Here is a 576,716-nt window from a genome sequence, read left to right as displayed (position 1 = left end):
GTAGAAAGCCTTTTAATTCTTGCATTCCACTAGACTAGCAGAAGTAGGATTAAAGATTCCATAAGCGGGAACAAATGTTCAGATTTACTACACAAATTAGTGACTTTGATTTAAAAATTTTTAGGCTTAGGTTTAGGGTGACAATATGGCCTAAAAGAGAGAGGCTTCACCAGCACTATTTGATTGTTTAGGACCAACAGAGATCAGAAAGATTGGTTGTTAATAGGTTGTCTCAATAACATTTTCTTCATTTTCTTTACTGGGTTATATTTCAGTTTCTGGTTAAAAACAACAGAGTTAAGAAGAGGCTTGTTGAGCCTAGATTGTCACCGATTTTGGAATGGCTTCAGGGATAGGAACAAGGTTAGTATAATTAAAAAATGCATTCACTCTATTTCTTACAGAGTTTGCTCACCTAATTTGGCAGAGGTGGAGATTTAGAAAGGTTGTTAGTGATGATACTGTTGGTGCCTTTAATACATTTTTTTGCTGCAAGAATTAGTTCAAGGCTCACAGTTTTACGTAGCATGATGCTTGGAGTTTATCTCAAGTTTGGGTAAGGAAAAGGTTTGACATGAAAGCTTAGGATGAGAGATGTTGTCAGTGGCTGATGTTTCAAGTTTATATACTCCTGAAGAGATTAGTCCTAAAATTAGATATCATGCTATGTAAAAATTAATGTAACTTTTGAGCACAGTAAGTAAAACTTTAGAAGTCAGTGTCCTATAGGATTCCACATGATCATTAGAGACAGGAAAAACCTAGCTTACCAGATCCCATTTATTTCTCTTAGGTTTTTCTCTAGCTATTAACCAATAACCCAGCAATGATCATAACCTTTTGATTGTATAAGGGCTCACGGATACAAACTTTTTTGTTTCCAGGATACACATAGATTCCATAAAGCTGATTTTGTTATGAGTGTTTACAGAAGAAATTGATAATAATGAACAACATATATTGTGTTCACCCAAGGATTCTAGAAAGTTTCAAGAGATCATGTTTAGTGTAAAATCCTTACAAACAATTTAGAATATTCAGAAAATACAAGGTTGAATACTGTACATTGGTTGAAAATCAACATGGATTCTTTAAAAAAGATAGAAAGCTTGACTGTAATGAAATTGTAGTTGATACAGTCCACTTGGTTTGTAGGTTACTGAAAGCCTTTAAAAAAGCTAAGAACTCAGAGGATAACAGAAAAAAAACTTCACATATTGTAAGAGAACTATTAAGTCACAGCCTGAACTGGTAATTGAGCACCTGGTGAAGACGAGTGGCTGGCCCAGGAAGAGCAGATGCACGCAATTCACCTGTACTTTCCATGTGACTGGAAGGGGTGGACCCTGGGTTGACCCCTCCCTGGGCTCATTTAAGGGCTGGCTTCCAAAAGAACTTCTCCTGGATGTAGGCCACTTCCTGAGATGGATCGTTCTGTAGCTAGATGCTCTTATCACCGGTCAGGTGAGTGAGATTATTGATGTTCCTAAGAATGTTTTGCTTGGTATTGCAAAGAATTTATTGGAAGCAATTTCACTGCTTCCAAGGGGTGACAAGTGTAAAGGCTGGTTAAAAGACAAAAAAAAAAAAAAAAAAAAAAAAAAACCAAACAATAACAACAAAACAAAAAGGCAAAACCACAAAAACAGAGGAAGGAGGATCTCCATGGGATTTGTCCTGGGGACTGTACCGACCGGTATTAATAAAGGAATTTAGAATTGAGAATAAGAAAACATCAATGTATTTGCTGGCAATGCAGAAAAAGTTATTCAGAATAGCTGTGCGAAGTAGTGATTTCAAGATAGGCAAAAGATAGTATTTTTTGCCTCATATCATGTTGTTATGCTGTGAAGTTCTTTGCTGTGAGATGTTGCGTTTGTTAAAATGCTCAGATATAAAAAGTCATAGATGAAAAGAAAGCAAGATCCAAGGCTATTAAAGGTAGTGATGCCTCTTCTGATTCAGGAACTATTCAGCCACAAATCCCTAGAGGCTGTGAAAATATTGTGGGGAATTACTGTCATATCTTGTTCTCAGGATCTTTCCTGGGAATATGCTTTTGGGCACTACTAGAAATTGCTCCTGGACTGATTAGATGCTTCACCTGACTGAATATATTAAGAGAAGATCTCTATAAATGCACATTGTGAAAAAAGGATCAAATATTCAGCATACATCTGAATATATGGATTTGTCATTTCAATTTTCCTAATCCTGCTTTTTGCAATGTAGAAAGCTTGCTATCTTTATCATTTTACTGCATTATTTAAAAAAATAGACAGCTCCTCTAGTAAGATCACTCTAGTACTGTGCTTTTTGGATGCCTTTCCACATCCCTTTATGAAGTTCGTGATTGCTTCCCACAGTATCTGTAAGACAAACTGTGTCAAGTGACAAAGATTGGAAATAATTTTTTTTTTTCTTTTTACGCAACTGTCCTCTTCTTCCAAGTTAAAGCTGAGAAAAACTAAGATATTTAAAACCATGTATGTTATGCGTTATGAGCTCTTTTGCAACGTTAAATTTATGTTGCTAATCAAGGAAGCCTTGCTTCTAATGCGCAGTTATGAGGTCAAAGGAGCTGCCCTATTCCTGTGACAGTAATGCGTTGGTCGTAATGTCATACCTTGCACTTCATGCCAGAAACTTCACTAGCTGAAATGAGTAGCAGTTTCTTTGGATGTTTAAATTATCTTCAGGAAGTTAGGAGGAAAGACTTGGTCATTAAATTGCATGCAGACCTGATAAAAATGCTGTATTGCTCAGGAGCAAATGCAAAAAATCAGGCTGCAGACAGACCTGTAAATAATGAGGCAATAGAGTAGCCATTCTGAATTTATTGGAAATCTTGCTCTTATTGCAAGAATTTTTCTCATCAGAATGAATCTAGAGGCAAATGGAAGGGTACTCAATGTACCAGCACCAGAAATATCTATCTGTATGTCATAAACACAGCTGGCCATTCCTGGGAATCTATCTCCAGTATATAGCTTTTATGATTCTAACAGTGTACTTCCGCTTTCATGAAAGTAATAGGCGTTCCATTTCATACAGGTAAGAATTTATTCGGTGCATCAGTGTTCTCCTGTCTTCGTTATACCATGACCATTTTAGCCTGATTCTCTATTTGTGGAAGACAGCTTTATCTACAAGCCAGCAACAGAGGTGCTTATCAGACTTTTTCAAGCAAATCAAAATTATCTTTGCAGTAGTATTTCTTTTATGATAACAAGACCTTCAGCTTACAATGTCTATTGGCTCTTCTAATATCAGAACTGTGCAAGAGGAAGTGTGTTGGAGATGCAGTGATTATTACTTTAGTGGGAACTACTGGTATGGAGTACAGGAGAACACAAAACTGATAAAAGTATCTTAATGCTCTTTTTACTTATGAGATTCTGCTTCTTAACTTATATTCTTGACAAAGAGATCTCCATTCTTTCTCATACACATTCTAGATGTGTGTAGCTCTGTTGCTGTATTTTGCAAAAGCAGTAGAAAGTGAAGATAGTATTAGATGTCCTTGGATGCCCTGTGATTTGCAGCAGCAAGAGAGATATCTTTTATTTGATACTAAACAATAGTTCAGTATAGAATTTTCTAAACTCAATTTGGCTTCTCTCTATGCCCCAGAACCAAGCTGGCATTTCACAATAGAGGAATCGAATATTGTTTGGCAGCATCTGATGTTGCAGCTCCTTAGAGTCTGATCTCAGAATTTGGCTGTCAAGAGTTTCTCTGTAGTCAGCTGTGTAAAACAAAACAAACAAAAAAAGAGCATCAGCAGAGCTGTGACCTTTATACAGTTCAGCGAACTGTGAGAAGGCAGAATCATTATTACTAGTTTTAAACCATGAAGAAAAACCGTGTTGGTTTTTCTTACATACATGAGGCTAATGAAAACCTGTCACTAGAAGTATACAGCATATCACTTCAAAAGGAATTTCTTTTTGACCAAAGAACCTGGGTAGAAGTGTTGTACCACATCTTACTCTGTTCTACCATGGCTGTTTGCTGTCCTGAGGAGAGGACAACTTCTATATTCCAGTGGCACGTTAGCCAGAGGTGCACTAAGAAGAAAAACCATCAATCACTGAAGGGTACACGCACCCTGTTTAATGATTAAATAATGTTTAATCTGCTAAGGAACTGCAGAAATTCTTGAGAAGAAAGTAAGACATTCACATTGCATAGAATACCATTCACTGGCATGGCCTGCCAAGGGAGGTGGTGGAGTCGCTGTCCCTGGCAGTGTTCAAGAAGCGTCTGAACAAGGAGCTGCGAGATCTGGTTTAGTAGCTTGTGGTAGCAGTGGTAGTGTGAAGACGGTTGGACTAGATGATCTTATAGGTCGTTTCCAACCTTGTGATTCTATGATTCTAATCTTCCAAACCTTTGAGGCTATTGGAGTAAAACTTTTTTTTTTTTTTTTAACAACTTGTGATCTGGACAGTCTCGCCTGCTTTTAATACACAACAGTTATCACTGTCGAGTCAGTATCATAAGTGAACTGAGTATCACTTAAATGATATTTGAACAGCAGTTAAGCCTTAAGTGAATTATGGGTTTGTGCTCACATGGTAGTCATGCCCCACAGATGGTTATATGGGGAAAGCAGAGAATGATTCTAACCTGGTCCTATATTCTTGTACCCTTAGAAAAGTAGTTATGATGCTTCTGCTTTCTGTCCTACGTATAATGTGTAGAGATTACTGTAACTTTTGTAGACCTCACAATGCATCACTGACGTTCAGAATGGAAATTTAGCAAGAGCTGTGCTTCCCTAATTGTATTTGGCATACTTTCAGTTGTAAAACATTTCCTGTTGAGACCTGATGGGATTATGATCTCTTTCAAATAAATTCTTGTCGTCTTCTACCAAGAATTATTGACGCTTGTTTTATGGGCTTCTTATCAATAACTTATTTTGACCTATATGTTTTCAAACAGCATTTCATTAGCACCTGGTCTTGTTACTGCATTAATGAGGCTGGCAATGAAATGCATCTGGCTTTGCCATCTAGCTTGATTTGAATTGATTGCTGTTTTAATAATATAACAGTAATATGGAAGCTGGGTTTCTAACTCCTTCTGTAATAAACATTCCTGCATCTGCTCACTCCTTCTATGGATTGCTTTCTCTTTAGTAGAAGTCTTTGCAGACAGTCTCAAAAACAGCAAGTGCTGTTGTTTGTGTGTTTTTCTGGCCTACCAGTGTTATATGAAGATACATTGTTTTATGCTTACTCTTACTGCTACTGCAACTAATAGTCTGGCCATTAATTTTTCTGTCAAATTGCTGTCTGTAGCACATGGATTAAGTGGTATCTACAATACATGGCATTTGCATTCTCCATATTGTTCACTTAGTTTGGAGTTTATGCACTTGTTCTGTAACAATCCATTATGTTCTTTTCACTGCTCACTCTAGTTGCTCTTTCAATGAGTGCCATGTCTGTAAGGGTGTGGCTATTGCATCAAAAATATACAAATGATCTTGTTTTTAATCCTTTTTAAAATTACATGTAGGTGCCAATAATGTGAGCAGTGCAATATAATCTTTTTTCTGCTGTTAAATACAAATATTCAGGTAAAAGCAAAACAGAACAGAACTCTTTTGTTTCTACTGGCCTTTCTGGGCTTATCGAATATTTTCATGGTCAGCTCCAACAGCAGTGTCCTGATGATCTTCCCCCCCACAGATGTTTATAACAATGATTTTTGTCATCTTCCATTATAAATTCCATATGGTGGCTCAGTTATTGCTTTCACAATTTTATTGCCTGCACAAGGTTTTTATCTGGAAATCCACCACCATTCCTGGTAACTGGCATCACTCCATGCTGATGATTTCCTTTGTTTCTTGCCCATGTTTTGTCTCTTTGTAAATCGTATTCTCTGTTATTGTGGGTCTCACAAGATTGATCTCTGCTGTCATCTTCCACATGCTGAGCAGAAACATAAGAAAACACCACATTTCTTAAGTAGAATAGCTCTAGGTTGAGAAAACTAGAGCAGACTTTGAACCTTGTGGCAAGCCAGTGTCCCCAGATGGCAAAAGCTATATTTAAGGCCGTTTGGTGCTATTAACTTTTTGTTGCTCTGGACTACCCCTGCAAGTGCAACTTTCCTGCTGTGAGAGGCACTGCCAAGGTGGCTTTCCACAAAAAAAAAAAGAGAAAACACAACAAACATCTTCAGTAGTTGAAGAACTCTTCTGAGGATCTATCTCTGCTCTAGTGAAGTACTCTACAAATGTATAAATTGCACTGGGCCCCACTGACTAGTGGAACTTTTTCATAAAGCTCATAGAGAGTTATAGAATGTGGGAGTGAACCCCACTGACAGTGATGAAGGTGGAGTCTTTCAGTTGGTCAGTCAAGGCTTAATTGTGGAGTAAACTCAACACCAAGTCAGGGAAACACTTTCCATGGGAAGATGCTGGCCTGAATCTGCCTTTAGACTACTGCTCTGACAGCAGTGTGGTGCTCAGCAGTTGAAGGGAAATGCTATTATAGTCTGCACTGGGAGTGATGGTACTCAGGTTAAGACTTGCACTATGTTGTGGAGTTCTCACTCTTCATCCTGGGTGATTAGTGGATATCTGAGGGGACTGATTTTGCAAACAGATGATGAAATATAATCATTGTTGCAATTTTGTCTATGTACAAAGAATATCTTTGAAATTGCATTTCCCTGAATGATGCAAGAAGTAAACAAGAGAAGTTCATTGCTTTAGAACTCTGCTTGGACAAGGAACTACCATAACTCTGTCTTCTCTGCTCAATTTCTTAAAATCCTCCTACATGCTGTCTGGTTGTCTCTTGGTCTTTCCTGCAACCTGACCTATGGGTCCCTGTGGTTTTGCCCATCCTCCACTCAGCAGTGATAACTGCCCTGAGTTTGCACTTAATCCCCAAATAAAATTGCAGTGGTTCGTTCTCTTACTAGGCCTCTGCTCTGGGTTTTGGCTCACAGTGTTTCATCTGTTCCACAGAAGTGTTGTAATCAGTTTTACATTTAGCCTACTAATTTATACTTGATAAAATGGGACTCCTAAATTCAACGCTAGTATGAGATTGCTTTGCCATTCCTATTTGTAGATGGTAGTTTTTTGTTGCATGTTATCAAGCTGATCATCTTATTTTCCCCATATAAAGTTTTGATTGTTTTATTTGCTAACTCAATGTTTCAGAGAAGAATTAACTATTAAGGTCACACAAATAAGGTATTTAGTTTTTCTAGGTTTCTGGGTGGGATGCTTAAGCTATTGCATTTATTAGTTTTAAGAAGACCCCTCTGACATTTAAGCCTGACTATTTTTCCTGTTAGCAACACCTGGCAAGAGAGTTAAATTGCAAAAAATATTGAAGTACTATTTTAGCTAAAGCCTATGTGTAAGGTGTTTGTGTGCCAAGTTTTATCTGGAGTAAATTTTAACAGGCAAATACTAAATCAAGGCCAAGGGGTAGAGGGAGAATTGTGGAGGGGAGTAAAATAGAAAGACAAACCCTTAATGATAATGCAAATGGATACAGAGTAGTTTATGGTATTAACAAAGGTAATTGCCAGAGTTGTAAAATCCAGATTTTTCAGCCTGTCAGACTCCAGGGAGCTGCTAGAGATTGAAAATTCAATGTAATGGTTCATATATGATTCAGAATTCTTTCTTTTCTCCATTCTCAAAAGAGTAAACATGATCTACTTACTATATAGTTTAGTGGGGAATTCCCCCAACTCCCAGTGTTAGCTTGCTTGTTCCTTTTCTAAACAGGTGCTAACTCCCATCTCTGCTTTACTACTGCTGGCATACTGTGCGCTAAATATGTTGTGACATTCTTTCCTCTCAGTTTACAATAAAGATGGTTGTGCTCTTTCCTGCATTCCAGTTTTGTTAAGCTTCTGGGATTAATGTACTATCTAAATTAATTTTCTGCATGTTAGTTGTCAACCACAATGAAGTAATTAAATTCTTCTCTCAGAGTTGTGTTTTTATACTTAATCAGGTACTTGTAATGATAGTTTGAAAGACAAAAAAATAATAAATACAGACAGCTCTATAGAAGATCAACACTTCTTGTTTGTTTGCAAAGTCCATGTTTAGTATAAAATAAAGTTTCATTAGAAATCACAGAATCATAGAATGGTTTGTGTTGGAAGGGATCTTAGATCATTTAGTTCCAACATCTCCAACAACTTAAGGGATATCTTCCACAAGATGAAGTTGCCCAGTGCCTCATCCAACCTGACCTTGAACACAGTCAGGGATGGAGCATCCACTTCACTGGTCAACCCGTTCCGGTGCCTTGTTACCCTCTGAGCCAAGACTTTCTAATAACTAATTGAAATCTACCTTCTTGTAGCTGAAAACTATTACCCTTCTCCTATCTTTACAATCTTTGATAAAGTATCCCTCCCTGCTTTTCTGTAGCTCCATTTAAATCCTATAAGACAAATGTAAGATTTCCCTTTAGTCTTCTCCAGGCTGAAGAACCTCACTATCTCAGCCTGTCCTCTTTGAAGTATGCCAGCCCCTTCTAGACCACCTCTAACAGGACCCAGGTGTAGGACTTTGTACTTGACTTTCTTAACGAACTTCATGAGGTTTATATGAGCTAAATACCTCCTAAGGCTGTCCAGATGCCTATGAATGGTATCTTCTTCCCCCAATGTGTTGGTTGCACCACTCTACTTCGTGTCATCTGCAGACTTGTTTAGGGTAAGTGAACCTGAAACTCAAAGAAGTAGTGATATCAGTTGGTGGGCTTTGAGTTGGAAAGATTTCTATCCAGAAGACTTGTTCCAATGTATCTTTACAGAAAAACAAACAACAAAAAAATAAAAAAAAATCACCAACAAAACCTCTGTGAGAGGAAAATGAGGAAATTAGACCAAAGGTTACAAGCCAAGTCTGTTTTTGTCTACTGTACATCACTATAAAAGAGTGTTAAAGTATGGAACAAAACTTGTTTTTGATTCTGCCTTTTTAGAAGAGCTGATGATTAGTTTGCTGGATCTAGTCTTGCATGGGGGAGGAGAGAAATGAAATGAGTTTGTTATGCTGTCACAGCATTGAATGCTTGTGGAGTTGCTTCAGTTTTTTTCCGATTATTTTCCTAGTGTATTATTTCCATTTTGCATGGAGAGAGAATAGTAATACATTGGCCCTCTTCTCAAATACAATTGCATGGATCTAAATGAGACAGTGGGATGTATGCTGAAGAATGTTCTGCTTGCTTTTTCTGAGTCACTACAAGATTTGATTGTCATGTATACATGCAGGAAAAAAAAAAAAAAAAACAAAACCAGAAATATTTCTGCAGTAAATGAGATGCATTCATAAGGAATTATTTGAAAAATAAGCATGGCTCTGTTTAGCTCTGTTATGGCTTTTTTATTCATATGACGTAAACAATTTCTTCCAGCTACAGTTAGACCAGCTAGCAAGAAGAGTTTTTAATATATTTTTGTTTTATGATCCAAGTGTTAGGATCTGGGATTTTGGATCCAAAGGGAATGAATTTACGTATGCAGGACACGTTGTTCAAGGAGCTAATACTTACAGTAAACAGAGGTTGCCTAACTGTTGAGTAATGCTACAATAGTTACTTCCAATATTTTGCAAGAAACAATGTTCATGCAATATTTTACCACTAGCAATTTGTTAGTGGTTTTCATTCCATGCCAAACAAATCTCTAAGGACTGTAATTTCAAAAACATGGAGTATCACACATTGGTAACTACATGCTCTGCTTCTGTAAGGTACACCATACATAAGACAATCTTTGCTCTCCCACTGATATACTATAAATTATATAGATTACATTATATATAAATCTATATACATTATATATAAAATCTAGGTTGTGTAAAAATAATCTTGGGATATTACGTGTAGTTGATTTCATGCATTGAAGGTAATTCTTATTAATAAAAGTAGATCAGGCACACAACAGATTGCTTGAAGACAGATATAATATCAAGAGACCATAATTGCCTTTTCTTCATTATATGTTAAAATCATGTAATTCTAAAAACATATACCCAATTAGGAAGAACTTTTATCTGAGTTCTTTATACAATATATTGATTGAGATGAGGATATAAGTGAAAAGTTTTCAGTGATTCAAAATAATTTTTTTTTAAAAGCGTGGTTTTCTCATCTCTGGTCCTACAGACATTCATAATATTCCTCTGCTTAATGTACTTGACTGTAGTGATACGTTATTGCTAGAAATCTTCCTTTATATTGAAATAGGTGGCCCTTTTCTAGGTGAAGTCAATTAGTAAATGCTCCTACTAATGTAATGCTGATCAGAAACTTAGCTTTGAGACAGAAATGTTTTTATTTTGCAGGTGGAGAACTAAGGGGTAAAGAGGATGGATGGCCTTTAAAATTTAAAAATTTAAAATTATCTTCTTGTGGTCATCAGAGTGCTAAGAGAAGCTAGGATTTTTTCACTTTTGCTTTCTCTAGTGTTTTGCAGTGTGTATGTGCAGATTTCACTGTCTGTTTTAAAGGGAGATACAGATTTGATGCAGATTTAATTAAATTCTACTGTTTTTTAGTCAGTTTTTAATTCTGGAATATTGAGTACTAAACGAATGTTTTGAGGAGAAATTAGGACTCTTCCCAACTTTGCAGCTGCCAGCTTCTTAACAGTTACTTTGCTGATGCAATCCTATCGTGACCACTTTCTTTAAAGATAACGTAAAATCACTTTGACCTGAAGTAAGCTTTGCATTTATTCATGTGGAGTAATACTGTGCATGCCTAAATAGATGCACAGTTGTTTTCCTAAATGCATTTACATTGTGTTATCTGTCAGCGGGTTTTTGTTCCAAATTGATTGGTCTTTGGTTACTTCATCTTATTAAGGCAATCTGATTAAAACCAAGGTGGCCTTCGGTAAGGTTTGTCTTTGGTTTGGACTTTCAATGTAATATAATGAGCTACGTCAGCTTGGTTATTATTTATTTATAATACTATTTAAATTTATAATTTAATTTTTATCAAACTCACCCCGAGTTAACATCCACCTGTGAATTAACTATGTTAGTTAACTATAATAGTTGGTGTTTTTCTCATTCCCTTTCTGCATTCCTTGATAAGTGGTAGTGGAACCTGTATCAAACTGTATGACTACATCTGTACCTTTTAGTGTGTTTAAAAAATAGAACAATTCAAGTATTTCTGATACTTTAGAGCTTGTTTTGTAGATAATTGATGTCTTTAAAATCATAGCTAATATTCCTTGGTGAGACATCCCAGGAGAAGACTGGCTTTCTATTAAGATGTTGAAGTACACATGGTGGGATAGAATATTGTGTGGGAAACCAATGTCTTTAGCAAGAGAGAAAGATAAATTGAGAGGTAGCTGCTGGCAGATCTCTGCTTGGGAGCAGAGAAGTGTGCATGGAATTATTTTGCAAATGATTTTGAGGAGGAGATTAGCTCTAGCTGAGCGTGACAAACTCCATTTACCTAAATGCATAGCAGGGATATGAGTACTTGAGAAGGTAGCCGCATCAATGCAAAACATGGTGTACACAGTTGATTCAGAGTGGAATATCTGTTAGTGTGAAAAATGGTCTGACATATTGTCTTTGATATTCTGAATAGAGAAGCTAAATGTGAAGTAAAGAATAAGGAAAAAAACCAACAACAAAAGGGAGTAGAAATTAGTGTAAAAAGAAAGAAGGATGAAGAGAATGGGGAGTGAGAGGAGGAAGTGGTGGTGCAGAAGTGAAAATAATCCTTCATAGTTACGATACATGAGGATAAAAGGAATGAACTAAAAAAATTAGGAAGAAAACTGAGAACTAGAAACCAATTCCATTACGGTGGCATTGAATAACATGTAAAGAAGAATGAGGAAAAACCTCAGGAGAGAAGATAAAGGTTGTATCAGGGTGGCATTTTACTGAGGAAATGCTTTTCACTCTGATTAATGCATATTTTCTCTAGTTTGTTTCAGTTTATTTCTCTTCAGAACTGTTAACTTTGTAATAGAAGTCATAAGACTTTGTTCTGTAAGAAAAACATTTGCTGATGTGATTTCATGGGCCTGTTTTGTGCATCATTTTTTTTATTGCTTCCCAGTTCTTCTTACTGCCCTTAAGACCTGCATTTCAAAGGATATTTAATGCTTCTCCCTCTAGAAGAATGGAGGTGCAATAAAGATAGGCAATGAAACTGTTTCAGTGTCCACTTTGAAACTAAACCTATTATTCCTCACCAGTGAACACTGGTTGGACCAGGGTAGTCCTGGAATATGCATAGAAAAGCTGGCCATGTAAGAGAAAAATTTACAGAGCAGAATTGTAAATGACAGAGTTGAAATTCACAAAGGTGTTTGTCTCCTGTATGAAGAGTTGCTAGGAAGTGATGTTGTTTGAGATTTAATTGCTTATGTACTAGTTAAATTGAAGATTTGGACGGTGAGGATGAACACTCTATCACATAATGGCAGAAGAAAGTTACTTGGCATATAGACCATGATTAGTGACAAAATTACTCTTAGAGTTGTTCATCTTCTATTCTTGTGTTTTATGTACAGTTAAAAAAAAAAAAAGTGTAAAATTGCATCTTGAAAGTGGAAAACTAAACTTCAGAGTAACTAAAATTTGCTCTTGAAAATAGATGATCTTCCCTTTACTTTTTCTGGAAGTGAGAGTGTGGGAATGAGATAAGTTAAAATGTCAATTATAGATCAACCATGGCATGGTGATCATCCATATGCAGTTTGTTTCCTAGCAGGAAATGCAAGCTTAATGAAAAATAACTATCCCTTGATGAAATAAGCTACTTGCCATTACAGTAGGAATAGATGATGTGCTATAAAATCACTACTCCTTGTTCTATGTAATACTGTAACAGGAAAGAAAGCATGGAGAGTCTTGAAATTCAAAGGCGATTATTCTTCCCAAGCTTTGCATGGTTCTCAGGATGGTAATGGGTTGCTGTTTTGCACAGCTGTACAGCTACTGGATTTGCTTCAACAAAACATCAGCTTGTCAGAGAAAATTGGCTGTAGGAAGATAACAGATGTACAAAAGAAAATAGGGATAGGATAACATAACATCTTTCTGTTTTGTTTGCTGGACACTTTTAAAGGGGGAAAAATGGCAAGTTGCTATTCTTTCCCTCGTAAACTAATTTTATCATACCCATTTGTTCATATTACTGCACCGCAGATAAGAGGGCTGTTGTCGCAGCTTGGCTACATCATATTATACCTTTCTTTTCCAAGCAGTTGTGTGTTTGGTACTCTTTAAATGGCAACAGAAGCTGGCAGGAATCTACACTGCTTTTCCTTTTACAGAATAAGGAGAACTCTGGTTAACTCTTCTCTTTACTTGGTTTATTGTTTCAGCTTCTTTGCAATGACAATTGCAGACATTTTGCTAGAAGGAATTATGGTTCAGTCTCTCTCTGAAGTTTATTTGTTTGCTAAGAAAAACAGGTTGTTTTTTTCTTGGTGTTTTGTATTTGTTGCATTCTGGTAGCAGTCATGGACACTAGTTCCTTAACATGGGCTTGTTATTCCTGCTTGGGAAATATAATCACAGAAATATAAAAGGTGGAGGAACTATGAGTTTTGACATAATCCCAGAAATTTTAAAAAGTCATGGTGCCCTTTCAAGTGAGGTTGCGAGTGGAAACATTCAGGATCTGCTGTTCCAGGAAACCTGTTGTCCTCATCAGAAGACCTCTTTGTGGGTGCCATACAAACACATAACAAAAAGTTGACTCCTGTCCTGGAATGCTTGTTGTCTAATTTACAGCTACTTTTTATCCGCAATAAATCTCAAAAGGTTGCTTTCTGTCAACAATTCATTAGAGCTTTCACTGAAAGAAGTACTGAACACCAGCAACTGAAATATGTCTCTGACCCAAACAAAATATTGGATGTTAACTGCAGGAATAGCCCTTCATTCTGTCTTTGACAGTCATTGAAGTCCATGTCTGTAGAGGCGTATGAGCATAGGGAAGCAGGCAGTGATGCTTCCTGGGAATATTCTCACAGTCAACAATTTGCGGGTTGGGGGCCTCCTCATCCAGGCATAATGATGTGGTATTGAGGTGACTTTGCCTCATTAGATTTCTCTTCCATAAACTTGCCTACTTCTCTGAACTCATCTCAACTGCTGCTATTCATAGCATCTGGTACACCATGTCCCACTGCATAATTATGTATTATGGGAAACTTGTTTCCTTTTGCTTGTTTTGAGGCTAGCACTCACTAGTTTCAAGGGTAAGTCTATTTTTTTGGATGTGTAGTAGTGATTTGGAATGGCTTCAAGTAAAATATGCTCGTCTTACAATACAAAATTGTTCAACATTAAGATAGGCACCAACTAATTTTTTCTATGTATTTTAATATTGAAGATATTTGTTTGCAACCAAGATGATGCTTTTAATAGGAGTTACTAGCACAAGAAGAGTACTATTTTTCTGCCTAGAAGCCCTGGTGAACATAGTGAGATAGTCTCCTAAGATTCGTGATCAAGGAGACAAGGCAGACAGTAGCAAATCTTGCCTGTTGATGCAAGATTAGATTTCTGAGGTTCGGTAGCTCAATTATTTCAGGCCAGATTCTTGCGTGGAATCTCTATTTTATTTTTTTCATTTCCTTTTATATAGAGTATATCTACAACATGTTTACAGAAATGATTTTAATTAATTTACCCAGAACTCCATGCTGCTGCAGTTAAGTTGTACAACTGAACTGTTTATAGCAAGCAGCAGTCTGTCGTCTTCACTGAGGTCTGCCAGGTAAACACACACATTAACTTGCAAAACTGACCACAGTAGTCTTTATTTGCTATGTTTTTTTTGTTGTTGTTTATTTATGACTACTTGTTAATTTGAATAAGCAATAACAAACAGAACATATACTGAAACATTTACGTGTCTTGGAAATAAAATGCTGTATTGTTTACAAACACAAATAAGTTCTATAATTTCACATGAATGCTTAAAATAATTATTAAAAAAGTCCTTGTTTTCATGCTGGGCTGAGTTTTCCTTCCACATTTGTAGTAAATTGCCCCAAGCAATTCTGACTCAAAAGAACTGGATTGTCTTTCAGTAGTATGGCTAGGGTCAAAGGATGAGTTGTGAAAAAAAGTACTATAATTTTATAGTTGATCACAGGAAAAAAAGTCATATTTCAGAAAGTAAAATGGACAAAAATTAATTTCTTTAGCAGAATCTTCTGGTTTCAGCATGTCTTCTGCCACTCTTCAAGCAGACTGAAAAGTTGCTATAAATTGGTAGAATGTTATGAAATACAAAAACAGAAGAAGTATAAGTGTCAGTATCAGTTGGACAATTTTTCAGGAAGTGATTGATGATCAAAGTTTCTGTGTTATCATGGTACTATTCATATTAAATCCAAGTAACTTTTGCAGCCTAGATTTAACTTTCATGTTAGCCAATATCATTTAATGACCCTTCAGCTTTGGAATGGATCATGTAGTACCAGTTCTTGTAGTCTTTCCTGTCCAATTTCCACAAATAACTTTTCATTCTGATTTTTTTCCTTCCCCTTTTTGTCTGGATGTATTGGACTACGAATGCTTTCTTCATGGAACTATCTTATGAAGTATGTTTGTGCAGCAGGAGAGTAATGTTTATTTCTTCACCTAAGGGCAGCCTGTGTATAAAATTAAAGTCCAGTAAGAACAGCCAAACTATACACTAAGCTTTGAAAAAACTAAGGCATATTATTGTAACTGAAGAGAATACATCCATGTGAACCAACCTTCTTAAAAAGGGCAAAAAAAATATAGTCATCTGAGCTAATACTTCTGCAGGGAGAGAGGCTCAGTGAGTTGCAACTATGGTCAGTGAAGTAAGCTCTTTGGAAACCTCTCTAGAAAGAAAATGCTCTGGTGCTGAGTGCACCATTCTTGCATAATAAAGGGGCAGTGACCAGAGAAATGGAGGAACAGTAAATCTGACTTCCAATTTTGAAATAGGTACATAAGGAAAAAATATTTGATCTATGATATAATTTGAAAAACCATGCTATATTTTTGTAAGCACATATCTTTTGTTGCTTTTCATCAACAATCTGTATCTGGTATGACCATTGTTTTTGTTCAAAACTAATCACTTTTCAAACATCTCTCCCTGCACAGTTTTACCATCTGTTGATGAATATAAGTAAATATTGTTATTGTAAACATACTCTCCAGTCTGGCCGGTAATGTGTGATCCAAATTAAATCTTGGCTCTCTAAGGACTTGCTGATTTTTAGTGGTTCTGAGTATGTGACACTGAGAGTGTGCATTAAAACCACGAACCATCAAGGTAATGTGTGTTTTTTTTGTTTGTTTTTGCTTTGGAGACCCTGGCCCTACATTGGGAGGGGGTGCTAGAAATCTGGTTGCATGAGGTAAGTGTATGGAAGTTCTGCTTACATATGGAGTAAATTAGGAAAGGCTGAGAGAGAAAAATACTACATTTTCCAGTGTCCATCATTATGAAAGTGGAGTAAGTGTTAAGCAGCTGCCAACTTTACATGCTGAGCAGAATACTGACAGTAAGCTTGTCATCCTTAAGTTGCTCGTTTTACCAATATGTTTCTCTTTGTTCTTGATGGGAGGAAAATCTTAGGCAATCTCAAATATAGAAAGTATTGAAGTTAGAATTGTTTAAATGGAAAATTTAGCCACATTAATAGTGTTTCATCTTTTTCCTATTAAGGGAAAACTAATGGCAAAGGTTACGGGACATAATTTAGATATAACAAAGTTAAATAAGGACAGAGTAACCTCATGATAGGAAAAGAATTAGCTCAAGACAGCTTGAGAGGAAACAAAGCCATGGCAGATCTATTTTTTGCATCTGTAAATAAATACCGAATGGACAAGTCAAAATTGACCCGAGAGGCTCTCCTTGGATTTGAAGGAGAGAATTCACTGGAAATGTCAGCATAATAACAGGGATGCATCAGGTGTAAGTGGAAAAAAGAAATATGCTCTCAAGAAGGAATTAGAAAAATAATTAAAATAACATCAGCTGTATCTGCTGCTATGTCCTTTAGGGTTATTTGTCTACATGGTATAATTGTCAGACAGTAAAGGAAAAATTAAAGGGAAAGTTTTTCTTAGTTTTCTTCATTACTTTACAATTAGACCAATTTTCCAGATGTCTCTTATGTTTTCAGTTGGGCAAGCCAAAAGAGTATTTTGCTGTTTCATTGAACAGAGTTCTTTGTAAATTGAACACAATACTTTTATTAAGCACTTGGCGCAGCAGCTACCTGAGCCGATGCAGGCAAAGCAGATGAAAAATATCCAAAGTTAATGTCATGTGTTTTCTGTTGTGCTAAGAAATATTTTCTTCACTGAAATATGAAATGGTAGTGTGAACTGAAGTAAAATCTTAAGAAGAGGGCCATATCTAGGACACAACTTCCAAAATTTGAGAATGCAAAATGCGTGCAAAATAAACTGTAAATCAATCAGATAATCCTAATGTGAATAATGAAAAGTTTCAGTGACATTACTGGAGGGCAAGTGAAACTATTCTGAAATGATGAAAATGAAGTTGCGTAATTTGAAGCATTGCTGAATGTGGAAACAAACTGGAAACCTTGAGACTGGAGAAATATTTGTAAGTTCTAATCAAACAAAGACAGTCTTGAATCAGTGCAGTTTGGACTCTGTTGTCTTGCTTCAATTTATAGGAGGGAAAGGAGGTTCTCTGATACATGTATACACAGTGTGAGATTAAGAAACAACAGTTCAAATGTTGGTCCGACCAGTTTATTACAAATCTTACTGAGGGAAATGGGGAAGGGGAGGCTGGCGACTATAATGTATTAGTGTGATGGAGAAGGGAAGGTGGATGGTAGAAAAGATAGGAAATAAACAAGAATTGCATGAAGCAGGGATAGTCACCACCAGGATCCAGCAATGGTCCCATTGCATGCTGTTCCAATGGCCCGAGGCAAAAGCGCGAGGGGAGAGCAGCAGCAGAATGGCTGGTCTTAGGCAGCAAGCAGGTAGCAGGAAGAAGTTACAGGGTAAGTCTGGGAGGAAGCAGCAGGACTCAGGTAGCAGGCCAGGGAGAGTCCGTCAGCATACAGGCATCAGCTCATGAGGCTTCTGATGGCAGACAGCTTTTGTTCTTCTTCAGCATGCAGACATCACATTATGAGGAATCTGTTGTTAGAAAACCTTTTGGGGGAGAGCAGCAGCAGCAGCATGGCCAGTCTTAGGCAGCAAGAAGATGCAGCAACATAATAGGTCCAAGAGGGAGAGGGGCAGGACATGAGGCTTCTCATGTCCAAAAAACCTGATCTCATAGTTGTTTGTCCCTTTCCTATCTACCTTCTGCCAACGTGACATTCCTGGGTGCTTGGATAGGTGCTATGTGTGGTACCTTTTTAGATAGCCGTCTTCCTTGAGATAAGCCTACACAAAGGACTGCTTCCTGGCCATTAATTTGCAGTTTATCTCTCTTTCCGTTGCCCCTGCCCTTCTCCATCTGTGTCCCTTGGACAAAGGATTTGGCAACCTGGCCTAGGACTTGTCCATCAGTGTTCTCCAGACAAAGGATTGCTTGGACTTGTTCATCTGTGTCCCCTGCAAGCTTTGAGGCAATGGCACAAAAGAATAATCTCTTACACTTATCCAACCTATCACAAATTTGAGATGTGTCATTTCTGGCAGTAACTGTGCCATTCAGATAACCTCCAGGATCGAAACCGCTGCCTAATGAATATTCCTAGCTTATATTATGAACCTTGTATTCCCTATCTGAACAGCAAGAACAATTTAATTTGTTTTCTCTTATACTGGGGAAAAAAAAAACAAAAAACTTTTATTTACTCTCTTCGTTCTAAAGTTAAAGTGCTAAAATCAGTAAGAAGCATTTCCACTAAATATAACCTTTTCACTTATGTTTTTGCTTTCTCAATATTTCTCCGTACTTTTCTTGATGTGGCAGGTAAGCTTGTTTATCCAGGTGCTGACTGTGATTCTCTTCCATTCGTTTCACATTGGCAGGAGCTAATTGGAACATGGTAGAAATGAGTTTTTTTTTTTTTACTTAGAGTTCTTTTAACTGAAAGAGGAATGAAGAGAGAGATTGAGAGAGGAAACTTAAAGCTTTCTTAGCAAATGCATTTTAAAAGTATGTTTGTATAATGGCAGCATTGTTATTTAGAAGAAACTTGTACAGATTCTCCCTATATAAGCAGCACTTTAAGATCATAGAATCACCAAGATTGGAAGAGACCTTCAAGATCATCCTTTCCAACTGTCCACCTACCACCAGTATTTCCTCACTAAGCCGTGTCCTTTAGTACAACATCTAAATATTTCTTGAACGCTCCAGGGACAGTGACTCCACCACCTCCCTGGGCAGCCTGTTCCAGTGCCTGACTGCTCTTTCAGAGAAGAAATTTTTTATAATATCCAACCTGAATCTCCCAATGCAACTTGAGGCCATTCCCTCTAGTCCTATTGCTAGTTATGTGTGAGAAGAGGCTGACCCCCACCTCGCCATAACCTCCTTTAGGTAGTTGTAGAGAGTGATAAGGTCTCCCTTGAGCCTCCTCTTCTGCAGGCTAAGAAGTCCCAGCTCCCTCATCTAGTGGTGCAAAATCTAGTAGTACAAACATGCTAGCATAAAATAGTTCTAGTTCAGAAATGCAAATCTATGAGATTCAGCCTTGGGCAGTCTCCTGAATCATTGTTGTGGTCTACAAGTTAGCTAGCATCCGATGTTTCAGCTTTATCTGAAATACTTCAGAATACAAATTACATGGGGAAAAATACAGTTCTGCTAATAGCAGACTGACATAAATGACATAACTGATTTTGCTCAAAAGTAAGAAAAAATTACTACGGACTGAAATGCAATGTGGAAAGTATTAGCCCAAGCACAGCTTGTTTTAGTACTACAATTATAACACGTCTGCAGCCTTCATATACTCAGTCTGACATCAGTCTGGAATGACTTTTTCCAGAAAGAATAGTATGACATAGAAAAGACTTACATGTGTAGGCATCCTCAGCAGTGACATGCTGAACAGTAAAGCATGTGGTTTAGTTGTTTAATATTTTAAGAAGAAAATGCTACAGACATGAGCGTACTTCTCTCTGCTACATGCAGCCAGGAGGCTGCGCAATGTCTAGTTTAAATCTGTGGCTACAGGTATCTTTAACATAGTTCTGTCTTACTTCATGGCAAAAAAAAAAAAAAAAAAAAAAAAAAAGTCTTGTGATTTGTAAATAGTTTGCCTAGATTAATTATAATCATGAAATTAAGGAATATTTTAAATCATCCTGACTATATAGATAGATTCTGGTCTTTGCGTGTGTACACATTATCTATATAATCAGTGCAATATGCTTCATTCAAACCAAGAGCAATCAGAAAATTACTCTTGCTTTAAACTACTCAGGGTGCTGTGATTACATCCTTTTTATTTTTTAACATGAGTTTCCTGCAATTCCCAGACTCTCAAGTGCTTCAAACAAGCTGTAGCAGTAGGTCTTTTAATTACATGTCCCTCAGTAAACAATGGTGTATCTTCTTATTCAGAGTTAGTCCTGGACAAATAGATAGGAGTAAGGTGAGCTAAAAAAATAACTGCAGAACAGCACTGGACAGAAAGAACGGCTTGATTTAGTGATTTAGAATACTCTCTTGGTAGTTTTCTTGCATGTTGCTATGGTAGAGAAAAATTATGTTTTTATTACACATTTTCTTAAGTGATCAGGTGTCCTCTTGAGTAGCTTTTCTGTGCTTTTGCCCTTAATTTCAAAGAAGTTGTTGTACATTTGGAATTTACTTGTGTACTCAGAAAAAAGGCAACTTGTGTTCCTATATTGACTGCAACCATTCCCAAGAAAATACATTGGGACAAAACTTTTCATAGACAGGTATCTAGCCTGCAGTGGTTATAATTTATGATTATTTGAAGGTCATTCTTGGAAGGAAAAAAAACATAACATTCTTGAATTAGTTGAGAAATTCATAACAAGTATATTTGATGAATTGTCTTTTTATTTTGAATTGAATGTGGAATACAGACACATTTTTAATTTTGACATAAACTGTGCCATTACTAATATGCCAGTTCACTGAATTGCACATGAAATGTTTGAGGTACTTTTACTTAAAGTAGCAAATGTTACTGAGATCTTGTAATGAAATGACCAGTGCCTTATTTCCATCACCATATCAGTTCTTCAGTGCCATGTGTGTTTTCAGAAAGTGAATAAGGAAAGTATACGAATATTTTCAAAACTAGAATGTCTTTGGTTTTACTCTTTGCAAATGACTTTTCTGTCTGCACAGCTTAACTTGTTTCTTAACTGGATATTACTAATAGCTAAGAATTCAATAGATCATATTTTTGGTGCTTCTCAGCTCAGTAGGGTTTACGTAATTGTACAGCTTATTTGAAATAAACAACAGTTGGGACAAGAATCCAGGACATTTGCAAAAGCATAGATTTTTTTCTGGTCTTGATGAAGTGGTGTAGTTGCTTAGTATAACTTTTCAAAATCAACCATGTTTCTAAATTCACGTTCTATCTGCAAGAGGTTCCTCCTAGGGAAGTGCAGTGCAAAAATCTAACCTAAAGAAATTGGGTCTCTGCTGCTGGAGAAACCCTGTCCCTGAACTGGTTACAGAAGGTGTCACACGTAGCTCATTTGGGCAGCTAAATCAGATTCCTGGGTTGGGATTGTTTGTAAAATACCCATGGTAGTGGATCAGGGATATTCTGAATGATGTCTGTGTGTGTCCATTTCAGTGGACATGATACCAGAATTACTTGTACAAAGCTCATTACATTTCTTTGACATACTGCTCAAATGTGTAAAACCAGTAGTTCTAGTTGAATAACATGCTCTTTACGTCAGGGATTTCTCCTTATCTTTGTTCTGATAACCTGTCACTTGTATCAAATACCACTAGTCGGAGTTCCAAATGTGGATTCACTTTGGCCAGATCTTCTTCAGACCTATGAAAAGTCAATGCAATTTTCTTATTGGTATCAATTAATAAATATCATATTTTCCTTTATAAAAAAAGGTTAAGGTTAGCTGTCTGAAAATTCCAGTCCATGCAGGACAGTCTAATGCTATGGCTGATCTTTCTCTTGCCTGCAATTTCTTGCAGATCAATTTTTTTAAATTTTTTTTTTTTTCATTGCAAGATAAATCTTGAGCTAGGGAGAGAATGGAGAATGAAGGGAAATGCAGTTTTTGCATTTGCAGTTGAGGATGAATAGATTTGCTTCAGTTTGCTTTCCTGTTTTCTTCTAGCTTTCCTGAAGAGTAAATCATTTTGGATTAAAAACTAGATTAGGCAATTAAAATTTGTTTCTTTAATTTTTGTGCTGCAATAAAGGCAATACAGTTTTCTCAAAAATCAGATGTTCAACATGAGATATTCAACATTTTAAAGGAATGTACAATGGCTTATCTCTCAGCACTAAAATTTGAACTTTATTAATTCTCATGACCTGGCCATCATAATGTGAGTAGAGCATCTTTACAAGCTTGTAAATCTAGACTGCATAAATACTTAAATGCTAGCTTTATCTGATTAAAAACTGATTCCTGTGTAGTATTTACAGTATCCTTCACCAAAGTTAGCTCTTTTTTCCTCCTCTGGAACCAAACACATTTGCTTTCTCAACTGAAGCAAAACAAAATAAACAGTGCAAATTATCCTGAAAATGAACACTGACCAAAAAGCCCAGCTGCTGAGAGAGGATGTACTCGGCTGCACCTAATTGCTCAGAGGTAAAAGGTGAGGCATTGGGACAGGTTGCCCAGAGAGGTGGTGGATGTCCCATCCCTGGAGATGCTCAAGCTCTGGCTGGACAGGGCTCTGAGCACCTGATGGAGCTGTTCTGTTCATTGCCTGGGAGCTGGACCACATGACTTTTAATGGTCTCTTCCAACTCAAACGGTTCTATGATAAATCACAAACTCTGAAGGACCTTCTTAGGAGACATTCAGAGAGGAGTAGGAGGACTTTCTCTCCCTTCCCATACTTGGCCAGCATTAGAAGGATAACTCAGCCAGATCCTGGACATGAGATGTCCTCCCACTGTCAAGAACTGACTTATTTTTGAAGTGCTGAGAAAGTTTTGTTAGATCCAGTTGTAATGATAATGAAGTTATTAATGTAAGTTAACTCTGTCTAGACAGATCTTTATCTAGTTGAAAAGGAACAAAAAAAAAAAAAAAAAAAGGGAAAGCAGATTCCTTTCTGAATTTGAATGTCTTTAAGTTTTGAAAATGTGTTCCTACCACCCCCATGCTGAATTGTCACCAACATACATGATGCTGTCAGAACACAATGCTTGTAATAAGCATTCATCTTTTTTATAATTTTTTTCATTGTGCAGAGCACTCACTGCCATGTTTAGCAGCCAGGGATCAAAGATGACTGTGTTTGATTGGAGCTGGTATTGAAAACTAGAATGTTCCAAGTGGCGCAGCTGATCCTTGAGACAACCAATACTGCTCTGCACAAGCTGTAGGTACTCTCATCAGCAGCTGCCATCTGTGTCATTCCTCCCCCTGAGAAGCTGCCCACTTCCTTCACCTGCCTTTAGCAGCCATTAAAGCTCCCCAGGGAGCAGCCCCCTAAAACCTTGTTGTAAATAGCCTTCTTTTTGCTAAGGTCTTATTTTCTTCCTTCCATCTCAAGATGGCTTCTGCTGAAGCAGATGAGTAGGGACTTGATTTCAAGTGGATGTTCAAGTTTTTAGGCAGTAGTGGAGGATCAGATAGTTCCTGCCAAATCTGGGTGGTGGGAGGCAGGTTGCAGGCTGCTGGCTTCTTGTGTTGTAATTACACCCATTCCTGAAGCTGCAATTACTAAAAAAAAAAAAACCCCACAAAGCTAGCATTCACTGTCACATGTTAGCATGTGCAGCATTCACTGCACATAGTATGTGCAGTATGTATAATCCATGTGCGTTTATGCTAACGTGAACAAAGCCTCAAAGTACTGTCACTTAAAAAATATTTGTCTTATTTTTTAGCTGTCATGAAAGATACAGCCATGATATACACCTACAGCTGTGGTTAAGGTACTGATGGCATACTGGAGCTTCTCAATTTAGCACTTAACAAAGATTAATCCTAAACCCCTTAGTAATGTTAATATAAAACTTTTATACAAGGTAGAGTTTTATATTGTACGGAAAATATGGTTAACCATGAAGGACAAGTGTGGTTCCTTAGACTTCTTTCTTTTTTGTATTCTTATTGTATCAAGGTTGCAAGGTACATCTCCGCATTATTTCATGTTGTTTGCATGTCTTCCGTTCTTCTGCTATGCTATTTAGTATCAGGAATACAATATGTTTCAGCTCCACTATTAAAGTAAAGAGCATGACTGCCTTGCTGACCATTTTTCTTTTAGTGGTTCCTACCCTTCCACAGGAACAGTGCAGCTCTGAGGAAATACTGAGTAGCTTTCCGTATTTCTGGAAGTTTTAGGCTCTGCTCAAGATTATGATTTAGAATGGTTGTATTTAAAGAAATGAAGAAAAGGAACTTCAGAAATTCAAATTCTTTTCTACTTGTGCATCCATCCCACCAACCTCCCTCCCCACTCCAAGGCTACGTATCTGTAGAAATGGTTACTGACAAATCCATTTCTGTTTTTAAAACCGTGGATTCATAAAACTTGCTCATGTGCTCTTTCACTTCCTTGGATGCTAACGCCTGCTAGCTGGCTGACCTTATTCCCTCTCTTGGATCTACCCTCAGAAATAAACATGCCCCAGCTCTTATTTCTGGCAGAACTCTAAGAAAACCTAGACACAGTCTGCAGTGATTTAAAAAAAAAAATAAAAAAATAAAAATCTGCTCAAATGGCAAAAAATAACCAAGGCAATGTGGGATAAAGAGTCTGTATAGGGTCCTGTTTTAACTATTGTGCTTCAGTTCCTGATTTATTTTACTCCTTGTACGCTTGCTCTTGGTTCTGTAATCACTCAAGGGCAAGAAGGCCAACTCCTGAAGGCCCACTTAATTCAGCATCTGTGGTCTAACTGATCAGCGTTAGTAAGATGAACATAACTTAACCAGTCCCAACTGAAAGGTATGTGGCTGCATAACATATGCAAACTATATGATCCTATGATGGATTAACAGATTGTTTGGCTTCATTCTATAATTATATAATCTCTTCCATGTGAAAATTTTCCTTCACCCAGACAGCACCCTAGTGACTTCCCTGAGGTTCTGTACTCTCTCTTTGTGGCTTTGTCCATGAAGCAGCAGTGTAAGGCACTGTTCTCAGCGTGACTTTTTCTAAAGCATTTATTTCCATAGGAAGATTTGTTGGGCTATAATGAGGTGGTGGGAGAAGACTGAAGAAGAGAATTAACTTGAGTTTATGCCGGAGCATGTGGTGGATAGTAGTAGTCTGATTGCTACAGTGGAGGTGTTGCAGCCAGTGAATTCAGTGCATCCTGCTTTAATGACTTTTGAGATTGGCAAGAAGCTGCTTAAACAAACACAAGAAACATAGCTAGGAAAGCTGATAATACTTCTATGTTATTGTCTTCCTCCTGTCCCAATATTTGTATGTGTACAGAAAGTCCGCTGTTTCTTTTTAACTTAGATTAAACAGTGATAAATGACTTCAAGTAACCAGTTTGGCAACAGTTTATAAATGCTACGTACAGAGTAATTTTATTTTCAGACTAAGTTATGTGTGGCACACTGCAAGTTAATAATTTAGGCCATGAAAGAAGGGAAAAAATACAAAAAGGACTTTAGTTGTCAGTCAGTCACGTGTATTTCAGAACACATTGTCTTTTAGAGTCACTGATGCGTTTTTTATTACTGGCACTCGCTGAGAAGACAGAAAGGAGAAGTGAAAAAGACTTTAAATATTTTTATTCTCTTTTTTCGTCTCTTGATATTGTTGAGAGTGGCTTTTTTTTTCCTCCATGAGGTACTGATGTAAACATCCATTCTGATTTTATTAATGTATAGGAGGAAGCCTTAAAGGGAAGCTGCTTTAGTACCTTTCCTTCTCTTTTCCCTCTTTTTTCCTATTCCAGTTTTTGAAGGCTTCCATTAGAACTACTGAAGAAAGATAAAATACTTTGCACATTAACCATTATGTATTCTGTTATAGCTATAACTTCAACCCCAATATATTTCACTTGTGAAGACATAATGAACTATACAAAAGAGAGTAATCTTCTAAGATGATGTTCATTAGGCAGATCTTCTAATTTTTGAGGCATTAGAAACTGTATTTTCAATAGCTTACAGTTGTAGAACAGACATGAAATTATCAAGTGAAGGCTTGATACCAATTTCCAGTGAAGCCATGACAAAAAATCAATTTCTTTTAGTGGTTGAGATGAAGTATGTAAGAATCACAGAAATTTAGAAATTAAAATTTACTTTTTTGAGCCAAAACTTCATCTATCCTTGCAGGCTTGCAATGCTGAAAATGCAGATGAAAAATAATATATATATATATTTTTTGTGTGAGTCCATCACAAAATGTAATTGACTTTTTAGTCATTCTTGTCTGTTCTGTATCCTCACACTGCAAAGCAGAGTTTAATGACCTTAGGCTGGCTGGTATTTCTGATGGCTCCATAACTGAACTACAAAGTAGCAGCATGACTATGTGAGAAACTTACGATCTCTTACTGAGTTGGATGGACAGGTTATGTTCATTGGTGCTGGTGATGTAGCTAAAGATAATGCCCTCCTGCTGATTCTGTTTACAGTGTGATGCTGAACTTAAGTAGCAAAAGAATAAACTATTTTTGCTTTATTGAAAGAAGCCTGCCCAAGTTGGAAAGGAAGAATTTGGGGAAAAGTGATGTGTTATTACTTTTGTTCAAGTTGAACGGTGCTGTCTTTCCTCTGCACACGAACAGCATTTTTAAAATGCCTTGAAATTAGTGATGGAAGATATCCAAACTGTTGAAGATATTTCAGATCATACATCCCCTTGAAAGAAAGATGGTTGAGTGGGGTCCATGTCATGCTTCTCTTATTTGCTTCCTGAAGTGCTTTTCCACCTTTAGATTTCTGCTGTTTTATCTTGGCAAAATAAACAAGGCTTATGGCTTACAATTTGAAATCGTTCACTGTCTAAGTAATCTTGAGCCTCTTAGCAGGGAGTCCGTACTGGACTTAAAGCAAAACTTTATTCCTAATCCTGGAACTGTCATAAAGTGGAGGATCTTAGAGTCATTTACAGCTGCCTGGCATTGTTTCTGGGGTACAAATTGAAATCACTGGTCTGCCAGGCTTGTCAACACCTTTGAAATCTGCTGCCTAGCTTGGCTCCCCAAAGGGCTGCCTCGAGAGAGACAAGGAGCCAAACCAACAGCCAAAAGCAGAGTCCACCTTCTCGTCCCATTTTCTTCCTTTGCTTTTGTTTCTTTTCCGCTTTTATAATTGCCTTTCTTTTGCTTGTTTTTATCCCAATGCCAATGTTGTAATATTGCTAAGCGGTTTAATGAGAAGATTTATTAACTTGTGTTTTCAGTCATTTACTGAGAAAAAGTACCAGAAAACCTTGCATCAAAATAAAAGCTATTACACAATCCACTAGTTGAGTGCAGTCTGTCCCTTTTGAATTCTGTGGCTAAACTCCCGTTGGCTTTCATGGGAGCCTATTAAGGAAAAAGCTCTTGTTATTTTGTAATAGGCATGCCACATGGGGTCTCAATTTAGTCACTTAACTACAGGCGTCTAAACAAGTGGCCTTCTTTTTAGTGATGTGAATAACTCAAGAGGTAGGTGGGAATAACGTGCCTAATTCTAGTGCACTAATAGAATATAGTAAACACAGTCTGGTACCAAAGTGTCATCTATACAGGTTAGCAATCATCAGTCCCTGAGTGTTGCTTGACAATCTGTGTGTGCATCAAGAACATTTCTAATGGGCTTATTCCATACATCTAAAATAAAAGCATATAATAAAGAAGTAAATATGAAACACAAATCCGGGATCAGCTTGACTACAGTAATTAAGGCTTGTCTGACACTTTGCTTCATGATAATAATTAATCGCCTCTTTCCAGTATATTTCTAATATTGCACTTTATTAATGCTTTGAAAATGTAAAGTAATTTAAGCTGTCATCAGAGCTTGGATAGTGTTTTTCTGGAGCAGCACTCTACAGAGACTTTGGTAAAGATCCAGGAACTGGTAAATTTAGAGCAGAGTGTTTAATACACTCGGTTATTAAACACCAAGCTATAAACAAGTGCTCCAGTGTTTGGAAAATCATGACCTCCAGCACAATATCATTAAAAAAAAATTGCTTTCCAAGTTGCGGTAACATAAACTAAGAAATTAAAGCTATTGTTTGCCCTTTTTGTGCAGTGAATATTAAATTTTGTCTTGTCAATTTAAGGATTAAAGCCAGAATTCAAAAACAAAGAATTGACTCAAGTTCCACCAGTGAAGATTTTTATTTTGAAATTATTTCAGAATGTATGGATTATGTCAGGCTGGGTGCAGCTATGATTCTATGATCTCCTGACTTTTAGTGATATCAGTATAAACGTTCACACAGGGTACATACGTACACCTTGTAACTGAGAACCAATATTTTATTCTTTCAGAGTCCTACTGTGTGACATACATCTGACAGGGAGGTATGTAAAGTGAGAAATACCTCGTAATGTTTCCCTTCAGCAGCAGAACTTTACTGGAATTCTTTGCTTTTTGACACCTCTCTGCTGTGTATTACCTTGGATTAGACTTGGTAAATGCTAACAATTCTTTCTTTCATTGCCTTTGAGGAGTTGTGTATACCTTCTATTTGGTTATCTCACTTAAGACACCTCTCCACCAGTGGCCCGACTTTGACTTTTTTTTAAATTTTTAAATAAAAAAGCACAAGTACTAGGTCAGGTTGTTCTGTTCTACCTTTGCAACAAAGAAGATTTTATGTACCAAAATTTTTGAGCACTTCAGGGGATTTTCCTATGCTCCAAAAATCTTTCTTAAACTCTTTCTTTTTAAGGCCACTAAGCCCAGATTCCATATGCCCATTAAATTCATATGTCAGGAAAAGAAGTTCAAGAAAATATTCCACTTGACATCTTCCGTGGCTTTGGTCTGTAGATCTCTGTGGCCCTCTGTCTTGTCATAGTTAATACTCTGCAAGTAACACCATCTTCATCCACAGAGCCAAATGGTTGGAAGCTGTCCTTTGAATATCTAGTCTGTAACCATTTCTCTGAGAATCTCTTGAGTGTCATGATCACTGGAAAATGACACTAACACAGGTCCTTCATCTTTGTCACTATGAATTTCCTCAACCCTTCTGGCAACTCTTTCCATCACCATCTGTATGAAATTGAGGTGTTACGAGCACATCTCTGTCATTAATCCTGAGATCAAAACCAAGTTTTCAGTACCAGCAGAAGTTTGTTTCTCTTCTTTTAATAAATGTGCATTTTATGAAAGGCAATAAATGCAAATAACCATGGGTGGGCAGAAAGTCTGTTGGAAACTGGAGAGAGAGCTCATTTTTCAGCAGAGACAATGCTTGTTGGGGTTGCTGCTAGGTCTTTTGATAGTCTTCACAGAATTAAAACACAAAACAAGCCCTCAAGCTTTAGTGATAACTGCCTGGAGTTCATTCATAGAAATGAATGGAGATTCTGAGGATGAATACTTCAAAACATAAATTTTGACTTGTACTGCTTCTGTGGCTGTTTTGTTGTTGTTTTTTTTTTTTTTTTAAATCTAGGGACATGACAAACCCTGGATGATGCTGGTAGTTAAACTTTTAAGATTGGATTCATTGACTGATTTGTTGGTTTGTCTGTCTGTTTTATTTGATTTGTTGGGCCATGGTTAGGAGGAATCTAGTTACAAAATCTACTTTTTCTAGTAAATGGATTTTTGGATCCTTGTCTTCAAATTTTATTTAAAAGTGTTAATCAAACTGTTTCAGTTTGTTATGTACTTCTCTCTGTAAGTTTTGAAACTGGTGTTCGTGACCCTCACTGACAGTTCCAAGGAACCTGTGTAGCAACCTTCTCACCAATCCTTCTGCCAAAGATGATATGTTTATTGAATATTGCTTTCTCCTAAAGGATAGGAAGGTCTTTTTTTCTGTGAGTAGTATCCATTCCTCATGGGATGTTTCTTTTGAGACTCATCCTTATTTCTGTCTCAGAAACTTAAATATGTTATCTTCTCTCCATTTATCTTTCATACACACTCTAAATGCCAGTAAATCTCTACCTTATTTTTGATTTCTGACAAGATCAGAAATTACAAGTGATTGTTGAGGCTCTTACTGTCAACACCAGAATGATCTGGGGATATTGTGATCTCTACATGCAGACTGTCCTGGTAGATTAGCGGCTATAATGAGCTAAGACTACAATCAAGTCTGCATTTATGATTGGAGCAAATGCCACCAGCTTGTCAGCTAAGAGAGTGGTAATGCTGAGAAGTTTCACCTTTCCTATAATCTACTGAGATTTGATCTGAAGCTCTCTTAATTTCATCCTGGGCCATCATGGACATGTCCAGGAATAGTGTTACACTTGGCAGCATCCTTAAAACCTTCATTGATATGAAGAATGCATCTGTTTCTCTATGGTGAATTTACAGCCTTCCTTTGAGCTCATGTGTCCATACACATGCAGGTAATCACTGTAAAATAGAACAGTGTATTTTAAATTAAGAAAATTTCTTCAGAATCTGAATGTAGATTCACATCATAATAGATATGAAGAAAAAAAGATAATTAGTTTGTCTTCTAGATATACGAATAGGAGAGAAAATATTCTAGAAGGAAAACTTACATGGTCAGGAAACAGGTATTTCCCCTGTGCATTTCTGTGGCATGAATGTATTTGTGTACTAAATGTATGAAAAAAAGAAACATAGTTTTCTGGTAAGGAATAGCTTTCTTTCCAAAATTTGCACATAAAAAATGTGAATAGAAATGAATATTAGCACATTGAATGGGCCATCATATTGTTCTTCAGAAAGAATTAGCCAGAGATAATAAATTCTTCTTGTTTGAAAGCCTACCACATGAATAACTATCACCAATCATCACTGTTTGTCATTAGCAAGTACCCAGTTGCAACAACTGGGATCTACAGGCATTTTTTTTCTGAGCATGTCTTTCATGCTGACATTTTGCTTAATTGATGGCAATAAGGCAGCTATGCTTGCCATTGGGGTAAGAAAAATCTGACAGGATATATCCAGGATATAAATATTCCATAAAGTTCCTACAATTCACATGGTGCTCAGGAGATTAGGATTTGACTCTTAGTGTGAGGGCATTATTGTGGCCTGCTCATGTTAATTGCTCTGGTGCTGCCGCCTTCTACTGCCTTAGGGTGACTTGCCTTACTTTACTCAAATTGTGTGACTGGCTCCCTTATGTGGTATGGGTAGAAAGCTTTTGTAATGCTTTTCTGCACTACATTTGTGAGTTAAAGTTTAGGATTTGGAATGTCTCAGCCAAACACAGGACCTCCCAGGATATATCCCCCAATAAGAACAGGAAAAGGAAGACGTTGCAATGGTTGGAGGGCTGAGTTACACAAAAGGTTACTAAACATTATTGCTTATGCTTGATGACTTCCAACTGCCGTGCCACCCACCTTCTTGCTGAGCCAGAAGCAAATTTGAAAAAGAAACCACTGTGCATCACTTCCCTAGGAGAACATGTTGCAGACAAAAGGAATCAAAACCACAAGTAGAGAATTGGATTTCCCCTTCTTTCTCCAAAATAAATATTTGTTTGCGAGAAGAGCAGCCGGAAGAATGAGACATGTACCCCTGACACTAAAGGCTTGTGTTTGTGCCTGCTGCAGTAGAGATACGACACTTCAGTGAGAGCTATCTAAGGTCAGACTGAGCTCCACCACCCTAAATGTATAAGTTATGTCTTCAGTCATTTGCACAAAACAGAGAGAGACAAGGGTTTAGAGATCCTAGCCAGATCCTAGGAGTGAAATTCAAAGCAAGCACTGGGGCTTCATCTCAGGGCTTCTCACTGTAAGGCTACTTCCAGACAGTAGCATCATTTCTCTCGGAGCCTATGTGGGGATGGGGATGACAAAATGCCCATCTCTAGCTGGCAACACATGCTGCTTGATTTCTGGAATGAGCTCCAAAATAAAAATTTACAGTGTAAAGATCTCCACACCTAAAACTCAGTCGTGAAACTCATAGCTAGTGTCTGGGGAGGAGATAAGCACATTCAGAAGGTGGTTTGGACAAAAGGAAGGGAAAGATGATGAGCTCCCATTACTGCCTAGAGTAAAAAAAAAAAGTTGTGTCTATTTTGAGCTTGGCACCTTCAAAGAATCTGATGTAAGTAAACATGGCAGTAGATACACTTGCTTTTTCAAAATCAAGTTGACTCTTCCACCATTTGCATCAATTAACTGCTTTCTCTCTTAATGCAAAAAGGCAACAAAGAATAAGATGGCTGCACTAGGCCGTGAAGCCTAATGGGATTGCTATTAAAGAGTCAACTTTTACAAGCAGTTACCACATGAAGTTATCTGGAGCACCACAATTATGGCCTTTCACAAGCTTGGGGAAATGTTGTGGTGTCTCATATGGCACCACTTGGTAACACTTAACCAGCAGAAATTTTTATGATCAGTGTGCGCTCTAAATTCATAGCTGTTAGCTTCACCTATTTTTCATTTTTGTCCACTGTTCCAATCCTCATATTTAGTTGTTACCTGGCATGAATTCGTGAAGAACAATCTCCTCTGCCATCAGAAAGCCATAAAAAACCTTTCAGATTAGCGGATGGAAGGAGATTTAGAGATTCTTTTGGTTTATGCCTGTGCCTTCACAAAAGCCATATTTTTATTATGCCCTTATGTAACCTGTCCCCAGTTTCAAGTACAGCTTAAAAAAAAACAAAAAAAACAACCCAAAACAAAAACAAAAATCCCTCCTTCGTACAAGAACATGACCAGCTGAGTAAATAGAAAAAACTGTTGAACTTGTGGATAGTATTCACCAAGGCCCCAATTATTTTGATACATGTGCCTGCATAGCAATACATTTTGGAGCGGAATAGTGAGATTGAGATACATAAAAATAGTTGGTAAAAGCTTAAGTTAACCTGAAAACATATTCCTGGTAACACAGCTAAAGGGGAGGGAGACATGCTCAGAGGTAAATTCAGGTCAGTTGGCGTTTTCAAAAACAAGTCTTAGAGACATAAAACAAAGTCATAAGCAAAGAAGGAACAAGTCACAGAAACATCAAATTTGCTACAGTGTCATAAGAGAGGACTAGGGGAAAAAAAAAAAAAAGACAAAAAGAAACCAGCAGTAAAATGAATATATTCATGCAGCGTCAGTCTCTCCAGACAAGAAATAGTGCCAAGCAGAACCGCATCAGCGTGTGGCCGTTTCTTGCACTGACACTAAAAACATCTGTTGAGGTACAGTGTTTATACCATCTGCCAAATAAGTATTTTTTAATCTTAGAACATATGCTTGAAATAGGAAAATTTGGACAACAAAAAGAAAAAAGAGGGGTGGGTGGCCAATAAATTAAAAGTGAGAGATGGGGGAGGGTGGATAGGAGAGAATGTTTTCCACACAGTGCATCATAGTTGATTCAGGTCATCTCAGGTCACAAGGGGAAGGGAATCTCATGGAAGAATTCACAGATCTTTCTAAGAGGATAAAAGAGAGCAAGGGATGCTGTCCATGTCAGAAACTTCACCATTCATACAGGGATTTTTGAATCATAAAACTCATCATTCAGCAAGAGCTTGGGGATGTGAGTAATTTAAGACACAAGAACTGCTACTGTTGCTGACAGAAATACTCCCTCCTGTTTTTGTAGGCAGGCGTAGGTTATGTTTTTGCAGAAAAGCATATAGTTAGGCACCCAGATGAGCCAGGGCCTTGTATTGGTTCTACAGGAAAGATGGTTAGATGCTGTTTGGCTAAACACTTATTCAAACACATTTCTGATGTGTAGAATGGGTAAATTATTTTAAAATTCCCACCTTCACATTTACTTCTCTGGTTAATGTGAGTGGAATACATAATTCACAAATATTTCATATTAAGAATAATTGGCTAGTCTGACCAAATATGTTATTTAACAATTTTTAGGATATTTTTCAAATACAATAGTTAAGTATTCCTTAAAGAAAATCCTCATATAAGGAGATTACTTTTTTTATTATTATTATTATTTTTAAGAAAACATTATTGGGTGAACTGACCAGTTTCATTAATATCATTAACATATCTAACTAGAATATTTGACTTACATCACTCACTCTTTCAAGCTAAGAAAGAACTCATTTGAATCAGTATCTCTTTGGTACCATCTCAGGTCTACAGCATGTCATGCATGAGGAGTATCTAAAGCAATAAACAGACAACAAAGCTACTTCTTAATAGCATTTGTCCATTCAATTAATTCCATATGAATTGTAATTTTAGAAGAGAAAATGTGCCTACGGTAGAATCCAGGCCTCTAGAAATCAAAGGGAAAACTCCCACCCCATCCCACAGAGACAGGATTTCTCCTCTATAATACTTTACTTTTAAGTACAACAATATATGTATAGTGAATCACTTTCTGAAATACGATCAATTACAGTTATTTTATCAAAATCTGCATCACATTAATACTGTTGTATATCCTTCAAGATTTACTTCACTTTATTTCTGTTCCATTTATTGAACATTATGTTTTTTTGAAATCACAGTAGAAATAAGCAAAAGTTTGGATTATACGTGCAATGGCTTACAGGAGTTTTTGGTACTTCTGTTGTGTTGAGGAGGGACAACTTTACACTTTGGATTCTGGCAAACTATCCCAGTTGGAAACAACTTATTCCTGGGATATATAAACATACAGAGAAATATGGAAATAAAATTCTTAAAAGAAGTGATGGGACCAGCTGGGTGATATTTTCCAAAGTCAGCACTCACAGCATCATAAGTTTCTGTCTCTTCTGATGTTTAATGATATAGATGGATTTTCTTAGATTAGGTAAATATGTAGCTTAACATGACTGGACATTTATGTTCTTGTAAAAAAATAAACCAAAATCACCAAGACATCATGTGCCTGCATAGCAGTTTTTCCAAATGTTGTTATTTCATCCTGGATCCTAAGAAAACACATTTCTATGATCAACAAAAAGCAAAAGCTAATCTAAGCCTTTAGCTATATCCCCCTTTGTCTTCAATTCACCACCTTCTCTGGAAGAGAAAGAATTGTCTTAGGCACTGGAGAGAAATTTTACTGGATCTTTTATACTGCTGTAAAAAATGCTGTTATTTCTTCATCACTAGAAGATTTTAATGAATATTTTAAATGACATTGGATAGACTTTCAAATCAGATAATTTCTGCTAAATTTCCAGATACTTCAAGATACAGCTATTTCACTAATACCTAGTGGGAGACTGTCCAGTGATTTGAAAACAGAGGAAACTTAGGTCATGTAGAAACAAACTTGCGTCTTGTAATATCCTTCCTCCAATGAATGCCAAGCTTCATGAATAGATCTTTGGTGATTTTGAACATTATCTCACTTTCAGAATCATGAACTAAATTTTCAGATTAACTCCACTTTGAATTAAATTCTTTTTTCTCTAAGAAAGTTTACTAATTCCTCTTTCCCTGGCCAAAAAAAATTCTGTCACCTTCAGCCAGAATCTACACAATGACATTTCAATATGGAAGCCTGAGCTGTAAGTGGAATTCTGGTGATGAATAATCCATTTGTTGACCTGCTTGTTCAGAGCAATTTGATTTATAGTGAATGCAAATCTATATTTATTAGCTTGATAGTGTGATTAGGAACTTTAGCCACTGTTACTAGTCTGGACTTAACTGACTGCAATACGTGACTGATTTAAGTATTTGATCCTTTAAATAATAATAATAATAATAAACTGGTAGCATTTAATGTTTTTCAAAAATTTAGAAACATAAAGAAAAACAGTTTAAGGTTTCACAAAACCATCAAGCTTTGCAAAATGTTTTTCCCCTTAATTTGAACCATCACTTTCTCAAAAAAAAATTAAATTAAAAAAACAACAAACATGTTTTTGTAATTAAACAGAATAGCGAGCTATGCAAACAATAAAGATCCTTGTTTGAAATTAATTCTTGTCCTGCTTCTGGGGCTACCAGGGGAATAAAATTAAAGTAAAGCAAAACAAAAAACCTGCTACAGACTAGAATTTACTTTTTACCAGAAGCAAAAGGAATTTTAGACTCAATAGTTTAGAGTTCCTGTCTCCAAAAAACATGATTTTTAGAATGTGTTCTAAATTTGACAAAATGAAATATCTCATCGCTTCTGTCACCAGCATCCAAAGTTGTACTCCTGAGTTTTTTTTCTTTATGGCTCAATAATTCATTTTTTCCCTTCTCTTTACCTAAGGCACATTTAAAGGTGGTCATCAGGAATGTGAAAACAATAGTGACAGCTCATTTAATTGATATGTATTTTCTAAACTCTAGAGGCAAAAAGCTGGCTTAGAAGTATGAAACTCCTATAGTAGGAGCTGAAGGTTGACTGTCTGCTCCTTTTGTACTTGTATGACCTTTTCTTCTTTTTTTTTAACTGCTTGAAGCAGCTAAGTTTAGCAATATCTAACCTGAAGCCCCTTAAAAGAAGCTGTATTTTCAGAAAGAGGTCAGATTCCTTTGAGGAAACACTACTTCTCCATTTCAATAGCGAAGCCCTCAAATTGGCTTCATAAATTTATGTTAGTTGGGATATCATAGTAATGAGCGTATCACTTTTGGGGACTTAGTCTTCTCTATGTGCCTGCCTGCCTATTCCTGCTGGCTTCAGTTACCCGACAATCCCTTGCTCTGTTGAATTCTTACCATCTGTTTTGTGTTGAGCTACTTGAATAAACTATTTCTCCCCTTATTCTTTGTGTACAACATTTAGTCAAGCTTCTTGGCCCACAGACTTCTTCTGCTTATCCTGTTCTCCTGCCCCAAGTGCCCCAGTTTTGCTTGGATTCTCAGGAGTCCAAAGTAAACACTGTAGAGGCATGGGCATGCTGAGCTTGTGGTTGAGGGCACATCCAAACATTGCTACATCCCAGATTTGGTTCAAATACTTAGCGGAGCCCATTTATTCTAATTATATAAATGACATTTCTGTAAAGGAAAGAAGAATGGGGAGAGAAAAGGAGCAAGGATCAACTGCTGAAGTCTTCTCAGTGTTCAAAAAACATGAGCATTCCTGTAACATTACACTGACTCTGTCACCAGGGACCCAGAGGCCCAGTTTCAAGTTCTTCAGGAGTCTCAAGCCACAGTGCTATGCCCATGACTTAACATTGCCAGCATTAAGCAGATTTTCCGGGGAAATTTTTTCATGTGCTTTTTTTTTTCTTTCTTCTTCTTTTTTTTTTTTTAAAATCTTGTTTTCTTCAAGTTGAACAGTCTTAGCTTCCTGAGGGCCAGAGACTGACACGTGGAATATGTATCAATGAATTGTTTTCATCTTAGGAGTTAATGACCATGTCAGAATTCCTTAAGTCTCTTCCTTCTTTGTCTGGGACTTATAAAAGTGTCACTTTCTTTGCTTCCCAGTCTATCAGCAAAATATGTTGTTGAGCATTTTAGCACATTTAACATAGATATACATATTAAAAATACTTTAAGAATTTGAGGTAAAATATGAAAATTATGAACTTACATCATATTTCTTATGGTGATTTCTTATGACAAAGGATCTATTTTTCAATACTTTAATTGATCTTGTTACTTTTTGAGTAGTTTATTCCAGTTCCATTTCTTCAGGATAGCAGTCAATGGTATAAAGCCTTAGAGAGTGTGTATGACTATTTTATATCCTTTTAAGATTGGGTATTTTGCTGTATCATATCACTCACTACCTAGTAAAATAAATGCAGGAAAACTTTGCAGGGCACACACTGTCTGTTTATCTTAGAATGCCTTGGCTTGTCCTAGAATATGGCCTGACAATCACAGCACCACGATGTGCTCCTGGCTCCTACACCTCTCTATTGCTGAATTGCTGTGTGGCCGTAGGCAGATAAACCAACCAGCTCATCGCTCAGTTTTCCACGTTGCAGGGATGGCAGTGTTAATCTGCACAAGAAGAAGAAGATTTGTGAAGACTGAATAAAATGGCAGCAAGCTTCAAGAGCTTTGATTTCGTGGCTGGTGCAGAGTACTGGCAACCCAGCCTGGTGTCTGTGTGAGCAGGGTCCAAGGCAGAAAAGGCAGTTTGGAATTTGCTCCAGGAAATCTCTGCCTAAAGCCAGGACTGGGTCACCTGAGTCCATAGAGCTCTTCCTCAGTGCTTTGTACATTAAACTTGTCCCAGAAAAATCACTTTTCATACCGCAGTGAATGTATAACAGCATCTAAAAATGCCACTGAAAAGTTCACTCAGTGCTTACCATTAATGATTTACCTAATGCCACGAAGTAGTTTCTACAGATTCTAGTGTTTAATACTACCTTTAAATATATAAGTATATTCAAATCAATTGTATGCATGTTACAATATCAATATTAGGATCCAATATTTAATCTCTTTTATTGTCTTTACATAATGTAAGTATTCATTTGCCACAGATTGTATATGACTCAGACATGCATGCAGTTCTAAATAATTTCTTTTAGAGACCTGTCACTCAGATCAGTGACAGCAATAATAATAACAAAAACAGTAATGCCAATATGGCAGAATATTTGAACAAAAACATAATTTTTGAAGAGTTAAGAGCCTTTGTACCAGAATGTTATCCATATACCATTTTGTTTGAGTTGATGAGTTCATTCTTGTTAATGGAGAAAAATTGTTTTCTTTTCCTTTTTCTTTTTCCTTTTTCTTTTTCCTTTTTCTTTTTCCTTTTTCTTTTTCCTTTTTCTTTTTTCTTTTTCTTTTTCCTTTTTCTTTTTCCTTCAGGAAAAATCTATCTTCCAGATTAAAAAAAAAAAAAAAAAAAAGCAATTTCTTAATCTCTTTTTACTTGTTCATTAAAAAAGGAAATCTAGTAATGCATTTTCCTTTTGCTTTTTCCACTCAAAGAAAAAAATAATGTTGCAGCTGAGCATCTGCTACAATAGATTTTATATTTTCAAGATTTAATCTTTAGGGATGAGTTAATATTTCCAGGGAGTAGCACAGAAATACTAGTTTAAATGTTTCTTTCCTATAAATACAAGCTCAGATTGTTGAAAATGAAGTTTGAATACTAAGGCAGCTAGTTAGTTTGGCTCCCAAAGGCACCAATAATAGCTCCCTCAAAACAATCTCCTTTAAGTGGATGAGATTCTTGGAAATATTCTGACATACAGTGTAACAGCTCATTGCAAACATGGATCTGGAGACTTGACCTTGCCAGTAATTGAAGATGCTAGAACATAGCAAATTACCCCTTGTACATACCCTTGCTTGTTCCTGGAAGGATGATTTCTTCTTTTAATATTGATATTCACCATTGATATTTGTAGAAAATAAGCATGGTAACTAAATTTCTGAACTACATGTAAGTTGGTATGAAACCAAAGCAGGACTAGAATTTGAGTTTGACTTAAGCACTATAGAAATCTCCCATAATGTCATCATTTCAGTTTTTAAACAGAATTAAAAACTGACTTTCTCCGGGAGCAGGCATAAGTAGCATCAGTTTCCTAAAAGGCAATTGTCTTTTTTTGTGCATCTTGCTTTTACTGTATTTCAGAAGGAGCCAGAACCTCAGGAATACATTAATTAATGGAGTTTTTACTTAGAAAATCTTGCTTGAAAGATAATTGATACAGATGACTTGTGTCTGAGTGTGTTGACTGTACTAAATCTTAACTGATGGTTTTCTATGCCAGAGTAAAGGGACTTCTGTGTCTCTAAGGGGCAGGGAAGGAGAATGGGGTAGACCTGAGGTACAGCCAAGTTTCAGAGAAAATATGCACTACTACGATTCATGTAATTTAAGTTAATACAAATGAAGCCAGAGAGAGAGGTATATTTGGAATTGCATCCAGGGCATTTGTTCTTTTTGGAGCAGGATGAGAACTTATGTTCTAGTTCAATCCTGTTCTCATACTTATTAACTCGAATAGTAGCGTTAATACTGGAATATCTGAAAAAGTAACTTCATGTATGTATTCTATAGAGGACTCTCAAATATCAGTAATGTCTGTTAAAAATATTAAGCATCGTCACAGATTATTCTATTTTTTTTTAACATGAAACCTGGGAAAATTCAAAGGGAAAACTTCCATTGTGATGTGTGAAGGACACACACAAAGTCCTTGCCTCTTTTTTGTTTTTGGTGTTTTTTTTTTTTTTTCTTTAAAGTCACATCTGCAACTTTAAAATGTCTAAATGAAGTTTTGGGAATGTTTTTAAGAAAAAAATTGAATTTGTAAGCTCAAATATAGGGGAACGTATCAGCCAATTTGAGAAGTCACGTGGACTTCATTTTGTCCTCAAATATAGTCTTCAATTCCTTTGTGTTTAACAGAAGAATTGGACCATCTGTTTTTAGTAGTGGAAGACAGACAAATGTAGCAGTTTCTCAACAACAGAAATCTGTCTCAAGATACACTGATCAACTAAAACTAAAACTAAAGCTAAAACAACAGAAGCAATATCAACACAACTACCAAAGTCGTCCAGTCCTTTGACTAGTACCTATCTGACCAGTGATGGCCAAAAGCCATCTATCTTTGCTTAAACTACATGATGATAGAACTAGAGTTTGGAAAATAGCATTACTTGATCTATTTGGTAAGCTTTCAAATATTTCTTTCAGAAGATTTGCCAGGCAAACAGTGTTGTATAAAATTTAGTTTTATTTAATTTGCATTTTATTGCTTAAAAATTTTTTTTTTTTAATCTTTTAAAATCTTTTTTCAGAAAAAGATGTGATTAAAGAGCAAATGAACAAAGTTTCTGTGGTAGAAAGCTGAGCGTGAATCTGTAGAGCATGGATTAAGAGGTGCATTTCAGTCCAGCAAACTGTGCTGCAGGGGTATTTACTGGTTTTAAACCTGTGTTTGAAACAAGTGGACAGTGTGAATGCAGTAAATTACTTGACCTGATCTTATGGTTGCTGTTGGTTGTAAAAAGGCCAAAATATTGGTACATTTTGATATGAAGACCATCCATGCCTTATTTCAAAAAGATATCACTTTATTAGTTCATTAGTTGCTTGAATAAAACAAAGGTTGAATTAGAAAACCAATGTTTTGCAGAGTTACTATATAACAAAGCCTGTGATTGAGCTTCAACCAGAAGAAATACAATCTTTAAGTAAAACGTAATCAGAAGGCTCGTTATCTTCCCTCAAAAAATATTCTTCTTTTGGATTGTCTTAAGATTTCACTAATTTGCAAATCTGAAATAGGAAAGAAGCCATTTGGCTTTATTTAATATTTTTTTTCCTGTTTAAAAAGAATGATATTAATCCAGACCTTTAATTTTATACTTGTGACTCAGGTAAAGAGCAGTCAAAAGAACATTTCTGGACACATTAATAGTTTTGTAAACAAAAAAAAAAGTTTTCTTACTTATGATATGCTGATATGCTTAACTGCAGAGTTCCAATCAGTAGTATGCAGTCTTGGAGAGTGCAACAAGGCAGTGCTTTCCGTATTGCTGACTGGTTGCAGAATATGACATTCCCAGATGAGTAGAAGGCAACGCAATGATGTTTTCTCTAAGCTTTATTCAGGACTGAAGGAAAATGGGAGATGTGCCTCAAAATAAGTGGAGTGGAAATCCATGAGCTCCAACATTCTTGATGATTATATTTCTTTTGTATTTGGTAAGAATGATGCAAATGACCAAGGAATAGACTGATGCAAATATGACAAAAATTACATCTCAAGGGAAAATTGGATGAGTATCTAAATCCCAAAGGTGTCTTCATTTTGTCAAGTCCTGTCTGAAAAAAAAAAAAAAAGCATATTCAAATTATCTCAGGCATGTGCAATCTGTATTTATGCAGCACCTTTTAAAATCATATGCTTCCAATACACTTTATTAATTTGTATGCCAAAGATGAAAAACATTATTAAAAAGCAAAAGGATAAGTTGTAAATGCATTTGCAAAATAGCTGCAATTATTCTAAATGAACTGCAGCAAGGATATATACAGTCTTCAGCTGTTCAAAGATTATTTTGTGTATTTTCTACTGGAAAGATATTATGTGTATATAGGCAAATATCTTGAAGTATAATATCCCATCATATATGGCATGTACAGTGGACAAATTATTTAAAACAAGTTCAATCTGATTCATTGATATGAATTTCTATATTTCACTTGCTCAATAAATTATTTGGTATGCACCAGGAAAGAGGAAAACAATTTTCGCAGGATTTACTGTACCAAAAGCAGAAAGGTTTTTCAATCATTAAAAAGAAAATTATAATAGAAATTCCAGTGTAGCTGCTAAGAAAAAAATGTTTGAATATTTTTTGTAAGGAAATGAAAAAAGGAAACTATATGATGACTGGGAAAATCAACAAAAACAAACATTACATTCTCACAGCAACTTAAAACAGTTCTGCATTCTGAGGTTCTCAAAGTAAAATTATTCATCTTTGTAACAGAAAAGCTAGGTGTAGACAAAATTATAATAACTTTTCAAATGTAAGGACAGTGAAAAAAGCATGTTTTTCTCAATGCTTACAAATGCCTCAACCAACATGAATATAAAAGTATGCTAGAGATTGTTATTACACAGTTGAAAGAGGAAGAGTAAGCTGTCTGAGTGATATGCTTCAAGACAGGAATGAAACCGCAGCAGGAATGTGATAAAACAAGAAGTGTGCTGTGATCATTTGCATAAAATTATAATAACATTCTTGTATATGATAAACTGTAAGATAGTACCGTTACTAAAGGCTTTGTTTTGGTTTTTTTTTTTTGTTTGTTTTTTGTTTTTGTTTTTTGTTGATACATATAAAGGTGAAGTACAGGAGCATCATGGTAAACTAGGAGATTTCATTCAGAAGCATTCCCAAACTCCCAAGAATCTTACTTCATATTTTGATTCTTAACACTCTCTGAAGGGGAAAAAAGGAACTTTCTGGATATCATAATCATTACTGAGAGCCTCTGTGCACAGAAAGATCCAGTAGCACACTTGGATGCTTCTAGAGTATAGTTAAATACCATCGGTATTTAAATGTTCTACCTTCCAGTTTAAGTGCTTTCAGTTAAGTTCCTCATGTCCCTTCTAACCTCAGTGCTGTTGCCAAAACAACGTTTTCCTGTAGATAAGCAGGAGTTACTTGATATTGATTCTTGTGTGGCTGAGATTAAAATTAATTTAAACCATGAGCAACAAAGATGTCTATGAATTAATTTAAAATAATTATATATGGAAATTATACAGATCAAAAAGCGTAATTTCTGAAGTAAATTTAAATGATGATTTAATTGCATGTTTGCAGATATTTGGAACAAATAGGAGAAAAAATACTATATACTAACAAAAATCTTCTAAAACTTTGCCTTCTATTTTTACATGATCGTGACTTACTTCCATCATACAAAGACAACAGTGCTGTTTCATTGACAATTTGTAGTCAGAAGGGACTTACACTCATTCAGATGCTATTCAAGATTGGGCCTTTATTTCGAAAGAAGAAAGGCTCAGAAATGATGGCATTAAGAATACATAGAAAAGATTGAAGCCTCTGCAGATGCAGACTGATGAATAGCTCAGAAAGCAAAGATGTTTAGTGTAGAACAACAGTAAAGCACTGAAGGTGTTAGAAATATTAAATCAGTCCTCAGTGCAACTAGACAGAGCACCGTGAGCTTGTACAGCTGTCACCAGTGTGTCTTCCAGTAACTTGATTCAAAAACATCTCCTGGTCTGTCAAGCAACATGAAAGTGGACCAGAGGGATTTGTAGAATGTAAAAGCAAAAGAGGTAGATCTCACGTAGCAGTAGCTTTGAATTACCTTTAGCATACACCATTGCCTAAAGAAAGGAATTTGGGATTGTGTTACTTTTAGAGAGCTGAAGTATTTCAAAATATGTTTTGGGAAACCAGTGAGATATAGAAACTAAATCTGGGGATTAGTACCTGAAGGCTGCCTCATTGCCCATTGAGGTCAATGGAAAAAAATCCTATTTGTTCCTACAGGTTAGAAAAACTCCATGTTGCGTGCCTAAAACAAACAAAATCTTAAAGAGATTTTCATGAGATAAAAATGTCTGAAGTGTACTTGATGGAGTCTTTGGACTTCTCTAAATATGACAAAAGATGCTTTGGCTTTAAATTGCCAGGGCTGTACCTTTAATTTAACCTGGAACAGTTTGCACTAGTTATTGTAGATGCCTCCCTTCCCTCCCCTGCTTGTTGGCAAGCATTTGGTGACACTGGAAATGATTTGTGGAGAGGAGGGGCATGCCCTGACATTCTCCCGTGCTCACTGAGAACACAAAGCACCACTGAAACCTCCTTTTGTGTTTGTTCTGATACTTTAAAAAAGTTATTAATCACAATTATCTTCTCTAATAATAAAGGAGCCATCATCTGGCTAAAAATAAACACTGGAAACAAATCATAAAAACGGCAAGCTTTAATTAGAAACACAGAACACTGAACATGTCTGATTCAAACTTTTGGCTTGGGTTCTTGCCTTGTAAATAGCATAGTAAATATTGGCTAAACACTGGATTTGTGCTGGACAGGCATTAGGAGCACCTGATGCTTCTCCTTGTTGTTTCTCAGCCCTAGCACAGGATGGTCCAGGGGAGGTCTTTGCTCTCTGGAAGGACAGATACTCTTGAATGTGGTAGCTCATTCTATCCACTCGAGACACTGGGCTGAGCTTCTCATCTCCTCCATTGGCTGGAAGGGCAACTCAGAAGATTTGCAGTCTAGAATCTGCTCTTTTAGCTGCTTTGAAAATGAAAAGAGTGGCTCGCATTTTTCAGCCATACTTCAAGCGTTAATGACAGCAAGTGGGAGCAAAAAGCTTCTATACTCAATCGGAATTTGCTGTCATTTTTATTCAGAATTGCAAGAATTCTGACTCTCAGCAGTTGTGACGTGGAAATCTCTAAAATATTATTGTTGTACGAGAGTTCAGAATCTCCTATTTTAGGAGGCAAACAATACAGTTTTTCCTCTTACTTTACATTGCTAAAGATCAGACCAGATAAGAGATGTGCATTTCTACTCATTTCATTACATGAGTGTATTAAGAAGTTGTAGAAACACACTGCTTCCAAGATGGGAACTTTCTGAAACCAAGCTTGCTTTTGAGAAATGGTAGAAGATGCTAGTCACTGAACAGAGAGGTAACTAAAGCAGTACCATAACACAAATAAATAATAATTGTAAAGCTATCCTTTCCTTTGTGTATCTTTTTGTTGCCTTTATCAAAGGCTGTTAGCTGCATGGTGAAAGAAAGAAACATAGGAGTAAAATGTGGCTTTAAAAAAGATAAAACTGTATTAGACTTTTTTTTTTTTTCTAGTGTCTCAAGAATCTATTTTTTCCCCCCATTATGGCCTTGATCTGCCAAACATTGTAGAAGCAATACGCAATTCTCTCATGCCTAATTGTTCTTAGAATTGGAATCTAAATTACTTTTTCAATTTTGAAGTATCTTGTGTTTCCTATACGTACATCTGAGTATAGTACACAGAATTGATGAGCACACACCTTTTAGTTAACCTCTGAGAACTCTAGTCTTTTCATAGGAGGCCATTGAACAAGTAAAGAGGAACACAGTTGTCTTCAAAAGTACTTAGGAACAATTGTCTGTTAGGAACTTTTATGTAGACACATAATGGTGGACATCTACTGACACTCGAAGTATTATGTTATGAAATCCTATTTTAAATTTATCTGTGGTTTCTTTTCATCTTTTTGATTAAGTCTTGTATCTGTCATGTACATTTTGTACTGTAACGTGGTGCAGAAAAGACAAATTCTAAGACAGACGTGGGATGAAATTTTGCTGGTGAGTCAATACTGTGCTGTGCTGCTGAAACCTAAGGTTGGTGCAGGACCATGAACATAAATTTTCTGAGATTTTGACACATTTGGTTGTGGCAGTGGCTGAGGTAGTCTGGATTAACAAAAGCAGTGTGCCAGCCATGCTCCTTGGTCACAAAGGTTCACTCTTACATCCCTCAAAGTAACTTTATGTTCTATGGCTTGTAATTACTGTAGATATGTGCACATATTACATATACTTGTAGGGAGTAAATGCAAATCTCTCATCCTGTTCTCTGAAATCAGGGAGAAAATCTAAAAGAGAGTAAAAATTGTTTTTGACTTCAAAGAAAAAAAATAAAAGTGAGTAAAGAAATGCATGAAGTGATGTAACTGAATGCATTAATGCATTAAGGCAACTATGAGGACCAAAAAATGAGAAAGAAATTGTGTAGAAAATAAAAATAAATTAATATGAGTAAGGATGGATGAATGGGTGTAGAAAATGGTATAATAACTAAGTGAAATATGAATTACAAAAAGGAGGACATAACCAGTATCAGAAAAGCTAATTAGGAAAATCTGGAGAAGATTATAAAGGAAATGTTGATAAAAGGATAAGAAAACAGACCAATGTGAAAAACAACTTGTGTTCAAATCAGAAGAGTCCACTAAAACTCACATCTAACTATTCAAAGCTCTGGAAAAGAAAGTTGTGAAAGACCAGGGATTAGTCTGAGAGGGTCAGAAGCAGGAGAAGGACAAGGACACTGTCCATCTTAACAACTGCTTAGCTTAAACTTGCCTCCTAGAAAATATTGGGACATTCTGTTAAATAATCTAAACAGCAGTCACGTCTTTTCTGAATGAGACCAAAAGTTTGTTTAGTTCTCTATATTTTCCCCTACAATAGCCAATAAAAGGAGTACTCGAGAAGAGTATAAAAATATATATGATTGAAATTTTCCAGCATACTTTTCCAAGCTTCAGGAGTTTGTTTCTCAGGTATACCTTTGTACTTGCAACTTTCAGAGAGATTTATGTATCATGGTGTCTAATTGCCTCTTGGATGTGTGTAGTCTTTAACATGTGCACGGCATGTACATGATCATGCAGCAAGGAGACCCTCATGTGTATCATCTGTGGGTATATAAATAAAATAAAATGGGGGGGGAATTCGTCTTGGAATGCCATGAGAGATTGATACAAGAAGACTGTCAGAAAGCAAGTCCTGTTTCCTTTGCTGACAGAACAAATTCAATGATTGAGGGAAAACAGATGGTTTGATGTACCCCAATTTTAGAAAGCACTGGATGCTGCCTGTGTAATTTTTCCTGAAACAAAGCATGGAAATGTAATAAGCATTCAAAGAGCTGAGAAAATAACTATATATTGTTTGCTAAAAAAAATAAAATAGGGAGGCGGTTCCAACAGGAGCCTCTAAGACTGCTGGGTCTCAATGAAATTTTTATTAAGATGAATCTTTATTAAGATGTATGCTATGGAACTGAATAACTCTCCTGCTAAAGTTGCTCATTGTGAAGGGAGAAAGAATTATGAATATGATCAGGTGTGTGGCTATCAAAAGAAAAAAGGTGAAAAATAATTTCATGAACCTCCAATGGAAATGAAGGTCTGAATAGGGACCTTGGGATAGAATTTTCAAGATATTGCAAATAGTCTTAATTTTCAAATCATTTTCAGATGCGGCAACTGACTTCCCTTAAGAAACAGTGTGTAATTGCAGGTTGAATTGTTTTAATCCTAAACTGATGCATAATATCATAACTACCCTGTTGTCAAAGTAATTAGGCCAAAGCCCATTACCAGGTAAAGACCTTCCAACTGTGTTTGCTTTGTTTTGCAAAAGAACACACACAGCCCATAACAGAAAGTTTAATTATTTTAAACAGTATCTTCGTATGAGAGAAACTCTAAAATAAGGTGGATTCTAAATCAGTGGTCAGTTTGGCGAGTGCTAAGACATTAATTGTACATGAAGCAATTGAATGCATCTGTGCAATAAAACCCAAGATAGCTGAATGCCAAATGATTCCAGAAATCATTTGGGTGAGAGTTCAGAGTGCTCAAAGGTCAGTGGGCAGTAACATGAAGCCTCACTCCTTTCCCTCCCCTACATTTGCAGTGGGTACTGCAGGCCAGACCTACACAGGTATTTAGGTCTGCCATTCATTTTTAGGAACCCAAGTCTAGATGCTTAAATAGGAACTGGGAGCCTCAAACACTTTGTATATCTTGGCTTGAAAATGCAGCATTTTCTATAGGCTTGTGCACAAATCACAACCACGAAGGAACACCTTGGGAGGGAGAAGGGGGAACTGATCTCAGAGCTTCATATGTTTTTTATTACTAGGTAACTCTTTCCATGCAATGTGTGTGTACAGAATGGCTGCCGCAATTGGAGTCTGGCTTCCAGGGAGGCCAGCTTACATCACAGAGTTGGGAATAAACAGCCAAAAGTTCAGCACTATTTAGCAAAACCCAGACCAAGCTAACATGATCTTCAGGCATAGAAAATACATCTTCTGCACTGCTGTGGAATACTTTATGAGCTGTCAGTAGATATGGCATGACTTGCATTCCAGTTTCCCATGGCTGCAGTGTGTCGCCAGAAATATCTTTGTTACTCTTGAGTGTGTTCTGTGTTGGTGGATGGGGTGCAGGACAAAGTTGAAATGTCAAGAAATTAATCTGAAATGATGTTCTGGATGTCTTCCACGTTGTGGGAATCAGCCCATACTGCAGGTGGTGGTCCTATAAAACAGTTGTTTTTCACAAATCATTCTGCTTGTTCATTAATTTCATGAACCAGAAGGCCATTTCCCTATAGGGAAAGGCTCTTCAGACCAGTTTCTCTATTTTCCAGTTTGTAAAGAGTTACACCTCACTTATCAACACTTACACGAGGGCACAGTGAAGTCAGCGGGTGTTTTGGATCTGCAAGCTGAAAAGGGAAACAAGATCTGCCAGAAGCATGAAGAACTTCAGCCATTTCTCATGTGAAAGTTAATATCCTTAACTTCAAATTACTAAAAGTGCAAAATTACTTCATTTTTAAGACTTTATTAAACAGGCTATAAATCAAGAGATCAGTTCTGCAGTCGGCTGCAGTGCTCACCTCTTGGGCAGAGTTTGTCTCACCCACAAAACAGTCACAACTTCACAGGTTAGCATTTTCAAACAAGGTACCAAACTGAGGGCTCCAGGAAGTGCTCGTTAAAATAGAAATAGTCTTTTTTTTTTTTTTTTTTTTTGAGGTGAAAGATGTAAAGCTACCAACATCTATTTTTGAGTTCTGTCTGAACTCAGAGCGAAAAAAAACCTGTCTCATTTTTGTTTTCTGAAAAACTTATTTAGAAAAAAAGTGCTATTCAAGAAGGCCCACCAGACCAATGGCTAGATTTTGGACTTGGGACTTCTGGCTAAATACCTCGTCCACTGAAGTAGAGAACAAGGCTTTCCCATAATCTCTCCTCCACAGTCATTAGTGTTCACGTAAATAATTAAGTGTTGATGGAAGAATGAAAAAAAAAAAAGGAGAGACATTCAGTCTAGATGCATCTAGGAAGTGTGAGAACCTACTTGAGCCCTTTTCCAAACCTTTCAGACCGCTAGGTCCTGGATATTCCAGGGAGACATTTTTTCCCCCTCTTCTAATTGCACCCTGGCTCTGGGATGGTTTCAAATTCAAAACAGTATATTTCTATGGGTCACTTTTCAGAGAATTTGCTGCATTAGCAAAATCTGAACTTTTCCAAAGGAGCCTCTACCAGAGCACGTTTCAGTCGAAGTTCTCCAGCAGTGCAGTCTGTGTGCGTGCTAACAATCCCCACTGCCTGTTCTCACTGGCAAGGAGTTAGAACAACTTTTGACCCCAAGTTTGCTGGAAGGTATGAGTTAAATGATCATCTTCGGTTCCTACTTTTCCTACAAACAAGGTCTAACCAATAGCTTATAAATTCAGATAATTCAGCGGGGAGCAGATACTTGGAAATAAGAAATGATAGATGAGATGGGATATAGAGGAACTTATGTAAAGCAAGCTAGATACAACTGCATTCATTCCTGAGAGCCTTTGTATTCTAAGGTGGAGAGAAACAGTACTGCCACATAGACAAGAATAAGAGTATGAGGGCACAGCTGACATCCAAAGTTTGAAAAGGGTAGAAAAAACATTAAGGAAGGAAGGGAATTATTTGAAGACACAGAAAAAAGAACGTTGTAAGTAAGCTAAGGAAATTAAAAATTAATTTCAACTTCCTTAATTAAAAAAAAAAAAAGAAAAGATGGCTGAGTATGAGTCTAAACTGGTTATTTAAGAGATTTGGGCTCACTTCTGCCAGGCATAAACTGCTTCCTCTGCTGCAAGGAATAAGTCTAAGATATCATATGTTGAGAGCCTTGGGTAGGTTAGAGAAGTTGGAAGACATGTGAAATATAAAAGTCTCATTTAAAGTTGGGTAAAGTAATTTAGTTATTCAGTCCCTCCCTGCAAAGTAGTTTAGTCTTCAGGGAGAAAGGGAAAAAGCCAAGATTACACTAAAAGGAGACTGTCCCCTACTTTGCCCTCTGCTGCCATCCCATCCAACCCCTTCCCTCTGCAAGTGCTAGCACTTGTGCAGCTATTCAGTGAAGATGTTTGGGAAACAAATCAGTTTAAAAATAAACTTTCTGCTGGGTTACTTTTAGCCTGGATTGGTTTCCTGATCTGGTTCGTTATGCAGCCAACATGGTTAATGGTGTCTGTATCTCACTCCATGGTCGTAGTCTCTGCCTTCTGCGATTTGCATTAGTCTTGCAGCTGCTGCACGTGTACAGTGTAGGACTCAGACCTCACTAAGGAACACTGTGCTATGGAAAGAGAGGGCTGGGTCTTCCATGTGGGGAAATATCACAGTATTCAACTGGAAATATTTTACTGGAAATATTTCTATTGCTTTCATTCAGATTAAGCTTACACTTCACAAAATATCTTGGTGACTAAAATATGCATGTCATAAAAATATGCATGCTAATTTCAGAATTTTCTATAATTTCACAAATACTGTAAATCTTCTCATTATCATATAACATGGCCTTTTAACAAGCTATTTAATTCTGATCTGGTACTATCATGAAGAATCCATTCTGTCCTGAAGGATGATCCTTCTGATATGGGCCTTTGTAACTGTAAGAGGAGAGGTTTGAAATTAAAGGGTATGAAGACCATTATTTTTATTGTATCTGAAACAGCCAATTACACTCACCTCATTACCACTCAGTTCTCTGCTTTTTCAGTTCTACTGTCAGTCTGACTGCACAGCTGCCTACCTCAAACTTAATGGTACCCTAATCCTATGATTCCACCCATCTCCTCATCACCTTCTGCTTCTCCCTCATCACAGATGCAGACATGCTTCATCTGTTCTTTTCAAATCCCGTTTTCTGCCTGCCTTCTCTTTCTCTCAGCTCTTCATCTCCCATATGCTCATTCTTTTCCCCTCCCTTATTCTTTAACCTCTTGATCTCCTCTTGTTTGTTGTTTTCACTGTTTTTAGTTTTTTTCATCTTGCTATACCATATGTTAAGTCTCTCACATCATAAATAAAACACTTTTGACTCCTCCTTGCATCTCTAGCTACTGGCCCATCTGCAGTCACTCTTTCATCTCTAAGCCCTCTGAATGTGCTGTTTACACTTTTTCTTCCTAGAGCTCTTCCAATCTGGCTTCCCTTCTCTGCTCTTAAATGAAACCATTCTTTCCACAACATCTAATGACATCTACTTTGCCAGATCTCAGACTCTCTATAACCATAACTTCTCCTGGCCTCCCTGCTTCTCTACCTCTTGAAATCTCTCTGGGATTCCTCAGGACTGCCTTTCCTCAACTAATTCTCTTACCTATTCATTTCTTTAATGTATCCTCTGGAGGATCCTCTTGCTTTCGGTGAGGAAACTAAATGCTTCTAACTTTGCATAATTGCAACAAGAACATAAAATTCTCATGTCATCTTTTTGCTGAAGATTCACAGATCTACCAATATATCCCTCTTCCGTCTCCTTTTGTCCTAAATAAACTTTTCATCTGACACCTTCATGAATGACTTACTAACCGTGCAAACCTAGTTTGTCTGCATCACACCTTCTCAATAACTGTGGACTTCAGTGTGGTTGAAGTTCCTAAACCGAATGTCATCTAAATCTTCCAGACTTTCTAAATTTTACACACATAGCATCTCCAATACACAGTTCTTCCTAGCCATGCAGACTGCTGAAATTTCCTCACTCTTGTTTCTTCCTGACATTTAAATTCTGCAGCATCCTTTCCTCTGCGCCTAGTAGGATGTTCTTGCTCCTGTTATGTTTATTTGGGAGCAGCAGCAAGAGAATATCTCTACTTTATAGTTTAGGGGTATTTCATGTACCTCTTAATGTATCTCTTCCGTGAAACCTTTTTATTGCATCCTTCTTTATGTTTGCAAATAAAAGGACTGCCTGCTTTTGGAGGCAAAGGTCTGAACACCTACTTCCATTTGCCCCATGGTATTACCTCTCACTGTCCCCTGCTGAATTCACAAAATTCCCTGCTTTCTGGCTGCCAAATTTAGAGAGAACTTCCTGTAAAGTATCTGTGAAGCTGTCTCATTATTTTTCTTCAAATCCTATGTTAGAATTCCTTTCCTCTAGGGAGGACTTAGACAGCTTAATGTGAAGATACTAATATATCAGTTTTTCTTCCTTTTTTGTTTTATCCATTGCTTATCCTGCATAAGGAGAAAAAAATTTCTCAGATCATTTCGCCTCTTTTGTTCCCTTTGTATGCATTACATTTTGATTATAATTAGAACGTCTAAGAGACAAAAGGAACAGAAATCTCAACAAAGCAGTCACTACTGCACAGTATAACTACATTTAGATAATTCTCAGAGTGCCTGAAGCTATTTTTCTTGCATATATGTATGAGACAGGAAAGGCAAATATTCTATATCTTTCTACCTGAAATTCTTAAAAAGAGAGGTTTAATGAATGACAAGATGGATGTTGTCATATAGGTGGTGTCAACATCTGGAATTTTATTTTACTCAAAATGGAATATATTAATTTATGTTTGTATAGATATCTATATGAGGATATATATAGCTTACTGGATATTCTACTTGGCTGGTAGTATGTGTTGAACTTTTGATGGACTCTGTGAAAGGTGGAAAAGTACTTAGAGTAGTTAAAGTGGTGTTGACTGATTGGTGAGTTGTTCTTAGTAAAAGGAGATAGTCTTGTATTCTGCCAAGCAGAGTTATCCTTTGTGTGGGGCAGGCATTTTGAACTGCCGTTTTTTTTTCACTTGGTGTGTGGTCATCCTGAAATGCTTTAGGAATGTCTCGTTTTCTTCTTATAAAGCAGATTTGTTTTTCTTTCCTTCTTTCTTTCTTATTTTCCGTTTTGGTGCATAGCTCATTTTCCTAGTACAGAGCTGTTGTATTGTGGATTATGTTTTTAAAAGTATTATGCGTTTGAGCAGGATAGGGCCAGATTCTCAGTTGTTATAAATTGCTAAGGCTGTTTTGTGTATGAGCCTTCTTTGAAGCTGTTTTCCATAGTATGTAAGTATTTCATATAAATTAAAAGCTGATGGTAAGTTATTATTTAAATTATTAATTAATATTTATAGAATAGTTTTGTTTTGTTTTTTTTTTTTCTTGGAATTCCATTGATCTTCACAGGCCACCTGAAATTAATGTAACCTTTCAGTTTATGATAAAAATGTACCTTGAGCTTTTCAGAATATTATATGTATTAGACTATAAACACACACTCAAATGAGCATGCACTTGGTACTAGAACTGTGCCTGCCCTGTCATTCAAAGATAAATATTCTAGAAATCTGGTTTGAACTTCAGTTTGGGACTTCAGCTGCAGAATGGTGATGCCAAACTGCCAGATTTGAATGTCTTTTCTTCTTTGTGTTTATGACTCGGTTGCCTTGCCATCACATCTGAGAGTACTGTGCTAGACAGATTGTATTGCACATAGATTGGGACAAATTAGAAAGCTCTTTATTCACATCCTAAATGAATAATCATAGAATTCATTGTTGCAAGATGTAATGCACTGGTGGCATCATTTCCAAGAGCAGAAGCTGAATCTATCAGTGCTGGAAAGTACTGCCATTCTGAAAATCACAAAGTGGAATAGATATAAACAAGGATTATTAGTTTGATGAGAATGCTGAAGAGCCTACTGTATAGGAAAAATTAAATCAGATTTGTATGCTTAACTTAGAAAGATGGACAATGAAGGTGACATTGAATGCTACTTTGTCAGTACTCATAGCAAGAAGATATTTTAGGCTATTTTAACACCAGGTAATATTCCAGTCTTGACTATATTTCAGCTGAGGTGTACCAGAAGTTCCTAGCAATAAGACTTTTCAGATACAGGAAATAGGAAGCAAAAGATCACAGCACATGACCAAGCCCTATTTAATTTCGTGATGGGACCTGTTACTGCCCTGGAAAAGATGGTGGCCCAAGTTGCTTTTACAGCAGTCAAGGAAATATGATGTTCCAAAATGCTTTTTCCCATCTTTTATCCCTGTAACAATTTCTGACATTTGAAACTGTAAATACTTGATCTATATTCTAAAATAAATATTTAACAGTATACATGTTGTCTTTGCTTTCTAGGCAAAAGGCAATCTAGTAAACCTTCTAATATTGGAGGCTGATGGCCAGCTCAATAACCATACAGAACAATGGTGGCAACCTCAGACGTGGTTAGGAGAGTTATTACTGAAAACTGAATCTCTACATGAGCCTAAGAAATAAGTGCTAACTGACTCTAAAAACTAGAGGACAACTCTGTGAATACCACCGCAAATACCACTGGCAAGAGACATGTCTCCAAGCTGTCTTCAGACTCCAGAGTAAATAAATAAAATATTTCAGAGAGAAGAGGCCTGTATACGTTGGCAGCATTGCTTGACTTTGTGTGTAAAACCAAGCACGATTCGAACTTCCACTAGGTAGACACCAACACAAGAAACTCATTTAAACTGGTCAAATGCTAACAAACATTTTCTGTGAAATTTTGGTGAGCTTGAGTTTGCCAGAAGTTTTTCCAGGAATTAACAACCTCCAAAGACTGCAAACACTTTTTCTTCTGAACATCTCTGCCCAGAATCTTTCTCCAAAACTCATAAAGCAAGAACTTGAGAAAACCTGCCTGAAAAGCAGTCTGCTTTGTAAAAATATAGTAGGATCTCACTAGTCTTTGAAGCAAGGGAGAACCAAAATAAAGGCAGTGAAGACATTACCCTCACTCTGTTTCCAAATACTTTGGGAGAAAATGAAAAAGTTTTAAGCATACTGGGGGTTGGTCCTTTATCTGTTCACCTTCTTCTACTTCAAACCTTCTGATTTCTCTGTGTGAAGGTCATAAGTGACTGATCTTGGCTCATCTCTGATTAAGGATGGTCCTTTGGGGCTCTTCCTATTTCATGTCCCCACTGTTAGTCCTTGGTAATCTAGCCTTGGCTTATATGCATGCCAATCCACCTCCAAAAAGCAAACAAATATAACAGCTACATTAAGAATGAGATAACTCTGTGATCACGGTTATTGTGTTACTTTACACTTTCACTAGGTCAGTTATCTCTTTAGAGCTGTTAAAAATGTTCAGTTGGCCCACTCACTTAGTTGTATGATATTTGCTCACTTTTAGCAAGCATAATGGACTAATATCAGTGAATATTTGTTCTTGGAAGAGATACACTTGCCAAGATTTTAGATCTTTGGCAATAATCAACTCTGTACAGAAGTTAGGGTTTTGTTGTTTGTTTGTTTAACATGAGAGGAAATAAACATTATTTTTAATTCTGAAGAGGTTTTAACTTCATACACTGCCTGTGCACAGCCCCAGAGAGGACAACCCTTGTCCATGAGAAATGTGATGATATTTGGTTATATAATTTTGAATTGAATGAGATTTACATATGTTTTTAGTACAAACAAAGCAAGAAACATGCATTCTTGGAGGATACTTTTTAGCAAAAGTTCAAAAATTTGGTGAGCACAACTACATTACATCTAAAGTCAAAAATCATAAGAGGCAATTATTTAAAATAAGATGATCATTTCCATCTATACAGTTATTCATGTTCTCTTGCATTTTAGGATCCTATAGCTAAACTGTCATCCCTCAACACTTGAATTTTAGGGTACTTTGATCATACCTACTTTCACAGGCCTTACTGAAGAGCGGTTAATTCTGTGGTACATGAAATTTGCACAATACTTCTTTTTTTCTTAATGGAACACATTGTTAGTATTTTGCAAGCAATCCACAAGTTATTACTTCACGTTTGGTTTTAAAATACAGTTTGTATAATCAAAACAAGTTTTGACTACACATTAATCATACAGAGAAAAAATTTAATATAAAATAAAATAAAGTAGCTTCCCAGGGGAAATGTTTAATCAGTTTCAAGTGTTTTTAAGAAGAATGAGAAATGATACAGAGCCTTTTACAGAAAGTGTTAAATCAGTTAATAATTTTTTAGACTGCATCTGCATAAATAGTTGTAGATAATTTAAACCAGCTTTCAAAGTAATACAGTAAGATAGGCTTTGGCATAGAGTAGAATATGGCATGAACAGAAAGAAGGTTCTGTTTTTACTTCCTTTCTTTCCTTCTTTGCCTGTCACACATAAATATTTGTATCTCACTTTGATCTATCATCAAATCATGTATGACAGAAGTCTGACCTGTTAGTTACCAACAACTATTTGATACTGGTCATGGCCACAGGAAAATCAGAAGTAAAATCTAGTAAATAAATCTATTTGCCAAAAAAAGAAAGAGTATGCCTTCAGTATATTTTTCTTGTTACTGTTATCCCTGTTCTGCCTTCTAATTGGAACCACAGAATCTCCTTGCTTAGAAGAGATTCCCAATTATAACCAGTACACAGGCATACTGGCCATTTCAGAATATGATTTTTGTTGCATTAACCTTAAGCTCAGGCCTAAATGCTGTCCTTCCTTTTTAGGAAAGAACAAAATTCATGTTTCAGTTCTGTATGTAGAGATCTTCATATCTTCTGCACTCTAGATCTTGCAGTTGCAATGCCTTCAGGCATAACCTTGCGTTCAGCTAGATGCCTGAGTTCAGTACAACTCATAGGCAGTCCATCAGTCCATATGTTACCGAATACCACGTCTCAGATTATAAATTTCCTTGGACAGGGGTGGCCTTCTTTGTTACTGAATTATACTATGTCAAGCAAAATGTGGCTTCAACCCCTTTGAGTTGTATTGGTCTAAGAACTTTATCTCTGCTGTCATGTAACAGTGGCTCCAATCTAATACTGTGGATCAGACAATCTAAAAAAGGAGATGCAACATTCATGGATGTTTCTGAAGTACAGAATCTAGAAGTCACTTCATGCTAGAGTTACTTCCTTGATAGACTGCGTTCTGCACCAAAACTCACTTGATAGATAAGGAAAAAATACAAATTCCAAAATAAATTTGTCCAAATTCCCAGGAAGCTTGGTATCCCTTTGTTCCTACATCATCTCTACCCACAATTCTATTGTTCTATACCAGATGGCAAGTCAAAGCTTGTTCTTACCTTCTTTTTCTTATGAACAGAGCAACATAATCTTCAGTCGAGACTTTTTTCCATATTCCTTCATTTTCATGACCTAGTTCTGAAAGTAATCTTCAGTTTTTTGGAGACTGCAGTTCTCACTAAATTCTAATTAATGAAAGACTGCTGAAAGCCAGCCACAGAAATCATCCATTACAAGACTATATACATACTATACTTGAAAGTGTCCATATATGCATCTACAGCACCTTGTCTGTGACAATGGTAGTGAAAATGTCTGTTATTTCTTTTCATCAGTGCATTTTGTTTAAATGCTTAATTTCTATCATTTAGTCCCAGTGTTGAAGTTTCTCATTCATATGTCTTTGTGGTAAATAATTATCAGAAAAAATAACTGTCAAAAACAAAAGATTGAAATTATAGCTAAAGGTTGGTTATAGATGCCAGCAAATATCTTCTAAATGGAATTTAGGATATGGAATGCCCTCAGATGTAAGAAATTACCTTTGTACCAGGGATCTAAACTATCTCAGGGAATCATGAAAGTGATGGACAGGGCTTGATCAGCATCTGTTCTGGGGAGCTTAGCCCCAGAACACATCACATTGGCCACATCACCTTGTTGATCGAAGAAAAGCATTCACTTATTTGACATAGCTTTCCCACAAGAAGTGCAACCCAAATTCTTAATTGAATAGCCACAAGCAAAAGAAAGAAAAAAACCCTCAACATTTTGTTTCACCTGAAATCTCTTTTCTTTATCCCTTTGATGTCTATGTCTCTCTTTGACAATCTAGCCTCTCTTTGTCTCTCTCTCTTATATTTTGATTTGGTTGAGTTTATTTCATCTATTGGTCTCACCTGGAACTTTTCTAGAGATTTACATGGGATTTTCATAGTCAATTGCATAGTATTATAGGATTTAATGGCCAGTTGACCATTGTGCTGTATCTCCCGTCTCTGAAGAGTTAAGAGCTCTGGCGTTGACTGTAGCACAAAGGGAAGGCTAGCCACGGATTCCAGCATTGCTTTTTATTATGTTGCAGCTGTACTGCACTCAATTCTACTTGGAAAAATTCCTGAACAAGAATCTATTTCCCTCACTTCACTTTTGGAATATGTACTGTTTTGGTTTTTGGCTCATCTTTGAAGCAATGTTCTTTTTGTCAGTATTGAAGGAATGAAGGGTATATTTAAAGAATAAACTGTTGGGATGTGTTTGGTGATTTTGATTTAGGATGTAGGAATAAGGTTCTCAAGGGATGGAAAACTTGAATTCTAAAAATAATGACCATCTAAATTTTGGTGGAGGTATTATTGCATTGACTCATATGGTCTCTACTTGCTTACATTTCTACTTAGGAATGGGGCATTCATTTACGATGCAACAATATTTATAGTAGTTATAAGCCATAAGTACTTTCTTCCAGTGGTTATTTAAATAATGTTAATAAAATTCATATATAGCACAGTGTATTAACTCTGATGCCTAGAAAACACATTAGCCAGAATTTAACTTAGTACAATTCTTGAAGATGGATACAAAGTCACTTTTGCAATTTTTAGGTGGGTGTAAATCCTGAATAAATTTTGTGTATGTGTAGATCAACTTTCTCTAAATTTAAGGTTTTCCAAAAGACAACCCTTGATTGCTTTCTCCTCTGTGGAACCTTAACCTTGAGAAATACAATGCAGCTTCTCCATAACCATCCATAGTGTACTTATCCCACTGAATCCCAACTTTTTAGCTCTGCAGACTCAGGAATTGCACTACAGCAGAGTTGGAATTTGTATCTAAATATTATCTTTGTAAAAATAGCAACCTGGAGAGAAATCAGCAACACAACTCAGTATAGGCTAACATCACCAATTTATTCATTGCCTACAGGCATTTATACATATGTAATGGTTTGCTTCACTGCAGTGTAAAGGTAATCCATAAAGCAGAACAGAATTTTTCAAAGAAGTTGGCCAAGTTCTGCTCTTTATTTGTATTGTGGGCTATAATTATGAAGTTGGAAAGTAACATTTTTGACATAATATGAAAAGAAAGTCCCCAAAGTAGAAAAATCCAGGGAAACAAAGCTAATTCTTCAAGTAAGGATCAATAATGACCATAAGGAGGAAAGACGTTCCAGATTTCATTAGAAATTGTAAGCTTTCACAATTAGGGAATTTTTTTGACTGATACCAGATGAGTTCCATAGCAAGCAGTGAGAATCTCTGCAGTTGGAGAAAAGGAATCAGATTTTTCGTGATAGGCTACAGGATTTTCATATCTGTGCATAAGAACAAGGAATAGATATTAACCAGTGACGTTCACTGGTATGTGCTTTAAAAGTAAACTTTCAGCTTTCACCTTGTATTGAGTCAAATGACAACTCACAGCCATTGTAACACGTGGACAGATTATGATAAGTTCTCTACAGTGAGCTACACAATGTCAATCTCTTAACAACATTTATTTAAAATGAGGTATTTTGGTTTGCAAGCACAGTTGCATAGTTTCCAAAATAAATCAATTTTCTTCCCATTAATTTGTATTCTCTTCACTTAATTATGTTGTTGCTTTTCCAGGAAAACAGAACATTTAATCTCTTACTAAATCAGAAAAGTAAGAATTTCTTACTGCATCCCTAATCTGACCAGTGCTGCTAAATTGGTCAATTTATGTACCTTCTTGCTCTCTTAAGCACAGTTTCTCTCCAGAAACAAGACTTTTTATAGCAAAAGAGCTTGAAGTAAATGGTTCATTCCACTATCCCGCCTGATAAGATTTTGGATTGAGTACATTTAAAATATTCTTTTATTGCCCCTTAGTAGATTTTAGACAAATGCATTTGTTTTTGTAGTGATCAAAGAGATATGGATATGTTTGTCATCTGTTACAGATCTGGATGCAATACAAGGAAAGGAAAGCTCCCTCATGTATTTGGCATGAAGCTGTTTCCACCCATTTATGGACACTCAATTAGTTTACAGCAAAGGGGCTCTAGTCAAGCAAAAGTGCCATATTCATATACTCAACTTCATGCCCACGATCAGCAGATGAACTTCCTAAGATCTGCTCTCCAGGTACCAAGCTAAGAACAAATTTCAGTGAGACTTGATTGCCTGTTTGTCCTGATTCTTGCATCAAACCTAAAGTTCAGCAAAAGGTTTGCCACCTGTAGCCTGTGGATGATGCAGGCATCAGTTATTTGAATATCTGCACAGGTGGACCGCATAAACCTAAGTTAAGCAGTACTTCCTGTGAAAAAATGAAAAACAGTATTTATGCAGACCTGAAGAGGAGGGAGGCTGCGTTGCCAGTGCCTAGTAGAGGAAGTTAGGAGGATGAAGTGACCTACTCCAAATGCAGGATGGCATTTTTTTTTAATTTTTTTTCCTCTGTCCTACGTGAGGATATGAACCAAGGATTCAAGTAAGACTCCTGTGTAATGCTTTCATTACTTAGTCTGCCTTTGGTAACCCTAATGCTCAACTGTTCTTGTTTACGGTCTCTGGTAGCTCTATAGCTGTAATGCAGAAAAGATTGATGTTAAAATACTGTTTATGTTATGATGCTGGCACAAAAATATTTTGAAAATTACAGTATACGCATTGGGTCCCAGAGCTCTAGGCACGTTTTTGAATGTATTTAAAGAGAGATTCTTTATACAAGACATAATACATGTCCCAAGCCACTTAAAGAGTTGGAAAAATTGAATACTTTGTGTCTGAATAAGGAGCCAAATTCACAGTATGAGATAGTTATCATACATAAAATTTGACAGAGACTAAAATATCTACCCATTTACTTATTTTCAGAGGTTTTTTTTTTGTATTGCAGTGTGTACATGTCTTTTATGATTTCTAATCTATTTTATTTAAACAGAAAAGAGGAAGTTTAAAAAAAGAGACAGAGAAGGTTCCTTTTTTGTTTATTTCAGGAAATACATGTCTTTAAAAGTAGATTTAAATTGGTTCAATTACTCAAAGCATATAAAAAAAATCTTAAATGCTTTGAGAAATTCTATTAAAAAATGGTCAGGAAAATGAGTTTTATAGCTAATAATATATCATAGCTTTGATACCAAGAAAGCTGTTGAAGACACTGCCAATCATTCATTTGCTTCCAGTTCAAATGCAGATCCTTATGGGGATGACATCTCACTTCCCTGACATCTGGAATGTGGCAACAAAATGCTCCTGGCTCAGAGAAACAGGAGCAACATGTAATATTCATAGCCAAATATCACTTAGCAACATAACGCGTACATTGGAGGAAAACCTCTCATCAGCCATACCTACCCTCCCTAACAAACAAAAGATCTTTTTAAGATCTTATTTTGAAATTAAGGCGAAAGATGGCATTGTGCTACCTTGGAAGGTTTTCTGCTAAAAATACAAGGAAATGAAAGTGCATAGAAAAGAATTTTTGGTTCATTCCACAAGAGTTGATGTAAGGCACCATTTGCCTTCGCACTGCAATTCTGATAGGTCTCCCTTGGGAATAGGATGCAGATTCGAAAACTTTTCTGGTATGTTATCAAATTGGTGTTTGAGTTGCTTGCATGATTACAGGATTATCCAGTAGCTGAGAAGAGCTTTTTTTTTTTTTTTTTTTTTTTTTTCTTTTTTTTTTTCTTAAGTTCTTAACTGCTATCCTTTTCTTTTTGCTTAAAGTGTTCCTACACTCTACAGTTGTAAGGGGACTTAAGTTCTGAATGGACCGTTATATCTGAGTGGCAAAGTACAGTACAGCTGTATTCAGAGAAATTTAGTTTCCAAAAGCAGCATAATGGCATGAATGGGTTTATCAGCCTAAGCAGATTCACCATTCTGATTTAGCTTTTGTCCTGACAGAGAAGAAATCAAATACAAAAATGTTTAGAATTCAAGTTTACCCAAGGCAGATATGCTAAACTAACCTAATTTTATTGCCCTGTCTACTAGGTTTATTTTATCTGTATTTCCTCTGTTTTACCTGGGGGTTCAGCATCTGTGCAGGACTTAAGGCAGGTAAGAAGCTGGTTTGCAGAGGAATCGCAATAGTTACATGTAAAAACTTAACTATTAAAAAGACAGGAGCCACAAAAAGAATTCAACTGAGAACAGTTTGGAGTCTTTTTTTTATATAAAGATGTCTGTTTGGTTTCTCTATTTGGACAAAGATTAGTTATATGCTAAAAACTTAAAGAATAAGAGGACCTTGCAGACCTGCAAAAATTAGAAGAAACTGAAAAGCCTAAAGAAAAAGTAATAACAACATCTGGTAGCAGCCACGAGCTTAACAGTTAGAAATCTTGTTGAGAAAGACATAGCAGTATTTGTCCAGTACAAGTGGACTACGTGCTGTCAATGCAAAAGCAGTTATTGAAAAGACAAATGTACAGTGGTGCACTGGGAATTTGCAACGAGTTAGAGATGTACCAAAGTCATTGACAAAACATCTGTGGAAACCTTAGTTTGAATGCAGTGTTCAATTCTGGAGTAGCATGTTCATGAAAAAGGAAATAATGTAGGATTATTGTGAGTATTTGGAGGAATAGAAATCCTGTTTTATGGCAGAGCTTGTTTCTTGTACAGAAATACAAAAGTGTGCAAACAAACAATTTAAACTTAAAATTTGTTGAAACAAGAAAAAAAAAGTAAAAAAAATTAAGATCTGAAATTACAAGAGAAACTCTCACCAACACAGGAACGAAGTTCTGCCACATTGTAGCTGAAAGAAAATCCTAACTGATGGCAAGGTAGATCTTGATATCTTTTGTAAATGTATTACATGATGTGCTGGCCTATGATAAGCTAGGATGGGATAGTGACCTAAGACATCTGGTGTTTCTCTCCCATTTGATGTGCATCCAGGCAAACAAACCAGCAAGAACTGTAGTTCTGGGTAAACAGTAGAAGGAAATGTCTGACTAGACAATTAGTAAATTTTAGATGGGTCTTAACAGCTTTTAAGAATAACCTAAATAAGCAATTGGAAAGGGAAGGCATCTTAGGAAAGACAAGGTGCTTGCGTAGCCCTGTACTAATCTCCTCTCACCAAAGCTCTTAAGTAGAATGATTAAAACCAAGGGCAAGTGTAATGAGCTGCAGATGGCCCAACTGGTATTTGCCCTTTGTGAGTTCAGAGCTTAGGGAATTGAGAAACCGTCTTCTCTTGGCCTATCCTGCAGAGATACCAACTAGGGGAGCTACTGAGTGGATGCAAGATTGCAGTCACAGAAAACTAATGGAAATAAACAATTTTCTAATTGAATTTAAAAATCTATATACTTTCATTTCCTTTTTTCAGTGAGACAAATTTTCTAGATCTCTGCAGCCCAGCAGGATTGCTTGGATGTCTCACTAAACTTAAAAACTTGCCAGCAATTTGAAATTTGTGAGCTTTGATAAAGGTACAAGACTTTCCTTCTGGTTATGGTAATCATGCTCGAGTCTCTGACAGTCACCTCTCTTACATCACTAAATCCACTCGAGAGGGAAATATGTATCTTTCCATTTCAACAGAGATAGGTTGCCAGATACTCCCAACAGCAAATTATACAACAGCATTCCTAATTATGAAAGTTGTTAGTTTTGGCAATGACAACAGAAATTTGTTCATTACAGTCGGGCAGGAATCCACATTTTCCATTTTAGGACAGTTCTCACATTATTGTCTTGTTGTTGTCATCATGAATCAGGTCAAAAAGTGGAAAGAAAAACAGGATGCTATCATAACCTTGACATCTTATTTACTGCAAACAAGACATTCCTGCTGAAGGATCTTTCTGTGTTTTAATTGGGCATTTCCTGATAAACTGCATTTCAGCAGAAACATGAGTCAGTTTGTGTCCATACCATACATAAATAACAAGTTGTAGTTATAAGAAAAATAAGACATAAGACTTGATTCTTGTCCTCATTTCATATTTATTTGTTTTCTTATCTCCATCTTTCCTTCTTCTGTTGTCTGAGAAGTTGCTGTAATTCCTGTCAATGGTAAATTAATAGTTTAACTTTAAAATATAACTCACACTCTACTTCCCAAGTATATTAATACTATGTCATCTATACCAAGTATACAGCTGAGAATAGTGGCTTCTTTTTTTGTGTTTTTGCTGTGTTGGAGTATTGGTTGTGCGAAGTGAGAATTTGATACAATTTTAGCTAAGGACAGGACATATGGAAAGTCTTTGTAAGCTCCTTCATAAAGGCGACAGATGTTCTGTGCAGCTATATTTGCAGTGTCCTGCAGATGCTGTTGTACACTCATTGTAACAATGAGAGTAATAATGTGAAGCACAGGGACACATCTGAAAGGTCTGACACTTTAACAGAGGAAAAGGAAACTGTGGAAAGAGAAGGAGTAAAAGCCTCATTCCAGTGAAGGTCAGGGCAAAAAAATCACATTGACTTTAAAAGACTGAGTATGCTACCAGCATTATTTCTTTTTTTTTTTTTTTTTTTTTGTTAAGACTAAGCATTGAGACTTAAAAGCTTTTACTTTGATAAGTCCAGATGTTACTTCAGCTTGTTTCGCTGACATTGTGGTGGGTCATTGGTGTGGAGCAACACAGCTGGTCACTGACATCACCACCCAACTATCTCAAACCGGAACTGAACCAGCTCCAAAAAGCTCCCACATACTTTTCAGATATGCCTCCAAAATATCAGAGAGGAACAGAGTATGACCCAGTAGGTAAATATTTTGATCATGCGTACTTTTTTTCTGCTCAGACCTTCAATCCAAATTCCAGTTAATTTTGTCTTTGAGCAGGCAGGAAAAAGGAAATTTAAAGTTTTCAGTTTCCTTCTTCAACCAATAGAACAATGAAAACGTTATGTAATATTAAAGAGCTTTTTACAGCCCGTTATCATTCCTGTCGATAGAATTTCCTTTATAAATTTTCTGCTGATTTTCTGAATATGTTAACATGCCAGGTTTGATTCCTGTTCCTCTCCTCTCTTACTTTCTTTCTCTTTCTTCTGAGTGAAGATCAGTACTTTTGACATATGCTTATATTTACTAGCATTTTTCTGCCTATACAAATAAATCCTGGTGCTTTAAGTTTATCAACAGATTGCATTTCACTTACCATAGTGTAATCAGGAAATTCAAGACTTCTACTAAATGTTAAATGTGGGGTAAGATATCTTAACAAGTCATTATCCATTGATGATAACTATCTGTTATGCATTTTGCCTTTCAGAATGCTTATGTTGTTTACGAAATTTTACTTGATTGCATGAAATTCAAATGCTTTTGTACTCTGAATAGATAATAAGCTTTTCTGCATGCAAGCAGGGTGTGTATCTGCCAGTTAAACCAGTGGTGGAGCCCACAAAGTAGGGACACTAATATATTTCATCCAGCTCTTGCTCAACATGTAGGCTAAGCATCACATGGTGCTCACAGTATCTGTGAGACTTCTCATTTTTCTTACAGCATGGTAAATAACACCTCTTAAAAAATTTATCTGGAAGATGAAGGAAAAATAATTATAGCATAGCACCGTTAACATATTTTAAGGAGGCTATCCATTAAAGATGCTGTGCTTCATTTCTTTGCATTAGTCCAAATTCAGAGTAATAAGAGCTGAATATTGTCTGTTTTATCTGTGGTGTGATCGTACAAATCGTTTTTCCTGATTGTAGGATCTAATGCAAGGGGTGTCCAGTTCTCTTCAGAAACTGTAAGTGCATGGGTATTTGTACAGCAGATGTTGCCCATAGGTATATATCTCAGGTTTTTGTTTCTTGAACTATATTAAAAAGCACCAATGTCTTTAAATATAAAGGGTATTGGAATAGGCTACATGATTCACTTTTAAGAAATCTATGTCTATATTGACATTTTTCTTTCCTTTCACTCTTTTATATAGGCAAACATTTACCAGAAGTTCAGTAATACTTCATAGGCCTCAATTTGTGTCTTTTCATCTGCAGCTTCCCCACCACTGTCCTTGAATGACCACTGCTGTTTCTCATTCAATAAAATTCTGTTTCCATTGAGTCCTTCCTTTGGTCATACTCCATAACTTTGTTTAGAAATTAATTTTTCCACACTAAGTTTCAGAATCACAGATTTGTAGGAGTTGGAAGGAACTTCTGGAGATCATCTAGTCCAACATCCTGCTAAAGCTTGCTCCTAGAGTAGGTTGCAAGGATGACAGTAGTATTCTCCAAAAATGATGACAAATGGAGACTGCCTGAAGATCACTAGAAACAGCAGCCTAGATTAGGAGCCAGCATCTTGTCTTCCTTACCCAACTACAGAGGCATACTAACTTTATTTGGGATGAATATTAGGTCTCTGCCAACTTGTGAGCATTGGGGATGAGCAGTCTGGGTGCACCTGTGTGAACTGGTGAAGGGATTTTGGCTCTTCACCTTAACAGCTGGACACACCAGAAGGCAGTGAGTATCGTAGTTGCTCTCAAATGGATGGTAGCTGTCTGTACCATAAATTAGTAGGTTTTTCCAAGTTATCATTTAAGTGTAGTGTGCTTCACTTTTTCTGCTAAGAAATAGCTATTTCTTTAAACCCTCCTTCCCCCCCCTCTCTAAAGTCAGGGTATATGAGGTTTGTGAGTGAAGAAATCTTGCTCATTCTTGAGTGCCCAAGTGGCTAATTTGGTTTCATGAATTACTGAGAGGGAGCTCAGCTGGGGTCATTTAGAGCTTGGGTTGTTTGCTTTTGTTATGTTTCTGTAGAGCCTCTTGAAATTGACTCCAGAACTTTTTACTGCACCTGGCAGAAAATTGTGTTTTCTTTCCAATCTCAATCTGAGAAATTAAGGTTTTCCCAAATGAGACTGTTCTCTGTCATAATTCTGCCTTTAGAAATGTTAACGAGAACTCTGTCCCTTCTTGCTGTACTGGCCCACGGCAGATCCCCAGGGCTGTATCAGTATGATCTTGTTAGACCTGAAAGGCTTGTTAGACCACTCTTTGCAGAAAGCCACATTGTTAAGAGAAAATGCTAACAACTGTTTTTACCAATTTGATCAAATGCTCACTGAACTCATTTTCTGCAGCCACAACTATTAGCCCACTGTTCTCACTCCATGCTAGTTCTAAAGTTCTATTTTGTTGCCCGAACTGCATGCAATTATTATGTGAATGTTTCAGTTTTATTATTTTTAAAAAGCTTAATAGTTCCTGAAAAAGACTATACTTCTGTAGTAATACGTGTCTAGCTGCCATTCTGTTGAAAATATTGTCTTTATGCATTTCATCCTCATACAGACACTAAAGGTCATGGGTTGAGATAAGGACAGGTAGATCACTCACCAATTACTGTCATGGGCAAAAAGGGCTTGGCATCAGGGCATCAGTGTAATTTATTTCCTATTGCTAATGGACTGGAGCACCGAGAAACCCATCCATGCTCTTCTACCATCTCTCCCAAAGTGGCACAGGGGAACAGGGAATGGGGACTGCAGTGAGTCCATAATCCTTTGTCTGTGCCATTCCTCCATGGACACTCTCTGCCCCTGCTCCGTGTGGGATCCTTCTCATAGGATTTTGTCTTTCCCAAACTGATCCTACACAGATCCTGCAAACAATTGACTCTTCAAGAACTGCTCCAATATATGGGTCTGTACTAGTGAGCCCATTCTTTGGTTTCTTCCTTTCTACTTGTGGGACTAGCTGCTCTTTTTTTCTTTGCTGTTTTCTTCTGTTTTGAGAAGGGGCCTTGATCAGCCAGTGGGTAACAGATGTGAAAAGTATGGCACTCATGGTGCCACATACTCACTGGTGGCCCTGACATCCTTGGCACAAGGCACCCACATTGCTAATGTCTATATTGGCCTTTCGCAGCACACCCACAGGTATTCTCTTGTCCTCTTAACATGCTGGACCTAGGCCAGTACGCTGCAAGAGTGAGAGTGGCACAATTTGATTTTAAAGACTGCCCAATCCAAGCATGTCACTTAACACAAAGTTGTTTTCATATTTAAAAGAATTTAAATACATTTTCTTGAAAAATGCAAATGTGGAATTTGAGAAAAATGACACAAAAAAGATTGCACTCCAAATGCTCTTTAGCTGCTCCAATTTCCCAAACAATTTGTGAGATTAACTACATAGCCTCTGCAGCTTACCTGAGGCCAAGACTAAGAGAACGTTTTCCTTTCTTTTGCTGCAGGTGGCTGTCAAAGCCATGCAGAGTGTCCGCACTGGGCAGCCTGTTTTTTCCATCTCAGTAACACAAGCTTAATTTTTTTCCTCCATCTTCTTTGTACAAAACATATTTTATTTGACAGAATGTTGGAAAAACACAGAATTTTTTTTCAAAGAACTAAACTGGTTCTTTCTACCTTCATCATTATGTTGTTTTCACCAACATAGTCAGCACATTCTGACTTTGGACTGCTTTTTTTGCTGTTGTATTTTTCTGGAGACGCAGTGCTAAACATTAAACTAGAAATAGCTGTGGTACAAACTTTTAACTAGATTTGAAGCTATTTACTGCCTCCAGGCACTGGTTTAAAGTTAAACATACTATAATATCTAAGGTAATTGGGAGTAGAGCCTGAAAAGTAGAACAAACCTACACACAAACTTCTGAGTAAGAAGTTCTTTACTTCTTATATCTCATTCTTATAAGTGGTTAAGTATTCAGATAAAGATCCAGGCCAAAAAAGTAATTCAGTTATACACCAATTATTTCTTTTTTAAAAATCACCTAGTCACCTGTATGGGAACTGCTGAGTCACGGCCTGAACCACTGATTGATCACCTGAGGCAAGGACTGAGTCAGGCATGTGAGCACAGGTGAAGGCAATTCACCTGTGAGCCTGGCTGCATCTCTCCTAGACCCTATTTAAGGGCTGACTGCCACTATGGAAGGATCTGTTTCTGGAGATTCCTCCTTTTGGAGTTCTCTACTGTGAGCCTAAGACTTAAGTGAGCATTTCATTTTTGCTTGTCTCTTTCCACTACAATAGTCTATCTATAAACCTGTAAGATACCATCCTAACCATACCCCTCTTCTAACTGTACATTTGTTAATTGTACATCACCTTATTTTTTCTGTTGTTCCCTGTTTGATTTTTACCTTCTTTCGATTATTTTTTTTTTCTTGAAAGAACACTGTATTCTGGACCAGTATCCTAAACTTGTTCTTGGGATTACAGAATCAGAAGTGTAGGAATTAGCAAAGGGTTCTGGAGGTCATCTATTTCAACTCCCTGTTAATCCAGGTTTCCTAGAGTAAATTGCATAGGAAAGTGTTTGGGTGGGTCTTCAATATCTCCAGAAAGGGAAACTCTGTAATCTCTGTGGGCAGTGTGATCTAGTGTTCAATATATTCTTACAGGAATTCTTGGGTGTAATGCTCATGGACGTACTGGAGACTACTGAAATGGTGATATTTGTTGTTATCAGCCTTTCAAACCTCCACATTTCTATTCATGACCTTTCTGTGATTATCAGAGGGTTTGCAAGCATTGTCAAGTTAGAGTTGGCCAATATGATGGGAACCCTGCATTACACGTACATTTGTGAATATGTGAAGACTACAACGTGCCATTGTACGATCTTCTTATGGCTTTATCTTGGTAGCCAACAGCAGCAGTGCCAAGTGTATTTGGCTTTGTGCAGATGAGAACAAAGAAAATGAAAAAGACTAACTGCTTGTGGATTAATTTTTCCTGGAATATCCTTTTTCAGTACATAAACTATTTCAGATCCCAGAAAACTAACTGATTAGTAGAATTGTTTTTTATAATAATTAGCACTAATGACATCCATGCACAATATTTTTTAGGGAATTCTGTCTTTGGGCATAGTTGAGTAGTGTAGTAATCCATCCAGAAAGGTAGCTTATTTGTAAAATCCTCTTGTAGTATGGCTACCATAAGCCATAAATTGTTTCCTTTCTCATATATTTCTTAGAATTTACAAATATGCTCCAGATGTTGAGTTGAGTGTGTCTTGGTTTCATTTCTTCTGCAGATCTGGAAAACTAGCTCTCACTGCTTTATTAAAGTCCAAACAGTGGGAATTTTCACTATTAGAAGGATAACATGACTTCCCTGCATGCACAGTGTGAGCATCACCTTGTTCCTCTTGACGTCCCATCCTACATCTTGAAGGAATCCCAAAATGTCATTGAGAAGGATGAAAAATTTGGGTGTGTAAGGAATTAAGGCCTGGGCTCCAGTTGACAGAACTTTGTTATTTGAGACATAAAAGGATTCTCTGATGGGGGGACAGTAAACGTTAGTCATAATATGTGATTTTATTAAAACCACTCAAAGGGCATCGGACAAATGGAATAAAGAAGCAAATACAACAATTAGCAACAGATTTACAGAAGTTATGTAAATGAACATAAATGCCACAAAACCCCAGATCTTCAGTAATTGTAGGAAACTTTAAAGGGTTGGAAACATTTTCCTGGAAATATGACAAATGGATGTCACAGGCCTTGGTGTTGGTGGGCATACCACACTTGCATAGATCGTGCAGTCTAGCAGTAAATTTGTCATGGTGCTGTGTTTGTGCTACCTGGTGGCATAGTGTTAACTCTTCAGTGTACCTCAAGCTACATCTGTCAGGTCATCTTGGAGGTTTGTTTCTGGGGAATCTGGAGTATTGTTGAGATGGGTGGTTGAGGAAGGCTGATGTTTTGAAGAGATAGTTGCTCACCATGTCCCAGAACAGTCTCTTGACACTGCTGTTCTTTGCTGTCTGACTTCCTCCAGAAAGAAGAATGGAGATTTGTTACAAGTGTTCCCATTCCACTACTGCATGCTAGCCCAAATTTCGTATCAGGTATTACTTCCCTGAGGTTTGCATACTAGCCTGTCTAAATTTTGTTTCATTTTTGGTTTTCTACTCTCAGCTGTTCCTCAAAAGAAGAAAGTTAAAATGTGCTGGTATCATTAAAGAACAACAATAATTCTTTTAGGTCTTAGCTTTAGCTTTATTTAACCATAATGACTAGAGGGGAAAAAAAGCTCCTCCACAGCCCTCAGGATAGCAGAGGTAATTTTAATGATATACAAAACTGGAAGATTAGATATGAGGAAGCTGTAAAAAACATATTCCAGCAGCTTTTCATCCATGGTGGATATACATCTGGTTAACAGGATCTCTCCAGTTCATAAATGATTCATATTAAAGCTTGTAGTGAAATACAGGAGAAGATCAAGGAAATGCAGGAGCAGACTAGGGACAGTGTGACATGTCTTTTTATTGGAAGAATTTAAGACTAGGTTAGATATGTATCTTTAAGAAATCAACCAGGTATAAAGCAGTCCAATCCATTGCTGGCGAACTCACTTCAGTGGTCTTAGGATAGAACGTCTACATCTACATACTGATATAATTGCTAGCATCACAGTAGAATACTACAAATATACAGTATCAGAACATTTGAAATATTCTCCTAATTTGAAATTCTGAACTTTTGATATTTTCTGCCACTAATGCCTGGTTTTCTACATTTCCAGTTCTTCCTAGTTTTTACCATGAATCAAAGGAACTCCTCTAAGGCATAATTACTCAATTGTGACTTATAATAATGAGATTGCATACTAATAAAGCCTCCACACATTTTCAGTCTTTTCTTCCTAACTAATATTTTCCCTTTCATGCTCTCTTCTCATCTCCATACTTGGTACTGTTACTCTTCACTTTTTTTAGCATTCTCCATTTTCTCTATTTTTTTTTCTCTTGTAAAAAGTCTTTCTCTGTAACTGGTCCATGTAGCTTTTTAGAGTTGTTTGTTTCAATCATGTTTATCCAGGATAAAAGCAAATCTGAAGCTTTTGACATTTCATTTTCCTCCTTTCATTAAAAAAAAATTTGTTTGAAACCAATATCAAAGATAAGGACTTGGGATACTATTCGAACAGTGCAGTATGGAAAAGGGCTGTTGGCCAAGCTGACTTCTTGTAAGTTTCTCTGTATACCTTAGTATGAGATGGATTATACGTTACCCAATTTGTGTCAACATATCTGAAGAAAACATAGCTTCAAGAGCATTCAGAAATCTAAAAGTGAAGTGGAATCGTGGTATTTTCCCTAACAGACTTACTTCAATACAGCAAGAGAAAGTCTTTCAACAGTTTGAAAAATAGACCTACGCCTTTTGAATTTATCTGTGCTCTGTAAAATAAGTATTTCCATACCTGTGAATCTACACTCTGCCCAGTGTAAATATTACTGTCAAGCACTGAGGAATAACCTCTTCATTGAGTTTATGTCTGCATGGCCATATCTATGTGACTTTTTCGTCTGATGCAAAAGCTGTAAAATCAGTAGCGTGGTTTTATGGCCAAGTCAATTTGTGCTGCTGGGATGTTGGTCCTTTGTGAAGTGTTGTGTGATTATTATCTTTGTCTTTCCATATTGGACCAAGAAATAAAATTGGTATTCATTGTTATCCTGTCACAGACTCCATAGCCTGTTTGAAGAAAGATAGCATAATACGAAGTTATAGCTTTTCAATGTTTTCTAAGCAATATAGTATATCAAAATGGAAACTCATGATGATGTTGAATCACTGTTCTCAGTAACTGTTAGCAAATTAAGTCTCTGAGTTGATCAAACCAAAAGTCAATTTCAGAGTAAGGACGATGATGGAAGGAAAAAAAACAAAAAGCCTAGAAATTCCTTCTTTGACATAAATTTTATATTTATGGTCAATTTAAATTTGCAACACAAGTGTGGGTTAGAAAATTATCGAAGTTTACAAAGGGATCGTGTTGTCCATTGCCCTGCAGCCTATTTTTGGGGAGTTTCATAGTATGAAACTTAAGCACATTGTCTACAGGCATCAATGGGATTTCTCAGAATTTACAGTGTGCAGCAAGGCCGCTTCTTTCATGACAGTGGGGTATTTAATTTAACTTCCAGTTCACTCTTATTTTACTGAGATTTTGGGACTTGGTAGAGCACAAGTTCTTAATAGCCTAAAGAAAAGTTGATGCGAGTGTCTTTCTTTACTTCTAAATTGCCCTGTTACCCATTATTAACATTATTTGTTCTTTGGTGTGTTTGTAGAATCATACAATGGCCTGGGTTGAAAAATATCATAACGATCATCTAGTTTCAACCCTTTTGCTGTGTGCAGGGTTGCCAACCTATTATTATCTACTTTAGCACATGTCAGCAGCAACCATCTGGTCTGATAGATGCCTTTTGTTGCTCGTGTTTTAAATAATGAATAGAAATGTACCAATCTTGTGTATAGCCATGTAACCTGCTATATATAGAGATCTGAAGATAAAGCAGTGTTACTAGTTCATGCCTCTGCAACCAGTACATCAGAAAATGTAAAAACAAGCAAGAAACCAAACAGCCAAGGTACAAACCTTAAGCCTTCATAATATTGTAGCTTTGCCAAGCTCAGAGAGAAGACTTATAAGATGATACCATTCTGACACTCTTTTCCCCTTCTTGGTGATTATAGAGCTTGCAAGAGTCAGTTCTAGTTGGTTAGTATTATACTGAAGTATGTGAAACTGGGAAGGATATTCAGGGAGATAATCCTTGTTTACTCTGGGTGCTACAAAAGAAAAAAAGTAATACAACAAATAACAGGGCTAATGAAGTTTGATTTCCTATGTTTTTGTATATGTCCCATTTTGTCCCATGGATAGAGATGGGAAAGGAACTATGCAGATTTTTTTTTTTGTTTCATATTAGGTGTGCTGCTTTATGCATGGTTTATACTTTTATATTAGTGGTACCTCTTTCTCATGGACTATATAAAATGTTTGATATTTCAGTGCTCTCTAACCTTCTATCTGGCTCATTTGGTTGAGGTTGAAAAACAAGTTAATAAGTTACCAGGAATAATGTTTTTTACTGATATCTCTAATGCCTATATGATGGCCCTCCTCTTCATAAATACTGGTGGTCACGTGGAGGACATGATCTCATAATTCTCATGTTCTTAGGAAATATGGCTAAAAATACCACACATTTCCACATGAATAACAGGCTTTGCCCAGGCCGCAGCTGTCACTGGGACAAGAAGGGAACAGAACAAAGAGAGCGTGGTGAGAATATGGCATGAAACTTCCCCCTGGGCTTATTTACATGAGCACAATTTGTCCTCTGGTTGCACTGTTATTACAGATGTTCTATAAAATAAACGGGCTTAAAGAAAGGGATGGAGATTTCTGTTGGGTTCAAAGCATTTGGACACTAGCCATGAGTGCAGAGCTGCAACAGGCTTTGTGACTGAGGTAGAGCTAGGCACTTCTCAGTCAGCTTGCAGCAGCCATCATCTGTTGCGTCCCCTGTCCAGCTGGCACCTGAAACCTTGCATGTGCACAGCAGAGCAAAATGGCTGACATAGCCATGTGCTGAACAGGTGTCTTGAGGCTGTCTTGCTGGAGTGTGGAGTGTCAGTTAAATCAGAGCACAAAGCCATATAACAAAGTACAAAAGTGTGACTTCCCTGTTAGGGTCATACAGAGGAATGAAGAGCATTGTTTAATAATGAAGGCAAGAAACAAAAGCAAAAAAAAAAAAAAAAAAAAAAAAAAAACATTAGACAAGAAATTTCTCTAGAAAGAAGTGAACTGTAAATCTCCTGCATCGCAGGTGTTTGTAAATACTTGCATAAATAGTGGCACCTAATTTCATTTCATGAAATCCATCTTTAAGGTGAATCTGCTCAACAAAAAGGACAGTTACACCTCTTGGGAAAGCTGAACAATCTGTTTTGAAGGACAGCCATTGTAATTTGGTGACACATATCAAATATTTAGATATGTAAGTATCCAGGAGTGAAACTAGCATTTAGTGTTGAAAAAATTCTGACCATAACTCAATAAAAAAAAATAGTTGAAGATGGTTTTCCACTTTAGAAGCAGCTAAGGTCCAGACAGACTGTACTTTTTTGGTCTAAGTCCAAATCATAGGGGTTTTTGACAATGAAGAAATCTTTTGACCTCAGTGTTTTTGGGTATATACACTTACACATACAATGCATAAGAGTAGGATCAACAGCATTATCGTGGAATTTTTGCTCCACATGACAAAAGCACAATCTCACTGACAGTACCTGCCATACTTCCTCTGTATGCTCCAGTCGTGAATGTCATAGTTGTCTTTCCAGCCTTAAAGGTATTACACTTCTAGGCCTAGGGTCCCCAACGCAAATGTATAATCAATGAGTATACAGAGGTATAATCGACAAGTATGCAGAGAAGTTAGGCAGGTCTTTAGGTGATCAATCAGAGGTTCAGGCCGTGATTCAATAGTATCCATACAACAAGAAAGATGTGGAAGTTGAAAGATGATCATAGGTCAGGAGCAGCTCTCCTGTGAAGACAGGCTGAGGGAGCTTGACTTGTTCAGCCTGGAGAAGAGAAGGCTCTAGGGAAACCTCATTGCAATCTGCTTGAGGGGATCTTATAAACAGGAAGAAGATTGCCTTTTTATATGGGTAGATACGTGTAACACAAAGTGAAATGGCTTTAAACTAAAAGAGGGGAAATTTAGGTTAGGTGTTAGAGAAAAATTTCTTGCTCAGAGCGTGCTAAGAAGATGGAACAGGTTGCCCTTAGAGGTTGTGGCTGCCCCACCTCTGGTAGTGTTTGAGGCCAGTTTTGATGCAGCCCTAGGCAATCTGATGTGGCTAGCAAACCTGCCCAAGGCAGGAGCGTTGGAAGATCCCTTCCAAAATAAGCTGTTCTATAAGTCTGTGATCCTATGACAGATAGGAGTGATAGAAAGTTGTATAGCAAGCTTTGTACCAAGTCCCACAATCTCTGTCTTTCATCATCTGAAAAGCATTCATAGACTGCTAATGTATTTTTCATTTTGTCAAATTCTTGTCTTTAGTTTCTAAGATCCTACATGAGACAGCATCTTTCATGTCTCTCATCTACTTCCCCCCTTCATGGTGTATCAGCGTCCACAGCCTCACATCTCTTTAATTATGTTCTCTTACAATAACCTTATTGTGGTCAAAATTATAACTGAACTTTCATGGCAGACACAGATGCAAATTCACGTCCATGATTTCCCACCCCTCTTTTTTTTTTTTTTTTTTTTTTGGTGTACTGTTTTAGTTCTGCACTCACTACCACTCTAGAAACAGTTTTTGTCTGGGTTTTGGGAAATGGACAGGGTGTGGAAATGTAACAGCTCCTGCTATACAGATTGTGGAAACACAATGGAAAAAAATGGGTTGAGCTCTCAAAGGGGCAATGGAACTTCGCTGTCCTTGTTCAGTTGGAGTATTTATGTTGCCCAATATCCGACCACTAAGTGTCCAAATTCTTGTGACTCCTTAAGTTGCAAGAAAGAGAAAATTGCCTCTGCAAGCAGTGGTTCAGGATACATCCTGCTTTGAAAGAATTCCTTTGAAAGAATACATTTATTTCTGTTCAGTACGGGGGCTGTAGGCTCCTTACTTAGGCGCTTATGCTGTGGGCTTCAGGTCAGCTGATGCAAATACCTTCATGGCAGCCTAACAGTTTTAAGAGCTTATAGATTCAGTTGTTTAATTTTGGGACCAAGGGAGTTGGCTAGTCACACAATGGAAGCCACATTCATTCCATTCGTAGTGTGTCTGAGATCTTAAGGTCACTTTTCTGTTCTGTATTGCAGTTTGTCTGGGTGTAATGATGCAACTTATCCTTGTAAATTGCAAATTGTTTAGGCACAAGATCTGTCATTTTGGAATGTTGTGTAAGTTACATAGTGCATAAGGTATAACAAAATGATTATTGACAGTAATACACATTATCTGCTAGAAAACCAGGTATCATGGTTATAAAAAAAGGTGGAATATCTATTTATCTCTTGATAAGAATTTTTAATTGAAAATGAAGAACTGGCATGGTATGAAAAATGTGTATGTAGTAGCAATTCTTTGTGATGTTTTGGATGTTTTTGGGGATAGAAGAATTGTAAACTGAGAATTCGCTGTTCTGTAAAGTAATTGGTCAGAAGAAAAAACATGGAACGGTATCTCTGAAATTCCAGGAAAGTGGTAAAAAGTGCTTTGATCTAACTTCAACCTGCTTCTGCAATTGTGTATCAGTATCACTCTAGTCATACAGCAGTGCCTGAGTAAGTGGGAGGAAATAAAGTAATAATGATGCTTTCATCATATTCGACTTAAAAGTAAACTGAAATCTTTTCATTTTCAATTACCTTTTGATATTTAGTTTAATTATTTGATTAAAAGATTCTAGGTTGACTCTAATAGTGCTGTTGGCATTGAAAGTCCTTTGTAGTAATGAGAGTAGCAAAAGAAATATCACAGATAAGAGTGTATATAATGTCAGAAGCTAGCTTTAGTACAGAGGTAGAGATGATTATTATGAAAAGTAAGCATATATGAATTTTAAATGAATGCTTTCTTGCCCTTGAGTTGAATAAATGTTTTTATTGTAAAAATTTAGTTGTATAAATGCTTCCAGTTGGGATATTTTTCACTGTTATCGTTTTTCTCAGTATTTACTGGAAGTTTATTCTTTGTTCAACTGACTGCAGTAGACTTTATATAAATGTAAAATAGGTGTAGCTGCAAAGTCAGATTCCTTATTATTCAGATGAATTTACCTGCAGGAGCAATGGGACTGAAAGATTTTTTCACTGTTAGGAATACAAAAAAAAAAAAAAAAAAAGAGGAAAGAGTTAAAAAAAATACAGAAGTGAAATTTCTGTGAAGCACATGCACCTACAGCTGAGCTGGTCAGTGTTTTGTGATGGCTGTTTCCTCTTTGGAAAATTCTGCTTTCAGCTTGGTTTCCCTGGGAACGATATGTGAGAAACAGTGTTATGCTGTCTAGAGGCTTGACAGTATTCCCTTGAGATATAAATGTGTTCACCTCCAGAGATAGCTGATATCCGTTGGCCTACCTCACAGAAAGATTTAACTTAGCAGAAAAAAGCCTCACCCAGTTCATGTGGCTCCACAGTCAGATTGTTTTGTTTTTTCTGCTTGGTTTGTAGCACAAAGTTATAAAAGAAGGCTCACAGAATTCTATTTTTGAGATTAACCATTCCAGGAAGTAGGCTTTTTTTCCTCCTAAACCCAGAAGTGATTTTTTTTTTACAATATTTGTTTTAGTTTCTTTTGCCAAATGAAAAGAATGAACAACCCCCCAAAAATCATTGCCAATAGACTAAACTTCTCTGTTCTAGCTTGAGTAAATATGTTGGATGTAAAAATAAACAGAATTATTTGCCTGCCATTGAAGCCTTGTTAGAGCATGTATGGAGATGTTATTTCTAAGGGGTTGGAGAAAACTGTTTTATTTAAAACTACATTTACTTGTGATGCAATTTTTCCTTCAAGGAACCTTTGTTCTCATAAAGACTGGCTATTCACAGTCATCAGGTTGAGGTAATGCCACTGGTTCCCTGTCCTACTGGTGCACAACAGACTCTGATCAGTGCTACAAACAAAGCAAGTTCCACTTGCATCCCTGAACTTACTGGAGTTCCAAGTTCTTGAGGCAGAGGTGCCAACAGAGTTACTGACATGATGAATGATGCTCATGCTCATTAAATCTGTCACTAAAACCAGCGTTCGCTTGGAACAAGACTGTTGATGTTTGTGTGGAATGGACATCTGAACTGAAATGGCAAAAGCTAACTCTTCTTAGATACTGAGCATCCTGAGGCCTGCTGAAGTCCCTAGAAGTTCTGAGTGATAAATACTTCATGCAAGCACTGAAAAAAGATTATTGCAAAACCTACTGAAGTCTAAAGACTGTCCTTTATTCCAGCAGGCATCAGATCAAGCCCAGTGTGAATGAGTATCAGAGTATGTCTACATAGACTTTTGCAGGCAGAATACAAGTTTCTCGGCCCAAGATTTGAGCCAGCTGGATGTATGACAGCTCTAAACTGGAAGCCATGTTACTGCATTTAGTGTGGAGCCCAAACTAAAGCCCCCGCTGAAAGACAGAAAATATCAATTTGTGCTAAGCAGCATGCTCATCCAAGGATGCGTAGAGTGAATGCACATATGCTCAGAGTGCAGACAGAATGATTTCATGCTTGCATGCAAAAGACCACGTAGAAAAATGTCCTGAAAGGGGAAATGCATCTAAACTCTGACGTGAACATTTAAATATTCTTCCTCGTGGACTTAGAGAAACTGAGGAAAAGAGGTAGATGGACTTTTTCCTAACACAATTTTTCCTGGTTTGTTTCTTTTCAGATGGAGAGACAAGAGATAGCAAGAGAGGCCTGCAGATAAAAAGAAAAAAATATTAATTAAACTAAATTCCAAAACCACAAAATGATTGACTTTCACTGGCATGAGCTTTGCAAGCCCCAAAACAATACTTTAAAGTGTTTAATTTTTTCACATCAATTTTAATTAAGCTCTCATTAGGCTCTTGTGCCCCTAGAATTTGGCAGACAAAAGAAGCTGGCTTGCCCAGCGAGTTTCCCAAGCTTGCACAGCTCTATTCCTAAGGAGATTTATCGCATTTTTTTTCCTCCCCTTGAAAGAACCTTACATGAACCAATTCAAATGAAAAACACATGGACTAAAAAAGACTTCATCATGCCAGATACCTTTTTATATCCAAAGCAGTGAACTTGTAGTCAGTTTGTCCTTTCATGTGTTGTTTTTTCTGGCTGTGGGACCTAAGAATGATTTTTTACTACGTGCAGTAGTAAAACAACATATTATGCAATTCTATTTTTCAAGGAGAACACTATGTAATTCATAGGCTTTGCAATGCCACATTTTCTGTTCAACAAATACATAAAGTGACTTCTTTTCCCCTTATGGGCAGACATCAAGAAATTTATGTTCAACGAATGGTATTCCAGCTTACCTAGCTTGATTTTTTTTGGAGTTTTAACTATTTCAGAAGTGATTGCATAGTGTAAAAACAAGCAGCTTACAAACTGCATTTTCATCTCTGCTTTTGAAGAAATTAGCAGGTGAAAACACAACATAACATGACCTGGTCACAGCTCAATGGATCTGACAAAAGAAAGACCTTTCTGTAAAGTCCACATCATGGATTAGCTTTGTTAAAATAATTTGTCAGAAATATGCTCACTGGTTTTAAAGATGGTAGCATCTTCCAAAGAAAGCTTTCATACCACTTTTTTTTTTTTTTTTTTTTTTTACAGCCATTCTACAAAAGAAGGGTTGGTACAATTGCTAAGAACTTTCTAAAAATTAATGTCTTTAGCTTCAAATATGCAGCAGTAATTCCAGAAGCTTAGCCCTCTCATCCACCTGTGGATTTACTTGATGTCTTGTATCTGTTAAATATGCAATAGTCAATGAATAGATAGTGTTACGTTTTCAGGCTCTCATCTTGATGGGTTATTTTAACCACACAGATATCTTGTGAAAACAATATGGGAGTCTGCAAGCAATCCCGGAGACTCCTGGAGCGTGCTGAGTATAACTTCCTGGTCCTGATATTAGACAAACTGGGAAGAGGAGAAGCATTACTGCTTCTCCTCCATTAGTTCTCACCAATGCAGAGGAGCTCGTTAAAGAAGTTAAGATTAGAGGCAGTCTGGTCTGTATTAACCTTGCCCTGGTAGAGTTTGTGATTTTGAAGAAGATGGGCTTGTTATGTTTGTCAGAAAAGACAGACAAAGAGAGCGTACCCCCTCTGATAAATGAGAAGGGAAAACCGGCTACGACAGGTATGGAGAAGGCTTAAGTATTCAATGAATTCTTTGCCTCGGCCTTCTTGAGCAGCCAGTCTTCTCATATCTCTCACATCCCTGAATTTCCTGTGTTTGAACATGGTGAGGGCTGGGGAAGAAAAATCACCCCCCATCAAGAACAGGCTGAGAGAAGAGAAGGCTCTGGGGAGACATGAGAGCAGCCTTTCAGTACCTAAAGTGAGGCTGTAAGAAAAAAGGGGACAGACTCTTTAGCAGGGTCTGCTGTGATAGCACAAGGGGAAAGGGTTTTGAACTAAAAGAGGAAAGATTTGGGCTGGATATAAGGAAGAAGTTTTTTACAATAAGGGTGATGAGGTACTGGCACAGACTGCCCAGAGTGGTGGTTAATGGCCCGTCCCTGGAGCCATAACTCCCTTTAAGATTAGTCTGGATCAATCTCTGAGCAACATAATTGAAATGTAGGTGCTCCTGTTTATTCTGTTAGCCTTTAAAGGTTCCTTCCATCTCAAACAATTCTATTATGATGATAACTCTACACAGTTCATATCTGCACTGTCAAAGCTGCACATCTATTTGACAGTTCTGAATGTTAAGGGAGATGTCTTTAATAATGTAGTTTAGTAGGAAGCCCATGTTATTGCAGAACATATTTGAAATCCTTAGTGCTGGGAAGGTTATTCTTCATGGTCTCATGTGAACCTAGTGTTTCTGTAGTCCCAGAACTACTCTTAGAATAAATGCTTCTAGACTGAAACTGTTGGATCTTAAAGCATTTTTTACCTTATTGACAGACGCATTGCAAAGATGCTAGCTGAGGCAGGGCTGTGCTCAGACACAAGTAGGAAGGAGTGCTAACTGCACTTTGTGGCAGAGAAGTGAATCCCCAGTCTGTCTTTTGTCTATTATTTCATTACTTTAAGTAATGATCTTACATTAAATAAATAAATAACATAAGAGGAGATATGGCATGAGATGAAAAAGATATACATCACTTTGCATTTTCCTTCGTCCTTGTTATTGGGAAGGACAAATGTAACAAGGTGGCTAGCAAAAAGAGGGGATATAATGGCACTGAGTAATCTTCTGAGAGGACAAAGGTGTATTTCAACTTGTTGTACTGTCCCCTAATGATCTACTCATGTTCTTTCATCTCTTATCCCTAATCCCTCCAATTCAGATGGAGCCTGTAACTTCTCTTGCAAGCAGACTTTTCTTTCTGAGGGATCCCTCATACCCATTCTGCCCAAGGGCTATTGCAAGTTCCCAGTTGGAGATTTTTCATGTTTCTTATGATTATTCAGTCTCACGGACACTGGTAATACAAATGCCAGTGGCATTTAGTAATGAGAAAAGCATGCCAAGGTTATTGTCCAATGATTTAAGATATATCACATTAAGGTGTTATTAGATGCTTCAAAGTATTCTATGCCATACATACATGAGGTAAGAAGCCTCCTGGCATTATATCAGACTTCACTAAGCTGCAGCATTTCAAATCATTTGAAATGCAAATATTCTATGTATTATGACTCACTCTTTTTACCACAAGTATCAGTGTCTATTTTGATCAGAGAGGAAGCTATTTGAGCTCCGTTGTCTTTCAGGGTTCAAATTTAGGAAACAAATACAAAGATGCAGAGAAACTGGTACATCTTTACCTCCTTTCATTGCTGCTATACTTCTTGCTAGCTCTAAGAACTGGGAAGTATGTTTTGTTTATAGATTTATATCACATCCCCTTCACTGTGATACATGTCTATGATTTTGGGAGGCAAGATGGGAGAATCTTTTGAAATGAGTAATTTATTCAGTGACATTTCTATGTCTTTGTGTTATAAAGTTCTCCTTACTCTTTCAGATTATTTGGGAATTAATCTAAGTATCAAACCAGAGTGACTTACGCTCTACATATTCTGTATGCTATTTGTTTTGAACACTGATAATGTGTAAGCTATCTAGTATCTTGCCCAGACATGTTATAATTCCTTTTCCCTGACTAATTGAGCATGATTTTTTTGATCAGTCTGCTGCTCTGAAGTCTTCGTGTGAATTTCAGCTTTACTTTCTGGAAATATTTTGCAATATTTAATTGAAATTTACAGTGAACATCTCTTTTTGCAAGCCAGACTATGAGAATACTTTTTGGGTGAGACTACATGGAAACAGAACGAATAATTTAATTTGACAAGTCAGAAAGATTTTCATGGAAAATTGAAAGTTTTTTGCCTACTCCTACTTCACCACGGCATGTGTACACTGTTGTTAGGTGCTCGATACCTTAATTTACTTTCTAAGTGTATTTCTGAGTTGGTTTTCTTTGTTTGTTTGTTTGTTGTTGTTTTTGCCATTTTCTGGATCTTAAAAAAAAAAAATTCTAATTTAATTGTAAAGAAATTGAAAGAGTTATTTAGACAGTACCTCTTTGTAACCTTTTGTTTGAGACACAGTGAAAAAATAATGGGGATGGTAAAAGTGCACTAGAAATATTACATGACTCAGATAGTCATGTAATATTTGCATTGCAAATCCTACTTCACATTTGCCAGGAATTCACTGAAGACTGTTCTAAGACAACTGCCTATATAATGGCTATCACATGCAACACCAAGGAAGGGAATGGGATGGATGGAATTGGGAAACGTTAATTGTTGACACATGGGTTGCTCCTCAGCAGACGTTATCTGTCAGTGTAACCCTGAAGGCTGGAATAGGCATGAAGCCAGTTTCCCATCATCAGGGAAAGTGTGCTGTTCTGTCCCTGATACAGCTTGAAGATTCATTTGAAGCTGATATTATGTCTCTAAGAAGCTAGAAGAAATGGAAACAAGATTGAGAAATGCCTTTGCCTAGACTACCAGTTTCACCAAAGGGGAGAAGTTCATTCTCTATCTCTTTGACTGACTGGGCTGAGTAGGTTGCCGCACTGATGCCCTTGTTCTGAAATGTGTTTTCACAGCTGATGTTCAGTGACTACACTAAGAACACGGCTGGAGTAATTCCAGACTGGGAAATTTTAGGGGCTGTCATATAAAAAGGAGATAGTAAACCTTTTCCCCCAGTAGACAGAGAAAAATATACAGAGAAAACACATGGTTTTTATTTGCCCAGTATACCTTATGCAAGCTGAGTTCATTCTGAGCTAGATGACCACTTCAGGTGGCTAGAGGGAATAATTTCATTGTGCAGATTCCCTGGTAAGGCTTTCCAGTTATATTTTGTGTGTGAAAAAAAAGTACATCTGTGTTTAATTTTACCAGTTTTCCATACATCATAACCTCAGAAGAACCCCTCAACATCATGCAAATTAAAAGCAAGAATTCAGATGATTTGCATACATGTTTTTCTGGGTTAGACATTACATTGGAATGCATTGGCAGTGAGTGGCTGTGACTAATGTAACAGAGCCTTACATTTAATATACTGCATTATACAGTTTTATGCACAGTAATGTAATAATTAGTTTGTCAAGATATCGTGTTCATTTCAGGTTTAAATATGTTGCTCTCTGCTGGTCAGTTTTGTGAACTACACATTTGTTAATTTGTTTAAGATGAAAACTGCCCATTCAAGTTGCCACAGAGGTGAGACTTCAGGTCCCATTGTACAGATGGAATCCAGGCAGAGGTGGTTTTTTTTTTTGTTTTTTGTTTTGTGAGAAAAAGATGTACATGCAACAATAAATCACACTGATCTCATTCCTTCTTTTCCCTGGATAAGTTAGTCACAAAAATTCTTGTTCAATAAAATGCTGCCTGGCTTACCATTACTCCATCCTGTATCTGGAGCTTTTTGGAACTTTTGCTCCAGTTTCTCTAGCAAAGCCTGGCTGAGATTTAGAGAGTTCAAGTGAAATGCCAAGGTGTTCAGCATTTTCACAGGTGCAATCCTCTATACTGCATGTATTATAAAGTTTAGGCATGTTTTATTTTAGCAGAAGAGAGAAATTTTGGTTCATTTAAGTCCTCTTCAAACACCAGTTAACCAAGTTCATGAGATCTTCTATAATGTTGAAACAGATGAAAAGGAGCCTAGACAATTAGATCACGCAAAACATTTTGTAGTACAGTACAAAAAGTAGTTGTTTTTCTCCGTGCTTCTACTGCAGCCACTGCACGTGAGGCTGCAACTTGTACACAGATGCACAGCTTCTGATAGTTATTACTTTTAAGCGATTTCCATCCACTTAGTTAGAATGCATATTGTAACTAACTGTAGTACATGTAGTGTTCTCTTGTTGATTATATGAAATACAGTGACAGTTATTACAGACAGTTTTTAGTTAATCAAAGGTGAAGTTTTCAGAGTAATTATTGGATAATATAAATATTCAATTTTGATTTTTTTTTTAAATCTTGAATTTGCAGTGAATTCTAGTATTTACTTCAATTCTGTACTTTAAATAGTGTTAAAACTGTATGAATTATAGTCTAAATCTTTCCTTTCTTTATGTTCCCAAGTACTGAGAACATTAAGATCCAGATCCTTCGTATCTGATCCTATTGAGGTCACCAACAAAAGCTCCTTGCTGGGTTTACTTCATCACAGATGTTTGTTGTGTGGATTTGCAGAAGTCTTCAAATACCTCTTGGTCTATTTTTCCTTCCCAACAGACAGTTCCTTCAAGTCTTCTGAGTTTAATTTTAATTATAGGCTTCGATTGCTGCCATAAAACAAGTTAGTCTTGGCCCTGATGTCATAGATTGTCAGGAAACATTTTATATGAAGAACTGACACACAAGCAGTATATGATATTACTTGGGTAAAAGTTGTTCTGCAGTTCTTACCAGTTATGAAATCATTGCCAAAGTTTTCCAATAGTGAAAAATCGTGGCTCAAGAAGAAAATATATCAGGAGTGATTGGCAGTATCTACTCACAGCAAACAAAGAGTTTATTTTGGGCTGTAAAATAGGGGCACTTTGGTATAAATTCAGTACATTCATTGTGTGACAAATCTCAAATCAGGACAGAGTGTATGCCACACAGCTTTACTTTAGCACCACTGAAATGCAACTCAATGGGAATTTTGAAAGAGATTTTTCTAAGAACCCAGGTAAAATGTTTTTAATAATTTAATACATGATTTTTTAAGGTAGTCTGAGCCGTTTTGTTCTTAAAGTAAAGCAAATTTAAATGAATGAGTTCAAAAAGTGACAGCCAGATTTTTATGTCCCATATTGAAAAACTTATCTATCTGCTTAGAATGCAGGAGTAAACTTTGTCTTTATCCAGACTTATCCAGAAGAGTTTGCTTCAGAAATAAACTATACTTCCTGAAGCCTTTCTTGATGTAGCTAATTAGTAATAAAACAGATAAAACCTAAGAAAGGGACACTGCATAACTACCATTGTACCTTCTAATATAAATATGTTGAACTGGATTATAGCAGCACAATAACATTTTCTTTTTTAAAATTATAACTACATTACTATGAGAAAACTGGTTAAAAGGAAGTTCAAAAGGAGCAGCTAAAAGGGCAGATTTTTAATAGCTTACATGGATAATGTTTAAAACCACCACATCAGAGGAACACTGTTAATTGAACAGAACCATTCAATTAAAGCCCAACTACAAAAAGGAAAGGATCCAGCTTCGTAAAGTAGAATGAAAGATTAAAGAAGCTGTAAAATAGATGTCCTCCCAAAAAGGTGGAAATCATATCCCAGTGGGAAATATAGACGAGTATGAGGGCTGCTTCAAAAGTAATGCCTCCTATTTAATTATGTTGGCTCACATCATCAGAGGTGGATGTAGGTGGTATGGCAGTAGAGGTTGAACTGTCCCACCAACATTTCATTACATTTTGTTGTAGTGTGACAGATGGCAGCAGAGGCAGTCTGATAAAGATGACATCTGACATGGAAGTGTGTGTGAAGCAAAATTGTGTCACTGAATTCTTCCATGTGGAAAATATTGCACCCATTGAAATTCATTGAGGTATAATGAGCATTTATGGAGAACATACAATGGATATGAGCACACTGAGGTGGTGGGTGGTGTGTTTAAGCAATGGTGAAAGCACTATGAAAGACAAACCATATTCTGGATGGCCATGCACAACCATAACGACATGAAAGGAAGAGGGTATCAATCAGATTATCCACACAGATTGCTGGATTACAAAAATGAAGTTGTTTTTGGAAGTGAATATCAACTTCAGTGCACAGGAAACATGGTGACATGTTGGAATATTGCAAAGTTTGCACCAGGTGCATCCAACGAATGCTCACACAGGAACAGAAAGAACATCATATGCAAGTTTGTCAGGACTTAGTGAACTGATATGAGGCTGAAAGTGACAATTTTCTGAATTGCATCATTGCTGATGAAGAGACGTGGTGTCACCACTATGAGCTGGAGTCAAAACAGCAGAGCTGACATGCAAATTCTCCATTGAAGAAGTAGTTCAAGATGCAGCCCTCAGCAGGTAAAATGATGTGCACTGTCTTTTGGGGTGGGAAAGGGGTGATCCTTCTGGATTTCCTGGGACCTGGACAAACCATCAGCTGATCACTGATCACTACATTGCGACACTAAGCTGAAGGCTCAAACTTACAGAGCCAAACCTTTCTATTGCAACACAGTAACTCCAGGCCCCAAACCTGTTTGAAGATTGTGGAGCACACTGACAGTCTTGGCAGGACTGATCTATTACAGCCACACTTATGGATTTGGCACCTTCTCACTTCCATCTGTTCAGGCCAATGAAAGACACACTATACAGTGTTCTCCTAGCAGTGATGCCATCACAGCAGATGTGAAACAGTATGTCACCTCTGCTGGTGCAGATTTTTATGAATGCTAGTGAAAATGGCTAATGGTGGTGACTGTAGAAAAATAATGTTTTGTTGCTGAGAATTTGCTCTTATCAAATTGAGTTTTATTGTTTGCATATGTTGTAGTTTCCATGAAAATAAATAGGAGGCGTTAATTTCTGAGGGACCTATGTACATAAACTTTACAAAAGAAAGAGTAAAGCAATATTAAAAGTGTCCAAAAAGGTTTGAGCTGTGATTGTTAAAATTTGCAGTTATTGCGAAGTTGTGAAGAACAGGGAATCTGACAGAATTTCTCCAGTTTATGAATGATTAGAGTACAAAAGAAACTCTTCAATAAAATGAAGCTATATGGAAGTTACTGAAATTTTCCATTGTCTATTATGATAGAGAATCTGCTTTGGACAAAAGCTAAGAGGAGAAATCAAGATGCCACTTTGAATGCATATATATCTTGAATACAGTGTGTAGATCTGGTCTTTTAGTACCTTAGAATTAGAACTAAAGCAGATGAAGTCGAACTAGAAGAGATAGAGAGAAAAGCAGGAGTAACAGGAGTAACCAGATGTTTGGAATAATTTTCACACAAAGAGAGAACAAACAAAATAAATTTTCAGTGTAGAAAAGAAATATCTATAAAAATATGAACAATGAAATAATAAGTAGAAAAACTGCTGAACTTTTCCCTTTGCACAGGAATATGGGTATGCAGAAGTTTCAAAGCTATGAAAGTAAATAGCTTTAAAAATACATTCTACCTACTTAAATATTTATATTATGCAACCCATTGATACATAATATCATAGAGGTCCATGTAAGTTCAGAACCAAGCAAACAATATTAACAAACAAATATTCAGAGGGCATATGCTAATTAAACATGACAGCATATATCAAATCATCAGTTCAGGAAGTCCATAAACTTAAAGGAATATGTAAAGCAGGAGAAATACAATTATGCTAATAACTGTATTGGTCTTTTAATTTTCTTTATCAAGTCATCCATTTCTTTATCATTAACAGCAGCAGGTCTATTAGTGATCAACACATCTGTTCTCCTGTGTATTTGTTGCTAAGAATACACACCAGCAAAAATTTTAATGGATATACGGAAATTCTGGATATTGCCAAAGTTGGAATGTTTGCTTATGGAATGTCTAATACTGATGGCCTATTTTTCATTCATCTGCAGCCTTCCTCATTATTTGCCACAAAGATAAACACCTCATTCAGAAAATGTCAACTATGCTTCATGTAACTACCAGGATTTGACTTGTTCTTTGCTTTTTTTTTTCTATACATCCTTCTTTAAGTGGGATTTTTGCCTTAAATTTCTGTTTCCTGACTGAGTCAATCTGCTTTCCCATCCAGAAATCTTCTATTAGTGTCTTGCTGAGGTAGCTTCTAACAAACTCTTTTGGAGGACACAGAGAGCCATAATCTGTATGTTATGGTCAATGTTAAATCTAACACAACCCCAGCTCAAGCCTTGCACACTGATCTGTTTCCCACTGTTAATCTATGAGCAGCTGGAATCCAGTTCCACATCTGAAAAACTTGTCCTTGTGCCCACTAAATAATATATATCAAATTTTCATTCTCTTGGAAATCACTGCTTAACATTTGACTTCACCAAGGCTTCTGTATTCCTGGAGTAGGAGAGAGCCCTCCACCTGGCAGGGCTTTTGCCAGGGTTGTGAACATGAACTCATTGCTTCAGACATCATCTCTCAGATCTATTTTAAAGATGTTTGCAGTGTCTAAATACTGATTTTTACTTTTTCTTTTTCTTTTTTTTAATATATGAGAATGTGCAGATTTCCCATAGGCTTAATCCTTTCCTCCCTCCTCTACTTGCTTCCTTCTGTCCTTGGATGGGTTTTGTACACTGCATCTGATACGCTACTTGACAGTCACCATTGCATTTCCTGGCCAGGCATCATATCTTCAGGCACTTATGACATTGGGCCATTTTCTGCTGACAACCTGATGTAAAATGAGCTCCTTCACATGGAAACAGCCCTCAGGAGAGCAAGTTCCTTCCAACTGGCTTCATTTTTTGTTTACTGAAGCAGTATGATTGTCTCTGTGTTATACTCACATATCTTGTAATTTTTCAATGCTGCCTCTATTATTTTGGGAGATTTCAATGTTTTGGGCCAGGTTAAGTTCTCCGCTGCCAGCAATCAGCCTTTGAATTCTCTCCTTATTAATACCATAAGCCAATTTATATTATAGCATGCCCTCTAGGACATTTCTAAATGATCAAGTTAGCCTTCGTTCTACCACACAGAGTTGCAGTTTCTTTCTGCCTCTCATTTTATTACGAAATTTAACACATCCTACAGAAATACTTAGCTATCCTGAGTGAACTTGTAAGATCTTTTGCAAGTTCTCAAAATTATTACAGCAGAAAACAAGGCTGGGATAAAGCTTGTCCTGGGGCATCCTTCTGCTGGGAGACAAGAGCAGTTTTACCTGATTGAACTGTTGTTTTTCTGAGTCTGAAACAATCTGTGTAGGAGGAAGTTTTACTGCTATTGATTAAAAGCTTTTCTTTATCTGTAAATCTAGTGTACAAGAATAGGGCAATCACAGCTTGCATAATTTGCTGCCAGCCTTTATTTGCTTCAGTGTCTGTGTTCAGTCTTCCTAAAAAAGAAAGTAGTATTCTTATGACTCTTACTTCCACTATCCAGACCAGTTTTCAAGTGGGATCAATAATTTATAGTCCAAAACTGTAGGTTAGATGTCATACAAAAGCTGGCTGCTCCATTTGCTTACCTATAGGAACAAGTTTGCTGCTCCTGAATCCTGTGTGGTTAACAGTGATTACTTCAGAATCCCAATGCTGGTGCCTTTCAGACACAGCTCTGAGTGTGGCATCTCATTGTGCCCCTCTCTTGGCAACTCTCCTTTTTGGAAAGGCAAAGATTGCTTTATTCACAAAGAAGATAGATACAACCGGGACAGAAGCTTGGATGACCTGATTGTCATTGCCCAAGCTGGGTGCCTATGACAGTTGCAAAAATCAACCACAACAACAACTTTAATGCTTTTAGAATTTCTGCTCTCTGCACTATTGTGAGCAGACTGTACATTTGGCTGATAATTTTTGTACCTTCTTTGGCCTTGGCTTTTTCAGCTTCCCTCTTAATGAGTCAGAGAGGCTTTACCAAGGTTTTTGTATCTGGTATCACAGATGTAATACAGAACTCTAGGGAGATGACATATTTTGGAGCTGATTTAGACTTGGCTTCTCAGAGAAACGTTTACTGTTATGGTTTTACTTTTTGTAACTTAATACCATTTTCATATTCATCTCTGAACTCCACAAATACTAATAAGCAGAGCTTTTTGACCTCCTCAAGAGATGCAGTGTTAGCAACATTTTATGTACAGCAGAGTTAAAGAATAAAGCAGTGAAAATAATTTGCTCACAGAGTTCATACTAACCTGTATTCCCTGTTGACCATCAGACAATGCACATCTCTGTACTCTGTAGATACCTTGCAGCTGTTTGAAAAACCTTGCCTCCTAGAAGTTATCAAACTGCATGAGGGTTATCAAACTGGACAGATGAGCCTTTGCCTTCTTAATGGCAGTGATGAAGAACTCCCATTCTATGCTGTTCTTCTCACTGTTGCACATGGAGTATGCATTCTGAATTAAATGCTAATTAAACAAAATGTCAAGATTCTGCATTAGAATTATTCACCTTACATGACTCATAGTAGATCTCATTTTGAAGATTTATTATTATGAAAAAACAGAGTTCCAACAGCAGTGAAACTAGGATCAGCTGTATACAACATCTTCATCAATGACTGTAGAAGGGAATATCCAAGAAAACCGCCAAGCTTGCAACTTATGTTAAGCTTTTTGAGATCAAATGCCCCACTTCTAGTGAAGAACCCTCACTGAACTGACTGAGTGGGCAGGCTGGAGGTAGGGATGGAACAGCAGTGTTGAAAACATTAGGTTGGGCATCAAAGGAACAGTAGTTGAAAACATGCTTATTCAATGCTGAGTTTCAAACAGGCAGCTACAATTCCAGAGGGAATTCTTGGAGTCATCACTGACAATCCTCCATAACCACTAGTTCAGTACATAGCAGACACATGAAATAAAGCAACAAAATGTTAGGCATCACCAGGAAGGAGAACTGAGAATGAGGCAGTGTCATTTTTGTTGATGCATTACTTAGTGAGTATTGTGTTCAGTTTTGGACTCTGCATGTCATAAAGGGTGTGGCTGAGTTAGAGAGGGTACAAAGAAAAGCAAATAAAATGAGTAGAAGCTGCCATATAGAGGAGAGGAGAACGTTGAAGACAGAAATGCTATGTAGAAAAAATTCCGATGGGGTTTTTGTCCAAGTACCATGTGAACTTGCCTATGGACAATGCTCCTTGCAAGATTTTCAAACAATTGCATTTAGCTTGCCCTAAGGTTGATGGTTGATTCCTTTATTCTCAATTTTTATTTTCCTTTTTTTTTCTTTTTTCTTTTTTCTTTTTGTTTAAATTAATTTATGTTGCTATTGTTTTTTCCTTCCTTGATTTGCCTGAGATTGAAAAGGCTTACAGGATTTCAGGCAGACTTCATTCCATGAAAGTAGCTAAGTAGAATTAGGGCAGATTGGGAAAGCAGAATAAGAATACATAGAAAGAGCAGTGCAGGTATGTTAGAGCACTCCTGAACAGGGCTGCCAAGAGGCATGTGCTCTGAAATCCTCTAAAAGTCATTATGTAGTACTGTGATAGCAGATGTTGTGCCAGGTGGATTGTGAGTCTGAATATCTAAGACATTTATCTTACTCTTTCTCAGCAAAATTAAAGCAAAGTTTAACTCGCTTCCAAATAATTATTTTGATCAACATTACGTATGGAACAGTAAGGTTGAAAGAAAACTTCAATAAGGAATTTGAAGTCTCTTCAATGAGATGGCAGTCTTACTCTAGGATCCTCATAAATCATGATGGAATAAGGACAGAAGATGTTTTTTTATTTTGACTTTCTATTATTGATAATTCATTCCTGATACGTTAGTCAAGCTTGCCTAAAATACTATGAGTCTGTGGTTCTCAATGGAGTGTGGAAAAAGTGAAAGTATAGATAGTAAGTAGATTGTTGTTTTGGAAACAATCAAACAGGCAACTAGCAGAAGTCCTGTAGTGCTCTTTGTTCAGAAGTTATGGAGAAACTAGGAGTAAAGGAGTGCATTATGAAGTCACCGTGGGTAACTGCAAGCAACTATAGCAAACAAGAAAGAATGTCTCTCCCCTGTTCTCAGGTTTCTCTTTGTATAATTGTAGGGATGGAACATTGGATCTTGTACACTGGTGTTCAACTCATTAATGATCTGCTGACCTGGGAGATGGATGAGTTGCCTTGGCCCTATGTCATCTACTGAGCAGTTCTAATCATAGAATTGTAGAATTACAGACTTGTTTGAGTTGAAAGGGACCTTTAAAGGTCATCTAGTCCAACTCCCACTGCAGTGAACAGGGACACCTACAGCTAGATCACCTTGCTCAGAACCCCATTCAGCCTGACCCTGAATATCTCTATGGGTGGGGCATCCACCACGTCTCTAGGCAACCTGTTCCAGTGCCTCACCACCGTCATTGTAAAAAACCTCTTCCATATATCCAGTCAAAATCCCTCCTTTTAGTTTGAAACCATGTCTTCTAGTCCTATCACAACAGACCTTGGAGTCGTCTCTTTTCCAGGCTTAACAGCCTCAGCTCTCTCAACCTGTCCTTGTTGGAGAGGTGTTCCATCCCTTGGATCATTTTTGTGGCCCTTTTCTGGATGCACTCCAACAGGTCTATGTCTCTTCTGTATTGAGGAGTCCACATGCAGCACTCCAAGCATCCTATCTCTCAGGCACGTTGACCACACCACACAGCTTAGTGTCATATGGAAGCTTGCTGAGGGTGCACTTGATCCTGCTGTCGATGTCATTGATGAAGATATTAAAGAGAATTTGTCCTGGTACTCAGGACAAGGTACCTTGGAGGGACATCACTCATCTCTAATTTTCACCTGGACATTAAACAATAGACCGCTACTCTCTGGGTATGATCTTGCAACCAGTTCCTCATATCCATATCTTTCCAATTTAGAAAGAAGGATGTTATGGGGACTGTATCAAAGGCCTTGCTCAAACTGAGATAGCTGATATCAGTGGCTCTTCCTTTGTCCATTAATGCAGTAACTCCATCACAGAAGGCCAGTAGGTTGGTCAGACAGGAGTTACCCATGGTGAACCCTCACTGGTTGTCTCATATCACCTCTTAATCTTCCATGTGCTTAAAATCTTGAAGCATTGAAGACTTTCTTCCTGGTGTATTGCAGCAGACTTGACAGAAGTCCTCTCCACACAAAGGCTTGATGTGATCTTTCCTCATATATCCTACTTTTTACACACTGCAATTTACTCATTATGCTTTATTGCTGTGAGAGAATGGACAAGTGTTGCATATACTGGGATGATTCACCTTCCTTTACAAATGTTATTGCAAAAAGGATTAAATTTCATAATTCTTCTGAAGATACAAACTGTATGGAGAATGCCAGATAAAAAAGGAGAGGTGCCACATGACCAGAAAATGATGTTTACCTTTTTTGCAGACAGGCACCACTGAAACCATCATCAGACACATACAGTGAATAGTTACTGTTGTTTGTATTTATAATAGTGAATTAATTTTCTACTATTGCTTTGGTTCTCAGCTTCTGATCAACTTTTCATTGAGTATAATTTGAAATGAACTAGAAGATGTTGTCAGTTGTTTGTTTGACGTCTCTAGCATATTATTTTTTTCCCTTGTAACTATGCTCTCTTCTTCTTTGTCCCCTGTATAAGAACAAGAGTGCAGTTTGCTTAGATTTTTCCTTGGATGGCTGATAGCAATCAGACACTTTGAACAATCTATGTAGGTCATTGCAAAGCTAATTAATCCTGCTTTTCAGGCTGAAAACTATTTTCAAGGAAATATGTTCTAAAGCAGCTGTCCCAGGGATTTTAAATAGGTTATAATAACATGCATGTTTAGTGCATTACCAGTATTTCTAGAAAATAAAATTGATTGAGATTCATGACTGAAGCAGCAAAGCTGAGAGTGATGTGATTCAAGATATCTGTTTCTAAGCAAGGAAAGGGAAATGAAAATCTAATCACTCATGTTTCTGAATGAGCAGTGTAAAAGAAAACCAGTTATACACCACAGTCATGAAACATGTCTGAGGTGCTATTTTCTTTGAGAAGGGTAGCATCTGAGCCTCGAAGAGGCGTTATTTCAATGAAATAGGTTTGCCAGGTTCAACACAAGAGTTTCCTAATCTGTCAAATGCTTTTCTTGGTATATTGTTATCCAATTTAAATAAATTTAAGGGCTCTGTGGATTCAGAAGAGTATAGACTTTGTGCCAGGCTTTTGGTTTTAACACTGATAGTGTATAACCACTTTATTTAATTTTTTAGAAAAGAGTATTTTTTTCCTCAGAGCATTGAAGCATGGAGGCAAGAAGGAAATAAATCTGTGAACTTCTACATATTGTTCCTAGGAAATTCTCTCCCTCTGAGTTTGCCCAGTGTTGACTGTTAGTGTCTATTGATCTACAAGACAGCTAAAAGCCAAGTTTCACGTATGCAACAGAAACATGCTTCTTAAATGGCATAGCCAGCTCTGCTCACTTTTTAGCAGATGCACCAAGAAGAGCAGTCAGTATCAAGCATGGATAAATCCAACATGTGGATACCTTAGATAGCTATCCTAGGAACCCGGGCATCATGAAACTTTCATTTATTAAAGAATCTGCAATGGTTTTTTTGTGCTGTATTTCTCAAACTGTGCTCCATGCATCACTAGTTGTGTTTAATACGTACACTGGTCTGTGAAATTAGAAAGAAACCACACATACTTCCCAAACTTCCAAGCAAAAGTTCCTTTCATTTTGTAATAAATGGACATTTAAACTTTAGACTAATTTTTAGTTGCTTGTAAATGAAGACAATGGTGGGAACACTTCAGTGTTAGTCTGTGGATTATTTTTTTTTCTTCTGAAAACATTGTAATGGGCCTTCAATTAAATGAAGTTAGGAAAAACTGGCCTACAGAGTGGATCTTTAAAATGAAGCTATCATTATAACACCTGGAGCTGAGAGATGTATGATTTTAAGAAGTAGATCAGACAGTCTAAGGTGTTAGCCCTATAGATGAAAAAATGGGACTAGAGAAGAGATGTTTCTGTAAAAAATGAAAAATATCTTTCCTACTGTCTAACAGTGACTACATTGGCTTCCATAAAAACCTTGAAATTCCAAATTTATAGTGAGCAGTAAACCACTTATGAATGCAGTCCCCCTATTTTGCCTGTACTACTTCTCTGAACCTAACCATTCCTTCTTTCTCTGCAGTATTGACAGGAGAGGAAGGGTGGAAAGTTTCAGGGCTCTTTCAAACATCTGATGTCACACTACAAACTGAGGTTTGATCACGTTTCCCCTGAACTTTCAATTTGACAATTTGAAGCGTTAAAAGATTGGTGTGACAAAATAGTTATAGAAAGTAAATGAAAATGGTTCTCAAAATGTTTCATGTCTGAACAGATGCCAGAGCCTCAAATGAAGAAAGCACACTGTGGGCTATTCTGTTCAGTGATATTGGACAATGTCTCCTGCTCCTCAAACTTTGAATCTGAGCTCCCTTTCTCCTTTATCCTGAACACAACCCTGATAGGCACTTCCATGGTGTAGCCCTTTCCCAGGAGCTCTGAGTGCCTGTCCCCTTCCACAGTCAGCTCTGACAACAGCAAGGTGTTGAAGGTGGCAATCATGAATATATGTTCATTTACATTCATAGCTCTCCTCAGCCTAAATATCTGTATGTCTGGCTGGAGGCCCTGAATAGCAACACAGTAAAGCACAAGACAAGCAACATCACCGTATTATTTTGTATTTTCAAAAGAAGATTGATCTAATATTCTGGACCCAGAACCTTAGTTCAGGAAGTTCTTTGGACCATGTTCTACCCACCGATGTGGCCTTTTATCCATTCCATAGCTGCCCACAACTACAGTGAACTGCACAAATGCACCCAAGTTTGAAGTACACATTTTCAGTATTCTAAAAACCTCAAATTTGTGAATCCAGGTTTCACGATGTCACCTAACTTGTACTCACAGTTAGAAGTCTAAGCCTATGAGACTTCACTTACAGAATTTGACATATGACTGTAGAAGATTTTACCTTTTCTAGACAAGCTGATTTTAAGTGTTGTCATTTCACCTCTCATTCTCTTACAGTTCCTGCTGTTTTAGAGCCCCTGATGTGAAACGGGGCAAACTTCAACAAAAAACTCAACTTCTTCAATGACCTCAGTCCAGGTCACTTAAGTGGTCTGGATCATTTATCCACAATTTATAAAAACTTCAGCAAATTAAATAATTGTTAATTGGAGGAAAGAAGAATGCTCTAGAAAGCATTTCAGTATCTCTAGTTTACACAGATGGTTGAACTGGAGGGAACATGCAGAAGGAAAAGATAGATCCTGAAAATACTCTGGAAGCAGTTTTTCACCCAAACAGAAATAAATTTGTGAAGCAGCCAAATAGGAAAGATTGCTGAGGCAGCAGAATAGGTGCCAGGACCGACAGTAAAAAACTGCATGCCATTGTGATTGAAACACACTATTAAGAAAGATGATGAAAAAGTTTTAAAGAAATAAACAAAAAAAGGCAATTTTTCAACTCCCATCTCTACTTTCTAATATGTTCCTCACTCAGCAAGACCTTGGATCCAGCTTCTAGTGCACTGCTTTTCAAACAGATGCTCGTGATGAGCTCTCTATAAGCAGGACAAAAAGAACATAAATCACTTAGCAACCTAATGTAGATATGGCCTCTGAAAATAAATTAAAAAAAAACATTCTGTTTGAAGTGTTACAAATCTACTTGTTAAAAGTGACATGAAGACATGCTAAAAGTCCAAATTCTTTAAATTGTATGTGGATTTCTTTAAAATTGACCAAAGTTGTAATTTTCCTCTCCCATGAAAGCTGGTAAAAGGAGTTTGATAATCTACACCTGTAAAGCCATTACAAAAACATTTCCCATCAACTTGAAACACAATGCAGTCAGAACCATAGGGACTTTCTAGTCTCAGATCCCAGTCCTATGCAACTATAAACAGCTGTGTCTTAAGTGGTGCCAACAGCTAGTTAATCAATGCCTAGAAACTATTCTGGGATATTTTTCGTCTGGTGGGCCTCCATAAAATCATTACAATACATACAAAACTATACAAAACCATTTCCTCTCCAATTGAAATCACTCTAGGCTCCTCAGGTGGTCATTAGTTTATATATTGATCAGTTCTATTGAGGAAGACTTCTACCAATGCCTAACAAAACTGAAAAATAGATGTTGCAAGAGGGATACAAAGCACTAGAATTGCAATCATAAAGTAACTGCAATTCAAGTTTGCTCTAAGAGATTACTATCAATTCCTATAAATTCAAAGTTTAAATATGGCTTACTCTGACTTCAATACGCTTGATTATAACATGGGCATATACACACAAACAAATGAACTGTTCAATTTGCATCATAAATTGGATTAATACATTGAGCTTTTCAAATCATAAGGATTGAAGTGATAGAGATAATTACAAGTATTTGAAAGCATATGACAGCATAATTCTATTGTAATTGTGATGAGGAAAGTCTTGGCTTTTGCAAATGCAATACCAAAGCATCCATTGCTCTCATTAAGTTTGAGTTTTCCTTGCTATAGAACATGATAAGCAATGTCCTTATAATTGTTCATTATCTACTGAATAGGAATTTTTGTTTTGTTTAGCAGGACACACAATGAAGTCCTTAAACTTCTTCACTGTACTCCATATGCCAATAGTACAGACGTTGGAAGTGTATGTCAGATTCACAGCACGAATAAGCTGTTAATCTAGTAATTTTGTGCTTTAGTGTGACACTCAAAACATGCTTTAAAGGAGGTACTAAAACAGAGAATTACTGCTTATTGAGTAGGTGAGGAAGACAACTGTAAGTATGGTGGACAGAAAAGATTGTGGTGAAGTTATGTAGAAGCCAGAGAATTTCTTTGATTGTCTAATTCTATTTTTCCATTTCTTCCCTGTCTGATGAGAAGTTGGACCATAACTTGTAGAAAATCTTGTCTCTCATTTGAAGTAGCATGAAATGTTTGTAGATTGCAGAAATAGTTGTGGTTATATGTTTAATGTCCTTTTGACTTAGTATTTAGCAAATAGATAGAAGGCCTCAAAAGAAAAAAAAAAAAATGACCAGGCATCCCTTGGGCGATTTCAGTATCCCTATTGTAACAAAATTTCTGAAGTGCTTTCTGGAACATTAGTTTTTGAGCAAATATTAGAAAATGTCCACGTACAACAAAATGAGTCAAAAGAGTCTTTATATTGAAAACAAAACTCCCTTAAAGAATTAGTTTCAGCTTTTTGGAAGTAGAAAAAGTTCATGCGACCCAGTCATACTACAAAGATTACTATAGAAACTGAGAACTGTTCCATCTCACACTGAACTCAATCTATAGGACAAAATAGGACTGGGAGTGCTTGCAGACACTGTAATTCAACCCACAGTTTTCATTCTCTCCATCTCTTTCATTCCATTATTGTATTATATTAAACCAAACAGATACCTTAAGCAATTAAAGACAAAAAATAATTTTCCCGGCCTAAGAAATTACACTGGTTTCATCAAACTTGTTATAAAACAGCAAAATATTTGTCCTAAGCACTGTCTGTGCTTAAGTTTTATAACAAAATTCAGCATTTTCATATTATTATAATATAGAAATGGTTATACGGATTAGAAAGAATAATATAAAAGTTGCAGAAGATTAAAATATTTACTACTTGACAAAGGCATCCATAATAAAGTTGGCACCGCCTTACTATAAATGCATGCCTGAAAGTTTAATTCTGGAAAGGTTTTAAAGGATTACTTTTATTAAAATATCTTGGGTTGCTAGAAATAGACCTCATGGCAGACTAACAGTAAACCCCACACAAGGTCACATACTTCCTACTTCTTGAATAAAGAAAAGCACATTGGACTTCTTTGCCAAATTCCCACTTTTGTGCCTTTGTTCTAAATAAACTCAAGAGTGTTAGGGAGCTCATTTCCAGGGCCTTTCTTCTTTCCTGCATCTCTACACAGATTAAGATTCCATTTCTAAAAACAACAGATAATTGGGGATCTTTTGAAATCAAGTACTTGAATTTTCTATTTTTAGTCTCATTAATAATGATGAACTGAAATTCTTTCCAGAATTTCACCTCTTCAGCTTAGGAACGGGTAGTCAAAACCTGCAATAACGGTTTGTGTTTTATGTTAATGGTTAGAGTGGCTGAACAGCCTTGGGAAAGGAACAGCTTGCTAGTTTAATTTAAGCTGGCAATATTTCCATGTCCTATTTCAGGTGGTAGGTACTGTAGCAACCAAGGTCATGTAAGAAACTTCCAGCATATGGTAACAGCTGTGCGTGTGATAGCAATATTTTCTGCAGATGGTTTATTCATCATTAGATAATAGTCATGATTATTAAGGGACTAATCGGACCTTTGAACAGTTCATCTTGGAGAGTGGAGGAATTGAAAGAAAACATTGTTGTGTAGCTTAGGGGGCTATCTGTATTCAGCTCCTTGCCAACTCTCAGGTTTTTTTTTAATATAAGAAAATATTTCCTTTCTTTATTTGCCTTCTGTCAAGGTATTTCTTCATCTCCTTCTAGAAAGAAGATGTAATTTCCATCTTCCAATTATTCTAAATACTAGTGTCATCTTTCTGCAATGTATGGTACTACCAGCAAATATCTGTGTTGCGGTTATGATATTTAAATACTTGCCATGCCATACAGTTCATGACATCGTAGTGAACCTAACCTCATACAGGGCAGCTTTGCACATTTGTAAAAGGTCAAAGGGACTGGATATTTAATCAGGATACACAGACAACTCAGCATTATTCTCTACCTTTCAATGATTAGCAGGACACATTCTGCTGATCCAAATCAAACAGTAAATGAGTCCATATCCAAAGAAACTAGAAAGCAAAATTTTACTAGACTGAATAAGATTGTAAGGATTCCAGAATCATTATAACTGCTTACCCAGAGCTGTAACATGCCTTAAATCCGGAGAGTGTGATATGATGGTTGAGAGGTTGAGAGCAGAGGTAACATAGAATTATTCTGTTCATGCAGACAGAATTATATCCTGAAAGATAACAAATCAAACTAGATATTTTAAATCGCTTTTCTGTGCATTGTCAAGTCAGGGATATATGACTCTTCCATTGATTTTGGAAGTAAATTTTGAAGACTGAAGTACTACACAGGAATGTATGTGACAGAATTCATCTCTTGTAAGACGTGTTGGAAGTTAGTGTGAATTTTCCTGTGTTCTCTTATAGATTTGGAGCATTTTATCATTATATAATATTCCTAATAACAAGAAAAACAGTAGGAACAGGTTATTATCTGTGTCTGTAAAGATTTAGAGGACCCAATAACATCTTATCACCATCAATTTTTAAATATAAAGTTCTGAAACCTTTCCGCAGATGACAGTTCCTTAACCTAGACCTTTAGCTACAAAAGTCATGCACAACAATCCAGCTACTAAAAAAAAAAAAAAGAAAAAAAAAAAGAAAAGAAAAAAGAAAAAGGAAAAGAGAAAGAAAAAAGGAAAAGGAAAAGAGAAAGAAAAAGAGAAAGGAAAAGAAAAAGAAAGAAATAAAAAAAAAGAAAAAGAATAAATACCAGTTAGTCCTGCAGGATTTCTACATTACAATCTATTCTTTTTCTTCCTTTCTCTCGAAATATGTATTCCTTTGTTTCAGCTGCAGCCACAAAAGAGGCTAGACTAAAAGGATACTAATGTCTTACATAATAGAAATTTTTTCATTATGTGATCTTTATTCTTTCTAGGCTGGTTTTGCAAGTTATTTAAGGACACCTTAAAGTTACAGAATTCTAGGGCACTGCTGCAGTAGCCACATCTCTAAAGATATTTTGGATATTTAGCAAATAGTGTGGGTGTGAGAATGGTTACCACACCAGTTTTGAATATGTTACAATCAACATATTATGTCTCATTCAATCATATACTTGTAACATAAGGTTTTGTTCTAATAGCACTACTAGACAGTAGTACTACTACTATCCATTATCAGACGGTAAGGTAATATTCCATCCTACAATCCCCTTTCAATCAAAGTAAGAAATACATTGCCAGGCTTTGATCTTCTTGATTCCTTCTTCTCAGATATGGAAAAGAATAGGAGACATGCTATAAACATGCAGTCTATGCAGTCTGACTTATGTGGACTCTTATCACAGCTGAGGAGAGCAACTACCCTAGTGAATTGCACTGATAAAGATATTCCAATTCTTAGTCTAAACTAACTGCAGTTGCAAGAAGTCAGACAGGTCTGCAGTGGAGCACCACCTGAAGGGACACTCTGCTGCAGTCTGAGGAAGGGACTGTCCTCAGAAAAGCTTTCTTGCAAACATCGTCTTTTCCTACCAGAAAGTATACACTGCCTTGCCAAACATTATTCTTTCAAACCTACCTCTATAGGTTTTATGAATTAATGTGGCGTTCCTTTTCAAACATTCCTTTTGGAAACTAAATAAGGGTATGAAACAAATAATTAAAGCAAAGGCTGAAATTAAGGACTGAGAGTTGTACTCTACAGTAACCATAAGAGGATTATTGAAACCTGGTTCCTTAGTTTTCTGCTCTTGTACAATGAGGATAATCTTTATCCACAGGGTTTTGTGAATGGAATTTGTAAATTGCTTAGAGGGCTTCTCCATGAATGTCCTATAATATTGAATTGCAAAGCTTTATTAAAAAGTATTAGTGTGTCTAAAAAGAAAGTAAATCAAACATAAAAGCTGCTATGTTGTGATTTAAATCATTCATGCTCACTCATTAATATAGTGAATAAGCAATACTAATAAGCCAGATATCACTCAATGAATATAACTTTCTTTTTTAATGCACACATTAGAAAGTATACTAAAATACAATGCACTCTAAAATATGCTCAGAATATATTTTCTGATAGTATCGCATTGTCATTATTCTTTCATTACAGTACCATCATATCTGGCATTCTCAAACTCTAGATTATTTCGAAAGACATGAGACTCTAAGCTTCTTAAAGGAAATTTGTTGTTTAAAGAATAAATGTTACTTACTTTACTGCATTATAAATTTACAGAATAACGTACGATCAGTTTAATAAGGTACTACATGTTCCTGTTTGAAAATATAGATGAGTAATTATCATTGAAGATACTCCATGAACTGTACATCAGCTGCCTGTTTGCTAGGTTGCTGAAAATCCAAACTGAACTGTGCTTTGCAGAGCTCTCTTCTTTGCTTCTTAGTATATACACGTACTGTTAACATGTCAACCAACTATCACATCCCTTTAACTGGGTATTGAACATTCCTGTGAAGTTAAACGGATAAGAAATACATTGCAACACTAGGAAAATTTTTTCACAAGGAAAATTGTGATGAAATAATTGGCCTGGTAAATGAGGAGAGAACTGTGGACATTGTCCACCCAGATTTCAGAAAGGACTTTGAGACAGTCTCCCATAAGATCCTAACAAAGAAGCTGTTGCATGGGATAGATGAGCAGACAGTGAGGTGAACTGAAAATTGGAAGAATGGCCATGTTTGGAAGGTGGTGAACAGTGACATGAAGTCCAATTGGAGGCCAGAAACTAATGATCTAGATTCTAGAGCAGGGCGTACCCTCAGCAAGTTTGCAGATTAGGAAGCGTGACTGGTATGCCAGAGGGTTGTGTTGCCATCCAGGAGGACAGACTTGAGAAATAGGCTGACAAGAACCTTATGAAGTTCAGCATGAAAAGTGCAAATTCCTGCGTCTAAAGAGGAATAAACCCCGGCACCAGTACATGCTGGAGGCCACCTAGCTGGAAAACAGCTGTGTGGAAAAAGACCTGGTGGTCTTGATGGACTCTTGATTGGATGTGATCCAACAACGTTGGAAGAAGGCTGATGGTTTCCTGAACTGCCTTAGGCAAAACTTTGCAGCAGACTCAGAGAGACAATTCTTCCTATCTTCTCAGCAATGGTGAGGTCACAGCTGGAGTACTATGTCCAGTTTTGGGCTCCTTAGCACATGAAAGTCATGGACACACTGCAGAGAGTCCAGTGATGGGCTATGAAGATTAATAGAAAAGAGCTTCTCTAAAGCTCAAAGAAAAGTTGAGCAAGTTGGGACTGCCAAGAGAAGGTTCAGGAGGAACCTTACCACTATACAGAAATACCTGATGGGAGAGTGCAAAGAAGGTGGTGTCAGGCTTTCTTTATGTGGTACCCAATGACAGGATAGGAGGCTCAGGGCACAAACTGAAACACATCTGAACACCAAGAAACTCTTTCCCTGTGAGTGACAGCATTAGTTCAGGTTGCCCAGGGATGTCGTGGAATCTCCTCCTTGGAGACCTTCTAAAGCTATCTGGGTGTGATCTTGGACAACCTGCTCTGGGCATCCCTGCTAGAATAGGGGTTGGACCAGATGGCCTACAGAAGTTCCTTCAAATCCCAGCCATTCTGTAATTTTAACAGAGATTTTCTGGCATAGAAAAGAACTAAGCAGAAAAGATTTGGAGAGCTCTAGAGGTGATATGTGAAATGTTTGTTGGTTTTGGATATGACCAATAGTGTAGCTCTTCCAAATCAGTACACACTCAAGCTAAGAACTGGCCTAAACTGCAGCTGGGAGAAGGAAGGAAAAAAACTTCACAAGCAATGAATTCTCCTCATGTTAATGAGGGTAACACAAGTTTTTATTTACTGAGTATTTTGGTGAAGTCCTTCAATAGCCTCTTCTACTGCTATTAAATTAGATTTTAGATTAGAACAAGGAATAGAAATCCCTTGCAGTACTCATTCTAAAATTAGAAACAAGGCTTTAAGAACGTTTCCACATCCAGTACACTCAGTGTATTTCATTATAAGATTCACAAAGCATTTGAAGAGAGATTCATTCAGGCCAATACCCAGTTGGTGGAAGGGACAGCAAGACTTAGGAAATATTTGCTATTACTTCTGTTAAAATTAGAAATGATTGGCATATTTTCAGGCCATAGGCCAGACTGTGTCCAATTGCCTAAGGTTGTTCTGATATAAAAGCAGTAAAAGTGAAAGAAGAATCCAAGCTTTAAAGGAGAGATGATCCAAAGACAATACTGAACTCACTAATAAACCTTCTCATAGCAAGTCTCAAGCTTAAAGTTTTGAAAAAGAGGTAGAAAAACAACTTTCTGTCCAAGTGAGATAAAGTACAGTTGCTGATTCTCTGAGAATAGTTGATATTGCCTCAAAATATTAATGATTCATTATTTTATTTACTCTAACTGGAATCCTTTTCACTCCACTCCTTTACTGCTTCAAACTGGTCTACAGTGTTTAAGGTCAATAAAATTCTATACTTAATCTCTATCTTGACCACTTCTCTGAAGAGATTACAGCCACGTATCCTCTTTCTGTCATACTAATCAAGTGCTTTGCCACAGCATGATTTGCCTCTCCTGCAGGGCAATTGCAACCTACTGTCCTGCCTTCTCCTTCCCTATGTTCTTGAAGCTAGATGAATTCTTCCCTTTGCCTTATACTGATTTACTTGTGAGCCATGTGGAGCAGCATGGAAGGCACCAGGCTGAAGGTCTGTCCTTCGGGAGCAGTATGGTCACTGGGTCCTGGGCCTTCAAGCCAACAATCATTTGCAAAGCACTACTTGGTGTTCAAATGAATATAAACCACCAAGACTCTAAATAAAATAATGGTTAACATTTTTTTCATCTGGGATTTTCCAGTAAAGATGATTTCCCATGGGGGCAGAACCTCCTACTCTCTCAGTTCCGATTTGGATATATATAATCCTGGAAAAATAAATGAAAATGATATAGTTTTTTTGGGTGCTTTTTCTTGCTTCAGTTCTAGGACACTTACAGCTAGCAGAGGAGCATGTCAGTAGATTGGAACACAATGAAATGGCCTCTTGGTCTCTTGCATCAAGTCTCAGGACATCTCAGGTCCGTAACAACCAATGCTTAGCTTTCTTTACATTACTGGTGCTGTTTTATGGCTCATACTGCAGTCCCAAATAGGTCAATGTCATTGAAGATCTCAGTTGCAGTGTAAGATTCCATTCACATACAGTTGGCATAAGTATTTCCTTTGAATAAAAGTTTTTTGAGGTAACAAGTAGTAACGGAAGGGAAAGTACCAGCAAGTTATACCCCAAGACAAAAAGGAAAAGCCTGTGTGACAAGCCTGTGTTTCCTGTGGTTTCTCAACAGGAGGGGAAAATAATCTCCCACAGACCACCCCAAATCATCAAAACAGTATGAACTATACTTGCTATGCCAAGAGCCAGGCATCAAAGCTCAAGCGCTTACATATTCTATTAAGTGGTTTAATATTAAAGCAGGAAGACTAGGAAAACTGCAACCTTTTGGTTCCCCGAGGTCTCCTAAAGAAGACCATAAGGGACAAAACACTGTATTTTTTCTGTTCTTCTCTACAATATTAAACCACTTAATAAAATATGTAAGCGCTTGAGCTTTGATGCCTGGCTTTTGGCATGCCAGAGGCTTTGTTACATGTTTTTACAGTAATTGAAAGAAATACCCATCAGTAGCCATTCCGTTTTTTAGCAAACTGAACAGATTCTTGGGAGGTAGGATCTGCAAACATATGAAACAGAATAGAATAGTTTGTATCAAACTGAATTCTGCTTTTGAGGAAACAATTGCAGAGGAGTGTTGTAGGGGAGCCCTGGAATCAGTGCTGGTGTGTTCACTGTCTTGGGACAAATAATGCTGTATGCAGCCAACACCAGGTGTGCTTACAAACCTACCGTGCCACATTAACTGATAAGGCTGAAGTTACATCTCCAGACTCTGGATATAAGACAAATTTTCATCAAGATACAATTTCTTTCCTGAGTGGTGATCTGATCCACTCCATAGGGATCTTCTCATTTTCTTACCTTCTGCTCTGTTATGGTTTGTCATATGCTTTTGTGGTGGTAATTTATCTCCTACTCTACTTCCCAAAGAGCATTGCAACAGAATACTGATCTTGATTGTATGGTATGGGTAATGCTATGTTACAATTAACCAGCTACTCAATCAGCCAAACAAGAAAATGACAAAATGACAAATGCTACAAGCAGAGGTGACCTGCTGTCTAGGAGGAGTAGGATAGAAGTAAAATGGAACTGAGAACAATCCTACAGACACTTGTAAAGCCAGAACCATGAATATTTGGCAATGTGCTGAACAGGGAAAATTTCTTTGAACAGTGGAGAATCAAGTTTCCACAGTGAGGTTTGTTATGGCCTTTGAGAGTTCGGAATTTTTACAGCTTCAGCAGATGGACTTCGCCCAGGTAATATGTTATTTTTTTGGAACGTAAGATGTGTGGTTAACAGCACCCCCACCATCTTTCATTTCTGAAACTGGCACTGCTGGGAAGATTGGCAACCACTTGCCTACGATGCATGCTCACAGCACTGTGACATCCTGATGCAGAAAACCTCGCTGGTCGGGAGCACTCCACAACACTACTTTTGATCTAAAGGCATAAAACTCAAACAACAGAAGTAAGGTTTCTGCACTGCCTTACCTTTCAGCAAGGATTTGTTTACTACCATCTGCCCTAAATTATTCTCATCCAAAATGCTTATATGCAGAGAAAAATCGCAGTGAGATTTTTCTTTTTCTGTCAGATAGCAGAGCAAGCTCGGTTTCACACTGAGCTGTCTCTCCAGGTAGTGGCAGACCTCAGGGCAAAGAGAAGTGCTGTAAAGTCACTCATGAGATATGTGAGCCTTGAATTACCATTATGAGTCTCTTAAAACCTTTGACTTCAGAGCTATCTCCAGAGAGCAGAACCAGAGCATCTCTGATAAGCAGGGATGATCCCAAGAATGAAATGTCAATTCTGAGCATGTTGCAATAATAATGTGCTTTATTATTTTATTGCTATATCAAAATGCTGGCATATTTCACAGAACAGAACTCAAGCCTGCAATTGTCAGTATCACCAGAGAAATTGCACTGTTGGTCTTCCTTTGCAGTGCAAGAATAAGCATGTCTACAATGGCCAGAGCCTGAAGGCAGTGTATTAATGATTTTTTCCTTATAGCTTGCACCTCACAAAGTTGAAAGTTCTCAGTACAGGAGAGGCTTGTTGAAGTAAGCCCAGAGGAGGGACACAAAAAAAGATCCACGGAATAGATGTCCCCTTCAGGAACAGACAGAGAGCTGAGGGGTCCGATCTCTGGGGACATTCAAGATCAGGATGGACAGGGCTCTAAGGAGCCTGATTGAGCTGTAGGAGTGTCCCTGTTCATCGCAGGCGAGTTGCACTAGGTGACATTTAAGTCAAATGATTCTATGATTCTATGAAAAATAAAAGATTTAAATCTCAACAAGCCATGTTCTTAATGCTCTAATTTTAGACATACAGAAATCTAGTTACTCTTTAACAGATTAAAAACATTTATAAATCAAGATATCTTCATTCACCATCTCTTATTTGAAACGATTTTGTTTCCAGACTTGATTTTCATCAGCTCAACTTCTGCACAGCCCCCTCGGGTCTCTGGTTTCTTTCCCTCACCATGAAGGTCTGGCTGCTTGCTGCTTTCTTAGCACACTCACAGTCTGTTTTGCTGGGCTACTTTCTGTGACCATCTCTGTCTTCCACCTCACCTTACCCTTTTGTTCCCAAGTCTCTGCCTCTGCACTGCCCTGTGGTAAAGGTACAACCTCTCTGTGGCCACCTGAAGGTCCTGCCTGACCCAGGACCTCTCTTCATAGCATATAACCCAAATGAAGAACAAGTAAATTTATCATTTCATATCACAGGTGGCTTATAGCAAAGTGTCAGCACTGACTAAAAGAGATTTGAGAATCACTGCAAGTGTTCTGGCAAAAAAAAAAAAAAAAAAGAATATTATCTTCAGTAAAAACATTGAAGGTCAATTAGCTGCAGCTAAAAATGGAGATAGCATAGAGATAAACACCAGCTGCTTTTTAAATCCTCTAAAGATGTGTATGAGGTGAATTTCAGGTATTTAAGAAGACGTGCAACATTCTTGGAAGGCACACTGCTATAAAGGAATATTAGAGGAAGAAGGCTTATTGCTGATCAGGGTAAGTCATTATTAACGTTTGCAATGGATGCACAGATAGCAGGCATGAGAACAGTGCAATGGTTTGGCCTTAAAAAGCCTCAAGAGACTCCAGCCTTCTTCATGTAGCAAGATGTAAAAGGTCCAGTTTCTGCATTTTGCATTAGGAGGGAGGAAGTGAATAAAGAGAGCTAACAGCTGCCAGATGGCACAAATAGCTCCACATTGCCAAGTACGTTCCTAGTTTAAGTTTATGACAGAAGATTTGCAGTTTTGCAAGAGATCAGTCTTAAGAAGTTATACCTAGAATTTCTTATTGTAAGAACAGGGGTGACTAAACAAGGTTTCCTCTGAAATATTCCTTATCTCTGGGGTTTCATCAGCTGTAAATCAGACCCTTGTTTTAGTTCATTCTGAGTGCTGCAGTCAGAAACCGTTAATGTTGCTCAGGATTTAAGGGCTGCCTTTCCCCACTGGAATGAATTCCTGAAATTACGTACAGCGGCCCTGGTGAGATGTATGAAGGTCTGCAGGTGCTGTGGAAGAGAACTGAATAGGGTTACCAGAAAGGACAAAGGTTGTTTTTTTTCTTGTGTTGTTATCATCATAGGGGCTTTCCATACTCAGACCAATTCAGGAGACAAATAACAATATTTAAATCAAGTCCTTAACAAATTACACATTCTTACGTAGTCTTAAGTTAAGGATGAGAGAATCAAGGCTGAATAGTTTGCTCACCACCTATGGTGGAAGAGCTAATGTAAAAGGGGGAAAATAGTGTATTGGAACGCCTATTCCTTTCTGGGAGTTTCTTTGTGTACTTCTGCAAACCTAGCTAGTCAGGGGACAAAACAGTCTCTAAGACAGACTTTTTCCTGTAGAAAAAGATAGAAAAAAAATAGGCCCTATATGCTGGTTGAAAGTAATAGGGAACCAGAAAACTACCCTTCATATGTAAAGCTGACATGTGAACTCTCTTGAAAGTCTGGAGACTTGCACAGGACTATAGTTTATATCTTCCTAAGTTTGTCCTGCTTGTTCACTAGGTATGTACAATAGTAAAAAGGCCCAGCTCTGAGACAATTTTGAAATTTCAGCAACAAGTACATGAAAATCTGTTCTACATCATCAATATGAAGCACTGAATCTGTACATCTGCAGCAATAGCCAGAAGTTTTCACCTGAACTTATTTGTTACTCTAATGCTCGATAATCGTCAAAGAACCACAGAACAAAGAGTCATAGAATTAGGTTTGGGTTGGAGGGGCTTTTAAGATAATCGAGTTCCAGCTTCCCTGCTTCTAGCTCCCCACTAGACCACATTGGTCAAAGCTCCATCCAGCCTAGCCTTGAGTACTTCCGGAGAAGGGGCATTCCCAGCTTCACTGGGCAACCTGTTCCAGTGTCTCACAACCCTAACAGTAAAGAATTTTTTCCTGATATCTAGTCTAAATATACCCTCTTCCAGTTTAAAACCATTTCCCCTTGTCCTGTCACTACCTGCCCTTATAGCAACAGTTAATCAGATAAATGCCCAGTCCCTAAATAATATCTCTTTTCTCTCTGCCCAGAGAATGAGCATACTGCCAGGAAATTCTTAACAGAATGAGAGATAGGGAAACAGACACTTTTACTTCAAATTCTTCTTTTGAACACTTCTATCATTATACATTATTTTAGTTTATTGTTTATTTACATTTTCTGAATATAGTTCCCAATATGCTATTGTCCCTTTCTACAAAACCACCAGGTAGTCAAGTCTGGAGTTATAGCAAAACAAAATGTCCAACTTTCTAGAAGGCAAAATAAGTTCTTGTCTAGGAACACAGCCAATCTCAACCTGAGTCTGTTTGTGAGTAAAAAGAAGGACTTGCAAATCATTTTCCTTGGGTCAGTGACCCATTTTCAGGTAGACTCAGTGGAAATGATATGTTTGCATATATACACACACACAAATGCTGCTATTATTTACAGAACTGTGTGTGTGTGAACCATTAGAGACCATCTTACAAAAGAGCAGACTTTAAAACCTGTGGAGATGTTTTCAGGAAGTATCCAGATGCTTGGATACTCAGCCAAATCTCTGGTCACCAAGAGCAGGAAAGAGATCTACATTAAGCATGTTGTGTTTTAAGTTTTCTTTTGCAATATCTCTTGCTTTTGGCACCAAAAGAAGACAGAGTGACCAAAGAAAACCAAAAGTCATTTCAGTTCAAAAGAAAGGTTCAGTACAGTTTGTGGATGTCCAAACTGGTACCTTCTCCCTACAGGTGGTGAGTGCAACTGGTGTCTTTCATGAGCTTTTCTGTATTGCCAGTGCAAAAGTTTGCAAGACTCAGCCTGAAAAGAGTGAGTGTAATTGATATTCCATTCTCAGCTGAACAAATGCAATATCATTACTGACATTCCTTTCTCTACAGAATCTTTAAAAGCTTTATCTGTTAGCAAAATAAATAGTTGTGTGTGTAATCTTAAAGATTCAGTGTAAAAAAAAAAAAAAAAAGCAAGCACTAATAGGGAGCTTGATCCTAAAGGAGCTGAAAGGAATTTAGTTTGGACTAAAGAATGGTTCAGAAATGAGTTCTGATATCCTATCTTCTGCAAAGCTATTAAGTTAAAGAACACTTCAAGGGCTCTGCTCCACCAGCATTTGTTGTTTCTGCACAACAAGAAATGCAGTTTCCTCCCAGCTTACACAGTTTAAGTCTTATCACGTAGAAAAAAGTCAGTCTACTGGCAGTCAAAACAGCCATGTCTTACTTTGCATTTTTCATGATACCAGTACCTGTGAACAGATTTCTTCACAGATTTTCAGATTTAATTACTACTGGCTTGGTTTACTTTAAATCATGAAGTTGTGAAAAAAAAAAAAGAGGAGAGGGCAATTGAAAATGAACATGGGAAAGAACAATTGGTTGTTTTTTTTTTTTTGTGGCCTTTTGCAGATTCACACCACTTGGATTCAGAAGAGTAGATTTTAGAGTGGGACTTTCACAGAAGCCCATGACTCAGGAGCACTAGGTGGGCTGCTTTGGGTAAAGCCACAGTGCCAAGTGGAACGAGGTACTGCTGGTGCTGGCTGCACGGCTCTGAAAGCAGAATTAGCACATCACCACTGTGATCCAAAAGCTCATCCACAGAATGAGTTCAGAGCCTTAATGGCAGCACTGCCAGTGGTTCATCACCGCTCTCTCCATCCAGTCAAATGCCTGCTCCATTCTCTCCTGAGTATGCAGGTTAACAATCAATTTGACAGTACCAGATGGATTTTATTTTTTCACTGTACTCAGTCTACAGAGCTGCAGCTCTACGTAGGATTTAACACATACAGTGAGGCACTAGAACAAAGGGCCATGCCCAGAAAAGTAATGAACGCTTGCTGTCATAACATGTCAGTTAAATAAACCTCCCTGCCCCTATGAAACCTTCTCCTTCTCCAGCCCCCTCAGCACATATGTTTTACCAGATCAAACTTACTCCTGCGTTGGTAAATACATATCATCAACTACCCTTTGACTGTTTTATGCTAACAGAGTCTATATCCCTGCTGGAAAACATAACGCCATTTTGTTCTGTTTGGTAAATTTGAAGAGGGTTTATTCAGCTGCAAGCAAGATTGTTAGTTGTTGCGTACTGTATTTTACTGTCTGACCACAGGCACAAAACTAGTACACAAAGGGGAAAAAACAGGAATTGCAATTCTGAAATCTCAAATCTTTGTTTTGGAACAAGTACCATCTATCAAGAACCAAGAAATACTAAGTAAAGAAGTAGTTTTAAGGTAGTAGATCTAGAGCGTTCAAAATTGACCTTTTTGACATAGAGGACAGTAATTAATTCCCAAAGGAGGTTGCGGATGCCCCATCCCTGGGGGCATTCAAGGCCAGGCTGGATGTGGCTCTGGGCAGCCTGGTCTAGTGGTTGGCAACGCTGCACATAGCAGGGGGGTTGAAACTAGATGATCATTGTGGTCCTTTTCAACCCAGGCCATTCTATGATTCTATGATTAAAAAGGAACTCAGGCCAGAATTGAAAATGAGAATCAAAACCATTGCACACTAACATGGGGCTTATGTAAGTCAACCTCACTCTTAGTCCAGACGTGCTTCTATTTAGTTCAAATGAAAACAATATTTACATCTTTGTTTTTCATAGGAAAACAGAATATAAAAACTAAACCTATCCTAGCATTTAGCTTTGCATTGATTTTGGTGATATATCCTTCTGAAATACAGGTAACCAAAAAAAACCTTCAGCTCCCCTCCACCACTGTCAGTTCTCAACGAAGCTCTCCTGAAGAGGACCTAGTATGATAAAATAGCACAAGCCTAACCTGGCAAGAATGTGGTTTTAAAAAAAGTCAGTACTACTTTTTTTGTGTGTGTCTTAATCAAGTCAGTTACACTTTTCAACATCAACAAAAGAGTATAATTCACTGCTCTTATTTTGTTCTCTCATGTCAAAATGCTCTGTTACAAGTAGAAATTGATTCCCCAGACTGCGCTTCTTAAAAAAAGCCCTCTGATCATTCAGGTAAATAAGCTACAGCCAAACCTTTTGAGCCACACCAGATCTGTGTCAAGGCAAAACACATTTGCTATATGCGTGATGCATGCCTCTTTGTTAAGTACTAAGCTTGCATATCCCAGCAATCACACGATATTCTCACTGAACTTTGAGAAGAATGCAGTCACATTCAAAGTGTATGCAACCCTAAGGCCCTCTATGGCTCCAGTTTCAGTTCTAATTTCAGACTAGGAGCTTTATCACGAAATCTTAGTTCAGAAAAAAATAAAGAAATGGAATTGCAGTGCAAGCGTACTTTATTCCCACTTGCCCTTTTCATGAGAAAGGATTTCAGGCAAACTTTCAATAAATGCTACGAAGCTCTTCAGTCTAACGGTCTTAAAATGTCCATCCATGTCAATGAATATATTTCAGAGTAAGAATCCCAGGTCTATCACACTCCAGGCACTGAAACCTGGGCATTTCTGCAGCATAACAATCTCAGCAACCAGCTGCATCCTGCAATTCTGTGCAACTGTCAGCACACAGCAAACAAGGCATCCATTCACTGAGACTCGAAGACAAAACAACTCAAATAGGTTGTTGTTTTTTTTTTTAATTTGCAGCCAGATAAGCAGCTTCATGCAGACTTTAACAGGGCCAGTTAAGGCACAATAAGTTGTTATCTGTGAGAGAATAAATTTTAGCCAGAAACCCTGAGACTTTGGGAGGGTTGAGCTCTGGCCTGCAGGAGATGTACTACTTTTAAAAGCCTTGACTTTCATCCGTTTGAATTGTTTCCAATAAACCTGGCATTTACTTGTTTTAACTGTTGCACTAATACCTAGAAATTTGTGGAACCCCAATAAAACTCATGTTAAAAGGACACAAAATTTGTATGAGCAGTCTTTGGGATAGAACTGCTAAGCTTAACACAACTGTCAGGTTATTATTTTTAAAATAAAAAGCAGAAGAGTCAATCTATTCTCATCCTTGGAAACCAAGCTCCTTTTTTTGCTGAGACTTAAAACAACATTAGCCAGAGCCAGAAACAGCATGGGAAACCTGAGCAGAGATGGTTTGCATCAGGCATTGCTATTGCAACCCCAGCACGGGCTCCTAGAAAGAAAATTGTCAGACAAGTTTAAGTACAGTGTAACTGCAAATCAGGCAATATAAATTGTAGCTGGATATATGGACAGACATACTGTACTTTTCTGTTTTTAAGTTCTACTGAATATATGCCATTAATGGTTTCAATACTCAAAACCAGAATTTCCACATGTCCCACAGCTGAAATAACCCTTCCCCAAAGATGAAGACAGATGTGCACATTATAATCACTACCTGAGCTTTCACAAATATCTGAGCAGAGCAACTATCACCACTCTAATTGCAGTTCTCATATACCACATGGCAAGTGCACCATCTAGTCACAGAAGTGCTTACTGCCACAGCCACGGCACACTAAAACACCTGACAAACATTCCAGCATATATCATCCACGTTTCAGCTGATCTTTCATATAAAGAAAAATTTGGAGGCTACAAGAGGCAGAGCTTACAGAGCATCAGTTGAATTCACTAGAGCTTTATGTCAAATGTGGTTCTGTATGGGGAAGCATGAATGTTGGTTGGGCAGAGCTTTGTGGGCAGCATTAGTTGGAACTTTTTCAGTGGAAACTAGCTCAGTTGCAAACTCAGCACTGCCCACAAGAGACAGAACATATGTAAGTGTTTATTACATGATTCCATCTGAAGACCCATTTAGGCTGATAGTTTAAAACTCCAACAATTGTACCGCAGGCTCTAATAACATTTTGTTCTTCTGTATATCAAGTTCTTCCAATGTCTGGAGGAAAAAAATGAAGAGAAAGGAATTCTTTTAAGCTACAAGTACTTTTTAAAAAGAGTTGCATCATGGTCATACTTCGTGGAAAACTTTTTTTTTTTTTTTTGCTTAGTTATAGGTATCACCAAGCTACAGAGAGCCCAACAACACTCATTTTTAGGTGCACCTTTGCTGAACAACACAAGCTTCCATCAACCCTATTTAAGACTCCTTTCTTCCTGCCTCTCCTTAAAGTGTGGGACGAACTTTAGACATTCACCCATAATGGGATGAACAATTCCTTGTTATGTCATAGTGGTCACACAGGCAGCTGCCTATAAGCAATTGGGTAGTACCACAAATCTAAGCAGCACATATAGAAGAGAGCAGAAAAGAAAGTCTGAATTCCCTATTTCTTCAAGCTATGCCACCTACTTAGATTTCCTCCCTGCCTCAAGCTAGTCACGCCTGTTAGACTGACAAGACCTCTGAGGTTCATTAATACCAGGTTAACTGGGTGGCCTTCATTTCTCTTCTGTCCTGGGGCTCTGTGGAGACTGTCCCACCACAGTTTCTTACTTCAAATCCTCAAAAGAAATGCTTAGACTCACCATTTCATTGCCTCTTTAAACTAAAGTGTTCCTCCTTTAATCTACTCCCTTTTTACATGTCTCCACAAAGTAGGGCACATGAAATCTTTTTCTAAAGTTGCTGGTTTGGCTTGGGCATGTTATTCCCTTTCTAAGTGCTCTACCACTACTCTTTTGGCTTTCTCTTATTCATGCTTAATATATGCTGGCATGTTTCAAATAGAGATGGATTTAAGACACTATTATAGAATCATAAAATCCTTAGGGTTCAAAGAGGCTTTTAAAGGTCATCTAGTCCAAATCCCCTACAATGAGCAGAGACATCCACAGCCAGATCAGGTTGCCCAGAGCATGGTCCAGCCTGAACTTGAGTGTCTCCAAGGACTGGGCATCCACCACATCTCTTCCAGCATGTTATCTCCCTCACTGTAAAGGACTTTTTCCTTATATCCCAAAGCATAAAATTTATTTATGCTTTATGCATGTTATTTGTAGCAAAAAACATACCCTTTTATTCCTAATATGATACTGCTGCAAGTGCTATCAGTGGACATGATAACCCTGGACTTACCTATTGGAAAGCCACATGCATGTCACACACATTAATTTTGTGACTTGGCCAGAGCTATCTCTAACCATTCTTATTGGCTTACATGGAAAAGAAAGCCTTGAAGCCAGAGGATAATTAGATTTCTTCACACCTTTTTTAAGCTTACAGGCAGTTTTTGTGTGTGCAAAAGTGTACATGTACAGAAGATCATGACTTTGGGGCAGAAAAATGAATATCTTTAGCCAAGATAAATGTAAAATCTGGGTGGAAAGAAGCACAATATCAAAAGGACAAAGGATAGTGCCACTGATATTCAAAATGAAGATGACCTCTGGGAAATGGTGACAGACAAGCCAAGCTTTGTAGAGGGGAGAACAGACACTGTTGGCACTCACTTCTCCTCATATGAGTGCTGACTGGACCTGCAGACAGCTGTGAAGAACAAACCTGACCAAACCACAGCTCTTCCCTTCTAGCTCCTTCAGCTTCATGTCTGCTTTATACTAGAGCACAAATTAAGGTATTCTCTGATGAGTTCATCTCATCAACAGCAGAACAGCCAGGCAGTTGTCTAAAGAGAGACTCCATCAGACAGGGTTTCACATTGGAGTCAATCTCTTTATGGTTTTCTCCCATCACTAAGCCCAAATTTGTCTCCTTATACTTTCATCTCTGGCTTCCAGACAATCTTTGTTCTTCCTGAGCATTACTAATTCATTCTCAGGCTCAGAACAACAGGGATTGCTTCAAGACTCCCAGTAAACAGGCTGCCTTGTATCTTTCAGCAATCCAGGCTCCCAGTTATCAAACTGATCAGATGTTTATAGTCCTCCATGACCTATTATTACTTAGAAAGAAAGCAAGCACGGGTGAGAGTTGAAGTTTGAATCCCTTAAAAGATTATGCTTGCCATGATAAGATGCAGGACTCTTGAAACTGACAATAGTTTAAGCACTGGAAGGTAGAATAGAATAAGTCCAAAGAACTCCACGTTTATTCAAAATAGTCAAAATATTAACTATTTCTTGCTAAAAATCCTTTAGATGCACAAGATCCCAGCAAGTTGTGAGATGTTTGCCACTACTCTGGAAGACCTGATGAAATTCTGCTTTGGATTTGGTACAAAAAAGTTGTAAAAATTAAAATGTGCCTTTCCTCTTCCAGTTTGGTCAGGTTTCAATGTCAGTAAGGCATAGACAGGCAAGTCAAAATTTTAATCACAAGATGTTTGGAGTGTGGGAACGAATATCACATTACAAAGTTTCTTCGCGCATCCTTTTGTACTGGCAAAGAGCAACAACAGAAGTGAAATAGGAGAGGCTAGGATTGCATATTATACCAAAAACTTTGAATATACGTGAATTACCAAAAAATACTTAGGGTGGAGAACAGTAAGTGAAAAAACTACCTCAGTGTCTTTACATTTAAGCTATTCTCATTCATGCAGCTTTGATTATAAAGTGCATACTCTGTGTTCACTTTATACAAATCCACACATGTTAGAAGAATGAGTGAATTTTGCATACCACAGGTAGGACATGAAAACCCAGCATTACTTAGGAACACATGTATATGTTCATACCTGATGGCTGAAGATCAAAACTGAATATGGAAGTAACCTTTCCATATGAATCATTAACTGCATGCCACTAAATATGTCAGGTCTCTACTCTCCAATAGAATTTCAAAGTAGATCAGTAATCCTGTTGGGGTAACAGTACTGGCTTCAGCTGCCAATGAAGATGCTGTTTAGGTTTTGTTGCAGTATACCAGGTCATTAGAAGCAGTTACCCACAAGAAAAGAACAGCCGTGTTCTCATTTTCCCTTGTTTTACTCTTTTCACCAATCAACGGTGATGGGTTAAAAATTTCCTAATATAAAAAAAGAATCAGTTTTGAAGAACTCTAGGTGTTTCCGTGTTCAAATGCTGCCATCAAGTGGAAATACATAGAATCATAGAATCCTTAGAGGCAAAAGGGACCTCTGAAGACCATCTAGTCCAACTCCTTTGCAGTGAATAGGGACACCACAGTTAGATCAGGTTGCCCAGGGCCTGATCCAGCCTCACCTTGAAAGTCTCCAGGGATGAGGTATCAACCACATCACTAGACAACCTGCTCCAGTGCCTCACCACTCACTGTAGACACTTCTATGTAGTAGAAGGTGACAACTAATAGCAATTTTATTTGCAACTTTGCAGCAAGTTTTATTAGGCAAATTATTATAAAAATATTTTTGTTATAATCTAAACTACTTTTATTTAACTTCTTTAAATCTGAAACTTTTCTATAGTGTTGCTCCACACCCACAAAAATTGTCTGCATCACTAAGGATAAGGACTAGAAAATGTATCACATTCCCATGAATTTGCCTGAAATTCTGACTCTGATATGAACTGCAGAGATAAAGAGAGAAAGCAGAAAGAAAAAATATTTTGGTGATTTGGAAATTTAATGCTTTGCGTCAAATCCCAAAGCAATAGTTAAATTTGTATTTGAGAATGAAATACACATCTTTATAAAACGTCTTGCCCCCCTTCTTGCAAAGATTTGAAAGAACCACATCCTCATTTTCTTCAAGAAATTTAGGAAGAAAATTCAAAATACTTTGTGATAGAACAGTAGAATCTAATATACAGTACAGATTCTGGTCTTGATGTCTTTTATGGCTGCAGAGATGCAGCAAAGCTGACTTGTATTCATGAGCCTCAAGTGCTGACTCCAATCTAGGTTGAGTAACCACAGACGTCTTCTCTCAAGGCTCCTCTTCTTTCACCTAAGCCAGGCAGTATTGGATATTTTCATAGGCTGTGTGACAATCAGGAATGCAAAATTTGTCCATGGCTCATTCACAAGAAATGCATAGCAAATGAGATGTGTTTTGGAAAATCAACAGTGCATGCACAGTACGTGTGCAATAATTTAGTGTGCTCTGGATGCACATACACATAGTTCTGCCAGAAAAAGAAAAAAAAAAAAGAAACAAAACAGCCAAAGCAGGGACTCCTGTAATTGCAAAAATTGTTTTGCACTTACGACTGCGATGGTAAATAAATTTTGCCAAGGCACAGAAAAACTTAAGAACTTGGAGAGGGAAGGACAGAGTTATGAAAACTATCTGACTCAAGCAAGGCAATCAGGATCACTGTCTTTGGTGATGGTTTGTATATATTCCCACAGCCAGATCATTAACAGTTCTTCACTCTCAAAATCTGTTTTAAGGAAGAATACTATGGGCCATCTGGATCTAAATAACTATTTGAAAAGAGAGTTGAGGTTATTGGCCAAGAGCAGCAGACTGACTGGACTCTTGTTAAGATATATCAACAGCAGACTGTGTAGCACTTTCAAATAGAATCCTTATTAATCAAAAGCAATACTTACATTATTGGTTTATGAAGAGATTATCAAGAACAGCGTTAAAATGGCAAACCACGTATTCTCCACACGTGTGGCTTTTCCAGAGTTTGGTAGCTGCTATTTCCTAAGTTCTACTTTTACAGCAGCTAGACTTCTTTGCCACAACAGCCATGAGTCAAAAGGACAAAACAACCAACAACCAACCAATAAGCAATAAAGCCTTCCCACGCCCTAGATGTAAAACCTTTGTGGAAGATCCATGAGTCTTTTATTATTAATATAGCAGGAACAGAGGTTAAAATTTCTCAAGAGGGACAAAATAAAAATACTATTTAATATATTCTGCTATACCTTGGGGAGAAGAGAGAATTACTGACCTTAACTGATAAAGTGAAAACTATCCCACTGTCTCAACCTGCCCCTCAAGGTTAGTTGTCCTTATTTTTTTAAACAGCAATGAGGCAAAAATGGGGTTTGAGGCTCGGAGAGATCACTGCTTGACTACAAAAAGCATTATAGATCAATGCCTTTGGCAAGGGTCACCATAGATTCATCATTCTCTCATTAATAACAAATATATAGAATAAAAAAATTGAAGTGATATCAGCGCATTTTGTCTCCGTATCAGTGTTTTCACAAAATGTTTAATTAGAATTCTTGTTTTGGAGACTTGCTGGAGCTTATTGCTTCATGTACTGTAGCTTTTTTCAAGTTTAAATCTTCCTTAGCATTCCAGGACTCTCTCTCCTACGTTGTGATCAGGCATTAGAGCCATTCACTACACTACCATCACACACGTGACAGACTTCCATACATACGTTTATCTTCCATGTTCCAGAAAAGAATTAAAGACAGCTATAGTTTTTTCCAGCCTTTCATGTTTAAGTTAAGATTTGTCCTCTTTTGAGAATGTATTGGGACAATAGCAGCCTCATATACTTCTCCATTGCCAATAATAGAAAGGATGCTAAGAGCTGAAATCTGTTTTCAACATAGTGAGCCACTGGCCTTAACTTCAAAGAGGATCTCCTGTCTGTATATAAAGAAGTACACCGTGCTAGAGGAGCTGCCAACTAGGTTACTCTGGCCAAAAATCTTGTGACAGTTTATAAATATGAATTACTATAATTTCCTGCTTTCTGTAACAGGTTTAGTTACTTAGAGCCTTGCTGTAGCCTGTAGCAAAGTGAGTTGTAAGAGCTGATGTAGCCTCTGCTGGCAGGGAGTGGAAAGGTGCACAGCTGCATGGCTAACAGCTAAGGCAACCTTACTGCATGGGTAGCACAAGAACACCTGTAATCCTTAAGGGAAAGCCCAGGTGGGCTGGGCTAAAGTGAGGAAAAATAAGGTATTCCCTCCATATTTGGAGGCACTACCATCATGCCATAACTTCATACAAATACACACCATCATTCACTGAATAAGTTTTATCTCCTTGGATGATTTTACCTAAGAGCTCACTGTCCAGCTTCTTCTACACATTTTGTAGTTTGGAGCAAAGAGAGCTTTTAAATTATTTTTAAAGGGCAGGTATATTTCAGCTACACCTCTTCTGCTGCTTCACTAGACTGAGTTGTTGGAACCAAAAGTTCCTAGCGAATATCTGCTTTAACTGCTTTGGTCAGTACTTTCCATGGGACCATCTCAGCACTTACTTTGATACTGCAATACTGTAATGAGGCAATAATAGCTGGGTGGCAAAGTTTTTGGCTACAGCAAATGAGAACAAGCTCAAATACAGCAGCTACAGAAGCAAAAGAAAAGAGCTGCTTACCTTTGGAAGATCTTGGATAGGCAGAGATTTCCAGCAAGAGGTGTCTCCACTGCCAACCCTTAAATAAGCTCTGGGAAGGGATGGATCTTGGCTCCACCCCTTCCACTCAGATGCACTGCATGCACCTGAGCTCCCTTGGGTTAGCCCTGCCTTCTTACCTGGTGTTCAATCACTGTTTCAGGCCAGGACTCAGCATTTCCACTCTGGATGTTATCGCTAATCTTTGCACTCTACAATGCAATACTATGATATGCACAGATATTAACAATAATACAGCTCTATAACAGTAGCACTTAAGAGAAATGTTAGCAACAACAAAAAGCCCTAGGGTAGTGATTGTATCTATATTAAGGCTTTTTAAAAACGTGTATCTCTCTCTCTACATATATATACATTTATATTAATAATTGTATAATTATATATACATATAAGTTCCTTGAACAGCTTTTAATGGATGTGGGAATAGTGTCATAATCGGAAACTTAGAAGAAGATGCTAAGTATTCATACCTAGAATGATTGGAGGAGGAAATTGTTAACAATATTTGTTTGCATGCTTGTTTTTTAAAATTGTAAGAGTAGGCTACCAGGAAGGAGGCAAATCTGTGAGATGAGATGATCCTAAGGTGCAGCATGCCCTCACCAACTAAGGTGCAGTCCCTGTAGGACTAAACAAATTTGTGCTTGTGAGTGAGTCCATTAGCAGTCCCAGACACAGCAAAAGAAGACAGGACTGGAGTACAGGTCTAAGGTCCATACAGGAGACAAATCTGGAAACAGACCTGGATAAAATCTACAACATAGTGCAGGGTGTTGATCTAACAGATCATCTGAGGTCCAACCAGAACACGTAGATAGAAAGCATCTCTACATCGTAGCTCAAATTAGGACTGATAACCTTGGGCTGAGTTGAAATAGGACTTAGATGAGTGGGGGCCCAAGTGAGAATAATCAGGGATGCTAAGACCTATTAGCTCCCTCAAGCCCCTGAAAATGCTGTGATTTTTATCAGGGTGATGTTTTTGAGTCTTTTCAAATCTTGTCTGCTCTTTGAAATATGGCAGAGAAAATACAGATCTGAAAAACTTAAAGTAATGCCCTTTTTCATAGTATCATAGAATGGCTAGGTTGGAATGGACTTAAAAACCCACTCAGTTCCCACCCTCAGCCATGGGCTGGTTGCTCTCTCCAGATGGGGTGGCCCAGGGCCCCTGCCATGGGCACTTCCAGGGATGGAGCACCCACAGCTCTCTGGGCAGCAATGCTAGGGTCTCACTGCCTCCGAATTAAGAATTTTTACCTAATGTCTAACTCAAACCTCCCTGTTTATTTTAAAACCATTCCTCCTCATCCTGTCACTATCAGACCATGAAAAAATTGGCCTTTGTCTTGTTTTCAGGTGATTTCAGCTTTCTCATATGACATGCTCTACCCTTTTCATTTCTCCTCATAATATGAGCATGAATAATGTTTGGCAGGCTTCCTTGAGAAGTAATTATGGAAAAGTCAGAATCGCATCCTTTGCATCTTGACTAGGTCTCTATACAGAAGGTTTGACCAGATATGTTAAATGCCTTTTTAGTATTCTGGTAGATCCACAGTTTACTGAGGCAGCATCTGAACTGACAGAGGCCTGTAGCCTGAAATTATAAACACACAGATTCCAAAGAAAGAGTAACAAATTTTAGAAGTGTGCATAATCAGCAAAACTAACTGGAAAGGTGAGACATCATTGTGAGTTTGCTCCTGCTGATACCAATTGCTAACATATTTATCACAGATAGAAGAAGAATTAGGCAGGGACATTTATGATGAATTGGCTGAAATATAACATTTACAAATCAAAAATTAAACGAGTATAGCCCTTATCTGTTGTTTATTAAAAAAAACAACAACAAATCAAAACAACAAAAAACATCACTGAGTAATTTACAGGTACCGTATTTGTCAAATAAACTATGCACAAGTCAAGAAAGCTGCAGAACAGTTCCACTGGTAAATTACCTTTTATTTTACAAAAAATAGCTGCCTTGCAGGTAAATCATGTTAACGTTCCCTGCTCTTTAGTTCTTTTTTTTTTTCTTCTTTTTTTTTTTAGATTTACTTTGGGGAATGAAAAATCCTTTGCAATACAGATATGTTACATTTGTCTTCATTACCATCCAGCACAAGCTACAGCAAATGCACCCACAGATCCTGAGGCCAACCACAGGTAACAAGTTCAATTTATTTTACATATATGTTTCAATTTGGTAGCAAGCTTTCAAGGGCCTAGATGGCAGTGTAGTTCTTGGTGTAATTTGTCAATTTGATTTTCTCTGGGAAGATAATATTAACAGAAAGGTTTTCCCCATTACTAGACTTCAGAAGAAAGTTCTTTTTCTTGCGCAGGAGATGACTATATTTGGCATTAGCCAACCACATTTCACATTTTGAAAAAAATACAATCCCAGTTGTACCCAAAACTACAAGACATGTAAGTAATCCCAGTACAACAAAACATATCACTTGGCTTTTACTGAGCAAGGGATCTGCATTTTGGATTGTTTCTTTCACTGTTATTTTCAGGATTTCATGTTCTTGATGCACTGATCTGTGATGAGCTTTTGGGGGAAGCTTGTAATTCTGCATGTTCTTTGTGCCAGTATTCACTGCAGAAAGGCTTGTGTTTTTGCTGACATGTTTGCAGGTGGCACCAACAAATTCTGGCTTACAGATGCATTTGAATCCTCCCTGTGGATGTTCTTTGCATGTTCCTCCGTTCTCACATGGGTCACTTGCACAGAATGTGACACGGCTGCTACAGAGTTTTCCTGTATAGCCATAGGGACATAAACAGCTGAAACCTGCACCAATATCTGTACACGTTCCTCCATTTTCACATGGGTTGGATTCACAGTCATCCCTATCTATTTCACAGAAGTTGCCAGCAAAACCAGAAGGGCACAGACAGGAAGCATGGGGTGCAAAACCATTGTCATCAATGCATGTTCCTCCATTCTGGCAGGGAGAGCTGGAAGAGAGAACAAACACATACATATACAGAACTCAATCAAATTCTAAAGAAAGAAGTTATTAGAAAACACTTGATGTAATAAGAGAAGCTGGTTTTCTTCAGAAGAGCCAAATCCTAACGTAAATCCACTGAAGTCAATGAAGTTGAATCAAGAACGAGTTATTAAACAACTCTGTCAATGCAGGTTGTAGTATCTTCTGCTGACCCCTCAAGCAGAATTAATACAGCACTATATAAATCCAACCTGAAGAGTTGTCAATGGATTTTAATTTATTCCAAACATTTATCCAAATTAAGCTTCCCAATGTTTTCATAAGCTCAGAGCTATTTAGCTGAGTAACTATCTAGACAAGACTGAACAAACAGACTAGCAGAAACACTTTCTTCTCCACCTGATTGTTCATAACATAATCTGTGCATTGGCAAAGCGAAACACTTTCATGGCAGCATAGTGATTGTTTTTATTCTGCTTCTATTGTGCTCCATGACAAACAAAAAAACTAGAGGTGAATAGATACACTTTCCTGCAAACAGCTGTTGAGACAAAAGTTTTGATAAAGTAACACAAACTGTAATAAAAAATGAGATGGTTTCAGCGGTAGCAAAGGAAACTGTCTTGTGAGAACAGGGGCAGAGGAAACCAAGCATTTCTTCAAACTCTTTCAGAACTTAATTATTAATAGCCTGGTGGTATGTTTTAAATTCTTAATACGGTATAAATTCTTTGAAATAATCTTTTTTTTTTTTTTTTTTTTTTTTTTAACTGACAAAAAAGCACAGATGTTGTCAATTCAGTGGAGCCATTGAAATCAGATGTAGTGCTTTAACCCATCTTGTTGGCAGAAAAGGGGCCCAGGGCTTGCAAATAAATCTCAAAATCATTATCATGGCAGTGATGAACAGTATATGAACAAAGCTTTTAAAACTTACCTTATAAAAATGGATTTCAGTCATGAAAAACAGAACATAACACTTGACAAAGACTACAACAAGCCTATTTGACAACAGTCAACTGACTATTGACTATTGAGTACTTCAGTATTGACAAGCAGTACTTCAGTGTTACCTTGCTTTCTACTTGCAGGTACCAAACAGCTGCAGCTTCATGAACACTGAGATTTCACATATGTAGTAGTTGGTAGCAATATCCCACCATGGATTTCCATAGTGGGGACACTGTTCTTTAAGAGTCTGAGTGAGATGACTTGCAAAGGGAAAATAAACTCCTTTTTACAAATGGCCCCAACCATTTGTGGGACAAGGCTGAGCTTCTCAAATGTGCAGTTGTTGCTCTGGGAGTAGACATCACACTAAGTACCCTCAGCACCTTTGGCCTTACTGAAGATTGAAACCCTTGGTGGCCTACTACCTTGGTGTAGTAGGTGACTACTACAGTAGAAAAGTCATCTGTCTGTTTTGTTTTGTTTTGTTTTGTTTTGTTTTTTAATACTTTCACATAAAACAAACAGCTCTGCACTCTCATATTGTCCTTCATTGTAGCTGTTGGCTGGAAAAAGTGCTACTGAGAGAACAAATTGGAAATCTGGAAGCTGCATTAGGAAATGAGTTGTCCCTGGACTTTGCCAGCTGGGAAAGCCTGATAACAATACGAGATGATAATGCAATCAAGGAAATTAGCCACAGTCACTAGCTATTGTGTGTGTTTTAAGGAAATTATAGAAGCTGGAGCTGTACAGTCCTTGAGTAACTGAATGGTTATGGTCTGTCTTGGAGAGCTTAGCACCCTCTATTGGCTTTACAGATGTCATGGAAAATCAAACAAACTTGGATATAGCAGTATGAAGAAGATTGAAACCTCACATGCAGGTCAGATTGAAGGAAATGCAGGGTATTTCTAGGAAGATGGGAAGAAATTACTGGAGAATGCAAATGTAAAATGATTTTTTCTGATTTTTCATGTGAAATAATTTTTTATACTTTTTCAGAAGTAGAAAATATAAAAAGTGTTTAGAAAATGCGTGCAACATTTTGAAAATCTATTCTTCATTTATTACCGAGCTTCATTTACTTAACATTAAATATGCAAATATCAGCTATCAATAGTTATATATTCACATATATCAACAGTATCAATAGTCTTCTTGAATAGATTCACAGTCCTAGTAAAAGAATTATATACGTTAGCATAGAGATATTGCCTCTTAGCAAAGAAATCTGAAGAATGGTCAGGAGTATAGATTTTAAATTCACATCAGAAACCATTATTTACCCATTAATAATACAAGGTCCTTTCCTGAGATGGCAGTTCTTTCCTGTAAATCCCTGGGCGCACAGACAAATATATCCTCCATCACCAGTCTCTATGCATGTTGAGTTATTGGTGCAGGGCTTTGCAGAGCATGGCTGAATATCTGTTTAAAAAAACAATTAAAACATTTTTTTAAAATTTATTAAAACACTGTTCAGTGAAATGAATGCTAAATAGTCAGCAAAAGAGCAAGGTGGGGCTCAATTAAACTTAGGAGAAAAGTTAAATTAAACTCAGGAGAAAGAATCAGCAAATAGTAAACAGTGCTTTAAATAAAACATAGCTTTAATGGCCATTCCTTCTACATTTTACAAGTTCTGATTTATTTCTCCCTCTAAACATGAAGTACAGATTGTTCAATTATTGCAAGCACTTTGAGCTCATTTCTTTTCCTAGCTGTCACTTTTGAAATGATTTTGAACTGTTCCAGTACATAAATAACTAATATTGTCAAAAAAATATTAGTAGGTAAGAAAGAAGTTCTAAGTAGCTTAGTCATCCTTTCCCAGCCTTGGCATCTCCATGAGCAGAATTCTGATAACGAAAATAAGAATCAGGAATTCCTCATGCTCTCTAACGAAAAGTCTATCATTTTGTGTTTGTGAACAAACATTTCATAATAGCAGAGATTGGCAGGTTATAAAGACTCTTAAGATTTCATCATCTGTCTGGGTTACATCTAACCCTTACAGAGCTGCACCAGAAGAGAGAGCTGTCTGACATGTTTTGACCAAAAGTTACATGTCTCTTTTTCTTTAGTGTTTCCCTGCTATGGGATTTGAACTACTACCAATTTTTACAAATAACTAAAATTAAATATACAAACAAGTACATATTTTAGCCATCTAATGGAGCAGCTGCAGTGAAGAGCTGTCTGTAAGGCATCTGACACCTCACATATCCATGTCCATACATACACTAAGAATCACTGAACAATAAAGGTTGGAAAAGATCAGTTCTAAAATCAGCTAGTCTAACCATTAGCCCATTCCCTCCATGCCCTCTAAACTATGTCCTTTGGTGCCACATCTCCATGGTTCTGGAATACCTCCAGGGATGCCACCTCCCTGGGCAGCCTGTGCCAATGCATCATCACTCTTTCAGAGAATAAATTTTTCCTAATATAGAAGATAAAAAAGATTTAAGGGCATTTATATTCTACCTCCCACAACATAACGTGAAAGTTAGTTGATATCATGAGGTACTGCTAAATTTTAACCACAGCAAAACACTTCAATAACCTTAGCTTTTAAATATAGTCTTCCCTGATAAAAGGCTCTATTTTCTAATGTGTTTGCCTGTTCTTATTACAAGAAAAGCACTCTGCACGCACTTTAAGTTCCAATTTTCACAAGGACTTGAATAAATAAACTTGAATGCTTTTTGGAATGGTGCTGTTTGCCATCTATTTTGGCAGGCTTTAAAGGCAGCTAAAAAAAATGAACTCTGATGCATGAGTGAGGAAACTCTGAAATGTACATGTGGATAGGCATATGTATTAATAGGTATATACATATATGAATATGTACATTACTACTAGTAATTTATGTAAGAAATTTGGTTTTTAAAAACAACTTTAAAGCTTATAGTATCATATCCTTTTAAAATGTAAGCACATAGATAAACCAAATACTCCATATTCTCTATTCTCTTTAGTTTTCCTCTCAGAAGACCAAAATCCAAGTAATTTAATTGCTTCAAGTGGTAGCTGAGTCTCAGATGAGAATTGAAAAAAAGACTGCACATTTACACATGTATTACGAATTGTTGCAATCACATTACCAATAAATTAATTAACCCTTTTGTAAAACCAAGCTGTCATGCTGCAGTGCACGAAGTCATCATTCAGTGTTTTTCTCAGGAAAGCATTGCAGTGGTTGGATATCAGGTTGGAAAAGGTTCTGCACCAGAGGGCAGTGGGCATGGAACAGCATCTGTTGGAGCAGTGGTCACAGCCCTGAGCTGGAATTGAAGAAATGTTTGGATAACATTCTCAGACTTAGGCTTTGCTTTTTGGGTGGCCCTGTGTGCAGCCAGAAGTTGGATTGGATGATTGCTGTGGGACCCTTCCAATTCAGCATATTCTGTGAATCTGTGGTTCACAGCACAGCAGAATTTGTCTCTTGCATGTCTATCATAGGCAAAGAGGTAAGTTAGCAGTATTCAAACTTAGACCAGCTCACAGATTTTTTTCCTTAAGTGACATGCCTAGGCACGTGACTGTAATAACAGTCATAAATGAAACCAAAAATACTGGCCTACATGTTTATGGTGAACCCAATCTATAATCTGCATGCCTGTGAATTATAAGGTAGGTCATTCTTCGTCTGAACTAAGAACCAGATGGCCAGCCCATGGTAAATATAAAACCACTTGATGACCTAAAACTGCTCCAGAAAGGAACTTTAATGATCCATACTAAGGAGATTATACACTAAATTTCCTAGAAAACAGAAAAAGAGAGCACCATCATTCAAAAGATACCTTATTTTCTCTTGCATTTAGCAAGAAATAAGCTGCTAAGACTGTATCTATATTTTACAGATATTTCAGGGATTAACAGTGGCCAAATGAATTTGAGGGTTTTGCCATCTCTCTGTTGACAATTGCTCACAGCTGGCAACAGTGGAACAATGGTTTTGCCAAAAATTCTCTGGCAAATATGACACTTCCTATAGCAGCAATAAGGAAGAATGCTAAGGGAATGGCAAAACTGTGTTACTCACAGTCCTCTGTCAGTCTCCCCAGAAACAGTACAAATGTAGCTTTTTGACAAGACTTATCTCATTGCACACCTGAAGCTAAAATTTGTTGCCACTGGCTAAAACATGTCAACTAAAATCATTCGCATGTGAAAATGTAACAGTTGTGGCCTATGGACACATCTGGACACATCACATCATAAATTCAGTATTAAAAAAGAGTCAAGGAGTGTGGCTTTTTATGTAAAAAATTAATGTGTTTGCATTATGGCAACTAAAAAAAACCAGTTATATGTATTTGTCAATGATCCCCAGATGGATGGGAGCATTCGTTTTGTTCTTTTTCCTAACCTTATCAAGCATCATTTAGTGGCACTTGTTAATAAGTTATAACAGTCTGTAATGACCTCATACATTCAGGAAACCAACACCATTTTGGCAGAGGGTGTCAGAGGCTGAACAATTAACCTCATTTGAGGATACGGTGCATTCATGGATCAGTAGAACAATTTTTAACAGCCTTCCAGTGGCAGGAAAAAGACTGGGTCTTTTGTGGCAAAAGAATGCATTTAGAGTAGGTCCACTGAGATGGACCTACTCAGTGAATCCATTGAGATGAAAGACTTTCAATGTAATACAACCATCTTTTCATCTGCAGGGACATTCCATTTTGGCTGAGTATTCTTGGCACGTCTTCATTGGGATCTAAATTCAAGTTGGCAAAGAACATTGAGATAACTGAGTGTTGAGAGAAGTAATGCTTTCTGGACTTAAACAAGGGATATCCATTTTATATTGAAGAATCACCACAATTAATGCTCATTAAAATATTATTTTTCCATGAATATATGGTTACAATTCCCAAAGAATTATTTTCTATCATAAATACCACCTGAAAAAGGTTGCAAAACTCAGAACTGTGATGATATTTAAGTGCCAAGAAATTCAGCTAGACTCTTAATGTGGTTCTTTGAAGTGTGTCCAACTTGAAAACATAACCTTTACTTGCAGAAATCTTTAGTTTTGTAGCTCCATGCCACTGCAAGTACGTGATCAACCAGAAATCTTCTTCTAGTCATCCTGAAGATTTTATCCAGATCAAATTGCATCATCATTAACTACTGTTTTGGGCATTCACTGACAGCCATGCTCTATAAATTGTAAGCTGTGTAACAATGAAAGCCCAAAATAGGAGCAAAAAGAACAAGGCCTTGGATACTTGTCTTCTTCAGATGCATCTCTGCAGGCTGAACTGGTGCGCAGTGCTGGATGCTCATGCGGTTTCTGCACCCTCACATCTCTTGGCTGAACACTCATTTGCCTACATCAGCCAACACAAACTAGCTCAGCAAAGGCCAGCTCCTCAAATTGCTGATGCTATCTGGCACATTCTGACAGGAAGGGGGTGAGTGAGCGCGCCCTGCTTATCCCTCAGATCTGGGAGGAAGGCAGCATTTTGCCTGGTCAGACCTTTCCCTGACTTATAACAATGCTATTCCATTGACCTGTCATAAGATTAAGGAACAAAGAATTATGACGTTTTCTTTTTCAATAAGTATTCAGTATTAAGCTCTTATTTTCCCATACAAAAATTTACACACATATATATATGTAGTGTGTCATATAAATATTTCATATTAACTAATATATACAAAAAGATGTATTTTCATCATAATTAATATGACATCAAGATTAATATGACAATGATGAATAGTTGTTTGTTAGCATTATTCACAATTACAAATATTTAAAATAGAATGAGGAGTGTACGCCTCACTCACACATATGCCCAAATATCGAACACACTGAATGTTTTTGGAGAGACTTCAAAGCCCACCCAGTACCAACGCCTTACCGTGGGCTGGCTGCCCCCCACCAGCTCAGGCTGCCCATCCAGCCCAGCCTTGTGCACCTCCAAGGATGGGGCGCACACAGATCTCTGGGCACCAGTGTCAGAGCTTCTTATGTGCTGCTGCCCAGAATCTCCTTATTATCTTGCTCTAGCATCCTTTTAAAATTACTTATCCATAAGATCTTTTGTATGTCTACATCACCAGATGGGGCTGTTTCACCTCATTTGCTCAAGGAAAAGAAATGATGTGCAAACCTATGTCACAGAGGCTGCCAACCCAGCCCTCCTCACAGATGCACTGCCAGGGTTTGACACAGCTGCCATGCAAGCACCCAGGGAAAGGGACACACTGATTGCAGAGAGCACCCTGCCAACCAGGCAGACACCTGAAAGAGATAGGAGACAATACACAAGCATGGTTTATTTTTAATAAACATAATTACATGGATGTTCCCCTTTTCAGGCTGCAATAAATAAACTTTTGGATTCAAAATTGGACCGTACAGTGCATCTGATCAAAAAGATAGCATTGATGCTTCTGGGATACTAGAAGTATTTATATGAAAAAACAAACAAATAAGCAAAAAACTGGTTCATGCAATGACAATAAATAAATGGTAACCAACTTAAAGACTTTTCATACTGGGATAATTAGGCTAAAGAGGCATCTAGGTACCTCTGCTCTATCACTTCAGTTATGGTATGGAAATAGAGCGCTGCCTCATTACTGTACCATATTTGCAGAGAATACAGTGTTTCAGCTTCTATTTTAAAGAACAATGAATTATTGAGGAGGTCTGTTTCTGAGCTAAGGCTCTGTCTGACAGATCTTTTTACCTGCATTCACTGGGAAATTCACAAAACCCGTTCACTGGGTGGCAGCCAGCTTTACAGCTCACACCTAAAAGAAGAGATTTTTAATACCAAAATAGAAAAATGAGCACTCAGGGTAAAAAATAAAAAATAAAAAAAATAGTGTCCTATATACATTACTGATGTTTTAAAAGAAATCAGACAGCAGAGTGAAAAAAAGCAACTCAAGACTGCATAGTAGTATTCTGATTTCTATCAAATATATGTTTCTGCAACATAAAGGTTTTAAATGAACCTGAGGCACGTTACAGGATGTTTCTATAAGGTAGGAGAACTATAAGGTAGGAGAATTGACATGAAGAATTGATTGCAAAAGAACACAGACTAAAACACAATAGCAAAGTGTGTCTCATACTATTTTAAAAGGGAAATTTCAGAACGGACACACATATGCCACTACACAACACCCGACTGCAGCTGCATTATTTCAGAACTACTTCAAACACAGTAATGTCTTTAATCTGAAAAATATATATATATCTATTTAATACTACTTGCAAGCTCATTTCCACTTTGTCTAATAACAACAACAACAAAGGATTAAATCTCAGAAGAGTAACTCAAGTTTATTATAACGATGTCTCAGCCACTTTTCTCCCTCCCTCAGCCATCTGCATCGAGAAGCATTTAGCCACACCACGAAGCAGCACCGCTAACCGCTGCCCTGCAGGCGAATGGCACGAGGAGCGCCTCGCACGGCGCATCGCCGCACCTCCGGCCGGAGCTATCGCTGGGAAAGGCAGAGCTCTCAGCCCGGCCTCGGCCAACTCCTCCAACTTTCCCAAGTCGCTCCCGCAGAGAGGTTACCTGGGGCGGCGGGGAGGACGAGGGGCAGCAGGCAGCAGCAGCAGCAGCAGCAGCCGAGGAGCCCGGCGGCGCGCAGCCTCATGATGGGGCCGCTGAGCGCGGAGCTCGCGCGGATCCTCCCGGGTGGCGAGGAGGAGGAGAAGGAGGAGGAGGCACCCCCGGCCTCCGCCCGCAGAGCCGGCGAGTTGCGGTGCGGTGGGGCGGGAGGAGAAAGCGAGAGGGGAGCGCTGCCCGGCTCCCCCGGCCCGGCTGTGCAGAGCAGCGGGCACCGCGCGCACCCCGCCTGTCGCGATCGCGGGCGAGAGGAGGTTCGTGGCGGGGCGCGGCAGGAGGGAGGGTTTGGGGGAGTGGGGGGACTTTGATCACGCCTCTTACCTCGGGATCGCTGTCCTCTAAGAGCCAGTGCTGGGCTCCGGGTTTCTGAAGACTTCTCTCCCAGTGCACATCAGAGCAACTTTTTGTTTTCGGGAGAGACCCCTGCAAAAGCAGTACAGGCAAAGCTTGTTCTGTTTCAGAGGCGAACGTGATAAATAAGAACAAAGTGCACCCAAAGCTGACAGTCTTTTGTTGTTGTTGTTCATAATATACATAAGAAAAACATTTTTACACCACCACCAAGCAGTTTAAATTCTGTGCTTCGCTCTGTGACTGTTGCTCTCTCTTTTCTATCTTTCTGTTCTTCCTTTGAGGTGTCCCTTATGGAAACGGATGAGCTATTTCTTGTTCCTTGCCATCGTCTTTTAAAGAAATTTTGCCTCTTCCTAAGGGACCCGTTTTCTTCTGCTTCAGGTGTGGTGCTTACATCCACCAGACACCATTTACCAGTTTGTCTACCTTTACGTGCTGCAACTAGAGATCACTATAGTATAATAAGAAACTATAAAACCTTTTCTCTAGGATTATAGCGGGCTAAGATTAACTGCCTGAAAATGTGAGAGAAACCAAGAAGCACGCATTAGCTTCAGATAGCCCATTTACTGGTGCTTGAAGATAATGATGTCACTCAGGTTGAAAAAGTTTGCTTCTGTTAATGCTGATTTGTAGTTTTAACCTAGAGTAGGGGAAATGAAGGACAGAAAAAGGAAGAGGATAAGAATGAGGGGTGGTTTAAAAGACAGCACTCAGGTGAAAGGGGTTAGAGGCAGATACTACTGCTTCAAATCTCTCCAGAAGTTTGGCTACCTGAGAAAAACTATGCCCATCTGACTCAGATTACCTCCATGCCTTTTCTGTTTGTCTTGTTTTTTCCTTTTCCGCTGATACATTACTTGCTGCTTTGAAAAGAGCGGCACTGAGGGATGTGCCAGTGGGCATGGTGCTGGTGGGTTGATGGTTGGACTAAGCGATCTTAGTAGTCTTTTGCAACCTTAATGATTCTATGATTCTGTAAAAGGGTTTATTTGCCAGCACAGCTTTTGCCACTGTTCACCCTGGCTGGGGTATTGTGGATGGTAGAAGTGCATCAAAGAGCCTTTTCTTATTTTCTTATGCTTTTATGCTTGATGTTGGTTTGCTTTTTTTTTTCTTTTTTCTTTTTTCTTCTTTTGACCAGGAGATAATCTGGGCAGTTAAATGCCTACAGGTTTTGTGACATCCCTCTAGTATTTTGGCCATCTCATCAAAGCAGACTCCCTGCTTCCTCCTAAGCAGCTGGCAGAAAGGTCTCCTAATATTCAGTACTTTTTAGCCCTTAAGAGTGGAGAATTTCTAGAATTCATAGATTTTATCTGTACGCTCATCACTGTCAAATTATCTGATCTTATCTGCATTGTAAATATGTACTCTGACACACAGTGATGCGTTTCTTCTATTTTCTGTGTTAGCTGCTTGTATTGTCCCAAACTGATTTCTTATGAAAGTTAGAAAAATCTTCTTCTCTCAGTTCTTATATGTTATAATCACTATAAAAACTTCAATTTTTCTAGTTTGTCCTTCTTACTTATTTTCCATTTTGTACATGGATGCACCGTTAAATAAAAGTCATCTATTTTTTAGATCAACTCTACTTCACACTCTTCTATATGTCATAGGTGCCTCTTGGATGGCTGAAATCAGGATGAATCTCCATTTTCCCATCTTTCCTAGTACCATCTAAACAGAAAGCTGATAATTTTATTTTTGTAGAGTCAGAATCCTTTTTGTAAAAGTGGAGTCTGTCCATTGTAACAACCAGAACCCACTGGAACAAAATATATACTGATATTAATAAAACAATTTCAAAACAGAAGCCCTGTTGTTGTGCAGATCATTGTCTTCTCACTCCTTCTTCCACCTGAGAAAACCAAACTGCAAATCATTTTTACTTAGCTAGTTTGTTGGCCAAAATACTCTGATCCAAACCTCTGCAAACACCACATGTCCCAGAAAATTAGAGATCGTGTTTTTGTTGGTCTTAGGGATTTCTTCTGAGAATAATTTTGTTACTATTATTATTTTAAGTCTTTGCATTAGAAATTGAGAAGAAAAGAACTTCAGTAGTCATTAGTGCAAAGAGATCAGTCTGTCATCTTTGGGAAACATGTAATGTTTTTGTAACCCTGAGAAATTTTCTCAGGAACTTGCTATAGGAATCAGAGCATCAAAGACGGTGACTGCAACAACTGAACCCAGTGAATAACCTCCATGGATCCTTTTCCAGAATCTGAGATATTATTTTTTTTTCCAGGACACCACATAACAATCTTGTCTTCTTGGACAGGAATAATGAACATGTTCAGAGACTGAGCTGCTGCATAAAGCAGGCTGAGACTGAGAGTTAAGCATGATAAGAACATCCTGTTTCACACTGAACACAGAATCGGAGTGTTTCAACCTTCAGCAGCATGCACATAGCTCTGAAAAGACTGGAAATCCTTGAAGCAGGCAGGAGTCCTTCAAGTTCTGGTCTTGTTGGGACTACTCATAACTCCCAAATGCTTGTTTACCTATAAATATAACACCTTTTGTGCAGAACTGCAGGAATCTGGAGATGGAGTATCTGCATTAGTGATGAGAAACACAGAGCAAATTGTCAGGATAAGAGCTCCTAAAGGTCCCCGGTAGCTAAAACTGCAAGGATAATAATAGTCACACAGAAACCATATCTAGAAAGGAGACATAACAATAACTTGGGGTTTCCTTTTCAAATCCAATAGAGAAAAAAAAAACACCCCAAACCCAACAAATTCCAGGGCAGTGCCTTCTCCTTGGCAAAGCAGCAATATTTTGTGAACAGAGTAACAGTAATAGAAATGCTAGCCTCATCAGTGTACGGAGATGTAGGTTAGATGATCAGAAGAAATTCTTTACTCAGAGGGCAGCGAAGCCCTGGCACTGCTGCCCAGAGAGCTGTGTGTGGGTGTCCCATCCCTGGAGGTGCCCAAGGCCAGGCTGGATGGGGCCTTGGGCAGATTTATCAGACATCATTAATGCAGCTGGAGCATTAATGAACAATTTTACACTCTCTATGTCAGTAAGTCTAGACAGGAGGGGCTGTGCCAACAAGGAGCTACACACAGAAACCCTTCTCTTTTCCCCTTACTCCTTACAGTGTCCCACAGTGCACTGCTGCACTGCTCCCCATGTGCCAGCTTCATTTCTGCTACCTCCGAGCTGATTCAGTATACTGAGCAGATATGAGACTGACATGGAAAAGATGAAATCATTTTTACATCTCCATATTTCCACTACCACAAAAGTCAGCAGATGAATGTCTGTAGAACTCTGTGAGGTGACGGCACCAGCACATAAACCAGAAAGCTTTTCTGCACAAAACAGATTTCACTACACACAGAAATAGCAGCAGTCAACAGTTAGCTATGGACTGCCAAAATATTTTTTTTTTACTGTGGTGATTTTTTCTCATTGGAACAGTAGCCAGAGTGTGCTCAGCTAAAATATACAGCAGTAATTTACAGGAATTAAATCCAAACCCATTCCTTTGCCTTACGCTCAAGATGCTCACAACATTTTCTCCATTGACAGAGAACTGTCTCAGTGCTATCCATCACACAATCATTACAGTGAATTGTGTCAGTTACTTTAGGAATCAAAGAATCATAGAATGGCCTGGGTTGAAAAGGACTACAATGATCATCTAGTTTCAATCCCCAGCTATGTGCAGGGTCACCAACCAGCGGACCAGGCTGCCCAGAGCCACATCCAGCCTGGCCTTGAATACCTCCAGGGATGGGGCATCCACAACCTCCTTGGGCAACCTGTTCCAGTGCCTCACCACCCTCTGTGTGAAGAACTTCCTCCTAATATCTAACCTAAACCTCCCCTGTCTTAGTTTAAAACCATTCCCCCTTGTCCTATTACTATCAACCCATATAAACAGTTGTTCCCCCCTCTTGTTTATACATTATATGAAATCTTGGCCACTCTGAAGATAGAGGTAAAGCTTCCATCACAGGGGCAGCTTTCCGCTGTCTGCAAAAATCTGTAGTGGGCAGATGGCCCACTTTATGGCCAGAACTTTAATTGAAAGGAAGATGAATTTCACCCGGATGTATAGACATCTTCTTTAACACTGATGTCGATCAGACACTATGACGGTTTGTCAAATAAAGCAGAGGCTAAGTAATTACATTTAGGGAAAGGTTAACAACACTTTTGGGAAGACTGATGAAACCATCACTTCTTGCAGCAGGTTTTTGCATTGGATTAGCCGAGATGTCACTTTCAAAGCCATCATTTTTGGGCCCTTAATGTCTTTCAGTCTAGAAAATGTTCCTTTCAAACTGCTGTTAAGAAAGCAGATTAAAAGCTTAACAGTCTGACAGATGTCAACAGTAGCCAAGAAGTTGTATCACAGCAAATCCAATGTATCCAGCATTCTTTACCTGTTTTGACATGAAGACAACAATCAATCAGTTGATATTTTATAGCACCTTGTAATGTTTTCTTTTCCTGTAGTATGAAAAATTTGGTGCAGAGAACATGCACACAGATTCCTAATAGTCAGTCAGTAAACAGAATTTTTTTCAATCATGTTAGCGATGTTACACTTTAAAATGTATTTTTTATTCTTTTCCTGAGGCTAGAAAAGTAATTTTACTTCCTGTTAGAAACTCAACTAGATCTGAGAGTTCATTTCAGGGAAAGGACTGTCTGTGTGTACAGAGAAAACAAAGAAGGGAAAAACAGTTTCTGTACCAAGGTGCAATGTTCTTACTGTTTTCTGAATAGAGAGAATAAATTATTCTTTCTTCTGGCTGAAATAGATATTTATAAAGAAAAATAGACAGTTTACTCTGGGACATACACATATAAAAATGAACAGCTTACTTTTAAGTACAGTGAATTTGAAATGACTGTGAGACATTGAAAATTAAATGCCTGAGATTGGGGATTGAAAATTGAACCACAATCCATTTTTTTTTTTTGAGACTTTTCCACCTATGGATGATCCAGAAAGAGAAAACACGTCATATCTAGATGTGGATGGAGAGCAGGAAAACCGACACAGGGGAAGTGTATACATAGAAAAATAAATAAATGCATGAGGACATTAAAAGAAAAACATTCATCAATATAAAAAAGACATACTTAAGAACTTACAAAATTTTACACAAGTTGTTTTCCAGCATTTTTTGGAACCAGCATTGCTAGTCTGAGCTCTGACCCTTATAGGTGTTTGGTGTTTTAAAGCTATGAACTGATCACAACTGTGGTGTTAGGTGCTTGCAGTAACTCAAGGACGTGTTGGTGGCTGGCAAAAAAATAAATGAAAACCAGTCTACATGCCTCCTGGACTCATTACTGCTGTCAGAACTCTAGCTGCTATTTCATCTTTGCTTTTGTCTTAATCTCAGCTGGAATGTTTTTGCTAACTGCAGAAGCAAGCTGTTATTTTCAGTCCTAGTGGCTTCTCTGGTTTTGTGCCATTTTAGTGGAAGGATGCTGTGTTTGCTTCTGTTGTACACAACTCATAGCCAACATTTCTGTTGCCCTTATTTACACACACTCACGTATGGCTATTTATTGACTGCTATCAGTTGCCTGTCACATGCAAAAACTTTCACTATTTTTACTTTGTCTTCTGACAAAGAAACCAGCTCTTTTCTCTACTCACTTCTTATTTTCTTCATTTGTTTTTATTTTATATACATTTCTTTGGTTGAATTCCTGTCTGTATAGACATCTAATCATACTCAAAACAGGTTAGGTTCACTATAGCCTTACTTCACAGTTTCTTGTTTGATTCCCCCTCCTGCACTATTAACATTGTTATGCTGTACAATTCTCTTTTTTTTCTTACTGTGTCTAATTGGTTTCTCTGCTGCTACTTTTTTGTAAGGCTGTTTTATAATTATGGTTTTCATTGCTTTTTTTAATGATAATGTCGAATCATCAAATGAAATCTAAATTAGGTTATATTTGCCTTATTGTGTTTACCTTGCATTTTGTCAGGGTCTATTTAACCTTTATTTTGTTATACAATATCCTATAATCCCGAATAAAGAAATGTTTAGTTCTATCAAAGTTTCTTCTTTTCTGTATCCGTGCATTTTCACCTCCTGTGTTGGGGACACATCAACTGCCTCAGGAGTATTTCTCTGTCTCTAAATGTAATGATAGTATTTTGTAACAGCTGGTGCCACAAAAAGAATTATTTGAAAAGTAAAACAAACACAAACCAGAAAGGACTTATAGCAGGAGTAATAAACAAGTATATGCCAGGTGAAGTCTTACTCTTTGTAGACAGAAGTTCATTTTCTATGTCTACCATTGAGAGCAAATGAAATAGAGATTGGCAATATATCAACTCTTTACAAATGTTATATCGTCACAATCTACATCCCTTGGTTTAATTCATGTCTCAGCTCTTATTTTCCAAGAAATCTTTCTTCTTTCATGTCTCAGCTTGAAGTGAAAGAATTTACAAATAAAGAACAAATGTTCAATAATATTACTACAGTAATATATTTAAAATTATTGAATTTGGAAAGAACTTGCCATCAAGAAGCGTTTGTTCTCACATGAAAAAAGACACAATTTTTTACCTTTCAGTTCCTATATCAGCACTAAGTAATTCTATAACTTTAAAAAGATGTTTTTTTCCGAGAAAGATTGTGGGTGATTTTGTACTTAGTAGATATTTCACTGGCACTGCTGCCCAGAGAGCTGTGGATGCCCCATCCCTGGAGGTGCTTAAGGCCAGGCTGGATGGGGCCCTGGGGTGCCTGAGCTGGTGGGGGGCTGCCAGCCCACAGCAGGAGATTGGAAATGGGTGGGCTTTGAGGTCCCTTCTAGCCTAAATCATTCTATCACTCTGTGATATTAATGTAGAATTCATAGTGATACGGATGGGTTTATAAATCACGGTTTGAGATTAAAATTATAAATAAATTAAGCAGGAATCTTGCTGTTATTATTGGTGACTGAAATACCTATGTTCCTTTTGTGGTGAAGATAAAGAAGATGTTTGAGGCTAGACAAAACAGCTGTGATTTGTTTCTCCCTGAATCAGATTTAACTGATGAATTCTGTGGTTTATAAATAAAACAAACGTCTTGACATGCAAGAAGTTTTTTATTCGCTGCTGAGTATACTGAGATCTTGCTGATGCCCTAGAGTTTTTTGGTGACTTCAGGTCATGTTAAAAACTGGAACTGAGTCCAGAGTTGTTTCACATTCAGGATTTCCAGTTCTGCTTGCTATTGGCAAGGGCACTATGTGTTCCTTGAGTTAGAAATGAGCAAATTTTCTGTTTTCCAAACTAATATGAACTATGGAACTTCTACAGAAGGGTCCATGTGCTCACAATCTTGAAATAGTCATTTTTTGTATTTGTCTTTTTTCACTGATACCACGAATGCTAGCTACTAGTTGTTCACACTTGCAGATCTTTTACAAACAAATTATATATTTCATCTACATATTGCTGTATGTTGAACACTTGCACAAATGTGCAATTTCTCTTTCAGGTGTAATAATCCTTAGGCGTTTTGTTCAAAACTGTGATTTTCCCTCTTTACCCTTTCCATATTCAAACAGAAATTCGTCATTTCTTTTGTGTCCTACTCTTTTACATAACACACTAGCATTATGTTTTCTGATTTAGCGATGTTCACCGTTGCTATCAGATAGAATTTTATCTATTTTCCCTCTTTCCAATACCTTATTTATTTATTTATTTGTTTTTTGGGTTTTTTTTTGGTGGTGATAAACAGTGAACGCAGCAAGGACTTGCGGACTGGAAACAAAACAAAGAACTTGTTTGCATTTTGCCTTCTATTGGTAAAAGCCTTTAGTGACAAGGAGGAGAATAAATAGGTGTCCCTTTAACTGCAGTTCTGGAAAGCAGTGGCAAGCATGCCTGACATGAAAGATACAACAATGCTCTCAATTATGTTTGCATAAATGCAGAAAAGTACAGATTATTTTTTATTGCAGGTATGACAACTACATTTGATTATTATATAGTTTGCTTTTATCTTACTAATGTAGCTGTGTCTTGTTTTAAATTTATAAACCTCTTGTGTCAAGAACTGCCTTTTTATTTTGCATTTCTAAAATACTAGTCTCCATGATGGGTTCCTAGTCATTTTGACAATGACAAGATGATTTAGTGTTTGTGTTGCATTAAAATCTGGCAGCTGCTATCAGGACTGGAATCTGACTGGCACAGGGCATTTTATATGAGAAGGTACACACTGAGAATGTGAACAAACACAAAAATCAAGGCAGAACAAATTAGGATACAGCAGCAGTCAAATAACACAACAATACTGAGCTAGAAAGGAGCACACTGTTTCCATTCCTTTGAAAAATGGGATTCTCATATTGTTTCAGTATTTGTTTGCCTGTTTTTGAGTAAAGCGTGCACAAAACCTGTGCAATTATTCTATTATTCTTAATGATGAAAAACCAAGCCCTCAATAATTGTGAAATGCAAGAAGTCAGATCTATATGCAAACTTACATCAGCTTTCATTGATTATGCTTTCCAATCCCAACAACAATCTCCTCATTACATACTGCTTTTTCAAGGCATATCTGCTTTTCAGTATTTTGTTTACTCATGTGGCTCCTCTGCCTTATCTGCTGAATTTCTCCAAATCTTTTCTAAGGACTATTATTAATTTTTCTCTCAGACTTTCATACTGTTCATATTAACATCCAATAGCTACAAAAATAGAAATGAACATATTTTCAGAAGCTTTCTGTACCAAAAGGCACTCATACATTCATTTTAGATTTGGAGGACAAAGGGACAAAAGAAATTAAAATAAACATTTCCTGCTCATTTTTAGTTGCCAATGTAAGACATTTTTTCAGTACATTTAACACATTAGTTATTCAAAGCATAGCTCTCAAATCTGTGAAAGGCAATGGTGAAAGCTCAACACCTTTTCAATTCAGCCTCAAGTGAGAGACCCAGATAATGAGTAGAACATAATTAATCACTGCATATGAAAAGTTTGGCTCTAATGATTTGCCCAGTATTGTAGACAACATCATGGAGAGAGGCAGGGCAGAAAAGAATTCTGCAGAAGCCTTAATGCAGAAATCAGACTTCTCCTGCTTGCCTCTGTATGCACCTTCTAACCTCTGACCCTGCAGACCATGCACCTCTCTCAGCACAGTTCATTTTCACAACTTGGCCCTGGTTCCTGTGGCAGTAACAATATGTGGCATTTAAGTAAACCTTCCTTCAAAATAAAGTAATACAAGAGAACTGAGGAAAGGTTGCACAGAGAAATGCATTTATGATGTTTTGTAAGACTTATGTTGTTTTAAAAACAGCATGCAGTAAATATCCTGCTTTTTTCTTCTTTTTTTTTCTTTTTTTACTTTTGATGTTTTTGTTTTAGAATCAGAAAGAGGAATAGAATATCCCCTAACATGGCATCATCTTGGTGTTTTTATGGTACACCTGTGGGTTACCAAAATCTAGAGCCACTGCACAAAACTCATCAGCTAAAAGTAGTGGAGTAGCTGTTGGTCATGGCATGTAGTTCTTCACTGTGGGGCAATGAAACTCTGCAGAGAAATTTTATCTGTACTTGAGGATGGCAGAGAAATGGTAAGACTTAGAGATTTTTAAATTTCTTCCAGGTGCAGCTCCAAGCTTTTCTTCACAAGATCAATTCCTTCTGCCCTGTATTTCCTGTGCTTTCTCATTTGCGTATTCCATAGATCTTGGTCCCGTCTCAGTGTCTGTTTCCCTCTGGAACTACCATAAAACCCAGAAACCAGCTTCTCTTCTCATTTACACACAGATCTGCTCTATGAAAGCCACTAATCACACTGCCTTTTTAGTCGTTTTCCACTCATTACCTTACATTCATTTTCTTTTCAGGCAGTTTTTGTCATCTTGTTCCACTTCCCACCCCAGAGCCTTTTTTTTGCTTTTTGAAGACTCATCTTCTCCTTGGCCAGACCTACAGGGTAAACAAAACTTGCTGAGGTTTTGTTTGGTTTCTGTTGAACATGTGCAAATGACAATTTTTAGGGGTTTCATCTCATATGGAAAAGAATAAATGTTCATAGGAAAAACAGGAAGCATTCCTTGAAGGAAAATTCAGCCTATCTTGCTAAACTTCAAATCCGTGCTCTGTAGAATGAAGATAGGATAAAATGTTGAACACTTGCTTGATTTTTTAATTTAACATTACTGAAATTTTGGCCCAGTTCCATGCCAACCATATCCTGAATCTTGGAAATTGTTTTAGAATTTCAGCTGATAATAATTACATGCATTTCAAGAAAATACCTGATGCAGAAAATCCCATCTGAAATAGCTGTAAACTTAATCAAGTTCTATTTTGTCTGAAAACAAGTTCTCATGAGTTAAAGTATTTTGTAAATTTAAGGATAGGTAATGCTAAAGCACTAGCCATGTAGGTGAGGTGGATGTGAGATAATAGCAGCATGGGAATAGAAAGGGAATGATCAGAGAATAAAGAACACAATGAGGAGAAAATAATAGGAATGACAAAAACCATGAGGAAGGAGAATGGGTCTGGAACACTGAGGCAAGTGCAAGACAGAAGACATCAGTGCTAAGCATACAGGCCATGGTTCTCAGAGAACTCACTCTCTCACTTACCCACTGCATACCATAACAGTTCCCAGTTATTCTGCCACTTACACTTGCCTGAGCCATTCCTGCCTTGTCGCCTTTGCTTTAAGAGTGTGTTGGCATTTGCTTTTGCTGAGCATTTCCCAATGCTCTCCAATGATTTGTTGAAAACAAGACCACCACTGGCTCCTGGCAAGCTGCTTTCACTCTTAAGCCCATGTCTTCACCATCTGAGCCCACAAACCTGAGCATCTGCACATCCCTAAGCAGGCATGTGGGCCCAGCATCTCCATCAGAGGTACCATGCCAAGGACAGATTAAGAAAAAACTTGGCTCATTCCCACAGAAGCTCAAAGACACATTCATGCTCGTGCTGTGATTTCTCTTACACACCATGCAACAATGAAATTGAGAAGAAGTGGGATGACCCATTTGTTTGGTTGCCATGACAATGTGTTACTGAGAGCAGAATGCTGCTCCAAGCAGCCTTGCTGTTTGGCTGCTGATAGTACCTTAAAAAATAATGTAAGACAGTTGTCCATTGTCATCATATTGCACCACATTGACCTCTCTGAAGTGAGAGGGGCAGCTCATCTAAAATAAGAGACTATGTTGCTCAGAACATAGTGTTTCTTTGAAAAGAAGTTTTTAGATTTTTTTTTTTTTTAAGAGAGATTAGATGGAGCAGATGAGTATTTAGTTATTTATTTGAAATTTCAGGAAGAATCATTTAATTTCTAACGCTATTGTAATGCTGCAAATAAAGGGTATAAGGAAAGCCAACAGTGCCTTCGGACACAGGTGAGAACTATATTCATATAATAGCAGAAGTAAAAACATTTTCCCTGGAGTGGAAGCTGCTGACATCTGTAAGTGGGTGTGCATAGGGAACATGTAAAGATATGCTTGAGGTCTGGTTTAGAACAGTGGCTAAAAATTACTCTGCATCTGACCCAGACAAGGGTAGGCAGTGAACAATTTTAAACCTTATGTTTTGCTATAAATATTGATAATGCAATTATTATTCATATAATTAATAATGACAAGAATAATAATTTGTATCACTGTAGAACTTACGTATTCAAGTTGAGAATCTTGCTCTGACATACTGGGTTCTGTATCTACTTGCCTGCTCTTATAAACTTCTATACTCATTTCTTTCAAAACTCCTGTCAGCGAACTGCAATTTGTCCCAGTAGACCAGACGTTATTTCTTCCTATTCTCTGAGAGATTTGGAGACATGTAGCTGTTCCTGTCACAGGGAGGAATGTGCTTTGCAAATCTCTGTTTCCTTGACAAGAGCAGCTCTTAGCAACAGGCGATTTCTCCCTTGAAGTGGTTCTCTCCTTCCCTCTGTGTATTCGCTGTTAATTGTACAAGTTTGTCTCTACTTGGAATTTCTGCCTAAAGTGACTGTAAACCAATGTCAAAGCAAAGTGTTGTGTACACATTCAAATCAGAACAATTCACACATACAAGGAATGAAATTACAGAAACTTGTACACAAATTTCTTCCTAGTCTGCATCATCAGTTTTGATTTGCAAGAATTCAGAGATTTGTTTCCCCTTTTTAATGGAACTCTTTCTTAAAATAATCTTCTAATTTGAATTTTATGCTAAATGGAAAGGGGCAAAAGTAATTTACAAAACATAGATGACATAAGGAAATTTCTCATTATTGCCATCTGAATTTAGCTTCTAGAAGTTCGTCAGACTTCCTTAATACGATTGATATCAACACAGTCATCCAGAAATGCACCCAGAAATCTGATGAATTTCTCCTTAGGAAGAAGACCACTCTTCTAAAAGTCGTTAGTGCTTGGCCACTATACCTGGCATGTGATTTGTCTCACACTATAAAGCTTTCCTCTGATAGCCGTCATGGGAAAAATGATAAAATTATACTGCAGATTCTATTATGGAATTCAAGCAAATACGGTGTCTATTCCCATTTTAAGGCTGCCTTCTTTCTTGTCAGTCTGGTAATTATCACATCCCTGCAGCAGTAGCTTCAAATATTTAGAAACAGACAATCTCTCTCACTTTTTTAAAAGTCATTGGAGAAAACAATTAATTAATTTGTTTATGTTTGCATGTATAGGATGAGTGAGGGCAGCTTGTGTATGTAAAAATAAATGTCTGAAAGGGAAACCAAATCATTTAAATGAGTGTTACACTTAGACAAGAAAATGATAGACTCATGGTTAATTTTGTTTCCAAGAACTGCTTCAAAAATGTCATTTCATTTGGGCTTATTTGGGGAGTGCACTCACGAACTTTCATATTTTCAGTTTTGTAGGACAGCCATCATGAGAGGTCAGTATAGGAAAAAGATGATCCACCTGATTACAGAGCATTGGAACAGGTCATCCAAAGAGGTTGTGGAGTCTCCTCTAGAGATATTCAAAACCTGCCTGGATGCTTTGTAGTGCAACCTGCTGTAGGGAACCTGCTTTAGCAATGGGGTTGTACTCGATCTCCAGAAGTCCTGTCTAACTCCTATTATTCTATGCTTATCAAAGAATCATAGAATGGCCTGGGTTGAAAAGGACCACACGATCACATTTTTTCATGGCTATGTGCAGGGTCACCAACCAGCAGACCAGGCTGCCCAGAGCCACATCCAGCCTGGCCTTGAATACCTCCAGGGATGGGGCATCCACAACCTCCTTGGGCAACCTGTTCCAGTGCCTCACCATCCTCTGTGTGAAGAACTTCCTCCTAATATCTAACCTAAACCTCCCCTGTCTTAGTTTAAAACCATTCCCCCTTGTTATATGATTTGTTATATGATTTTTAGGCTTTTCTTCACAGAGAATTTGCCTTTCATTAATCTTAGTTACTACCTGTGAGATGGATGCAGTCTGTGCTCTTTCCTGTTAATAATGCATTTTAACTTAGCTCTTCTGTATTTGCTTATAAAGTAAGCTCCCAGACATGATGCATTTACGTATATCAGCAAGATCTTAAATTTTTTTTAAGCACTGGACATGAGAGACAAGCTGGAAAGCAGAGCCTAACTTTCTGGGTACTTTCTTCAATTGAAAGTCCAAAGATCACATGCAAATAACCTAGTAACAGATGTTTCAGTGTGGTGGGCTGAAGAATCAATGACAAGAAACAAAGAAACATGCAATATCTGAAAAAGAAAACCAAAAAACAACAGGTACTTGAGAGCATCAAATAAATATTTACTTTCAAACTTGAAAACTGACTTACTAAACATAGATTCTTGTTCTAGAATGATTCTGGAGCTATTCCGTATTTCACAGGAACTACTGGAGTTGAACACATCTCTGAAATGCCTTTAAAACATACACTTTCCTTCTGGTCTGTGAAGATGATGGGCTGCAGGTTACTTCTGCCTGAGGGAATTGAAGAATTAAATTAGACCATTTAATAGGATATAGAGGAAGAACAACATTATGAAAGAACAAAAATTGCCCTGAACTCAGTCAGAACACTGCTGTGGTGATATCCCAAAAACTGAAAGGATTTTAAACTCAAATAAACTAAGTTTTATTGGAGCGTGGACTAAAATGTTTACCATGTTTAACATGGTTTGATAGCGATAGGACAAGGAGGAATGACTTTAAACTAAAAGAGAGGAGGGTTAGGTTAGGTGTTAAGAATGAATTTTTTAGTCAGAGGATGGTGAGGTGCTGGAACAGGCTGCCCAGAGAGACTGTGGATGCCGTGTCCCAGGAGATGCTCAAGGCCAGGCTGGTAACCTGATCTAGAGGCTGGTAACCCTGCCCACAACAGGAGGATGGGAACTAGGGAATTTTTAAGGTTCCTTGAAATCCAAGCCATTTTAAGATTTATGACTCAGGTGACATTAAGATGTCAATTTGTAAAACATATTTCCAGAACATTCAGTGGAAATCAACAAGCCTATAAAGCTGAATAACTATGTAAAGTATGTTAGTAGAAACTGTGGTAAAGTAGGTAATCAATAGACATCTGGTGCATCCAATTTAACTAGCAAGGATTAGTCTATTTTTGTGTGTGTGTGAAGTCAGTATATATATATATATATATATATATATATATATTTAAGATAAGCCCTTAATCGCAAATCTTTTACAGTCTCTCCAGAGATGGACCTAAATGTAGATAAGGATAATCTAAATAACGATGTTTTCTCAGAGATTCAGAATGCTTTAGATGCAGACTCTCACCACAGATTTTTACTTCAGGTTTGGACCCGTGATGTAGGAGGCTCACCAAAAGAGACAAGATACAGATCAGATTGAAACTTTGGCTTAACATGGCTAAACTAACGTCTGTGTGTTATAGCCAAAACAACTTCTGCTCATGGGGTTTCTGCAAGTACTGTTGCCCCTGAGAGTACTTTCATGCAACACAGTGCATATCTGAGTTGCAGCAAACCCAAGCGATCCCTTCTCGCTCCATAATATTTATTTCCATTATTTCAGAGTTCCAGATTTCTGCTCTCCGTGTTTTTTAAACAGTTTCTGTACATGAGCTACAGGCTTTGTTCTCTTAGCTGAAACTCTCAATACTCTGCTTTATACAAACTCAACATTTTTTTAACCTTAAATATTCAAAGAAGGTATGAGATGAACATTAATGTAATGTAAATCATCTTGGGAAGATTTAGGTTGGATGTTAGGGGGAAGTATTTTACTAGGAGGGTGGTTAGGTCCTGGAACAGGCTGCCCAGGGATGTTGTGGATGCCCCGTCCTTGGAGGTGTTCAAGACCAGGTTGGACGAGGCTCTGGGCAACCTGATCTAGTAAAGGTGTATGTTTGGTGGCCCTGCTAGGCAGGGGGGTTGGAACTACATGATCCTTGAGGTCCCCTCCAACCCAGGTCATTCTGTGATTCTGTGATTCTGTGATTCTGTGATCTTCAGCTGTAATAGAGATAAGCCAATTCATGTAACATCAGAATTTGGCTTATGTTCTTAGGAATTAGGGATGGACACCTCCAGAGGAATATATCAACAAAAACACAAGAAAACTTTGGAATTCAATGTAGAAATATGTAGAGGAAATACTGGAGGTAATGGAGCTCAGCAAATGCAGGTAGCATTGAAGTAGCATAAGAATACACCAAAATAGTATTGTAAAGAAGTAGATAGGAATACAACTCAACAGGCATAATTATGAGGATAAATATATAAGTTTCATAAACAGAAATAAACAAAGAGTATGATTCTAGGAAGAGAAAATTTAGGAAAAAGTACATAAGTATCCCGTATAAGGACTGCAGACACACTGAATGGCCTCCTGGCCTTTCCCAGAACATCTGAGAGGAAATACTCTCTATTGCAGCATCTAAGTGCCATTTAGAAGCACACTAGAAAGCATGGCTCATATCTCGTATACATTTTTTTTTGTCTTCCCTGATGATAAGAACAACTCAAGTCTTATAACAATGTTTTCTGTACCATTTACCAGCTCTGTAAAGTCCCAGATGTTTGTCTGGGATCTTTAATGGATTACAATGAAATTTGTAAGGGATTAATTCAATCTACAAGCAATTGCTGCCCCATTGAAAAGACATCAAGATAAGGTTCCTTAAAAGAACTCAGAAATAATAATTACCATCTAATGACTCCCAGTCCAATCCCAAAGATTGGAATCCCAATTCCAATCTTTTTTCAGAAATCAAAATGACTTTTACCAAAATATGTATCTTCCTGTTGATGTCAGTGGGCTTATAATTTCATACTGGGCACATTTCTTTACTAGTTGCCAAGGAGAGATTTTGATAAAAAAGAAACTTTCATTTCAAAAAGAACACTGAATAGAAAATTAACTTTGTTTAATATCTGGAAGGACTCATGCCTATTTGAGTCAAAACCTAGGTATTTTCATTGACTATCCTTAAAAAAGAAAAAAGAATCTCTTTGCATTTCTATGAACACAAAGTGGTCACTTAAAAGCAAAAGGCGAATAAAGAGCATTATGTAAAATTTATACATGCCTATGCACTTGGATAGCTGCTGTGAAATATCATTTGCTTTTAGTATGAAGCCACAGGAATCAAACTGATTGGTACAGCATCTTTATGAGAGATCTCTGTACGCTGGGAAACACTTTCTATTTCACTGCAGGTTTGTCCTTTAATTTGAGCAGTGGCTGGAGGAAGAAATAGTGGACTTTTGATTTCAACCAGCATTCCCGAGGTACACAAAGATAAGCATGCTGATAAAGCAGACAAAGAACAGGAAAGGATGTAATTTCAGTGAGCTGCAGGCTGGTTTCTGACTGTCACAAGTTTTATTTTAGCTTTGCTATTTCAGGAAGAAAGTAATGGCCAATGTCCCACTACTTGTCTGCTGTCCCTCCTAGTAAAGGAGAGCCACCATCAGAACTTGAGTAGACATCATTCCATCACCTCAGGATCGGTAAGCCAGCCATAATCTTCTGATCAACTAACCCAGTTATCAGCTTGCATCTATGGAGTACTTCAGAAGGCTGATTTAGGGCAACTGTAGGCCTCTTCATGAACCTGAGATGGCAATGCATATTGATATTGCATGCTGAGCACAATAAAATATCCTCAATTAAGTAAATGCTATTACTGGGAATGTAAAAGTCTGAATAGTCTTCTGGAAAATAACTGCAGAAACGAAGAGCAGAAACACAAATGGCTAATGGCTTATTCTTCTGGAAAAAGAGGGACTTTCTACAACACTAAAAGCCTGGGTGATGCAGAAACTCAATTATTAGTTCAGTTTTTTCATAAATATACAAAACTGTTGAGGATATATGCTCCCTTTCCTGAGGAAATCCAGTATGCTTTTAACAATTCCTGTATATTAGCAGGGAGACATTAAAACTTCATGGCCAAAAAAATATATTCATCAAATAAGCAGCTTTTGAAACCAAGTCTTATAGCGGTGGCTGAAAGTTTCAACCGAAACTTTTTTGTGAAAAGAATGGTTTCCACAATATAAAAATATCTGCTGTCTCAGAAAGTTTATCTTTGTTATAAACCTTACAATACCTCCAAATCAGAGATTTTTTTTCTGCTCAGCTTTGAAATAGTTTTGTTTTCACATGTTCTTATTTTTATGGAAGACCTAAAAGGTCTGCAACAAATCTTCCATTCTTCAACAAAGATTACAATTCTTTTTTAGCATTTTCAGTCTTTCTATAGAAATCAATGACTACAATTCATTATTGAAAAATAATTTGTGGCATGCAAGTCCAAGGTGATATTATTATCTTATACCTTCAACAAACAAGAGTTTAGTAGGAAAATGAGACAACTGTAACCCTTCTGTATAAATCTTTTTCATTCTTATCCTTCTTAACATATGCATATGCTCTATATGGAATTCCTTGGTGTTTAAAAATGAAACATGACTGGCTTACTACTGGGATAATAGCTTTAGTAAAATCTCCCATTATAATTTATTGAATCCCATGCTCTAAAACAATTATACAAGCTGTAAAGTTGGGGAAAAAGAAAAAAAGAAAAAAAGAAAAAAAGAAAAAGAAACCCTAAAGGCAAAATAAAGTATTGTTATAGGCTTCATTAAATCTCACTGAAGTGTGTTGAATATTATAACCACAAGCCCTCAGGGTAAGTTCAAAAATATGTTAAGACCCTGTTACAAAACATAGCTTCCTGCACTACCTACAATATGAGATGCAGTGGCATGTGAACATACATCCAGCTAGGTTTAACAACATAAATAACACAGCAGAAATAGTTACTCCATGCCAGTTTACTGCAGTACCAAAGCCAGTTAACAAACTCGGTCTGTCATGAAGGTTTGTCAGGCGATTTGCTGACAATTTGCTTGAAGTGGTTCCAGGCAAGAGCACCAGAGAAAAGCTGAGCCAGAGAGAAGGCTGCTGAAAGATCTAGGTATTAGTCTAAGCCAGTCCTATATGCTTGCCCAAAACCAGACCTCTAAGAATGCTACTTTTTGGGCAGAGTGTTAACTGATTTGCTGAAGAAAGGCAAATGTTTCTGTTAGGCCTCCTTTGTTATAAAAAAGTCACTTTTCATTTGCATCCTAAGTGAATTAGGAGGTATCAGAGAAAAATTTGACTCCATCACCATTCTTTTACAAAATGTAGTTTTCAACTATTTAACTTTCTCCTACATATCTAGGGTAAAATAATACAGGTAAATTAAAAAAAAACAAGAATGAACAAATCTCATTGTATTTTTCCCCTATAAGAGGTAATAAATATCATTTTTTTTCTGTACAGACTGATCTTATAAAAGTGTTTTGAATAACCAAAAGAAATTAACATTACATCATGACAGAGAAGTCACATAACTTCATACTGCATCCTTTTGAAACTAGAAAACATCGTAAATACATTTGATAGCTAACATCTGCAATATTAATTCCACACATCCTTAGTGGGGGCTGCAGAAGGTGGAAAAGTTGAATTACTTTATGCTTAACAATTTCTTTTCTTTGCATAAAAACATGTCTTGAAACTGGGTCCACACAGAATATTAGCAGACTTCCCACTATCTTTCTATGAAGTCTTGTGTTTAATGCAGGCATAGGGATACACATGTAGGCAGCTTATTTCAGGATTTCCTGTTGCCCTCCCCTGTGACCTGGAGCTACTTTGAGCTATATAGGGACTAAGGGAGGAAAAGAGTCCTAGGGGGGACAAGTAATGGCAGGAAGGGAGGAAAGAGAAATGGATACATTTTGTTCCTTCGTTAGCCTATGACCTAATATACAGTTAAGTGAAGAAAGAATATCCATAATTGTTCAATTGGTTTATGAAAAAACAAAACAAAACAAACAAAGCTCTGCCATAGTTGATGCAAGGTCTGGCTGACTGAATATCTTTATTGTTCAAACACAGCTCCCCTAGGGTCAAGTTCTACAGCTTGGATTAGTCAAAGATCAGGCATCTGTAGGACAGATGAGGCAATATAAAGTTTTAGTTCTAGTTTAAGACCAAATCACAGTCTGTCCTGAAATCCTCTGCTACAAGTCCTTCCCTTTTCCAGTGGCCTGGTTTGAAGAATGGGTTTGACAGTCCAGCCTACCTGGGCCACAATGGGCCAATGGAGTAGTGAGAAGTGATCAGAGCAATTCAAATGGAGGCTATGGGTTTTACTGGGTTTGATGCTCACATGCTTAACTATTTTCCAACGGCAGATTTAATACAATATTGTATATATAAATTTGAAGAGACCTCATATCGCATCACTTCAAGTCCCTTACTAGGTTTTAAAATCTTAAAATTTTTTGTATCTCAGCTTTGACACTGCTTCTGGGCTAGATTTCTCAGTAGACACATTGTAGTTCTGTCAGATAACACAGCCTGTGATATTCCTTCCTAGCAAATTCCTCATCAGCTTTATTAACAATGGATCTATATCGCACACTAGAAAATCCCAATCCTTTGTGGTGCACTGCTATTCTCTGTGGTGCTGTGAGCACTGTCCTGTTCAAAGCCCTTGAACTGAATGCTAATTGACTGGATTAAATCTTCTGTACTTCCTTTTCCCCTCCTTTACCTTCCTTACTTCCCCTAGCTTTCTTCAGGTCTCCTTCCTGTATTCTATATTTATTTTTCAGTTTTTCAAGTACCATCTGCACCAAAATTTTATTTTCTACTTAGGTTCTGGAGAGGTAGTTGGGTACTTACGCACTGCAGTGTCCCACTGGCTATGGGCTGTGCTTTTGCTTGCCAAGGTGCAGTATGAAGCTTGAATAAACAGAGATGCTGGACCTGCCAGCCAGAGTCTGGAAAGCCTACATCCAACACCCCTTCTTACATCTGCTGGCTCCTGCTCACATCTTTCCTAGACAGTGGGTCGGAAAGAAGAAAACACACCAATGTGCTTGAAACTATCTGCAGAAAACTTTATATTTAAAAATAAAAGACTGGAGGAGAATCACAGAGATAATTTGAATGATTATTTTCCTGTTCCTTTCTGATTCACTTTTTTCTTCTAATGGATATTTCTTACTTCAGGCTTTGAAAATGACAGATTCATTTGCATGCTGGAGTAAGTGATAATAACTTAGCTGCCTAATGCCCTGCTTCGAAGTCCACAGAGAAAATAAAAGAAATGCTCATTAACATTTTATGCAGCCTCTGGATAGAAATGATATATCCACAGACAACAAGCAGCTCTTAGACTTCAATACTGAACTCTTAAGATACCTTAAAATAAACTAATTTCTTCACAAGGCTTGCTAGAAAAATGTCTTGCTACAGCCAGGAATTCCCTTGAGTTCAGTTCACCATAACAGAGTTATTCTCATAGTTAAGTGCAACTCTCTTTGTGCACTTCCAAATGGTGTGATTTGTGGCCTTGATGGAGTTGAGTGAGACTTCTAGCATACTTATGAGTCAGAACTTTGCAGTTTGGCAATAGACAAATCCTGGAACAAATATTTAGGATGCTTTTCTCTGATTTTCTTTGTACTACTCTTGGTTACAAACATTATGCTGTTTGCTGAATGCAGACCTGATTAGGTCCCTGGAAGTTTCCTGCAGTTGCAACTTTCTTATTATTGCCCTATGAAGACATAATTATCGTATTATTACAAGAAATAATTACTTTAGGTTGCTGAAGAGGAAGCAATTGGCTCAGGCTGCCCAGGGAGGTGGTGGAGTCATCATCCCTGGAGGTGTTCAAAAAACATGGAGATATGGCACTGAGGAGCATGGTTAGTAGACATGGGTGGGTTGGGGTTGGATTAGATGGCCTTAAGATCTTTTCCAACCTCAATGATTCCATGATTCTAAGAGTGCAAGCCTCTCTATGTTGCAATAACACTGATAAAAACACTGTTGCAATAACTGCTGATAACCAAAATCCCTCTTTCATGACAGCTGTTCCAGCTTCCTACCTTGCTTCTCTGCGATTTGTTGTTCAAAATTCCTCTGCAACATACATCCCTTGTTCCTGTTATGAGTTAGTAATGTCTGTTCATTTGAGAGGGTTTCTGGAAAACTCTAAAAAATATCCAGCAGGAATTGCATTCTCAAGCCTTGTCTCTTGAAAATTTTTTGTCGTGTATTTTTATTTGAGTCACATGATTCTTACTGATCTACTTTTTTTCCTGACTTCTACTCACCCTTAGCAGAAAATTTGAGTATTTAGTCTTCCTTCAAGCTCTTTGGAGCACCTTTTCACTTACATTTCTACCTTCACCTCCATCTATTGTCCTTGATTATACCTCCTTCTGCCAACCACTCCCTCCTTTGCCTGACCATTTGTTTTCACTTTCCCTTTGATGTTTTACTTACCCTTGAGGATTTTCTTACTCTGTTCCAGCTGAGTGCTTTTTTGGTGTTTTTTTTTTCTTTTGTTTATTTTTTTTTTTGGTCTACAGTCAGATTCCTAGCTGAAAACACAACTCCATAAAGCTTTTACACAATCTTGTTGCAAATAAATTATTTAGACACACCGTATAATAATTGCTGATTCCAAAAGTAGCTGATTCTATTTTTGCAAACCATAAGGCCCTAGTGGCAGAAAACCCATTGTCCTCTGAAGGAGGTAACATTTTTCTACAATAAAAACTAGATTTCCCATTCAATAAATATATAATTTTACCAGAAAAATGTGAAAAGCTTTACTTGTGTGTGGGAACAGGTGCAACAGATCCCCCATAGAGCTATAAAGATAAACAGGAAAAATTATCTTAATATCTTTTAGGGAGCCAATCTGCTTGAGCCAACTCCCCGAGTACACTGGTGGTTAGAACAATCTACTAAGCATTTTGTGTGGAAGATACTGACTGATGTTAATATTCCACGGTGTAACTGACTGCAACAAACTAGTAACAAAAAACCTAAGCCAAATCTCACTGATGCTTTTTCAATCTGTCCTTAAAAAGCTGTAACCACAGGGAGCTCATGCTCTCTTAAGGTAAGATATATCAGTGGTTAATTATCATCACTGTGAGAGTTTTCCCTAATGTCCATCCTAAATCTCCTTTGATCTAATTTAGCCTCATTACATCTCTCCCTGTCCACTGTGAATACAAGGAACAAATAATCCTTTTCTCTTTGCAGCAATCTGTTCCATGTCTAAGGTTTTCTGCTATAAGTTCATATTTTCTAAGCCTCTCTGTCTTTTAGTTACAGGTAACAATTTTCCTGAGTACATAGACTCTTAAAACAGGTTCTGATAATACCTTCTGAAAATTCAGAAACCAAGCTGTGAAATCTCTCATGCAAGTTTTCATCCAGCTTGGCTGCACAGCACATGATAGAAGTGCCTCGCGATTCTTCACATAAGGCTTCCCTAGAACAGAAATAAAAGCTTCTAAATATCATACATGTAACTGCATTTCTTCCTAGATAAGTGGAAAGTAGATTTCATGATTATAGAAAACAATACATCTGTGGTAGTCAGGTCTCAGTCTATGCCAGTCTCCTAGGTAATTAAAATTATAATAATGTGATAATTAATTCTTTCATTACTAAGCAATTAGCACCTGGGCGTGACTGACAGTGGTTTGTGAGGGAACATTCAGTCCTGTGGCCAAGAAGGGAGAAGGTGGCAAGGAGTAATCGAAGCTGCAGACATCAGCTTTTATCAGGAGCTCAGGTTCAGGCAGCAAACACTGATGTCCTGCTGATGGTCACTGACATCAATTATTTCCACTCAGGGCTTTCCTTCTTTCCCAGTAGATAAAAATGGTAACTTGTAGGCTTGCCTAGCTGTAGTGGAGCAAGATTCCCTTCCGTCAGATATTGGCAAAAGAAACATAATGGCTTATTGTAGTGGAAATTAATGGGCTGGAGACAGATTCAGATTACTGCATAGAGTGACAACGTATGTGGAAGCTCATAACTCCTACGTAACATTTCTCATGTGTTTATCTAGAAGAAGGTACCACTGCCTGAGAATGAAGGCATTACCATCCCAGGAAATCCTGCCCAGTTACAAAACCATCACTCACAAATATAGCAATATTTTCCACTTGTTTTAGATGGAGAATATGGATGGATGTTACTGTTACTTTTGTCCATGGTTCATTCATACTATAATGAGGAGGAAGTTTTCATCATCACCTGAAAAGGATTAATCTCCGTTTTCACAAGATTTGCCAGCAAATAATGCTGCAGAACATAACAGAAATTACTGCAGATCAAGGAACAGCGGAGCATGGAACTGCTCTAAATATAACAGAGAAAAAATAGTCAAAGGCAAGAAGAATGAGATGGGCACATTTGCCAGTAAGGGAGTGTTCAATTCTATTCTGCAACGCCTTCTATAATTACAAAAATGAAAAGGTTAGGTTGTTGGTATGTTGAGATCTATCAATGAATGCTGTCTTTGTATTTGAAAGAGGAGCTGTTTTGTGTCTTCCGTTTGTTCTCAGGCTGCTCAATGAGTCCTTCCTCAGACTTGGACTGCTGTCCCTTGGACTACGCAGAAGATATTGTGCAGGTTGATTATATGGAAACCTAGTTTGTTACACTGGTAAGTTATACAGTGGTAATGTGTAAGTACAAACTTCATATGTTAATGTATTAGTCACATGCTCAAATCATTTTCAGAAAGACTCACTTAGATCAAGGATAATTTTAACAATGTTCTTAGGAATTTATAAGTACATCTGAAAAGCAAACTGTCCGTACTGTGAAAAGCAGAGCTAGTCACTGAAAAAGACTGATTAAAGACTAAGACATGCAATGAATAACATTAAAAACAAAATAATATAATAAAATATGACATTAAATTAAAAGCAAAAATTGTTCATGTTTCACTGAGCCATCCATTTTAATACTTCTGACATAATAGCATACATTATTTATTACTCATATTAAGAAAATTATAAATTAAAAAAAGGATGATTTTTCTGAAAGAAATTCAAGTCAAGGGAAGCCTGGAACTAACGATGGGCCTTAAATTAGTCATACGAATTTGGTGGCCGTGTTAAAGTTGTTATGCTTTTGGAGATTCTTTTTTTAAACGGAGGTTGAAGTTACACTTTTCAACTTTATGATTTCATTTATTACTTTCATGAGATTTAAATGTTTGTGGAGTTTAGAAATTGATTTAATGATAATTTGTTTCAACTGAAATTTAGCAATTGCAAACTATTGCATAAAACCTGGAAATTTTTTGTTATTTTGTTTAAGCAACAGAAATAGAAGCCAAGCATTAACAGAAAGGAACTTAACATGCACTAAAAGTCTTCCAGTTGAATACATGCTCAGACTACATGTGCTGTGATGGCATGAATCATGCTTGTAGGGATTAACTTATTACATCTTCATCCTTAGACTATCAACAGCTGTGTTTCTAATACTAGGGTAACTCTAATGTAATCTCAAAATTTTTTGGAATACCTTTCATTTGTAAAAGATTGTAATTTAAAACTCTCTTACTTCTAAGCTCTTCAGGAGGAGCATGTGACCTATTCTTTAATGTCTCAGCTAGATGTAACCTTATAACGCTTCTTGTTACAATGGGAGAAACTGACATTTTCAATATCTTTCAGTCAGAGATTTTGCATTGGGTTTTCATAATATTTCATTATTCAGAAGGTGCTTTGGTTACAAAGAGGGAAACAAAAACAGATTCTAAAGCACTGAGTTCAGTAGCAAACCCTGGTGGAACACAGACAGAACTTTACCATGATTATTCAGGAGAGTGTTTGGAGAGGAGCTTGAAATGTATGGATACATTTTCTGTTACCTCCATCAAGATGCTTAATTGAATCTTCAGTGCCAAATTCTTCTATTTCACAGCTTTGAAATGTGAAAAAAACACCTCAGACTGTGTCTGTGGTAAGTAGTACCAATTTTGCCTATCATCATACAGACACAGTGGACTTTATAGGGAATAGAAGTGTGTCTACTTAAAGTACAACTCAGTCAAACAAGAACAACTTTTAATCTTGCATGCTTAAGATGCTGTGAATAGTAAGGACTGATAAACGTAGTTAATTTGGCTTTTCCAGCATTAGCATTTTGTTGAAGTAAACAATTTGGTAATGAGTGATCATCATACATTCTTTAGGCAGCTATTTATGTTCTTTAACACACTGTTCATTCAAAAGCAACAGAATAAATTAAAGTGCTTGGCCATCCATAAGATACATAAGAGAAACCATCTTGACTTCAATGACCAAATTAAAACACTATCAATCTTTTGAGATTTCAAGACATGAATCTACTCTTTGAGGCTGGCATCCACTGTGTGGACATAAGTGATGGGGAGGGAAGGAGGAAAGGAAACAGAATCCAGACAGAATAATTTATTTGTTAAACAAACAACCTGGGCTCCTGCCACTTATTGAGTTCACTGAGAGCAAGGAAAAGCTCAAGGTACCTCCTTTCTTCTATTCTTTATCACAGGGATGGGTCTTTTCCTGGCAAGGAAAGAAGAGATAAAGGTACAACTTGCACAAGCAAAAATAACTCGTATTATACACACCATCCTGAAAAATCTCCTCTCTTGTTGCAAGAATGAGAAATGAGAGTTGATTGCAACAGATTTGCATTTACAGAAAAATGCCAATCCAATACTCCAGGTATGGCATTTCCAGGATTTTTTTAGAGGAAGCTTTTCTTACCTGTGCTTTGAACTGAAACAAAACCAGATCAGAATAGCAAACTTTTCCCATCAAGTAGCATCCTGCACTAACCTATGATCTGTGCTTATTCCATACCCTCTCCCAAGTTTTTTGCTGGTGTGATCTCTTGTGGATAAAGACTGCTTTATGATCTTGGGCTTAGCTGCACCACTACGAGATGCCAGAAGTAGGCAGCTCTCAAAATGTCTCAATACAACAGTAGCTGGAAATATAGAAATGATGACCAGCAACCCATGAGGTAAACAAAGTGGAATTAATGTTCCTGTACTCTGTAGAATGTTGGTCTCTACCTACTTTCTCTACAGCAAGGGAAGGACAAAAAGTAGTTAAAAGAATATATGGCTTTTAAAAGAATTTGAAAATTTTACCTTGATCTTCACATAGACCAAACTTTAGGTTATATGAGGATGGATTTTACACATACTGTAGATTAAAACTTTACAACAGAGAGAATACTTGAGAATTCCCTTTATTCCTCATACTCAATTATTCTTGCTCAGAAAAAAAAAAAATAATAATAATAATAATGAAAGAACCAAGAAAAAACAACAAGGCAAATCACCACTAGCTATAGGGTTTTTTTGTTTGTTTAAGAAAATGATTGTAATTCCAATTATAAAATTGTATGTCTCACAAAAGTTTGTTTTGTTTCCTATATACTCCTTAAGACTGAATATTATTGAAGAAAAGCCCAAAAATTATATGTTGCTGTGGGAGATTTAAAAAGTCTGGGAAAAATTACCTACTCTTATACATGGGAATAGTTTCAACCCATTACATCTGCAGAAAATTTAGCTCTCTGCATGTCTCAAAGAAAAAAGCATTAAAAAAAGAAGCCTGACTAACTTTTAAGCCACTGTCTTTGTCATCTGCAACAAATACTACATTGTAAGTTTTGTAATTGCCATATTTTTGTCTCATTTACTTTTTTTCTACAAAACTATACTCCCCAGACAAGATAGAAATGAGGATAATTGACTTTAAGTGCAAATTGTAGAAAGAAGAGAAAATTAATTTCTGCAGGAGCTTTGGAGACTTTATGAGGTTAAAACAGGAAAAAGTGTAAGGAACACAACAGAAGAGGTTATTATGCCAAATTACTGTTAATTTCTGTGATCATGGAGTAAAGTCCCAGAGATATATTATCCCACTGAAGTTAATGAGGCTCTGTTCAGAATAGATCTAGATCTCTTATAAGTATGTATCCGTGCTTACTCATAATGCTGTTCTGAAGAAAGGAATAATGCAAACACAAACCTATTGTGATAGGAGTCAGTCCAAAGAGAGGAAATTTATTATCTTGATTATCATGATACTACCAATCATTATCTAGAACAGAACCAATTATACTGCTTGCATTTTGCTTAGTGGAGATGAAGAATATAACACATTTGAGCCTTTGCAAAATAAATTACTGTTCTACCAAGTGGGATTGTTCCATTCTTCTCTTCTGGTATCTACCTTGATGGGAATTTAAGTACAGTTGAAAGCATTCACATTTATTTCATAAAGAAGATAGATCTTAAAGTAACTGTTATCAATACCATAATCTTTGCACATCAAGCTCTTACTTCTGGCCAGTGACAACTTCAAAAGTTCTCAGCATTTTTTCCTGCATGTTTTAACTTGGCTGAGGAAGCAGCTTATTAAAAACTTGTTCATGTGGGTCAGTTCTAAATATGGAACCCTCAAGAGATACTGCAAGGCAAATAATATTTAAGTTATAGTGATCCCATTTTCCTCTGATATGCCAGAACTACTCTGTGGACTACAGTATGAGGGATTTTTCCATTATGGCTGGATCAACATAACAAGCACTAAAAAACATTAAGATAAAGTTTAATTTTCTATTTCCTCGCTGCTCAAGGTCTTCCCCATAAGTGCAGGCTGACAAGATCAGCAGCCCAAGAAGATGCATCTAAAATCCAGCCAGTCAGCAAAGCTGGAAAGCTTCTGGGCATTGGAACAGATGCCAGCTAACAAAAAACACTATGGATCCTGTGTCTGAAAAACACAAACATTTGGTGCCTCGCCCTGAAAAGAATTATTCAGCTGTAACAAATCACTGATATTCAGCTCTTTTATAGTGCCAGTTGGCACTAGACAGAAGTGCCATGCCAAAGTAGGTTTCCACTCCAAATCTTTGAGAGTCTGAAGTCTACCATCCATCAGGGGAGGGAACAAAGCACGGGCAAGACTGGGAGCCAGACCAGTGCTGGAGGAGAAAGCAAGTGTCAGCCAGCCTGCCCTGCACCAAACTCACGAGGATAGCAAGCTTTCATCTGGCTTCTCTGACTAAAACACAGAATCATTCCTCAGAATCAGGCAGTGGTTCATCAGTCATCTCAATTTCAATCATAATTTGTCATTGTTTTTCAGCCAGGCATAATGAAATTGATTCCCACTTTCAAAATCAATTTAGCCTCATTGGGAAAACAAGTGAATGAAGGCTTTTCCATCTCTGTCGCAAATCCAGTGACTTGAAATGAAACTGTACTCAGAAAACCATGCCTCTCTCTTTTTTTTCTGAATCTTATCCTCGTAGAAGGAGAAGCTGGAAGATAAGGGACAGTAGGAGAAAAGCAGCAACTTCAGCAACCTTTTATTGTCAGCAGTTGCTACCCTACTCCTGGTAACCCCCATTAGGCTTCGAAAAAAAGTGCGTTTTCCCACTTCCAGCTCACAGAAGGAAGGAGAACCAAAGATCAAAAAAGTGAGGAAAAGAATCAGATCTCTTTCTCTCCCCAGATTTTTTCATATTTTATGGTAAAAATATATCCTTATTCTGAGTTGGAGCAAAAAGCCAAATATTCCCCTGTGAAAACACACAGAAACTATCCATTTGTTGCCATTGCATCAGAAAGGATTAACAAGACACTTTGAATCCACCTGCTAGAGAAAATACTTTGGATCACAGTGTTAGCATTCATTTTCTCTGACTACAGCTAAATGTGTTTGCTATTATTTTTATGGCAATGCTGCATGCATTTTGCTCCTGTAAGACAAGTTTATGCATCTTTCTGCTTTTTGGACATCCGTATCACATGAATATTTTAAGATTTTCTATCTTTCTGAATTTTGCTTACTTCTCCCTTTCCTGTTTCTGTTATTATCATTGCTTTACCCAAGTTATAATTAATTAAAAAAATATTCAGGCGAAGGAGCTAGTTTATGTGCTGGAGTGATCAACTCCACTTTGCACCAGAGAGCAATGTGTTGTGCTGCAGAGAGCTGGTTTGACCTGATGTATACCTTGGGAAAGTAAATTTCTCCAAATGCTCACGTGGTGTAGCAGTAGTAAAATATTTTAATTTTCTCTTCAAAATCAGCACATTGCTCACGTTCATCTTTTTGCCAAAATTTTGCCATTTCCACTAATGAAAAAAGATTTAGACAATGCACTAAATCTAGATCAATTTAATAAGCCGTATGACGCCAGGCCACTGAAGAAAACAAATGTAAACATTACAGTTTTAAAAATCAGTGACAAAAATTAACTCACAGTGCAGTGATGCACAGAATGACAGGATTCTCACTGTGGACCAGGGCTCCTGAGCATTCATTTGAAGAAAGGAAGAAGTTTAAACATCTGAGTCCTTTCTCTATTGTCCTTACAGCCACGTGGTAAATATAAATTCGTCACGTTTATTTTGTTGGCAAAAAACAGAATTCCATAAATTTTCCGTTTTCAGTCATTTGCTAATGGAGTAAATATAATAGAACCTCTATATAACTGCAGTGAATTGTTACCTGAAGCTGACAAGATTGTAAGAGCAAAGAGAATGATTAATTTCATAGGCAAAACTTTCTAACAGAAAGAAGAGACATGCAGTGAGGATTCAGGTGCTGAAGAGGTGAACTGGAGCATTCCTCCATCTGTTGTTGGCACTGTAAAACACAAAACCTACAGCAATATTTTATACTGCAGATTTTACAAAGGCATCCAGCTGGATGGGGTAGGACTTTTGTTGTGTAACCAATTCGGATTGTGTGTGCTTGGGAGGGATAAAGACCCATACCAAGAGATGGATGGCCATGACTTGCTTCTTCAGAGAGATGAAAATAACTTTTTTGTTATTCTGGCTTTGTTGCTGTTGTTTGAGTACTGTGTGCATCTACATAAGCACAAAAATTTGGAAAAGAGTTCTTGTTTGAAGGGGATGTCCATCTTGGTTCACTTCATTGCCTGTGCTCTGGGTCTTGGAGTATGTAAAGACATTCTTTCTGAATGAAATAAAATCAGAAGGTGCACTCTAGCTGTGTATATAATATACCTCTGCCATGCCATTGGTGGGAGTTCAGGTTGCTGAAGCAGAATAAAGTTGACGTGAAGTAAAACCCCCAGATGAGTAAAGATGTGGAAATATGGTCCCCCAGAGATATTTCTGAAGATCTGCTTTATCACTCAATATCACTGGTGAATATACATAAATCTTCTTGGATCTTTCTCTAAGATAACTTTCAGCTTTTCAAAACTATCACCCTCTTTCCACACATCCTGGTCTCCATACTGCTCCAATACTATATGGCTGATGATAACACAAGGACAGAGGAAATGAGGACTGACCAAGGTGTTAAGTGTTTTAGCCTGCCCCTATAAATCTGTGCCTTTGTTGGCAAGATTCCAGTTTTATGAAGTTCAACTACATGATATTGGCTCAGTTTTATTGTCAAGCAATTTTGTCAGTCTGTGAATGAATGAAAGCAATATCATGCAAGAGGAATAAAAAAAAAAATCCAAAAACCAACCAAACCAAACAAAACACACACACACAAAAACAACAACATAGAACCAAAGAGTTAATTTCGGAATAGTCAGTAACTAGAAGTATTGAGAGATGAATGCTGACATGAAAATGTACAAAAACATGGGAATACTAGGAAAAAGATAAGAGGAAAAAGATTTTGAAAGCAGAATGCTGTCAAAAACTAGGATCAGCCTCTTCCAAAGAGCAAAATTTTCCCACGATGGCTCTCTAAAAGTTTACCTGACACTCAATGGGTGCTGTGATTTCAAAGTGGGCTGAGAATGCTAACATCTGGCCTAGTAGTACATTACTCCAAGCAACTTACTCTATTTGTTAAGCAGTAAGTATTTGTTTTACACTCACAAGTTGTATTTAATCATATTTTCAAGATATTAAGATAAAATAACTCAGAAAACTGAGGGTTACATTCCCTATGAACTGAAACTGCTTTTAGGCCACCTCTAATCCAGAGTTTCTTTTAACAGTTTGCCCCAGGGAGCCAATTAAACTATTGAGAATGAGAGCTAAGTTCAAATTCTGCCTTATGCATCACTTACAGTCTTGTTGGCCAATCTCTAGCTGCTGTATGCTTTGTAATTTTTTTCCAAGCTGAAGCATGAGCTGGAAAAAAATCCACCAGGGTCTCTATTCTAGGCTGAGTTTGCAAAATGAAAATAAAAATGCTTTTTGCTTATAAAGTGCACACATTTGGCTTGCAGTTGTCACATAACTATGATTATGGAAGTGTTTAAAGACATCTTTTGCACTTATTTTCTCTCCCCATAATTCTTTCAGAGACTGAGCTGAGTTTGTAGGTATCAAAGCAGTCTTTCCAAAAGTGTCAGAAGCTGCCAGACTATGAAGTTCAGCAATACAGAAGTTCAACAAATTTAAACTCTCTCTTTCTTCCCAGACATTTCATTTCAACTGTTATAAAACACTTATCTCCTGACACTTTTATGGAGAATTTCAGAAACTACCTGTTCATCACCAGATACTTCTGCAAACTCAGGGAGAACAGAACTCCTTTCATTTGAAAAGGGAGAGAGCCCCAAGGCTACTCCATCACTCAGTGGGAGCACCATGGAGAGTTTGCTATTCATGGAAATCCATTGTTCCATGAGAGAGGCCAGCCGTCTCAGTAGGACAATTCTGCCGCACTCCAAAATCAAGCAGTATTGGGGACCACAGTCCAAGAGGAGCTATCTGCAGATTGTTTTGGAAGAAGGGACAGTAGGGATCTGCAGGATTCATTCTGCTGGCCTGAAACATGTGTGAAATCCATCAGGAAGTCAATGAAGCAAAAATATCATATGGCCAGTGTTCATCTATTGTTATCTTTTAATGGCAGACAAGAAAGCAAACAGCACAGATGGCTGCATTCATGGTCCCATTCAGTACAGACATAAAATTGCTTCCTGACATTTTTTTGAGTCATTTACATTTCCCACTCTCACTTACAGGGCTCACTTGTGACAATATAGTCACTTACATGGTTTTTAATGAACCACAAGCAGTGTAAGGTCTTCAGCACCAGTACCAGGGTCTCTTCTTGAAGTAAAGGGTTTGCATTTCAATGTCTTTAAGCAGAGTAAAACAAGCAACAGAACTGAGACCATACACCATTTTCTAGAAAGCAAGCCCTTTCCACTACCACCAGGAGCTATTCGAAGATCTAAAGCCAGCTTTCATCCTGACTGTTAACACACTCTAGATTGCATCAGTGAAGAGATGAAGGTTAATTTTAATAGGTATGTTTTTCAGTGGATATTTTGCAACGGTTTGATATTTCTGCCTTACTAACTTGTGGAAACTACAGCATCCCACATTGCCTTATTCTGAATTATTCTTATCAGATCTGAAGTCCTACACAACTCCATAGAAGGAGAAAGCTGGATAAGAAGCTTGTGATTAATAAGTAACTAATGGCAGGAAATATAATTAGTGTCAAGCACCATGAATTTAATTCATAGCCTCCAGAACCTGTCAAATTTGATGTACAAGTATAAAAATAGTTGTTGAACGCAATAGCTTCCCTGTAACAGATTTTAGTAGAATGTATAGATAAGATACCATGGTGCTCTGTTTAGAAAAGGAGAACAGAAGCCAGGATGCTCATGAAATGGATTTAGAAGAGGCAATACAGCTGTCACAGAAAATTAATTTCAAAAGAGAAGTCATCATCAAAGAGAGGTAATCATCAAAAATACCTGTTCCAAGTGGTCTTCATCCTTTCTTTAATTAAATCATGGAAACTTAAGATACTCTGCATCAAATTCAAATTATTTCAAGCTGCCCTTTCTTCCTCAACATACTACCATGCTGTGCAACTCTTATATTCTTGACCAAATGTTAGGGAAAGTAACAGGTTAGCAAGTTACTGACCGCACAGACATATTGGAACAAAATGGACTGGCAGCCACTTGCCAGGCTATTCTGAGACCACAAAACAAATTCTCTGGCATCCCTGCTATGCTGGCACTTTTCACTCATGCACAAAGTTTATAGCACTGATGCATGTTATTAGTAGATTCTCTTCAGTCTCTGTTGCTCCAAATTACCTGTCTCTCTTGGCTACTACTGATTCTTCATTGTTTGTGCCAATATTCAGTGCCTGAACATATGATTTTTTATTTTTCCAAGAGGAATATCAAATTTTTCAGCCAGTCATTACAATCACCGTAAACTGCAAGATTCTTTACCTTTGTTACCCCACTTTGTTGTCGCATCAAATTTGTAGCCCTGCCCTCTTTTACACCCACTTCTGGTATGTACGTTTGCTAGAACTCCTAAAGGAGTTTACTTTTTATTTTATAATTCCAAAAGCAATCATATCATACCTTCTAGATTGTAGAAGCAGATTCTTTACAGCAAGAAACAACAAGGGATTCTTCCCTTGAGATTAAAGAAGGATTTTTTCTTCCCGATAAATTCAATTAGCCCTAAATTATGTATATGAGTAATTGAGTTCTTCTGCATTACTATCATGGTCTTTCCAGAAACAACAACAACAACAACAAAAAACAGCAGAAAGATATAACTAGGTAAGTGTAAATCATGAAAATAGTGGATTTCTCTTTCAATAACAAAAGAGAAGCATGGTTTTATGATCTGCAGTAGTCAAAAATTTATCTGCCAAAGCAGATTCTTAGATGAAAGGAGTTCCTCAAAAGAAGAAAAGCGTTCTGAGTCAGCTGCTTCAGACAGCATTAACCAGTGGAAAATAAAAGACCTGTTATTTTTTGAAATGTAAGATAAAAAAGTGTACCACCACAGTAGTATTTAAATTGAAACTCTCTAGCTCTTCAGAACTTTCCTTTTGGGTAAAAATAGTAGAAGGAAAACAAAAGATGTGTTGGAGCAATTATTCATTTTCCAAATCCAACTTATATCCATTAACAAACACAGAGACCTGAAACTTCCCTTCCTCTCCCTGCTGTTCCTCTTTAAGTGAAAACCCTTTTTTTGTCCAGATACCGTAACATGTAATTTGGACTGCAAATTTACTTGCCTATTCTAACATTTGTCTTCAGACTAATACAGATATTAGACATAGCTAAAAGTAATTTTAATACCAGTAAATAATATTAATTTTTAAAACGTATTATTAAATAAAGTACCTGGAAAATTCACAAGAAATTCTTTTTCAATAAAAAATAGTGATTACTATTAGATATGAGAAACAAAGCTGACCACACACTATAAAGTTCTCAGAAAACTAATTTTAGTTGAAAACTAAAATTGAAGTGAAGTAATTGAATTGAAGTAAAAGGTGAAGAAGTTGCAGAGAAACTAGATTGTGTTGTCTGTAACAGTGATAAATCTTCATGTACTCAATTATTTTTCCACCAGAATTAAACAAGTGATTGATTTGCTCAAAGAAAGTGCATTTTAAAAATGCTACATGCAAATATTCCTCTGGATTTGAGAAGAGTCTTATGTTCACATACAGCTCTTAGTGAGATGGAGAAAAAATACTAGAAATTTACACCTGAAAATTCAAAAACGGATCATTCTAACTACACCAAATACAAATAAAATATCAGTGTCGGTGCCTCATCCACACAGAGGAGCACAGTGCCAGATCATTAGCATTTCATTTAGTGAAAGTGCTGTCTGAATCTGCAGACCCTCTAGAGTAATCCATCTGTTCTCATTAATCAGGGCATCTGTTTTGGCAACTATGCATTAACAGGAATTCTGTACTCTTGATCAAAAATCCAAAAGCCATTCCTTTGTGAATGTGATATAAGATACCTTGTCTTTAGAAGAATTTTATAATCCTTTCTCTTCTTTCTTGCCCCTGAACTCTGTCAAATCCACACCTGAAGGTACTTCACTTCATCTTAGTCACAGTGAAAGTATACTGAATGCTGATGAGAAAATAAAGGTTTAAGCATCTCTCATCAGATGCATCAGCCTTGAATAACTGAGTTACGCCTTCATCTGTAAGAACACTCACACTTTTGCTGGCATTGGGCTGAAATGTTATCTCTGTAGCTAAGTTTTTAGGAGAAGAATTCATGGAATTTTCTAAAGCACTCTGAGTTCTTACAGAGCAGTGGCTATAAAGGTGCAGTGTATTATTTTCTTCAGCATTTTGCTGACCTGAACTCACACTAACATAGCAACATCTGGAAACAAATATGCATGTAAGAGAAGAGGGGGCAGAATTTTATATTTAAATTCCTAAAGATTAACTGGATATTACGTGAAAGTAACAAGCTATAAGACATGATCTATACGTCATGATGTGAATTAAAAATATTCCTGTCCACCATCTTCAGCTTCAGAGATGGAAAGAAATCTTTTTTTTTTTTTTAATTAATAACTCAAATTTTAATTTTATTGTTTTTAAAACTAATTATCACAAGTATGTGAACATAAGAGCAATTGCATCCCCTTCCCATCAATAAAACCAAGACAGAAGAATCTGCAAAACGTTCTTTCTGCTTTCATAGCAAATCTAAATTACCCAAGCAGCTAGCTGAGCTGTTGCACTGTTTCCTGCATATCCTGTTGTTCTCATGATTTATCACATCAGTGAACAGAGGATTCTTATTAGTAACATTAACTTCACTATAAAATAAAGTATGGTTTAATGACCTGCATACATGCTTGAGAACTGGGACTGATTCTGATGCTGAAACTAAAAACTTTGGTAACCAGGGGCAGTGTGTTCAGGCCCCATATAAACTCTCTTGCTCTATTCAGGAAATCATTTTAGTACAAGTATGTAAGACTCTCTGGGATTTAAGCAACTGGTTAGCAGCTTTGTTCCAGAGCAAGATATTTGTTTTCTATGATAGAACTTGTAAGAAAGATTATGGACACAAAGAAGCAACTAGGTTCTTGAGGAATTAGCTGAAGCTTATGTTCATTTTTGTGATGGATATAAGAGTACTGACTATAGCAAAAATGCATGGGATTTTGGACTTGATAACACAGTAGTTTAATGTGAAAGGGAAAGGTTATCCCAGAAGATGAGCGAGAGCTATAAAATCTGTCATTTGTTTTGTCCTTGACGAGCTAGAGAAATTGTAAACCCAATAACAAAAGCTAAAAAATTTAGTTTATTAATGCTCATCTGATGTTAAATTTGTATCTTAAAGTTTCTAGTGCAAAGAAATACAGCATTTCCTAGAATAAATCCAATAGTTTTCATGTGACCCTTTGGAAGGACAAAACTCATTAAAAAACAAGTCTTTTTCTAACAGTGAACACAAGTAGCTTCATCTTCAAAAGTGCAGCAGTAACAGTTACTGAATCTGGTGAAAATTGTCATTACTCTGCATTGTGTTATCTTAGACCAAGTATTTGTCATTACTACCCTCCCTTTAGAGATGATAATACCTCTTCACCTGTAATGACTGGCTTAAAAAAAACTATTTTTTGAGACTGCACTGTGTATTTTCAGGGTGCATTAGAAGCCTGCCAATGCAGGATACTGAAAATAAATATTTTTAATGTGTTTATTTGTTTTAAAAGACCCAATTATTAACACTTTACAATTCAATGGCAACCATCATGGCTAAAGCTGAACCAACCCTGGAATATATTTTACTTGAACCTAAAGAAATCACAGCAAAAATAGAACATAAACTTAATAAAAAACCTAAACAGAGTCTTTCTTGTGAAATAAATCTGCCCAATATCATTACAGAATCCTAGTTTTGAAAATAAGCCATAAAAAAGTACAGAATATCTGGAGAATGCACACTCACTTTCCAGGCAACATATAATCTGAAGCTCCCATTTTCCATCTGTATCCAAGTAAGCCTACTAAATCACTGAGAAGTTCAAGATCTGGCAGAAGGAGTAAAAGTTTAAATGCTCCTTTTTGTGAAAATTCTACATGATTTCTTTGGAAAAGTGCAAGAAAATCATTTAGACAAGTGGAAGACATATACGTAAGGACATGCGATGTGGCAGTACTCAGAAAGGAAGCTGTCCCTGTCACTCCACTATGCAAAGACCTTACAATGTCTGTGATTAAAACAGGATAATATAATAAAAGACAAAGCTTTAGTGTTCTCTTAACAATCTTTTTCTCCTCAGCATAATATAACCATTTGCATTTTCTACTTGTAAACTCAGAAAGGGAGAGAAAATTATTGAAGTACTAACAATATATTCATTTCTGGCCCTATTAAATGATGAAGAGAATGTATCATTTTTTTTTTTCTGTAATTATGCATCTTCCCTGTGAGAAGTTGCTGGAAACATCAAAGGAGGTGTGTGAAAGATAATCAAAATCTCTGAAAATAGCCTATGAGTATCACATTTCTTAAATGTCCAAAGATCTTCACTGAATGTACAGCTATTAAGACATACTTAGCCAACATACTGATAGTTTCAGACTGATTTTGATGACTTCAAATAGACATTTTCGTAGCAGAGCTATTTTCATGCCCAATGTTAATTTGGAAGAAAATTTCAGCTATGTCTAGGTTAACACAGGTGCTATAATGATAATGAAATTTTTACAGGTAGAGTCATACCAGTTATGCAGTTTTTCTATTTAAACAGGTAATACTCTGCTGAATTTGGTCAAAATGCTATTGACTTTATTAGGCCCAAGTGTAATTTAATAAGGATTTAGATTAGCTTTCTCCCTGTACTGAGTATATTTAACTATTTAGCATTATGTGGTAAGAGAAATCTTCATTAAGATTTGGAAAGAGTGCAACTGGAAGTACTGCATTTCTTATAAATATATGCATTATACACTCTGCATGCTAGGAGACATTTAAGGACACTATTCCCCTTTGGAGACATTTAAGATTACATACAATGAACTCAACTAGATCTCGCATACATTTTCCTGAGGCTTCTAGATTCTGTATTACTTGCTTAAAATGCTTTGAAATACATTTTTAGAAAATGTTCACTCTTGAAAATCCATAAAACTAGACAGGAAAACTAAGGGGCTTCCATTTTCAACATCTCTGATAGTTATTTCACTTTCACCTCCAACAATACCCCCCAACAATACTAGAGAGAAAAATGGTTGTTGTTGTTTGTTTGTTTTCCTGCCCTGACACCCCTATTCTCCTCCACATACTTTCCCCTTCCAAGATTCAGCTTGAATTTAGAAGCAGCTTCATCATGCTTCTAAATCACTTCCCAGAAACATAAAGGTTGGAGAAAACCTCTAAGGTCATCTAACCAAAGCCCAGTCCACCCTGACCATGCCTACTGACCACATCTCTCAGTGGCATATCTCCACAGTCCTTGAACACCTTCAGGGATGGTGACTCCATCACCTCCCTGGGCAGCCTGTGACAATGCACTGCTAGTCTTTTAGGGAATAAGTTTTTCCTAATATCCAACCTCAACCTCCCCTGGTGAAACTTAAGGCTATTACTTCTTGTCCTGTCACTGTCGCCTGGGAGAAGAGGCCAACCCCCACCTTACTACAACCTCCTTCCAGGTAATTGTAGAGAGCAGTATGGTCTCTCCTGAGACTCCTCCAGACTGAACAATTCCAGTTCCCTCAGCTGCTCCCCATAAGATTTATGCTCCAGATCCTTCACAGTTTTGTTGCCCTCCTCTGGACATGCTCCAGGGCCTCAGTATCTTTCTTGCAGTTAGGGACTCAAAACTGAACACAGTATTGTAAGTGCAGTCTCAGCAGTACTTTCACCTGAGGTGAGAGCTGCAAATTCAAACACAAACTATTGTATTTGTGACCATACACAAAATCACAAGCCAAAAGAAATATTTATAAACACCCAAGATAAGGATGTGCAAGGTAATCATATTCAATTGACACTAACAATAGCTTAAAGTCAGCTTTCCCTTCTTGCAAAAGAGCACTGAAATAAAAGTGGCACACACATGAATAATAAGTTTCTGAATGATGAAATTTAGTTTACTCCTTAGATTTAGTTTTCCTGAGTATAAGACAAGTTAACAGAAGAAAAAATTGTTTTCACTCCCAACGAAATCAACAGACCTTGTAACATGCAGATTCCATGACTTCCAGCTGCAGTGTTTCCAAAGTCACATGCATTCCTTTTTTCTCTTTCCATCTGGCATACTTCAAACAAGTTTTAAGGTACAAGCAAGAAGTATCCTGTATCAGTGTAGCCACTGCTCTGATAAAAATGGCAACTGAAAATAAAAGCCTGAAGAAAAAGAGGCATTTTTTTCATTATGTGGATGTAGACATCACTAGGTGCATCTGATAGAAAATTAGAGATAGACTTTCAGTGCCAGATCCCTCATTAAGTCTTAAATAACTCTGCTCATTTTGTGCAGTCTTTGTTTAACAGATTTCATCTCCGCATGAATCATAACAATGTGTCTCTGGTTCAGGCTAAATAGTACCCAAAGCTAAGAAAATTAGTGTTCTCTTTCTCAGCATCTAAGACCTTCTGGTAGAGAAGTACATCTGTTTAAGTAACAGAACTAGAACAAAGAAGGGGCAATCTGAGCTGTCTACCCTGTCTGCTCACCATTCTTAAGGAGAATCAGACACCACAAGTTTAAAGCTCAACAAAAAGCCATCACAGTCTTGTCACATCTCTTGTAGCCCATAATTTGAACAGTTTTATGAGCTCTCCAACACTTCATTTGAAGTGATAACAACAATCTCACTTCCTCTCTTTTATGTGGGAGCCAAAATTTGACTCATGTATCTGGCAGGTAGAACCATACTGTTTAAATAAAAATTAAGCCAATTCGGAATGTTTTGACTAAGATTCCCCCCATCTGGTTGGTTAATGCTATTGTTTTGAGATTGAAACTCTTCATGATAAAGCACTTATTTTTGGTGAAACTTTCATGGTGATACTAAACTAATCCTGAAGTTCACATGGACCTAAAATATTGCCTTATCTCAAGAAAGCCAGTTGCCATGTGGTCATATGTCAGTAGATTACAGAATAAATTACTCATTCTTTCTTAAAATTTATTTTGGTGGGATATCCACTAAATTTAAAAGACTAACCCTACAACCTGATAAGTCTGCCTCAGTGTGAGGCATAAAAGATACTTGAACTTGGCTCATTCCTACTTTAGAAAGCACTTCACTTGCCACCAGAAGGCAAATTATAATATTATGAGTGTCTGTTTTAATATTTGATTCTGAAAAATAGAAACAAATGCAATAAGAACCTGAAAATGGAAGAACAATTGAGTGCAAGGGAACATCAAATACTAGAGTTCAAAGGTCTGAAGTCTAAAAAAGCGCAAACATACACAATAAGGATGATGAGCTTCCAAAATATGCTTCCAGAGACCTTGAGAACTGTTGGTAGGGTCTCTTGGGGAAAAAATTCAAAGGAAAAAAAGGAAAACAGAAGAATTGGCAATCGCTGATTAATTAGAAAACGTATCTAAATTCAACAAGATGAAATCAAATAAACAGAGAACTATTAAAGGAAACTCCACTCATTATAACATATATAAACTAGAGAGTACAACCTGGGCATATGGTACGGTAGAAGAGATCTAGGGTGAGGTTGTTAAAATTCATGGCAATCTGTGCACAGTTTAATACTGGATCCCGTGATGTAAAGGAGGCAGGGTTGAGATGTAGCAGTGTGACTGTTTCAGATAACATCCAAGCTGTCTGAGGCTACTTGCACTAATCTGGAAGACCAAGTCATCTGGCACAGTACGCTTTACTAAAGTAGATGATAAATGAAGAGAAGCCAGTGGAAATAAAAAAAGAGGGTTGAGCAGTTCACAGATCTTGGACAATTAGAGAAGGATGAAAAAATACTGAAAGATAGGTTCAGGTACTTTTTCATCATGTATTTTCTGCAGAATTTTTATGATGAAAAATATAAGTTTCAAGCAGCAACTTTTCTGCTGGTATGATGAAACAGGTTAGTTGAAAATATGTCCTGTGCCTTTAGATTTATTTCTTTCTGCCCAAAAGCTGAGAGCAGAGGGAACAGCATTTTAAGCTCTTCTTTACCTTCACTCCTCCATGTCTTTGCCTTTAAGATCCTCTGGCTTGTCTGCTGAGGAAGAGGGTGTTTGACAGTGAACAGAAATGTTCTCATGTAAGGAGTTAACAAACCAGACCGAATAGGAAGGAAAAGCTTCAAAGTCATTCCTCACAGTTATGTTTATCATCTTTTAAAACAATAATACTGTGCTATTTTTAGCAAAGATCCTGGAAACACATGGTGAGCATTTATTATCCACGATAAGAGCAATAAGATGGTGAGAAATATTGTTCAAAGTCTTTGTTTTCTTTCATGCTGTGGGAAAAGCTCAAAGCTGCATTTTTTTGTACAGTATTTTGCAAGTAGAGCTGCCCATACTATTGCCATTAGAATATAACTACCCTCTCTGTCAAAAGTGATTAAGGCCTCCAAATCAAAATACTAATTGAAATTTGTTTTCTCTCAAAATCTATCAGATCTCATGTCTGGCAGATTTTCTTGTGGCTAGCACATCACCTCAGCAACCAAACTGGAAAGATTTAACAAAGCCTCCACCAAAGAAATCAAAGTTTCTTGAATTACAGGTGGCAAAAGAGCATAAAATGCAGAAGAATCAGAGACTGAACTTCTCAATTAAATGGATATAAATTTCCTTAAGCTGCAGGAATATTTTGTCATCTTTGTTATCTTTCAACAAAAGTTAAAGCTTCCAAGTTACTGGGAAGTTTTACACATGGAAATTGATGTTTGTCCTTATATATGGACTTGAACAACAAACATGACTTCAACAAATCAGCATCAAGCTGAGCTTTAAGGCCATCTTACATTTTCTAGGAAAATAATCTTTCTAAATTATGGTCTTTTAAGAAAGGCAAATTTGAGTTCATGGCAGCACATCTCATATCCAATGTGACAAACAGGCAGATGAATATTAATATTATGGTCTTACTGGCAGTCTAATTTTTCTCAGTCCTATTTTAAAGCTCATATCTATCTGAAATAAACTGCTTTGTGTTAAAAATAGTCTGCTATGAAGGACTGTATACTTTGAAAACTCACATCATTTGTAGAAACATGAGTAAACAAATGGACTATTAGATCATCCATTTTCTATTTTATGTTGTTATTGCACGGTGGTATCAACTCAGGCTAATGAAGTGTGTCAAATGGCTTTGGTTATTATCATTAGGCAGGTCTATAAGGTCTCATTGTCAACCAGATTTCAATCCTGCCTGAAATGCCATTGGTCAAAATATAAGTCTGATGGGAATTCAGTACGAGAAAGTGCAAGAACATGCATGTCGCAGGCGTACTCAATCTATGGTATGAATCTTGACAAAAGCTGCACATATATTCTTCCTTGGATCTACCAGAGCCATCTCATAATGCTCTGACTACTTCTTGCTGATGCATTCAAAAAATAAACAATGGAATTTATTTTTATTTGTTTATTTTTTATTTATTAGAGGAAAACTCTAATCTTTTAGATTGTCCAGTTTCCCTTCTCTATTTGCTATGTCTGTATCAGGAAATTCAAGCATTCCTAGGAATGAATATCTACTAAACTGCTAGAATGTTCCTGGCACCTCCTAGCAAGTTCCAGGTAACACTTTCTAAAGCAATTCTTGAGCACTGTTCAGGACTTAGATTTCAGGCATTTGCTAAAATCCATGCCTTCCTCATAGCACACCTGTGACCCAGATCCAAGTTGTAACATCCCTTGTAATGAGTCTCTTTTTCTACTTAAGCAGGATTTCACTTTTCTCCAACATGAACTCCATTTGATTAGATTGACATGATGGCCCCAGGTTCTCTAAAGAGTTTAGTCTCAGAGCCAGCACTATTGTAATTCAGATGAGAGCATTATAATTTACACCATTAAAGACTAGAGGTTATATAACCTATTACAGAAGAAACTTTTGTAAAGATCTTTTCTGTTTTTATGTACTGATCTCACCTAAAGTGCAGAATAAACCCTTAGCTCTACTCAGCTAGAAAAAAAACCACAAATTATGTAAATTTAGAGTTAAATAATGCAAATAAATTCTGTGCCAAAAATATGGTAAGAGAAAAAGATTCAAACAAAACAAAAGAAATCAACAACCAGAAAATGAATGTCAGGTTGGTGGTAACCCATAAGTTACGTGATTCAAGATTTATCTATATGCCTTCCTAGCTATGCTACAATTTGTGCCTACCATACTGCAGGAAAGTCCTACAATATTCATAAGTTCATATTTTCCATATGGGAACATTGATTCAGACATCACTGAGAAGAAGCTTTGGAGCCTGAAGCCATTCATATTTTCAAATTGATTTTGTCTTCAGGCTGAAAGATTTATAAGGACAAAAAAAATATTATTTTGAAGTCAGAAATAGGCGTTGCGTTCTGCTGAACTGTGTTTGATATGCAAGCATAGAAGGAATTAATGATAGGCAAACGCACTTGACACTTCATAGCAAAATAGTAATGACTATTTTATTATAAAAAAAACAGTAAGTCAAAATATAAAGTAAATATGTATACTATCAATTTGCATACTTATATTCATATTGCTTATATGGCTTCAAATGAGAATGGTATCCTAAGTAAAGGTGAGTAGGAGACCATTTAATTTTATTAAGAGCCATGTAGAATCATAGTAGGTGTTTAGACCAAAAACAGCTTTTTTTCCCCCATCTGTCCCACGTCTACAGCTCAGAGGACCAGACTGACAAACGTAAAATAGAGATGTGCATCCTTTTTTTGGTACTTAAGAACCCATACATAATATCTAATGCATGGAGCTTAGTATGCAATTGTTTTTCATAGATTTGGGTTATTTTGTTAACTGGTAGAGAAAATACAAGTGTAGTTATAAACTATTAAATGAGTCATCCAACACAAGGAAGTAGCTATGACCTATGAGATAACTTGGCACAGAATTATAAGTCCTATTTGTATTAAAAAAAAGAAAAGAAAAGAAACAAAAAAACCCTACAAATCCAGGTAATACTGAAATCTATTTGCATAGACAAGAATTGAAATACTTCATAAGAAAATTTCTTAACTTGGCTGTCCAAAGGCATAAGCTGGCACAACAGCAGCTTTAGCAAATACAGACCACATAGGCAGTACAATTCAATGCTTCTACAAACCATAAAGCCAAATCCTTCTTTCTGTCCAGGCTCAGGTCCTGCAATTTAAATGCATTTTAGAAGAAATTCTGCCTTTTTTCCTTGAAAGTGCTGTGATCACTTTAGTAGATAGGGGTTTATTTTTTTCTTTTCAGTACATTCAGGACATTTGGCAAATTTTGTCACTCATATGATCTTTTTAGAAGTAAATAACACATTTACAGAATTGAAGATGAGACTGAATTCATTGGGGTAGGAAAGAACTAGTGATCTTCAATTTGACAGTCACCATCCATCTCACATTAAGTAAGAATGGGGCATTTTGTGTGCCTTTCCAACTTTGTCATCAGCTAGTAAACCTGAAGCATGCAAAAAGTTTTGGTTTTTTGTTGTTTTTTTTTTGCCAGGCTGGGGAGGTTTTCTGTCAGTGAGAGATTATCTGAGAAGGAGAAAAAAGCTGGAATGGACTTAGGGGTAAAGCTGGTTCTATGTTGCTTTTTTTTTTTTTTCCCCTGACTGAAAATCTTGCATCTGGAGCTGATTTCTCTTTTTTTCCTACTTCTTCTCCTGAAGTGTTCATTTTTTAGTTTAGTCCCAGCTACAGAATTCTGTTATTTTCTAAGTAGAATTACACTGACGGTGGTCAAGAGTAGGCAGGGAGGAAAGTTTAAAGTACATTTCTGATGATAAGTATAAATAATAATAAATAAAATAAACAGAGGGGAGAAAATAAAACTATGGAAGCCAAAATATATGGAATATATGTAAACATATACGCATCAACATGTGCAACATGTCATGCACAACTCCTTTAAGAATCCTGAATATGGATAGAAGCATAATGGTAAAGAAAACCAACCTTAATTTTTAGCATTCTTATTTCTTGACTGTCTGCCAATAGGAATTCAGTGACATGAACCCAAAATCTTGCAGAAATCTCCAGAGATGAAAAGACTATAAATGTGCATAAAGTGGCCTAGATTAATATGATGACACTTCAAAAGCACAAGTTGAAATATTCGTCATTTCATCTTGAGCTGTGAATAATTCATCATTTTAAAACAAGCTTTTTAAGATTTAGATGCAGACTTGGTTGCATAATTATTGAATTTTCTTTGATCCACATTGTTTGTTTAATCAGTTACCTAACATTAGGAAGTATGCTTTGTAATTATTGTAATTTATCTTATATAATAGAAAAGTGGAAAAAGGGCTTGAATACCATATGAAAGCATTCTGAGACATTTGACAAATCTTTTCAGCTGTTCTAAGTGTAAAAGCCCTTCTAAGAGGAGGAATAGGTTAAGACTCACTACTGACGATTAAGTTCAGTTTAGCATTCTAACTTTGATTATAAGTTTGTCTGGAAGAACTATTGAAACTACAGACACTACAAAAAAATGTACAAGCATCACATTTTCATAAAGTGCTATTATTTTAGCATAGTAAAATTAATTTAGGTTGTTCTAATTCTGTTATACTAAACATTTTCTCTCGTATCTATGCTTGAAATATTTAATATATTATTTAAGCTAATTAAATCTCATAAATAATTCTTTTGTGTAATTATTTCACTCTGCTCCTGTCAGCCATTCAGTGAAAGATGGATTTTAGACCAGGTATACTTAGAGTTAAATTGCCTTTAGTTAGGCTCAATTACAAACTAAGATTTATTAATTTTCCCTAAACTATTTGTTTCATAATACAGATGATCACAGCTCACTATCTTTAGGTATAATCCAAAGTTAAAACCTGGAGATATTTTCTACCAGTGAGCGCAGAACAAGGCTATCTTTGAAACATTTCCAGCTCTCAACAGGAGCCCAGTGATAGAAGATCCACACAACATGGAGCAGCATTCACAGCTGTGCTTCCCAAACTGCCTGTGGGCCTTAGGAAAGAGGGTTATAATCCTGTATTCTTCTGTATCTCATCCAGCTAACACACAAGGGATGACAGCCTAGGAGCCCTACTTATTTACACATAAACACCTGAATTAAGCCTGAAGAATAAAGTGTCATAGCATAGTTAAGGCTGGAAAAAGTTCACTAAGATCATTTAGTGAAACTGTTGACCCATCACTACCATACCACTAACCACATCCCTCAGTACCACATCTCCATAGTTATTGAACACCTCCAAGGACGGTGACTCCACTACTTTCATGGGCAGCCTGTGCCAATACTTCACCACTTTTTCTGAGAAATTGTTTATCTGCCTCTGAAATCAGATGAAGCTGATCCCTCTACACATGCTCAAGGGAAAAAGAGCTGTTCTACTTCTGCTCAGTCAGGCTGTTAATTTGTATTGGGGAATATTAATTACCTAAGAATGTCTGAAACAATGTTCTTGACACAAGACTGTGCTGAAAAGCACAAAAATATTGAAGAATGCATCTGCAGTGATCTCAGCTTTTGGCAAACACATTTTCATTTCCTTTCAAAATGTACAAACTATTATTCCCCAGCCCATAAAAGCCTAATGGCTGAAACTCAACTATCTTAATTGTCACATTTCTCTTATACTTTAGAGATAGTAGGAAATTCTGAGATTTTGCCCCTGCTGAAGTCCAGGTTTTTTGTTTTTTTTTTTTTTTAAACACAAAGTCTTCAGAAGAACTGAGATTTTATCTGAGCTACAAGTGCAGAGCAATCTGTGTCAATGCACTCTCTTCAGTAATTTCAGTGTATTTGGAGTTACTAACAAAACCTGTCCTTCTAGTAGCAACATGTGGTCCTCAATAGGCTAAATAAACCCAGAATAAAGTTTTTTACTAGTCAATATTGAAATAGTTATTTCCACAATCCTTACACAAGACAGAAGGTATTAACAAGGCTAGAATGCAATGAAACAGTCTTTTTAATCCTCCAAAATGGAAACCAGCAGCTGTATCCCATCATTACATTAGCCTACTTGGGTTTTCCTTCCATCAGCATATATAACAGCTTTTTGAACCCAAGTAAACTACCAGCATCCACAGTGTCCTGCAGAGGTGCAGTGGAAATTGTATGATAAAAAAAAAAAAACCAAACAAACTACTTCCCTGCTTTTGTTTTCAACTTGATATTTGAGCATTTTATTTGCTATTCCTTTGTTACTGTATGCTGAGAAACTGAGTAATATTTCTTACCCATCTCCTACATGACAATGGCTGTAACATCTAGAATATCTCCCTTCAAACAATTCATTTCAGGCAAAAGACCCCAATGAAATTAGTCCCTTCTTACACAGAAGCTTCCCATCACCCTTGCTGTCAATCCTTATTGTTTTTATTTCCACTGTAACTTGGGTGGGAGCAACTACAAAGTTGCACTCATTGTTCAAAACACAGGTGCACTGTGAATTTGAATAGTGGCATAACTACATTTCCTGCTTACGTCCTTACTCCTTTCCTTGCAGTTCCTAACATTCTATTTTGATTTTTTGACCACAATTGAGTAGCATGGGGATGTTTCCAGGGCACTATCTGCAGCTCCAGATTCCTTCCTTTAAGGGCGAGAACTAATTTAGTTAAGTATATTTAGGGTTATTCCTCCTCAATTAGGTTTTATCAACAGAGAATTTCCTCTGTCATTTTATTGCCCAGAACTTGCTGATTTAAGACTCCTCTTTCTCAGCTGGACTCTCATTTGACTACAGTGAATAATTATCTCTCATCAGCAAGCTTTGTCACCTCACTTTTCATCTCTTTTTTTTTTCCAGAACACCGACAGACATGCAGAGCAGCATAATCCCGACTGTCACAGATGCTTTCCCTTCAGGTTTGTTCTAACCCTATTCTTCCTGTCCATAAATCAGTTATTAGGCCAGAAAAGGACCTTCTCTTTCAGTCCATGATCAACGTTGTTTCTAAGGAAGCATTTAATAAGGAAGTTTAGTGAAAAGCTTTTTGAAGTCCTAAATATTTCTATAGTTTTTCATATCTATATCAGCCGAATCTTATTAACATACTCCACCAATCTAATAGATTTGCATCACAAGGCTTCTTTTACAACAGATATGTTATCTGTCCCTCTATATACCTGAAAACACAGCTTGAAAATTTAACATTTATACTAGAATTCTATTTTGTTTTCTTTTTTTTTTTTTTTTTCCAAAAATAGTTGGCCCAGTATGGATGTAAGACTTACTGTTATATAGATCCTTATGTAATTCCTGATTGCTTTTCTTTTTAAGATGGTACCGCATTTACTCTTAGCTGTTTTTTTGACATCAAGATCTTGGCATCTGCCTGCCTGTGCTGCTTGCCCTACCATAGATAAATCCATTGCCCCTAGTGCCATCAGCAAGGGGCACTATTTTTGTGCTATTAGACCGGGAGGATAACTTCAATTCCTCTATTTCTGGCAGACATTCACATTAGTGGCAGACGTCTGCTGCAGGAAGTGAGGTCACTTTGCACAATTCAGCATCTTCATGCCACTTCTCCCCTCCTCTTCCCCCAGGAATTTTGGCTCAAAACCTCCTCCAGAAGTTTGGCTTACATTCCTTCCTGACTCTTAACGATGGCATTGTGCTTTTATCCAAACAGACATAAACAGGATAAACCTCAACCAGTTAATACAGAAGCTGCTGAGACCTTCAGGCAATGTTCATGTTCCTGGCATCTGATTCTGTTATATAAAATAATTTTAAAATTCCAAAGTAATACAGGAATTCCAGGTCATGCTGCCCCTTCAGGCTGACCTGCTGGTGCCATTCATTTCCCTCACATCCAAATCTTGTATTCCTCTCCATCCTCGGGATTCCACAGCCATTTCATGCACCCCAATGTCTTTGAAGGGGGGTGCTTGAAGCCAGGGATCATTAGAAGTTCCTGTCGAGCTGACATTCCGCTGATACAATTAAGTTCAAAAGACAAGTTATTGTATATTTCTAAGCGTGGTGTTTGGAATAAGGTGGTATGAAAAGAATGAAAAAAAAAATATCAGACCGCATAGATGAGAACTGAAGCAAATTAGAAAAAGAAGCACGCTTAAGTAAACCACATCTCCTCACAGCCAACCAGCAGCCACCTCTGTTCTGTTGCTTTCTCCTGCCCAGCTTTGAATGTGCTGTTTGATATCCAAACGCATGAAAACATGCTCTCTCCAAATACGAGGTATATCTTTCAAATTATTATTACCAAGCATCCATAAAAAACATTTTAAAAATAATGAGCATTTTTAATGCACAGTAACTCATGTTTAAGATCAAGAGACATGCATAGCCGTTGTTATAGAGAAGAGCTTCTGAAACAAGAAAAAAAATATAAATTACAAAGCAAGGAGAACAAAAGATGATCTCTGTATTACAGCAGCCAAAGACAGATGAACAAGAACAGACATTGCAGTGTGATGTACAAGATATTTGTTACTCATGACTATGAGTAATAACAGATAGCTTTGCATATTTATTAATTCTTGCATTGCAATACTGTCAATAAAGTATGGTTGTTTTCATGTTAGATATAAAAAAAAAAGGAGATAATAAATTAGCTTATGCTCAGTACATGACCAGAAACACTGTAGCACCAATAAATAAATTAGTGCTTGAGTGGTATTAATTTATTTTCATGAACAATTCTGTTATGTTCATGTCACATTAATTCTTCATTTGGACAGGTGAGTATTTGGAGCTCTGAAGGAAATGCATAACCCCAGAAGTCACATACACCAGCCTTTACACTGATGAGCAGAAGATATTTAAGTGAATATTTACTTTTTGCATCCCATAAAACCTAATCGTAAAACAAATTATTTCCAGGATACTGAGGATGGGATGACATACCAGCATAGATCTCTGATGTCTAATCACATCATTCTAATATTCCTCTCCAGCCTCATCTCTGCATGAAAAGCTCCTGGTAATTCTTTTCTGTAAAATTTTAGCTCAGGGATAGATGAAGTGAAATACAGATCTCATAAGCATCAACAACAGATACCATTTCACATAAGCATCAGAAACAACAGCTGCTTAAAACTCAGCCCTCTGGTCATTTAGTACATATTCCCTCTCTCCATGCTCACATGCCTGCCTTTCTTAGGAGATTTTACCACCTCTGCTTATCGAAACCCCTTTCCATTATCCTCTGAAAAACTTTGGTCAGTAGATTCCATGTTGTTCAATGATTTTCCATTTCTTCTTCAAGAAGAAATGAAGCAGTAGAACGTGTCAGTTTTCTCCAGCATAGAACTTTTTTACTGTTTTTCTATAGTAGCAAGCTGAAGTCTTGCATATCTGAAGACATTCTAATCTCACCCATTCAACTTGACACTCAAATGACTGACTGGTCATCGTTAACAGTTAAAGACACTAAATTCTTCAGGCTTGCCAGCCTAACTAGTCTGTACACACGTATGCTTCATAAGTCACTATCTATACACACATATGCTTCATAAGGCACAATTATTTATACTGATAAAAGACAAGCTGGGAGAAGATGTATTAAAAAAAAGTTCATATTAAGAGTAGATTCAAAATTAAGTCATATATTTTCTTAATCCAAAAGCACAGTACACAGTTTTTCAGACTATATTTATGACCAGAAGCAGTGCGACAGAGCGTACAATCAATAGGCGTACAAAGGTTAGGCTTAGTAAGATTATCATGGTGGAAAGATAATCAAAATAAATGGGAATGCTCACCGGAGTTGTAGGCTCACAGTAAACTCCACAAAGAGCAATCTCCAGAAAGAGATCCTTCCTCAGTGGTAGTCAGCACTTAAACAGGATCTAGGAGAGGTGGAGCCAGTCTCCACCCCTTCTGATAGCACAGGTGAATTGCCTTCAGCTGTGCTCCCGCAGCTGACCCATTGCTTGCCTCAATGGGTTGGTGGTCAATCAGAAGTTCAGGCTGTGATCAACAGTTCCTGTACAGAGAGAGATTCCATGATTTGAGGGAGGAGATTTTATAGTAGCTTTTATAATTTAAGTTGTAATCAACTTCTAATATTAAGAAATGTTATTTGTATGAGACATTACAATCACGATCTACTGAAATATTAACTCCTTCTGAAGTTAAGCAACAGAACAAGACGTTCCTGCTTCAGCTCTTGTTCAGGATTATATAAATCTGCATATACCTTGGTTCACATCTAAGAAAACTAATCCCAGAACCTTTCCTTTCAACCTTTGGACATGAAACACTTCTGATCAGGAAGCCTGACCTTGGTACACCTCAACTTGCAGCATAAATGATTGAAACTGTGATTGAGCAAGGTTGCCAGGTAAGTTATATCTGATTAATGGAAAGTCACATTTTCAACTTGCATTCTTTCCTGCCTTTGCAGGAAGCTACATGTCAAGCAACCGACCATATCCAAGATTTTGCCATGCCAGCTTTATACAAGCGTATTAGTACAGATCAGTTCATGTGATGATTGTATAGCTCATGCATTCATGGAATACTAATTTTTCCCAAGTCAAGAGAAGTGTAGAAACCTCTCTCTTAGTCACAGTTTGGGAATTCTGTAGTTAACCAGCCAAATGACCTGATGGGTCAAAACTGAATATCATATTCAGTGAGCCACAGTAATTTAGTATGTCCAAGTTAGAAGTGAGGTACATTTTTGCTTCTATTACACTGATACTCCCAGCCATTCCTTGCCAATTCTGGTGCCCACCTAGTCCAGTATTTGGACTGAATTCCCATCATGATCTTGATCTGTTGAATTAAACACAATTATGCAAGTAGAGACAAGAGTTGTCATACTTAGAACAGCAGAAATGAGAGAAGGACGCTGCAATTTATGTATTAAAGTGGGCACAGTGATACAATCTAATTGGAGATTGAGCTGAAAAGTGGGAAACTGTTGGCTGTTGAACATGGATATGACACAAATAAACTCTGAGGTCTTGGACAAGCTGTTGAGTTACTTATTTCAATTTCTGTTTTCCCATTGTTTCCCCAGTCACACAGGAATCTATGAGCCTTTACAATCTTGATACAGTGGGCTTGAAGGAGGAATGGTTAGGGCGACAGAACAAAAAATGTATATGATGCTGCTCTGAGACTACCATGCAGTGCAGACAACTTATAAGTGTCCATGAAATTTCTCAGTTTGATCACAATCAGATCAAAGTGCTGTCTGCAGGGAACTCTGCCCTCCCTTCCCAGTGAGATGGGGCCAAGACAGACTAGTCTCTGCAAGGTTTTAATTCTGAGAGATTTAAAATAAACAGCTCCTGCTATGCTATGCAAGAAGGCAAGGAAAGCATTTGTGATTCTGAGTATGAATGCTTTTCCCCACCACTTTTCACAAAGAAAAAAAGTACTCTGCTCCACAAATTAGATAATTTCAGCCTTAAAACCTACCAAGATGTCCAGTTACCACATGGATCACCATCTGTGTTGTAATAAGAATTATTTCTTTCTTTGAAATAATACTTATTATTTTAAATCCACATCCCCATTCTCACAAAAGACACCTCAGGGACATCAGTCCATGCTGTGCCGTAGATGAGCAGCAATTCAACACTGCTGCACTCTAGGCTGGCAAGAGTCTGAAGAGCCTTGCAAGCAGCAGAGAAAGACGGAGTAAAACATACAGTACCAGAAACTTTGCTTTCAGCAATTGCTTTAGCCAAGCTCTGAAGCAATGATTGAGCCTTATTTTCCAGTGATTAGGCTCTTAGCCTAAATACCCTATAATAAAAACATAGTACATAGAAGAAATAAAGAGAAGGACAACAGCTGCTCTTACACTGAACGTGAAGGACAGAATAAAATAATGCTATGACAATTTTAAAAAGAAATTATGTCTAAACCATTACCACTTCATTTGTTTTTCCAAACAGTCTGCTCCTAAAATAAAAAAAACACTTCTCCTCCTCTCTGACTTCTGTCAGCTGAAGAACTCCTAAGCACAGCTGGCTGTGGGTGGCAGCAGGAGGCTGAACTGGCACCAAATTTCTGGCTGAATACAATTACCAGCAAGGATAACTTTCTGAGGCTACTGATAGCTGTTTCTCCTTTTGAAGGGAAATTTCCTTCCCTATCTTCTAAACAAGAGGAAAAGTCTAATTCAGCAATAGTTAGATAAGCCTCTGATCATACCTGCCTCTAACCTGTGCAACCGCAAAGGGCTGAGTGTTACCACCACTCACACGATCATCATCTGTGCTATTAGCATCTGAGTAAACAATATACTCTTAAGTTTCATATATGATCATCTCATGGTTGTTCTTCTAAAAGCTACTACTCTACCTATTAAATATTCTACAGTTCAAAGCCTCAAATCTTCTAATGAGTCAGCCAATTGAGTGCAAATGAGGTAGATATTTCTGTTGCCTGGCTTGCTTTTAAAGTAGAAGGGTGTGTAAGCTTTGTTGAGTGATTTCAAAGTTATTTGAGGACAGATAGAATGAGAATACAATTCTCCTATACTTACTTTGTAAGTAACCAGTACATGAAGAGATTTATTTTTTCCATGCATATGTAACACTACAACCACCACTATGTGCATTGTTTAATAAAGTGCACTTTTGTACAGCTAGTTATGATAGGACTTACTGTATCCGCATGTACTACTTTGCTATTTCATAAATTGAAATATGTACCTGCATAAATATAATATAGTAAAACTAGTTTGACTTGCTGTATAGTTTAAAATAATTAAAAAGGCACTTGCTCACCTGTCCATTTATGCTTTTACACATGCTGAACGAGGTAATGCCACATACAAAGAGGTAATGCCACATACATCTCCACTTTGGATATCTCTTCATACTATTGAAAATACACATGAGATACTACTGCAGTTTTTTACAATACCAGTGCCTTGTCTTTACCAGGTAATACGCACCTCCTACATTGTAAAGGGAATTTGGGAAGACTCTTACCAATTAAATATTAAGGTAATAAAGCATGGAAGATTATATGTAATTCCTTGGTATGGAAATAATGCAATTCAAGTGAAACTACTAATCAAGAGGTCTGAAAGAACTTGTCAGAGAGAACAAACCTAAAAAAAAAAAAAAAAAAAAAAAAGCATTCCTTGAGGCTCATTTGAATCAGTTTGTTTTATTCTTGTGGTATAACTTATCGAAATGAAAGTACGTCTAAACTGAACTCTTTTTTGTTCCTGGCTTTCCCCCAGAAGAACCTCCTAACAACAACAACAAAATAAACAAAAAATAACAACAACAACCACCCAGCTGCTAACAGAATTTTGCAAAATGTGTTTGGAGTTATCTGAGAGGACACACGGGACAACTGGGCTGTAAACAGCTGTGAGAGGCCCATCATAACAGCCATGAGCGCCTGCGCTCACCTGTACACCATGGTAATTGATCACATCTGCTCTCCCTGGGTTCACAGCTCCCCCAGATTAGACATCTTCAGTGCCCAAGCAGCACTTTCTGCATGGGAGTGTACATGAAGACAGTGTGGGCTTTATTCACTCCAGTGACTGAACACCACTTGGGTATTCCCTGTTTGGCTCTCCCCTGACTGCCAGCCAAGCACCCTATTTCAGAGCCATCCCCCATCCTGCATCCCCCAAACAGGACCTAGAGATCCTGGAAGAGTTGGTGCAATTGTTACAGAAGCCAGAAAAATTCTTGCCTCCTGTTACATGGAAATGGATCACAGCTTTACCCCTGTGGTAGGACTGGGAATAAAACAGTTTGTTAATCACAAGACTGGTGCTTCACCTCCTACTCCATGTTATTGGGAAGAATAAAATTATCACAGTAGAGAAATGCTAACCACATTGTTCTGGTAAGCCAAGAAAAATGTGTGTATGGAAGCAGGAAACGCACATAGGCAGAATTCTTGCTGAGCCCAGTTACCTAGACTCAGACTCAAAGAAAGGACTTTACACATCCCAAAGCAATGCTGGCAATAATGGTAACCACTCCAGTTTCTGGAATTCAACATTGAATGCTATGAACTCAACCCATTTCTGAAGCTGTACTGAGGGACTGAAGTTTTTTAAGCATCTGCTTTAAACTTTTGATTCTGAAAAAATATGTTCTTTTAACATTTCTGTCTCTGCAAAAAGACTTCATTTTTTCCATCGCACATATTTCATTAGCATAAGGTGAAAACGTTTCCATAGTAACAGCAGAGATATATAATTTCTAAATAATTATTTCCCCACAAAGCACCCAAAAATCATTTTCAGATTACAATGCAAAATCTCTAAATAGCGTTCACCTTCTAATGTTACTGAGATAATATATGTAAAGATTTTGAGCTTTAAACTGTAGTTCTAAATTGTTAACAATAAATAGAATATTTTAATATTTAAATAATAGAAAATAAAAAAAGAGGAATTCAAAGACTGCATCAGGTGTAATTTCATTATCTTAAATAATCAAAATCAATATATTAAGCCATCTTTTCACTGACATTCATTTATATATATTCAGATCACACTGAATTTTTCCTTTTATTTTCTCTTTTCACTGTGAATTATTTTATGCCTACAATGTATGCCTATAGTCTCAGTATTAAGATGAGAAGACGCACTAAATAAAATTGGCAGTTTCTCTGTCACTCATTCACTTGGGCAGCACCGTTAGCACAGTGCTAACAGCTACTGACTTGGATAGTATGATTAAGAGTCAAATCTCTCAACTGGGCTTCAAAAATTCATTGGAAAAACATCACAGACAGGTAGGACAAAAGTACAAGAATTTCTTTGAATCTCACTTTCAAAGGAAAAAGCAAGATTGAGCAGAAAAGAAAGGAAGAAGTGGTTCTCGGGAGAACGGTATATTCCCAGAGTAGATAGCAAATCTCAGAGAACACGGAGGTTGGAGAAGATTAGAGGCTAGTGAGAAGGAAAGCATTTTGTCTCTGTCTTCCATGTGGTACATCTTTCTAACATTATTTAGCTACAATACAGAACTGAGTTAGAAATCATTTTCTGGTGTCTTGTCATTGTTTCATAGTGTGTGGCATTTTTTTTCAAGGAGAAAGTGATTTCTATGATTTGTTGTTTGACATTATGCTTGTTGGCAAAAAAAACTGTAAGGTTTTTGTTGTGTAAATAAACAGTAGGAACATCAGACAGCACAGATAAGGCCAGTGAACTTGCATCAAATGCAGGAGCCATTCCATGGGCAGTGGAGCTGCTGATGCAGTCTAGAATAAGTAAAGGGGAGGGGATGAGGTGACACAAGCAGTGTGACACGAGACAAATCTCCCAAATAAACCCTCGGAGCTTTGATCAGATACATAACAAGTTTGAGGTAAGAGAACCCAATTTCTCTCAAAAAAATCAATTTTAAATGCTCTGAGTCCAGTGGACAGATTTTAGATTTTCATTCTGCAAATTAAAAGAATACAGATTAAAAAAGATTTTAAAGATGACTGCAATCAACTCTCCTATGGGAAAACAGGTTCTCTTTAGAGCGTTCTCTAAAATACAGACTAAGGTACAGTTTACTGTATAGATAATTTCCCAGCAAGGCAAGACTGAACACTCACAAGATGAGGATGACCAAGTGGTGTAAGAACATTATTCAGAGATACCCTGAAGTCATACAGACTGTCTATTAAAAACTATCCCAAGAGGCTAGAAGCAAAGGGCACAGGCTGCCAAAGGGACTTAAAAAGTTATTCACTTTCTTAGCTCCTATCTTAAGGAACTACCGTTAGCAGAAGCTAGTTTTGAGTGTGAATAAAAATAAAGGTGCTGCTTACACACACTGAAAAGCTTTTTTGCACAGTTGCTTGAATAAAACCAGCAGCTGTGCCTGTGAGAAAAAGAGAATGAAATGGTCCAACATATGGCTTCTGGGTACTAAAATTCACAGGGCATCCTGGTCCCTGTCAGTTTCTGAGCACGGGCAATGCTGTGGCATGAGCCACCCTCACACTCCTACTGGGCCCAGTGAGAAATAACAACCAGCTGCTAGAACTCAATATACTTCCCCAGAAAAATTGGTTGCAGCATTGGGGCTTAGAGTCTTCTCCTTAGGTTTAAAAAAACTAAAACTAAAAAAAAAATCCTGTGCAAAACACTGCTAAACTCTGTAGTTCCAGACCAATGCCTCTTTCATGAACTACATTCATTGTGACCTTCCTTGGTTTAATAGTATGGTTTATACTTCACCCCAGATCCCTAACAAAGGGAGCAAACATTGAACTCTGTAGGTTAAAGCTGTATGTGCTGAGCAAGTCAAACATGAGAACACCATTCAAAGGATATAATTAAATCCACCAGGACTCGTTCTGTGAAACAACAGCCTGTCAGCAGATAGCTCTTATGTTTTAGGATCACATACTTTAATAATAATGGGGGAGCTATCACCTACCATATTATATAGTATTTAAAAAAAAAAAAACAAAACCTAAAGGTTTAAATTCTTTCAGAAAAACCTAATAGCAACATTTATCTAGATACATTTAAAGTCAGAAGTTGACAAGTCAGTTACAGACAGTAAGTTACAGCATGTGTTCTCCTGCAACACTTTTCAACATACCCTCTGTTTAAATCTATAGTCAACTCCAGTTTTGTGAGAAATGAGTTCAGTACCCACCCAAGGCTCTGTAAAGAGGAACAAAGTTATCTGCTGGTGTGCCGTATAGGCAATATTCTCCCCAGCAAATTGCTTTCACTGTGCCATACTACCAGAGCTCTCATCACTGTTTAAGCAGACATTAGCTTTTCAGCCTAGGTGGTGGGAATGCTTCCACTTGCGTTAGGATGAGAAATTTCCCTCAGCCTTGTTATTCTGCAGGTCTTAAAGGGAGTAGCTAATTGCACAGCGACAACAACCTCAGAGATCCACAGACTCAGCAAGCTGTTATAACATCTCAGATGACAGTGTCTTCATACAGCAGTATTTACCCTAGATCAATAGGCCCCACTTTCCCACTTGCGTATATCACAAAATCATAGGGGTTGGAGAGGTCCTCTGAAGACCATCTAGTCAACCTCCCCGCCCCCACTAAAGTAGGTTCCCTGTGGTAGGTTTCACAGAAGGGTGTCCAAGTGATCCTGTTAAAACAGGAGCTTTGGTATAGAAACATTTCTCACTTTCTTCATTTCTAGGAACTCAAGGATAACATTCCAGATTACTTAAAAGTAATCAATACTTTTACTGGGAATTTTTGAAGGCAAAAACTATCTCTGTATGTGCAAGTTCTAATTATGCATTGAACCACATTAAATCAACACCTCATATGCAATAAAATGGGAAAGGACAAGATACTGATAACACAATCCTTCAAGGCCTTATGGAATTTCATCTACGCATTTTGAATTATTTTTTTCCTCCTGGCAGAACATTTGTCTAGCACAATAAGTTATGATTAAGCATATGCAGCTGGAATGTTTACTGCATGTTTGCACCTGCACGTTGAGTAATAAGACACAAGAGATTTGATAAATCTGCAAAATGCACACAAAAAGAAAAGAGTACATTGGAGAACAGAGTGCAAGAGATGGTGTGACTAAAGATTGCTTTCTAAAGAGGAGTCCAGAACCATGTGGTCATTATGAAGTGGCCTAAAAATGAATATTCCTTTATTTCTCTCAGCTTGTATTTATACCTCCTTATTATTTAAACATGAAGTAAAAAATTGTATTCATGTTTCTTGTTAGCATTCCAAAGACAGTGACTGTAAATGCACATTGTTATCCTGCAGCACCATAACATCCATATTAATAGAGCTCTTGGGAGGACTATTTTATGATTATATAAGATGATTTTAATATGTTTATTTTCAGGTTTGCCCACAGCTTTCGTTATGAAGTCCTTAAAAATTAGTACATCTCTTGTTGACATAGTTATGAATAAAACCTGAGTATTTTCTGAATGATAGAGCAGAATAAAATATATATAGTCAGAGAAATACATTGTTTCACACTACAGTTCTCGAGAAGGCTGTATAAAATGAATTAGAATACCACAGCTCTGTACAAAAGACAATCAGAAGGAGGGGAAAAAAAACCAACAACAACAACAGAAGACCAAACCTCTCACGCAAACAGTTCATTTTACCTTACACTCCACACTTAACAAACCACTACACTACATGTTGTTAGTAACCAGATGGAGGAGCCAAGAGTCTGTTCTTTTAGCTAGCAGACAAAAATATACCAACATTTCTGCAGCTACGGGAATAAAGTAAGAGCACCAAGTTATCTGAATGTATTGTCTGTTCCTTTGCTTTGATATTCAAGACAAAATTAATATTCTGTTCAGATCCTGAGAGTCCAAGTCATTCTGCAGCAAGGCACTGAGCAATTCCTGATAAAACTCTCAGAACTTAATATTGAAGATGGTTATTTTGGACCATTATTCCCAAGAAAGCTATGTTTCATTATGAAACTACAAATTCAATAACAGTCAAATTCAAAGTTCAGTTTGAGAGAATAAATACATAAATACAATGCACTAAAATCATCCTGTATAAACATTAAGTAAATCAGTGCAAGCTGTTTTTTTAATGTTTTCAATTTCAGAAGTGTTTGAAGTATTCCTACAGTTCACCACATGCATTTGACCCATATCAGGAACAGATAGCTGTTGCCCTCTGCCAGGTAGGGATGAGGACTGCTGAGACCTTGCTGCTAGGAGTTATTTTCCACCACAACAGATTGTGTAAGCCTTAGATTTCCCTGGAGTTGTAAGAATGGCTTAACAACAGGCAGAGCTGCACTCCTTTTGCTCTATTACTGGCTGCATAACTCCACTATTGAATTCCTTTCCTGCTTCCATTCTTAGTCTCCTTTACCTCAGCAACTCCAGTGTTAACCCTGAAACTGACTTAGTCTTTTCTTTCTGCCTTTCTCCTTCAAGCCCTTGAGTACCTTAACTCCAGAAGCAACCACGCTTTGCAACATCCAGCTCTTCCCATTAACCCCATATCAATTTCCCTAGATTCCACTACATGCAGTACGTTTATTTCTACTGGGATACTTCTAACAAAGTTATAAAGAACTGAAAACTTCTTCCTATAATTAGAAGCACCTGATGATTGTGTGAGACTCTACATACAGCTGTTCCACTCACTGTGAGCAAACAAGTACATCAGGAAGAGAAGGCTGCTTCTGAAAGAATACTTAAAATAGCTTTTGCAAGGTAAATAAGTAGGATCCCATGACAGCTGTTGACTGAATTCTGACAGCTGTAGTTCCTTGGCAATTTCATCCCACCCCACAAAGGAATTTCTCACAAAACGTGTGATTTTGCTTTGTTTGAAATAATCCAGAGGAAAGAATCATAGAATATCACTGAGTCCAACCCCTGAATGTTTTCTTAACCTTCTTCATATTTGCTTATCATGATCAATGGAGATAAGTGAGGGAAGTAGGAGCCGTGCTCTGCTTTGTTCAGGTTATTTAATGATATTCAGCTTAGTGATGGCAGTGGAAAGAAGTCTAGCTTATAATTGGTAAGCACTTCAGTACAGGGAAATACTTTGGAAGAAAGAAAATAGTATAAGCTTGTCCCTGAACTGAAAATGTTGACTGAGGAGGCCATGGTAGGATGCTGAATGTCCTGGTTCTGGCTGGGATAGAATTAGTTTTCTCTCCCTTTGAAACCATCAACAGTTTTTTTTTGTTTTTTTTTTTTTGTTTTTCGTTACGATTCTCCAATCCTTAAGCAATATAATCAAATTTTTTCACATAAAATGAAGTTTTGCTATTTAAGTACAAATATTTATATATATAAACATATATTGCTATTCTTCTCTTCTCCGTGAGAAATCTAGAGCAAGTAAGAAGTTAGGCAATACATAAAATTGCTAGTTGGAAGTGGTGCTAAAATTAAGTGAAAATTATGCTTATGTAGTAGGTTGATCTTTTCTCTAAGAGACTGGATTCCCCCAGACGTATTACTTTAATTGAAATTATACAGAAAAATATTCGTAATATTTGCACAACAAATTTGAACACTTCCCTTGAAAGCAGAACTGTACACAAATATGGAAAGAAGTCACCCTGCAGATCTATTTACCTGCCATTCTGCCTTGGCCCTCTTCAGTGTGCAGAGATATCTTTGAAAGAATGGGTGTAAACTGGCCCTTTCTGTCCACTCTCACTTATCCCAAAAGTCATGTCACCACCAGTGACAGAGTGTCCTAGCACTCTCTCCTTGCCTTTTCCTCCCTCCTCACAGATCGCTGTTGCTCTAAAAATTATCAGCTGTCATTATTCCCCAGTATCTAGCTAAGCTTAAAATACAACTGTACTTAGGTACTAAATACAGTTGAAACACAAATATAAGAAAGAGTTATTGGCAAGATCCATAGAGAGACATATGCTTTGGAAGAGGCCCCAATAATTATTTTTAATGTTGCACATCTGCAAAAACCCAGTGGTGATCAATTCCTCCTGGTATAGTAAAGCTTTTCAAAGTTATTTTGAGCAGTTGTGTCATTATTACCTGAATTACCATGGCCAGGCAGAAAACCAATTTCCAAATTGCTCTTGAGATAATATCCCTTTTTCCAGTTAGGTAGATTAACATTATTATTTCCTCAACTTTGTTTTTTTGCTCTTTTAAGGGTCTTTTTTTCCCCAGCTTGAAGCTTAAATCAATCACAGATGTTGTTTTGATGTAGATTCTTCAAACAGGACAAATTGTAAAATTATTTCTTTATATTTTAATATAGTAAATGTTTCATATTTCCTCATAATTAATTTCATTAGAGCTTTTGTAAGTGCTTGTGATAGTGAAAATCTTCAGGTGTGTAGGGAGATTACGTCCATGCAGTTAGAGTAAGCTAATCTTGCTCTCTAGATACCCACAAGTGAATGCACAGCCAATGTATGGATTTCTGATGCAGGTGGCTGATATCAGCTTTAATTCAACATAATGACTCCGAAATCAGCTGAATCAGAGTAGAGATGGAAAAATTCTACTGAGATATGGAATATCTTCCAAAACCAACAGAGAATTCAGGGTTTGATTGGGGTCCTCTCAAAACAGAAGTCCAGGTTTTACCCTGAACATTGCTTTTCTATATTCCTTTGCTCATATAACATGAAGTTTGTGCATGAGGCTTTGTATAAATGAAACAGGATTTTGTTTTAAATAGAAAATATATCATAAAGAAAAAGCAATTTGCTTGCCTGTACAAAGAATAATTTCACAAAAAAGCCATTATGGGCCCCCAACAGAAATTACTCTCAGCTTACGCAATTGTAGATGAGAATGTGATTTTATCATCTGTGAAAACTACACACAGAGGATGCATAGACAGAGGCATCTCAGCTTTCAATGTGTGATTTTTCCACTATCATTTGGAGAGTGGGTAAACAACAACTACTTTAGTTCCCTTTAAGGAGTTCTGCTACCGTGGGTTTTTTTTTGGTCTGATGCCTCTGGAAGTAATTAGCAAGCTCTCATAACTGTTGTTTATAATATATAAGTGCTGACAAACACTGAAGTATACAGTAAGACATTATAAAAAAAATGAAAGCAAATAATGAATGATGATCACCTACAGTATGAATAGATTCTGTGCTAGTTAGCCTGGTTCATGTTTATGCAGTGCTTAAGGGTCTTCTGCTACATTTACATTTTTACCATAAGCCTTCTTGTTTTTTATCATCTTGAAATAGAGATTAAAAATCCAATCAGATGATTAATTAAGTCTAAAAAACCCTGCCTGCCTGATCTCCATGTTCTGAAAATAAACACAGTGTATTTTTCACTCAAGATGAAGATCCTGCATTTCAGCAAGACCCTAAGAATTCAGAGCTGAAGCTTTTATTTATGAAAAAGTAGAGTTTCTGGAACATCAGTTTTAAAATATATTTTTTTGCTGGGTGAGAGAATAAAATTATATGAAGTCAGCATGTTTCACAAATACTTTGGATGCATTCTATCATCTTGAACAAAAAAACCCCACCAAGCTGTGGATGGCTGAGTGGAAGGCTCAACAGAGAGCTACAAAAATTAACAGATCTCTGCTCTAGGTGTGTGTTACTAAAAGGTTGCACACAGGGATTCAAAGAAATGGAATTGATGTCTGGGTTGTCTGACTGCTGAAACTGCTAAGAGCACCTTAGATTGCCTACCAAAGGAATAGTAATGTGTGTGACTGCTGAAGCAGTGATATGCTTTTACAATAACTTGTTTCTACAGAGAAAATCTGCCTTCCAACAAATTATTCAAAACACACTGCTAACCTATTTAAGGTCAAAAACACTATAATCAGGCACCATTTTTCTCTGCTCTGTGAACAGCCACACTTATACCCTGGCGTTCTTTAAAATGCTTGCACAAAACTATGTCCACTGAACTATTCTGAGCAGATCTTTCACGATTCTGGGGAAGTGTGTCAAAGAAATATAGATGTTCGCTAAATATAGAAAAGCATACTTAAGTACATCTTGCAGAAAGAATTTAAAAATAGTTCTCACTTCTGCATGTCTTTGCAACGTAACTTTAAGCATAACTGTTGGCCCATACACATCAAAGGGTTATTGTTATCTCTTCAATACATCATCAAACTTACAGATTTTTCTCTCTGCACATGCTCACCATTCATTCCTTCCAACCTGGAAGAATAATTAAGCTGTAGAATTTGCAGCTTAATTTGTGGTGCATCTTCCATCTTCTTACTGCTTTTTTCATTCTTAGGAGAATCAAAAATTAATATAAAAATCATGTGATCTGCAGTTTTCTGTAATGTGCTGTTGTATCTTCAGCCATTGCCAAGGAAATAGTACTAAACTTAGAAGCAACTGCAATTCCAGTATTTGCATCAGAAACAATTAAAATATTAGTATTTATTGTTAAAGAGCAGTAATATTCTTATTGAAGACAATCTGTAAACCACCTTATTTATTATGTACATTATAAAATATTATACTAGATTTGGGATTTCCTCTTTCAGTGAAGTGTTTCTCTGGTTTTGAAATATTCAAAATTGTATTAATTGTGTACTAAATTGATTAAGTATATGTTTTGTATTTACATCCACAAAAAGGTTTTGTTAAATACATTATTTAATTTTTTTAGGCCCAGGACCTTCAATAATGTGTTTTGAACCATCAGCAATGTGCTTTGGGTTATGCCTTGCATCTGCTTAGACAAGTATTTGAGTGAGTGAGGTATTCCAAGTTCCAGACACATTAGGAAAGGTAGTATCTAAAATATAGTAATTCATACGTTTTCAGAAAAAAAGAGCTAACTGACAGCATACAATGAAAGATATCTTGTTATGCCTGAATTAAATAGAAAGCTCTTGAATTTACCTGTCAGCATTTCAGCAGTGGCCCAGAGTTTTTGGGAGAAACTCTCTCAAAGCATATTAATATTTACCATTATTGATAAATGAAGTACAAAATAATTAAGAATATATGCAAACCTAAGGCATTGCAAAGCAATCTAAAATGTCATATTTACACTATTTCTTTCAAAATGACTGCAATAGACTTCTATTAATTTAACGCAAAGTAAAAATACTCTAACTTTTGGATGCTCTCTAATGTGGGGCAGATTTAGGAACTACATGATCCATGAGGCAGCAGATCCCAGGCTGAGTAAGGGTCATTTCAACTCACAGAGTTCACCCTACTCTACCCTACGTCCCCTGGAGTTCCACGTGGGTAGAGAAGGTGCCCAACTGAACATGCTCAGGGAACTACCCTGCTGGAGTTCCTAACAAGGGTGTGTGTGTGTGTACATTTTCCAGCTCCAGCAATGTCACTTAATGTTCATCTTCTCAGTGTCACTCTCTGGCATCTAAAAGCTGGAGCACCAGATCCGCCATCTAGGACTGCGCTGACATTGGTATGATTCAACAGAAAGGCTAAAACCTCTGGCTGCACTCAGGAGATTGTAGTCATTTCAGCTAATGGAATAATGGATAACAATCTCAGGTTGTCATTCTCAGTGTGAATCAGCGCAGGAGAGGAATGGACTCTTCGCAAGCATTTTTTCCCATATATATTTGTGATAGCAGAGAAATGATGATTCCTACTTCATTTCCATGCACTTGATTGTAGAGTGCTCTCTTAAGAGCCTCAATTCTCCTTTGAATTTCCTGCTCTCCCCTCTCTCTCCAGGCTGTCTGTCACAGCCTTGTACCTTAGCTGACCTGTGGTCCTCATTTTACCCTTCTCCCAGTTCCTATCCCTGCTCAGTAAACCTCAGTTCAAATTATCTACAGATTACATCTGAAGTACAGATTTTTCAAAATCCTACATGCAAATCAAATTTTGACATATTTTCAGATAGCCAGATAGCATAAAACAAGCACCATACCAAATTTCAGGTAGTTTGCATATGTGAAGTAACATTTTCTTGTCTCCACAGAGATGAAACTTCGTATTTTCCTAGGCTTTACAGTTAGTTTGAAATTTATCAGAGCTATTTAAAGTATCCACACTCATTTAAACATCATATAGAATTATCTAAATGCTAGCAAAACTTGAGGCAAGTGAAGAAATTCCCTTTCTAGAGACAATAAATATAGCATGACTTCTTGAAACTTGACGTTATTTCTGTGTTAACAAAGTGCAAAGTAAAACAAACAAAGTCAAAATTAAATATGAGTGAATGAATTTGCCCAAAGAGAAAGTTGTGGAGATTTCTTTGTAAATATTTTTTTTATAAAATTTTCTTTGACATTTATTTCCATTCATCCATGAAGGTCGAAGTCCTATAAATATCTTGGTTGGTATCCTATAAATTTGGTGGTTTATAGGAAAATAAAAAAGCATAATGTTGATCAGGCCAATGGTATTTGTTCCATTTTTAACAAAAGATATTAATCAAGAGACATAAAACACCCAGTAAGTTATATAAGTATATGCAATATGTATGTTACTTCTGTAAGTTATATAGCTATCTAGTATGAGATACATATGGTAATCATAAGATGCTCTCCATGCTTCCTACTAACCCTACCTGTATTTCTGTTTGGTTTTGTTGAAATCTATCACATTTTTCCATGGTTTTTTTTGTTGTTGTTGTTGTTTTTGTTTTTTTAAATTATTTGTTTTTACATTTTCTCTTTCTATCACATAACTGCAGTCTGGATTGCTAACTTTCCTGTACAGAAACCATACTTTAATGCTTTGAACAGTACCTGTTCAAATTCCAGGTGAGCGCATTTATGTTCTGATGCAAATCTGTTCTTCAGTAGCAAACATTATAATTAGACACATAATAATAGAAAGACAGATTGCAGATCCCTTATTCACAGTGTTGAGCTATTACTCATGTGAGCTGTTTTATGAAACCATTCACCAACTGCATGACTCGTGTGAAAAACTGAGCAGTTAGGACTCCAATCTGGTCTATCATCATTATCTAATGTTGCACATTTATGTAAATTGCACTAATTCAGAGGTCTCTTCAGTGTAAATTCCTCTTTGGATAGACTCTGCTACAGTTGTAGATTCTCCTCCAAACTGGAGCTCCCCAGTAGGAGACACTACAGCAGCTTGTAAGAAGGGATCTAATTTATCCTGTTTTGTGTTTTTTTTTTTTTTTCTAAATTTAATCATAAAGATCACCAACATCCAAATATTTAGTGTAAGCTTCAGCCTTTCCTGCAATCGGTAAACATGAGAAATAGCAACCTGAGTGATTCAGTCTTTCCAGATTACACATGCTCTCTCCTTCTCCAAGCTTTTCCTCCAAAACTGGAGTTTTCCACAGGAAGTATTCTTTCCCTATTTCCTAATATCCATACTGATACTGTCACTGAATCAGACAGATATGAACACATTTTCTCTCCTATGCTTTTTGAGCTCCTTCTGACTTTGGTACTTCGAAGTCCATGATGGTACATCTTCTTGTCCTGCTCCAATTGATCTACGGCCAAGCTGCCAACTATAGCCATCATCCTTTAAACCTTCATGCTTTGTTTTTAGTGTTCATAATTTTTTTTTCTGCAAATTTTGCTGCATGTGTATTTGTATGAGTTTGAAAATAGAAAGAAGATGTTAAAAAACGTTTATTTTGAAACAATAAATATCTAAGTAAACCAACAGTATGGGTGAATGAATTTGCATTAAATAGGATAGTTAGAATTTTTTTTATCACTTTTATTATTTTATTCCATTTTATTTCATTTAATTTTTCAGAAATATTTGCTTAAAAATAATTTTTTGTCTGTTTTGTCTTTTTGGAGAGAAGCACTGAGTCAGAGTATGGAGGGAATTTTCAAGAGGAGCCTCAGCTGCTGGGTGCCTTTTGAAGCACTATTCATTCTTACCCACACAGTGCAGAACAAGAACAACTCATCATTTTGGATTTTAAATTTCTACTACAGCTAACAGGTTTCTGAATCTGTTTTATCTTTCCTATAATGTTGACTACCCTCATAGAAACTGCACCACTGTCATATCAATACAGTGTAAGTGTCCATATGTTCCGACTGAGAGGAAAAAATTGCTAAGGAGGAGGAATTAGTGTAGAAATAGTGAATTTTCATTTTTAGATAATGGTGTTGTTTTTTTTTCACTGGAGCAGTCAGTAAAATAGGATTCCTTTTTTGGTTGGGCTCTTTGGGATTTTCTCTGCTCCTCTTACTTTTTCATTTATACTTAGTGAGTGCAATCACATGAATGGCTTCCAACTTAGTTTCCCTAGATCTTTCCCATTCCTCATTTCAATAGTTTTGATATAAAGCTTAATCAAATGAATACGTTGAGGACTTTGAGGACATTTATGTCATACAGGAAACAAAATATAAAGCAAACTCAGGTACATTTTCAGAAGTAATATTGCCAGTAATTTATAAAGTAGGAGTGCTAGAAGATTAACAAACTCAACTGAGCAGATTTTCAAAAAGCTATCATATGTTTGAATACACATACACAAAGCACACACAGAGTCTAACATAGACAAGAGACTATTTGCTTCCTGTTGGAGAACCCAGAATTTGTTAAATGAACCTTATGTTATCTGATTGGATTATGCTCTGGAAATGGAGGTGGAACTATGTTGCATGAAAAAAGCAAAGAAGTTTGGCACAAAATAAGCCCCCTGCATTCCAACTTGTCTTCAGGTATCAGAGGAGCTGGGAGTGGCTGAGTTTAGATTCTGAGTGATGCCCTATTTGGTGGTATAAGCCTCGTCACGTCAATATATGAACAATCACAATTAAGATTTCACAAATAGCGCACTGCCCAATTTATCTAGAAATGGTAGAAAGGATTCTCACCACCACTAATAAGAAATTTGGTTGTGCTCAATGAGAACACTCATGGCTAGATTACAAAATTACAATGAATATATATATATATTGCTTTATATTAAAAGCTATAAAAATATAAGAATTTTAATTAAAAAGCCTTTCAAAAAAAATTTCAGAGTGGCTAAATACACTCTGTATTTTTCTGTGTCTAGAGGCTTATTTGAAATCCTTCAAATTCTAAATTTAATTAAACCTCTAAACTGTGATGGTAAGAAATAAATGAGGTGTTGGCTGGTTATCTTGCACATAATATTTCATGCTCAGTGTTTTGTTCCTCTCTTCTGAAGACTGTGCTTCTCAAAAACCTGGAGGCAAACCTCTGCTGCAGGGTAGGAAAACCTTATTGTCCTAGCTTTAAATGCATCTCTGCCACCACTTTCCAATGTTGTCAAATCTAGCATTGATAAATCATAATCTCATTTTCAATGATGTAAAAAAGCAGAATATCAATGAATAGATTCCTCTGGCCACGCAATTTCTCTTTGCAAGTTGTTGGGGGAATCTGTTAGTTTCCTAAAACTAACTTTCTAAAAAAAACTCCAAAGCCCTTATATTCCCAAGGACAAGATGAGATTGAATGTGACATACCTATGGGAGCGATCAATTATTTTCCTTCTGTGCATGGCTAGAAATGCAAGTCTTTCCACTGAACAATAATCAATTTTATAAGGCTAAAAGACACGTTACAGATTTCTGAAATTTAGTTTCTAGTAGTTGCTTTTTCCATGTTCATTTGAAAAATGATATTTAGTCATAAAATATATAGTTAAATTAATAAGCTTTATAGTGCAGATACATTATTAAACATTTCAAATATCTAAGCAAATGCTTAAACAAATTGCTATATTTTTAAATACTCTGATCAACACTTTAATTCTTTTTTATATTAGAGATATAAAGTAGTGACCACATGACAGATCCCATTGCCCATAATGAAATAATGGAAAATATATTGGTTAGTATAAAATGTCTGGAAAATAAACAATATAGTTGGATTCACTGAAAAACAGGAATGGCAGATGTGACTGGAAACCTGTTTAATACACTTTATCAGTCTGAACAGATCCATACAGTGCACATGCGCAGCAAGTACACTGTGAACAGGTAATTAATCTGGAGCACAGATGCCTGCAATGCAGAAGAAAATGAGGCAGAGATTACTGGTGCTGTTGCAGTTATCAGAAAATAAACAAAGGGCTAAGATCTAGGGTGAAACAGGTGCTATTCTTGAACTTTCTCAAGCAGGCATAGTAAAGGTAGTGAAAGAAGGACAAAAGCCCAATCCTCTCCTTTTCATTTCTACATAAAAGATGGCAATCACATCAGCAGAGAACAGTTGTGATTGATTCAGCACATTCATCAATCTCTGTTTGGGCTTAGACCCAACTCTCACTGAAGTCAAAGGGAGTATTTTCTTTGCCTCTTCTGCTAAAATGGATTGAGTTTGTCATAGTGCTCTGGGAAAGTAAAGAGCTCACCTACAGCAAAAGCTGCAAATGCTTTTCCCTCAAGCAACAGAAATGCTAAAGCAATTGTATGTCAAGCATCTCAAAGTGGTCTGGCAGAGCTGCTGTGACTTTCCTGATGCACCTGGAGAGAGGCCATAATGAAATGGCAAGGGCTTATCCTCTGCAAACATACAGCACCATCTATTATACTTCACATGAAATGAAGCAGTTCTCCCTCAGCTATCTGTGGGAGAGCAAGAGGCAGAGCTCTCTGGTGGCTCCCAGGAGAAGAACCTGAGAGGGTACTTTTAAAAAAAACAACAAACATACTCTGTATTTAAGGAGATTATTTGCAAAGCTCTGCTTATTTAACAAATCCAAGAAGCACATTGTACAATAATTATGACTCAAAATACTATGTTTTCCCTTTGAAGCACATAAAAAGTTCACATAGTTACTACAAAGAACATACAAAATCTCTCTCACTGCACAGTTCAGATGCGCCCTGACCTGACACAGGTACCGCTAATAGCTTTTTTCAGCCATCTGTCACTGCAATTCATGAGAACCTCCTACTCTCCCCACCAACCCCAGCCCATTAGCAACAATAGAAAAAATTAAGACTTTCATACCTGTAGTGATCTGAGATTTTTTACTTTTTTCTTGCAAAGTTAACACCCTGCATGTGGAATTACTTCTCCTTGACAGAAATTAGGAAGTATACATACACACACACACACACACACATATATATATAAACACTCAAGGTCAGGCTGCACCAGGCTCTCAGCAACCTGTTCTAGCTGTTGATATCCCTCTTCATTGCAGGGGAGTTGGACTAGATGATCTTTAAAGATCCCTTACGACTCAAACAGTTCTATGATTGTACAGAAAAAAAGATACTTTTTCTTAAACAAAGCTTCTATTTTTTTCCCCCTCCATGCAGCTACAATAAAGCTCTCTCATATCTGTTCCCGTTCAAAGGCTTTCACATTCACCAGGGTATCATGCCTATCAACATGCCAACTGAGACTTGCAGATAGTACCCTGTCCATTAACCTTTTAAATGTGACAGTCACATTGTGCAAATTGAAATCCATCACTTTAAATTGTTTAAGATTTTTTCTAACTGATACAACAGTCTCTTCTCCACTCTCTGGCTCCAGTTAGTTCTGACAATGTGCCCCTTAAGATTCACCCCAGAAACCAGATATATTTACAGCTACCTTGACCTTATTCATTCCTTTCTTTTTTTTTTTTTTTTTTTTTTTTCTCGTTTACAGCAAATCTCGTGCAATTATCTACTTTTCTCAGCTCACACTTAGGTCATCTTCAATCTCGTTTATGACATAAGGAACTTTTCTCTGTGGATCTTCTCTCTCCACTCCTGCTAAAAGGAGAGGTAGCTCCAAAGGAGTGATTTCCTCATGGTCCTAACCTTTTGTTACACCAGCAGAACGCAAATACTATAATGGATAGGTTGGCAAAGAGGTTGCCAATTTTCTATGCTATTTTTAACTTGAAGAGACCAAGGGAAAAGAGAATGGATTGTATTTCACTGGGTTTATGTGATTCAATTTAATATAATAACTTTACATACTGGCAGGGAAGACAACATAAAAAGTGGATTTGCTAGTGCTATCTCAGACAAATTAGGCTGCAGAATCTAACTCAGAAATTCAATTTGCAATGATACGGAACAGACTGATGTTTGACAACCCCCACAATATATGTTTTTGAGCCCATCATTATGTATGGGCTAAGTAGGAACTAGAAAAAACAAAATGGAAAAAAAAACCCACTACAATAAAGTGAGACAACAACAACAAAAAACAAGCCTATTCATATGCTGGCAGAGGACCACTGAAGCATTGTACATTCCTGAGAACTACAGGATGAAAGTGGACAATGAGCTGCATTTTATTTTTGTTGCTTGACTACAGCTTCTGTATATGGATATACATACAGGCTGAAGATGAAGACATTTGAATTCCTGTGAACAAGGCTGAAGAAATGGAGACTTGCAATTTAATGTCAGTCCTGCTGTGGAACGGACTTGGGGAAATATATGACAAGTTAAAAAGAAGCCTGAAGTACTGCTTCTCAATTTATTCCTTTTCACGTTAAGAACCAGTGCTAATGCTTTTGTGGTTTGGAAGGAATGGAGAGCCTGAGGGTAGTGATAGCTTGTGACAGCAATAGCTTCAGTTCTTCAGGAAAGAAGAAAAAAAGATTTCCCAGCCCAAAAGGAACAACTACGTTGCTATGCTTCTGAAATGGGCAGTGACAAATTATCCTATTTGAACAAAAGTATTGTCCTATTTGAACAAAAGTAGAGTTTTTGGCTTTCTATACTGTTGCTTAGTTCAACTTTACCACCTGTATTTGTTGTGCCATTTTATTTGGGAGATGTTACTGAGAATGCCATTTGATACATCAGTATGTCAGTTACATTGGTACATACATACAGCAGTAAAATGAGCTGAGTAATTCCTGTTGAAATCAGGGGGATCTACAATTACTTCTGAATTTTGTGAAGATAAGAAACAATGAAAAATTAACAATTAATTAACTATAGACTTGAAATGCTGAGATAATTACAATCTTGAGCTGATCCCTGACATCACAAGTTATTATCATTAAAATGGGAAATACACAATCAGAATTAAGATGAAGATCTACACTGAATTTTGCATTCACAAAGGGTATATGCAGGAAAGGAAGTAAGAAATCATAAGAGAGATAAAAAAAAAGTTGTCAAGGGAGTATCAAGGAAAAGTCTTGTAAGAACAGTGAGGCAGGTGAGGGAAGAAGAGATACTTCACTGCTTAAAAACCTTATGTTTAGGAAAAACTTACTTAAACATAATTGGATCAAAGTTGACGCAAAACTATGTATAGATTCAATATAACTGCAAACAAATACATTTCTCTTTCATGGAGCTCAGTCACTGGTAGCATGAGACATATTTACATGGATACTATGCCACTGCATAGGCTCTATAAATTACTAAAATCATATCTGGCTTAGTGGAGACATGTCCACCTTCTCCGTTAGGTTATTGAATGAGTTCTCAACAAATGAATACAGAGAGAGAGAAGCTCAAAGATGTTTCCACATCCTTAGTGTTCACAGCAGTGCATGCCCTGAAATGACAGGCACAGGATGATCAAGGCTGTACTTCAAAAAATACTCAATAAAACCTCCAAACTAAGAGGAACAACTAAGATAAACTATAAATATATTTCTTAAGCATTTTGCAGAGTGTGGATAGGCTTACCATAGTGCTATGTTGTTCCCTGATTCAAGCTGTGCTCTCTTCTGTCATGAGTCAACTTGATCCCAGGAGCTCTGTGTATTTTAGTTCTCACTCAACTCAGTGAGAAAAGGCACTCATTATCTGTAAACAATTTCCAAGGCAGTGATAAAAAAATTGGATCTTGCCCTGTAACATTGTGGTAGAAGTAATATACTGGATGTGAGAAGTTGAACTGTCACCACAGTTAATGCATACAATGTCTGACGCTGTTCCATGTTTCTGACAGCGCTCTGCTGAGCACAAAGTACTTGCTTCAGGGAGGGCCTGAATAGATCTGAAATTTGTTTTCAGATAGAAATGACAATTCACCATTCCAAAATTATCCATATGTAAATGACTGAATGCATTTTGCTTTGAGCTATCAGAGATTTTTCAGTGAAATTTCTTTTTTTTTTTTTTAATTTTAATGTTATAAAATCACATCCTACAGAACATCAGTATTAAGCAAAATAAAATAAAAAATGAGAATTTTGGCATTTTTTTTTCAACTGTTCAAATATTTATTCTACTTGCCTGAACTAGACCCTGAGATTTCTATTTGAAATTAATATCTCACTAAGTGTAATAGACCAAGCAGATTTGCATAGAAAGGCTTTAACAATAGAATTATGTCAGAACAGCCTTTCATTTAATCTAATAATATCACATCTATCACGTTTATATTTTAAGTCAGACAGCAGGAGCTCATTTCAAGAACATATTGTGCTCCTGTGAAGGGGGTGACCCTTTGCTTGGCAGGCATCACTCAGCTGTCATGTTTGACAGAGATGATTGCATTTGAGAACAGCACTGGAATGGCAATTTTCCAAGCGTTGTTCTCACCAGGTGAGGGCAGTCATATTCCTTAATGAAAAGCAAGCAGCTGTCACCTTGGGAGAAAACCAGATTGGCCACCCCCGCACGTAGCCAGAGGGATCCTGCTTGCCCTGAGCTTTGTGTATAGGACAGGAAAAGAAAACTCAGAAACAAGGAAAAGGAAGAGAATGTTCCATGAATGTAATTTACTTGTGGCTTTTGTCTTGCATTGCCTGTCCTGTTTGAACATCAACTGCTATCATTTTGCAGGAAGCGGGGGCACTGCGATAATATACATATTTATGTGCAAAACAGACATGGTAATGCAGTTATCTTTGTCCCAAAGCAGTGAAAGACTGTAACATCTGCATATCAATAGCCACAGATTTGACACAGTTTTTGCTAGTGCCATTTCAGAGAAACTCAAGGAGTGGAGAGAAGGGAGTTTGCTACTTCTTTTCCTGTGACACTGGCTTGCTTTATTCCTATTTGCAATCCAGTAGCTGAATTCAATAGAGCAGATGAGATGAGGCCATTCTACACCAGAAAACCTCACTGCATCCAGAATGAGTGACTCAGGAAGTCACATTTGGCCCTTCCAGGGAAGTGAGAGGAGATGATTTACTTCTTGCAGTACATTCATGGGAATATAAAGGCAGCTGTTGCAATCTGTTGGCTAGGTTAACTTCTCTACAGATAGTGCTGAGCCTTTCCAGGGCCCTGGGGAATGGGAGGAATGAAATGAGATGCAATAGCTGCTTGTTGCAAACTGGGTGATGACCCACAAGATCTCCTCTCTGCAATTCCTTAAGCTTGTTGCTCCTGAATAGAGCTCACTCCTAATAACTATAACACATTCATCAAAAAAAATTTTGCATTAATTTTGAAAGAAACCCAGTATCCTGTGCTTTTGGTAAATATCAGCAACTGGTTGCTGTCAAAAACATAAGCAGGGCCAGATGACTGATGACACTTTCTTCCTTCGGGTTCCTTCAACAAACCTGCAAAATTAAAAAATGATGTACCAGAAAACTGGTATTGTGCTGACAAACGTGGTGTGAGTTTGCAAGATTTAGGAAAACATCTGCTTCCAAAGCTGCCTACAATTTGTGTGTAATGGAGTGCCAAGAGTGCTACAATGCTCATTAAAAATTTTTATTAGGTGGGAAACAGGTCAACAGCTTTTGTCATCGCCCTTATGCTTCCCTTGTAGGAATACTTTGCAAATGCTAAAGGGCCAAAAATTAAATCTTTTACCAAAATATCAGTCCCATTTGCAGTCACATGTTCAAGGGACTTTTTTTCCCTAAGTCTTATCAATATTTCTTTCAGTTCTCAAATTGCAGGAGATTATTTGATAATAGCACAGTGTATGCCTGAAAATGAAATAAATTTATTCTGCAATGTAGAAGAGGTTACAGTTAGTAATTTATAATGGAAATACTGAGTATTTATCATTGCAAGTAACTATGTTTCACCTAATAGGGTAGATAAAAATTTCATCAATACTCTTTCCATAGAATAGTGATTATTCATGTTCATGAAATGAATAGCAACACATTTGGAAAAGGGGTTTTCCAGAGGAGACAATTGCATAATGCTTTCACATCTTTGCTTTCCAATCTAAAATAAAGAAATAAAACATAAATCTGCTTTGAAATCCAATCCAAACAAGTGTATAAGAGCTTCTTTTAACTGCGTAAATGAGCAACCTCATGCAAAAAAAGAATAATGTTAAGAGGAGTTGTTTTGAGTCAGTTTCTGTGCATAGCATTTGTTTTTTCAGTGCGACAGCAAAAAAAGCATCTCCTTTTCCCCTGTCTGTACCTAATAGTTGTGTGTGTGTTTTGAAGTCGCACAATAAACATTTTTTCTATGAAAAAAAAAATTGTTTTTACTTTTTTTTTTTTTTTAAATAACACTGTATTCATAAAAATATCTACCAGCCGCAGGCATTACGCACTTCTATCAAGAATAAGCAAACTTTAGCCTCGGTATATTTCATTTTGAACTCCTTTAAATGGGATTGCATGATGACATTTTAACTGTTTATATAGATATCCTTTCTTGACTCTCCTTTTATTTGACAGAAAATACACAAGAAACATATTACTTGATTTTCAAAGTACTGCATTACAAAGCAGCTGCACATTACTAATCTTGTTCAGCAGTAGAATCTAAAAATACTCACAGAATCATAGAATCCTCAGAATGGATCTTTAAAGGCTATCTAGTCCAATTCCCCTGCAATGAGCAGGAACACCCTCAGCTCCATCAGGCGCTCAGAACCCTGTCCAGACTCACCTTGAAAGCCTCCAAGGACAAAGGCATGCACCACCTCTCTGGGCAACCTGTGCCTCGCCATCCTCATTCTAAAAGACTTTCTCCTTATATCCAACCTAAATCTACCCTTATTAAGTTTGAACTTAAGAGACAACTTTTATAAACAATACTTTCTCTACCTCTTGATTTTATTATAGATGGGGAAAGTTTTGCCATATTTGATCTCTAAAACTTGGAATCCACAAAGTTTACTGTTGTATTCTCATTTGTACTTGCTCTAAAATGAGGTGGAAACTGCCATAGTTTTCATTTCTGAAATAGTTTTTAAGCACTTAAAACTCTACCATTGTAGCAAAATTTCTTTAGAATAGAGGAGGGTACAAGTAACCTTATCTTCTCCCATGGGGGCTGCCTCAGTTGAGCAATTTCAGTTGCATATGAGAGGTACTGTGACTCAGAGGCATTCTTTACTGTCCAGTTCTTTCTTTCTTCCACCTGAGATGCAGCAAAGACTCAGGACAGTTTGAGTGGTAGCTTCATAATACCAACTTGAAAGGAATTAAAGGGAATGGATATAAGAGCAAACTCACTGCTGTTAGAGGTCAGAAATTCAACTATGCTCTCCTTCACTTCTAAAGAAGGAAAAAGAAATGCACAGATTCTGCTGCAGACACAGGTCTGGAGTGAGGAGACTCAAGGAGAAGACTTCTTTGCTACTGCTACATTACATCAGTATATAATTCATGACACAACCAAGCCCTTTTGTCACGATCGAGTTTTTTGAGCAGTGGGTGTGAGCAGAGCCTCAGTAACTCTGGACAACACAGTTCCTTTCCCTCAGTTTGACAAAACTATTTTTCCATGTTCTTAATCAGCGCTGCGGGGAGATTCTGCAGTTTCACTGCCTGGAGCCAAAGCTGTACTGCACAGCCGAGAAGCTTTCAGCGCCTTGTTGTTCATTCTGAAGAAATGGGCTGGATTTGCTGATGACTTCATCATGTCCTGGTAAATACTTCACTACCAGTTTTCCTGCCTCTTTCTGCCTGAACACCCTCACAGCTCTTTTGGCTAACCCAAGAAATTAGGTTTTGCAATGTCAGCTGCAGGATAGCCTCAGTGCTACATGGGTGGTAATAATGTGCATCTTTTGTTGCCCAGTATAGCCTTATACTCCCACAGGAACAAAATAAGACCACCTTCCATCAGTTCCTGCAGCATTAACCTTGCCCGTCCCTCTCTGACTGGATTTTCTTCCAATGTGTTCAGGTATCTAAAAGAGAAGTAGGAGATGTGATTTCCAAATGGGAAGTGAAGGTATTTGGTAATCTGTATCAGATCATAACCGTATACTTTTTTTTTTTTTTTTTTTTTTTTTTTCTTCTTGCAGCTTCACACTTTTGAAGTTGTTACATCCGTCACCAGGCGGGCTGCTGAGTCCACATAGGTGCTGTGCTTGTTTCTGTGGAGTTAGTCAAGTGTTCAGGGAAGTCTGACTGGAAGGAGAAAGTATCATCTGGTATTTTCTCTCTGTAAGATCTGAGAAACTGCTGCACCAGATGTTCATAGAATGCCTGCTCTTTCTTACTGTATCTCTCTACTTAACCATAACACCTCCAAAGTATGCCTTCACTGCAGTAATGCATTTCGTGATGATGGAAGGAATAACAGCTTTAAAGCTGAAAAGCTATAATTGTCTTTGACCAGACCTTTATATACAGCAGAAGATTTCTGGAAACAGCATTGTCTTCATCCTCTTATTATCCATCCGAAACCAAAGAATCAGAATATTCATTTTAGCAGGGATAGAAATGTTTTTCAGTCAGTTCACCTTTCTTCTGCTATGTTAATACATACTGATGGCTCCTCAGTCATTACTGGAGAGCAGCATGGAGAACAGAGTACAATAACACACAGGTAAACTTCTGTCCTTTCTGTTTTTCACATCAAGGTTGAAATTCAGCTGAGAATGACACCCATGAGCCTTGAAAAAAGTAGCATGCATTTTGCTTGCTCACACCTTGAGATGGACATCAGGCTGAGGAGCACAGAATGGGAAACCTCCACAAGGACAAACCTTCCAGAGACCTTTCAAAAGCAAAACTCTTTTCCAGAAATATGCTCTTATATCCATATTTTATTTGCTCCAGTACTTGCAGCCTGAACTGCATACAGTGAACAAGCAGAGGAAGGATGCAGAAGAATACAAGACTGCTTTTTAAATCTGTGTTTTGTCTCCAAATCAGACTGCAAGGAAGGGCTGTACACATTGCTGAGTGCTTGTTGGTTTTGTTTTTTTTTTTTACTAAGAATACACCCATGTTAGTAATAGAAAAATGTAATCCCCTGTATAGTTTCCTATCAACAGTTTGCCTCTGTCAAAAATCTGCTGCCCTGCAGAAGTCATTGGTAACCACTTTGACACAGAAGCTGGCAGTCCTGACAGCCAGTCTACCTCCCTCTGGTCTCCCACACACATGTACACATCTATAGGGGCACAGAGACCAGGAGGGAGAGAAAAATGAAATACCTCCTGCAATTGCTTGTCCATACCTCTTTGTCACTGGACAAAAGCTTTTTCCCACGCAGTCTTTTACATATTACCTTATTCTAGTCAAGCTTACAGAACAGTGATGGAGATAAATGAAATATTGAAGGGCTAATCCTTTATTTAAAAAGCCACCAGATATGAATGGCTCATTCTAACCATTTATTACTGATTCTAGGAAGATCGGGGAAATAAATGTTTCATATCTCCTTGCAAGTGGTAGATGAAAAGAGTAAAATATTCATCAGCTCTGGCGAGCTGCAAATTCTCACTTTCTGAAACAACATTCAAAGAATTTCAGACGTTCAAAGCATAAGCATCACTGCTGATATTTTTCCAGGAGAACCCTTATCTTTTCTTATGTCACATTCACAACTGAGCATTGGGATCTCAGACTTAATTAAGTGAAAAGGTCAGCATAATTATAGGTTTGTAGTTGCAGTTCCAGAGACAGTCTTCTGAAGGCATAGAACACCTCCGATTTTCTCTGTGTGCTCAAATTCCTCAAAATTTCGTAATGTATTGAAATACAGTTTAGCTTGCTTTCCAGGAGAGCTAAGTGACATTACCTTGTCTATGTGTGTTTCTATCACACTATCACATTATCAGCTATTTTACCTCATTATAATCACTCTTTCACCACCACGTAGGAATCAGGTTAAAAGAAATAATTACTCGGTAGTGGGTATTTGGAGAGATTGTTGCTGAGTGCCTATTCCACACTTCCTCAGTGCAAATGAGCATCTGAAGAAAAAGCCATAATTTCACTGTCAATCAGTTGCATTGTTTGTATGGCTTGGAGAGGCACAGCATGCAACAAGTAAGGCAGAGGATCCCCTCACAACACATAGGTCTGAATACAGATAGGTCTGAATACAAACAATATGTTGCTTCACCTATGAACTGCTTCATTTTAATTTCTAAGGAATACCTTTTCTGAGACTCTGTATCTTGTCAGAGACAAGTTGTTATGTGTGACACCATTATCAGCATTTTGTAAAAATTATTTGGGTATCTCAACCATTGTTAAGATTATGTGGCCACTTCCATTTCCTCTATCTAAACGCATACATATAAGGAAACAGTTTCTTTAAAAAAAAATCTCTCTTTAGCATTAGGTTTTAATTCTAAGTTGGCTGTTGTCATTTACGTCAGTTTCGGTATGCATCTGTTTGAACACAGCCAACTGTCATGATCTTGCCTCGTGGCTTATGGTGCATCTTTACTGTAGAGAGAAAAGGGAAGTAACATCCTTGTTCTATTTTTACACTGCTGCTTTGTTCTGAGCCTCATCCAGTGTTCAAAAGCTCATTCAAACTTGTTCAGATTTCAGTATTGCTCTTTGTCACTCATACTGATATTCACAGACAGACAAGCAGGTTTCTATGGGTCCTTTCTGCCTCTGCTCTCTTTGTGCCATCACAGAAATAGAGCGATCTGGGATTGAAAGGTGAGGAAAAAAAAACACAGGTCTCTGCTAAGGAAGCCCACACACTGAATCTTACATCCTTGAGAAGAGGAACCCTGAGCAGGTTCACATAACGAGGCCAGTGAAGCCCACAGTAATATCTAAGGCTTGAGGAAGAGGGCACCATCCTCTAAATGGAGGCAATGTCACTGGGCAGATTGACCTCTACTGGGGGAGTTTTATCTCAGATAGACCTCGAACATCCCACTAAACAAAGCCATCACCTGATTCAGCAGCACTCCTGTTTCTAGGACTGTCCTCAGTTGCTATGATGCGCCCTGAATATCTGGCAGGTGCTGTGGCACAGGCACTCCATTACTGCCACTTTTTCCCTCCTCTAGATTGAAAGGCCTTAATATTCTGGCAGAAGACACCTACCTATTTAAATAGAAGTTGTTCCTGCAGAGCATTGGCATTATTTAATTTTTTCTACTTATAGCTGAGCAGAGGTACAAGAGAATATAGGACAAAGAGTTCTTTTCAGACAAGTTTTTAGATATTGAGTATTTATGCATTCAATATGGGAAACGGGAAAAGAAGAAAAAAAATTCTAGTTTGGTTACACCTAAATTGAATTCTTACTGTAACTGAATTAACATGAAGTGCACTGGGCTGATAATCCTGGAGTAAGAAGATGAAAACTAACAACATCCTCTTTGTGCACATGTATACATTACAGCTGCAGTGTGCATTTCTCACTGTTCTGATGAAGCCCAAAATGTTAGGTGTCTTAAAAAGATTTATAGCTTTGCTATGCTCTGAGTCCATCACAAATTGCTTTGCTTAGCCTGCCAGATGCTCCTTTCAGTTCTAAACATCAGTAATGGAACTCAGTCTATTCAGCCACTGAATATTACTTGCAGGTTTGTAACTTCAGAATTCATTTTCACTCAGCATATTTGTTGGGATTTTTATGTGGTTTACCAGCATTCGAACCCAGGGGTTCAATGATAGAAAAATGAATTCATAAAGTGTCATGAAAGCTGCCAAAAGAAAAATCAATCTCAATTGAGTACTGGCAGAAATATATCCTTCATCATTATAGAGATACTGTGAAAGTTGTTTTTCCCATAAAAGTTTCCCAATGTAACAAAAACGAATCTGACAAGAAAGGTACTTTGATTCATCCAACTAATAACTAAGAGCATGCTATGCAGGTACCAACCAAAGACAAAAACCAGAGCAAATTTACAAATATATCTTAAAAGTTCTGATTGAATTCGAAACTAAGAACAGATTCAAAAAATATATAGAAAGATTCTTCTGAACTACTGAAATTATGTAATAGGCATTCACATGCTTTGGAAGAGGATTGTTTATTAAAATCTAAAAATGATAATTTTATAGAGACCTAATGGTTTCCTTACTGTTGAAATAAATATACATAGGATTACTGCAAAGAACTTACTAAGAATGTAAAAAGGATGATAAAAACAATTCTTGTTCTCATCCCCCAATCCATATGTATTTTGTGTAATTTTTGCCCTCAGCTACTCAGAACAAATAACAGTGGTGAAATTTCTGGAAGACATCCCTTCAGCAACATTTTTTATAGCAATGAAAAGACATTGAGAAGAGGACTTCAAGGAGACCTAATTAACCCTAAATATCTATTATTTTTTCTTCTTCATCACCATGAACCATATCAAATCAAATACTGAGAAAAAGGACCTTGGTTTGCATTGCTTTTATTTTAGGTCTACACCGAGAGTTGCCTTTTCGGTTTTGGTTAGAAAATGCCAAAATTTAAATTCTGAAGTCATGCATTAGATCATTTTGTTGGTTCCTCTTTCTATCTTTTGGCCTTAACTTCTCAAGAACATAACTGCAACTAACTTTAACATGAGCACAGCAGAGATAAAAGCCACATATGAGCTTAAACAACAGCAGGAGTCTAGCATAAATTTCTTAACATTTTTATGTTTAATCTTTTGCATTTATGGCTGAGATATGAAAAGCAGAACAAATACAAAATAAAGGCAGAGAGGAAGGAAAATAGGATGTATTCTATATTAGAAACCCAGTTTTGTATTACTGATAACAGTTTAAGTTACTGATCTATTGAAACAATTATACATAAATCACTAATGAATCAAATCTGACAGCAAAATGAGTATTTCAGCCCATGTTTATATATGGAAAGAAATAAAATTGTATTGACAAGGATGTTGTAGAAGCAAATACAAGAGGTACTTGGCCACCAAATAATAAAATATTGTCCAAGTCTTTGGAGCAACTTATCATTTTTTAATTCAATTGGAATTTCTGCTTAGAAGATAACTGCTGATGAATTACTCACTTGACTGATGCTGACATAATGTTAATAACTGTCTGACATTTGTAGTAAGTTGGACAATCTTGAAACAGTTTCTTGCACACATATAAGCACAGTTCATCTAGAAGGTGAATTTTACCAAGGTTGAAGAAAGTAAAACAAACAAACAAACAAACAAACTAGTGAGGAATATTAAAAGAAGTCTGTACTACTTAATGAATGAATTTTAACAGTTAAAAAGCTACAACTCTGTGGATGAATAGATGCAGCAATTACTACTGATGGAAAATGACTGAAAGGGAAACAGGAAAAAAAGATAACAGTATATACTAGAGTATATAAAATACAGAAATCTAATGAAAAAATCTAAAGACACAAGGGAAAAATCAATATCTGTCAAAAATTAATGTCATGAATATTTATAGAAGCACAGCTAACAAATTTTTGTATAAGCATATAAGAAACATGATTTGGTAGCATTGAAATATACCCATTACTTGATAGCGATGGTAAAATATTTAGTGACAGGGAAAAGGCAATGCTATTTGAAAACGTTTAGAATCTATACTTCAGAAAACGCTCATGATATACATATCCCAAAAGAACACTTTGTAGTACACCAGTAGATATGGAGATAATAAACATCCTATGTTAGTGTTCAACTTTTTATTGAAGCAAGTAGTTCTGGAGAACTTGCATCCACAAATCCTATAGAATAGGGTAAACCTTGGACAATAACTTCCATCTTAGAAAAACAGTGTGGAATAAGTAGGAAATACCACAGGTAAAGGTCTTAGTAGTTCTGATTATTTCACAAGGATAAGCAAAATGACCTATACAGCTGTAGGCTGCTCAGGCAAATGTCAGTCATGGCCAAATTAATGGAATATTCATTTATCTGATAAAGGACAAGAATATAATTAGTGCCAACCAATATTTTTTAATAGAAAGTAGTGTTTGTTGAATAAGTCTGATTTCATTTTTCAGCAGATAAGTTTGATGTATGTAGGCAACTACAAAATACATCTCTCTTTTGTTAAGCTGCTTTTCTACATTATTGCATAATTTTAAAAACTAGCTTCCCACAGTATCTCTAAAGTACACAGTAAGTGAACAAACATCAGAGAAACATCAGACCTCAAAAAGCAGCTCTTCATAAAGAATCAATGGAAATATTTTAATGAGGCCCACCTCCGTTCAGGTTTTCCTACTCGTTTATGAACTTACAAATCTGCTTAAAAGAATATTTGCTAAATACAAACACAAGAGAAGAGTATGGTGACCTCTACTGCATTTAAGTTCTACCCATTAAATAAAAATAAATATTTCTGCTGGATGAATTCTTCTCTGCCAAAGAGAAATACTGACTTTGTCTGCAGAATAGGACCCATTGAATGCTGTGGCTGGAGTGGATAGTGGAATGAATAGTAAAGTAGACTTCATGGCTGACCATTCTATCTAGAGACACATTAAAAACAAACAAACAAACGAAGTTTTGCAAGGATAGAGCATACTATTAATAAAAATGAAAAAAAAATCACTTTCCATTTTTTAAAATGGAGAAAGGTGACTGCCTCAGTATTTTAGCAATCACTTATTCATGAGAGGTCTGAAAAGGTTCTTCTGTAGTAGAGGTCAAAGTGACCATATAACTTCAAGGCCGCATCAAGGTAAAAGTACTGGAGGTGTTGAGGTGTTTGAAGTTTGAATTGGTAAATGGGATGTGGTTTCTCCCTCCAAACAGAATTGGCAAGACTAATGCATAATGTTAGTATGACGTTCATGCTTAAGAAAAACTAAGAAGAGGTGTACAAAAAGAGGACTTCAGAAACAAACAAACAAACAAACCAAAAAAACCCCAAAGAATTTGATTACAGGGTATGAAGGTCTCCAACAGGGAAAAAATATCATGCATTAAAAGACTATTTCAGTTTCCTTTCCAAAAAACAGTGTAGGGGGGGATGGAAAGCTGAACAAATTTTGGCTTTATTTTCAGTCCAACAATCTGTTGTTCTTAGCACAGGTCTAATGGAGTGAGATGTGATTATGTTATAAAGGATATGACAGATGATATGACTTAATGATTTCTTTGCTCCCAAAGCTTTATGAATTTGTGCTTGCTGTTTTCCATTCCTTCCAATTACTGAGCATTTTATTCTGGAGGGGTAAGATTTCTTCTCTCCATTGCCCCGATTGAGGTCTGCCACAATGTTGTTTTTTTCAAAACACTGAAGAATATTCCAAGGAATATATCCCATATTCTCAGTGAAAGTGATTTATAATGAGAATGCCACTTCAAAAACACAAGTAGCAGGGAGTCACATTCATTAAGCTGTTTTGCTTTCTTGTCTGCTTACTAAGCAACAGGCAGCCCTATAAACTAGAAAATTGCCATTCAAATGGACAAAGTGGAGGTTACAGGTTGAAGGGTTGGTTAAACGCAAGGAAGATTGGCAAAATAAAGTGCCCTTCAGCAAAATATCATAACTTTGAATTTCCAATAGTAATGGATCCAAGAAAAGAGATCCCATGCTATGCACAACCTCTCATTCTTTGCCACTTTAGCAGCGGGTGTTGCTTTTTTCCTTCTAGTTTTTAAATGTAATTTATTGCTCAGAATTTGAAACAACGAGGCTGCACAACTAGGTTCTTCGGTGCCCAGTGTCAACAGATGGATTTTCAGAATTCCATTTTATAAATACAAATCTTCCCATTGTAAACAAGCATGAAGGGCACATATCAGCAAGTGCCTAAGAGCAACTAAAGACATGCAAACATTTGAGTGATGTATGAATTTCTAAAGGTTGGATTCAATTATACACTACTATTTTGACATTAAGACGTCAGTACAAAATATCAATGCTATTATTTGCAGTGATGCCTTTGTTACAGAAATAGTTCCACCTAATGAATCCTCCATTATTCAGGCCTTTCCTGCCTTACTCCTAGATGGAACTACAATGCAGATCTACTCCTCTCTACTTGTTTGTTTACCCTTGTTACTAGTCAAAGCACCCTATAGCGCACTGTGCCTAACTATGGCATGAGTCATCTCCTTGAAGTTCGAGAGAGTTGGTAGAGCTGAGAGTAAAACAGAATGCTGTAATCATGTACTGTCTTTGTAATATTTCTCAGGAACTCATAAATTACCATCTTCTAAAAGATTGACAAATATATTTGTATATAAAAAAAGTCGATGTACCACTTCAACTCCAAAACCAATCATGCATAATCTGGTTAGAAATATATCATGCCACTGTTACTTCTAAACAAGAATATTTACATATCTGCAATTCTTGTTTGAGAATAAACAATATTAGAAATTTGTCCAAACTTAGAAAGCAGTGGCATACTCCTAAGATAAGTTCAAAAAATTTGCAAGCATCTCAAATTCATAGAAACTTCTGATGTATATAAAAATGGAAGCAAATCTTCATATGCTTTGCTGTGGATATTTCATCTGGAAGGATCCCACAAATTTACAGAGCAACTCTGTCTTTTTTTACATTATTTTTTAGATAAATGAGGATGTGCTGCCATGTTGAAGGAGAAACACAGTGCCTGTGAAAATATCCTGCACTTGTAAACAATGATTAAGGGTCATAAGAACTCACATACCTTGGGGTTCATGGAAACTGAAATGGGAAGTATGAGATTAAGCATGGTGCAGCATGACCAAAATAGCCATCAATATGAATTCAACATATACTTCCTTGAGGCTAAGAATTAGCTGCCTGAAAATGCAAGCTGAGCTGGCAGGTCTGACCTGTTACCTTACAGATCCTAAACAGGAGCACTCACAGTTTTATGTACTGCCCCAGTCACACAGCCTGCTTCACAACAGAAACCTGATTGTGCATAATGCTCGAATTTCCAATGGTAAATCCTAATGTTCCACTGGCAAATTGAAATAGCAAGGCACAGGCAGGTATGATTTCTGTATGGTTATTGAATGAGCTGGGAAATGAATGGTGGATTAAATTCATCTCATAGCTTTAATAAGCATACCTACACCAGGCCTCCTTTTTCTCACTATATGTCTCAACACATCAGTCTATTTCATTTTGCTTAACAACCTTTTTCACCCCTTCAGAAAATAACTTTTATGCTTACTCTTTCATTACAGATGGAGACAGCTTCACTGGCACCACTGTGTTCTTTAGTGTAAAAGTCACGTCACAGAATCATCAATCAATATCAGCCTATTCAGGAGCACCCAAATCTGCTGCTGTCAGACTTGTGGGATGCTCATAGTGAGCTCTTCTGTCCTTATCACCACTCATTCCAGCCCAGTGACCTTTCTGTCACAATGAAATCTGCTAGCATACTGCAGACATGGTAGAAGTATGCAAATGCCAAATGTTATTAAATGTGTCTATTGCCTGTAGAAAGACTAGTTACTGCTTTCTCTCCATCACAAGACATCTCTTAGATCCTTGTGCAAATAAAGACAACTTGAAGTTACATTGATTTACACTCCTGAAACTCAAACAAGCATTAGGAGTATGTTTAAAAGTGGTATGGGTTCTTTAGAAGCAAGCAGAAGATATTTGATATTTGACACGCTTTGTAGATAACATGGATAACGTAACTCATTACAAAATATTAAGGCAAGGTCTTGCAAAGGGTTGTCCTCATTATGACTTTTGATGACAGCTGGACATCTGCTCCCCTGTAGGTCTCAGAAAATCATAGTGTCCTAAGGAACAGGCAATCAAAGTCTACTGCAAATTTATGGTTTATTGTTTTCTTACCATACATCTGACACGAAAGAATTTTTGAAAGAGAACAAGGATTGTCTTGATCTCAGTTATATCATAGTGTTGGATAGGTATTTATCAAGGGGAGAAATGAAATTAAATAAGTGATTAACGTGATTAAGACCCACTGGATTCGCAGATAGTCTGACTTGTGAAAGAATTTGTTAGCAATTCAATCAAGAAGACAGATTAGTTTTATCTCAAGGTGTACTATCTCTTCTTTTATGACAGTTTTTATGAATTAAGTATGGCCAATGAAAAACTAGGGAAATAGATATCTTATTTAGTTGATTTTATAATCAACTCTTCCAGTTGATGATGAAGTAGATGTCAGAACTTCCTCCCTATGTACTACCACTTTTTGATGAGAAGCTTCCAGAGTATGAAGAATGAGAAGCCACCAAAAACACTTAGAGAAGGAAGGCTAGAAGTGGTTAATGAACACTGCTAACAAGAGAGGACAGGAGATAACTTTAGATATATTTCTTCTCATAAAAATCTATTTATTTTACTAACTGCATTGTGCCAACTGAAGAGAATAAAAATACAAAACAAGCCCTTATTTTCTGCTTTTTCGCAATCATCATTTGTATTGGTGTTTATTATTTGTGCTGTACACAGTATCCCTTTGGGCAACTGAGCTTAATTTAGGATACCAGAATGAAAAAAAGAAGAACAATGAAAAAAAAAAAAAAAGGAAAAAGAAAGAAAAGAATATGCGCAAAATTGTTCAGCTTTGTTGGGCAAATATACACACAGCTGTATCCTTAGTGGTGTTTTCAGAAGTCGTATGAATTCAGTGTAAAGCAGGACAAAAAAAAAAAATCGGGTATAAATCAGAAACTAGTAGAATGCTCTTTGAGTTTAGTGTGATCTGGTTTACACATCCTGAGAAGGGTAAGTTCATTTGACAAGGGAAAGAAGATAATCCAAAGCTTGAACTCCCTAGTGTAACTACCTCTGGAAGTACTACTACATCAGTTCAAAATCAAGCTTTGGATGCTCCCTTTTAACTTTTTAACTAGGGCTACACATTTAATTTTGAACTAAGTTTGGTAAAGAGCTATAGAAGAACAAAAGCACCCTCTCAGCTCACATTTCCTGCCACATCCAGTGATTCCTTTTCTAAACAATATTTTCTTTGTTGGGTTTCATGCAGATGTGCACACAAATCTCAAACAATAATAATATTAACAATAATCACAAATTCAAACTGTCTTCTTTCCTGTTCATTACATCTCATAATTAGGCTCCCAAATTTATATGCAATGCTAATGAGAATCATAATTGCTCAATTTTTTCCTGATTTTACAAATAATGTTATATTTAATTATTGCTGTATATTTTAATGCAATTGTCATTTTGTGATTTTGCCCAATAATAAGAGATAACAATTTCTTGCCAGCACCCACTAGCATCTTTGCTCAATTAATCATAATTGTGACAAGTTTAGTTAAAAGTTGTAGCAAAATCAATCTATGGTATGTTGGCTTTTTTAGCTGAAAATACTAAAAAACCTGTTTGTATTTATTTCAGAATACATTTCCTCCCATAAGCCTTAGATCTGATGAAATCATTGTACTATATGAAGCTGTTCTCTAATAAAAATATTGTAACTATAAATCCTAATCATAACATTTGCAGAAAATACAGAAGGCAATTAATATTAGAATGATATTAGTCTCTTGAAAAACCCTAGGGGACAAAAAGCAATGGAATAAACCTTCAATTTTATGCTGGTGCACACTGTGTTTCTTTTCTTATTAGAATTCAAATTCATTTTCCTTTTTGTAGTAAGCAAGACTGTTTAAATATTGTACTTAGAAAAAAATGTTAGAAATGCTGCTGCCAAAAGGACATTTCCCAAAGAAATTGAAATCTGAAATGAGATGTTGAACTCTTCCTAGATCATCATGGCAGTAGAAAGATAAGTAAGTCTTCAATATAAGTAGAACTGATTGTGGAGCCAAATATTTTCTCATATAAAAGGATTTTTTTGAAAATCAGTTTGAGAGTTCCTCATATTGCTAGTGTCTGCCATCATCTAGTATTTAGCAGAAGAATTAGCATCTGGCTCAGAAGAGTCTTTCCTTTGTTCCCTGAATTCTACTCTGAGTTAGCAGACATATGGAGTTAAAAACCGTTACTTTCCTAAGAGGAAAAAGCATACAGCAATTGTGATAACTGATTGCAGATAAATTCCTACCCAGAAATTTTTAGTTGAGACTACAAAATGTTTGAAGTTCTGTGGCCAATTTTGCAGCTGAGTATGTAAATCATATACAACATCCAGAGATGGAAGGAACCCATAATGATCATCCAACCCAACTTCTGGATGCACAAAGGAATGCCTAAAAATCAGAACATGTCTGAGTATGCTGTCCAAACATTTACTGAATTCCAACAGTTTGGTGCCATGACAGGCACCCAGGGGAGCTTGTGCTATGCCCACTGCCTTCTGGTGAAGAACCTTTTTCTGATATCCAACCTGAACCTCCCCTGTTGTCACAGCTGTATATAGTATATATAATTTCATTCATATTTAAAAATGAATTATCTCTGACAAAATTTAAATGTTTTCTAAATTCAGTTTTCTAAATATTTTCAGTGATGGGAACATTTAGCAAGATAGTGAATGCTGCAGAATATTTAATTGGCAGAAATCATTCTTGAAATACTCTATTGCAAAGTTAATTTTTAAAATAATCTTCCTCTCTTCAGCGAAATATAGATATATATATATATCCATCTATAGATATAAATAATATATACACATATATTTGGTGGAGACTCACAGTAATACTCCACTCAGAAGACTTTCAAAGCAACATGTTTCTTTGGAATCCAGGAATAACTATCTAACTACAAAATTGGGTATTAGAGTAAAAATGTCTTGAACAAATTTACGTGGGAACTGGAAATAGAATTTTGATCAGGTACCTCTGGTCAGGTATTCTCTCACAGCTCTGCTCATGACTTCATAAAAACAGCTTGCTAGTTTACAAAACAGAAAGTATAGACAGCATCCATATTAATTCATATGGTGATTGGGATTTTCAGAAAGTAAGTACTTTCTGAAATTCTTCAAATGTTTTTGCTTCCTGACCTGATTCTTGTTACAGTTAAGCTCAATAAAGTATATGAAAAACAAGCCATATAGGAATTCTATCTTAGGCTTTTAATAATGAATTTACAAAACTATATTTCTACAGGTGTATTTTAAACAGTGATGTAAACAATTAAGAAACTCTACAAGTGTCATGTATATTCACAGTATATTCCTGCAATACAATGATTTTTCCTTTTTATTTATGTTCTCAACTAGGGAGATCTGGACTACAGAACAGCCAGATCCTAATCAGAGAGCTAGGGAAGGAACTGCATAACCCTATGATAAAGTGATGTTTCCATGGATACAGCTGACTTGATCTGCTGTTTGCAAATTTGTCTTCAATACATGGCAAAACACATTGCACATTTCCAATGATCTGCCTATGAGGGTGTAGACATTGCCTGCCCATGCAGTGAATGCAAAGCCAAGGACTGGAGTGCAGAACCATGGAGAAATGCATATGACTTGTACTGCTCATCTGATGTACTGTTGCAAAGTGTGAAGTTCTTGGTAAGGTTAAGCAGAGTGGATCATTTTGTTGGTGTGAGAGACAGTTAGGCAAGAATAGTCAACAGCACAAAGGAAGTCCAGGAAACAATTTGTTGTGAAGGAATTCTGGAAAAAAGTATCACAAGGATGCTGAGGGCCAACATCTGAACACAAGTCAACAATGTCATGCTATTTCAAAAAAAAAGCAAATGCTGCATTAAGGTATACTGAAGGAATATCTAAACACATCTGTGATGTAATCCTCTCATCCAAGCCCTGTTTGGAATACCAACTTCTATTCAGACACACATAGAGGTTTCTAAAGCCATTACAGATGTACATGGTGGGAAGGCAAAGTAATGGGCACGTATTATTGCAAAGAATTATCAGGCATGCTACTATAAGAATTTTTTAGCTATTATATACAGTGTAGTCATGGACAATGCTGTTAGAGGGAGTTGTGAAATCTCCACAACCATGATTCCTCAACAGTCAGAAGGACATGCCCATCAGGAATGATCACACTGACGTGGGGCCAGTGCATGATCAAAATTACCCCTTGAGATATCTCAGATTTTAGGCTCTGTATTTCATAAAAATAAGTCACACTTAAATAAAAACACTGTAAGCATACTAGATTTTATCAGAATAACAGAATATCTCCACACCAAGCGCAAGAGGAATCTGAAATTTACAATCGAAGCAGAGATATCCCCAAAATAGCCTTTTTTAGTGCACATTTTTATTCACATGTGAATAGCTTCCACCTTTCTGACACAAAGTTGTCATTTTTGGCAAAGGCCTCAGAAATCCAGGAAATTGTTCAGGAAATTACTTTTTGACATGAAGGTTATGCAGAAATGTATATTAAATGTATCACCCTGCCTTCACTTTGTTCAGTGCTCATCAGCCAGAAAGTTCTTTAGGATATGCAAAAGTAAGAATGAAAGCGAAGCCCAGGGAAGCCCTGATGATGAAGGCTTTAAAAAATAGAGAAAGATTTGCCTGTACATCCAACCGGAGATAAAAAAAACTTTGCTCAGTATTGAACATTTTCATTAATTACTCCGTTTTTCTGGAGGCAAAGCAGGGATACATTGAGATATGATAGAAGTTGAAGTGAAGAACGTCAGTGGGAACAAGAACATGTTATCTTTTGTTATAATTAGGGAGAGGACTGCAAGCAGAGCAACAATTATCTGAAATTATATCTACACTGTAGGAGGCAAAGCGTGGACTTCACTTAAATTAAACCTTATTATAAAACAAGGCATGTCACTGGAGCAATACCTGACGGGACAGTAATGTGGGGATGAATCTAAGGAGAAGATCAGGACTCTGCACACTACTACAGAAGCTCTCCATCTTTCCCATTCTGTGCATCAAATGAGAGGAGCTCAAAATTTGCAATAGGCTGTAGAAGCTTATCAGCACCTACCTGGTCCTTTGACAGAGGAGTAAAAGTCAGGAGTCAGTGACAAGGTCTGTATTCTCTCCATTCTTCCCCAGAAATCTACTTTTGAGTGGTTTTCTTCTGATCTCTTCACTGTAAATCTAGCAAAATTCCTTGCAAGACGTTAAATACAAGGTTATATTGGTTGATGTGGTAGGTAGTATTAAACAGGTCACTTGAATAAATGGCTTCTCCTTGTGCTGGCAGAGTCTACTGCATGTGTTAAATTCAATGAATTTCTGAAGATTTACAGCGTTTGTCACACTGCGGTGACAACCTGAATGCCATTATCACAGTAATAACTGAAATTAAAAAGTGAAATAGTGTCATTTGAAGATGAATACAAAGAACATAGAAAGACTTACACGTTGACTCACTTGGGCTATTCTCTCTACCTGTTGTTCTGTGTATTTGTAATCTGTGGATTCCACAAAGTGGAATTTATTTCAGTAAAAGCAGTATTTTTTCAATTAAGTGTTTCATAATGGATTCAATATCTCTGGACAAAACTCCCCTCCAATATAACATTCAAGCAATTAATGGGCTGTGTTGTAACACATTTGGCTCAGACACTCCCTACAACATGCCTGAATTCTTTAAAGAAAAATTTATCATTAACATAGGATGCAAAGACATCTGTTCAAGAATTGGAATTGTGTTCAGCTGGGAAATGGGATTTGAAATCACATTTCTTAAAAAAAAAAATGCTATTATGGACCCAGAAATTGTCAGAATTGCTCTTTACTCAGGGAGAGCGCTCAAGCCATTAGGCATGGATACCTGAATTAGCAGACTAATGCAATAGCATCTCATTTGAGGCCTTTCAGAGCCCGTTTCAGGTCACTGAAATATTTAAATATTTGAATATTTAAATGTATTTAATGGAAGTTGGGTGCTTTTTTATTTTTATTTTTAGTTCTAGTGCTGAGAGTAGACTAGGCTAAATCAGGAGCTTGAATGGGCCACTTGTGACTTATACAAGCTCTTAGACAAGCTAACTGAGCCTCTGGCTGCAGTGCACAAGGACAGTTCAGTCAGCCTCTTGCAGCTTCAGGCGTGGCCATGTGCTTCTGGCTCTGGCAAAATATCTCTCACTGCAAAAAAAAAAAAAAATCAGATTGTGGGGCTAAATCATCAGAGAACAAATCAAAAAAGAAAAAAAAAAAAGAAAAAAGTGATTAGCTTTCTGAGCCTACTTCTTGTGGAATCAGGTTATCACCAATCCTACCAAAAAGTAAGCCCAAAAGAGAGAGATGGGCAAGTGCAAGATCACACTTCTTGATAGTAGCTAGCTATAACTGTATGGCCACATGAGAAAGTAGATGAGATGACAGTTACTTCCCACTGTGTGCAAAAATGGAGGGGAGAGGAGCACAGTACCAGTCACAAGTTCTGTCACCAGAGAAGGATGGTAATGAAAAATTTGGCCAGCTTTCTCTCAGTGAAAGGCAAATCTGCTGGTAAAAGGGTTTTATTAATATGCATGAGAAGCAGGAGATAGGAAAGTGGAGAAGTAAATTTAGCAAGGTTGATGCCTACATCTCTGGTGTGCCTTGTGTGTCAGACATGATGGGTACAAGATGGCTACAAATGCACTCACAATCAAAAATGACAAGAGGAAATAAAAAATTAATTTCAAATACTTTAACAATTCACACAGTTCTGTGCAACTTACTTTTAAAATTCCCCTCTCTATTCAGAATTCACTTTACTTGATGTAGAACGTGTTGTATACTTATAGGAGTTGACTCTTAAATAACACAATTAGCAATTTTCTGCTTTCAGGAATAGTCTACACTTCTTGGAACTCAGTGAATATAAGTAAGACATACTTTGCATATTGTATGCTCTGCAGGGTAAAAGTGATGTAGTCATAACTCTGTTGAAATAACTGTTTTCTCTCCTTGCAGTAAGACTGAATTAGACACATCTCATTTGCAGTCAGGTTAGTGTCTGAGGATCACAAAGCAATAGCATAAGAATCCTTCCCCAAGATTCCAGTGGCTCAAGCAAACACAACACATAGCCAGTTCTCCTTTCATGACTCAGTTATGATGAACATCAGAACACCAGCCAGCCTCATTCTCTGTGCACTGCTCCTTGAAGATCATCAGGGCTGTTGGTTTTGTGTGTGTGTGTCTGTATACTGCAGCTGAAACACCTGAATACAGAAAAAGCAATTACCATAGAATCGTAGATGTTGGAAAAACCACTAAGGCCATCTAGCCCATCCATCAGCCCATGCCTTTGACTGTTCTAGACTATGCCACTCAGTGTGACATCTACCCTTTTCTTGAACATCTGCAAGAACAGTGAATCCATCCTTGGACAGCCTGTTCCAGTGCATTACCATACTTTTCAAGAATAAGTATTTCCTAATATACAACCTGAACCTCCACTGGTGCAATTTAAGGCCATTACCACTTGTCTTATTCAAACCAAAGTGGTCTGAGAAATACAAAAGTTAATAATACCTGCAATTGATACAATGCTCTATTTTTAAACTTAAGCCACACTCCTTGCTAGTGTATATCAGCACAGTTCTACTGAAATAGAAATACTGAAACGAAAATACACTTTGCAGATACTATCATAAATCCATTGTCAGAACACTGAAAATCTGAAATTATTATGATGATCTTGCTTAACATTATTTATCTTCGTAAACATCACTGTAAATGTGGGTTCCCTGTTAAAGGTACTGTTCTCACAGCAGTTGCTTTAGAGGAACATCAGTAAGTATCCTGCAGCTAACGATTGTGACTATGGACTAAAGAACTCTATTGGTTCCAAACTTAGATATTGGAGCTGGCCACACATTTTGTGCGTTGCATGAAATCCTGTTTTTGCAGATATCTGCAGTCAGTTGACAGTTTGATTTATATTGCTGCATTGCTGAAGAGGTTTTCTGTGGATCTGATCAGGAGGTGCACAAATTGCGAGCGGTGCAAGAAACAGAAGCATCAGGAATTGGTTTTCAGCATTATTTTCAAATGTTCTCTGAGAGAAAATAAAATACAACATAATAGTTGTCTTTTCTGAGTCAGGTTAAAAGAGGCAAGAAGCCAGAAGCTATGGTCAACTCCAGATTGAGAATTAGTCTTGGCAAACGTTGAGGCTATGTTCATGAAAGGCTGGTATCATTAATTCACTTTCTGTAGTAGCTGTCTACCCAGCATAGAAGAAGTTACAGATTGCAACAATCCCAAAGAAAAAGCAGGTTCAGATAAATACTAATATTAAAGCACCTGAGTTTTTGTTCTTTGCTTTTTAGGCTCTGCAACTGAAGGTCAGAACAGTTAAATGCTGAAGATCTAGTCACAAAAATCAGTTATGTTAGGGCCATCAATTTCAAGCTGGTCATCAGGACTAAAGAACTGCACTGATGTTAGTACCTCAGGCAACTTAAGAAAAAGAGCATGAATCTCTGTTTAAGGTATTTGTTTGAGGCTTTTTTTCCAAATTTTACTGTAATTGTCCAAAGATATTCTCTCTAAAGATCTACTGTTCTATTGAAGTAGAAGCAAAACATGACAAAATGACTTTTTTTTAGAAGGTTTTGTTTTAGATGGCTTCTGGAGCAGAATCAGACTCCGAACATCACATAAGGTCAGAGTTAAAAATACATAGTTTCCATTCTGTGATCTGCTTCTGCACTTTGTGCGCACATGAGCAGATGTGCTCATTTGTCAGTGGCTGGTTACAACGTTATTGCACTAGCACAGGGAATTAACCTGCCTCAGAAAGGATGTCAGTTCAGACTCTAGTTCATCAGCTGCCCCCCATGAGTAGTTACAAACATCTTCCCATACATCCGCAGACATTATAGGCCTCTGACCTGACAATGAACAGGGCAGAATGAGCTGGTCCCCAGAACGGCTTGGCAAAGCCTCCTGTCTCTGGCATTGCTCCCAGCTCTGCTCTCCGGGGTTCTTTAGCAGATAGGATACAGAGTCACCTTTGGAAAAAAGCAAAAAGCACAAGCTCTTGGGTCCCAACAGACTCTTTACCACTTTTTGCTCTGGTAAACAAGGGGAAAAAATTGCATAACATTGCGGAAGATCATAATGAAAGTAGTTATCTATCAGATCCACTGCCTGAGCAAATTCATCGAACCTAAACGTCCTTTTAGTTTTAATAGAACTACTGGAGGAGATATTGTATTGTAAGATGAGGTGTCTCTCATCTTCTTAACATAAAAGTGATATAAAACCTAATCAATTTTACCCACATCAGTAAAACCCCTTGATCATACAAAGTCACACATTCTTGAGTGATCTGAGAGGGTTCCAGAAACTCACAAAAAAAGCCCAAAGTAAAACAAAATGTGCTGCCATTTTTTTCCACTAGCTTAGGCTCCTTAGAATATTTACATTGCTCTAAACTGTTTAGAAAACTTCCAGTGAGTCATCTATCTAGTATTAATGTGTTGCATGCTTGACCTTTCCTAATGCAGTCATTCTTTTGCATGACTTTTCACTATTTTTATTAAAGCACCAACTAGTTAAATTAAAAATTGGACGTTATGTACTTGTGAGCCTCTTATTTCTATGATTCTAAGAATAATAACTCAAAGGAACTAATTTTACTATCATATAGCTACCAGAGAGAGAACAGGTCAGCATTTTGATTTTATTCTGGAGCCTATGGGACTTAAACACCCCAAGTCCTTATAAATTTAAAATTGAAAAGCCAACTAATAAATACTTTAAACAGAAAAATATTTCTTCAACTTTGGTGCCAGAATACAAATTTTCAGAGAATTATACAAAAAAAAAAAAAAAAAAAAAAAAAAAAAAAAAAAGAAAGAGAAAGAAAGAAAGAAAAAGTAATTAAATGTTCTCTTCATGCTCTAGGCTCAGAAATTTTCCTCTACTTCTATCCATGAAGATTTTCCATATGAGAAACACATAAGCATCTTGCTATAGAGAACTGAAGTCAACACTATTTATCTCATGCCCGAAGGGCAGAAAGCAGAGAATTCACAGCAGATGCAGAGAATGTAAATTTTGGGAGAGATGCATCTCACAAGTCCCTTGATGCATCATTAAGATGATGGGCCACATCTAGTCACACTGACAGATTATATCGTCTCCCTCAGGACAAATATATGTATATGGAATCATATGATCAAAAATGGGGTTGTCTAGATCAAAAATTTGCATCTTGTATACATATAGTATACATAGCATTTGCCATGTATGTATATTTTCTATCTAAACAACACATTTCTGATCATAAAATAATTCACTTCATAGTACCTAAACTTGGATTAAAAAGGGAGGAAGAACTGTTTTCTTAGACCAGTTTGCTGGCTTCTGGAACCAGTGTGGATTTAAGCACTAAATGTAGCTGCTGTTTCAAAAAAATATTCTTGCTCTCTTCACAGTCAAAAAGTAGGCCACCATCTTGCTTCTCCATTTCTGTTAAATGCATTTCCTATTTCTTTTCTCTCAGTACTTCCATAGCTGTGAGCTAAATGCTGTCTGCTGAACACTGTCAAGAAGGGGCAAGAAGAATCCAGGTATAGTTGTGGATATTATTAGATGTCATTGCAAATATTTAAAGATCAATCCCTCAAATCTATTCCTTTGCTGTTATCTAACATTTTTTTTAATGATTAATATGTTATTAAATAACGATCAGATTTGCCAGTCTTACTTTACTTATCTGTGCCCCTGTTGTCCTAGAGCTGAAGACTTTTCATTTCTAAAGCTTGCACCTGGATATCTTAACTATACAAATAATAATCACATATGGTTGCTTGGAGAAAAGTTTGAAGAAAGCTTCAAACTGAACAGCTGCCTCAGCGTCTCTCAGAGAACAGGAAAAGAAACAAGTGACTGCACAAGTGACTTTGTTTTTCCACTGGATCCTTTGATCCACAGCCCCTTCCAAAGTGGTCCAGGGGGACACAGCCCATCAAAGAGCCACATGTGCTCTAGAACAGGAAAAGCATACCAGATTCACTCTTTTCAGGCTCATAGATTAAGCTCCCACCCTGAATTAATCCCTCAAAGAAAGTCTCTCCAGTGCCTAAGGATGTGCCACAAAGCTTTCTGAATAACCACAAAACAAATAAACAAACAAACGGGAAATTTCCCTACCCCAATTTATCAGCAACATTTGGAAAGAGAAAAAACAAGGAGGAACCTGCATCCTGCCCTTGCATCTTCACCTCCCCCCCACTAAATTTTGGCCTAACACATTTATGATTATTATTAACTTTAAAGGCTGAGTAAAGAAGGAAAATCTTTGTTCTCCTTTCTTTGTGTCTCCATGCTGCTACTTCTCAGAAATAACCTACAATTTCCCCAGGACCCATTAGGTCTTCTATTGGCAGAACTACAAAACAATGCCCTTGGTACAGCTTTCCATTTAAAATCTCTAATCTGCAAGTTATCTGATTCTGAGCAATCTTCTTCTAAGCAGAATTTATGCACTCTCTCTCCGTATGCCCTTTGGGACCAGAGACTATGTATAGCACTAACTCACTTAAATTTCTAATTAAAAAAAAAAAAAAAGGCTTGCAAGTTCCTCCAAATCAATTTTTGTTTCTTTATAATGATTGCAATTGACAGCTTCACAGCAGTATCAGGATACAGTGATCAAGTGGCAAGAAGAGCATGCTCCCAGATGACATAGTAGAACAAAATATTATGCTTGCTTGTTTTGATAAGGAAGCAATAAAATGACCAGAGTAAAAAAGGCCCCTAAGAAAAAACAGCTGTATGATGTTTAAAATGGAAATCAGTCAGCTATTCTTACAACTGAAAAGAAAGACCCAATTTCCTTGCATAACAGAAGCTTGGCTGCATCTTCCTGGAACCCAAAGATCCAGTACTTGCAGTGTGGATAATTTTCATATCATTTGTTTGGTAATCAGTTTTAGATCTCTTTGGAACAACAAAAAAGAAGAATTTCATGAATGTATCTGTTATTTAAAAAAAATGATTATGATAATAAAAAAGAGTAAATACAAAAGCTCTTGAGAAATGCATCCAGAAATATTGCAGTTGGAGGTCAAAGGGTGCTGAACGTACTACATCTGATCACAGCAGTACTGAACACTGGAAATCTGAACACATGCAATTTTTGAGCTCTAGTTTTACTGGAATAAAGCCTAGAACCTTGTCTGGGAATAGTTTATAACATGATCTTCAGGGCTCATCTTTCCTCCTCACTATTGACATCTGAAGCATCTAGTGGAAAGAGGAAAGAAGGGAAAAACTGTTTGAAAGAGTGATAGCGGATTTGTGTCTGGTCAGGCCTGACAGATTTCATCATGTGAAGGAAACCTAGTGTGCTGTACATCCAACCCTCTGTTTGACTTTCTATCATCTTTTTCAGAAAATCCAGATGCAATTCATTTCTGGTGCCAAATACTGAAAACAAAGTACTGCACAGAGCACCTCCACTGCATAGCTTTCAGTGCTGATTGATGTGAAGAAGATAACAATTTTGTTCGGATCTCTGTTACTTTTTGAAGAAAAACAAGAAGCTCAAGTGTTTTTGAGAGACAAAGTTGGCAAATGCAAGGATATATTACCAGAAGGTGCTAGAAGCTGTCAAAAACATGATTTTTTCACATTGTGTTATGGAACTGCTCTTGTACAAAGCATTTACTTAGAAAACAACAATTCTGAGATTAAAAATAATGTATCTTTAAATTTAGTAATAACTGTCACAGTGACAGAATATGGGAAAAAAATGTCAGCTATGGCTCTTGCAGATTGAGTTTATGCCTACTGAAGCTGTCTTGTGCTCCTGTCTCATATAGGGCTGAATTCCCATGTGTGCATCTGCCCCTGGAGGCAGAAATCACACCTTCACCCCACGATCAAACTCCCATAAGCCAGAGTAAGCCATTTAATCAATCATTCTTCAGAACAGAGAGAAGTTTTGAATGTCTGCTGTGATTAAATAATGCCTTACCCCAGAAAACAGGGGTGTTTGTGCAAACATATGTTAATCTGAAAATTATGAAAGAAGATTTGGTCTGAAAAGTTTAAACCTGTTGAAAACACATTCCTAAAATTTTCTGTGTGTTTGATCCAGCAGGTAATACATGGCTCCTGGCCTGATGCTGGGGCATTATTTTGGTGCTGCTTAGGGATTCAGGACAGCCACTGTCACCCAGTTAGGATCAAGCCCAAGGCAGTTCCCTCAACAACCAGCCCTGTGGGGTAAAGTGGGAGAAAAAAGTTTAAGAAAAGCTTCTGAGAAAAGGATACCTTGACTGGTCACGATCACACTTAGTATAGCGATAATTTCAGCAACTGCAGGATCTCCAAGCTTAACAAAGTGCTCTCATTGTTCTGAATAAAATAGAAATGTGTGAGTGACCTGAAAACATTAGACCGGCTCTAGGAGTCTCCAAAATTAGGGCTTAAGTAACAATCCTTTCAGCTGACCACAAGTCATTGCACACTGCCTTATTCCCCCTTTCACACTGCCCAATACCTGCCTGTATCGCTCCTTGCCAGACAGCTGAGAAAGCACAGAGCAACTATCTATGTCCTTCTACAGATAGGCCAGGAAGGATGCTTATTTAACACTCTCACATAACTACTTTTGACCCCGTGCCATGAACTTTCCTCTCATGGGTTTTATTCTGTAGAATACTGTTTATGTTCAGGCTGTGTGGGTGAGGAATTTAAATGCTTTTATTTGGTTCACACCCAAATACTTTTCATACAATCTAAAAAACATTTGCAGCTTCCTTCACAGCCCTACTCCTTCCTCCTCCCCTCGTACATCTGCTGCTATAATAACCAGCCTGTTCCATATTTCTAAAAATTGAAAACTAGACTTCTGAATCACTTCACCTTTTGGTTGCCACCCAGATTATTAATCTTTATATCATAAATAGAGGCTCAGTTGGCTCTAAGCAACTTGTATTTTAGTGTCTGACAGGCACTAAAATCTGTCTGTCTGGTGACTTATTTACATTCCTGTATCCTGGCCCACTATTGAAGCTTCCTCAGCTCTCATTCAGACAAAATTCCCACAGTGATTTTAAAGGCCCCCTCCAATGAATTCTCAGAATCTTTCTCATGTGTGGTACCAAGGATAATGGAACACGAATTCAAGTTTTTTGCACCAGCCTCTTGCTCATGGCATCCTGCTACAATTCCAATCAATGAAAAATGTACCCTGATTGGTATTAGAAGAAAAGGATGCTACCAAAGTTTTCCCAACATGCTGCCCTTTTTTGCATTTCCACAGCCCAAAATAAGCCAGATTTGCCTTCTAGCACATGCCAAAACAAAAGCTTTCCAGGTGTTATTGGGACAAGAATTCAATAGTGTTGCGAGGGGATAGACTCTCCTGCCCCATCCATGTCCTTCTTTGTCTAACAAAATACAAGTGACAGCAATAGCCAACAAATGATCCACAGAAGGGGAGTAGGTTCCTGACCGCCAAGGCCTATGCTAGATCTGTGGCAGGGCAGGGGGCAGATGGGGCCATACAGAGCTGTGATCTCTGACCTCCAGCACCTCACACTGCTCAATTTGCCCTGACATCCACTTACCAGGATGATTTTTAACTTAGAGGGCCAATATGTCAAGCAAAAAACACCCATATGCAGCTCCAGGTAACAGCAGTGAAGGCATTTTTATTCCTTCACAGCCAAAAAAGAGAAGTTGAGGCTCCTCACATCTTGCCTTGGAGCACTAACTTGAAAGTCCTTAACTATCCCACAGATAAAAACGTTTGAATGTCATTTTGTGCTAGGCACTACAGCTAATTTTCCTATTCAGTGATTCTGTCATTTTGTAAAATCTGTACAATATGCAACATCATTTATTATAAGGAAAAAAAAAAAAAAAGACTGCAGGAAGATTAAAATTCTGACAGAGGCATATTAGCTTTGCTTGGCAAAAGAAAAAACACTCTTCATCTGTTTGTGAATCATTCCTGAGATAATCATATTTCTTTAAAGAAGTTGTTTTCATAAAGAGAAATGAAATATGTTTGTTCTGGAAAGCATCATGAATATTAATATAAGACAAATACAAGTCGATGATTTTGGGGAACAAAGAACTCCTTCAAAAAAATTTATAATGGCAATGTATAGATTTTAAAAGGCTAAAGACACTACTAATCTGATCTAGATTTGAGTGTGAACATTTGTACCTAAAATCTGGTAGATATCACACTTGGTTTTAAAAATAAAGCCCAACTGGTATCTGTTTGACTCAGTTTGTACTCACTCCTCCTATGTGAGAAAGGTGTGCAATTTTGGAGACATTTCATCTTCTTGCAATATACTAACAATGAATACTTCGAGGAAACTTAAAGGTTTAGAAACATATATTGAGGGAGTGAGGAAAGAAGATTCATCTTAATTTATATTTAAACGTGTCTTTTTTATCAGTAAGTAGGAGTTTGAGTCATAGATATGCAATGGATACTGTTTGAATAAAGAAAGAACCTTTCTTATTGCAGCTTCCTCCAACAGCTACCTACAGCATCATACAATACAATACCCCAGCATCTTTCCCACTACATTTTTCCTTGTAGCAAATGCATGGGTGCACGAAAACGAATATTAAATTCTCAACACCTCAGAAAAGCCTTATACAGCTATAGAAAAGCCTATGCAACTTATACAATATCTTTTTATATAACTAAAGAATGTATCATTTGATTTGTTATAACACCAATAGCAAGTACAAAGACATATCTACCAATGTAAATAATGTTCACAAATGTACAGAAATACATTATTTTTTATAGTTGGACAGAAAATTCTTTATATTTACAGCTAGATTTTATAATATAGTTACTGAAATGACCTGTATAGCTTACCAAATGGTTGCAAAGTTAATTCTAGGGGTCAGATTTTTCAGAAAACTTCAGTAAGAGTAGCATGGAAATGGTCAGATGGAGCTGGTAAAGGCCTTGTCAGGATACAAAAGCATCGATGTTCCAAAAAACCAAAAACAGATTAATGCTTAAAGTATGGTTTATACACCTATCAACCCTAAAAATATCAACCTTGATCTGGGAAGAGTTAGAAACAAAGCTGTGGATGCTTTCCTGGCAACAACAGAATACAGGCTTCATTCTGCATCAGCCAGCTTTGGTAAGAAAAATAAATGATGTATTTTGCTGATTGGAACCTCTGCTTCTGCTTTCAGCATAGAAAAAGCAAAATGAGGATCATAGGTGCTATGGTTAGTTTATGGAGAGAGTTGGCAAAAAAAGTCAGCTGAAACAAAACAAGAAGAAGCCCCTTTCCCCCTCAGCTTGATTTTCATTCTCAAATTATGCCTACTCCAAGAAAAAATGTCTAAGCCAAAAAAATCATTTTGGATGCGGAAAGATTTCTAAACCTTTCTACATGGGTGACTATGCTGAAAAGGAAGAAAGAGATGATATGGCTGATTTTTTGACAGTTTTGTGGGAACTGAGTACCACAAAAAAAAAAAAAAAAAAAAAAAAAAAGCTAGGATGTTTACTGATGCACTCTGATAAAACAATATCCCAACCTTGGTCTAGAATTAAATATACAGCCTAAAACACACAGGAAGAGATCAAAAGGAAAAACTGCAGTCTTTTTGCTCTTTTCTAATTTAATCTAACATTGCCAAGTACCCACTGAGCAAGTCTGAACCATTTTGAACTTTGTCCAGCATAGGGTATATTGATCAGAACACAGAATAGAGAAATAAAGCTCAGAAACAAACAAGTGAATTTAATCAATTGAAGTTGCCCAACAGCAAAAGGAAAGAAGATAATTTGAACCATAGTGTAGCTTTAAGGAAACCACATGCAGGAAAGGAGTGGTGATATAAAACCTGAAATTTTTACACCGCATTAATTGTAATGCTTAACTTACTCCCTGGGATTTTACAAATCCAAATAATCATACTGGAGAAAATACTGGGCACAGAATCAGGATTTCCTTTAAATTACAGGAGTTTCAAAATGGTAAGAGAAAGCTTGGGGAAAAAAAGCAGCAGATTAAAAAAAAAAAAAAAAAACAGTTTAAATGTGACCCAGAAGTGTCAGTGAGAAACTAAACATACTGAGAAAGAAAGAAACAAGTAATGTTCCAAAGGATAACTGTGGCTAAAGCCTTTAGTTGTTATTAGCTTCTAGAACTATGATTTTGGGAGAAATCAAAATCTTATCTGTAAGAGCATGGATAAAAAAAGTTATTGCAAACTGAGTGGTTCAAGTGCCCTTTCGAAATGTTAAAGATTGACGTTGCAGACATGGAGAAGTGCTTACACAGTAGCAATAAGCTGATATCTTTATCTTGGACCAAATAATGAAAAACTATTCTAGGGGCTGCACTGCTAGAGCAGGAGGTTGTGACAATAAAATCCATTTAGTTTCACAGGACTCTGGCTTTGTTTTGATTTAAACTCAAGGACTGGAATAAGCTTATTACAAAAATAGAAGCATTAGTATCAAGGCTTGATTAGAGAAAGTCTCTTATCTCCTCCACGTGTGTGAGAGGCTGTCTGGTGTGCCTCACCTTTGCTCAGGCAGAGGAAGATTAGTCCCTTCTTGCTGAAGAACTGAGCTCTCACATCCTCTGACTCCTGCCCATCTCAGGAGCCAATTGTGCATGTAAAGGAAGACTCCTCCTAAGAATATTACCATAGACAAGAGGCAGGCTTCCCTGAGAGACATTTCCTGACATAATACCCAGATTTACCACTTCGACTTTGTAAGTACAGTTCTTTCCTATACATTTAGCAGAAAGCACAACACAGCCCATACTATAGCAGAGACCATACAGTGCTCATATGTTAATTATAGTTTAGGAGCAATCATCATTATGAAATCTTGTGTTTACAGTACAGCTGCATTACAAGGCAGATTATTTCTTGAATCAGAACCTTTTAACAACTGGTGTTGTTACGTTAAATGTATTTATACGTACCTACATAAACAGTGAAATCACAAAGTCAAACAGAAAGTATCAGAAAATGGCTGCATCAAACAGAACTATGTTGTCTGATACAATTACATTTGATTATGTCATAATGCAGATGTTTTGTGGGGCCTTTGTCACCCTACATTCTTCATTTTCCTAGCTTCCATTTGGACAACACAGGGTTTAATTTACAGATGTACTGAGAGTTTGCAGATGTGGCTAAAACCAATGAAAGCTAAGCCCAGAGGACTATTTAATCCTCAGCACTATTTTAAAATGATATCTCAGGGGGGACGTGGTAGAATAAGCAAGCATGTATTTTACCTCAATCTATCCTTGTCTCCTATTTTGGCTTATGAAATACTCAATATTCTTTCTTCAGGATTCTCCACCTTCCATCAGACTTCTTTTGCAAGCAGTTGTAAGCAGTTAAGCCTCCAGAAGCTCAATGCATAAACTACATTTAGCAATCTCCATATCCTTAATATTGTGTCTCTATGCAATCAGACTCTACTGCTTCTTCATTTTCAGTTAATTTCTTCCCCACTCCAGTTAACTCCCGTTTCACTTAATTTCTTAATTATCCAATTTCATCAGGATTCTCATCCCCACCTTTCCATTTTGCAGCGCAGCTTTTGTTCTCTGCTTTTGCATCTGGTATTTTGCCCCCTCCTCTTCCACCAGATGTGAGCACATATGTCACAGATGAGAAAAGGACGAGCAGCGTCCCCACTCTGTGCTTTGATATCCAAGTTTATCCCAGTCCAGAAGAGCTATTTAAATCAAGTTCAGGTTATTTATGTAGGTTGAGCTTATGTTTAATCACAATGGAATATTTGGACATATTACCCAATAAAATTGAAGTCTCTGTTGAGCTTGTGCAAACTTCAATTACTTTAAGAATTGCACATTGGCTAAACTTCTGCAAAATCTCACATGTGAAAAATACACATTCCTACACAAAAGGTACTGCTATCAAACTTTAAATTGCAATTCATGTGCCTGGAAACTACATATATTTTGCCAGTTTACTGGAATTATTTTTTGTTTGTTGTAATTTATTTCCCAAGATTGACCCCAATAATTAGTATTTAACATTTAGCCAAGCTTTAATTTCATCTTTTTATTACAAAGAGATGAAAGCTTGGTTATCTTTCAGAAGAGCCACTGAATCAGCTCTGCCCATGGAGATTTCCAGCCACAGAATTCTAGATTTTAAACGTATATTGTTTAGGCTACAGCACATCAGATTAAAAGCTACATTTGGTCACCACCATTATCCTACTTTAAAAGTACATATATAAAACCAGAATTCTTCTTAAAAATTAATTTCTATTTAAAACATATTCTGTTTTTCATAATGTCTTTGCCATAGCACTGCAATTAGAGTCAAGTTAATTCAGCTCAAAAATTTCAGATTCTTAGGACTGGAGAGAGTACATAATGCAATTTATTCTCTAATTTGTGTAAAGTCAAACCTACCACTTGCAGCAAGCCTTGAAATACGTGGCCTTAAGTGAATAAGGAGGCATAAGTTAATTAAACGCTAGAATGTCAAGGCTTTAATGACTTCCTGTACTGGGGAGCAAAGAATAACTGAAACCTTTTCATATCTGATGAGAGCAACACTCATATGCCAGTGATATTATTATAATTTAGTTGCTGAAGATATGCTATACTGGAAATAAAATTTCAGACCAACATCTCTGTTACTTTGGCAGTCATCAAATAGTACATTGCACATATAGGTTATAAAATTTGTTCTGTATGTCTTCATATTTGCTGAAACATCCACGTAACAATTTATGTTACATCACCAGATGCTTTTTGTCAGTTGTGAGCCAAAGGAGAGTATTGGTGGGTTAACTAGCACTGAAAGAGCTTTGGCTGCAATTGGTGAAATGCAAACTCCCCATGCAGCCTGCAAGGAAGACTGGCAACTCTTCTCAATTGGCTAGAATGGCTGCATATCCCAGAACCTCTGTAACTGGAACAGTTACCTCATCCCAAGTACCTGCAACTCAGCTTCTCTTCACAGCCTGATGCACCCTCTGCAATCTTCACTTTCAACCGTGTCAACGCTCTTACCTGTTGTACTGAGGATAGGTTAAGAACAGGCATTCTTACCCTTCCAATACTCCTTTCACTGATACAAATCTCTTGCTGCCTAGGTGAATGAACTATATTCTTCATGTCAAACATTCAGTCTTGAGGAAGAGTTGACAGCAATAGAGACAGCACTATTTTCAATCTGAGGCACTCCAGTGCTTCTCAGTGGAAAACAGCGCACTAGACCAACATGGCCATTTACTTTGAAATATTCCAATTCAGTTTTAATTAAACACATCAAGTCTACTAGGAGGGTTGACATCCCTGGGGGAATAAAAACAGTCATCCCCTTCCTCTATAGCTCAAGTAGGACATAGGACAACAAGTTCACTTTGGTAGTATGGCAGTATGAGCCCGCATCTCCTACCAGATTTCTCTAAGTGTGATGAGAATCAGTAGTTGGCTGGCAGTATGTTTATGGTCCTTCTGTTTTTTTTCCACTTCCAAAAAAGTTTTCTTGTTTTTGTAATCAGCATCAGCTGATTATCAAAGGCTTCTTCTACACTACAGAAAGTCCAGATTACTAAACTGCATATTCATTCTTATTTTCTCAGTTTATGAAAAAATACTGCACTGTACAGAGGCAATACATATTGCATTGGTAAAACTGTAGATCAACCTCCGAAATATGATATTGTTAGCCAACAACATACAGACCTCAAAAGGTGGGACAATCAGTTCATATTTATCCTCACCCTAGAGAATATAAGAACAGCGCTAACAGGAAACACAAATGGCCATCAAATTTCAAATTTTAATAGTTTGACTGTTATGAAACTTCTCTAAATGAAGCCTAGTTACCTCAGGCAAGAAGAAGGAATTGCCCTGAGCTCCCTCAAGACTTAGAACCTAATTGCTAAGGCAGTTAAAATGGAAAAAGTTGATAGAAATCTTCCTCCTTTAGAATATTTCAATCCCTTTCCATTCTTATGTACCTATAAAAAAAATTTCAATAAAAACTTGTGTCAAACAAAGTAACACTCTAATTTTTTTCACTTTGTAAGCCTTTGACCCAACATAAAACATGACAGCATTTACAATTTGTATTTTTGTCAGTAAGCTACATAGCCACTGCAGACTGATCGGTGTAATTAAGGACAGCTGTAACTGTGCTGACAGGTTTTGACTAGCAGCAAAAAGGTCTAGGCTAAAATTTAAGGGACTGCAAAAAAAAAAACCTTTGTCTTGAGCCTCTCAGTTAAATTTAAACCTGGTGTTTAATTAACTAATTTTCATCTTTTGCAAATATGAATTAATTGCCTTCATAGTGTTTCACTGAAGGAAGAAAAAACAACATGGTAGACAAATAAAGGAGTGCTGCCTGTTTTCTTAGTGTAACTGAAACTATTTACAGTCTTCACCTCTGCTGAGGCCAGATGGTTGCTTTTTCTTGGGCAATTCTTACATTAGCTAAGGGCTGTCAGGTCTTGTCTGGAACCAGATCTTAACTGAGGCTGCCACTGATCTTGCAGTGAGCTGCCTCAGTGCTGCTATCTGCTTTAGTCTCTCCTGACCATCTCTCTCAAGCGACCTTCTTCCTCACTGGCTCTCATCACTCTAGCTTTAAGTCATGCACCATCACTGTTCTCCATTTATTTACAAGAGCTTAGCATGGTCTGAAAATGTTTTCTACCCTTCTCCAGTGTTGCAGGCTGGAACATTTACATTTCTATAGTGGTCTCCTTTTGTTGTAGCCAGTATAGCTGGCTACATCCATGGAAGTCCATTCCCATGAAAGTTACAGCACAAAGCTCTGTGTAGCCTCCATCGCATCATAGCATAAAACCTTCCCAAATGTTATTTTTAAATTTTAGTTAATAAAAGTGAGAGATTAAAACTTACCCTTACAACGTAAGTTCAGCCTCTTTTATAACAGCATGATGAAGATTGGAGACCAAAATCACAAACCTACACTGTCTATGCCTACTACAACAAGAGCTCAGTTAACTCAAAGAAATGTCTTTAAAGGCAGCATTTAATATAAAAATTCTCAGGAGGAATCGAGTGCCCAACAACAACAACAAAGAGGTTCTATCTTCAGCATATCATCACTATCCTCTGTGTGTTTCCAGTGCTAGGATAATTTCTGACAGTAAAGTTCCTTCTACAACCTTTCAGTTTCTAGTAGTTGTAATAGCAAGCAGATGCCATGCAGTGCTGATGCATGCAAAAAAGAAATCGTTCCACTTTTCTGTGTAGACTCATTCTTTATGATCAGGCCAGACTACAGCTTCCTTTTAATCTGAGTCAACACTGTGTTGACAAATTCTATATGCAAGTGAAGATCATGTTGAGTTGCTTTCGATATATCACAGAATCGTAATTACAGACTCATGGAATGGCTTGGAGTGGAAAGGACCTCAAGATCATCCCTTTCCAACCCCCCTGCTGCAGGCAGAGTTGCCCACCACTAAATGAAGTTGCCCTGTATTCTTGTAAGAACCAGTAAAAATGGTCCCTGACAAAATAATCTAGAAAAACTTATCTTCTGATATGTAAAATCAACAAACATAACATATTGGCTTAGATTACTCTGATGATGAAAATTAAGACCTTACCAAACATTAACCTACTCTCGAACTTCTTCTGTACTAGTAAACAAGAAAACCTCATGAAGTGTAGTAACAGAAGATAAAGAGAACAATCTTTTTCTTACACCCCCATAATTATTTAATATATTTAAATTCTGCTAGTCAACCTAAGAAGGAGACATCCAGTAAAAAACAAGAAGTATTGCCATGCATGCTTATAACACAAAGACAGAAAACTGTCTTCAGTACTTTTTGATTGGTCAAGCTCAAATCCAGTCAGGTCAGATTTTTAAATGCTGCCTTATTTTCTCTGAATTCCAGTTCAGAAGTCAACTTCACTGTGTATTGCAGTCTCTTATCTTCTGCTGTCACTGGATACAGATCAGCACCATGTCGGATTCCCTATCAGCATTTGTAGGAGCAGCTCAGTGGGGATAAAAACTATTGATGTTTGAAGCGAGGTGTCAGTTATCTGTTTTAAAGTGCATAGTCAGTCTTACTCATCAGTGAAAAATCATATTCCCAAACACACTGAAAATATTTGCTGAATAAACACTGGAAGAAAGAGAAGTTGTGCATTTGACAGTGATTTTAATTAAGGCAGGCTCAGTAAAACTAAGGATTTTTACTGTATGACTATCAGTATTTAAGAAGCCATAAATAGGTCTTTCAGTCTGCACCTTCATTCTGTGTTTTATTGCAGACAAATATGACAGAATCATGCACTTTGTAGGATATTCAAACTGTTTTGAAGCATAGAAAACTGACACTGATAACCATAGTTATTCCTAAATAATATTTTAGAGCAACAGATTACAAGACCTCCTATAAAAATGAGCCAGGGATTTTGCGCCAGCTGTATAACAATATTAGTTATGATCATATGAACAGAAAGCTGACAGGCAAGGCTTTTTGTCTTAGCTGAATGTGATCAAAAATCAAACTATCCTTCAATTTGGAAGGAAAATATCTCTTATGAGATCTAAGTATTAGAGTCCAAACAAAAATCATGCCTTGCACTGTGAATAGTAACAGTCACTAAAAGGAATGAATATACAATAATGCATTAGTGACTGAGTGTACATCTCCAAACGGTGATTAAAGTATACAATATATTCAGTCAACAGGTTTGAGAGACACTGGAAGACACCAGTAATTGACAGAAGTGTTTTGGGCAATGGAGCCGGATCATGTTTTAATAATTATGTACTGAAGTTTTGTCTGCTCTAGTTCATTCTGAAAATAATTTTTCTCTCTTTCAGGAGAATATTTTATTAAGTCAGAGAGCATATTGGCCAAGTATAAGGCTGAATAAGTGGCCAACATTTAAAAAATATATTTTTTCCTCAAATGCTGCAGAGCAGTTTGCTGTTTTTTTGTTGGTGGTGGTGGTTGTTTTCCCAGTCTGCTCTCTTTAAAAGAGAGAAACAACACCAACAAAAAAATCAATTCTGAAAATTGGCCAAATCTGGTTACAGAGAGTTCAGGAGTTTTAATCCCTGTTACTCCTCTTTTTTTTTTTATTTGTATAAGAGAATTTCTTTGGGTATATCATACCAACCAATTTGTCCAGTGCAGTATTGACAGCAGCAGGGTACATACAGGTGCTTGGATTTCTTTCCTCTCATTCTCAGTATCTCTCAACATCCTCCTGCCTATCTGGTCTCAAGGTGTCATAACTCTTCCACCTTATGTAAGTCTCACAACTACTCTTCACTGTAGTTCTTGGGCATTCCACTATCTGATATGGTTTTGTGTTCCCAGTGCTCGTGCTAAGTAGCTACACTTTTGAAAATGGATGACTAGAGTACTAAAGACTCACTGACTCTACCAGGCTTACACAGTGATCTAGTGGAAGACACAAACTCACTCTGAAGATCACCTTTTCTAGCAGGCCATCTATAATTTACACAGTTGCTTCCTTTATCTTTTTCTCACCTATCTTATGCCTTCCTTCTTCATTTTGTCTTCCAAGCATTGGAAGAAGTTCTCAGGAAATCTCATGGAAAATTCCTTTTTACCTCTTTCAAATCCCTTCAGGGCTTATCTCATTGCCAAGAGCACTTCCACCACTGCAGAACTGTGTTAAGCCAGTAACAACCCTGAGCTTCTTCCTTTTTAGAAAAAACTATCCATAAGTTCAACACTGAAAATAAAGTAACAACAACAACAACAAACTATTTTGGATGGCAAAGTGGAAGTTTTTGATCAGCTGCAGTGCTTTTATTCACAGTTCAGTTTGGTTTCACATCAACAATAATGGAAGTGATGTTATTTTATGTTTTCCAATAGCATCTTTATGACATTATGTTCATTTTCATTTTCAGATTAAGCTTGTGATGACAAAACATAAATCAAGCCAAAGCAGGGTGAGGACTTGATTGAAAGAAAATTTCCCTTTCAGCGAAGGAGCGGCCTTTCAAAAAAGTTCAGAAGCTGTATTGGAAAACCATTCATTTACTTTATAATTTGACAAATAAACCTTCAACTTTGACTTGTTACCAGTATCTCTGTTCCTCCTGTTCAATTTGTGCAAAAACCAGGGCATGATATGCGTGCTATCTATGCAGATTGAATAGAACAGCTCTCTAATATCAAAGCTGAGTTTTATTTTCTGCCCCATACTTTCATGATATCTGGGGCTGGATATTAAAAAAATCATTTGGGGATGCTTATTTCTTAACATGCATGCTGTTCCTCTGGAGTCTCCATTATTGATCACTAGTAATAAAAGGTTTGAAATACTTAGGAGTTTCCACAGTAATTGAAACCACTCTTCCGTGTTTCAGTATTGTAGATGTGTGTAAACTCTACACACCTTACACTTCCCCACCAAATCCTTGAAATCCATATGGATATAATCTTTGCAAGACTTAGATCTTTAATGAAAAAAGGCAAAACAAGGAACATCAGGTATCTGAGCTAAGTAATGTCAGCCTTACAGGCACGATAGCTAAACTGCAATTATTCCCTTCCCATTCTTCACTCTTTTTACTCATTTTATCATGGAAAAGTAGAATGGTCCTCTGTTTCTATAATAAATATAAGTCAGTAGTGCTATACCACAGGTGTGAATAGTGCAACTGATACTGGTCAACATTTTCACTAACCACCTGGATGATGGAACCAAGAGCACCTTCAGCAAGTTTTTGGATGATACAAAACTGGGAGGGATGACTGATAAACCAGATGATTATGCTGCCTTTCAGGGACATTTTTACCGGCTGGAGAAATGGGCAGAGAGGAAAAAAGTGAATCCAAAGTCATTAACCGAAGAAGAATAACCCGTGCTCTGTTACAGGCTGGGGACCAACAACCCAGAAATTAGGTTTTCAGAGAAGGATCAGAGACTTTCTGGTTCATAAAAGCGTGAACATGCAGTGTGTCCCTGTGGCAAAGAAAGCTAACATCATCCTTAGTTGCACTAAGACAAGCATTACCAGGAGGTTGGGAGAAGCAGTTCTTCATTCTACCAGGCCCCAGGAGACACACTGACAGTGCTGGGTTGAGTTTTGGCCTTTGCAACACAAGAGAATCTCAGACTTTCTGCAGCAAGTCCACAAAAGGGCAATGAGAATGCTGAAGGACTTGGAGCATCTGTCATATGAAGAGAGGCTGAAACAGCCTGGGTTGTCACCTAGAGAAGAACAGACTTGGAGGGGGTCTTATCTGTATGTATAAAAACCTGATGGAGAGCAGTAAAGAAAATAAAGCCAGATTCCTCTCAGTGATACAGTGACAGGATGAAAGACAATGGGTACAGACTGAAATAAAGAAAATTCCCTTCAAACATAAGAAAATACCTTCTTATTGTGAGAGTGGCTGAACACTGGAACAGATTGTTCCTGACAAGTTGTCAGCACTTGGTCTGAGCTGTACACAAGTTTTATACATTTATACAGAACTTCAGAATACTTCATTTATTGATGTCAGTGTTTCATCCTTATGTGTCCAGTGCAGCCAACTGAACTAGTGTTTTCTACTGGCTAGAATTTATTTTAACTTACACCCATTAGTGCAATAACATGCATATGTTTTTAAATTTATAATCTTTAGGCAATTCTTTTCTTCTCACAATATCACCCCAAACTTCACAAAATATTGCTTTTCTTGTAATGAATGAAAATTCATTTTTTCATTTTAAAAACTCTGTAAGAGAGCTTTCCCAGTGATGATGATGATGATGATGATGATGATGATGATGTTACCAAAACCATTATTTTCTGGTCACCTTATATGAGATGTCCAAAAATCTTGAATGACCAATGTTAAGTACTATAACCACACACATAGCACAAAATTTCCTCCACAGTCTTTCTATGGATCTATACAATAAAAAAGTATAATTTCTGAGCTATTCATTTGATCATTGAGGGATCTACAAGCTTACAGCCATGGAATACAGCATAGCTCACAGCATACTTTCTAGAAGTTTTTAATTCTTATACTTTCCTGTGTATAAAATAATACATTTTTCCAGTCAAGGAATCAGAAAAGCATTCTTGAAAGTTTCATATAAGGTAGTTAGATAAACATCATGGCAAACATTTTTTTGACTCTCCTGAATTGTAAAATAATTGTTCAGAATAAGTTTTAGGAGTTTTTCTTATCACTAACAACGACAAACTTCTGAATCCTAGACCAGCCTATTCCTAGTCAAGGATTATATTTACATATGGTGACACAATGTTCAAGATTAGGTATCCAAAGTTAGAATTCCTTGTCTGTGCTATATGGAATAAAAGAATGTGCTGATTTTAGACTGCACTTGTTCTAAGCAGTGAGCAAAAGAGATAAGTGCAAAAATGCAGGCGGGGAGCAGGGGGAAAGAGGAATGAAAAACATGAAAGATGAATTTAGAGCTATTTATGGGAAATCAGCATCATAGAATTGACGAATTCTGGTTAGGTGAAAGAAGTAGCTATCCAAAATGACTTATTTGCATAAAACTCAGGAAAACACTGAGCAGCATGTTGAACAGTTAAGCTGCATTGAAGTTAAGTGAAGTCAGTTATGTAAAAATAAAATAATGACAGCTCCAAACAACAGGTTGGTTGTGACTTTTGAATAGATAAAAATCTCACTGGATTATTCAAGACTGAAACATAATAAAAATAAGTTGTGAGAGTACAGTTCTTTGAAATAAATTAATAGTACTACTAAGACTGTTATCATAAATGCGCGTTGACAGGTGAAAATTAGGGATGAAACAGAAATGTAACAGAATGAAGTTCTTGTAGCTTTTTCAAAAATACTGCAAAAAATGGATTCCTGTTTGATCAGTACTAGATTAATGACCAGTAAGAAGAAAAGTTCCTAGGCAATGAAACACTATTATCTGTGTTATTCTAATGACATCATAGCTTGGCATATATAGCTTTGACTCAAGATAACTAGCACTTCCTAAATAATTCCTGAGCACAGTTTAAGAATTCATATGAACACAGGCAAGTTCTCAGAAGAAAATTTTCTTAGAATCTTACTAGCCAGAAAGATTATCAATATGAGTACAAGTTATTTTGTGCCATTTAGCCCCAGTACTAGAGATGTAAATTTACTAGTAAACAGTCAGAGCCAGTCCACTTTGCAAAAGTAGTCAGCAGGCTCAACACCAGGAGTAGTTTTTCTTATTACTTCAGCACATTCTGAAAACAGTGAGCTGAAGTGGTCCAGATAAGAAAAAATAAAATAAAATAAAATAAAATAAAATAAAATAAAATAAAATAAAATAAAATAAACAAATGAACAAACTTTTTTTTGCTTATATATGAGGGATGGAATTTATGTCCAATGTACGGAAAGAGTAATGCATAATGCATTTTTAGACATGTTGGAGAAAAAGCTGGTTCAGTTAAGTTTGTCAAAATGGGAGTCTTAACAACAAAAATGCAGTGTTTAAACCATGCTCAACATCGGAGAAAAAAACTGGTCCTGAAAAGCACTCCCTGAGGGTCAGAACATTTTGTTTCATAAAGAGGCATGATGAGCATAAAAGCACAGGCTACACTGTTCTGCAACTATCAGTTCTGTTTGAAGCTACTGGATAACTGTCCTCGAACAGGCAGAGCCAGCAGTGCAGATCTGAATGGCAAAAGGATCAGCAGGCACACGGGCACTTTCTATGTCAAGTATTAATTAAAACTAATAGATCATCTTTGTTTGATAAAGACTCATATTTGCACCATACTGAGCACAGTGTTGGCATTCAAATTATTAATAACTCTCCACACCATTTTATAAACCGAAGTGCACCACACTTGTTTTATACAGAGATCATTTCATCCATCACTGACTGAAGGCACCTCAGGAAAGTCCCTGGGAAGTGTTATGCAACATAGTATTACATAAACACTTCCAGTCAAGCAACAAACAAAAGTAATCTCCTTCCTGAATTGAAATTAAAGGGAAAACTTTGTGAAGGGAAAATGAAATTTTCCCCATGGCAATTTGACAACAGATCTAGTTATGAACAGTTATCGCTTGGAGAAAAATAGGAAACTCTCTTTCTGACATCAACTATTTCGTGAAATAAAAAGCAGTACACTGCTCTGATAAATAGTAATACAGCTTTTGTAATTAGTCTATTTCTCCCAAAACCTAATGAGGACATGTTACCTACAGAAAAATACAATAACTAGACATTCTGCAGTGTTGGCAAACTCTGCTGGACTTCACCTTGCTTATCCTGCATTAGACAGGTAACTGTAAACAAATTATTACCACAGTCCAATAACAGAAAAATATTATGAAGCTTTTGAAAAATATTTCCTTATTTGAAGCAACTGATTTGATAAAGTACCTCATATGTAATCTCATACTCCATCATAAGTTTATTACTTCATTACATATGAGGGGTTACTAGGAGGTGGGAACCAAAGATCTACTGGAAAAAAAATATGCTACAGGAAAGAAGGTACTTTGCTTTCCTCATAGCAGCCTCATTTGATGTGGCACAATATTTTATATGATATATAATTCCATTCATGCAGGACGTATAATGTTCCCAATATTTTTCTGTGGGAAGACACATCTACAAATAGTTCCATCTCAATGAGCTGGAGCTGAGGCTCATGAAGCCTAGCATGGATCTGCCAGACTTCAGACATTCAGCAATTTTCTCTTGTTTCTGGTTCCTGAACTTGTTTAAAAACATTGCTATTTTTTCACATCTGGTAAGTGTAGTAATAGATTTTACCAGCAAACTGCAGGCCAAATTGGATGCTGAAGGAATTTGGGATGGTCACTGTGACCCAGGAGCACTTTGATAAGCAGCTCCTCCTTGACGGCAGAGAAATGCCAAGGCCAAAGGCACTGCTACACTAAGGAGACATACTGTCCCCTGACAAGACTGTTGATGCCTCCAGAAAGCAAACAGACAGAAAATAACTGCCATGCTTTTTGTATGAGTGGTTCTCTAGAAAAGTCTGCTGTTGGACGACTGTGTGCTACCTCATTTAAATATTGGGGACTGGATTGAATTTTCAATGACAGTAGCAACGAGCACTTCTGAAAATGATCTCCCTCCATAGTCATATAACTGTCTGAAATACTTACAATCGCATTCAGATTATCAAAGCAACCCCAGGAAAGTTGCCCTGAAAACAGAAGGATTCTATCTGCTATGTATGCTACACTGGATGAGAATTCATTCTTTCTGTTCCTTCATTAGCTTCACTAATTTGCCCTGCTTTCCTTCTTCTTTAAGACAAAATTATATTCAACATTAATAAAACTTTCCACGTAATTCCTACCTCCTATTTGGCCTTCTGTACCCTGTTTTCTACTATATTGCTTCAGATAGGTTTTGCAGTTTTGAAGGCAATTCACCTACAACAGCTATTTATGTTAATTTTAGGATTTGATATAGTCTCAGTGTAGCAAGCTCTGGAGGCAGCTATTGCGCACTACCACTATATCTCAGGATAAGGTTTGGCTATTCTTGGGACTGTTGAGATGGCTGCAGGAATGCTAATAACTTCCCAGAAATTATTAACAGCACACTGCGTCAAAGTTAAAATGCAACTTCCCCCATGAAGTAACTTTCTTTACTCAGAAACACCTTAGCTCACAATACTATTGAGAAAAGGGAAAAAAAAAGAGAAAATATCCCAAACAGCAAAAATGAATAGATAATATAATAATGACAGTTCCTGTTTTGTTGGTCCACTATCAATCATTACAATCCATCATCAGTATCTTCTGCCAGACTGTGAATTCCTATTCTGTATCTTTTAATGTATCAAACCTCGTTATAATCCTCTTGACAGCACAAAAGCAAGAGCTGGTCTTATTAGCTGCCAGAAATAAAAGATTTTTTAGCAGACAAGAGACTCTTTAAAAATACACTTCTTCAGAGAAATTCATCAGAAATGAGAGCAATAACAGAGTAATCCTTCAGGTGTTAAGAAATGAAAGATATACTATACAGACAGCTTTGCAAAAATCCGTGTGGAAGACTGAAACATCACACTATGTGGTCAACTTCTGACAAGTTGTCAGGGCTACCCCTGCAGTGTTCTTATGTAACAGTCCTAGACTGAATATCTTTTGGTTCAACCACAAGTTTTAGCTAAAATTCTGAAGCTCCTTGATTTTTGGGGGAAGATCAAAAATTCAAATTACCATTTGGATAGAGAAATCAGATTAACTTTTTGAGACTCCCCATTATTACAAACTTTCTGAAAGCTTTAGCATTTCTTGTATATGTTTGCACCTATACAAGAACACCTGGGATGTGAATTTAGGAGTTTAATAATTATTGTGATAGATCTTATGAATTTTCATCAGCAGAATCAAATATGTTCCACAATTATTGGGTTTTATCTATAGCAGCATTTTCTAATAAATTAGGTCTCTTTAGAACTAGATTTGATATTTTGAGATGTCACCATCATGATGGAACTTGATCTGATATTTTGAGGTGCCACCACCATATTTCCATCAAACAAAAGAACACACGTTATTATCACCTTACAGTTCTCATGCTACCTGTTAGAAAGCCATGTCTCACTAGCAATGCATAACTGATGCCTGCCCTGACACATAATTTTTAATTTTCTGACCTGATGTCTATGTTTTTCATGTCCCATTTCTAAGTTACCAAGTAGCTGACAGCATCTTCAAATAGTAGTTATTGTGTAATCCTTGAAAACATTGCAAGAAACTTGCAGGGATAAGAAGAATATTTGTATTTCAGCTATCAGACAAGAAAGAGAAACGAAGGCTCCTTTAAGGGAAGATCATTATTCACTCTACTAGATGTCTCTTTCAAAAAGACCTGCCAGCTACTGATGAGAAGGAGAGGTGCACATCTCTTTTTGCACCGACAGCCTCCTTGCTGGCAGGGGAACATGAGAAATCCATGATTTGGTGTAAGCATTTCTCTGCAAAAATTAAAACATCGGTGTTTTATCAACATTTCTTATCCTAAATCTAAAACACAGCATAAAAGCAGCTACTAGGAAGAAAATTAATTCTATCCTAGCTGAAATCAGCAAAGTTACCAGAAAAATAGCAGTGCAAAGAAGGATACTGCATGGAATACACAAACTCATAGTTCAAATTTCCATTACATGCCATTTTAAGAGAATCTACATTTGCAATGGCTCGATGTGAGATGTTAAAAAACAACAGTCCTGCTGGCATGGCACTCAGAGTACATATTCTTCAAAAGGACAACTGCTTTGCTTCTCCAGTCCTCATGCTATCAATACTACTTATAGAGATAATGGGGATAAAACTGTGATCTTCTGTTTCAAAGAAGGTATCAGTAAACCTTCATCAACCTCTCTTCCAAACTGCTATTAATTTATCTGCATACTAATTTATTTCAAGGGCTTTAGTTCAACAAGTATTTGACACAGTCATGAAAAAATTGAATTTCAACTAATTTATCAAGTAACAGAAGGAACAACTAACTCTGAAGGGCCATTGGCAACTTTATTTAAAATCTTACATTTGGGAAGAAAATTTCCTTCAGAATAAGTTAATCTTTGCTTCTTCAAAAACATATATGGATATGACGTATTTTTGGACTTGAAGATAAGATGGCGTGGATGATTCTATATGCATTTAGAAAGGAAGATAAATATGACCTTCAACTGGGTTGGTTAAAACTGAATGTTACATAGAACAAATAATTTCCAAAGCATTTAGTTCCAGGTATGCACAGCTTACCCAGCCATGAAAGTAATGCCTCCTATTTATTCTCATGGAAATTACAAGAGATACAAAGAACACAATAACACTGTTAGACAGAGCAAACTCTCTGATACAAAACGCTCTTTTTCAACATGGTCACCACTGTTAGTTACACATGTATATGGAAGAGTTTTTTGACTACCATCCTGAACACCAAATATGTTTAAGGAATAGAGCAACAAAGGCAGAATATTTTCTGTCAGAAATTCTGCTAGAATTTCTAGAACTACTGCACTTCGTATTTTTATCAGTATTTGCCTCAAATAAGTTTCTGTCATTGCTACTAAGTTGGTCTGAGCTCTCTCTGACATATTAGCAATCAGGCTAGCACCTATGTCATTTACTTTGGGGAACAATTAAAAGTAAAAATAAATCCACTCAGCTGAAATAATGTAACCTCCTTTAATGTATACTTCTGGGGGTTCTGGACAAATCTTGATGGGCTAGAGTCCCTACAAAAAGATGTTTGTTCTTCATATTACCTTCAAAGAGAAAAGCAGGTTGCTCAAAATAAGTCACTAAAAACAATTGTTATAACATGTCTTGGACTGAAACATATGCTCTGAAACAAATAATATTTCCTCTATTATTCAAGAAAGTAAACATCATTTTGGAATTTTTACCAACAAATGCAAATACTATGTCTAAATCACAAGTAATTCTTCCCATCTTTATTTCATGATAATACTTCAAACTTTTGCTGAAGATTAGGAAAGGGAAATTAGAAAAATGTTTTTTAAAAAAAGAAAGCACTTTAGGAAGTTGCATACATTTCTGTCTTTAGAAAGAAGACAAGATGTTTATGGTTTGGAAGGCATATTTTCTCACATTACCTAACGTGATATAAGGCTATAAATGTCCCCCTTGAAGAGTCTGATAAAATACACATTTTCAAGTGAGACAAATTTAACAACACACAGAAATATAGTTAGCAAGAAGCTGGCTAAATAGAGCTTAACAGGAATATGTCTTTCTGAAAATCAATTTGGCATCTGGAGTCTGATTTTCTGTCTTGTCTTCCCTACATGTTCTTGAATCAGTTTTAGGAGAAATAACTACAGAAGCAACATTAGTAACATATTGGAAAGATGCTGGTTACAGATGGTATAAAGAACACAGTCTTGTTGAAAATCCATTAAGACTCAAAGCAACAGACAAAAAGAATGGGATACAAAAATAGTTCATAAATTCTAAAAGCTTAGTAGTTTTATTTCCAGAGCTAAACAATGCACTTGAAATTTAAAGTTGGAGATTGCTAAAACATTCATGTTCTTAGCAGTGCAGACACGAAGTTAAGTAATTTTTGCTCTAAGCTGTACTAGAGTCAATGGCTTCAACTGGACAGTATTATATCTTCCATTTTTTAATAATGTTTCAGCTTGACACATTTCTGAGATGCTCTTGGTAAAGGTTACGTCTGTGTTCCTCAAAAGTCATTATCTACAGGTTTTGGGGTTTTTTTTGTGTGTGGTTTTTTTGTTTGTTTGTTTGTTTTGTTTTGTTTTTTAAGTAGAAAAGATGACATCTACTGGAACCCAAAATCTAACCTATAGGAGTGTCCAAAATTGACCATCTTTCCGTGTAGCAGAGGTATCCTCACAAGCACACCCGTTAACAACATCCATTTTCTATACATGCTGTAGTCTCCACAGAGGTGTTTAGATGCTGATACTAAAGTGAAATGAATGAAGGCTGTGGGAATCAGCGTGTAGGTGTGCAATAGCCAGGCTGCTGAAAGTTGAGCGTGACTGATGTGCAGATAGCAGGCTATGTGTGGAGAATGATAAACACCGTGGGAGAAAATATTAGTGCACACGTGAAAGGGAACTTGCTATATATTGCCTGAATTTGCAGCACACCCCCTCTGTCAAGGTTATCTCCCCCCCCTCTTCTCCCCATATTTGATTATGCTTGACAGCGTGATGAACACTGCAGCCAGATGAGACATTTATTTTGTTGAACTATCCCAGAGGACTCAGACAGAATAATCCCCTAGCCAAGCTACAATTTAGATCTTCAGGATACAAACTGGGCCTTTTTTATTTCTCATTTAAAAATGCAGTTTCAGAACTGCTGAGGTCAAATTAGAGGTCAAATTCAGTAAACATTTTTAGTCAGATCTTCAGCTTTTAAGGGATGACTTTATATTTTGTCCAAAAGTCCTGCTGCACCAAAGACAGCTATTAGCAGGACTAATTCTTCATCGCACTCCTATTCCTAACAATCAGTGCTGGGCACAAGGAGCATATGACTTTCCCCATAACTATCCAAGAGACTTGCACAAGAACTACAGGTCAAGCAGAAGCCCTGACTGCTAAGGTGATGCCCTTCTTGCCACAGGGGACACCCTGTGGCTTCTTTTTCTCCGAGGAGCTCTGCTTCAGGCAGGCTTCCTCTATAGGTCTTAAGTTAATAAGGGAACTTCAGTTCTTGCTTACTTTCTCTTTCCTTGTTAAATTCTGGGAGCTGTGAAGTTTTACATTCATTAGACTGTCAGAGAAGGTTTTTGAAGACCATTATCAAACTCCTTCAGTAATGTCATGGTTGAGCAACAGAAAATGCTCCCCACATGCAAAGGCTGAGTAAGATTCCTCCTCCAAACTCTCTGCTTATATCAATCACTCCATGAAAGGAGGATGAGCAAAACCCATTAAAGACATTAAATTCATCATAAGGATTGGTCATTTTAATGAAAAAAAACTATATTTAAACAGAAATGGCCAGTTAAGCACTTGTAACATTTTTTCCCTTCACATTGCAAAGATTTAAAAAGAAACATTTCTAAGACCTGAACATCACAACTAAAAGCATATGAAGTGTTCCTGAAAAATAGTGCTATGAAAAGAAGCATACCTTTAAAACCATGAGGTACCATTCAGACTCATTATCAGTAGTGTTACCGTGACCTTGCTCTTAGCAGTAACTCAGTGTGAATAAGTAAATGAAGAAGAGAACATTAAAAATGAAAATATATGCACATGAGTATGTTTACACTTAACAAACTTCGTAAAAACATCAAATTCTGAAGAATTTATGACACTCCATAGCAGTTTGAGAGAAAACTACTTACTTTCTTAAAGAGACTTTTCATTTTGAATTACATATTTTTCTAAATTCTTAACATTGACTAACTTATATTTAGATTTGAGGTAACTACAGGGATTTAAACATGACACAGCAAAAAGGTAACACTGAAAGAAGGTGGAACTAAAAAGCATTAAATTTTCCAAGCCTTCTATTATCTGTCAAATATTATGAGTACTTTCACGTATGTTACTTGGGGTCACCTGTAGATGCATTCTTTTTTTCACAGTTAGGCAGTATTTGAAAGTACTTGACAGTATTTCTGTGACAGTCCCCACCATTCTCTAGTGATATTTAATCAAGTTGGAACGTACTGAGATGTTAATACTTCTGTCTGGGGCAAGAAAATTGCACGATAACCTTATGTTACCCACAGCTGAACTTAACAAATGACCAACTGAACAATTGCATCAGCTCTGCCCTAGAGTTTTGTTTTTACCATTTGCAGCACCAACTTTTATAGATACCTGCATCATTGCATCAATTTTCTCACTCTTCTGTGACCTGATCCCCTCACTTTGAGGATTAAAATACCCAGTTCAAATCCTGTAAAAAGAAAAGATCAAATATTCCAGTCGCACTGCTACTGAAATTCAAAGTTGAGCCTTGACTGCACTTTATTCTTCTGCTTCTGAGGTTATTGTTAGCAATTATTTTACTGTGAAAAGAGGGAGGTGGAGGAGAAAAAATGAGAAGGAATGAGTGGTTAGATAGCTGTGTTCTGCAAGATATACTTAGAATCAATCATATTACAGTTTTCTTAGCCAGGCCAGTGATCATAAATTTTCTATCTTTTCTCAAGCTCTGTGGCTGTGCCAGCCATTCATTCTAAAATGCTTCACGTTTCCTTTTACAGGAATTAACAATAGGATTATGGATTCAGGAAAAAGCTCAAGGAGAGGCAGGGAGTGAAAAGAATCTTGTTTGGTACATCACTGAATAGTGTGCAGAAAGAAAAGCATGCCAGGAATCTGGAGAAATGGAGAAAGACATAGAAGGAAAGCATTTATTTGTAGCTCATAGCAAAAGTTTAGTTCAAATAGACAAAACTTTTGCCTATTCTTGTATTCTTTTCTTTTCTTTATTTTCCCTTTTACAAGGGAACTGGCAATGTAATTTCATTGGCCCAATTTGAAAATGACTACTAATACCTGGAAAAGTATTTTTACATGAAGGAAGAGCTAAAACAAAAAGGGAGATGAACACAGGGTGATATTTTGTTCCTTTAACCTCTCAGCTCTAAGTATGGTGATGGCTAAAGCACTAGCTACAAATGATGTCATGTTTCCTCTCATGTCAGCTCCTTGGAAAAAGTCAAATTTCTCAGAAGAAATACTACGTTCTTCCTCACTTGTCCATATGTGTCTTGAAGATGCTGGTGTATGATATCAGCCCATTTGTATTTGAATCTCATCAGTCTTCCTGATGGGAAGAATTTGCAAGTCAAAAGATTTTTTCATGGAACTATGCTGGAAATGCAAACAGGGATAAGGTTAATGGTCCTGGAAATACAGGAAAGACATTACTGAAGAAGCCATCAGAAGTAATGAGGCTCAACTTTTAGACTGACATCTGTATTTTGCAGATGGATTCCACCAGCTTCGCTTAGTTTGAAACTTAATTACTTTTGAGAATATGGATCTATTTTTCTGTCAACATGAAGGTGCTACTGTTCAGAGTTGTCCTCTAGGGTTCAGGGAAAATTTACCTCCTTGAACACCCATGTCTTGCACATTGTTCAGTGCTCAAAACTCAATGGGAGCAATAAACAAAACTTCCTGTCAGATTATGAGGAGTAACTAACTATATGGGGAAACTTCTGAGCTTAACCATTCCATTTGCACATAAGAACTCAATAGCAATAACTTAGGAAAATTAAAGTTATCCTTCCCTCTCCATCATCACCTTTTATTTTTTCAAGTCAGGCTATGGAGATATGACTAATTTTTGGCCATCTTCCAAAAATCAGACTGGCAAGGTAATGATGCAGAGCGTGGATGAAAACAGCTCATCTGTCTTCACAGTCACTAAAGGTCCAGTGTTTTGGACAATGCAAAAACCTGAATACTCAGTGCTATTTCTAGTTAATAAATACATAAGCGACTTCGTCCTGTCTTAAAGCACCCCTGGGCAAAAGACTTTTTAGAATGCAATGTTTCTAAATGCAGCATTAATATTTAAAGAATAACTTATCCAATACTGCAGATATAATTGTTTGCTGGACTATGATATGCATAGTGTTAATATTTACAACAAAACCTTGATATAATTTAAATGGTGACATCACTAAAACTCCAGAAATGTACATGATTTTAAATATATGGTTACAGGGGGATGATTTTATTGCTATAATTCCGTGCCCTTATAATTGCAGCGTTTTGTGCACACTCATAAATAAGGTGATAGATTTTTATTTGTTTATTTATTTTTAATCTCAGAATATCAAAGAGAAAATATAAAACTTCATTTTCTCACATTTGCTTGATCCTATGCTTTCTGACTGGAGCTCAAGAACTCTCATACGATGACCAACTAGAGGCATGGACGGCTGCTGGTACTGCACTGTGGTGGCAATCGCAGCATTTTGGAGGAATTCAATGGATATTCTCAAAGATCTCACTTTGCTCAATTATCTGCTTATATTCAACAACACCGACTCAATCACTTTCAATCTCAAAAGCACAAGACTAACAAATTATTTCCTATATATGTGGCATATCATCACCAGCCTTGATGCTACTGAAGTATGTGACTGTACTGAAAAGCACTAATAAGTTGATAGCGAATGACCCCATGGTAAGTTGTACAGCAATTGCTTGACTATGCTCTGCAAGTGTGTGCTCTCATAGCAACACAGACAGCATATCATTCTCTGCTGGCTTCATTAAAAAGAAAACGATCCTGTCTTTCAGTTTAAAAAAAAAAAAAAGAAGAAGAAGAAAAAAAAGAAAAGCTGTAACTGTTGAAGCAGCATGCACCTAATAAGCTACTTCTAAATCTGGCTCCATCATTTCAGCCTGTGGACTAGCAGAACAGAGCTTGCAGAATCCTTCTCAAGTAAGTACTGTTTTCTTCCAGCAGCATGTCTTTTGTTTTGTTGTTGTTGTTTTTGTTATTAATATTTAGAACGTATAACAGGTAGCAAAGGAATCTTCAGCATGAAATTAGTAGTGCTGCAATATGGCAATTGAATAACTGCTTTAAATATGAATTAAAATGCTCTGCTGTTTCATTTGGCAGACATTACTGTCTTTAAAAGGAAATATTTAATACATTAAGGTACAAGACAGCAAATTATAATATGTGGATGAAGCTTCTAGCTGCAGTGTTAGAAATCTAGTGAAATTATTTATAATTGACTGTCATGATAGGGCTTTTTAAATGAGTTATGCCTCTTTTATTTGCATAATCCACATCATCCACATCGTGGAACATGTCTATTTGATCTCATCAGGACTGGAACATGTATCCTGAATATGCTTCTGCCTATTAAGAATGAAATTAGCAAAATCGTTCCTATCTTCAAGAAAGGAAAAACTCATATACTAGAGTTATTAGTAAAACCAAAGCTAACATGTAGATGTGAAATCTCCTTCAAGTTTCTATTAAATCCTGAAGGAAAATATTTGTAATGGATGACTTTGTTTAATTATACAGTGTTAATCCATCACTGTTAAACTCAACGGAGTATAGATAAAATTATTCTTTGTATAAGAAACAACATACATGCATGTCATTTGCCAAAACAAACAGCATATCCTGTATTATGTTTTTTGCAGGAGTCTTTAAACAGCTCTGATTAACATGTCTCTTCAATGTAATGAAATGGGGTGGGGCTATGGGAGTTGAAGGTTAAAAAACAAGAAACAACAATCTTTTCTTCATGTATGAATTGCAAACGTTGCAGTAGGAGTTAGAAACAGGCAATCCATGAGTCTCCCTTTATAGCTAGGTGTGCAAACACACACATACTCACATGCACACAAGTGTTTTTCCTATTTACTTCTAGCCGCTTAGCACCAGTCCCCATGACATACAACTCTGATTACAAACACGCAGGTGTGCAGCATTTGGCAAAAATAGCTGCATGTGAGACATAACAGTTCTAGTACTAATATCTTGGAAGCTTTCAAAACAGATCCTATACCTTCAAATAACATTGTTTTCCATCATATTTATTGTAGGAGAAAATAAACTGCATAAAACCAAATTGCTTAATTAACTTCCACAGAAATCTGCCTAAATACTTTCCTCCCCTTCAAGTTATCCATCTCCCAACATCCCATGAAAACAGAATTCAAGAAATTATCATTCATTTCTCCTAGTTATTGTCAAATTATTCATAACAACACATTTTAAAGCATACTGCCAAGCCAACTCATTTACATGCAGGAAAGCTTTTTTTAAACAAACTTTCCAGGACATACTGGGGAATGGAACTGGAACAACCATTTCCTTTTTTACTGTATAATAGAAATAGAAAGTCTTTAGCTGATTATGCATGGGGGCAGATAAAGAATGAAAGTAGAAATAACAAAATTGCTGCATTACAGTTATGGCGAATAATATATACCTCCTTGGCAAGCAATACTAAGCTTTCTTGGGCCAACTCTGAGCAGACTAATAAATTAGAATAAAGGGGTGGTCAAACCTGACATGCCACAGTCCTTCCCAAAGTTACTGTAAAATCTCAGAATGGCTATAACATAGACAGCAAATAGTAAAACACAATACCTTCCTCATAAGACAAAGAGAGCCATTGGTAGGGAGTAACTCTTCTAACAAGCTTTGATCCATGACTTAGTATCCTGCCAAAAGAGGAAGCCATCATTGGGAACAGTTTCTGAGACAGACTAGGAGGGTAAGTAGGGGGAAAAGGACTGTACTTGTAAGGCCTCTAGGAGGAAACAGTGTCTTCAGGATGAAGAAAGCATTACCTAGATGAAAGGCTCATTTCTTCCTTATGCTTTGTGATTATTTAATTTACCAAAGGAATGATCGTAATGAAATCCCACAAATCTACTACAGGAAAACTATTTTTATGAGAGTCAGAGCCTTCAGGGATTTGAGCCAGTACAAAAAGCAGTAAGTTTTTTCAATGTGCTCTTGAACAATTCAGTCTATCACAGAATGTACTAAATCAAATAAGCTCAAGGGACAGGAAAATAAAAAATAAACTATATAGCAACATCTTACTCCCTTTTCATTTATAAATTTGATAATTTTCATTCCAGTCTCAAATTTTCCTCTATGTTTATTCTTAACTAGTAGAATTCTATATTCCTGCAGATGTAATAAAGATGATGAGGGAAATAATGGTGTGGAAGATGTCTAAAATAATTTCTGGAATCATCACTAGGGTGGATTTTGAGCCCCCTGAATTTGCCAGTAAGGCCACAGTGGCATCATGACCTTGCAGAGTGTGGATCAAGTGTTAACTCACTTTACATCAGGCTAGGAACAGATTTAAAAGAAAACAAATTGTTATAGAAAATATTAGCATTTTGAAAATAAAGCAAAAATCAATGGATGGGAAATACTTCCATTCTATCTGCAAAAAAAAAAAAAAAAAAAAAAAAAGGAAAAATATTTTTATGTCAAGGCTGATTTTGCATGAGAAAAAAAACTCCATTCTTCCACTCAGTCTTCGTCTCTTAAATTTTCTTATGTCATTTCCTTCTCTTTGCCAAATAATAATTAAAAAATACAACAAATAAACAAACAACAACAACAAAAAAATACAGGGTCTGAGAAAAATTAAGAGAATAGTTAGAGCAAAATGAGAAATAAGAAAAGCCTAATTTGAAAGCAACATGATAGATGGACAGGTTTAAGAATAAAAGAAAGGAATTTGGCACTTTCCTAAAAAAAAAAAGGGATGTGCAAGGAACAGTGGAAGAAACTAAGACTCCTCATCCGTATATTCACAAAAGGATCAATTATTTTGCTGGCTGTTTTCACCAAAAGACTACAAAGTGAACTGGAGCCAGACTCAAATGCTAGTGCAATGCAGATGACATAGAGCTCTACCCATCCTACAGCACGGCTACAAAGAAGGCACAACGTGTGAAGAGCTCATGGAGCAGCTGGCTAAAGCAGAAGCTGAGCAAGACAAAGGGGATGTTGGCAGAGGACAGAAAGCATTTTGAGGACTCATTCACAGTCCAGGTATGGAGCCTAAGCATTAATCTGGTAAATAAACTGTTATTCACAGATGTTATTGTTTTCAATTAGCTCCATCTTTCTTAGCTGAAGACAACAATCTATCATGCAGGTGATACCACAGGCTTTTCGTGCATAGAAGTGCCAACAAGGAAAAATGGTACTGTGTATATGGTCTGAAGCTCAGCCTAGCTAGACCACAGATCTATACTATAGATCAGCCTCCATATCATTTTCAAAGCATTCCGTTTTCTGAACTGTAGATAAATAAAAGATCAGTTAAAACACTTGAAAAAAGATCACAGTCTGCAGCTTCACTTCACTGGCTTTCCTCAGCAGGAATAAAATTTGTCTTCATGGGAGATTGAAAGGGAAAAAGTCCCTTGGGAATTAAGGGCAACCAAATGTCTTATCATCTAATGCTGCGAATCACTGGCACATTTCTTTGAGCAGCTTAAAAAATATACATAACATGTCCACTGTGAACTTTTCTAATGTTAGGGATCAAATGACACAACAGCCAACAGCTTACAAGTGATATTAATGAAACAGAAATGAAAGATGTTCTGATATTATGACACCAAACATAGCAATAAGAGCCAGTGTGGAATAGAAAGCCTTTTTCCTTCTGTGGTACTGACACAAAAAAAAAACTGAAAAATTAGTTTGTTGAAACATCTTGTGCTTGCGTTTTCTCCTCCTTTAATTTTAATTCATTTTTAAGCTGCAAATAGAACTTGCATGTGAAGAAATGTGGCTGGCTCTGGTCTTACTGCAGCTGGAGTATTTGTCAGGGAACAGTGACTCTATTTTCAGGGTGATGCAGGAGCTATGCTAAAAACTTCTCTATTTTCTCTAATGTTCAACATTTCTTACAGGTTTAGCAAAGCTCCCTCTAGAGTGTAGCTATAAACTAAGCGATTAGACTTGTGACTATGCGCCAGCAAGACAGCATGGCTGTATGTTGCATTATGTTTGGTCACTCTGTAGTTGTGAGAGAGATAAATGTGTACCTTAGCCTGACAAAGAGTTAGATTAATGGAAATTTAGAGGAAATCAGATCCTTTAGATCTTTAGATTTAGAGATTGAAAGCAGAGACTACCCACAGTGCACATTCTGGCATAGAAGCACAAATATCTCAAATATCTCTAGGCCACTACAGTGTCCTTTCAAACTCTTTTCATGCCACCAAAGTTACTACATTTTCAGACTTATTTCAAGCCGGGGAAGGAAATACTGCAAAATGCTCTCCTAAAAGCAATCCAGAAAGCAATCCAGTGAGGGAGAAACACCTGTAATATTTAAGGCAATACATTTAATTGTAAAGCAGAAAGGTCAAATAAAATGATCTAAAATGAACTGCACAGAACTGCATTAAGTGCAGAGTAGTGGATAAGATTTGATAAAATTTTCATTAAAGGCAAGAGGGAAGAGTGTATCTGAACAAGAATGGACACTGGAAGGGCTGGGATATAGTTATTTTAGAAGTAGACTATCTAAAGAACATATGCATCCTTAGAGCAATATTTTGGAGCAATTACAGACTGGCTGAGGACTCACAGCAACATGATTTACAATAAACGCCTTCCATTGTAAAGGGAAAATGCATCCTTCTTTGCACCAAGAAATGCACAGAAAAAGATATAATTATAGATCCAAATTCCTGGAGTCTACCCACTGATGACAAAACTTCCTTGAAACAGCCTTGATTTGAATTAAAATAAACCCCAATATTCTTTTTAAAATCATATTTTTGCTCTATTTTTAATTAATAACCTACCCTTTTCCTATGAATCTTAATATGTTGAAAGCCTGAGAGCTTATTTTTTAATGCAAGTAATTTGCTGAATATCTAATCATCAGTGTATCAAAATGCACAATTTTAGGTATGCAAAAACTTTGCACACTTCTTTAGTACTAGAACTGTTGAATGCCTGCTTTGATCCAAAAATGAGCATATCTTCCAAAGCTCTACACAGACACTTCCTGTTGTCATAACAACCTTCTGCAGCTTTTTTGCTGCGTGGAAGTCTTGTATTTGCTTTTGAGACTATTAGCAAAAATTAAAATTCCAAAATTTTTAAAGCAGCGGTAGCATTAGAAAGCATAAGGGAACAAAGATAAATAAAGGTATGTGTACACATACAGATTTCCACAAAGCTCAGATTTCAATTTGCAATCTTCAGAGAGTGGTCTGTGAAGGTATTACTTTGCATCAATTTTTGTTTGGAAGTATTTTTTTATTCTCTTTTTTTATCCAAAATAGGCAGGTTTCTAATTACATCTGTGTATTATCACACTAAGAATGTAAATAATTCTAACTTAACCTTTAGAAAAAGCTTTGTACATTTTGATATGTAACAAATTTACTAGACAGGTCCATGAGCGCATCAGTTTTTTCAAGTGAAACACTGAATCATTATGAAAGTTCAATTAAAGCTGTGATGTTTAAGATTAATTAAGCAGGAAAGGTTAAATATTACAATGTTTATATTATGTTTAAGCTAAAACAGGATAGAACATTTCAACCACTGCATGACAGAAAATTACAAACTTGGAAGTTTCAATCCTTGGAACCAGATAATTAATTTTCATTGTTTAAATATTGTTACTATTTAGAGATACCAATTTGATCATATCCTCATTATGAAAACCTGTGTACCAATGCATGGAAATACACAATCCTTTCCTAATTTTGAAGGATAGGCAATGGTAATTACAAAAGAAAGTGTAAATGTTTGTCAAAGAATACCTAAGAAGTTAATGGCGGAGCTGCTAACGAAGAACATCACATTTACAGTCAAGTCTGTCACTTGGAACAGACTATTTTCAATCGACTTGCACAGATGACTGAATAATTACAATTATGCTCATCATTTTAAAAATAATGCAACATCAACGCAGAAGTTTTTCTCTGAGATTATTTTAGTGCTAATAGGGCAGTTTTAGAAGAATTCAGAAATAAAGCAAACATCCACCCAACAGAGGCATGTTGTAGCAAGAAATAACAGAATTATTTGATTGTTAATACAGCTCCCCGAAGGTATTTGTTTCAAGGGAATAGCCCAGCCTACTGCAGCAATGCATTGCTATTCACAGACATACCTACTGAAAAGAGGAACTCTCTATATCAGCAAAGTCTTCAAAGAGATTTGGATATATAAAGCAAATTTATTTCAGTGCTTTAGAAAGTCACTCATTATATGGAAACCAAATCACCAACATCAAATCATTAGAAGAGAGTTCAAAGTCTCAAACATTCAAATTCTTAAGCATACACTGATTTAATATTCAAATACTTGATTAGCATAGTGACTAGTGGAAATAATTCCTGTGATTCCTGTGCTCTGCAGGTAATATTTTGGTGAATTTTCTTAAGACAGGTCACTGTAAAGACAATGTTACTCCCAGCTTTGTTAACATCTATTCCAGCTAAGATTTTGAGCAGTTAACAACAAAAGTTTTATATCATTTATTTCCATTCCAGCCTAGTCTCATTCAGGTAAGAATTCTTCTGTCACTTTGCAAGGGTGGTTTTAATTTTTTTGGTTAATATTGTGTCACATTTTACCAACTAGATAAGAAGGTATGTATAAAGTCATTAGGCAGAAACAGCTGAAGAAAGAGAAGAGGCAGTATTAAAACCCCTCAAATATACTCAAGCTAGTTTACCTCTAGCATACAACCCAATATCTTTCCTATTTTTCTTTTAAAATATTTTATTGCTGATGACATTTTAAAACAAATGGTCTACTTCCTACAATATGAAATAATTCTATCAGCCATTTCTGTTATCTGTTACACAGACTTCTGTCACATTCGCAGCTTAAAATTTGCACATATGCAGTAGATGAATTTGTGTTTGGAGTTAACGCTGCTTTGTTCATGCACAAATTATCACAGTCCTTCATGAATAAAAAGCTCTTCACCAAATATGTACAAGCCATTCCAGATGCTGGATCAAGAATGAGGCTTACTCTGTTTCTGAAACAGATATTTTAATAAAGTCCATTAAATCTGCAGCACTGCCACTTTCCCAGGCTCTGACGGATCTTGGAAAGGAGTTCTGAGATGCACTAGCATAGACCTTACCTCCCAGGGGAATCCAATTTGGTTCAGTGAGTAACCACAAGTTTGCAGACATCTGTGTGAGGACATACAGAAAAAGAAAGCCCTAAATTCTGCCTTTACAAGGAGAGAAAAGTGTTGTATTCTGTGACTGCATTGAAAAGGTCATGAAGATCTTAGTGTTGACAACAGAAAGCATTCGCTGCCTCTTCATGCTGTCACCATTCACCTTCAAGTGAAGGTGAAATAACCCTGTGTGAATAGGGTTTATGCATTTTAATCCACATTGTTTCTTTGATGAGGATAATATTTGTAACATACAATGTAACGGCACAGTACCACAGAAAATATAGAAGCATTTCAGAAAATAATTCTAGTAAAAGCAATTGATTTCCGATGTGTTAAAAGGATCTTTTGCCCCCCCAATATTTGCAAAATTAATGCACTTACTGTGTTAATTTGAGAGATCTGCAAGACTTCAGCAGCTTTTATGAGCAATGATTTAAATGAGCCCTGGAATTGTCAATGTGGAGTCAATAAATTATATGTGATGGGCCAAATGACTAGTAATGAGGGACCTAAATACAATGTCTGCTTGGAAATCTATTGGAATTACATTTTAAACTGAACTGCTGCTAACATATGAGCTATATATGGTATTTTAGAATATGCTCCTCATTTACTGTTTTTTCCCTGCTTGCCATCTTCTCATCTACCTCAATCCCTTCCAGAGATCCTTTTCACATCTTCCTGCCCTCAGGGCTTAAGGGAGATCACTGCTTATAATCCACTTAACTTTTCTTTCTCCACATGACATATTTGGAAATGTCTGATTCCCACCAGACAAAAATGATTAAATCATAGAATGATTTGTGTTGGAAGGGACCTACCTTAAAGATCATCTAGTTCCAACAACTCTATCATGGATAGGAACACCTTCCAATAGACGAGGATGCAAAAAATCCCACCCAATCTTTCAGGGATAGGGTATCCATAACATTTCTGGGCAACCAGCTTGGTGCCTCATCACTCCCATAATAAATAATTTCTTCCTAATATTTAATTTACATCTATTCTCTTTAGCAGATTCACATAAGAAAAAAAGGCGTTAAATAACATGCTTTCCTAAAGTAAGAAAAGCAAACAAACCAACCACCTTCTGAATTGTCGGTTAACCTGTGAGATCACAAAGACTACTTATAGTAGCTGAAATCAGCCTATACGTTCCTGTATACACAAAGCAAAAAATAAAAATTCTGCTCATCAAAGTTCATAGTTGCCCATTTGTAAGGAGCGAGAAGAGTCTCACATGCAAAGAAGTGGGGAAAAAAAAGCATCACTAATGCTTTAGATTCATTTCTAATGCTATGTGACTGCACCTTGCTTGATTTAAATCTTTAACAAATTATTTTGGAATGAAAAAAAGGCTGGAACATGCAAGTAGAAGTTGTGAATCACATTCTTTTTGGCTTTCTGGGTCCAGCAGATCTGCCTCTAAACTTTCCAATAGAATAGCAAACACTAGTAGCATTAGGACAATATAGGATGACCTTCTCTACTATTGGATTTTAAAAAGCCCTGAAACAGAATCACCCCAGACTTTACTTAGTGAGAATTGATTTACATCATGGTAGTTTGGTTTCCAGATCAACAGGCAGGACTATATCATATGCTGATTCAGATCAATGAGAGCCCATGCTCATCCACTAAGCACTCAATACCCTGGAAAATTTGCATGTCCTATAGATTCTGTTGATTAGCATGGCTAATTAAAATGATGAGAATGTGCTATTGATCTAATTATGAAACATATGCATAATTTGGGATGCATATGGGATAAAATGTGGTGGCTGTACTATTACGTCTTTCAAAGACATTCCCATTGCCTTACAAGATAGAGAGGATTTACAGGAGTACCACTTTCATTGATGCCAGCTGACATACCGACACAAAAATAAATGGAGTCACAGTCAAAGGGCTCCATTTCCCCTGTTAAGCCAGAGGGTGCTGTGCCTGGAAGACCAGCCAAACAAGAGGGGGTTGGCAGGGTGACTAAAGAAAGAGCACACTGTGCACCCACCTCCACATCTGTAGCAGAAGCAGGAACTGATGTGGAGAGGAAAGTCTCTGGAGATTTGACAATGAACAGTTACTCAAAACGCTGCAGCTCCAGTGAGGACAGCTTTGAGTTACAGGGTAGCACAAGGTCAGAAGCTAAAAGCTTTGTTAAAAGCAAAAATAAGGATGAAGGCTATCGACCCCATCGATCAAAGCACAGTCAGAAAGGGGGTGAAAAAACCCATGGACTGGAACACACTTCTCTATATCCTGCAGAAATTGGGAATGCCAGCCAAAAGCTCCCGAGGCAGAAGACAACACAGAAGAAAAGCAGTTCCTCTGCATCTGACTTGAGCTTGGTGAGTCAAGGATCATCAAGTTCATTGTCTGTCGTGGAAGAAAAAATTGAAGCCAAACTCAAATTCTCTCAATTTATTAATGAAGTTACCTTCAGAGTGCTCGATCCCATGAGTTTGAGGTCATATCGAGCTGCTAAACTGAAAAACACCTTTCCATCTGGTGTGAGAAGCCTAGATGACTTACGTATTAAGAGAAAGTCTCCTGAAAGCTGGAAAGAGAACGCTGTAGTTGGGAAAACTCATCAAGAAGTAGACTTAGAGAGCTTGAGAAGTGACGAAGTTGTGGCTGGAGCACGGACACGCAAATTAGAGAAGTCTTTGTCACTGGATACAGGTCCCTCTCTCAAGTCATTTGATAATGGTGCCTCATGCAGAACAAGATCTGGTTTGCCAGTAGAAATTATGATTTCTCAAAGCAAAGAAATGCCAGCCACAAAATCTGCATCTCTGCCTAGAAGTACAAGCATGGTGAGCTCTCTCTCAAATCACTTATTTGGGTTATTTATGACAAATGTGCACTAATGAAACTGTTTGAGAAGGTTGCTTTCTACCTAGGTTTTTTAGTGGTATTCAACTCCGTGTCATATGAAGGGAAGGAAAGACAGGATACACCTCTCCAGACCTTTCCACTGTTATTCATCTGTATGAGATTAAATGAGGTATTTCTGCACTGCAATGAAGCATACGTATAACCAGATCAGCGGAAGATAAGCAGTCAGGTAGTTCTCCGAGTAAGATAGCTTCATGTGTAGAGGGTTCTATGACAGCCAAGCTCACTAGGTTAGAACTTGCTCAGGTATTTCTACACAAAACAAGTATATTCTTTTAGTAAGTTTAAATACTATCTTAAGTAACTACTATCCTTGCTGCTAAGGTTTGAGTGTCTGGAGTTAATATATGTTACCTGACAATTTCTTTACTGATTTTTCTAAAAAACAAACAAAAAAAAACCATATATTTATCTTAAAATGACAAAGAAAAAAATAAAGACTGAACCTTTCTTCTATGGTCTGGACAAAACTATGTATTTATTTTTCATTGTGAGATTATTTGCTTGGCTGAGGATGGGATTTTTTATACCTACCCAAGTTGGTGAAGGGAGGTAGTTGTTCTTTGGCATGGTCAGAAATCCTGAGCTGTTGAACCTGGAAGTGATACATTATGTTCTTACACCTCTTAAGCAAAGGTTGTAGTCCTACATGACCAAACCCGGAACTGCCGTTCAAAACTATGTATATACATAGATGAAGACAAGAAAGGAATAGTGGGATCGGGGGGACCAGGGATGGGTGAGGGTAGGGGGGCGGAGGAATAGTTAAACAGAACATCTAAAGATTCATGTCTTCCACTTGCAAAAATTTTGACGTCAGTGCAATTTGTTTAGTGCAAATTCTTACCTGAAGCATGCCTAGGAAGACGAAAAAGGATGATCATTCAGACAATCTTTGGTGTCATTATTGTAAAGATATTGTAAAAAATCTGATTTATATAAATGTACATTTGAACATATACAGAACATTACATAACATTTTTTCATGTGTTGGTTGCCAATGTATTATTCATACGTAGAATACTATCTCTAAGAGAAAGAAATAATTAGGTTACATAGAATTAAGTTCAAAAACAAGATAGAAATACAACAGCACAAATCTTGAAGTACATGAAAGAACACGCTTGAAAGTTTGAGGTTGAGAAAGTTGCACTTCATTAAAAAAAAAACAACTGAGATCCTGCCACTTGTCTGATATGTTTTCTGCAGACATTTGAGGAGTTCACAACAATGCATGTACTACTTTTTATAGGTCTATATAGGATCCAGACCTACTACAGTGATTTTCAACTTTCAGAATTCTGAGAACTGTTACAAATCTTCAGGAACATTTCAGCAGCAAGTATTTATGTATTAGCAAAGTGCTGCAAATGAAGTGAAATCTCACCAAGAAAAAAAAAAAACCTGCTTCACTGTAGATACTTGCAGAGGAATTGCAGACAGCTAATAGCATCAAAAAGATAATCTATTTACTTAAATGGGGTTCTGATAGGTAGAAAGTAATTACTAAATACAACAATTTATTTTTATATGTTGTACCAAATTTGGAGTGCTTGGATGAATTAGAAGAAAAGTAAAATAATTTAACCAGATGAAAGCAAACTGAACACACACCAAACCAGAGGAGGGTACACAACTCAAGACTATGTCATACTTCCAGGTTGGAAAAAATGACCTGCTCAGTAGGTTGAAAAAAATCAGGGAAATGTTGAAAAGGGTTGTTGACAATGAAAAGAGCTTCTCAGTACTGGGAGGAAATGCTTATTGCAGTCTGCCAAAGGACAGATTTGCATAGAAAGAAATATGAATGCACCCAAAAAAAAATGCATTTGCCTCACATCTAAGCTATGTCTGGCTTGTATCTTTTATTCTACATTTTTTCTCAGATGGGCACACAAGTCACATATGGCATTGGAAAATGCCACATGATCATCCTTCCTTGCCTCCCTCTCATTGTGTTTTCTCACACAACATTGCACACTCATACAAGTGTGCTCTCCTCTGCCTTGCAAATTGGAGATGACCATCAGGCTGCCAGTAGTTTCAAAGCGTTTTGTCAAAAGAGATACAAGAATACATGGCTTCATTCCTTTGCCAAATATTGGAGAGAGGATATTGGTCATTACTCTTCACCATTTGGAGGCATCAGTTAAATACAATAGTTTTCAAATTTCTTTCCTTTAAATGCATTATCATATGAAGTGAATATAGCCACTGAATTCCTAGCTAAATAAACCGTAACAACTTCAAACTGTTATTTTTTCTTTATCTAAAGATTCCTTAAAAGAGCCTGTATGTTTAGTAATACTGTAGAAGAATCACAGGTCAAAATAATTGAAGGCGAGCACTGCAAGCTAAGTACTAAAAACTTCAGTCAATTGGGACAGCATTTGCTTAGTACATTCACGGATTCTGATTGCATCATTATAATCTCTCTCCTTCTGATACCAACGCGGACTGTTTTTCTAATTCTGTGCAAAACTACTGTGAAATTGTCACTTAGGCTGCAATAGTAGTAAGTAACATTGCAAATGTATACAGATACATATTCTTGGATCTTCCAGGATTGGTAAAGTAGCTTTTAAATATCTCATAAGAGACAGGCAGTCAAATATTCTAAGCTACGAGATCTAATGACCAAAGCAAACAGCAGTTCTCTCTCACTCTGAGCTCATCTGAAATCAGAGACAAAACTAATTTTCCACTGATTCAGTTATCTTAAATATCTTCTCAATCTCTGAGAGGTTATTTTAGTTTTAAGGAACATAATAGTATTAGTTGCACCAGCAGCAGCCAAGCTGGGACAAGATTGAGCTCAGCAAAGAATGGCAGTCCAAGTATTTATCCAGTTTCATCAGTTAGAGTGCTAAATCCTCTTCTTCATTTTATTTTTGACATTTATGGCACACTCTCAAGATGTTAGAAGCCAAGAAGGCCATGTGTGGTTTCACCTATAGCTAACTTAACACCTCCTGTCCCAGTAATGTAGCATTGACTCCTTTTCCCCCCTTCTAGGAGGAATGCAGCAGCTTTGTACTGTAGGAGAGATCAGCATAATGTTTTTAGAGCAGCAGATGTGACATCGTTTTACAAGCAACAGTATGAGCAGATGGTGTTTAGAGAGTTCTCCTTGCCTGCTCTAAAACACCTCCGTTGGGTCACTAATGGATCCTTCGTCTAGTTGAACACAGTACATAAAGCTGTAATGTTCCCAAGATGACGCATATGGTCATTTACAGCTTCTCAGCTCATCAAATACAAATTAGATCAAAATCTTCTTTACAAAGCGTAGACATCTACAAGTCAGTACTCAATAAAGTAAGCTATGTATTCAAGACAGGAAAGAATAAAAAGTCTGAACTGCTTGACAATAAAAACAATATTTTTTCAATGAAATTAAATATCTCACTAAAAACAATTATAATTTTTGAAGTTAGGGTTTGTACTTGGTTTCTCCACCACCACCACCATCCATTTTTAGAGAAGGAAAGCAGCATGTGACACAGAAGGAGCTCGATAAATGAACACATGTTATTATGACGCTGAATTTGTTCAAGGTACCTCACTTGAGTTGGGACAATCCCAGATGTGCGTACAGACTGGGGAAAGAACTCACTGAGAGCAGCCCTGAGGAGTAGAACTTGGAGGTTCTGGTGAACAAGAGCTGGATGCAATCCAGCAGTATGCACTTGCAGATTGTAAGGTCATCTGTATTCTAGGCAGCAAAAACAGAGGGGTGGCCAGTAGAGAAAGAGAAATAATTGACCCTTTTTTGCTCTTTCCTTGTGAGGCCTCATGAGCAGTTCTGCATCCAGGCTGATGTCCCCAGTGCAAGAAAGATATGGAGGTGTTGGAGCTGGTCCAGAAGAGAACACAAAAATGATCAGAGGGCTGGAGCCCCTCTTCTGTGGAGAAAGGCTGACGGAGCAGGGACTGTTTAACTTGGAGAAGAGAAGGTTCCCGGGGAGACATTATGAACCGGCCAAAATTATAAATATGAGGGAAACCAACTTTTTATGTTGTCTAATAGTAATAGGATAAAGGGGATCATTTTATGCTAAAAGAGGGCAAGTTTAGATTAGATACAAGGAAGAAATAATTCATCACAAATGTGGTAAGGCACTGGAAAAAGTTGTCCAGAGGTGTGGATTCCCCATACTTGAAGGCATTCAAGGGCAGACTGAATGGAGTCCTGGGCAACTTGATCTACCGCATGGCAACCCTGCCCATGGTAGGGAGCTGAAATCAGATAATCTTTAAGGTCCCTTCCAACCCAAGTCATTCTATGATTCTGTGAATTTCTGCACAGTAATTAGGGCTCCATCCAGAACATAAAATCATTTTTCACCCAAATGTACTAATTGCCATCACTGGAGTGGCTACTCAGTTAGAGAAAAATGCTGAGCACATGCATTTCACATTGATTTTGATATCTCTTGGCACCAGCCACAGGAAAGCAGCATTGGCAATCAAGATGTTTAGTGTTCATTTTCCAGAAATTTGTTTTAATATAACTTTTCCCCTTCCTTTGAGTTTGAAAATCACTTCTCAATTGCACACTCTATCTTTGGGTGCCTCTAGAAAGAAGTAGTACTTTCAGAGTAATGGAAGTTACAACAGGTTCATAACAATTACCATTAGCAGAGATTCCTGAAAATTGCAAAGCCAGACAAGGGAAGGTAGAAAAATAAGAAGTAGAAAAAAAACCAATAGATTTTTTGTCTCTGGCCCAGGTTTTGTCTAGCAACCTTTATGTGTAATTTGTGACAATGAGTTTTGAAGGTATTTCAAATCACTTTTTCTTTTCTTCCTTCAAATACAAGTAGGTGTTTATCATGTTTATGAACAGATTTTTCACCCTGCCATAACATAGCTTTGGTATATCATAGAAGCAAAAGACCTCAGCACACAGTGGATCTCTCCCACAGGCACATGCAGTAATTAACATAACCATTTTGTCTGGTGAACATAGTGAAAATCTGTGGATATTACCAAGAGATTGCTCAAGTGCAAAACACTGCTGAAAAGTTGCTCTGATAAAGTTTTCACTTGCAATTGATAGTTTTGCCCCATTTGTTCAGTGGCTTCCAGTTCCTTTAAAATTTTAACCACTGCTGTACTACAGTTAATGGAAACACAGATATAACCTTTCTCTTCTCCCTAACATGCTATAACATCACCTGAAGAAAAAAAAATTCTTAATATGAACTTTGCACAGCATGCATTTTGGGGACAGAATGCAGGGATACAGTATGGTTGTCTACCATAGATGCAATTAAAATACCCTGTTTTCTCTGTAGGTCTTGGTATTCTGTATTTTTGACCTACAATGAGAATGACAAATTCCAAGAACAGATACTTTTTATGAGTTAAAGGATGGATTGTTTTATATTAGATGTGGTCTGTCCTCAGTGAAATGAAACCTACCTGCTGCAGCACTGTGCACTCATGTCTCACAATACTGTGAAATGCATGCACTGACCTCAGGTCCCCTCCATTTGGGAAGATGCTTCATATTTGTAGAATATATATCTTTTCAAGAAGCTCTACAAAAGTTGATTTTTTCCTCTTTGCAAAGAAGCTTTAATTTGGCCTTATCAAATGAAATGAAATTCAGTGCCAGGAGTTCTAGATGACAGAAAAACATGTCTTGAAGATAAGAAAGAAGTAGTAGATGCCATAAATCTTGGCTTTGAAAGTCTCCCAGCACATTTTTTAGTAAAAATACTAAGAGGTAGATTCAAAAATGATTAGACAAACCTCTTGAAGAAGTCATTCATAATATTCAGTTGTGAGTGGGGTCTCAGTGGGACAAGCTAATATCAACTATTTGATATTAGCAAGAAAATGAATTTATTTGAGATATCACTATCATTGATATACAGAGAGTAAATAACACATGCAATTCTGCAAGTCTGATTTGAAAGTACATTACTGCACTTGTACTCTTGTGTAATGATATTGAGAAGATGCTTGTGAAATTTCCAGTAAGCTGACTCCTGACAATAAGCAGGCACTTATTGTGTTCAAAAAAAACTTTCCCATTTTCAGCCTTGTTGGAAAAGCCTTCAAATCTTTTTTTTTTTTTTCCTGTGTTGTACCAAACTTATTCAGTACGTAGAGTGAACAGAAGTTTTTTGTCATCTACATTTCACTGTGACACCCTTCCTCATATTACCATTGTATCTAAAACAATTTCTTTTTTTCATTACTAAAATGATATTCCACAATTTCTTGAGAGCTTAATGATGGAAATGTTCAAGTAAGCTGGATTACCTATTGCTGAACAGCTAGCTTGTAGACTGCAGGCTGCGTAGCCTTCTGTTAAGATTCTGTTGGCCACCAGCTCCTATTTTCTGACAGTAAATTCAAATACCTGCAAGGATAAACTAAAATTATTCTAATACACAACTGCATGAGTTGAGCTTATGAGCACTAATGTTTGATGTTATCTAGGTAAGAATGACCAGTGATATAGCAGTATCTGCCTCCTGTTCAGATAATGAGAACATTCAAAACAAAAGAAAATGAGGTATAAATACTTGGCTTGTTCATACAGAACAATTTTTATGCTAGGAATAAAGAGACATTTGCCCTAAAGAAAATCTATTCCCTAGATAACTGTAGGAACAAAACCTAGCTACATGAATATGGTTAAAATGAGCAGCTGTTGAATATTCAAAAACTGGTTCACAACCATTTATTTCTACAGGAGCCAGCCAGACCTTCATACCACTTTCTTTGCTGAGCTCGGTGTTGTGAGTTCACAGAAAGTACTAGACACATCCTATTCTTGGAGACTCAGAGCTGAATCATAGTCTTGCAATGAGAAAACTGGGACTGCTTGTGATATCAGCAGGAACCAACATAGCAATGGCCAGCAGAGCTTGGCCTTGGGAGGAAGAATTAAATACTATTTGGGACTGAAAGGCATTCATAGACTGCAATTGTCCTGGATACCAGGGGCACAGCAGAGAAAAACTTCCTAGCTGCTAGGAACTCCAGTAACCTGACAGCAACAGGGCAGGGAAACACAGGATGGATGGAGACGCTTCACTGCTGCCACTCTTGCTGAGCTGATCTCTGAACAGCAACGGAAGGTAAAATACTGCCCAGTACACAAGAGGTTATCACAAGGAGGAATTGTAGATGTCCCTATTAATTGCAAGGGAGTTAGACAAGATGACCTTTAAAGACTATCAACTGAAATGATTCTATGAAACAGAATTACGATATTGCAAAGAGAACAAAACCAGGGTTACCCAGTCAATATTGGGATTTTAAATGGAAAAATAAATTGATAATAAGACTGCTAAATTGTCTTCATAGAGGCCTGCAGTTAACATTAAAACACAAGAAAAGTCTCTTAATTTGCCTTATATATGTTTTCTTTCTCCACTTTTCAATATTTTGAGGTTTTCTCTTGCTTCTTATTTGACTGTTCCAGGAAACATAAAATGGATGCTAAGTCAGTCAACAAAGTTACATGATGTGAGGGCTCAGTCCATTACAATCAATGCAGTTAATTAAAAATACAGTCAAAAGAGAAGTGGGGATGAGAATTGGAACACAATAAATAATTAAAATGAAATTAGTTTGGCTCCTTCTGAGACAAACTCAGTCCCTAGTTAAAATAAAATGACTTTTTGCCTCATTCATAGCAATAACAGCAAACTTAATAGAACTATCAGTTCTCCTTCCAATGCTACCTACCATATAAGTGCAGAAGTCCCACACCCCAACTTCCTTTTGCTCCACTATCTTCCTCAGCATCAATCTGCTACTCAGTTCTCAGCACCAGGACACTGGGAGATGGTCCAAGGAGTTTCAAACACTAAGCAGGAAAGAAGCCTATGGTGGTAGAAAATAACTTGAAATCTTTTAATTATTCCAACAAAATATGAAACATTCCCTTATAGATGCAGGGAAACTGTTGGCAAATAATTATTTATCTGTTTATTTATTTGGGGATTAGGCAAAGGCAGAAAGGACTGATCCCTTCTCAACAGCTAGCTGCTTATTTGTACCTTTCTTATAGCCATCCTGAAGTGTAACACTAGCAGCGAGGGAAGAAGCCTGGGAAGGAAAGAGGCTTTGTTCCTCAAGCACCAGGCCTTCAGAACAGATGCTGGGAACTAACATAGCCAGTTTCATTTCTGAGCTCAAGTCTGCAGGAATCATTTATACAGGTTATTGTGTCTCTGTCTGATAATACCACAGCAGTGTTACATCTCTATAAATTGTGTATTGACAGCTGCGGTTGGTTTCCTGCTTTTCATGTATTCATTCACATCTTAAATGTTCCTTCCTTCCTTGAAGGATATAAATCTCTCCCCCGTGTTGGGAAATGTTAGTGACAAAGAACAGGATGCTGAGAAGAAACTTTCAGCTTTCATTTCCTCAATGCATAAAATTTCCAGTTCTTTCAGAAGGAAGAAACAAATGAGCCCTTCTGGCTGAGTCACTATTTAATAATGTAATAATTAGCTAAACATCATGACAACTAGGCATTATGTATTTTCCACTCTTATTGGACTTCTATCATCAGAAGAAAAACAACAGGTAGCTTTTCTAGTAATTCAGTTATTTTAGTGCCACAGATCAATAGTTTGATTCTTGCAGTTCTCAAAGATATGAAGCCTAATAGCTATAATAAATACTAGCATGTGTCCTCGAAGCTGTAGTGGAATTTTACAGAGGTGTATGTGCACGGATTTAATACCTCAGGAAGAGCTACCTGACATATTTATTTTAAATCTTTATTTTCTGTTGAACATTAAAGACCACAGTTGTTCCAGTGCTAAATGTGGCTTTGCATAGTAACAGCTTCTTTTCTAGGTACGCATTGTTGCAAAATATAGGTAAAACTGGTCATGTATTGGGTCTGCCACCATATTTGAGATCAGTAAAAACTTTTCTGAGATGGTAAAAAGCAAGAGAGGACATCATAATGTTTTTTCATATAATTGTCTACACTGGTTTATTGTATAACTTTGTTAAACTTGGAACTGTACCCCTTCCACCAACTGTAAAATTAGAACTAATCATGAAAAAATCCATGTTGCTTTGCGTAATGTTTCAGTTTCTTCACATAAAATTGATTGTTGCAGAAATATACCTCGGAATGTGGAATGTTGAATCTCTCATAGAATTATCAATTCCTTCCCTTATTAGTATAGCTGGAGAAGTCCTTATGCTAATGTATACAGGAAAATTGTCCAGTACCCCTGCAGTACTTATAGAACAATAGAATCATAGAATATCCTGAGTTTGAAGAGCCTCAAAAGAAGACAACTTGTGATTCCACAAAGGATCACTTGAAAATTAAACCAAATGTCCAAGAATGTTGTCTAAATGCTTCTTGAACTCCAGCAAGTTTGTTCTAAGATCAATCTCTGGAACTATGGCCTTTGGTGACAAGGTTCAATCTCTAACACCATACCACCATCAGCTTCTGATATCATGGGCCAACAAAATAAAATAAGAGGCATTACTTTTAGAGCATGTCTCATAATTCTGGAGTGGTCTGCAGGTATCCAAGATTAAATCAATCCATTTACTCATCAAAAATGAACTGTCAAATATTTCCTTCAATCATTCTCGATTCTTAGAACATCTAGGTCTTCCTTGGACATGTATATTGACACATTATGACTTTTCCCAGGCACATGAATGGCAGGCTAGTTGGATATTTCTCTGTGTGCTGTTTTGAACTTCCCTGCCACCCAGCAATCATCCTCAAACACTTCCTCACTTGTCTTGAATCTTTGTCCTTTTTCATTCAGTTAACAATTCTTCCACAAAGCAAATGACTCACCATGATTTACTTGATAATGGAATATGGTCACCTGGCTCAACAGAACATCAGCTTCCTTTTTATGGGGTACTCAGATGCATTACCTCTGTCTTTAACTATTTGTCTTCCATTGTTTGTAAATGTTATGTCCTGATAACAATGTATCTGAACAGCAAAAGCTCATAATCCAACAACAAACTTAAAATAGCCCTGTTTTCTTTGACTCCTAGTTACTGATCTGTCTTCTACTGCAGTGTCACTCACTTGGCCTCTGTTACTATCCTGTTTTTCAAGGACATAAATAACTTGATGCTTTCTGATTCTCTCAAAGAATTTGCAAAATATTCTATGATTCATGTAATTATCTTTACGTTAGATCTAATTCAACACCGCTCTTGCCTGATACAGTTTATCCTTATTCTTGTTTCCTTCAACATTTTGAATTCTCAGCAATATCTACAGTGTTAGTGCACTGTCAACCCCTGAAAACCTTGTCCTATGTGCAATGACTTTCATGACATGGCAAATTTAGACATCTTATTTAAGGTTTGTCCTAAATCTTCCAGCAGCTGGTGACTTTTGCTCCAGCACAACCCAACTCACAGCTTCTCTGAACTGAAGGCTGATGGAGTTCAGACAGAGCACAGTCACTATATTTGCACTTTCCTTTTATAGCTCAAAGTTAAAAATACCTTGTGTTTTTATGTCAAGCACAGTGCTCAACCCTCTGTAATAGTTTTACACTTAAATTAGTATGTCTGGATTAACTGGGAACCATTAACTTCAGAACAAGTGCAGCAGTCCTTACTACTGTCGGAAATAAATCTACTTACTGATTATGTTGTTTCCATAAAATGCACCATAAAAATATTTTCCACTTTTCTTCTGAATTTTCAAAAAATAATGGATCTAGTTGACATGTTCACAACTCTGATTTTTGTTCTATTCTGTACTTCATATTTACAGCTGCTACAGTGGAATACAGTACTTCAAATAAATTCTCTTTTATCATTTCCAATACCCCCAGTTACTGAATACATTAAAACTTAAGCAACTGCCCTGTTTGTTCATTATGTTAACAGCTTGCCTCCCAAAATATAAAATGAACAAGCAAAAAACAAAAAACAAAAACCACCAAATGCACAAAAGAAAAATAATGGAAAAAAAATAGTTACAGCTTTTCATACACTTTCAGCGTAAATACCTGAAATTACCTATCACTGGGTTTTCAGTGATTAACTTATATTTGGAAAAATATGTTTTGAGGATTATGACAGATATTGTAAGAAGAAAAAAACTAATAATTCTCTTGTGGGTATTATCAATATATAACACACCATGTCCACAGTGGAACTTCTCATTACTCAGATGAGAAGTCAAAGGCAAAGATCTGGTCAGCCTGACAACCTGATAAGCCTGCAGCAAGTTAAACTCACATGAAAACAGTTGCAGATTACACCAAACCCCTGCCACTGGACACTTTCACTTCCTGTCCTTCTCATCAGCACCAATGTTGCGATGAACATTTCACTGATAAATAGGAGGCATTATTTTCAGAACAATCTACACAGATTCTTTAATTCCCAATGATAAAGAATGTTAACAATTTCCTTTGGTTAAAAATATCTTGCTCCTATTACTTATTAAAATTTTGGACAGCATTGATTTGAAACATCTTGATAAACATTCATAACTTCAAAGCCTTATATTTGATCATTTATTTAACTAAACTACTTAGTATAGAGGTAAGAATGACTTCAAAGCAACAGCTTGTTTAAAAATCCATTTGAATAAGTTAATAATCAGATGTGACTAGCAATCTTTTGGAATATCTGGTTTAAAAATATTCCAAAAATCCTTGCTGCTTTTCTTTTTTAATGGCACAATATCATTCCATTTGCTTCTGTTGGAAAAAATAGTCTCTTCTTTTTACTGAGGCCTTTACCCTGTTTCTACTTTCACATTTCTGTTTATTTTAAGACAGAATTACTTTCTCAAGTATTCTGAATTGGAATTTTGGTAGTTATTCCTTAATACTTTTTGCCTTCAGTCTGTTAATCTGGTAACACATTTTCATTTTTTATTTTAATATTTTCTCTCAAACCCTGCTTTTCCTTCTTTATTAGCCATATATTTAAGTAGGAAAAATGGATGTCTTCCTTTGCCTGATATTAATTTCAGTCAAATTTCCATTCTCCTGTGCCTACATACATGTCTCCAGGAATCCTGATATCAGGTTGCATATTAGGAAAAATTTTGTAAACAAAAGAGTGGTCATGTGTGGAAAGAGGCTGCCCATGGAGATGGTTGGGTGGTTGCAGGTGTTCAAGAAATTTAGGTGTTGTACTAAGAGACATAATTACTGGCGAAATACTGGTGGTAGGTGGTTGGTTGGACTGGATGATCTTGGAGGTCTTTTCCAACCTTGGTGATTCTACGGTTCTGTGCCCTACAAGATTTCAATTTGCATTCTGTCTGCTACCACTGCCTTGCCACTTTTTATATGAGAGGAAAGATTGTCCGTTCCAGAAAAAAAATCATGGGGTGCTATACCTGTGGCCCCAATCTGAACAGAGAGGGACCAGAACTAAAGGACACACTCATGGTTGCTCAGTCTGGGTCTTGCATAGTCATAGCAGACTGGGAGGAGGAATTGGAAGTATTGTTTTCAAAAGTTATACAAATATAAGTACTGTGCGGTTTATATCCCTATTCATAATACAAGCTTTGTGCTCTAGCCAATGTTCCCCGAAGGATGAGTTTAAGAGAGCAACTGTAACAATCTTTGAAAGGTACTTGATTTAATATGACATGATGCTTTCCTTTTAAAGAAGTATGAAGCTATACAATGCAATAGCCGTAAAACAATTTTTCACTGAATGCAGACCAGAACAACGGCTTTCAAAAGGGTAGTTTCTAAGGAAATCACCTTAAAAGATTATCAAAAATTAAGCCTAGCAGTATTAAACCTTTTCATTGGTGACTGCACAGTAAACTTTTAAAGTAATTATTATTTCATGTATAACACAAGAGTTGACAGTGCGGCAAATATTATAATGAGATTAGAGCAAAATGATCTCAATTTTTGGAAAAAAATATAAGTATTATCAACAATAAAAGGATAACACAAAATTATCTGGGAAAAATCAAGAGATGATGGTTTTGAAAATGAACTAACAGAGCTGGGTGAAGATATGGCAAGGCAAAATTCAGTGCTGACAAATCCAAGTGTGCTTGGTGGCAAGAAGTCAAAATTTACAGGGAGGGAAAGAGGGGAGAGAGAGGAGAAAGAGGAGGTAATAGAACAAAAACAAAGCAAAACAACAAACAAACAAACAAACAAAAAACAGAAAGAAAGAAGAGAAACTGTAACTTTTGTGACCACATCATTCCAGCCTAGTGAACTGAAAAAATTTCTGATCTTCATTTCTCCAATATCAGACAGAAACAGAACAAAATAGAAAAGGAACAAAAGGTAGTTATCTTCTTTAGAAAGAGATAGCAAAAAAAGAATGGATTAAGTTTAGAAGAAACATATAAAAAGCAGGGGTAGTAAAATTGATTTTCAGCTGTTCCAGTTTCTATCTTCATAACTCAAGAATGAAAGACTCACATGACACACAAAGGCAACAAATTCAAGAAATGATCAAAGAAGTGATTTTTAAACAGAGTAAATTGTACAGGGAGCTCATTGTTGCAAAACAATCTGAAGGTCTAAAAGATCAGTAGGAATCAGAATAAAGTTAGACATATATCTGAGGGCATATAGATCCTCAGACAACAAAGAATGAACCAAATCCTGCCTGAGAGGGGTCAGAATATTTCATAATTATTCAGTGGGTCATTTAATCAATTTTCTTGTGAAAAGTAGTGATGCTGTGTATCTACGAGCCACACATTTCAAAACACATCTCTGGAGACCACTAACATGGAAGATTAGTAGAGTCATCATGAGTACAAAGACAGCACTATACACTGATATACTGTACATTTTTGCAGGACTATTCTAGCTTTAATAACATTATAAATAGACAGTGTTCTGAGGCTAAGAGAGTTTCTACCGGACCAAAAAATGCAGCTAGGGAAAGAAATCAACAACAAAAACAGACCCTTTATGAGTTAAGAACTTTGTTTCTTCCAAATAAAGTTTCAGCAACATCATAGATTTTCTGTTTGCTTCTCAGAACATATCAACTGGTGTAATAAAATATATTAATTCTTCCTATAAAACTAGACTACCTTGTTCCATATCTGCCAGTTATTGCTTTAAAGCTTTGTTTTCTGAAAGAATGACCTGACAGTAAGAAATATTTCTTTCTGAGGGCTCATTTGGCTCTGTACTCCTAAGCCAAGCTGCCAGACTGACCTCCCTGCAGCATAGAGGGGAGCTGATCCTAGCAGCCCTTTCTAGTGATGTCTGAAGTACAGGCTTACTGGCAAATCCTTGTTATCCCTTTTGGTTTAATAGAGAGGAGAGTGATGTCATCCTCTCCCTGATAAATACTGGAAGTTCAAATGAATTCTCTACCCCAAAGGAATACGCCTGTTGGATGAAACTCTGGAAGCTGTTGAATCAAGTGTCAAAAATCACACACAGATCAGTAGAGCCAGAATTTTGATTAAATTTAGATCCTTCCCTGGCTGAAAAAGGACATCAGAGGATGGTCATTCTCTGACTGGCTCTGGCATTTTCCGATAGCATATATGAAAAATAAAAGGTTTACTTCGTGTTGATTGTAATTATGTGGTGATCTAAAATTATAAATTCAAAATTTTATTTTGATTGCTAAGCACATATTTAGGTTTTCTACATACACACTTTCTAACCCTTTCCCTATTTTAGCAATCTAACTCCCTTTTATGTTTCATATGAATTTTTTGTTTCAGTGGATGCTTTGTCACACTGATGACAATATATCTTTCCTGATTTTCTTTCCTCAGTGCTTCATGTTTACACTGTTAAAAGAAGAAATGTACACACTTATAAGAGCTAGTACCCTAACGTGGGATTCAGATTCTCATCGTGAATCTTTTTTGAATATCCAGAAAGTTATTTTAAGAAAATACCCTTATATGCTAAAAAGTTGGTTACATGCTTTGCTGCTCATTGGGTCTGCATGTACGCTGTTTTATCAGGCTGACTAATTTCTCAAACAGATTTTCAGCACTAAAATTCCATCTACTTTGCTGTAAGCATTCAGTAAATGCATAGTTTTCCTTTGTTTATTTCTTCTTGTTATTCACAACTGTGTTCTCACACCAAAGATCTTACAAATATTCAAGTGCATTCAGTTTAGTTTATACCTAATTTAATGCCCTGTTTCATTGCCATAGTTAAACATAAGTGTTTTACAAATATGACACTCCTTCTAAATATTTCACTGAGTTCACTTCCTTTTGTCTCTGAAGATTTCATAGTCCTTGGTTCTTTTCTTCTCTTTGTATATTTGCAATACTGGGCAGAGCTGTTCACAACCATCATTTGAGAAAGTCTCTCCAGTAGGGACTAAAACACAAAACACAAATTCATCTTCCAGCTAGTCTCGTTGACACATAAAGAATTAGTTGAAAAGGAAGATTTGGAAAGCTAGGTGAAAAGGAGTCTTGAGCCATAGCAACATCCTCCCTCTTTGATAATTTAAAAAAAAAAAAAAAAAAAAAAAATCAATTTACATGGAAAACAAAACTTTTAACAGATGCTAAATATACTTCAGCCTATAGAGTTCAGCAATATGAATTTTTGTCACTTATTTTTTTCCTGTCTTTTTTCATCAAATCACTGCAGTAGTAATGTAGTTTTCCTAGCTGAAATAGGATTAGAATTGCAATTGTCATTGTACGCTACATAAATATCAAAGAAGAAACAATAACATTTATAGCACAGGTGCACTGTAAGCTATAGGATGGATTGAGGTTTAGGCTTCAAGCTCCCGAACATGAATACAATATTTTTATAATAACGGAGTGCAAAAGGTTTCCTGAAAGTCAGAGAGGAAATGTAAATTAGGTGAAGCTATTGAAGCCATCATCCCCTCTACTATTTCAAACACTAACTCTCCCTTTCAGCTGACTTCTTGGAAGATTTCTTCTCTTCTTTTAAACTTGACTGGAAAGCAAGCATGTGGTGACACTATTTATAGAGAATTGTTTAATTCATTAGAGTCCCACTGAGACATTCCTAGTTTTTCCGAACCTATGCAATACCCTTGGTTCTCCACAAGTGGCTGTCTTTGTTTATATTCACACATTTGTCCTTCCAATGCTCAAACCTGCCATTTTCCTAGTAGTGATGGGTATAACACAGTTCTACAGGTGCTTCTGAAATTATAATCACCAAGAAAAAGCACCCTCAAAGTAGCAATTCTGACAGTGATTTTCTGTTGATGTCAGGTGAAAGAGAGCAGTTCTGTAATGGCTCAGAGGCTCCATTCCTCTAGGAAGGCCAGAGCCTTTCTATTCCTGACCTGTCCTTGCCAGGTATTCATCATAAAACCATTAGCCCAGCAAAGCACTGGATGATGCATTATTAAGGCAATAATGCTTCCTTCACAAATTTCATCACTGCAAGATGGCATTTTTGCAGGTGTAGTCTGTCATTATTTGATACCTCCCATTCTTTCCTTCTCTATAGCCTTTCAGTAGGCTCTCCTTATGTTTCATTCTCCTTTTTTTGTCTCTCTGGCAGCCACCTGAGATGCAAACAGAAGTCAGACCTCAGTCAGTAGCGCTGCTTCATGTATGGTCTGTGGCTCAGAAATCATCAGGGGTCACAAAAGAGGACAGTCTGTATTAAGTATCTGCCAAACAAGAAGAAATCAAACAACTTCCCTGTTGTGGGGACAAGTGTTTTTTGTTAAGTTAAATAATGATGCAAGCATTAAGAAAGAAATAATCATGTTGAACAGTGGAAAAAGACATTATTTTCAGTCATGAAATTTTATCATAATTTCTGCTAGTTAAACTGTAAGGTAAAAATATAGAAGCATTTTAAGTCCGCTTATGTCCTCAATTACAGTGGACTTCATTACCCAAAGATCCTCTCTGACGCTACTGTAGCTTTGCTTACTGATTATGCACATCAAAATTAGTGACAGTGTTTTGTTTTGTTTTTAGCTTACTGCAAATAGATGTTCTTTAAATAGAATGAAAGTTCCCTTCCCTGTTGCACTCGCAGAGCTCTGAAAATATTGCTCTAGAGGAGACAGATGTGACACTCAGACTCTCAGACACTTCCTTCATCTTCACCCTATCATCTCTCTTTTCACTCTGAAAGAAGCCAATCAGATATCCTGACCACAAACAGTCACTTGTCCTTTGCCTATGTTTAGCAATACAGGGAAGCCTTTTTCTTCTTGGTAAAGCCTCTATAATGAATGTAATAAAGATCAAACTAATGAGATTCTATGGCACTTAAACAATAATCAGTAGAAGCAGATGAGAAATGCTATCCTTTGTGTAATTATCACAATTGCCCTACAGAGGCCTTGCTCAGAGACCATTCTTTATAGCACAGTTCCATTGGGGGTTATCCATTTTTGCTAATTCCAAGAAGTGTAAGAACCTAATTTGTACAGTTTATTTTTCTTTGAACTCCTTTCATCTCTTCATAAAGTAGTTGTTGAAGCAGAATTTTTTTTTTTTTTTTCAAAAAAGAAAAATTTGTGAACTCTCCTACATATTTTTCAGAAATCTGTGTGTTCAGTCCTTTCCAACAATTTCTGCCTGGCACAACAGTCCTTCCTGCTTCATTCATTAAAAATAGCAATGCAGCAACATGAATATATCCTTTGGGATTCGACATTAAATGCAGACTCCTGCATCCTGGGCTGACTTACAATTGTGTAGCTCTTTTGATGTCTCTTGGCACACCACTGCAGCTGTCCCTTGTAGTAGGCATTTGAATTGATTAACATGCTTGCTCCTTTTTTATTCCCCTCCTGCTCTCAGGGCTGTACCTTGAAAGATTTACTGCACTCCAGAGAGTGAGGTACTCTGTGGATACCCTGAGGACAACATAATTGCTGAATCAAAATATCCCATGAGAATGTGAGCTTTGAACTTTGCTTTCAAGATTTAAATTCTCTATTTCTCAGCATATGTGTAACAGATTGTCAGAAAACAATCTCCTAATCAGATGCATGTAGATAAGCAGGGGAAAAGAGCACTACTTTTAAAACACTGTCTGCTGAAAATCAGACAGTAAATCTTCAGTCCAGCAAGTAATTAAACATATAAATAGTCACACCAAATTCACTGGGACTGCTCGTGTACACAGTTATAGGTATAACCATTTGCACTGGTGGGATTTGGTAATGAAAATCTAATAAAGCAAAACAGAAATGGTTAGCAACCCAAACCAAGTTTAGTCACCAACAGAACTGTGCTACAGTTTGAGACTGTTTGCAGTGGTGTTGTTATTCTGTACTGAAGATATAAATCAAAATTCCTTATCTCATTAGGTGTGGGTCCCAGTGGTTTATTTTGCAGTATCTAGTGGCATTAACATATTTTAGGGACTATCAAACAGAAGATTCTTCAAGGATCTGGTTGCTAGGAGACTAGTACTTCAGTCCTGCAAATCTTCCACATTGCAAAGAGCAAACTGGCAATAATAAGGTTTTCTTGCCAGATAGCACTCAAAAAACTGAAGTTTATGGCTTATTGTTTAAAAATTTTTATCTAGACATAAATTTGTAAAACATGAAAATTTAAGAGTTTTGGATTTCTGGAAGCAGGTATTTTATCTTGTTTATATTGAATACTATCCTTACCTCCTTCTTTAATCAATACATTGGATGCCCAGTACCTTGAAACTTAGTTCCAGTGTCCTGGCAGATTTCAGCCAGAGAATGAAGTGCTGAGCTCCTTTCACACAGTTCAGAGCAAGAGGTTTAATATCCCCAGTCCTGCTGTCACCATTCCTACATGTGCAGAACATGACCTGAGAAGCCTCAAACCAGCACCTTCATCCCTACATCTTCCTGTACCTTTCTGGCCTCCAATGCTGCAGCAACAGCAAGAAGATTGCAGCTGTCTCCTGGGCACATAAAAATCTCAAGGTATGCACACACAGTGACAGGAGTGCCATCATGGAGGTTTTGACAGCATTTCCAAATTTTAACTTCACTGAAAGAAATATCCTTTCTCTTCTAAACCAGCATCACAACGTCTGAGAACGCAGAGCAAGAATCTCAGACATCACCAAGGGCTATAATTTGATGGTCTTTAAATTTTTCTTCTTTGTGACCCAGGAGATATGCTAAACACAAGAACACACCATTTTCAGTGAACTACCACTGTGCACAGCAAATGGGTTGTGTGCTTTTCTGATTGTTTTCCATTAGTACTGTTTAAAAAGGTATATGCTACAGAATTATTCACGTATTAAGAACTGGGTTTGTTTTCTCACTCAGGACTTTTTAGTTGCTCAGTGTAAAGTCACTATTAAATCATAACCTGTACCCCACTAGAATTAGCCTTCTCATGGATTTTGACCCTGATTCTCTTTAACTGCAGGGGTTCTCATTTCTTATCACGCACCTGGGTAAGATAATATTCTGATTGGATCCTTCACTGTCCTCATCTGACATCACAGCCAATCTCTTTTTTCCTTCATATGACACTAAAGGTATATGACAATGTCCATGGAGAGATAAGGGGAAAAGGGGAGGGAAAAATGGTAAAATACCAGCAGACATCGAAGAAAGGGGGACTGCCATTGCTTTCAATAAAACTAGAAATTCTCCCAGAATCTTCTGGCAGCCTTCTACTTTGTAATGATTCAAACACAGTTTGTCATTGTAAACATTTGATAATTTCAGTCTAAAAGCCTGCAGTTCCATGCAATTTTATACCCTTAATGTGGCATTTGTCCCCCACTATGGTACACTTATATAGTAATAGTAGCAACAAACGTGGCTGAATCATTGACAAATTCATCCTTAGGCATCTTCTTTTATTTGCCTTGACAACTAGACTATTGAATTTCAACAGGATGAAAATCTAAAAATAGCACTCTGTGAAAAAAGACTGCAAGCAAAGCCACTAGATAATATGGGCTCAGTGCTCCTGTGAAATATGACACGTGCAAAAGCCAGATGTAATTTTAACAATACAGCTTCCTTTTCAACAAAGGAATCTCCAGAGTCTGATTTAATGTCTCCACAGTAAAGCCTAACAATTCCACATTTTGTGTAGGAGGAAGAACAGACGTCGTTAAACTTGCAGAAAAGAACCCTTGAGAAGAACATTAATGCAGATCTCAGTGAATATAAAAAGAAAAGACCTCTTATGACCTATAGCAATTAAAACACCATCTAGGTCCTTCACAGAAGTCACCTTATACTTAAAATCATTACAATGACACAACTGGAATCAGCAGCACTGACACAGACCAGTAACACTGTGGCTCTGCAGAAATCCAAATCACTGCAGCTTAAGAAGTATTTTGCCTTATTTACTTAGATGATGTTGTAGTAAGAATCTGCTTTTTTATGCAGGATTGCAGAGAGAAACAGACAAAAGAAGCTTTTCTCGTCTTTACACCCTGCCTAAAAAGGGATGAAGAAAGACATAGTTTAAGTGCTTATCAAATTAGCTAGAGGCTTGGGAGTGTAAGGTTCAAGTTTCTTTTACCTTATGACATCAATGTCTCATCTTGGGACTCCCTTAAGGAGCTCAAATTCTCTGTGAAACAGATACCTCTCTAAGCCCCACCATAGTTTGAAGATACCATAATGATAATTAATATGCAAGCATCTTGACACTCAGAAAAATATCTACATATCTGTTATAAATACATATTGCTCTCCCATAGTCTCTTGACCTCCAGGTAAATAGCAGAAAAAAAATTATATCTTTAATAGCAAGAGACTGAGATGCAACTTTTATGCTGGTTTTATAGATGTGTTTTCATGTACCCTACAACCATTGGGAGCTCAGATGTACAGAAGAGATGGTGTACAGATGTTTTGTGGTATAAAGTTATCTAGTGTCAGCCAACAGCACTCTAATGAATATGACCAGCTCTTTTCTTCACTATAGTTATATTTTCCTTGAACATAAATTAACTGGTAACTAGAACCAGTTCTTTTCACTCAAGTAACATCCAAGTTCCCTTATGGTCTGCTGTGGATTTGGGGACATTTTTCTATTTTTTTTTTTATATCATCCATAATATTATTAGAAGATCCTATTCCTTTGGTGAAGGGAGACTGGCCTGAAAAAGGAAGATCAAAGATATTCTTAATATTATTCTCTGGCCTCATTCTTTTATTGCTTGAGTAAAGTTCCCTTCTTAAACAATTACAGACATAAATCCAAATGATCTATCACAGGGCATGGCTTTTTGTTCACTTGGAACACCCATGGTTCCAGAAATAGACACAGCCCCACTGTTACGACTTTGAAACAGCACACACATTGGATGGAAATTGGATTAAAAAAGAAGGTGAATCAATAAACAGATATTTTTTTCCACCAGTGCTGTGTGACAGGAGAAGTGAAATCTTTGAAGTCTGGCTTTCTTTTTAAGGAAATATCTGTGACACTGTCTGGGTGTATCATTGCATCTTGCTTATCTTAAACTTCTCTGCACACACATAAGTTCATAAGTTACAAAATGCCCTATAAAATACAAGTTGTATCTAAATACTTCCAAACTTCATGAGGCATCCCTCAACTATCATGGACAATTATTTCAGTACATAACTGTCCCTATAATTAAAACTATTTCCTTAGCATTTTTGTTTTATTTATAAGTCTTTCTGGCTTCAGTTTCAGCCTATTGTTTTCTACTCAGTCCATAGCGCTTAGAGAAAATGGTTCATTCCCTTTTTCTTCATGGATAACTTTCTCTTGTTTAAAAAAAGCTATCTTAATCAATACTGCTTTGGCTAGTAGTTTTCCAGCTCTCTTAGCAATCTTATTGTCTTCCACTGAGTCCTCCCTTTAGGGATGGATGGTGCTGAAAGCAGGGCACAGAGATAGCGAGTACGATAAGAAAAATTAAATGTAAAAACCTCGTATAACAGGCCCATGTATTATAGCTTCCATCACCTAGGTAGAAGTAGATGTAGTTAGAGCAGAAAATGCATGTTTTGTAACAACATAGAACTCTATGAGTGTAGGATGTCAGAATTTTACAGTTCTGCTCCCTCTCTCATCTTTCTCTCCCACTTCCCATCGCCGACATTCACAAAGAAAATATCTCCAGTATGCAGAGACATATGCAGAGGTATAAAGATGTAAACATTGAAACATACAAGACTTGTATCAACCGTATTAGGATTTGTAATCCATAAAGTCTCCTGATGAAATGACCCAAGCTTTAGTCCCACTCAGTACAAGGCCACCCTTAACAAGACAGAAGTCAGTGCATCAGATACCGCTTTATATTCTCTACTGATAAATGGGAGCTTTTTAAGTGGCAAATGCAGTGTTTAAATACTTCATGTAATGTCTACACTTACAGTTAGCTTTGTCTGTAACATAGACACATCAATAAATGCAGTGGCATCGTGCAGCAGGAACTGCCATGTATTAATCTGAGACAGGTTTCACTTAGATTATACATTATACTGGTTACTCAGCCTCCACTCACCTACAGTATTTGCTGATCTACAGTACCTGGTGGAGTCACACTGGAGTCAAGCTAGCTGGAAGTAAAGTATACAGAAGGTCAGCTGGACAGACAGCTCGGCTTCACCTCTTCGTTTTAACATTTTGTAATTGTATGGCATCATATAATGCTGAAGAACTGTTCAGAAAATATAGTGCATCAGTCTATTCTCACAAAACAGAAGTGCCACTGTATCTTAGAATCATAAAAAAAAAAAAAAAAAGAAAAAGAAAGAAAATACTGCACAGATCTTCCTTTTTTTTTTTTTTTTTTATCCAGTCAGATTATCATAGAAAGGCTTTCCTCTTCATGTGATTTTGTATTGTACAGCTCCTAGCACTCATCTCTTCTGATATCTACACTACAAGTAACCAGTTTAATCACATTAACTAAGTGCACAGATTCAGATCATTTAATGGAGAAAAAGTATACAAAAACATATTGAGCAATTGGAGTCCTAACTACCATTTTAAGGCAGAGCTGCCTAATTTCGTTCAGGTTTTTTTGTTCAGGTTGCACTGGATGGTTTGCCAAGCGACACAGAGAACAGGTGCAAGTTCTTTAGGGAGTGTTTTTTGAGAAGGACTACAGCATTTCATGCCAGCTGAGAATATTAGGCATGACAGAAATCAGCTTGACTCACCAGAACAGCCATTTAAGAGCAGAGCCTCTAGTGTATCAGTCAGCAAGGCTTGACTTCACCAGAGCTTTGCTAATTTACCCCTATTGGGAAGCTGGCTCTGAGACTATACAGAATGAAAATGAAACTAAGGAATCAAAACAAAGTTCCTAAAATATTAGGAAATAAACCAGCTTGAGAATGTTACATTTTCCCAAGCATGCAAAAGAGAAGCCTGCAGGTAATATTTTCATTTTAATCTGTGGTTATTTGACACATGCTCACACATGAAGAACACGTAAAAGAGGATTCTAAGGCCTATACTGAGAAAAAATACCCAAGTTTTCTATCTTACTCTTACTGCAGATATTTCCCAGTCTCTTTCAGACATAACTTCAAAGAAAGTAGACCTTGCTAAAGATTTTTCCAACAATAGTCCTAAGAATATCTTCAACCATACAAAGAGAAATTGAAGGAAAAAAAAAAAAAAAAAAAAGGAAGACCCAGTGTATATTGAAGGTCAGAGAGAGGTTTAGGGTAATTTAGAAGAGGTTCAATTATTAAAGGGGTACTTTTTCGAACCTTTCATTAGAGATTACGAATGTGGGAACAATTTTAGGAAATCTGATTAAGAAAGAAGAATGCATGACGGTAACTATAATAGGTAATGAGATCAAGTTGAGCCCATTCACAGCGCCAATACAAGAAATCCCACTGTAATCCCCAACCCAAGATTTGTATTGATTGGTTCATGAAGTAGCAAGTCCAGATGCAAAACCTCTTCATTAAGTGCATTGGTTCAAATGTTATACTCTAACTGGTAAAGAGAAAATGTAACTCTAAGGAAGGTGAAAGCTTCCACTACCAATTGAAATGAGCAGGCAAGGATGCAGAGAAGTAACATAAAATGCAAAAAGATATTTTTGCTAAAACTGCTAAAACTGCCTAAAGAATCTGTACCTGATTTGTTACTCAGGTAACATGTCCTGATCTACCCTGATTTGCATGAAGCAATACATAAGATGCTCAGCTGAGAATTGTTGTTTAAAAGTGATTTAATAGAGATCCAGGTGTATTGTTAGACTAAAATACATATAAGGCTCCAATTCAGCAGAAATACTGGAAATCTGAGAAAACCATAAGATGTACTGCAGATATGTAAGCTGCTCTGAAAGTAATGGCTCCTGATTTTTTTCCCATGGAAACTAACAGATACACACAACAGATATATAACAGATACACTAACAGAGCACACTAATGCTACTGGATAGAGCACATTCTCAGCTACAAATACTACTTTTCAACAGTCACCACAATTAGCTATGATTTTCACCATCAGTGAACAAGAACCTTCATGTCCTGCTCATAAATACATGCATGGTCATCAGGAATGTGGCTTGTCTTTCACTTTGCTGTCTCCGTTGCTGAAATGCACCACCCACCACCTCACTGTGCTCACATCCACTGTTTGGTCTCCATAAATGTTCAGAAAACATTGAAGAATGTCAGTGTCATTCTTTCCAACAGAGAAATTCAATGGCACATCTTCGCTTCGTGCACACTTCCATGTCAAATGCTATTTTGTCAAACTGCCCTTCTGCTGTCATCTATCACACAGCAACAAAATATAACGGAATATTGGTGGAAAGTTCAACGTTTACTGCCATACCACCAACATCCACCTCAGACAAACATAATAAAATAGGAGGCATTATTTTTGGAGCAGCCTTTGTATATTCTCTTTAAAGATACTAAAGCATTCTTATTATTATACAAGATATGGGTGAGATCATTTGTACATGATGAAAAGCTCTGATTGCCTGCTTTCAATTGAGATTATGGTAATTTGGAGTAACACTGAAATGACAGAAGGAATAAGTTTAATCTTCTGAGAGCAGTCAAAGAATCAGTCTTGTTTTCCCTCTCAGATAAGACATCTCTCCATAAATGCTTGTCAGAATTCAAAAACAGGGTGGGAGTTGCATGCCTTAAAAATTTAAACATAAAACTGTTACAGGATTAAACAGAGATAAACCGGCCATACCGAATATAGCATGATTGGAATCACCCTCTAATTTCCATCAGTTTATAAGTGCTCAGTAACACACAGGGCAGAAAAGTAGCAAAATTCTTCATAATGGAGTGTAGCAGGCTGATAGATATTGCATAACAGAGTAGTAGTAATCTGGAGATGTGCATTCAGGTGTGATGTGAAGATTTTGGATGTTGGACTTAGTTCTCACCTCTAAGAGTTAAGAAGAAAGCATATCTACTTCTTTACTGAGGTGGTTTTGTTTATAGCATATCTTTGCTGTATGCCATTAGTTCCAAATGGCTGAGCTATTATCTAACTTGGTGGTGGACAGTTTCTTTCTTCACCATATGAAACATCAGGTGTTGGTGTCAGATAAGCAGGGAATGCTAGGATGATACAATGATATTGGTCTTGGTGGTACAGAGAGAATTGGCATGTTTTAATCATGGTTACTCATGTCTTAATTAAATGCCAGATACTTTCCCTCACGTCAGACTTTCAAAACCTTATATAGTTTAATGAAATATTTGCATTCTTTGTAGCATATATGATGTTCCTCTTTCCAAGGGAAAATATTCAGTAATCTCAACATGTTCTTTAGTACTGCAAGAACAAAGGACTTGACTACTTCTGCCTTCTCCCCTCAGTGAATTAGTGTGCCCCTTCACCTTTTATGTACTGTCTGTGGACTATCTGTGAACAGCAGAGGTATTATTCCATGGCCTGTGATGCAGAGGTATACATGGAGGAGGATTAGTCTGAGCAAAATATCTATTCCATCATCAACCATGGAGAACTGGACTCAATTTTCTTTGCATCTCTATGACAATTACATGCAAGAGTTTTACAAAAATGTTATTCTTCTTTGTTAAAAAAAAAAAAAAAAAAAAATTAGATCCTTTGAACACATGAAGCCAAATCAAATGCAGCCAGATGCTTCCTCCAACTCTATGAATGTTCCTATAGATTAAATTTTAGCCTTTTTCAAACATCATTCTAGTAGTACATTGAAGCTTATACTTTAAAAAGGGATTAAGAGCCTAAGTTAAAGATTGATCCTATCAAATTATGTAGTCCATAAACCAAATCTTTTATACTACTGAAAAGGAATACGGTTACACTGGTTCCTCTCAAACTTTAGTAATACCACAAGTACAAAAGAAATGCTGAAGTGAAACTATTGTAGTTGAAAATGTGGCAGCTTACAAGTGTACTAGGAACTCAGAAGCCCTTGGAAAACCTATGGATTAACTCTCATTTACAGCTCTCCACAACACGGAAATAAAATTACCTCTCACAATACTGATTAAGTCAGAATAATAAGAGTTAGACTAAATGAGAGGCAGTAATTTCCTGTTGCCATTTCTTGTCTTATACATTTGCTCACAGCTAGATAGCATGCTAACTCAAAGTCCATTAAACTCAGAGGGAAAACTGGTGACTACTACGGTAGAATCTGAGTCCTGCTTGTCCATCTAAAATGAAGTACCTCTTTCCAACAAATAAAGAAAAACTAAAAGAAGTTTCACTTCCTCTTTCATATATACATCTGTATCTGTAAAACTTGACCTCAAGATGTTACAGAAAGGAAATTTCATTATGTAGCTGAGAGGCTTGAAGTCTCAGAAAATGCTAATATAATAAAGGAAAAAAACCAATATTTTGCCAATGCTGTCACCATGTGAATTTTCATAGAATGACAGATAGACTATCAGCATAACTTTCTACTTTATTAAAAGATATTTTTGCTCAGAATAAATAAATAAATAAATAAATAAATCTACATTATAAACTCAAGTCATATAAGAAGAAGAAAGAAAAACCAAAGAATTTGGTCACCAGACATAGCTTATGTACACAAATGACTAAAAATATTCTGCCATTATCTTGCGATTGCTTAACTCTGTAATTAAACACAGGGACATTAAAATAAAAAAAAAAAAGAAAGAAAGAAAGAAAGAAAGAAAATCACAGTTTTTGTTTGCTCTACTGACTTGAAAACAATTGAGTTTGTCACGCTGACTGAAAGGCAGTAACCATATACTAAATGAAGGAAAAAAAAAAAAAAAACCCACAGTAATATATCCTGGAGTTTTCATTAACAGCATCCTTGCTTTCAGTTGGGCGAGAGATTTTATTCTTGAAGAATAATGAAGAATATCAAAAAGTCATTCTGAATAAGTGTAAGAAAATAAAACAAAAACCTACAACAACAAATAACTCTAGCCTTAGAATACCTGTCCCAAAATATACATTCAGATGCTTACAGCTATCAGAAAAAAGGTCTTGTCAGTTATTCTGTTTCATATTTGCATTCTTCAGATACTTGGAAAGCAGAGATTTTTCTGCTAGTACTATTAGACATTGCCTGGCAATGCTCCTAAGCAAAGTAACTGTACCAAACACTTCCACAGAGAGGAAAATCTTCAAACCAGTCTCCATATTTTATGTAGAAGACTGCATATGGAAATACAGGACATTAAATTATCAAAGCTCATGATTCCCTTTAAGAGAAAACTTGCTATTTTTAGACATTTAAAATGCTTTAGACATGCTGTCTTGATATCGTTTAAAAAAAGAAAAGAAAAAAGGTATTTAAATTACATCTGATATTTCTATAATTAAAGGTAATTACTGATCTTAATTAAAAATGTTATTAAAAAAAAAAAATCACACAAGGCTGCAATCACAGCGCTCAGTTCAGACATCATGAAGCACTTACAATAGACTAACCCACTAGCAAGGAGCAACTCATAAATGATATGTCATGAAGGACATCCTCATACCAACATTAACCTCAGTCTTTGAACTTGGGATAAATCCCATAGGATTCCCTACAATTGAGTAGTTCAGAGCCATTTAGAATATGTTTTAAAATCAATTTGTTAGGACTCTTCAGATGGGAGCCTTCGTAGGGAGCTGTCTAAGGATGATATAGACACTAAGATTCCACAGGCTATAGTAATGGCAGGGAGCTGGCTAGGAAACAATTTCACCTCAGCAAAATTGCCAACTTCTGAAAACAGATCTGTTTCAGAAAACCAAGCTTTTAAAATCATTTTGAATTTCTAAGGTTTTTGGAAAGAGACAGAAAGAGGAGAAGAGAAAAAAAAAGAAAAAAAGAGAAGCAGAAAGAAAGAAAGAAGGAAAGAAAGAAGAAAAGGAAGTCAGAAAGGAGAAAAGGAAGTCAGAAAGGAGAAAAGGGTAAAAAAGATCTTCCAAAGGAACATAGTTATCTGAGACAAACTGCTTTCTATGAAAACTATATGGATACTCTTATCTTTGTTTTCACCAGCAAACACTTCTACATGTTTGTTTGACTCTTCAGCACGTAAGCTAGGCCATCCTGATAAACACATGAGACCTAGTCCTCTCATCTGCTGTTATTTATTTACTGAGAGTAGGGCCCCATTAAAAGAAGAGACACAGTATTGCAGTACTATGGCCTAGAAAGGCTCTGACCGAGGTCAGGGCATCTTCCTTGAGAAGGGCTGAGCTGAAGCCACTGCTTCTATCATCAGTCAAAGAGACAAGGAGCACTCTACATTTCGACCACATAGTCAAAGAAAGGCAGAGGATAACATCCCCAGAGGTCCAAAGGATAATTGGCTCTGTCATGCACAAAGAAAACAAGGGATGCAATAATAATATCAATAATAATAATAATAAATCAGACTGATGAAATTGCAATTTGATGTAGTTTTCTGGTTTGTTTTGATGTAAGCTTTTTCTGTGCTTTTTTCTCCTATGAATTTCCAGTTGGGACTGGCAGGCAATGACTCACCTGCATTCATGGATGAGGTCAACAGCATAGCCAAAAAACCATCCTACAGATTCTCTTCTCCATCCTGCATTTAAATCATTTGCAACAACCTTTACCCTGACACCATGAATATAGCAATGTTTTAAGTATTAAGCAAAAACAAGGTTAAGATAACTTCTCCTTATATTGTTGCCATAACAAAAGCACTAATAAGTACCCAGTCTTCATGGGTGGCTCCTGCAGTTCAAGACAAAGCAACAGCTCCAGTAAAAGTTACGCCTAGCTTTAGAATGACAGGAACATGATGACTATGGCAATTTTTTTTAGTACACCTGAGGAAAACCAAAGTGGTAAGCCCCAGGGGGCTGTCGGTGCCTTCCTATGCCCAGGAAAAGCCCACAAGGTTCATTTTCCAGTCAATAATGTTTAAACTATTTCCTACAGACGCTAGAATATTCATGGATTCAATGGATAAATATAAACTAGAGAAAGTAATTAGAGGTCCCTAAGTTAGATTTTTAATCTTAAAATCCAGAATTTACAATGGGCAACCCCATGCTCCCAGTAGGTAAGCAGAGAGTACATAATGTGGATAACATCCTGTCCTGGGGAAGATGAGGAAGGGTTTTTCCGTAGCTGGCTTCTTGCATACCAAGTTCTGGTGAATGCCTACCATCTTTAATACATATCATCAGAAATTATCATGCAAACATTGTCCTGACTGACAACTTATCTAAAAGACAAATCAAAAATAAATGAGAAGAGGGGAAAAAAAAAAAAAAGAGTGACATGATGAGGAACCAACAATTTGTCATTTGGTATGTTTTATTAGGCAGTTTGACAAATTTCCTGCTGCATAACTAATCAGAATTCCCCTATTTTTAATCTTTAATTTATTTCATACTCAAATATGATCGTCATTCATTAATCAATAGGGTTTAAAGTGTTCATGATTAATGGGCAATGCTTTTAGTATAAATAAGAGTTTCTGAGATGCTGGGATTTATCTGGCTCTAAAGCTTGCAGGGTTGCTCCAAGTGTTCATCCCTTAGATTCAATAAAACAGGACCAGGAGAATTGATGAGATTCTGTGCCAGTGGGATGATTAGATGAAATGGAAGCAGCTATTAAGGACCTGCAGAAGATAATGATGAAAAAAGATCCAAAGGGTTAACAGGAGTCTGCTTTTCATATAAGTACTGGCAGAGATTAACGAGTCTCTGTGCTACAGATAAGTAGGATTCACAGCATCTCTACGGTAAAAAAGAAACAAGGCAGATTAATGAAATTACCACCTACTGCTCCACCAGGATGTAAAGAGTCAAGACTGCAGAAGTGCTGTAAAGCTGCCAAAGGGTTAATGGGAGCCCAGCTTATATAGCAAGCAGAGGGAACTGGGCAGGTACTGGAGTTGCGGATGAGTAGCAATGAAAGGGTTAACAAAAAGCCTATACGTATTGAGATGCTAATTGTCAAGATAGCGTATTACTTGAGGAAAGTAATTTGACTATTTGAAACTCCCACGAAGGATGCCAGCCTGCGTCCACCCCATCTGTCAGGCTCCGTGAAACACGGCGAATTGAACTCCAGATCCAAATTCACATGTGATGAAGTCACTTTAATTTCCCAGCCAGCCGAGCACTGCTGCCATGCCCACTGCGCAGAGGGTAGCACTGCATTTCAACTTTTCATCTGAAATCCAGGAGGCACAGTAACCTGTTACTTGCTGCTGCCTTTTTTTTTTTTTTTTCCTCCTTTTTCTCTCACCATTTTCTGCCTCAGTGCTACAACTGAGTCATTCTGTTGCCCATGGCTCGTGGGTATACACTGTACTCCTGCAGCGTGCTGCATTATTCCTGAGTTAATCTCTCAGTGTTATTTTCGGTAATGCAGATGTGGGGTTTGCCTACCGTCGCTTTGTAGACACTTGTCGAAAACCATTTGGAAAGCTTAACTATGCATAAATCTGCAGAGTGAATGTTTCCTTTCATTCACTTGCTCCTATTATTTGATTTCTTGTAGGCCGCTGCGGCAGAGATGGAGAAAATAAGGTAAGTGAAACAGTTTATTTACATCTCATTATTTCTGCTGCACAAAGAACAATACAGGCTCTTTGAAAATATGTTGCTTACTATGACCAGAGTAAAATACTAGATTGCATGACGATGTAAGAGAAGCTGTGTTTTAGAGACAAAAGAAAAGGAATGTGGTTATAGTAGTAAATCTGTTTTGCAGACATGTCAATTCAGAAGGGGTGTTTTATACACAAACACATTTTATTGCCAGATGCGGAGGATATACGATTATATAAATGTTGTAGCCACTTGTCCATTTACTGCAAGAGCTTACCATTCCATTTAATGAGGAAAGTGGATCAATAATTCATGAAAAAGCTGAAGAAAATATAGGCTTGACTTCAAAGCATCTAATTACTGTGGTTTGTTTCAGTATAATGTTGTAAAATTGGTGTTCGATTTTTGTTTTATATTGTATACCAGACAGACGAATCTCATCTCCTCTGTGTTTAAAATGTTGTCATACTGTACCAGTTTCTCAGCACATCTCACTGCTTAAAGCAAAAAGAGATGGCTTTTATAAATACAAGTTTCTCATCTCACATCCGAATGCAAGTCTGCTTTGGGGGATATTGCTTTTGTGTATGCTATTAAGAAAGAAAGAAAAAAAAAAAAAAAAGAAAGCATTCTAGCCCCTTTAAAAATAATTTCAAATCAAATTCTGTCTATTGATTAAATCAAGTATTATCAGAATTATACTATTATCAAAATAAAAATTTGAGCTTTTTATTTTATCCTTAAATATGCTATGAAGCGCATTTTGATAACCCAAAATACTGGCCCTGCTCTTATTCAGTTTTATTGGACAAGTCTAAATTCCTTCCTCAAGCCCGGTGACTCAGTTTGGCTAGTGGCAACTATTGTTCAAGCACAACTTTTTAGACCCTTGAGGTTGGAATGACTACCATGAGTTTTTGGAAACACAGAAAAGTTTTAGAATTCTGGAAATAACTAAAATAAAAAGTGGCAATCATGGAAAAAAAAAAAAAAAAAGAAAAAAAAAAAAGAAAGAAAGAAAAAAAAACAGATCTTCAATGAATCCTGGGCTGGAAACAAAATTCTGTTTTTCTTTTGAGAAGAACAAGAAGGTTCTCTCTCACAGTGGACTTGAAGATGCACAACTGAAAGTTTCTAATGTCAATATGTACTTCAGCTGTACATTTTTGTACCTTTTTATGTCACTGAAAGAGTAACTTCTGAACTGAAAGAAAAAATCCTGTGCAACATATTGTGGTTTTGCATGTAAATTGGAACTGTATATTACAGTTGTGAATTGTTTTTTTTCCTGAGTAAGGACTGAGAAAACACCTCAGTATGTGGTTCTGCATTCACTAAAAATTCTAAACAGGATCTCAGATGGTATATGCACATTCATGTCATGAATTACTCTGTTAGTAGATGCAAGCAGACATGTAGATACGTGTTCACTTGATAAGCATGTGTGCATAAACACATGCTAATACTTCTCTGAGCATGCTTTGGCTTCTGCTCTTGCCACATTTGCAATAACAGGCAGTAGAGTCCAGGAGAATAAGCTCAGGAATTTAATGAAAAGCAGAGTTTTCTATGAGAAGAGTAAATGGTCATAAAGCTCCATCTGCCCTGCACCCTAGTTTTACAGCTGTCAGACAGGCAGCAGTCCTTACCTCAGTACTTCCTGAGCACTTGTACAGATGGAGATCTCACAGTGCTCTGCTGAAGGAGATGGGAGATAATAGCTAAACTTAAACAAGAGAGGGGTCAGGCTGTGTCAGCAGTTGTTAATGAAGTTTTCTGCTTAGACTTCTTGTGTATAAAAATTGCTTCTAACTGAGGTTGGTTCCTATCACCCAAGCTGCTGCCCAAAGATAGCTCAAGATGAGATGGAGAAGCTACATCAGGACCTGCTCTAGTACATATGGTCTAATTTCTGGGTGGTCCTGTGTGAAACCAGGAGTCAGACTCGATGATCTTTATGGGTTCCAATCAACTCAGGATTTTCTGTGATTCTTTGACTGCAGAAGTTGTGCTGTTCCAATCCAAACTTTGCTGGGCTACTGTCCACACTTATTGTCCTGGGGCAAACTGAGAGGACAATGGAAATAAAGCCTGGAGTAATTATTTTAAATGCCTGCTGAACTCACAGACCTGAGAGAATTCAATTTTTCCTAAGCCTTTCCTCCAAGCCTGACACCCAGATTAAGGCAAATTGGCTCATCATCTACAGTAGCCTCAGAGAGGCCACGAGAAGAGAGAGCCTGAAATCAGGGAAGGAAAAGAATTATAATGAGGGAAGAGGACGGGCCAGGAGAAGAGAGGTGGTGGCTTTGTTTGTTTGTTTGCTATGGGTAAGATGTAGAAACCAGTATAACAGTACAGGAAAAGTCATTGACATAAAATACTTGAAGATGTCCTACTAGGCCTAGCTCCTTCCCTACGCTCTGCAGCCAGCTGAGGATGTTCCATCCTGCAGCAGCCAGGCATAAATCAGGCATGCAGAAGGTACATGTGGAAGGAGGGAGCAGGAAAGGGGTCTAGAAGAGGGGCCTGGAATCAGCAAAAAGATTAAAAAAACAAAAGAAACACCCAAAACTATATCTGCAGGAATCATGCAGGGTGAAAATTCCCAGGGTTAGAGAAACCTGGGTTTGCAGTCCATAACACGCTTTGAGAGAAAGAAGCCTTTTAAGCATAAAGAACAGGTGCAGAACTTCTAAAAGGAGCTGCTCCACGCTTGCAGCCCTTTGACACATAGATTCAGACGTTACAAAAGCAGCTCTGTTGTCAGACAAGCTGTGCTCCTTTTGCTGCCCAGTGCATCTGGGACACTCCAAGGACTGGAGGTGGCCAGGCCCATGAGAGAATCAGACTTAGAAGGCTGCAAAACTGATCTACTGATCACCAACAACAAATTTGCTGAGCCACGGCAGCACAACAATGGTGCTGTGAGTTAAGACGCACAATTCAGCATTTTGCTCCTTCACACAGAATCTGGTTGGAAAGATGAAATTCATCTCATATTAAGCAGTGGTAATTCCCCTTGTAGGCCAAGGGATCCCTGCAGCAAGCAACGTCATGTAATGTCTTTTTCAGCCAGGTGGAAGGTGGCTGAATCCAACAGGTGGAAGGAACAGGAGGAAGCAGAAGTGGGCAGTTATCAGTATCTAAGCTGATACGGGAAGGACATTGAAAATATGCTTTTTTGTACTGAAACCTTGACCAGAAAGATAAGTAGCTACAAGGAAGTCTTCACACAGAACAGTTCTTAGCATTGCATAATGTTTATAACATCTCAACATACCAATATATTATGCAGGAAGTAAGGCTAACTACTAATCACAAACCCCTTGAGGATCTGCTCTGTATTTTGGCTGTGTATGGTTAGGTGGTCATTTTAAACATTAATTTTGACTAGAGTCTCTTACGAACTGTTTTGTAGGCATGGCTCTCATCATGTTTGCAAACAAGGACTGTAAATTTTAGTTCAAGCGCATTTCAAATGTACCTATACTAACTTACTTTCACTCAGCACTGTGCTGTTTTGTGCGTGTCTCTTCAAGAGGAGCACATGCCTTCTAAGCCTTGGGCCTTGCAGACAATTAGCAGTGGCTGGCTCACTAAATTATAAATGCTCAGGAAACTACTCCTTTGAGTCAAATTTAATCCCTGGCATAGACAGACATGCAAAAGGAAGATGTCTGCCAGTTCCACAGCAATTCCAGTACAAACTCACTCAGTCATTCTTTCACTGTTTCCGTTTAATTCAACCTTTCAAGTGAAAGGTTGTGAAGCTTGATGTAAGAGACTTCCTGACATTTTCATATACAATTTTTGATCAGATTCAGTATTTCTTGCACTTCACAGGAGATTCCAGTTAAGGTTGTAGATATTGTTCAATAAAAGCTTTTTCTTTTTATGAAGATGTTCCTAAAATTTAAGTGACAAATCAGAAACTATAAATCAATAATCTTGTCTAATTTTTCAAGATTCACAATATGCTGAACTGTACAACTACAGGTACATAGGATAGTACACATCACCACTGTGAACTGTTAGACTCACATAATTCGTGCCTACAAGATGGACTTTCTGCTTCCCAGACTGTTAGTGTAGCTATGTTATCTTCCAGCTGAGGATTATTTCACCAGCACCAGTAGTGGCACTTCACTCATTATCCATGGATCTCTGATCAAAGTGATTCAAACCTCACAAGGGACTGGTGAGGTAACATCTTTATTTCATTATAGCCCTTGTTTCAGAGTGTGTGAGAGTGATCTGTTTCACACACACAGCTGGTAGTAAGTCAGGAGCTCAATCCAAGTCTCTTGAATTTTCAAACCTAAGATTTTCTCAAGCATGTCTGAGTTCATCTGTGGTAAGAAAGGAAAAAAAAATCACTCTTTAAAAGGAACATCAAAGGCACGTGCAGCCGTGGGGAAAAGTTTCTATGGTAGTTGAGTGGGTAAGTGAATACCTCCTTTAATGCCCACTAGATCATGCTGCCACTTGGTATAAATAAAGCCCTCTTCATATGCTAATGAACGCATCGCAATTTCCTGCAATTCCCACCTTGTCCTCCCTTTTCTCAGTCTGTATCTATGTTAATTTTACCACAGTTACTTAAACACAAGGAAGGGGATTTTTTTTTTTTTATTCAAGAAACACTTCGGTTTATACTAGGTTTTGCCTTTGCGTCCAGAGCTGCTCTGATGAGAGCCCCTGCCTGCACAGAGGCACGATGCTATGGGTCGACAGTGAAGCTGTGCAAACAGCAGCTCCAGCATCTGCTCAGCAGTGTCTGTGGGCTCCAGCTTATGCTGGGGCTTGGAACTCCAGCTGAGGATGCAGGCAAAGAGATGGCACGGGGAAAGCTCAGAAGAAATAGAGCATAGGGAAATGCTGGCATGAAAAGACTGAGTTTGGGGTCATTAGAGGTTATGGTAGAAGAGTCATATAGCTAAGTGAACGTTGGGTCTGTTTTCAAATACGGAAGGAAAAACCATAGAGAGCTGACTACTTGCAGTCAAACAGGTGAAGCTGTTTTTCATTTTTCTCTGCCCAGCAAGCTACTTCCATTGCCCAGACAGTCCCAAAAGCAGCGACAGCCCTGCAGGGTTGTTTGCAGCATATCTGCTTTGTTCACCCTGTCATCCAAGACAGTAACTGCAGCACAGCTGAAGTGCACATCTCTCCCCTCAGAGACCACAACTAGCTTTAAGTTTGGTGACCACCAACCACAGCAGTAGGAGCAATGGATACTCAAGAAACCATAAACCCACTGGAGCTGGGATCAGCTGGAATGCAGAGCCACCAGTTCAAGGAGTTTTATTAACACCATCATGGGCACAATGCGCTTGTGTACTTTATATATGAACCCAATTCATTTTCACATCTGCTGTTATAAGTGCTAGTCAGTCAAACCAGTACAACTTCAACTCAGTTGAGTTTTGTTGCCCTACAGCCCATGCCCTAAACCTCTGTTTCTTAGAAAAAAGATCAAAAAGACAGGAGTTTCTGTATGGAAGGAATAATCTCTAGTCACATGCTGTAACAAGAGTTGCATTAGATCTACTAGCTCTAGGTAAATAGTCAGTAGAGTGGAAGTGTCCAGCAAACAAGAAACATGACAGGAAAAGAGAACAGAATAGATTCAAACTGAAGGAAACCAGGTACAGCAGAGAAGAGTGGCCTGCAGGGACAAGTGGGAGCTGAGCAAACATCAGAAGAGACTGAGGAAGTAGGTAGGAGGAGATGAGCCATGCCATCAAACTGGGAGCTGCAGTGAGTCATGGGGGAGAGGCTGGACCTAGGCGATACCAGGCTTACAAATAATGCTTTGCCTACCCCTTTCTGTAAGGTGAAGTGCAGCACTGAGCAATACTATGAGTACTCAGGAAAATGAAAAAAGGATAAGATAATTTGAAAACAAAAAATGTCTATTTATTATAGTGTTCACAATTAGTTCAAATTTTGTGACACAGGGATTAGAGCTTCCAGAATGCATTTTTCTCAGAAATGCAATGATCCTTGATTGTCAGAAAAAAAAATCTCAAAAGGTGGGAAATTGGATGTTCTCCACATTCTCTTTATTGCTAATAGCAACTAGACTTCAGTTATGTAAGCACTTGGACCAAAGGAAAGTGTGCTAAATAGTGAGAACAGGAACTTAGCTAGCAGAGACAATGACTGCATCAGTAACAAAACAATCTTACAAGCTGAACAGTATAAAGGCTTCCAAGCTGCAAACCAAAAAGTGTTCAAGAGCAGCATAGTTTGTGAACCACACCGGACTGTGGTGAAATCAAGTACAACTTGAATGCTCACTGCTTTGAGGAAAGAGATAACACTTCTTTACAGGCTTTTGCAACTGCTGTTGCTGCTAGCACAACTCAGGCAATTTTATTTACCAATCAGTTCCTCGTTTACACACAAGTGATTTGCAAATACATTCAAATAAAAATTCTGTCAGCAGACATAATTCAATTTTGATTTTTAAAGAACATTATCAGAAGTATATGAAAATACTGAGCTTATCACATTAAAGTAAAAATCTAAGGGTCTGAATTGTCTTAATGATGACCTTAGCTAGAATTACAAGGTGCTTAAATACAGACAGTGAGCAGTAGTTGTACTTTTAGGAATTAATAAATAAGAGGGTTGTATAGTTTACAGAACTCTCAAGTGGGGTAAATGGATCATTAGTGGCTGTAGGTCCCTGCTAGGTTCTCTCATGTGTGACCATCCTACTACTTGTGTGAACCATACAATGCCTGTTATTCAGCTCTTACAGGAACAAGATATACCTCATTGAAAAGTGCATGGTCTCTGCTCATTAGTTCATTTTGTCAATGTTTATATACAGAGTCAGAAACAATGCATATATGTACATTGTCTCTCAGAGCATAATTCTATGTGCATTCACAAATCTGGGGGGCACAGAGCTATCTAGCTTACTTCCTGAACTTGCCCAACCATCATCATATCTGCAAAACTCTAACTTGCAAGAGAACACACACACACACAACTCACGCAGCAGACTTGCATCTAGGAATGCAAACATCATTACAGATTAGTACAGAGGAACAGGGGAACACTGCAGTAGCTAATTCAGTTGTGTGACATACCAGGACATTGTACACGAATTACATTTAGGCTAAGTGGAGCAAAATGCAAGTTTTGACTTCCTCATGTCAATTTCACATATCTTTAAAAGAAAGATTAGGCAGAGAAGGAGGACTATCTCCAAGAAGAAAAGATGAGCTTCAAGCTTCTTCTGGAAGTCACTGAACTCCTCATGGAGCTCTTCATTGTGCTGAAAAGACCCTTACATTCACAAGAAGTGTTCATGACTCCAAAGAGTCATCCTCTTAGACAAGACTAAGTTTCCCATCCAAATCAAGTCAAAGAGATGTTCTTGTGTTATGTGTTGTTAGCTTTAACTGCCATTTAGACAGGGAGATCAGCTTAAGGAGTTGCTCCATTATTAACGCCTTCTGAGAGCTATACTGGAATTTCCAGCAGTGAATGGCAACTTAATTTTTTTCTCAGCCATCTCCCTACAGCCCATTCTTATAGTAGGCAATTCGAAGAGCTAAGCAAACAGCACTCTCCCCTTCTGTGCATTTCTTTTTAAGTGCTTAATCTTTGTGTTGTCATTTGTTCCAAGATGTTGGCTTAGCCAAGGTACTGCACAAAGTGACATGGATTTCAATGCTCTGCCTGTAGAGACTACACTACAAATAGAAAAATAAACTGTATATTGCTGCATAATTGGTCTTATGGCCAAGTCCTGCAGATGCAGGCACTTGAAATGGCATTTATGTAGCAGCAAATGCATGACAAATGACTTTACGCTTATATATTTAACTAAATTTGTATTTGCTGCGTCACCTGTCCTTTCCTCACAGTATGAATCCTATTTCTATCCTGTAACAAGGAAATAGTGTTATCAAGAATTTAACTGGGAACAGTTCAGGCTGATTGTACCAAATGTATTCCAAGATTTATTACAGATCCATGAGTGCTGAAATATATGTTTTGCAGTCTGGCCCACTATTCTTAGCACCTCAACAGGGAGCTTGTAACAAAGTATATTCACGGACAGAGTCATATTCTTTATGATGCTCAAAGCACTGTTTTCTGTAAAGAAACACAGCCTTTAGACTGCAGACATATGATCTGTAGCAATGGAACAGTTATATTTGAATTCAGAATAAATTGTATGCTTAGTTTTGACTCTCAGCTTGCGTATAGCAACAACACATCTACATTTTGATTCCTGTTGGTGCAAGACCGACAATTAAAGATTGAAAGATCAAGTGAGAGTCATATACGCTGAGTGAATAAGAGACATACAGAAAATTAGTCTAAAGCAACAGAAGTAGAGTGGAGAAAGCCAGAGCAGCAATGAAATTTAAATAAGCTTCTTGGAGAGGAATGGCATAACTTAACACACAGGAAAATATAATCATCTCAGTCAGGAGAAAAATAAAAAATAAAAAATAAAAATCAGATCCTGTTTTATTTATGCACAAGATGCAGTCTGTTTGCCCCTCATATCAACTGTGCACTACTGTTCTCTACTGGAGGAACCAACAGCAGGAAATTTCTAGCTATTTTAGGAGATGCACAGTGCTCCCCAGTCCCATGTGAAGAAATAGCCAAAATCAACAGTCTAGGTTTCTTCAAGAGAAAAGTTCAACAGCCCTTTGTAAAACTGAAGAGGTAGCTCTGGCAACAGAGCATATGGGCAGGAAAGGGAAGAAATGAGTCATAGAAAGAAAAGAATGGCATGAGTTTCTTTGGGCCAAATTTAGTTGACCTATACAGTTTGGTAACAAAGTAATCCCCCTTTTCGTATTCCTTCCTCAGCCTACCAGAGAAAACCACAACCTAAAACTTGTGAGAAGTTTTTTTCTGAGAAATTAAAAGTTTATGTAATTATAGCACTAAGCAGGTAGTCTGCTAACAGATGTCACTTCAGGAGAGAAAACTGTTTTGTTTATTGCATATGACCTCAGTTTCCTAGATAACAGTTGACATTTTTTCCACCTTGACAAAGTTATTGAGGTTTTTACAGCAACACTAGTCTTGAACTTGCTTTCCATTAGTTGTGTTACACTTTATGATTTGACACAGCCTCAGTAAATTCAGTTACAAGAACTGATTAGTTTTACATGCTAAGAGCTATTAGAAGTTCTCCTTTCCAAACCAGGACTGGATATCATCTAGATTAAAGAAAAAAAAAAAGCTTTCAGATATCCTGTTTCTAAGTGTACCATGGAATTAACATTTAAGAGAAACAGTGCTAACACAGATGTTTTTTTCCTGGTATGTTTGGCTTTGAAGACACCTATTCTAGTCTAAAAACATTTTCTTACTGAGTGAAAGCCTTCTCATGGTCCACTCTGTAAAAACAGTTTGTGTTGTTCACTCTGAAAGTAGTACCTCCTATTTATTTCTATGGAAACTACAATAAACAGTACAATAACACTTCTTGATAGAGCAGATTCTCACCTACAAAACACTTTTTTCTTTTTCAATGCAGTAACTACCATTAGCAATGTACAAAAGCCTGCAAGTAACAAACCTGTGGTCAATCAGAACGTGGCTTGTTTTTCACATCACTGACACCATTGCTGAAAGGCACTATTTACCACCTCACCATGCTACATCCACTGTTTTGTCTCCGTAAACGTTCAGCATACACCAAAGAATGTCAATGGGTGTAATTTTTCCACATGGAAGAATTCAGTGACAAACTTTTGCTTCATATGCTTTTCCATGTCAGACATCATTTTGTCAGATTGCCCCTCTGCTGTTATCTGTTGCACAGTGAAGAAAAATGTAATAGGATATTGGCAGAAAGGTTCCACCTCTACTACCAATATCCACTTCCAGCATTGTGGGACATTTTAAAACAGGAGGCATTACTTTCAGAACAGTGCTCATTATAATCTAGGAACACGTAGCAAACAAGTAACAACAGCTGCATGTTATCTGGATTAAATGAATTTGGAAGGTTCCAGTTATAGTAACAGTAAACAGTAAAATTCTAATTAATGCATTACTTGTAATACCATGCAGATTGGACTGCTCTCGTGACACCTTGCTGTTGCTTTGCATTCTCATCTCCAAATCCTGAGGAGCTCTCCAATTTCTATTGCACAGTAAATACAAAGTTTACCAGGACTTTCATTTTAAGGTTCCTATAGCACTGAACTACCAATTATCATGGCATACAGAGCTGACAGTTTGCTTAAATTGCCTGCCTAGATTTGTAGAGTATCCCATCTCCTTATTCATCATCTCTATATACACAACACTGGGAAAGCATCTTAAGATATAAATAGACATGGAGATGGTTACTTGCTGAATTCTAAGTAACTGGATGAATCCATTACTGCATCCTTGGAGAATTCCATTTTTTCCCAGACCTACAACTCCTTTTTGAGCGTTATCTACCTCATTATGCACAGATTAGTTACATTATGTTATTGGCTTGCACAGACCACACAGTAGCTGAAAACTAGTTTTGCAGGAAGGTTATTGAAAGAAACTAATGAAAGGAACATATTCTCTCATCAAAAAGCTGTGTTATCTGTACATTTTTCACATTCACATGAATAACAAAGAGCTCACATGATACTCCTGTCATTCATCTCTTCGATGCTGCCTGATAGAACTCTGAATTGGAACAACCATTGACATACACCTGCAGCACGGATTCACTGTGCAGAGTTCTTAAACTATATAACGTCTTCCAAATCTAACTACAAATTGTTTCCTTACCTTTTTATTACAAACAACTGTAGACTAGTTAACTACAACTTCCACAAAACATTAACTGCAGAATCAACAAAAACCATTATCCCTTTACAAGTGGCAGTTCTTTCACACAAAGCTATTAGCTGCATTTTCTATTCTTACCCTGAATATTTTTTCAGCATCAGAAATTAGGGCATTGGCTTGCAGAGTCGTGCCCTGCTTGCTGAAATTAAGGACAATTACATAACGGGAAAAGGAAATATAACAGGTCAGAGTTATGCATCTGCTGAAATTCAGGTGGTGGAGGCATCGCCACTACTGCGTTGAAAATATGCAGCAAGGTGTAAGCTGTTGAAGGATCTGACATTCTTGTTCGGCGGACACATGTAACAGCCACAGCCATTAGGATTCTCTCTGGAGCTCTGTCAATGTTCCAAGGATTTTTATTTATTTATTTTCAAAAACTCCGCATAAATCACAAAACAAAACTTTCATCTCCCCAGGGGAACACTTAACATCCTTTCTAGAGTAATGAAGAGTTTCAGCAGGAAACTGGCAATCCTTCATGGGCAATATGCCAAACTGTATTTTTCATTCCTAATTTAGAGCTTAAACATGTTGGTAGACAATACTGAAGAGCTGGGAGCTAGGAGATACTTATCTCAGGATGCTGTGGGTCCCAAATCTACAGGGTCAGATCCCGTGCCGATCCCAGACTTGCAGAAATGCACTGATGTCTGCAAACCTCTGGGAGCACCTTAAAAATAAATTTTATAAGTGCAGACTGCTGCTTTTCCCTTCGCCTTCCAAGTCTTTCTTTACTCTTTCTGCATCATTTGACATTTTACCATACTTCCGTATTAACCACCAAAAATCTGATCTGCGAGTATGACTTCAAACTTGTATTTACAAGAGTAAAGATACAGTGACATATGGACCACCAGCTGGCGAGAAGTAGGAATGATACTTTGTGGAGTTTGAGTCACTAAGTAAATTAAAAAAAAAAAAGTCCATCTTTGTTACAGTCACAATCCTGCTGAGAAAAGCCTGTCTTCTTAAAACTGAAGCTGTTTGAAAGGATGACTGCAACAAGGCCACTACCCAGGAAACATGAAATCTGGATGTACTAAACTAGATGCTAAACTATTATAAGAAGTATATGCAAGCAAGCTATTTCCTGCTAACTGTGTGAGGAATAGTACCACAGAGGCAGTAGTGGGAGACAAAGAAAAAAAAAAAATGACAGTCTGTTCCTTTTAAATGGGACTAAGAATCACTTCGAGCTTGAGGGTGACACTAGAAGTTTCTTTTTATTGAGGTCACAACCACCTACACAAGTTTAAAAGTTTTCAGCTTTTCGCCCCCACACCTCTCTCTGGCCTTACGCCTTTTTCACAGCATTTGCCTCCCCTTCACCTTCTGGAGGGATCCTCCTGGTCCTCCATCAGGAGGACCACCCCTCCTCCTCCCCAAATGGTGGCTTAGATCTGCAGACTGTCAGCAAAGTACATTTCCCACCCCAGCAACTGTCAGGAGATTAATATCCTATTTAACTACCAAATATCAAGTCCTCCTAGGAAGTAGTCCATTCTTCTTCATCCTAATTTCTACCCTCAAACTGTTGTTTCTCACCATCATAACTTCAGGAACAGATGAAAACTTCCTGCCTACGCTCATGAGGTTTAACAAAAATTCATTTTCAAACTTAAGAGACCATTCTCTTCAATCCTAGCCCATTTCACCAATCTTTTCACTTTGCCTGTTTCCCTAAAAGGGTCAAAAAGAAAAAAAAAATCTAGCATTTAAAGGACAGTTCTGTGGTTTAGCAGCTGCACTGTAGGCTGGGGCAGAAGCTGTCTTTTTGACCCTTTTTAGTGAAAGTAGTACACAAGGAAGATAAAAATATTTGGCAAGGGGAAAGATTCTTAGATTTATTTATTTATTTTAAAACAGGTGACAGGTATTGAAAGAAAGGCCTTTCCCTTCGAAAAACAGAACATTGTCTGGGGACTATTAAATAACAACATAACTAATTACCAAGCTAATTATCTTCATGCTGGAGCACCAAACAACTGAAACACAGAAGCTGCTGAGAGCACTTACTATAGTAAATTACTGAAATACTTCTCATGGCTTATTTTGCTGAATTAGAGTACTAAAGGAAGTGTGTTGCATTATTCCTCTATTGACTTTTCCCACATGTGATTATTTATTATTAGATTTGTAAGTATAAATCAGGCAGGAAGGTCAAGCTGCTGGAGCCTCATCAACTGTACAGCATTATCTGCACTGAATCGTAGGGACATTGCTTAACTGCATAACAAGCCATGTAGGTTATAGGTACTTAAATATCCATACAGAACAAAACAAAAAAAAAATAACACTGGGCCAGCATGCAAAGCATTAGACATATAAATGGAAGAAAAAGAAGATGTAAGACAAAGCTGTTCCATGTTGTATTGGAGTTGTAATGCAAAAGAAATATGAAGCTTGCCTTCCTTGCCCACCCCTCAGTGAACAAAGAAAAGAAGCACCAGGGAAATTTCAGAGAAATCTGAAATCATTACTTTCTGCCTCTGCACTGTATAGGTTTGTTTGTTCAGCAAGAAAACATTTTCAATTTCTAGTTGTCAACTAAACCCTCCTCAACTCCATGGTTCCAGCAAGCACTATATTTTAAGACAAGACTTTTAATGGTTAAGTGACTTCTGTAAGATCTTTGAGGAGATCCTGACAAAGCCAGGAGACTGTATGCAAGTTAAGTGCCTTGAGACAGAGAGGGTAGAGAACAAAATCTTTGCCCCAGCAGCAAAATACCTGTGCCTGAAATGAGTAGTTTCATTTGGTCGAGGAGGGTTAAGATCCAAAGTAAAACATCCCTCAGCCAACTCGAGTCTCCCATGGCACTGCTCACTTCCTCACTGCCTGACACAGGATTCAACAAGGTTCTATCACAAATCCTTTCTCCTCACCACTATTTCTTCCCAACAGCATGGTAGCGTAGACCTATTATAAGGAAGGATCCAGATACGCAGTCTAGTCCTTATTGTGGCCCTGAGTAAAAATAAACCCTACAAAAATCAGTACTACTCACTGCACAGGTAAAGGCTCTTAATATCACTCTCGGACATTGTGTAAGCATCACTGTACATGTTCTTGCCAGCAAAGTATGACCAATAGTTTTAACAAGAGCTACATCTACCAGCATGAGCAAACTTGACTGCATTCAGGTCAAAACAGTTACTGCAGTCTCTAGAGGTAATGTCTTCAATTTATTCTGATGTTTTCCTATTTATTAAAATAATAATAATAGAGCACTAAAGAATATAAAACGATACAAGATAAAGGCAATTAACAGGACTCCAGCTTCAACAGTAGGGTTCCCCTCCTCTGGCAGTTTTATAGAGAGAAGCACAAAGTACCATTTCTCTCTCTTTTCATCTTATGGCAATTGTTGTTTTGTAGCATCACAGCATTAGGGCCTGTGCCCTAAATCTTTCCATCCTGTATGAGCAGCACTAGGAGAATTTTCTTTTGACCTATTCTTCTAATAGCTTTAGTGATGTCAGAATATCAGAGATACTCATTATCTAAGGGCTGTGCAAATTCACATTAAATGAAAGATTAATGTAACTTTTCAGTCATTAATACACTGAAAGAAGTTGTAGTTAAAGGAGAAGATTGATTGCTTGGAACCTTATCCATTACATTCAGAACCAAAATATCAGTGACAGAAGCCAGGCAGCCAAAGAAATAAAAAGAAAGATTGAGATATCAAAGAATTTCAGATCCTTTTCTTCTGGTACCAACCACTAAAGGAGAGACTTAGAGGGATGTACCAAAGCAGAAGAGATTCCTACAATGAGGGAAAACCTATGGCATTTCTCTTGCCCAGAAGATGACAGTGAGGTGTGCTCTATCCAGCAGCAGGAGTTCAGCAACAGGTGTTTGTTAATGCTGTAGAGAGCAACATCTCAACTCCTTGCAGACCAGAATGGCAAAGGTTAAAGAAAACAAAGGGGGCTATTTAGTAAAAAGGAACTTCATACACAGGCTGGAGGCATACTTAAAATAAAACCCTTGGAAAATTTTAGAAATTGATTTCACTTCTCAAAACCACAGAAATGCAAATAGATCCTGCAAACAGAGGGGATTTGAGGTCAGAATGACTATATGTATCTAACCTTTAAAATTTTTGAGACTCAGACCCATCTGAAAAAAAAGGGGATGACAAATCACTTTCCCCAATTTAAAGGACAACATGAATTAAGCAGAGAGAGCTGTCAGGCTCCTCCATACAGTGGTTATATAACTTAAGCAGAGCAGGTGAAGGTGGGACCCTGGAGTTTATTGATTAGTTCTATACCAGATGAAAACTCAGATGTGCAGAACAGCCATTGTGTAATGAGTTAATATTTGCTATTTGATGCTACGTCATTAAAAGCTAGCACATTTTTCCAGATCGATGTGGTATTACGTTGTTTTCTGTGATTCAGAAAGAAACTTTGTTTCACTTTGACTTTTTTTGATCTCTGTATCTTTCGCCCCCATTCTCAGGAGTATTGTTTCAACTTTAATTTCTACATTACATACTGCATTCTCGATATGGAATTCCCATATTTAGGTACTATGATTGTTCAAAAGACTCTCCAGCTGGGTAGGAAGACTATTTGAGTGATAATACAGTGATTGTAAAGAATGGGACATCAGTTCCCATTTTAGAACATACATCTTGGCAAGTTTGAATGGAGTATATTCAAGTGGGAACAAATGGACATTTTAAGCGTGTAATTTAAAACAAAACATTCAGCACTTACATGAATAAGCTCAGCAACTGCAGCTCCCCTAGCCCAGGATCAAAGAGCTTATGGAGGACAACTCCAAGCTCATAGTTATGAGGAAGCCCACAGGCATAACAGATCTGCAGTTCAATAACAGGAATCCTGCACTCCTGATCCCTTTTCTTCATTTTCAGATTTATTAGATGCCCACCTCTCTCTCTAGCTTCTTGTGGTTTCTGTGAAGGAAACAGTCCTAATGCTGCACCTTTTCAGCACTGGGCTGAGGTGCATTATAAATGTGTGCATATGCTTACACGGGCTGTCATTTCCAACCACCATTTAGAGTCTAAAATGTACATTTAAAAGTTCTTCCTAAAAATAATGCTAAGCCAGAAAGACATTTTTTCCACTTGAGAAAGAAACAAAAAGAAACAAAACAAAATCAAAACAAATAGAAAAAACACCACACTCTAGCTATGTGGGGTTGAAGGATCAGGCTGCTTTTCCTAACAACTGAGAACCTTATTTGCTTGTGGCATTTTGCTTTAGCTGAGAAGGTGTCACGCATCCAATTAAAAAATATTGAGGAAGACAAGATTGGAATGAGAATGACTATATGCTGCAGCTGCCCTGAAATGAGTTAGCTAAAAAGCACACAGCTGGGAGAAATACTATTGTTCTGACCATTCCTGAAGCCATAGCTATGTTGATGCTGTAAACATGTATTAGCCAACTTCTCTTCAAGGCACTAAAAAGACAAGCATGCAGGAATTTCTTTTCAGTTCCCTTTCCAGTGGTGCCCTCATCAGTATTTGTGCTGCTGTATCATAGCCGCTGTTCTTCTGTCACAAAATGGAACAATGTGCATGGAATCCCACGACAGAAGAGTCAGCCATTCAACTCTCCGCAGATGAAAGAAGCATCAGGCCTGGCAGAAACTATTCAGGTTGACAAAGGAAAAAAAACAAGGCAAACTAAAAGCCATATAAGTTGTTCTAAGAGGCTGGGTCTGCTCAGTGAGTCATCAGGTGGGCACATCTAGCTCTCAAGGATAATTAAGAATTGAAGTTTAACAAAACTTTCCACTATAAATTGCAAAGGAGTCCTGCAGTCCGCCATCCTGTAACACGATCTGTGTTCACTGTCATCCTGTCCTCCCTTTACTTGTTAAGAACAGCATGAGTGAAAACTTATATTGTAGAATCATTAATTTTTGTGGGGGTCTTTTTATTTTGACGCCTTTTTTAAGCAAATATATTATTATGTAGCATTTTTCTTCGTGTGTATTTCAGTTTGGTTTAGTTCCACCACCTTTGACAATAGCCAGAAACTAGATCATAGAGGAGAGGAAGGGTGATGCAGATTGCCTAGAGAGGTTTTGAAATCTTCATCCTTGAATATACCAGCGTTAGGTTTTATGCAAGAATGAATTTAAGAGCCAGTGTATGAACCTGATAAGTAAATATCAGAACACCTATTAAAAAGTTTTCTCTACAGAAAATATCAGAGTATGGGTTGCTTAACAAAAATCGGACGTATGGAGTTTGAGCAAGTTGGACCCCTGTTTGGGTGTACTTCTGCAAAACATCCAGCAACTCAGTTACCATAGTGTTGAGTGAGAAGCACCATGGAAGATTTGTGGGGAAAGCAAACAACTTCTGGCCAGTTTTCTCTCTCCCCAGTTGTTTAGAGCAATCAGGAATAGGAAGGTCCAATGGATACTTTGGGCAACATCCACTCACATCAGGAGGGCTCAGCAAATTCTTTTGCTGATGCCAAGACAGCATTCATATCTAGGACAAGTTAAATGATGGAATATTATCAGAAGTCTCAAAAAAGTCTTCTCCAGCACCATAGGAAACCAAATTGGGAAGGGGGAAATGCATATACTTAATTTCCTGAGTTGGTCTTACCTGATGTTAAGATTCATAAAGATGTTCTAAATATTTCTAAACTCTTCTTGATATTACCAGCTCACTAGACAAAAATTGCAAAGCGACAACAACTGCACTTAAGGAAAGAAAGTGCTTAGGATTACAAGAGGATTACAGGTCAGCATTTATCCAGAATAATGAAGTATATTATCTTACCCAAAAGAAGGGCCACTGTCTCAGTTCCCCTTACTCCTGCCACCAGCATGCTCCATCTCTTTCCTGATGCTACCACCTCTCCCAGTCCATTTCCAGCAAACCCTCCCATCCTTGGAATATTTATTTCTTCAGGATGTGGTCACTTGGGAGAGAAAGGGATTCCATTTCAGAGTTTTTTCCCAGCTGCCAGCAAGTTTCTGCACTTTCTTGTACTTCTTTTTCCCCCCCCCAAAAAAAGCTAGGCCCCACATTTACCTCAAACAAGCCCCTTTTCAGTCAGCAAATGGAACAGACTTGTAGAAGTTACTTGTACACCAATTTATTTTTATACATCTCAGTCCATTACATGCCATTAAATACTCACTGAAATAGTAGCTTGTACTGAATTGCATGGAATGATTTTTATTGAATATAATTACTCAACAGGAAGCAGAGAGCATAATTAATCTTAGTGCAAAACTCCATTTTAACTTGGTTGATCTAGTACTTCAGAATGTAGTTACTCCTCGATTAATTTCTGCCCTTTCATTTATGGAAGTGGATAGCCTGTATTTTCTCCAATTAGTTAAATAAATATTAAACACTTCTAAGCAGCAAATCTGAAATTGTCTAAATGTTGCTGTAATAGGTATGCTGCAAGTGCATAGATTAGCTACAGCTTAAAGCTAGGGAGAAAATTAATTGAAGTATGGCTTGCAGTTGTATAAAATTGGGTTTTTTTTGCTTGGAATTGAGCTTTGACATTCTTCATTCCAACACAGACAGCTTTTCCAATCACTTCTGCTTGCACTGCTAAGATACTGCCATTACTAATAATAGAGAGAAGATGTCATGTATTACAACAGGCATGCAAATAGTATGGTTCATGGTATAGTTTTTAAGTACCCAATGCTACAAAACAAAATGATTTAAAAAAAAAAAAAAAAAAAAGAAAACCTACCAAGCTATACACCCAGAAGATTAACAGTAGTATGACATTTCTTTGAGTCAGTAATTGTTGAGAGCACTTCACTTTTATTTCATTGTCCACGTGTGCAAGCAAGAATCATTTCAAGTTAAGGCTATAAAGCAAGATGAACAAGATGGAAAATAATTAAACGTGCAAAACTGGATGCACCGTCAACAGGTCTTTGTGTATAGTGTAATCAGCTATTATATCACTGCTCCTTCTTGCCCTACGTTATTCACATATATTTCTTTGTATAAGAGCACCACTTCAGGAAGTCAGAGGCTCCAATCTCTTCCTAAACAAATAAATCTCACAGTAGCATATGTTGATTTGTTTATGTGAGAACATCTTAAAAATCCCCGTTCACTTGTCTACATAACTCCAGTCAGCACACTTGCAACACAGCCTGAAATAAGTCTTTAGTCTGAATTTTTTCTCCTGAATATTCCCTGTTCTCTCTGACCTCACGAAATCCAAAAACACCATTTCCCCATGTACAAAGTAAAGGTTTTCTGTCTGAGCATCCCTGTGCTGGATTTATATTACAAGAGGAAAGAAGGTTACTTGGTTGTGGCTCCGCAAACCTGGAAGAGCTCTGATCATGATGCTGAAAACAAGCCACAGTGAATTCCAGGGAGCAGTCTGAAAATAATTGGTACTGAAGGAAAATGTTGTAACTGACTCCAGCTGTCAATAGAACCACTCAAAGTGAAAAAGCACACCCAAAGGCTGCCGGAGTTTTGAACCTGCCCTGGAGGACCTCACTCGACCATTGAAGCCAGAGGGGTTCACACTAACAAAAGTCACATCTCTAAAAATTTATTTTATTTTGAGCAGCTCAGAAGAATACATCACAAGATCAAAGCTTTTTCATAGGACTGGAAAAGATTAAGTACATACAGAAAGTACCTGCAAGACAAAAAAAAATTAAGGATCTCAGACTCCCTTTGTCGGCTTCTCAGTTGAGATATATTACTTAAAAAAAAAAAAAAAATAGCTGTATCCTGTATACTATAAATGAAACATTAGAAGTTTTCTGGTGATTTAATGTTTAACATATATATGTTTCTACTATAGCACAGCCTCTTCCTTGGAAGGGCCTTAGCTTAAACTAAGGGAGGGACTCCTCTGAGGGCAGCACACAGCGTTGTTGTTCAGGGAATGTATTTCTGCTTCAGGGGAATGATTTCCAATTTTTTTTTTTTTACTGACAGCTCCAAAGGCCCACCTGCAGAGCATGGCAAAACCACATACCTAGGGAAAAGGGCAAACCAACAGCACACAGGCAACCAAGGAGAGCCCATCTCCCACCAGGGTCTGGCACTGAACTTCAAGTCCCTTTGGTTCAGTTCTCTCATCCTCACTAGGAGATACGGTGCATTTAAAAACCCGATTGTCTTGTTACTGCAATTATGAAAGCACTCTGAAGTTGGGAACAGTAGACAAACATGTCATCATTTCATTTGTAAAGCATAAGAAGGGTGCTGGCAACCAAAACATTAAAAACTGCTAAAATAACTATGACATTATTGAAATAATAGACCTGCTTTAGAGTGAAAACAATCATCCAGAATTCAAACAGATAAGATCAGACTTCAGGGTAATAACAGAGCAGAAGTTCTCTCACATATCTCCTGGGCAAACAATCCAGATGTGCTCAGTCATATCCAACCCCTACTAGGTGTTAGGGTGCCCTAATATTTCCCTTAGCTGAACTTCCTCCATTCCTGGAACCAAATCTCATGAATCAGTAGATACAGCTGACTTGAACCAATACTACTAACATTAGAACAAACAAGATAAGGTCAGACTCCAAAGCCTGCAAAGACCTCCACTGCCTGGAGATTTCTTGCTAGGTCTCGTTTATCCCCATCCTGTTTTTCTGGTTGCCTTCTCTCACCCACCTCTGTCTTGTCATATGTAAGTAGGTAAGAAATTACAGACAAACAGAAGCAAAGATAAACACTTGAAACTAAGGTACAGCACAGGCATAAAAAGAAGCAAGCATGAACTGAGAAGGCATATGTTTAGCCTTGCAATTGTAACCGTGGAAGTAGGGCTAAAGACTAAAATGAAATTCATTTTAGGAAAAATCCTGATCAGTTGATTAAATGGATTATATAACATGAGAGCATGCAACAAGTTCTTGGAGTCCATAGTACATATTTCAGTCTATTATTACTGTAAAATCTGTGAAACCTTTTATTTCTTTGTGCCTCATTTTCTGTTTAGATTTCATCTTTATAGATTTTAAGGCTAGTTGATAAGCTGAAGGATAAGAAAAAGAATATAAATATGGTACAGGAGGGCAGACAGTCTACTATAGAAGAAGATAAACTATATAAATATATAGCCCATAGTCTATTCACATTACACATTAAAAGGGACATCCAATACTTCAAGCATCATCTTTCTTTACCACTGAACAGTAGGAAGGAAGGAAATGAGGGCAATAAGCCATTAACCTTTATGACTGGCAGCAGAACCCATGCAATTTAATACTGAGTGTCCGTTACAATTTTGTTGCTGTTCCTCATTCATGTAAAACAATGAGAACAATGAGTCAGAAGATGCCCATTGTTTAGAAACCTGAAATCTGCTTTCCTTACAGTGGTTCTGTATTCTACAGCCTTACATTCAACAAAACACTGGAAACTAGAAAAGCAGAGCACCTTACTTGCATTCTGCAAATACTGTCTGTGATATCACACCTGTCTCCTGAAGTACAAGAGCAAAACTCATTTTTCCATATTATAATGCAAAAATACCCATAGCCTGCTACTTAGTGATTATGAAACACTTATTTGTTTAGAAGAAAAAGAAAAAAGAAAAAAAAAAGGAAACACACCATGCAATATTCATTTTATAGCAGCAATGTACTCATCCACTAGCCAAAGCACCAGTGGTGGTTTGGCCCAAAGAATATTTACAAGCAATTCACCACAACACATATTTGAAAGCACTCCAGGTTGCTTATTTAGTATTTGCACATACACAAAGTGCTTCAGGGCTACAACAGAAAAACACTGCTACTCCACCTCTCTTATTAACCAGAAGGATTTCTTGCCATGTAACACAAAAAGAGATCCAATAAAGGGTAAGAAAAAGCATATCAACTGAAAAATAATGGTCCAAAGCATATTACTTGATCAAAGACTTCATGGTTGTCATTTGCCAAAAGTATTTTTCATCCAACAACACAGCTTTTATCTACGATTCCACACATACCCTTACTCTTAAGCACCCAAACTTAACCAAAACTTTTCATTTAAAGTAGCATAATAGAGTATTTCACACAAATGAAGCCTCACTCTGTTTTTCCAAGAGTGCATATAGTTAAAATATTTCAAGCTCATATTTTTCCAAGTACTCATAGTAACACTAAACAAACAAGGAACAATACCCCAGGCCATAACAAAATCCTTATTTTTAACATAGCATGAAATATCATTAGTCAAAAGCTTACCTATACAATTGCTGTAGGTTCAACAAAGTTAATCCCATGAGTTGAAGATTTAGCCTGAAGTCTGTCTGTACAGAAATTTGGTTTTAGATTCTATTTACTCTAGCAAGCTCTACGGGGAAATAGATTTCTTTTTTAGGAGGGTGGGAGTGATAAAAGGAGTTCACTCAGCTGCTGGTTTCCCATGGTGCAGAGGGCAAATGAGCTTTCAGGTGGAGTCTGTGGCTGCCCCAGACAACAAGCAGCTGTAGTGTGCCAGGAGGCTCAACTGCCTAGAAAACTGATGAAGAGAGGAACAGGTGTGCTCTTCTGTCTCCATATTGTGTCAAATATCCTTTAACCTTTGTGTTCTAGTTCAGCCTCTCTAAATGTAAATTCCTCATAACCTTTTCCATCACAGATCATCTGGAGAAGCACGTGTTGTATACTGCCAATTACTTTCTGAGGAGCTATATCAGGCACCTTTTGCTTCATCCTCTTAATGCTAGTGGCATCTCTGATGCATGATTCAGATGGAACTTAACAAATACTGGGGTAGAGCTCAGTTCCCATAGCCTACCTGCAATGACTAATCTGCAGGTCAAGGCATATTAGCAAAACCCTCCTAAAACTCATTGCTGCCTTCAGAGTGGGACGGTCACACACCTGGCTGTGGGCATGGCTGGGAACGTACCTCAGAATGCTTTGTTGCTTGTGATACCTCCCCAGCACTGATGGTGATTCAACTTCCTGTTCCTTGTTTGTCTTTAGTTGGGATACTCTTGTATTTCCACCTTCTGAATCAATGGGACTGTCCATTTTAACTAAGAACTGTCATATTTCATTTGTATTTAAATTCAAGTTCCAGAGAAGGGGACCAGTTGTTCAGTATATACATTTCTGTGCCATGTTAGACAAGTTAATTTTAGAGAATGTCATTTCCATTAATGCACAAGAAAGATTTGCTTATTTATTCACCTATGTGGTACTTGCCATATACTACAAAACCTGAACAGAATGAATGGCTATAAAAATAATCAAAAAAATATTTCGGCACTATCAAGTGGGCTCAATAAATCCAGTAACTGCACTTTTTTTCTATTTCACCTTTCTTGTTTCACTTTTAGTATTCATTTACCTTGTGAGGTCCAAATGAATAGAAAAGTGTTGAGATTCGTACAAAAAAATTGCTGCCAACCATCACAAAATAAACCCTTTATTTATAAAAATCCAGAGAGACCTCTGCTCTTTTCAAATCTTTTTTCCCCACTTGTACTGGAATCATTCAACCTCTATAATCTTTAATGAAGTAGTTAACATCAGTTGAAATGGTCACACAACTTTTGACAGAGAGTATAAAAACCACATTTGTTTTAACGAGCTATTCCCATGCTTACTACTGACAGTCAGTGTACTAATTCTTTTTAACTCATGCTATAAACCAGAAATGTGCAGAGTTAACTGAACTCATCACTAGTCAATTTTAAGGTTTTCCTTTTTCTCTCTCAGTCCTCACTTCTGTAGCCTCATCTCAGTTTAATTCCCCGAAACAAATGGTGTAAGGGAAGAGCTTCTGAGAAAGAAAAACAATGAAAAAGTGTTAAATATCAGAGCACTCCAGCTGATTTTGATTAGTTTGTTGGGCTTATTTTATTGATTTTTGTTTTTTTTTTTTCCAAATCAGGTCTGATTAATGTGAGGCAATAGAGATGATCATCCATCACCTGGGATAGCGTTCATCAGAAAGTAGTAGTTCAAGTCTCTGCCAGGGGATAAATAAATAACTTGTAAGCAGAAAATTTACCTAAAAGCATAAAGCCCTTGTCATACCATAAGAAAGAATTGCAAAGCATTAGCTTTGAATATAGAAGTGGCCCATAGTTCAGAGAAATCACAATAAGTTAGAAGAAACACATAGCAAAATTGCTACTGGCTAAATTCACCAAAACTGGAGTTCATCCTAAATTTTAATCATCCAAAGACTCTCCATGGATCTTTCCTAGATGTTGAGCAGCACTGCAAGCAAATGTTAGGCCTGGACTCATGCCCTGCTTGCTGTTTGAACAGTTCAGTATGTCTGTTCCCAAAAGTGCAGGAACTGCCATTCTTGTTGCACTTGATCACAGTAAGGGAGAAGGAGAGCAAGATTTTGCATTCCCCTTCTGCTTTGTTCACTCAAAGGTCCGCAGAGAGCAAAGGAACTCTCAGTTTTATCAGAAAGAGGCCAAGAAATACAGATAGTGAGCATGTTCTGGTCCTCCTGCCAAGATGTCTGGAGCTGTTAAACATACAAAAACAAGACAGGAACAAGGCACTCACTGGGCGTTAGACCGTGAAAGGATGTCACTTCTCAGCAAGGAGAGAGTTGCCAGTAGGAAGTTTGGAAATGATGCTAAAATACACTTTGCAAAAGACGAAGAGGAAGAAAAAGGTCTGTTAGAACAACCTATAATGACCTTAACTGGATACTCTTGTGAATAGTTAAGATAGGCCATCTGAAGGATCTGAAGGTGTAGAACAGCTGCCAAGATCCAGCCTTGCCGTTTCAGTAGCAATGGAAGAGTGCAGTTTCTTTCCTAAAGAAGACTGATAGATTGAAGGAAAGTGAATAGCAGCTGCTGAAATATCTAAAATGCAATGTATAACTATACTCTGAGGCAGAAAAATAGAAGAATACATTAGAAAAAAATCTGAATTCTAATACCAAGCTCAGATGTTACCAGCTGTGCAGTGGTTAGCTATGAGTCAGAGCAGCCCCTGGTGATAGTCAAGGTTGCAACCCTTTCTTCAGAATAGCTACTACATAGGCAGAACACGAATTTCTGCGATCTTGTGCTGTATTTAAGAAATACAAAAGCATGGGAAAGTTAAACCTTTCTTGATTTTGTACTCACAGCTCTAATCATGCAGAGGAGATCACAGAGATGTTAGGATGGATGAGCAATGTACGAGTAACACTAATGAATCTGGAAAGAGGTAACCCTTCAGCTCTAGAAATTCTCTTTGCAGAAAGCAAAGAGAACATGCCACAATGAAAACAACCCAAATTGTTATAGATAACCTATCTCATAATATAGGACTCACTGTTTTCATATCTGAGCTACCTTAATCATGTCCATAACATCTTTCTGCTTAGTGCTTCTTTCTCTCCTCTCATCTCCTATTCCCAGGAGTCCCTTGCAGACAGTAATAATATTAATAAATAGTCACTAGCTTCTGCAAGCACCATTTAGGACACTGCCAGATAATTGGAGGGGAAATGCCTACTTGTCGACCAAATGTTGCCCAGTCCCTGAAATTTTTATCAGCTGAGCTGAGCTGTGGTGTCTGTTTATCAAACAGGATGCCTTCCCCAGATAAAAACTCAAGCAGTTCCTTTAGCTAGATACAAGTCTTTGATCTACCCTGGTTTAAAGCATTACTTTTTATGTTTGTGGGAGCCAAGAGGCTGTGGCTTTGGTCTGGAACAAGCAGTAGCCTGGGGCTTTGCAAAGAGACAAAAAGCATTACTCATCTACTAAGTAGTAGCACATTTCTGGCAAAAGAGATACCTTTTAGCAGGTTTTGTGGGAAAGTTAAAGTGGCTATAATTACGTGAGACTGAATAGAGTAAGCCTTGTATTCACGGGTTCACCTTTTAATGGCTCACCTCAACAGTTGACCTCTGCATCCCTAAAAGATTTGATTATATGGGCTACAAGATACCTTCCAACTCCTTCAAGACTTGTGCAGAACTTCAGTCTACATTGGGGAGTATTACAGTGCTAACTTTTGGCTGAGATGGGAATTTGATTCTAATCACTTAGAGTCATTAAACCTTGCAAATGTAAGAACCAGATTTCCAGGTGCCTTGGCCTTCTATCTTACAGTAATTTTTGCCTTACTGTCTTCCTGTAAGTGTTCTTGTTTCATTCAAGGGGGTCAGCTACCAGATCAGACCTTTTGGTTTCTATATTTGTACTGTAAGAAGTTAATAGTGTTACAAACCTGAGGTCCAATTAGCTATTTGTTGCACTTGGCAGCCGAATCCAAAACAGTATATTGAAATGTCAATTGATTGCACAGCCTGGATAGCATAAGCTTACTGCACCTCAAATCGCACATTCTTGCTCTTCTGATATTTGACCCAAATCATATTCTGGGTACAAAATGCAGTTACTCAATTTCCTCAAGTGTCATAGAATCATAGAACTGTTTGAATTGGAAGGGACGTTTGAAGGCTATCTAGCCCAACTCCCCTACAGTGAACAGGGAGATCTACAGTTAGATCAGGGTGCTCAGAGCCTTGTTCAGACTAACCTTGATTGTCTTCAGGAACAGGGCATCAATAACCTCTCTGGAAACCTGTGCCAGTGTCTCATTACCCAGTGTCCTTAACCAAACATTGAGCCACTGATCACCACTCTCAGTACAATCTTGCAACCAGCAGAAGTCTCTGGGTACATCTTTGCCTTGCAGTTCTGAATCTGTCTAGACTCCCACTGAGTTCCAAAATCCCAAATGTAGGCAACTGTAGGACTGGTTGGAGAGAACAACCCTTCTATATTCCTCCATTGAAGGCAGGCACCTGAACTTCAGCCAAGTACTACTTCAGAACCTGTCTCACCTTTAAAGCTTGATGCTCTGAATATGAGAGGTCTTTTCTGTATCTTTGAATTCTCACCACTCCACAATCTGCATTTATATCTCTGCAGCTTTAAAAGTATACATTAGTTTGTTATTATCTTACTTTGACATTGTCAGTAGTGAATAAAACAGTCCTGTGCCTATGACTCTGGATAAAGACTGAGACTGCTTTGTGCAGCAGACTCGGTTCTGGCATTCAAAAGGAAGTGTAAAAAGTATGGCAGGAGTTAGCCAAGTAGTAAGTAGACTCACCTGAACACATACATTTTTTAATTGCTAAATGAGACATGTTCTGTAACACTTAACATGTTTTTTTAAGGAGATAATTCATTCAATTCATAACAAACGTAATTGTGCTCTGATTGCTCACACCTGGCAATTTTGCATTGCTACTTTTTCTCCCCAAAGCACATTCTAAGCATAGAATGGGCCTTGCGCCAGGTATACTATATGTTTCAAGCTCTAAAATAAATAGAATGGGATTTGCAGAGCCAGCTCTAGGCGTAGACAAAGTATGCAGTTGCAGGAGCATGTGTCTGATTTGCCTCTGCCAGAAACCTGCCATTGCTATTGCCAAGGGAAAAGCTGCTGGAAGTAGGCTGAAAACTATTGTTCATCTCTTTGCAGAAACAGCAGTTGTTGCCCCTGGCCCTGGCACCACGCCTGCTTCTCCATCCCAGCACTGCCCCTTCTTCTGGCAGCACTCATCCAGAGTGAGGTGAAAATCTGCACTGCCTTTAGTTCTGAGCTTGGTCTGGCTCCTAATTATTCCAGATTCTACATTTTAATTGTTATTTTTGAGGCTTCAAGCAGTATTCAGGATAATACAACTATTGTTAAGTCTTCCCATTAGTTAGTCTGAAATTCAACCCCAGACAAATCCAAGAATATTGGGTTGTTTTCAACATACCTCAAATTCTGCATCTTTCAGATATTCTCTTTTCCTTCCTTTTTCTTGATTTTGCAAAAGATCCTCAACTCTAGTGACCCTCCTAGAATCTTTCTCAAATTTTGTGCTGTCTCTTGGAGTCCCATACTGGGATAAGGAGTCGTTACACTGTGTGCTGTTTCATTCAAATCCTATGAGACTGCACCTCCCTCAATGAACTAATACTTTAAATAGATGAGAAAGGAAATGGATAGGAGACCAGTTCAAATGATAGAAGTGATTTTCTCTACGTAGGGAGCCAAATTGTTTATTTGACATACCCAAGAGTCCAACGTAGCAGTGCATGGCATAGATAAGTGCCTTTAAATTGAATAGCATACCCTAAGAAAACAGAAAATCTGTCCTTTATAATGGAAGACACATAAAACTAGAAAGAAACAATTGCAAATAGCCCCACTGAGTATAAGATGGACTAAAATAACCTCTATGGATATACAAGAGATAAACTGCATGCCAACCGACCCAGGAAATTCCACTGAATTATTTCATCAGAAGTACAGTCAGAGATAAATAACTTCTCTTCTAAGAACTGAGTTTAGCAAAAAGAATCTAAAACTATGGTGGCACACAGGGGAGGAGGACCTGACTGTTTTCCTACCAGTCAGAAGAAGAAAAACAATTTCCAGAGTGAAATCTAATCTCTCTCTTTTTTTTTAAATTCCTTCATCTAACCTCCAAAGTACAACACAAAAATATTTCAGATACTTTAGGGCTGTTGTTTACATGCATATTTACCAGTTCTCCAGAGAGCAGATTTCTGAAGTGGATCACTCCATGCTTAATTTTCTCAGCAAAAGGGATATTGAAATGTATCCACAGGGAACGCACCCATACTCTTCAGGGGTAAAAGATAAGGGCTATGTTGACAAAGCAGAAGTAAAATCTGAAGAGATGTAGAATACTCACCATTTCTATTGATTTTAAGCTGCCTGCAAGCAACCCGGAATGTTTCTCTAGATATTATCTTTGTAATCATACTATGCTCAATTCAAAATACAACTGCTCTGTTTCAGTGCATTGGTATTGTATACAAGTGAAAATGTTGGACTGATAAATGGTTTCCTAGCTGAAATCCGATGACAAATTAATTAGCTGCATTAGATTCTGAAATGTAGAATGAAATGCGCCTTCTCCATAAGGCTTTCTCTCTTTATGAATCCTGTTATTGGCAGCTCTGAGCTGGTGTTTGGTTCTGATCTCCCACAGGCACCGATTTCCTTGACTGAAGGGAGTAAGATCTGGAAGGGCTGAGATCCATTATTAGAATAAATCTGTTGACAATAGCCATTTTGTGAAAAAAGCAATTTAGGAAAAAGTCATTTAAGAGCATGGACATTTTGAAACAGTTATCTGCAGTTACAGGCACCAGCATATTCCATCTTCTAAGTGTTGGGTTTTTTTTGTCAGCTACTCTTATTGCAAAGCTGTTCCAAAATCATGTTGTTCCATCATTAGACAATTTCTGATTTCCAAAAGAAAGTGTAATTACGGACAGTTCTGCTCTCTTGTTCTTAAGCCAACACTTTTCTTTAGAAGAAACAATTATTTCTCCTCCCTCTAATCTTTAAAAGTGCGGCCACAACCTCTCTGTCTTCCTTTTTGTGAACTGACCTAAAGCCCCTTTGTTTTGAGTTTTTTTTCTCTAACATACCTCCAAAGTCTCCTAAAAATGCTTTTTTCCTATGTCTCTTCCAGAATGAATTCCTGTCTCGAAAACATGTGACTGTGACAATATTCCCAGAGAGACAGCACTTCCCTCTCTTGCTAAAACACCTCACCCAATAGTTTATTGGAACTGCTCAGAAAACAGATCTTTAGCCTGTGTATTCAGTGTGAAAATGAAAGTTATTGATCTGTCAGATTTAATTTAGGACATCCAAGGTGAAACGATTAAAATATTCTATTCTGAAATGATGGCTTTATTGTACTTATCATGTAAGGCAAGTGCTATTTTAAAAAGATGTCTCGTAATTATTAGTTCTTTCAGTTTCTGTGGAGGCATCAGTCACAGACTGCTGGATCTGTGCAAGTGCAGAACAAAGTCTTTGCACAAAAGAGCTGCTATTCTCAGTGAAGTTAATCTTGTTCCTTATTCAGTTTCTTATTCAGATTTTATTCACACATTCCTATGCCTATTTAAAAATGTCATCTTGGATTTTGGAAAGGTATGAGATATACATACAAGCACAGCTGATGTCTGCAGTAAATACTTCCATACATTTAGAAAATACTTCTTACGTAGTCCGTTTTCTGGAGCACAGCATGAGTCAGTGATGATCCAAGGTTCCCAAACTTAGAGGCATCAAGTAACACTGAAAAAAAAAACCAAAAAAAAACCAACCAAACAAACAAAAAAACAACAACAACAACAACAAAAACCTCACAAGAAAAAGGGAGAATTAAGCTGAGAATAAAGGACTTTGAAGGTAGCTTTTAATGTGCTATGATTTTATGCAGCTGATGTTCTGAGCATCTGTAGTCTTTACATATTAGAAAACCAAACAATTTTCTCCAAGTTTTTCTTATTAAGACATAAAAATTCATTTCTAGAAGTCTTCTTGTCCAGATGCCTACTACCAGCAACCCCAAAATGTTTTCCATGTTTGAAAAAACATGGTTTTGTTAAGGGTCCTCTGAGAGGGCTACTGAAACAATTTTTGCGTGAAGTCAAACCATAGAAAGGAGTTAGACTTGGAGCTGCTGCTGAGATGCTGGAGAAAAACTTTTATGATAGGAATAAATTAGGCTAAAGTGGTTAATGATGGCCTCATTACATGAAAAGTACTTATTCAGCCAGTCAAAGAAGACAGCCACGTAGAAATGTAAGGAAGAACAGCCCTTAGGTCAGTCTGATATTTGCTTTGTACACAGGGAAAAACATTCCTCATGAAAACTTGATTCTGACATCACACAAAAACTCACCCTCAAAATAAATGCCCCAGTGAAGTCGTTGGCTCTTATCACTGACAGCACTGGAGAGCCATTACTAAAACTAAAACTTCATGGAACAAATAAAACATGTAAGCAAGTATAGTTCTGATGAGAAATATCTACCAATAACTGGCATCTATACCGTATATTTATGGTTATTGATTCCCTTAAGAAATAACAGAATGCATTTAAGCAGTGTACAAACTATCATCTGCCACTGAATTGCACTGCAAAAATGATCTATAACCTTAAAAAGTGTGTCTGCTTTTCTTCTATAGCAATATATTTTAAACTTTAAAGCAGTCAAGCTAGCTTATGCTTTTCACAGTATGCAGATGATCACCTTCTCAAGTAGGAAATTCAAAATGAAATATTATTAACAATTTATTGCTATTTCCATGCAGATACTGAATGAATAATTCCTATCATATTTTTCCTTAGTTGCAGGAGGAGTGTTTTTGCACCTGTTTCTCTTTTCCCAAATCTAATAATCAGTAAAATTGCACTCAGCCAGCTGTTGAATTTCAGTTCTGTTAGTATATTTCATCTGTTTAAAGACTGACAGAATATGAAGTCATACAGCTGCAATAAAATGCAACATTGATACCAAGAGAAGTTACTGCAAACCTTACGAAGATTCACATAATCTTGGATTGTGCCGTAATGCCTAACCAGATTGAAGACAATGATGGATATTCATATGCAAACTAAACTAACAGTTGCTAAAATCAGTAAAAACTTTGGAAGTAATGTGGACTGCTTCCAGGAATTCTTTTGAGAGCTTAAACCAGTTTCTAATTATAAGAAATTTATGTAAAACCGATTAACTCGTGTCTTCTCCTGTGGAATTGTTCACAAAGGGTATGAAATGTTCACATTTTAAGAACACAAAGCTCGCTAATTCATTTAGTCATAAATCCTTACATCTTTTTGGAACACCTGTACTGAACCTATTGCCTGGTGTTTGAATGGAACATAATTTCTTTTTTAGTTACACATGTAGCTGAAGGCATCAGCAAACAAAATAAAACACTGCAGGTAGCTTCAAACACACCACAACCGTTCTATTGACATGCCTAATACAGAGATGATTATTCATTTGGGTTTTTATAGTCTAAGCATGAACAATTATCCCTAAGCGTTTATATATTACTTAGCAACACGTTTTTTCCAAAGATAGTGGATTTAAATGCACATGCATACATACATACACATCTGTACGTACATATACACACTTCACAGAAGAATGCCCATACAGTTTAGTAAATATAGATAAATAGGTAGGTATGTTAGTTATGAAGTATCATCACTGATAGCAGAGTTCACTCAATTTTCCATTAAGAGGATGCTTAACACTTTGCAAAATTTAATTGTATTTATTGGATTGCTGTATGCCATATTTGTATGTTCAAATGACTTAGGTATTTCCAAAAATATAGCTACTGAAAAGAAAAAAAGTTGTTTTATTCATAGATAAAAAATAGACTATGATTTTCTTCATTAAAAAAAGTCTTCATATCTGTTTGAGTTGGAGTAAGGACCTAAAATATGCAAAGGAAGCCTTCGAAGGTGCTAGGAATAACATATTTACCAACACTCAGAACTGCACATTTTAAAAAGTATCTGAAAAAAAAAAAGGTATGTCGTTAACAGAGATATGTAAGCTTGGTAACTAACTTCTGTGTAGATTGAGCTCAGCTAAGCATGCTCCAGCTAAGAGTTTCTGAGACCGAGCAAATCTTCTTCCCTGATTCTTTGTAGCAGTTGAACTTCTGGCTTCCCAAGAGTAGATAAAGGCTTTTCACCTCTAATGCTGAAGCTAATGCTGAAGTACCAAGAGGAGCATGGCCATACCAGGAGTGTATTGAACAGGGACTGCAGTAACTGGGGAGAAAGGGAGACAAAAGTGGGTGAAGCTGGAGATGAAGAGAAATCATGGCAGTAGCTTGTTAGAAGTCTGGAGTAGAAAGAAAGATAAGGATGAGGGAAAATGTCATTTTGGTACCAGATCATAAGCTCAACCAGGGGGATACATGATTCCATATGAGCCTGTTTTTCAATTAGGAAATTGTATTTAAAATATTCATGAAAATATATTGTTAAAGTCCCTGCATCACTTTTACATTATTTAATGCTGTGGTCATAGATAGTTCTAGGTAACTCCAGAAATAGAACTGCCACCCCCTCACAGAGAATGGATTGTTTGACATTTTTATCAGCCCTAGCCTTTGTTCCATGAAAATGACAGCCAGTTACCTACTTTGGCAAGACTGGTAGAAAAGTAAGTAGTGAATGCAGCTGACAGCACCTCACAAGTCTGTGATGCTAAATCAGCACCACCACCACGTGCTCCTTCAGTGAGGACGGGATGTGGAGGTAGAGTCGTGACAGCATGTTCCAAGGTGTCCCTGCAGACCTTCCAGCTTTTTCTGTCAATGGTTATTAGTGTTTATAAAAGCATGGCCCTAAAATAGCTACATGGTGTTAATAAAAGCAAAAATAGCTATTCTTCTGCTTAGGTTCTTTCATACTGGGGTAAAATTGGGCTAAGTTGGGCAAGAATAAGAATCAAAATAGCACAACCCAGTTTAAGGGTGGCATTCAAAACTCTCTCAGGTCACACACTGAAATTAAACTAAAATCAGACCAGGACATATTCTTTCCCATCTACAGAAAATCCTTCTGAGTTTTCACAGGGGAAAGGTTTGGCCTTCTGCCACCCAACCCGATGAATTGGTAGTTGCTCCTCTCTGGGCAGAGAAATAAAGTGTTGATCATATTTCACTGAGAAATCCAATTTTTTATTTTTCCAAATTGGCTATATGCATGCAGCTATCATCTGTGATTATTGTCAGATAAGCCACAGACAATATGTGAAGTAACATACTGAATGTTCTAGGACAAGACAAGGAAACAGACAACTACAACAGTATGTCCAAGCTCAAACCTCACTTGTCACAGGAGTCTGTCTTAATCACATCAGTGAGAGATAAAGGAAGCTCTATAGAAAGGAAAGGAAAGTGAGTAAGTTTACTATGTTACAGTGCAATGAAAAGTCATTTTAATGTTTGGTAACCTGAAATGCTTTATCGTCAGTTTGTTGGGACAGATATTTTGCCCTTAGCAAACTGCTGGTTTTATACCGTGACTACAAAAATCATACAAAATTCATAAGTTTTTTTATTTTTCAGCAGTTACAACTTTCTTACAACCGTTGTTTGAGTGAAAGTGACAGATGTGGGAAAATTTTCATTTATTTTTCCTTTAACATTCATAGTTTCTTTAGACAAATATATATGTATGCATATTTTGCTGATTTCTAATTTGCCAGTGGTAAAACAGTATCTCGTGTAAACTGCAAAAGCTGAGAAATCAAGTTTTGTTTTTGAATATCTGGCAAATAAATAAACCTTACAGCCACTAATTATTTTTAAACCTTGCACATGAAAATGTGATTACACTCACTACAACTGACACTGATTATCGAAGACAGGATGTTATTAAGTCACTTTGGAGAGCTTCTGTAAGACCCACCGCATTTCAAGCAGAGCTTTTCTTAACTACATTATCTCATTTATGGAGCAATTACACAGGACTTGCTGTTTGAAAATGTCAAGAAAAACATTGAGCAAACAACTAAAGTGGAATTTACACTCCTCCGCTCTCTATCAAATCATGTCAACTTCGTGGACTTAAAATATTCTATCAGGATTTCCTACACCAAAGCTATTTGCTGTGTATCAGTAAAAGATATGAGAGAGGTTAGTTTAACAAACGCTGCATGGAATAAAGCAGATAATGGATGTGAAGACTGCAGAGATTTGTCCATGCTGAGATAATGTTTTTGCTTCGAGAACACCACATTAATTAATTCTGTGGGTTTGAAAACCAGGCAAAACCATTTCAAAATTTGGAAGTTAGGAAACTAGTATAGAGGATTTCTCTGTGAGCTAGGGAGAAATGTGCAAAATGCAATGGTTTCAAAAATCTCCATTGATTCTTGAAAAACCTGTGGCTGAATTCCCCATTCTTGTTCAAAATTAAGATTTGATTTTTAGGAGTAGTTTATAATTCCATTTGCAGATACAAAGTAGATGGCCAGATAGAGACCATTTTTAAATAACCATTTTTACCATGGACAGTTTTCCTGCCACTCATAGTTGAGAATGAAGGTATAGAGTAGAACTACAGCACTGATATGTATTAAGTAAGTCGACACCTATCAATTATGAGATTCATAGTTCATCTGAGAACATCAGGAAAGCTGTTAGAGATACATAATGCAAAGTAATACAGACAACTCACTGAAGAATCGATGATGCTGAAATAATGCAGATTTCAGACATTTGTCCTCAGCTCTACTTTGAATTAAATTAATATTGCTGTAAATTCATGTGACAACAGCACTTAAACTTCAATACATCTATTACTTCTCTGTATTCTCTTTGATTCTTCATGTATTTAATCCAAATCCAATCTAGAAGTTAAAAGATATTTGGAATAGTCCTGGGGAAATGGCCGCAAGTTGTACCAGAGGAGGTTTAGGTTAGACTTAAGGAAGAACTTTTTCTCTCAGAGAGTGGTCAGGCACTGGAATGGCCTGCCAAGGGAGGTGGTGGAGTTGCCATCTCTGGCAGTGTTCAAGAGGCATCTGGACGAGGAGCTGTGAGATCTGGTTTAGTAGCCTGTGGTAGCAGTGGTAGTGTGAAGACGGTTGGACTAGATGATCTTATAGGTCGTTTCCAACCTTGTGATTCTATGATTCTATGATTTCTCAATGAATAACTCAGTGGCACAGCTAGATTGATGTACTGGAATTCACATAGTTCTTTTCCTCTGAGTACCCTAAAAATTTTTGCTGCTGGTAGTTCTTAAAGTGAACCCATTCTCATGTGGACTTACAGAAGTAGCAGAATTCTCTCTATTCATAACTGTGGAGATTCTCTGCTACTCTCTGTTGCACAGCTATTGGTCCTGAAATGTGTCCCTGTCTGTAAAGATGTGTTCATAGGGACATCTGAAAGGTAGGATTTTCTGCATGTACAGTGATCACTGACCACAGGAAAAATTAATGCAAAAATGCTGTTTCATAAATATGAATGCACTTGAGCTAGGAAAACCTTACCTTTTATTTTGTTTATCCTTCAAGGCATTTAATGTGCATTTCTAATATTGCAAAGCAATAAAACAATACCATTTGGCATATTCTGTGTGGCCTAATACTGTTGTTCTTACTCAGATTTTACTCAGGAAAAACAATCTTTGACTTGAGTGACAATTTGCTTGACTGAGGACTGAACAAAGCATTTTGAATCTTACCAGCATTTCTTGATGCTAATGTTGGACAACAGATCTCATTGCTAATTTGCTTGTCTTGTTGGCCTTTTCTTGGGCTCAGGATCTGCTTTTGCTGTGTGTTTTTTTGTGGCTTATTTTGCTTGTTCAGATTGCTTCCTTTTGTGCTTTTCATTTCCAGCAAATATTTTGCAGCTATTGTTTCTTCTGCCAGTAGATGTGCATGGAACCTGGTATGTGGAACTTGAACCTCAGCCCAGATTTAATTAAAACTATTAAACATATTCTAACTGTGGTGCTCAGAAGGAATTTTGGTGACCCTCTTTCGATGAAGCATAAATTTGCTTAATCTGAGTTTTTTGCAATGTAAAAATAAAAGGGCTTTATTCACAAATCTTAAGAGCAAATACTCCTCCATAAAAGCAGGTGGAGTAGCATCCATTTACAGCCATGATAAAGTCAATCCTAAATGCCTATTCTGACCTACAATATACATTGTACCAGAAAATCAATCAATGTGTGCATTGGAACACCATCTTGTTTCATAGACTTAATACTGTTTTTAAAGATATTACCAAATTTTTCCATAGCCTATTAATATGCAGCAAATCTAGCTAGGTTATCACTCGTATGTCTTATGAGCCATACCTAGCCATGGTTTATCCTCTATTCATGCTGCAGGGTACGAAATTCCTGGGTGCCAACCTGCCTATGGCAACCTAGAATTCTCCAGGGCAGGCTCGCAAAATCTTCACCTACTCTCTGGGACAGGTAATGAACAAGTGATGTTTTGTGAAGTTATGCTTTCTTTCTAATCTTCTGATGTCCGTACAAATGTTTCATTTCTTCATGTCAGTCTCCAGTCTCTCGTCGTTCAGTTGTGCTGTATTTTCTGAACTAGGGGAATGACAGCTGTTTCTTATAGTACACTAGATGCTTGCCTCAGCCAAGCCTGTTATAATGATTATTAGCATATATAAAAACTGAAGGTTTAAGATCCACAGTTAATAGTTTTTCTGAAGGAGTTCTTATAATAAAGGCACGCTGTATTCTCATGTTGATGCCATAATAATCTGGGCAGTTTACCTTCCAATTTTAATTGCCAGCATTTAAATATTATCTTCCCTTTGTTAGGTTTGCATCAATCTTCAGTCTCCTGAAATATATTTTTTTTTCAGTGTTATAGAGGATGTGAAAAGATGAAGGAGTTATGATAGATTCTAGTTCATATTCCTATGCAGCACATGAATTTAAAAATGAATCACTTATCCACATTTTGCTTAGATTTTCTTCTACTTCTCTCATGAATTCACATTTTGTTCTTTGCTTCCTGACATTATTACAAGTAGCAGGTATGTAGTAGAAATGTTATTCACTAATCCTTTAGTTTTCAATGAAATCTGAAATATTAAAATTGAAATCAGAAATTAACTAGATAAAAAATAAAGACGGTGAATTTTATATTCCCTTCTTGCATTCTAATGAGTGTATTTGAGTAATGGTAATGACTTTTCATGTTAAGAGTGCTGCTAGCATAGGAAAGTTAAGTAGGATTCGTTCCGTATTTTTTGGCACAATGTACACTCTGTGAAGTGAAAACCAATAATCCTGGAAAAGTGTTCTGAATTGCTATTTTCATCCCCTTGGGGCTCTGCATGTATGCTCTATTCTTACCTGGGTTTTAATTTGTTATAAAAGTAGTTTTGTCCTGATACATGTCCTTCTTAAAACCAGGAGATGACGAGTGAAGCCTATTTGTAATTCTTACTTTCAGATGAATGTAAGTTTTATATTCTGGAGAACAACATAAAAGTTTTTCTCCAAGCATTCCAAAGTTTTAAGTGCACAAATCCAAGATTATACCTGAGGCTATTAAGACATTTCATACAATGTATAGACACTGAAAGACCATTTTCATTTATTCCTCCACTTTTTAAAAAGCATAAAAGGATCTGATTTTACTGGAGTGATTTTAATTTCCTGAATCTTTGCTTGTTTCTTTCATGTTTATTAATCCAAATTTTAATCACATTGTTTTTATAAAACTAGACTTAAAAAAAATTATCTGGAAACTTGTTATCCAATTGTATTGAAAACATCAGCTTGTTGGAGAAAAAAAACACTGATTTTTGTTTGTTTGTTTTATCGTGAAAATGAAAAATAATGAATACGACAACTTCAGCACTTACAGAATGAGGATAGATTCTATTTTATCTGCCCTGATGCACCTCAATCTTCAAAAAATAATTAGGAAGCAACAGTAATTTCAAACAGAATACTAAAGTAGTTCAGGTATAAGGCAAAATATTGCAGCTGTGTTTAGATAATCTCCATCTCTGAATACAGAGCAAATTTATAGCATCTCTTTGAGGGCCTTCCCCAAGACGGACTTCATTAATATGTGTGTTTTTTGGGGTGCTATATCTGAGGGTAGGTTGAAGGTCTTGGGTTACCCCTGAACAAGCACACTGTGTATTCCTTTTCACATGAATAATGCAAGCATTTGTTCAGATGAATGTCTGCTGCCTCATTTGAGCTTTTCACACTTGCAGAGAATTTCACTTACTGCCTCACTCCAAAAACTACAGGAGAGCTTATGCCAGAAACAGGGAGATAGGACTGCTCATTGAATCATTAAGGCTAGAAAAGACCGCTAAGATCATCTAGTTCAATCATCAATCCAGTTCCACCATGCCCACTAACCATGTCCTTCAGTGCCACATGTTCCTGTTAAAAGCAGTGAAGCCCTATTCCCTCCCCTTTGCCACACACTCACAAAAAAAAGACCACAAAACAGGGTCTTACACTGACTAACCAGTTCAGCTGAGGAAGCAGGATAAAATAGACTTGACTGAACTAATAAATCATGACATTATGTTGGAAAGATGTTTGTATGAAGTGACGGTTCAACATGCTGAGCAGTGGTGAACTTGGTAGAGGTGAACTGATTTATACTCTTGCGGAATAGAATACTTCTCAGTTAACAACTCCTAAAATAGCGGGCTGCAATGTATAAAACAAGATAGGGCTCAAAATAATCAGCCAAAGATGACAGATGGCATTTTTTTTTCTCCTTTCTTTCTTCCCTTCTTTTTTCGCTGTACTATCAGGTTGATCAAAGCACTGAGGATCATTTATTATTGTAGGAAAACTAAAAATATCTTGAAACATTCACGCAAAATAGATAAGAGATAACAACCAGTAGTTCTCTTTTCTTAAAACCTTATACACGAATCTATATATAGTAACAGTTGCCCTCAGAATACAAATTAAATGTGCACTGCTGAGAATTTGGGTCCGACCAGGTGAAGGTGCATTACTTAATCACCTCTGCAGTTTGTTTTTGTTAGCCAACCAATTATGTATTCTACTGTCACAAAAAAGACCTTCCCACAAATCTGTAAAGCTCACCTCTGTGGCTTGTCACTGCACTATCGTCACACAGCCACGTGTGATGTGGGAAGTAAATGGTCAGGAATGGAGACTGCAGCAAAACTGCACCAGTGACTGAAAGTCTCATGCACTCTCATGTCTCACTCTAAGCACTAGCAGCATTATCTCCTGTACTCTTTGGTAACAATAACATTAACATTTTTTAAAGGCAGACACATACAGATTTCTGTTAGAGATACAACGTGAGCTCTTTGTATGAATTCTATCAAAAAACAGGATCATAATGCAACTGTGACCAAAGATAATAAAAAGATATATCAGAAATTTATTCAGAGCAGATAATATATAGTGCTTATGAAAAAAAAAAAAAAAAAAAACAAAAAAAAAACCATCCTAAAATACAGTAGCACTTGCAGTTACTCCTTCCCCCAGACTCAGTAGTAATTGTGTCTGACTTCTCCTGGAGTCAAAAGAGTTTGTTTTCTTCCAACTACTTAGCATAACTTCTCACATGGTAAGTGCTAAGCAGCCTACCAAAATGAGTCCCTTGAGACAGGCACAGATGAATTTCAAATCAGAAGAAAGAGAAGATTGTGAATGGAAGGAATGTGCCAAGGTGAGTGCAGAGATTATAACCTCTGCAAACCAACTTATGTCTGGGTGCTTAATGCAAAACGAGGCAGGTTGACATTCTTTCCCTATTACTAAAAAACATTTATACGGTCCTCACCTGCTCCCATTCCAACCTCAATTCTTTGAAAGAAATAACAATATAAATTCCAATTTGCTTCTGGCCAGTAGGTTTCATTCATTCTTTTACCCATCCAAACATGAACATACAACACAATTCAAGAGGAACAACATTCCTGTTCCGGCACAGTGTGATCCAGATGAATCAGAAAGGTAAACAGATAAAAACAAAAATGAGAGAGCTTTAATAACATAATTAAAATATAACTTTATAAGCTTGTGAGATTATGTAGCATGCTGCTTTCAGTAATTTCCAGAGGGAGTGCTTATCCTTGACCATAAACCAAAGCAATCTAGAAAATGGCCACTAAGAGCTGTAAGGAGAGCTGCTGCAAGCAGATGCAGCTTACTTAGTCACCTGGAGAGCTTTCTCTGAAGTTTGCCTTTAATTGTGCTGCCTCCATTTCTCAATACCTTACTTTTTTTCTCTCCTTTCTCATCACTGCTTAGTACTCTGGATTCCCTAGTGAGATGCAGTGCAGCCTGCAAGGACCAAATGTTAAAAGGCAGGCAATAGCTGTTCAGCAGCTTCAAAACACTTTCTATGTGAGGAAGCCCCCCATATATCTTTTGTTACAACAAAAACTATTTGTTGGACTCATCTCTTCCTCCTGCTTTTCTTATTCTTTTGTATCTTGCAAAGCTACATAACTCATCATTTCTTCTATCCAAACATTTTATGCAAACCAACTGTCCTCTGGAAAAAAAAAAAAAAATAGAAGCACTTACCAAAATGAACCTTCTTCCATAGTCATGTCAAGAGCAGTGTCTGGTCAGCAAGAAGTGTGAAGATCCCTTCAGCTGTGGGAACAGTCAGAGTGGCAATGTCTCTGATATCTTAGGTGAATGGACTGAAATTTGCCATGTCAGAATGCAACTTCAATCTCTCCTGTGTTCACATGCTAGATTCATTTCAAATGAATCATGATCTAACACAAGGCAATGTTTGGACAACGTGTATAATCTGGAGTAAGGCATGAACATCTTTAGAATCCTCCATTCACAAGAGAAAACAAACATATTCTTTCTACTACCAGATATTGTCCCAGAAAACACGTATTCCATATATGGTCTTTTTTGTCTCTTGCACAATCTTTTTTTCTTCACTAGTTCATCCTTTCATTTTCTAGCAATGAGGATTACTTACCCAACCCAACAGTTTGCACATAAAAGTCACTGACTCTAAGAATCCAAAGTTGAAATCAGTCAGTTCTCACAGATTTTAGAAAGAAAGTAACAGAGGAACTATAAGGCAGCCTGGAAGAAGACAAAGATCATAACTATTTCTGTTACATCAGTTGTGTCTCTGTGCTTCAGTTACCTTTGAATTTGGGCGTTTTCCTCTTTTCACTGCATCACATTCGTTTTTTATAATCAGCCAGTCTGACCACATTCTGGTTGTTATACTTGCAATGGTCTCATAGGCAAAATTGGCCATCTCGTTAATAGGAAGTGGAATATATTCTGAAGATTCAAGATTCAAATCAAGTTAACAGATATTTTAAATCAGTCTTCTAAGAGTCAGTCAGCTATTCAATCTCTTTGCGTTGGAGAACAATGCTGGGCAATCCCAATCTTAAATTCACATTCTTTCCTCATTCCCCAGTGCCGTTCACAATAACGTGCTCCTTGAATGCAGGTCAGGTTCTCACTGCTCATTTTCATTTGCCCTTTAGAGTTTTCATCACACTGGGGAAATGGCAATTGCCTGCTGAGGAAGCTTCCTTTAAAATAATCAAAACACCTTTAGTGTCTATTTCTGAAAGCTGTAATTTTATTCATGGTATTTCTATTCAATCCCTTCAGAGCCTTAGGTTATGGATACTAACTTTAAATAAAGGACAATTTGCATGTCTTTATTATGAGAAAATATCAAAAATCTAACAACGTTCCATTGACAATAACAGCATTCACTTAAGACAACTCAGTGCTGACAGCTGGCCCTCTGAGGGTTTCCTAATATCAACATGTAACTGAATCTTCATAACTTAACCACTTCATATTACAGTTAATACTGAATGTTTCTGTTGGATACATATGTCTGTGGGCTTCATATAATTGATATAGAAGACATCTCTTCTGCAATGAGTCTGTCAAGTCACTGTAACCAAAATGAAGATCCGTTTGGTTTGTAAGAAAGATTGCTCTTTTCTACCTCTTACCTATAAATCTAGCACAGTTTAGACACCCCATATAATATCTTTGGTCAGGTATGAGTTTTAAATTGTGTGAATTATTCAGCAGTCAGATACTCACATCCTAAATTTTAAAAAAGCTACCTTCCAAAGTCCAGGAATATTATGTCAGCACACCACATGCTGTAAATGAACTCTCATGCTAACAGTCTCTCCCACAGTACTTTGGACTTCAACTGCTAAACACCTTTTTTTTCTCCCCACTTTCCTTCCAAAGTATTTTCCAATTTTCTGATAAACTATCCCTCTTTTCTGGTTTACATTCTTCCCAGGATGTTTTGTAGAAGTCAAATACACGTTGGCTGATGTATTTGTCAGGGTCCAAATGAAGCTGCTGAATTAAAAGCACCAGAGTCACTATTTGTGGACTGAGCTCTAAGACCAAGCAGTAGCAATGTAATCTGTAACCCCAACAAAATGAATTTCAAATCTTTATTTGGATAACAACATATCTGGATTTAGACTTTGTGATCTGATTCCATTTCTCTAATCAGATGGAGCAAAAGCCAAGTTAGCCACAAAAAAAAAACAGCAGACAAGGAAGACTGCTTCAACATTACTCTTTCAAATTTGTGACCCTGAGCATGTCACACATAATCAAAGCTTGATTAACATAAAAATCCGATTACTGCTTCATTAAATATCTTTCATTCATCTAGAAAACAATGGCTAAATGCTTGGACTTTATTTCCCATCTACAAATGTAAAAACCATTGCTGGTGACACAGATTCAATAACACAACTATTATGTCAGAGCAATTCCTCCTAGGCCAAGCTTTCCTCTTTTGCTGCATGGCTAGCCAGGGCAGCATGCAGACCCAATGTGACCCATGATCAATAGCAGAGCTGTGGTGGAAGGAGGAATCCTAAACAATCCAGATCACCATAATGGATGCTGTTGCTGCTGAAGCCTGATAACTCCAAGATCAAGTTGCCTATGCAGTCCAGCTCCAGTCAGTAGGAACTGAATGGCATGGAGGATCCACTGACATCTTTGCTGCCTGTGAACATCTCCAGAGCTCTCTGCCACCAGCTTGCTCCTCACTAGCCACTTACTGGGAAGAGATCCACCAGGGTCCTGCCCACCTAACTGCCCTCATCTCACTACTGATAGAACCATAGTATCGTTTGAGTTGGAGGAGACATTTAAAGGTAATGTAGCCCAACTCCCCTGCTGTGACCAGGGATGCCTACAGCTCCACCAGGCGCTCAGAGCCTGACCTTGAATGTCTCCAAGGTATTTAGATTCATATCAGACTTGCATATAAACTCTATTCAAAGATCAGAAATGAAAACGGGACTGGCTGTTGGCTCTCCTTGAGCCATAGAGGACATCCCTTTTCATAATTCCCCTGAAGTCTCACGCTATTGAGAAAGCATTTCCACAAGAGCGAGTGCACAAACCTGAGCCAAGGCTTTCCAGCTGCCCACACCACTGCTTTTAGGTTTCTTGAGTCGTGTAAATCAGCACAGCACATCTGGGCTCACAGGTGGCCTTAGGCCTTTCTCAGTACTGTATCTCTTCTATTATGTAGATCCTTTCAGAGCAAGCACATAGATAGAACTGATCAATTTTGATGTTCCCTAAATAAAATGAAATTTTATAAAATAAAAAGGAGAAAGAAAGAAAAGATGCTTTTTGCAGTCCTTTTCCAGAACATATTTTTAAAAATTTCTGTCAGTGCTCATAAATTTCCAATCCTTTTTTAGAACGTGACACATCACTGACATGAAATAGATGTGATAAATACTTTTAAAGTGTTTAGTTGCCTTCTTTTGTGGGCCTCCATCAATCTGAGCAGATAAGAAAGGAAATACTATTACCTCACTTCATACACAGAGAACTGAGTCAGGAAGAGGGGGAGTTATCTGACAAGATGTGGTTATTTACGTCTGAGCTTCTTGACTAGATTCCCCTTGTAATTAATGAAAAGGAATGGGTACTTCCAGATTTACGTCACCTCCTTTAAAAGTAGGCTTCTAAAAATAGGTCAGCTTACTCTCATCCTGATAGTGTCTGTCCTGTTCTACAAACTCAAAATGGGAGCCAGCTGAATAGACCCATTAACATTTGCTTCAGGTCAGGCCTGTATTGCCTTAATTCACTTGTCCAATATAATACCAGCCATGTGTTCAAGGTACAAGCCTCAGAGCCTCAAAATCCAGAGGGTAGGAACTCAGATTCCTTCTTTTTCAGTATATTTTGCATAGGCCGCTACTTTGTTCACATTTTGCATTATTTCACTGTTTATTTCTATCCTAATACTGTTAACCAAATTTTGTTTCAGCTGCTACTAGAGCTGTGTGAAGGAATGTCATCCATTAATTCAGGGAGAATTTCAATATTTGAAAATATGTTTTTGCACCAGTTTAAAACAACATTGTAGAACCATCTGCAAGGCAAAGCCCTGAGATGGCAAGAAGCATGAAAGTGCTGCCAATATATATTGACTTTTCAGATGGGAACCTGGGATTTCCAGAAAACTCTAACAATGGGGCAGGCCCACAAACATCAGCTCTCAGGGAGAAAAAGCCCAGGGACCATCATCTTTCTGGTCTGTCTGAGGGTAAAAGTCTCAATAAATCCTCTGGCCTCCACACAGCTGAGCAGTTCCAACTTTACACATCAGCACTCCTTTGCCATCGGGCCATCTGCCAGGCAGATGAGCTGGCAGGAGATCAGACAGGTACAATGAAAATCTGTTTTTTCCAACTACACCTCTCTCAGAATAGAACTGCCACCACATGGCATCTTTGCTTGGACTGAAATGCTCCACTGAAAAAAAATACAGCTCATCTGGACAGCGCTGCAGATGAATACCAACCAGCTGAATCTGAGATAGACATGTTTTCTGTCACCACTGGGTTGTGCAGCTGTTCCAGTACTCAGCTGGAAGCAAGGGCTGGGGCTGAACTTCCAGGAAAAAAAAAAAATTGTTTTGACCACTCACCACCTTTTGTGACAAAAAAATAATAATAATAATAAGGAAGGTGAGAGGTAACATAAGGGATGCAGGAACCTTTTTTGTTTTTCTCTTGATCACATGGGGATCCCATGTGATCTTCACACCAGGAAAGTACTTGTATTTTGGTAGTACTTGAATTTGCCTGTATAGCCTTCCAGTCTTTCTTGTATTGAACAGACCTCTTTTCACTAAATGTAGTCTGAGTAGCACTACCTCCCATATGATTAGATTTCCCCTGCACTGCTGCTGAGGATTAGATCCAGCAATCACATTCAACAGCATCTCCATGTAAAAGCTCTGCTCAAGGGAAGAAGGCTTCAAATTCTAGAACTCAAACCTGGCAATTACTGGCTATTTTATGATGTTTCTGGACAAAATCTCTTTGCCAATATGTTCTCTTACTGTCACGGAATTAACTGGATCAGTTTATGCCCGTGACAGGGGGCAGTATGCCCCTGCCCTCCCCACCCCCCACCTGGGCCCACAAAATGGGAAGGAAGGGGGAAAAGGAAAGAAACAGCGGCAACAATCTATGGAGGTAAACTTATTTTACTAACTATGATATCGGAATACAAAATAATACAATATAATACAATCTAATTGAAATTGAGACTAATGAATGAAATAAGATATGAGAGAGAGTTCCCGAGACCGAGTCAAACCTGAAAAAGCTTGGAACGGCTAGGAAAGCACCCTCCAGCACCCACTGCCAGGCAGTAAGAGACCGCCCCCCCCGGAAGGGTCAGATCCCGTGACTTCCGCAATGTATAGGGATAGGTACGTAGAGTTAGAATATTAACACTTCCAGTACACGATGTTTTGATGTTGAATACTGAAAGTCAAATAAGCAAAAACCAAAACCATGACACTTACCTATTTTATAATTTTTTATGAGAATAAGCATAGCTAATTGTTAAAAATATTTCTTTGGGAAGTCTGAAGACACATTTTTAGTGACCTTTTAAGTAGCCTCCCTTGAGAGGTTTACATTCACCATTCAAGTACAATATTTAATATTGTACTAACTCTCCTTGTTTTCAGATAAATACTTTAATGAAGTAAAATGGGCAATGACTTGTAAACCACTTGTTGAAACAGGAGCAGAGCTTTAGAGAGAAGAAATAGGGAACCATTCATACAAAGGGTCCTACTGTGCAGGAATTTGGAGCCTGTCCTGTAATTCCTTACTTCCCCAGCTGCCTGAGTTTCTGTAAATCCATGGAATATACGATCAGAGTTCCCTAAGGCATAGCACCACTGTATTCCCAGTTTATTCTTTGAAAATTAATTCTCTCTTCTCCTGGTTGTATTATTTCTGGTTGAATTATTTTCTTACTTTTTAACTAAGGAACATTTATGCAAATATTTATTTAAAATGCATTTTCTGAATACATTTAAATGTATTTCCTGAAAATATATGCATTCTTCATTATATCTATAATTAAAAAAAGAGTTGTCTACCCACAAAATAATTACTAATTAAGATATATTGATTTACCAGCATCAAAAAAATTGTGCAGTGAACTTTTCTAATGAACTCTCATATGACAAAAGGAATCAAAACAATATAGCTAGTTTGTGGATTATGTTGTCTTGGAGGAACAGGAAAAGTGATTAACTTATTCATCCATATTTTGACATCTTAATTTTTCCCTTTTTTCAAATATGTCTAAATTACCACTGCAGAAATTTACATTGGTACACAATAAAATTCAATATTGATTGTGAAAAGCCCAGTCTTTCATAACAAGAAAGCAAGCAACACAGCACAAAGAAATGTGATTCAGGCATTTCATTAACTGATAACACTAGAAGCTAACAGTGAGGGGAAAGGGAACATGCTTTCTCTTTTTTTCAGAGAAAGCATATTTCATAACAAACTGGGGAGGGAAGGAAAAAAACAGCGTGAAATAGCTTTGATTTTCTATAAAACAAAAATTGAGACTCTGACTCTAGTTCTGCTATTAGATATACTAAATTTGTAACATTGTATTATTATTAGATTATTTAGACAATTACATATTTACTTTTATAATAATTACTATTATCTTCCTCTTTCTACAATACTCATTACTCAGCAATATTTTTATAAGGGCATGTAGCAGCAGGATGAGGGGAAATGGCTTTTAACTGGAAGAAGGCAGATTTAGACTAGATATTAGGAAGAAATTCTTTACTGTGAGTGTGGTGAGACACTGGAACAGGTTGTTCAGTGAGGTTGTGGATGCCCCCTCCCTGGAAGCATTCAAAGCCAGGCTGGATGGGACTTTGAGCAACCTGGTCTAGAGAGAGGTGTCCTTGCCTATAGCAAGTTAAAGATCTTTTCAGAACTTGCTTAATTCAGTAAGGCTATAAAGGAAATAAATGTTTAATAACTTTCCCAGTTTGAGGGTTTTCTTTCTTTCTTTCTTCTATCCCTATTTCTTTATTTTATTCTATAGAAGTGGCTATATGTTTCAGTGGTATATAAATGCATTATGTGAAGAGTTCATCTATGTAGACTGTTTTCTTGGTTCATTAGAATGTACTCAATTGTTACTGACTTAAATACTCCGGGCATTCCCTTTACACCTTCTATAAACCCAAAGGTCAAACTCTTCCTGTGGCAAAAACTTCCTTCTATACCAGGATCAGGTTGTACCTACACCTGATCTCACCTAAGTTGCATTAACTTAATTTGCCTGACACAAAGCAGCACCCTGAACATTTAAAACCATAGCCTGAAAAGCTTCTGTTCTCTTTTTGTACAAATCTTAGATTTTGACAGAAGATTTAATATTAAATCTCTTTCACTCTAGTTTTCATAAAATCCTAGAATGATGGAGGTGGGAGGGAACCTCAGAATCTGTCTGGCCCAACCCCCTCTCAAGCAGGGATACCTAGAGAAGGCTGCCCAGGACCAAGACCAAGTAGCTTTTGATCATCTCCAAGGAGGAAGGGAGACCCCACCATACGTTCATACCGTAATTCACACTTCATACAAAATCCAAGTTGCCAAGTTACAGGAAGGAAAACCAACTTCTCTTTTGAAATGAGCAGAAAAATATAAAGAATAACAGGTCAGAACAAGAGCAAGTGAAAAGCAATGTGATGTGGCAACCTCATGAATGAAGATGTACACATATGAGCAACATGGGTTCAGATTATTATTTCCCAGATAACAAGGCAGATATATTCACCAAGTGAAATATAAAAATTAAATGACTGAAAGTAACTGAAGCTGCATTAAATGTCTGAATTAGAATATATTATTAAAAAAAAAAAAATAACCGCAAGTGGTAATCTAAATATAACTGTAACACACAACACCTATAATTGAAATAGAGCACTGTGCAGGCAAAACATTAGACTGTTTCCTAAGCACAGGTTGCATGGATCAAGTAAGCATCAGTTGTAAAGCTTTTGCATTAAAACTAACTGAAGATCCTATAGCAGCTGGTAGAGGAGAAGACCATCCCACTGAAGCCAGCTCAGATAAATTTTCCTTGAGGAACCGCATGCTGTTCCCATCACCCTTGTCTTATTAAAGATACAAAATATTAGTACACTGATGCTGATGGCAGTACAGATTTGATATCAGAGGGCATCAAGATTTGCCATTCTTTAATGAAGAATTATTTTTTATCACATTTACAAAAAACTAAGGCAATTCATAACACATCATTTGTTAGCCCTCTTGTCTCTAGGTGGTGAAAGGCTACAGTTCTATGGTACCTCAGAGCTCCCATCGAAAGCTGAGAGATCAGCTCAATATTAGCAGAGATAGCAGTAATCTGAAACAAGGTACAGTCACCTCTAGAGATACCAGCTCCAGCTGGAGCCCCAGCTTCCTATTCACTTAAATGTATTAGAAGATTGAGGACCAATTACCACCAAGTAGACTAGGATGAAAGAACTCCATCATGCAGATAAGAATTGAGGCAAGAGAGGACTGGCTTGAAAACACACAGATGGGGAAAATATCACCAGGGTCATCACTGCAAATTCAGTTGCATGGTTTGGGCAGATGGCATTTTGACCTTCACAATAAAAGTGGTGCTTTTATCTCCTGGATCTAGACTATCTTAAATTGTCTCTAAAATAAAATGAAAAAGTGAAAAACCTCTATGAAAAAATTCACTGCTTTCTCATGGAGTGTAAAAGCAGCTAGGTTACAAGCAGGACGTACATTCTTTCTTAGTGAAGGTACATTGAAAAATTCAGGGTCATACTTTAAGTAGTATGGATTTATTCCCCAATAGGCAGGAAAATGGAGAAACATAGTAATAATTGATTATTAGGACTTCAATTCTCATGATGAAATTCTAAATATAGAATCATTAGCAGCTCTGTGGGATTAGGGAGCAGATTGAATGAAAGGAGACAAAGACTTATTTCTCTAGAAAATGTTATAACCTTGGCTATTGGCAAGGAAATAGTTTTGCATAGTTTATTTACATTCATTGCTCTATAAATATCTGCTATATTTATATATTTATACATTCAGTCACTATATTTTAGGGTAACTCTAAAGTTCCTGTGTTAAACCAAACGCTAGACTGCGTTTTGTTTTTAATGAGGGTTCTTCCACAAGATGTTTCATTGTGGCTAATGAGATATTAACAGTGAATGCACTAGGACAGATGGGAAGACAGTCAGCTGTCTAAATCAGAAGATTTTCAAAGTGCAGTAAACAAATTATTAAGCACAATTCACTGGCTCAGTGCCATTACATACCGTAGAGAATTGGTCCAAGAGTGCATCATGAAAAGCTTTTCAGGAGCAGCTAAATTCTACATCTGTGGTCTTTGTTTTTCTAGTACTTTACAAGAACAGAAGGGGGAATTACGAAAACGTCTATCATACACTACCCATAAGCTGGAAATGCTTGAAACGGAATTTGATTCTACACGTCAGTATCTTGAAATAGAATTGAGACGTGCTCAGGAGGAACTTGAGAAAGTAACTGAAAAACTGAGAAGGTTAGTAAATAACTTTTTGAATTGAGCAGATTTGAGGAATTTACAAAAGGCTGTATTAAAGACATATAGTAAACATATAAATATATATCTCAAATATTTATTATTTATTGATTAAACATTGTATGTTCATGCTAAATATATGTATTTTACATATATGAATGTGCATTACATACTGCATATGAAACTGTGTGTATATCATACATAACATATTTTGTACTGAAAGTAAACACGCATATGGAAACATGTATATGGGTAGGTATATGATATTGTTTATGTGTAATCATACGTGTTGGTTAGTACTTTGTTAAATTACATATATGGAGATATCATAAATACATACACATACCTCATATATATATATACAGAAAATATTTAATTCTATTTTTAATTCTCCTTTGTATGATTTTATGATTAATTAATTTGTCTGCAAATTTTCAGTTGTTGCTCTCCATTGTACTGATACAAGAAAAGAGTATTTGTCTCAAAGCTGAAACTAGGATCAATATAAACAATATTACGACATTTCATGTCATGATTCAGCAAATCATTCAGTTTCCAGTCCCAGATAGAATGGAGTGATACCAAAAACCTATTACTTAAAATTACTGAAGCTGTGGTACAGTGCTATTGCAAATCAAGGGCCCAGTTAATGTTAATGAGAAATTATCATAAGCATGCACTCCTGACATTTCTGGTACTGATTAAAATGGCCTGTAATCTGGCACTAAACTTAGCAGTGATTCTGAGTATCATTTTTTTCATTTGTTTACAACAATTTGGAACCTGCTATTATCCATTTATGTAGGAATGTATCTGCATTTGTTGTGAAGACTTTGCTAAGAAGTAAGCAGATAATTGAACTATTTGATTTAATTAACTGGATGAGTCAAAAGAAAATTCAGAACAAACCATTCCAGGGCTACACCCAAAGAAATCTTTTCATTCTTTGCAGAAGGCAAAAATTAAAGTACAAGAAAGCCAGAAAAAAAACCAAAACAAAACAAAAAAAAAAACCTGAGTCAACCAAAAGAAACATCTAGTGTGCTCTTATAACTTAGGTTCGTTCTTTCCTATCTCTGAGGCTTCTTAAAACAAGACCAAAATGAGCAGGTGGATTATAGGAGTCATGACTGTGAAATCTGCACTTATCTATCAAGAGTTCTGTAGAGACTTTCCACATTGTTTTTCCACCACTGGTATTTCTTTTCCATCATTTCATTTAGATAAGGTATACTAAAAATAACATTACTCTTGTTGTAGTTTTGTTCTACTGTATTAGAGCTCTAAGGTCAGGGAACATTGGCAACCTTTTCTCCCAAAATATTATTTTAGATACAGCTGTCATAAATCTTGAATGATCCTTATCTGAAGGACTGGCCATCTCACTTTTGTTAAAAGAAAGGGACAAAATACAGTCTTTCTTAAGTTAAAAAAAACCCTATGTCAACAATACCAGACATTGATGATTTAAGTACTCTTCAAAAATCAGGCCAGTCATTCTTCATTTTGCTCATGGCAAAGTCTAGCAATAATACTTAAACATCAGATTAGTAGAACTGACTTTCCTATACTCTAACTGAACACTGTATCGTATTATGAAGAACATTTATATTGAAAAATTATGTTTCAGGCAGGTAAAGACATTGGTGGCCCAAAATATTTTACGAGCTTTAAAGATGTTACTATTGAGAATAGCAAGGCATACCACAAGTTAAACAAATAAATTTCCAAGCCTGGAAAAGGAAACTGTTGGAAATCCAAAAGGATGTCAGCAGTATGTCACCAGTGTCAGAAAACCAGCATGAGAAAAACAAGGAATCAGAATTAGTTTCAATAATATGTTTCCTTCTTTATTCACAGCACGGGGAGAAAAATTCAGCCCCTACTAACAAATAAGCCCTGTGTACGATGATCTCACTTGCATACTAGAGAACATTAAAATTCTGTTAGCATTGTGCACAGAATTTTTTTCTGAGAATCTGAACAGCCATCTTTTTCTGCTCCTTTTGAAAGCTTTTGATCTCTTAATTTGTCCAGAATTAACTGTTTTTGCTGGGCCTTTCCCTCTCTAACCTAAGCAAGAAAGTCACCTATGTGGCACTGCAGTCAAGACTTTTGACCTCCATTTTTCTTTTTTGACCCACTGGGAGCAATGCTGAGAGCATTTCAAAATATTAACTGTAAAGTAGAGCTTTGAAAAGTGACTGAAAAGACATTGGGAATTTCAAATGCCTCACAGTGATCCCCCTATCTAGAGTGAACAGCATGGCTTTTTAAAGTTAATGTTTTCATAATATTCAAATATTAATATGGAAACTCAAACCTTTTTTCCTAAGGTCACACTGGTTTTCCTGCTTGACACTGCACCCTGGGAACCAGCTGCTCAAGGTCTTCCTGGCATTTTTCAGGGAGCAGAGATATTTTAAGACACAAGGAATAAATCCATATAAGCATATTTTTAGTGCTAAGATTAGCCCCCGCACTTAATTGTTTCAACAAAGGTAGACACATCATGGGCTAAAGGGGTTTTCAGATCAGAAACTTGGTAGCTGTGTTAACTTCAGAATAAACAGAGGGAAAAGTATATTTTGTTTCTTTTGTTTTTTGTAAGAAAACCAGTGTAACTCATGTTAACAGAAAAAGATTTTTGAACAAGGTTACTATTTAAGTCACTTTTCAAAGTTAAGCTGAACTCAGGGTGAAATTCTCTTCTTTGCAGCAGCTTAACCCAAGCCCGTGTTTTACATCAGATATATTTCAGAACCATGTGAGAGCTTTGAAATAGAGACTTTGCAGGCTTTCTCTTTGCAGTCTTTGAGAAAAATGTATTGTCTGCTTGGTTAGAGTTCTGATACATGGCATTCAGTGTGGTCAGAATACTTCTCAAAAGAGTCCAATTTACTGAGGAATCTAAACATGCATTTATTGTATACACATGTATTTATGTGGGTATCATATAATCCTATCAATTTAACAACAAAAAGCCATCAAAAGCCATCAAAATGATGATAATTTTTTATCAATTCACATGCAAAGATTTTCTCCTTAAACTGGTTTCAGAGGCTAATGAAGATGACCTGCTCTTTGATTTATTTATTTAGAGAATCCAAATTTATGACAAAAATATTTCATACTTCACAAGACTCAGACTATGTGTATATTTTCTTTCTACACACTGAGTTAAGTTACCATTTACTCATCTGATCATTTTGAATGGGAATAATTTTTCCTTCTTTTTTATTTCACAGTAATTGCCATTTCCTCTTTTATTCCTTTAACACCTTCTTTCATTTGTTGCTAAGTCTGTTTCTCCCTGTTCCACTCACATTTTCTGCCACTTCTTTTGGAACAGTGGATTAAAATTTGGGTTTTATTTGGATATTTGCACGTGTATGTGCTTATATATGTGTGCACATTTATGCTTATTTTGTCTACCTTTGCATACCATTCTCAATAGAAACGCTTTTTGAAGGTCAGCTTCCTACATACTGTTTATTTTTGGTTTAGTTTTATTGTTTGGATTTGATCTGCTGGGAGGTGGTCAATTTTTTCAATGCAAAAACTGGATCTGTGGAATACTTTCTGATAAACATATAACACAGGAAAATGTGATGGACAAAGACTTGATGCAAGCTGAGAAGCGTATTGTAATAAGGCTACTGCAAAAGCCAACTACCATCTACTGCATGGAAACACTGCCATTTGAAAGCCATTATGTTAGTGGTAACTGATCTTCCAGTGATCTGAAGTAAGAGAAAAATATTGTCTGTAGAATCTGAGGACTAAACCCACAGGTGCATTGCCATTGTAATAAGACAGATATATAGGTTATCTGGCTGCAATTGCTGTTAGTTTTGTTCATGTTTTTAAACATATGGGAAAGAAATCTTCAATATATAACTTGTAATATGCACTCCACATATTCTGCTCTGTACTGCAGAAAAGACTCAGTTTGGAGAAGTCAAGCTAGAAAAGCACTGAAACAATATTTTGTTTTGCACTATTCCTTCCTTCATAAATTTATGCAGAATACTTTTGAACCCATGCAAACTTTTGGGAAAAACTGTGGTTCACAACAGACAAGACAGTAGGGCACTTCTGGCACAAAACAGCAGGTCTTATTTTCATAAATCCTTGCTCCCCACAGTACTGCGTGCAGCCTTATCAACTCACATAGCAGTGTTGAGTAACTGTCTGCAGTCATTTCCCGTGGATCACAGTACTTGATCCATACCCTGGGGACCTTCATCCTTGGGTTTGTCATTCCTTACACCCTCTAAGCATCTGCCCTCAGCACAGAGCTCTCCTCTCAGAGCTGTGGGGTAGAAGTTGTGGTATGAACGGGAGGCCTGTGTGGAATATCAACCATCCCCTGGTCTGTCCTCAAATAGAGAATTTGGTTTATGTAATGGGGAAGAAAATCTCCATGGCTACAGAAGCATTGAGAGACCTGAACAGTCACTACAAGGAAGGAGTGGGCTGGACCCCTCCATTAATCACTATGGCATGAGTTGACTGCAGATCTCAGTTCTGGCTTCAGCATCTATCTCTAAACATAAAACAAATCAAAGGGAATTCCTTAATCCTAATCCCTTCCTGATCACAGTGGAAACTACACGCAGGCTCAGACTTCTTAGATGAAGTAACTTTCTGTTGAATGAATTTGTATTACATCTGAGTTCACTCTTACACAATGCCAAAAATAAACTTGTCGGTGAAAATACATTGTCCTATTGACAGAAGATTCTCAGAGCAAACATGTAGATATATTCAGACAAACTCTTCACAGCTAAACTTCCAACATTTGCTTTACGTTTTTATACACACTTTCGAGGTGATACCTGCTCCTTAACTTCTGTGAAGAGAAAGGCACAGCTACTCCTAAAATAGGGATGCTTTTCCCACATGCTAAGCAGCTTCCTCACTGCAATACCATGGTTACATTCCATGGAACATAAAGATATACAGAATGAAACTTTTCTTTGGTGTATTGCTCTGGAATAAGCAGGGAAGACTTGTTTTCTAAGTCCATTCAATTCCTCAATTCTAATAAAAATAAACACCCCCATTTTCAGCATGAGATTTCTAGATTTATTTGCTGAAGAGAGAGAATGTGTTGCTGAAGTCAAGGATGTGCAATTCCTTTGAACTTCTATCAAAAGGGGAATATTCGCTTCTAAGTCATTTTCTTCTACTGCAGTCATTGGGTTTCTACTGCAATTCTCCACATTAGGAGAGTCTGCTAAATCTCTTCCTGTAGTGTCTAAGCAGAAAGCTCAAGCCTCCTCCCTGACATATAATTTGTGAGCCTGATGCACAGCTACAATCCCTTTGTGCAAGTTCTCATGCTGTGAAGCATGTCTGCACATAAGCGTAGAACAGCAAACACATTTTTACTTCCTGACAGAATTTGCTGCTAAATATAGTAAACAAATATGACATAGAAGTTTGCTTAGGAAGTAGGTGGTAATTGCATTTCAAAGGAAACCACTGACTGGCAACAGGAGTGGTAAGAAAATAGATTTCAAGTAGTGCAAGCCGAGGTTTTGTACTGATGTGAAAATTACAGGTAAAAATAACACAAAAAATACATTCAATTACATGATATCATCTTTGTTTTAGGATACAAAACAATTACCTAGCCTTACAAAGAATTAATCAGGATCTGGAAGATAAACTTTACAGAATGGTAAGTTATAAGTGATTTTTATTTTTTTTTTTAATATTAAATGTGCTTTTATGGTTCTTAAATCCTATGACAAACATATTTGCTCCAAGTGCAGTATGCTTGAAAAAGATATACGGGTTTATCATTGTCATGATCTAAGGCCCAAGCTGTGTAAAATGGTGTATCTCCATTAATTTAAATAGAGATTGCATTGGCTGATGATCTGACTGAGTAAATTGTAACTTGAAGATAATTCTCGCTAATTTAGTTAATAACTTCATGGGTTTTAAATATTTACATTTTCATTAATTATCCAATTTAAATAGAGTAACCTAAGCTTTTCTCATGCTTTTTAGATACTTTCACTCAACTTTTATTAGTTAATTTAATAGAGCTTGAATAGCCTGATTTTTGTACGCTGCCTTAACTATAAATATTAGCATATTAATTTATTATCTGCATGCATCTGCAATCACAATGTCAAAGTCAGTGTCACAGGTCAATTAGTAACCGAGTAAGGAAATCACTGCACCACTTATGGTCTTCATCTAGGGTAAAAATTACAAGACAGCACCACTCATTCAAAAATGTTTGAAAATCTTTAAAAGAAATGGCAACATCCTGAGCATGCTGGCTCATTGCTAATGCCACTGGGACATCATCCTCACTGCTAGGAGAAAAGTTAGAGAGAAATCTAAGGGTAATGTTTAAAGAGAAAAAAAGAAAAAAAAAAAAAAAAAGGAAAACCACGCAACTGTTTCTATCTTCAAAAGATGTTCAGGCCAAGATCTTGTGCACAGCCTGCCCTTCCTTCTCTCCCAAATCAGTGTGAATGGTCATTCCTTGCTCTCTTCCCTGCCTGGCCCTATACCCAGCAAGTCCCAAGCAAGCATAGTGTACACGCCAGACAGATGTTCAGGCAGAGGCCTGACATATCACTGTAAGGAAGCCAGGATAAGCCAACATCTTGCAAGGTCTATAGATAACATTTCCATGGATGGGCTGCTTAGAGTGAAGGTAGAGATTTATTTTTCCTTGAAAATGAGTAGGGACTCTGGCAACATACTCGAGAGACATCATCCTTTAAAAGAAATCAGAGACAAATTTCTGAAAATGACTTTGTTCTTATCTCCATTAAAATAGATGACAATGAATGCAGTATTGATGCATTTTTAACTGGCTGGAAACAGGGCAAAGTTACAGCTGAGTTAGAGCTGATATTTGTTTATACACAAGCATAAAATACATTTGATCTCATGGTGGTTTTTTTCTCCATTTTTCTTTTGTTACATTCTTTTCCCTTTTATCTAAATCACTTCAGGATTTTATCTTCATCTTTAGCCTAATATTTATTATTTACATGCTACAAAACAGAAATAACTTTCAGGCATTCTGAATGGTAAAAGATATTCAAAAACTATATATAAAAGGAAGGACTCCAGAAAACCCTTGCTTTTTCAGCAAGTATTTGAGATCAAAGCAAAGAATTTTTAAACTGATGTTTCAGCATCCTCTTAAAACATAAAGCAAAGATTTCAGAGCATATCTCAGAAAGAAGGAAGACTGCATCCGTGGAGCACTGTACCTTTTTTCATCCCACTAATTTGACAGTCATTGAAGGAAGCTTCAGAGACTCGAGGAAGATCAACCAGGCTTTGTACACCACTTAAATCCAGACTGATTTGCCTTCTGAAACAGTGAAACTGGAGACATGAATCAAAACCAACCAACCAACCCAAAAAATCAGTTAGAAATTCTATTGAAAAAAAAAAAAAAAAAAAAAAGAGGAGGAAAATAGTGACATATTGGGAAAAAAAATGTACCAAATCATCTGATTTTCAGAACATCTCAAAACACTCAATACTTCAAAGAAATTTGAATTAAATAACAGCTTAGTCAACAGTTCATGGTGGACTGTGCTCTTGGACACCTTTCCCTCCCTTTCCTCTTTAGGAAGAACAGCTGTGTTTATTTTTCAGTCTAATTTATTCAGTTTGCCATTATAAAATCAAAAGCCTTTCATTTCTCTACCTTTATTCAAATACATAAGCTGTGTTTATCTTCTCCTTCTCTCTCCTTCTGTTTTTTTCTATTCTGACATACATGTGCATATGTGCACACATACATACACACTCTAATTCTTACACAGATTCTGACCATTTAATGCGTCCAAAAGTATCAAAAGGAGAAATTATGTGCTCTGCCTTCCTGTGGTGACCTGGGCTGCCTCCGGAAGAACATTTCTCCCTGCCTTTACAGGCTACCCATATCTCTCCTAATCTGGGACTTCACTTTGGCCTCCTTCTTCTATTGATGTTTGAGTATCCTGAATGTTAAAGTTTTCTGAAAGGATGTAAAAAAACAATCATTAATTCATTAGCAGCCACAGGAAAGAAGCCGAAGTAGCAGTTATTTTTCTTTTAGGCTCTGCTTCCTTTTGAGTGCTAACCTATAAAATATTTAAAACTGTTTGAAAGTCCTGATCACAGAAAATGACATCCAAATGAAACCTCTGTTACATCAGAACTCCAAATAAAAATATAAACCAGAGTGTCTGTGATGGCTAAGGACTGAAACCTGAAATCAGTGGAGAGTTTTGTATAGTAAAGTGGCCAAAATTAAGTACATGACACTGTCAAGCAGATGCAGCACAGAGCTAAGATCCTGCTGTTATTACTTAAATTTCTGTTCCTTCCATTGCCATGGTCTTCAAGTGAAGAAGATTTGTTTGCTCCTTTAAGCACCGGTGAATCAAGGGAATATGCAAACTGTCTTCTTAAATAATTAAGCCTTGTAACTATTTTTTTTCCATTAAGCTGTAGGAAAGTACTAAGCAGAGTCCTTAAATTTTTTACTATGAGTCTATCCTGGGGCTGTTGAATCAAAAAACGTATTTTCATATCTAATTACCAACATACTTCATTTGCACTGACTCTGGTCTGAGTTTCCTACAGATTCTTGGCCACAGTCCTGCTAGTCACACAAACAGCAGTTGCAAGTTGATTACAAAAGTCTTCCTAACCATGTGTTAATATAACCTTTTCATCAACTCAATTCAATGATATTTTGCGTATGATCCTCACTTATTTTAAAAAGTTTCTGAAGCTTTACGGCTTTTACGGCTGTTGCATCTAATTCTGCATTTTCCTTTAAAGACATAAAACAGATTATTCCCCAGAAAGAGTCTAAAGTATCTATTCTGTAAGTAGAAAGTAAGCTTGGCATCATCTGTGATACAAGCACACTTCTCATGCTGTCTCGCTCCAATTTATAGGACAGAGAGGAGGTTCTTTTAATATATGCATACCAGGAGTGAGATTAAGAAACAACAGTTCAAATGTTGGTACGACCACTTTATTATAAATCCTGATCAGGGAGATGGGAAAGGGAAAGACAGCGACTACTACGAATTAGGGTGACGGGTAAGGGAAGGAGGAAGGGAAGGAGGGCAATAGAAAAGATAGGAAAGAAACAAGAATTGCTTAAAGCAGGGATAGTCACCACCAGGATCCAGCAGCAGTCCCGTTGCATGCCGTTTCACGGGTCAGAGGCAAAAGCAGCAGGGGGAGAGCAGCAGCAGCGTAGCTGGCCTCAGGCAGCAAGCAGGTAGCAGGAAGAAGTTGCAGAGCCAATCCAAGAGGAAGCAGCAGGACTCAGGTAGCCGGCCCAGGAGAGTCCATCAGCATGCAGGAATTCCGTAGTGAAGAATCTGATGGAGACACCTTTGTTCTTCTTCAGCATCCTGGTAGAGCGCAGAGCAAGTTCAGGATGGAGAGAGGCAGGTGGTGAGGATTCTCGTGTCAGAAACCTCTTCTTCTTCATGAGGAATCTGCTGCCAGAAAACCTAATCTCAGGGTTGTAGGTCCCTTTTTCATCCTTCTTCTGCCATCGTGGCGTTCCTGGGCACTGGAGTCAAGTGCAGCACCTCCTGAGATGGCCATCTTCCTCGAGATAAGCCCATACAAAAGGCTGTTTCCTGGCCATTAATCTGCAGCTTCTCTCTCTCTCTTGTTGCCCCTGGTCTTGTCCACCTGTGTTCCTCAGACAAAAGATTTCACAACTCTTGCCCAGGACTTGTCCATCAGTGTTCCCCAGACAAAGATTTCTCAACCCTTGCCCAGGACTTGCTTGGACTTATTCATCTGTGTCCCCAGCAACTTTGAGACAATGATGTAAATGAATAATCTCTTACACATGCAAAATCCTTTAAGAAGGCAGAATATAAGCTCCTGCTTTGTCTCAAAATCCTGCCATTTGTATCTCTTATAGATATATACAGATAGCACTGGAGATGGATAGGGAAGGTGGCAGTCCTGTGGGAAGGGGCAGAGCCCTCTGGTGACCTGGGAGCTAGCTGATAAATCAGCGTATGTGGTTTACAAACCATCACACCCAGTACTCCTTGGTCTGCCAGTCCATCTGTCAGAAGACTGCCACCAAACCAAAACCTTAACATTTTGCTTCAAAGAATAACAGCAGGTTATCCCCCAGTCTGTTGGGTTAGGTTGATGTTTATTAGGAAAAAAAAAAAAAAACATTGGTTATTTCTCTCTCAGTGCTGGTTCAGGACCTCTCAGAACTGTAGGCAAATACTCAGTGCTGTCAGACATCAGGAACATGATCAGATTCCTATGTTTCGCTGTGTAGGAACTGCTGGACACTATCTCCACCAGCCTCAGCCACCAGGACATCAGTCCTTCCCCATGCAAAGCCAATATTCTCCCTCTGTACACAGTGATTATGTATTTTATCATATCTGTCAAGATGAAAACTGTTGCAACACATTAATGCCTGATTTCTAATTTACATTAAGGCAAGCTGGGAGATGTGAATCAGCCATAGAGTTGGAAGAAATTATTATGTAAACTATCAGTACAGAGGGATTTGTGTTAAGGACTATTAGGTCTGAAATGCTGTATTATCTGAGCACTGCAGATTTTTATCTGGTTTCTTTCTCTACCTATGATTTAGAGGTGTACAGCAAATACTTTGTGCTCTATTTTATAAGTAATTATTTATCCAACTCTTGAATACCTAGGGATTTCCAGTCTCTTGGCCATAATATACCCAAGCATCTCCAGCTGTAGAAATCCAAAGAGGAATTAAATAAGAGCTGAGCAATTTTCAGATGTGTTCAGAATATTTGTGTTACAGGATTGTCATTTTAAAGGAAACATATTTCTGGATTTCCAGACAACGAAGGTAGAGAATATAGAATGGTGTGAGGATTTTGATGAACAAATCCAGTCAGGTATTAAAATCACCTGACTACCAAAGTGAGCTCAGCCCTCAGAATTTAAAGTCACCACTAGCCTGCATCTGAGACTGCCATGAAAACTATTGGTTACCTTCCAAAATAGTTCAAATCAAAACTGAAAGACGAAAACTAAAGATGACCTAAATATACTTGAAATAATTTGCATCCCTAAGACAAAAAAAGTTTAGAGTCAGCTCAACCTGGCAGGCTCATTTGCTCACATTCAGTGAAGACAGCTGTGAAGTTCAAGATAAATTTATATTAGCTGGTTATCTGAGGCAGAATCCAGAGAAACTCTGTGCCTCCTGGGCTAAAGCAACTGCAAAACATTTCTAAGGAAGGAAATGACCATGCATGGCACTGAAACATATAATTATAAAAATAGCGGTTAAAAATGCATTTCTAAGAGGCTTTTAGGTATCATATTTTTATGCTTACAGACATTTTATATTAAAGATCTTTTCCACCTCTGACTGATTCTTTTCACACTAATTTCCAACATAAGAAAATGTATTGCCAAAGAGGATATAAGACTAACCTTTTCAAATCCCACAGTTTAACATCTGTAGCTCCTACACAGGCTCAGACTAAGTAGATACATCAGATTTGTAGCCCTGCATAAGCCGGAGGGCACAAAACTGCCTCACAAAAGCACAGCAGTGCTTTCTTCTTCGGTCCTTTCTTCTTCCCTCTCTGAATGGAGATACACTATGAAGCAGTCCAGCCTCATCCTAGTTATTGTAGACTTTTTCAGAACCATAGTTATTCCCCTGCTCTGTGTTTCCCTCCTGGAAGAGCTTTTTCCACAAGTACCAGCAACATTGGGAAGGCATACAGTGACAAAGAACACTCCTTATCTCCAGTGTCTTCTCTGTTGAATGATACAGAGCTCCACATCTCTTTGCATCTCATCCTTCCATATACAGAATTATCTGCCAGTTCAACACAAGAAAAGGAAAGAGAACAAATAAGCCTGAAAATGTTTTGCATGCCAGGCACTCCACATCTCAAAGCCTTTCATGAGAGCAATAATGAATGCAGAAGACAAAGCACAGAAGAGTGAAATGTCTTGGCCAAAGTCATGAGCAAGGAAAATTATTCAGCAAAGAGCTAATTTCCAAAAAACTCTCAGATCTTTTCTATGCAAATCCAACGTCTACAACAAAAATCAAAACATGTCTTAGGTTCTCCTCAACCTAATTTCCGATACCAGTGACTTATATCCTAATTAGAACTTAAAAAGAAATTAAGTAAGAAATTAAAAGGTTTGGCAGAGTATTGTTTTTTAAAAAAACAACAACAACAAAAAACAAACAAACAAACAAAAAAACAATAACAACAAATTGAGATACTCACTTAAGAAAAGTATTGGCCCACTTAGACCAGATCCACATGGGAGGTTTCTGTCATCTGCTTTCATAATCTAGTTTGTTTATAAATAAATAAATTACCTTTTGAAAATAGTACAGCAGCAACAGAATTCAAGAACCTGTCATGTTGAATGTACTGGAGGGAATGTTGTATTAACTCAGATAAGAAGATAATGACATTTTTCAAGAGAAAATGAAAAGAAGGAGGGAGGGAGTCTGATTTATACGTAGTCTTGTTCTATTTGGATCCCTCATGCTCACAGAACAGTGCTTTGAGCATGTAGGATCATCAGCAATAGGGGATCTTCTATAAATTTTGTTATCACACATGGCTCTGTCTCCAGCAGAGTCCTCTTTGCTCAGTAGAGATGTAAGCTTTGTTTTTCTACAGAAACACACATTTCTTCTTCCAATCTGCTTTCACTAACACAGCATTGTAAGGTATTACTACATTTGCCCATTGTGCCATCTCTCATCCCTTCAACTGTAATTTATCTAGCATTTTATTTTCCAGCAGGATTCCATCCTAGCAAGACTTGCCACTGATATGAAATGTGGGAGACACACAGAGAGACAATACGCACATTTTGTCAGCTCCATCTGAATTGCTAGCAGAAAGAGCCCAGAGTAGTCAGCTTAGAAAGGCTTAGACCATAAACAGATGGGTATATTTTTTCAAGCGTAACTGCAGTGCTAGGGAAGATAACAGCAAGACCTCACCTCCCTCTTCCAACAAGTTGCCCACATTATCAGCAGGGTCAGAGAATGAGCTGATTGTGTTTGATTATAACCAGCTGACCCTGAGCATCATTGGTTCCCTGAAGAACTGCTGCTCCATCAGCAGATCCAACAGCTATGAACAGAAAAGGACCCTTTTACCACAGATATTATCTAGTGTCTGGAGCAATGTCCTGACCAAATGAAAAAAGATGCAGAGGGATGTCAGGCTACAGGGTACAGATGTGATGCTCTTAACTTCAGCCCTTTGTGCAGAGACTCTTACCTTGCAAAGTAATTGTAAAACAGGTGCCACTGAGCAGCCAGCCCACTGGTTCATGACTGGGAAAGCAATCAGCAAGTGCAGCATAGATCCATATTTTAGTGTATCTAAGCAGAACCCAAGCAGAAATGATGGGATCCTTACCCAGCCAAGGTTTGTGCATTTAATTTACATAAATAAAATATCCTTGTTTATAATGGATTTTCTGTTCATATTTCTATTTCAAATGAAGAAACAAGCATCTTTATCATAGCTCAAATTAGACATAGGACATGCATTGAAGTGAAAGTCTCAGGACTGAATACATGATGACCTCTAGCTGGAGATGTAGATACAAGCAGTTCCTATGTGGTATAGGTCAATCATATTTCCAAGAGGGAGCAAATCTATACAGCCATTAACGATAACTGGTATGGATTAGTGTACTCTGCTAAGAATGGCTATATCACTACTGACTTCATTCAAGACATGCTGACCCCATGAAGAAATTTTCCAGACTAACACTAGATTTTTTTATAGTGGGAAGATAAATACTCATCTTGCATATTTTCTACAAATAACTTGCAGTGAAAATGCCTTTGCTTCAGATGCAGCACTTGACAGCATTACTCTAACCATATTTATTTCTGTGATACATTATTAATTATACACTAGTGATAGTTGAGTTATTTCTTTTCTTTAATGGAATTACGTTTCAAGACTGTGACATGGGGTAGTCAAGGAAACAAATCTTTATAAGACCTTCTCTAGAACAAAGTTGAATGTAATATTAAGAGCAAATCATTCTTCAAGTGAAACTTCATACATCATGATATCTAGAACCTCAGACTACTATAGCCCAACAAAATTGTCTTTGATAACAATATTCTCTTTGGAGATCAAAAAGAGAAATCAGATTCTGCCTCAGGTCATTTTTTAATCAGCATCCAGTGATGTTTATTAAAAAACATAAATTCTATAATTTAACTCTGATGGACAAATTAAAGCAGATCAGTAATTTAGACTTTTAAGTTATATTATTTATCAGAGAAAAAAAAGACGCTGCTTCATTTCATAACTCTATTTTGCAGAATAAACTATTTAAATTCTTATGGACACAAAAGATGCGTTGGTAACACCTATATAGTTATTTTTTATTTATCATAAAATGAAGAAATTGACAAACTTGAATGTTTGAAAATAGAATTGAATAAATTCTAGTGCTGTATTTTTATTCCGCCAAAAGGTCCAAAGCTATCAGAAAAAAATAAGTTCGAAGACTAAACATCTGTATGCCTAAATTCTGCCCTCCTCCTTGGGCAACACTTCACATAGAGGGGCAAAGTAGATTGTAAAAATTTCATGATAGTCTCTTTCCTACCAAATTCCTTACTTGTTTTTTCTTTCCCTTGGTATGTATTCCTGAAATCCCTTTCCAACTTTAAAGATCTTTTCCCCCCTTATTTAAGTCAGGATTTTTTTTTTCCTTTATGTCTTGAAATCCCCTTCGTCCTAGATTTGTTTCATGTGTCTTCTGTCTGAGAGCCTTGTTTAATTCTGAATTGTCAAACAAACAGGTAAAAGCAAGTGAACATCCCTAAACAATGGGACTCTCTCCTCCTGCATAAAGGCATTGGAGAGTCTGAAATATCTTGGTGGTCACACATTATGAAGTTTCACTGTCTTCTGTATAAATCTGATGAATTTTCTTAAAACTATTTCTGTCCTAGCCATATTTTTCAGTCTTGCTGCCTCTACACCCTTATTAATAATTGTAAGAGATATATATGGAAAAATACATCCTTTTATTTTGGGAAATGATTAATATTCCAAACATTCATGATGTGACTGCAGATGTTTTCAATGGGCGTAAATGAACTAAATTCTTACTTTTGACTATTTTTCCCTGATGCACCATACTGTAATCTGGCATGAGAAGGATTAGAAAAGACTTGATTTAATTATATGCTCTGTCTGGGCAAATACAATTCAATTAAAGAAGATGTGATTATTAAATCTAAAATACATTAGCATGCATCCATCAGTCAGATGCTTGAGCTTTAAATTAACAAATAGTTCTTTTACAGTTACCCAACTACTAGAAAGAGGATCAGAATTAAAACCTCTAATAAAATTAGCGTAAGTCACTCAATGCTTGATTTAAAGTAAAATTTACTGAATGGATTTTGTGCACCAGTTGTAGTAAGTTCAGTGAAATTTCACAGAATCACAGGATGACCAGGGTTGGAAGGGACCTCAAGGATCATGAATCTCCAACCCCCTGCCACACGCAGGGCCACCAACCTCCCCACTTAATACTAGACCAGGCTGCCCAGAGCCCCATCCAATCTGGCCTTGAATACTTCCAGGGATGGGGCATCCACAACCTCTCTGGGCAGCCTGTTCCAGCACCTCACCACTCTCTCTGTAAAGAACTTCCCCCTGACATCCAACCTGAATCTCCGCTCCCTCAACTTAAAACCATTTCCCCTCGTCCTGCAGTTATCAACCCTTTCAAAGAGTTGATTCCCCTCCTGTTTGTAGGCTCCCTTTAGGTACTGAAATGCTGCAATGAGGTCACCCCACAGCCTTCTTTTCTCCAGGCTGAACAAGCCCAGCTCCCTCAGCCTGTCTTCATAGGGGAGGTGCTCCAGCCCCCTGATCATCTTCGTGGCCCTCCTCTGGACCCTCTCCAACAGCTCCCTGTCTTTCTTGAACTGAATTTTGTAACTTTCTTGTACTGAAATTTGTATCAGTCTTGGGTGATGTCAAAGTAACCAATTCCATTCTGTCACAAAATGTGGTCTTTTGTGTTTCCATACATTGACCAATACATTTTGTTGAGTTTGTGTCAAAAAGAACTGACACTTTAAAGTTTCTTTCAAAATTTCCTTCACATTTTAGCAACCTTTTCCTTCAGATTTCTAGTGAAAATACAAACAGTTATTAAAGAATATAGTGCATGCATATATTAAAACCTTTAATTTCTATGCCAGGAAAACAGATTAAAGGTCATCAGAGACATCTAAGCTATCAAGCAAAGATCGATTTTATTCCTTTTAATAGAGAGTCACCAATGCCTAATTCAAGATGCTGAGAGGTGTCTCAATGAGGTATACGGTGTTGCCTGATCTTCCAGAACATCCTACTAAGAAACGTGGAGTTCAAAATATGACCATGTCAACCTGCACTAAGATTGCCATGTCAAGGCTCCCCAGTAGCTACTGTGCTCTGCTGAGAATTTTCATACTGTTTACATTAATGCGTCTCAGTGTTCCCAGTTATAGTGATGCAGGAGCTCAGTAAATATAACATCAAGGGGAGAAAATTTATTTGAACAAGACTCATTTTCCTTCATGGTGACTCACAAAATTGGCTTGATCTGCTGCAATGTGATTTTGATAAACCCTCACTGTATGGTCTTGCCCAACTTTTCATTGCTCAGCTTCCAGGAATTTGTCTTCTGGGTAAATAACCAGAGGTTAAAAACAAAGAGTGACATATTCCACAAGGAAGAGGAATTATAGGCCAGAAGCCTTTTTGGAAAACAGTGCTGATGGAGCATGGATCTGCCTGCTTCTTCAAATGTTTTATATACAAATTCTCTTCTTTACACTGATGTAACACAATTTTAAAGGTCCAGGAATCAGAATGAGGCAGTTTACTATCAATTTCTTTACAGAGACTAAAGCCAACTAGATTTTTGTTTTCAAGAGTACCCAATTGACAGCTGAAAGATATGAGTGATCCATGTAATTCCTGGTCAGATGTGTGTTTCTCCTACAAGTAAAGCAGGATGGAAAAGCAAGATGACAGGGAAGATAGTTAAAAACCAGGCACATGGCTGGACATAGGAGATCTGGGCTCCTAGTACTACTGATCTATTTCTTATTAGGAAGACAAGCTGCCTGGGTTAGCTGTACTCTGCCAAAGCAAATAGGAAGGTACCATATATGGAAGTGGACAGTTATATCAGCAAGGCATCAACTTAAATAACAACAAAACAAAACAAAATAATTGAAAGGTAGAAATATTCACATTCATTCTTAAAATGAATATGTCAGAGATAAAACTATTTAAGTTGTCAAGAGGTATGAAAATATGCTCTGGATTTGTCCATATGCCAGTGGTAGCAGTCCAGTGGTAACCCAGAAATTTGGGAAATTTCATGCAGTGCGTGTGCATTAGTATCGGACAGTATGACTGAAGCTCACACAAAAAGTTTGTGTGACTGAAATACTTAAATAAGCTTGTTTAAGAGAGATCAAGTGGACTCCATAGTCTGGTGCTGGCAAGCTATACTGTGCCAAGCACCTCGAATATGATTAGACTTGAAAATAAATTATAGAACTATTTTCTTAATTATTCATATGAGGTAGAGGCAGAGCACATCTATGTCTGTGTGCCTACAGACAACCACACTGCAACAGAGAAGGAGATGAGCAGCATCTCTAAACATTGCTATTGGTAGCACACAAGAAAAAGTAATGCTTTAACAACCTATGCTGACAGTCATTTACAGCCAGTATAGAGCTCTTTGGAACACGTTGAAAAAATTTATAATGAAAATCTCCCAGTTATGAACACATGATTTCTACATTAAACATAATTCTCCCTTTGCTTTTATTATGATTAATAGGAAGAATTATCTTTGAACTGAAGTGAATTGGTGCTTAAATGTAAGAGATCAAATCTATTGCATTTGATATTTGTATTCAAAATAAAATCCAAACCAATGGTGTTTGTATTCAATGCAAAAAGAAAAGAAAAAAAAAAAAAGAGTGAATCTCACAAAACTAATAATTATTTTGAGCCAAACCAACTGACTGAAAATATTTTAAACATTTGCTAATTAGCTAATCTGTTAATCATGTTATTTTGCTAAAAAAACAGATCTAACTCTTAGGAATGAAAGAAAAGAAAGTTATGATTAAAAGCCTTGAAGGAAGAATTGCTATGTAAAAAGGAAATTGTACAAGTAGGAAATGCTCTAAAGAACTGATAGCAGTCCAATTACAAGTCCTGAAATACAGAGAATAGATAAACAAAGCAAAAAGATAGAGAAAAAGATTTTGTAACTTCTTACATATAATGCATCTGAACTTGAAGAAATACCAAAATAGGTTTGGTATTTAATCTGCTAGGCATGGTAAAGTATGCCTTGGCTTTAGTACAGTTAAGAAGGAAAAGACAATGATTTGTGTGTGTTTGTGTGTTCAGGAGAACTCACGAGATAATAAAGTACTATATATTTTCTAAGTAACCAAGGACAATATTAAACACCTATACTGAAAATGGATAGTTTTAACTCAACAACTTTTCACAAACATGTTTTCACATTACGAGACAACCACAGCAAATAAGATTTTGAGGTTTTAAAATGTATTACCCAGAAATCTGAGAACCACAAGAATCACCAGATTGGAAGAAAACATATGTTGTTGCATATTAAAAATAATAATAACAATTAAATGGAGGTCTTCAGGCTACCTTTTTCCTGGAAATCATAGAATCACTCATGTTGGAAAAGACCTTAAAGATCATCGAGTCCAACCACAACCTAACCATACTACCCTAACTCTAAAAGCTCTTCGCTAAATCATCCCTGAGATGACTGGATTTTCAAAAAAGCTTAATACAAAGATGAACACAAAAGGTGTGCTTCACATGAACTATCTTCCTAAAACACCTGTACAGAGTGTCATCTTAAAATGAACGCTTAAGAACCAGGGCATAAATGCTCTTTAGACAATACCTCTTCCACTGACTGGAGACTAGACAAGTAACTTCATCAGTGACTTATTCTTAGATGGTGAGAGGAAGTTATGTGAGATGAAAAGCAAGCTCTTGTGTCTGTGGTAATGCTCTGTCACTCAAAGCTATCAATCCCTTCCTGTTCGTCCTGGTTATCTGTGTTTCTCCTTTTGTGTCCTAGAAGAATGATACATTTAAGCCGATCCATTCTTAAGAAGAAAAGAGACTGAAGACTTTGAAAATTTTAATACAGCAGAAAAATCCTTTCCACAGTTTAATTCATTGTTCTGCCATAAAAATTGATTGTCTTGAAAACAATGTATCAAACTGGGGAAAATATTAGAATAACTGTTAAAAACAAGTCAAGAATCATGACTTAAGCATATAGAACCAATGTCAATAACTGGTAGCATGTTGGGGCAAGAGGATATGGTCCTGTATCACTGACTGTGCGGATAACATCCATAGCAGATTACAAAATCTCATATTTTGCTCTTTTCTGGTTTTGCTTTTTCATTTCAACAGTAGTTTTTAAAACAAAACAGTTCCTTTCACCCAGGCCTAAGGGCCATAAGCGCTTTAATTCATTATAAAAGAGAGACCAGATTTAGAACGAACAAAAGCTTTGCACAACCTGAAGAGCATCCCTGTAACAGGGGGGTTGTAAACAAAAATCTGATGCTCTAAGGGCTTATATTATCCTCTCCTAAGGTTGGAGGAAGTCCCAGAGGAAGGTCATCTCTACAGAGCTTCTTTTACAAATTTTCTAAACCGCTCTACTTGCTCCCATTTTTTCCTTGCAATCCTCCTTCTGCCAAATTCACTAATGCCTGCTCAGCATTGGGTTCACTAATGCTGCTCATGGGTTTTTATCTGGAGTCCCAAACAGTGTGATGTGGTTGCAGCACGTCCACACATCTTTTCCCATCCTACTCAGACTACATCTCCCCTCCTTCTACATCAACAACAGATGCCAAAAGTATTTCTGCAGAGATTTCCAGTACTTCAGGATAGGAAGTTCTTGCTCATTAAGTCAAAATTTGCTAACATGATTAGGAGACACCAACCAAGATTCTTAAGTCTGTCCTCTAAACGATTGACTTCCTTAATCTGTTTGTACCCTTACATTATTAACCTATTATCAAGCAATTATTTACCTGTAGAGTGATAAAGTTCAGGTTTAAATCTATTGTATTCTTCATAGTTTAAATGAAATAGTTATTTTTAAGCATAACCTTGCATCCATAAAATTGAATAGCTAAACTCTTAGGCACAACCGTGTTATATCTTTTGTCTTTATAGTAAAATGGGACCCTGGAGATTAACCTGTTTTTGTGGATTTTCTGCCAGAATTTATGAAATACAATCAGACACCTGCACTAAGTGAAAGGTGCTGGGTGAAGGGAAAAAGCTTTTTCTTGCTATCCTCTACTTTGTGTTTAGTAACTGTGTAGCTGACTTCCACACAGATGGGCTGTGGCAGCCAAACTTATTTATTACTGTATCAGACAGGTTAACTGACAATTTTATAGAAAACAGTGATATTGAAAATATACAGATTAGCGAGTTTGGCAACTTTGGTAGAGGCTGAATCAATCATTCTTATTACTGTTGAACTCCATATTTTGTCTCCTAAATCCCTGGGTATATTACAAAGAATTAAAATTCAGCAGGATGAGTATTTAAGTATGAACTAGGTTAAAACAGAGGGAGGTCTTAAATCAAAACCTTCTCAGCAGGGCGTTATTGTACAGAAGAGAGCTTTTAAACTGAGTAAAAGCTCTTAACCTAAAAAAATTTTTACAAGCAATTAAGAATAACCAAAAGCTTACATCACTAGATACTGAGACATAATTTATTACAGCATACGTTATGTAGGAAATTATGAAATATATTACAGTGCATGCCAGAAATTTTAGAGAAACATAATTTTTCACAGGAAAATGTCCTGAAAAGCCCCTATAAACAAAGAGACTGGAGATGATTCTTAGACATGGCACTTGAAAGTCCTTTGGAGGCAAAATTTCATATATAATCTAACTGGTGTTTCAGCTAAGCATACTTGCTAAAGATAATAGTAAATCCCTGAAGACAAGGGTAGGAATCATTTTTAGCACCCAAACAAGGCAGAGAACAGAAAGTCTAGTAGCATACCTGTTAAAATATCACAAGCATCTTTCAATCTTGCCTTGTCTGGTCTGTCCATTGACAGCAGAATTGCATTTCGTCTTTATGCTTAGTTACCTTCTAGTTATCTCTAAATGTATTTATTGCAGGAAGACAGATAGTCTGACTTTTCAGAAATATAAATATCCCTTATTATATCACAGCAGGAGAATATACTAGGAAGAATTTATATACAAAACAGGCTGGATGAGACCCATTACTAAATAAAATCTCTGAAAATAGAAACACAAATCAAACCTTACTCTTTTGAGGCAGGGAAAAACCTTGAAAACACTTCGAAACTTGGCGGAGCCTTCCTCATTAAGTTCAACATATGATAACGCACTCCCAGTTAATCAGCAGATACTGCCATCCATTCTCATTAGACTAAATCTGCTCCCTGGGAGATATCCCAATAAACTGGTGATCCCAATTAAGCTCTTTCCAATTAATTTGCACTTCATGGGGGTTTTAGCATTTTTTCACTTAAATTCAGTCTGAGACTTCTGTGTGTGTGACTTCAGCAGTACTTTCCCTATAAATAAGGGCCACAGAATTCATTCCAGAAAAAGGGATTTGTCTTCAGGAGATGCTAGTTTTCTAAATATTTCTTGATATTTCACAATGTGGATATTAAACATCATGGTTCTTAACTCGATCAGAATAATTACAGCCTCACTCACCAGTTCCCATGAGTAGCTTTCCTACTGCCAACAGACCCATTCCTCTCAGTCTTTTTCCATCTTTCCCAGTGTGCATCAAACTCTTTTCACAGAGCAGACCTCTCCAGCTGGAAGTCGCTTCAGCTTTATGCTAAAAAAAAAGAAATAATAATCATTTACTCAGTAGTCTTCAGAGCAAAAAAAGTAAAGAGAGTACTTAAACTTCTTATATTTTATACAATACCTTCATCCTTTTCTCAGGCATAGTAGCAGTTACTCATAAGTGACTAGCAGCAATCGTCTGGTTCTAGACTTGAAAGTCAGGTAAATGCCTGTCTTACCATGGTGAAAAATGATTAATATCCAAGATGGAAAAGGACAGTTCCTTTCATTTTCCATTCCTCCAACTCTCAAATTTGTTTTTCAAATGCAATCTCTCTCTTCAAAATTAGCTGATGAATTTAATGTGTATTTTATGAGTTTTTAAAAAACAAATGTACTTGTCAAATGAGAGAGTACGCACCCAGGCAGCTACAAGATGAATTTTTCATGATAACTGGGAAACACCTTAAATTTGCACTACTAAAAAGGAGATAATTTAAAAATGCCTAACTAAAAGCCAAAACAAAGAAGTAAATCTTTAATTTCATTTGTCATGCTCATGTGAGCATGTAACTGGGAAAATACATGAACTCATCAAGTACAGAGCAACTAGTGGTTTACCAACAAGCCCAATGACTTAGAACAGAAGCTACCATCTTTCACTCCTTTACAGCAGACATTTTCTGTATCTCATCAAGCAAGTATTGAAAGATTCAAGAATTAATCATGGCCTGAGTAGAACCAGCTACCAGTGAGCCAGCCTAACTCGTGTTTTGTATTTTGAATATGATTGGATCCCAGTAACTTCAGTTAATGAGTTAACTGAGTACAAGTTATACTCAGAAGTATTTATTTTATTCTACTATCATGTACACACACCAAAACAGACAATTCTCAGTATCTCTACACATCCAAGAAGAACAAGTGAATTTGCAGATCAGAACGGCATTCAATTCAGTGAAGATTGGCAAAAAATTACAACAGGAGCATGCCTTAGATACTCATGGCTTCTAGGCATATGATGTATGTTTTTCCCATGAAAATGGAAGATGAAATGGCCATACAAGGTGATAGATTTGGAATAGAATTCATCTGGACATATTTGTAATGGACAGATTTGGAAGGGTAGACCAAAAATAAAAGTAATTTTAAAAAAATTATTGTATAAAATAAAAGCAAGCAGAATGTAAGTTAAAACTGATTTAAAGTGAAAGCAACAACATTCTGTACAAGGAACAGAAGGAATTTATATATATATATACACTACTGAAATAATAAGAAGGGAAATGAAAATGGATGCAAACTGAATCATTGAAATTGCTATTTTCATAGGGTTTTATCATCAGTCCTGGAAATTAGCTCTATCAACTTCAAAATCAGTGAACCTGAAGACTTGCAGAGTAGCTGAAGTTCAAAGTTTACTCACTTAGGAGGGGGACAAAAACATAAGAACGAGAAGAAGACATGAAGCACAAAAATTTTCAGTATGTCCTGGAGAAGATGTGGCACAGTAGTCAGTACTTGTCTCAAGTAAATATAATGTCCCTGCTACTGCATGTAATACCAGGATCAGAAAGCATTACTCAGAACACTCCACAGTTTGCTTTCTCATCCTGGCCCTTATCTCCAGGTCCCTTAAGTACACCTTGGCTTTCACCTCCCAGAAAGACTGGAAAAGAAGGTCCAAGATCCTTGTGTGGATCCTTCCTGGAAAACTTCCCGGCTGTTTCAACCCATTCCTCTACAGTACTTCCCGAATCCTAATGCTCTTTGCCAAATCATTCCCTAATCAGAGGCAGCCTACACCCCATTTCTGACTCTCAAACAGCTTCAGAATGTCAATAACCTCTTTCATTTTGCTCCTCCAGCACTTCTCTTTGCTAGGAATTCATATTACTGCTGGAACATTTAATTTGACCTACCTCAGTGACACGTTTTGGCAAGTTTTATCACTCAGACATGGGGCTGGCCTTCAATTCTCAGAGGGAAAAGTGAATAAAAAAGACAGATTTTGATAGTGGCTTTTCTCTCTTATTTCTGAAGATTTTGTTTTTAATGGTGTTCTTTCCTCTTCTCTGTGTGGTCAGCCTAGGAAAAGATAGCACGAGAAAAAAAGGTGCAGAGGTAATATGCACAAGAGAACAAAATTGATGGGAGTTGTAGCAGATGGCAAATTCTGATGACTAACAAGGGGTGGTGATAAAAGAATCAGATTTTCAGGTGGTGAAGAAAGAAAAAGAAAGAAAAAGAGAAAAGAGGGAAAGAGAAGGAAAGAGAGAAAGGGAAGAAGGGAAAAAAAAAAAAAAACAGAAAAACAAGGCTTACTTTGATAGGAGGTGCAAGGAAATGTGCATATATTACACATGTTCTTCAGCCAAGAAATATTATTTGAATATTATTTGTCTTAGTTCAAGATGAATTAAATCAATTATTTTAAAGATGAGATCATTTTAGCTGACAACATTATCTTCAAACCCTGAAATCTATGATTAAGACAGTTTTTAATATCCTTCATAGAATCACAGAATCACAGAATTCATCCAAAAATAAAATACACATTGCTCAAATATTTGCTTATATTTGAAGCTTTTCTTAACAAATGGGCTGAAATTGCTCTTTTGTTGTAGTCTACCAGAGAATAGAAGCATCAGTTGAATAGTCTTGTGATTTTTCTGCCTTTAAAGCAAGAGCGTTGCTGCAGAAAATATTGTAGAATTTCTGCTTGAAATTATCCCCTCAGGCCACCACTAATATAAACCTAAATAGATAAATCACTCACTTTGTGCTTTGGTATTTCAGGGTTCACCACAAGAGGAAGAAATAAGCAGTTATTGTGAATTTCACCAACATGAATATAAGGGTGTTTTTTAAGAAAATTTTTACAACATGGTTTTAACTGCTTAATTTTAACTTGGCAGTAGGGAAACCAAAAGAAAGGAGATTCTACTATTGAAGAAAATAGAATTATAAAAAGTATTAAATTACGGGAAAAACAATTTCAGTAGTACACTGAGTTCCATGCGAGTTCATACTTCATTAGATGAGCAGATAATTAGCAGGTTACTGCTGATGTTTTTCAAAGGTCTTTGATTCCAAACACTTCACACTGCTACGTTTACCTATTGTTTGTGGAACTATGCAGATCAGAATTTATTTATTTTTTACAGTGCTCCTGAGCAGTACTATAAATCTTCGAATGACCTTGGAGACTCTTCAGCTTGTCCACTCACTACTTAAGTGGCTCATTCCATCAAGGACTGAGAAGATGCGTAGAGTTATTTTGATAGATATGTCTTTGGGACTGATGATTTCTGCTGTGTAATTGAAGTACTAGAATACTCTTTGTGAGATATGCACCACACAAAATCCTCATGTATAACTTAAGCTCCACAATGATGATTAAAATGGCTTTAGAAGTCAAGTGCAAACAGAGCTTACTACAGGATATTTGCATCTGTGCGCACATTGCTCTAATTGCTTAGGCTTATTTACTTTCCCTCTCATAGCTAGAACCCAGAGATAAGCTTTCCCTGCAAACCAGTTTGAATAAAGCAGTCAGCATGAACAACGGAAGGAAGTGAGCCTATAAATGTGTTAATTTTCTTTAGCAGACATGAATGGTCCATAACCAAAGCCAATTATTCCTACTTCTTTTCCAACCAAACAATAAGTAAAACATGAAAACTAAAGCCTTCAAGTTGGCCATGATCATCCTTGATAAGAATGGGATATCAAGATGATGATGGATCCAGGACCAGTGTCATAGCCTTTGTTTTCCAAGATGTTGTTTACAGTTAAAGAAAAAACTTCACCTGAACAAATCAAAAAAAAAAGAAACACTTGTTTTGTAGGGTAAGAGGAATTGAATTATACGTCTAAGCAAACTAGCAAACTTGAGATACAAATCTTCATACTCATTATTTCCAAGTGCCTGCACCCAGAAATAGGTTATGTAGAAGTCAAGATATATCCCTGCTAGTGCTTACTGGTGACCACAATAAAGGCATTTTATGTGCTTTTGTTATAACCTTGATGAACTGTTAACATAATTTTCATGTCGAAGAGGCGCAGAGGAGTTGAGGTGTTAAATTTGAATTATAACAGATAATACTGGATACAAAATCGTATTTTATCATTACTGAGAGTTATTAAAAGGTGAGAAAGGAAAAGTAAGTACAAATGGCCCATTTGTGAATGACAAAAAATATTCTCAGGCATGTGCATGTTTAAAAATGATCTGTAAAAAGCAGAGGACCAATGTGATGAGAGCATTCACGGATATTAATGAGCTGCTCAGGAACATAGGGCTGACGATATTGTGACAATCCACCAAAAGATTTTAAAGCAGAGTGACCAATAGCAGTTTAGAATCCAGCTCTACACTCACCAAGAAATTCAGAACTAGCTATCACCTCTCAGTGTTCTGAGTTATAACACATACTCCAAAGAAAATGCCAGTTTAAAACTATTTTGTATATTATACAGGATTAAAGAACAAAATAGGACCATCGTTATGCCATAGTACAAGCCAGTGGTGCATCCATAAGCTCACTATTGTATGCATCTTAGGTTTCTCCATCTCAAAAATGATATAGGAGTGACAGAAATAAGTACAGCAAATGGAAATGATGATGAAAATAAATGTGGAGTACCTCTCATGTAAAGTGCAAATACACAGATAGGACTCTTCATTTAGTAGAGGAAATGACAGAGAGAAGGATCACAGGAAAGATATCTCAAAAGCTATGGGCAGCACGTCTCAGTATTGGTCCCAGTTTGGAAAGCATAAGCTGACACAAACTACAGGTCGGAGGAGTGAATTGTGAAATCAAAATAAATCTATTAACAAATTAGATTTTGAAAACAAAATAAACAGCTTTCATTCACTGATGATTTTATGCCTTACCAGAATTTTTTTTTTTTTTTAATATCCACCTCTTGACTGTTTTTCCTGCTCCATCATTTTCTAACCCATTAGTAAACTGTTACCCAAAATTATAACCACCACGGCTCAGCACTCAGTAAGCAGCTATTCCCAATAATTTGCAGGGGAAAATACAAAAGTAAAAATTGATCAGAGTTAGTCTATGATTTAGGAAAGTCCAGGACAGAGGCTAAGAATGCTCTCTGCAAGAATAGATAATTATAGTATAGTAGAAAGGGAGGAGGGAAGCCTTTAAGTCTTCTATGAGACTGGTAGAAAGATTTTGTTCTAACTCTCAGAGCAAAATTACCTAGTCTGATTTTTGAAGACTAAAATTATAATATTGGATTATTTTTCTTCCCTGATAAATTTTTAAGGACAAACTTCATCTTTTAATTTTGAAAAGAATGGAAAAGTTTTTGTGCTGTAACCATAAACTCAGTGAACTCTCTGTGTCAGGGATTTGTCTTTTGGATCCTCGTCTTGACGACTTCTCTGCACCATCTGTTCTGATGAACAGTTCCCAGGAGGTACAGCAGTGATTCAGAGAAACTACACTATAGAACACATCAGCAATCCAGGGATCCCATTTTATAAATCAGAAGCATACACAAGCTACCCACACTGGGAGTAACACAAAATTACATTTTTGTGTCCCACATCCTTCATTTTTAGAATCATAGAATCATGAAATGTTTTGAGCTGGAAGGAACCTTAAAGACCATCCAGTTCAAACCCCTCTAACCATAGGTAGATACACCTTCCACTGGACCAGGTTGCTCTAAGCACTATACAACCTGGTCTTCAACACTTCCATAACTTCTCTGGGCAGCCTGAACCTGTGTTTCTCCACCCTCATAGTAAGGCGTTTCTTCTTTATGTCTGATCTAAATCTCCACTCTTTCAGTCCAAGTCCATTGCCTAAATGGCTTGCAAAGATTAGATGAAAAACAGTGGTAGGGCTTAAGAAGAATTAGGAGCATATCTAGCAAGATTTTTTAGATCCAAAGCCAGGTTTTGATGAAGCTTTGATGTTTAAATGCAACATGAAGTCATAAAAGTCAACAGATTTGAAAGTAGATATATTTAGGACCTCAACACGTCAAAGGAAACATTTTTATTTAAGGTATTACTCTTCTCCCAGCCATTAGATTTTAAATATTGCAATTGTTGTTTCCAAACACCTTCCTTTCATTTTGCTTTATTAGTTAGTATTAAAGCGCTAAGTAGTAAATAGAATTGAGTCCACTGGGGTTTGTCACACTCTGCAGTTCAGAGCAGAAGTAGCTGAAATGTTGTTCTTTAATAGTGGCATAAGTCCTTGTAAGAGCAATAAAAGCTGCCACTTCCTTTATGAGGCAACCTAAATGCCATTAAAATGATGAATGAACTAGTTCCATTTTATTTGTTCAGCCTTTCCCAGCACTATTCCCACAACTCTATTTAAATCACTACCTTGTATTCTACACATTTCCATGTGCTTGAAATGCACAGATGTCTGCAAAAGAACTAAAAGCCTTTCAGAATGGCCATAAATGCTTATTATTTTCTTTTCCAGTATGCAAACAGTTAAATAATTGAAGTGGAGCTGAAATATATAGCCAAACAAAATTAATCCCCAAGTTCTAAGGCAGCTCTTAAGAGAATTTTCCAGGTAGTTTAAGAGGTCATCTTGCTTTGCAGTACAGTGTTGCTGGTTATCGCTGGGAAGCTGAATCTCACACTGATCAGTCCCTCTAGACCATAATACAGAACAATAATGTTCAGATCAAAAGCATTGTGATTAAGTAACCTAATTAAGAGGTACGTGGAACTGGTGTTGCAGTAGATTGTTTTCCTCCTATGAGGATGTAAGAAATTCTCCTAATTTACCTTCTTTTCAAAATTAAGGGTAAACATTTGCTTCTGTGACATGTTTATGACCTATTAATTAGGTCCTGCAAGGCTAGTTAATATCTCAGCCCCCCTTTAGTACTGTTCAAGCAGCTAAAATTACCTTCACCAAATATCCCAAGGCATAAATAAAAGAAATCAAACACATCTCACTGAAGTTTGGGAGGGTGATTAAATACAGATCTCCAAGGTGCTAACTTTAACATCAGTGGAGAGGAGAAGGGAAAGGAGAGGGGAGAGAAAAAGAGAGGGGAGAGAGAGAATAGATATAACACAAAAATTAAACTTTCAGCCAAATATGTTGCCAACAAAAATCCTTAACCTGTGACTATCCTGAAAAGGTACTTGAAACCCAGCAGCCAGAATGGGTTGTATGTCACGAGGACACCAGACCTTCTCTGGACAAGAGGATTTTTAGCTCAAGACTTGAGTTTTAAAGATTCTCTCCTCAGTCTCTCATGTATTAGGACAGATGCATATGCCTAGTGTATGGGTTTAACTAGGTAAGAAATGGCAGGAAAGAGTAGAAAATAGTCATTTGCTGTGGATAACACTGTAAATCTAATAAGTGAATCTCTTCATTTTCTAAGTTCACAGAAACACAAAATCACAGAATGGCCCAGCTTGGAAGGGACCTCAAGGATCATGAATCTCCAACCCCCCTGCCACGTGCAGGGCCACCAACCTCCCCATTTAATCCTAGACCAGACTGCCCAGGGCCCCATCCAATCTGGCCTTGAACACCTCCAGGGACGGGGCATCCACAACCTCTCTGGGCAGCCTGTTCCAGCATCTCACCACTCTCTCTGTAAAGAATTTCCCCCTGACATCCAACCAAAATCTTCCCTCCTTCAACTTAAAACCATTATCTTGTCCTGCTTTTATCTACCCTTTCAAAGAGTTGATTCCCCTCCTGTTTGTAGGCTCCCTTTAGGTACTGAAAGGCTGCAATGAGGTCACCCCGCAGCCTTCTTTTTTCCAGGCTGAACAAGCCCAGCTCCCTCAGCCTCTCTTCATAGGGGAGGTGCTCCAGTCCCCTGATCATTTTTGTGGCTCTCCTCTGGACCTTCTTCAACAGCTCTCTGTCGTTCTTGTACTGAGGGATCCAGACCTGGATGCAGTATTCCAGACAGAATCATTAATCACCACTCCGTGTCTGTGGCCTTTCAACCAATTTCTTATCCATCAGGTGGTCCACCCATCAAATCCACATCCCTCCAATTTGCATATTAGGAGGTGGTGGAGGACCATGTCAAATGCCTTGCTCAAGTCCAGGTGAATGACATCGGTCACTTTCCCTTTGTCCACCAATGCCATCACTCCATCAAGTTCTGCTACACACCTTGTAATTTCATTTCAAGGATGTAGTTTAACAGTCAGAGAATAAACTATATAAATTCTTTCTATGATCAGTGATCACTTGTTCTAGAACAGTTCTAGCAATCATGCTACTGTGATGTGAATTTGGAAGCATGGGTGCCCCCAAGTCATAGAAACAAGATGTAATGTGTCCCTTTGGCCAGACACATCTCACTTAACCAAGCAAACCAATGTAGGAACATAATATTTCTGTTCTTTGGTAGTCAGCATGGAAAGATGGGCACTTCCAGCATCAGTAAAAAACATGAGGCAGTGTCCTGGAGAGACTAGCTTGTGTTACACCATCCAAATAAACAGCAAGGGCCCTGCACTTTGACACTCTGCTCAGATATGTACATGCCCATGAACAGCACAAACCTATATTACCCTCAGGCTAATGACAAAAATCTGTTATGAGTTAGGGATCACCCAGTGGGTGTTGCAGAAAGGGAGAAAATTCTGGGTTGATTAGTTAATGATTGCTGGAAAAGCCATTTGGGTTGAGATACCTCTCATGAGGCATTTTTAGAGAGCAAGGCCATGATGAGGCCATCTGGAACACAATATGTGGTTCTGGGTACCCAGATGCAAGGAAAATTAATTCAGTCTGTAATAGTACAACAATAATCAAGGAAATTAAGAATTTATCTTCCAAAATGAGATTAAAAGTTGCTGGCTTACTTAGCTTGAGACAGGTTAAGGTTGTGGGGATTCTGATTGCTTTCTATAAACTTACCATGATATAATAGCAGAGGCTAAAAGCTATCTAAACAAGAAGACAGTACTGCTGCAATGACAAATGGCTGGACACTAGCCATTAATAAATTTATCCTAAATACTAGACAAACCTCCAGAGGTCTAGATCAAATTTTATTACAGGCAACTTCAGTGCTCATTTATGTTTATGCTGGAGCATGCTCAGTTTTCCATTAGGATTTGCAGGACTGCTGCCTGAAGTAGCAAGGAGTGGGGCTCATTAACTCACAGGGTCCTTTCTTGATCAATGCACCTTTGGCCTCAGGAACTCCTCTTTGTGAGCTGAGCCTTTGCTCAGCATTGTGTATTCAATGCATTGTGCCAGGTTTTCAAAGCTCTTCATGTCTTGCAGAGGGAAAAGCCAAATTTTCAGAAGTGGCCTAGAGCCACAGGGCTGTTGTCTCCTTGGATACACTCTCCTGGGTGTGCTCACTCTTCAGTAGACTAAGATTTTTTTCTTTTTTTTCCTCACCTATAGCCAGGCTCAGTCTGGCTAAGGTAGAAGCAACACAGGCTGGTTGCTCACAAAAAGGAGGGCAGGTGGTGGAAAGCAAAGCAATGGCAAAAGCTAAGAGAGCATATTAGGAGTTATCAATATATTCAGTTTTGATACAGAATCATTATACCTGGATAAAGGCAAAAGAAATATATACAAAAAAATCAGAGCATAAAGGAAAGCATGAAAGGTAGTTTCTCCTTTTCTGAATATCACCACATAACCACATTTTTAGGTTAACATCAGCATCTCCATGATAGTACTCCAGTCCAAGGCAGCAGCCCCCACCCATCAACCAAGCTTCAAATTGTTCCTCTGCCTTTTTTCTTTCACTTTCATTATTATTTATAGTAGGTGAATATATATAACAATATATGAGAAACCTGCCAAATATCCCACCAACAGAAGTGGTCTGAGAATTGAGTCTTTGGTAACAGTCCTCTTTAAGAATGAATCCAAAGAGGTGGTGAAGAATGTAGTAGCACAATTCCAAACGTGCTCTGTAGCAAAACCAGGCAATCTCCTACAAGAATGTAGGATTTAGTGCAGGTATATTTAAAGTTTGAGGACTACAGTGATCCCTCTGATTTTGGGATCCCTTCAATTTTTTTTTCTCCAGTATGTGTTCCTGCTCTGTGAATAAGTCTTCCAGGCATTACTGCAGCACTAGGGAATGCAGTAACACCTCAGTGATACATTTCTAATAATTTCAGTGAGCAATCATCCTTGCAGTGCTTTTATCTGCCTAACACCATATGCACCTGTATTTTGCCTTCCACTTTTACTGTCATAATTGACATTATTTTTAATTTTTCCTGAAGAGCAAAATACATTTCACTTATCCCGATCTCAGTAGGCTCTGTATGGGTAGGTGCTGCATTGAGTAGTTGCCCAAAATTCTCAGATCATTTCTGTTTTTGATTTTATCACTAAAATTGATACATTGCGCTCAACCTGAGGGAACTAGGCTTGCTTTTGCTAGTCAGGAGTGCCAAAAATGTGCCAAGTGCAGAGTCCTGCACAGGGCTAATATACAGAATTACTTAGAGTATCTTTAAGAATCAGACCTGATAGTACTGCTGCATGTAGGTAAGTGGCTGAATATATGTATATGTATATATATATTCTGTTCAAATTCAGTTTTAAATTCTGACTTCTATCCAGCAGTTCATCTCAGCAGTCGGGAGGCAGCAGCCACTGCAGTCCCTATAGAAACAACTAATCTTTTTTTTTTGCCCCTTTTAAGAGAATCGGACAGTGATTTTAGAAGTGGAAATTAACATCACTGTAACAGAAAGTTTGGGGCTGGTTGGATTTTACTGTCCAGCACAAACATACACAGACTTAACTTTTTATTTTGGAATTTCCTGTTTATCCTCACAAGAGGTGTGATAATACAATGGTTCTCTCATCTTCTCTGGTTTGATGCCATAATATTTTCCAAGAGATTATTGGATTTTAATCCTCTTTTAAAAGAAATGTCATGCATCTCATTCATGTTGGGATCTCATGCTTGTCAGTCTAAAACTTAGAAAGACAATTCTATTTTAAAACCCAGTTTTGTCCACTGCCCTTTGAAATACAGGAGATCATTTTTATAGTAATAATTTGAGAAAAAAATTTTGGCAATACACAAATAGCGGAGAATTAACCAGATACAGAATCTGTTCATATTATTAAATATTTGGGCCACTATACTTAAGCAACACTACAATAGCAATGAAAGAAATACATGTCCTTCTTATGGAGGAGCTGGGTGAGACCTATGTTTTTTGGTTTTCTAATTGAAGCCTGAAGAGAAGCCTTAACTCAATTCTTTTTCTGCATGTGTTTCATATTATCATTAAAATTCCAGTTGGGGCAGGGTATGGAGCTCTGTCTTTGAAGTTAGCTTAACCACTTGCAATGTGCTGCTTTTGTCTCCTCCTTCCTATTCACAGAACAGTTGAACAGAACAGAATCTCCTGTCCTGATGCTGCTTCACACCTTCCAGACGATCTCTTGGAATAGAGATTAACATACTCTTGAAATGGCTTTTCTCAGATTAGAAATGCAAATACAATTCCTACTTCCATTCTCCAAGATTAGAAACATCATCATCAACTCAGTCATACATTTAAAATACTGCTGGAGACAGCCACAAACTTAAATGAAGATGAATGCATTCTGCAGAAGTCCATTAGTAGAACTGTTTTCAGTGATTACAGTTAGAAGTAGGAGTTTGTAAGAAATCCTAGTGAAAAAGGGCAACATGGATTGCAGTTACACAGCAGCAGACTGATATCATAGGACTCTAAATTATGCATAGAGAAGCTGAGTCACCTGTCGTAGGAACATTTTAGCCTGCTGCATAATTCAGAAGCTTTTGTTCCTATAAAGAACACATTAAGGCTTTCAGTTTTAAACTTCTAACAGGTCTGTGGTCACTTGACAGTGATAAATAGTGACAATTAACATGTTGTACAGTTTAAATATCTCACCATTTGACTTCCATTTGTCATTTCCATTTCTCATGTGTCCTTTCATCCTCATGCCAGTGACCTGACATTGGGTCCACTCACTGATAGCCTTTCTTCTCACCAGGGCTGTTGTGAACTGACCCTTGTCACTTTCCCAAGAAAAACCAGACAGGCTCACATGGCCTTTTAGAGCTTGAAGAGATTTTCTGTAACATCCTTGGGCAGTTAACAGTAGAAATAATAACCATTCTTTAAACACAGGAATTACTGATTGCAATGCTTATAGCATGAGTTAAATGGATCAGCTAGGTGAATCGCAGTGTCTTCTTGCTGGTATGTAAAACCTACTGAAAAAACATGTTGCTTTGACTAGTTTGGCTAAATTATTTATGATTGCTTGGATTTTCACACAAGACAGATCTAGAGGACATAAAATCTGACATGGCACCTCATGCCATCTCTTAATTTGCATTTTGGTTAGCTATCAAATGGCAATTAAGACATTGCTTAGAATCCATTTCCTGTACTTAGCCTACTGGAAAATAATGAACTTTGAAAACATGTTGGAGTGGTAGGAAACATCCCTGTACCTCCCCAGGGTGCCTAGCTTTATCACCACAAGCAACATAGACTGTCAGGAAGTTTAAATGCAATGAAAGTTTTTCTCCTATTTACCAGTATTAAATTATACCTCAAGACATTAAGATGCTTTTTTCCTACAGTTAGAGCAAGTAAACTGAGGCAGAACCACACTGTAGTCTTGCTGAGCACTTTGAGCCTTTTTCTAGAGCTGCACTCTGGGTCTCAACAAGAGTTTCCCTATCATAGCAGGTTAGAAAAGGGGATTTTCACAGGCTTTGATCCAGAACTTGACCTCATCACCTTTTTGTCACTCCTATGACTTCTGCTGAACCTTGGGGCTAGTATAGAGCCATCCAGCTTCTCTGTCTAGCTATCCACTTACCTGGAGGTTGGCTTCTTGTTTGCCTCAGATACATTCATGCACAGGACAGTATTCATCCTTTTATTTTGCAGTGGCAGAGTGGAGCAGGCTGTTTGTTGAGATTCAAACCCAAAGCTAAAAAAAGAGAAGAGCCCTTTTGACAATTTTGCCTAAAACCTTGATACAAATTAACTATCACTGATGAGAAGCAGCACAGTTCTTCAGCCCCCTACCACACTAGCACATTTCTCTCAATGAACGGACCTTGGTAGCTGAAAAGCAGATTTTATCTCTACTTCTAACTTTTATTTTTTGACATGTAAATTAGATGTCAATACTGAAGTAATATGCAATATATCACTTGTGTAAAGGATGTGTCTGTCCTTCAGGTAGAACAATGTGAAAATTATAAAGAAAACAAAAGCCAATAGTTACAAACCAAGTGTTAAGGACAAAGCTAGACTAATTAGATGAAAAGCTTTCCCAGTTTTAAAATTATAGAAATACTATATGAAATATTTATGACCAACATGTGAAATGAAAGGTGAAAAAAAAAGGAAGGAGAAGCAGAGGACATTTCAAAAAGGGCCGGAAAGATGATCCTGGTAGCTACAGACCTATCAGTCTCACCTTGGTGCCAAGGAAAGTTATGGAACGGATAATCTCAGGAGCCATCATGGATCAATTAAAGAGTTGATTGCTTTTTCTTCCTTTATTTTTTCTAGAGAGATGTGCCTGAAAGTAAAATAATTAGTTAAGAGCAGTCAATATCTTTCATATAGAAGCTTCACTAGACAAACATCACAGTTTAAAAAAGGCATCTGTTTTGTTCAGGTGAGATTGAAAGTTCATTGCAGGCAGATTCTGTCTCTGATGCAGAAGAGTTTTTACTTTAAGCTGGTTGCCATCTAACTTCCAAACCCAAAGGAAACTGCAATGGTCAGCCATGTGTCTTAGGGAGTACTCTCACAAAAATACACTTTTTAAAAATTCAGCAGCCATCTTCCACATAAGAGTCCTAAAACCATTGGCTGAGCCAACTCCCAGCTTCATATTCCAAGCTACATTGAAAGTACATATTAATGTCTTCAGCTGATGTTTATTTTAAATGACTCTTGAATGTTGGGATAATTCTGAAAGTTTGTCTGTACTGATGTCCAAGATATCAAGGGTAGAATAGGGTAAATGGAGTTCACACAAAGCAGAAAGTGATTATTTATGAGTTTCAGTTACTGGAAAATTAAATCACAGGAATATGTATAATGGAATCTAACATGTTTTAATGAAAAAAAAGTTTTTAAAAAAACAGCATACTTTCTTTAGCAAAGTGAATCATATAGATATATTCAGACTTCAGTAAGAAAGTGCAAGTACCACTTGCATGATTCTCATTAAAAAATGATGCACATGCAATGTGCAATATTGATATTGCATGATGCAATATCAAAAACAGACAGTAGGTCAGCTACAAAATGATTGGAAACTACCTCCAGAAGAATTAACAGGCACCAGGGTATTTTTGTTTTAAAAATAAGTATTTTCAGAGTCATCAGGACAGCTCAGTACAGTTCTGAGGATTAATCAATGTTTCAGCTGAGTCCTAAAAGTAAACATGTAATTACTGTTGGTAAAATGAATTAAGAAAGATTTGCAACATTGTTAAATAGTGATAAGTAAGTCATTCAGAATAACTGGTACCATTCATAAGCTGTATCCATTCAGTCAAAATATGTTTCCCACAAACAGCAAGAAGCATACATTCTTTGGAGATGTTCATATCCAAACAAGAGGGAAGGGAAGGTGGAAGGAAGAGCCTCACTATGGAAAGCAGTAACAGGAAAAGTCAGTGACTCTGTACGTCAGACTGGTTATAAACTTCAACACCAGCTTCCAGCAGCATTCCACGACAAAAGTGACAAACATAGCATTTGTATCATCATGAAAATAGTGCATTGAGTAGAATGATGGTTTTGCCACAGTATCAGACAAGGGGAAATCCAGTTTTAGTGAATGAATTTCAGATATATAAATCTTTTACAGGGTGTTGAAAGTCACTCAAGTTGACTGACAGCTTAAGACTGAGAAGCAAAGAAGCTTGTTCAGCAAGATACTGGAGGAGCCCACTTGTTTAGCATGACAAAGAAATACTGATTTGTATCACTGTCTTCACAGGAAGGAAATATTAAATATCAGACTGCTTTTAATCAGACAAAACAAGAACAGCAACACTTGGGAACCAGATCTGTTTGAATGGGAAGGAGACAGGTGTCTGCAAATGCAGAGGCACAGATCTGCTGTTTTCCTTGGAAGTAGCACATACTTAATTTGTAGGGGTTTTCTCATCGAAACTTATATGGCAACATGTCACTTCTCATCAGTTTTATGTCTCAGCTCAATTCTTGCTAGGCACGTAATCTCTTCACATGGCTCTTCCCTGAGGCAGTTACAGATCCAGGGAAGTGCTCCAGTCATGAACTGCTGGGAAATACAGACCCAACTCATATCTCTGCTAAATGGGATTTGTATGGCTAGTTTTATGTATCTAAAAACTAGATGTCTATTTAGCAAGTAAACATCTGAATCATTTTTACCCTCAGCAAACTCCAAAAGCCTGAAACAGGCACCTTTGGAGAGCTATTCTCTGATCATCCTCAAAGTAATCACTATACATTGAGGAACTCATTCATGCTTTGAAGAAATCTCTGAGCTGAAAGAAGGAAGGCAGGCAGGTGACTAGCTTGTGCTTGGACTTACAAATAAGGGAAGGCCTGCCTTAGCCACTCCTAAAGAGTATACTATTATTTGTAAGCTGCTGTGAAAATAATACCTTAGAGGCTTAATATTATTAGGAGCTATGTGAATAGCTATGATAAATGCTATTGAGAAATCATGGTGTTCAAATTTTTGCAAAGCACTACGGTGAAAGAAAACTTAATCTTGAGATAATACAGGAAAATACTCAGACTGTGAGCTAAATTTCTGGATGCCACATGGAAATACTGAAGATACTGACACCATGTACTCTTAATGGCAAATAATGCTTATAAGCCTTCTTCTGAAACAAAGGTTGTCTTTTTTCCTCATATTAAGTGCTTCTTTTTCATCAGTCTGTCTTGTAGCATGGAAATAAAGTTTTGTCAGCACAGCTGGATAGATCTTGATAAAGAAGGATTTTATCAATGAGGACTGTGGAGTTACAGTATAATGCAAAATAGTTAAGGAGGCAAATGTAACTCTAGCATAGCTCTGAACTGGCAGAGAGGCCAGTACAGCCAATTCAAACCAGACATTAGATGCCTGTGGAAATCCACTCATGACGTGGAAGAAAGATGTTTGACATTTCTTTGACTGAAAAGTAGAGCTTCTCTCATCTATACAAACTCTGAAGACAACAATTTGAAGGACCACCCTGACTAGCAATGCAAAACACATACTGTGGTGAGTTTCCTGTCTGCTTGTAGGAGCAGATCCTTTCATAAAGATGTATCCTTATTTTATTTTCTTTGGATTTTATCCCAGTGCTTACACGGGGAGGAAATGTTGCACTTCCTTTATGGTAAAGCTTAATTGTATGCTGAGTGATCCAGTCTGCAGCCTCTACTTATATAAGTACAGCTTGTTCCTGAAACACTCAGCAGCAAAAACAGTGGCCCTGCTATGAGGATCAAATGTGACTATACCCAGCAAAGCCTTGTGTGGCCACACCATGCAGCAAACTCCAGCCTGCTGCTCCTGCACAGGCCTGCAAGGTTTATCAGCAATTCTGAAAAGCCAACGCTAAACTCATTTCAAAAAGCATTACAATAACCACCACCAAAAGAGTGGTGGTTTGTGCAGAAGGCTGCATCAGGAAGCAGATGAGACTTGAATAGCACATTAGCTGGGTTGGAAGCAAAATTCTGTCTTTGCTCAAGCGATTTACATAATGACTTTTTTCTCTTTCAGGCTTTTTTCAAACTAGTTATTTAATATAGTCATTACACTTGGTTTTGGCAGTTTGAACTGGACTTGTGCCAAAAAGGCACTGTTTAGCAGGGTCTGAGGTTGGATATTTGAGCAGAGCATCTTAGTTCAATTTCCCTTGCTCTGCCTTGAAAAGAGATTACAGGGATTTTCTCACAATGTTATTAAGGAGCTGAGATTGATTGGGAAAAAATAATTAAATTTCTTTATCCAATGTGATATTTTGCATAGTAAATAGCAGAGATATTTTTAATAAAAATGGATGAGCTGATTCACACAGAAAATACTCAAGTACATTATGATTTTTCCCTGTATTGTACTCACAATTTTTCGCCCAGCTTAACAAATCTTTCCAATCAATTTTCCATTTCAACAAGAACAAGAGCCCTAAATGTGAACTGGGATATTCAAGAGACAGAAGCCAGAAGCCTAGATGATAACAACAGGAGTAAGACCAATACCCTGATTACCCTGACGTCTGCTCAGAGAGGACAAGCACTGCAGGAAGGCAGAGCAGCCCACAACAGCCTGATCTGAGCCAGCCAGACATCAAAGAGTAGTGCTTGGGTGCAAAGCTGAGTCTGCACAAGCCTCATAGAATCATAGAAAAATCAAGTTGGAAGGGACCTATAAAGATCATCGAGTCTAGCTCCTGGCTCCATACAAGAATAGGTCTTGAGCAACTGAAATCTAGTAGAAAACTACAGAAGAAAATTCAGTCTTGCCACAGTAGTGCAATCAGTCAGAGCAAGTTTTTGTGTCAGGGAAATATGTTAATTCCCAAAAGAGAGCATTTAGCTAAACAGTTATTTTAAGACTGTAATTACATTCATTTTTCTTTTAGCTATCTAATTAATCAGAAAAAAAATATCAGAAGGTGACAGGAAACTTGAATTTAAAAATTCCTAGAGCAGAACAAAGTATGGAAGAGCAAAGTACCATTAATAGGCAACCTTACTTTTGTTTTGCTGGGAAACTCTCATTGCTTAGGTAGTTAATTCCAACTAGAATGTATTTGCATATTAAAATTATTAGCAACTAATACAAATGAATGCAAGATTCCAAATCCAGAATTCCCCATTTGCTTTCCTAGGCCATTTTACTTCTATACTCAGAGAAATTAATGCATTTTTTTCTTTCTGGTCCATTTAAGTAGAGCCCAAGCAGCAACCTGTTTCCAGCAATTCCTCCATTGCCATAAATGAACTTGTGTGGCTAGAAATTTGAGCACTAAATAGTCAGTAGAGTGACAGTGGTGAACATACCACACATGGTCTGAAGTAATGGTACTCCTCATTTTATGTCCATTCACATAATAATTCTTTTTTCATTGAAAGATGTTAATTTTTATCACTAATAGCTCAGTTGAAATTGATCTTTCCTTTATTTTCATTTTACAATGATTATATAATTATTTTTTATTATCTGCTAGATAAAATTACGAAATAGCACTAAAATAAAAAACTAAACTATGATAACAGCAGAAAATCTAGACCTTTTCTGAGTCAACCCTAGCCTCATACAGTTGTTGCTTCCTTTTTACTATGTGTTCATCATAAGAAAGGCCTGTCATTTTGGAATGATCTTGTTGCCACTATCTTCTCTGAGTGGAAGAACTCCAGTATGACATTGATTTTTTGCAATAGGTAAGGCTTCAGGCACAAGATTCATCATCAACATACTTTCTCTGACCTCCAAAGGAAAGTGAGAATATTAAAATCCTTAATATCCATCAATTCGTCTCTGAGGAATACAACTTTGCCTGTGCCCTTGGCAGCATGAAAACAGAAAAACACTTTCAATAAATATCTACTATACCATAGAACAAATATAATGAATTTGTCATTACTCTTTACTATAATGTAATAGCATTCCTAAAAGTCAGTATGAAGAGGAGTTGAGACAAGGATGAATGTCCTGAGGATTACTGCAGTGGGAAGCAAAGATGAGGCAGAGTCACATTCTGAAGTGTTGTCAGGATGCTGCCATAGACTGCTTAAGTCCCAACAGGCTCCTGTCACTTTGGTTGTAACTTGGCAAAAAACTACATAATAAATTAGCAAAATATTTGATTCTTTTTCTCTAGTTGTTTGTAACAATGTACATTCTTAAACTTTGGTTTCAGTGAGTCTATAGGTGAACAACTCATTTGGATACTTATTTTTGTGTTAAAACAAGATTGTTATGCAAAGAAGGAAAATGGAAAATGCAAGAGGCATCAAATGGTGCTATCAAGCAGTCATAGAATCATTAAGGTTGGAAAAGACCTCTGAGATCATCTAGTCCAACTTTCAACCCATCCCCACCGTGCCCAAAAACCCATCTCTCAGTGCCACGCTTAACCTTTTCCTGAAAACCTCCAGGGATGGTGACATCACCACCTCCCTGTGAAGCCTGTTCTAACAATAATCAGTACTGAAATCTATTCCCCAAGGTTCTTGTCACAGTTTTCTCATTTATTGAAAAGTCTGTTCACCATTCTTATTTCTTGTTCTCGTGTTGTCAGCTCAGGACTTTTATTACAGTTTCTGCCCATGGGTGCAAGTGAGTGTGAGTAGTGATATCTGTAGCTAGGCTCTGAGCTCACATGTAAAAGCACACAGCTCCAAACCGTTCATAAATGCACACACACACAAACCCATTATCTGTCATAACAAGGAGATCTTCAGAGCAGAAACTAACATGCAGTAAAGCTTAAGAACATGAATTTGCTGCAGAGAATATCCAGTCATGTCTGCAAATCTAAACCATATTTCGCTTTTTTATGAGTCAATTGATAAAACATATGTTATGCATATGGTCTATGGGGAAGCTTTGTAAATAGAACAGATGTTAACTTTAAGAGTAAGAATAAGGAAAAAAAAAAAAAAAAAAGGTCTTTCCATGATTATTTCTCATTCTTGTTTCACTTACTTTCTTGGATATGCCTCTGAAGTAATCACCCTGCCAACATCCCAGTTTCCATTTTAGATTCTGCCAGCAAGCTAAGAGGTCCCTTGGTTCATACACTTAATTTCGAAGTTGTGCCTTGACTGACACAGAGTATGATAAACCTGGATGGGAAGAAGAGTTCAGATAAGCTTGAACTAAGCACACTAAGCATCCTCTGCAGCTATGAAAAGCTTCCACATCTGGTGGGACAGACTATTGAGTGCTCTTCCAGCCTTCAGTTCTCCATGGGATGAGTGCTTTTCTGTCTCACCACAATATAAGAGATGCACTGACAGATTCTATAAAGCAAATACATCCTCCCTCATCACTGAAATACTGCCTCTGAATAATCACTGAGAACGCACAGAGCATCTGAGTGCCCTTTCTTTGTGACAAATAACATTCTCATTTCACATCCCTCATTATTAGTGTAATTATTAGTGATTATTAGATGCTGCTGCACTGACTCCAGAAGACATGCATTCACACGTACCAAGACTAACTTGGAGTCTCTTTGAAATCTTGACATATTCAACACATACATATTCACTATTTTACTGGGACCTACAGATTTATTAATTGTACATTAAATCCTCTTTGCATAATAAAAACATTTGCTTCTATGGCAGATGTCATTATTTGCTAATAACAGAATATGAAAATGTCAAATATCTTAAAAGAACAAATTCTTTTTCCTATCACATCAGTCATATGAGGCACGGCGGCCATAATTTCTCACAAATCTCACAGAACTCATAGAATAGTCAAGGTTGGAAAGGACCTCTTGGTCCATCTTCTCCAGCCCCTGCTCAAGCAGGGATAGCCACAGCAGGGTGCCCAGAAACATGTCCTGGTGGTTTTTGAAGGTCTCCAAGGAAGAGACTCTTCTTTCTCTCTGGGCAGCCTGTGCCAGCACTGTCAGTAAGTAAGCACATTATTTACAGTAAAATAAATGACTGCTTCTTGATGTTTCAGATAGGAACTCCAATGTTTCAATTTGTGCTTATTTTTACTTCTTGTCCTATTTTTGGGCACAGCTGAAAAGGGCTTGGATCTCCTCATATATTTATGCATAAAGATGAATTCCCTCCTGAGACATCTCCAGGTTGAACAGGCAGCACTCAGCCTTTCCTCACACGTGAGGTACTCCAGGTCCTTAATCATCTTTGCAGCCCTTAGCTAGGTTTCCTTCAGTGGTGCCAGGTGTCGCCCGGACTGAGGACCCAGAACTGGACGCAGTTGGCATGATCTGTGCTGAGCAGAGGGAAGGATCACCTTTTTGATTTGCTCACAAGCCAGGATAACACTAGCCGTTTTTTGCAGCAAGGGCACATTGCTGACCCATGTTCGGCTTGGTGCCTACCCAGATCCTTTCTGCAGAGCTGCTTTCAGCTGGGATCCCCCCCATCATGTCCTGTTCCTCCCTCATATACTTTGCTTTGTTGGACTTCATGAGCCCATTTCTCCCAACTGTTTAGGTCCCACAAACAAAGGGCAAAACAGCCCTCTGGGGTATCAGCCTCTGCTAACAGTTTGATGCCTCAGAAGCTGCTGGTTGGTTTTTTGTTGCTGTTGTTGTTGTTTGTTTTGTGGGTGGGTTTTTGTTTGTTTGTTTTTTCATAGGATGATTCCAATGGGATTATAGAGTGTGGCCATAAGGTAAAATAAACAAACTTTTTGTATCAAAAGATGGTGACTGGTGCTTGGTGAAACAACACCGAGATAACAATGTTACCCCGGCCTAAGAAGGTGGGAAATTTCTGATGTAGAAGGGAAAAGAATGGAAGGGGAGAGTGAAAGGAAGAGCAAAAAAGTTCTGCCTGTATTCCACATAAAAACCTTGCAGGAAACATCCATCCGTCAATGTCAAGAACCTAGGGATAGGATAACTGTGCCACTTTGGTGGTATTTGTAACAGAACATCTCTCCCTCTTTCTGTCTTTCAAGTGTTACTTATTAAGAGGCATTTCCAAAGGAATGCTGCTAGCTAGCCTTCATGTTTGATCACTGCTGTGACTACTTATTCTCATGATAGCACTGAAATGCTATCCAATGAAATGTTCTTTATAGGAACATCAAGAAGAGATTTACTTTGCCATGTTTGAAAAGGCTGACATGTCCATAGAGCAGTACTGCTCATTTGCAAAACTGAGACTGATTTCTAAAGGTCTGTACACATACCAAAGCTCCCACAGGACAGCAAAGGAGACAGCAAACAGCCTGGCCCTGATCGAGAGGCTGACATCACTATACTGCAGAACATTCTGCCACTGAAATACAGAAAGCACTGAAGGGATACTAAAACATTACCAGTGAGACAACAGTTTTATCGCATCTTATCCATTTGTGCTAAAGGACTGCAGCAGGAGCTTTTGTGGATCCAGTAATACACACACACACACAAACCCACAAGGAAATCCTTCCATTTGTCCCATTCCAGAATATGATTGTCTATAAAGTATTTCATGTTGTTTCGTCCTATCAAAACTCCTTCCACCCCACTTACACCATTAATAACAGATACAGAGACCAGACAATAAGGGTTTTTAAAGTCACACCTTACATTTTTCTGGATCTCTAATTATATGAGGGGTATTTCAACTATGATATATTCAAAAAAACAAAGTTCTGGGAGATCTTTGTAAATTGAGGGATGATCAATTAACAACCACGTGAAATTTAACAAGAGCAAGTGCCAGATTCTGCACCTGGGACAACCCTAGCTATACGTGCAGATTGAGTAACAAGAGGTTGAAGGGAAGCCCTGCAGAAAGGGACCTAGGGGTTCTGCTGATAGCAAGCTTAATCTGAGCCAGCAGTGTGCCCTGGCAGCCAAAAGGGCCAACCGTACCCTGAGGTGCACCAGGCTCAGCACTGCCAGTGGGTGAGAGGAGGGGTTGTCCCACTCTGCTCTGTGCTGTGTGGCTTCATTGGTGGTTATGTCAGGTGGGGGTTAGGGAAAGGCTCTGCCCCAGAGGACAGTGGACATGGAATAGGCTGTCCAGGGTAGTGGGCATGGCCCCGAGCTGCTGGAGTTTATGAAGCGTTCTGACAGTGCACCCAGACATAGGGTTTGGATTTGGGGTGGTGCTGTATGGAGCCAGGGGTTGGACTTGATGATCCTTATGTGCCCCTTCCACCTCAGAACAGTTTGATCCTATCATTTGATCCTTTTGGAAAAAGCAAGTACCTCAGGAAGGATCTGAGCAGGAGGCAACAAGGCTCATGCTAAACACAGGGTAGGAGCAAAAGCCACGAGCATTTGATTCCCGAACATCAATCAGAGTTGTGCACTGCTGGAGCCACCCAGCAGTAAAAATTTGGTCTGACTCAGACGTGGGCACATGATTGCGGTTCTGGTGAATTAGTCACTGTGCACTGTACTCTCTTATGCTGGCTCTGTGCTGGGGAGAAGGCCAGGGCAAGATGCACTGAGCTGACTCAACAAAAATTTCTGAACAAAGACCCAAAGCATTTTGGATCACACTTCAGGAGTCCTCAGCCCAGCTGCAAGCTATTGGCATCTCAATAACCCCATTAACTTGATCCGCTCCTGAGTTTTAAGGGGCAGGTTGCTAGCACCTGCAGAATAGAGAGCAGTGCCAAAAGAGAGAGGAGAGGTCACTAGCACTGCAGCATCTAACAGCAAGCATCTAATAGCTGCCAGGCACAGAGGTCTGCAGAAGGTGGTTATAAGTAAAATAAGCATTTCCATTTGTAACACATAATCATAGCATTGATATTATGATTCCTGTTCTCCTTCCATCCCACTCTATCACTTATCCTCACTGCTGGAAAAACGACTGTCAGACTATAAATGGAGAGCTCTAAGTTGCAGCTCCCAGTAGTCCTTTCAATGCAGTGATCCAACACTATCATGCCATATCTGCCAGATGCACTGTGTTTGGGGAATCTCAGGGTTAAGCCTTTGTGTCATTGCTGTCTCAGGTGCACTGCTGTAACCCCCTTGCATGAAGCCCTGAACTTTCAAAGTTGGGACCACCAGGACACAAAGTACGGTCAATGTGCCAAAGCCTTTCAGGGTTCTGTCCATCCTTAAGCTATCTCGTTTTGCTGCAATATGATGTAGTCCTTGCTTATGTCAACAGCACTTGTAAGAGAAAGATGCTAACACACACTGGTGGAGAGCACTGGAGTAGCCATTCTTTCTCATTCCCCTCCCTCCACAGCACTACAGAGCTAGCTGTGATTTGGCATCTATCTCCTGACATAGAGAATATACGTTTGAACTGAGATGAATTCAACAAATATATATACATATATATATACAGACATATATATATATATATATATATATATATATATTTTATGATATTCAGTCAGGTACAAATTCTGGGAGAAGTTAGCCCAAAAGCTTCAGTAACTGAAATAAAATGAAACCATAATTCAGTCAATTCAGTATTATGTAATGCAGTGAAAAAATACTGTTTCCAAAGCCTGAATCTGCTGTTCTCTCTGTGCTGGAGCCTATAAATCTTCAAATAGACAATCTTGCCTGAACAGTAAAGTATATTAAGCCAAGTAAAGTTTGGTTTGGTTAGACAAGAGCAACGCTCATTGAAATCAGACCTAGAGCAAAAGGAGGTCCTACAGATCATCTGCCCTGGCACTGACAACAACTTTTAATTCAAGGATTGATAAAATCTTCAATACAAAGAGTTATTTGGAAGATTAACTCCATACTCAGTGGACCTGGACCCCTTAAAAGCATGAAACAACTTAGAAAACAGAACAGACATCTTCTTCCTAAGTATTTAGGTACCCAGAGGTGCCAACGTAGCACTTATCTACCTCATTACACAGCTAAATACATTTGTGACTGTAATCTCCAGTCACTCTGAAATTTTTAGAGGTGCACAGATGTCTAGGAGGTTTACAGTGTGCCTAGCTATTTAGTTCTCATTAAAACCAATGATAGCTAGGACTTCATGTAAAACCACATCTATCTGCCTAATTAAAAAACATAGCCTCTAAGATCATGCACCTTGTTCAAACCAGTGAGGCTGGAGCTCCTGCGAGTTCTCCAAGCTATGCTTTGGTTTTCAATGACAGTCCCCAGGCAACCTGCAGGAGCTCTGGTGAGGTGGTCAGAGAGCTTGGCAACAGGAGAGATTCGAGCCTGAATCAGCCTCCAGGAGCAGGAGCAGATTGTCCCTAGAAAATAGAAGCATTAAAATAGGGTGACATTAAAAATGATATTAAAATAAGTTAGGCCAGACCTTCACAACAACACATCAATCATATTTCCACTGTTTATAGCAAGCTATGGGCTCACTTAGACCATTTTAGAACACATTTTTCCTTAAACAGCAGCTTAAGATGAGTTGCCACTTCTAATTTGATCACTCTTCTTTAATGTATCTTGGTGCTTTGCATCTAGATAATTAACTTTGATATTCATTTGGTAACTTCAAGGCACAAACTCCCATTGCTGTCAGCTATTTGACAATACAGACCATGGGCTGATAGAAGACTTCCACGTGATTCTGGCAATACTGCATTTTGGAAATTTCAGTAGCTAATATGATCAGCCAGCTGGAGGAAATCTTTCACAAGTTACTCCAACGATTTGAGAATGGAAATTGTGACTGCGAATTTGCCACTGGAGTGATTTCCTAAAACGAAACAGATGTACACTGAAGTTTACCCTCATTTCTGTTCTCATCGTACTGCTCCTTTCTAAAATAATCCTCTAGAAAACTGGCAAACCTTTTTATTGTGGTCTTGCGCAGCACAGAGAACAAGGCAGTTGCCTTGATCCCAGGCAGGACACACAGAAGCTACCATACAATTTAAAAGTAATGTAAGTCTAATAGCAGGGTTATAAATGATCGTTACAAAATATTTTTATATTTTATATATAAAATATATATAGAATATTTTTTAGGTATGAGGTGGCATAATAAATACAGCAATACAAAGATGGGACAGAAGGGGAGGGCCAGGGGCACTTCAATTTCTTGCTAAATTCTTTGCCTTTATAATGAAAGGTTACATTCTACTGGTAACAAGATTAAATTGGTGAGCAGCAAAAAAATTTGAATCAGATTCTTCTCTTATCCCACAGTGATAAGAGAAGGTCACCTTCTGCTAGCACACGCTCTAACCCTGGAATCAGACAAACATTCATCTTAAGAAATGAACAGACAGGACTTCTAAAACAGTCGGGATAGTCAACGGAAAAAAAAATTGGCTCAGCCACAGCTACTTTCATTTTTAAATACTGTTCTTCTTCCATGTCATCGAGTATGGGAGTTAATGGCATAACTTAAACATTCTTGTAGCAAAAGCCAGAGCAGCCCAAGCCCCTTCGAGGTAAGAAAAAGGAGTGTAGTGAACGAGGAACAGCTGAATCTCAACTGAATCCTTTTTCAGAGGCTAGCTAGAGCGTTATATGGTGGTGCTTAGTGTGAGATTAATAGAAAATAGCAAAAAAGTAGAAATAAAGATGTATTGATCTGTTGTGCTTTTCCTTAAGTTTGAGAATGAGATCGAGATTTGAGTGTTTGAAATATTTTGACAGTAGGAAAAATACTGACTACTCTATTTTCTACACAGGGTCAACATTACGAAGAAGAAAAGCGGGCTTTGAGCCATGAAATAATTGCACTTAATAATCACTTAATAGAGGCCAAGGTGACAATAGATAAGTTGTCAGAAGACAATGTAAGTATTTAATTATGAATACATCTTCAGACTATGCTCACTAATAAATTACACTATGCACTTCCTATGCAATTATAGGAATTTCTTATTGCTTACATTAAATGTAACTGCCACCTCTATAGTTAAAATCCTTATCTGATGCTCCTGCCATTTTGTAATTCTGACTGTTGTCTGGTTACAGAAACTTCACCGATTTTTTTTCCCTTGTCTAACCTAAAACTGATGAGAAAGTTATTCTAAGAAATAGCAATGTTTCCACAATTAGTTTACCATAGGTTCCAATCTAGCAGACTGGTAGAAGCATATTCAGACATGAAGTGTGGACATGTCTTCATTGCAGATTCTTCACAAAGCCTGTAGGCACATGATAGAGCCCTCCATTTCCCACAGTTCCTGTGATCTTTTAGTCTTTGCTCATTGACATGGAATGCCCAGCATGAGCGAGCTCTACGATTCATAGGTAGGACTGATGCAGCCTGGTTACTCTGATTGCCAGGTTTTCCCCAGATATGGTTCACGCTTTCCCTTCCTCTGTGAAATTAAACAGGGAATATATTTTGTGATTATCATCTTGCATCTCATTAAACATTACAGGAACCCTGCATGTGTTCTGCAATTGGCAATGAGACTCATGAAAATCCTTCCATGAACAAACCTAACAAAGTCAGTAAAGAAACATTTAGTTCATTATTTTGTCATTCCTTAGACACTTAGTAAAAAAAATAGAAAAATCAGCTACAGAAGATGTTTTTATTATTGCTCATTCTTCAACATACTACATTCTCTCTTCCCATATTTCATATGAAACTCCTAGTCATAGCAGAAGGCATCTGATCCCATTAATTGTTGATGTGAATTATGACAATTTCATTAACCACTTTCCAATGGAAACAAAGAGTTCACAATCTGATCTCCTTTTACAGAAACTGTGTTGAAACAGCCATTGCTTCATAACTCTAATATCTATAGCTAAATGAACCTGATAAATGCAACAGGCTAACTTTAGGTTTAAGAAGTACAGGTATAAGTCTGGACTAATTCCAGCTGAAATCAGTAGTTATTTCAAATTTAAAATGGAAAAAAAACAGGGAAGCTTTCCCAATATGTATTCATGCATTTACTATTACTTCATGAAGTCACATTTAAGTCTACATCTGAAGAAGAGTTTTCAATATTGATAGTTTTTAAAAAGTAGCTCAGACTGACCCAGAATAGAATGTACTCTCCCTCAAAGACAGAATTACTGTGAAACACAGTGATTATTATTTTACTGCCCAAGAACATCAAAAAACAGTACTACTTCTTCACAATTCATCTCAATTCACAGCAAAAAATTCTGCCCTTCATTATGCAGCATCTTTAGTGACGCTTTAGTGAAAGTAACATTCCAATATTCAAAATAAAGAACTACAAAACAGTCATTTAATACTATGCAAGAATAGACTGTGTCAAAGTGAATAGTGAATTCTGAGAAAATGCGCTTTTCTTGCCAACATTTCTTCCTCCTCCAGCTTCTTCCAACCATATTTCTCCCTGCTCCTTTGATGGACATGTAAAATTATACTTTTGACACAAAAATATATTTTAGATCATGAAAAAGCTTTTGGAATTTAGTGTTGATTACTGCTCTAGATGCCATAGATGTGGCTCATCACCACCTAGGTAAATAGGCATAAAGTCACTCCAGCCAGCATGTCACTACATATTGAGAACAAAGTACATGTGGCACATCCAACCAGTAAGAAATTTTTTGTTGTAATTTTTAAAGTAGCTAAAAATAGAATCAGAAATGCTTTTCATACTCTCCATGGCAACCACTTCACAGAAACAGAGCCTCACTGCCTTCAAAGAAAGGATTCAATTCTGGAATGACTTCATTTTCATGTGCCATAGGGGAACTGGAGAACTTGTCTATGCTATACATTGTACAGCAAAACCGTATGTGCTTAATGTGCATGTAACACATCAGAACCAAGCACACATGCAACAGATTTTGCTTCCAAAATAAATTCTTGGATTCCTAGTGTTTGCATCTGTTTTCAGGAGTAAAGATAGTGTGTGCTGACATGAAATATAAGACTTACATAAATGAGATCTATCTCCTCTGTAAATTTAAGGCAGAAAACATCATATATAAAGCTCACGCAGACACAGACACACACAGACATCCATGTACATAAAAGTATCTAAGGACCCTTAAATACAAAGGTATAAATCAACTAATGATCACAGGAAAAATGCTGTTACTGGCCACATGCCTCGTGGACTCCCAGCAACATCTTGTTGAACACCTTATTACAGAACATCTTTAAACTGAGGGAATTTCCACTTTTCCTTTTAACAGAAAACCTATCAACTTTTACAGAAACAAGTGGAATGATAAAACTCTGCGTGTGTTGATATAAGATTAGCAACAGGAGAAACTCAAATAATTTCAATATTCAACATTTTTTCCTTACAAATCTGTTCTTGTTTTAACAGGTTAATAATAGTGGACAAAGTGGTCAATGTTTTGTTTGTCTAATTGCCACACATGAAGTCAATTTGGAAGTCAGCTTAGTTTTTAATGGCACCTTGAGCAAAAGCAACATGTAATTCTTACCCACAAGGACCCAAAAATACTAGTTGAAGGATACAGTTAACATGAAAAATGAGCTGAGGGCACATCTCTGTACAGAATTTTCCCATTAAACAGGCTGTGGGAACCATTCGATAAAAATTAGTTCAAGCATCATGTTTAAATTCTCTTTTTCTGAGAAATTCTCATGATAGTTTCTTACCCAATAAAAAGATGATGTTCTGTTGTACAGTATGTTTGTAGTGAAATTTAAGTCATATTCTAGAAGATAAGTGGAGAGCCAAGGACCAGCAAGAAAATTTCATGAGGAGACAAAGGATATTTAAAACAAAAGTCAAAAAGCAGTATGTATGAATATGAATTTCTCCCACAGTCTCTTAAGACTTTTTCAGCACTTTTTCTAAAGTAGTATCTCAGTGCTGATTTGGATAACACTCAATAAAAATCATCTGTTCTTCAATTTTCTTTTTGCTTAAAATATCATATTTATTTTCACCCTCATAGTCCCATGCATGTTAAAAGTACAAAGCCGAGTTCCTAATGGTAAGTATTCATCTTCTGAAATGCAGATTACTGCTCCACAGCTACAGTGTTTAATTTTTGGTAATTTTATCAACCCTCACAGAGCAAAAGGACAAACTTCTCAACATCACACAAGAAATACAGAATCTTAATGAGTTTAGAAATTGAAGTATGCTCCAAACTTCCCCAGAGTCAAACTCTGAACCATTTCTCAGGCGTGGGCAAAAGCTACAAGTTTGCAAAAGCTTTTTTTTTTTCTTTTTTTTTCCTTTTTTTTTTTTTTTTTGTTTTGTTTCTCCAGGAGCTCTATAGGAAGGACTGCAATTTAGCTGCTCAGTTGCTCCAGTGCAGCAAGAATTACGACAGGGCACATAAACTTTCTGAGGTAATGTGACTAAACATGATGAATATTTGAAGAAATAAATATTGTATGGAAAACTGGCTGTTTTATTACTTTCTGAATTTGTTTGCCCCTTAGGCTTTGATTTATTCCTTTTTTTTTCACCCTTTAAGCAGCCCTGGGGGTTTTGTGCACCTGCTGCTATTCTGTGTAGCTGGGGAGGTGCTGACAAAATCAGTTCATAATGGAACTTGAAGATATTCTCTGCTATCCAATAGAATGTGTCTCTGCTGAACATGTTAAATAATAAAGGCTTTCACAAAACCAAAGTGGTGAGAAATCTAGGCTGCAAAATATTCGGGTTTGTGGAAGGAGTGGAGACATGATAGGATACAATCAATTTTCTTCCTCAAGTTATTTTCCAGTCCAGTTAATTCTAAACCTGAATCTTAAAACAGACTGGCAAACATCTTTTCTAAAGCAACCATAGCACTGGCTAATTGAATTCCAAGGTATAAACTTTAATTAATATTCTTGACTTCCAAGGAAACTGACATGAGAAAGACACTCCTTAAAGGGGAGGCAAAATGTGTCAATCAACAAGGCAGTCTTTGGAGATGCAGGATCCTCCTCAAAGCAATAACACCTTCCTCATGTATATTGGTTTGTTGAAGGTCACAGAGGATAAACCTTCCCTTGATCACTCTCATCAGGTAACTCATTCCCAACTATGGCCCCCTTTGAGCAATTCTTTGACAGAATAATGCAAAACCAAATGTCAGCCGTTTCTAAGCCACTAGACTGAATAAGAGCACTAAACAAATCTGACAAGGACTGATCAACATTCTTCCATTATATGGATATGATGTCCTGTATCTGAAGCAAAACCTCCAAATTTACCAATATTCTGATCCCATTCTTTTTCCTAGTGGCTAACTTCACTTAACATTTCATATCTAAGAGTCATCATTACATTACTCATACCAAAAGCCTCCTACCTATTAGTAAGAATTAGGATCATAAAGGTATTTAGCAGCTCTCACAGAGAGCCATTACAAACTGGAATCTTAATGAAATGGGCAGTCTTCACTTTCAATTCAGAGTATTTATCAATGTACTGAGTGTAAACATGTTGTCACAGTCAATAAATTCCTCACAAGCACAAATATTGCCACAAAAAGTATTGTGTGTTACCAAGAAACCTGACCTACTGAACAATATATTAACAACAGCAATATCATTTTTGTAATTCCAGCTTCCACTACAATAAGAAAAATATTATTTCTTTTAATACATTTCAGAATATAAACAATGTACGCAAAATAGACCCAACAGTAGTGTTAAAGGAAACTAAATATTAGCTGCCCTATACAGCAATTTCACATTAAATGAACTGTATTTCTTTTCCTCGCCTTCATGGCTTTTTACAGCAGCCTTATTTACTTACTGTTTATTCAATCTTTGTTGCATCTGTACTTACTATGACTAATATTTCTGTCTGCCAGCAGATTGGCAATCTTATACTCTTTATTTCCAGTGGAAGATATATGAGCTAATTACCAACATAATGATTAATCCAAAATATCATAGAAAAAAACACTCATCCTACTCCACAGTAACAAGAATGTCATTTCACAATATATCATATTCTGAATACACTGAATTTTCGGCATTAAAATATCTTCAAGCACTCAGTTAAAATAGAAACCCCATACCTTATACAATGTCAGATCACTAGAAGCAGTAGACAACTTGAATTTTTCTTGCCTAAAGAGAGGCGCTGAGGGGGACCACCTCGAAATTTTTAGGACTGTCTCCTCTAAAGAAACAAAGTTAAGGAATGCATTTGAAAGTTGTGGCTAAAAGTGTAACCACTGGTTATTTGGTAAGGAGAAACTTGATTTCTACATAAAAGAAAAGGTTAGAGCTGAGAAGATTCCAACCAAGAATTCAGAACCTATTTCCTTAAGTGGCATAAATCAATACAGATATCAAAGTAGCTAACCCAAAAAGTCACTAACCCAGATACAAACTTAGCCCAAACATGAGCTCCTTGGACTTTCAGCAAGAAGAACTGAGTCAGCTGTTGTGCAGCACTCTTTATGAAGGATCAGTGGTAGAGATTTGAAATGTGCAAGGCCAAATATATATATATCGCCTGTATAATGTTTGTTATACCTGTGTAGGATTTACCTACTGGGTTTTTTGAGATACACTCTACAAAGTGTTCTCTCCCGTTTTTCTCCAGAAATGGTCAGTCTTTGATGCACAACAGATTTATTGACTAATTTGGAGTCATTCGTCATTTTTGGGTCATAGCTCTTATTTTAGCTGGTATAGTAAGAAACCCAAAAAGAAGCCAATAGCAGCTGCTGGCAGAGGAAGCTTATAAGGTTTGTCGATCTGACAAGTAGTGATCCCATTGCTGAGACAAGATAGCTGTTCATTTGCTTCTTTTCCCAGCACAGAAATACTCTTGTTGTAGCAAGCAGTATCATTGCTTTAAGTTTCAGTGAAACCAGCTTTCCCATCCCTTCAAATAACATAACTTATAAAATGTGACACTGAAGGGCAGGAGCCAATTTGGCAGTGGGCTGGAGGCAAGAGGAGTGCAAAGAAGGCCGTAAGAACACAATATATCTAATCTCTTCTTCTTTCCTCATCTCAGCAGAGACCTTCACACCCCATCTTCAAATCACACACATTGACAGACTGTCTGGAAAGTGTTGCTGTAGGCTCTAATTCCCTACATGCCTTTTTAAGGTGGTTGTTTACTACATTCTTTAGATTGTTTTGATCCAACTAGAATTAATTTGGAAGGAATCATCTCAGTTTCATAAGAGAAGCAGATAAACACTTCTAAATGCTAAGTAAATAAATGAAATTCATTTGATTACATTTGTTTTCAGAAATGCACAGAGACTGTGGCCTTCACATTAGTCAAAGAACCATATCTGGTGAGCTACATAATATCATAAACTGCACTCATATGTCAATGCTGAATAAACCCAAGCAGATACCAGTACTGATATGCATCCTTTTCTCCTATCCCCTCTGCTATCTCTCTATGTTACAGTTGCCATCTGACTTTCAGGAAAGAGTCAGCATCCATCTGGAAAAACACGGGTGCAGCCTTTCTGTTCCCTTGTGCCGCACATCTTACGCTGATACCATACCCACCTGTGTCATCGCCAAAGTACTGGAGAAACCAGATCCAAACAGCTTGTCTTCACATTTGTCAAGCCCCTCTACAAGGGATCTCAATTTTCAGGACTCTGCTGGAAAACTCGGGCAGAGGCCTCAGTACAAGTCAGACATTTACTGCAGTGACACCGCCCTGTACTGCCCCGAGGAGAGGAGGAGGGAGAGGAGACCGAGTGTGGACACGCAAGTGAAAGATGTGGGGTTCCTGCGGTCCCAGAACTCCACAGACAGTACTGTTGAAGAAGATGGCTTCCATTCCAGCTTCTCTCACGAAGCCTTCCCAGAGTACATTACCTCTTTGCCGACCTCCAGCTCCTATTCTAGCTTCAGCGTCACCTCTGAAGAGAAGGAGAATGCCCAAGCCAACACTATGACAGCCTCCCAGCAGGCAATCTACATGAGCAACCGAGATGAACTGTTCGAAAGAAAGTCACCTGCAGGTTACGAGCATCAGGGAAGCCCACGGTTTGCCAAGTCAAAACCTGCACAGCACATGGAGCTTGCTGATGACAACGAGAACTCCCCCACGTTTACTCGGACTCTGCCTCCTTATGCAAACGAACCTTTTCATTTCTCAGCCATAACACCACAGCAGGCTTTAGCGAATCAGAAAATGAGGAATGAGTGCAGGAGCACCAACCTTTCAGAAGAAGACTTACCTGGGCGATGGAGGCAGTTGAGCGTGGAGGACATTGGTGCATACTCTTACAGGAACACTGGCAGGCTATCACCCTGCAGCTTTTCAGAGCAGTATTACAGCAGCCCTATTAAAACAGGAGACAGTCGAACAAGTCCCATCTATGCTAGTTACAAAGCAGATAGCTGCTCAGAGGGAGATGATATCTGCCAAAGCAGACTTGTGGATTCTTGCTTCCTGAGAACAGACAGTGGCCTGAACATTGACATCAGCACTAGCTGTAAACAGGACAAGCTGCCCACTTACAAAACAAAAGAATCAAGAGACCAAAAAAATGAAAGGATCACTGTCCAGTTATGCAGTAGCAAAAACATCGAAAATAGCCCAGTGTTGAAAAGAGAATATGTGGACGTGAGCCCCAACAGCTCTGCAGAGTCCCTCAATCACAGTTCGATAGAGGCTTCAGAAATCCACCAGTCTTCCATGGAGCAAGGAAGCCATTCGAGTATTCACAGCAAACAGCAGCAGTTTCAGCGGACTGGGAGTACTGGCTTGAGTCGGAAGGACAGCCTTACAAAAGCACAACTATACGGAACCCTTCTGAATTAGGCATCTTCCAGAACTGCAATAAGACCACAAGCAAAAGAAAGCAACCCATGTTTGATACTTCTTGTGAGCGTAAGGTTTAAGAAATGGATTATAAAATATATATTCATAATGGTACTATATGTTTGAAATGAAATCTCTCCAAAAATGTTATACAGCACTTTTCACTTAACATCCTTTCCACATGGGAGACCGTCCCCTCCCCTCTTTTATAAACCTGAAATATTTTTATAAACAAAATGGTATTTATTAGACTATCCTAAGATATTTGAGCAGAATTCTTTTCCCTTCAAGCAGGTTTCTTATTTATTTTTGTGCATGAGGCCATCGGTGCCTAAACTCTTGGAGGAAAAGGGTAAAATCATGATGATGGCAGTGAAAAAAAATAAATCCACCTGATAAAATACCATAAACTTCATGTGAAAAAAAAGCAAAACTAAAAAGAAATGGTGAATTTGAAAAAGTATATTTTTTAAAAAGAATGGAATTGTATCTTAAGTTATTTCATACAAATGTATTTATGAGTGACAAATGTATGCACAAAGTGATACCAATATTTTGTTCTTTTAATCCACTGTGTTTCTGCTTTCCTATTTTTCCTTGTATACTACCTCAAAAGTAATTGAGGGTTTCTTTGTCACATTTTCTGTAGGCTTGCATTTATATCGTCTAAAATGCATGCAGTGTCATAATTAATACTGTATTTTGCATTACTTAATAAAAGACACCAGTGGAGATATTTTGTTGGGTTCTTTATCCTTTGTTAAAACATACCCTGGACAACAGTGTGTTCTGGATATTTACGGTCCAGTAAATGTTAATGAAAAAAGCTCCTACTTACATTGCTTTCCAAAGGAGTCTGTCTAAACCTCAGAACAGTTGTTCTCAGCCTTTGGCTCCTGGAATTGTAAGGACTGCTTCTCATCAGCCTTGGAAGGTAACAAGGAAAACAAACTGGTAGTCAATAGTTTTAAATTCACTGGGAAAATCTCTGCATATTCTAAAAAAAACTTGAAAAACATATGAAAGTTGTGACTAAACCTCCTCCTCTATTATGTACGTAGTTGGCACAACTCTTCAGGTCTTTAGAACTGTTATTTTCCACAATTGTCCTTTTTCATATATTTCAAACACAGACATTTTACTAAGATTTAAGGAAAGTTTCATCTTCTGCAGCCCATAGCAGTTTCAACCTCAGCAGTGAGAAGCCATAGTTCTACCTGTAGTTTTTGTGTTCCCTCCACAGATTCCTGTTCCTTGTCATTCCATCACTAGGGAGTGTACAACTTGAGCAGAAGGGTGAGAAAAAAAAGAGGAAAGAAAAACAGAAAGAGGGAAGGAAAAATCCTGTGGATTTCTCTTATGGCTTAAGTGCTGCTGCCTGGTAAGAGGCAGAATACAGCAGTAAATGCTAAATCATTCCTATAAGTCATATTCATTAAACATGTATCCTGTACTTGAAATATTGACTCTGACAGGCACCGCTGTGGAAAAGGATCTTACATAGTGCAATATGTGGTAGTAAATCAGTAAAATCACTGAGGAAATCTAAAAATCTAGTACCTATAAAGCTAAAATGATGTTATCATTCATTACATATTAAAAGAAAATAATTTGTTTTCTGCCAATTCTCTGAAAATAGGCACTTGTTAAGTTACTATGAACCAGGGCACTAAAACTGCTCACTTTTACATAAGTGTCTTAACTCATGAAGACACAGTTTCAATTCATTTGGCATCAATAATTCCCGCTGTTTCACATAAAGTTATTCGCGTTCTTCATGAGTAATATAAAAACGTGGCCACTATTTATACATGCAAGTACTTTCTGTGCTATTTGGAAGATCAGGCATTAAGTTCTTACAGTTCCTCAGAGACCTGTACAACTGCTGAGGAGAACAATGGTAGTTAATAATATCACACAGGTAAGCCACAACAGAAGGTTGAAGTCAGGCTTATTTCTGTAAGAAAGCTATTATGCACCTTGTTTTTTTATGCTCTCACACAGCTTGGGGCAGGTTGTACCACACATAAAGCCACTGAAATCAATGGGGAAAAATATAGAGAGCACCATATTATTTCCCAAATACCAACTATCTCTACGGTAGAATCTGACCTGCACTAAATAGAAAATGAAGATCCAGAGAATCTGCTACCTCCCCTTCAAAACACTCAATGTTGACTCATTCAGGTTCCTAAAATTTAGGCAGTGTAAGGCAAGATATTCATTTCTTTGGTCAATGAATAAACGGATCTGTATGCAAGAGGTGAAAATTAACTTTTATCTCATCTTAAAAATATATAAGGTATGGAAAAATAAATCCTGATATTTATGAACAGGAACACACTCTCAGACTGATCCTTTCTATAATATACTTCACCATCTGATATTAAACAGCTATTTCGTTAATTGTACAAAACTTAACTTCTTCTAGGTATTACAGATCTGATTATTTAATATGCTGTTATGTTACCTTTTCTTCTATTGCAGTTTCAAAGTCTGTTTCTACGCTTCACTTGACTCTCTTTCTCAGTTTATGTGGATTAGTATGCAAATTAAAACCAGACATTTCAGCCAATTAGTACAGAGTTTTTCTTATAAAATAGCCTAAAACCCTTTAACATTTTTCTGTAATTAATTCAGTTATAGAACAATATGTAACCCTGGAATGAATTTCAATCGAAGGGATCAAAATAGGTAGTTACCCAACTTTAATGCACTGATTATTTTAAAAACTCCTTTAAATCAGAACAACTGACAGTAAGTTTGCATATTTTCTATGAACACAAGAGAAAAAAACTAAAAAATGAAATAATTTTTCTCAGAGTTACTGGTTTAAAAATGATTAATTTTGTGTTGTTTGTTTTTTTTTCCCTACCCAAGAAATTTTCAAAGATTATATTAAAGGATTCTCTCTTTATTTTGGTACATTCTGCTTTGATTTCTTGAGACAACTACAGAGACCAGAGATGGGAGGCTAGGAAGGTACAAAGCATTTTACAAGTGATTTAAATTTCCTGTATGGAATGCTTTAATTCTGTGCCTACTTTCAGTTTTCACATTGAGAGCAAGTCATTCAAAACTCCTGTCGTGGAGCTGATTACAGGAGTGTATAGTAGGGATATTTAAGACTGGCTATTTGGATTTCTCTCTGTTTTCTCTCCAAAGGAAGTTCTTCCCTCACCATGGTTCCCTGTGGCTTTAGAATGGCTCTTGTAGCACCAAACAAAATCTCAAGCATGGATTTAAAAATCACTGAAGATTTATGAGCCTAACTCTGGTTAAGAATAGAAGAGATGGGAGAGAAAATCAATAATATCTTGTTCAGAAGGACTTGTACTTTGTTCCAAGTGGAATGGACCTGATTACCACAGTGTTTTCAAAGAACTTACATTCTACAGGACTTTTATGATGAAAAGCAACATCTAAAACACTGTTCTCAGAACACCTTACTTCCATTTCTCATTTAAGCAGGTCTAGTCTGATGAACTTGATACTGCTCTGATTGTAACTCCAGAAAAACAAAACAACTGACTTTCATTCAAAGAAAACCACCTCAGAATCCCCCATTCCTGCAGCTGAGAATTTGCCTCAAAATAGCTTGTCCAAAGGATATAAAAGTCTGATTTTCTCTCAAGCATTATGAAACTGCTAAAGTGTCTCCATATTACCTCAAAACCTCACTTTTAAAAGCGATGACCAAAGCATTCAAATTCCATATGCAGGGCTTGTAGTTATCCAGAAGAGGATTTTTCTTTGATCAATTATTTCATTTGGCACGAGTAAAAGCAGAGAAGGTGAGGAAAATAAGTGGAAACTACTCAACAGTGCAGTGAAGCAGAAGATGTGAAACATCATTTTAATGAAAGCAATGTGATACCAAAGAGTACATGACACAGGACAGTGGTCACAGAAACAGAGATTGAAAGATCAGAGTGAGGAATAGCAAGTCACATCACAGAAAACAGATAAGAATTCAAAAGAGGGAAATAGGATACAATTCTCTAGGAAAAAAATTTATATAAGTGTTATGAAATCAAAAGGAGCAAACACATTTTTTAAGATGTGAGAATATTTTTCTCACTCCAAATTAAGGTTAAAATGAATCAAAGTCTCAATAAATTTGAATCACAAATATCACTTCCTTTTAAACTTCTAAGAACCCTATAAATAGCTGCATTTTTAATGTTTAAATTGTGGCAAACCCCAAAATACATAGTTTTCAATTCAACAGTTTCTAAATTCTACTCCCAAACTAGAAAATGTATCATATTAATCTTTTCCCCTTCCAGCACTTTTAATTAAAAAGAATTTCCACTCAAAAATCTGTCACGGGACATGATTATACAGCTGCTTAGATTGATTTCTCCTTTTTTAATTTTAATGTATTAATTTACATCCTTTGGACTTTCCTATAGAATTATTCTTCCCCACTTACAACTTACAACTTCCTCACTTACAACTTACTAACGATTTCTAAGAATTACAACCTTGTAATTCTTAGAGCTCGTTATGATATCTCTCCTTAAATATTGCTTAAATTGTGTAGGTGTAGTCCAGTCATTTTTCTTTGGAAGACACTCTATTCAGATCTCTAATTCATTTAAATTCTTTTCAAGAAGCATCCTCTTCACTTTTCTACTACTGGAGTGTTTTAATATGAGCACTGAGCTGGGTCAAACATTGGATTCAAGCCCAGTGAACAAAGAAAGAAAGAAGAAAAATATGCAGATCAGAGTGACTGGATCTGTTTTCCCAGAGCTGATATGCTCAGTAACAACAGGTAGTTGGACAGAAATTTTCTCACTAAAATAAAATTTATTTTCATATGGCCAAAATGCAAGTTTGCCTTTTGATGAAGAATGATTCTGGCCATCTTTCTAGAGTAGGATCTTGTTTCCTGAAAATCATTTGAAAATTTCAATGCTTCCAGTGCATTGAAAAGAAAGGATTTCTCCTATACTTCCCTTTTGAGACTAAGGTAGTTTTTCAGCACTTGCACAGCAGCATGCTGGATGATCCCAAAGAGCTTTGAGTTCGTTCATGATAGACATGAGTCCTGTGGAGTCTATTTTTATTCTCCTTCTTCCATTCCTGGCAGGATTGAGAAATTGTTTTCAGCAATACTCATTTCAATTTATGTGTTTTCAAGCTTTATATGGTTTCAATTGCAGGTTTGTCAGACTCCAGCATCCCTCTTAAAGTCAACAGATCTGAAGTACCTTAGTACCAAATTTTCTATGCTTGTGAATCCCTTATCACAGTTTAATTTTCAGCCTTAAAATTCTAAGTCAAATTTTAGGAAAGGGCTAAGGCACTTTCAAACGTGTCCAGGATCTACCAGTTCTCAATATAAGCACTAACTCCTGGTGACTATGAGCTAGGCAGGGTGATCTGCTTTGATTAAATCTTGATGTGATCCTGTTCACATGGTGTTATATCAACATTACCAGGAGATATTCATTGTTGTCTCAGTTTTTCTTCCATATCTTTTTTAAAAAGTCTCATTGTTATTAAGCAACTTTAGCAATTTGATCACTCTTAATAACATGTCACTCATTCCTCTACTGTTGTTTTCTCTTTGTATTTTCCATGACTGTATAGGAAAAGCTGTTCTTAGTGACAGTGTTTTTGTCCAGCTGAAGCTTAAAAAGAATAACTTAATTTTTCATGCAATTAAAGATTTGATAATTGTGCAGTAGCTGCCCTTCAACTGAGGATCAATCTTGCCCTTCTTGAGAGGACATAGCATTATCTGCAGAACCATTATTTGCCATGAGAATTTGCCTAAGTATGAGCCATATCCTATAATCCTTCACAAAGTAGTTAAGTGTAAATATGCTGTCCCTAGTGGATAGCTACTAATCATTTCCATGCCAGACTTTACAATTGAAAATACACAGATGTTGAGCTTTAACTGCACAAGCAGCTGAAATTTTATCGCACCAGATCTGCTTGAGCACCAGCTTGGTGTTTAAGGCACCAGTCATCACCATGAAGGGCTTAGCTTTGTACTGCCATACAGGCTTTGGAAAGTTGCTGTTTGGAGCATCCTGAGATTTCTCTTCTGTGAGTTTCTGCATCACCAATCTTGCAGAGAAGTGCACTCTACCTTCTATCAGACAGGAGCTTCTCCAGGCTGCATATGGATCCCCATCCTACTCCTGTGGGAACTGACAATGTCCCTCTGGCCTCCAAGAAGAGAGAGCATTCCTGTAGACAATTATTACAATCCAGAGTACGGAGAATGTCTTTAACTGAAAGGGGCAAAACTGCACTGACACAAAATGCAACTGTTGAAAAAGAACCGTGATGGGAGTTAAATACCTTCTCAGCAGCATGCCCAGCACAGACATATATATACTAATACTCTAACTATGATTCTTCAGATAAATTCTTATTTTTGATGTCAGCTCTAATGAATTCGTATTTAAATTTATCCACCCATCTAGACTTTTCCTTTGTAATTTATGAATCAGAGCAGACACACACATGAGCTGCAGAGCCACAGCAATATTTACTATACAAAGCTGAGCAATGACAGCTCTGTGATTTAGAAGTGAAAGAGCAGCAAGTCTCAGATTAATTAAAGTTGTAATATCAAACCCAGTCAGCATCCTTTCCCATTCCAGTTCTATACTTGTGACATCCTAAACCAGATTTGGAGGAATAAAAGTATTTTCAGCACTTATGTGTTATGTATGAATTTCAGCAGGCTCCCACTGAAGTCCTCACTTAATTCAGCTCCTACATTAGAAAGCCTCTCAGTCTGGACACCAGCTGTGTATCACAGCACAATGAGGAAGCCATGCACTGGACAACCAGACAGCAAGTGGCCCCTCACTATGAGGACCTTACTTTGCCACTGACCTGGTGAGAGGGGAACAAGTAGGTAGGAGCTATTTAATTTTAGATGACAGTAAGGATCTTGGTCTAATTTATGGTATTTATGTTATAACTTGGGAACTAACAAATGAAAGTTTAATTTCTCCACCCTGTACTTAGCACAACAACTGAATCATAGTTTTCTGATTCAAGCTCACTTAGCTGTGCTGTCAGAGTCCGCAGAAGTCTGAAGGTGAGGAAGATGAGACCTAAAACTGCAAGAAGTTAAATGCAGAACTGAATCTGAGCATCAAAAAATGCTGTCAGACTTACCATTCACAACATATAACATGTTCCTGCAGTCCTTAGGGTATATTATGAAAAAATCCCAAAGAAAATAGTTGCAGACTATTTTCTTTCGTTCTCATTTTTGCTTTTTGCCCCTCTCCCTTTAAAGGAAAGATTGTGTCATAATATAGCGATATGGAAGTTTCTTGCTAGAACTGCCAGGACTGCCTACAACAATTTGACTTGTGTTGGTGCGGATAAACAATCCAGAGACTAAATTAGTTCAACAGAAGTACACTTGTTACTTAAGGAGAAAAGATCTGAATGAAAAAAGTGTTAGTAAACATCTCATTACTGAGATCTCAGAGCCCAGGAAGCCAAGATGGGGAAACACAGCAAATCCAGTAAAGTCACACTTTGCAAGCAAGCTGAACACGTATTCTATTTCAAATAGATGTAGACGGTCTTTTATTTTTCTTTCAAAACCTATTGATGATGAAGATGAAATGCACTTTTTGGCACTCCAGACAGCACCAATTAAACGTGATTTCTTGCTTGAGCTCCTCATATCTCCACTTGTCTCTCACTTCTAAGCCAATTCTGTTTTCAGCTTTACATTTCTGTTTTGTTCAGAGAGAAAACATTGCTCCCACTCAAACAACCTAACTTGAAATTCATAAAAATACACAATTCTCAATCCCTACCAAAAAAGTTATTGTCCAACTCTTGTGCATCATTTATTTAAAGTTATTTAGTTAGAAAAATTATTCTTTTTATACTGTAAGCTTATGAAGGGTGGATGGTCTCTTATTATTTGATTATTACTTGACACAATAGTCTGTTGACTGTAATTGCATAGGCTATGCATATTGCTTTACCTGCACGCTTTATCAAATGTTTTCTTACCCTTAGCTTTTTATCCTTTTGGATGTGAAATCTGAAATGCTCTATTCATAGGCCTGTCCCTGGGCTATGGGATCTTGCCCCAGGCCCACGCACACCTCACATACTGGATGAAGTTCATACAGTTCACATTATTTCTCCCAAGATCAAGAGTGAATATGGCAGACTTTCAGCCAGAGCTCCCAGAACCAGTGGACATGGCATTGCATTTGGACAGCTCTCCAGTGTCTGTAGAAAACATATTGCTGTCGGCCATCCCTTTCTCTTCCTGGTTGTTTCCCCTAGAAAACCCACACACTGCAACAATGCATTAATGGAGCAAATGTGTCAGCATATACTATTGAACAAGATGATCTTAATGGTCTTATCCAACCTTAATGATTCTATGATTCAGAAATTACTAGAGAGCTGCTGGGTCCCACCTCAAGTTTCTACAGGTACTGAAATGCATGCATCATGTTTCTTAGCATTCTCCAGCTTATATGTACTTGTTGGTAAACAAAAGTTGTTTATCAATCCACACAAGAGATTTATTTAAAAAAAAAAAGTACCACTTGTCACAAACAACCTTGACACATCCGCACCTTCTTCCATTAGTGCCATGCAAAGGAGCTAAACATCGATACTGATGGATTGCTTTGAATCTTTTAGCACCGAGTATCACTTCACACAATCTTTACAAAAAAATGGATTTTCCTAGCAAAAAATAAAAAGAGGGAGACTTCAAGGAGGTAGGGCTGTGCAGTTTGTTGGAGTGGTGCAGCTGTTACAAAGGCCAGAAGGAAGCACTCATCATCTGAGAGGGACATTCCAGGGACACCCCCCACTTACTGCAGAGCAATTGCAAAGCATGTCCCATTCTTATGCAGATGGCCAATTTGTGAGGGTCTTGAGGCAGCCCCAAGAATGCAGTACTGCTGGCAGACAGCAACAGGCAAAGTCTCTTTCCCAGTAGCACATCTGAGGCTGTTGGCTGTTCCATTTTGATGGCATTTATACCGTACAAATCTAGGATAATTCCCTTAAGGCACTCAGTTGCCATACAGATACTGCAGCGCTTTTATACTCCATACAGCAACAATTGTTTTTATTATCAGTTTTAAAGTCACTGTAGGCTGTTTGGACAGGTTTTGATGTTTGTGGCATTCATACTGCAAGGAGCTGCCCAGCACAAAAAGTGCTCCTTGAAGAAAAAATGTAAAAAAAAATATAGCAGGAGCACAAGACAGAAAAATGGATGTTTACATTCAGTATCTTGGGGTATACAATCCTAATCACTGTATAATGACAAACAACACAAAAGTGAGATACATCCAGTGAACAAGGAAGAAAACAGCAGCCAAAACTGGGGAACCACATCCTCAGGCTAACACTATGGTTAGATTTACTGCTGAACTTGCTGCCTGTTGCCCAGACAATAGAGATCCAAAAGGAGGAGAGATGATCAGATCTGAATTACTAGAAATATTCAGTTCTGAATTTATCCACAAGTTCATAGGGAAACGCTGCAAAAATTGCTGTCTTCTCCTGTTGTAGCCCCACATTTGCAGGGCGGACATGGAGGCTGCAGCTACTTGGAAACACAGAACAAAGATGAAAAAGCACATAGCATAACTTCAATTACTTCTCTACGTTTTTCCTAATTAATCGTGCTGTCAGAATCATGTTTCTCTCTTTCTCTCTTGTGCTGGATGAGTTAATCAATTCTCCTCTGCTCCAGCCCTACGACTGTAAGGCAGGAGCTACCCACTGCATTCAAATGTTATCATTTTGACATTCATCAGCATTTCCTCTCCTCTCTGTGCACTAGTGAAAGTTTTGGCATAGTTTATTTACAGTACATTCATTTCATGCCTCCAGCCATCTTAGGGACATGTCGCACACCAAATCTTATAAAGGCTTTGAGGCTCATTTTAAACCTACTGGTGATTCACAAACTGCACTGTCTGACTGTGGAGCATCACATTTAATTGCTTTACACATCTGAATCACATTAGAATTATTCAGGAACTTAGACAAATTAGAATAGAAACTGAAGATAAACTACCCATCTTGATTCTTGTCAGCATAAGCCTCCAGAAGCTACAGTAACCTGCTCTGAATTCTATTTAACAAACGAATTTCCATTTGACTGCTGTAATACATTGTTTGCCTAGAAAAATAGCAGAGATTCTTGCTGGGCTGATCATTTATCTTTGCATGTATATGCACATCCTGATTACGAGGAAGATATTTTCTACCATAATGCACGCTAACTTACACGTATTATTTCTCATTATGACAATTCTCTTACTATTAGAAACTTCATATTAATAATTCAGATGAGTATCAGCCCTCTAGCAAGACCATTTGATGTGAAACCTGAGAAATAGATCAGGTGTATTATAAAAGCTAGAGAGACATTTTTTGGCCTCCTGGAGTCTACTGATTATTTTTCTCTTCATAAAAAGGGTGCCAGGCAACCTGTTTGCTCTAAATTTTTTTATTTATTGCACTGATGAGCACAAATCCTATCCTGAAAATACTACTAAAAGACAAAAGTGCATAGCAGCTTGCTGTCCTTCCTCAAATAATACATTTTCCTGTTCCCCAGCATTTTTGCCAAAGGACAGTTTTGTCACAGGCTTGAATGTGCCAAAGATCAGCCTCTCAGCCTCTCTGACAGAGGTGTAGCTAGTAAATACCTCACAGACTATACTCACCTTGGGGCCCTGCACACTGCATTACCATGGGGATTACCATTGCCACCAAGACTGAGCTCTGCAAGTGCATGTGAGCATTTGCTAAATGTTTAGCCCAGGGATTTGCACCCCCTTTAAAACCATCCACTGTCGAATCCTCCAAAGCCCTCTAGGAGCAATTTCCAGAGTACAGCTTGAGAACTCCCATACTAATACAGCAGAGAGGCTTTTAATTATGAATATCTTTCACCTGCTGGCTAGAGGCTGTCACCCCTGCAGCAGAATGCAAGCGGATGCCCAGCACTCAAAAACATCAGCCCTTCTGAAGAAAAACTCATTGCTGCTGCATCTTCCAGCCCCATCTAGTTCCCTCTTATCTCTGCAGGGCTCTGCAGATGGCAAAGAACCAGGGACAATGCATTGCTCAGACAGAGCTGAATCTGATCACAGAGAACATCCCTCTGACATACAGCCCTCAAGCTCAAGGGACCTGACATGAAATCCCATATCTTGGGCTCTCTTAAGAAATTGGAGAGTGAAGTGGCAAATGCTTTTTGCACTTCTCACCCTGATGCCTTCTCCTCTGAAGCGGTCCTCTACAAATAAGACTTCATATTACACTATGACAAGTGTAATAAAAAAGAGTACAAGATTTTTACCTTTAGTGTGTTACAACAAGAAAACCTCAGGCTACCATGAATATCCTAGATTTATCAAAAGGTCAAAGGGATATTGAAGAAAACAGGCTTTATCCTCTCACTGGTTGCACACGTTGTAACACTGGAAGATGTTTGTAAATAGCTGCCTGAACAAAAAGGCTGTTCTGAAGACTAGTTTCTGGAAAACTCAGCATTACACCTGGAGGAAGAGCAAAAAAATTGTTTCATATATGCCTTTTTCACAAATCATTCTATTATTTGTCTGATGACAAATGGCACTCAAAACAGAAAGATAAATGATGCCACTTGTGTTGATACATACACAGTAACTCCCCAGACACAGCTACTGCTCCATGTTCAGCATGCTTCTAGGGGCCAGAAGAAATGACGTCTGAAGTTGTCCAACATCAGGGGTTTTAGTGTTCTTTCCAGGAATGGTAAGAATGCTCTACATACATATAATAACATGACACTCCTTCTTAGAAGCCATCATGGACTGGCAAGCAGAGAAACATTAGAAGCAGACAAAAAAAAAAACAAACTAACAACAACAACAACAAACCCTAAGACACTTAAAACAATTCTTGGGATATGTGGGAGAAGTCATATTTAAAAGCAAAAAGAAAAAATCTATATAATTGTTAGGCTTGCACCACATTATGTGGAAGCCCTTATTGGAATTTCTCTTGAGTCATCTCCAACTGACAGCAACATCAGCATGGATTGGACTGAGCCCCATATGAACGTAAAAATAAATCTCCCAGATAATGTAGTAACACTTCAAATGTACTTAATTGTCGTGAATTTTTCTCAGGGAGATTTAGAGTAGTACTTGCTCAAAGGGGAATGATTGCAGAATTTGAAACGTAAGCATTTAGAGAGCAAATTAATGTCTAATTATGAGTGCTAAAAATAAAAACAGAGCTATTAATTTCAGTAGCAAATGATGAGCCCTTATGTTATAAAGAAAAATAACAGCCCCCTAGAAAATATTTGAAGAGACCATTGATATTTTTTGCCATAATTTGCTCAAATTACTGCCAAATTTTTCCTCTGACAAGTTCTCTTATGAAACTATTTTACATTGTCTCATACAGTTCCTACCTTCAATGAAGGTCTCAGGTTCAGAAATAACTAATGCAAAGCTAATGGGAATCTATTTAACTAAAGGAATTTGGTGAATAGCTGTGTTGAGAAAAGCCTTCTAGCTTGAATAAAGACACTATTATCGGGTTTTGGTGCTCCATATCATTTCTCTCAAAGGTCTCCCTTGACAGACACCTCAGTAAAAAGCATTTTAAAATATATCACAAAGGTTAACATTCTGGAGACTTTGAGACTGCAGTTCCTGAGGCAATTTTTCAACATCCGTTAAAGAATACTGAAAAGGGGATGGTAGAGAAAACAAAGTCATCCTGCTGCCACCCATTATTTGTACCATAGTTTTACAGCTCTCCCCAGTACCGAGGTCCAAAACAACCAAACATCCATACAGGAACAAGAAAGCAGGATTTTTCATTATGTGGAATACCAGTTCAGAAAGATACTTTGCCTGCTGACTATTTGCATGAGCACATGTAAACCTGATGACAGAAATTTTGTGCTGAAGTTCCATAACAACTGGTCAAAATACAAGCAATTACATTGTGTTGTGTTTTAATCTTGTTAAAAAGAACACATCTGCAATTGTTCTACTGACATTTAATTAATTTGAACCAAAGAGAATGTGCACCTTAATATAAGCAATTCTAAAAGTAAGAGGAGAAACTGCTGATTCCCTCGGAGAGACCTTGTCAGGCTTCTCGATCCTATACTTCGCCTTCTCTGAAGGGCATTTAGAATGCACCAAACAGCAAAAATCCCTGAGGATACATAATTAATGTGGTACTTCAGCTGGTATGTTCAATAAACAAGGAAAGTATTCTATACATCATTAAGAAAACAGATTATTAAAAATTGAACTCCTGAAGTAGAGAGGTCCAAATGTAAATTATATCAGAAGCTTGAATCCCAGGAGTATTGCTTTTAATAATGATACAATGCATGCCTCTGTTCCCTTCCCCATAAAGTCCTCAAAATGCCAATTACCCATGGCAGCACGCAGCTCTGAGTGCATTCAGCAATTCATTTGACATTGAAGCAGCCAAGACTAGACTGCAGCAGCAATGATAGAGTTTACCTTCTGAAAACTAAACAGCTGCAGGGCTGTCCTGAAAACAAAGCCGCAAACCTATGGCGAATTTACATTGTATATAGGTGCAGTGTGGGCCAAAAGAAAATTCTGCTTTGACTAGTGTCAAACTCTCTTCTTGTCTCCCTTTTCTCTTATACTACATTTCACCTGATAATATCACCCATTCTCCAAGCATTCCTCTTTTCCCTCTGATCTCCTATTACTCTTCAAAAGCTTTCAGACTGTTCTTCTCAATGTGTGCTGTTGCCTGTTCCTCCTGCTCCAGGCGTGCATCTCTGACATCAAGGCACAAGCTCTATTTGCACTATGTAAAAGCGTTGCAGAATTGAGTCAGCCTATAGGATTTAGGGGACTCAGTATTAATCTTTTCAAATAATCTGTGGAATACAAAAGGTATTAGATAAAAAAAAAAAAAAGAGAGATTTCTATATATTTTCAAATCTGTTCATACCATGCATCCTACAGAGCGTTTGCAGTGATTCATCTCTTTTTACGTTAGGATGTGATTCACTTGACTGACATTTTGTTTCTGAGGTGTTAAAAAAGGAGAAAGAATTAAAAGTGAACAGAGCTTGAGATCAGTACTGGTGACCTGCACAGAGATGGTCCTTCATACTGCAGTAGGAGCCCCATGTCTTTTTCCCTCACTGGTATTTATATTCCAGGAAAAAAAAAAAAATTCTCTCATACAACACTGTTAAATCAGGAAATTAAAAGGATGTTTGTTTGTTTTTTTTTTTTTGAGTAAATATCTGTGGATGAATTTTGGGGTATGGAATATGATTAAGATTACACTTCCTCTTCAGCTTTTTTCCCCAGATTCAGAGCATTGTCAAACCTTGTCAAAATATTAAAGATTTGAGGCTGTAGCAAGAAAAAAAATTAATGTGTCATATCTGAAGTTCACAGACTGCACGCTTCATATTAATGGCATAAAGAGTACCTTCATTTTTTGTACTCACAGCAGTACATGATTTGAAATGGTTACTGCCTTTCAAGTAATTGCATGTATTGAAACAAATAGCAAAGATTAGCGACTTAACCATCCAAATTGCAAATTAGCTGGATGGAGCTACCAGATCTTTTATCGTTAATTATAAGAAATTATCTTTGCGAACAGGAAAGATTAACAAAACAAGGAAAGGTAAAGAATCAAAGTAACCCATTTCTGATAAAAGGCATGAAATTCTTTACCTAATATCCAACTTACATCATTCCCCGTGCCCTTTGAAGTAGACTGGCTCTGCAATTTACTTATATCACAAAAGAGAAAGGTAACAAAGGAGGTGGTTATGCAGTGAAACATGAAAAACAACATAGTTCATAGGTGAAAATAAATCCAGATGATATTGTGAAGCTATTCCTCACTGCTTGTTTTCAGAAGAGTAGTAGAAACCTGAATACACAAAAATTGATTTTTTGATGCAACAAGGTCTGTATCAGGGACAGTACGATTACACACACATTACACAAATTACTTTTCTAAGGACACGCTTCAAACAATTCATTGGTAGAAACCCTACTCAGAAGTAGAAGCATTACCTGAGCTTTACGGCCTGATGAGAACTGGAGACAAATATATCTAACGTGAAGCTGTCTGGACTGTCACTTCAGGCGTTTTCAACCTCGATGAATGTCAGCTTTCTCCAAAGAACTCCTTCGAAAATTTTTAGATTGATTTTAAGAGGCAATTACACAAAAATGAGAAAATACAGCATTAAGTATATTTGGATGAAGCTTTATAATTTGTAAAAAAACAAAAATGTATACATTTTCTGGCAGACCTATAACTAAGCCTGTGCAGAAGGACATCCAGGGACCGGCAGGGAAAGGCAGATGAGCCCAATTCCTTTGAACTTCTATCTAAAGCCAGCAAAGGGAGCAATATTCTCATCTACAAACACATTATTCCCGGTATGGACTCAACTACTCTGTCCTAAATCGGAGTCACTCACACTTTCTGCAGAACCCATCAGTTTTGAGTCATGGTCACCTATTTTTACCTTAAAGATGTACTGCCACTGGAGAGCAAACATTTCTAAAATTGTGGTTGGGTTTTGTTTCAAAAGAGTTTGAAACTACTATTTGAAACATTTACATTAGAAAGTGCTATGACCCAACGGGAATAAGTTTACCTCATTACCTCTGAAAATGCAACATCTCAGCTACACGTTCCTTGGGATGTGTGGGGGATAGTTGGAACTACGTCTAGTCTCATCTCAGTTGAGAGTTATTAAATATGCTCTTGGAGCTCATTCTCTCAGTTTCATTCAAAAGAAGCACAGTTTGAGCACTCTATGAGCCAAAGCACTGCAAGTCTTTCTTTTTGTTTTTCTTTTTCCGAAAAGTGCACTCATGACAAACTAAGATGACACACCTTGTAGGTAAAACTGTAATAGAAAAAAAATCTGCAAGACCATAAAATAATAATCAGAGATTGAAAGAGAAAGAGATAGAAGAGAGGACAAGAGAGGGGAGAATCTGCAGAAGAAATCTTGTTAAAGCATTGGGTGGTGCAAGAGAGCACAGAGTGGACAGCAGCAGGCTGCTCTTGTGAATGCTTGTCATTGTAAAAGCAAATAGCATTGCAAATGGAGGACCCTCACCTGGAGGCAAACTCTGCTTTGTGAAGGGCAAAAGCAAAAGGATTAATTTCTTCTGCTTACTAACGTGGCTGTTTTCTAGGCTCTGGGTATAGGCAATATGAATGACTGGCAAAAGAAAAGCCCTCTAGACTTGGAGATATGTGTGAACAAAAGAGTGAAAGTTGCAGCAGATGAGAAGAATGAATACAAAGGATGGATGATCCAGAGTTGATCCAGTTTCTGCCACTATTGTCCTTGAAAACTTCCTGAGGAATGAACTAGCATCCATTCTAATTGGGCTATGATGTCAAGGAGGTTGCCACACTGCAAGAAGTGGATAATGAAATGAAGGCACAGTTTTCCTGCATATTTGAGCCTGAGGAAAGCAAAGCTATAACCCCTACTTAACAATAGGAAGAATGACTTGGAGAATTGGCCCCACTCCTGGAAGTGCTCAAGGCCAGGTTGACTGGGGCCCTGTGCTGTGATCTGGTGAGCAGCAATCAGCCCATGTCAGGGGTTGGAACTGGGTGCGCTTCCATGTTCCTCCCAAACAAAGCCATTCTGTGATTCTGTGATCGAGAACTGGAAAGCAGACAAAGGCATTAACAGAGTACAGTCTTCTCTGATTTCTGACCACCCTTCCAAGGATAGCAGGAATGAAAGCACTGTAAAATGAGATTTTTTTTTAAGATGAACAGAGTATAAGAATATAGGCTACTATATAGTTAATTGAAAATAAGGTGCTTACATAAAAGAAGAAAAGCTGAGAATTAAATGGCAACAATGAAAGAAAGTGCCTAGGAGGAGCTAGGGTTGTTCAAAATGAAGACTAGCCAACGCATGACAAATATTTTCAGTTGACTGCAATTCAAAACCACATACATCAGGATCCTGGAAAATCTGAGATCCCACTTTTTTTTACCTTATCATTTTTCTCTGTTCTGACTTAGTATTACAGCTCTTAATTTAGTCTTATTACTTTAAATTTGTCTGAGAGAGCCCAAATGTATAGAAAGACTCATTCCATTGTGATGCCATACCCTAACTTCCTCATTAGGCCATTAATTGAGGTATATAGTGACTCACCAACAGTATTTCATCTGGGTGAACACAATAATTCTAATAACTGTCTGCTAATTAGCAGGTTTTTGAGATAAAGATGCAGTTGAATAGCTTGCATCATCTAACACCCCAAATTAATAATGCTTCAGTAGCAAATAATAACATGTTAGAGATTGGTATTGTTACTTTTTGGTACAGTACAAAGTAGATTAAAATGAACTCAGCTTGTTTATCTGCAAAGCCTAAGACCATTTCAAAATGATGAAGATCTCTAGCTTGGCTCTAACACACAGCAGCCTAGAAAGCTCTTTACAAACCTAGAAAAACTGCTCCTAAAGCAAGATTCAAACATTTCTAGATTACAATTTTATGAATAAAATTAATTAACCAACAATTCATTACATTCTAAAAGCTTCATCTGACCATAATGATCCTTGTTTGCAGCCCAAACAGTATTTGGTAATTGCAGAATGATGGAGAAATGTGGATATTTTTTGATTACAGTTCATTACATAAGATTACAAGGAAGAATTTGTCTTTGAATCATAATGAAAACTTAATTGACACCAGTATGCTATAATATTTCAAATGATTAAATTTCAGTCTCTGTCTTAATCAGTTTTATATTAGAAAGAGATTTTAACAAGATAATGCTGTGAACATAATTTCATTCCTTTGTAAAACTGCTGGCTGAATCTCACAAGTAATTAAAACTCCAGCCATCTTGGAAATAAAACATAAATGCAATTCCAAATTTAATATTCTTTAATATTATATAGTATAAATTTATTTCATTTTCCTCTACTGTCTTTAATCAAAATTTGTCTTCCCTTTTTTTTTTTTCCTCCTCTTCCCCTAATAAATGGTTTAAAATTATACTTGCAAGATCATTTCAGAAAGGATAAATGCCAGACACTAGAATCATGCCTCAGGACATAAGTTAAACCCAGGCAACAACATGGGTAGAATGACAAGGGCAAATTACTTTTCTATGCAGTATGTGCAATGATTCCCCAAGACTGCTCTCTCAAGATCTTCCACCCCATCCACCGGTGGTCTCAGCTGAAGGCACTGAGAGCTCTTTCAGATATGTAGCATTCCTCAAGTAGGCTACCATGAGTTCACATTTATTTCAGAAGCATATCTCCACGCTGTATTTAAACGTATAGCAGCCCAAGATAAGCTCTTGCAGGGGTTAATAGGATATATTGTATTACTGCAGTGCTGCTCATCCTTCATACTGACACATCAGGCACCCCCAAGTTCTAAAGCAGTAGGAGCACCTTTAGAGCCAAAATACCTGGAGGAAAGGAAACAGAGCCACTCTCTTAGGCAATGCCACACAGCTGTGATTCAGCCAACCCAAATACAGGCAACTACTGCTTTTCACCTGAACTCCTTCTGATATTCAGGAATATGTTCTAGAAGAATCACAAACACCAGCACCACAGGTTTAATTAGGAGTAACCCCTCAAATCACAGAGCAGGTTATGTGTTGAAAGGTCCAGCTGGCTTATTTGCTAGAGAGACAGTCAGGAGAAATGCAAAATCCTTATGTCAAAAATCTGATTGCCAAACAAGGAAGCAAGAAATCGAGAAAAATAGATAGTTATTTGCATTACCTCACATGGATCACTAAACTGTAATGCCCTGTGTTAAAACCTATCAAAGCTGTTGCTAAGATTATTAAAACTACACAGTCACAATATTTTGATCCAGATTTCAAACTATATAAAAATTCAAGGATAATTGGAACCATGGTCTCACTACAGGCTTATCACTTACTACAAGTTAAAGGAACACAGACTACAAAACCAATGGAGTATATTTTTCTCATTTCTTAATTAGAATCTGCCACTTTCAAGAGCGTTCTGATTTTTGTCCCTGAAAAATCCATTTCAACAGAGCATTTTAAAATGGTATATAAAATAAAAATCTCACATTCCATTCATGCCAATGAAAACAAATTAGAAGAATGTAAGATGCTACACATGAAAAATGCAAGTATACAGAATTATGGCTGAATGGATTCTCTATTTGCTGCAGAATGGCCCAGCTACAGTCTGAATGTCAAAGAACATCCCCCTGAACAGAATGGCACAAAGACAATTTTCTATATGTAAATGACATTAAGAGGTATGGAGAAATGCATTGCATTTGCAATAAATCCAGGTGGCATATTAATTGTCCCACTCCCCACACACAGAATCAATTTCATGGTAATCTTGAGTACTGACTTGTGAAGATTAACAGGAGTAAAACAATGAAGTACAGACACCTTGTATTAAAAAAGCTTTATTTTTTCCCATTAAAAAAAATACTTACACATAGTTTTGTTTCAATAATATACAATTATAAAATTGAGTTCAAAACTCAGTCTTAAAAAGAGGAATCTAGGGAGGACAGACTTAGAGACTTCATAATTAGCTCCAAGTTTTTCCCTTAAAACTGAGAGAGCATTTTACAATAATTTGGGCTGGTAATATCTGCCTATTTCCAGAAGAGTCAGTCCCACCTGTCCTGTGATCTTCCCTCTCTTGCATGTAAGATGCTGTTTTGCCTTGAACTGTATATCAACAAGGAAATATAGCATTGCTTGACCAGCACGAGTGACCAGGGCAAGGAGCTAAGCCAGTGACAATCTGGTTTAAGAAAACTGAAGTAAAAGCTACATAAGAAGGGCAATAATTTTCTTCAAGTCTAGATTCTCACATCAGGGTTGGACTAGATAAGCACCAGAATATTGGCACAGAAAGGGCAGAAATTTGCCACCAGGGCCCAAGGAAGGGGGGGAAGAGAAGGGGGAGAGACAGAGGGAGAAAGGGAGAGAGAGAGAAAGGGAGAGAGAGAGAGAGAGAGAGAGAGAGAGAGAGAGAGAGAGAAAACACTTATTTGCTCAGCAGCTAATCACAGAATCCTCTTAACTGCATTATGAAAGCGTATGTCCAGTGGTCCAAGAAGAAAAGATAACAGTCTCTGCTGCCTACAACACATCACAACAAATATCACACTGCATATCATGGTTTATTCCCTCTGAAATACCAAGCTCTTTGATGGATGAAAAGTTATTTTGCTTGCTATTGCCAGATCTTGATTTCTCCAGCCCAATCAGAAGTTGCAAGGAGTGATGGCAATACTGGGTGAAATACTGCACTCACACAAGCTTCTCTGTGTGCCGACAAAGTACGGACAATCCTAGAAGTATGGTAGTTGTAGAAAAACACTTTGCCATCTGAACTTCCTGTCACCAAAAGTGTTCCATCTGGAGAAAATTCACAGCCCACTGCAAATCCTTCCACCTGTTAAAAAGAAAAAGCAACAATAGTGTAACTCCTGAGTCTGATAAGGGAAGTCAATTGTGGTACACTGAAGAATGAACATAGTACAAAAAAATGCATATTTAAATAAACACGCACTGAGGACTTGTCCAGGTTCCTATTAAGACACATCTATACCATAAACTTATTTAATCAGGCTACTAAGTATCCAGCAAGCCTTTTAATAACTATTTTCTTCAGAGTGTGTATAATTCAAAATTGCACATAGGAAAGCAAAGGAAGGCAATTATTACCAATCACTGATTTACCATCAAGCACTATTAGCAGACATATTAAAATGCAGATACTTTGCTCTCTGTCTCACTTCTGGACTTGGATAATATCATTCTGGTGAAAGAAAATACCTTATGCCCCTCGTATCTCTTCTTTTTGTTGATTCGGTAAGGTCGCTGGGAGGAAAACAATGCCATATAGTTCCCATTTGTCTGAGCAACAAATGTAGACTCTCTTGGGTGCAGAGCCAGACTTGGACAAGTGTAACGCTCCTGAAAATAATTATTAAGTTTTGTTGCATGAAATAAATTATTTGTTCAAATGAACTAGGGTTTGTTTTTTTTTTGACAAATTTGAAAGACCATAAAGTCATCTCCATAAAGAAACTTATTACAATCCACAGAAAGTCTTACACAAAGTCAAATATTAAATCAAATATCTACACCAATGTCCTAGAAAATGATCAAAATTCCACTTCCCTTTGCAGCATAATTAAACAGCGGAAGCTCCGAAGGATAGTACACAAAGTTACTGAGACATCCTCTTTCAGCTCAAGGATAACTGAAGTTCAAATGTGGAAGAAAATATCCTTCATACATACCTCTTCCCACGTGGTAGGGTGGAAAAAGCATCAATGATCTTGTTATGGGGTTTGGAAGAGATGAACTGGGCAGACAGTTCTGGATATTGCCAGGTATTGGGCAGAGAAATCAAATAGCATTAGGTGTTGTACCTGGTTGACAAAGAACTGCATGCTTTGTGGGGGAAACTGAGTCTAACTGGGAGGGGTCAAACACTGTAGAAGAGGAAAAAAAACTGTCCAGTTCAGAGATGCTGCCAGCCCACAGAAGGTGGGCTGTATGTATTTGCTATTTGTTTTTTTGGTAGTGGATAGGGAGGTTGTTATGAAAGACAGCCTTCCTTTGATTCCAAACCTGACTGCTCTGTACTTGTTCATTTAGTGCCTTTTTTTTTTTTTTTTTTTTTTTCCTAATCGCAAATTCAGGATGATGAAATATTTAATAGCAGACAAAGACATAACTGTGGAAATTAAACATGAAACAATCCCGTTAGATCACCTGCTACATGTCTTTGCCAGTAGAGAACTGTTCATTCCAGCCAAAAGGCATGTGTATACAATCCAATCATATTATATTACATAAGATATTAGACTTGGGTTTTCAGAAAAGATCCAGGGAGTTGGAATTATCTATTAACTTCCTTGGTAATCTCCTTTGAAGCTGTCAGCTTTTCTAGACAATTCAGTCCATTAAATATCTTGCTTGGACGGATTACTGAAATACTGTACCTGCATTGATAAAAGTAAATTTTGCCTCTGTGATTATGTCATACAAGATATCAGTATGCATGTATCAGGTTGCTGTTATTATGCAAATATTAAATTTCATTTGTCAGTAGTCTTCATTCCATCTAATTAAAAATGTATCATTTTGCTATCCTAGGAGAAGTGTAGGAAAAGAAATGCGGTGCTACAACAAGTACAATCATTGGTAAGCTAGAATAGCACTGCAGTGTTCTTGCCTAAACATGGCTTAGATGTTAGTGAACTAGCAATGAAAATAAACACTTTAACACAAGGAGACCTATCAGTTTTCCAGGTGTTTTTTAAAGATTAAATAAGTGTTGTTAAAATATGAAAATAAAGCACACCGCAACTAACATTTAGAGTAATTATGCATCATACAATGATATGAAAAAAAACAAAAGCTTTGCTTTTGTTCTAAAAGATTGACAACCGTGAAAAAATATATCATGACCCAAAAAATAATAAGTTGTTAATCTTACATGAAAAATCTGATTGGAAATTTTTGCAGCACTTTGGAAGTCCCATGCAATGATGGTACGATCTGCTGAGTCTCGGCTTACTGCGTCTGTGCTTGTAAGAAATTCTTTTCCTTCAGGAAGAAAGAGTATATCCAACGTCTGTTGTACTGCTGCTTTGTACACTCTTGTCACCTAGTGAACAAGACATTTTGTTATTTTGGGACAGTTTAAAAGAGCACGATAACACGTCCTCGGTATTAATACTTATCTCCAACCAATTATATATATATTTTAACGTGTAAAAAAACATCTTAGTTCTTAAAATTGAAGTGCTAACATATCAAGTAGCTTGGTAATGTATGTAAATAGTTCAAAAACTGGAAAATAACATGAGATAGAAAAGAAAGCAGTTTGCATAATTTATACATTATATTTATATATACATAAGATTCTTAAGGAATTAGAGTTGGATCCAAGAAGAGCTGTTGATGCTGAAGTGCTATGGAGATAAGCCACATAATCTCCCTTCTATTTTACAAACTCAGTGTGCTCCGAGGATCGGTTTGGGGAATTCTTCTTCCAGGAAATTTTACAAGTTTATCTTTTGGTCTTTTTGTTCTCAAAATCTTCGGCTAGTTACAGAGGCAGGGAAAGGAAAGCAGGTCAGCAGGAATTCACAACTTAAAGGATATGTCAGGAAGTAAGTGAATATTGTTGTTGATCATTCTAGATTTAATTGTAAATCACTCTTTATGACAGGGAACTGGAGAATTCAGGACACTCTCCCAGTACCATGCTGCTGTGTAAGGAAGTTTGAACACCTAGTAGGTACGTACAGATGTGCTCCAAAGAAGGTCCCCTTTTTCTCCTTTGCAGAAAATAACCCCAGTTCACCAAGGATTCAACCTGACACCCTCTCCTAAAAAAAAAGAAAAGAAACCCAAGCAGAGTTTGCTCTTCTAAAGTGCTGCCTGAGATGAAAATACTGGTGACAGCAATGCTGATGACAAGAAGGTTCAGTGCTTTAAGGACTCGGTAAGCATTCCCCCTTTTTCTGTAGGGAATCAATCCCATGCCTCCTAACAAGGCTCTGGCACAAGACAGCCTGTGCTGCTCCTAAAAGACACTTGCAGTCATTCTGCAGAGAACAGTGGGCAGAGGAAAAAGAGTTGTCAATGCTTAGAAGTACGACTGGGCTCTGGAGTAAATAGTATGCCTCATGCAACAGCTCCAATGGTGTAATTAATTCACATGAGCAATCTCTAGAGAAGTTTGTGATATGAAAGCAAATATTAAAGTTCTCAAATCATTTTCCCAAATTAAAATACCTTTTAAGTATTTCCCTTGCGTTTCCCTGTTGCCTTCTCCTATTATCTCAGTGTCAACAGGCTCACTGTCCTAAGAACAAGTCAAGATCCTCTTTTAGGACTTACACCAAGGAGGGCTGGATGCATGCAGAAATGGACCCTCAGCCATAGGACTCTGAATATTTCAACAGCCTGTGAAGAAGATCTAAAGAAGTGCAAAAGATTTTCAGCTATTCTAAGGAATATATGAATAATTTTAATTTCCTTTCTTTCCAACTTTCTTCATGCAATTCTACATCTGTGTTGTCTACTTTGAATCTTGAAAAATCAATACCTTTGATTTCCTTTTCTGATTTACCTTCACTGAAAAGAGACTTCAAGGCAAATGGCCAGATCAAAGTAGTTCATCTTTGAATATGCTGATCTTTAAAACTAGGACACTGGAAGACTCTTAGTTATTAAAACCTAAAACTTTCTCTCCAAGATAGCTAAAACATAACAACCTCCATTTCCAACACTGTGTTCAGAGGTTAGCCCTTCTTGCAACCTCATAGAATTACCAGCTGAGCAGTGACACTATTTGCAGTATTGCATTGAAATGGTTCTCAATTTTGTGAGGTATTCCAGTGCCTGCCTAATGTCTGTAACATAGCATATGGCTGCTGAGTTCAGGGACCCAGAGCTCATATAGATACTGTTAGAACAGATATTTTTAGAAAAAAGAATAATCAGGAATTGCAGTGAAATAGTCTAGATTATAAACTCTGTTCCATCCTTTAACTAATAGAAGAAAAATAATTTACAGTATCAAACAGCACAAGAACTTCTCAATTCCTTGCCTCAAGCTCTTAATCTATGAGAGTCTGGAAATGTTCAGAATGAGCTGGTCCTACTGTAGGGTAGAGAGACACTAGATGACCTCCAGAGGTCCCTTCCAGTTCTGCTTCCTGTGATCTCAGCATGGATAGGTAAGGTAGCAACTACTCCAAGTGATTTTCTTAGACTCTGTGAAATGCAGTTTGGGAACATAATGTTTGCACTTAGTGAAGAGCCTTGGTCTTGCAGGTATCCTACACACATTCCAATAACATCAATAAAATGTAAACCTGCAGACAAAATATAAGCACGTTTTTCAGCAATATGCCTGCATTTTTAAGATAAAGAATATACAACTGTGATACTGCACGAGTCAATTTTTCATCCTAGGAATTTGCATAATATGCAAAGCAATTAAACTCTGTAGAGCCAAAACTGATATTTGCATATTTATAGCTTCCACTTTGTCTATGGAGAAATCACCATGCATAGCTATTTCTTCACCAAGTTATAAAAGGAGGCCCACAGTTCATTAGTAAAGTAGAAAATCAAGCTATTCCATAGGACCCCCCAAAAAAAGAAAAAAGTTAAAAAGCAAATACACTCAATTTATAATGGCTGCCTGTAATATGAAATGGAAAACCATGCAGAATCTTGACAGCTGTAGGAACTTCAGGAGAACTGAAATAAATGTAAGGAAATTGTCTCGGATCTAAAGAGGGAAGAATTAGGTTGGATATAAGGAAAAAGTCTTTTACAGTGAGGGTGGTAAGGCACTGGGACAGACCAGAGATGTGGTCCTCAGGACATACAAAGCCAGCCTGGACCAGGCTCTGAGCAACTTGATCTAGCTGTGCATGTCCCTGTTCACTGCAGGGGAGTTGTACTATAGGTGACCTTTAAAGGCCCCTTTCAACTCGAAGGATTGTAGGATTCTATGGCAATGTGGAAATACTTTTTAAGTTTTGGAGAAATTCAGTATGGCTCTTACATAAACTGCCATCATCAATTCAAACATTTTAATTGCTAACTATTAAACATACCTGCTTGTCTGCTAGTCAGTAAGATTTCCAACCCAAATTACTCTGCGCATCCTAGCTCTATAATAGGAAAATGTCATTAGAAAAATGAGTATAAAATTTTCTTTACTTTTGACACGTACCTCAGAAAAACCATGCTGTTTAATCATCAGAACATGTAGTAAAAACTGACTCGGAGAACAATAAATTAATACTTTGAATAGCAGATGGGAACTTGGAATACATAGTATTTAAATTCCCCCATAAAGACGGCTTTCAGAAATAATTAATTGTAACACCCATGCTCTGAAGAGTACCATAATAAAACCTTCTTTGTTCTACCCTAGCCAATAATTCTAACATGCCTGAGGAACTTGCTTGGGGAGAGCGTCAGTTTTCCTACCCTGCTGACTTTAGATCGTTAATAACAAACTTTTGGTCTTTTTCTATTTTCAGATTTACTGCCCACAAGCATTGGAAAACCACAATCCACTTGTTCAAACTATGCACTTCATGGACATAAAATAAATCCTTGTAAAAGGAAGGCCTAATAGTTTCTAGTGTCAACACAAGTTGACATAATAGGGCTTCTTTACAACGGCAACAGTTCATGGCTGCAGGCATTCAACTAGAAAGGTAATTTAGGCAAATTAAATCATTTTCAAGTAGATTCTTATGGCTCCAGGGATTTGAGAAGCATGCTGTGACGCTGAATTCAAGGTATATATTTTGTACAGGTATTCCATAATACTTCTCTACATAAAATATATGCAGTGCCTGTTACTTTGCTTCTCAGAAAGCTCAAAACCTCTGGACGAGCACCTCAGCACATGGGGCCATCCCAGTTCTGTGTCTGTCACCCAGGACCTCCCCTGCCCCTCACCTTCCTCAAGTCCCTCAAGCTTTAGGCAAGAAAGAAATGTGCCTGCACAGTCATTCTCTGAGAATTAGAAGATAAGATCTCATAAATGATCTAAGGTGACAAGGCAGATGACTAACCTTTGCTCTGTAGTTCCACACTCACAACAAAAAGACAACAATGTGACAAATACATCTTATGTTTCTGATTTCCATCTAAAAGCTACAACAGCTGTTTTAATCAAAACACATGACAATATCATAGACAGGAAGACCTTTCATGTTCTCTTAAAGTATTTTAACATAAGAATGGTATGTAGCATAAAAGAGGTGGGCCTGCATGAAAACTTGTATTTCAACAAGGCCAAGTGCAAGGTCCTACACCTGGTTCAGAGCAATCCCAAATATGATTTCAAGCTGGATAAGGAATGGATAGAGAAGAGCTCTGCCAATTACATGCATTTGCAGCCCAGAAAGCTAATCAAATCCTGAGTTACATTAAAAGAGGTGTAGCTAGCAAAGCAAGGGAGGTGATTATTTCCCTCCATTCTCATGAGACCCTACCTGGAGAACTGCACTCAGGTCTGGAGTGTGCAGCATAAGATGTGAATCTCTTAGAATAGGTGTAGAGGAGGGGCATGAGAATGATCAGAGGGCTAGAACATCTCTGCTGAGAAAAAAACAGCTGAGAAAGCCCAGAGTAGGCACCAGGGAGACCTTAGTGCAGTCTTTCAGTACTTAAAGTGGGCATACCAGTAAGATGGGAAGATTTTTCATCAGGGAGCATAGTAATAGGACAAGGAGTAATGGTCTTATACTAAAAACTGGTAGGTTTAGGTAAAATATAAGGAAGAAATTCTCCATGATGTGTAGTGAAGCTCAGAGAAGCCACAGATTCCCCATCTCTGGAAGTGTTCAAGGTAGGTGATACCCTGCCCATGGCAGAGGGTTGGAATTGAGTGGTCTTTAAAATCCCTTCAAACCCAAACCATTCTCTAATTCTGTGATTTCTCGTGATGTAATTTTAAAAAATATACTGCTTTTGTATTTAAGTTTTTGTATTGTTTGCATCAATAACAAAAAAAAAACCAGTAAAGAATTTTCTCTGATAGTGAGAGAAGAATAACTTTAGTTTTCTAAGACATCGAATAAATCACCTTATTTTAATTACACTGTTCTTCATAATACCAAAAGTACATGACAATGTATTGGTTGTTTCCATAGAAACCAGAAGTACAAGTTGTTCCACCAATTTCTACAGCCTTTTTACATATTTATGTACTATCCAGAGACAAATTCATTAGGTCTCCTAAATACATGCTACTTAAAATGACTGCATCTCATCTTAAAGAAATTGCAACAGAATGTTTCCAAGGAAACAAACGCACTGCACTTGTACTCTAAATTTATTAGATTTTAAAACTGTGCTTTAATGACTTAGGCTTATTTCTTTATAAACTCAAGTACAGAGATATAGATCAACAGTAATAAAGGGGATCTTTTTAAACTTTTTTTTTAAGGTTAAAGCTATAGATGGCAGTTGCAATACTGCAGCTAAGCAGTGTTAAATCCTGATAAATAATCCAACATGGGGCAAAAAAAAAAAAAGCCCTGTTGATACTCTACTTTGCCCTTTGTTAATAATGAACTCAGTGCATTTCTCATCTAATTTTAAAAGTTCTAAATAACCGTTTTCACAAATTTCCTAGTTAATTAACCACATGATTCATAAGGCCTAAATTTCAAGAATGAGATTGTTGTGTACATGTCCAAACCTAAATTTTCTAAATTTTCCTTTAGACTGCCCATCACTGCAACCAACTGACTTTCTATTCATCCTTTTGGAAACCTTCCTGACAAAACTGTTATTCATCTCTAAAGGCCGTACCTCTGTATTCTTTTGTACTCATCCCATTTCTGTCAAGTCGGTGGCTATTTCTTCTGCATGATATTCTACTCCTTTGTTATTGATGATTATGTTACCACACTATTTTTTCTAACAATATTTATTTCACAACAGTTAGGTTAGTTCCTACCTTCTCCAGTTTATCTAAATGCTCTATCAAAGTGCATAAAAAATCATCTTAGAGTGACATCAATTAAGTTTTATTTCATTTTTCCCTATATCTTTAACTAATCCTTTCTTCACAATCTGTTCTGTGACTGTGTCAGATCATACACCTGGTTCTCCACTGCCTGATTTCTGTAGTTAATTTGCATTTATGGATGTCTAGAATTTCAAACACTGACTAAAAATCAGAATCAGAAAGAAGCAGAGCCTTAGTCTTGTCACCTTTTGCTTATTCTCTTCTAAGATTACTGCATGGCACTAACTGGACTTCCTGGTGACAGCTGTAGCACGTAGGTCCTCCCAATTTTCCAATAGGCCTCATTGGATTACAAGACAAAGAACGTGATCAGTAGATTAGGGTTAGGATCCCCCCTAGGTTCAAAAATCTGACCACATTCAATAGGTCAATAACCTATTCTTCAATTTTTAACAGATCTCTCCCAGAAATATTATGGACTTCACTAACTTTAGAAATCCATGTAAACAAGAATCAATTCATAAGTGTTTACAAAATGTTAATAAATAATCATCAAAGAACAATGTAAATAAAGGTAAAATTCAGAAAATTTAAATGAATATTTAGGCACAAGTTCTTGAGAACTGTACGTCCTTTCAGCAGAGCTAACAAAATCCTTGCTTTATAATATCTAAACCTTCCTGATGCTTGTAAATAAATCTTTTCTATTCAGACCGACAATTCACTCATTATTTAGGAACTTGAGCTTCTTTAAAAGTAATATCAATACTGTATTTGACTATTTGAAGTCTTGTTCTGATATTACAACAATATAACCTTAGGAATTATATAAAAAAAGAAAAATATCTGTAATCATATTTTCCTTCGTGAATACAAAGTCCTTAAGTGTTGAGCTAACAGATTTAAGTCTCAACCTTTTGCTCTCCCTGGTACTTCAAGGAATATTAAAATTTCAGGTAGAATATATAAGTTGTTGGAACATACATTGTCTCCTGACTAAAAAACTAGTATAAAGCCAAAAGAGATGAATTGTGTAATCCATCTAGCTTGTGCTGAGCATCTTAAGACACTCATTGACAATCCAAAGAATAGGAATACCTTTAAAATTCATAACTACTTTAATGTCTTGGTATTCTTCTTATTATTGCCCAATTCCTTTTTACGTGGTCTTTTACAAGGTTTTTCCAAGTTCAGCTCCAAAGTCCAAAGGTCCCATGGGGACTGCTCTCTCCTTGGTTGACACTGCAGATATCTGCATTTTTGTATTGTTTTCACTTATTTATCTGTTAACATAGCAGCACAATTAAAAGTTTTCCAGCCTTTTCACAAAGCCTTTTCATAAATATCTATAAACATTCTCCAAATATTTCATAATCAATCCATTATACAGAAATATACGGCCACCAGAACAATCTCTTCTCCAGAAAGACAAACCCAGGTTTAACACAAAGAAATACCACTATAACAAATCTGTACTTTCTATTCAACAGCCTCTTTTATCCTTTTTTTTCTTATGCTTTGATTTCTTCTCTGTAATTTTGAGAGGCCTGTGTACTTTACATTTCACTAAGCAGTTAACAAGCTGTTCCATTCATTCATTTCTCAGCTTAGCTTTATCTTGAAGATTATAGCTTTCTTATTGTTCTTCCATTCCTTATCTTGCTCATGCCCGACTCTACATTTGAAATCATTTTGCCTATTTGCAAAAAACAGGGGTAGTAATAAATGTATTTCAACATTCTTTTTTTATATATCTGCCTGATTAATAGCATACTGTACATTTCTCAATGCTTTAGCAGCTAAAAGACTTCCCCAAGTCTGTCTTCATACATTTTCATTGGCACTTAAAAATCCAATTTTTATAACACATTCACTATATGAATAAATATTAGCAATTTATGCTCATAAATTTGCACTCCTGTTAAAAATCCATCACCAGCCAAAATAAAAATGAGATATTAGTATTCCTAGTTCGGCAATATATGGAGGTGCTCCAAAAGCAATGCCTCCTGTTTTATTATGTTGGCCCACAGTGCCAGAGGCCAGATGTCAGAGGTATGGCAGCAGAGGCTGAACCTTCCAGCCAATATTCCATTACATTTTGTTGCTGCGCAACCGATGGCAGCAGAGCAGCAGTCTGACAAAGCAAAGATGTGTCACTGAATTCCTTTGTGCGGAAAAAAATGGCACCCTTTGACATGCATTGATGCTTGCTGAATGTTTATGGAGACCAAACAGTGGATGTGAGCACTCACAGTGTGGTGAGTGATGTGTTTCAGCAGTGGCAACAGCAATTCACATCCATTGGTGTAGAAGTGTATGAGCACAGCATGCAGGTTGTTGCTCATCGCTGGTAAAAACGTATAGCTAATGGTGGTGACTATGTTGAAAAACAGTTTTTGATAGCAGAGAATTTGCTCTATATATCTGTTGTAGTTTCCATGGAAATAAAATGGAGACATTACTTTCAACATGATCTATGTACCACTATCAATTACTTTATGTCATTGTCCATCATCAGAAAGCTTTGATGCGGCCCACTGATTCATGGGAAAGCCCATTTAATTCACTGTATACATTCATGTATAATCAGGCAATAGATTTTTTTAGTAGCCATTCCCTCTGACTTTTCTTTGAAATTCCACCAAAAATTCCCTCATCTCCTGAAATATGATTATTTTTCCATATGTATCTAAATCTAAGATGTGTAACAAGACAGCCTTTTAAAACACAGGCACGCATTCTAAAGCATGACCTGTGAAAATGAATTACCAACAAATGCCAAAATAGAGTTTTCTACGTGCAGCGAGTAACAAGGTTCAAGCTTTTGGTTTAGGATGCTTATTATATTGACAAAATATGCTGTAAGTCCTGAAAAGGCTATCTGAAGTATGATAATGGGAGCTAAAATAATCATTACTTCACCCACACAGTTGTTCCAAGCCGAATGACAGGTTAAAGCACTTGAAAGAGACAAAAGAAAATGAAAGCCATTGGAAACTTAAAGAAAGAATACCAGAGAAAATCTTTTGATAAATTAGGATGAAAGCGCTTGACAGACACTAAGGATGTTTACATCAAAACTGAAACTAAGTGCCAAGACACCTCAAACATCTATTTGCATAAGTGCAAAAAGCATTCATTAGAACAGGATAAATGTCAACATATCGGGCAGTACACTTTATCCAATCTTGAATATGACCTTAAGTCATAAAAAGGAAAAAAAGAAAAAGTAAAACGTTTGCACACTGTGAATTAAGGTAACAATACTCAGAACAGGAATAAGTGAAGAATCTATTGAAATTCCACAAACGAGGGAGAAGCAGGCATGACATACTGACGAGAGGTATGATTGGTGCCTAACAAACACACTATTCTATGTCCGAGAGTTTGAAATATAACTACATTATTTTGTAGAAATGGTGCACACACAATACCATTCTGCAAGAGAAAGCCAAGAGCAGCCAATTCATCATTTTTCCTCTTCTCCACTCCATTCTGATCTTAACCATCCACTCAGTACACATGCACACCCTAAGGTTTTCAAATCAAAACACCATTTTAGAACCAATACAAATGCTGGTGCCTAACAGTTTACACCCGCCACTGATCTAAACCTATATTAAATGGGAAACAAAGGACAACAGAAACTCCCTCCTTCCTTTGGAAATATTTCATAGTAGGAGACACTGCTGCATTAGTCAGACACAATGGCTCTTTAACAAACACATCAGAAAAAGAGATCAATATCTGTTACAAGGCAAAACCCACTTTTTCCATTTTTAAGGTGATTAAACACTGTTTCTTTTCAAAATGAGTACTCCTAATGTATTGCTTTATCTGATAGATTTCTGCCTGATGAAGTTATGCAAGAATACAATTTTTTCTTAATGAATAAAGCAGGTAACAACTTCTAAAAACTCTGTTCAGAAGAAATGAGCTGGTGGAATTTTTTGGTTGTTTTGTTTTTAATTTCACTTAAAACTTTCTTATTTTACCTGGGGGAATAAACATTCATTCACTTGTTTGTTCTCTTGAAAAGTAAATTATTCCCTTGTAGAACAGTGGGATATTTCCCTTACCTCTTCATTAGCACCAGTTTACTGAAACAGAGTTACGCAAAATCTGAGCACTGCAGTGCCCTGCAGTTACAGAAATAAACAAGGTTTGCATTTCTCAGCATTCAGCAGTTCTTTACAGCAGGTCCTAAGCCTGGAGCTTCAGCATTATAAACACAAATGTATGGTTAGTCATTGAGGAAAAAAAATGCATTATTCGGCTAGTCTATAGGAAAAAATAACTTCTACAGTAACTGTTTGTCCTCTGGAAATGAATTATAGATGTCACCCAAAGCATTCAGTACTGGCTCTGAATGCAGATATACATGCAGCACAAGCTACTTAAAGGTGATTCCACATCATCTCAAGTCATGCAACTGGGAGTTTGATTTTCATTATTACAGAAGATATAAATAGTACTGAAGTCTACAGTTTATCAGTATAAGTTCGCTACTTTGTCTTCTTCTTATTGGCTTTTATGAAAAGCATCATATCTCACAAACTGCACATTGGCCCCATCTCTTCTTCTCCTGTAATCTCCATCTCAACACTCCTGCTTCTTATTGCAATAATGCCTCCTGTAAAATACGTTCTACACTTTCTCCACTTTCCTACTCCCTGTTCCAGCAACGCTGTTCATCAGCACCAAGAGAAAGTATTGAAACTGAAATTTCATAAAGAGAATTAAAGGTGCAAGAAGAACACCATTCTTCAAGCCAGCTCCCTTTGTGACACCACTACACCTTTCAAACTCAAAACCAAATCACAAGGGATTGGCAGAGATACTGACAACAGGAAGCCATCAAACTCCAGAGATGACAGAGAGAGGGAACGTCTCTGGCTTTGCACACACGTATGCTATCATTTGATTTTGTGAATAACTATAATATTATTTACAGGAAAATTTATCACATCGTGTTAGAAAATCTCTCTCTACACATCATACAAGCATGATGCATGGGATAAATTCACACTTCTTACACAGATTTTCCTGCTGACACTCTAACTCTGAAACTCCCAGTAATTTAGCTTGCAGTGTAGCCTCAGACTTGGCACTCTGGATATGTATTTATTGATGTTCTTTTAGGAACTTATTCATATAACAGAAAGCCTAAGGTATAAAATCAACACAATTATTAATAAAAAAAATCTCATTACATTGAACAAATTGATTTCCTCAAAAATCAGTGACAAATTCAAAGGAACAATTGCAGCTCAGGATCTAGATTGTGGATCATACAAGAACACTGCACTTCCTCAATACACTGACATTCATATCAACTTCAGAGCTCTCACATAGTGCCCTCTTTTTTGAAATATATCTTCTTACATCCTTCACCTACTATTCTGTTTAGAGAGACAGTGTTTGGATAAGTAATCCTTATCTTCTTCAGATCCCTTCCACTACCCTCAAGAGCAAACAGATGGCTAACTATGATGAGTAGGCTCTACCCACACAAAAATTCACAAGAAAACAAACAAGTATTCATTTTACAGTCACTTCTGTTCTTTGAGCTGTTCTGTTCATACAGCTTCCACTTGGTGTCACAGTACAGCTCTGGTCTTTCCTGAGCTCTAAGTGGCACCTGGGAGTGCAATGTTCTGCATACTTCAAGTTAAAGTAAAGGCAGAAGCTACTTGTTCCTCTGTGTAGCTTTTCATGCATTTAAAGTTACCCCAAGCTACTATGCAAGAGATACAGACAGATGTTATCTTGAACCACATGTTACAGATTAAAGAGCTTCCTAGTTGTTCAAATACCTTTTTTAAAAGGAAAAAAAAAAAATAGAAAAACTTAATTTCACAGAATCATAGAAACATAGATTGTCTTGAGTTAGAATGGCTTGGGTTGGAAGGGACCTCAAGGATCAGCAAGCTCCAGCTCCCCTGCTTCAGAGACTTGATGTGAGCTATTAGATTAATTTAGTTCAACTAAACATGGGTACATATTTATGGAAGAAAAAAATAATTGTGTTTGTTATGTGCAATGTTCATATTAAACAAATAGCAACAAAATCAATGACAAATGCAAAATTCTTCAACATAAGATTTCATGAAAAGACCAGGACATTGAGAAGCTTAGTAATAATTGCACATTCAATCCAGGAAAAAAAAAAAAAGAAGGAAAAGAAAAGAAAAAAAGGATTTCCATTACCTTACAAATCCTTATATCCCATGCTTTAACTTCTGGACTGAATCCTCCACAAATGAAAACATTTGAATCTGTAGGGTGGAACTTCAGCGTGCTGATTCTAAATTCATTTTTACTGCTGATGATTTGCCTCCCTAAAATAAAGTGAGAACTGAAAATTAGAATTTGATCAGAAAATGAAACATTTTATTAATTTCAACCAAGTTTCAAAAATATCTAGGTTTTTAAAGGTGAATGTTTCTATTTGAACATTTCAAGTGTCAGACTCCTCTGCTTTTCTGAAAACATAAGATTGAAATCAGTAATTTCTTCCCACATTAAACAAATCCTGCACCACTGACTGCTTTTTACTGAGAACTTTTTACTGAGAGAAGAGAATCAGAGGGTTGGCACACAAAGGAGAAGAGCACCACCAAGGTCCCCATTCAGCTGATAGAGCTAAATCTCCAAATCTAACAGAAGAATATTTCCCAAAAAGAAGTCATAGTCTTTCTTTTATCAGTGGGATGAAAATAATAACCATAAGTAAAGAGTACTGTCTGTATAGACATCCCACATTCCAAAATGTACTACAGCTCTCGAGTGGTTTATATTTCTGTGAAGAGAGGATTGAGCCTCCAACTTGAAAGAAGGCAATAATTTGCATATCTTATGAAGGCAATAGCTGTTCCCATGGATACACTGTTCCCAACATTTAATTGTTCACACTAATCTTCATAGGATCCTGTGGCTAATATCAACTGTATTGTACACTCTTTCAAAGACAACAGAATTCAGCAAGGTTAATTGATAGGACTTTTCCACAGTCCACTGCCTTTGTTCTAACAAATTCATGACATTAATGTACATTCACTGAACTATTCTTTTTGGACTAGCAGCATAGATAAAGATTAATACTTCATATCACAATTTCAACTGCGTGTTATCTTCCATATATCAGACAGAGCAGCCCTTCAGTATCTAAAGGGAGGTCTATGAGAAAGAAAGGGGAAGACTCTTTAGCAGAGTCTATTGTGACAAGACAAGGAGAAATGGTTTCAGACTAAAAGAGGGGAGATTTAGGTTGGATATAAGGGAGAAGTTCTTAATCACAGGGGGGGCAGGAAGGAGAAACTGCAACAGGTTGCCCAGAGAGATGGTAGATGCCCTGACCCTCCAGACATTTGCTGGACAGGGCTTTGAGCACCTGATCAGCTGTAGGTGACCCTGTTCATGGCAGGGGAGTTGCACCAGATGACCTTTAAGAATCTCTTCCAACTCAAGCAATCTTATGAATCTGTGATTATAAAGTTACAGTGAAGAAGCCAAAGAAAAGCTTATACTATTACAAAGCCTCTTAAAATATTCATTAATCCAGATTTTCAGCAAGCGAGAGATGCCTTAAGAGTCTTAAACAACTGAAAATACTTTGAGCTAAAAACATTAGTGATGGGTGTAAATACTTCAGTTAGGTCAACAATACTGAAAATTTAGCTTTTTTCATGCTCATTTTATGATTTAGAGCTAATTAATTTGATTTCATCATCAGTTCCACTTTCACCATCTGCTCAAATAAGCTTACACAGTCAAGAGGATAAGGCTTGTCAAATTATTTACTTATTCATTGTAAAGAAAAGAAGAGAAAGATTGTACTTCATCATGCATGTACTCTTCGAGCTGGCACTGGCAAGGAAAATAGACTGCAGGGATTTTAAGGAGGGGAGGCTGCTGTTCCACATGAACATCGGTTGCTTTTTTTTTTTTCTTCCTTTTTTAACAGTTCAATCTGTTTGATCTCTGATCATCCATGCAAGATCTAGAGGTCCTCTCTATCACTATTGAGGGGAACACTTAATTCAATCCTCAATGTTCCTTCCCCCAAAAGAAAAAGATGGTCACAAAGGCAGCAGAGGCCTTCTCTTCAAAACATGTGCAACACTGACCATCTTTCTTCCTGGGAGCTTGCAGCATCCTAACAACTAGGTAAGAGAAAAAAAAACTCCATGGAAAAGGAAGAAGTTATTAAAATCATCTATAATAGGAGCAACCAAATATTACTCTAATCTGCGCCACTAAGAGACATCATTCAAAGGCTAGCAAAAAGCTACACAACTATGCATCTTACTCAGTCCTAGAGATTACTTGAAAAAATACTGAATTTGCACACAGAGGCTATCTAGTTGGTTTAATAGCACTTTGTTCCCAAGGAATTACGCTTGTATAAGTTTAACAAACACAGGAGTTTAACCATTTTCATATGATACTGTAATCAGAAATTAGAAAAAGTATAGTCTACCTGTTGTTGTAAGAATTACAACATCAGATTAAGCAGTCACAATTCTACAGAAAGCCTACCGTTCAAACAGTATTGCAAATATATGTAAGTCACTCTGAAAGTAATGCCTTCTTTTTATTTCCATGGAAACTACATTAGATACAAAGAGCACAAGAACACAGTTTGATAGAGCAAGTTCTCAGCTACAAAACACTATTTCTCAACATAGTCACCACCACTAGCTGTGCATTTTCACCAGCCACGAACAACAGCCTGCATGCTGTGCTCCTAAATATCTGCATCAGTGGAAGTCTGTCACTGTTGCCACTGCTGAATGAACCCCCACCACCACACTGTGCTCACATCCTCTGTTTGGTGTCCATTAACATTCAGGGATGTCAATGGGTGCAATTGTTTCCACATGGAGGAATTTAGTGAAACACCTTTGTTTGCAGCACAATGTAACTGAATACTGGCAGGAAGGTTCAGCCTCTACTGCCGCACAACCAACAACCATCTCTGATGTTGCATGCCAACAGAGTAAGCAATACTTTTGCAGCAGCCCTCATATTTAAAGATCCAGTGGAACTTGTCATCTTGCATTCTGAAGAGCATGAACTGCTCAACTAAACTTACTGAGATCTAGTTTTACCTCCACAAGACTTCTATCAATTTGTTACAATTAAACATATTCAACTTCTGGGGGCCTTATTTTATATATTGCCAAAGATGTTCTTTGAGCAGAAAACTCCTTTATCTGCAAGAGAGTACAATGGTTGTAAATCAGCAAGCTTGTACCTATCTTTATTGTATATGTATTTACTGCATGTAAATATCTATCCGATAGATAGGAACCAACCAACCAACTATAGATAGGAGCCCAACCAACTCATCAAGTGCAGAAAATTCTAGTTTCTGAAACTTGATTTGGCTAGGGAAGACACATCACAGATCATTTTCTTCAGTGAAGACTGTTAATCCAAAGCAAACAGTTCTCTCAATCTTTAATTTTCACATTTTTACTAACAATACCTACTACATCTTTGCATTGCGTTTTATACAGTACTTTAATTCAATTCTTCATTCATTAAGGGCTCACCAGTAACATACACAGTATGAAAATATCCTTAAAAGAGATCCTGAACATATGTTTCTGCTCATTTTATGCTGCAACCTACTGTGAAACTGCTCAACTATGAAATCAGATATTTTAAAGGCTATTTAACATTGTGAATTTTTCACAGAACATCAGAACAGTTATTGAGCACAGGATGCTTCTGTAACTGCGTCTAGTGGTCCAAAGGTTCACACTCCTACCTGTGTAATCCAAAACATTCACTTCCATACACTAATCAGTAAAGAAAAGTGGCAAGGACATGAGAGTAATCTTGCAAAGTAGATTAGATTTCCCTACTGTGTTTACAAAAAGACATAAGATAATACTTTAAAAAAAAAAAATCTCATTACAGTGACAATCTCTCTCTCTCATGTACAACAGTGAGAAGAAAATTAGATTGATCAGACGTGATTCGTTCTTAACAAATTGATGTTGGCTGTTACTTGTCCCTTTTATCTGCCTGTGCTTACAAATTGTTTAGTTATTTCTCCAAGGAGTAAAGTTACACCAATTATGTGTATTTATATTTCCTATTTGTTTTTCCCTTACGCAGTCATAAATTTTTAGTACTTCAACTATTAAATTTTTTTACCTTTTGCCCTTGGAAACATTTCAAAAATAACCTCTCCCTCTTCTTAAAAGGAATTTACAATTCTGAATATAAAAACTAACGTAGCACTACCTCCTAGCTGGAGGATGACCACTAATGCGTGTTCAACATATTACTCAATATTGCTGGATTTTTGAGTGGACTGTTGTGACCTCTCAAAGATGTCCATGTGCATTCAAAAGGCTAAAATAAAATTATCTATTAATTTTTTTTTTTTTTTTGTGAGATGTCACATAAAATATTCATGCTAGTACTATCATGCTATTCATGCCTAGTACCATCTACACAGTAGTAGAAAAGTAGGAACAGGAGGAGAAAGTCTCAGCGATCCCAAGTTGATGTTTATTTAAGAACACTAAAATTGCTATCTGAGCAAACAGAATTACATTAGAAATAATCATATTATAACTATAGGGCTAACAAATTTGAATAGAAAAGAAAATAGAAAAGTAAATGTGGGCCACCCTCGTGGAGGTACAAAATATTCCATTAACAAACTCTCAAAATAATTTAAAATAAAATAAATTTTAAAACAGCAAAAAATAAAACAGATGCAAGTGACCAGCCTACCACACTATATAAATACAAAATTCCTTTGCAAACCAATGACTACATTTTAGTGCCTTGCCTATGGCAATGTGAAATATTTCAAAATAATTTAAATTCCCCACTGGAACTGTGAACACATTACATTTGAAATCAAGCTCAGTACATGAAGAGAAATACAATTGTAGCGTTTGGCAATTTGGGAAAAGTGCCAAAATTTCTTGGAACATTTCCTCTCTCATAACATTAAAGATTGAAAAGTATCTATAATACACAGATAAAATTAATCCAGCCACTGTTCTGCCTATGCTATTAGTGTTTGCACCATTTCATTTGTGACTAATGAAAAATCCACTGATGAATAACATATTCTAAGAATAAAATAGATATAAACAACTTTTAAAAATATAATTCCCCTTCTAAAATTGGTAGAGAATTTGCATTTCATTTGGATGTTACAGAAGGTAAATGTCAAACATGTCTGATCTTGAATTGTTTATAAAATAAATTTTGTTAGAATAAAATGCTCAGTGCTCTCTCAGAATATTACTTGATATTTGGTGAAGAAAAAAACACTATCAGAATGGTCACAAGTAGAATAGGCATATAAATGCAGTGCAAAATGTACACAACCAAGGAGTCCTGTTGGTTCACATACTGCAGTACCAGTCTTGCATTTCTGAAACCTTTCAGAAAGTTTATTTTTATAATGAAAAAACACAAATGAAATAGAACAATTAAAAATCATTACTCTTCACAAGCAACTCATTTTTTGGATTTACTGATATTTATGAACCTCCATACTGCAGCTCTGAACATGCCCCATGCTAACTGTAGCCACAGAACTGCTCGCGTGAATAACTGAGTTCCTGAAATATTTTATGCATACTTCAGATCAGACCTATACTCTGCAGAATAGAAACAACTGTTTCCATGAAAACCAAATGTGTGGAGAATCATAACTGGATATCCAGGTGTTAGGATAAGGAATGACCATTTATGATAATAAATGATAATCTATTAAAAATTTAGAAGGTTTGAACAACATCTATTTTCAAATTCACTAAACTAGGGCAAGTTAATACAATGTACCTCATTACTTGAGTTCTTTTTGTTCCCTGTTCTTCCCCATAGCACCACTGAACCCAAATCATAGCACTACTGTAGCACAATAGGCTATGGAACAGGCTGCCCAGAGAGGTTGTGGATGCCCCATCCTTGGAGACATTCAAGCTCAGGGTGGAAGGGGCTCTGAGCTGTAGGCATTCATTGCAGGGGAGCTGGACTAGATGACTTCTAAGGGTCCCCTCCAGCTCAAAAGATTCTATGATTCTACGAATCTAGCAAGCTGGACTTTCAGTATTTATCTAGTCTAATCCCTTACTCAAGATCAGATCTAGTTGTGGCAGGTTCTGAAGTATGGAGGCTTCTCTAGAATGCCTGTTTTAGTGATGGTGACCTTGATTTGAGACAGAGTTCTCAGTATTCCTATGTTTGTTCTTCATCTCCCATCCTTTCAAGGAAGAGCCTGTCACTGTTTTCTCTATGGTGGCACTTTCCTTTGAAAAACCTTCTAACTGGCTGTCATTAGACCCAGAACAAACAAAATGGCCATAATTTTCAGTTAAGAAGGCAGAGAAAAACAACTCAAAATGCTTCCTTCAAATAAATAAATAAATCCCCACACCTTTAAAAGCCATTCTCTACAGTCTGTAGGGTTTCTTCTGATAAAGATGTAGCAATTTTTATAACATGTATGTAATATAGGAAAAAAAATGTACTGAAAACTAAAATGAGAAAGATTAAAACTCAGCAAAGTTGACTAAAATGTTGAGACAGAACAATATGTACAAGAAATGAGCACAGAGCCTTAAAGACAGCATTATTTATAAAATCCCATCAGTACGCATTTACTGCATTTAAGCCCATTGCTAGTTAGTTCAGTCTAGCTGTGGAAAGTAATTAACAGTGATGTCCAAAAAAGCATATAAAAGTCCTCTGTGAAGAAACAGTTCTACCATGTATCTGAACTTAATCAAAGAAGAAATCATTTTGGTAGAGATGAACAGCAAGGAGGAATGAATGATTCAGTGAACTAATGTAAATCAAAATCTTATATCAGCCTTAGAGTTTTTCAAATGGAAATGAGTCTTTTTATATCAAATTGATTTGAATTCCAGAGGCAAACTGCTTGCCCAGTTTCTTTGGAAAGAATTGACTGAAATTATGAAAAAGAGTAACTTTACAACAGAGAAGGAAATGGCCTGGATGTGTATGAAATCTGGAAAAAATATCTATCCCTTACTCTCAGTTTCCAAGTCAGGCAAATATCACTGAAAGCCAGTTCGAAATATCAACAGTAGAAATGCAGTTGACAGAAGAAACCCTGTATTCATAAAATAAGGCAATAATGAACACCCTGTATTTTAAACAACTCTGATAAGTCATTTTGCCTTTGAACATAGAATTTACTCATGCAGTAAGAAATAGCTCAGAGGTCAGTAAGGAAGGAGCCATCTATAAGCTCATCTGTTTTGAAACTCATGCTAAAAATTATGCTAAATACTGCTATTGTTTCCATCACCTAAAAACGCTAGAAATAACTTTGTAATAACATAGAGTGAACAACTATCATTCCATTCCTGGACAGTTACATGAGCAATTTTCAAAATTAAAATAGATTATTACAATTATGTACCTCTGGAATTTTTTCAATAACTTTAGGAAACAAGACTTTGCCCCGGTAGTCCTTTCAAATGGCTCAGGCACATGAAATGTATTCTGTCACTATAAATCCCCTCAGTGACAGAAGCCATTCTGTTCTAGATTTATAAGCACTCCTGTCAAAAGTTACATCCACATAGATTAGTAAATTTCAGTTACATATGAGTCTAGAAACAAGACGACTGCTACAATTAAGGCTGAAAATAAGAAAGATAAAAAGTCTTATAAAATAAATGGCTTGGTATATTACTTCATGTAACACTACTACATCAGATATATAAATTCTTCTTACTGTTAAAACCACGAATATTCTGAAAACACCAATATTGTATAACTGTGTCACATGTTTTACAGTATCTCCCTTCCAGCCATCACTGAATTTAAAAACTTCTTTTGTGTGACAAATATATATAAAAAAAAAAATTCTTAGAGCATGAAAGAGAACCTTTCCTTGATGCGAACAATATTCACAAATTTCCTTAACCACTTTCTCAGTATTCCCAGTTTATTCAATTCTCCAGATACTTCCATACAAATTCCTTCTTAATTTTATATAGGATAAAACCCTCTTAAACAAAAGCTTCTTGTCATTTTTGTATGGATGTCTTTTGCAGTGTTATACAAAAAACATTACATGTTTGCAGAGGTAAATATTTAAAAACAAATTAAGAAGGAAAAATAACAAAATTGCATCTCTTCAGTAAACCATTTGAGGCCTAATCCCACATTTATACACACACAGATGTCCTGTTATGAATGGCCCCAAAGAACACCACTGTATGAATGCTGATAACATAGATAAAGGAGAAGCCATTTGGCTTGTGAAGGAAATGTGAGGAGGCAGAGCATTAATTGAAAATTAATTGTTGAGTTCACAACGTTCAAATTCCCAATCAAATTCACAATGCAGATTCAATCTCAGGTTTCACATCGGAATTTATGTCTCAATGCTCTGTAGCTACATACAGAAGTCAATCTTAAGGGGTTCTGCAAACACTTTAATGAATGATTGCAACAGCGTAAAAAATACTCAGGCACCATTCTGCCTACTTGTGCAGTATCTGACAACAGAAATTGCATGTGGTCACGAGGTTAGAGACATTCTGGTCTTCTCAAGAATCTTCAACTACCCTTAGTTGTGAGAAACTTTTTAACGAAGGACATCTCAAGAATTCTAACCTTGATCTATAGATTTTATGCATGTTTTCAAACGAAGCTCACAAGATCCAAATTTATCTGCACTCAAAATACTGCTAAAATGTACTAGTATGTGACCTTTACCTGTCTCCACATCTGTTAGGTGCAGCATGGAATCAAAGCCACCACTGAGGATCCTTCTTCCACAGGATGACCACTGGGCAGCTCGGACGGCACAGGAATGACAGGAAAATGTCCTCAAACAACCACCTGTGTCCACAGCATCCCATACCTTAAAAAAAGATAACGGCAACTTTAATCATTAAGAAGAGAATAATTTTTTCAATGTACCGATAACCAGTAAGAGCAAATCATTTTCTGACTAAGAAAGCTTTGCATTCCAAATGCATATTTGTTAAGCCGTAAATATCTGTTTGAAATAATTGCACGGTTGATTAGAATTAAGGCATTTTATTAACAAGGCATGAATATGTAATGCATTTTCATGACTTACATTATTTTTTGAAACATCTCTATTGCTCTCAGTGGCATTCTGTGTTATAATTTTCCATCTATATTTCTGCTCTTCTGTACATGGTGGCATCTAAATACAGTTTCTCCTTAAATCATTTTTTCTTTGAAGTTTTTTGCTTTTATCAGACCTTCCTAGCAAATTGCAGCTTCCACATCTGCCTATAGATGGGCTATAATCATATTTCTCAGTCTTGCAGTTTTCAGTTTTAAGTAAAATTTTTCTTAATATTGCTGAGGAGTCAGATAAGAATATCATCCTAGAAATGTAAAGAAAGGATAGGCCTAAGCCCTCATTTTTCAGTTTATTTCGGACCAAATTAGATCAATGCTCAGCACATCTGAAAATCCGATTCTAGTAGTTATCTGCTTATTTTTATGTAACAACTAACATTTGCAGAATATAAATAGCTCAATTCATTCTTTAAGAAGCATTTTAAAACATAAATTGTTTAAAAAGACATTTTAGAAAAAAGAACTACTTGATGTAATTATAATTTCAATTACTAAATGTGTTTTGCAATAATCAAGAGCTCATCCTTTTTACCATATTCTTTTGTCATAATTTTTAGCAAAAATTACAAGTTTAGAAACAAATGACCCATGTAAAGATTTTACATGCTTGTTTCTGTGAGAAAAAGGCTAAACATCCAATTTTTCTGATTAATATTGCACTTCGGTAAAAGGTCAGTCATAAAATATCTCATGATCATCTGATAACAGCTGTTATTTGGACTGTCTAATGAAATACATACCAACTGCTATAATACTGGTAAATCCTCAATTTTATTTCTTCTAATATTAGTAGTACAAATAAGTCAACGCTTTGGTAGTGCTTCATGACAGGTTTATTACAGTATCAGTCAGAAAGTAAAACCCAAGGCAATTTATTGCTTTGAAGTCACCATTTTACTTCAATATACTTCTCTTGGTAATTAGTCATTTCCCTTCTAAAACTAGTGTATTTTAAATAACATTGCTTATGAGCTTGGAGGGTTACTCTGAATTTTGTCTAATCTAATTAACTAAATTTTGAGATTGTTTATACAATACTGGGAACACACTAGGCAATTTGCAGAATATTAAAAAATGACCTTTTTAATAAGTGAGACCAATTTTTACTTTTAGATATGTCTACATGAGTCAGTACTGAATTACAATTGACTGCACATCTGTGTCTTTTAAAATACATTAAAACAGTAACAATTCAGTAAATGAGAGAAAAATAGGTATGTACCTTGTAGCATCAGCACAATTCACAGAAAAACATATGCAAGAAAGGAGCAATGAAGACTTCTGGTCATGCATTTTTATTTTGAATTCTGTTTTTCCTCACACTAAACAAAAAGGACTTGCAATACCATTATTAGGCAGCCTATACCCAGAAAGCAATATTACATTATACAGAATTATTTCATCTAAGGATCTTCTAGCACAGACTATAGTTCTGCAACGCAAAGCAATCAATTACTATTAATTACTTGAATACTCAGTTAAGACTGTAACTGTGATGGCCATATCCAAAAAAAGAAAAGAAATCAGGAAAATGTAATATTAAGCTGCTTTTGAAAGCAAGTTTTTCTGCTTTAATGAGTTTTAATGATCATTTCAAGCTTCACAGTATTAAAAAGGGTTAATTGCATCTTGGAGGGCTTTTAATATGAAGAAGCTAATGAATGAATCCAGATGAAAGGAAAAACAGGTGGTACATGCCTCAGATATTTTTCCTGTCATGTTTCCCTGATTAAGTACGAAAACTTAATTTTCACAAGAAAGATGAAGTAAAGCAAGTTCTTAGCACTAGCCTGATTAGGGGAAAAAAAAAAAAAAAGAAAGAAAAAACTGTATAAATGGGAAAAGTGTAGCCTTAAAACTGCACATTTCTCTCCATTTTGTGAAATGGAACTGATTGACTCACGTGGATGAGACTACCAAGCACACACCAGGGAAAAGTCACTCAATATCACATTTCTCCCTGCAATTATATTCTCTATCAGGTCCTTTTGCTTAGGCAAGAGCGGTGTTGCAATGCCTTCTGGTATTACAGCAGCATGGACAAGGCAGACTTGAATGAAGATGTTCGCTTAGCTTACCCATCAATTAATATAGAATCATGGACTCATAGAATCACAAGGTTGGAAATGACCTACAAGACCATCGAGTCCAACTGTCCTCCCGCCACCATTGCTACCACAAGCTACTAAACCACATCCTGTAGCATCTCATCCAGGTGCCTCTTGAACACTGCCAGGGACAGCAACTCCACCACCTTCCTGGGCAGGCCATTCCAGTGTCTGACCACTCTCTGAGAGAGAGAGTTTTTCCTCATGTTTAATTTAATCCTCCTCAGGCACATCTTGTGGCCATTTCCTCAGGTCCTGTTTGTTGCCTGGGAAAAGAGGCCAAACCCCTCCTCATCACAACTTCCCTTCAGGTAATTCTTTACCAGGACCATATGCATTGCAAATGGTTGGAGCTGCAGGGGCTTTTAGATACCTTCCAATCCAAGCCGTCCTATGATGATTCTGTGATTCCCTTTCAAGTGTCTTCCCACTTGTCCTCATGTTTCCTCGTGTGTGCCCTTGCATTTTCTGCACACAGTGGCTGCCCCCATTCCTAGCAATAGCAGATGGGGTCTTCCTGAAGGAATTTTTCAAATCTTTTGTCTGGTGAATGTACCTCAGTCTAGCTTTAATACATTAGTGTGTGCCCCATTTCATCCACAGAACAGTTTCAAATTTTTAAGTTTCCGTGTTCATTTTCCAGGACAAGGGAAGCTCTACTTGCTATTTGCAAGACAAGGTATTTGATATTTGCAGTTAGCTCCTCAGCAATTGCTTAAGGGACACAGTCATGCCCACAAAATGTCATATAAAGGTGAGCCATCAACCTGAAAATCAAGATACAAAAGTGTGTGCAGCACTGAAAACAAGGCAATTAACGAACAAGCTTTGCACATTCTATACACATAAGAAATTACCAAAAAGGGAGAACTATGAATGCTTAACTGTAATAGAATGTCTCTAACCCAAGTGATGAAAACTCTTCTGTGCTTAAAAGCAATAGAGATGTTAACTGAGCTTTGAGAACAAATGGAGAACCTACTGCGTGTCATTACCAAATTCCATCAAAGGATCATCACAATGACGACATCATATTTGCATTCTTAAGTAGTTCTTCATTTCTGTAGTATGGTTTTTCCACTACTTTAACAAAACAAACAAGAAAAAAAAAATGGAAAGGTTTTGCTAACAAGAGAATTCCATATATTCCATCATATACTCCATCAAATGCTTCAGATGATTGCCAGCTCTATAGCTGGTGCTTATTCGCTATGGGCATCCACACATATTAAAAAAAGGAAGGAGACTGCTGCACAGGGATGAACCTTGTCTATGCAAGATCACTTCTCTCTGACATACATTCAAATGTCAGATTAACAGATTCTCCAGGATGAAAAGTATTTTAGGGCTTTTCTTTCAACTGCCTAAGAGATTGTTAAGTAGTTGAGGAATAATTTATGTGCAAGTTTTTCTAGACTTGCTTTCTTTGCTTTATTTATATGCTGGCTCAAGCCAGTATAGAACAATAAGGCTAAAACGAAAGTCTAAAAGACTGCATTGATGTATCCTGCAGAGCTGCAAAAGACTCAACATGATGCCTAAACATGGAATCGCATTCTCTAAATTACCATGGTAAATAATAAACAAGCATCACTTAACCAGTGTAGAGCACGACAATTGCGCTGGTTACAATATAGCCACCAGAATTCAGCAACAATTTTTTTTTTCAAGTCTTGATGAAAGATACATGACAAGAATCCCCTAGAAATAAAGGACTATTAAAACTCAGCATCTAAGAACAGTGTATAAAAGTCACTACTGTTATAACTACAGCTTTAATCTCAAAGAAACTGGTTTTAAGAAGTTAATTATCTTAAAATTACTTAGAAATATTTATTTTATATACCAAACATTGCTGACCTCTAGGCATACCAGAAATATAAACCTTTAACATAAAGATCTATAAAACGAACTTACGGATTTACATGAAATAAAGGATTACATATCCAGTACATAATAAAATATTTAGGCAGGGGGACAGTTCACTATAACTATATACAGGCTGAGATATACGTATTTTTCCATAGGTGTTCAAACGTGCATGTCAACTATTATAGGACTAAAAGCTATCTCACATCTGTCTGGAAGGACACATCTATATTTAGCTATTTTTACCAAGAGATCAATTGTTCTAAGTGTTGCTGCTTCCTTCCAAAACTCAGTTCTTACTGACATTCAGTACTATTTCTACCTGAAATAAATTCTCATTAAATCAGAAGTTGCTCTTTTACGTTGTGATGTTACGTGTGATTTTAATTGCTGAGGTAAAAATTTGAAAGCACAAATTTCAGTCCTCTACCCTGAAAACTTTCTGCCACATTTTCAAGCAACATTTTACATTATAACAGTAACCATCCATCCTTTCCATTCACAAAGAACCCCCAAAACATTAAAACATGTGATTGCCATGAGTAAAAAGGCATGCATCATTGTATTATCTACTCCAAATCTATGGTTACAAATGAACTCTCCAAAATTTGAAAGAGAAACAGCCAAGATACAAAGATTTAAAATTAGCTAATTATTTTCAAAGATTTTCTTCACTTCATTTCTAGAATTACGGTATCATGAACACTTCAAATGCGTTTTTTCCCATTTTGTTAAAATTGGCTTTAATGTGTCAAGCTCATTCATTTTTCTGTATTAGCTCTTGCTCTTTTGCAGTTCACTATTTATAACATTGCCCTTCCATTTCTTTCTCCATTGAGTGCTTTCATTATATTTCCTCTTCTATTATAGAAAGTATGGTGATTATATGGTTATCTGATAGGATTAATATACAAGGCCAAAATGGCAGGTATGAACAGCCAAGGGACAAATTATAGCGGTGATATCATATGAAAGAAAAAAAATCTGAGGGATTTTCTAATTCAATTACTTTTTCACATTTCACATCATATTTGGAAATAAAAGCATCAGAAGTTGCTTGTTTTCCTGCATCATTTGGAAACACTGTGAAAATTCTGCAACCATCCTTTTAGACCTTCTCATCTTCAAGACCAAAAGTCCATAAATCGTATAAACTAAGCAATATAAGAGATTTATCTATATGTTTCTGGGACCTACTATTTCCTGTCTGAAAGCTTTCAGGAAAACAGCCCCTGAAAATCAAGAACTTTGGGTTGAAGTTAATAAAAAATTCTCAAGGCAAATCACGAAAGACAGGATGAGAGGGTAAACATTTGATAGCAGGCACAGAAGAATGCTCAGGGGTGTGCTATACTATCAGCTAGGACACATAATAAAGGCTTTTGGCATTGACCAGACAAACTAGGCTTCAATTCCTAAGTCACAGCATCATAAGTGCAGTAACAAAAGTTGTGAGAACTAATCTAATACATGACTGATGAATTAGGAATTGAATACGTCTCTTTCCTTGGCTTTCTGTGATTATCTATTCTGTGCTGGCCTCCAAGCAAATTGGATTGCAGAAAATAAAACATAGCCACCTTAATTTGAGAAAGAAAGAGATGCATCTACTCAGGCAGTCAACTGCACAATGAAATCAAGAACAATGATTTAATTGTGATAAATTAGAGGTTAGAAGTATCAAGCAGTAAGTTGTACACATTTAAAATTTGCATAAATAAAAGAATTTCAGAGACAAGAATAATAAACAAATTAATTTCAGGACCATGCACAACAACTCTTAATGCATCAATTCAAGCTAAGTTCAGCAAAATATCCATATTGAAATAATAGAACTTCTTTCCCCTTAATTTAAACATGCTGTGTCATTCTATCTTAATTATGAACTTCCTCTATCAATGGCTTCTACTTCACGAATGATAAAAAAAATTTCCACATACATTAACCAAATACAATGGTACTGCTTAAGAAACAGTCCTATGCAACTATGAGCCAAGGGTCTGGAAAAACCAAGAGCCCATATCAGGCTTTATATCTATTAAGCGTTAATAATCAATTTTCATTTAAGTAGGATGCAAACAGATGTTCAGGTTGTTATACAGCATATGATTTAAGGGCATACTAGCTTCACGTAAAAGGTAAATGTTTCTTAAAAGAGCTTTTCAGCAGAATCTGTAAAGCTAGAGAAAAGCTAGCACATTTTCAAATGTTATGAACACTTACTGTAAGAATGTTTAAAAGCGTGCTAGGGAACATATTTTAAATGACATCCATTTTCCTAATCTAGACGTGGTGTAAAAGATACATATCAACGCTGTCACTTCAGCAAGCACTTAGTAAATTCCACTGGCTTCCTTTCTGAAGCTGATGTATTTCAAAACACTATTATTTTATCAATCCAAAGTAGTAGGACAAGTGACTCAAAGAAATGCCAACTTGATTATTTTTTTAATATCCAGTTAAGAGTTTGAATTTGGAGGGTTTATTACTGGAATATTCTCACTATGGTAGAAAGAAGGAGAATGGAAAGTAGCAAAATATAACAAATTAAATTAACCAAGACAACTAGCATAAGGTCTCACTTCATTTTTCAACAAAAAGATAACATTAAAGTGCTTCAAGTACATTTGTTAAACCAATGAGGTGGAAAGTGCCTCCTTACAAGAGAACAGCAAGTTAGATATTAATATAATAGGTATTTTTCTGTTGAGGATTTCATTCTGACAGAAGCATACAGCAATTACCATACCTCATACCAGTAGTATACTGCTAATTTGGTTAGCAGTACTAATAGAAACCAGACAGCAGTATGAAAACTGATTTTGCCAATCACATAAAGCCATGATTTATTGTTCAAAACAATTACCAGGAATTCAATAATAATTTCAACAGTGATACATTCAAAGAGTTCCAGAAAGTACCCAGCCAGCCCACCAACTGACAGCATCCTCTCTGAAGCTCTGGCCACCCTAATCTTCAGGGCACGATGGATGTGATTACAATTCCCAAGCAGCCCAGCAAACAGATAGAGAAAACACAAGTGACATGAATATTGTGGTCTAGAGGCTTATTTCCTAACAGATCAGAAAGGCCACAGACCTCAAAATAGAAGAAAGTGTCCAATGCAAAGTTAAATTTTACTGAATTTGGTGTATGCGTTACAAGTGTCTTTCATTTGGTTAAATTCAAGAAATCTGAGAAACTATCCAAAAATCTACTAATCGCTGACTAGACTTAAGGTATTCTCCACTTTTCTCACGGATCTCAATTACCTGGATGAACATTGTCACTGTTTATATTAAACATAAATATTGGTACTTGAAGAGAGAAGAAGGATCTGTTATGATAGGACAAAAGGCAATGGTTTCAAACTAAAAGAGGGGAGTTTTTTTTTTTTTAGGTAAGGGTAGTGAGTCACTGAGTCACTGGCACAGGTTACCCAGAGAGGAGGTAGTGGATACCCTGTCCCTGGAGATGCTCAAGGTCAAGCTGGATGGAGCTTTGAGCAATCTAACCAAGCTGCAGGTGCCCCTGTTAATTGCAGGGGAGTTAGATTAGATGATATTTAAAGACTTTTTCAAACTTAAGTGGATAAATGATTCTATGACTCTAAGACCTAGAAACCTTTAAATGCCTAAGCTACAGAAGCATGGACACTATATGGACAAGGTCTTTTCCAACCTGAGCAATTTGATGATTCTCTGAAGCTATTGGGTCAAGACATTGACATTTTCAGTTGGCAAGGGAACAGATGAATTAAGTAGAATTCTATTAAAAAAAAAAAAAGTTAAAAAAACACAGCCAAAATCCAAAACTGCTATGAATCTCATCAAATACATCATGGAAATGTTCTTGATAATGCCTTAATAACAGCTATTACACTCAACCTGAGCTTAGAAATATACTTCATTATTCCCTACTGCCAGAAATAACCTTCAGCACAAGGAAAATCTGACCAACCAATTGAAAACACAAATCAATTTAATATACATAAACTGGCTGAGGTTTTGCCACTAGGAATAATTAATACAGCTTCCATGGGAGTCTTTGCAAGTCATAACTGGTAAATGGAGCTCTTAAGAGAGATGTAAAGGAAAAAGAACAAAAAAAGATTAATGGTAAGAGACAGAATAAGATTGATATCTATGGTACACAGACATTTACTTTAATTAGCAAGTTAAATTTTATATTTTCACCATACCAAAAACTAAAATAGGATGGTATTCGCTGTATTTTTTGTCAGAATGAACTAATTTAACCCGAAAATCATGAAGGCAGTTCTTCACTTGAGGATTTTTTGATAACACAGACATTTCTTGACTGGATGAAATGCTGCAGAACACGAATAACACACAAATGTTGCGACATGAATGATGGGAACAGAAACAACATATTTAAACTCTTGTCTAAAGTAAGAAGCGGTGCAACACTACTTAAATTGAACTTTCCAAATAGAATTAGAATCATAGAATATCCCAAACTGGAAGAGACCCACAAAGAAAATCGCGCCCAACTCTTGGCTCCAAACAGAACTACCTGAAAACCAAATCGTGTGTCTGAGAGTTACCCAAATGCTTCTTGACCTCTGGCAGGCTTGGTGCTATGACCACTGCTCTAGGGAACCCATTCCAGCTTTTTTCATTACTACTATTTTTTAATAACTTTTGTTTGCTCAAAAGTTACAGGCACAGTAAATATGGGAACCCAAATAAAACTGTCAAGGTATGAACAAGCTCAGGATGACAACTTGGCCTTCCAGGTCATTTATTTGGCAACAAAGTTGAAAGAATCAAAATTACTCAATATCAGCTATATGTGAGCGCTTTCGTGACATAGCAACTCATAGCAAAACTTTATTTCTATTACGGCATAACTGTAGAAGTGATTGCTAAATCTGTCATGACTTCACCAAACTATTTCCATTCAACACCTGGATATGAAATAAATCTCCTTCACAAGACTTATTTTCAGAGACACACATACACAAAAAAAAAAAAATGCACTATTAGATGTGTTCTTCCTAACTGGGAGCCAAAACAACTTAACACACATGTAAATGTTATTAAGTAATATAGATAAGGTTTTATGAAAACAAGTTACAACTTACTATTGCTCAGACTACTTTATTATTGCTGGGAGACAAAACATTTAAGTATGGAAGATAAGGTATATACTACAACATCATCACCATCTAACAATTCCTTTATTTGACAGAATGATAACTTAGAGCATTTGTTATATTTAAGAAACCAATGAAAAAAAATAAGGAGACAATAACTTGTATTGCTACAGTCTGTTATGGAATGCTATTAACAGAAGGTAAAACTACTTTGATGCAAGTCCTCAGAGATACTATTAAGGTGCCATTAAAACACCATTATAACGTTAAACAGCAAAACAACTTCATTACGAGTCATACCATCATTTTAAACAGTGCAACACAAAAAATGGCCAACTAAAAATCAGACAGACTATCAGTTCTCACCATAACAGGTATTGTACATCCAAATAATGTCATCCTCACTTTGGGTCTTCTATTTGCAATTTTTCAGTTTGTTAATCTTCACTAGCTCACGTAAGAACTAAGCTGCAAGTGGTCTGATATCCAAGGTGGCATTCACAGGAGTTGAGGGAGCAGAGAGAAAAGGGTTGTTAAACTAAATGGCAAGCCTCTGAGTAGAAACAAATATCTGGATTTCAATCTCTCAATATTATTCTATCTACTGTAACTTACCCTTCTAACTGAAGAGGTCTTAACAACACAAATCATTTATCATTACGCAATTAGCAGTTTTATACATACATAAATGTAACATTAAGAAAACCTGGTAAATTTACGTACACATGATGTGCATTTGGATGGAAAAAATATTGCAGGACAACTATATTCATTAGATATATACTGATTTAGTCACCTTTATGCACTGGAAATGCCTCTCTGCTTGGACTAGGGATTCTTTTCTTCACATCAGAAAGATTGTTTCCCTCAAAAATCTGAAGGTAAGTTCGGGTTATTTCAGCTGCACTTCCACAGCTCATCACGTTGTTGCTCTGATGCAGCTTTGCCACAGCGAAGCAGATGCTGAATGGCTACAGAGGTGGGAGAAATGCCAGCCAGAGCACTCATCTGATGTGACAGTGCAGGGATGCACAATGTCCACAGAGAAGCAGCATCAGAACAAGCAACCAGCCAGTTTCTCACTGAATACAACTTTAAACGTGGATATTGTTAGAGAACACACAAAAATCAACTACATCTCTTTTCTTTGAATATTTATGAAAAAATTAAAAAGTAATGCCTAAGTGGTTTTCAATCTGTTTCCAGAACTGAAAGACTCCCTTGGGAAGGACACAATATGCAGCTACCTTAAGCCAACTGTCAAGTGACTTGCTATTCTTAATTACTTTTTATGGATTCTTTAGGGGCAGTCTGTATTCCCAAGGGTACAATAATCACAGGCTTAAGCCATTACTACTACCTACTGAATGGTACTTTACAGCATCATCACATTATTGAACTACAATTGCTGCTGTGCAAGGTTTGACCTATCATTTGATATAGAAGTACTTAAGCTTTGAACCTCTTACACAAAATAAATTTAAAAATGACCAGTTTTAGAAACAGTTAATTTTTCAACACAGATAACAACAGGCTGAAAGCAGGAGGAACAGAGTGTGACTTGCAACCAGTGCATCTTGTCTGAGAAAACTGATTCCAGATCTTATGGAAGTAAAAAGAGCAGTATGAAAAACTAGTTTAATTTTAGTAATATGGACCAGAGTTTAATTAATTTGTTGGTTAGAACTTATAAATCCATTCAAAGCAATCACTGTGTAGTTTTAACATTTTTATTAGTAACATTCTGTTACGAGACTAAAGCTGAGAAGAAATGGACATGTTCATTTTCATTACTCTTCTGTATTTTTTCTACTTTGCTGAGATCTTCACAATTCTAGCTTTCCTCCTTGAAGCCAAAACATTATTAACAAGATTCTCCTGAAATCATTTCCTTTCCCTCGCTTTAGACTGTTCATTTAAAAACTTGGGGGAAACTACAGCAAAAGATTTTCAAAATAAAAAAAACATTCCTTCTGCACGAGCACATATTTGTACTTTATATCACACACATTTTAAAAGACTACAACAGTTTGCAGCATAAATTCTTGATGTAAGGAGATAGAAATGCCTGAATAGATGGATGCTTCTTCTGAAGTATTTTGGCAGACAGCTAGACTTTAGGACTGCACAAGTTTTCCCATTTCCTCTCTGCTCTTCAAAAGGAGAAATACTTCTATTGAAATTGTATTGGAAGCAGAAACATTCTTTCCCCATCTCCCTTTCAAGACCTGTAAAAATGCCTTATCCCTAGCTGGGACGAGAACCTTCTGAGCACAGCCTCATAGCTGTGAGCCCTGTAGCAGGGCAGCCAGGTACTGGCTGCACAGCCATGCAGAAAACACCCAGGCACTGAGATGTCAACTCCTCAGGCCCTGTACATCAACTCTGTTCCACACAGCTCCACTGCCAGTTTCAGTCCAAACCATGCAGTACCAAGTGAAGTCAAGTGAGCTGATCACATAACACAGCTCTTCTCTTCCTGAAAGGCAGCAAAGTCACAACCTTTGAGAGCTACACAAATAAGGAGGCACCAGGAACTGCAAAAAGTTGAACATATATCAAGGTGTAAGATCCACGTTGATGTGGATTTTAAGATATTTGATTTCAGCTATATACCTTAATAGGCATATTAATAGTTAAGTCAAGAAAGCACTAAAAAGGACAATTGGTCTCAATAGCTTACTTAAAACAACACGGGATATTTTTAAATGACTGATGAAAACACCTGCAACTGATTTATCTAAGCGACAAAGGCCTCTGGATACAGGGTTCGGTCTCTTCACTCCCCTAGAGCAATGTTATTGCCACCTAACACCTTCACTTTGCAGCGGTGCACCACGTGGAAGCACGTACTTCCTAAGTAAATTAAAGAGCCTGACAATGCACAGCTCTAAGCTGCTTCCCAGACTCCTTGCTGATGCTCTCCTTATAGAGATCAAAACAAGATTCAAACATCTTTACAGCAGGAATTCCTACTCAGGTAATGCTTTACTGAATGGCTGAAGAGAGATTTTGTTCAGAAGAAAATCTGTAAAAAAGACTGTTAGATCCTAAAGCTGAAGAGCATTACAGGATGAACAACTCTAAGATCCAAGGCATTATGTTACAGATGTTTGCATTTACTGGTCACTAACAAGAAGTATCTCTAGTGTAGCAAGGCATGGATGACCTAAAGACCTTAGGATTTCTCAGAATTTACTTTTGGCTCCTGGGATATTGAGTGTCTGCTCTAAGATCTGTTGACTTGAAGCTGTTTGCACTACAGATGGGAATGGTTGTCTTCCTGAACTTACGTTTTCTTTAATGTACACAACAGTGCACTAGATATTTCAACATATTCCCGTCATTTAGATGTGCTAGAGAGATTGCAGAGTGGGACTCTCATCTTTTCCCTCAGACACATGCCACTCCACTCAGTTTTCCTCACCCAATGCAGGCATCACCATAACTATAGCCTGCCCCACCAGTACACATTGCAGGCCCTGGTGGGTGCCTGAAAGGAATCTCACCACCCCCTCCCACCTCCCTCATGCCACAGACTTGACTGTCACATTTCTCTCAAGCACTGAGGTCACCGCACGTTTTCCTGCCTTTCATGTTCATATGTACCCTCACTGAAGAGAAGGGCACAGTTTTGACTTGTTCCTCCTGTTGGCAAAGCGCAGACCAGCTTTATGCTCTCTCAGGTTAACTTAGACTTGACTAACCCACAGGAACTTTAACACAAAAGTACATCATCAGCTGTGGTACTGTACTTTTTAAAACTGTTCTCTTTTCAAGTGAAGTGATTACAGGAGCTCCTTTCCTGCAAGCCATTTGCATGACATCAACACAAATCAGTAGGCTTTATTGTTTTGGGATGGTTTCTTTCTTTTTCTTTTTTTTTTTTTTTTTTTTTTTTAGGAAATTGAAGTATCTACATATTAGCATCTTTACACAAAACAGAACTGATTAGCTTTTGTTATTTTTCTTCCACATACCCACGCAATCCATTAGGCAGAAAAGGGCCCAATACTCATATTTGCCATCTTCTGTGATGAGGCATGTGGTTAATACTCCTCCATTGTGATGTATTTTCACTACTATAAAATCATTTAGACTGCCCTATAATGCTTCTGTACAAGATTTAATCTCTCTCCTCCAAAAACCTGAGGAGTAACATGTTAAATCATCAACTCAACAGAAAACAATTGACAACAATCTCATGAAGGCCTTTATCCCAAAGGGCATCTGTATATTATTAGCAAGTCTAACGTACATCTAGTCAGCAGAGCTGGCTTTGCATGTCCACATACATTACTAAAGTAATACAGTCGATCAGTATAGCTACATCCACAACCACCTGATCACAGATTCCAGAGTGCTCCATCCGTGGCACTGCAATAGCAAACACTTAAGAAACACAACCTTACATCAAAGACAGTTTGGTTTTTGCTGCATATGAAAAGCTTGGAGAATGTTACTTCACTACGAGATGTACTTCATAACATTTACTTTACCAGTACAGCAGGATTACTGAATGAATATAAAAAAAAATAATAGCGAATGCAAATATTTTAGGTTTGGCTTGAAAATTCTAGCAGTATAACATTCTTCTGCTTATTCACAAAATTTATGGAGATTAGTGATCAGTTCTTGTGGGGGAAAATGTAACTGTGAGCAGTCAGCAAAGAGTTTATCAGAATTCTTGATAGACACTATTACTGTGAAACCTCGGGAGTCTGGAGTGTAAGACAGAAAGCAAATGGTATCTGTTTGCATCTAAGGGTAAACAGGAGGTTCTGTTTGTATGCACTGTTAATCTTATCACACTTAAGAAACCTTTCATCCTTTACCACTGTTGTTTGGGAGAAGCTAGGCCAATTAATTGATTAGAGGGACAGGAATTTCTGCCTTGTAAGTGAATGGTATATAAGATGTATGTTGAACACAATAAAAGGGAACTATTTGGAGAACTATTTGATGCTACAAGAAACTGTGAGAACTCTCTAACTCGACTGAGCACCAACAAGTTCTCAACATATTTTTGATCAGTACTTAATTCCTATTAAGTACATAAAGACATCGAGGCTCTGGAGCACATCTAAAGAAGGGCAACGAAGCTGTGAAGGGTCTGGAGCACAAGTCTTGTGGTGATTGACTGAAAGAACTGGGATTGCTCAGTCTGGAAAAGAGGAGGCTCAGGGAGGGGAAACCTTATCACTCTCTACAACTACCTGAAAGGAGGCTGTGGTCATGTGGGAGTCAGCATCTGCTCCCAAGCAACGGCAATAAAATGAGAAGGAATGGCCTCAAGTTGCACCTTGGAGATTCAGGTTGGATATTAGAAAAACATTTCTTCTCAGAAAGATTTATTTCAGAAGGGGGAAAACTTTAAAAGGGAATCTCTTTACTTTTCAATTAAATTTCTACAAGAAAGGCAGAAAAGAAAGATGCAAGAGAGAAGCCAAGAACTGGAACATAGGGAGGATTTTCCAGGATCTAAGAGGGTTTTTTTCGGCTGTAGAGTAAGCTGCCTTGGATTGTATAATGTTCTTTGCCAAGAAAATCCGTTCTTACAGAGAATGACACATTGAGCACTATGACTGAAAAAACCTTCTGGTATTATCATAAACCACATTTCTTTAGTTGGAGATGTCAACATACCTTTGTAACACTTTATAATGTATTGCTACACTGTCAGTCTATTTTACTATTGCTTCCTTCTTCTCGCTCTGCTAGGAGGTGACTACTTGCTTAAAAAAAGAAAAATCATGTACTATAGTTCATGCATTAAACACATTGTCCAGATGTAGCAGAGGAAAGGGAATGGGATAACCAGCTCTCCATGCAGCATCATTAGATGTAAGAACAGAGGGCCTAAGCAACAGTGATACTAAGAATGAAAACTTTCTTATACTGCTAAATCTTCAGAAGTAAAACACATTTTTCACAGTGGGTAAGACATTCCAGAGACATAAGTACTACCCTGAGTAATTATTGTTAATTAACTAGCAATGAGGCCCTATTTCCAAATGTGACATTTAAAGCACATAATGTGATTGTGAATATTCACAAAGATAATTAAGTTCATCTGCTTCAAGTCTTTGATTTCAGCACATCTGAAAACACCTCTTAAACTATCATTAGACCTGTAATCAAGTATTTTGTTGCTCTGGAAAATTGGATACCTTTGCTTACCTGCTAATATAGGGATACACGTTCAAACACAAATACACGGCTTTGTTAAGAAACTCCCCCTCAGGCAAAAGCTGAGAAAAACACTAATTTTGATTGTTTTCTCTGAAGAGACAGTTAAAGCTAAGTTTCTCACACCATCAGATGAAAATGAAAATTACTGAACTCCCCTAATTGTACGTAGACATAAGATTGATGTGTGTGATAACTGTTTGAAAATACTCTTCATGAAGCAAGGCATACGATAACACGCATACTAAGAATACTATCCACATTAGTTGTGCACTTTCTTCCATCTTGTTTACAGCTGAGTCAGGGTTATTAGGAAAAGATAAATTACACCAGATTACAGGGATGAAATACCATGTATAACACAAGGATGTTAACATCAGACAGTGCACTGACAATATGCTGTTAGGGAAAAGTCATAACCATTACTGTCTTTGAAGACAGAAGGAGGCGTTGAGCATCAAGACAGAAGGAGGCGTTGAGCATCAACATTGATCTTCGCCTTGACCAACACTCTTGGAATGAATAACAACAGAAAATAGGAAAAAACTGGCCCTCAAGAACGAGTGTCAAGCAATGACATTTTATCCTTTATTCTTCTACAAGTAAAGAAAGCTTCCTTCCAACTGGGAAGGAGATAAATGAGTAACATGCTCAAAAATGCAGAAACATTTTGGCAGAATTCTAAAGTGTGATAGATTAAGTTTCCTCTGTTGCTCTCAAACTATTTGACACAGAGAATTTTAATCAGTTTTAGAAAGTAGCAGTGTGAATAATAGCACATCTTAAGAACATCCAACTGGTCTGCACCTCTCAATCCATTTTGACTAGCAACTTTGTTCTATAACTGAAAAGTGTCCCCTAACAATTCTTAAAATAACAACAGTAATTAAATGTTCTGAAAATTATGAATGCCAAGAAACTCCTGACTGTCTAAAAAAATGCTTACTGCTGCTACCTACCTGTATAAATACACATGTAGTGCTCTGCTTCAAAGGTGCATCAGAAGCATTGGCAACAAACCACTTGGAGAACAAGAAAGAGAACATGGTACTCATGCCTCAGGTCATTGCCCTGCTTTCTACAGCAGCCAGCTCGATTTTTGCCTTTTCTCACTACGGAAGGGACAATACTCACTCAAAGCAATGCTTATCCCTCAAATTCCCAACTCTGTATTGGAGAAGGTGTACTTACCCTCCCTGATATCTGTTTCTTTAAGCTGTAAATGGACAAAGACAAAAAAGATTGTAAAGCCTCTGGACACGAATATCTGTGAGAATTATGACCATGTTTCCTTACAAGTTCAGATAAAAGTGATCATCAGCCAAAGTATCAAACCACAACTTTAGTTCTTTAAAGAGAACTCAAAGCATGTATTAGGAAAAAAAAAGAAAAAAAAAAAACAACCTACCCAGACTTATCCAAAACAGAAATATAGCAGACTAAGACTGAGAATATAGTATGGATTTTTCTTGCCCTTCTATGTACGAACACAGTGAAATACTGATGAAAATTGGAAAGTTTCATGTGAACCACTTCTGTTCGCATATAAAGTGGTCAACAGAAGAAAATGGCAGTAGGAGTCTATGTCACGCTGACTTTTACAAATAAATGGCAATCCTAAAGCAAGACAGGTCAGCCAAGCAGGTGTTAACTGAAGGCCAACTGCTATGCTGCATGTCCTGCAAGCTACTGCAAGTTTAGCCCCTGTCAAAGAAGATGGATATTCTCCAAAGAGCATTGGTTTTTAGAATGGTATAGTTAGGCATTGTACAATGTGAAAAGGAAGACATATTTTAGCAGAAGGATAAGCCAATTAGAGCAAAACATTTAAATCCCCACCCACAGCTGTACATCACAATTACAAAAAAAAAAAAAAAAATCACTTCAGAGAAATTACCTACTTTATAGACAGTATTAGGTATATTTGGGGTGACACAGTTAAAGCAGAACAATTTGCTGCACATAATTCGAGTAATTCAAGGGAAAATATATAATGACAAGAAGCTATTATAAATTAGTTCAAAACACAAGATTTTCTATTGTTCTGCTAATATAGAGGGAGAATAACATGGCATGAATTTGGCAGTTTCTCTTCAACTTCACAGTGTAATTGCAGCACATTAAGAGTGATATTAGTACATTCAAAATACCTAAAAGCACAGTCATAGAGTAGTGGTCACTAGCAGCTAATATTTGTGCCCAAAAACACTTAAGCAATCAGTAACTCTCCAGCAGGCGAAGGAGAACGTCAGGAGAAGAGTAGATGTATTACAACTCCCCAGGAGATGATTAGCTAAATTATTATAGCCATTTATTAAATAATCTGATTTTCTCTTCACTTCTATATATCATGTTCATTAGCATTGATCACTTGCAAGTCTCATACACTTAAGCTCTATTAAAAGTGAATATTTGTCCTACACGTTAAAACACCTCAATTTCATGCTCACAGCACTTCCAAGAGGCAAGTTGTTGTAAGCCTCCTTGATCCCTACAGGGTAATTAAGGGCTGGATAGATACATTCAAAGACTTACCTGCACCCTGTAGATTTTGAACATCCATCACTAGAGGAAGAAATGATGTTCTACTCAGATAATAAGTATGGTTTTAGCTCCTACACTCGCAGCATTGGAAGGACTGCATATCTATATGCTATCGACCTATGAGCTATTTCTGAAAATAGGAAGAAAACTGATATTGACCAATTTTTTATGAGGTGTTGTTTGGTTTTTGTTTTTACATTAAGCTACAGTTAAACAGTAACTACCAACTTCAAAACACATCTATTTAGACTGTACTCACACATTAACATACTGTTTTTAAATACAACATTGTGAATCACCAAAGGCCATCCATATGCTTTAAAGCTTTTTATGTACATATATACATCAACATAATCAAGTAACCATGAACACGCTCAAGAACACAAAAAGCACAAACACAGCAAACTAAAAGAAGCAGTTTTAACTGTCTCATTCTTGCACGTTATTCACTGGGAGAGCAAAACACAGCAAGGATAACAGCTCTGGACAAGCTCTGCCAAACCTAACAATCAGATCACTGGCAACTTTTCCAATGCATAGTGCTGTCAGATGCACTGTAAGCACGCACACTATTAGCAGTTTTCCTACAATAGCACAGAGTAACACATTGCTACAACAGTTCTACAAATAATGGTAGAATTGTACTTGAGTGCAAATCTCCATCTGCAAGAAATAACCTAATCCCAATTTATTAGCAAATTCTGTATCATCTGCAGTATTAACTGATTGACTCTCTTCTTTTAAGAGGCAGGTATGGTATCCTTATTTCTCACACTGATTTGAAGTAACGTCCAAATACAAGGGACAGTATACAGTTAATGACTGAAAACAGCCACCCAAAAGTCTGAACTCTAATGAACCTTCCATTCATAGACCAGTTGGCTTAGCAAGTAACAATTTTTATTTAACTATTCCTTTTCTCAGTAACATAAACTAAATTGTTATTTCCAAGGCCAGTGAAAACATTAGTAACTGGGAGAAGAAAAGAAAAAAACATGAAAAACACTACTCTACAGAAAATACAGACAATTCTTAGCCCACTGAAATCATGGACAAAATGCAGTCTTACACATACTCACAATAAATTATTCAATTTCAAAGATAAGTACTTTATTCTGTAAAGCAGCTATGCATTTCACTGGCATTGAGGACACTCATAGCTAGTAATATAGCAGATTAAGACTTAATTTCCCAAATTATTTAAATGTTTTGCACTGTAAAATATATTGTTGATTTTAACACATCTGCCAAGCTTTAACAAAGAAAACCAGCTTCTCACCTTATCAGTTTATGAAAACTCCCATTTCAACAAAGTGGGGAGAGAGCATGTGGTCTTGTTCCTCCAGAGCAGCACTACAATCACAGAATCACAGAATCACAGAATCGTAGGGGTTGGAAGGGACCTCCAGAGATCATCGAGTCCAACCCCCCTGCCAAAGCAGGATCCCTACACCAGGTCGCACAGGTAGGCGTCCAGGCGGGTCTTGAATATCTCCAGAGAAGGAGACTCCACAACCTCCCTGGGCAGCCTGTTCCAGTGCTCCGTCACCCTCACTGTAAAGAAGTTCTTGCGCACATTGGTGCGGAACTTCCTATGCTCCAGCTTCTGGCCATTTCCCCTTGTCCTGTCTCCGCACACTGCTGAAAACAGTCTGGCCTCGCCACTTTGCCCCCCACACCTTAGATATTTATAGACCTGGATCAGGTCCCCTCTCAGTCTTCTCTTCTCAAGGCTAAACAGACCCAGCTCACTTAGCCTTTCCTCATAGGGGAGATGCTCCAGGCCCTTCACCATCTTTGTGGCTCTCCGCTGGACTCTTTCCAAGAGATCCCTGTCTTTTTTGTACTGGGGAGCCCAGAACTGGACACAGTACTCCAGATGAGGCCTTACCAGGGCAGAGTAGAGGGGGAGGATCACCTCCCTCGACCTGCTGGCCACGCTCCTTTTAATGCACCCCAGAATGCCATTGGCCTTTTTGGCCACAAGGGCACACTGCTGGCTCATGGCCAACCTGTCGTCCACCAGGACACCCAGGTCCCTCTCTGCAGAGCTCCTCTCCAGCAGGTCATCCCCCAACCTGTACCGGTGCATGGAATTATTCCTCCCTAGGTGCAAGACTCTACACTTGCTTTTGTTAAACTTCATCTGGTTCCTTACTGCCCAGCTCTCCAGCCTGTCCAGGTCTCGCTGAATGGCAGCACAGCCTTCGGGCGTGTCAGCCAATCCTCCCAACTTCGTATCATCAGCAAACTTGCTGAGGGTGGCCACTACCCCCTCATCAAGGTCATTGATGAAGATGTTGAACAGGACCGGTCCCAGCACCGACCCCTGGGGAACACCGCTGGTTACAGGTCTCCAACCAGACTCTGCACCGCCAATGACAACCCTCTGTGCTCTGCCAGTCAGCCAGTTCTCAACCCACCTCACTGTCCACTCATCTATCCCGCACTTCCTCAGCTTCGTTATAAGGATGTCGTGGGAGACAGTGTCAAATGCCTTGCTGAAATCAAGGTAGACTACATCCACTGCTCTCCCCCCATCCACCCAGCCAGTGACAACATCATAGAAGGCTACCAGGTTGGTCAAGCACGACCTCCCCCTGGTGAACCCGTGCTGACTACTCCTGATAACCTCCTTTTCTTCCAGTTGTCTGGAGATGGCATCCAGCACAATCTGTTCCATCACCTTTCCAGGGACAGAGGTGAGGCTGACTGGCCTGTAATTACCTGGATCTTCCTTCTTGCCCTTTTTGAAGACCGGAGTGACATTGGCTATCCTCCAGTCTTCAGGCACCTCCCCCATTCTCCAAGACCTCTCAAAGATGATAGAGAGCGGTTCAGCAATCACCTCTGCCAGCTCCCTCAGCACCCGTGGATGCATCCCATCGGGTCCCATGGATTTATGAACATTGGTGTTGCCTAGGCGCTCTCGGACCGCCTCTTCCCTGACTAAAGGGAAGTCTGCCATTCCCCAGACCTTCTCACTAACCACCAGGGCCTGGGATTCCCGAGGGGGAGCTTTTTCACTGAAGACAGAAGCAAAGAAGGCGTTCAGTATCTCCGCCTTCTCAGCATCCCCCGTTACCAGAACACCCCCCTCACTTAGTAGGGGACCTACATTCTCCCTAGTCTTCCTTTTACTGTTAACATACTTAAAAAAACCTTTTTTATTATCCTTTACCACCTTTGCTAGATTCAATTCCAGGTGGGCTTTAGCCTTCCTCGTCGCATCCCTGCAGGCCCTGACAACATTTCTATATTCTTCCCGAGTGGTCAGACCCTTTTTCCACATTTCATGGACCTTCTTTTTCCCTTTGAGTTTGTGCATGAGCTCCTTGCTCATCCACACAGGTCTCCTGCCACCCTTTCCTGATTTCTTGCTCACAGGGACGCACCGATCCTGGGCTTGGAAGAAGAGCTGTTTAAATGCCAACCAGCTCTCACAGGCCCCCTTACCTTCTAACACCCTAGCCCACGGGATAGCTCCAAGTAGGTCCCGGAAGAGATCAAAGTTGGCTCTCCTAAAGTCCAGGGTAGCAATCCTACTTTTTGCTTTGCTCCTTCCACTCAAGATCTTGAACTCCACCATCTCGTGGTCACTACAACCCAAGCTACCCCCAACTTTTACTTCCTTAACAAACCCGTCCTTATTTGTGAGAATAAGGTCCAGTAACACCCCTCCCCTCGTTGGTTCCTCCACCATCTGCATCAGAAAGTTGTCTTCGACACATTGCAGGAACCGTCTGGACCGCGCATGCCTGGCCACGTTGCTTTTCCAGCAAATATCTGGATAATTGAAGTCCCCCATAAGCACCAGCGCCTGGGATTGCGACGCTACTTTCAGTTGCTTGTGGAAGGCCTCGTCAACCTCCTCCTCCTGATCAGGGGGCCTGTAGTACACACCCACAACGGTGTCACCCATACCAGCCTGCCCCTTGATTCTCACCCACAAGCTCTCCACTGCTACATCACCCTCCCCCAGGTGGAGTTCAATACATTCTAGCTGCTCTCTCACATAAAGAGCAACTCCACCACCCCGCCTCGCCAGCCGATCTTTCCTAAAAAGCACATAGCCCTCCATGACAACATTCCAGTCATGCGAGCTGTCCCACCACGTCTCCGTGATCGCAATGAGATCATGGCCTTGCGACCGCACACAGATCTCCAACTCTTCCTGTTTACAATACTTAGAGAAGGGAGGTTTGAGTATGTGACACCTGGTGAAGGTGCATTTCTCAGCTGTAACTTCAGAGAGAAAGCCAGCTGCTAAGAATAACAAGTCCTGCTTACACTCAGATTTACTAAAAGCACATGGAAAGTGTTAAATGAGATGCATGCACAACTGATTCCTTTTGTAAGTAATTACCTAAAAGCCTCACAGCTGATGAAGCTGGTACAAGCACAGAGTTGGGATAGGAAGCAGGCAGAAGCTCCAGAAAGAAAAAGGGGAAACACATGTCAGTGAAAGGTGAGGAATGTTACCAAGAACAGACAAGAAGACATTAAGGTTTGACTAGGAAGACTGGCAGTCACGGAAAGAAAGTGAACAAAAAAGAAAGCAAGAAAATAAGTCACAGGAAATGTAAAAACTCGTAATGCACACTGCCTAGTGGCACTGATGCCTCTCTAAAGTAATTCATACCCTGCATTAATATTAGCCACTTATTTCACCTTGCAGATATGAAAATATTGTTAAAAAATTTACACTTCTTAAATTCAAATGCTGACAAAAAGCTATTAGAAATACTTACAAGAAAGGAAGTTTCAAGTGGCACTTTCAAAGGCCCTTTTTGAATTACCTGCATATGAGATAATGAAGTTGTAGGACTATAAAATCCTCATAGCTTCACCTGTTTGTAGTTACAAATTATTTTTTTTTCCCTGAGTAGCCCTTGCACAATTATAGACACAGCATATTTATTAACTGCAATAATCAGTCACCAACACCAATGACTGCAAGTCTGCAAGACTCCATTTTTCCAGCACCAAACTAAAGTTTTCATTGATGAAGAGATCTTGCACACGTGGCAAAAGTTACATTCTTGCCACTAATTAAAATGTTCTGAATGAGAAAAATTAATGAAGAGAGAAAATAATTATCTGGAAGAAGGTACCAAGCCTAAATAGGATGAATTAGAGAAATCTTACTTTATACAGCAAGGTGCTACAACTCTGGTATGCATTTAACATACAATTATACAAAATATATACTATCTGTCATTCCCTCCCACCTGGTATCTTTAAGCCAATTTAAACATTTAAGAAAGGTAGAAGTTTCTATGGGGAGCTCCAAAAGAGTGTCACTGAATTTCTAATTGCAGAAATAATGGCACCCATTGACAGTTATTGATGCTGGGTAAAAGTTCATGGAGACCAAACAGTGATGTGAGCACAGTGAGGAGGTGGGAGGTGCATTCCAGTAGTGGTGACAGCAGTTGCAGATTTTTATGAGCATGCCTATAGTTCATCACTGGCAAAAATGCATAGTTAATATAGCTAATAGTGGTGACTATGCTGAAAAACAGCATTTTGTAGCTAAGAATTTGGTCTCTCAAATAGCGTTGTTGTATTTTTCTGTTGTTGTTTTCATGGAAATAAATAGGAGGCATTACTTTCAAAGCAACCTACATACAATTCCATTTTAGATAAGTCATAGAGAACAAATCTCAAATTGGGTTTAAATTTAAAAAATAAAAATAAAATAAAAATGCACATCCCAGCATGCATATACTAGAAGATAAATCAAAGATTCCCAGATTACCCACAAAATGCACTTTTCCTTGAAGATGTAGGATTACTATTACTGGAATGGAAAATGGTACGTCACAAGTTCCATACCACTGAAGCAAGTTCTTCAGAGAATAAAGTTTTTATTATACTTCTTTTCCCTTTGATTTAAAGTGAATCTATAACTAACACATTATTTATAGCAAAAATACATAACGATGTCATTAAAGTTCCATCAGACTTCATCTAAAGATTAAAAGTCAACAACCTTTGGTACATTTACCAATATTATGATCTAAAAATGCATATGCTAAAAATAAAGTCTGCTTTAAAAAAAAAAACAAGGACACAAACATACTGAAAGTAAGGGAAACTTCAGGCAAATTGTTTCTACTTCTGGTGCTGGATGAATCCAACACAATCTCTTTGTAGAACCTGAAAAAGCAGAGCAAAGCTTCTCAAAGATTTGTTTCCTTGACAACATTGACAGACCACGAGAGGTAAAGATACATATCACAAGATGTCGTGTACTTTTGTACAGATTTTTTTAAAATGTATATATAGCAGTATGGAAAATGCAGCTATAAAGATAGACTTCTAGAAAAGAATCAAGTTTACATTGGTGTTAGTTATATTTTTAAACAGCAAACACATTTGGAATTTCTCAACTGGTGACAAAACTGATACTCCCACAATGTATTAAAGTAACATGAGAACAGAACTATTCTCTCTGTTCTTTCCAAGCTCCAAAAGTCACAACAATTTTTTTTTTTAATCTATTTATTTTTATTTTTAACCAGGAATGAAGCATCTAGATGGGGATAACACCACCATATGCTTCTCCCACCTCAGGCAATGTTCTGCTCCATATAGAAGCTGTCCACAGAGATCCTGCATGTAATTGGAGAGTTTAATTTGTGACATTATCAGTTAAGCTTCATTAGGACACTGCTCCATTGACATCTCTGGCACTGACTTTTCCCTCTGCTAAAGGGTTTGCTGTGCTGGAGGAATGACAAGTTTGCTGATTAGTCTGCTAAAGGCCACATAAAAAACAGTTTTTGAATATTTGGAAGAGCTCTTAGTTGGAAGTAAGTACAAAACTCAGCAGTTCACAACAGTCAGATTTCTAAGAAAAAGTCAGAGAAGCACTTTATATACTTGATTTTTTTTTTTTTTTTTTTTTTTTTTTTTGGGTAACTAATAATATAAGTGACAAAAATTCATTCCATATAACATAAAGAAATAGAATCCTTCCAAATATCATAATAATCATTCAAACACCCAACACTCCATTCATTCCATCTGTTCGGATCTCTGCAGAAAAAAGGGATGCAAAAAAAGTCACAAGGGCCAAGCCTCCTGTGCTTCTTAATTTGGTCACGTTGCACCTATGGTTCAACCTCAAGCAAATTTCACAGAGAACTTGGAGGGACTCTATTCTCTCTCAAGATTTAATCAAGCTAAACAGAGGGAAAAACACTGCAGGAGCCCTGAAGGATGGAAGAGTTAAAGACAGTCCTCAGCCAGACTGAAGATACAGCCAGACTCTATCAGTTCCGCTGTTTCAGAACTTCTTTTTCCTGAACTTTTCTCTAAGTAATTCCCGTTTACTTTGGAAACACATGCATATTAGCCATACCATGACATATCTCTCTTCTCCTGCTCCACTTCTCCACAGATAATATCTTCAAAAAATCTCAGTGAGGGATCACTTTCAGCACTGGATACTGCTCTAGTATTCCTTACTGAGACCACACTTGGAAATGTTTCCAGAATTATGAAGTAAAACTGATGCCCTTACAGAACAGGAAATCTAACCCAGAAGCTGAGATTCACTGATTTTTTGCCTTTTTTTTCTTAATACTATCTCTCACACAAGTATTAGGATGAATTTCCATCCAACTGAGCATTGCATTTAATTTTCTTTAACTGAGAAGGAAAGAATACAATGGCCTATCAAGCAGTGGAGAGAACAGGATGCTGCTATTTATACTCAAAGAAACATACTCCTTTGAAAAATCCTTTAAGGCACGAGAGTGTGTCAACTACTGAGAACATAATAAAAAAATAAAAAAATATAAGTCATCTCCAGCTGTGGATTCTGAGAAAGTGAACAAAGGCATTACAAGGATTTCTGTTTCCTTGACAACAACATTGCTGGAAGCAAGAAAATAATTAAAAAATAAATCTCCATGTAACAACAATCTTTAAACTCATCTAGGTATTAACACACCAACACGTAGAACAAACCCTAACCAAATTTTTGTGATGAAGAGGCCAAAATCCACCACCTTCATGAATTGTTTTTAGCCAACTTGTGTTAATGCAGAACAGCTGTGTAAGAGCTGGCTATCACCTCCTGAACTGTATTATCATCTTGACAGAAATAGTCAGGAGCTTTTGTTGATTGTCAAACTCACTCCTTCCTGCATAGTGTTCCTTTCACTATGAAATAGGTATTATGGGCAACAATAAAATGAAATAATTTTGTTATAAAGAGATACGACATACAGAGAAGCACTTTCAGCACTCAGTAAGCATTATTCTACATCTGCACTTAAATCAAACAAGCATGTGTCCATCCTAATACTCAGAGAGCCCAAATTCCTTAAAAAAAAAAAAAAGAAAAGAAAAGAAAAAAAAACATTTATAAATAGATGAGGGAATGAGGCACCATTAAGAGAAAATAGCTTCAATATTTCTGAATAGATTATTTAGTAGGTTCATCAAAAATAGCATCTTCAAAAGGAGAATGATAATGCTGTTTTCCACATGCCCCGTTAAACAGCACAGTGACCAAAATGAAGCTCCTTGCCACTTTCAAAATAATGGGAAGAACTTCGTGCTATTAGCAAGAAGTGTCCTAGCATTATGAGTGCCCTAACATTGAATAAGTCACTTTGAAAGTTTTTCATCTAAAGTAGAATACACAGGCTCCCCAAATACTCATCTTCTGCATCAGCAACAGTTAAAGGAACATTGTCAGAGATTTTAAAAGAGGATCTAAGAAATAAAATGTTGGGGGTGCTAGCAGTGCCATATCTCATACTGCTCATTAAATAGTTCGAGTCTAGCTCAGTGGAAACAGCTACCTGTGAGCTTAAAGGAAGAAAGCTGGCAGCCTGAATTTAGTCCCATACAAATAGACACACAAGTAATGGAACAATGTTGTAGAATGCTATCTATAATGGCTCCTTCAAATGAATTGCTAGCAGAATGCTTGAAAACAAATGTTCAAACTTGTTACTCTGACACGGAGTAGCATTAACATCTAGGAAGTCTCTATTACTACTATCAATGTTACTGATGAAAAGAAGCTATTGTTTTCCCTTGCTTTCTGTCCAATGCACCAGAACTAAGAATAACAAATTCCTCGGACATCCTACTATGTCATCTTTCTCTTGCAGAACACACAACAACAAATGAATAAAAGGTTTTGAAAATCTAGGAACAAAAAAAAAAAAAAGAAAAGAAAAGAAAAGCATTTCTTGTACTATTTGACACACTTTGGAAAGCAAAACCCATAGACTAGATTTGTCCAGGATAAGTAATATAACACCCTGGAGCTAACGCCTGGAGACAAAGTAGTCTCATAAGACCAGAGAAGTATCTGGCAGAGATCTATTGAGACAGTAACAAAGATGAACTGCTTTGGAGCTCACAAATCCCCTGACTTTCAAACAAGTATAGGCCAGAGGAGGACATAACAGCACCATAAATCTTTGTCATGCTCATTTTCTCTTGGCATCTACTTATGCAATCCACTGGAGACTGACCATTGGGCTAGACAGATCCTCAATCTTAACCAGAAGTATCTAACATCTCTGAAGAGGCTGACACTGTTAAACCAATCTTAAAAACTCACTTTCCTTCCATAGGTTCAGCTGTCATTCAGCTAAGCTGGAGTACAACTTGGCAAGTGGAAAACAAAAAGCATAAGAAAAACTTCCAATGTGTTACAAGTCATCCCATTAATCTTCTACTAGCATAGATTTCATAAGCTAAAGAGTCAAAGTTTTTGTTTCCTTGATCCTGCTCCTTTATGCAACGTGAAAGTACTGAAAATGAAGAAATATTTTGCAGAGAGTACCTGCTGTGATGCCAGCATTTCAAATAGAAAATAAGACACACAAAAGTTCATACAAACATAATTAAAGCATACAGACGATATCTTCTAAAATATATTTAAAAAAAAAAAAAAAGCCATCCACAACATTATTCTTTTTATGAACAATTATTAAAAAACGAAGACCAGCACCAATAACTACTGAAAACACTTACATCTCTGGGGCTCCATTGCAATTATTTGGTTTTCCAAATAAAAGATATAACAAGATTAACACAGTAAATTGGTAAACATGTCTTTCAAGATATACAACTTTTTACCTACTCTGCTACTTAAGACAAATATTCAATGATAACATAGGATCCAGAATTCCACATTTGGGGTTCTAAAGCAGAAACAAGGTCTGGCTTCCAGAATGTACTATAACACTATAAAAATTATGTACCTCTGATAGCTGTGTTCAGTATCAAAATCTATACAAAACTTATTAGCCAATATGAAAATCATAATCATTATTTCTGTCTAAATGCACAAAACCAAAAGTGGCAGGAGCATTCTAAAATTCAGTTATAGCAGCTACTGAAACAGAAGGTATAGAGGAAAAAGTGTTATCCCTTGAAAACAGGTTGGAATGAGTTTAAACTAAGATTGAGATAAACCCGTTCGGAAACCTTAAATACTTAAGTACTTAAACTAGAAATGGAAACCACTGAAAATACAGTTAAAATGCATTAGTGAAGAGCACCGCCACACTAAGAGCCCCAGATAGCACTTTCCCTAATTTGAATCAGGTTTTCTGCCTCTTTTGCTTGCTACAAGCACCTAGCTGGCAATCACTTCCTCAATAGAATGGAAGCTCAAAATTCAGAGAAAACTGAGGGCAAAAGACCATTGCCCAAAGTCTAAATTCAAGGGTTTTTGTTTGTTTGTTTTTGTTTTATTTTTAAACTTCTCCTTCTTCAATCCATACTGCCACAAAGTCTTCCAAGTTGGAAGAACTACTTTGGGTAATTAATCTACAATGCACAAATCTTCTCACATAAAGTTCTATCTCACTTTCAAGTTCCCATGAAGTTTTCTGACATGGGCTGCAACACAGCCATAAACCTTAGATTTAATAACTTCCAACACATAAAATGGAGGAAATATTAATTTAATACTAATATATGATTCATGAAAAGAATAATTTAGTTACCATCCCTTCCTAAGATGCTGCAGAGCCCCATCTGCTGGTAGAAGAGTTATTCAGGAGTATTACATCCCACAGCTGATACTTGATTTTTTCCAACAGCAGTTGGTATCAGTTGATAACTGTTTTGTTTGTTTTTAAATACATCCATAGACAAACACACACATACACAAAAATCCTTAATTAAAAATACTTTTAATGAAAGAATATAGAAGCCTTTGAAAATGTGCATTCCTTCCTAAATACTAAAGAATTTACACAAACAACTTCAGATTATCTTTCCCAACACAAGCTTATTTTCTTCAGTTAACAGAGACTGACATCAACTCAATTTTCACAAACATTGTAATACGACTTACAGTGATTCATAAAGAAGATGGCAAAGTGCACACTGGTTAAAGTGGGAGAACAAAGTAAGATGACTTATCTTCCCCAATTTCAGGTAGATTTCAGATATCAAAGAATGGACTGGGTTGAAAAGGATCACAATGATCATCTAGTTTCAACCCCCCTGCTACATGCAGTGTTGCCAACCAGCAGACCAGGCTGCCCAGAGCCACATCCAACCTGGCCTTGAATGCCTCCAGGGATGGGGCATCCACAACCTCCTTGGGCAACCTGTTTCAGTGCGTCACCACCCTCTGTGGGAAAAAATTCCTCCTAATATCTAACCTAATATCTCCCCTGCCTCAGTTGCTCCTATCTATCCCCTGTCTCCTTCTTGTTCTATCAATATCCACCCTCATAAACAGCTCCCTTCAAGTACTGGAGACCACAAGAGAAGGTCTCCCTGGGAGCCTTCTCTTCTCCACACTAAACAAGCCTAGTTCCCTCAAGCTTTCCTCATAGGAGAGGTGCTCCAGCCCTCTGATCATCTCAGTGGCCCTCCTCTGGACCTGCTCAAATTGCTCCACGTCCTTCCGGTACTGCGGGCCCCAGGCCTGGATGCAATACTGCAGATGGGGCTTCACAAGAGCCAAGTAGAGGGGGACAATCACCTCCCTCCCCCTGCTGGCCACCCCTTTTTTAATGCAGCCCAGAACACAGTTGGCCTTCTGGGCTGCAAGCACACACTGCTGGTTCATGTCCAGCTTCTCGTCCACCAGGACCCCCAAGTCCTTCTCCACAGGGCTGCTCTCAAGGAGATCTTCCCCCAGTCTGTATAAATACCTGGGATTGCCCCAACTCAAGTGCAGCACCCTGCACTTGGCCTTATTGAACCTCAAATATATATTCGAGATAAATTCTTGTGTGGTATGAGATATAAAACATACAATGATGACTTATTTATAATTTTTTAGATTGGAATAAAGAGACTGAGATTTCTAACTTAAGGCAACTAATTCCAAGTATTTCTTTTTTCTCCATGGAAAAAAAAAAAAATCCCTTCCCAAAAAGGGAAATTCTTAGTTTGTGATAAAACATTTAAGAGGGGAATATTTAAACACAGAAAAACAAAAAAAGATGCATAATGGTTTAGCTAAATTAAACAAAAAATGCAAATGGCTGCAGATCTGATTTAATCAAAACTAAACTCTGCATAGCAGTTTGATCTACAAGACAGAACTCTCAGCTCTGAGAAATCTCCACTGATACTGGAGTGATATCTTCAAACAATACATATCTTGCTACATAGATTGAAGGACTGAATCAAAGAAATTTATATAAAAATATTCATTTGCAATTATTCATGATTAATTGAATGTGCATAGTTTTGTGGCTCTGGATTATACAGAGATTTTAGGCTTCTAACTGTGTTTTGAGTCTTATCCAAATCAGATGCCCATAGTAAACACTGCAAATAACCTGAAAGTCTGTTACCATGAATATTCCCATTAAAAAGAAAGAGAAACCAGCTTCTGTTGCCTGGATTTAAACTATAAATTCTAAGCAGGTGTTTTTGGAAGAAAACAGCAAAGGAAAAGCTGAAGGAAGGTACAGGATTGGGAAAGAAAAAAAAAGGTACATCTACATCTGCTTTCAATTGTTTGTTTTATGCTTACACCAGTAAATAGACAACGCCAGGCAGTGGTGGAGAGCCAAAAAATTCCCAGAAGAGAAATTATTGCTGTTGTAGTCATTAGAGATTTGTGGGCTCATGACCCTAGAAAGTTAGAGAAATTAGCCTCATAACATCTGGACAATGCTTAATCTAATTGTGCCCTCTACTGGCTTGAAAGGTAAAGACACTACAGCTCATACCATCAGTCTTCAATTTCATTAAGAAAAAAAAAAAAACAATAAAAATCATTTCCAGACATTCCTCTGCAGACTACCTTTCAAAATACTGAAATACAGTACACTGCTACACTGTCACTTAAGTAATGTTCTACACTCCTGTAGTCTGAAGTGTTGCCAATATTAACACACTCCATGTACACTGAATTCCCATGGTTCAGGGCACATACAGCAAATTCATTCCTTTGACAACCAGCTCTACTGTTAAATACTGCTTCCAACCCTTCTACTTACTTAGAAGAAAACCAACAGGCTATTATTCATATTTTTTAATAATTTTACACAGCAATGACAACTTTTTTTTAAGATTGTTTTACCAAGTTTAGTATATCCACAATTACATTCACTCAACACTACAGTGAGGCTTTGGGTCAGTAAACAAATATTAAATAAGTGGTAGGACAGTTTAAGACAAAGTCAAATTTAGACATACTTAAGCCAAAGGCAGATACAATTTTGTACAACACAAATATACGCTGCTGCTTACCAAAAGAAAAAAAAAAACATCAGTGTTTTTTTGTATATCTTCGTATTTTCCTTTTAAGGCTGTTCGTCTGACAGCAAACAAGATTTAAATTATTCAGTACTTTAAGCAAGACTTGTTAGAAGAAAAATTACCATTATTTTTCCTATTTTGCCTCTATGAAAAAGATGGACAAAAATGCTCAGAGTATTTGAACTTGGATAGTCTAACAAGTTAAGGTGGCAAAAAGTGAAATTAAGAAAATAGAAGTGAAACAATCGAGAGGTGGAGCTTTATTAATGCTAAAGGACCTGTTTTTTCTCTTTTCTGTGAAAACCAATGCTTTAATAGACAATGAAGAGAAAAAAAACTAGAGCAGCGTCTGAGAATGAAAAACACCACTGCTTCAAAGACATGAGATCAGCACCTACTTCACATGCTCCCATGGCAAAGTCAGGGGAAGAAAAAAGAAAACAAACAATCCTATAAATATATATATATATGTGTACATAAAAGTCAAGCTAAATGACACTAAATTATCTACCAGAAATAAAACAGTGAAAAAGCAAAGAAACTCAATTTTATTGAGAACTCTGGGGAGAGGAGTGGAATGAAACACACTCTAACATGAAATCAGAATTTAAACTAAATTTTAGAGTTATTTCCTCTCATTTTAGAAATACGCTGATACAAAAGCTGCTCTTCACCCTCTTTACTTACTAAGCTTTATTTAAAGCCCCTGAATTTGAGAAAAAAGTTTTAGGGAGTAGCATAGAGATGTGAGAGGGAAGGGTCAGGTTGGGTGTTAGGAAAAGGTTCTACACCTGAGGGTGGTGAGCTCAGAACAGGGTCTGCTGGGGCCACAGTTGTGCCCTGAGTTGCCAGAGTTGAAGAAGCTTTTGGGCAATGCTCTCAGACATAGGGCTTGGACTCTGGGTGGTCCTTTGTGGAACCAGAAGTAGGACTCCCTACAGGTCCATTCTAACTCAGGATATTCTATGATTATGAAAAGAAAAATAAGACTTACTGTACTGACTAAGTGAACTAAGAATTGAAATCAAAGTCATTAAAGTTAGAAGAAAAATACACTAAGTATTAAATATTTAAAAATGAAAGAAACTTAGAGTGAAAAGCCTCCTCAGACTACAGTAGGACACATTTATATAAGACCCAGGAGAGCACCTGTAGTAGTAGTCACTTATGCCTGGTACTGAAAAGCAACCCCTCCCACTCTGAGCACATTATAACTGCCAAACACATGAGTAAACATTATTCCCAGAAAACCATTACTTAATACAGTATTTTCAAGCCTGCTGATAAATTCAAAAAGCATCTTGTTTTACATTACCTTTATTGTTTTGTCCATAGAAGCTGAGAGAAGCATATGACTTTGTTCTCGTACAGTGCACCACTGGATTGCATTAACAGGGCCGCTGTGTTTAGACATATGAAATATTAAGCTTTTTGGAACTTCAGTTAATTTATACCTGGATCCTAAATATGGCTTAATTAATTCAGATATCTTTCTCACTGTCTGCTCTCCTGGTATATCTAGCTTCACATCACAACTGGTGCTCTCGCTTTGATCAGACTCCTTTTTTTCATAGGCACTGGAATTTTCTTGACGTAACCTTTTAGGGATATATGGTCTAATTCCTTTGGGGGCAGTTGGACTATCTTTATGTGTTCTCTTCTGGGAAGCACCATTTCCAGAGTTTCTTGAAGAGCTCAACGTCTGTTCATAGTTTTTGTAGGGCATACGTAATGCAGTAGGACTAGAGTATGCTCTCCTACAATAAGATGTCAAATCATTGTTATTATTCAGTGCATAATGCTCAGGGGGATCTTCACAAACAACGCTCATGTCAAAATTGCCAGTGTTCTCAGTAAGCTGCGTTTCATATGTAGATTTTGTACTCAAAATACCAGGTGCAAAGCGCTGAACAGGATTTGCAGAAGAACTCGGAAGGCTTGCTTGTCTGGTAGTACTGAGATCATCAGCTTTTTCAGTTTCTGCCTCAGGGTCTGAATCATCATAAGCAACCAGTGAAGAACTCATTATGGCTGGATACAGCAGACTCCAGAAATCTCGTGCTGGAATCCTCCAAATGATGATCTACAATAAAGAATTGACCATTCAGAGCACAATTCATTATGGATCCTACAGTTTCAATAACTTAAGTTCTTAAAATCCTTAACTGTTTAATTCCTGTTTATTCCTGGAATTTATTTTTCTATAATAGCACATATGTACATTCAATTATGCAACATAATGTGCCTCCAAGCACTCTGCATACATTTTTTATGCTTTGCAGAGATGCATTTGTACGAGACAAAACTATGAAAATGAGTATGGAAAGAAAAACAAAATTCCAACACAAGCACTGCAAATCACTTTCCCCTTGCTTGCAATAGCATTCCCTCCCCCCTTGCACACAAACCAAAGGCTAATGTAACTATGCAGTATTTTAGGATTTTCATTTATAAGAATATGAATACAAGTACTTTGGAATGAGACTAACAGCATCTATTTCTTTCAAATCATCTATGTTGTTATGTGTGAAGGGATTCAGTTGGCAACAAAAATAACATGAAGGCTGCTCTGAAAGTAATGCCTTATTATATTGGTCCATAACATGAAAGGTGGATGCTGGCAGTAGATGCTGAACCCTCCCACCAATATCCCATTACATTTTGTTGCTGTGCAACAGATGGCAGCACAGGAGCAGTCTGACACAATGGCACTTGACATGAAAGTATGCATGAAGCAAAGGAGCATCACTGAATCCTTTCATGCGGATAAAATGGCAGCCACTGATACTCACTGATGCTTGCTGAATGTTTAAGGAGACCAAACAGTGGATGCGAGCACAGTGAAGTGCTGGGTGATGCATTTCAGCAGTGGAGGCAGTGGTAGAGTGACCTCCACTGGTGCAGATTTTAACTGCTCTTGTTCGCAGCTGGCAAAAGTGTATAGCTAATGGTGGTGACTAAGTTGGAAAAGGCTGTTTTGTAGCTGAGAATTTGTAAGTTCCACACAGCCTTTAGTTTTACATAACACACACGTGCCAGAAGCTACATAAAACTCACTGTTTGCTTTTACTTACAGAAAGTAAAAGCATGAATATCTTCGTTTACTGTGGAACAAGCTTTTTTCAAAGTTTCTATGAAAAGAATTCCCACACTGAGACCACGTATATAACAAGCTGAATAATTTAACATTGTAACAATCCCAAAAAAGCTATTCCCAAAAATTTCAGTGGTGCACGTGGAGTATAGATTTAACTGCATTCAAACAATCAACGTTTTCACAAAAATAATCTTCAAAACTCTACTCTTTACAATCAAAGAGTACTGTTATCTTCCAATTGCTAAGATTAAAGAAGTGAGACACTATCTCTGCTTTGTTTTCTTATTTAAACATTAGTGCTCATCATGCTACAACTATTTAACCTACAACACTTTGCTTTAGTTCAGACAAGAGGCTATCCTCAAAAGCTTCTTGATTATAATGAGAATGCTATGCTGTCTGAACATCAGCATCTACAAAAGCATTTGCAGAGCTGATGCCACAAATGATCATCCTACAAATACTGCTGCAGTAGTACACTAGAACTTGTAAGGATTACTCATTTAACTTTTCGAATTAAAACAAACATGCTTTCATTAACCTAAAGAATTAACCACAGGCTATGGTCTGCATTCTGTAACACTTATAAGCAACATCCAAAAAACTTGTTCCTATTAAAGCATATAAATATATTATTGTATATATTTTTATATATATAAAATAAGTATTCAATTCCTCTCCAATGATCAAGGTGCTTAACTGAAACACTATGACCAACATTTCAGCTTATAAAAGCATCAAGATCTCCCTCTAGAGGACTCATTTGAAAACAGTAAGTCACCTTCATTCTAAACCTTCCATTAAATAGTTACAGTAAAGGACTGCATTTTGCAACAGTTACACTAAGCAGTTACTGTTTGTATTGCAAAGTTGCAAACAGGCTCCCACCAGGATTCCTGGTTTTTAAAGAGCAAACACAGCGAGAAGATGACCTCTGCCTGAAAGCTTTAAAAGAAGATATGCAAGCAGAGTGGATTAGGCTTTCACTTTATTTAAACACACAAAACCAACAAAACAAAACAAACAAACAAAAATAAAAGCCATTAAGTTGAGGTTCTGAGGCAATTACAGGACAGTTCCTTGTATTTAGAATCACAGAATGGTTTGGGTAGTAAGAAACCTTAAAGCCCATCCAGTTCCATCCCCCTGCTGTGGGCTGGCTGCCCCCCACCAGCTCAGGCTGCCCAGGGCCCTATCCAGCCTGGCCTTGGGCACCTCCAGGGATGGGGCACCATCAGCTCTCTGGGCAGCAGCCCCACGGCATCACCATCCTCCCAATGAAAAATTTCTCCCTAACATCTGATCTAAATCTCCCCTCTTTTAGTTTAAAACCATTTCCCCTTGCCCTATCACTATCAACCAGTGTAAAAAGTTGATTTCTCTCCTGTTTAAAAGCTCCTTTTAAGCACTGGAAAGCCACAGTGAGGTCTCCCCAGGTCCTTCTCTTCTTCAGACTGAAGAAACCCACATCCCTCAACCTTCCTTCACAGGAGAGGTGCCGCAGCCCTCTTTGACAGGATTTCCAGGTATAAAATAAAATAAAATAAAATAAAATAAAATAAATAAAATAATAAAATAAATAAAATAAAATAAATAAAATAATAAAATAAATAAAATAAATAAAATAAATAAAATAAAATAAATAAAATAAATAAAATAAAATAAATAAAATAAAATGGGGAAAGCAAGGGGAAAGCAAGGGGAAAGGAAATCCTTTCCCATGGGATACTGGAAAAATCAACTGGGTCACCAAAAATCCATCCCCCCAGGAATAACACCCATAAACCTCAGCACTCTTGTAAAAGCAAGATATTTCTGTCATTCTAAGTCCTCCCACTCAGCTCTTGTTCCCAAAGAAAAAAAAACACCAGTCAGATGATTTGTACGTCGCTCCAAGAAAAACCTCACAGCACAGCACCTACACCTTAGCTAGCTCGTTAAACTTATCAACAGCCAATTCACAGCGAGCTGAGCTAACAAGGAAAATGACGCTTCCGCAGAGCTTTCATATTTTCTTCAACTATTAAGCCAAGGAGCCCGAGCACCGCACGCACACAGCGCTGGCCCGTGAGCACCCCGTTCCCACACGGGCGGCACAGTCAGGACGGCACAGTCGCCTCACCCCTCTCCCCAGCCCTCCCAGGCTCGCCGCCCCAGCCCGCAGCCGCCCCTCACCCGCCACCACCTGAGAGGCGCCGGAAGTCGCTCCGCTGCGACAGCCCCTCTTTAAAATGGCGCCGGGTGGAAACCAGCACCGCCACACGTCGCCCCCTCAACTCCTGCCGGGACAGCGCGGTGTGACGAAAGAGCTCGGATTGCGACTCGTTGGGTGCTCACGAGGGCCTCTTTCGATGCGAGCCCTCCTTGGGAGTGCGGGGCGAACGCTGATTGTTACGGGGGAACTGGAGGTGCGGAACGATGGTTCCGCGCAGCTCGCGTTCCCCACCCGGAGCAGGGCACAGAGCGCCGGGCGCGGTGATGCAATGGCTGTGACAGCAGAGCGCTGAGCGGGTGAGCAGTGGGGCCGCGTGGAGCCGGGCGCGCAGAGATCAGGGCCAAGGGCAGCAGAGGGGCCGCCCAGCGGGCACCGCTCCGGGCTTCACCTCCTGCGGGCGAGCGGTGCTGCAGGGTCTCTGTTTGGCGGCCCTTTCCTGGGAAGCGGTGGCTGGGAGATGGGTGGGGGCTCAAATGGGACGGAGCGCTGACAAGCTAGGATGTTGCACTGTCATCTCAGGGACTCGTCTTGCACACTTTCACCGTGATTTCACACGTCAATTGATGATCAGTACGACTGCGATGACGGTTCCGTAAAACACATTGTGGTTGCAGTGCTTCCCGAGGCACGTTTCCATTGATGTGTACATCCATGCTGTGTGCTTTAATTTATCTTTTCATTTTTTGCTTTCTCAACTTACAGAGTCAGTCCATTCTCAAGCTCCCATCTATGATTTTTTTCCTTTGACTATGTTTAGGGAAAGTACGTGATGTCTTTGAGCTTTCTTTCCTTTTCTGACAGCTTTCCTTACGTAATACATTTTTTAACATGCGCTTCGCCAAATTGTAGAATATCCTGTTTACGAGGCTGGATAGTAACAGGACAAGGGGGAATGGTTTCAAAGTAAGTCAGGGGAGGTTTAGATTAAATATGAAGAAGTTTTTCACACAGAGGGTGGTGACACACTGGAACAGGTTGCCCAAGGAGGTTGTGGATGTGGCTCTTGGCAGCCTGGTCTGGTGGTTGGTGACCCTGCACATATCATGTAGTTTCAACCCCCTGCTCATTGTGGTCCTTTCCAACCCAGGCCATTCTGTGATTCTATGAATATCCAGTTGTTTCTTTTTTTTTTTTTTTTCTTTTTTAAGGTCAGAATTGCATTTATGTATTTCAAAAGCTGGTAAAGACCCATGTCCCAGATCACTGAATGCCTGGCTTGAGTTCCACCAGCAAAGAAGGGCAATACTGATGCAACTGGAAATAAGTTCTCAGTAGCATTCAATTTCTTCTCTATTTCCATCATATTTTTACTCAGCTTATTTCCATCTTATTAAGGAGTCTTTCTGTTTTATGATTCTCTCATTTCTGCACTCAGTCTCAGCCATGATATTTCAGCCTTTCTGAAAGGAGGCAATCCATCAGTAGGTACATTAAAGAATTAAGGTAAAACAATTTGTTTTTACACCAAAGAATAAATCTTGTTTACATTTTCCTATTTTGCAAAATTTGAAAACTGCAGATTTCCTACAGAAAGACTGTGTGCCAACTTTCATTAAGTGTTTTCTAATGTGAATTTACCCCTATACTTTCTTTTCCAGTTAAGTATCTCATGCTCACAAAAAAGAGGAAAACGCTATTATTGAGAGAAAAGAATGTAAGTAAATTGTAGGCTTATGTCATTTAATTACTTAACATCTATTATACTGCCTCTTTAACACTGTCAAACTACAGATAATCAAACTTGAAGGGATGTAAATTAAGAATCTAAGGATCACACATATTACATTAGTAGTCACTTTTATTTTAGTCCATTCTGTAATGTAAGTATGGTGTCAGCATTAATAGACTAAAATAGAAAGTAATGCATTTCTCAGTCTTTTCAGATTATTCAGCTGAAATCTGGGAATATTACAGCTGTCTAACAAAGCCTTAATGAAAGATATGTTTAGTTAATGATAGATATGGAGGACTTGATAAATTAAAAACAAAAGTTTTCTAGGCAAGTTTTTTTTGGGGGGGAAGGGGGAGGGTTAAAACAGTGGCAGTTCAAATATGCTATATAAATATATCCAAGGTTGTGATTAGACTGATTATTTTGTGGAAGGAATGCTTTCAAATTGTGATTAATAGCTAATTCAACTATTAGGTGCTTTTTTCATTTTTAATTCTGGGAGAAGGATCCTTAGGTCCCTTCCAGCCCAAGCCTTTCTATGATATGATTCAATAATATACCTGGGAGGCTGTCTGGAATTGTTTGATCTGAATCTATATCACTCTTATGAAAACAAGCAAACAAAGAAAAAACCCAGCACTGCTCACTTTAAAGCTGATCAGAGGTGACAATCTTCTCCACAAACGCATCTCCTACAACCGTGTCTGAACTTTCAGCTAAGAAAGCTATTTCTGTTTGAATATCCATAATCCTCTGAAAGGCAGCAGGATTATACATAGCATGGAACTTGTCCTTCATGGACTAAAGTGTGGCCATGGTATGACAGAAAATGCCTGGAGTTAATTATTTTCCCAACACACTTGTCTTTTAAATTCATGAACTTTCCTTTTTCATTACTACATTTGTCACTGTCCCATCTTGTTATAGTCTAGGTAAAATAGGAATCGATTATGATTCAGATGACATCACTCTCCTCAAGAGAAGAAAACATGCAACAGCTTGAATGATTGCATCAGCAACTGCATCCAGTAATGCAGCACTTTGCCACACTAGCCAAGTTGCATTTATATTTTCCCTCAGTGCATTTTTGTCATTAGTATCTGCACTACTATGTCACTTTATCTGCCCTAGGTTTTATCAAGATAACATTGCAAGTGCAGCTGTTGTTCACATAGATGGTGTCTTCCTTACCTTTTAACACTGATTTTCTTGAATATAAATACGACAAAATCAGAATCATAATGGTTTTAAAACTTTCTTATCATATCCAGTAAATGTTTGTCTATTTACAAGTATTTAAATAGGATGATGCTTTGATTTTTACTATAAAAAAAGCCTTAGCACTTAGGTACATCTGTAGACCTCATCGTTCTTTGCAGAAAGCTACTGGGCTTGAACAATTTCTTAAAATAAGAAGTTCTGCCTCTGCAGTTGAATTTTTTTTTTTCTACTCATGGCAGGCTGATAATAGCTTTGCCAAATTTCAAACAGCAATAGAAGTCTATTTTCAGATTGGAATACTTAAAGACAATTTATCAAGTAATTTTGAAAAAAAAAAAAGAGGAAGAAATGTCCAGAGGAGCAAAAGTTGCTGTGCCAGGATTATTGTAGGCATGTATAGTAAAGTAGGCTTAATTCCATGCAGAGCATATTACAGGAGTTTCCACTGTTGTAAATCACTAAGAGGTAAACAATGTATTCACTAAAATTAAGTACAAACCTGCTTGCAACATATTTCAGATTATAACTGCAGAGACAAAGAACAAAATGCTTCTGATTTGGAGTGAAAATAACCTTCCCAATTTAAATGCATTTGAAAACAAAAAATTGCTTAACAGTTTAACAGCATTACTTAACTTTCTGTGTTGGTATACTGTGCAGCTGTAGTTTTCCAGACTCTTGGTTGCTGTTAATTTTAAAAAAGTGCTAAGAAACTATCACAGTAAGTTATTACTAATATGTGCAATATCATGGGTTTTAGCGTGGGAGAGAAGCCTACTTACAGAAGTGACAACACTGTGCTAGGAAGTTTCTGTGATCAAGGTGTATGTTGGACATAAAGAAGACTGCTGGGTTGTTATTCTCAGATTCAGCTTTCTCCCAGTGTTGTTTTGCAGCAGTTCATAAGATGAACAAATAGTTCATTCCACTTCAGATTATTGCTTACCTATAGATTGATTCTTCCACAAGAAGCAACATTTCCCACTGAGCATTTGTGTGTTTCTTTAACCTCTGGAGGAGAGCAGACCTTTCTAACCTATATCTTTGTATGAGTTTAAATACTATATTGCATATATTAAGACAAAATTCCATATAACACAGAAAATTCTATTGAAAATTCAGCTTCTGTGACACAAAAATGTGACAAGGTACCAAATAGTACAAATACATTAAGCAGTCATGAATCTCTTCTAGCTGATCAGAGATGCTCTGAATCATAGATGTATTTAATTACTTTGTCACTATTTTGACAATGCATTCTAGTGTTAGATGAGATACTTAGAGAAACAACACTGTAATCATCTGTACATTTATTTGCTGCTCAATGTCAGTCCTTTTTGTGCATGAAACTAAATTAAATGTTCTAAGCTTGTTTGCTCTTTGAAGCTCACTATGTTGAAGTCTTTACATTTATCCATCTATTACCAATAGCATTAAATTTGTGGTCAGTGGAATTCTTTGCTCTTATTCTATTCGCCTGATCTTCAAGGTAAACATGAAAGAATAAAACGCTTTTTTTTACCCTACAGTTCTTCTGGCTTTGCTGCTGCTTTCAATAACCAAGCCAAAAAACTGGAAGTCTTTGGATTTAATTGAATTGTAAATAAAAACATCATTTACAGTCCAGCAAAATGGCTGATATCCCGAACTGTGATTTGAAATCCTTGAGTCCACTTCAGCTGTTTGAGAAAGTAACTGAACAAGGAGAGAAAGTCAGAGCACTGAAAGCAGGAAAGGCACCAAAGGTATTTCCATTCCATGTGTGGAACCAGTCATTTTTCATGTCTTCAGGAGTACTGAAGAATATAATTGTTCTGAGATCTTATTTATAATTGCATTAAGAAAAAAATTCTTTGTTTAAAAATACTTATGTCCACTTTGTGGTCATACCTCAAACAAAATAGTTATTAATAAGAGCAAAGCTCTTATTCCTGAAGTAAGAACAGAGTGCTGTAGACTTAGACTCTGCTTCCACCAGTTGCTGTGATCTAAGGTACTTGGTTTTCAGGTGAAGTTGATATCATTTTCTTTCTGTCCTGTTATTAGTTCTCTGTTTAAAATATATATATATATATATATATATATATATATATATATATATATATATATATATATATATATATATATATATATATATATATATATATATATCTTTCTCCATACATTATTGTACAGATTAGCAAGTATGTCTTCCCGTAGCTGTTTCTGCTTAATCTTCCTGAAGTGATTTAGTATTTTGCCATTAATTTCCAGTTCCCTGTGCAATCATCACTATGTTGGCAGAGTCCAGTTTTAATATGTTCTCTCTTCATGGATTACGTGAGGAAGTAAGCCTTGAAAACTAAGCATTAGTTTTAAAACCTCAATGTATTTATTGCTTACATGACATATTATGTTAGCTTTGTATTAAAAGGGTCATAACAATGGAGTTTATAAAGACCTTCATCTTATGATTTGTCTTCAAGTCTGTAAACGAATTGTTAACAATTGAGTTACTTTAAGTCAAGCCACTAAATGAACATTGTAAAGTAAATTAGGTAATATTTTATGTTATATCTGTGTATCTCTTTGTCTGTTTAAAACATTAGTCTTGTTAGAACTCTAGAAAAACAGGCAAGCATTTTTTTCCTCATGCACAAATAGAAAAGAGGGACAGATACTTTAAATACCTTGCCAGTGATAATGAGCTGAATTCTTCTGATTAGAAAACTGTTGCTTTCTATTTGCTTTAATTTTACCATTGGCAGAGATGCTGCAAACATAAAGGCTTAGAGCTCATGAATAATGCCCTTCAAGTCAAAGCATGGATCTAAATTTTGAAGGACTGAGACATTCTTACAATTGTTTATCTCAATTATGTCAAATCAAACAGCTGTTTTTCTCTTTGTTCAGGATGAAATAGACGCAGCAGTGAGAATGCTGTTGTCATTAAAGCTGTCATATAAAACAACAACAGGACAAGATTATCAGGCAGGCTTGCCTCCAAAAGATCATGCATTAATAAACAATGGTACAACTAAAGAAGAGGATGAAGATCTTGTGGATCCCTGGAATGTGCAGACATCAAATGCTAAAGGCGTGGATTATGACAAACTCATAGGTACAACTCCTTGCTAATGCTAAGAGATTTATGTGAAGTGATTGTAATGACCACAAAAAAACAGCAATGGATCACAAATCCTGATCAGCAGAATTAAGTAACATTTAATTTGTGTCTGATGTTAGCATTCACATCTAAAGAATTTACTATAGGAGTTTGAAGTGTCCAAGGCAAGGATTTCTCACTGAGGATTTAAATACATTTCAGTTGGAAATAAGTTTTGTTCAATTTGTTTTTAGCATAAGAACTATTATTAGAAGTTATGTTAATGCAGATATTGTGAATGAGTATGTTTATCATCAGTATTTGTGATACTGAACAGCTAAAGCCTACAACATTCTGGCCAGGTTGTAGAATTCTTCTGTATTTGATTTGACTTCTGCATTAGGGAGGGCAGAAGTGATCCAGAGCTAATGCAGAAGTCTCTAAGGATAATGATAGCTTTACAAGACATGCTGTCAAACAGCCAAGTGCTGTCTGGGACAGAAAAGATGCAGCTTATGCTTAAAAAAACATAAATGGAAATAGTAGTTGTATTCTATAAAGCAGGGGATATAGCTGCCACTGACCAGTTTTCAGATCACCTAAGAAAGGTATTATTTATTATTCAGTACTAAAAAAGAAATAGCTTACCTTTTCCCAAGGATAAGGGCTTGCTAGAAAACTTCCAAAAGAGACAATCTCTAAGTAGAGATGCTTCCTCTTGGACTGCCAGCTTTTAAATGAGGTTAGGGAGGGGTGGACCCAGGGTCTACTCCATCCAGTCTCACAGGTGAATTGCTTGCACCTGTGCTCCCAGGGCTGGCCATGCTCCTTCACCAGGTGCTCAATCTGTGACCTAACAGTTCCCATACAGTAATGGAAAATATTTTAGAGATGTAACAAAACTTCCAAAGCTCTGTAATTTAAAAAATGTGGCTTTAGTTTATTTCCTTACTTGTCTTATAGTTTATTTTTAAAGTTTGAGTCCATAACATTGAAATAGGCAAGAAAACTGTTTCATTAATTTTAACTAATTTTGCCCTCTTTTAAGTGAAATAGTTGTCAATCTTCAATATATATTTAGTACCTCAATGAAAAGTCTTAAACAGTTGTATGTTGCTGACTTGAGAAACAAGCAGACAAGAGAGTATACACCTTCATGTGTCAGCAGTTATGTACTTACATTTGGGAGCTCAGTTGCAGCATTATTTTAACTGAGTGTGATTTTATTGAAAGATCCTATCAGATGTATGTGTCTATTGGCTTAGTCCGTAGAAAGCCATAGGAGAAAGGAAAAGCTGAAAAGGGAGAAACGTGCAAAGAAAAATACATGTCAGGAGGGGAAGAAGAAGAAAGATGATTGTTGGATTCTAGAAAGAGATCTCATTTCTTGTGTAGGAGATATGGAGAAGGCCTTTTTTGTTTTCCTGGAGGAAGTTCTAACTCTTGTATTCTATTCTTCCCAATTTTCTGCTTCTGTTGCCACAATCTCAGTATCTTTCAAAGTGACTAGCATGACTTCACTGTAAATTAATTATCTAAAGAAATCCTATTCTTTTACCTGACAGCAGCTTCCTTTTCTAGTAACTGTTGTGTATGTGTGTGTGTAGGTACGTGTGTCCTTTTGACCTACTCTACAATGGAGAGTTAGGATAGTTCTTCCCTATTTGCATTGCTAACAGATTGGGGAATTTGATGGATGAGTCATTTAACTTTGATTCTAAGTTATGCATTGAAAACTTTTCATAGAAGAAAGGTAGCCACTCTGGGAAGTGAAACAGTTACTACTTGCTATCAATAAACTTATTCCTCATCTTTTTAAAAATAATAATTAGAATATTGCCCAAGAGGTTGGTATAACATTATAAATATAACTCAAAATAAAGGAAATATTTGTGTCACCTACAATCTGTTTATATATTATTTACATACTAGTTGTACTCTATAAAGTTGCCAGTATGTTTATTTTTCTTCAAACATAGAAGAAATGAACATGCTAAAAGCATGGTGTAATTGAAAGGAGCGTTATTCTCAAATACTTTTCCTGGATGTGCACTTATGCACCAGAACAGATATTCTGGGAAGAAAGATTCTGTTAGAATGTTCACTGTCTGCTTGTCTAGTCCAGACTTCATCAGTTGTGAGACTTCATCAGGTGGGAGATGGTGCAAATAGCTATACTGAAGATGAGTTAAACAGTGTAGCGTATCCATTGTTCTCACTTTTTCTACTAGGCTAATCATATCATCATAGAAGGCTATTAAGTTGGAATGACATTCCCATTCATAAATCCATACTGACTTCTCCCAGTCACTTTCATGTCTTTAATAAAATTTGAATGATTATTTGCTTCATCATGTGCTCAGAGATTGAGGTGTGACTGCCTGGCCTCTAATATCACATTTACTTCTTCTTGCCCTTCTTCAAAATGGGAGAGGTATTTGCTTTCTTCCATTCCACGGGCACCTCTCCCAGTTTCCATGGCTGTTCAGAGATTATCAAGACTAGGTTGGTCAGAAAGTTACTGTAATAACAAATAGTAGATTATTAGTTTTCTGCATGCATAGAGAACCTGGCAAAGAGGAAAAGGTACACAGTACGCTTTCAGCAAATGCAAATATACTTTTCAAAATGGCAGCATTCAGGATTTCTTATGTACAGCAAGAGTAAAGCTGTCTTTTCATAAAAGCTAGAATATTAAAGATCAAAAGCATGCTAGGAATTTTTTAAAAGCTTGTCGGAGAGTGGAGACTGTGTCCTTGTTAGAAACTGTTCAGGAATACAGATTCTCTCTGGATAGAGAATCTAAGAAGGTATTAAATTTCTTCATTAGAGGAAACAGGTGGGCAAAAATTATGCAGTTTCCTTAGCAAGGAAGATGAAGACGGAGAAAAGGGAGTCATGCAGACTCTGAATGTTTAATACAGTTACTTAGGCATTTTTAGAGAGCTTTCAATCAGGTTTCACACTACACAAATATTTCTAAGGTGGCTAGCCCCAGCTGGTGTCAGTATTCTCATGATTTTTGTATCACAGAACCACAGAAATGTGGAGGTTGGTAGAGACCTCTGGGTCCATCCTATCTAGTCCAACCCCACTGCTCAAAAAGGGACAGCCAGAGCTGGATGCCCAGGATCACATTTGTATGGCTTTTGAAGATCTCCAAGGTAGAAGACTCCATTACAGCTCTTTCTAGAAGAGCAGCCTCTTGACTGTTCTGCTGAGTTAAAAATTTCCATGTTCATTTGCTCTCTAGTTAGCATTCATCCAAATTATGATTATTTTGGCATTTTTACTGCATTTTATTTGCTAGGAATAAATTAATTCAGTAATTCAGAACTGCTTAGAACAATCAAATGTGGTGATGCTCAGAAAACAGGGATTACAGTGGTGTAGTACTGCTCTAGTAGGAAGTTGCAGACGGTGGAAAGACATTTCAGTTAATTACTGTATCACAACAGGAAGATTTTTTTATTTTTTAATAGATAGATATAGGTATTACATACATATAAAATGTACTTATGTATCCATTTTGCTCCCTTGAATAATTTGTCAATCACAATAAGATATTCTGATGCTCAATAGAGTAGAATAGTAGCAAAGATTAGATTCTTCTCTAGATTTCTCTGAGTGGGTCAAAATCATGAAGAATAAATGTATTCATTAGGGTCCAAGAATTGGGATCAGAGTATAGTAAGCTTTACTGAAGAAATAAGATATTTTCCCCAGTTTCATCTGCAAAAAGGAAGAAATGCTGCTACTTCAGTCCGATAAAATCTTTCTTAAATTACTTCAATTGAAAAAGTTTTATTTTAATCAGCTGATTTCCTAAACCACCTACTAATAAGTCTTACGTGATTGCAATGAAGAGAATTGTGCATTACCTTTTCAAGCCTCTTGAGGGGAGCAGTATCCATAATCATGTTGATACAAATGGGGAATAAAGTTTGGAGAAGAGCATTTGGGATTGAAAAGTGGAAAACGTGATTGGAGGGCTGAAAATGTAAACGTCAAGAAAGGAACATTAAGTTCCTTTCAGCCATTTTTATCCTCTGATGTACAAAGGCCAATTTATTGATCTAATTACGTTTCCCTGAATAATAGTTCTGCTGTAACAAAAACAATTATAATCAATCATGGATGGAGCAAAACAGGGATGTAGTGATTAGACTGGGCCTACTAGCATAGAGTTAATTTCAAGGACTACTGTTGGGACTTAAGGGAAAAATAAGGAAAATTTAGCCATTTTACTTTTTACCTGAGATGTAAAGATGTTCTTTTTCAGTTAGGCTGCATAGATTAATGAAAGATCTGTTTTGGCTATGCTAATTTTTTATTTCTTTTTTTTTTTAACGTTATTATTTTAGTTCGGTTTGGCAGCACTAAAATTGATACAGATCTGATCAATCGAATAGAAAGAGCTACTGGGCAAAAACCTCACCGATTTCTACGTAGAGGAATCTTTTTTTCTCACAGGTGAGACTTTCTCATTAGAATTCAAAAATGTCAAATTATTAAGACTTTCTCTAAGCATTATTGGGAGAAACCTGTGACAAGCAAAAGGCCGTGTTCATTTACACCAGGTAAACAACTGTAATTTGCAATTAGCAACTACTCCAGGTCTACTCTGTCAACATTTGAAACACTTTGTTCTTTTTGGGTACATGCATCAATTTTTTTATGCCATCACTAATCCCAAATAGAAAGAGAAATGTGCAGGGAATCTTTGCTTTGTACAGGTTCCATTTTGACCCAGGATGTTAATGGATGGATGGAGAAATTGGCCTAGCAAAGAATACCAGGGCTCATATGCTGCAAAACTCTGCTTATTTGAGCAAGGGTTCGCATGGCCTGTGGATCTGTACATCCATACTGTCACATAAAAAAGGTTCAGGGAGTAATATTAAACACCAGCCTGCAAGTTCTGTATGGTTTATTTGTTAACATACATGGACTTTTGGCCTAAAGCAACTAGCACTTTTCAGATAAGTTCAGTCAAGTTTTTTCTATTTGTGTTTTTTATGGCTTTCTTGTTTTTGGTTTTTTTTTTCAGAGATATGGACCAAATTCTTCATGCTTATGAAAATAAGAAGCCCTTTTACCTTTATACTGGCAGAGGACCATCCTCTCAGGCAATGCACGTTGGTCATCTTATCCCATTTTTATTCACAAAGTAAGCTATTTCTATTGTTAGTATTACTCAAAAACATTTTTTTCCTGAGGAAATCTTGACTGCTGTCTATGGAAATGCCAAAATGATACATTACAATTTGTTCTGTTTGTCTGAGATAAATATTGATGAATTTAATCCATACATCATTAAAATAACCCAATCCCTGTATCACTATGAAGCCTTCTTCTTTGCACCTGTGCCTCTATAGCAGTTCCTAGAACTTTTGCTTCTCTTAAGCCAAGTTTGTAATGAAACTCAACATGGTTAGTTAGGTTGTGTCTGCAGTAGAAGCAGGACACAAAAATATTGAACTCTGAGCCAAAAAATCTCTAAATTCTACTCCCATTGCAAATGATTACATATGTACAGGAAACAGTGAGTGAGTCTTTTTTCCAGGTAATAAAATGTTTATGTTTGCTAACATCAAGTTAAGTAACTGCATATGGTGCAATCCTTTGTGTGTCCTTCTGTTTAAAATGTATAAAAATACTTATAGATGTCTAGCAAAAATGTCTTTATTTCTACTTATTCTAAAATAAAATCTCCCTGCTTTTATTAGGTGGCTGCAAGAAGCATTTGATGTTCCTTTAGTTATACAGTTAACTGATGATGAGAAGTACCTTTGGAAGGACATGACAACTGAGAAAGCATATGAATATGCTAAAGAAAATGCAAGAGATATTATTGCATGTGGTTTTGATGTCAATAAAACCTTTATTTTTTCTGATTTAGACTATTTGGGGTAAGTTGAAATTTATTTAGAGCACTGAAATCAAAAACATATTTGCATTTTCTCTCCAACTTGAATAGCCAGCAGTGTGTTTCTTTTAATAAGCGTGTGTAGGTTTGAAAACTTCAATAGAAGTTTTACAACACTTAAAGTAGAATTGTTGATTTTTATGCTATTCAACATCTTGTATACATACTCTTGTCATTCTCCTGTATAATAAATGTATGAACAAATTCTTGCATACACAGCGTTTAAATTTAAATTACAAGAAATATATTAAAGCTGCTAAAAGGTAAAAGTACTAAAACCACCAAGAAGCCTCCAGGCTGACTTAGGGTGGCATCAAAGTCTTTAAGATGTATTTATAGTTCAACCGCATTAGCTAAAAGCATTTCACAAGTGATACAAACAATTAGTTTAATACTTTATGAAAAAATAGCATTTCAACTGAGTAAAGTTTAAGGAAGATCTAAGAGAGAGAAACTTCTACTGGAGTTGCCTTCTCAGAAGGAGGGAAAAAATTGGCAAAGTTCAGAACTGAAGTTTTGGTTTTTGTTCTTCTATAAGAGCTGATAAGCTTCTGAAAATAGCTGGGTGAGAGGGTGTTCATTTTAGAGAAGAACTGTACCTCCCAGACTGTGGGCCCTATAAGACAGTTTTTCCTACTCCTCTGACTTTCCTGCCTTAAAGATAGGTTAACACAGATATACCTTGTGAGTGAATAAGGGCAAGTTAGACCTGCCAATTCTATTGTTTCACTTTTCCAGTAAAAGTAAAAAAAAACAGAGAAGATGCTGAGTTATATTCATTTGGAAAAGCTGCTGATGTATTTGGTGATCGTGGAAGACAGGGAACTTAGCTCTGAGCTACTATTGCTTTAGTGAACCACTTGGATACCAAGCAACACAGAAAATGTGATCTATTCAGTTTGTCTGAGTTCACAGAATGGCATAAAGAGAATTCACTTCAGACTCCGTAAGGCATAGTTTCCAAATCAAAATATTTCTGGTTTTAAATAATTAAATCTGATTTTTAAAAAGTATTGTTTTCAGTAAATATTTTTGGGAAAAAACAGTAAAATTTTCCAGGCAAATAAAAAGTTGTTTTTAGTGTCCTCTAATAATCCTCTAATTATCATCTCAGTGAACCACAAAAAGACCAAACTAGTGCTTTCAGAGATTTAATCCTGCAAGCTTTGTGACATTCTCAGCTTTTGGAATGAAAACAACTGTCCCGCTCTTGCCTTCTCATGTTATTTTTCCACTTTCTTTCTCACAGGTCAAGTACAGGATTCTACAAGAATATCATCAAAGTTCAGAAGCATGTTACGTTTAACCAAGTGAAAGGGATCTTTGGCTTTACCGACAGTGATTGTATCGGTAGGAAATAATAGTTTACTGGAAATGATCCTTGCTTTCTATCTTGCTATTTAAAGTAACTATTCAGAGACTGGTATGTGCCACTCAGGAAACAGATGGGAACAACAAGATCCATGTTTCTAATCTGATTCTAGAAGGATGTTATTGTAGTTTCTTCAGTGTAGAAAATACTTGACTATGACATTTCTAAGTTGTAGCATTACTAACAACAAAGTATAAAACAGAGAAGTTGAAATGACCAGGATAGTGAACCATTCCTGATTTTTCTAACTATTTAGCTATAGTCAATTATATACTTATACTGCAAAACGGTATAGAAAAAACCTACATTAATACACACACGTACATACATGAGAAAAGATAAGGAGTGCTCAAAAGCCTAATTATCATAGTGCTAGATAGTTCTTTCTTCCATTTGCTTTACTACCATTGTAGGTTTCTGTCTCATTGGAGAAGACTGAGAGAGGATCTCATCACTGTTTACAAATATCTAAAATGTGGGAACTCAAATGGATGAGTAGGCTCTTTGCAGTTGCATGCAGCAACATGACATGGGGCAGCAGGTGAAAATGTCTTTGCAAACTTCTCTATCATATCCAAACTTCTTGTTTTCTAGGGAAAATCAGCTTTCCTGCTATTCAAGCTGCTCCATCCTTCAGTTCATCATTTCCACAGATCTTCAATGGCAAGGAGAACATTCAGTGTCTTATCCCATGTGCTATTGATCAAGTAAGAAAATCATATTTCTTAATTTCTTTTTATTGGATTTGTTTGTGTAATTTACTGTTTAGGCATCATGGTGGCATGTCAAAATGTGTGTGAAACATTCCTGCAAGCATCTTTTTCAGATGGGAGCTGGAAGAGATATAAGAACGTTCTGCTGTGTCCTGACAAAGATGAAGGCTTAGCTTCAAAATCACGTGTTCATGTGTTACTCATTTTTTCCAGTGTTGAATCTGACTTGATCTTCAAAGTCAGCTGATATCTATGAAAGCAAAGACAGTAAAATCTTTAGTTATGCAGAAGTGTACTGACATGGGGGTAGAAAGAAACTTCTAGCCATCTCCATGGCAACTAGGGCAAAAGATAGCAAACCATAACTTGCATTGCAGGAGATTTATTCTGTACCCTGGGGGAAAACCTTCTATCAGAAAGGATAAAGAAGCATTGGAATAATTTGTGAGAAAGGCTGCTGAACCTCAGCTACAAGTGACCATGCAGAGCAGCTGAGGAACATCAGTTACAAATAATAGTGGCAGCATCTTTAAATAAATATTGTTTCTAGGAATCCGATTTTGCACTGTCTGAATCTTTAGCTCTTTTAGTCACAGGAACAGCTACTGGAAGATTATTTAAATACATTTTTCAACCACAATGTTATGGAATAATATTTTTGCATTTGGTTCAAGTCACAGCACAGCAATAGCACAGCACTACCAGCTTGATCACTGATTTAGTTCAGGTCCTGTGCTTATTGTTAAAACACTCAGAAATTTTGCCACCTTAGAGGTATGCATCTCCAAATCCTTGTTAACCAAAAGAATCAGAGCGTACAGTGGAACTACAGAAATGAAAAAATAGGATTTTGTTTGTTTGTTGTTCTGGATGGACAGTATCAGCTATGGAACTTGAGGTGTTTTTTTTTTTTCTTGAGACCACCTGTTAAGGCATGAACTAGCCAACACTAACCAGCCTTTAAGCCACGTTTTTTAACTTTATTCTGAGCTTTTACTGATGATTGTTCTAGGATCCTTATTTTAGAATGACCCGAGATGTAGCACCTAGGATTGGCTATCCTAAACCAGCCTTACTGCACTCAGTCTTCTTCCCAGCCCTGCAAGGAGCACAAACAAAAATGAGCGCTAGTGATGTCAACTCCTCTGTCTTCCTCAATGATACACCCAAACAAATTAAGACAAAGGTAAGTATCTTCAAACTTTAAGCACACAAAGGTTTACAACAAATAGAAGTGGTGCTCCTCATGTTTACTTTTTAATGTTTTCTTTGAATGTGTCTGCATCCTTTTCCTATACATCTAATTGCAAAGCATCTTTAGGAATTGATAGTTACACAAATTTAGCTAAACTGTCAAATGTAATCTTTTGCCTTGCCAACTAAACTAATAGTATAAAAAATTAGCTAGAATTTGTTTCATTTTTGGTCTAGCTATGCAAGCTGTGGAATATGTATATACTCCGCAGTCATTAGAAGCTGACATCTAATGACTGCTTTTTACTTTCTTGCTTCAGTCTTGTTGCTCTGCCTTAACTTTTCTCAAATCACCCTTCAGCTTCTCCCTTAATAGAGGAGCTAGAGGACTGTGTTATACTTCTCTTTACATTATAGTAATCCATAATTTAGTAGAAATTATAAAATCATTGTGTTGTTTCAGATTAACAAGCATGCCTTCTCAGGAGGCAGAGACACTATTGAAGAGCACAGGAAGTATGGAGGTAACTGTGATGTTGATGTGTCTTTTATGTACCTGACTTTCTTCCTTGAAGATGATGACAAGCTTGAACAACTGAAACAAGTAAGTAGCCAAGCTGAAAATATTCTTCATTCCTTTCCTTGAGGACAAATATATTTAGTTAATAGTACCCACGTCCTATTGGTTTATCAGCTTTCTCCTGCAGGAGCAGTAGCAAGAAAGGCAATAGCTACAGATTCTTTTCTAACCTTTTACTCCTTCCCAGACAAGGACAGGGTTGGATAGTTACTAGTAATTATTTTGCAAACTATTGCAAATTCCTTCCCTATGGAAATCTGGAGTATGTTTGAAATACTTACTAATTTTCCATTATGCTCCAGCCACTGAAATATTTTGTATACAGTTCTTGCTACCAAGAGCACAAAGACTAGTCCACAGCCAGCAGCTTATCATAGAATCATTAAGATTGGAAAAAACCTCTAAGCTCATCAAGTGTAACAGTCCACCCATCACCATTACTGCACTGCTGCCTCAGAATCAGATTAGAGTACATGAAGTCACTGCTTATAGCAGCATTGGTGGAGCTGTTTCAGTTATGGTACCATAACTTTCAGAACTGCATACTCAAAGCAACAGTGTCTTTAAAAAAATAAAAATTAGAACTGAGATTAAAACAGTTTGTTCTTATTGAAGTATTTTTCTTGAATTACAAATGGATGAGAAGGGAGAAGTAAGATTATCACATTTATTGCCATTTCAAATCGTAGTTGAACTGCCATAGCCATGTTTTCTAACCAGTGCTAAACTCCGCTGTTTAGTGAAAATATTTTCAGGAGCAGAGCAGTTGCACAGATTACCAACTCTTTATATAGACAGCTAAGTTAGACAGAGGTTGGGGTGTGCTGTAAAAAGCTTACTCTGATCACATCTCATACTTTACCCTAACTAAATGAGAGAACAGTGAAAATCTGAGCTTCTTATTGCAAAAAGCTGGGGGGAGTTGTTTTTTGTTGTTGTTGTTGTTTTTTTAATGAGATGTTAAGGAGAAAAATATGCGATTTCCTGCAAATAATTACATCGCTTTGCAATTCAATTTATTATATATAGATAGTCATACATGAAAATACCCAGCTGACACATTCTTTTAAAAGTCAATAAAAAATTCTAACAAGGTGAGTTTTCAGTGATACCACATTATCTTCTAAGACATGTGCTCATTTTTAAGCCCTGGCTAGGCTTTTTAAGAAATACTTATCACTAGGTCTTTTTCTGTTTAGCACCATTTTTAGCAAGTAACATTTTCTTGACAGGCATACACAAGTGGGGAATTGCTCACAGGGGAGCTGAAGAAGGTGCTTATTGAAACATTGCAGCCCCTGATAGCAGCTCATCAAGAGAGACGGAAGCAGATCACAGATGAAGTAGTGAAGCAATTCATGACTCCGCGGAAGCTAGCTTTTGAATTTTGAAGAAATGCTTATGTAACTCATCACTCAGTTAATCGAAATTGAGTAGTTGTTGTCTTCTGCTGTATATTATCACTCCCTAGTTATGAACAGCCTGCACTCAGTGCTTTATAAATATTGCTCTTAATGAGCTACTTATAAGGAGTATCAGAGTACGGGAAAAGTTTAAAATAGAGTTTAAAATAGGAGACTTGTATCTATTTAAAATCAAAGTATGTTAATTAAGGCATCAAATCTGTACAAGATATAATTACCTAATCTAACAGAGAAGCATGTCTGTCAGCCCAAGACTGTATTTTATTGTATTTCATGTTGAAAATATAAATAAAATTGCCATTTTGATTATAAAGTCTAATTTGCAAATTGTTTTAGAAATATTGGTTAACAATCATGCCTCAACCTAATAGCTGGTAGTCTCCATTGTGTTTCACGTCACATGGTTTACTGGCCAATGCGTCCTTTGGGGCTACTGGGAACATGCTGCACACACAAAGTGAGTGTTACATAGCAAATCACAAGGTGTCTTGGGCCTGGGATCTGTGCAGAAGAAATGGAGATCTATGAATTGTACACAAGAAAAAGAAAACCAGCCTGATTTTCTTACTGCCTTCCTTTTTGAGCTGTCAAAAAGTTGCAGAAATTTCACTCCTTTTTTTGCATCTGTTCAACCAGTCTCAGTGCCTCTGAAGGCTATTGTTAAGTTATAAACTTTCTTGATATTCTCAGGTGGAAGAGATTAGAGAAATGCAAATTTTAGTTTCAAGTTATGAAAAATACTAAATGTTGGATCATACAGTGAATACAAATTTCCTCCTGGACACAGGGATACTTGTAGTGTTGTCTGTCCTGTTTTACTGCACTATGTAATTTAAAGATACGCTTTCTCACCAAAATACACTTTTTGTTAAAAAACATCATGTAATATTTCATTTTTCCTTACTTAAAAAGAACTGTAATATCTTTGCTGTGATTGATGGGAAAAAAATCATGATTCACTAATTTAGTATGTCTAATTCTGAACACACAGTCAGATCAGTCTTCTATTCATACAGAAAAAGCAGTTGCTAGCCCAGACGTGGCCTTATCTAAGTCAAATAAAATTACCTTTGATAACACTGGTGGGTATTGATATATGGTATTTGCAAATCATTTAAAACATAAGGAAGGCAATGAAATGGGGTGTGAAATATTTAAACTTTAACAGGTTTTCTTGTGCAGGTCAAAAAAAAAAAAAAAAACCTCCACCCACCTGTTGTCTGTGAACCTTTGAAGTCAGCTGATGGCACTTGAGTTAAAGGAGAAGTTACAAGGGTAAAAGTTCTTACTGGTTTCAAGTGACCTTGCATCAGCCTGGTAGCACGTTTGAACTATTTGCTCTGCCTGGAGCTTCTCCCTTCCCACCTGTAGTAGTTCTGTAAAATCATATAAACAACCTTTACAGTAGTGACCTGCATTTCTGAGATGTAAATGTATGCGTGCCAAGCTGTGTATGAAGTAACCCTGTTTTTGTTATATTTATGCAAGGGACTGAAGGAAGAGCAAAGCAAGTTTAGTCTTAGAATCATCACAGAATGGCTTAGGTTGGAAGGGACCTTAAAGATCATCCAGTTCCAACCCCCTGCCTGGGCTGTTTGCCAGCCACCAGATCAGGCTGTCCCATACCCATCCAACACAGCATTGAATGTCTCTAGAGACACTACCCACTTCTCTGGGCAGGCTGTGCCAGTGCCATGCTCCCTCTGAATAAAGAATTTCCATCTAATATCTAACTTAAATCTCCCCATTCCTCCTTGTCCTATCACTGTCTGCCCATGTAAAAAGTCAGTCCTCCTCATGCTTGTAAGCTCTTGTTTTGCACATTTTAAATATGAACTGAAAAGAATTTGTTTAGCTTTTGTCCTGTTGTTACAGTTTATGTAACCTGGTACCACTAATCTAATGTCATGGACTTTAATGTATTAAACATTTACCAGCCACTACCTCTCCATAACCCATGGGCATTGTATCTTAATACAGACAAGTGTTTAACAATCAGTAGAAACACTTTTTTTTTTTTTTTAAGCAGTGGAGCAATTCATAGGAAAGACAAATAGGTTCTTACAGATGTTGTTAAATAAACTAATTTGTATTTACATTTACAATTTATATTTGAATAGACTTCAATGATGACCTTCCTGTCCTTGTCATCTGCTCTTCTCCATCTTTACACAAAACATAAGACTTAATGAATTTTAAAGGGCTTTTTACAAACTTGCAATGCAACTCTCTTGAAAATGTTATATGCAGATCTGTCCTTCAAGATGTATTTTGCTAACCAAAAATGCAGTTATTCAGGGAGGGGAAATGTGCTGTAGAAGAAACAGCAGTGTGTTCTATTCTAACTAAGCATGTGGATTAATTTTCTAACACAGTAGTTAAAATCTTACTCCAAAGTTTTAGAAGGGAAAATGATTGCAAAATTAATTTAATACTTGTTTACTGAGCAAGCACTCTACTCACATACTCTCATGAGTACTTAGAAAATGTGCTTCTGAAATGACACACTTTCTCAGTCTTGGTAAATGCTTAAATCTGGTGTAATTATAATTAACATTCCAGAGACATTTAAAGGTTAAGACAAGGTAGTTCTCAAACGTACGGATGAAATGTTATCAGTCAATGTTCATTACACTTTCCTCAACTTGTTCGTGTTTTGTTTATCTCACTATAATAAAAAACCACAGTAAAAAGTCTATCCAACTTGTTTCGGTTTTTTGGATTTAACTTTTCAAAGGCTTCATTACACTTTCTCTGTTGTTTAGTCATCACAAGGAGTCAATCATTGTTTTGATGTCCAGTGCCTTTCAAACAGTGAAATAGAGTGCCTTATAACCCCATTTATCTGGTCTTAACAGGTAAACTCCAGATTGCTGCCAGAGCAAGGTAATGAGAGTCAGTCTTCCAAAGATTAACAGGTTGCAAGCAAGACTGGACATTGAATTTCCTTGTGTAACAGCCAGCTCAGAAATAGAGAGGTCAGTATGACCTATTAGAGCAACGTTTCCATAGGTCTGACATAAAATACTTAAATGTGACTCCACCATTGCAATTGGCAAGGAATACAAATAGTGAATAGCTTTACATTACTCTGCCAGTCACAAAGAGGCACACTGAAACCTACCTGGATATTTTTAAGCATTGCCAGAAAAAAAAAAAAAAGAAAAAAAAACAGGAACTATCAATGATGTGAAAGCAGAATTTGCCTTGTAAAGAAAGTTTTCTTTATTCAAGGCCAGCAAGTTTGTTTCTGAAAGAAATTTTCTCTGCAGAGAGCTATATGGTGTCTTCATTCTGCTGGCCTTCAGCTAGATAACGTATCAGAAGAAATAGTTCTGTGATTATCAGAGCAGCAAATACAGAAGCTGAAGGTCAAGGCAATACAAAGTAATCAGAAAATAGAGCAGCCAAGTTCTGAAATCTACAAGGCAAACAACTTGTTGCATATGGAGTTAAGTACACAATATAAACACTGTGTCACGTCATGAAAGAAAAGTTGGTTCTTATTTACATGCCTAGGTTTACAGTACTTGTACATTCAATACCTTTGCCTGGTGGCTAATTCACCTTGATGTAAATTACTGTGAGTTCTTGTCTTAAAGATGGTCAGATGTCTGGATACATTGGGTTTGTCTTCTTTTTTTCCAGTAAGGAGTTGCAGCACACTACATAGTGCAAGCAGTTAGATTCTTGAGATAAATTGATAAGATCTGTAAGATACAATTTACCTCTCATGTAGTATTTATCTGTTCAGGCCCCAGGAGAACCTACTTTTTACGATGCTGAGTACCTAGAAGAGGCTCACTGTTCTCAACTCCTCTCATTGGCTTCCACAGCTGTGCCCATTAATTTTCCAATTCAGCTGTAATTCGTGATTCTTGAAACAGGCTGTGTGTAAGTTATGCCCAACACAAGAGATATTTTTAGTCATCTGAATGCTTGAAGCTGCTGGGGCAAGTTGGGATACTTTTATTAGACTTTATTTTCAAGCCATGGGCTGACCACAGATAGTATCAACACTATCTAATAGTAAGTGGTTGTTTTGCTTTACATACAACAGTTATATATTTTGCTGTCTGTTTACAGGATGTAATGCTTGAGAAGTAAGGTCAGCTGAGAATAATTTGCTATAAAGGAATTTGACTTCAGAAGAGACTCTGACAGGGCTGGGATGAGTTAGTACCTTACTGGGGCAGGCCTCAGCCAGACGCATCCCTCATAGACAGGTGAGATGTCTCTTAGCATTTGTCTTAAGAGAAATTCCAAATCTTGAGGACTTAATGAAATCTTCTGTTGTAAGGACTTTCAAACCAAAGGAGGTTTGGAGCTGGTGCCCTAAAGGTCTACACTTGGGTCACAGGTTACTGAGGCCATACACACTTCGGGATAGAATCAGATTCTATGCTGGATCTTTCAATCCCCCCCATGCTCTCCACCTGTCTAGTATCTTAAAGCTGTTATTGGATCACATGAGAGATTAACAGACTCATGAGAGACAAAAATTCTGAGAGTTGTTTGATAGCATGGCCATGATGCAGTTTAAAAAGCAAGCTGAAGGTTTAGGTTTCAGGAGGATGGTTCTGGAATTTCTTATTAGTTTCTCTCTGAAAGAAATCACCTTTATTCTTTCCTAATAGCATCTGAAATTTCTGAACTTGTCCTGCTAGTACAAGATTAATTCTTCCCTGTCCAGGGTGGGAGCCAAGTCCTGTGTGCTGAAAAATTACTGTATGTCTAGCCAAGTCTATGCTATGAATTTGTAAAAGGGGTCCAGAAGGTTATCAGCCCTAAGAGAACTCCTTTAAAAAGCAGTCTTCCTCTTTCCCTCAAAAAAAGCACTCTTTCAGCAGATTCACTCTCTTCCAGATGTCACCATTCAGGGAGAAATATGGAAATAAAAACATCTGTGTTACTGCTGAGGCAGGATGAACAAAGTATTTCTCTGCTTTTTCTTAAAAAGTAGCATTTAAAAAAAAAAAAAAAATCAGCTGATGTTTGTGAAACTTTACATTTTTGTGAAAAAAAAAATGATTTTTAGGAAAGTTGGATTCCATCAAAATGCATCTCCAGAGGAGAAGAAAAAAAAAAAAAAAAGCCAGTGCATTTGGCTGCTCCTAGCAATGCATTTAAAAGTGAGAAGAGCATGCACTTTTTTAAAGTAGATGATTTCAATTACACTACACAATTTTACAATTCATCTGTTAATTACCTATTCTCCCAATGTGCAGATTTTATGATAGTCTTCCCTTTGAGAAGCAAAGGCTTTTTGCATCTTTTCCGGCCCTCCCTGTGGGACAGGAATAGGATGTAGACTCTCTGACTGGACTCAGACATGAGGTGCTACCACCAGAAGGGGCTGAAAGATCCATGGCTGGGAAGAAATCACGTGCTTTATGGGAATTGATGCTTGTTTTCACTTTCAGTGAGGCCATTGAATGATTGTGTAAGCAGACTATGTCTGCCACTCCTTAAAAAAACAACTGGAAGAGATTCATATTTCAGCCGCTACTGAAGGGATGTAACTGTAGAGTACTTGGGCAGAATTACAGCTGGGAGTGAGCAGCCTGCCTGCTTGGGCTGGAGACACACATATGGAGAGTGCTCAGTGGATATCTTGCAGCACTGCATATAAAGAGAATGTGTTGTATAGTGTTATATCGTACATAAAACCCTTGAATCCTGCCTCAGTAGTGAATATTTTTTTTCTTTGCTAGTAGAAAACAAAATTAAATCTTTACCAAATTCTCAAATTAGACCAGCAGTTTTTTGGAGCATAAATATTGCACTCGTTTTAGTGGCCTAAGCAGTGGCTACAATCAAAATACATTAACAAGATAAAAGAGAGATTGTACACAAGTACAAGCCTCCCCGATGAGTATGCAATCCTGTGAGAGGGAAAAAAGGCCGTTGGTCAACAGGTGCTGTGCTGAAATGCCCCTGCTTCATGTGCTGCCCATCAGTGGAGAGCTCAGTGCATGTCTGTGTTGGACTGCAATACCAAACTGAACAAAATACGCTTCTTGCTAGAGCTGCATCAGCTATTTTTGTTTTGTAAAATGCTCTGTAAACCTCAGCACAGCTTCATATGTGACAAACACCACCATGTTCACAGGAAAGGCACGGATGCAGTTCAAACCCAGGCCTTTGAACAGCACTTTGAGCCCCTCCTTTCTGATGCTTTCTCTCGCGCAGTGGATGAGGCCTTTGTACTTGTGCTGTCCCGACTCGTCCACCTGCATCCGCGACTTGAGGACATCCAAGGGGGTAGCCAGACCCCAGGCCAGCACTCCAGCAGAGCCCCCAGAGAGCAGCACGACCAGGAAACCTGCAGAGAGCAGTGAGATCAGCCTTGCACGTGCCAACAGCTCAAACTGATTCTCCCCAGACACTTATTTAACTCTTTTCAAATCTCATATTGCAGTCGGAGGGACAGGAGAGGGAAGAAAGAGCTGTGGGGCCATGCATGCTGTGCACAGGACTAGGCCTCACTATGACCCCCTCTACACGTCCTCTCCCACTATGCTGCCATCCTGGTTGGACAGGCTGCAGATCCCCCCACTTGTTTTTATCTTCATGTTTTCCAGCAGTTAATTTGCTCAGCTCCTGCAGCTCTATGTTTCCAGTGGTCTCACACTGACCACAAGGCTCTTGATCTCATAGCACGCTCCTTTTTGCATCCTCCATACAGGCTGTGCAGGTCAGAACCCACCTCAGCATCACGTAAACCAGATGCAACATGGCCCAACAGCTCTCACCCACTTCAGCCAGATCTACTTAATTTTATAACTCTCAGAATTATGCTTTTTTGGTAAACATCACTTATCTGGGCTTTTCTCAAAGTGGATATCTGCTTTTTGGAGCCAAATCACAAGTGAGGAACTTGTCTCTTTCTATTCTTCACCTGAACTCTATTTTCAAGCTCCAGACTGGCCTGAGCAGTGCCTTATGATGGCTTGTGGGAGGTTTGTCCATGTTTCATCTCCACCAACACATCTCATTTCAGCATTGAGGGGATGTTGTACCCATGTGCTAGGTATCTGAGGGTGCTGTGAACATCCTTCTGCAGAGAGAGAAGTTGCTGAGGGATGAGGTCAGATGCTCAAAGTTCAGCTCCTATTGATGCAGCAACCTGAGAGCATGAGTTCCCAAAATAAGCCTTTTTCATATGTGATGTCAGATGCTTTCCAGTACCTACCTGGTTTGTTTTTCCCAGCTGGTGTGAGCCAGTCACAGAGAGAAGAGTATGTCAGGAAATATATTGCAGAAGAGGAGCAATCCCTGCACAGCAATGCAGAGCAGCCTTTGTAGAGACCCCCAAAGCCTTCCTCCTTGGCGATCACCTTCAGACAGTGCAGAGACCCTCGGTACTTCGGCTTGGAAAGGGGCTGGGAGGGTGTGACAGAGGAATGGGGGTTCCTCTGGGTCTGCATCCGAACTTTAGCTACCTCACTGGGTGTCATAAGCACAACCTGAAAAATTAGAGGATGAAGCTTAAATCTTCAAATCTGAACTGCATGTTGGATCCCCCTCCTGCCTGACCCTTCAGATTACATCTCCCACTTTTCAGGCAATATTATTTGTTACTTGAAGCCATCAAGTTGCATCTTCCTTCACTTTGTCCATGCTAAATTGCCCCAGAAGAACAGGTGCTACACTGTGCAGGTTGCATGGAGAAGCAGAAAGCCACGGAGGATGGTAGCTAACTGATGGGCACAGCAAGGGGATGTGGTCAGCTCTCTGATGTAGCATACATCAGGGCTCTTTTGTACATCTGTATTTGAAACTAGGGCCATAACTGTCAGAAAACAACCTGTGCTAAGCAGAGTCACCACCTGCTAGGAAACACCCACTGACCTGGCCATCTGGGACGTCTGTAAGAGGATTGCCTCCATCCGCCTGTGACTGCATGTGTTTCTGATATGCGGCACTGGGGTTGGAGTGTCTGCAAATGCTCACAGATACTACAAACATCCATCTGCCTATGGGAAACAGCTCCTGAGAACCCCACACCACGTTACTATCAGTCGTGGGCATTGATTCCTCTGGGTGCCAGCTGCTCAAGCCTTTAGGAGTTGCAGGAAAGGAGATGCCTTTCTGTCTTCTTTAAAACCTTTTATGCAGAAATGAAATACACACAGGCAGCCCTCAGTGACCAGCTGGCTCTTTCAGACCTTTGCCCCTGCCAAAACACCAGCCTGCACTTTGCACACCAGCTTACGTCTTTTTTACATAAATCTACAATTAGAGCTACTTGGAAATTTTGCTTCCCACGTTGTTTTTCTTCCTTTTTGTTTTGCTTTCTTTTGCCAAGGTCGCAGGGCAGGACCTCACAAGAAAATAAACCTTCCTCCTGCTGAGCGCTCGACAGAAAACATCAGTGTTTTCCCGGCCCCACATGCCCCAACAAGACTTCCTGTTGTGTTTTCCCACTTTGCTGCCTACCCGCACAGCACCAGCAGCACCTCCAGCCAGAGAAACATCCAGCCCCGATGGCTTGGCATCGGCTGCACCGTACCGCAGCTTGCAGATGTTACAAAGGAAGTTTCTGTATGTGCCGAATGAAACAGAGGAGATCAGCGACACTGTGAAGACTGATGCTGACACACCTTTGTAAAATCCCAAAACCTGATTGAAAACAGAGAAGAAAAGACTTTTAAGAGGGAGTGATGTGAGAAAGTTCAAAAACACTGTACACATATGGCTGAGCCTAAACTTATTGCCATCCTACAGATCATTGGCAAAGTTAAATCCCATTCTAATTATTCTCCCAGGCAATGCTTGTATTCAACTGCAACTCATCCTCCCCAAATTGACCACAGCAGCACTGCTCCTCTGAAACACAAAGCCATCCACAACCCCTGCAGTGGCTCTAATGAGAGGTACCTACTCTTTCTGTCCTGTATGTTTCTTGAATGCAGTGCCAAATGCCATTGTAATGGCCCTCGGTCTGAATCCTCACCTAAAAATACAGGAGCAACTTAGAAATGCAGACATCACACTTAAAAACCATCAACAAATGCTGCAGCAGCAAAGCAGCTAATCAGCCATAAGGAAGCATCCCCCAAAATGTTACCATATCTTTAAGAGAAGAACACAAATAAAATGAAATACATTGATGTGACGAAGCTGGAAGCTTTCAGTCACTGGATTAGTTTTCTAACAGGGTAGAAAAACACCACATGGCCCATTTGTGTTCAGACTGTGGTCAAGAAGTAAAGTTCCAACAGCTACCTTCACTGTGTCCAGCGGATACCCCACTGCTGTGCTTAGGCCACCTGAAACAGAAAGGTTTTTGGAGACGGTTACCAACGCACATCACAGCAGGCTGTTCTGCAGGACGTCATGAGGGGAACTGCAGAAAAATGCAACTGCTGAGCCTGTCTGCTCTTAGTAGCCTATCACTCTCCAGCTCCAATGTCTGAGCCAACAATGACAGAGCGAAACTCATACATTTCTCTGAAAACATAGCACAATAAGAGGAGGAATGTGAGCACTGACATAAGCAATTACACTGGGGTTTGAGGCAGGGCTGGAAAAACATAGAGCCTTGGGACAAGGGAAGGTACGTGCATGCACCAGTCCTGGGATCGGTGAAGCCCTGTTGGAAAGGTCCAGGTGGAATGCACAGAGCTGGACTGTCTCTGTTCCCCCTCTCAGCTTAGACAAGAGCATCTTCCTTGTGCACCAGACAATTTGTACACTGCAAAACCAGAGCAAGGATCAAAGGTCTGGAGGCTGGGGAGGAGAGAGCCTTGTGCAAGGACCAGCATGGGGCAGGGCAAGATGAAGGCACAGAGGGGGATTAGCACTAAGCTGCGTGCCCAGCAGCATGCCTGCACACAGCAGCATTTCCAGCACGCTGGGGGAATTTGTCAGCCCTACATCAGCACCCAGCTCATCTCAAGACCTTAAAATAGCCAGTGGGATTGGAAATACATTAATCCTATCAGACAATGTTACTGCCTTGATGGTGGATACAGAGAGTGAAAGTGCATCAACATGGACACAGCAATAAGGTGCTCAGCCTTCATTCCTGCATCACTGCCATAGGAGAGAGTAGGGGGGTGAGCAGCTAAATTCTTCCAGCAGCAATGCCACATGGCTGGAGATCCAGCCAGGTGCACTGAAACTGCACCTCTAAGAGTCATTTGCACCAAGCCCATGGAAGTGCTGTTTGAGCCCATCAGGGCAGGCACAGGTGGTGTACATCTGGAAATGGCCACTCATTGACTGCTGCTTAAAAAAAATACTAGTTGCTGTGAGCATTTCACATTTCACAGGATGCATTTGCCTGCAATTGTACAGCTGCTTGGAAGCTCTGAAAAGCTTTGCTACATTTCGGGAAAAAGCAGCAGCTGCTGGTGGGAGTCTCCAGGAGGCAATCCTGAAGTCCACAGCTCAGATGAAAATAATCAACCATTCCCAGCTTGCAGGAAAATGAGGATTGTTCTGCAAAAAATCTGTCTGCACCCAGAAAAACAACAATAAAGATTAAAAAATGAGCCAAGAAGCGACTTTCTTATTTCCAATCCAAAACAAGAGTAGGTTGGAAGGAAGAGGGGAAGCGTGCAGGCAGCGTGACCCAGCAGGAAGAGTGCACCAGGTCACCTGGGGCCACCTGTCCTGTACCCATTTCCCATTTGGCAGCAGGCAGCAGCCACAGGTTGTCCCATGCCAATTTCCCATTGCATCTCATTCTGAAGGGCTCCTGCTGACCTTAGATCCAGTACCAACCAAGTGCCTCCACCTGAGAGGGAGCACAAATGTAAATGATTCACCACGCTGGTGATGTGAGCTCTCAATACTCTTAAGCAAGCACGAAGCACCTAGTGAGCAGAAGCACTCTGGGCAGTCAGGGTTTCAGTGCTGAGGAGCTCAGCCAAGTCTGCCAAAGGCTAAGGAAGAAGGGCTCTGCACAGGATATTAATAGCTTGGGACAAAGATAGACTGACCCACACACGCACTGTCTGCATGGCAAAACCAAACAAGGCCAGATATGTACAGCATGTATACAGGGAAAGGGGTCCTATGGGGTTCCTGCTGGGTCACACTGCACTGGCTGTGGGGAAATGAGATGATAAAACCAGAGAAATGCTCTTCATTGGGTTGCAGGGAGCCATTTGTCACACCTTTATTTGAGCAGTTCTCAGGGACTGTGCAGCGATTGCAGAACCCCTCACATGAACACACCCCAAAACTAGATCCCTCACCCTGTCATAATCAGGTCACGTTGGCCAAGAAGTTAAAATAAGGAGAGGTGCTGGCAGGAGGATCACAGCAGTGGCATTGGCACAGAGCAAATGTCAGCCCTCTGGAGCTCACCTGCCCACAACAGGCCCAGCTGTGACACTTAGGGAGCAAGACGGAGCCTGGACTACATGTTGGATCTAAGAAAACAACTTCAAAAGGCCTTTACTCTGTAAAGAGCTGGGAACATAAGAGCTGCTCTATACTCCAGACAAGCTGAACTTCTTCCTGTAATGCGACCCTGCTTATGGCCAGCAGAGATGCTTTAGCTGTACAGCCAAGGAGACAGCACGTTCCCTTCATGTTCCCTAGATGGGTCATTTAGTCTACCCCTGGGCTGCATGTGACCTTGCAAATGGGATGCAGGAAGACTGGATGTGACCCAGGCTTGGCTGCTCTGCCACCATTGCAGGGCAGTGCCAGGTGGCTCAGCTGCCCTTTTCCAAATCTCTGCACCCAGGACAAGATCTAAGTCATCCACAGGTCATCAGTAGCCCTAGTTATCAATATGCACCATACATTGCTGCATGGCTAGGAAACACACACAGGATCATAGGGAAATCCATGCTAGAAGGAACCACAGGAGATTCCTGGTCCAACCTCCAGCTGAAAACTCAAGTCAGCTTTATCAGTCAGGAAGGACATCCTGATGAGCTGCTATTCAGTGGTTATTCAAAGGTCCTGCACCTGTGTCAGAGCAATCCCAAGTATAAATGCAAGCAGCTCTGAGGACTTGGGGATGTCAGTTGATGAGAAACTTGATGCAAGCCAGCAGTGCATATTTGCAGCCCAGAAAGCCAACCATGCATCAACAAAGCAGAGACCAGCAGGGAGAGCAAGATGATTGTCCCCTTCCACTCTGCCCTTGCAAGTCTCTATTGGGTGTACTGCATCCAGGCCTGGGGCCTCTGGCACAAGAAAGATGTGGAGCTGTTGGAGCAGCTCCAGAAGATGATCAGAGGGCTGGAGCACCTTTCCTGTGAGGCAGTTGGGCTTATCTAGCTTGCAGAAGAAAGGGCTCCCAAGGAGACCACGTCGCAGCCTTACTGTACACTTAAAGGAAGCTTATAAACAGGAGAGAAGTCAATTTTTTACACAGGTAGATAGTGACACGACAAGGAGAATGGCTTTAAACTAAAAGAGGGGAGATTTAGATGTTAGGTGGAAATTTTTCACTCAGAGTGGTGAGTCACTGGCACAGGCTGCCCAGAGAAGTTGTGGATACCCCATCCCTGGAAGTGCTCAAGGCTGGGTGGATGGGACCCTGGGCAGCCTGATTTGCTGGGTGGCAACCACCCCATGGCAGGAGACTGGAACTGGATGGGCTTTGAGTTCTCTTCCAACCCAATTCATTCTGTGATTGTATTGTGATCTGTCTCACCTCTTGAGTTGTTTGATGCCCTTCATCTGGGTTTGCAGCCTCCTTGGGAGAACAAAAAACTGCTTCAGTTCTAACAAGGACAAGCCATGAGGCACATTCAGCACTAACAACATCCCAGTTCTCATAGGAAAGCCATTCTAGCCCTGGAAGCTGTCCCATGTAAGGGGACAAAAGTTGGTACATGAGCAATGCAGGAAGGCTACTTGGAAACTGAGTTTTCAACTCTAAATTCCTTTGCAAAAGAAGTTTATCCTTAAGTGGCTGACTCCTCTACAACTGTGCTAGCAAAAGCAAAGGTCCCAAAGGGAACACAGCCATCACTGACACCCTGAGCTGAGCCCAGCCACAAACAGCACCTATTAAAGGATGTTTGGTTCATCTTTCTGGGATGGACATTCTTCTATCAGCACCAGCACAAGGCTCACAACACCACCACATGCCCTGAGGTCAGCAAGGAAAGAGGAGAAGGATGAGCTGGAGTGCTGCTGGGATACAAACCTGGCCCTACTTGTGACAATTCAGTGATGAGCAAATGAAGGCAGTAGAGTGAAACTGTCATGCCTCCCCCCTGCCCCCCCAGGAAATGCACATTGGTGCCAGTATCACGCTGCCCAAATTCAGCAGATCCAACATAAAGGTCTGGGCTGCACCTTCCAGCCACCAGCAGGACTACTCGGCCTGTGACCACCCCAGGCCTCTTGGTATTCAACACTGCTACATCTGACAGGCACATTTCAGAAGAGAAATGAGACCAGTGCCTGCGCTTCGTTGTTTAAAACAAAACTAGGTTTGAGCAGTACGTGCTCTAAAAATGTCTAAAATTAAATCACGATTTTCTTCTTTCTCTCCTTTTTTTTTTTTTTTTTTTTTTTTTTTAAAGTATGGCTAACCTACTTTATCATCTCCTCAAAGCTTGAACAGAAATAGCCCCACAACTGTCAATACCTCTCACCCACGATCATGCACATGCATTCACACAGCCCCTCCTCATTGCCACAAAGCCGTGAGCTGTGTCCTCAGCCCCCCGCATCCTCAGCCCCCCGTGTCTTCAGTGCCCAGAGCCAGGACTCCATCAGCCGTGCCAGGATTTGCTGCCCAGGCAGTACTCACTGTTTTGTATCTCCAAAAGGCATATTGCATTTGATCTCTGGTTTTCTCCTACTGAAATATAAACAGAGGAGATCGCAGACCTCAGATAACCAAATTTCATCAGGGTGGTCTCTGCCCTGGTGATGTTATCTGCTTATTAAAGAAGACACTGTTACCAGGAAACCCCAGTGGACAGAATCCCATCTCTACCACCGCAACCTGCCAGCTAGCTTAGCAACAAGGAAACACAGCTACCTGATTCCAACAAAAAGCACCGCTTTATTTCTTTACCTCCAATGGCCCCCGCAATGAAATCCATCCGGACTGAGTCTGCAGCCTCAATGACCCCAACAAGCGTCAGGGAGGCGGTAGGAGGAAGGATGCCGGCTCTGCTTTACTGGAGCCCCGCGGGTCCTTCAGAGCCAGCGTGATCTGCAATATGAATCACCTTCCTGTCTTCTCCTGCCTCAAGGGATTGTGAGCCTCGTGGATACTTGATGAATTTGTACACTGGAGGCAGTAACAGGGAGGCTGGAGCTGTTCCAAGAACACGGTGAATAAGTAATCCCCCGTAGCCCTGCAACGCTGCGCCAGAGCCCTTCTGCCTGGAAAATCACAAGGGGTGGTGCTTGCGGGGTAAGGCTGCCTGCAAAAGGGCCATTTCCCGCAGCTCTCGTTAAGCCCAGCTGTCAGCCTTGCACTTGCTATGCACCGCAGAGAAGCAGCACAGTGGCCGTGTTTGCAATGCGTGCCCCAGCCGTGCCTGCCCTCCCTCCGGACAGGGCAGATTCCCTTCTCACGAAGAAATTCCTCCCCGAGGCATTTCCCTTGGCTTTCCTATGCACACAACAGACCCTGAAGCCTTACCCACATCCCCTTAAATAATTACCTGCTCGTCGTCTATGCACACCTCCAGCAATAAATGCAAGAGCATGGGAAGCTTCCTTTTCAGATCACAGGGCAGTTTTCTCATACCCTGGAGGAGCTCTGCTGCTTCACATCTTGCTCAGCCTCCTGACCTATTTCCAGAGTCAGCTCAGCAGCTTGGATCTATCACTGCTGCCCTCACCCTGATGCTTTGATCTGCAGGGAAGAGGGATTTTGCTACAGGACTGGTCCAAAACCTTTTTTTTTTTTTTTTTTTTTTTTAAATTTCAGTAGAAGATGGTGATCTGAGGAGGGGAATAAAAGACCTGCTGGCTGAGGGTAACCAGCCATGACAATGCCACATTGCCTATTTCTATTTTTGCGCAAGAGCCCTGTGCTGGAGGTTATGTTGTGCCCCCAGCTGAACCTGGAAACCAAAGTCCTGATGCAGTGAAGGGCTTGCCAAACCATGATCTGAACTGTACTTCTCCTGATGAGATTTCCCCAGGTCAGAGCCAAGGCTCATTGGCAGCGAAGAGAAAAGAAAATTTCACAGCTGCTGCCCACTGGGTCGACTCTCAGAGGAACTGAGGACTTTTGCCCACAGTGCTAAGTCTGCTAAGCCTCCTGCACATTTCACAAGACTCTTTCTCCCTGAAATGCATATTTTAGAAGTTTCAATGATGCATAACACAGCTTTCTGTGATCGGATTTTCTGGAAAGCAAAAATTAGAGCATTTCTATCAATTTGCATTCCATGATTTCTCACTCATCCTGCCCCAAACACATTCCGTGTTGGAGAGAATGTTTTATTCTACAGTGTAATACCATGCAAGGACAGCAAAAACTCAAAAACTGGTGTAAAATATTATCCAGTGAGAGGGCAATGTAACTTACTGCTGACACACACCAGGTTATCCAGCAGATCTCCCTTCTTCCACCTGGTGACCATACAGGAGTTGTTACGGTTCAGCAGCAGCCTGCACATGCCAAGTGGGAGAAATGGTTCTGTATGCAGTTCTCATACCAGAGAATTATGTCCCCGTGGGTCCTCTCCAGCTGTGGGCATAGTACCCAGCACCTCAGTGACACATAGGAACAAGGACATGGTCCCTAGAGATGGACAGCCTTGTAGCAGAGACTCAGGCTCACGAGGGACCTTGGGAACCCCGCTGAGATGAGGGTGTTTAGTTTTGCTTTCCTGGGAGCTGCTCCCAGGTCAAATGAAGAAACTCATAGTGTTCCCACTGTGAAAGCATCACCATGTGTCCCACTCATCACATATTCAGGGACTTTGATGGAGGGTGAGGACAGAGCCTTCTGCAAGTGCAGTCCATGCAAGGCTGCGTGCCAGCCAGCACAGACAAAGATGTCATTAGAGGTGAAGGAAATCTCTGAGACATGAAACCAGTGTTATTGGTTTTGCCATCACCCTCAGTTCGCATAGAGATCTTCAAGTTTCTCTTCCAGCAGATCAGTTGTGAACCATTCCTACCACTCTTTCATGCAGGGAACACAACATCCAAGGATTGATGTAGTTCACTGTAAACCCAGCCTGCAGTGAGACACCATGGTCCACATCTGTGCAAAAAGTCTCTGAGTCTCAACCCCAGTAGTCTTCTCAAAGCATGCCTTAGGACATCTGACACATGAAACGTATGCTTAGAGCCTCTACAAGGATACGACTCTACTAGAAATAACTCAAAAGTCTTTCCTCTAGAAGCAATATGTTTAAGAGTGATTTGTTCAAAATGGAGAAATTTCAAAATGGATTTGGAAAAAGAAGAGCATGGAAGATGCTGTTAGATGAAGACTGGACTGAAAATATAAAGCAATCTGCAAGAAATTATGAAACCAAATGATAGAAGAGAGAGGTATAGCTTAGTTTTGCAAAGCATGTGCTGGAAGAAATGCTCCATTTGCTTCAGAGGAGGACTGTCTTCCCACTTCAGTAAGGGAAGTGACAGCAAGGAACAGCGCCCTACAGATACAGAGCAAAATAGAGGTGCATAAGGAGCCTGTAGGAGAGCAAACAGTGTTAAGTAGCATCTCTTAAAGGAGATATAAAAGGAGGAGTGTCCCTTTATCCTTCTTCCACAGGATACTCTCAAAATGCTCTCAGGACATCCACCATCTCCATCCACCCTGCAAAGTGACAGGGCAGCTAGTCCTTTCATCACCTGCAACCTCACCCAGCCAGACTGGCTGAGAAAATGTTCCTGCCTTAATGCATGTCATAACATGCTGCATTTTCCACTCCTCTTGTACTGTGTTATCAAAAATTAATTCCCCACTAATTTATTTCAGAAAATCCTTGACTGGAGAGGCTGTTCAAACAGCACTGTCCCACTAATGTCACCAAACTGTTTGCAAATTGCAGAAGGGAAAGAGTGACAGCAGCAACACTGAGCTGGCAAAGCCTGAACTATGACTTGCATATCAGTGGGTGAGAAAGGGGTGGGATCTTCTGGCTCCATCTGCATTACAGGTTCTCAAATCAAGTTGTCTCACTGGGCTTTATCTCAGGTACAAATGAAAGAACAGTAACCCTGGGGACTCAAACATTCACTGCAGGAATTTTACAGCTCAACAAACAAAACCCATAAGGAAACCATTCTGGCAGCTACATTACTTCTCAGCAGGTACAAATGATCAGTGATTTCACCTGTGGAAAGCTGAAATAAGGTTGAAGTGTTTCTCACCTGATCCCAAAGGAAGGGAATATGATGACTGCAGTACTTTAAGAAATGATACAGATGTTCTGTATGGCTGTATCGCTCAATCGCTCTATAGCTGACCTTCTCATCAACACAACAGGTTGCTGTATGTATGTCCACTGCCATGGAGCCAATTCTCCATGCGGTTTCAGGCACTTGTCATCCATGAAAAGGTGGAAATAACATTAGCACCATCCTAATAGCACACTGAGCATCTTTCCAATCTCTTCCACACTTTCAGCACTTAAGGACAGAAGACACAAACAGTAACCTGGCAGCAGGTCTGGAGATACAGCAGCTCCCTCCCCTGCTCCCACTGTGGAGAGATGTTCCCCATCCCTCCGCCCCCTTTCCCACCTAGCAATAGTTCATTCATTATTGGCCATGACCATATTGAGGCACCACCCTCAGCCCCCTCACAAGCAGCTGAAGTCATTCAGGTGTTTGGCTGCAAGACACAAATCTGGTAAGAAGAATGATAAGCACCAAAAAACGTTGGCTGGGGCAGCATCAGTGCTCTCTGTAATGTCTTTGGATCTGTGTCTTTTTCCAGTATGTACATCCCTACAGCAAACTCAGGTCTCTGCTCCACACCTCTAAAAAAATCTATGAGATGCTGGGTTGTTTTCTTGTTTTTCTTGTTATTGGAACTACCTGATTTGTTGTGATTTAACAACCTCAAAACTTCCTGGAAATGTAGAAGAAAACCCAGCTCTAGAGCTATAAACCATTATTATGTAGGAGTTTAGCTACTAAAGTCACATGGGAAAGATTGTTATAAAGATACTTAACTGCCAAAGCTGGCACCATTGTGTTCAGAAAAAAAGGATGTTTTCTAAATAACAGCATTATTATGAGCTTATGCTAAGAGGGGATATATAAAAAAAGAAAGTAAGAAGATTTTTATCTTGCAAGAGAAAAAGTGAAAAAATAATTAATACATTCAAGCCAAGTCTCTGAATATCACATAAGCTCATGGCCTCGCTTATCGCTCTTTATTTTTCTTTTCCCTGGCTCCAGTTCAGGAGCTGTACAAGAGCCTATCTTGCAGAGTGCATGGGAAGTTTCCACAAAGGCACCTTAGTCAGGCTGCTCAGCCTGTTCTTTCGGTTTCTAAGAACACGGTGTCATTTTGTGTGACTAATGCAATAACAAACATATTTCACATGGCAGCTGGGAGACTGGTAGGAAACTAACCTGAAGACAGACCAAGATAGCTCTGTCCGTACACCTTAGTTCTGTTGCCTTGCAACGCATTCTCCCTTCATTTTGGATTTTTCCTCTCCATGCACTACTGATTGGTGCACACCATACAGTGCATCTGCACAGCCAGGTAACTCAGCATGCTGCTGCTGGAGACCTGGTCTCCCACTCGTTGACTTTGCACGTGGATACAAAATGTGCCAGAGGATTTCGAGTACACAATGTTGAAAGTGTATTTGTATAGCTGCTGGCAGGGAAAAACCATTTGCTCAGAGGAATGTTCCTGTAAGAACAAGCTGCTTAAAAACAAAGGCAGGAGACGGGCTGAAGAGGTTGTCCTGCTAGCTCTGCCATTTCTACCTCAGAAATCAAGGACAAATCTCTCTTAACAGTTTCCTTATCTATGAAATGGGCACAACTGACTGTTTTTACTTCATTGAAACAGCTTGAGGTTATATTGTTTATAAAATCAGATTGGAAAATGCTATAAAATGTCAAGTCTTGACTTTTATATTCCTTTTTTGGGTTTAGTTTTGCTTTTGCTCATTGTCACCAGTCACACCTGTATTTGCTGAGTGCCTGGTCAATATACATTGAGGGGGAGAGATGGGTACAGCTGCATGGTGGACAGACAGTTCAGGTAACTGGATGTGGTGCACACCCTCATATCAGTACATCTCAGTGCATCTGAGTGCACCTCTGGCATCTTAAACCCTGCTGCCAAACAGCTCAGCACACTGGGTCTGCTGAAGCCCCACACTCCATATCACGGACTGCATGCAGGTGCAAAGTATTCCCTCTCCAAGAGAGGCTCTGATCACGCTCTCCCAACAGGCCCAGCTCTCTTCTCGGAGCGCAGCGGTCTCATGTTTTGGGATCACAACCAGGAGATTCTGGGGGATCATCAAGTCCCTGTCTGTCAGATGGTCTGCCAGCAGAGCAGCTGCTTCAGCAGGACATGGACTCTTGTCCAATGCTTTTAAATACCTGTCTTATCAAGGGATTTCATCAGGCTGGGAAGTTTCAACATTTGATATACAGTACCTTTGAAGCCTGTGGGACAATAACATCAGAGAATACCCTAAAAGCACTCAAGGTCATAAAGTTAATGGATAATAAAGACGTTTAGTTCACAACAAATAATGCCATAGCTGCTCTCTTCACAGACAGCAGCTTCCTGAGTATTTGGAGTATCCATCACATCCCACCACTGGTACTGGTTTACTGTTGCTGGGCTGCCACTCCGTGAAGCACTGGCTAACCTTCAAGACTACTTGTACAAGCTCTGGAAAATGAGAGACTTTCTTTGCAAGCAGTTTGCTGGTGCAGATGCAACATTCACATGTCTCTGAGTAGCCATGATGATCTAAATGCCACCAGCTTCACAGCATGAGTAGGACACAGAGAGATGTTGCCCAGGAGTCTCTGAGTGTGATCAATGGAGATACAGCCACTCATTGATGCTAAAATCACAAGCAGAAAGATTTTGGAACATCTCAGTCAACAATGTGCACTCTATCACACACTATGACACCAATATTTGTATATAAGTTTATCATAACTTTGCAATTCTGTGCCTTTCCTAGCTGCACTGATGCTTCTCTGTTCTCCTGATTCTCTTCCTTCCTCTCCTCTCCCACTTCCCATTTCCAGGTGTCCTTGGTGCTCACCTTCTCTCAGGTTTCCTCTGGGTGCCATCAGGGGCAGAACAAAGCTGGCAGCAATGCTTCTTGAGTGAGAACCAGGAGAACATCCTTTCCACCCTTGTCCTCCAATATCAGCAGTAAAGCCTCTTCCACCTGCACAGCCACAGGTCAGACCCAAGAGACAGTGGGACAAAGGGAACAGGGCTTTATAAGGACACAATTTTTTTTCTCTCAGACACGGCAGTGCTGCTGCTGTGTGAGGTGGTAGGCCCTCTCTTTGGTGGTTCACATCTTAATTTCCAACGGGGATGCCAAACTCCTCTCAAACAAGAAATCCTTCCTCACTCAGGCTCTCTGGGAACTGTGTTTGGGTCTGCCTCAGCAGAATAAAAAGAAAGGCAGCCACAGCTGGGCCAGATCTGTGGAGCCTACCAGTATCCAGTTCACAGCTGACCTCTGAGTCACACTGGGAGCCAGAGGCATCACACATCACCATAGAGGATGCATGACCTGTCACAGCTTTTAAGCTATCTAGAAGAACAGTAGGAATGAAGAATTGTTAAATCTGGGTTTCCTTGAATATCAGGTTAGCTCTCCTCTCCGAAACTGTACCTCTGCTGCATGCATAAGGCCCTGGATCAATAGGCAAAACATCTGGCCTAATAGCACCAAATTGTGAGAACTCTATGACTTCCTTCCCTTTATCACCTCCTACCGAAGTCACACATAAGTATAAGCACCCCTATTGACTCACCACCATTGTCCTGCCCACACAGAAGTTCAGTACACTTCTCTTTATTGATACAGCTTTGCCTCACAAGCATAACTCAGATGGAAAAACAAGGAAGAAAAAATCAACAAATGGGAAAATTTCATTCCTGGCTGAACCAAACCTTGAGGTCTCAGACTTCCTACCAATGAGCTCTTGATGTTCTCTGTTCTAATCCATAAAGTGCTCAGTACTCCCCCTGCCCTGCAATTTGAATTCAATGGCTGCAAATGGAGCTCATTACGAATAGCTTGAGCATGCAGGGACAAGACAGCCCTCTGCAGCCTGGGAGGGGCTGCACAAAGGCCAACGAGGAAACCAGAATCGCAGGGATCCTGAAAAACTGGAAAAACAGTCTGAAAAAAAAAAAAAAAAAAAGCAATGTAGCATGGACAGCTAGGAATAACTACATAGATAGGAACTGTGCAAATACAAAACTATTCCAAACAGGGAAAGGGAAGGGGAGGAGAGGGGAGGAGAGGATCTCATGCGTAGATATATGAATATGATATATTCAGTGTTGTCTGCAAATGCCTAAGATAATCGCCCATCAGTCACTGAGCAAAGCCTTAGGGAAGAGCTCAAGAAACAAGAAGCCAACAGAAGAAAGAAGAGGCTAAACAAGAGCCAGAGATCAAGAATCAATAACCAGTACAGTTCAGAGAAGAAAAGATAAAAGATTTGAAACTGTGTCCAGATAACTTAGAAAGTGTCTGCAAGGAGAGGGGAATACATGACTTTCCCTGCCAAATGTGGGTGAATACTGCAATTACAAAGCACTTCTGGTGGAGAGAGTGATTTCGGTCAAGCAGATGGAAGATGAGGGGATTCACAGAACGGAGGAAAACCACTTTGGTAAAGCCAAGCTTTGCCTTTTCATTAACTGTAACGATGACACAAGAGCAGCTAAATCTAGGGCAGGCACTCCGGACTTGGTAGGTTCAAATCCACTTGCCTTCGTTGGGTTGTTTTTTGTTCGTTTGTTTCAGATTGAGCTGCAAGAAGATGGGAACGCTTTGGAGGCAACAGAGCGGGGGTTGGGGGAGGTGAGAGCAGAAGGGCTGAGCGCGACTCCTGCCCCTTTTCGCCCCATCCCCGTCCCTCCCTCCTCCCGCAGCCAGTGCCTGCAGGCGGTGGGGGGGAGTTGTCCCGCTGCCCGCCCCTCGGGGGCGCGGCCCGGAGCCGGGCCGAAGGCGGGCGGTAGAAAGAGAAGGCGGGGGGAGTAGCGGCTGTGCGCGGTGAGCGGCGCGCAGAGGGCCGGGCCCCGCCGGTGGGAGCGGAGGGCGCTGAGCATGGCTTTGGATTTCCTCGCGGGTTGCGTCGGCGGTGAGTTGGGGGGTGCTGAATTTTAGATAAATAAATAAAAAATAAATACAACATTTCTTTTTAAAGGATGGAGGAAAGGAGCTTGGAAAGAGAGAAATATATATGTATATATATTTTTTTTTAGCTAAAGCCCCTCTCCAAGCAGAAGGAGGAAGGGAAAGGAGCGCAGGGGGCTTCCTGCAGCCCCTGATCCGCAACGCGGAGCTTTAACGTTAAGGGGAGGAGGGGAACGATGCGCTGCTTGCTGCTCGTCTTCCTCTTCCCTGTGTATCAGCTTATGGCCTCCGCTTGTTTCCCTCTGCTATTTTTAGCAGCCAACGTGCGTTCAGGGGGAAACCACTTTTTCTCGCACCGTTTTGATTCTCTGCATTTGCAAAGAGATTTTTTTTTTCCCCCCGCTTCTCATCCCTGCCTTGCCGGAGGCACTCCGGATCGTGGCCTTTACATTTTGGTGAGGTGGCGAATTGCCGGCCTTCGTGGTGTCCTTGTGCACCGTGGGCTGCCCCATCCCTCTGGGCAGTGCGTTCCTCTACATCTTCTGGGGGAGCAGCAGGGAGGACGCTTTCTGCAAACATGGGATGTGTCCCGTGCTACTCCTGGGGCCAAAGGCCATCGGTGGGTGAATGATTTGGGATTGCAGTGGTACAGAGCTGGAGGAGCCCTTGCATTAGGCAGTACTCGTGTTTTTCAGTGCAGTGTATAACTGTGTGTACACAGGCCTGCATGTAACACGGAAAGCCCCCTGATGCTGGCGTAAGGTAAAAGTGCTCCTTCTGCTGGTGATGCCATCCTGCCTGGAAAGGCTGTGGGCAGAGCACAGGGAAGCCCCCTCTCCTTTGGGCTGTCCCAGGCTCTCTGCACTTCCCAAGAGTGAGGCTTGGTGACAGAACTTCCCTCAGAGGTATGCTGAGCTCGCTGCCTATGGCCATGCCTCAGGGTGAGGGGATCACTGAGCATCCATGCGACATGATGCTGCTGTAGACACCAAACCACAGCAATGCCAGAGATGTAGAGGCACTCTGTGCTGCTTGGAGACCAAACTGGGGATCTCCTGCCATGCTGTGTGCCTCAGGAAGGTGGCTGCAGCTCATAACACCATCTGCTTTGTTCCAGGTGCTGCCGGAGTGCTGGTGGGACATCCCTTCGACACTGTTAAGGTGGGTTGATTAAGAAACACTTCTAAGTAGAAAACTTGATTAGTACTTTTTTTCTAAAGAGACAGGGAGATTAACAAACACCCCCAGATGCTGTAGGAGCCTCAGTCTGTGACTGAGAGTTTGGGGCAGGCCTCGTTAGCTGCTCCTTATGGACTGGCAGCTTTCAGCCCTGTAGAAGTGAACATTCTTTGTATGAATGATTCAGCCCTGAAACATGAAGAAGTGTTGGCCCAGTCCCAATTCCATCAGTGCAGTAATGTCATCGCATTTGAAAATAGGATCTTACACTTAATTTTGTTCACTACTAACTGCTAGAAGAGCCTTTACCTCCATGGTAACTCCAGCTCTTTTGTCCCTACACTAAAAGCTTTGCGTTGTTTTTGCCCCAAGATCTGCTACTTACTCCTCAGGCATTAATTTGTTGCATAAACCCAGGGATGTAAGTGGACAAAAATCCGTAGTATGCAGCTTGTTGGGGGCCTTTTTCCTCCCTTTAGGTATAATACATGAATATTTTGTATAAATTTCCAAGTTAAAATATATTTCCTGACTGTTAGCTTTATGCCTTATGCATACTAAGTGTAGCTAAGGCCTTCTCAAAGACAAGATTTTTTGGAGGATGTTAACTTCCCTGGAGGCTCTTTAGCCAGGACTCCAGGGGTCCCAGCCTATTTTTCAGCCCTGGATGATGGCCTGACTCACTTTCTGGCAGCCTTACCTATAATCTCATGCTGGAAGAATAGTATAGGAGACATCAGTGTAATCAGTGTATTTACCACTGTGTTATACCCATATCACTTGACTGCAGCATGCCAGCCGTGATAGCTATATTTGGAGTACCTCTACATTACTGAATTTAGATATGCAAGGGCTGATAGTATTACAGGGGTCATCACCATATTATGTATTCTAGCCACATGATTGACTCAATACTGAACAGATTTTCATAGCTAGTGGATTTTAGTCCTTACCAGCCAAGTGCAAGCTGCTCAAATAGTTAAGCAATGTTCGTATGTTTCTGAGAGTATGGTAAACTTCACTGTTACGTAACTGGGTTGAATTTGACCAAATATTTTCAGGAATGGTAGCATCCAGACTTGAACACTTTTTTTAATGGTGGTACAGGGACAGCTGTCTCCTCCCTCTCCATCCTGCCAAGTTTTATATGCTTAATACAAAGTGAGAGTCATGGCACTGAATCCAGCTAAACCGTTAAAATTCTGTGCTCATGCTGACGTTTAGTGTTGAGGAAGGGTAGGGGAGAAAATGTTTTTAATGTGAAACAGCTCATGAAACTAAATGGCTTAAGTGCCTGCAAAACTGGGGCTCTCATGCAAGTTCTGGCAGATGGATTAATGCAAAAAAGATGTACTGGCTTTAGATGAAGCATCTTGCTGTACAGTAGAGTGGAGCAGTTTTGTTTCCAGATGATTTAAAGCATTTTACAAAATCCAGTGTGAAACGTGGCTTTCATACCACCATAAGGGATAATGTTTATCTGCCCTTTGTTGGAGGGCAATACTAACGTTTGTGTTATTAGCTGGCACAGTCATCACTGTACGTAGGGAAAACTAACACCATAACCACTCTTTAAAAAAGAAGAAAACATACAATATACACAACATGTTGTGTATATATAGATAGATATATCTATGTTAAGAATAACTTGTTGCATTTCTGCAGTTGGCCATCACCTTAGACTTTGTTTTACTATAACTGGACAGTGGGGAAGTTGCTTAGATAAGCCAGAATTTCATTTCCTCCTTGCCTTTTAAGCTTTTTTTGCCAGTGTTCGTGCTTCACAAGGGGAAGGGGGCTGGTGGGACACGCAGGGAGAGCCACACCTGGGAAGCCAGGCTGAGAAACCCCCTCCGAGCTGATCCCAAAGCTGGCATACTCCTTAGCCCTGGTTTGTTGATGTAATGTGTAAAATTGCTTTTTTTGCTTTTAACTGCCTTTACTTTCTGAGCTAGGGGCTGTCTTCATTAACAGCAAAAGTGTTACTTTGTTGTAGATGAGAGATAAGCCTCATCACGGGAGAGTTACCTAGTAAGTATAGCCCAGGTGAACGCTTCTGTTTCTCTCAGTCTTAATTTATTCCAAAATGTAATAGTTCAAATAAAGATCTAAAAGACTTATGAAGCTTTTATCCGTTTTGGTTTTAATCTGATATGTCCCTCTTCTACAACTGTGACATGGAGGGAGCGGGGTTTAAATATCCATTTAGTTATTTGTGAATGTAAAGCCTTATTCTGAACCTTTCTGGTATGCATTTCTCAACTACGTGCACTTCCACATGCAGTGGCTGTAAGACAGAACCTCAGGTCTTACCCACAACATATCCTTGGAGGACACTAATCGCTCAAATGTCTCTAAATCACTTATTTCACTGTTTAACTGTTTGGAGCATTTGAAGGCTTTTTGTTGGTTTGTTTTCCTTTTGTGTAAGCCTTTAACAATGTGAACTTGCAGCCTGTCACTGTGACAGCTGCCTTATTAATAGCAGCTTCAAATAGGAAAGAAGCAGAATGAAAGGATGCGATGATTGTTGGTCAACGAGTAAATAAAGAACTGAACTCTGTAAATGATTCATCCTCCCCATAGGTGTACACACTGAATTAGAACTTGTTGATTATAATATTAATACCCATGAAATAAAGCTTTGTATACATTATAGCCTCACCCAGCAGTTTGCTGCTGCAGGTGCTGCCATCTAATCTCAAAGCTAAGAGCTGCTTTTCTTTCTTAGGTGTGATGTGTCAGTACTTCCAGCTTTCTGAATATTTAGTCCTACAACATTGGTCAATGTTTCATAAATCATGTAGTTATAAGTAGTAGAAGCTCTATGCTGCTAGGAAATTAAACCTACATACACAGTATTGATTATTCTAACTTGCTAATGGTGCTCATATGGAAAAGTAAAAAGGCTTCTAAGCTGTAATTCTCCCAAAGCCCATATATTTGGAAGCCCTCTAATCTCACAGTTGAGGTTTGAAATAATAGCAATAAAACCATAAATGGAGTCAGACCAGTGTTTTGTGCTGTTCTGACTGCTTCTTGAGCAGCTTTAACAAACTCAGCTACTTCAACCCCCAACCTGACACTGAATAACGAAGGATTTATTTGCTTTGAATTCTGCTCTAAGCCTGCTCTGAACTCTAAGACCTTGTAAAACCCTGTTCACTCTTTGAAGACTTGAGGTTGTCTCAGTCTCCAAAGCATGGCTTAGCATACACTATAGTACATATTAAAAAGACACTAAAAACTACAGCTTTGATTTACAAAGCATGAAATGACCTGTTGTGATGTCAAAAACACTCAAGCTATTCTTTTATTCCCTTGAAGAAGGCTAACCTTAATATGAGCTTTTAAGAAACCATATCCCCAGATTGGTTCTAGACCCATGTAATCCTAGAGGCCTTTCATTCTGGTGGGAGTGGAGTTACTTTAGGCAAAGGGGATAAAAAGTCTAAAGTCAGGAATTTCTCACACCTAATAATCCTTTCTTTTGTTCCAAATAAGTCTTGATTTTATTTATTTATTTTTGCTGTGGAGCTGCCACAGCAGTAAATGGTTGATAAGCATCTCCTCCAAGGAGTATTGCAGCCCTCCATGCCGAGATCAAAGGCAGATGTCTAACTTGACCATTCCAGTGAAACCAATTACTGAGTTACTGCAGTGCAGGGTTTTGCATGAGCTATGTAGCTCCGAGGCTTTCTGTTTCAGTGAGCTGAAAGCAAATTGGCAGGAATACCTGAAGCAGACTTTCCCATCAAAAGGTTAGAAACCGCCTTAAAAATGTGTCTATCTTGTAACGTCACCACTCACAGTAACATCCCCTGTTGTGTGGAACATACATATCTGTTTTGTAAAAATTAATCACTAACGTTTAAGGTGTGATACAGCCACACCCTCACAAACGGTTTGCTTTCAGCAGACTAAGATTTAAAAGCCTAAGTGACTTTTTATTCCTTTCCTTATCTGAACATAAGCTATCTTAAGTCTCTTCCCCTCGAAACTCTGAAAAAATCCCATCTCAGTGAAGGGCCTCAAGCCTGGTAGCCAGAAACACTGCATGTGTTGTCAAAAGCTCCCAACCTTTTAATATTTTCCCTATTTTACACTTGACTTGTAACTATTTTTTTTATAAAATGCCATTGGCTTTGTACATTCCTTAGTGTGTACAGAAGTATTCTTGGCAGCGAAAGGAAGCCCTTGTTGTGTAGTCAGGACAGGAAAGCTTCTATCTGAAGTTCTAGGTAACAGCATACCCCGTTGTACTCCCACACATTCCTTTTCTAATTTTCAAAATAAGTTAGTCATCTTCCTCCCTTCATTTTTTTTCACTCTCCAAAATAATTCTAAACACTCAAGAGAATGTTTTTAAATGATTTTGCCACGTGTGGCATTCTAATGTCCAGTCTGTGCTCGTGCATATATATTTGATAGCAATTCTTGATGTATGTAGAAGACACTAATTTACTAGTTATGCTGTTCTTGACATACAAAACAGTATCTCATACCACTTTTTATAGGTTCGCCTACAAGTTCAAAATGTAGAAAAACCTCTCTACCGTGGGACCTTCCATTGCTTTCAGTCCATCATAAAGCAAGAATCTGTAAGTACAGAGTTAATGCTTTCCCTGTTCTGGATCTTTTTTTTTTTTTCTTTTTTAATGAGAAGGGTGGGAAAGATGGTTAAAAAAAAAAACCACAAAAAACCCTACAGATATCATAATCAATCATACTCTGAATCTCACATGGCCACAGACACTGGAGCAAGTTTAAAATGATCTTCTGTCCACTGTTAGGAAGTTAGAGTTTGAGTGACAGCCAGAAAGGACATGTTCTACACAGCTTCAGGAGGTTATACGCACTGGTGCTAAAAACACTTTTTTTTTCCTTCCTTCTTCCATCAGGCTTTTGGACTCTACAAAGGCATTGGGTCACCAATGATGGGACTTACTTTCATTAATGCAGTCGTGTTCGGTGTGCAGGGAAACACACTGCGTGCCCTTGGCAAAGACACTCCTCTCAACCAGTTCCTCGCAGGCTCGGCAGCTGGGGCCATCCAGTGCATCATCTGCTGCCCCATGGAGCTAGCAAAGACGAGGATGCAGCTTCAGGGAACTGGTGAATACAAACAAAAAACAAAGAACTACAAAAATTCTCTGGATTGTTTGATCAAAATCTACCGGAAGGAAGGGCTGAGAGGCATCAACAGGGGCATGGTCTCTACAGTCATAAGAGAGACTCCGAGCTTTGGCTTTTACTTCCTGACCTACGACTGCATGACCAGATACTTGGGCTGTGAAGCTGAAGACAGTTACGTTATTCCCAAACTGCTGTTTTCTGGGGGGATGTCAGGGATCGTGTCCTGGCTCTCCACCTACCCCGTGGATGTGATCAAGTCCCGGCTGCAGGCAGATGGTGTTGGAGGTGTAACGCAGTACAAGGGCATCCTGGACTGCGTCAGGAAGAGCTACCACGAGGAAGGCTGGAGGGTGTTCACAAGAGGCCTCACTTCTACACTTCTCCGAGCTTTTCCTGTCAATGCAGCTACTTTTGCTACTGTCACTGTGTTCCTTATGTACATGAGGTCAGAAAATGACCTTCGTGAATGCGACCCAGGCCCAGTAATCCAGCAGCCTTCTAGTCTGTGAGCAGCGTGTGCTTATAACCTCAATCTGAAGCCCAGCTGTCTTCTTAGTGTAAACACCTGATCCGCACAAGTGGTATAAACGTATGCTACCTGTATAAAGAACTCCTAGATGCATCAAGTTAGGATTTCATCTCATGACTTGTATAAATAGCACATGACTTTATAAAGGATTTCACAACCAGTAGTATCCAAGTAAGATGGGGACCTGCCTTTAGAAAGTACTGTACCACTAGAGCTCCAGAAGAGGATCTGGAGAATATCAGAGTACCAGAAATCAGGTTTTAACCTGTGTTCTGAATGACCGAGTTGAATGAATGCTGAAGTGTGTTCAGAAAAGAAATGCTTTTTGTATGTAGCAGGAGCACATATAGTCCTCCAAGTTAAGTAGGGAGAGGGGAGAGGAACTTAAATGCTAGAAGCATTTTGCAGGTAACCCTGAACTGTTTAAGACATGGATTAATGTTGAGCTAGCTTCATGTTTTACTTTTTCTCTGCTTGTGTCAGTGGTTTTAGTAGCATCATTATTCACACACTGGTTTGCTAAAAGAAATTATTTGTTTCCAAGCTACTCCCTTACCTTTCAGATTAAATATCTCAAGCACAGAGTTAGCATTTGCACTTGTATTTACTTCTTCCGTTAAATTTCAAGGCTAGTAAAGATTAAGGGAAAGTCAAAGTCAAAGCTAGCAAGACTGATGTTGTTTGCCTTCACCTCTACTTCTTGTTTGGTGGTGCACAGAGTGTGTAGGGTGGTTTCATGCCATGTAAGCTTTGTTCTCTGAGTTAATGCAACTTTGTGCCACTTCTCCTAAGGTGCAACGTAGCAGCCAGTGACATACAGAAGTCCTACCTGTGTTATTGCACAAAACGTTAGTGGGTGTAGTGTTAGCTTAGCAGCTTGAAGTACCATGGAAATACGCACATCTTTAGATCCGGAAGTTTTATACCTTCCCAGAAAATAAGGGGTGTAAGTGTAATGGTTCGTGTGGAATGCACTTGCATTGTGAATTTAAACAATACTGATTTCTATGTATTAAGTTACAGTGCTACTGAAAAGACTAAAAAGGGTTTTGGAGAATTTTCTTGTTACATGAATCTGCTGTGTTTTATTTTTATTTTTTTTTTTTTAGCAGTCTGTTCAAGAGGAATTGCTTTAGTCAGAGCTTTAAAATGCAATTCAACATCTGGAGTAAGAACCACACATATTGGGCACAAATGGCCAGGAGAAATAAAGGAGTGCATGCTTGTTGGGGAATGTTCTAAAACATATCAAGCTACTTCAGTAAATTTGTTACATTTTCTGTTGGGACAAGTGCAATATGTGTTTAATTTATATGGATTTTTATAAAGAAACCTTGTTTCATAGCATTTTGCACTGTAACAACATGTGCTGGAGAAACCTGTAAAACTGATATGTGTTTTTATACCTTGAAGGTATGTTGGATGTTTTAGTGCCTACTTGCACTGAGATTCAAATTGAATGTTAAATCTGTCTACTAAGCTGCACATGCACAACTCACAGCAAAGACCATTTACACCTTTGTACAGTAGTCTGTAATTATTGTATATAAAACCGAGGGAATAAATTTTTTTAAAGATATTGATATCCACTCTTCAATCTTTCTTATGTTTTGCTCAAATACTTCCTTGTTTTAAATCTAGCTTGCAGAAGGGTGGGCTTTCTGGCTTTTGCCTTGAGAAACGTGTTCTCCATCTGCCTCCCGTACACCACCAGGAAGGAAAGCACCTTGCTCCAGCAAGAAGTACATCAGCTGGTTGAAGCAAGAAGGGAAGCTGTCTGACCTTGCTTCTTCATAATGATCTGTTCAGCAAGTAGCTCACTTAAAGATATTTAGCTACCAAGAGAACAGTCCTGCAATGGAGTATGGGGAGTAGTTGGACCCTTCAACCTCTGCATTTATTCAGTCTAAGTAGAATTCTCTCAGCAAGAACAACAGCTTTAAACTAGGGCACAGAAATAAAAGACATGGAATAAGCAAACAGTGTCCTTAGAATTACCAAAGTTGGAAAAGACCTGAAGGTCATCCAGTCCAACTGTCCACCTACCACTAATATTTCCCCACTAAACCATGTCCCTTAGTACAACATCTAAACATATCTTGAGCGCTTCATTTTTTCTAATACCCAACCTGACAGATTGCCTGTAGAAGAAGGTTGCTTTCAACATTTCTGATGTCAGCTGCTGGAAATCCTTGCCATTTCAAGCATTTAAATAAGCTACAAATTGCCTCAGCAATTTCTAAACATGGTTCAGTTCCTTCATACTAGACTTTTGCTCTCAGCCCATATAGCCAAGTGAGAACAGTATTCTGCTCGTTCCAACAAGCATTATGGGCACTGGATGGGAGAAGCTCTCCAACAACAGAAAGGAATAGGGAGGTAAAACTCACTGAGAGCAAAACTCACCTACCATCAAGTCCCTGTGCTCTACTCTCTCTGATGATCCACCCTGTTACTGGGTGGCTCATATCAGTGTTATAAATTACAGCCACTAACGTGTTTAAATAGACAAAAGGGGAAAAAAACCACAGGCTTACACAATGTCAGCAATGAAAACAAAGCTTTGACCCAATGTCCTGGAGAAGTTGAGATTACTTTTAAACAAGCTTGAACACGAGAAATTCCTATGCTACAGAAAACTTTTCAGTGACAAATTACACTGTGCAAAGGTAGATGTTGTGGAGTTACAAGTTTTACAGAGGTTATTATAGCAGATCTCAAGCCACAATAGAAAAAAATAAATAAATTAAAACTAAACATAAAAGCTGACCCAGCATAGACGTGTTTGTTCTGTGAAATTAGATATATTTGCTATGATGTTAGAAAACTACGTTAACAGCTGTTGTTAACCAGACTTCTGATATGTACTTAGTTAAAGGACAACTTAAAGCCTAGCAGCGTGCCAAATATCAGATTAGCAGAAAGGGCAATGAAATCCCTTCTTATCAGAAGAGCAGCCCCAGAAGATAGCAACTCAGTAAAGGCAACATGCTGTATCAGGCATTACCATCATGGGGAGAGATGAAGAATCTAACAGACTGTCTGTCTCTGGGGGAAGGCAAGAGAACAGGGAAGGCAGTGATTCTTGCTGGGCCAAGCTTAGCTTTGAAACCACAAGGAAGATGACTTGCTTGGTGCTATGTTCAGGAATTTATATATACTCACAGGCAGCAGGAAAGGAAAGCAGAGGAAAATAGGCAGACCCTAAAAGGAAGTCTGGCTGTAGATGGACCAACAAACTCTTTCGGTAGGACACAAACTCATGTAGGATGTCTGTTCAGACAGGCACATCCCTGACCCCACACAATTTCATTGAGGTTCTGAGAAGGTGCTCCTTCACAGCAGGAAGGTAGGAGGCAGGACACTCATCCTTCTGTGTGGCCAGCTTCTGCCTGCTGAGAGAAGCAGGCATGTATTTTCAGCTAATGAAGAACTTACAATGGGGGAATTTTCCAAACAGGCTAGGAGTGATGTTTAAGCTTGGTAACTTAAAGGTGGTATGGAAAAATAAATCTTACCTTTAATTTTCTGCAGGAAGAGGAAGTTCCTCTTGGGTTCCCTCCCTGCTCACAATGGAGTGACCATGCAGTTCCATTTCACACTCTTGGAAAAAAAAAATAAAAAATGAGGTAACGCACTCAGAACCAGATACACTTCCCACAGCAGTTGAGCACGTTAGTTTACAGCCCATTGCTCTTCAGATTCATATTACAAAATTTTTATCTTCAAGAAGAAATCCTCCATCTGTAACCCATGCAAGAAGAAAGAAAACTAACAAGCTCCCTCACTAAACAACTAAGCAGATCAAAACAGAAACACCAAAAAAAAAAAAAAAAAGCACACAAAAATACATGAATACTATGAAGATCTGCCACAGTATTACGCCTTCAAATGCTGTTCCAAACAATAAACTTCTGTATGCCTTTTCAACCAATGGGAGTCATTGGATTCATTTAAATCTGCTGGAAGTTCAAAGCACTGGATACGTAGCTATGGGATGACAGCTGCAGGTAATCAGTTACACCTTTCCTACAGAGACCTTCAGCTCCACTAATTCAGTTTTGACAAAAAGCAGCAATAACCAATCCCAGCCGCTTTGAACTGTGATGTAAGCAATTCTGAGACATGTCAAAGGAAACAAAAGGTGTTCCACTCAAATTCTGATTGCAATCCAAGACTTCATGTCCAAAGGCCAAATCTTGTTTTGCTGGGAGAAACGTGTTGAAACAAGTGCACGGTACTCCCTGTGTAAGGCTGTCACAAACTTTGCAAGCCAAAACTGCTGTCGGCAACATTAGTGATGCCTTTGGGGAACATCTTGCAACTCTGAGGAACACCTGATTTATGAGCCCATTAAGTCATCCCATAAACACTGTGAGGAGTCATAAAACATGGCTTCCTACAGTTTTGTTTCACAACCAGTTGCTGATGAGCTGTAGCTGAAGCAGATTTGTCACCAGTCACCATGCTGTTTTATGTATGGGCTTTCCACTATTTCACAATGAGTCCAGCTCATTCCTCTGCTTATCCGCTCTATGATTTATCTCAAAAATATTTTTCACTTGTTACGCACAAACCTGCCTCCCACGTACACATTCTTGTCGGCCAGCTCCAGACAAAGTACCTCTTTGGCAGTCTCTGCAACTGCCTTGCAAACCTTACGAATGGCAATTCACTGAAGGAAAACCAAATAGCGAGGTCCTAACTGCCTTCACTGAACTCACCTTAGACTTTTTCAGAGGCCGCTGCTTGAGTGAATCATTGCTATTTTACACATCTATTAGATAAACCTATACAGCCCCTCTCCCAGCTTAAAGCTGGGATCATTAATTATATTTTATTAGACTTCCACACTTCTCTTAAAGATATTCAATAACCTTGAATGTAAGGATCCTCTAATATACAATCATTGTCACACTCAACTCTTACAGTTCTAACATACCACTGCCTTGCTGGCACTTCTTACAAATGCCTAAATACAAAGTCATATTTCTTACTCTTCTTCTCCGGTGTGTGGAAAGCTTACTTTGACACTGTTATGCTCAGAGCCTGACAAAGTCTACTGCACAACACAGTACCCCCTACAACCACACCATTTTGTTCACAGATTCTATGATTCATAAGGGCACCCTGACACTTGGCTGTCTGCTGGTACAGACTGATAATTCACTGCCATCTCCATCTCTAGGCAAACTATTATTCAACAGTATCTGTACAGACTGAAATATCAACACAGATGCTGCTTACTTTCATGTCAACTACAGAGTAACCACATTTAAAACCTATGGGAGCACAATATATGAGTGGTGTCAAGAGAAGAATCCAGAAGTCCTGCTGACTCCATGGGTTCTCTCTCTCCATCCCAGTTCAAAAATTAGCCATTATTTCTATGACTTGCTCCTGCAGAGTTTCCAAGTTACACAGGAATTTGCTGTGTAATTCACAAGAGAAATCTTATGCTCACATCTAAATAGACAATAGAGAGTAAAGTCCACAAGAAGGGACAGTATCCAACTAGCATCCAATCTTAAATCTGTGACCTTTTCTGTGAAGAGGAAAAAAAAAGAAAAAAAAGAAGAGGACATACAAAGAGAATTATGAAGTTGTCTAAACTGCAGGTACTATTGCCAATCTTACTCATTTGCCTGAACCAACATAAAACATTCCATTTGACTTTAGGAGGGGTCAGGATCCGAAAAATTCAGAAGAGCACTTCTGTGGAGTCTCGGTGGATGAACTTTCTCCAGAAGAATATTTAGTGTTCTAAACTAATGTTCTAGGCTACTTTCAGAGAAATTAAAATCTCCAAGGAAAACTGTCTTAATACAGGATTGCGAGTATAAACTTGTCTTAAGTTGATTTACCTTTGGCAAAGAGAAAATGGATAAGGTGAAATTATCTTACTGACTGGTAGCCATCTGGGTAGCATTTAAACATTACTCTAAAACCATCTTCACACTACTGGCATTCTTCAACTTGATACTAGATCAATTTGTAGATCAAATGAATACTGAATTTCATGTTAATACAAAGCTTTCAGAAGTCTTCATTATTTCTTTATAGTTTTAAGCAATATAGGAACATTAGTGAAGTTACTATAAACCACTGCTTGCAATATATACATATTTTAATGTATTTTATATTGTATGTTATAAACCAAGTATCAAAGAACTGAATATTCAGGGATGCTAGTCATTACAAGCTGTCCTTGAGTTTATTCATCTGAACTGAGGAAGACTGATCAGTTCCAGTCTTTCCAAGGCATGCACTGATGAAATCTATCCCGTGAGAACCTTAGGGCAACTGAGGACCAAGTGGTAACATCTTTCATAACTGCTTTAAAAACATTAGCTTTATTCAAATATTTTAAAGTCCCAATACTTTTGTTATTGTTGTTAAGCATCTCTTCTTTTGCTCTTCATTTACTGTGGAATTGGCAGAAAGGACCTCTATCTGCCTTGAAAATATTACTGTTGACAACTTATGTTGTTAGAACATGTTCTGTGTATAGCCTGATTGGCAATTTGTGACCATGGCAGAGAAAAAGAAGAAAAAAAACAAAAAACATCAGACTGTGCTATCTCAACAGTGAACTTCTTGGTCCAAAAAGAAGATAACTAGTGCCAAGGGCAAGTATGACCACAGCTCTTGGAGAGAGCAATAAAGGAGATCTCAGTGTTGTATGTTAAGAATTTATTCACTTACCATTTCAAAGCTGTATCTCGGCTCTTCCCACTCACTTTTTAACAACAGTAGTCTCTAGAACTAATGAGTACCTAAATTCCATTTGCCTCGTATTTAAAACAAGAACTATTGCTACAGGCAGAACACAGACACAGCTAAAAAGTTTGTTAAGTTCTGCAATTAAAAAACTCGTCTCAGTTCAAAAGATGGAAAGCTTCAGGAACTTATGTGCATGCAGTCTTACAGAACTTTCTCCTTCCATTTCAATTGCAGGAGAACCAGTCAAGGTAATATAACTTTAATGGGCGTGAGGGAATAGACACTTACATCTTTTGCCCCTCTAAAAACTGTAGGCTGTACTCCCCCATTCCTCATACTCTCCTCTTCTTACCTGAGCTTGCTCACAAATTCATGCTATAAAGAAGGAACTTGTGGCTAGAGGCTGGCAATGGTAGTTTGTAGAGTCCACTTTGTTGTTACTCTCAAAACCTGCAATTTCACTGAAAATGCGTAGGGAGAGCTCTGCAATCAATTAATCCTGAACTTATAAGAACACGATGTGCCAGTTATACTATAATGCATTAATAACTTACAGAAGCTACTCACTGTAAGTTTTTATTCAATCCCAGTATGAAATTCACTAGTTAACAAAGCAAGATCTTTCATGTTGCTCAGTGTTGCTCCTTAGACTCAGGGATGCCCTGAATAGTTACTAATTTGAGGCTTAGATGAATTTTTTGGAGAGATGTTCCCTTACATAGATGCAATAGAACTAGGGCCAATACAAGTTTCAGTTCCCAGCACAGCTTCAAATCAAGATTAAACGTAACTCAGTGGCAAAAACATGTAACAAGGACAAGGAACTGACACCATCAAGCAATCCCCTTACTTTGCAACTCAGTGCAACTGACACAGGAGAGCAGAGTTTCATGCAAGACTAAAACCACATATACTATTAAAGAAAAAAAAAAAAAAAGGTCAATTAGAACTAGACTGAACTCATTTTATTTCCTTCCAAAAAGGACAGACACTAATTTAAATGAATACAGAATTTAACTGTAACTATACAAATTTAAGAATATTATCCTGCTCAATAACTGCTTTTAAAAATATACATATACTGCCAAAGTCCTAGTGCGTTCCTTATAATTAAATAGCCCACCTCTCTTCCTACTCCTGATAACCTTAGACTAGAACCACAGAGTTCAGATTAACTTAGGTACAGATGGCAATTCTCTTGCTTTTCAGTGTAGTTTTGTATTATCAAGGCTTTTTCCCCAGACCACCAAACTTGGTCTCAAAAGTAAGACTTACTGTGTTAGCCATGAAGTTTGACAAACCTTTCAAGAAACAAATTCAGAAAAAGATTAACAGTTTTTAGTATAAAACACATCACATCCCTCTAAAAAATAATACTTCTCAATTTGTGTATGCTCTTATGTTTATTAGTCTGTCACATTTTTACTATATTATTTGCAAATTTCTAATTTTGAACACTTGAACAAACGAGTAGTAACCACTTTTAGCCCGACCTTCCAAAACCCATGACGTTCTTTGGGAGCCATGAGTTCCTGTTCTAAAGTAAACAGCATCCAAGGAAGTTCCAAGAAATATTCAGTTAAACAAGACAGCCAAAAGACGACGACAGCTTTCTTTTTTCCGCTGTGACCAAGCCCTATAGCTCTCCCATGCATTTAAACCTCCAAGATTCCTTACCTCAACTAAGCACAGTGCTCATTTAGTTATTTGCTGTATTGTTTCACCTACTTGCTTGCTTTCCAGGTGCACTGAAATCTCACTACACTGATGAGTCTCCAAATCCACCGTTCCATCAGTTAATTAATGGAAGTCTAGGTCACACAGAATTATAGTCATCAATTATATTTATGTATACCACTTGATATGGCATTATGTAATCTCATCACAAATCATTGTAATTGAATGCAAAGTAAGGAAACTTGAGTTTATTTAGCTTCCAATATTGGGAAGATCAAGAGGAACTAGGATTGCTCTGGACAAAAGAAAATAGACTGTGCTTACAGATCATTTTCTGCCATATTCTTTCTTTAGGACGACTGTTTTATTGTTGCCCTTTCTATTACATGGGATGTACATATTATCAGGTGTTAATAAAAGGTCAGTGCCTGTACAATACATTCTACAACTGAGCACCACTTTCCGTAACTGAACAGGCAAAGAAATTACACTGAACACCAGCATCTGGCAGTATTTCTCCAAAAAAAGTGACTAAAATGGGTTTAAATTGATTAACACTATTAAATCACATCTAATATTTGATACTACATGATTTCATTACAGCTATACGATACAATTATACAAAATGTGTTAACATCAAAGAATACAACCAAAATTAAGATAGCAAACAAAACCTATATAACTTTTTTCTTTACAGGAAAATACTTTTGAAGTATGCATGTAACTGCCCATTCTTTTAAAGAAAATCTACCGCAAGCAAGTTATCAACCTCCAGAAAATCACACATAGCATTACTACGCATATCCCCAAAAAGTGTACAATATGCACACTTGGAATACAAAATTAAAAAAATTGTAAGCAACAGGTGAGCTTCATATTTATAAGAATGTGAAAAGTAGTCCCATTTTAGCACTGTTGTATAAAGAATCGTCTTTTTTGATGCAAGTTCACGAACCGACCCTTCTGGTCAGGGCCACACTTTACAAAACACCGTGTTCTTGAAACGGGATTACAGAGCAAGGTAGAGCATCTCAGCAATGTCACCTGAAAGTTTTTTGCTTTTTATTTACTACTTATCAAAACATGTCCTTTAGGTTTGTAGGGTTCTTTTTTTTTTAAAATTCTTTCCTAGAAACAATATACAAAGGGGAAGCGTATTTATTTTCAATTCATTCTCCTGTAAGATGGTTTGAGTTCAAGAACTTTTCCTCCAACTTTCACTGGTTGTTTTTGGCCTTAGCATGTGTTAAAATGTGAGATTTCAGGTTAGTTGATTGCGCAAACTTCTTATTGCAGCCATCAAATGGGCAAACATAGGGCCTGTCGCCAGTATGAATTCGCACATGTGTGCGTAAATTGAAGTCCAGTGAAAAACGCTTTCCACATCCTTCAAATGTACACTGTTGAAAGGAAAACACACATTCTATTAGCTAAGAAAAGTAGCACAAGCTTCAATCACAAAGTAGACCAATATTCTAACACTGCACAAGCATAAAAAGAGATGTTGAGGATTATTATAAGCACATCTGTAGGCATCACCATTAAACTGTGCATGTAACTGAGTGCCGCAAATCAAATTTCTGAAATCATTTATTTCTCCAATGTAACTAAATAACCAGAAATACATATCTCAAGTGCATTGGAGAGAATAGCATGCTGAAGACTACGAATGCCTGAGACTATTTATGTAAGATCATATGAAGTAGGCTGGGGACCTCTGGTGGCATGATTTGATATGAATGGAAGGACACTCAGTTAACTGCTATAATTTGAAAACTGATTGATATCTACTACTACAAATTAGTATCAGAAGACAACTGAGCAAAGAACCCTGAGAGTCAGTTGTCTACAGGACTATCGTAGCACTCCTCAGATGGAGGAAGAATACATTTTCTTCATTCAGTAGTAACTGAAAATTTCATTTTTTAAAGTGGGCATATATATAACTTTACATTTTTTATAGACAATATCTTCTGCGTACAAGCAAGTTATTAATTCCTATTAAAAGGCCACAGAAGTAGACAAAGGATAGCCTACAGAAACTCCCAGTTTTAAACATCATCATTCAGTGCTTCATGTGGTCTTTGAATAAATGAACAAAAAATACACTATCCCCAAAATGATAAAGAAGTCATGTTAGAGTTACACTCTATTCATATTCTCACAAACAAGTTGTAGTCTGGAAGTTTACAATACCTGAAAGGGTTTCTCTCCAGTATGAACTAGTTGATGTCGCTTTAGTTTCGAGCTCTCCACAAAGGCCTTGCCACATTCTGCACATACATGTACTCGAGGGCCATGAGTGTGCAGATGCTTCCTCATAGCAGAGTTGTCCCTGAACATCTTTGTGCAGCCCTTAAAAACAACAGTGAAATTCAATTAGCATGTAAGCTAGTACTTAGAATGGTTTTTATCTGCTTCAGTAAAAGCATTTAACATGCTTTAATATTCTGAATCTTTCTCCTAAGATGGCCATGAGAAGGAGACCCCTATCAATTACTAAAAAAAAAAAAAAAAAAAAAACCACAACTACACAATTAAAGCTATCATTTGTAAAGCTAAACAAACAAAAAAACCTCTATTCTCACTTAGAGTTATGAACCATGTGCACTCAAATAAATAATAGGACAGTTTTATGGAAAAGATGCAGCTCTGGAAGAAGCTAATGAATGAACTAAATAAAAGCACATACACTTTCAGGGAAAATTAAAAAAAAACATCAGATAGAATGATAATTCATGGCTATCTATGGTATATTCTTTAACATGCTGTATACTGGCTACTAGAGTACTCCATAAGTGATATATTCTGTAACAATATATCACAGGCTATTCTCTAGCACCAATCTGCATCTGCACTGCTACCTCTCCCAGCTTTCCATCCTTTTCCTTCTCTGCCTTTCGCACTCCCAGGAAGAGATATGAGTATTTCCAGCACTTAATAGCTTACAAATACCATTAGTGCACCCTTAAAGAAGATGACCAAACACTATCACTTTGGGATAAAAAGACAACAATTGCTTAAACAGTTTAATCCCACTGGGAAACTAAATGAGGTTGAAGAATTCAAGAGTTACTGTCAACACAATCTAAAAGATATTCACTTCAACTCAGGTACGGTATCAGAAGCTCTTAATCTAGGGTACACATTGCATTAATACAGGACTACTACCTTTGATTCCGGACAACGCTTAAGCTAGCAGTGGCCAGGCACTCTCTATTCAAACTTTCTTTCAATAGAAAAATCTACAATATGTTTTACAAATGTATTTCTTGCATTACCTAATGCTTCACTAAATTCTTTTAACCATTTTACACTCTATGGGTACTCCTAATGATACTCTTTTTACATAAAACTACCAACATGGCTAGGTTACGAGTTGCACAGTTCAACAACAGAAACTAAAGAAACAATTGACTGCTAGTATTCTATTCTACATGCTTTTTCTGTGGAAACTATTTCTTCAAAACTAATAACCACATTTAAACATGCCTTATTTCTTAATAAAAATGGGAAATTAACACTTTCAAGAAAAGTTCTCTCTTCAGGTACTAGAATTCAACTAATTTAAAAAGTACTTCACCAAAATAAAGACACCATGAACTTGTCTGCATTTACTTTGAAGTTTCTGCATGCCTGACAGGAGCAATTACATCTTCTGTAATATTCTTTTTTATTCTGAAATCAAATGTACAATACCAGAAAATAGAGGAGGTGGAAGGATATTCTATTTTCCCTGTTTAGATGAAGTTGAAGCTATGAAAAAGTAAATAAATAGAAAATGAAGGCATTGTTCCTCACTTCTGTACAGAATAAATATTCTTGTATCTCCACACGCTAAACTGCAGTAAAAACATGACACATGAAGAATGTAAAGATCTGGAAATCAATAGAAGCACAAAGAGGAATCCAGAACTAAGTGACAATTTCTTTCACTACAACTGTCAGGACGAAGCCCTCTGTTCATGCTCTCTAATACACACTATTAACTATCTCCCCTGAATGTTTGCTTAGGCTCGCACTATCTAGATCAGAAGTCAGCAAGATTGCATTTGTCTTTTTTCATTACAAGCTAAGTTGACTAACAGAAGCTCTATAGAAGCTGGCTAATGCAGTAATGCTAGATGCTACCAGTTTAAGTAACTAGAAAAATTTATTCAAGACTGTGCCTTCCCCACTATATCAGTAGATCAGAATTGTTATCTCCAAACCCCTCTCTCAAAATGATGCATCCCCCAGCTCTGTGGAATGTAATTCCAGTCTTCCAATAATGCTAACTTTGGCATCTGCACCACAGATTGCTGATTCCTGATCTAGACTCCCAAATCTGTCATAGCTTCCAAGCAGATGATATATAGATCTTAGGAACGTACTTTGAACAGCTTTCAGAACATTCTTTCAAGTATGTATTCTTGGGTGGCGGGAAATCACAACAGTAAAACCAGCATGTTAGGGACTGTGCATCATGGTTACCAGAAGATTAGGGATGCACTAACCTTAAGACAAGAATTGGGAATAATACATTATTCAGTTGAAGGTTTTTAAGAAGCTTCTAAAGAGTGATAAGTTAAATACAGTTAGCAGTGTATAATCTATTTACAGCAAGACATTTTACTTATTGTCAAGAGAATATCAATACAAAATTCTGATCTACGAACTGCTACCTATCAGAAGCTGAGCACTTCACTTACTTTGTGAGGACAAGCTATCGTACGTGGAGCATCATCTTCCTTAATTTTTCTTGGCTTCATTCTAAAAAGAAAGAAAAAAAACATTAGTAGAAAAGACACTGGTAGGCAGCTCCTCTCCAATAACTGCCTTCATAATGCACACATTTATTTGATAGCATGATGTGAACCATTAATACTCAGTTTAATGTCTTTAAAAGCCTTACAATAACACTAACAGCATATTTTGGTATTTGGAAAATTCAGCTTTTTGAACAGGACCTCTTAAACAGAGAATAAAATACTTAATACTACATTCCGTGCGCTCTGAACATGTGAAAAGAGGGCTTTCCCAATTTACATTGTAATTGGGATTGTAATTAGGACACTTTGTTTGAAAATTCCATTTTTCTTGTGCCTAAGTGGCTAATTTATCTTTACTTCACCTTGCACCAGGACATTAAGGACAGAGTAGTTTCAACAGTTTTTAGAATCAAAGAATGGCTTGGATTGGAAAGAACCTTAAAGATCAGACTGCCAACCTCCTGCCATGGGCAGAGACATCTCCCGTTAGGCCTAGGTTGCCCAAAACCTCATTTGATCTGGCTCTGAACTCCTCCAGAGATGGAGCATCCACAGCTTTCCTGGGGGACCTGTTCCAGTGCTTCACCACCTTGTAAGGAATAATCTCTCCTTTATACCTAATCTAGAACTTATTCTCTTTAACACCATTACCCCTTGTTGTATGACTACATGTCCTTGTAGAAAGTCCCTCTCCAGCTTTCTTTTAGACACCCTTTAGGTATCAGAAGGCCAGTCTAAGGTCTCTTCTCCAGAATGGATGCCTCTCTTTGTCTTCATAGAAGAGGTGCTTCAGCAGTCTGATTATCCTTATGGCCTTCTCTGGACTTGTTCCAACAGATCCATGTCCTTCATGTGCAGAGGACCCCACAGTACTCTAAGGTGGGGTCTCATGAGACTGAGTACAGAAGGAGAATCACCTTCCTCGGCCTGCCTGTCAAGTTAGTAGTTTCACTACACAATACAAAAGCAGAGAAGGCAGGCAAGTTGTGGAACTTACGCAGACAATGTAGACATCCTGTTACGACCACAGAAACTGTAACTGATATTTCTTGAAGTTATTGTACACACGGATTCCACTTCTGAAAACTGACAAGCAATCATCTATTTTATTTTGGCCATTAATAGGGATATTTACCATTACATAACAGATGGCAGTAGCCTCCAGCGACCATACTGGGAACCAGTAAATGAACACTCACATAGAAATTGAGTGTTTTAAATGCAGTTGTAACACTCCCTGTAGACAACAATGCTAGAATGGTCTTGCTCAACAGCTATCTGAGCGTCCAAAAAGAGATAAGCAGAGTCTGCTGGTATCTAAGATAGTTCTAAGCCTTAAAAGTACACATCCTGAAAACAGATGTGGAATAATGGACTTTTGAGGAGGAACTTCAAAATAGTATATGCATTTTTAAGATACATTATTAACAGTTGATCTGAAACTGGATAAAATGCAACTTCTAAATGTTCAAAACAATTCTGAAGAGCTGCAGGGAATATAAATTAAAAGTTCTTTATTTCAACTACGTAACCATTTGTTTCTTTGAAGGTACACTCCAGGGCTGACACTGTCACATTCCTTGAAGAAGGACTAAAATGTGCAATTTCACTTGCCTCATTCATGTGGACATACAGGAGAAGACAAAAATGGAAGGCATCCTGAGGCTGAAATAAGGCCTAACAAGTGAAAAATTTCACTGAAAATTCTTGAAGACTAGATTCAGGAAAATCTCCTTAGAACAACCAACAGTCTCCTATGGTTCTGTGGGCAACCACTTGCCCCTCAGAAATAGAATCATAGAATGGCTTGGGTTGGAAGAAACTCCAAGGACGATCAAGTTCCAATGCCCTTATCACAAGCAGGGACCCCCTTCAACAGTTCCACATCTTTCCTGTGCCAGGGGCCCCAGACCTGGACACAGTACTCCAGCTGGGGCCTCAAGAGGGCAGGATAGAGAAGGACAATCACCTCCCTGTTCCTTCTGGCCACTCCCTTCTGATGGAGCCCAAGATTCCCTTGGCCTTGCAAGCTGCAAGAGTACACTGCTGGCTCATGTTCAGTTTTTTATCCACCAAGACCTCCAGGTCCTTCTCTGCAGGGTTACTCTCAAGGAGTTCTTCTTGTTCTTCCTGTATACGTATCTGAGATTACTCTGACCCCAGTGCAAAACCTTGCATTTTGCTACGTTGAACCTCATTAGGTCCACACGGGCCCACCTTTCAAGTATAACCCAACTCCTTCCCATGCTGCAGACATTGCACAGTTCAAACAATCATTTACAGGTTAAAGCACTTAATAGTTATTGATTTCTTTGACACAGTACAAATAAACAAACAAACAAACAAACCCCACCACCCGAGGATTTAGTGGCTATCATTTGTTTCTTTCTCTGAGAGAAGACACTCCTGCTGGCTCAGCATCTGCAGACTACACTGAATATGTACAATGCTAACCAAAGAACACTGTAGACTCCTGAAAGGGTTAAAAATATGTGACAAAAACATGGGAACTGGGGATTCAACAATCCTCTAGAAAATGGGTGTGAGGTATTTGTATCGACAAGGTTTTTCTTGTGCCACTGCCAGTACCATCAATCTTGAACACAGCAAGTTATTTTTGTTTCTGCAGGCCATCCTCATTATTATCTTAACCTTCCTGGTAACTTTTCCTGAGATTACAGACTAGCTTAGACAATCTTACGATGGTATTTAATTTATATGATTCAACTAGCATACAGAATGGCAGTGCTGAGTTTAGTTTAATGTAAGTAAAGTTTTGAACACTTATAACCCAAACATGTAACAACGGTGGAGGCACTGAGCCCAAAACCTATGGCCATGATATCATCAGAAATAGTAAAAACACTACTTTAATAGGCAATTCTTGTACTACTCATACACAGTGTAAGATGCCACTGATCATCGTTCAATCTATGTGGACAATAACCTAAAGAAGAACTGAAAGACATTTTCAAATGTCTTACAAAAAAGGTTTTGGTCTTACTTTAAGCAAACTAACTTTCTGCAAAAGGAGACCATACTAGAACCTGGGTTGTTGATCTTAATTACACTGCTGCAGGCAGCTCTTGCTGGTGGTTAGACATTTAGATCCCACCCAGTAGAGCATCTCTACCAGCTCCATCCAAGTTTTCTTAGTCTGAAACATTAATCAAAAACAGAACTGTAATACACACAACTATTTAAAACAACTGTAGACACACATTAATACCTGAGTGGAACTATCAAAACAGCTGCCTTTGCAGAAAGTCAATTTACATAGCAGGTCCAGAAGAATTCTCACTTCTGCTGCAAGTTTCTGTTGGCCATGCCTCACAGGAATTTCTCCAGACTTCTTAAGAAAAACTGGAAGTGAACCTCTTGGATCATGGTTCTGGGACAGTGCAATTAAAGACTAAACCTCTTAAATTGTATTTAAAGCATCATAATGGGGAAGGAAGGATGGGGGCGGGACAAAAGAAGGGAACAGTTACAAAGGTAAGCAACCTTGCAACTTCGTAAAATGAGGTCCATGAAAGCACCCTCTTATCCATGCATGAAATTGTACAAAGTTGCAGGTATTAAACCACTCAACCCTTCAAAACGAAGAATGTTACTCTGTCGTTACAATAGATGGAACAGAATGTAACAGCTAACTACTTCCTTTCGCCTACCTAGAGAACCTGAAAAGACTGTCAATCTCCACAATGGTGTTGGAGATGGATACAATTGTTACCATTACAGCACAAGCCAAAAACCACTAACAGCACAGGATTCCTGTTCCAGCACCTCCCTTTTCTGCTAGTTAAACCTACGTCCACACGTTCTTTTTTCTCCTTCTGTGAATAAACCCCAACAGCATTGCTCTCTCAGGCAACTACTACTCTTCCTTGAGGTCTCTTATGACCAACAGTAATAATTCACCTTTATAGATGACTGAGTCTCCATGAATAGAGAACGAGGAAATCGTTCTCTACCAGTAGTGTCTTTACAACTAACGTCTGCCCTCACTCTGTCACAGCCCTTGTACTGCCCTACCAAGGCAGAAATAACATGAGTCCCTGCCTATTTGTTAGCGCTGAAGGATTCTTGAAACTGGCCAGACTGGCTTTTGGATAAATAACCACCAGAGGAGTGGCACAAGGTGACCCAGGAATTTATAATCAAAGAGCCCACAGTTAGTGTTTTAGTATGCTTCGTCCACAAACAGGCAGAAAAACGTTGTAAAATGAAACTGTTCTTGCTCACCCTAAGGTTCTGGCAGAAATAATTACTAGTTTTGATCTGCATGACTGGAACATGTTAGTGAGAGAGTGACCCTTGCAGTGTTGTACAGAGCAAAAGATTCTCCTCCCCCAGTAAAACAATGTGGGTAAAGTAATTGTCAGTTTACTGCCCTTTTAAGTTTCTCAGCAAGAACAAAACCATTACAAAAGTGTATACTTTAAAAAGAGGCCTAAGTCATATAAATCTAAGTGGCCAGAATGTGTTGCCACTCTTAAGAAGGGTGTCTGATTTCAAACTCTAAGGCAGCTTCCTCTCCTTTGTTTTCTATCCATTTTGAAAAGTGATCTGAACAAGAAAAGGCAGTTCTTATAATGGCTCTCTCTCTTTCAGAAAAGGTACTAAGAGGAGCAGAAGATAAAGCCAGGGAAAGGCTAGATTTTAGCACCAAGTCCCCTTACTGTGCCAACTCCCCAGCTACACCATCCTCCCCTTTTATTTCTTTGCATTTTATTTGTGTTTGTTCTCCGCTGCCTTTAACCAGTTCAGCCACTTATCTGCCACAGGGGAAAATGAGAGGAGAAAAAAAATTAAATTAAAATCAGGGATGTTGGTTTTAAGTGGCTTTGGGGGAATTTCAAGGCATCTTCCACATTCAGCAACTGAAAATACGGTTGCTGCTTCTCCAAGCTTTTATGACTTCTTCACACAGAATTACTTGTAATCTATTCAGACTTGGATGAAACATTTTATTTCACCTTAGGGGAATTTCAGTGTCCCAGACAAAACGTATCAAAAAAGAGAGCAGTAATTACTAGGTTTCATCTCTTTCTTAGCAGAATGCTCACGACTAATATTACACATTGTGATCTGACTGCCAAAGAGAAATGCACAAATTCTTTTTCACTTTCTTTTTTATTGCTCTTTTGAAGTGTACATGAGACACATAATAGAAATGCTATTTGTAAAAGTCCTTAAGTTGCCCAACCAGGTAAAAAGTATAGATCTAAGAATAACTGAACACATCTCAGTGTTCTGACACAGCTTGTTTATTTGCAGCATCTTCAACAGTTTCAGAATGTATAAAAACCTCTCCAGGAAGTAGCAGTTCCAGTTATAAGGCCCTGATTCCTGCTACACAACTCAATGACAAATGCATCAGGAAAAAAATAATAATAATAAAATAAAACAGTAGCTCAGTTGCTGAAATGCTTGCTCTGCTATGCCACCTAGCTGCTGTGCAGCAGTGGTGCCTCTTCCCACATGCTCAGTTACTGCAGTTTGGCATTCATTTACTTATTTATAAAAAGGCTGCAGTGCTACAGAAGATTTGAAGCATCCAAACGTCCACCCACATTTTACTCCTCACCAAGGACTCAGAAGTCCAGACCCCTGCCTGAAATCTGTTCATACTACAATTAAATTCTAACACCATGGTTTTAAATTTTAGCCATGGTTTTGAATTAGGAGGCTGCAAAGCAAGCCTTTAACTTGTCCAAGCTTTGCCTATTCAAAGTTAACCTCAGACATTTGTTCACATAAATTAATGCAACCATTTCAGTCAAGTTAATCAGAAATAAGCTGCATGGTTATACAGTGAATCGAGCCTCATTTTTAGTATCTTATTTCTACAAATGCTGTTTTTCCAAAAATCTTTAAGAAAACCCGTCCTAAAGTAACTTGTTTTTGACTATACAAAATTAACTTAGTATTAAATTCTCCTAGTCAGCTTATGCTTCTTTTTATGTAGACTATATACAGATTTTTTTTTTTTTAATCATTGAACTTAAATGTAATTTAATACTTTCTGCAGAGCACATGAATGAAACCTTCTGAGTCTTGAATTCATGCACTGCCCAAAGTTCTCATAACACATCAAAAATTTCACAATTCTGTATTTTCAAGAAATCTTTCAAGCAATGCTTGAAACTTTCAAAGAACTTTACATTAAATAAACAAATCCTTTTAGGAGTAAAAATACACTATACTCCTAGTACCTCCAAAGTCAATTCTCATACAAGTACTAAGCTTTTTCCTCCACTTTTGCTGTGCAAGAAGGTTTCCAGTGATAGCTGTATGTGGTATTCAGATAAATGTGACAATTACTAGTAGAAAAATGACTTGTAGATATTAGAACTTGAATACATGCTATTTGCTAAAATGGGTCCTTTCAACATGTTTCATTCCCTGTGAAAGGATCAACACCATAACAGTGTTCTAATACACCGTATCGTCAGTCTCAGCTATACACAATCATTTCAGATCTAATGTGCAACTGTTTTCTTTTTCATGTTTCTTTCTTAAGGCAAGAGTAAGAAGTTGATTCTATATGTCAGAGGTTGATTCTGTAAGAGTAAGTCATTGATTCTGACCAAGAAGTTCAAGGTTTTCCAAAAACATTGCATGCCTGAGGTTTTTACACATCTAGAATGAAGCTATCACTAATTTATGCAGGATTTGAGCAACTCGGGGATGTCAAAGGTAATGTGTTCCCAATGCCAATATGTATTTGCCCTATGATTAAAGTAGATCAAATTTCATCTCCTGTACAAAGATATATTAGCAGAAAAAGTATGAGACCATACATATAAAACTCAATTTTTACATTATCTGCTGTAAATTCTAGCTCTAGAATTCCCTAGAACATCCCACCAAGAAAAAGTGGGAATTTTACATTACTGCCAGATGCCAGAAAAAGAATTCAAACCTAAAAATGCAGTACTCTTTACAATACTAAGAAGCATTCAGAAATATCTGACAGAAGCAATCTTGTAATTTCAAGACTTGGAAACCATATCAAATATTCAAACCAATCTGGAGAGTAACACTCAGTATTTGTATGAAGACACTATGACAAGTTTGTTAAACTTCCTAACAGAAGACATGTATGTAAGTATGTAACCTCAGTGCTTAGCAGAACCAAAGGTTTCAGAACATTCTGACAGACCTGAGAGCATCATTCTATGCACATGATCAGCAGAAATGTGTATGTTTAGAATTAGAATACTACATATGCTAAGACTAACACTTAAATGTTTGCTTTCACAGAAAATTACATTCACCCTCTTTGCAAATCTCAGAGGAAAATGCATTCATTCTGAGCATGATCAGCAAATCAAGTAACAACAGCAACAACAGCTGGAATCATCCACCATTTCAGATAAAATCTCTTCTTCAGTTCTTAAACATAGCTTGCTCCAGAAGTAGTGCCTCCTATTTATTTCCATGGGAACAACAACAGGAACAGCAGAAGAACACAATTTGATCAAGCAAATTTTCTGCTAGAATCACTATTTCTCAGCATAGTTACTAGCATTAGCTGTGCATTTTTGCCAGCCATGAACAAGAGCCTGCTTGCTGAGCTCGTAAAAATCTGCACCAATGGAGGTGACACACTGATGCTGTTGCCACTGCTGAAATGCACCACCCACTACTTCACTGTACCCACACCCACTGCTTGGTCTCCATAAAGATTCAGTGAGTGTTGATGATGTCAGTGGGTGCCATTCTTTCCCACATGGAGAAAGTCAATGACAAACATTTGCTTCATATACATTTCCACCTCAGGTGCAATTTTGTCAGGCTATTGCAAAGAAATACAATGTAATAGAATACTGGTGGTAAAGTTTTACTTCTACTGCCATACCACCAACATTTGACTCTGGCATTATGAGCCAACGTAACAAAATAGGAGGCATTACTTTTGGAGCAGATCTTGTAATTCACATTTTCAGATTAAATAGTTTTGCAGTGTTTGCTCCCTGTTTCTTTCTAGGAGTTTTCAATATTCACAGCTCAATGGCCTAATGACAAGAACTGAGGGAAGAGCCTGTGCCAGAGGTCCTCCAGTGCATTCATCGTGAAAACCAATAGGAGCAGCTTGTAAAAAGCAGCAAGATCAAATCAGGGAAGAACAGCAGACGAACCCTGTTGAGCATCAAGATCCAATTAAGCAAGCTGCCCAGTCAAAAGTTGTTCCCTTGTCACCTAGCAAATAACTGAAAAACCAGTTGCATTTCAAAAAAGAACCACATTTTTTCATATGCCAGCTGACTTAAGAAGCAAGAGTAATAACATCTGACCATCCACCTGCCTTAAGTGATAAGGCTTTGCAACAGAGCTCTGCAGAACATCCAGCTAATAACAGAATGAAAATAAGCACAGTTTCATTCTTATAACATTGGAAAAAAACGATCACAGCAGCTACAGGAAGTGAGCTGCTAAGCTTAAATTTTCAGAGACAAAGCATTAATGTTGTGCATGCACTGCACAAAGCACTAAGCCTTTGGTAATTACAAGCATACACACACAAAGAAGGCAACCCTAATGTTGCAACAGGACTTTTCCCCAGTGACCTCACGATTGCCCTCTGGTGGCTACAGGCTGCCCAAGCACTCCGAACCACATTAAGAGCGGCTACGGAAGAGCCACAAGAGCTTGGTCAGTGCTCCGTGTTGTAACATTGCTTTGGTGGCTTCACGAAATCTATTGGAAAATAGGTTATCTAGTAACTCAGGTCAATGGATTACACACATAAAAGTAAAAATTTTGTTTCACCAGAGGAAAATCCAAGCAGTACAGTTAACAATGGCAAAACTGCAAGAATCAGTGGCACTTGAAAGCACAAGACACATCATTCAATTACAAAACTATATCTAAAACACAGCTTAAAGAGGGAGAAGCAAGTGAAAAAGAACATAAGTGGTTTTACCAACTAAATATTTTAGCCTAGCTTTCGTATTCTGAACAATCCAAATGCTGCATCACATTTCAATTGGTCCTTTGTCACCAAAGCAGCTAAGACTATTCACACAAAAGATGAATTCTGTCATATCAAATATGCAGTCTATCAAGGTATTTTGGCCTTGCCTGACCTAGTGAGAACTAACAACCAGAAATCATCTGATGAATGTAGAACCCACTTATTTTAATACGTCATTCACTGCTCTGTTCTGAATATAGTTCCCTGGTTTAGAAGATGATTACACAGATTAAGTCGTATTAAATATATCATTTATATTTCCTAACAGATTCTTGATTAAGCCACTGGAAAGAAAACAATTTTAGTTTGAAAATCCTTCTTCCTACTTACCTAGCAAATTCAGCCAGCTGCTTAGGGTCCGAGAGGTCAATGCCAGGTATTCCACCAGGAGGAAGCTTCTTTCCTGTCATGTACTCTGAGTAATCTGGAGGAGAATTCTCTCCAATGATCTGTTCTTCCACCACTGTTTCATGGTCAATATCTTTTTTATCATCTGAAACACACAAAATATGAACTCAATACACAATGAAGATGAATGCAGCATACTAACTATTAGGCTACGTCTCAGTACAAACTCAAAACTGCTGCACGCTTATAAGAACACAGTGCCCCCACAGATTGCTACACTAACTGTAAAAAAAAATAGATATCCATACACTTAACAATACAAAGAACACAGTGGGTGGGAATAACAGCATAAGTTGCCTATCTACTTACACACAGACTAGTAGAATGATCCAACAAGTATGTAGGCTGCATTTTAAAGATAACACACTTTTCCTGAAACAATGTATAAATATTTAAATTGCCTTAACCTCTTCAAAATTACACTCCACAATACTCACTTTAGATCTCAACAGCAGCCAGCAACCAAATAAATCTAGCAGAGGAATGGCAAATACTTGCCTCTTCATCTTTAGCTTCAGGGACCCCTGCCCCTTAACTGAAGTGTCATGGAAGAACATGAAAATTTAACTACTAACGGGCTTCGCTCCCTGCCCATAAAATTGTAGCTCTTTAACACTTGCAGAGAGGCCTGAAAGAGGCAAAAAGCTCAACAGTGTGACTCTCTCCCCAGGGGGCTTCCTCCTTCAGCGGCAAAGACAGCCTAAGCCCTTTCCCCCTCTAATGTGTCAACAGCAGATAGGGATCATCCAGACCTTTGATCTGCAAGTCAGTTAGAGACGGCTATTTAGTCTGCTCTAGAGCTCCTCCACTGGATTTCTGCTTAAGGACCACAAGGAAATTAGGTTGAAGACCTGCTGTTACTGCCAACCTGCATTCAGACTGCAGAATGCGTCAACACAGTTCTCTCTCTCTGCTTTTTTTTAAAAACAGAGACCAGAAAGATGCACAGAAGACTGCAAATGGAAACAACCACGTATCTCCTCCTTGCAAAGCTCACACCAGCAGGGCAGAAGACACAGCACCAATCCCATTTTCCACTCTTACCCGAGACCAAAATGCACCTATGACAACAGATGTACATATAGCTGTAATTACTCAGCTATGTCTTAACAAACTTCCACTGCATTAATTTTCCTACTCTGTATACAGGAAGATTCTGCAAACTACACTTTATGTATGACTTGCAAAGATAAATTATTTGTAAAAATAACAAAACCAAATTGTGATTTTACAGAAACACAAGGTGGTAGGACAGAAACACTATTTCTCCAATCTTAAAAAAAAAAAAAAAAAAAAAAAGATAGGAAAACACAACAAAGATCAAATCAGGCAAAGTGGTTTGTTTTTTTTTTTTTTGGACACAAATACAGGAAATAACATTATTCATTGCTCAGTAACTTCAGGGAGGAAAGAGGGGAGAAGTCATAAGCAAATAAAAGAAATATACTACAGAGAAATTTTTATTCAATTTGTAATGGCTGCTTTTAATCTTTGCCACTGAGCTATTTCTAGAAATGTTACTGCTAGTTTGGAGTTTAATCTGATCTACCAGATCAAATAGCAGTTCATGTATATGTTCCATAGTGAAAGAGGGAAATTGACTTCAACATGGCAAAGACAGGAGTGTTAATAAGAAAATATCTGCAGTATTAAAAATAAATTGACAATTGGGGCATTTTCCTTCAGTATAATCTAGCTTTCTGTTCACCATATTACCTTTCAGTCTTCATCAGTGCTTTACAGAAAGTAACTGAATCCACCACAAGCAAGTATTATAGGCTAAATTTCACAGCTGCAGGAGTTACAAATTCAACAATAAACCTCTAATTCCACAACCATTTGTTCTTCTGAGAACAGATACTCAGTAATGCCTACACACACATAAAGGCATTATCAAGTTCAGAAGAGAATAGTTTTTGGAAAGCTAATTGCAAAGACTTCTCCACGCTGTAAGCGAGAATGTGATCAGCTGCCTTCACATCGGCCATTTCAACAGCTACCCAGAACTTCCAGTTTGACTGTTTGATGACATCTGTAACAGAAACAAGTTTTCATTTCCTGCCTCAGATCGGATGCATGAGTCAACTGGGAAATTTATAGACATTCCTTAAGATTTTCTGTCTTTCCCTTGCATAAAGGCCCTCAATGCAATTCTGCTTTCTTCTGAGGGCCAAACTGAAAGCCAGCCAGCCGCCAATACCTTCCCTTTCCAAAGCCCACCAACAGAAAGCAATTCCACAGCAATGCTTCTAAATGGGTTGCTAAAGTAAAACATGAAAAACTATGAAAATGTTACCGCAGATGAATATAAGCAGAAGTATTACTTTATACGTTCTTGACAGTTATGTGGAAAAAAAAAAAAACACTCAAGTTTTCTTAAACCAAAAAAAATGCTCTACAACATCTACTGCTCTACCTGCAGTTTTGAAAACTAAATGAACCAAAAAAGACGACAAAAACAACACCACAAAACAGTCCTCTTGAAGCACAGGCTAATGACCTTCAAGACAGACCTGATCCACACCACAGGTCAACTAAGTTATTAAAAGTAGCAGCTAACTTGAGTACACTTAAGCATTCAGATCATCCTAGTTACTGACCATCCTATGAAGGTCCTCAATTCTATCAACTCATTGGAAATAAAGAAACCCAGAAGTGCTGGAAGAAGCCTGGAAAGCCTTTACCATTGTCCTCTACATAGAACTTTATCGCAGGTTTAATTGTAATATACTATCAACCTTCACTAAGCAGCTCAAAGTTTGGAGGCTAAAGTCCAAGCAAACTTTCACTCAGGCTGACAAGTTAACCAATATTCTTATTGCAAACAGGACCCGTTGACTGCCCAACATTTTTTGCCTTCAATCAAGCCCCAGTGACAACTATGTCTAAGTGACTTCTCCCCTTTTATCTTTTACAAAGCATCAAAAAAAACCAAACATACAGCATACAAAGCAAAATCTCCAGTTCTACTTACACCTCTGCAGAAGTATAGCACAAATAAGGCACAGCAATTTCAGAGACCTATGTATAAATGATAGATGAGTTATTTAGTTCAGGCTTCAAGGAGAGATAAAATTCTCTGTGATAAAAAATAACGAGCTTCTTATACGAAGAAATTTCTTACTGAAGGCGTAAAGTTATTCAATAGTTCCTTTAAAATATTAAGATGATGAAAAAAACATACATCCTTCTGGTACCAGTCTGCCCTAACAGCTTTGCCAGTAAACTACGAAGGGTAAATATGCACAGGTCACTCTGAAAGTAACGCTTTCTATTTATTTTCATAGAAATAAATAGAAACAAAGAGAACAAAAACACTGGTAGAGCAAATTCTCTGCTATAAAACACTGTACTTCAATGTAGTCACCACCATTAGCTGTGCAATTTTGCCTGTGACGAACAAGAGCAACATGCACAAAAATCCGCACCAGCAGAGGTGATCCACTGTTTCATAGCTGTTATGACTGTATCACTGCTAGGAAAATGTTGCCTGCACAGTCCAACTTTCACTGTGCTTACATCCACTGATTGATCTCCATAAGCATCCAACTGCCAATGAACGTCAGTGGGTGCCATTATTTCTGCACAGAGGAATTCAGTGACACACCTTTGCTTCATACGCACTTCCATGTCAGACGCCATTCTATCAGACTGCCCCTCTGCTGCCATTCATCACACAGCAACAACACGGGATGCTGGTGGAAAGGTTCAACCTCTACTGCTGCACCACCACCATCTCCTCTGGCATCACAGACCAACATAATAACATAGGAGGCATTATTTTCGGAGCAGCTCCCATACTAAAAGCCTCAGATGATTATTTTTATCACCACTGTAATCCTAAGTTAAATTAAAATCCTTTTGTTTTTTTAAGATACTAACATATTTCTTTGGTTGCTTGTTTTAGTATTGTTGTTCTTTACAGTGCTTTGTGTTTTTTTTAAAGTGGTCCTGAAGAACCTTCTAGAAACTCAACACAACCTCCCCAAGCTTCAAAAATGGATCAACTGCATGGGCCTTTCGGAAGATGACAAATCATTTTTAAACTGTACACATACATATCTTAGACTTCTCCACCTAGAAACAGGCTACTGCAATGGTTTAACATCTTTGGACTATGTGAGGGTTAGGGTTGTGCTACTTCAGCCCTAAGCCTGCAGGCTATCTATGTTAACAGTAAGAGCGTAAGCCAACATAACATATTTCAGATTGAAAAGCTTGACAGAGTCCATCTTTATTTAGGAAGCAGATGTGGTTACACTAGCATATTTCTCCCTCAAATCAAGCTCCAGTTGTTTGAAATTCCAGCATTTGGTGGAACCAGAACATCAGTACCAGCCTCCCAAGTGCTCACATGTCTCAGAATCAGCCTTGTAAATGCAATCCCACAAAGCAATTGCCAATAATCTTCCCCTTCTCCTGTTACTATCGTGTACCCAATACCCAGAGAAGTCACTAAACAGGAAGACTGAAGTTGAACGTGACAAAGGCACAAATACATTCCATTTCACAAGTGGTTAACATATCCACTGATAAAAGTAATCATGGGTTTGACATTACCATAGATACTAAGAGAAGCTATGGTTAAGTCTAAATCGTTGCCAACAACAGTACAGCAATTATGAAGTAACCATATTAACAACAGGATTGGGCAGTCCACTCTAGCCACATTGCTATGTGTTTCATACATCATTTCTACACATTTCAAAAGGTATTACCAGGAGTGCTATACTCATTTATGGACAATGATCTACCCTTGGCTAAATTTGGCACAACCCCTGCATAGGCTAACAGAGTAGCACCAAAAAACAGTAAGTAATTAAGCCACACTGTCTTCCCACGCTGCAGTGAGCGAAGTGCCCCTGTTCCCAATACAAATATTCAGGACCAGCAATATAGGACTCATTGTGTTACTGTGATTCACAGTCTTGTTTACTGTTCATCTTTTGATACATTTTTTTGTTAAATATTTCAACCAGTCAACTAACTGAGGGTACAAGTCTTTGATTATGTCAAAATACAGAGGTAAAGCAGCCCAGCTTGCTTAAAACAAAGCATGCTGGATTCTGAAGGGAAACTTCAGTAAAACCATCCTTTTGCAGGTACGTAGTTTGTTCCAGGGATTTATTTTCCTTCCAGCTTTTTCTCTTTTGGAGTTTTTCTGGAATTCATTCCCCCTCAGAAAACACACACTGAAGTAACAGAATTTCAGCATTTAACTGTGAGCAACCCCAGATCACTTTTATACCTTTAATACAGCTTGCTGAATGGTATAAAAACCAACCAGGCTCAATAAGCTCCACACTGAGCATGTTATTATCAAAGACTGTTTAAAACTCAGGGCAAGAGGGTGTGGGGTGGGCATGCATAGAGGGAAAGCCAAGCTTTTTCTTCACATATGAAATGTGTGATATTGCTTTTGGAGAGTTTTTTTCCCCATTTGAAATCAAGTCATAATAGGTATTCTGCACCACAGATATAATTGGGCCAAACGTACCAATGCAATTCAATCTCCACTACATTACAAGTGGGTATCATTCTGGCTGGGCTTGCATGGTCATGAGCATAAAGAACAAAACCACTGAAATCGATATAGCTATCCTGATGTAAAAGTTGCGTAAGGAGGAACAGAGTCAAGCGCATTGATTATGCACATTATTCATTTCAGTCAAGTAATAAATCAGCACACAGAAGCTCTAAGGAAGCATCCTATCAGGCACTCTGAATTTCAGAGCACAAATGCATGCTGGAAGCTGTCAATTGATCCCAGTGAAGTCCTGCATCCTGCCAGCTCATGAGTCATACCGCCGCTTGCATTCAGCTATTTAGACAGCTGAAACCAGATTGCATGTTTTTATTTTCTTTTGTCTTTCTTGCATGGTCAATCTACAACAGACAGCAAGTGAATTTCATTCAGATTATACTGATACAAAAAAGCATATAGAAAACTCTGTTCCACTGAACTTTATTCAAGAAAGTCTTTACTGAATGTTTTCTGTTCGTCAAAATGCAGGTAACTTTTATTGGGCTTATTAGGCTGTCAACTGAGTATATATCAGAAGGACAATATACTGTCAAACTTTCTAGTATGTACTTATTTGTGTATGTATTTTTTAAACAGCAACAAAAGAAATCAGAATCACCATTCTTCAGCATCTTCTCAGATAAGAGAATTAGGTCATTCAATATACTTTTCTTTCAGTGCCCCACTTACTGATAAAACCACTGGTCACCCACAAACATTGCAGTCAGTGAGCATAATAGACCACATCAGAAGTGGTCTCTGCTGGACTCTCTGAATATTAAAAAGAGCAGAAAAATTATGTTATGCAGAAGAGGTGACTGTCTCATTATTCAAGGAACACACACCCACTGAAGTGTTAGAGGAAGTGATGCTATTTGGCTGCTTTTTTTCCCACCCTCAAATAATGTTAGCACAGAACTTTCCGTATAATTTTACTTTTTTTTTTTTTTTTTTTTTTTTGTAAAAACAGAACAGAAAGCATTAATGTAGCACAAGTAAAATTTCTACTGGCAAAAACAAGAGCAAAATAATTCCCTCCTATGTATCTTAAAGGATGGGTCAGGAAACTGAGGCCAACGGAATCAATGGGAAGGGCTGGCGCATGTCAGCTCCATCCCCAGCCCTGCAGATACCAGGCATGCCCACAAGATTTTCTTGCCTTTGAGAGACACTCCCACAAAAAGCAACTCGGAAACCTCCACTCGCCCTGTGCACGGATCCCTCGTGCCTATTAAAAAGCCCATGTGAATCGTTAGATCCAACCAAGGAAAAGCTGAGCGGTGTCCGAGTGTCAGCCTGAACCCGCTCCCAGCTCCGCCAGCACAGCTCGGCCGCCACCGCGTCAGCCCCGGTCCCGCCGAGGGGACTCCCCAGGCACCGGTGAACCCCGGGCTTCACCCTCGGGGGTGCGGGCGGCCCCAGCCACGCTCTGCCCTCCCGGCGACACCCCGGGATCGGGCGGAAAAGCCCCATGCCCGCCCAGCCCTGCCCTCGCCGCTACTCGGCTCGCAGCTCCCGCGGCCCCCGGGCGCGCTCCCCAACGGTATTTCAGAGGGACGGCCGCCCCGGGGCGAGGCGAGGCGGCGGGCGGCGCTGGGCGGGCGCTTCTCCCCCGCCCCCCTCGTCTAACGGTCACGGGCCGCAGCACACGCCTCATCCGGGGCCGCGGCCACGCTCGGCATTGAAATGCGGCCCAATGGGGCCCCGGGTGCGCGACGGAGGCAGCGCAGGGGCGGGAGGGAAAGCGGCGAGGGGGCGCCGGGAAGGCGGCGGCGACGGCGGCCCGGAGAGAGAGGAAAGAAAGCGCCGGGAGGAGCGGGAGCGGCGAGCCGGGGGAAAAGCGGCGGCGGCGGGGCGGGGACGGGGGGAGAGAAGCGAGGAGGCTGGGTGCGCCCCGCACCGTGCGCCCGCCCGCCCGCGCACCCCGCCTCCCCCTGCTGCAGAAACTACGCCATTGCGGCCTAGGCCTGGAGCCGGCGGCGCGCTGCTCCCTCCACCCGCACCCCCTCAGCCGCCGCCATCTTGGCGGCCGCCGCCATCTTTCCTTCCCCCCGCCGGAGCCGGGCAGGAGCAGCGGCAGCGGCAGCGCAGACCCCGCCATCTTTTCGGGGAGCCGCCATACTTGCCCTGGCGATGAACATGGCGGCGCCCATCACACACATCAAAACATGGCCTCCCTTCAAAACAAAACCGTCCGGGCCGAGCCGGGCAGCCCCCGGCGCGGCTCAGGGCCCGGGGAGGGAGGGGTCCGGTGCGCACTTACCCGAGGCCCACATGGTGACCGAGAACTCCCCCTCCAGGGTCTTGATCTGCACCTGCTTCTGCTCCCATTTCCTGCCGCCGCCGCCCTCGGCCCCGCCGCCGCCTCCCCCGCTCAGGTAACTCTTCTTGCTGCTCTTCTTGCCGCTGCCGCCCTTCTTCACGCGGCCTCCCCCCCCGGCCGAGGAGGACCCGCCGCCTCCGCTCTTGCTGCCGGCGGCGGCCACGGTGACCAGGGTCTGCTCTATGTACTCGTCCTCGCCGGCGGGGGCCGGCACCGGGATGAGAATCTGGTCCTCGAAGCCGTCGTCGGCCCGCAGCCCGTCCGAGTCGTCGCCCCCCACCACCTCCTCGCGGGTCTGCACCAGGATCACCTCCTGGTGGTGGTGGTGCAGGTGGAGCTGCCCCCCGCCGCCGCCGGCCGCGCCGCCGCCCGCCCCGCTGGGGTCTCCGTCCGAGACGAGGGGCTGCAGGGCGATCATGGGCTGGTGGTGGTGGTAGTGGTGCGGCGGGTGGTGCGGGCCGCAGTCCTCGCAGCACTCGTCCTCGTCCTCCTCCTCCTCGTCCTCCTCGCCGCCCACTACGGTGGTCTCGATGGTCTCCACCGGGATGGTCTCCACCTCGATCTCGTGCAGCTCCACGATCTCGGCCGGCATCTCCGAGCCGTCGGTGGCGATGTACAGGGTGTCTCCCGAGGCCATGGCGGGGCGAGGGGGCGGCAGGGGGACAGAGCTCGCTCGGCGGCCGGCGCGGGGGCTCCGCTCCGCTCCCGTCGGCGGATGGTGGTGCTCGGGCTCCTCTCGCGTCCCTTCCTTCTCCTCCTCCTCCCCCTTCCACACAAACACCAGCTCCTCGCAGCCAGCGAGAGGGAGGGAGGCAGCCAGCCGCCAAATCCCGGCTACGCTCCCTCGCGAGACTTCCGCTGCTGCCGCCGAGACGGACCCCAGCCCCGGGAGGCCGCTGCCGCCGGGGTCCGCCCCCCCGCCGCCCAGCGGCCAATCGCGCCGCCCGTCACGCCCGCGGCTCAACGAGGCGGGCGAAGCGGCCTATGAGGACGCGCCTTCGCTCAGCGGCCCGCCTCCGTTCGCCGCCGCAGGCCTATGGAGCTGCACTGCGACCGCTGAACGCACCTCCAGGCGCGGGGCGGCCAATCGGCGCGTGGCGGCGTCAGCTCGCTCCCGCAGCCCCGCCCTCTCTCCTTTTACCCCTCCCAGCGCTACAGCCCCGCCCGGGCGCTCTCTCCTCTCCGCCCTGAGCTCCGCCCCCGCCTCGCGCCCCCTGAGGCGCCACCAGGCGGCGCGCGCGGAGCCCGACCGTTAACGGGCCGAGGCTGCGCATGCGCATAGGAGCGGCTGGGCGGCTGAGGGAGGCAGCTGGCGGGGCGGGGATGGGGTTGAGTCCGAAAGCCCAATTGTCGGCGGGGGCTCCTTTTTTTGTTGTTGTTTTTTTTTTCTTCCTCCCCCTTTCTCTTCTGTTTTATTAAATATATATATAATTTTTTCTCAAAAATTTTTCACTCAGAAACACGCATAGGCGAGCTGTCTCCTTTTACCCCGTGACTACAGCAACGCCTCAGCCGGTGAGGGCTGAAGTACGTCCGTGAATTCAGTCGCCTAAAAAGCAGAGTTCAAAATAAATGGCACAGCGACTGCAGCACTCCCCCACATTCCAGGGCGAGGCAGTCCCCTCATAAAACGTGGCAGTGAATCAGCTCTTTGCCCTCACAAAAACCCCTCCAGGCCTAACACAAGCCATTCCATACCAACGGGGCCACCTCCTCGGCCCCCCCTCATCTTCCTTCTTTTACTGCAGTGTGAAGTGTTCCACAAGTTAGTCTATTTGACAGTTGCACAAGATGATCTTGGAGGTCTTTTCCAACCTTAATGATTCTATGATGCTATTCCAAGTCTCCAGACAGCAATACTGAACTCTAGGCTAGTGTTGAGATTACAGAACATTTTCTTATTAAATGTTAGAAATAGCAACACAATTACTTAATGTGTGGAGAGGTGGGAATTCCTTCTCTCCAGTCACCCTTAATGCTCCCATCTTAACAAACTACAAGATATCATAGAATGGAAAGAACCATAGAATGGATTGGGCTGAAAGGGACCTTAAATCCCACCCAGTCACAAGCCTCTGCCCTGGTCTGGCTGCACCCCATCAGATTAGGCTGCCCATGGCCCTATTCAATCCAACCTTGAACACCTCCAGAGATGGGACACCCACAGCTTCTATGGGCAGACTGTGCCAGAGCCTCACTGCCTTCTGAGTAAAGATTTTTTTCCCTAAAACCTAAGTTTCCTCTCTTTCAGTTTGAAACCATTCTCCCTTTCCTTATCACTATCAGACCATATAAAAAGTTGGTCTCCCTCCTGCTTATAAGCTCTAAGTTTTTAAATGAAAGGCTATTTTCAGATCCTAGAGTGAGCTTTCCAGATTCCCACATTCTGCCCTGTTGCAGTTTGCAGGTCAAACTTAACAGTACAGGGAAACTACCTGTAGCTTTTTAAAATCAGAGGGTTTCGAAATTAGGGTGACATTTCCCTTGCTCCAATTAAATGTAATAAAAAACAGTGAGACTTGAAGTTTATGCATTCCTTTTTAGGAAAAAGTGCACAAATCACTTATGCTTATTATTCTAAGCTTGCGCAGAATATTAATGAAATTATTATTTGAAATTTCTACTCTCATGCCATTTTCTGAAGGGAAAAAAAAAAAGAGAGAAGAAGAGACATTTGCTAGAAACATCAGCTTCTGTGTTGGCTAGCAATCTCAATAGTTTATGCTCACCTGGTAAAACTGGAGAGGTAAGTCAAATACAGGATTTCCCTTTAGAATAGTCCTGCCCGTACACACATCTGAGAACCGTTCATTGGAAAGTAATCTTCAAGCATCTGCTGCAAATAAGTTTTTATGAAAATATATCCTTTACAAGCTCTAGATTACTCAGTGCTGTTTTGTTCTTTTTTTTCTTCCACCTAGTTCCTTCCTTAAAATCTATAATAAATTGTAGTTCACCATCAGTCTGCAGAAAGCCATTCTTAACTTTTCCTGCACACACCACCAACATTGTTTTTTTCTCCACTCTACTTTGTTGGCACTACAGAATTCATGGTAATAATTTCAGTTCCTGAGCACGTCTAAGGGAAAGACAAACTGAATTAGTTTTCTTTTGATAAGCCAGCTTCTACCTCCCTTAGCCTTTCTTTCCTTTGGATTAACTGGCTCAAATGTCTTCCGTTCTCCAACACATAGGTTGCCAAAGGAAAACCTTGGGATTCAAAGAGATGAGAGCTGCAAATCCAGCACAAAAGCAAAGTGGCTCTACATAATCACCATCTAGATAAGAAAGCAAGCTAGGGAATGACAAGGTGGTTTGACCTTTTCTATTTTTGTGCAGAGCCCCACAAAAAAGTAGTGTTGTCCACATACACCTGAACTACTACTATTAGATATTGTGTTAAAAAAAAAAAAAAAAAAAAAAAAAAAGGAAGGAAGTAAAGGATGACAAGAGAAGATACATATGTGATGTCTGTGATTTCTGCTCTGTAAGAAACATCTTACTCCTCTGATCCTCCCTCTGCTTTTATTTTCTGCATATTTTAACGTTAGGCATTTTTGCCCTGAAACAGGATCAGGATCCTTCTTTTAGGGCATGAGTGTCCAAACCTTTTGGCTTACCCAGACCACATTAAGTGAAGAAGAATTATCTTGGGGCCACATATAAAATATATAACATAGTTAAGGTTTATGAGTAACAAAACTTTTTTATTTTCATAATTAAAACAAAATAAAACAAACAAAAGTTAAAAAACAACCATAAAACCAAGAGGATGTTTGACCTTGTTTTTGTGAAACTAATACATCAATGTGTGGTTTGATGGAAGTAGTTGCAAATCCTTAGTGAGTTTCTCAAGGTGCACATCAGAGATTTTTGATCTAATTTTACTCTTCCTATGCTTCATCCTTGAAAGTAGTTGTTCACAAATGTACATTCTGCCAAAAAGCAATAACAAATAAGACATGATTCTGAAGAAAGGGATATTATAAAAGCCTAGTTAACAACTGTTTACATGGCTTGATAGTGACAGGACAAGGGGGAATGATTTTAAACTAAGTCAGGGGATGTTTAGGTTAGATATTAGAAGGAAGTTTTTCCACACAGAGGTGGTGACCGACACTGGTTGCCCCATCCCTGGAGATATTCAAGGCCAGCCTGGATGTGGCTCTGGGCAGTCTGGTCTGGTGGTTGGCAACCCTGCACACAGCAAGGGGGTTGAAGCTTGGTGATCTTTGAGGTCCTTTTCAACCCAGGCCATTCTATGATTCTGTGAACATACTGCGTGTTGATGTGATCAAATTTTTTCTAGGAGTTGAATGTCTGATTGTAACTCTGTCTGTTCAGTTTGAAAATTCATGAGTAATTATGATGACAGAAAATGGAATCACAAAAATATATGAACACATTGATGATTTTTTCCCATCAATCTTGAAACCTACTGTCAAATTGCTCTACCAGATGGAAAGCAAGGCTGCATGCTTTTTGCTGTTCACTGGACTCTGTTTAGCCAACATATCAAAAAGGTGTAACATTATTTGCCGTAACCTGAGCCATAATTTAAGTTTCATTCAGAATGCTGTTATGGCTTGAAGCGTAGTGTAGATAAGTTGCTTTCATCTGGAAGATGCCTGTTTAACTCATTTAAACAAGCAGTCAAATCCACACAAAAAAAAGTTAACTTATTTTATGAAATAACACGAACCCAACTTTAATAATTAAATAAGAAAATGTACATCTCCGCTTAATAACAAAATCTATGCATCTTCATAGGCACACACACAGGTAGGTGGGTTGAAATAAAATTATGGATAATCACAGCATTTTACTCACCAAGTGGCATGAGTGCATATCTTGTGTAGCACACACAGGTTTTGATTTGAACAAGTGTGGGAAGGGGCATGAGAAACAGAGTTGCACTGCATCACGCCCCCTCCTTCATACCTTTTGTTGTCACCTGCACACAGTCCACACTCAAGCTATGCTCAATCAACTCATGAGAAATATCACTAAAAATCATGTAATAACGTTAAAAGCTGATAGTCTTTTGGGGCCACATTGTTAGTTGTCCAGGGCCATGTGTGGTTTGAACACAGCTGTTTAAGGGTAACATATTACAGCACATAAGACGACAGGTTTACCACCACCGTTTTGCTTTCAAGACAACATACATAGAGAGTAATTTCAAAATTTAAATATTGAGTTTACCACAAAGACTACTAAGCTTGGTCTTTAAACAAGACTTAATTGGTCTTTTCAGCCCAGGTTGCAAAGGACCTCTAGAAATTGCACAACTCTCTGCTCAGAAGCAGGCTTCAGACAAGCCCAGGGTTCTGTCCACTCAGGCTTTGAATACCTCCAGGAACAGAAACTCCACAGCCTCTCCCCTTTGTTTCACCACTTTCACAGGAAAGAAATTCTTTTGTTATTTTCAATATTTCCTGTATTTAAATTTCTGTTCATAGCCTCGTGCCCTTTCACTGGGCATGACTGAGAAGAGCGTGGCTCCATTTTATTTTATTTGTAATGTTACAATGTAAGCAAGGACAATCCACAACAATTCCTGAAATTCTCCGTGTCTGGATTAGAACTCAAAATGTTTGTCAATTGCCAGCTAGCTGCAGGGAAATCAGTGGTGCTGCTTATAGCACAAGATACAAAACAGTGGAAATCCATTTCTCGGATATTCTTAGTAGAGTTTCAGGAGATGATAGTCAGCACTCAGCAGCATTAGCCACTCAATCAATATTATGCTTTTTTCTCCCATGTGTTTTTTGTTTCTGGTGGTGAATTAGTAGTTCACAGCATCCAGAAATCATAGTTGCCATTGCTCTGCTAATCCATTGCATGTAGTATTCTGATAGATGATGCTTATATAAAAAGCTGATTCTCAAGTAGTAGGCATTTTGTACTACAGAACTGACTGTTCTGGCACTTACCTCCACTACAGCAAGCCAAAACTAGTTAACTGCTCTTTTAAATAGAAATCAGTTGTAAATACAAGAATTTGATATATTTTTAAGAAAAAGAAGGTCTCAGAAAATAAGTTATTTCTTCACAAAGTAAAAAAGAACAAACAAAATGGTTAGCACACCATTTCCAAGGCAAGGGTTTCCTTTTAGTCTTAGCTCCCCCCCTTCTCCTAACCTTTCAGCTTAAAAGAGTAAGAAAGAAGAAAAATTTTGAACAGCAAAATTTGTGAAATGAGCAGCCTCTTCACGGCCATCACCTACAGCATTCTTGCTTACCTTTTTCATCCACGTGGTCTTTCAAATTCACTGATTTGGAAACTTCTGATAACCTGTTTTTCCCTTCTTTCTCATTCTCACAGAAACTGTTTTGTTTGAGAGAAGAGATTAGTGCTGCCATTGTAAATCAAGACTAATTAATAAACTGATATTACTCACATTTCTAGTTAAGCATAGGACATCAATAGCTTTTAAGATAGTTTTTGCTCTTGTTCAAAGAACATACAGAGAACATACAAAGATACAAAGCCACTTACGGGATAAAGAGAAAATCAATAGTTGAAATAAAGAGTTAAGCAATTATCTCTTCTTAACACTTTTTAAAGACCTCTGTAAGATCAAGGAGTAGGTTCTGCCACTTCACAATATTGGGTTTTCCTTGTTACGCTCATCTAAAATGACCTTTTAATCAATTAAAGTAGGAAAGGTCTTGGTGAAAAAAAAAGAAATCAAAAGCCCTCAGGAAGAATTCTAAACTAAGATTTACAATACCATTAAAATAATCCATGAAGAAAAATGCTAATTAGCTGTACCACTTTTTTTTTTTTCCTGGAGTCCTTCTCCTGGCTCTTCATCACTCTGCAGGGTATGTGGTTTTTACTTTACCTTCACAGTCCTTCATAATTTAGCCTCATCATCTCCAGCTGATCTCATACACCATGCCCAGCCCTTACAGCCTGCTAGCTTCTGCAACAAATGTCTTTGTCCTCAGACTGCTAAATAAACGTGAGGGAAATCTCTGATTTGTTTATGGGCTCCTACAAAATACTTCTGAAGGTTCACAGTGACTAGAAGATTCTGCTTGCTCACTGTGACATTAGACAGCTGATGAGTTCTGTGTGCAACTCTTCCTCTGTTCCTTTTTCTTTACTTTTAATAATTACTGTTTTCTTTGCTGTACCACATCCTACTGAAAAATAAAAATTAAAAATAATCTAACCAGCCAAAAAAGCTATACCAGTTAATTAGCTTAGATTTATAGCTGCATCCCTCTGTTTGTCATCTCCTTGTGTCTTTGAGAATGAGCTAAGTAAAGGGGGATTTCTCTATTCTTTTCTTGCAGGGGGAGGGAGACAGCATTCACACTGCTACCATTACAAGCTAATTTCTAAGTCACAGTCACTAATCACCCCAGTCTCATTAAGCAAATGTTGTAAGGACAAGATCAAAGCAGATCATGTAAGTTGCTGTTCTTACTGTATGAAAGGATACATGAGTCAGTGGGTTTAATCCTTGTTCCAGAAATCTTTAACCCTTTAATTGTGGGCATAAAGTACAAACAAATATTATTGAGCTGTAAAGCTGACTTTCAAGTATGCTTTCTCTCCCATTCATTGTGGATTTTATGGCCAAGGGTATGAAACTATCTTTCCAAAAATCACCAATCTTTATTAAGCAGTCACATTAGACCTATGAATGTAGTGGTTTTGTGTGCGCCTGATTGGATTGTATCTTGTGAATCATAGATCATACAAGAATGAGAAACCTCTGGCAAATAATGCTTGTTAGTTGAGCTAGCATGGCATGATTTCACACATGCCAGCACAAAAAGTAAAATGAACATACATATATCTGGACTAATCATACTGCACCATAGGACTAAGGAGCACATCTGTAGCTCCTACAAAGAGCAGCACCTCTCAGCCCTATTCATGCATATGCATTCCCTTGATTTACACACTCCAGCCCTGATATTGGAAAGTGCTGAGCTCTCAGCTTCCATTAAAATCACCAGATATTGATAGATCCCAAGAGCACTAAGAAAGAAATAGACCTATTATGTTAATATTATGTTGTAAAAGAAAAAGAATCCAAATTTGAAATGAATAAAACTTCTTAAATAAAAATAAATAACATGCATAAATTGCTGCAGTCTCAATGGAAGCTCAAGAGCAGCTATTTTTTGTTAAACTTAGCTGGGTTTCTACAAGGCAACTTATATGACAACTCTATTTTCTCTGGCAGTTTTGCTAAAGTATGAATATAAAAATGTGCACTCCTTAGGCATAAGCAAGGCTGATTAGTTCTTTTTTAGTGTGCCTATATGTTAGAAGGATTTGTAACTGAACTACTTGAAGGGATTGCCATTTTACTTTGTTGTTTTACAGGATATCCCAGTCCATTTTTTTTTCCTACAATAGAAATACTGAGTTAAAATATTTTTCCACAGCAAAAATCAAAATTGTATGGCATAATTCTGTGGTTCTGTGATAATCTTTGGAATTTCACAGTTTGTTATCGAAGTTGTTCTGCAGCTGTTCCCTACAGAGGAAATACTTCCCATACCTGTGCACACACATGCACACAACTCCCCATTGTACACAGCTATCCATTTTCCTGAGGCTTTTTTTCCTCTTTCTCAAGGCTCAGCCTCTGACTTCAAGGGGCCGGGCAGGACAAAATGCTCCTCTTAACCCTGTGACACTCCCACTGTCAGAAATATGCTTGGAAGCACTGAAATAAATCAGGCTTGAAGTATATCAGGTTGAAGCCTGAGTATCAGGAAGCATCTTTGAAAAAGCAGCTCTGTTAGTTGTGGTTTAGAAAGCGCTGTCATACCAATTATGTACAGTAATGTTGAATTTTGTAGATGAGATCCATCAGTGCTTAAAGAAAGAGGAGAGAAATCACTATTTAACCTGATGCCTTTCTTCATGAGACTCACACTTTCTCGTAAACCTGATACCATTTGCCAAAGGGGAATGTCTCAGGTTCTCACACCTGGGAGGTGGTTACAAACTTCGCTTTTTTGAAGCCCCAGGACTGCAGAGGGGCAGCTTAAGCTATTTGCGGGATGAGTGCTTAAGGCACGCAACGGCAAATGTCTCTCGTAAGAGCAACTGCAAATCGTCTAACAACGTAAAGAACCACGTGGAGCAGATGACTTTCCAGAGGGGTGGTAATTCCTCAGAGAAACAAAGAAGCAGAGGAAAAAAAAAAAATGTAACAGGAGAAAAAATAATGATGTAGCAGAGGAGGCCGTTTCTCTTCGAATTCTGAAAACAAAACAAAACAAAACAAAACAAAAAAACACCAGTGTTCCTAACTGCACACTGCGCCCGCTCGTCGCGGCGCCGTTAATTACGGTGAGCCTGAGTTTGCGATGCTTCTCACTAACGAGCCGCTCGTTTTACAATCCCGTCAAGGCGCCGTTCTGGAGGCAAGAGCGCTTCGGTGCGCTGCGTGTGCGCCAGAGGGCGCCCGGGGCCGCTGCCTTCCCGTCCGTCCCCCTCCCTGGAGGTGTTGTAAGCGTGGTGCGTAGCGACACGGCTAGTGGTAAGCCTGTAGCGTTACATTGGGCTTGCTGTTCTTAAGGGTATTCCCGACCTTATCGATTCTATGATAAAGGCGACACAAATGTACAATATTACATATGGGTTGGGCTGCACGTAATGCCACCAAGTGTAGTGGTAGCCTGACACTGGCAAAAAGATGTCCTCCCTCCCCCTGAGATTCAGTTGCAGCAGCTCCGCAGCACTTTTGCCTGCTGGGTTCATCTCCCTGCTCCGGCAGAGTTCCTGTGGTGGCAAGAAGAAATAAAAAGAGGGTCAGCACAGGGAAGATGGGACAAGCAGAACACCAGGCTGATTGGCACGTTGTTTCCCCTGAGATGTATCCTGTGTGTGTGTGTATCAGTGACATGATTCAGCTACAAACTAAGCTGCCTATGAAAACTTGACTTTGTTCAATAAAATACACCAGTTTTCAGGCTCGTTATATTGGGCCAGAGTGTGACATCCAATATAAAATGACAGCAAATTGGTTTAAAACAAGCAAACCTGTGGTTTCTTCAGATAGTTAAAAAAAATTATTTAGGAAGTTCCAACTCAACAAACAGAAGAAACTAGATAACTTTTTTTATTGAAATGTGTGTCATGGGATGTGGAGATCTTTCTTCAGAAAAGAAAACATCTTATTTAGAGATAAAATTGCTAAATAACTTTATTTTACTTCCGGAGCAATCAGTTTAAAGAGTTACCATCTAAAACAAGAAAGAGAGATGTTAAAGCCTGTATACCAACACAGAATTAAGCCACCTCAAATGTGAAGCCTGCTCTTCAAGCTGGGAATAACCAATGGGATACCTGTGCAGGGATACATGCAATGTGCATGTGCAATGGGATACATGTGCAGGTGCTGCTGCTCTGTTCACTGTGTCACCTTTTCTGTTAGCGGGCAGAGGGGAGGGGGTAGCTTAGTGGTGTGGCAGATGCATGCATGGGAAACAGGTGTGGGAAAGACACCTTTGGGTGAAGAAGGGTGAGTGTGTTTTTGTGGAAGAGGGGAATAGTGTATCTTGTTTCAGAGCTGTTTTTTAGGCTGTGACCTCATTGGAGAAAAAGGGTTTTATTTTTGTTTTGTTGCTTTTGTTTGGTTGGTTGGTTTGGTTTCTTTCTTTTTTTTTTTTTTAACTCTGAAAATTGCTAGCTGTCATGCTGGAGGTGAGCATAACCTGTACTCAAATTTATGTAAGAGCAATATTTGATGGTACTCTGTACAAAGCCAGCAATTGTGCTCCTCCTGTTGAGGAAAACAATTAAGCTGCACGTTAAAAATTTCTCTGAGCTGCTAGATTTCTTAATATTTAGAAGGCCTGAGCAGGTACAGGAAATTGCTGTTGAACAGAAGGCTATGGCTTGGAGTACCTGACCTTATGAAGCGTGTTTGATTTGCCATAAAGTGCAGTGAGTATGGTGGATTTGTAGAGTTCAGGCAGTCATTATGATATGCTTTACAAGGGCCATTATTCCCAGGTGATGCTAAAATCTACCCTCTTTTTCCTTTGTGGATGAATTTTCTGCCTGTTTGCACTTTAATAGGGTACCATAAAACCAAAGATGCCAAATGATCAGAACTGGATAATGCTTCCGCCAATTGTAGAAGATAGTCTAAAGCTGCTGTTTCTTGTTTGTCTGGCATCCACTATTACTCTTAAATTAGTATAATTTGTTCTGTTTGCTACTGAAATATAAAGGATGAAATTCTACCCTCAAAGCGAGAAACCAGCTCACTGAAGACAGAAAAGCGTTTTGTTCTTCTCATGTGGTAGGGCTGAAACTATAGCAATAGCTACACGAAGGCATTGCCTGCAAAGAAGAAACTTTCTGTGTGTCACTGACCATACTGTAGTACTAGCCTATTGGATAAGCATTTAGGGATAAGTCATATTTGTTTTGTTTACAGCAGCGTGGGCTGCCCCACTAATTTGCTTTAATTTGCTTTCATAGTCACCTTGAGAGCTCCTGAGCAGGAAGTGACAGGTAAGCGTCATCACTTTCATGAAATCTTTGGCCTCTCCACAGATACTGCCAACAAGACATTAGAGCCAACTACAGGTTTAAGCTGAGATACTGATGCATCTGCTCTCTGAACAATTCAGTCATTACTTATAAAAACGTGTAACAACCTCACTTGGATTAACAGTCCATTAACTGCAGCTCTGCGGGTGAACACCAGCCTCATGTTAGAGCAGTGGTGGAGAACGGAGCATTGTGCTCACAGAGAGCTGACCTGCAAAAGCAAATTTCTCACTCTCCTGCCTCTGCTCTGGGCAAAGCTGCTTACTTTTACATGGCACTCCTTCCACTCAACCTGCATTGTTCAAGAGTTTAAATTCAGATCACTCAAGGGGAAAACATTTATATAAAGTGCTGAAAAATTTAAGCCCTAAAGTTGTATGGCAGATGTGATGGGGTTTTTGTTTTGTCTGTTTTGTGTTGTAGGTAATTTTTAGCCTATATGTTTTCACACAACTATGCTACCAAGCAATCTCAGTTCAAT

General features: G+C 37.8%; 7 protein-coding genes and 1 long non-coding RNA gene across 17 annotated transcripts; 3 read left to right on the top strand and 5 right to left on the bottom strand.

Moving 5' to 3' along the window:
• Window positions 1-124,021: 124,021 nt before the first annotated feature.
• Window positions 124,022-133,826, bottom strand: DLK1 (delta like non-canonical Notch ligand 1). Its single transcript, XM_031592875.2, has 5 exons — window positions 133,310-133,826; window positions 132,467-132,530; window positions 131,885-132,015; window positions 127,037-127,178; window positions 124,022-124,803 (listed from the first exon to the last, which is right to left on the bottom strand). The coding sequence occupies exons 1-5, from the start codon at window positions 133,389-133,391 to the stop codon at window positions 124,062-124,064; spliced, it is 1,161 nt and encodes a 386-aa protein (XP_031448735.1). The 5' UTR covers window positions 133,392-133,826; the 3' UTR covers window positions 124,022-124,061.
• Window positions 133,827-259,944: 126,118 nt separating this feature from the next.
• BEGAIN (brain enriched guanylate kinase associated) lies at window positions 259,945-408,166 on the top strand. Of its 7 annotated transcripts, XM_090141615.1 has the most exons (9): window positions 259,945-260,060; window positions 263,045-263,171; window positions 301,056-301,084; window positions 337,599-337,688; window positions 351,021-351,182; window positions 356,805-356,871; window positions 399,444-399,551; window positions 402,953-403,036; window positions 406,068-408,166. In XM_090141615.1, exons 2-9 carry the CDS (start codon window positions 263,124-263,126, stop codon window positions 407,439-407,441), a joined length of 1,962 nt encoding a protein of 653 aa, XP_089997741.1. In that variant the 5' UTR covers window positions 259,945-260,060; window positions 263,045-263,123; the 3' UTR covers window positions 407,442-408,166. The 7 variants fall into 7 exon arrangements, with proteins under 7 accessions (XP_089997741.1, XP_089997744.1, XP_089997743.1 ...); XM_090141618.1 differs by lacking the exon at window positions 337,599-337,688; XM_090141617.1 differs by lacking the exon at window positions 263,045-263,171 and having other exon boundaries at window positions 259,993-260,060.
• LOC149917916 (uncharacterized) lies at window positions 360,759-364,947 on the bottom strand. The gene is made up of 3 exons (XR_016467350.1): window positions 364,062-364,947; window positions 363,464-363,530; window positions 360,759-363,039 (listed from the first exon to the last, which is right to left on the bottom strand). It is a non-coding gene; the product is annotated as an uncharacterized LOC149917916 (long non-coding RNA).
• An 18,763-nt stretch (window positions 408,167-426,929) lies between the features above and the next one.
• On the bottom strand, window positions 426,930-488,125 carry WDR25 (WD repeat domain 25). 2 transcript variants are annotated; one of them, XM_031592992.2, is made up of 7 exons: window positions 487,997-488,125; window positions 484,030-484,797; window positions 450,765-450,912; window positions 442,236-442,366; window positions 429,996-430,166; window positions 428,321-428,461; window positions 426,930-427,937 (listed from the first exon to the last, which is right to left on the bottom strand). In XM_031592992.2, the coding sequence occupies exons 2-7, from the start codon at window positions 484,738-484,740 to the stop codon at window positions 427,716-427,718; spliced, it is 1,524 nt and encodes a 507-aa protein (XP_031448852.1). In that variant the 5' UTR covers window positions 484,741-484,797; window positions 487,997-488,125; the 3' UTR covers window positions 426,930-427,715. The 2 variants fall into 2 exon arrangements, with proteins under 2 accessions (XP_031448852.1, XP_089997735.1); XM_090141609.1 differs by having other exon boundaries at window positions 487,987-488,015.
• A 20-nt stretch (window positions 488,126-488,145) lies between these two features.
• On the top strand, window positions 488,146-507,271 carry WARS1 (tryptophanyl-tRNA synthetase 1). The gene is made up of 12 exons (XM_031592994.2): window positions 488,146-488,322; window positions 489,625-489,680; window positions 492,449-492,664; window positions 493,812-494,019; window positions 498,369-498,477; window positions 499,055-499,174; window positions 499,734-499,916; window positions 501,183-501,283; window positions 501,900-502,012; window positions 503,031-503,204; window positions 503,676-503,816; window positions 505,025-507,271. Exons 3-12 carry the CDS (start codon window positions 492,551-492,553, stop codon window positions 505,181-505,183), a joined length of 1,422 nt encoding a protein of 473 aa, XP_031448854.1. The 5' UTR covers window positions 488,146-488,322; window positions 489,625-489,680; window positions 492,449-492,550; the 3' UTR covers window positions 505,184-507,271.
• Window positions 507,272-507,705: 434 nt separating this feature from the next.
• SLC25A47 (solute carrier family 25 member 47) lies at window positions 507,706-520,038 on the bottom strand. Of its 3 annotated transcripts, none has more exons than XM_090141610.1 (8): window positions 519,823-520,038; window positions 519,225-519,538; window positions 518,955-519,005; window positions 514,448-514,491; window positions 514,104-514,175; window positions 513,659-513,841; window positions 512,412-512,685; window positions 507,706-511,541 (listed from the first exon to the last, which is right to left on the bottom strand). In XM_090141610.1, the coding sequence occupies exons 2-8, from the start codon at window positions 519,250-519,252 to the stop codon at window positions 511,255-511,257; spliced, it is 939 nt and encodes a 312-aa protein (XP_089997736.1). In that variant the 5' UTR covers window positions 519,253-519,538; window positions 519,823-520,038; the 3' UTR covers window positions 507,706-511,254. The 3 variants fall into 3 exon arrangements, with proteins under 3 accessions (XP_089997736.1, XP_089997737.1, XP_089997738.1); XM_090141611.1 differs by having other exon boundaries at window positions 519,225-519,470; XM_090141612.1 differs by lacking the exon at window positions 518,955-519,005 and having other exon boundaries at window positions 519,823-520,035.
• Window positions 520,039-527,330: 7,292 nt separating this feature from the next.
• SLC25A29 (solute carrier family 25 member 29) lies at window positions 527,331-535,884 on the top strand. The gene is made up of 4 exons (XM_031592997.2): window positions 527,331-527,461; window positions 528,575-528,618; window positions 533,154-533,237; window positions 533,538-535,884. Exons 1-4 carry the CDS (start codon window positions 527,428-527,430, stop codon window positions 534,279-534,281), a joined length of 906 nt encoding a protein of 301 aa, XP_031448857.1. The 5' UTR covers window positions 527,331-527,427; the 3' UTR covers window positions 534,282-535,884.
• Window positions 535,885-542,934: 7,050 nt separating this feature from the next.
• Window positions 542,935-565,630, bottom strand: YY1 (YY1 transcription factor). The gene is made up of 5 exons (XM_031592999.2): window positions 564,631-565,630; window positions 556,766-556,928; window positions 547,393-547,453; window positions 544,898-545,056; window positions 542,935-544,101 (listed from the first exon to the last, which is right to left on the bottom strand). Exons 1-5 carry the CDS (start codon window positions 565,325-565,327, stop codon window positions 543,919-543,921), a joined length of 1,263 nt encoding a protein of 420 aa, XP_031448859.1. The 5' UTR covers window positions 565,328-565,630; the 3' UTR covers window positions 542,935-543,918.
• Between the last annotated feature and the right edge of the window lie 11,086 nt (window positions 565,631-576,716).

This window comes from Phasianus colchicus, chromosome 5 (genome assembly GCF_987193195.1).
Source record: "Phasianus colchicus chromosome 5, bPhaCol1.hap1.1, whole genome shotgun sequence".
NCBI classification, from domain to species: Eukaryota; Metazoa; Chordata; class Aves; order Galliformes; family Phasianidae; genus Phasianus; species Phasianus colchicus.
The sequence above is the reverse complement of the archived record's forward strand: the minus strand, read 5'-3'. Positions and strand labels throughout refer to the sequence as shown.

Coding starts and splice junctions, on each gene's coding strand:
- DLK1 (XM_031592875.2), bottom strand. CDS start 133,391: ATGAGGCTGCGCGCCGCCGGGCTCCTCGGCTGCTGCTGCTGCTGCTGC. Junction 132,016..132,466: donor GAATTTCCCAGTGAATGCAG/GTAAAAAGATCT, acceptor TATCTCTTTCAG/GTGTCTGCCTGGTTGGCAGG. Junction 127,179..131,884: donor TGGCAGCCTCTGTGACATAG/GTTTGCACATCA, acceptor TTTTTTAAACAG/ATATTCAGCCATGCTCTGCA.
- BEGAIN (XM_090141613.1), top strand. CDS start 269,193: ATGGAGTCACAGTCAAAGGGCTCCATTTCCCCTGTTAAGCCAGAGGGT. Junction 337,689..351,020: donor TCACCTACTCTCTGGGACAG/GTAATGAACAAG, acceptor TTGTTTTTCTAG/TACTTTACAAGAACAGAAGG. Junction 403,037..406,067: donor GGGCACATAAACTTTCTGAG/GTAATGTGACTA, acceptor TCTATGTTACAG/TTGCCATCTGACTTTCAGGA.
- WDR25 (XM_031592992.2), bottom strand. CDS start 484,740: ATGAGTTCTTCACTGGTTGCTTATGATGATTCAGACCCTGAGGCAGAA. Junction 450,913..484,029: donor CTATGGACAAAACAATAAAG/GTAATGTAAAAC, acceptor TCTTTTTTTAAG/GTATGGGATGCTGTGGACAC. Junction 442,367..450,764: donor CCTAACAGATGTGGAGACAG/GTAAAGGTCACA, acceptor ACTTTATTTTAG/GGAGGCAAATCATCAGCAGT.
- WARS1 (XM_031592994.2), top strand. CDS start 492,551: ATGGCTGATATCCCGAACTGTGATTTGAAATCCTTGAGTCCACTTCAG. Junction 498,478..499,054: donor GGAATCTTTTTTTCTCACAG/GTGAGACTTTCT, acceptor TTTTTTTTTCAG/AGATATGGACCAAATTCTTC. Junction 503,817..505,024: donor AGCTTGAACAACTGAAACAA/GTAAGTAGCCAA, acceptor TTTTCTTGACAG/GCATACACAAGTGGGGAATT.
- SLC25A47 (XM_090141610.1), bottom strand. CDS start 519,252: ATGGATTTCATTGCGGGGGCCATTGGAG. Junction 514,492..518,954: donor CCTTTTGGAGATACAAAACA/GTGAGTACTGCC, acceptor TTTCTGTTTCAG/GTGGCCTAAGCACAGCAGTG. Junction 512,686..513,658: donor GTGCTGCTGGTGCTGTGCGG/GTAGGCAGCAAA, acceptor CTAATTTTTCAG/GTTGTGCTTATGACACCCAG.
- SLC25A29 (XM_031592997.2), top strand. CDS start 527,428: ATGGCTTTGGATTTCCTCGCGGGTTGCGTCGGCG. Junction 527,462..528,574: donor CCTCGCGGGTTGCGTCGGCG/GTGAGTTGGGGG, acceptor GCTTTGTTCCAG/GTGCTGCCGGAGTGCTGGTG. Junction 533,238..533,537: donor CCATCATAAAGCAAGAATCT/GTAAGTACAGAG, acceptor TTCTTCCATCAG/GCTTTTGGACTCTACAAAGG.
- YY1 (XM_031592999.2), bottom strand. CDS start 565,327: ATGGCCTCGGGAGACACCCTGTACATCGCCACCGACGGCTCGGAGATG. Junction 556,929..564,630: donor GGTCACCATGTGGGCCTCGG/GTAAGTGCGCAC, acceptor TGTGTGTTTCAG/ATGATAAAAAAGATATTGAC. Junction 544,102..544,897: donor CTGGAGAGAAACCCTTTCAG/GTATTGTAAACT, acceptor TCCTTTCAACAG/TGTACATTTGAAGGATGTGG.